The sequence below is a fragment of the Geotrypetes seraphini genome, chromosome 3, assembly GCF_902459505.1.
Source record: "Geotrypetes seraphini chromosome 3, aGeoSer1.1, whole genome shotgun sequence".
Classification (NCBI taxonomy): domain Eukaryota; kingdom Metazoa; phylum Chordata; class Amphibia; order Gymnophiona; family Dermophiidae; genus Geotrypetes; species Geotrypetes seraphini.
In genome coordinates, this window is record NC_047086.1 from 99,474,652 (window position 1) to 99,962,238 (window position 487,587).

A 487,587-nucleotide genomic window follows, 5' to 3' on the forward strand; every position below is an offset into this window, starting at 1 on the left:
TCTCCCTTACAAATTTTAATACACCAGTTCTTTCCTTCTACTATATCTACTGCTGACTACTTTCTATCTTCAATCCACCTTGCATTCTCTCTGTAGCCTCAGCCAGCCCACGTGCCCTGGAAGAAAGCCAGGGTATCTTCAAAAGAAAAGAAAAAACCCATCCTAATCCTTCCTCCATTTCTAATTATTGACCAATATCTAATCTTCCTTTGACTTCAAAACTTGCCAAAACATTGTATTATTCCAACTGCTTCACTTTCTTGAAAATATTAATATATTCCATATGGCTTTTGGCCCAGCCATAGTTCTGAGACTGCACCGATAGGCACAGTCGATAAGATCCAGTTCAATCATGTTAATGGAAAAGATGCTCTGTTTGTTCATCTTGGCATGACTGCAGTATTTGTTCATGCAGATTACACCTTGATTTTGGCAACATTCCAGGACACTATCATTTCTGGCACAACCTGCAATGGTTTCATTCCTTCTTTAGTAACAGTTCATTTTGTGTGCACTAGAAATCCTCCTCATCTGACTCCTGTGCAATGCCTTTAACCACCAAACAAAGACGGGGAAAATTATTTTTATTTTCAATTTAGTGATTGAAATGTGTCAGTGTTGAGAATTTATATCTGCTGTCTATATTTGTTATTTTACTGCTAACTCATGCTGTTGTAGTATAGGACAGGTCTTATTTTATGCAATGAGAACTAGTTTACTAATAACTTCTTCCTTTAGTTGCAAATACTGACTTACACACATCACTCAACATTCTTAGTCTGATTAACCATTTGCTTGCTGTCTCTTATGTGGATGGAGTTTGAGTTTGTGGGTAAGAAACCAATAAAGTCTATGGCCCCTTTGATTTTCATAGAAAAATGCTCACCCTCTCTAGCTGCCTTCATTGCTGGCATACACAGAAACATAGGCCCTCTTTTACTAAGCCACGGTAGAAGTTTCTACCATGGGCCGGAGCGCTCACTGCTCCGACGCTCATAGGAATTCTATAAGTGTCAGAGCAGCATTGGAGCATTTTGCGCTCCGGGCTGAAGTACATAAGAACATAAGAATAGCCTTACTGGGTCAGACCAATGGTCCATCAAGCCCAGTAGCCCGTTCTCATGGTGGCCAATCCAGGTCACTAGTACTTGGCCAAAACCCAAGGTATAGCAATATTCTCTGCTACCGATACAGGGCAAGCAGTGGCTTCCCCCATGCCTTTCTCAATAACAGATTATGGACTTTTCCTCCAGGAACCTGTCCAAACCTTTCTTAAAACCAGCTATGCTAACCACTCTAACCACATTCTCTGGCAACGTGTTCCAGAGATTAACTATTCTCTAAGTGAAAAAAAATTTCCTCCTATTGGTTTTAAAAGTATTTCCCTGTAACTTCATCAAGTGTCCCCTAGTCTTTGTAATTTTTGATGGAGTGAAAAATCGATCCACTTGTACCCATTCTACTCCACTCAGCATTTTGTAGACTTCAATCATATCTCCCCTCAGCCGTCTCTTTTCCAAGCTAAAGAGCCCTAACCATTTTAGTCTTTCCTCATAAGAGAGGAGTTCCATCCCCTTTACCATCTTGGTCACTCTTCTTTGAACCTTTTCTAGCATCACTATAATAATAATAATAATAATAACTTTATTTTTGTATACCGCCATACCCGGAAGAGTTCTAGGCGGTTCACATCAATTAAACAAGGTTACAAGTGGTTTACATCAATTGAGCGGGGTTACAAGTGGTTCAATATCAAAGTGATCAAAGTTGCCAGGGGGGGGGGTGAGGGAAGGATGTAGAGGGGAGAGGGATGTTTAGTTAGGAAGGGGCGTTAGGATCCTGGTCTTGGAAGAGGCGGGTTTTGAGTAGTTTTCTAAAGCCAAGGTAGTTGGGGGCCTTGAGGGCCATTTGGGATAACCATGGGTTTAGCTTAGTGGCTTGGAAGGCGAGGGTTTTGTCGAGGAATTTTTTAGAGTGGCAAAGTTTTAGGGAGGGGTAGGCGAAGAGTTGGATTCTGCGGGAGTCCTTGGTGCTGTGATTCAGGGCGAAGTGAAGGATTATGTAGCTTGGGGATAAACCAAATACTGTTTTATAGCAGAAGCAGGCGAATTTGAATAGGACTCTGGATTCTAATGGCAGCCAATGGAGTTTGAGGTAGAAAGGGGTGATGTGTTCCCATTTTTTCAGGCCGAATATGAGGCGGACAGCAGTGTTCTGGATCATTTTGAGTCTCCTGATGGTTTTTTTTGTGGAGCTCAAGTAAATGATATTGCAGTAGTCCAATATGCTAAGGATGGAGGATTGTACTAGCAGGCAGAATGAAGTGTCATCAAAGTATTTTTTTATGGTGCGGAGTTTCCAGAGCACCGAGATACTTTTTCTGACGGTATTGTCCGTGTGTTTGTCAAGGGATAGATGTTTGTCTAGTGTGACGCCCAGTATTTTTAGGTTTTGTTCAAGGGGGAAAACAGATCCTTTTACTTGAATTGTGGTGTCTTTGATTTTATCTTTGGGGGTTACTAGGAAGAATTTTGTTTTATCCGGGTTTAGTTTTAGTCTGTATGATAACATCCAGTGTTCTATCTGATTGAGTATGCTTGAAAGGGAGGTAAGGAGCTCTGATGTGAAACTGATTAGCGGGATGACTATAGTGATGTCATCAGCGTAGATAAAAAATTTGAGCTTGAGGTTTTGCAGAAGATTTCCTAGGGAGGCGAGGTAGACATTGAACAGGGTGGGAGACAGGGGGGAGCCCTGTGGGACGCCACAGGAGTTCTCCCAGCTGTATGAGAAGGCGTCGTTTTTGAATACCCTGTATGATCTGTTCCGTAGGAACCTGTGGAACCAGTTAAGGACCTGGCCAGAGATGCCTATGTAGGCGAGGCAGTCTAGGAGAATGTTGTGGTCGACCAGGTCGAATGCACTGCTCAGGTCGAGTTGTACAATCAAGGCGCTGGAGCCCTGGCTGAAGAGTGTGTGAAGGTGATCTAGGAGAGAGGCTATGATGGTTTCGGTGCTGTGGTCGGAGCGAAAGCCTGATTGATTGTCATTTAGGATATTGAATTTTTCAAGGTATGCTGCTCCAAAAGGAAGGAATTACCAAGTCCAGACCGCGGGCCGCAAATAAAACTTGGAGAGCCACATGTGGCCCGCGGGCCGCGTGTTTGAGACCGCTGCTCTAGGTCAAACCAGACCTCCTGGTTTGAGGATCTAATTCTGCTGGTTTTTAAGAGGGCTATTTCGTTTAGAATTTTTGTGCTGTCTTTGATCCAGGTAGTCATGATTTGGTCCGCTTCTTCGTTTTGTATTGTGATAGTTTTGTAGCGGGACCAGAATTCGTTCAGATTGATCTTGCCTCTAGTGGTGTGGGTTTTGGTGTTTCTTGCTTTTCTATTTTTGGTGGGTTTTTGATGGTAGTGAATGGAGAAGCTACAAAGTTTGTGGTCGGACCATAGGGAGTCTGTCCAATTGTCTTGTTTCCACACAAATTTGGGAGTGATTGGTTCTTTGGCAGAGAAGGTCACCAGGTCTAACTGGTGACCTCTTTGGTGGGTTACGATGGGTGGGGGTTTGAAGTAACCTAGCTGCGAGATTAGTGACCAGAGGTCGGATATATCTGGCTGATCTGTTTGCTCTAGGTGAATGTTGATGTCACCGCATAGAAGGTTGTATGGACTTGCTAAAGAGTTGGTTAATAGAAATTCAGCGAAGTCCTCCCTGGCTACTGTCCATTTTTGGGGGGTGGATATAAAAGAGAGTGATTGTTAGGGAGGAGGCAAAGGCCTTTGAGGTTAGTGAGGCGGCTAGTATTTCTAGATTGGGGGAAGATTTGGTGTTGAGTGTGGTGCAGTTTAGATGGTCTCTGAAGATTATTGCTAGGCCTCCTCCCCTTCTCCTGGGGACAGTCTTTGATGATGATGTCTGTGTCTGATAACAACCAGGTTTCAGCAAGTAGGACAAAGTCGGGATTGGTTTTGGTCAGCCAGTCTTTAATCAGGATGGATTTATTCCTCATCGATCTTATGTTTAGGTAGTAACCTTGAAGGTTCTGGTAGTTGGTGGGGTCTGTTGGGGAATTATGGGAGAAGGCTAGTTTTTTCAGTGTTCTTTGTTTTTTCATGCGGTGCTTGGTTGGTTTGTGGGGGGGGGGGGGAGGATTGGGGGATGGGAAAGGACCTGTATTTAGGTGGTCGTGTGGTGTGTGGGGTGTAAGTGTGTGAGATCTGGGTTTTGCCAGACGGTATGAGGAATAGTGAACTGGGATGGGGGCAGAGTGTATTGGGTCGGCTGTGCAGATCTTGATGATGAATAGGTAGAGTTGATGGGAGTTGGACCAGGCCATAGTGGCGCACTTGGAGGGGAAAGGGATTGTTGATGGAAGTTTGCGAAGGTTTTTTTTTTTGTTTGTTTGTTGTGTCTTAACGGGTTGAAATGCTATTTGGATGGTGGTCAGGCAGTGGTGTCTGTGTGGCTGAAGTGTGAGGAGAGGGGTTTTGGCAGCTGTACTGTTGTAAGGGGCTACAGGCAACTATGGTAGTTGCAGGTTAGAGGATGCTACAAAAGTGCTATAATGTTACATACTTGCGGGTTAGAGGTTGTTACATAGTAGCAGGTTAGAGGTTGTTATACAGTTGCACAATTGCAAGGCTATTAATCATATAGTTGTAGGGTTACACAGTTACAAGTTAAGTTAAAAACTATATCTTTCTTGAGATAAGGAGACTAGAATTGAATGCAATACTCCAGATGAGGTCGCACCATGGAGCGATACAGGGGCATTATAACATTCTTAGTCTTGTTAACCATGCCTTTTTTAAATAATTCCTAGCATCCTGTTTGTTTTTTGCCCCCCACCACACATTGGGCGGAAGGTTTCATTGTATTGTCTACGATGATACCCAGATCCTTTTCTTGTGATATAATTTGTACCCAGATAACACAGTGTCCCATTGATTGTCCTCTTTCCATCAGGTCTCCGAGATGCATATTATATCTATCTCATCATTCAGTACTATATACTCTCCTATTTTATTTTTTAGGCTTCTAGTATATTCAAGTTTTTTGAATCCATCAACATAAAACATATTATGTGGAAATCCCTTTCATTACAATGTTTGCTGTCTGCACCTGATAAAGTATTATTTTAACAACCTTAGCAATAAAACTCATTAACTGGAAAAATAACTGAACTATCAGTACAAACTTGGTGGAACTGGGTAATTCTGTTTCAGAAATATGAACACATTTCATATACAAATCCACAGAAGCAGTTTTTAGCGCACGCTGGGACGCTGAATGCTTTGCGCTGTTCCAAACGCTCAGTTTGAAGAAAAATATGTTTATGCAAACCCCATTAGTTCTAGGATTGTGTCATGGAGAACTTACATTGATGATGCCATCATGATATGGAGCGGTACTTTGGTTGAACATCATGATTTTTTGATATATATTAATGGGGTGGACAGTAACATCGCTTTCAGTCACAATGGAACACCTCTCAGATACAGTTCTTCAAATTTCAAATATCCTTTTCTCCTGTTTCTGGTTTTTCTACTAACCTGTATAGAAAAAGCACTAATCGTAATTCATTACTCCATTATACTAGCTACCACCCCAAAACAATTGTGAAACATCCCTTCTGGTCAGTTTCTTCAAGTACGTACATTATGATCTGATGTGGCATCCTTTAAACAACATGCCTAACCATTACAGACTAGATTTTCTCTTAGAGGGTATCTGGTTATCAAGCGGATCTTTAAATGGGCGCGGAACACTCATCGTGAGTGGTTTGTTAGAGGGAATACATCTGATGATTCTGGGGCCTTGAAACTATTAGAACTATGGAACCTCCTATGTTATATCTCAGTTGACTATTCCTCTCATGCCCATCATATTCAAGCCATTATATTCAAGTACTGGCATGTTTTAGGTACTAGTGAACTTTTCTCTGTGAGCCCCAATTTGCATACACTAGGGGCAGAAACTTAGGTGAACTGTTGACTAGGAAGCCGGCTGCCCAGCGGGATTTGAACCCTGGCCATTTTAAATTTGGGAAGTGTTCTATTTGCCCACATGCATTAGAGGTCACATCTATACAGAAGCCTCACAGTTTTAAGTTTTTCTTTTTACAACGTCACACTCACTGTAATTCTAGTGGAGTTGTCTACTGTGTTAAGTGCCCTTGTGGTAAGTTGTATATTGGACCTACAGTACACAACATCAAATTAAAACACGTATCACAGAACATCTTAGTACAGTGGTCTCAAACTCGCGGCCCAGGGGCCACATGCGGCCCACCAGGTACAATTTTGCAGCCCGCAGCCTGTACTAGTACTGTCTGTACTAATGCTGCCCGCTCTTTGCAACATCCTCCGGCTTCCCCACTGGCCTCCCGTTCTTACCTTCAAATAATTACCGAAGCCTGCAGAGAGGATTTCCAGTGCTGTAGCGATCCTTGCAGGCTGCCGTCGTCCTCAGCAGCATGTTCCCTCTGCCGCGATCCTGCCCCTGATGTCAGAGGAGGGGTGGGACTGTGGCAGAGGGAATGTGCTGCGGAGGCCGATGGCAGCCTGCAAGGAACACTGCAGCACCAGTGATCCTCTCTGCAGGCTGCGGTAATTAGCTGAAACTAAGACCGGGAGGCCAGGGGGGAAGCTGGAGGATGCTGCAAAGAAGGGGGGAACATGCAGGCCTTCGGGGTGGGGGGGAGATTTATAAACTATAAAGAGTTTTACCTCATGCAAAATTGTCATTTCTTTAATAAGACATGAACTATTTTTTTCTGCGGCCCTCCAAGTACCTTCAAATCCAAAATATGGCCCTGCAAAGGCTTTGAGTTTGAGACCACTGTCTTAGTACTATAAGTACTCGGAGGATGGCAGCCCTTCTGACTGCTCACCGGTTGGATAACCATCTCACCTTGCACGATTTAATTTAGAGTATTACTTACGGTGGTTCCCAGCCGGGAGGGAGAGGGGTGATATCTCAAATATGCTACTATTCAAGGAACAAAAAATAATCTTTGAATAGAACACTGTGACCCCGTTAGGATTAAACAATGAAATTGAGTGGCCAATAGTTTGACTTTTTTGCTCTTTATGTCATCACGCTATGTGCATCCGAGCTCTGTTGAGTTTTATAAAGATCAGCCAGCTAAATTTGATTCATTGATCATTTTGGCGTTTCCTGCTGGAGAACTGTTTGGAAAGCTGCCACGTAAGAAACTTTCACAGCAGTTTTTTTTTTAAATTATTTATTTATAAGTTTTTTAAAAATATAAAGCAAGCATCAACACTTGTTTAGGCAAAACGAAGAGAAACAAAATACAAGGTAATATAGTATTAATGAAACAAAACATTCATAGCTTCTTCTTAGACCCCAACTTAAAATGCAGTGTGGTGGCCCAAAGCAAATAAGGACTTATAAAATCCAACAAACAATCATTATAGCAAAACAGGCATTAACGGTTATTCTCCTCTATAGACTTATTGACCAAATCTAACCCTTGTTGATCTTCTTTAAGTCCAGAAACGACCGTAAATGGTCTGGAACGAAGAAAGTGTACTTCACTCCAAGGTATTTAATGAGGCATTTATATGGATATGCCAGTTGGTAATTTGCTCCCAAATCCTTTACTTCTTGTCTCATATTTAGGAAAAGTTTCCTCCTCTCTTGGGTTTCCTTGTTGACATCCGGGTAAATCCAAACCCGTTGACCCATGAAAGGATTCTGTGCATTCCTGAAGTACATTTTCATTGTCGCATTTAAGTCTTGTTGAAACACAAACGAGACAAGCAGAGTTGCCCTCTCCTCAATATGCACCAGCGGTGATTCCAAAATTTCTGAAATATTGCCTAAGTCCATTTGAGCCTGATTATGAGGCTCCGTTACATTTTCTTCAACACCTTTTTTTTAGAAGAAGTTTTTAGAAGAAGAAATCTTTTTTAATGGCGGAAACATTTCAGGTGTGAAGTTTAAATTCTGTGTAAGAAAATTTCTAAACATTTCAACCGGTGATATATCCAGTGTTTTGGGGAAATTCAGTAATCTTAAATTTAATCTCCTGTTATAGTTTTCCAGTTGTTCTATCTTTTTATATATCATTAATTTGTCTTTTATTAAAGTTTCATTAACAGCTTTTAAAGATGTAATATCCTCATTAACTTGGAGAAATTTCTGATCCATGTCTTTTTTAATATCATCTACTGTTTTAACTAGAGAGTTAACTGTGCCTACCAAGTTAGTAGTTTCTTCTGTAGACTTCCGAATTGTCCCATCCATTTTCTGGAGCAGTCTCCAGACATCCACAAGGGAGACCTCCGAGGGAGTTGAAGCAAAAACTTCAACTCCTAGTTGTTTGTTTTCCACTGTGGTATCGAGTCCGGCTGCACTTCCCTCATGAAGGAAAACTCCTGCAACCTCCAGGGTATCAGGGGTTCCTTCAAGCCCAGACGTCTCCGTCGCAGGACACGGAGGAGTAGAGAGGTCGGGAGGGGAGAGAGAAACTTCCGGCTCCGGCGTGCCAACCAAGTCCCGGGAAGGCGACGCCACGGCCCTCCACACTCCGATTTCAGAAGGAGATCTAGCTGGGAAGTCGAGGAGCGTCTGGCGCATCGGCGTAGATGTGCCCAAAGGTAAGGGACCCGTTCGAACCGTGCCTTTGCGCTTAATATGAGGCATATTTTCAAAGAAATTCAGAGATCTCAGAACTCGACCTCAACCAGCATAGCACACCGCCGCCATCTTGGGTCCACCCGATCCACAGCAGTTTTGATTACTTTTTTGGATTGTTTCACCGAGATTATAGCTCTTTCATGCTTGTTTTTTGAGTTGGTGAGTGTTCAACATTTTGTATCCTGATTTTATTTAGTTATGAACTTTCTGATGTTTCCCTGTTTGGCTTTATGCAAATATTTGCTGAGCATGGAAACACCGGGAAACTTTCTAGTCATTCCTCCTGATGAAGATATATTTTTTTGAAACTCGTCCGGAGTCGGGGAGTGAACAATTTGTTTTTGTCGGACATTGATGATATGGACTATTGTTTTTGTTTTTTGAGTGTTTTGTGGGTGTCAGGTCAAAAGCGCGCCGGGACAAAGGCACGCGCAGACAATTTAGCGCAGCGTGGAGGCGCGCGCCGAAGAAAATTACTGTTTTTAGGGGCTCCGACGGGGGGGCGTGGGGGAACCCCCCCCACATTTTACTTAATACAGATCACGCCGCGTTGTGGGGGCGTTGTGGGGGATTTGAGGGGTTGTAACCCCCCACATTTTACTGAAAACTTCACTTTTTCCCTGTTTTTAGGGAAAAAGTTAAGTTTCCAGTAAAATGTGGGGGGTTAAAACCCCCCAAACCCCCCACAACGCCGCTGCGATCTGTATTAAATAAAGTGGGGGTGCTCCCCAACAAAACCCCCTGTCAGAGCCCCTAAAAACAGTAATTTTCTTCAGCGCGCGCCTCCGTCTTGCGCTCAGTTGTCGACGCGCGCCTTTGTCTTCCGCGATTATGTCTATGAACCGTTTTGTGTTTTTTGATTAGTCACTTATATGGCGTTTGGGATTACACACCTGCATGGACTTTTGAAATTGAAACTTTTGGACCACTGTTTTCCCAGCAACTTTTGGCCTCTGTATTGCTTGGACTTCCAGAATAACCTGAGCAGCGTTCAGATAAGTGATCTTACTATTGTTGTATCAACTCAATGCTGGATACTTTGTTTCAGTACTTAGAACGATCACATTGACTTACGGCTCCTTTTACTAAGCCACGTTAGGGCTTTAACACACGGAATAGCGTACGCTAAATTGCTGCCCGCACTAGATCTTAATGCCAGCATTGAGCTGGCGTTAGTTCTAGCCATGTAGCGTGGGTTTAGCATGCGCTAAAATGCTGCGTCCGCTAAAACCGCTAATGCAGCATAGTAAAAGGAGCCCTTAATGTTGGTTACACTGTTTCAGTATCATTACCTTCTGCCTATTATGAACTTTTTAAGCATACAGGTACTGGTTTAACAGAGAATTGAATGTTGCCATGATGGTTCTCCGTTCCATTGGTCTTCATTTCAAATGACATGTGTGTTTGGGGCCTGAGCACATTCATCACAGTTTATCACCGTATGCTATATGGTTTTTCTTTGGTTTTGTATTTCTTTAGTACAATACTTTTGGGGGCACTACTATATTTGGGTATATTTTATGAGTTCTTATTTTATTGTATTTTCCCCAAGATTTTTTTATTGAGATCAATTTAAAAAAAAACCATCTACCAATGTTAAGATTCCCAGTTAAACTGCAGAATCAAAACTGCAGAATCACAATATATTGCGGCACAGTTCAGTTTTGAATCTCGTTATAAAAGTAATTTTTTTTTGTAATTGCCATACATTTTGTCTGTACAAAAAATAGTATCTATAGTCATTGCTTTCAAAATGTCACAGTGGGGAAAAATAAATATCTGCGTTCTGTGCAAATTTTTCTCCAGTTTACCTTGTATTGTTTCAGAATATAAAGTTAAAATAATTATAGCGCAGTGCAGGCGTAAGCTAGGTTCCATTCAGTGAGCAAGATTATAACTACTCATTACCCAATATGTTTTCATCCAGAAAAATGTATTAGAAGAATATCTTTCAATATGAACTTTTTCTTTTGTGCACAAATGTTTGAGTTAAAATCAAGACTTCATCCTAGCAAATTTGGGAGCAGTATAACTGGGCAAATAACTGAAAATAGCAAATGTGTGGTCTGTCTTTTTTTTTTTTTTTTTTTACACTGTGGGCATGGAGAAAAATCACCAGTGAGTTATGAGGATAAGTGTCAGCAAAGGATAAACATACCTTGGATGGAAGTAATAGGGTGGCCTTACAGCAAAGAAATGGGTGCTTGAAGGTGCACAAATAAGACAGAGAGGGCAAGAGGGCAAAGGTGATCAGGGAAATAGGAAAAGTGCTGGGGTTAGATGGGATGGGGATGAAACCCAACATTAAGACTTGAGGAAAAAGTCAGAGATGAGCTGAGGTCCATTTTCCTGAGCCACAGAAAATATTTGAGATTCCATATCCTAGAGAGGCATTTCCAGTTCACAGCACTGCCTTTTGAATAGAGAATGACACGGGGAAAAAATCTGTCCCCGTCACTGCACCGTCCCCGGCTCACCATCCTCTGCACCGCCCCGTCACCGCCGTTCCTTTCACCGCCCCGTCACCGTCACCGCCATCCCTTTCACCGCCCCGTCACCGCCACTGCCATCCCATTCACCGCCCCGTCACCGTCCCCGTCTAGCACCCATTTTCTTCCCTCCGCTCCCCCATAGTCTGGCATCTGTCTTCTTCCCTTCCAGCGTCTTCTCCCCACTCTGCCTTCCACATTTCCTTTCAGGGTCTGTTCCTCTCTACCCTCTTTCAATGTCTGTTCTATTCCTTTCCACCACCACCCTTCACTCCCTCCTTTACCATCTGTTCCTTTCTACCACCCTTCTTTCATATCTTCTATCAGTCCCCCCACCATCACTAGCAGTCTCTCTTCTCCCTTACCATGAGCAAATAGAACTTCTGAAAATTGTATTGCTGAGGCATTATTTCTAGTACTCCTTTTTTTCCAGATGGATAATGACATCAATTTTATAATTCTTACTGTCTGCTCTGATTTCATTCACAATTTGGTTTGTGTTTTGTACCTGAGGATTCCATGAGGCATTTAACCTTTTCCTGTCTCTTCTGTGATTTCAAGTTGATTCCTTCAATAATGGAGTCTCAAGGCAGTAGCAGTTTTCTATTTTGGGCTCTTTTGACATTGTTTAAGGGATTTCTTGTACATTTAGTGCTGGTCTTTTTTGATGAGGTCACTTCAGAATCTATTTCCAAGGAAGATAAACTTTTTCCCTTTCACCCCCTCCTTCCTTGTGTGAGCCAGAACACGCGGTCTCCACAAGCAAGTAATTTTATATCATTTTCATTCTATTCATTCATAGAAATTAAAGTCTAGATAATGCCAGTCACATAACAAAACATGATTTTACAAAAATAATTCCCTGCACAGTCAAGCCTGCAAGGATTACTAGATGTCTTTCAGCAGCTCCCCTCCCTCCCTCCCCCTTACCTTTGTGGCCAAGTCAAAATGATCTACCAACAATAAAATTTTAAAAACACAAAGCACGCTGTACGCAGAGAAAATGTTAATTATCATTTATATTCCGCGGGTTTTCAAAGAGGTCAAGGCAGATGACTTTATGCAATGTCACCTCAGTAACAACTATACAAAAATAGACAAATATTCCCCCTCCCTTTTTACTAAACTGCGATAGCGGTTTTTAGCGCAGGGAGCTACGCTGAATGCCCCACGCTGCTCTCGACGCTCATAGGCTCCCTGCGCTAAAAACCGCTATTGCATTTTAGTAAAAGGGGGCCATAGTGCAAAATATAGACAGCAGATATAAATTCTCAAAACGGATACATTTTGATCACTAAGTTGAAAATAAAATCATTTTTCCTACCTTTTTGTCTGGTGATTTCATGAGTCTCTGGTCCTTCTTCTGATCCTTCTTCTTTCTTCTCCTGCCCCCCCCCTCTTTCTTTCTCTCCCCCTGGCTCCCCTCTTTCTTTCTGCCTTTCTTTCTCTCCCTCTTGACCCCCTCTTTATTTCTGCCTTTCTTTCTCTCTCCCCTTGGTCCCCCTCTTTCTTTCTGCCTTTCTTTCTCTCTCCCCCTGACCCCTCTTTATTTCTGCCTTTCTTTCTCTCTCCCTGCCCCCCTCTTTATTTTTTCCTTTCTTTCTCTCTCCCCCTAGCCCCCACAAAGCCATCGTGCCAATTTCTCCACTTCCACGATTCTTTCCCTACCCTCACCCCCAAGCCAGCAGCCGATTTCACCCTGCTCCTTCCTCGATGTCCTGATGTCCTGAACTTCATCAGGCAGCAGCAGCATTCACAATTCACTGATGTTGCCCGCTTCAGGCCTTCCTCTCTGTCGGGTCCTGTCTTCATGAAAACAGGAAGTAGGCAGGACCCGGCAGAGAACAAGGCCTGAAGCTGGCAACAGCAGCGAATTGTAAACGCTGCTGCTGCCCGAAGAAGGTAATGGAGCACCGAGGCAGACCGCTTCTCCCCCCTCCCAGCCGAATCCCCGCTGACCCTCTTATCTCCCCCCCCCCCGTGAACCCTTCGCAGCTTTCTCCTCCCTCTGCCGCGTCACTGATGACGTCATCAGTGATGCGGCAGAGGGAGGAGAAAGTTGACGCTACTGGAGGGAGGTTTGCTGCTTTCGCTGGGAGGGTCGGATAGGTTCACTTGGGGGGGAGATAGGAGGGTCAGCGGGGGTTCGGCTGGGAGGGGGGAGAAACGGTCTGCCTCGGTGCTCCAAGGCCTGGCGCCATTACCTTTTTCACCCCTCCCGCCCCCCCCTTGGTACGCTACTGCTCTCCAGCTCTCCTTAGTTTGCCGGTTTTCTTTTTCGGCGACCGGCACGCTTTCAAAGAGCCGCGCACGTGCGGCAGCTCAAACTTCAATCTTCTGCTCTGCTGCAACTTCCTGTTTCCGGTTGGGTCAGAGCAGAAGATTGAATACTGAGCAGCTGCGCGTGCGTGGCTCTTTTGAAAGCATTCCGGTCGCCGAAAAAGAAAGCCGGCAAACTAAGGTGAGGTGGAGAGAGGAAGCTGGTTAAACGATCGAGCCGGCTTGCGGGTGGGCGGATGGGGGTGCGGGGACCGCATGATCCTTTATGCCTCACTGCGGTGACAAGACCATTCACCGCTCCACGGGGCGGTGATGGCCTTGTCCCCGTCCCCGCAGAGGCTGCTAATTTTCATTCCCCGTTTTTGGCGGGTTACCTGCGGCTAAACGCAGTAGCCGCGGGTAAACCGCCACCGTGTCATTCTCTACTTTTGAACTCCTGACGGCACCATGCAAATTCACCAAGGTAATGGTGGTCGTTGCGGCACATCTCCACAGGACAGGGATCTAGGTGCACTCATACTTGGACAGGGCTCCATCCAAACTGGAAGGACAATGAGCAGTGAAGCAGGTGATACGACTCTTGCAAGAGCTGGGTTGGATAGTCAAAAAGAGTCATCTGGACCCGACCCAATGCCTGGAGTACCTGGGAATCTGTTTCAACACAGCAGAAGCCTCGACCTACAACAGGCAAAATTGAGGCGGCTTTTGGACTCAATACACATGCGAAGCGGCCCAAACAAGATTCACCATCACCATTGAAGAAATCCTATTTACCGACACCTGAGGACAGCAAGGGAGAGATGGTGGAACAACTATGACACATCTCCTCAGTACTAACTGAGAGCCAAAAGGATATAAAAGATATTAAAACTGAAATTTCACATCTTACCACGAAAATATTGATGCTGGACAATAAACTGGTCATGCTAGAGAAGAAATATAAATTGCTAGATGAAGTTGCCTCCCAACAGAAGAGAGATGGCAAGACCTTGGAGAGGCTATCAGAGATCTGTGAGGATTATGGTAAGTTATGTATTTCTGGACTTTATGAACGAATAGAGGGAGATCATGTGATTTCATTTTTTGAGCAGTAGCTGCCTAAAGTTTTGCATCTTACCTTTGAGCATCCGTTCGAAATTGAAAGAGCTCATTGGGTGCCTGCACGTACTCCACAGGGCAACGAGAAGCTGCACACGGTGGTGCTCAAGATTTTGGGATTCATTTACTAAGCTGCATTAGGGCATCAACGTGCGGAATAGCGTGCACTACAATGCTGTGCGCACTAGGCGCTAATGCCAGCATTGAGTTGGCATTAGTTCTAGACATGTAGCGTGGGGTTAGCGTGCGCTAATCTGCTGCGTGCGCTAAAAACGCTAGTGCACCATAGTAAAAGGAGCCCTTTATGTTTTCCTCAAGTGGAGCAAATTCTCTCAAGGATGAAGGAACTTCAATGTGTGCAATGGCAGGGTCAGCGCATTTATATCTCAGCTGACTATATCAAAGAAACATTGGAGAAAAGGTACCAATTTCTAGCCCTGCGTCCTCGTTTCAAGGCTTTGGAGGCCCATTATGGCTTATTGGCACTGGCTCGAATGAAAATTACATACCAAAACAAGACGACCTCATTTCTGGAGCCGAAAGCCTTGCAGCACTTCATTGAGCACGAAGCCCTAATTCAAATGGATACCAGTGTGGTTCATGACTGAACAGTGCATTACAGAGTTTTTTGTGTTACTAAAGTACTGTGAATTTCTAATTATCGAGGAATTATTTTTTCTCTATGTACGCCATTACACATGTGTTGGCGGGAATCTTGTTAACTCTTCAGGGTTGCTGTACTATTAGACTGTATATGGTTTAGCAGTAGTTCCTGTTGATAGTTTGCTTATTGCTATTTTAGACACTTCTGGGTACAGTGTGGCACGTGTCTGCAGAAGTTATTTTTTCTTACTCTCTCCCACCAAGAAAGATGTAGTGGGTCCCAATGCTCACACATTTCTTTGACTTTCAATAATAAGGACTTTTCATTTACTGTTATTGTGTCTTCCAATGTTCTTTGAATCATGATACCCAAATATTTTATACCTTCTTCCTTCCATAGGAATTAGCGATGCAGGAGGACCATAGGTGTGAATACAGAAAAACCGCAAATAACTTTTTAAATGTTATTCGCGTTTTTTAGAAAAATCCTTCCGTTTTTATTATTGGAACCGTGAATAACTTTTCTACAGCGATTTCTGGGCAGGCAAGCAAGCAGCAATTTCTGGGTGGGCAAGCAGCAATTTCAGGGCAGGCAAGCAGCGATTTCAGGGCAGGCATGCTGGGAAGAAGCCTTTCTCTCTGTGGATGCTGGGAAGCAGCGTTTTTCTCAGTGCACACTGGGAAGCATGGAAGCAGTGAATTTGTGAGAGAAAGCATGGTAGCAGCGATTTTCAGAGTGAATGGTAAGCGATACACTTTTTAATATTGGTACAGTAAAAGGAAAAAGAACTTTAATGATGATGTAATTTTTGGGGGCGGAGTAAGCTTCCAAAAAATTACAAATAAGCGAATTTGCAGATACGGAAACCGCTGATATGGAGGGAGAAGTGTATTATTAAACCTCCAAACAGGTCTATTAGAATCTTCTTTAGTAAACTGGTATTCTAACCAAATTACAGCATGATCTATCAAAATAATCAGATCTATGCTAGCTTTTGTAACCTATTGAATTAAATGATCTGATACAAAAAAATAATCAATTCTTGAAAATGATTTATGAACATGGGAACAAAACGAAAATTTGTGAGCATTAAAATGAAAAATCCACCAGATATCTCTTAATCCACATGTATGAGCAAGATTATACAACCCTAATGATTTTAATTGCTTACTAGGTTGTTTATCCATTATGGGATCCATGACCGCATTGAAGTCTCCAGCCACGACTAAATTTGTCATAGCCAGTGACAGAATTAACTTTTGTAGTTTCTTACAGAAATCAGCCCGATTCGAGTTAGGGACATATATATTAAGAAGCGTCAGGGTATCATTTCCTGAAGTCATATCAACTTTGAGCCATCTGCCCGAAAGTTATCAAATGTAGTAGAAAACCTCCTATTGACCAGGATAGCCATACCTGCTTTCTTCCCTATTGCAGGTACAAAAAAACAATGCTTTATCCACCCACCTTCCAATTTAACAGCTTTGCATGCCGATAAACGCGTCTCCTATATGAAGTAAATATCGGCCTGTTGCTGCTTCATAAAATTAAGTACTTTTTTCCTTTTGATTGGATGGTTGTGTCCATTAACATTCAGGGAATAAATTTTTAAAGGCATTTCAAATGATTAATAAGTATCAATAAATCCCAAAATTCCTTTTGGACAAATATACAAATAATGTAATCACACACATCCAGAACCCAAATCCCAAATCCCCTCCATTCCTTCCCCAAATGCTTCCCAACATATAGTATGAAAGCTTGTATGCAAACATTTAGACTGGTGACTATTGTCCTCCCCCAAGCACCCTAAATTCATCCCTACCTTAATCCATCAGGTATCATTTCAAATGTATAATTTAAGTTCATTCCCCCAAAAAGCAATTGACATTTATTACATTATTCCCCAAAATAGCCTATTAGATTAATTGAATTCATTAAAAATTGTTATATTATTCCAAGTTAGTAAGAAGACATAAATTACTCCCAATCAAAATACTGTAATTATGTAGTCATAAACAACCATATTAAAGCAACCATTAAGAAAGCCTCCCAATTCATCCCCAATAATCTTAAAAAGGTATACTATAAGTTAATTTTCCAGAAAATTTCCCCACTTATTCAATGTATTCCTTTAAAAAAATCTATAATAAAACGCTAAGCGTGCATGCGCACTCCTACCTCCATGATCTGTGATCCATTTGTCCGTGGCCAGCAGGAGTGCGCATGCGCACTTACAATGGCTCCACACTCGTGGACCCCAAGGTAATGTGTAGTCTGGCATGCTCCCTTACACTCCACGCCTGAAGTTTATTTTTAAGTTCAAAGCCACCGCAGCGGCTCCTCTCACGAGCCGCACCTGCATCGGAGAAGGCTTCTGATGCAGGCGGGGATTGTGAGAGGAGCCGCTGCTGCACCTTTAAACTTAAAAATAACTCCGGCAAGGGACTAAGGGAGCTGGCCAGACCGCGGGAAGGGAGAGGAGGAAATTCTGCTGCTGCTGCTGCTGCACAGGGATGTGGAGGGGGAGGGAAATACTGCTGCTGCACAGAGAAATGAAGGGGAAGGGAATGCTGCTGCGGCTTCTGCACAGGGAAGTGGGAGGGAGGGAAATGCTGCTGCTGCACAGGGAAGTGGGGTAGGTGAGGGAAATGCTGCTGCACAAGGAAATGGAGGGGGAGGGAATGCTGCTGCGGCTGCTGAACAGGGAAGTGGGGGGAGGGAAATGTTGCTGCTGCACAGGGAAGGGGGTGGGGAAAATGATGCAAAGGGAAATGGAGGGGGAGGGAATGATGCTGTGGCTGCTGCACAGGGAAGTGGGGGGTAGGGAAATGCTGCTGCTGCATAGGGGGCAGGGAGAGAGACAGATAGAAAGAAAGACAGACAGACAGCTGAAGGGAGGGAGGGAGAAAGAAAGATAGACAGTGGGAGGGAGACAGGAAGAAAGACACAGGGACAGGTAGAGAGACAGAAAGACAGAAAAGGGGCCAGGGAGAGAGGCAGACAGAAAGAAAGACAGCGGGAGGAAGAGAGACAGAATGAAAGAGACAGGGGTAGGGAGAGAGACAGAAAGAAAGACAGACAGACATATATTCTAGCACCCGTTAATGTAACCGGCTTAAAGACTAGTATTTAATATATTCATTCAGCATTGTACTCTTATAATTGTACATCCTCAGTCATCATGAGCTACCATACCCATATTTTATTTAAATCCTTTAATAACTATAACAAACTCCCAAACCTAAAGCCCATCAAGTTCACCTCCCGCATAAAGATCAATTAAAATTGCTAGCCTTATAAAGAAGACCATAAGTTAACCCAATATAAATAATTATGTAAACATAAACAAACCTCTGGTTAGAGCAAACAGTAAGACGGCTTCATCAATTCATCACCTTATAATCATATAATATTAATAATACTTAATAATAAATTGCAGCAAATTCAATACATAAGTAAATAAATAGGTTTAGCATTTAAAATAGTATTACATTAAGCTAAATAAAATCACAGGAAAAAAAAAAATACTGAACACTTAACAGTCCTTCTAACATATACTGGCTCCAACTATACCACATCCTCCGGATACAACCCAGCAACCTGCCTCCATTTATAGAAGGAATGTGAGCGAGGACTTTTTGCCTGCAGTTTGACCCTGGATCCAGAAACGCCAGTCTCCCCCCTCTGCAGGAGAATAATATCATTCCCTGTCAAATTATGTGCATGAAATAGGAACCACCATGACTATTTGATCAATTTCTATAGAAGGTCGAGAAGTCAGAAAACAGCACAGTGTTCAAAGAGCAACTGCATACACATAGCAATCCCGTCATCCTTGTTTACTTTGTAATCCATAGGTATGAGTTCTCCACAGTCAGGTCTTTTCCATTTCCAGTATCCTCCTTCCGAGCAGTAAGTAAGTTTATTAGGTTTCTTTAGCCTCCAGGGCAAGCGAGGGATCCAGTTAGCGATTTATTAGCCAGCCACTCTTTGGAATGTTTGGTTTTCAGGAAGGAAGCATACACACTCCTACACAATGGGTGCAGGTAACTTGCTTTTCTAGGCACAGCTGATGAAAGTGAACTCTTCTTTACGAACTGAAGTCATGACAGAGATGTTATGAAAAGTACTCCTCTGCATACTACAATAGTTCCTCCATCCGGATAGCGCTTTACCATGCGGCGCTATTCCCCACTATCGTTTTCCTTGTAGATTTCAGGCAACATCTTCCACCGACGTGAGACCAGCATTTAGAAGCATGGTAAATAAATGACATATAGAAAGACTTTTTGAAGAAAATGGCACAATCTTCCACCCTCGAAGGCTAAGGGGCGTATAACACCTTAAAACTGTATTGAGCTACACAACAACCAGTCACAAAACTGCTTTCTGTCTTCTGATACATAGCCCAACAAAGTCCCTCCTCATTTCTACGATCTCCAAGTCCATTGGCCAAAAGAAAAAAACATTGTAAACTTTTACCAGAGCACTTTCACTAGCAGTAAATAATAAAATAAAAATATATAAATATTTATATACTGCATAAAATTGCACAAACCACAATGCACACTTAGGACATTGGATCAAGGTGTTGGCTGATAAACTCCTCCAGTTTAGCCGGCTCCTCAAAATGTTTAGTCTTAAAAGTGATTTTCATGACCGCTGGATAAAGAAGCCCATATCTGACCCTCATCTGCCATAGCTGAGGTCTCATAAGTAAAAATAACTTCCTTTGATTTGCAGTTGCCTTTGTAAAATCAAGTACTATATGGAGTTTATTTCCCTGCCATTTCAACGATTTTGACTGCCTGGCTGTGTTTAAAATATTTAGAGCCTGCTGAAATCTAAGTATTTTACAAATCATAGGTATTGGACCAGACTAAAGATGTAGAAGTCACAGTCTCGCTAGGGACGAGCGATCACAACATGATCAACTTTAAACTTGACATCGGGAAGGGGAAACGTATCAAAACCTTAACCACGACCCTCAACTTTAAAAAAGGAAGGTATGATAGCATGAGAGCCATGGTAAAAAAATGGCTCAAGAAAAGGATACACACAATTAAAACAGTAGATCAGGCATGGTCCCTACTGAAAAATACTATCACGGAAGCACAAAATCTCTACAAAGGACGGAAAAACAAAAGCAAAGGGGAACCAGCATGGCTTACTAATGAGGTGAAGGATGCCGTAAGAGATAAGAAGAACTCCTTTAAAAAAATGGAAACGTGAAAGAACAACCGAAGCTTGGAACAGCCACAAAGACAATCAGAAGAAATGTCACAAGGTGGTGAGGGATGTCAAAAAGGTATATGAGGAGAAAATACCACAAGAGACCAAAAACTTCAAGCCCTTTTTTAGATACATTAAAGGGAAAAAATCTGCAAAAGAGGAAGTGGGTCCGCTGGACGACCAGGGAAGAAAAGGGTACATCAAAGAAGACAAACAAATTGCAGACAGATTGAACTCCTTCTTTGCATCTGTCTTTACAAAGGAAGACATTACATCAATACCTGAAGCAGTGAGAGTGTTCAAGGGAGAAATAGAGGACAGCCTCACCACAGTAGAAGTGGATTTGAACCAGATATACTACCACATCGACAAACTTAAAAGTGATAAATCCCCTGGACCGGATGGAATTCACCCGAGAGTATTAAAGGAACTGAAGGTAGAAACTGGAGAACTACTGCAAAACCTTGCTAACCTGTCAATTAGAACTGGACAGATACTGGACGACTGGAAGATAGCAAACGTCACCCCAATTTTCAAAAAAGGATCAAGAAGAGAACCGGGCAACTACAGACCAGTGAGTCTTACGTCTGTGCCTGGAAAGATGGTCGAAGCACTGATTAAAGATAGCATAGTTCGGCACTTGGATACACACGACCTGAGAGCCAGTCAACACGGCTTCAGGAAAGGGAAATCATGCTTGACAAATTTACTACAATTCTTTGAAACAGTAAACAAACAAATTGATAACGGGGAACCAGTGGACATAATATACTTGGATTTCCAGAAAGCGTTCAACAAAGTTCCACACAAAAGACTTCTCAGGAAATTACAAAGCCATGGAATAGAGGGAGACATACTAAGGTGGATAGGTAAATGGCTGGAAAACAGAATGCAGAGGGTGGGCTTAAATGGGAAGCTCTCAGACTGGAAGAAAGTGACTAGCAGTGTGCTCCAGGGCTCGGTTCTTGGGCCCATCTTATTTAATATTTTCATCAATGACCTAGAAGAAGAAACATCCAATGAGGTCATCAAGTTTGCAGACAACACGAAGTTATGTCGGGCAATCACAAAAGGATAGCGAGGAACTACAGAGAGATTTGAGCCAGTTAGAGAAATGGGCAGAGAAATGGCAGATGAAATTTAATGTGGAAAAATGCAAGGTAATGCATTTGGGCAGAAAGAACAAGGAGCACGAGTACAGAATGTCAGGTGCAACTCTGGGTAAGAGCGAACAAGAAAAGGACCTGGGGGTACTGATAGATAGGACCCTGAAACCGTTGGCACAATGCGCGGCAGCGGCAAAGAAAGCAAATAGAATGTTGGGCATAATAAAGAAGGGAATCACTAGCAGATTGGAGAGGGTCATAATGCCGCTTTATAGAGCAATGGTCAGACCAACACTGGTCTCCCTACCTACAGAAGGATATAAAACTGCTGGAGAGGGTGCAGAGGCGAGCAACGCAGCTAGTTAAAGGTATGGAAAACTTGAACTACAAAGAACGACTTTAAAAAACTGGGACTATTCTCCCTTGAGAAGAGGAGACTGCGAGGGGATCTGATTGAGAATTTTAAGAAAATAAAAGGAATCGACAAGATAGAGCAGAATAAAAAGTTATTTACGATGTCAAATGTGATCAGGACAAGAGGTCATGGACTGAAGCTGAGGGGGGAGAAGCCCAGGACAAATGCCAGGAAGTTCTGCTTCACGTAGAGAGTGGTGGACACCTGGAACGCTCTCCCGGTAGAGATTGCTGCAGAAGCCACCGTTTTTGGTTTTAAGGGCAAGTTAGATGCACATCTCCTCGAAAGAAGCATAGAAGGATATGGGTGACTAATTTTTTTTTTCTTCGCCAGGTTACACCTGGCTGGGCCTCTGCATGAGCAGATCACCAGACTTGATGGACCTAATCCGGAAATGGCAGTTCTTATGTTCTTATGTTTTGTCCGTTGAAGGCTCTTGAGAGAAAGTAGTTTTGGCAAATAATCTTCCAGAAAAGAGATAGAGTTTGCTCCCTCTACCCCCTCTGGGAGCCCCCAAATCCTGATATTACTTCTATGGTTCCTGTTGTTAGCATCCTCCAGCTCCCTTGAAAGTGGGTTAAATCTTTGTGTTCAGTTTGAACTTTATTCAAATGGCTTTCCAGCTCTGTAACCAATGTTCCAAAAGATCTGTTTTCTTTTCACATACCTTTAATTGATTTGATAAAGGTATGAACCTCCTCTTTTACAAGTTTTAGCTCAGTGGTATTTTCAGTAAGCATATCCTTGAGACATTTAAATTCTGCCATCATGTGTTCAAACTCAGATGCTTCCTTCGGCAGAGGCACTTTAGATGGAGTTAGTGGATCAGGCTTGACCCGCATAGCATTTCCCCCTGCCGCGAATGCTGCTTCTAATTTTGATTGCCTTCCAGTAACTATTCTTGTAACAAGTATGCTTATAAAAGGAATATACCGGAGTTACGTGATGTGCTGAACCGAGTGAGACGTGCCTTACTCGTGCTCCGGGGCCCCGAATCTCTCCACTTCTGAAATTTCTTATTTTTGTTGGCCCGCGCATTCCAGGACCTTTGGGACCGTGCATGGACCGGTTTGTGCAGCAGACTAGCCCGGTCATGAGCAGTAAGCCGAGTCGTGCAGCTAAAGACAGGGAGACTTGTTCGGCGCGGTCTGACCCTAAAATGGCAGTGGGGGACTTGGGTTCCGCGCTTCCTTTGTCAGAGGCCCATATTGCAACGCTGTCGGCTTTGGTGGTGAGAGCTCTTGACTCCCGATTTGACCACCTATCTAGTCAGCTCACCTCGCTTGAAGCTCTACTGGGGGAGACCACCAGGCGCACGGGTGAGCTGGAGAGCCGCGTCTCAGGAGTTGAAGACACGTGTTCGGCCTCCGCTGCTGATTTGGCCTCCATGAAGGCGCAGCTTCAGCGCCAAGCCGACAAGCTGGAGGACCTCGAGAATCGCTCGAGGCGGGACAACTTGCGCCTGGTGGGTCTCCCCGAGACGGTCCCCGATGCCAGACTGCTTTCTACCTTGGAGTCCTGGCTCCAAGCGGCATTGCCGCTTCCATCTGGCGTGGGACCGCTGCGGCTTGACCGTGCACACCGCCTGGGCCGGCGCTCTGATGATCGAGAGCGGGCTCGTGTCACAATTTGCAAGATTCACAACTCGGCTGTTAAAGCTGAATTAATGCGGCAGTACCGGCTGAAGAGGAATACTCTTTCCTTTGAAGACACCCCTGTGCGCCTGTTCCAGGACTACTCCCCCGCGCTGCAGGAATGCCGGAAGCGCTTCTCTCCTGTGTGTTCGGCTCTCTACGACCGAAAACTGCGATTCCAGCTTCTTTACCCGGCGCAGCTCAAGATCTGGACCCCTTCGGGATGGCGGATGTTCTACTCAGCTGAAGCCGCGCAAACCTATCTGGATGCGTTACCCGGTGAAGCAGGGCCTTCTTCGGCCCCCTGAGTTTTCCTGTCCTGGTTGCTGGGCTGACCTAGCACTCTTCTGTGGAGAGATCCTCACCTAGTCTGCGGGACCCAGCTTTGTGACTCTGGGATGGTTCCCTGTTTCCATTTGGACCCTTTGGCACTCTGGCCCCTGTTGGAGTGTTAACACTCCCTTACCTTTGCTTTGACTGCTACTTTGAGTCTATACATTTCTCCATTGCCTTGCCCCTCTGACTTTTTGCTGTCATCGCTTCCTTGCATCCCCTGCCCTGCACTTTGGGCAGACCCGGTTCTGCCTGCTTGTTGGTTGCTCTACAACTGTGCTTGCTTGGAGCATTTGCGGGCCACCTGCCTGGGAGCGACGCCTGAGGGAGCCCTCGCTGTACCATTGTTTCAAGCACCTTAAGGCGAGGGCAGGCAGCCTCCCCAGTTTGGTCTGTGGAGGGATCCGTTTCTGGAGGGCTTTCCTGAGATGCCTGCTGACCCCCTCCCCCCCCTTTTTTTCTTTTGTGGGCCATTGGGTGTCAGCTCCTTGCTTGTATTGCTTTTGGGGTCTGATATGGCTTTGGGTCTACTGTGCGTGTGTATGACTGGTTTGCCTGCTTGGGGGAGAGACTGTTTGTTTCCGTGGTTTGAAAGGACTTTGCATGGTTTGTGGTTCGCTTGTTGGGCTGATGGTGCGCTGTTTGGAAGTGGGGGGGGATGTTGAACTGGCAGTTGGAGGGATTCTCTGTTCCCCTGGTTTCACAGCACTGCCACATTTTGGGCACTAGTTTCTCCTGGCTTCTGGTGGGGTTCGTTTGGATGACTGGATGAGTGTTGTAGTACCTGGGGTGCGTGTGATGGGAGTGGGATTGGGGGAATTTGGGGCCCCTCTCACATCTTTGTGTGACTCCTTTCTGTTCCCCTTTTGTGGAGCAGATTTTCTTTCCTAGGGGGTGGCTGTTGGGATGGGTTGGGTAGTTAGGGGGTATTAGGATAGGGTGGGATGGGTTGGGTTTGGGGGGTGGGGGGTCCTCCTTCCATTTGTGTTTATTCTGTTATCTTCTAGAATGTTTTCATTGTTCTCTTTTTGATTGATGCTCTTATGTGTTCCTGCTCTGGGGGGTGGCTGGGCCCTTGGAGTAGATTTTCAGCTTTTCTATTCTTTCCTTCTATTCTGCCTTTTCCTAACTTTCGGACCTGAGTACCCCTTTTAGACTCACCTCTTGGAATGTTGGGGGTATTACGTCCCCCGTGAAGCGGTCTAAAATCTTAGCTGCCTTGCAGCGTGGTCACTCGGATGTTGCTTGTTTGCAGGAGACCCGTCTGACTGACGCGGAACATCTTAAGTTGCGTCGTTCCTGGGTTGGGGAGGTTTATTTTGCTTCTTCTCAGGGCCGTCATGGTGGAGTCGCAGTGTTGGTTTGGAAATCTTCTCCGCTTGGGGTGCAAGTTCTTGATAAGGCCGCTGATGGGAGATCTCTGCTTTTGCGTCTTACCTTGGGGGCCTGTTCCTATCTTCTTTTGGTGGTCTATGGCCCCAATTCGGGGGAGTCGGCCTTCATACAACACCTGCTTACGCTATGTTCTCAGTTTCCTGGGGATCCTCTCCTTCTTATGGGAGACTTTAATTTGGTTCTGAGTCCTGATTTGGATAAATCTAGTTCCCCAGTTTCTTCTTCCGGTGCGAAGGGTAGTCTTCTTTCTGACTTTTGTGATACTCTTTCTGTAGTGGACCCTTGGCGTCTCCTCCACCCTGAAGTCCGTGACTATACCCACCTTTCTCGAGCCCATGGCACCTGGTCTCGTTTAGACTATATTTTCTTGTCTTCTTCCTTGTTTCCTTCTGTTCGAGCGGCCGAGATTGGCTCTCTATCAATTTCCGACCATGCTCCGATCTGGGTGGATGTCGTCCTGGACGCTACATATTGCCGGCTTTCGTCCTGGAGGTTTCCCTTTTATCTTGTCCGGGATGAGGAATTTTGGACTTTTCTCCAGACTCAATGGGATGATTATTCTACCAATAATGCTTCTCACATGGATGACCCGATTTTGTTTTGGGAGGCTGGGAAAACGGTAATCCGGGGGCACATCATCTCTTTCTTATGCGCCCGTAACAAGCGCATTAATCAAGAAATAGTTACTTTGGAACGAGCCTTGCGTTCAGCGAAGCGGGCCTTCTCTCTCCATCCTTCCCGGGAGACTCGAGAATGTTATCTGTCTACTCAGGCTGCTTTGAATTCTCTTCTTCATTCTCGTTCTCAAAAATGTAAAGCCTTTTATCAACACCGATTTTTTCGTTATGGGAACAAACCTGGACGCTTTATGGCCCGCTTAGTTACTGCTACGACTGGGAGGAAGCCGATTCTATCTTTAGGGACCCGGAGTGGTGGGGTGGTGTCCCAGACCTCTGAAATTTATGGGGTCCTTTTTGACTTTTTTCGCCGGTTGTATGCTGCTCCGGACGATGCATCGCTGGAACTGTTGATGGACTATCTTCACTCTTCTGGTCTTCCCCGTTTATCGGCGGACGTGATTTCTTCTCTTAACAGTCCATTTCGGGCGGTTGAACTGGATGCCGCCATCAAAACGCTCCACTCGGATCGGGCTCCGGGCCCAGATGGGTTCTCGGGTGACTTTTACTGGCTTCTTTCTCCTACTCTTTATGGACCTTTATTGGCATATTTTAATGCAGCCACTACCCGTGGTTCTTTTCCGCGCTTTGCGAACGAGGCTCTTATTACTTTGCTATTGAAGCCGGGTAAGGAAGCTGATTTGCCGGGGTCTTATCGCCCCATTTCTCTAATAAATGTTGACCTCAAGCTCTTTGCACGCATGCTGGCTGATCGTTTGGCTCCTCATTTACCACAGCTTATACATGAGGATCAGGTTGGATTTGTTTGGGGCCGTCAGTCTGTCCACAACGTCCGTAAGGTTCTTCTTGCTCTTGCTCAGTGTCAATCTCGCCAAATTCCGACTCTCTTTGTTAGTCTAGATGCTTCTAAGGCGTTTGATAGCATTCACTGGTCTTTCTTATTTCGCACCTTGGAGTATGTGGGGCTCGGGGGGTTCTTTCTGGATGCCGTGCATTCCCTCTACTCCAATTCGCTGGCTTCTCTGCTTGTAAACGGGACTCGCTCGGACTCTTTCCCTATTCTTCGTGGTACCCGGCAGGGTTGCCCTCTTTCCCCTCTTCTGTTTCTTCTTTCTTTGGAACCCTTGTTATGCACTCTCCGAGGGTTCGCAGAGGTCCGCGGTCTCTCGGTTGGCGACTTCGAACTTAAGACTCTGGCGTACGCGGATGACATGTTTTTAATTCTTACCTGGCCTGAAGACTCTCTCCCAGCAGCTCTGGATCTCATTTCTGAATTTGGTTTCTATTCAGGGCTGTCTCTCAATTTAGACAAATCCTTGGCCTTACCTTTTCCTCTGGACTTACGAACTTCGTGGAGGGGTGCTTTTCCTCTACGTTGGGCTGATTCCGCTTTGCGGAACCTGGGGGTTACCATTCTGCTGGATTTATCTAGTCTGTACCGGTTAAATGTGACGCCATTGTTTCAGGCCCTACAAAACAAATTACACCTTTGGGAAACCCTTCCTTTCTCGCTTCTGGGTCGCGTACATTTGTATAACATGCTTTTAGTTCTCTGTTGGCTTTATGTTTTTCAGGTTCTTCCCCTTTATTTGACTTTTCGGGACAAGCGCAAACTGGAGCGCCTGGTCCAGAAATTTCTTTGGGCTGGTAAGAGACCTCGTTTGTCTTATCAGCGGGCGGCGACTCCCTGGTATAAAGGTGGTTTGGGCTTATTGAATCTTCGCTTCTTGACAGTTGGTTGTGGCATGCGGCATATTAATGATCTCTTTAGGGGTACATCGGCGTTCACAAACACTTCTCTGGAACTATCCTGTTTTCGTTCTACTCACTTCAGTGCCTATCTGCATGCTATCCCTTCTCTTGACCCTGAGTCTCTTTCTATGAAGACACTGCACCGACCCTTGCGGAAGGTTTGGCGCTGGGTCTGTAAATTTCACACTCTTTCTCCCTCTGTCTCTCCCTTTCTGCCTCTTCGTTTTAACGGGTCTTTCCTGCCTGGGATTGTTGGGCCGAGTTTTTCTCGGTGGGAAACGAACGGCATTCATTATATATTTCATTGGTTAATGATGATGGCACCCCTAAATCCTTTGCTCAATTGCAAACAGACTTTGTTCTTCCCGCTACTGACTATTTTGCTTACATGCAAATCCATCATTACCTTTCTTCATTACCTTCTAGCTCACTGCAGGCCTCCTTTCAAGAGTTGTTGTCCACGGCTTTTACCATTAGTTCCCAACAACCGGTCCCCCTCAAGTTCCATCATCACCACTTGAAAGATGAATGCCCTTTGTTTGACCATTCCCGGCTGCGGGATGCTTGGTCCTGTGATCTTACTGTTGATTTGCCTTCTGATATACTCCTTCAGGCGGTTCGCCGTCTGTCAACTTTTCGTAAATACACCACCTTTTGGGAACAGCATTTTAAGTTGATTTTTCGTTTGTATATCTCTCCTAGAAGGGCTTATTTATCCCACTTCCGCTCTGATGCAGCCTGCCATCGTTGTCAGGTTCCGGAAGCAAGCTTTGGCCACATGTTCTGGACTTGTCCTAAGGTTCAGCTTTTTTGGACTGCTATCTTTGCTTTTGTGGAGAATCTTTGGCATGTCACCATTCGCAGCTCCCCTTTGCTTTTGTTTGGGTCTGTTCCTCATTATTTTCCACGTTCTAAAGGACTTACAGCCTTCCTTAAGTGGTCTATACAGGTTGCTCTGAAATGCATCTTGCTGAAATGGCTTGAGGCCCAAGCTCCGGACTATTCCCTTTGGAGATGCAGAATGATTTCTCTTCTGATGTGGGAGCGGAAAGATGTGACTGATATGTCTTATCGCCAGGGCCGCCTTTTCCAGACCACTTAGGAACCATTTTGGTCTACTTTGACCCCTCTGGCTCGTAGCCGAATACTCAATTGATGATCTTGTTTGTATTTACCCCCTTTTGCTTTGTTTGGTATTTAATTTCTGTTCTCATGTTCTTTGCTACATTGTATTTGAAGGAGGACCCAGGGGTGGGATTGGGGGTGGGGGGGGGGTGGTTTGGTTGGGTTTGGGGGGGATTTCTTTTGGGACCACTTTATACTCTCTTGAGCTGAATTGTATTTTGTTGTGTTGCCTGTTGCTTTCATGATTGCTCAATAAAAATATATTTGACCATAAAAGGAATATACTCTTTTTAGAGGAAAAAAATAGCCTTTTACACAGATAAAACAGCTTAATGGTGCAGATGGAGAAGGAGCTGCGGAATCACCCTACCATCTTGTCTGCAGGCAAGCCACGCCCCCCCTTCCAGGACTCCTTACTGTCCATATGTGCTCCACAAAAGGATTCACTTAAAATGCTGCTTCCATGGATGACAGAAGCATGAAACAGTCTATGCTGGTGGTTCCAGCTAGAGTCTTTGGCAAAAGGCAAGCCACTTTGCATCTCTTCATGGATGATACTAACAACAGATGCCAGTCTGTATGGCTGGGCTGCCCATTGCGATCGTCAACTGGTCCAGAAGCCATGTACTAGATGACCATCACAATGGGCACCTCAGCCGTCTCAGAGGAAATTGTGCTTCTTCATTTCTCCATTTTTTCGTCCTCCTTTGTCTGCCAAGTAACAGCTTAAAACTGCCTCCCCCTGTTTGCATTGCTGCTAATCAGCACGAGCTGGGAATAATAGCTGTTCACTCTGCCCCTCCCTGAACTACAAGGTTGCCTCATTTCTAAGCTGCAGCATCCAGTGTATTCTGGGACATGTGGTTTACCCAAACAGACCTTTATTTCACCTTTTTTTAAAGTGCTATGGTGGGTTAATATTTCATTGTGGTTCATTATCTTTACTGCAGCAACAAGCACCGTGGCTTACTTGTTATATACTCCCACCCTCATGATCCTCTAGGCTCCAATTTATAGAGAGGAACAACAACTAATTTCCCCTCCCCCAACTGTCAGCAAGGCAAGACGAGGCAACTACCTACTCTTTACTTTTATGCTGTCTGCATAACTTGGGTTTACCCAAGAAAATCTCATCCAGCACCTCCTGCAAGCGCTGATGGTACCTCAAGCAGTCACACTACCTCATCCAGCAGACACTGGACCTGGAAGTATGATCCTTGTCTGGCAGGGCATTCGACCTCATTGTTCAGTGCTGGAGATGTGATGGTTTCAGCACAAAACACGAAGGTAGATCGTTACTACAATTGAAGGTTTCAGCCTGGAAGTACCAGGTTGGACACATTGGTTCATTCATGGCCAGAAAAATGGCTGCTGTATGTGTTTTCCCTGTGGCCCATAGCAGTCTGGGTCATTCGCAGAATTGTGAGTCACCTGAGACTGGTAGTCCTAGTAGCTCGATTGACTGCATCGACCATGGTACGCAGATCTAGTTCGTCTTCAAAGGGACAAAAGCATCAAACTGCCAGTTCATGTGGATCTTCTTAGTCAAGGTCTACTACCCATGGAGAATCCAGAATGCTTTGGTCTTATGACATGGCTCTTGAGCATGCAGGCTTAACACAGAAAGGATATTCAGAAATTATTATCACTACTTTTCTGAGAGCTAAGAAGCCAACAACAGTCACAGCTTATGCTAAGGCCTGGAAGACATTTCAGCACTGGTTTGCCAAAGAACATGTAGAACCTTCTAGAGACCCAATTTTCGTGGTCCTGGCTTTCCTGCAGGCCAGTCTAGAGAAAGGTCTATTAGTAGAATCACTGAGAATACAGGTGGCAAGTCTCTCGGGCTTTTGAGCTCTAGTGGAAAAGGTTTCTTTGGCTTCTCACCCAGATGTAACCAGATTCTTAAAAGGGGCACTCATATTATTCCCTCCAGTGCGGAAATGTTTCGCTTTGTGGAGTCTTAACATCTTCTTCAGGGCTCCCTACAAGCCTCTTCAGAAGGCATCCCTACTGGACCTCACCGGAAAGACAGTGTATCTCGTGGTAATCATCTCAGTGAGAAGGGTCTCCGAATTGCAAGCACTTTCATGCAGAGAACTCATTCTCTGGATTACAGAAGTGAGGATTGCCCTGTGCATCGTCCCTTCGTTCCTACTGAAGGTTGTTTCAGACTTCCATGTCAACCAAGAAGTTTGTCTTCCCACATTCCATTCCATAGGTTCGACAAAGCAAAACAAAGTATTGCAGGCGTTGGACGTAAAGCGAGTTATGCTTCACTATTTGGAAAGGAAAAATGACTTTAATTTTTCAGACCATCTTCATGTCCTAACTAGCCAAACCAGATGAGGCAGGCCAGCTTCAAAGGCATCTTTTTCTAGATGGATTGCTTGGCGATTTCATCAGCATACTTTAGCTGTGGTAAAGGTTTGAACAATTTCCTGGAGGAAAAGTCCATAGTCTATTATTGAGAAAGACAGGGCGGGATGGCCATTCCCTCCTGCTGGACCCCCCCCCCCCCCCAACACACACACACATCAAATGGGCATCCATCCTGCTGGGGATGTTGTGTATGTGTGTATGGGAGGGGGGATGCTGGCAGGAGGAAGTGGGCATCCTTCCTGCCAGGGATTGTTTCACAGTTTACAGCAGGAGGGAGTGGGAAACCCTCCTGCCGCAGACAGTGTGGGGGATTTCGGGGGTTCTCTGCCACTGTCGCTCAGCTGATCACATCAGGGAGATTCTCCTGCCGTGATCAGCTCAGCAGCAAAGCGATTCTCTAAACAGCATCTGTGACATGGACGCCGGTTAAAGAATCAGGGTGGTTAGGCAGGGTTAGGTGTTTGTCTATTAGGACAGACACAATTCTATATAGGACGCCCATGTGCGATTCTCAAAAGCCACTTAGGTGGCTGCTGAGACCAGGCATTCTATACAGAATCAGGCTCTTTATGTCTTCAATTTTATTTTACGAGGAAAACTTATAGTCTACCATGTTTGTATTTTTGAATCAGGCATGAAAAAAAATCTATGAAATAAATTGTTATCTTCAGCAAGATTCTTTAGAAGCAGGAGTTGCTTAGATTTGCATTTATTCATTCAATACCAAATATACTATATATGCTGGCTATTTGAACTACAGAAATAGCAATTTTATGCCTAAGAAAACCTGAACGGAATTATAATCACTCTGATGATTCTGAGTGCTTTGACAGCTCTTATTTCTGTAAACTAGAAACTTCATATCTGCATCAGAAGCTAATTTACTAAATTATAAAATATAATAGCCCGAGCCTGCTGAAACTCAATTGAACAATCTGTGGATTGGGGTGCATGTGTCTGGGGTGAGTGTACAGTTGGAGTAGTATGTTAAGGTGTTTGTGCTTGGGTGTGCATATGGGGGATGTGGGCATGTGTTGCTGTCGTGGAGTAATTTGGGGTGTTTAGGAGAGATTATGGCTATGGGTGAGGGAATTGTCGATAGAAGCATATGGGATGTGTATGGATATGTAAAGGGGTGAAGGGGCTGTGTGGATCTGACGGGTGTGTGTGCATAAATAAAGTGATTGTAGAAATTAACATTTGTAAGATGGGCAATGTGTACAGGGAGTGTGTGTGTGGAGAGAGGTTTTGTGTGGGTATGAGGGTATGGGAAGTGGGAAGTTGGAGAATTGATGGATATACTGTGAGTGTTTGATGATGTTATATCCCTATTTCCTTTCTCCTTCTTTTAGGACCCCCTCCATATGCTCCTCGCCTGCACCACCTCCAGAAACTTCGACGGAAGATTTTGTTTTCTGCAGGCTGGCTTTGGGCCCGCAGAAATATTAAACAAAAGAAAGGAATAAATGGGAGCACAAAGGAACCCCTCACTTTAAATGATAATGATTAGATCATTGTACTCCATATTTTGCTTGAAAACTGCGTCTCTCCAAAAATTAAGATAACCATTTCCAAACCTTCCCCATCAATTACTGAACATCTATCAAGCAGCATTTTTGGCTCTATCAAATGCTACTGATAGGTCCAATGACAAGAGTACAGCCACATTATTTTACAGATAAATATAAATTTGGTCCATTATTAATAACTAGTCTTATAGCCCGTTACATTAACGGGTGCTAGAATATATGTGTATGTGTCTGTCTTTATTTTTTTTAAGGGGGAAAGAAAGACACCCTGGACCATGGAAGCAAAGGGGGGGGGGGGAGAGACCAAGGTCCATCCTGGACCATGGAAGGAGGGAGGGAAAAACAGACAGATGCTAGACCAAGGAGGGAGAGATACATATACCTTGGACCAAGGAGGGGGGACAGAGAGATTCCTTGAAGTAAGAAGGGAGGAAGAAAGAAATCCTAGACCAAGGAGAGAGAGAGAGACCCTGAATCATGAAGGGAGAGAAGGAAAGAAATGAGATGCTGGAATATGGAGGGGGTGGGATGGGGGGGGGGGTTTCAGGGGTGGTGGTTGTATGAGGAAAGGAAGAGAGAGAAGAGAAAGTGAACTTGGGAAGGTTCAGGAAAACAGCAAAGAGATGCTGGGTATGGAGGGAGCATAGAAATAGGGACACAGAGAGGCAATACTGGACACAAAGGAAGGAATAGTGGCACAGAGGGGAATGCTGGACAGAGTAAGATAGAGACACAGAGAACATAAGAACATAAGAACATAAGAACATAAGCAGTGCCTCCGCCGGGTCAGACCACAGGTCCATCCCGCCCAGCAGTCCGCTCCCGCGGCGGCCCAAACAGGTCACGACCTGTCTGAATAACCAGAAGGGGCCCCCCTTGCCACCTTGGTTTCCCATTTTAGTCCTATCTTCCCATCGAAGTCCTAACCCTCCGGTCTTGCACATTCACGACTTGGTTGGGTTTCCATACTTATTACCTGGTTAGCTTTCTATACTTGTATTACATCCCAGCACCTCTCTCAGTATCCCACAATCCCTTTATCCCTCAGGAATCCGTCCAATCCCTGTTTGAATCCCTGTACCGTACTCTGCCTGATCACTTCCTCCGGTAGCGCATTCCAAGTGTCCACGACCCTTTGGGTGAAAAAAAACTTCCTTGCATTTGTTTTGAACCTATCTCCCTTCAGTTTCTCCGAATGCCCCCTCGTACCTGTTGTCCCCTTCAATCTGAAGAATCTGTCCCTATCCACCCTCTCTATGCCCCTCATGATCTTGAAGGTCTCTATCATATCTCCCCTGAGCCTCCTCTTTTCCAGAGAGAAGAGCCCCAGCCTATCCAACCTCTCGGCGTATGGGCAGTGTTCCAGCCCTTTTACCAGTTTCGTTGCTCTACTTTGGACTCTCTCAAGTACCGCCATGTCCTTCTTGAGGTGCGGCGACCAATACTGAACGCAGTATTCCAGATGTGGACGCACCATCGCTCGATACAATGGCATGATGACTTCCCGCGTCCTGGTTGTTATGCCCCTCTTTATGATGCCCAGCATCCTGTTGGCTTTTTTCGAGGCTGCTGCGCACTGCGCAGATGGCTTCAGTGATGCATCCACAAGCACACCCAAGTCTCTCTCTAGACTGCTGTCTCCCAGCAATGCCCCCCCCAATTTGTAGTTGAACAACGGGTTCTTTTTCCCTATATGCATGACCTTGCATTTTTCCACGTTAAAGCGCATTTGCCATTTGTTTGCCCAGTCTTCCAGCTTGTCCAGGTCCCTTTGCAGGTCCTCACACTCCTCCCTGGATCTAACTCTGCCGCACAGTTTGATATCGTCTGCAAATTTTATAACCTCGCACTTTGCCTCCTTTTCCAGGTCATTGATAAATATGTTGAAGAGTAACGGCCCCAGCACCGATCCCTGTGGTACACCGCTCGTGACTCCCCGCCAGTCAGAATATTGTCCCTTTACTCCGACCCTCTGCAGTCTACCCGACAACCAGTGCTTAATCCATCTGTGCACATCCCCTCCCACCCCGTGGTTCCACAGCTTTCTAAGCAGCCTTTCATGTGGCACCTTGTCGAAAGCCTTTTGAAAATCGAGGTAAATGATGTCTATGGGTTCCCCATTGTCCACCCGACTGCTTATTCCCTCAAAGAAGTACAAAAGGTTCGTTAAGCATGACCTTCCCTTACAGAATCCGTGCTGGCTTGTTCTCAGTAGGCCATTTCTCTCAATGTGCTCGCAAATACCATCCTTGATCATAGTTTCCACCATCTTCCCTACAATTGAAGTCAGGCTCACCGGCCTGTAGTTGCCGGGGTCACCCCTCGATCCCTTCTTGAAGATAGGTGTGACATTCGCCAGTTTCCAGTCCTCTGGTACCTCTCCAGTTTTCAAGGATAGGTTGCAAACATGCTGGATTGTGCCCGCTATTTCTTGTTTTAGTTCTTTCAGAACCCTTGGGTGGATCCCGTCTGGGCCCGGCGATTTGCCGCATTTTAACCTGTCTATCTGTTTGAGGACATCCTCCTTACTTACCTCTATGTGTTCCAATTTTTCAGCTTCTTCCCCACTTATGAGTTCCTCTGAATCCGGTATGTTAGATGTGTCTTCTCTCGTGAAAACCGACGAGAAGAACGTGTTCAACCTCTCAGCTACCTCTTTATCCTCCTTAATCACTCCCTTCTTATCCCCATCGTCCAACGGCCCCACCTCCTCTCTCGCTGGTCGCTTCCCCTTTACGTAACTGAAGAATGCCTTGAAGTTCTTCGCCTCCCTGGCCAGCCCCTCTTCGTAGTTCCCTTTTGCTTTTCTAACCTCCCGGTGGCATTCCTTTTGGCATTTCCTGTGCGCCTGGTGATTTTCCTCCGTTGGGTCCTTTTTCCATCTCCGGAAGGATACTTTTTTGTCATTTATTGCCCTCTTTGCTTCTGTTGAGATCCAAACCGGGTCCTTTGATCGCTTGTTCTTGCCGCCTTTCTTGAAACTGGGGACATACATTCTTTGTGTTTCCTGCAGGGTGTCCCTGAATAGGGTCCAGGCGCTTCCTACAGTCTCCATCCTAAGGATGTTTTTGAGCTTCCTCCCCACCATTTCCCTCATAGTGGGGAGGAAGCTCAAAAACATCCTTAGGATGGAGACTGTAGGAAGCGCCTGGACCCTATTCAGGGACACCCTGCAGGAAGCACAAAGAATGTATGTCCCCAGAGATACTGAACATGTGGTAGGCTTGGGAAAGAGATACAGAGGGAAAACATTGAATGGATAGGGATGCAGAGGATAGATTTATAATTAATTGCTGTTTCCGGCTTCAGATCTTCCTCTCTGGCGGGTCCTGTCTTCATGAAAACATGAAGTAAGCAGGACCCGCCAGAGAGGAAGGCCTGAAGCCGGCAACAGCAGCAAATTTTAAATTCTGCTGCTGCCCGAAGAAGCCAGGCCTTAACCATAAAGCTGGGGGAGGGGTTGGAGGGTTTTAAATGGTACAGCTACGGCGGTGGTGGGGGAAGGGGGGTTTGAAAAGCCATCGGCTGTGAAGTATGCCGCCTGCATACTTCACGGCCGACGGCTTTTCAGGACTTTAAAAACTTGCCTGTTTTATTTTTAAATGCCGTCCTGGCTCGGCCGCCGACAGCCGCGGCGGCCAACATCCGCCTCGGGGGCAGGAAGAGAGAGAGCTTCGCGCGCATGCGCACTCCTACCTGCGGGTCCCTACAGCTCACGGAAAACAGGCGCACGCAGTGAGAGTGCACATGCGCGTCTAGCGTTTTATTATATTAGATGCCTCAGTCCCACCACTCTCTAGGAAACCTCTCCTGAGCCACATCCAAATAATCATTCTCTTCTATAAATGTGTCTAATTGATTATAGACTTCTTAGCACATACTAACATAATATTGATTGATTGATTGGGATTTATTAACTACTTTTTCATGAAGAGATTCATCCAATACACTGAATAGTAATCAGGTACTCTTAAGTATTTTCCCTATCTGTTCCAGCAGGCTCACAATCTAACTGTAGTACCTGGAGCAATGGAGGGTTTAGTGACTTGCCCAGGATCATGGGGAGCAAGCTAGGATTGAATTTGCAACTTCTGGGTGCTGAGGCAGCAGCTCTAACCACTAGGCCACTCCTCCCCTCTTAGAATACTTTAGTACATTTATTATACTGTAAGCCCTCTGAGGAGGGTTGGTCCAAATTTAGAAAATCTCCCTGCTTATGTTACATTAAAACCAGGTGTTTCGTTACATATTGAGTTTTCAACTAGAGTTCTGGGTATTTTGGACTCTTCACTTATGTTTCATGAACAGATAAACTCTCTAGTAAAAAGGTGCTTTTTCAGTTTTGCACATGTTGAAAAAAGTCAAGACACTATTTCACCAGGAACATTTTTCAGTGCTAATGCAGTCCATTGTACTTGCTCAATTGGACTGCAATTCCGTTTATCTGGGCAGTCTACAGTGTCTCCAGTTGATATAAAATGCTGCGGCGAAATTGATTTTTGGGAAACGAAAGTTTGACCATGTTTCTCCCTTGTTGAGAAAACTTCATTGGCTTGCTATCTATTTTAGAATCCAATTTAAAATATGCAAATTGCGTTGCGTTTAGACTTCTCTATGGAATAGTCGATTCACTGATTCCATTACACTGGAATGTTCAAAGGTCTTGTTATTCAAGAACTACACAGAAGTACAAACTCTTGTTCCCTTCTTTTAAGGGAATCAAGTCAGCTAGGAAACTTTGTCAATCCTTTACTTTTAGATTAATGGAGATCTGGAATGGAATTCCTTGTTCTATTAGAATGATAGGTTCTTTTCAATTGTTTCAGAAAACTTTGTTATTCTCACAATATTTAATAGCCTGCCCAAAGGACTTAGAAACCGTTAAGCATTGCAGGGCTCATTTTATGCTAGGCCAGGTTAAATTTATTACTCACCCTTTTTTCCTATCTCTTTGTAAAATCCGGGCTTCTGATTTTTGTTAACCGAGTCAAGCTCCATTTGGAGATGACCTGGTATATAAACCGAAGATTAGATTAGATTAGACAGGAAAATACCTACTGTACAAAAATTTAAATTATCCTGAACTACCAATAAAAGGGAATGAGCTAAAGCAAGAAAGAAAATAGCCCTTTATCTAAATCATATAAATAGTATGAAAGCATGGACATTAGCCATTACCATGGTATTTAAAAAGTAGTAGTGAATTTACCATACCTGTAGATGTGTACTATGAATAAATTTACTGTCACCCTAAGAAGTGTAGTTCATTTTTGGCATGCTGAACAAATCAACATGCTAGCAGTTAAATAACTGAGACAGACTACAAGGATATATGAAGACTTGAAGTGGTCCAGAGGAAAGTGACAAAAGTGGTAGTGTGTTTGCACCAAAAGAAGAATGAGAAGAGACTAGAAGAACTCAACATGTATACTCTGGAGGGGAAGAGGGACAGGGGTAACATGATACAGACATTTAAATATTTGAAAGATATTAATATAGGACCAAATCTTTTCCAGAGAAGGTAAATTGGTGAAAATAGAAGACATAAATTGAGATTGAAGGTTGATAGAATTAAGAGCAATGTTAGGAAATTCTTTTTCATGGAGAGGGTGGTGGACACCCGGAATGCCCTCATGAAGGAGGTAGTGGAGAGGAAAACTGTGATGGAATGAAAAAAGCATAGGATGAACACAGTGGATCTCTAATTAGAATATGAACGGACTAATTTTCATGGTCTGAATCCCGCAAAGAAGATGGTTTGTATAGGCTGGAGTGAGCTTCAATGGCAACTCTGGAGTTGGAAGCTAAGGACAGTACCGTATGGACTTCTAAAGTCTCTGGCCCAGAAATAACAAAGAAAAAAGGCATTTAAATTTAATCATGAAATTCTAATGGATGTAATTATTACAGGGCAGACTGGATGTTATTTTGTTACTATGTTACGTCCAACCCCATGGCTCAATGCCATCAAGAAAGCACTCTGCAAGCAGTGTAAGACTGACTACCATCCGTTGCACCAAAAAAAGAACCACCATCACAGACAAAAGATTAATCATTCCCACCCAATCTGATCCATTCTCAACAATAATCTCCACTTCCCATTACTACTAGCAGTGTCATACATGCCAAGTCCCCGACTGCCAAGCATCACCCTTTTTCACTCTAATGGCAAAATACTTACTACAACCATTTGATCATCAAATGAGCAACAGGCAGGAAGTACGAAATATCTCTTCTGGTAGCAGTGGATCTAAAGGACATGGATCATCCAGTACTATTTAGGGAGAGGGGAAAGAAGAACTTGTTTTAAAGTAAATCTGAACGAGATCTTTTTGAGTGGATTTAGGTACTGAATCTTGTGCTAACCTGTGAAGGTGTTGTCTGTTGCATCAATGCTGAGGGCATACTATGCTAATCAGTTCCTTTCATTTGGGGTCTGACAATGTAACCTTTTCCAAAAATTAGCTCTTCCTTATCTGAGCAGGCAGGGGCATAAGGAATCTAATTCAGGTTCATAAATATCTATAAAGCTTATACTATAGCTCATGAATGCGAACTAGGTTTCCTAAGCCAAAGCTGTTTTTAGACTTGAAGCGTTGTTGGCCCTCAGAGGCAATAAAATTGAAATCATATGCATGTGCAACAAAATGAATTTTACTAAAGTAAAAGAAACATTTTAATCACAAAATGAATTTCACAATAACAAATTGAATTCTAGACAGAAGAGAAGTAAATTGCTTGATCTGGATGACAGCATGTGCAGTCAACTAAGTAGTGTTAAGTTTATTTGCAGTCCTTAAGAGGCAAATAATCAACTTAGTTCAAGATAAACAGACAATTTGTGCAATCAGTAATTCATACTATGTTCCAGAGTATTAGTATTTTCCAGAGCTGACATTCCAAGTGGGAAATGGAGATTTGTTATCACATGTACAGCTTGATTTTTGCTTTGTGGAAATCCTAGAATCTGTGGAACAGCCATCATCTTTCAGATGTGGGCTCACTCTTGCAACTTTTATTTAAAAGATAAGGTGATAGATATATAAAATGATTTAGGGGCTAATTTTCAAAGCACTTAAACACACAAAGAGCTAGACAAATGCTGGGTTGCATTAGAAGGAGCTTTATCAGCCGAAAGCCTGAAGTCATACTACCGTTATACAGATCCATGGTGAGACCTCACCTGGAGTACTGTGTCCAGTTTTGGAGGCCACATTATCAAAAAGATGTGAAGAGAATGGCCACTAGGATGATCTCAGGACTTAAAGACATCACATATGAAGAACGTCTAACCAGACTGCACCTATATTCTCTCGAGGAGCGCAGAGAAAGAGGGGACATGATAGAAACATTCAAATACATTACGGGTCGCATTGAACTGGAGGAAGAATTATTATTTCTTACGGGCCCCAAGGCAACAAGAGGGCATCCGCTAAAACTTAAGGGGGAAGATTTCATGGTGACACCAGGAAATACTTCTTCACCGAACGGGTGATTGGTCGATGGAATAAACTGCCACACCATGTGGTTGAGGCTAGTAGCGTGCTCGACATCAATAGTCGATGGGACAAACAGGAGGGGTGCTACAGAGTTATGCATAAAGGATGGGTACACCAGGGAGGGAGGGTTCTCCAGTGGGCAGACTTGTTAGGCCGCCAGCCCTCTTCTGCCGTCTTATTCTATGTTTTTATGTTTCTATGTTTTACAAAGTCACAGTAGTAATTCCTGGCACATCAATTGCTTGTTTGTTTGTTTTTTAGTTGGCATCTGAACTGTTTGGCTATTCTTTTATTACATTACATTACATTACATTACATTAGGGATTTCTATTCCGCCTGTGCCTTGCGGTTCTAGGCGGATTACATTGTAGAAGATATCTGGACATTTCCAGTAGAATTACATTTCAGGATAGGAGTATATTACAGTAACAGTAAAGAGTTATGATACTTCAAGTTCACAGAAGATAATACTTGTCACATAAGTTATTACATATAACAGAAGATAGTGTATTTTGCAGAGGTAATACATGGCAACTCGATCGTTTAAATCTGGTGTAAAGTAGAAGAGTTACATTACATTTTAGGTCACAGACAAAGAGATAGTATAGATGGGTGTTTCCGAAGTCGTTGGTTGGGAACTCATTGGGTGGTGGTTAGAGTGATGGGAGATATTTTTTGAACAGTAGTGTTTTTATTTCTTTGCGGAACTCTTTTATGTCTGTTGTTTTGGTCAGTAATTTTGAGATGTCAGAGTCTATTTTAGCTGCCTGTGTCCCCAGGAGGTTGTCGTATAGTTTCTTACGACAAGTTCCGTTGAGTGGTGGATAGGTGAAAAGGTTCTGTGTTCTCCTTCTTCTTGGTGGTTGATAGTGATGGAAACGATTAATTAGGTAATTGGGTGCCGTGCCATGGGTTACTTTGAAAATGAGACAGTAGAGTTTGAATTGTGTTCTTGCTTTTATTGGTAGCCAGTGAGATTCTAGGTATGCATTGGTAATGTGGTCGTATTTGCTGAGTGAGTATATGAGTCTGAGGGCTGTGTTCTGGATGGTCTGTAGTTTTTTTATTGTGTTGGTCGGGCAAGGTAAGTAGAGGCTGTTGCAATAGTCGACAATACTTAGCACAAGGGATTGGACAATGATCCTGAATTGGTCTTTGTTAAAGAATTTCCTGATTTTTCTTAAATTTCGCATTGTGAAGAATGCTTTTTGGGTGACTTTTAGGATTTGTGTTTGCATTGTGCAACATCTGTCTAAATGTATTCCTAGGATTTTAAGGGAGTTCTGTATAGGGTACTTGATTGAGTTTACTTCCAGTTCTGTTAGGGATGGTTTTTTGTCCTTCTCTAGTAATAAGAATTTGGTTTTGTCAGAGTTCAACTTCAACTTGTGATCTGTCATCCATTTATCCACTGTTTCTAATGTAGTTTTCAAGCGTTCTGTGGAGATTGGGTTGTGTATGTCGAATGGAAGGAGGATGGTTATGTCGTCTGCGTAGCTGAAAGAAGTAATATTTTGGGTGTCTAGGGTGGTGCCTAGGGAGGATATGAATAGGTTGAAAAGTGTGGGAGAGAGGGGAGAGCCTTGTGGTACTCCACATGGATTGGACCATGGTTCTGATAGAATGTCTTTAGATTTGACTCTGTATGTTCTAGTTTTAAGGAAGCCTTGGAACCAGTTATGAACTTTACCTGAAATTCCTATTGCGTCTAGTTTTTGGAGAAGAATGGAGTGGTCCACTAGATCGAATGCAGCTGAGAGATCAAATTGGATGATTAGCAGTCTATTTCCTTGGCTGAGGTGACTTCGAGCTATATCTAGTAGAGATACCAGGAGAGTTTCTGTACTGTAGTTGGTTCTGAATCCGGATTGGGATGGATGTAGGATATTGTGGGCTTCAAGGTAAGTGGACATTTGTTGTGCAACTAGTCCTTCTATTATTTTGACGTATGTTGGGATAGAAGCGATTGGTCTGTAATTTGATGGGTTATTTGTTAGACCTTTGGGATCCTTCAGTATAGGCGTGATTATAATTTCTCCGAGCTCTGGTGGGAACTGGCCTTCCCTGAGTGTGGTTTGTAGCCATAATGTATAGCTAGCTTTGAAGTTTATGGAAGCTGTTGCTAGTAGGTATGGTGGGCAGTTATTCAGGTCACATGATGATTTGCAATATTTTTTGTATAGTCTGTCCAGTTCAGTCCACTGGGTTGTAGGGAAGTCGGTCCAGAACCTGTCCGCTGATATTGCTTCATCTGATGTGGGTTTTGTTAGAATCTTGTCTGTGTTGTTTTGTGAGTTGTTGAATGTTGTTCTAATTGAGATGATTTTATTTTTGAAGTGGTCTGCTAACTGAGAGGCTGTAGGTGTTAGGTTTTCCTGGGTGGCTAGACAAGGTTTAGTGTCGGTAAGGTTTCTTACTAGGTTGAACAGTTTTTTTGTGTCTGGTTTGTCGGTGCCTATGAGGTTGGAATAATAGTCTTTGCGTTTTTCCTTCAATTTGATTTTGTATTGTTTGATTTGGATTTTCCATTCTGTTTTAGTAATTTCTTGTTTTTGTTTTATCCATGCCCTTTCTAGTTGTCTACATTTCCTTTTTAGTTGTAGGAGTTCAGTGTCAAACCATTTATCTGATTGTCTGTGTATTTTGTTTTTTTCTTTTAGTGGTGCTAGTTTGTTCAAGGTCGATTCGCTGAGAGAACGCCAGGTGTTTATGAATTCACTAGGGTTGCTGGAGTCTATTTCTGGGTCCACTGCGTTCCAGAATGTGTTCGGTTCGATTTTCTGTCTGGTCATGGAGCTTGTTTTGAGGGGAGTGGGTTTATTTTTGTTATGTACCCAGTTGATAGTGAAGTTGTATTTAAAGTGGTCTGACCATAGGGTGGGTTGCCAGGTGCCGTTGGTGATTTGGATGTTTTGTGAATTGAGGTTTGGGGATGAGTATGCTGCAATATCGAGCTGATGACCTTTTTCATGTGTTGGTTCCGGATTGAGGATCTGGTACGATAGAGTACTGAGGTAAGATATAATATCTACTACTTGTTTTGAGGTGTGGTCTTCTAGATGGAGGTTTAAATCACCAAGGATCAGATTGTTTGTAGAGGAAAGAGAATTCTGGAGGATGAACTCTTCTAGCTCGTGTTTAGTGTTGTTCCATTTTCCTGGGGTGATGTAGCATAGAAGGCAGTTTAGATTTCCTGTAAGGGTGGTGTCAGAGAGTTGGCAGGCTAGAAGGTCTAAATGGGGGGTGGAGTGCTTGGCTAGGACTTTGATGTTGAAGTTGTTTTTTGCTATAATTGCTAGCCCTCCTCCTCTTCTGTTAGCTCGGCATATTAGTTCAATTTTGTATCCTTTGGGGCAGATTTCAGTAATGTGAGGGTCTGTGTCGGATATGAGCCAGGTTTCAGTAAGGAAGAGGCATCCTAAGTTGTCTTTGATTAGCCAGTCTTTGATTAGTTCTGTTTTTGGACCTACCGATCGTATATTTAAGTATGAACATGCTATTTGTGAGATTTTTGTGAATGGGAAGGGGGTAGGAGCTATGTTTGATTGTATTTTTTGTGATGTCTGAGGTCTTTGAGAGCTTATCTTGGGTTTTGTTGTATGTCTTTTTCCCCAGATTGTGGGTATGCTTGCTTGGTTGGATGGTGAGCAGAGGATCAAGGTTCTAGGGGTTTGGAGTTTCCTGGTTTGTATGACGGATTTGTGTGGTACTGTAATGATTGGGATTGGCTGTGTGTGGTATCCTGCTGTTTTCCATTTGTCTATGAAGAGGGATAGTAGTAGTATAGCAAGGATGAGTTTGGGTGTGCTTGTATCCATTCTGTGTGTGGCTGAGAGAAGTTGTTGTGGGATTTGCTGGGACTTTGTAGGGTCTCGGTATATATGCTGGTTGAGTTCTTGTTTGTAGTTGGGTCACCTAGTAATTGTTTATTTAGGTTTTGGTGTTGGTGGTCTAGAGTGAATTCCTGGTGGTGTTGGTGGTTATTCTCACTCACCTCTAAGATAGGTGATATTGGCAGTTTCTGTGTTCGGTATTCGTCCCTGCAGTCGCTCCCACGCCGGCCCGGTCGAGCTAGGTAGTGCTGTGGCTGAAGCAGCTCCCGGTGGCAGAGGAGCTGCTTTTGAGTAAGTAGTGGTGTCGCTGTGGTTTCGGGGGGCGGAGCAGGGCTCCCACGCGGCCCGAGTCCTTTAGAATGTCTGAAGCAGCTCCCGGTGGCAGAGGAGCTGCTTTTGAGTAAGTAGTGGTGTCGCTGTGGTTTCGGGGGGCGGAGCAGGGCTCCCACGCGGCCTGAGTCCTTTAGAATGTCTGAAGCAGCTCCCGGTGGCAGAGGAGCTGCTTTTGAGTAAGTAGTGGTGTCGCTGTGGTTTCGGGGGGCGGAGCAGGGCTCCCACGCGGCCCGAGTCCTTTAGAATGTCTGAAGCAGCTCCCGGTGGAAGAGGAGCTGCTTTTGAGTAAGTAGTGGTGTCGCTGTGGTTTCGGGGGGCGGAGCAGGGCTCCCACGCGGCCCGAGGTCGCCTGTGTAGATGAAGCAGCTCCCGGTGGCAGAGGAGCTGCTTTTGAGTAAGTAGTGGTGTCGCTGTGGTTTCGGGGAGCGGAGCAGGGCTCCCACGCGGCCCGAGGTCGCCTGTGTAGATGAAGCAGCTCCCGGTGGCAGAGGAGCTGCTTTTGAGTAAGTAGTGGTGTCGCTGTGGTTTCGGGGGGCGGAGCAGGGCTCCCACGCGGACCGAGTCCTTTAGAATGTCTGAAACAGCTCCCGGTGGAAGAGGAGCTGCTTTTGAGTAAGTAGTGGTGTCGCTGTGGTTTCGGGGGGCGGAGCAGGGCTCCCACGCGGCCCGAGGTCGCCTGTGTAGATGAAGCAGCTCCCGGTGGCAGAGGAGCTGCTTTTGAGTAAGTAGTGGTGTCGCTGTGGTTTCGGGGGGCGGAGCAGGGCTCCCACGCGGCCCGAGGTCGCCTGTGTAGATGAAGCAGCTCCCGGTGGCAGAGGAGCTGCTTTTGAGTAAGTAGTGGTGTCGCTGTGGTTTCGGGGGGCGGAGCAGGGCTCCCACGCGGCCCGAGTCCTTTAGAATGTCTGAAGCAGCTCCCGGTGGCAGAGGAGCTGCTTTTGAGTAAGTAGTGGTGTCGCTGTGGTTTCGGGGGGCGGAGCAGGGCTCCCACGCGGCCCGAGGTCGCCTGTGTAGATGAAGCAGCTCCCGGTGGCAGAGGAGCTGCTTTTGAGTAAGTAGTGGTGTCGCTGTGGTTTCGGGGGGCGGAGCAGGGCTCCCACGCGGCCCGAGTCCTTTAGAATGTCTGAAGCAGCTCCCGGTGGCAGAGGAGCTGCTTTTGAGTAAGTAGTGGTGTCGCTGTGGTTTCGGGGGGCGGAGCAGGGCTCCCACGCGGCCCGAGTCCTTTAGAATGTCTGAAGCAGCTCCCGGTGGCAGAGGAGCTGCTTTTGAGTAAGTAGTGGTGTCGCTGTGGTTTCGGGGGGCGGAGCAGGGCTCCCACGCGGCCCGAGGTCGCCTGTGTAGATGAAGCAGCTCCCGGTGGCAGAGGAGCTGCTTTTGAGTAAGTAGTGGTGTTGCTGTGGTTTCGGGGGGCGGAGCAGGGCTCCCACGCGGCCCGAGTCCTTTAGAATGTCTGAAGCAGCTCCCGTTGGAAGAGGAGCTGCTTTTGAGTAAGTAGTGGTGTCGCTGTGGTTTCGGGGGGCGGAGCAGGGCTCCCACGCGGCCTTTTATGAAGTACATACAGTGAGATCATGGCTGGACTTCTGATGCAGGCAGACTTGCCAAAACACAACCAGTGTCAGGTTCTGTTCCAATCTGATGCATATGTTGGACTGCAATTAAAGTTTAATTGGGAGCTTGATATCCTTGGTCATCTCTCCACTTTGTCACTTAGCCATTAATCACTATATGGTAAAATACCTTGAGGTTCTGTCCTGGAGCACTGGTTCTCAACATGCAGTACACATACCCCTAGGGGTACATGAGCCACTTGTGGGGGGTATGCAGCCCTGGTCTCCCGCCCTTTCCTCCAGCGGCATGCCCCCCTCCACCGAAGAGCCTTCAAATCCACACGCTCAGGAAGGTCCTGTCAGCTTCACCCACTTTGACACACTTGTGTCAGAGGGGCGGTACCAACAGGGCCTTACGAGCGATAGACTCAAAGGCTTTGTATCAGTTAATCTAGCACCAGTGCCAAGTCTTGTATAGACTCCGGACTCCCTGTCAGGCAGTGGGAGGGTGGCAGAAAACAGAGGGCTCTTCATTGCTGGGGTATCCAGGCAACACCAAGCTAACTCCAAGCGATGATGAGCCCTTCTAAGGAACTTATCTGAAATAACACCAAAAAAGTACTGCCTGCTTGTCACAATGGATGTGTGTTCTTTATATACTATTATTCCTCAAACTGAAGCATTACAGATTTTGCAACACAATCTAGAGATGCGCTCAAGACCACATCTCGTTCCATCTGAATTTATTTTAGAACTGGCAGAAATTACCATGACTGAGAGTTTCTTTCCGTTTGAAGACAATCTGTTTTGTCAGAAACCTGGGGTAGCCATGGGTATCACAATGGCTCCCTCAGTGGCAAATCTTTTTGTTTTCTTTTTCTTTTTTCTCTTAGCAGGGTCAGCAGCGGCAGAGAGGAGCGGGTAGCGGCGAGAGAAAGCTCCGCCCACCCCTCCACGTCATCAGCGTCATCGCCCCAACTCCCCCTTAACAGGAAGGGAGCCAGGGCGCGAGAGACCACTGCACGGCCGCGTTGTGAGGAGCGGAGGCAGGAGAGAGAAGCCGAAGGAGTTTTGTTTTCTTTTTCTTTTTTCTCTTAGTAGGGTCAGCGGCGGCAGAGAGGAGCGGGTAGCGGCGAGAGAAAGCTCCGCCCACCCCTCCACGTCACCAGCGTCATCGCCCCGACTCCCCCTTAACAGGAAGGGAGCCAGGGCGCGAGAGACCACTGCACGGCCGCGTTATGAGGAGCGGAGGCAGGAGAGAGAAGCCGGAGGAGTTTTGTTTTCTTTTTTCTCTTAGCAGGGTCAGTGGCGGCAGAGAGGAGCGGGTAGCGGCGAGAGAAAGCTCCGCCCACCCCTCCACGTCACCAGCGTCAACGCCCCGACTCTCCCTTAACAGGAAGGGAGCCAGGGCGCGAGAGACCACTGCACGGCCGCGTTGTGAGGAGCGGAGGCAGGAGAGAGAAGCCGGAGGAGTTTTGTTTTCTTTTTCTTTTTTCTCTTAGCAGGGTCAGCGGCGGAAGAGAGGAGCAGGTAGCGGCGAGAGAAAGCTCCGCCCACCCCTCCACGTCATCAGCGTCATCGCCCCGACTCCCCCTTAACAGGAAGGGAGCCAGGGCGCGAGAGACCACTGCACGGCCGCGTTGTGAGGAGCGGAGGCAGGAGAGAGAAGCCGGAGGAGTTTTGTTTTCTTTTTCTTTTTTCTCTTAGCAGGGTCAGCGGCGGCAGAGAGGAGCGGGTAGCGGCGAGAGAAAGCTCCGCCCACCCCTCCACGTCATCAGCGTCATCGCCCCGACTCCCCCTTAACAGGAAGGGAGCCAGGGCGCGAGAGACCACTGCACGGCCGCGTTGTGAGGAGCGGAGGCAGGAGAGAGAAGCCGGAGGAGTTTTGTTTTCTTTTTCTTTTTTCTCTTAGCAGGGTCAGCGGCGGCAGAGAGGAGCGGGTAGCGGTGAGAGAAAGCTCCGCCCACCCCTCCACGTCATCAGCGTCATCGCCCCGACTCCCCCTTAACAGGAAGGGAGCCAGGGCGCGAGAGACCACTGCACGGCCGCGTTGTGAGGAGCGGAGGCAGGAGAGAGAAGCCGGAGGAGTTTTGTTTTCTTTTTCTTTTTTCACTTAGCAGGGTCAGCGGCGGCAGAGAGGAGCGGGTAGCGGTGAGAGAAAGCTCCGCCCACCCCTCCACGTCATCAGCGTCATCGCCCCAACTCCCCCTTAACAGGAAGGGAGCCAGGGCGTGAGAGACCACTGCACGGCCGCGTTGTGAGGAGCGGAGGCAGGAGAGAGAAGCCGGAGGAGTTTTGTTTTCTTTTTCTTTTTTCACTTAGCAGGGTCAGCGGCAGAAGAGAGGAGCGGGTAGCGGCGAGAGAAAGCTCCACCCACTCCTCCACATCACCAGCGTCATCGCCCCGACTCCCCCTTAACAGGAAGGGAGCCAGGGCGCGAGAGACCACTGCACGGCCGCGTTATGAGGAGCGGTGGCAGGAGAGAGAAGCCGGAGGAGTTTTGTTTTCTTTTTTCTCTTAGCAGGGTCAGCGGCGGCAGAGAGGAGCGGGTAGCGGTGAGAGAAAGCTCCGCCCACCCCTCCACGTCATCAGCGTCATCGCCCCAACTCCCCCTTAACAGGAAGGGAGCCAGGGCGTGAGAGACCACTGCACGGCCGCGTTGTGAGGAGCGGAGGCAGGAGAGAGAAGCCGGAGGAGTTTTGTTTTCTTTTTCTTTTTTCACTTAGCAGGGTCAGCGGCAGAAGAGAGGAGCGGGTAGCGGCGAGAGAAAGCTCCACCCACTCCTCCACATCATCAGCGTCATCGCCCCGACTCCCCCTTAACAGGAAGGGAGCCAGGGCGCGAGAGACCACTCCACGGCCGCGTTGTGAGGAGCGGAGGCAGGAGAGAGAAGCCGGAGGAGTTTTGTTTTCTTTTTTCTCTTAGCAGGGTCAGCGGCGGCAGAGAGGAGCGGGTAGCGATGAGAGAAAGCTCCGCCCACCCCTCCACGTCTTCAGCGTCATCGCCCCAACTCCCGCTTAACAGGAAGGGAGCCAGGGCGTGAGAGACCACTGCACGGCCGCGTTGTGAGGAGCGGAGGCAGGAGAGAGAAGCCGGAGGAGTTTTGTTTTGTTTTTCTTTTTTCTCTTAGCAGGGTCAGCGGCGGAAAAGAGGAGCGGGTAGCGGCGAGAGAAAGCTCTGCCCACCCCTCCACGTCATCAGCGTCATTGCTCCGACTTCCCCTTAACAGGAAGGGAGCCAACGGCGGCGGCCGTTCGGAGCGCGGCGAAGGCGAGTGGCAAAGGCGCTCGCCTTAGCGAGAGCGCCTTTGCGAAGGGCCTTGAGAAGGGTCGAGCAAAGACAGCCAAAGACTCCAGAACACCAGGTAAGGAAGAAGCGAGCACGCATGTAGGGAGAGCACACGCACAAGAAGAGAACACACAATAAGACACACACAAGACAGGAAAGGATAAAGAAACAGCAGGCTTCGGGGACAAGAAAGAGGCCCAAGGGAGGATAGCAGACCCACCAAGACAAAAAGCGGCAGAAGAAGTAGACAGGAAAGAGCCAAGAACAGGAGAGAGCACAGCGCCCGCACACATAAAGACATAAGACAAGGGAGAGGACATCTAGTGGACTCCGAAGAAAGAGAAATGGAAGCAGCAGGAACCCGGAGGAGCTTCCCAGTGTACTGCACAGAGTGTCATATGTATGACTACCTTCCCTCGGGAAGGCAGGCATACATATGCAGTCGGTGTCAGGAACTGGAAAGCCTGAAGAAGGAAGTTGGTCAACTGCGGTGCAGGGTTCAAGAGCTGGAGGGACTCCATATCTCAGAAGCACCTTTCAAGACAACTGAAGACCCTGCAGGAGAAAGCCACATCGAGGACCAAGTAAGGGAGCTCGAAAGATTCATCGAGGAGGCCTACAGGCAGGTAAAAGAGCAGGATCATCAGCAGCACTGGAGCGAGGAAGCTACAGCTACACAAGATGGAGGACATGGGCCAACAGATGGAAGACAGGGGCCAACGGACGCCGAGGAAGAAGGATCACATGGAAGATTCGTGCAAGCAGAGAGGGCGAAGACAGGCGGGTACCCCGGAAGAGAAGGACTGAACCACACCGAGGATACAGACTTGAGACCAGTGAGGAAGCTGAAGAAGGAGAAATCTGTAGTCGTCGTGGGAGACTCAATCCTTAGAGAAGTGGACAGTCACGTAGCAGGAGGGAGAGAGGATCGGCTAGTGACCTGTCTCCCAGGAGCAAGAACGAAGGACATCACCGACAGAATCGAGAGGATCCTGGACGGCGCAGAAACAGAAGAGACAGCAGTGATAATCCACGTGGGAACAAATGATGTCAACAGGAGAAATTACAGCAGGACTACGCTAATTGAACAGTTCAAGATCCTAGGAAGGAAACTGAAGCTGAGGACACAGAAGATAGCATTCTCAGAGATTCTGCCAGTACCGAGGGCAGACGTGAAGAGGCAGACCGAGCTACAAGCAATAAACGAATGGTTGAGGAGATGGTGCGAAGAAGAAGGATTCCTTTTTGTAAGGAACTGGACAACTTTTTTGAGGAAAAACAAGCTCTTCAGGAGGGACGGACTACACCTGACAAGGCAGGAACGAGACTGCTAGCAAACAACGTCAAGAGAGGAATTGAGCAGGCTTTAAACTGAGAAGAAGGGGAAAGCCGATAGTCGACCTGACGTCGACGGTTCGGACAAGAGTATCCAAAGAAGATACTGAGAGGGAAAAATGCTGGGAACAGGCAAGAGACGAACAACAGAAGCTGTTGACCAACAAAAAGGACAAACAGATAAAATTAGAGGAACAGGAGAGATCAGGAAATCAGGTTGCAGACGAAAAAGATACACCAAAAAATGAAGAAGAAGGGAACAGAAAAGATACACCAAAAAACGAGGAAGAAAGGAACAGAAATGAGGGACTGGCAGCCCAAATAGGGGATGGTAAGAGGAGCAAAACACATGTAAAACCAGCAGAGAAAAGAAAAGACCGAGACTTAAATTGCTTGTATGCTAATGCAAGGAGCCTAAAGTCCAAAATGGGAGAATTAGAAGCCATAGCCAAAAAAGAAAACCTAGACATCATTGGAATCACGGAAACATGGTGGAACGAGGATAACAAATGGGACGTAGTGATGCCATGGTACAAACTCTATAGAAGAGACAGGACCCACAAGAAGGGTGGAGGAATAGCACTATACATAAAAGACACCATTCCCTCGTCCGGAGTGGATATAGAACCAAAGGCGGAAGGACTGGAGTCATTATGGGTCAAATTGCCAGGAAAAAGTGGCCTTGACATAAGATTGGGTCTATACTATCGTCCACCTGGACAAACGGAAGCAAACGACAAAGAACTGGCAGCAGAATTGAGGCAGGAAGGCAACAACAGGAATGTGACAGTAATGGGAGATTTTAACTACCCTGGGATAAACTGGAATATTGGAAACAGAATTCTTAGAGGCTATGAGGGACTGCTTTATGGATCAGCTTATCAAGGAACCAACAAGGGGATATGCCACTCTTGACCTAATCCTCAATGGAATAGGGGGACCTGCAAAAGAAGTGGAAGTAGTAGGACCACTAGGAAACAGCGATCACAACATGATCCAGTACAAATTAGGAGTAAGTACAGCAAAAGGGAAGAGAACCACAGTGACAATGTTCAACTTCAAGAAAGGGAACTATGATGCTATGAGAGCAATGGTAAGAAAAAAACTTAAAAACAGCTCAAGGAAAACAGAAACTGTAGAGCAAGCCTGGTCTCTATTCAAGGGCACAGTGCAAGAAGCACAACATATGTACATCCCCAGATTTAGAAAAGGGTGCAAAAAAAAACCGAACAAAAGACCCCGCATGGATAAACAATGAGGTGAAGAAAGCGATAGGAGACAAGAAAAAATCATTCCAGAAATGGAAAAAGGACCAAACTGGGGAAAACTGGAATGAACACAGGAAACGCCAAAGAGATTGTCATCAAGTGGTTAGGAGAGCAAAAAGAGAATACGAAGAGAGACTGGCCAGGGAGGCAACAAAACTTCAAATCAGTCTTCAGATATGTTAAGGGGAAGAAACCGGCAAGGGAAGAAGTAGGACCATTGGATGATGGAGACAAAAAGGGAGTGATAAAGGAGCAAAAAGAGGTAGCCGACAGGTTAAACGAATTCTTCTCGTCAGTCTTCACAAGCAAGGACACATCCAGTGTACCGGAACCCGACGTGATCTTCCATGGTGACCAAGAAGAAAAACTGTCAGCAATAGAGGTGAGCCAGGAGGATGTCCTCCAACAGATAGATAGACTGAAAAGCGACAAATCACCAGGCCCGGACGGAATCCACCCTAGGGTACTAAAAGAACTAAGAAATGAGATAGCGGGAATACTCCAACGAGTTTGCAACCTATCCTTGAAAACTGGAGAGATTCCGGAGGACTGGAAGATAGCAAATGTTACACCTATCTTTAAAAGGGGGTCAAGAGGAGACCCGGGAAACTATAGGCCGGTAAGTTTGACATCGGTTCCGGGCAAGATGGTAGAAGCACTGATAAAGGACAGCATCTGTGAGCACATCGAAAAAAATGGGCTGATGAAAGCGAGCCAACATGGCTTCTGCAAGGGAAGATTGTGCCAAACAAACTTACTGCACTTCTTTGAGGGGGTAAACAGCCAGTTGGACAAAGGGGAACCTGTAGACATCATTTACCTTGACTTCCAAAAGGCCTTTGACAAGGTACCCCATGAGCGGCTACTTAGGAAGCTGTGGAACCACGGGGTGGAAGGGACGCACACAGATGGATCAAACACTGGTTGGCAGGCAGGAAACAGAGGGTTGGAGTGAAGGGTCACTACTCGGGCTGGAGGAAAGTCACGAGCGGAGTTCCACAGGGGTCTGTGCTTGGACCGCTGCTGTTCAATGTATTTATTAATGACCTGGAAACGGGGACAAAATGCAAAGTTATAAAATTTGCGGACGACACTAAACTCTGTAGAAGGGTTAGAACTACGGAAGAGTGTGAGGACCTACAAAGGGACCTAAACAAACTGGAGGAGTGGGCGAATAAATGGCAGATGAAATTCAATGTAGGGAAATGCAAGGTCATGCATATAGGGAGAAAGAACCCGATGTTCAGCTACCAAATGGGGGGATTAGTATTAGAGGGAAGTAACCTTGAAAGAGATTTGGGTGTACTGGTGGATACAACAATGAAGTCAACGGCGCAATGCGCAGCAGCCGCGAAGAAGGCAAACAGAATGTTGGGTATTATTAAAAATGGTATTACGACCAGAACAAAAGAAGTCATCCTGCCGTTGTACCGGGCAATGGTGCGCCCGCACCTGGAGTACTGTGTTCAGTATTGGTCGCCGTACCTTAAGAAGGATATGGCAATACTTGAGAGGGTCCAGAGGAGAGCGACACGAATGATTAAGGGCATGGAAAACCTTTCATACACTGAAAGATTGGAGAGGCTGGAGTTCTTCTCCCTGGAAAAGCGGAGACTCAGAGGAGACATGATAGAGACCTACAAGATCATGAAGGGCATAGAGAAAGTAGAGAGAGATAGATTCTTCAAATTTTCAAAGCATAAAAGAACAAGAGGGCACTTGGAAAAATTGGAAGGGGATAGATTCAAAACAAATGCTAGGAAGTTTTTCTTTACTCAGCGGGTGGTGGACACCTGGAATGCACTTACAGAGGACATAATAGGGCAGAGTACGGTACTGGGGTTTAAGAAAGGATTGGACAATTTCCTGTTGGAAAAGGGGATAGAGGGGTATAGATAGAGGATTACTGCACAGGTCCTGGACCTGTTGGGCCGCCGCGTGAGCGGACTGCTGGGCACGATGTTACCTCAGGTCTGACCCGGCAGAGGCATTGCTTATGTTCTTATGTTCTTATGATCTCATTTCTGGATGTAACCGTGATATGTCATGAAGATGGTTTTCAGACAGAAGCTTTTCGTAAAGAAACTGATAAAAATTCAGCACTTCACTTCTCTAGTTTTCATCCCAAGAGTTAAAAAAAAGTCTTCCCTATTCACAGTTTCTCCGTTTAAGGAGCATTTGCTTTTCTGTGACAGAATTTAGAAATCAATCCAAAGTAATGAAGGAGAGATTTGTCAAGAGAGGATACCCCAATAAAGTTATAAATGCAGCTTTCAAAAGAGCTTTATATAATAACAGAGATTTACTTTTAACACACACACACAAAAAAAAAGATAACATGAGGTGTGAAGATGAAGAGCAAATGGAAAAAGTTGCATGTGTTCTTACATATGCCAAGAACAGTCCTATTGTGGTTAAAATTTTAAGGAAGCACTGGAAGATGCTAAAGATTACAGGAAGATTCAAAGACCTTGATTTACGCATCGCTTATCACAGGTCTAAAAATCTAAAAGAGATTTTGTGCCCGGCTTTACGTCCATCTGATGATACTAATGAGAATAATATTGAGCTGGGACATACAATTTGTGGCTCCTGTCAGATGTGCAAAATCATGGACTGTACACTCCTCCAATTGTAAAACCTTGGGAGTGGTGTATATTCTTAGATGTCCCTGCGATTTGATTTACGTAGGGCAAACATCAAGAGCATTTAACATCAGGCTGAATGAACATAAAAGTAACATCACAAGGGGGATTTTAACAGCGCCCGTTACTAAACATTGTCAAGAACATAAACATTAGTTCATCTCTTTAAAGGCTTTGATCATAGATGTGAGAAGGCCGGATCATCCATTGTTTTTGCTAAATTTAGCATATGAAATGCCAATCTGGTGTAATTTGCAGAATGTCTTTGAGCAACAAAACTCGTTTGGTGCATTCCAGTCATATAAGGGAGAGCCTTAGCTAACCTCAGAGTCAATAGTTTAGCTAGAATTTTTCCATCCACATTGATTAAAGAAATAGGCCTGTGGTTCTGTTGTCTATATTTTGCACTATATTTGTCTATTTTTTTGTAGTTGTTACTGAGGTGACATTGCATATTTTAAAGTCATCTGCCTTGACTTCTTTGAAAAAAATAAATATAAATGATGATTAACATTTTCTCTGTATACAGTGTGCTTTGTGGTTTTTCATTTTGTGGTTACCATTATGTAATAATAATAATTATAGTCAGTTTATATACCGCAAGGCCGTAAAGTTCTATGAGGTTTACAATAGTTTATAAAAACAATAAAAGAAGTTGAATAGATCTAAAAAGTTAAAAGCCAATAATTAGAGACACGGGCTCCTTTTATCAAGTTGTGCTAGCGTTTTAATACGCGTAATAGCACGCGTTAAACCGCCGGCCGCGCTAGCCACTACCGTCTCCTCTTGAGCAGGCGGTAGTTTTTGGCCGGTGCAAGGGTTAGCGTGTGATGAAGCCTTGCGTGCGGCTTGATAAAAGGAGCCCTAAAATGATCAAAATAATACATAATAAAATTTTTACAAATTAGTCGCCTAAATACTTCAAAAACAGATATGTTTTTAGATGTCTCCTAAATTCCCCATAAGTGTCAGTAAGCAAAAGCAATTGTTCTAAATCCTTACCCCATAACGCTGCTTGATATGAAAAAAGATTTTGATGATGTTTTTTAAGTTTACATCCTCTAACAGGCAGAAAACCAAAATTCAGATGTGAGTTTCTCTTATGTCTGTTGGTTGCAAAAGAGAAAAGCTCAATTATATATTTGGGAGCTAAACCAAGCAAAGCCTTACAACAGAAGCAACCAAACTTAAACTTCACCCACGCCTCCATTGGCAGTCAATGCAGTACTCGATAGGAGGGTGTTACGTGATCATATTTCTTCAACCTAAAAAATCAGCCTAACTGCCGCATTTTGTACTATTTGCAATCGTTGCATATTCTTCTGGGAAATTGCAAAATAGGCAATATTGCAGTAATCAAGCTGGCTTAGTATAAGAGACTGTACCAAAACTCTAAATGATGACACATCAAAATACGCCCTAATGGACCGAAGTTTCCAAAGAGTAAAGAAACCCTTTCTGACCAGAGTCCACCTGGTTCTTCATAGTCAAGCCCTGGTCCAGTATTATTCCCAAAACCTTAATGGTAGATTGAATAGGATAGCTGTATTTATTTATATGCAATGAAGTTTTAGTATCAAATGGGCATGGTGAAGCTACAAAAAAACTTTGTTTTTTCTGAGTTAAGTTTCAGTCTAAAATCAGTCATCCATTGCTCCATTAGACCTAATACTTACTTCTGTTGCTTTAGGAATAACTTCAGAAAGAGAAATAGCAAATGGAATAATGATCGTAAAATCATCTGCATAACTAAACAGCTTTATCCCCAGCTGGGACAATTGCGTACCTAATGATGACATATAAATGTTAAAGAGCAATGGGGACAATGGGGACTTGCGGAACACCAGATGAATTACTCCAAATACCTGAAAGATCATTATTAAAACGAACTTGATAGGTGCGAGACATGAGAAAGCCCCAAAACCATTCTAACACCTCTTCTCTAATATCAATAGCATCCAAACATTGCAGCAATTTCTCATGGTCCACTAAATCAAATGCAGAACTCATATCAAATTGCATGATCAAGGCATTAAGACCTTTACTAAACAAAAAACGTAAATTGTCCAAAATAGCTGCAATTACTGTCTCGGTACTAAATAAAAGTCTAAAACTAGATTGAGATTCATGCAAGAGAGAAAATTGATCAAGATATTCCATTAGTTGAAAATGGACCAATCTTTCCATAATTTCTACAAAAAAATGGGATGGATGCTACTGGTCTATAATTAGTGATTAATGCTAATGATTCTTTGGGGGTTTTTGAGATTGAAGTTATTATAATATGACCATTATTAGTGAGGAATTTTCCATTCTTTAAATAATCAGTCAGATAATTCAACAAATTCAGTTTAAAATCTAATGGAGCTGATTTCATAATTTCCAGTGGATAAGAGTCCAAAACACAATGGGCTCCTTTTACGAAGCCGCTTTAGCGGTTTAAGGCGCATAATAGCATGTGCTAATTTGCCGGCTGCGCTAGCTGCTACCGCCTCCTCTTGAACAGGCAGTAGTTTTTCAGCTAGCGCGGGGGTTAGCACGCACTAAAAAGGTGCGTGCGATAAAGCCGCTAATGCAGCTTCGTAAAAGGAGCCCAATATGATTTAGCATATTTGTTATATAATTTAATATAATTATTCCATTCTAATAAAATTATATTCCATTCTAAAAAGATTATATTGTTTGTATATGAAAAATGAGTGGAAAAATTGCATTACAGGAGGAAGTGACATCACAGATGCGAACGGGAGCTTGATCTGAGAGCTCCGTTAGGGCCCGGCGATAAACTATCAAATTCGCTGAGTAAAACGAGCAAAAAATTTTTTTCGGGCGGCGGTGTGGAGGGAGAGAGACACACAGACCCCATGGCAATGCGCAAAAAATTGTCGCTAGAGAAAACCAGCCAGCGCACGTTGGAGCAGGCGCTGAGCCGGACGGCACATGGAGGAGTGGGCCTAGAAACCAGCAGCGGCGAGGCGGCGCACCTGAGTGGGGCTCTAGCGGCGGTAGCGGACATGTTGACTGAGCCGGTCCCGGAATGCTCCCCCGCGGAACCGCTCACGAAAAGTGACATGCAACGCTGGATCTCGGAAGTTAAAGCCGAGATTTCGGCTGTGGTGGTGCAGGTCCAAGAGGCGGTGCAGGAGTTACGCACAGACCTGGTGGAAGTGGGCACACGAGTGGAAGTTATGGAAATGCGTATGGATAATTGCGAGGAGAATGTGACCGGAGTGCAACGCTCCTTGGAAAGTGCTGCTGCAGACCATCAGCTTCTTTTGGATAAGGTGGAGGACCTGGAGAACCGCACTCGGCGTAATAACCTGCGGGTGCGGGGTCTCCCTGACCTACCGGAATATAAAGATGTACGGGTTACCATTACTGCCTTACTCCGCTGGTTGTTACAGAATGACACCCTGGAGCCGGGTCTTGAGCATGCCCATCGAGCGCTGGGGCCACGCACCTCTGACCAACCTAAAGACATCGTGCTGTGCCTTCAGAGCTTCGTGCTTAAAGAACAGATCTTCCGTCGAGCCAGAGAGTTGGGTACCGTGACCTGGGAAGGACATCGGCTGGAGTTCTATCAGGACCTGGCGGCTGGCACGCTCCAGAAGTGCTGGGCGTTCCGTGAAGTGACTAAGGCTCTGCAGCGTAGTAATTTGCGCTATCGTTGGACTTTTCCGTTTGGAGTGGTCATCACCATTAATGGAGTACATACTAGAGTTGCCACGGTTCGTGAAGCTCGGACCCTGCTGCAGCGAGCAGGTATTGAAGTTCCTGAAGAACCTGCTCCCCCTCTGAGTGCAGAGTCCATGCGAGGGGGACTTTCTGCTGCCTCCAGATGGCAACGAGCGGGTCGTGGCTCCCGGAGTGGGAGGGGAGGTCGTGGAGGGGGACCTTTACCTCAAGCTGCTGCTTCATCTTCGAGTGGTCTTCCTTGATGGTGGACTGACACCTTTTGCCTTAATGCACATTCCTTCCTCTACTATCCTGGGGGATATACCTCTTGGTGGGGCACTCTCCACCCCTGATGACTGTGCTCCTGAGTTCTGGTTGCGGTTTGGAGCTTCAGGGGGACTCGTGTAGACTGGGCAAGATATGGAGGGTGGGGAGGTATGGTGATGTGGTGGGGCCTGATGGAGCAGTGGGAGGGGTGGGGGGGAAGAGAAGATGTTGAGTTGCTGTTGTTCTGTGGGGAGCGGGTGGGCTGGTGTGTTTGAGTCTGAGATTGTAGTGTTTGTTACTTTGATAGTTCATGTTTGGGTGTGGGATTCTGTGACAAGGGCTTCGGGGATTGTTATCTTCCTTGTATGTTGGTGAGAGATCTATGGACTCTCACATGGGAACTAGGGGGGAGGGGGGAGGAGGGGGGAAGGGGGATACAGGGAGGCTAATGTTTGGGTAGGGTCTGCATCTAGTTGGTGGATTTTAAAATATGGGTGGGCTTAGGTTGGTCTCTTACAATGTCCGGGGTCTTAACTCTCCCAATAAGAGAAGGGCTTTCTATAGGGAATTGATCCGCTTGAAAGCGGATGTCTGTTTTGTACAGGAAACCCATTTGCTTTCAACCCATGAATATCTAGTCCGAGATTCCCGCTTTCCCCAGTCCTTTTGGGCCTCTAAGGTGGGTACGTCTAAGAGGGGTGGGGTGGGGATTCTGCTACGTAAGGGGCTTCGGAGCGAAGTACAACGGGTAGTCAGGGATCCTCAGGGAAGGTATATTATGCTGGAAATTCTTATTGAGGGGTGTTTATATTCCATGGTTAATGTCTATGCCCCCAATGAGGGCCAGGGGGCCTTCTTTTGGGATCTGGTGCCTCAAATTCTTAGGTTTAAGGGGGGTGCCTTGGTTTTGGGTGGGGATTTTAATCTTACTGTTACCCCACGTTTGGATAATTCAGGGAGGGCGGATCATTATGGGGGGAGGGAGCGTAAGATGCTGAAGGAGGCACTGACCGCTCTGAATGTGGATGGGTGGCGCTGGCTACATCCTCTAGACAGGGATTACACGTATTTTTCGGGGTTGCACTCCACTTACTCAAGAATAGATGCTGTATTTGTGGAGAGGGGATTGCTCAGTCGGGTGGAGTCGGCGGGAATAGAGTCAATTACGTGGTCGGATCATGCCCCTGTTTGGACCAGGTTCCGTGGGGAGGGGTGTAGTTCGGGCCGGAAATTTTGGCGTTTTAATGACAGTCTCCTTGATGACCCAGAAGTTGTAGTACAGATCGAGGGGTGGTTACGGGAATATTTGGAGTTGAACTTGGAATGCGGGGCCTCGCAGGAGGCGGTTTGGGAGGGTTTGAAGGCTACCCTAAGGGGCAGATTGATTGCTTTGGCCTCTGCTTGGCAGCGTGCACGTAGGGCAGAGGCAGCGGCCTTGATACATACTATTGGGAGTTTGGAGAGTCTCCATAAGCGCCGACCTTGGGATATGATGCTGTGTGGCCGTTTGTTTCAGGCGCGTCGTGATCTCCAGGCGTTGGATCTGGAGCGCTTGCACTTCAATCTACAGCTACTGCAACAGAGATACTTCGAATTCTCTAATAAGGCTAGCAGATTGGTAGCCCATCGTTTGAAAGTACGACAGACGCGCAATCAAATTTTGTCTGTTCAGGCGGCCTCTGGAGAGTTATTGCGTAAAGATGATGATATTCGAGCTCGTTTTGTAGAGTTTTACTCACACCTCTATTCTCCGGAAGGGGCCAGGTCCGCGCATGATATCGACAGTTATTTAGCTTCGGCGGAGCTTCCTAGGATTGCGCTGGCGGAAGTGGCCCGGTTGGATCGTCCCCTTACGTTGATCGAGGCTCGGGGTGCTCTGCGCTCAATGAAACTAGGCAAGTCGCCTGGGATGGATGGCTTTACAGTTCGCTATTATAAGCGGTTTCAGGATTTGTTGTTACCTCCCCTGCTTTGCTTTCTTAATTCTATGGAGGGTGACTGTGCGCTTCCGTTTTTTATGCGCTTGGCTGGAGTTACAGTATTAGCTAAGGAGGGGAAGGATCCCCTGCAATGTGCATCCTATCGACCGATATCTTTGTTGGGGGTGGATACGAAGATCTTTACGTGGATTTTAGCGGACAGACTGATGAGCTGGATTCCTAGATTGATACATCCTGATCAATCGGGCTTTGTGGTGGGGAGACAGGTGGGGGATAATACGCGGCGGGTTTGTAATTTGTTCGAGAGGGCTAGGGGTGGTGGTCGGGAAGCGGTATTCTTGTCGGTCGACGCCGAAAAAGCTTTTGACAGGGTTTCCTGGCCTTTTTTGTTTCGGGTTTTAGATTCTGTTAGTTTGGGACCTCGTATGCAGGAATGGATTCGCATCCTCTACACCAGTCCTGTGGGATGTATTAAGGTGAATGGGGGTTATTCTGATACTTTTTCTTTGGGCAGGGGGACGAGGCAGGGGTGTCCTCTTTCTCCGCTCCTCTTTGCATTGACAGTGGAACCTCTGGCACAGAGGGTGCGGATGAATCGGGATGTCAGGGGAATAACGGTACAGGGCAGTAGCTATAAGTTGTCTCTGTTTGCGGATGATCTTCTCTTCACGGTGGAGGATCCTGAGACCTCCCTGGCAGCTATCTTGCGGGAACTAGAGGAGTTCGGAAGGGTGTCGGGGTTTCGTGTTAATGTCGGGAAATCCGAGCTACTCAATATTAATTTACCCCTGGATAGAGTGAATTATCTTCAGGCACGGTTTCCGTTTCGTTGGGTACAACAGTCTATGCGCTATCTTGGGGTTTATTTTGGCCCACCGGGAACGGGGATCTATGATCTTAATTTTCCCCCACTTTTTCGACGTATCCAGCGGGATTTGACAAGCTGGAAGGATCAATTTTTTTCCTGGTTAGGATGGGTGGAAATAGTGAAAATGATGATTTTGCCTCGTCTTCTGTTCTTATTCCAGGTGTTGCCTCTCTGGGTGAATAGGCGCGTATTGGAGGGGGTGCAGCGGCACATTTTTGCTTTTATTTGGGCTGGTCGGAGGCCTCGTGTGAGTAGGTCGGTTATGTGCTTGGGTAGGAGCGATGGGGGTTTGGCTGTCCCTAATGTGGTGAAATATTATCAGGCTGCACAGTTGCGAGCCCTGTTGGAGTGGCAAGCGCAAGACCCGAAGCCGTGGGTGGAGCTTGAACAATGCATGTCCGCTGGGGTGCCCCTGTTGCATCGGCCCTGGGTGCCTGAGAGGATTCGGCCCGAGCGAGTCCTATCCTCAGTAGATACAGCCCTGCGGGTCTGGAATATGACCCGGAGAAGTTTGTTGCTGGGTAAGCGCCATTCTTGGTATACGCCGCTGCGTCATAATGTGGCCTTTGAGCCTGGTCGGGGAGAGGGTGTGTTTGCTAGGTGGGAGTCTCATGGCTTGGTGTGTGTGGGTCAATTGTGGGATCCACTCTTGGGCAGTATTAGGCCTTTTGCTGAACTACAGGGCCGTTATGATATTCTGGCTCGGGATCTGTTTCCCTACTTACAGGCTGTTCACTACTTGCGGGCCTCGGGGGCCCTACGGGACTTACGGGCGGGTAAGACCCCCTTTGAGTTGTTGCTGGGCCTGACTCTGATAGACAGACCTGGAGAGCTAATATTAAATTTTACAATTCAGCATTAAAAAAAGCCAGGAAAAACTTCTTCGGAGATAAGATTTCTAGATCCAACAACCAGACCAGTGCGCTGTTCAACATCTGGCGCTCACTAACTACAAAAAAAAAAAATGACCTATCTTTGCCCCCACCATCTCTATCAGCCGATGCCCTTGCAAATTTCTTTAACGAAAAGGTTACCACCCTAAGACGCTCCTTCCCCCCCACAGTCTCCTATAATTCCTTGTCCTCTATTGATCTCAACCCTACCTCACTTGTATCCACTCCCATTCCTGCCGACAGATCTTGGACCTCCTTCGAGCTTGTCTCCGAACCGCAAGTCTCCAAACTTTGCCTCAAATTAAAAACTTGTAACTGCTCGTTGGACCCTTTCCCCTCCTACTTATTCGAGAATATCCCTACACAGGCCATCGCTTCCCTCACTGAACTTATTAACTCTGCCCTAACATCGGGCCTTTTCTCCCCCGACATGGGACACATTTCACTGTCCCCTTTACTGAAAAAGGCCGACCTTGATCCCTCCATTCCATCAAACTACCGTCCTATAGCAAATATCCCTCTCTTAACCAAGCTATTAGAATCCATCATATCCACCCAACTCTCTTCCTACCTAGAAAGATTCTCTATCCTCCTACCCCACCAATTCGGCTTCAGACCCAACTTCAGCACCGAATCCCTCTTGGCCTCACTAATCTCTAAGGTGCAACAACTCCAGTCGCGTAACAAATCTGCTGTTCTTCTTCAATTCGACCTCTCCGCAGCCTTCGATGTCGTTCACCACGACATCCTAATCTTCCAACTCTCTGAAATAGGCATAAGCTCCACTGTCCTAGACTGGTTCTCGAAATTCCTACGCTTCCGCTCCTACACCGTTAATACAAACGGTACCTCATCCCCCCCCTGGAAGCCGAAATGTGGAGTCCCGCAAGGCTCACCCCTCTCCCCTATCCTTTTCAACATCTACATGTCCTCTCTGAAACTACTTCATCTATCCCCCCTAGAAACTCTCTATTCCTACGCTGACGACATCCTCATCCTCCTCGAGACCGACTCGAACCTCTCTAACCTCACTGAAAACATATCCTCATGTATTACGAACCTCCAATCCTGGGCCCAATCTGTACAAATGAAACTAAACGAGTCTAAAACAAAACTACTTTGGCTTGGCCCTATTTCAGACCATTTACCCTCCTCCATTCCACTACCTTCCGGCCCCACTCTCCAGCTTGAGTTTTCAAGCAAAGTCCTAGGCTTCGTTTTAGACTCCTCCCTCTCCTTCAGTGATCACCTCAACTCCCTGGTAAAAAAATGCTTCTTTAGCCTCCATATGTTGAGGAAAGTAAGATCCTGCTTTCACCATTCCCATTTCGCCATCCTCGTTCAATCCACCATCCTCTCCAGACTGGACTACTGCAACTCCATCTATATATGCCTAACTAAGAAAAACCTCCACAGACTTCAGCTAATTCAAAACGCCGCGGCCAAGCTTATTTTCGCAAAAGGCAAGTTTGATCACGTCTCCCCTCTCCTCTCCAAGCTTCACTGGCTCCCAGTTCACTCCAGAGTCCTCTATAAATGTGCCTGCTTAGCCTTCAAGATTCTACACGGCATCCTACCGCCCGTTATCCCACTCCTTTGGAATTCCTCTAACCCACTCTCCTCTAGATCCTCCCAAAAACTGAAACTATCTTTCCCATCTACAAAAGGTATATCCCGCGCAGGAAAACTTGGAACATCCCTCCCTTTTAGAACCACAGAACTCTGGAACAACCTCTCATCCCCGCTCAGAAATGTTAGCTCCTTCCAACCCTTCTGTAAACACCTGAAAACTTGGCTCTTTTCAAAAATCTAATCACCCCACGTTCTCTAGTACCCTGTTCCCTCCCCATCTTCTTCTTTCCCTCTCCTATATTCCTTCTTTGTAGTTCCTTTCCTCTCAACCTCTGTAAACCGTGCCGAGCTCTGCGCTTGCGGAGATGATGCGGTATACAAACCTAAGGTTTAGTTTAGTTTAGTTTAGACTCTCCGGAAGGGTGCTTTGTCTGCTATATATCGGTGTCTTAATAGTCGGGGGGCTCGGCCCTTGCCTTATATGTTGGCTTGGGAAGGGGATTGGGAATCAGCTATCTCTTTAGATACTTGGGGCAACATCTGGAGAGAAGTTGCTTCGGCGGGCATTGCAGCATTGGTGGTTGAAAATGGGTATAAAGTTCTATTCCGGTGGTATTATACTCCTCAGGTTCTGGCTCGATGGCGTGGGGGGACGAGTGCTTCTTGTTGGAGGGGATGTGGGGAGGTGGGAACCTATATTCATATGTGGTGGTATTGTGGGAGGGTGAGCGGTTTCTGGATTGAGGTGTTCTCTCGAGTTTCCCGGATTCTCACTGTGCAGGTTCCGGTGGACTGGAGACATGCCCTGTTATTTTGGCACCAATTGGATCTTGATTGGGGTGACTCTTTATTTTGTAAGTTAGCCTTCACTGCTGCCCGGTTGGCCCTAGCATCTTTGTGGAATCAGGGGCACTCCCCCACTTGGCATATGGTGAAACAGCGCTTAATTACCTGGCAGCTCCTTTATCAGTTAACGGCTTTACGACATGGCAAACATCATGGCTATGCTCATATTTGGCGTAGATTTCGGGCTTCTATAGGGATTGGTGGGAGGGGGAGTGGGGGGTTGGATTGGATGTTTAATTGGGAGTGTGGGACAGGACGAGACCCTATGATAACTGTTTTTGAAGGTGAGGTTGGGAGATCCTTACCCAAAAGGGCGGTGTGTGCATTGTGCTTTATCCCTGGGGGGGGGGGGGAGGGGGGATTTTGCTGTGGTTTTGCTGGATTTGTGGTTGGTTTTCGACATGTTGGGGCTATAACTACTGTTTAATTTGTTGTCTACACTGTTGATTTTTCCTTTGTGCTTTGCTGAAGCTGTGCATCACTGCTGTATACTTATGTATATTTTTCAATAAAAGTTTTCATTTGAAAAAAAAAAAAGAAAAAGAAAAATTGCATTACAATTAGTATGGGGTGGGGTCAGGGGTGGAGCTTGAGTGTGTCTGGGGCAGAGCTTGGGTGGGGTATTCAGTTGATATTTGTTAGACTTAGGGGGTAATGGGCTTGAAGAAGTTGAGAAACACTGCCTTAGAGCACTCCAAATCAGAGCCATGAATCAAGTTTACTTCCCTTGATCAGTTCTGCTGTTATGGAATCAGTTTTATTCTTCAAGGTGCTCCAAGGAACAGCTGAGAGTATAATTAACAGCCCTTGTACTTTATTCCACCCCTTCCTTTCCATTAGTCTGCAGGGAAGGGAACCAAGGCTTTTCCTAATCTAATCTAATCTAATCTAAATCTTGGGTTTATATACCGCATCATCTCCGCAGATGGAGCTCGACACGGTTTACATGGTTAGGGAAGGAACGGAACTCCAGTGGAATTATATAAGTATGAGAGAAGAGAGGTTGGTGTGAGAGTGCCAGGAGCGGGACGGGGTTACGTTCTGGAGAAGAGCCAGGTCTTCAGATGCTTACGGAATGGTAGAAGGGGGCTCAAATTGCGGAGAGTAGAGTTTCTCTCTATATCCTCAATGTTGAGACTCTAAGAGAGGAAGACCAGGCTCCTCCTTTGTTCTTTAGTTTATCTACTTCCTTCAAAAATTCATGCTTAATTGTTATTGGGTCACGTTTTGAGAGTAGACCACTTACCATTCACATTGATTGGCACCCTCTGTGGACCAAGGACCCAGAATGTTCTGTGAATGAATCGGAAGGTACACTTGACATCCTGCTACACTTACCAGTAATTTTTTTAATGCTGTAAATTGCTTTGAGATTTCCACAGAAAAAGTAAGTTAAAATACAAATTTATTTTTCCCTACATCATCCAGTGAAATAATATAGTCCTGTCATTTCTCTTACAGTTAAGCTGATGAGTCAGATTAGCAGAGCATAAAAGCAATAAAATTCAAAGCTTAATGAGTTAGTCGTATGAATCATTAGTTCTGTATGAATACCCTAATGAAACTTGTAAACAGATTTTTCCCTGTTACTGCTTTAACTACTTAAGGAAGATGTTCTATATAAACGTGGGATATTTAGGGGTAAATTCTCTATTAGTACGTCTAACATAGGCGTGCTTTAGACGTCCGGGAAACGCAAGTGTCAATCAAACGGTACTTAGGCGTGCGGTAGACGCCCCTACAACCTCTTCGCGCAAAATAGACGCAGGTTTCTGAAACATCATTAAGACGTCTCCAATGGACCCGTGAAAGACGTGGGTACGGTTTTGTTTTGTTTGTTTTTTTAAAATTATACTTTATTTATACTCTTTATTATCACTCATTCAGCATTGTAAGTATAGGATGATGAAAAAGATAACTAAAACACAGTATACCATTTTGTAAACTATATATTAGTTGATCTAGCAATATCAGTGAGGTAGGGAATGGCAGACAGAGAACACTGCTGTGTTGTATCTTTTTCCTCTAGGATATCAGAATTGTACAGTTTACCATTAATACAAGGAAAAAAAATATGTTATGTTTCAAAGGAGAACTAGAAGATGAAACGTACCGAGTGGGTGTTGAACTTACATTATCAGTATGGAAGGTGGGAACCGGTAGATGTATGCTACACAGAAAGCTGTACAGAAATGTCATACTCACCTCCTATTAGAAGTGGAAAGGATAGGACTTTGAACACCATATAAACTTCATTTAAGTTCCACAAAGACTGGCAGGAAAGGCACCCTAAGTCATCCAATAAGCTTTCTCTCGATTTCCCAGAGACATTATTTCAGAGAGGATAGTTTAGAAGTGATATCTTGCTCGAAAGAACACTCTCCTGGTCTTAAAACATTGCAACAATCAGCTCATTCTTCAGAACAAAGGTAAATCCCATAACTTACACTGGCCCAACTTAGAAACAGAATCAAAACACAGATTAGACTTGAATGTGGCTTCTAGTTCACAGGAAGAGGAAGTAGCAAGCAGCACAATGCTGATCTCATTGTGACATCATCAAGGTGCACCTGGAAGGTAGATATGCCACAAGTAAAAGACAAGCCGGGAGTTGAACTCACAACCTACAGATGATCGATATAGTGCTTTTACTCACTGACCTACAGCTGTGTCTCTGGTTCCCCTGTCATAGCATACCTTAGTGATGTGCTAAAGTATACTCTACTTAGCTATCATATCACAGTCAATTGAGGCAAAAGACTGGTAGCTCAATGGTGTAAAGCACCGTCGTCACGGATGCAACACCCATATTCTTAAGTATGGTTCAATAAATGTAATACAGAGTCAAAATTATGCTGTTTATTTTATCAAACCCAAGCTCAACTTTGTAATGTATTGTGTATAGTCTCGCTAATGTGTTTGTGATGAAAATGAGATGCGATAGGTGTATATCCTATATAATAAAACCCTAGCCGCGCATGCGCACATACCTGCGTGCTTCTGTGATCTCTGCTCTGTGATCAGTAGGTCTGTGGCCAGCAGGAGTGCAGATGCAGCAGCCAGGTAACTCCCACCTCCCGCCCTCACTCACCACCAAAATCACCACCGCCAAAGCCTCCTCCTTCTTCCCAGCCGGGAGGAGGGCTCCGAGTCGCTGAAGACTGTCCCAGATCAGCTTACACGGTCCCTAAAAAATGAACCTTTTCATCTGAGGCGCGAGGCTGCGGTGACCTCCCTCCCCCGGCTCACTAAGGTTTCGTCTTAAGAAATTCAAATGCGTTGTTGAAAATGCAAGTGACTGTTCTCTGTCATCCTAGACACCCCTGCAACACCCCAACAACACACTCCTGCAGTATAAACCCCTCATGTTATAATCAAGTAAAAGACAAGCCGGGAGTTGAACTCACAACCTATGGATGATTGGTACAGCGCGTTTTACTCACTGAGCTACTTAACTCTAGCCCTAACCCTAACCATAAAGTAGCGTCTGACATCATAGAAGCCGTTAGAATTTTGAAATCGTTTTGGACGTTCATTGGGTGTTCTCAGATCAAATACACCTGTAGATACTTGCAATGATTACCCCTTGTCAAAGCTTGTACGTAAAGCCATTTCTGGAGACTCCCATTCCCAAATCCCCAACATAGCTCAGTGCTTAAAAGCACTGCATGTATCTTCCAAAGGTCAGGGGTTCAAGTCCTAAGGTTACTAAAGACATAATATTATTTTTTTTTCCACCCACCCAAACATGCATAGCTAAGCTAAACTATGTGAACCTCATTTCCCAATCTTCATTTATTTAATTTATAACTTGTCATTGTGTTTGGGGGAGGTGAAGTTTCATTAGGTTTACATGGTAAGCTTCTAAGCGTTCTGCTATACTTTTTTGTATAACAGCGATATCGGCGTGGTTTAGGATGTAATCAACAGTGTTGATGTTGCGCGGATCGGCCGCTGCAAGCACGCCCAAGCGGCACAAAAACGTCATCGCGTTGTTTTGCGTTGTGACATCATAGAATCGCCTGTTCTTCATACGCAGTTATTTCTCATAAAATGGCTGCCAGGAGACAGCCCAACTTCAGCACTGCTGACAGTAAACTCCTGGCAAGGCTGTTTTTGGTGCGCGAGCACCATTATTTTGTGATGCCGGGACATCGCAGGACATACCTGCAATATAGAGAGTCCTGGACCTGCCTGACCCGGCGGTACAATCGAAGAGCCTCATGTGCCAAGGAAGTAAGTATTCCAAGTCAGGCCCTCACAAATAATCATGTCAAATGTAATGATGATGGAAACCTGTCTCAATCAAATTGTCATGTTTTTGTGGGTAAATCTTGATTCCTTTTAAAAACTACAATTGTGCATAATAAATCTTTTACATTGAATACTGAAATTAAAGCACATCCCAAAGGAGCAGTAGTAGGATTTCAAATGACAAATTCAAGTTTCAAGTTTAATACAGATTTGATTAATCGCTTCATCTAAATTCGAAGCGATGTACATTATGATAAAAATTACAATGTAAAAACAAAATCATAGAAGATAATACTAACAAGGTTAATGACAAATTTGACAAAACTGGAAACAAAAGGAAAATATAGGGAAGAAGTTACAATTTAAATAAGATAAAATAAACATATAGGGAAGGCACATAAGGGGAGGGTAATGATAATAATTTTAATAAGATAAAATTTAAAAGAAAGATAAAAATTGGAAGTGAGACTTGAAAGAATAACTTTAAGAGATTCTCATGATTATTAAAAAGTCACTTAGGAGCTAGTTAGTTTATGAATGCATCACTAAACAGGAAAGTTTTTAGTTTACATTTAAATTTATCTAAATTAGTTTCTTCCCTTAGATAGCTCGGTAGAGAATTCCAAGTCTGGGGGGCAGTGACTGAAAAAATAAACTGACGACGCGTATTTATTATTTTTAGCGATGGAATCGTTAGTAGATGCTGTTCGGCAGATCTTAAAGTTCTATTAGCTGTATAAGGGATTAGCAATTTGTGAATGAAAGCTGGAGTTTTATAAAGAAGTGATTTAAAGGTGAGCAAGCTGAGTTTATATATTATTCGATGAGCCACCGGAAGCCAATGGGCTTCCTTAAGGAGAGGAGTTATGTGATCAAATTTTTTTGCTTTATAAATAAGTTTAATGGATGTATTTTGTATTATCTGTAAGCGTTTTATTTCCTTTTGAGCTATACCTTTGAACAAGGCATTACAGTAATCTATCTTTGAAATGACAAGTGAATGAATGAGGATGTTTAGAGAATTGGCATTAAGGAACTGTGATACAGAGCGGATTTGTCGAAGCCTGAAGAATGAAGACTTAATAATACTACTAATATGGTCGTGGAAGGAAAGAGAGTGATCGAAAATAACTCCTAGTATTTTAATGTTGTTTACCTCTTGTAAGGGATGACCCTTAATAGAAATTGGGAGGCTAAGTTTGGGATTATCCTTCCAAGGAAAAAGTAGTACATTGGATTTAGTGATATTCAATGCAAGTTTATTATTGTTTAACCAGTTATGTATTTGTTCTAATTTTGTATTGATTACTGATATGTCAGAGGGATTACTGGTATCAATGGGGTGCAGAAGTTGAATATCGTCGGCATAAGCGAAAACGTTAAAGCCGATAGATTGACATAAAGTCAACAAAGGTGCAAGAAATATATTAAATAGAAGTGGAGAAAGTATAGAACCTTGTGGGACACCGTTTGTAGTAGGAAAAGTATCAGAAGTTGAATTATTGAAAGAAACGGATGAAGAACGATCAGAAAAGTAAGAGTGAAACCAAGATAAAACTTGGTCTGTGATACCAATTGATTGGAGCCTAGTTAGTAATAGCTCATGATCGATTGTGTCGAAAGCAGCCGAAAGATCCAAAGATACTAAGAGAACTGATTGATGATGGTCTAGAAAGTAGTGAATAATGGTAGTCATGCCTATTAATGAATGTTCTGTAGAATGATGTTGCCTAAAGCCAGTCTGATTGGGGTGAAGAATATTAGTTTTTTCGATAAAATCTGAAATCTGGTTAAACACCACCTTCTCAGTTAATTTAGATAAAAATGGAATATTGGCTATAGGTCTGTAGTTCGACATATCTTCAGAACTAATTTTGTGATTTTTAATGATCGGATGAATAATTGAGTGTTTCCAAACAGTAGGAATGATACCTTTTTTTAGACTGTCACTAACCAGGGTAAGAATTGCTGGACCGAACATCTTAAAGAATCGCTTAAGGAGGAAGGGAGGAATAGAATCCGTTTGGGAACCTTTTAAATTGATAGTTTTTAAAGTGGCTTCAATCTCTGCTAAAGTAGGAATATTAAACAAAGAACATTTTGAAGAAAGTGAGCTAGGCTCAATTTGTACTTGATCAGATTTAGTTAATGAGTTTTTAGTGAATGTAGATCTGATTTTGTCAATTTTTTCGATGAAATAAGTTGCGAGTTCCTGAGAAGTGAGTTTAAGTTCAGTATCTTGTTTTTTACGTTGATTAGAGTATGTAATTGAATTCAATATACGATAAAGAGTGGAGGAATTTGTGGCTTTCTGAATTAATCCTGAGTAAAATTTTGTTTTTGCAAGATTTATTTTTGATTTGTAGAATTTAGAGTGTTCTTTAAATAGTTCAGAGTTGGATGCTGATTTATCTTTTCTCCATTTACGCTCCAAGGATCTTACTTGCTTTTTGATGAGTTTGAGTTCTGCTGTATACCAAGGATTGATAGATTTTCTCGCAGAGATGATTTTTGATTGTTGAGGAACTACTGTGTCCAATAGTTGACGGGTGTTTGCGATCCAACATTTGATTGAGTCTTCTAATGATGTAAAATTTAAGTCAAAGAAATCTGAAGGAAGTGCGGCAGAAATATTATCGAAAGAAAGATTATTGAAGTCTCTGAATTTGATTATTTTTTTGGTAGATATGGATGTTTTGTAATTAAGAATGTATGACATTGATATCAGGTAATGGTCCGACCAGGGAACTGGTTGACAAAAATTAAAAGAGTAGTTATCGATTTGGAAAGTTGGGATAAGTGCCATATCAATAGTATGTCCTAAATTGTGTGTAGGTTCCAATATGAGAGGAAGCATGTCTAAATGATCAATGTGTGATAGAATAGTTTTAGTGTGAGTATTGTTAGGAATATCGAAATGAATGTTAAAGTCTCCTAAAATTAAGGGGTTTAAAGTAGAGGAACCGAAATCATAGAGCAAAGATTGTAGTTGAGTTAAATTTTCACTATTTACTGGAGGAGGCAAGTAAAGGAGTAAAGCGTCAAGTTTAGGCTTTGTTTGAAAAGAGAATTGTAAAAATTCAATGGGAGAATTGGAAGGGGAGTAATCTATAGCTGTTAATAAAGATGTACGGAAAATAATGGCTAGACCTCCGCCACGTTTGTAACGGCGATGATTGAAGAAATATGAGAATCCAGAGGGGCAACTGTAGGAGAGGTAAGCTTCCTAGAAGGCATCTATTCCATTCACAACATGCACACAACTAATTTTTGGGTCACGAGCTTCGCATTTGTAATAGAAACATCTTGAAATCAACTTTGCCAAAGGAAAACAAATATATTAAAGTGCTGCTATGTCATTTCAAATACCTTCACCTTTCCTGTATCAATCTGCTGGTCTAGGGAGATAGTGGCATGACGTTTAAAGTGACAGCGTCAGTACCCTGATGTCAGGGGTTTCAAGCCACGCTGCTCCTTCTGACCAAACTATTTTATTGCCCCTGCTACATGATTGTAAGCTCACCAGGACATGCTGTAATGTGGGGCAGTGCTGATAGGCTACAGCCTCAGCACCCTGGGGTTGTGAGTTCAATCCCACACTCCTCCTTGTGATGCTGGCCATGTCACCTCACCCCCCCCCCCCCACTGTCCCAGGTACAGTAGAGAGATAGCGATGCCTCCAGCACAGAAAGGGGAAAATGCTGGAGTACGTGAATACATTCATGTAAAACATGTGGCAGAAGGGGGTGGAGGCAGGCAGCAAAGCGGATAGGGGCTCTTGGAGGGCAGCATACTCCATTTTTATGTGCTTATAGAGGTCAATACTTAAGTAAACATGTTATGCCACAGTGCTAGATGGCACTCATCATATCCCTCCCTCTCTGTTCTTTCTCTCTCTCTCTATTATCCAGGTTGAGGATCTCAGGAAAAGGGGGCGGCTGCTGAGGCGCAGGAGCGGGCCTTCCTTGAGGGGGTGATGGAGGAATTGCGCGCTGAAGCCTGTGAGTAATGAGTCCAGCGTGTGTTTCTTTGTGATCAGCCTACCAGAATAAATAGATGAAAATGCTTGAGTAGCTGTAAACCATTCTTAATCATAAAATCTGCAGTAAAGCTGCTATTGTGATATCATGTCACAATGGCTTTATGGTGTTCTACTTGCCTCACTTACTTACGCTACATTTTGATGTTTACAGTGGAGTAGGCGCTTTGCATCCTGTTATTAGCATTTGAAGAAAATAACGTAGTAAAGAATGTCATGTTCAAAAGTGTTGTGGACATATCTGACTGTATCCTATTTCTCTCTTGTCAAGCAGCAGCGCAGGCACCCCCTCAGGAGGCACCACAACTAATGGAGGGAGCCCCACCCTGGTCCTCTGCGGAGGAGGAGGAGGAAGAGGAGAGGGAAGAGGAGGAGGAGGGGGATTATTCTCCCTGGCAGCCCTCAGGACCACCCACACCGCCTGCCCCACCACTGCCCCCTGGACCTCCACCGCCTGCCCCACCACTGCCCCCTGGACTGCCTGCCCCACCACTGCCCCCTGGACCCCCACTGCCTGCCCCACCACTACCTCCAGGACCCCCACCACCATCCCCTGTTGGACCTTCCCCTTCCCCCACCCATAGCCCTTCTCCTCACTCTCCTGCCCTTCCTGTTCCTGATCCCATCCCACCCCCTTTCCTTGCTGTTCCCCCCCAGGAGCAGCCCGACCAGCCTCAGGAGGGGGCGGGCAGGGAGATGGAGCCCTACTCTGCCCTCTTGGAGGAGGTGCAGGTATTGAGAGGGTGTGTTGAGAGGATGGAACATGCCCTCTTGCGGCTGGTAGCCGAAAGAGGGCATGGTGCCAGCAGCCATACACCCTCTCAATAACTGCACCTCTTCCGCCCCCCTCGCCTGAGGTAGCTCAAGCTGCTCTTGGGGGGCACCCACCCTCTTTCCCTGCGTTATGTGTTATGTAAATAGTTATTTTTTTCAAAAGTTTAAATTTTTTATATTTGAATAAAAAAATTGTTTATAGTTTAAACTTTCCTGTGTGGTTTTAACCTTGTAGCATCAGCAGTTTAGTGGACAGAGTCCAAGGTAGATAGGGGTTCAGGTGGGACTGCTGAATGGGCCCTTTTCAATATAACAACAAGGTGACATATAGAAAGTTTGACAATCTTTATTGGGGTTTGTCATTCATTCTATTACCTGCTAGCCACTCTGATGTCAAATCATTGCAGAATCTAGGAAAGAAGCAAGTGAATGCAAGGGTATATGCAACTGTAGGTAGATGACGACATCTCAGCTATGATGTGCAAAGTAAGCCAGTCCCTGTTCCAAAGTAAATGGCTACATAAGGAAGAGAATATAAGTCACTGTGGTAGATTTGTTGTTAAGGAATAGGGTTACTGCTTCTAAGAGTTGGCTCCACACCAGGAGAATCCAAATGAGACATGTGGGTTTTTCTTCCTTTCACGGAAGGTGATGGAAATAAAGGCCACATACCTCAATCTATCCTCCTGGTTCTTGAGCTGCACTATTTTGGTTAAAAAAGCAGGTGTGGAAACCACAAAGATGCTCACAGCTGCACTGCTCTCAGTATTACAAAACTCCATCTGACAATACTGCAGTTGCCTGTCTAAGACACCTGAAAACAGAAAAGAGGAGAAGCTGGTTTACACAAGGTTCACAAACAGGGGGTTCAACCCTCAAGGTCCATATCTGTCCTCCCTTCCCTGAAGCAATGTGTTAATCTCATTTATGTTGAGCTGCTTAGATGTCACCGTGGTATAGTTGTTAAAGCAATAGCCTTAACCTGCTGATGGTGTGGGTTAATATCACCTGTAATCTTCCACTGCTACTGTTTAGAACTCATGTGAGGGAATAGACTAACTGAAAACAAAAAGTTTGTGTGCATATAACAGCAGGAATGCGTGCCATGGTGTTCTATGAGGCCAACATTATCAATTTACTATTGTTCCTGAAAGTCATCAAGGATACCTGTGTGAAGAGAACAACAGAAGTGTGAAACATGTTAGCTTTGTGAACATTTATTTCACTCATCAGAAGAGTGACTCAAGTGAAGAATAGTAGAGTAAGCAAATAAAGGTTACCATATATCATTCTCACCTACAACTGTTTGGCTAGGTGCAAGCTGGTATGCTGAGCTGCTTGTCTGGTCTCTCTCTGGCAAACACATAGGTGATGAGCAGAGTTAACCTGAAATGAAGAATATAGAGAAAAACTGTTAACAAAGACCTATGTCTCCAAAATTAAACACTGAAGTTGTGGCAGAACACACACCTAGAAGTAACAGAGGTGCTAACATACCTTTAGACTCCTTATTAAAAATGGCAGCCATTAGGCACTCATTAGGAGTTTTCCACCTGAACCATGTACACTGATTGGATGTCCACTGAATGGCAGTGTTTCCCCACCCCCCAACACACCCAACCTATTCTTATCAATGAGTTAGTACACAGAACCATTCCTCACCTGATTTTAACTTGCCTGTAATTTGATTCTACAAAGAATTAACTTTAGCTCTATGAGTAAACCCTCTCAGATGTATGAACACATCCATTTTACTCACATATCCATATTTCTACCAGCAAAATTTCTACCAGCATGGTCTTTATCAGTCTTCTCAGTCATTTTTGTCAGCCCTGTGGAATGAAGAGTAAGAGATATCAGAAATAAAATAACTATTATAAACAATAGCACACAATGAAAGCCCATAAAGAGAAGTCAGTTTTTGCTGGTTGGTTTCTTTAGTTCTATCATAAGGACACCTAAGTAGCTTACAAAATATCATTCTCACCTGGACTTACTATCTGAGCTGCTTCTAGAAAAGATAAAACAACATATTAGAATGACATGTAGCTTGTTAATGGCTCTGTGGAATAGAGAGAAATGGGAGGCAGAGATAGGAAAAAAAAATGTAAAAGACTAAGACAGAGTAAAGTCTCAAACATCTGCATAAGCAATAGGACAGAATAGAAAGGAAACACTGCTCACCTGGACCTTCTTATACCCATGCACGCCTATGTAGCGTCTGACGTCAGTAGGGCGGGAAAACTTTCTCAATGCCTATTGGGTGCCGTTCGGGCGCGGTTCCTTGGCCCGCTTCCTAACCACACCCATCACACCTCATTGGCTGTCCTATGGGGGTGTGTTTGAACGTGTTCTACAAGTAGCCTGAAAAGATGTCTTCACCTTACAACATGGCTCCAAAACGGAAATCGAATTTCTTGCATGGAGAGTTGCAGATATGGAAAATGGAGGTGGGGCAGACCATGACATTATGAAAGCAGGGAGAGTGGTGGGTGTGGGCATCTGTGTGTAACCTGACCTGGCCCCTTCTTTTCCCTAACAATTGATTCCCCTCCACACTTAACACAAAACCTAAGTCCTCAACAATCCCTCACACCAACACCCAGAAAAATCCATAAACTAAAGAAATACAGATAATGGGGGTGGGGAGGAGTGTCAAAGGCAGAAGGGAGTATAAAGGAGAACAGGCAAGTCATAGCACAAAGTTTCATCATTGAGGAAACGGAACACCACAAACACCAACTCACATGAGGGGGTCTTACATAGGAAAAATGGCTGTGCCAAAGCTTTCTATATACTAAAGCACGCCTAATTAGCGTCTGACGTCATAGGAACCGTTAGGATTCAAATCTAATTGGATGTGCATTGGATGTCCTTTTGCAATATACAGCTGTAGTGACGTTGTAGTCATTTCCTTCACATCTCTAAGCTTTGATACGAAGCTCTATGTTCTAAACAAAGTTACCTCTATAGCTTTATGCCTTAAGGCATTGCTTTTCATCTTCCATACATCAGGGGGTTCAAGTCTTGAGTAAGGTTAGCAAATAGGTTATATTCATTTCTCAGCCAGGACACCTGGTAACTCTTTAGCCTTGCCTTTACATATCAATATTTTGCTTCAGCTTTTATTATGTGCAGCCCATTGTCTAATATTTAATGCAACCTGTTCTCTCTCATGCTGAACACCCTCCCCCAGTAAACAATAATATACAACTGCAGTGTTTTGTCTCACCAAACTGCTATAAGCACAAGAAAGCATTTGTAGTTCAACACGGTAATGCTCCTGTTCCAAGCTCTGACCTCTGAAACTCCCCGGTTCGACTCCCACCTTTGCTCATTTTAATAAGGTCCTAGTTTTTTCCTATTAGCTCTTATAACAGGGTCTACATGGTGGACTTTGCCATTTGTAAGGTGCACATTTCCCTTTCCAGGCAAACCTATTTTCAACTTACCATGGCTCGGACATCCTAAGCAGTGATGAGAGGAAACCTTTCCTCTGACAGCAAGATGACATTTGTGGATCGCCTGGTTAATGTGCTCTTCACCATTTCAGAAATGTATACTTTACCATGATAAAAACTAACAAAGTATGCCATGTTTAAAAGGAGAAATATAAGATGAGTTGAACTCAAATTCTTAGCATGGAAGGGGGAAAAGTTTATTTTTCTGCTACACAGCAAAGTTGTACAGTAATGTTATATTCAACTCCTATAAGAAGTGGAAAGCATCATCAAAGTGCACCTGGAAGGTAGATATGCCACAAGTAAAATACAGGCTGGGATTTGAACCCTCAAAGCCTGGAAGATTGGTAGAGAGTGCCTTTCCTCACTGAGCTACAGCAACTTTTGCTCCAATGTCTCTGGCTCCCTTGTCATATCATATCTTAGTGAAGTGCTAAGGGAAAAGGAGTTTAGCTATAATGTCATAGTAGGCTGAGACAAAAGAATGGTAGCTCAATGGTTAAAAGCGCTGCTTTCACTAAGCCCCAAACCCATATTCCCAAGTGTGCTTGAATGCATGTGAGGTGAAGCTCCATTTTTCTCACACGCTAATCTTTATTCTAAGCACTGTACTAATGCATATATGACTGTAAGTAATCTGTTCCGTTTAGGCGTCATACCGGAAAAGTGGTGTTTTTTTTTGCCCTTACCGATCAGCGTCATTTGTGCTGCAATTCTTTAATACATAGTTGATATTTGTTTTCTACTTGAAAACCTTCCAAATCTTTAGGCATTCCTTTGCTTAAACTTATTTGAGTTCATCCTGATATGATAGCTAATGAGCATAGACAGCTCAGTCAAGTATGATATGAACGGGTGGTGAGATGGACCTTAGTAGAAGCAGCTGTAGCTCTATGTGTTAGGCGCCAGCCTGTGCTCCTAACATCCAGAGGTTGTGAGTTCTACACCCAGCACATCTTTTAATTGTGGCATACTACTTTGAAGGTGCAGATTGATGAGGTCACAATGAGGTCAGTTTTGTGCAACTGAAGACCTCCATTTTGCAATGAGGGAAGCTTGAATGTTAAGGTGTGTATCTGTTTATTCTCTTTTTAAGTGCTGATAATGTGTGCTGTTTTTTCTTTGCTTTCAAAAGAGAGCCGATTGCAGTGCTGTTTGTTGAGAAAAAAAGGGGGTTGTAAAAGCCATGTGTAAATTATATTATTGTTTGGGCAGAAATGTGGTTTGTTATCCATGCAATATAATGTGTTCCATTGTTATGGTGTCATTATATTTATTAGGACAGAGAAAAGATGAAAATTACCTATTCAAACTCACTATTGGAATTATTGATGAAAAAACACAGCGGACGTCTGCCTCGCGTCTAACAAAGAGCCGCAATTACGATAGTTGAAACGGCATTGAAATCCAAGTTAGACCAGGGTTTCTTACGTCTACATAATACACGATATTTGGACGCAGTTGCTCGCTCAGGTAGCGCTCATCTAGCGTCCCCATCTGGCACGCCCACGGAACGCCCACGTCCAGAGCTGGAGACGGGACTATGCTTTCTATAGACGTCAGTTCGTCAACTACGTCTTAGGGATGTCTATGTGTCGTTTATTTCCCAATTAACATTAATTAAGACCCTTAACTCCGTAATTATTCACTTACATCGGACGCCTAAAGCACGCCTAAAATAAACGCAGTAATAGAGAATTTACCCCTTAATGTTTACTATTTTAGCTCTAACCACTAATTTTACTGTGAAAAACACAGGCATACTAGGAACCTGAAGGCAGTCATGAAAATTATCCTTAAAGACTTTAAATATGTTGCACTCCATCTGAAACAGATTAAAACCTACTGAAATCCATTTACTTCTGTTTTATGTTTTTTTTTAAGGAGGAAGAAAAAGTTCACAGCGTAATCAGACAAACCATTACTAGAATTCCAGCATCATGACCCTTAATTTGTCACTATTTGGGGACTTTTATTCCTGGATTTTATATCATTCTCATCCTAATCAATTATTTCAGTAAAAGTCTTCAACTGAGGACCAAATACCTAAACTTCCAGAACTCTACAATAGTAGCTCCTATTTCCAACCAGTAGGTTTCATCATCATTCAGTGGCTGTGACTTTCCTCTTCACAAGGGGCTCTGCCTCACTTCGTGAGGAACTGGACGACGTTCTGGGGCAAGAGCAAGCTCTACAGGAGAGATGGATTGCACCTGAGCACAGCGGGAACTAGACTTCTAGCAAACAATGTCAAGAGAGGAATAGAACAAGCTTTAAACTAAGAAGAAGGGGAAAGCCGACAGTCGACCAAGCGTCGATGTTTCGTAAAAAGGTATCCCGTGAAGATACTGAGGGGAAAAAAGGCTGGGAAGAAACAATGGACAAATTACAGGAGTCAACTAACCAAGAAGAGAAGGTTAGAAAGATTGTAGCCAAAGAAAGAATCTAAAGACCGAAGTACAGGGAAAGGAATTAAAGGCAACAAAATTCCAGGAGCTAAATTGCATATATACTAATGCAAGGAGCCTAAGAAACAAAATGGGGGAATTAGAAGCCATGATCATTGCGGAGGACATAGACATCATTGGAATCTCTGAAACATGGTGGAATGAGGAAAGCAAATGGGATACAGCACTGCCGGGGTACAAGCTCTATCACCAGGACAGGTCAGGACAGAAAGGCGGTGGAATAGCACTATACATAAAAGAAAGCATACAATCGACAAGAATGGACACAGCGGAGACGGCCAACAAGCTAGAATCACTATGGGTTAAAATACCAGGAAGGAAAGGGCCTGAAATAAAGATAGGCCTATACTATCGTCCACCCGGACAAACCGGAGACATCGATGAAGAAATGGAAGCCGAGATGAAGCGAGAATGCAAAGGCGGTAACACGGTTATTATGGGAGACTTCAACTACCCTGGGATAGACTGGAGTCTTGGAAGCTCAAGATGCGCTAGGGAGACAGAATTTCTGGAGGCTGTACAAGATTGCTTCATGGAACAGCTTGTTAGAGAACCGACAAGAGGAAATGCCACTCTGGATCTAATCCTAAATGGGCTAAGGGAACCTGCAAAGGAAGTGGAAGTAGTGGGACCGTTGTGAAACAGCGATCATAATATGATCAAGTTCAAGATGGAAGTAGGAATACTGAAAGGAAAGAGAACCATAGCGACAACTTTTAACTTCAGGAAGGGTAACTACAAAGCAATGAGGGGAATGGTAAAGAAGAAACTTAGGAACACTTCCCAAAAATGGCAGACGGTAGAACATGCCTGGTCCTTTTTCAAGGACACGGTGAGCGAGGCGCAAAATCTATATATCCCCAGATTCAGAAAAGGGTGCAACAAGAGTCGAATAAAAGACCCGGCGTGGATAACTAAAATAGTGAAGGAAGCGATAAGCAATAAGAAAAATTCATTCAGAAAAGGGACAAAACTGAGGTAAACTGGAGAGAGCACAGGAAGTATCAAAAAGAATGTCACCGTGTGGTTTGAAAAGCCAAAAGAGAGTATGAAGAGAGACTAGCCAGGGAAGCACGAAATTTCAAACCGTTCTTTAGATATGTTAAAGGGAAACAGCCGGCTAGGGAGGAGGTGGGACCACTGGATGACGGAGACAGGAAGGGAGCGGTGAAGGAAGAGAAAGAGGTCGCAGAAAAACTTAACATGTTCTTTTCATCTGTATTCACAAACGAAGACACAACCAACATACCGGAACCTGAGCAATTCTTCAATGGAAATCAAGCACAAAAGTTAACATCCATAGATGATATGCACAGACAGATAGAAAAACTAAAAACTGACAAATCCCCAGGTCCGGATGGAATCCATCCAAGGGTGCTGAAGGAACTAAAGGAGGAAATAGCGGAACTACTACAGCAAATTTGCAACCTATCTCTGAAAACAGGTGTGATTCCGGAGGATTGGAAGATAGCCAACGTTACGCCCATCTTTAAAAAGGGATCAAGAGGAGACCCGGGAAACTACAGACCGGTGAGTCTGACCTCTGTTCCGGGGAAAATGGCGGAAGCACTAATAAAAGAAAAAATTGATGAACATTTTGAAAAACACGAACTTCTGATAACCAGCCAACATGGTTTCTGCAGGGGGAGATCGTGTCTGACCAACTTATTGCACTTCTTTGAGGGAATTAACAAACAGATGGACAAAGGAGACCCCATAGACATCATATACTTAGATTTCCAGAAAGCCTTTGACAAGGTGCCTCATGAACGTCTACTCCGGAAACTGAAGAACCATGGGGTGGACGGAGACGTGCATAGATGGATCAGAAACTGGTTAGCGGGTAGGAAACAGAGGGTAGGGGTGAAGGGACACTACTCAGACTGGAGGAAGGTCACGAGTGGTGTTCCGCAGGGCTCAGTGCTCGGGCCGCTGCTATTTAATATATTCATAAATGATCTAGAAACAGGAACAAAGAGTGAGATAATAAAATTTGCGGACGACACCAAACTATTTAGTGGAGCTCGGACAAAGGAGGACTGTGAAAAATTGCAAAGGGACTTGGACAAATTGGGGGAATGGGCAGAGAGATGGCAGATGAAGTTCAATGTTGAGAAGTGTAAAGTATTGCATGTGGGAATCAGAAACCCGAGGCACAGCTATACGATGGGAGGGATGTTATTGAATGAGAGTACCCAAGAAAGGGACTTGGGGGTAATGGTGGACATGACAATGAAGCCGACGGCACAGTGCGCAGCGGCCGCCAAGAGAGCGAATAGAATGCTGGGGATAATCAAGAAGGGTATTACAACAAGAACGAAAGAAGTTATCCTGCCGCTGTACCGGGCAATGGTGCGTCCGCATCTTGAGTACTGCGTCCAGTATTGGTCACCATACCTTAAGAAGGATATGGTGTTACTCAAGAGAGTTCAGAGGAGAGCGACATGACTGATTAAGGGGATGGAAAGCCTTTCATACGCTGAGAGATTGGAGAAACTGGGTCTCTTTTCCCTGGAGAAGAGAAGACTTAGAGGGGATATGATAGAGACTTACAAGATCATGAAGGGCATAGAGAGAGTAGAGAGGGACAGATTCTTCAAACTTTCAGAACATAAAAAAACAAGAGGGCATTCGGAAAAGTTGAAAGGGGACAGATTCAAAACGAATGCTAGGAAGTTCTTCTTTACCCAACGTGTGGTGGACACCTGGAATGCGCTTCCAGAGGACGTTATAGGGCAGCGAATGGTACTGGGGTTTAAGAAAGGATTGGACAATTTCCTGCTGGAAAAGGGGATAGAGGGGTATAGATAAAAGATTACTGCACAGGTCCTGGACCTGATGGGCCACCGCGTGAGCGGACTGCTGGGCGCGATGGACCTCAGGTCTGACCCAGCGGAGGCATTTCTTATGTTCTTATGCCAGAATTATAGCATTAGGAATAATGATAGACTCTAAAATGATTTTTAGGGCTCCTTTTACTAAGCTGCGCTAGCGGTTTTAGCACGCACTAAGTGCGCTACATTGCCCCGCGCGCTACACACTCCATAGAGCTGGCGTTAGTATTTTTTGTGTAGCGTGGGGTTAGCACACTCTAATCTTTAGCACGCACTAAAAACGCTAATGCAGCTTAGTAAAAGGAGCCCTTAGTTCTACATATGTTTCATCTTTCTTCTCAAACATTTATGGCTGTTTTGATCTTTCCTGCAAAAGAGATGTTTAAAACCTTTGGCATATGCTTATATAAATGACTTTCTCTGGATATTATGATTATATCCATGAAATAATTATAAAAATTGCCATTTGGTAAGGCACATATTTTTAACCACATTACTCCCTTGCTAATTGATCAATTTTGCTTTTGCTGTTTAGAACCCATATTCACCAGTTGTCCAAAACATTTTTTTGCTATACTGTATATCTCAAATCACTGTCTAAGTCCATCCCAACTTATTCACTTTACCATTCCAAATCCATTTAGCTACATTGCCCCTATCTACAGAACACATCATTATCATTGAAACAAAATGTGTTGGATTTTCGAGAATGGCCTACCTGTACATTCAGGCGTTTCATTGCCCAGACCACCACTACATCTACCTTTAAGCTCTATTCTCGAAAAAAAAAAAAAAATATCACACAAGTCCCAAACACCCCAAAACAAGACCTTTTAGGTGTGGGAGGAACCAGTCCTTCACCTAAAAGCATGATTATCTAACTGGCGCCTATCATAACGATCGTGGCAAGAGAGATGCCCAATCTCTCCTGCCGCAACCCTCCTGAATGAGTGCAGTAGGAGAGATGCCCAATCTCTCCTGCTGGAACCTGCCATGTCCCCACCACGAATGATCGCGGCAGGAGAGAGGCCCAATCTCTCCTGCCGCCACCCACTGTGTCCCCCCCGAATGATCATGGCAGGAGAGATGCCCAATCTCTCCTGCCGACACCCACTGTGACCCCCCTGAATGATTGCAGCAGAAGAGATGCCCAATCTCTCCTGCTGACACCCACTGTGACCCCCCCAAATGATCACAGCAGGAGAGATGCCCAATCTCTCCTTCCAACACCCGCCGTGACCCCCCCGAATGATCACGGCAGGAGAGATACCCAGTCTCTCCTGCCGACACCTGCCGTGACACCCGATAATTCTCCAGCAGGAGAGATACCCAATTTCTCATGCTGGACACTCCCTCTCGAAAGTTCGCCAGCAGGAGGGAGACACCCCCACCCGGACCCCCCTATCCCCACCTACCCCCACCCAAACCCCCAACCTGAAAGCTTTGAATTAAAATGGAGAAATTCTAAGGCTTCTGTCTGTCTCAAATAAAATTAGAAATGAGCAAATCCAACTTTTCTGATTCCCAATCTAATATTGGAAATAAAAAAGCCTAGTGACTTGGAATGTTTTTTTCATCTTATTTGGCTTTGTGAATAAAAAATAAAGTAATTATGGGGTTCTTTTAGAAAGCTATGGTAACAGCTACTGCTGCGGTAATCACTCTGACGTCCATAGGGATTTAATGGGTATTGGAGTGTTTGCCACGCAGCAGCCACTACTTTGGCTTTGTAAAAGGGGGGTATATCTCTTTTTTATACTTGATCTGTTAAACAATTGTAAGCTGAAATCATAAACATGTTATACAGTATATTAACTGCAGCGATGAATATAATTCTTTTTGGTGGCTTTGATTTTCTGCCCTTCTACCCTGTCTGTTTTGTGACATTAAGTAGTAGAGAATGAGTATGTCTGTCTAGGAAGGCTTTTGACAACATTGTGACAGCTTACAAGTATGAGGCCATTGACCCTATGATTGTGTGATTGTGAATATGGAAAAGACATATAAAAAGTGATATTTTGAGAGCAAGTGTAACAAGTAGGTCAGCAGAAGAGCTTAAGAACAGAATGCAAATTAAATCTAAATAAAGAAAAACAGGTACTTAACAGATATGAAAAGGAAGAAATATAAAAGGATCATAAAGATAGCATGGAAAGATAAAAGAGTAAGACAGATACATTGGGATAGAAAATAAATGATAGCATGGTTATACTAAATCGCAATTCTTTGAATTTTTTATATTGTAATAATGCATTTCAATAGGAATAAGCCAAATCACAATATACATATACAATTTTCCTGGCGGAAAACTACACGGTGACACCAGGAAATACTTCTTCACCGAGAGGGTGGTTGATCACTGGAATAATCTTCCACTGCAGGTGGTCGAGGCCAGGAGCGTGCCTGATTTTAAGTCAAAATGGGATCGCCACGTGGGATCTCTTCACAGAGAAAGGTAGGGGAGGGTTATTGGGGTGGGCAGACTTGGTGGGCCGTGGCCCTTATCTGCCGTCTATTTCTATGTTTCTAAATTTTGGGCCTTATTTACTAGGCCTTTTCTCCCTCAGTAAAACTATAGGGGGAAAAAACTCCCTCCCCCTTTTTACACAACCATGCTAGTGTTTTTAACGCTGGTCACAGCTCCAATGCGTTTAGTGCTAAAAACTGAGCTCAGTTTTGTAAAAAAGGGGGGGGGGGGGTAGTATATCAGGTCCTTTCTGAGGGGCACAAATGATGGAAAAAGGCAATTCATATTACCCTCTTAAAATAAGTTAATTTACAAATTCATAAGAACATAAGCGTTACCATAGTGGGATAGACCAAAGGTTCATTAGGCCCAGTATCCTATTTCTAACAGTAGCCAATCGAGGTTGCAAGTATCTGGTAAAATTCCAAAAGAGTAAAACAGATTTTATGCTGCTTGTCCTAGAAATAAGCAGTGGATTTTCCCGAGTCCATCTTAATGGTGGGCTATGGACTTTTCTTTTAGGAAATTATCCAAACCTTTTTAAAACCCTGCTAAGCTAACTGCTTTCACTACATTCTCTGGCAACACATTTAATTATATACCTAGCCAATCCAAGTGCCTAACTTAATTCTCTTAATTGGCACTGATAATTGAAAGCTACATACTACACAAATTCATTAGGAATTAAAAATAAATAAGGAAGGTATTACTTTTGATTGTGGGGCCTATTTACTAGAGAGCATTAATGTGCTAGTGCATGTTAACCTTCAATGTGTATTACACTGAGATCTGTGTTTAAACAAGCCTTTCCATAAATAGAAATCAATGACCTTGGGATATTAGTTATATTTATGTCTTGGTTATGTGTATGGCCAGGTATCAGGAGACTTGTAAAGCTGTTTATTTATAGATGGAGGATAGTAAGGTATTAAGAACAGCCTTGGCTTCTCCTATTTGTCAAATTTGAATATTTTTGAAATATTTTAACTACCTATATATGTTTTATTGTTACCTGCCAAGAATTCTAGATTTTGCAGACTACATATTTTTTTAAAAATAAATAATTAATAAATTAATAAGTTTACATTAATGTTAACATAGCAGCATTAATGTTAAAAATATTCCAATATGACATGAAAAATATTTAATAATCATATGTAGTTAGCAATTTTAGCAAACACGATTTGTTTGGGAAGACAAAACATATCTATACCTCTGGAGAGGACAAAGGTTTAAATTTGTGCAAGAGCAGGTGTACATTTTTGAGATAATTTCAGGAATAAACTTGATTTGATGTATTAACTTTATGTACATAAACAAGAAACTTCACTCTGTTTATAATGCTACAACCAACACAGCTGGTGAACTTTATTATTGGGACTAAAGACTAGTTTTTTCACCTCGTTGTTTTCACATTAACAAAAGTTTTTCTACCTGTGATGTTTGGGTGGTAGAGTGTATGTTCACCTCCTGTTATCTGAGGCTTTTTCTTTCGTTTGTGAAATTAATTTGGTGCACAGCTGTGTTGGTTGTAGCATTATTAATGGAGTGAAGTTTCTTGTTTTTGACTATTTCCCCCTCCATTCCATATTCTTTGATTTTTTTAACTTTATGTACCACATAATGAAGCCAGATTCCAAGTAAAAACTAGCATTCACTATCAAAAACTAATTAGGTAACCATGACTTAATAAGGTGGACAGTAACAGAAAGCCTCCCAAGTATGTTTTAAAGAGGATATATATATATATATATATATAGTATAATTGAAGGCCAATATTAAGCATTAACTGGATAAATCTGTCAGGGCCAATTATACAGATCATACAGAGGCAATAAAGCATTGCCTGAAATATGATTGTGTTTGCTTAAAACATGATCATGTTGGCCCTGATGGAGAAGAATCAGTAATATCTTTCCAGATTTATCATATGAAGATAAGATTTAGCTCTTTCACTTATTGTTTAGAACAGTGTCTCTCAAACTGTGTGCAATGGCACAGTGGTGTGCCCTGAAGAGATTCCCTTAATAAGTATACACTAGAATAGATAACATGTACATTGCATATGCAAGAGTCTGTCAATGTTATGAGTATCTGTGAGCATAAGGATGCAAATGCCCAGACAAGCATCATTCTTTGATGTGATTGGTCCTTGAAAACTAACAGCAAGTAATTTTAATTTTACCTTTTACGAAGGTGTGCTAGCGTTTTTAGCGCATGAACTGGATTAGCGCGCGCTATAGTGCGCGCTAGCTGAAAAACTACCGCCTGCTCAAGAGGCGGTAGCAGATAGCGCACGCTATTCCGCGCGTTAAGGCCCTAACGCGCCTTCGTAAAAGGAGCCCTTAGTTTTATCTAGTAGTTTTCCTAACTTGAGCAACAAAGCAATCAAGGCTTTGCTACCATCCACAGGTGTCAAAGTCGGTCCTCGAGGGCCAGAATCCAGTCGGGTTTTCAGGATTTCCCCAATGAATCTGCATGAGATCTATTTGCATGCACTGCTTTCAATGCATATTCATTGGGGAAATCCAGAAAACCCGACTGGATTCCGGCCCTCGAGGAGGGACTTTGCTTTGTGAACTTATATTTTCAGCTCTGACTGAAATTAAATTTTTTAAAAAAAGAGAATGACTACAGATGGTGGATGATGCAATGCTTGTTGACTATAGAGCCACATTTTGAGTTAATTTGTGCTCAAAAACAAGCACATCCATTACATTGATTAGCAATTCTATTCTACTACTTTAATTTCACCGTTGTTACAATTACCCATACATAGCTTAAAGGACTTTAAATAAATAACTTTCAAAATTAATTTTTGTTGGTTTTATAATTTTATAATTTCAGTTATAATGTGCTGCGATAAACATTTGCTCCATTTGATGTGCCGGAACTAAAAACAATTTGAAACACTGATTTGCCCCTCTTTTACTAAGGTATGCTGACTGATTAGCATGCACTAAACGCTAATACATCCATAGACTAACATGCATGTGTAATCGTTTAGCACACGCTAAATCAATTAGCGCACTAATCGGTTAGCGCACCTTAGTAAAAGAGGGCTTAGAGTATGATTCAAAAATTATTTGGTGAAATAAACTCTCAAGCAAATTTTTTGGGATGCTTAATATCTATCTATGATTATATGGTTTATGGTATGTTATGTTTGTTTATTTACCCCCAACCCACCCATTTTACAAAACCACAAAAGTGTTTTTTAGCACAGACCAGTGTGCTGAATGCTCTGTGTTGCTCCATAGAGTTCCTATGAGCGTAGGGAGCAGCACAGAGCATTCAGTGCACCAGCCTGCACTAAAAAACACTTTCATGGTTTTGTAAAAGGGGGGGGGGGGATTAATATACTACCTTTCCTTAAGGATAGAAAAATGGTATACACTAAAAAATTATTACATTAAAATACATTAAAGGAAAAAAAGCCATTTAAACTAGGAAAGGGCAGAGAGCATGAGAATAGAGAGGGAAGAGGGAAGGAAGAGTAAATAGAAAACAGAGGCTGCAGGAGTTAGTGAGCCCTTAGGCACTGTCAGCATCAAAGTGCAAAGCAAAGGCTTACTGAAAATATGTGTTCTGAATTTTGGGTAATAAAGCTCAAGACAGTCAAGAGGGGAGACATATTCAGAGAAAAAGGGGGAGGGGGAGAGTCTATTTAAAGGCACCAGCCATTGAGAGAATGAAGAACTCTAGATAGAGTATAGGGAATGATAGAGAGATAGGGTGGAGATAGGGTGGAGTACCATAGTGGAGTACTTTATGTTTTATTAATAGTTTTATGTTGGATCTGAAAAGTAACTGGAAGCCAGAGGAGCCAAGATTTCAAATGATTTGGGGTGCTAAACCCAATGGAAATTACCCTTCCCCTGTTGAACCAACAGAGCTGGCTACTATGCCGGAAGCCATTGATATATAATCCTCTTAAAAAAAAACACGGGAGGATTTGAGTTATTTATTTACTAGTCTTATAGCCCGTTACATTAACGGGTGCTAGAATATATGTGTGTGTGTCTGTCTTTATTTCTTTTTCTCTCTGTATTTCTCTTTTTTTTTTTCCTTGGCTGTCCACCATCACCCCTTGCCTGCTCCCCCTGTCCATTCTCCCTTCCTTTTACCTCCCCTGTGTCCACCTCCACCCCTTCACTGCTCCCCTTATCCAGCAGCAGCCCTTCTCCCTTTGTTTTACCTCCCCCCTATCCATGCCTCCCTTCCTTTTTCTGCCCCCCCTGTCCATCAGCACCTCTTCCCCTTTCCATCAACCCCTCTTTCCTGCTCTCCCTGTCCAGCAGTATGCCTCCATTTTACTGCCCCCTCTATCTGCGTAAATGGCATTAACAGGCCCTCCCTTTGAATTAGCGCTGCAAGGCGCTTGGGGGGGATTTTATTATATATGATGTTTGGCGAGCCTTTAACCTATTTATTGTCTCAATATTAATGATTTTTACACTTTGTTAAATTGAAAATGATAAATCTAATAAAAATAAAGCTGAAGTTGCTTTTTTCAAGCAGCTGAACAAATGCTCCATCGAGGTATTTCTACTTGAGGTCACAAAATCGAAGACAGGCTGCCTTCACCAGTCCAGGAAGAGCTGGAAATTTCTCTCATTCAGCTCCCATCTCTGGTTCAACAATGGGCCACTAAGGAAGACTACCTGGACACTATTCTTCTTGACTTTCTGGATGGCCAGGAACTCTAAGCGGTTGGAATTTGCCCACTGATAATGAGCTGCTTGCTGTTCCAGGACCACTGCTTGCCCCTAGTGCCTCCCTGCTTGTTACTCCGTATTATACAGTATATGCCGCCTCCCCCTTCCCGCGGTCCCGACAAATCTCTCGCCTCTAGCAGCGGCCGCAGCACTCTACACACGCTGCTTCGCGGCCTTCAACTGCCCTGATTTGCTCCAACGCGTCTCTCAGGGACGCATTGGAGCAAATCAGGGCAGTTGAAGGCCGCGAAGCAGCGTGTGTAGAGTGCTGAGGCCGCTGCTAGAGGCGAGAGGTTTGTCGGGACCGCGGGAAGGGGGGGTGGCAAGTGAGTAAGAGTAGCGGCCAGACCGCGTGAAGGGATTCGTGTGCACCGGGGGGGATGGGCTCCCCCAACCCTACTTCCACACGGCCGCGCTGCGGCCCTCTCGGAGTCAACGGAAGAGAGGTGAGCGGACAGCAAAGAAGAGGCACAGGAGACAAACCGTGAAGAGAGGGAAGGGGAGCCTGAGCCGGCATAGGCGGTTGAGGGGGAAAGGTTGTGGTCGGAGCTGCTAGGCTGCAGCGGATGGTGCGAGCGCCTTTCCCCCCCCCCCTTGCCCCTTGTCCGTCTTCCACTGTTCCGAGCCCTTTTCGGCATCTGTCCTCTGCCGAATCTCGGGCCTGCTCTCCTTCCAAAGTGCCGGTCCCTCACTCCGCGCCATCTAGCTGCCACAGTGCGACAGAAAAGAGATCAGGGAACACGCAACGCAAGTGCGCATGCGCGCTTAGCAGTTTATTATTTAAGATTTAAAGCTTTTATACTGCTAACTAATAACTATGAAATCAATTCAGAATGATTTACATGAGTTATGATGGTCCATAAGAATAAGAAATGAGTCCAGCCTCACCTGTGTACGTTCCAGTTTAGCAGGAACTTGTCCAACTTTGTCTTGAATCCCTGGAGGGTGTTTTCCCCTATAATAGACTCCGGAAGAGCATTCCAGTTGTCTACCACTCTCTGGATGAAGAAGAACTTCCTTACGTTTGTAAGGAATCTATCCCTTTTCAGCTTTAAAGAGCGCCCTCTCGTTCTTCCTACCTTGGAGAGGGTGAACAATCTGTCTTTATCTACTAAGTCTATTCCCTTCAGTATCTTGAATGTTTCGATCATGTCCCCTCTCAGTCTCCTCTTTTCAAGGGAGAAGAGGCCCAGTTTCTCCAATCTCTCCTCCAGCCCCTTAACCATTTTAGTTGCTCTTCTCTGGACCCTTTTGAGTAGTACCGTGTCCTTCTTCAAGTACGGCGACCAGTGCTAGACACAGTACTCCAGGTGAGGGTGCACTATGGCTCGGTACAGCAGCATGATAACCTTCTCCATCTGTTCATAATCCCCTTCTTTATCATTCCTAGCATTCTGTTTGCCCTTTTCGCTGCCACTGCACATTGCGCAGACTGCTTCATCGACTTGTCGATCAGAACTCCCAAGTCTCTTTCCTGGGAGGTCTCTCCAAGTACCACCCCGGACATCCTGTATTCGTGCATGAGATTTTTGTTACCAACATGCATCACTTTATACTTATCCATGTTGAACCTCATTTGCCATGTCGATGCCCATTTCTCGAGCTTGGTTATGTCACGTTCCAGATCTTTGCAATCCCCTCGCGTCCTCACTACTCTGAATAAGTCATAAATACTAGATTCCCAATTTGATGGTGGATTTTATATAATAAGCATAAATAAGCACCTTTTTAAAAACAATGTTAGGCTTCATGCTGCAAGATTACCTCTCATGTATGTATTTTGATGGGCAGGTCTTTGGATGAAATGGAGAGACTAAATAGATTGTCTATGATGTCCTATCTTGTATGCAATCAAACAGAAAAGGCAAGGGAGATGTCTTTTCAACCAATGATAAAGTATTTAAAAATGATGGCCCCAACAAGGATCCCTGTTCGGCGTATAGGAAACACCTTTTTCAGGGGACACTATTGAGAAATATGTAACTCATAAAAAAACCATTTAAAATTATATGGCACATATCATGAGGCATATACATTGGAGAGAAATGGTTTGAGTACATTCTGTGCTAGATAAATCCTGGAACTGCAATAGTCTCTGCAGTTGATCATCGTTGAAGCTGAGGACATTGTCTCATGGTTGAAAATACATCCATAATCCTCAAAAACAGAGCAAACAGGAAGATAGAAGAATACCTCGCCAAGGCGAGGTGTTCTTCTGTCTACCTGTTTGTCATCTTGTATGCCCAAATATATTTTGTCCACCCAATTCAGAATATCAGCCTGTGAGGGAGTCTATAGGTTACTGCCCCTCTTCCTTGATAGCACTCCTTCACAGTGTCAGAGCCACCTTCAAACTTACAGTCCCACCCAAGGGGAAAGTGACTCCAGAGGCCTGGAGCAGGAGTGCATGATCCAGGAAATATAGAAGCTAAGACCATAGCTAGTTTAAGGAGGACCAGAGGGAAGTAATGAAGCACCATGCGATATACCTCCACTATTTATATGTAAACTGTAACTGCTACAGTCAGGAAGGCAAAGCTGCACTTGGAATCTTGCAAAGTTTTGTGCTTTGACATGAGTAATTGCTAGAGACTTTCCTAGTAACTATGAGGAATTAGGCCAGGGGCAAATAAAGTGTGCTACTACACTGAAAAGCAATAAAGTATTAGTGCTACTAGACATGCGCAGTGCTGTACATCAAAACACAGAAGAGTCAGTCCCTTACAATCTAGTCAAGACAGACAAACTGGACAAGAAGGTGCATCTATACAGTGCTCAGATGGGGAAATTACAGAGCAAATGATGACAGATATTGTTGCTTAGAAGGTGGGTTGGGGGTTTGGAATTGAAAGCACCGAAAATTGAAAGTACACAGTAGCCCTACAGGAGAAGACCACACAAGATCATTGTTGTATTTGTAGTAGTTTTATCTTGCTTTTCTTCTCCTACCTGTTAATAGAACAGGACCCTGACCTAACTGCTTTAACAAGTGCTGTTTTCCCTTACCAAGGGTTGGTTACCAGATTTTACATCAGTAAATTCTGGACCCCTAGACCCACACCCAGGCACGCCCAGTTCTGTCCTTCCCCGTCCCATTATGCCCCAGCTCCATCCTCAGCTCTGCCCCCCAGCCCTGCCCCCACTGCCTATTCATCGAGCAGGAAGGCATCCGCGCAACACAATGATGTCACATGCATGTGACATCACCACATTGCATCCGCGCATGCGTAGATACCCCCTCCTGACGCAATTTCTTTTCAAAACCTGGACAAAGTGCTGGATTTTGAAAAGCCATCCAGACCCCCAAACATGTCCTCAAAAGGAGGACATGTCTGGGGAAATCCAGACGTCTGATAACCCTGCCTTTACCTGCAACTGCTGTTTGGCTCTGTCTTACCTGGCCTTCAGGCCCATTCTCATTACCACAGTACCCAATATATTTTTTTACAATGGATACTTTAAACATCTTACTACCAGTTATCCTCCACATGTCAAAGTATTAAGAGCGAAATAAGCCTTTCTTAACCCCCTTCACCCCCTCATCAACCTCTTAGCAGCAGACATTTTAGCTTCTGTCCTCAGTGCAAGCAAGCTGAGTTACTAAGTGCTTTTTTAGTCCCATGTGCAGGTACCTTTAAGCATTATCTTGATGCTTTATAGAACTTTAACCTTCTTCACAAATTCTGTTTCCAGATTGTTCCTGTATTCATTCTTGTATTACACTGTACTTTTTATTACATCCCTTTGTAATGATGTATCACTTTCCTTTGTGCATATCCAATTTTTCTCTACCCTGATTTAATTACTCTTCTTTTCTTCTATTGTTCTGCTAATATTGTGCAGCTGTAAAATCCATGGACTATATCTTCTTTGAGTATTTTGTTCATTTTGTTACAACTCATACATCTTTCATTATTTTTATTCTGTTTTAAAAGACCTTGTTTTCAAACAGCTTTATATTTATATTCTTTTGTATCACTATTGAAGTGTTGTGCTATAATAAACTGAAAATGTATATTTTTATCCTACTAATGATAGCACTTTGCCTTTATACTTTAAATTTGATATGCATCACTTTTTTCCAATTCTTTATTTAAACCATGTAAAACATTTATACTACCGGCAGATACCGAACTATGGAAATCAATATGCATGTGTGCTTGGTGACCTCTTTTTATAGGCATATTTCACCCCAGCGATTGTGCCTATCAGGGAGGGTATGGCTGTCTGTCCATCCATTTATACACATAGGCTTGCACACATGTGAATGCACATTTGTAAAACAAACAAAAAACCCTATATGTAAAGCAATGCAGCAAATGACAGGAGGAAGCAAGGGTGTGGCAGGGAAGTCAGGCTCTACTACCTGAAGATGAGCAGGGTCAGCAACAGGAAGAAATTTGATTTCATAGGGACTACAGATCTGTGATATGAAAATGAAGCTATAGCACAAAAAGAGGAGGTCTATCACAGTAGTGGCATAACACATGAAGAGTGGAGCCATCCAGTCACAGAGTAGATGTGAACAGTGGGGCTGCAAGTATCTAGCTTCCTCTGGTAATGTCCAGGACATGGGGAAAAGTGCACAAAAGCTTGAGGGAGAATAGAGGATAGAAAGAGAGAAGGAAAAGAAAAAAATATCAAGGAGGAAGAGGAATGAGTACAAGAGAGGGGAAGGGGAGGAAAGTTGGGAAGAATGCAAGGAAAGAGGGGAGAGAAAATGGAGAAAAGAACATGGGAGGGGAAACTATTACTACTACTACTACTATTATTTATCATTTATATAACACTAAAAGACATACGAAGCGCTGTACATTTTAAACAATGAGAACACCCCAAAATATATATCTAAAAACAATCTACACACCCTAACACCTCATCATCCAGCTCTAAGTAACCCAAGAACCCAAACACTTTACACACTCACAAGGCATTCTCACACGGACATACCTTCACACATTTCCTTACCTTACAACTCCCCAGCCTTTTTACATAATTCACATACCACCTCTCATGAACATCTCCCATATATCTACCACACATCCCCATAGACCAGTGTGTCAAAAAAATGTATGCCCTGAAGAGATTCTGGGTGTGCCACGAGAAATTCCAGAATTTTACTTTATTTTAAAGATTCCCTTCATAAGTACTGTATACACTAAAATAGATGACATTTACATCACATGCGAAAGAGTCTGTCAATGTTATGAGTGTCTATGAGGGTATGGCTGTCTGTCTATTCATCTTGTAGCCGGGCGTGGCCGATTGGACATGTCCAGGGGCCAATACCCTTAGCCACACAGACCTCGGCTGAGCGAAAGCGAGGTTTGGGTAACGTGACCATTTATTTTTTCATCAAAATGGGACATCTATTAATATTCAGTCCCGCCCCCAATCCCGGCCTAGCCTCACCCCAATCCTGCCCTAGCCCCGCCCCCAATCCCACCCTAGCCCCACCCCCAATTTCTTCCATTTATTTTTCATGTACACACAATATCTTATTATTTCATAATGGTAACCATAAAATTTTAAAAAACACAAAGCACCCTATATGCAGAGAAAATGTTAATTATCATTTATATTTGGGGGGTTTTCAACGATGTCACCTCAGTAACTATGGAAAAATAGACAAATATAGTGCAAAATATAGACAGCAGATATAAATTCTTAAAACTGACACATTTTTATCACTAAATTGAAAATAAAATCATTTTTCCTACCTTTGCTATCTGGTGACTTCATGAGTTTCTGGTTGCGTTTTCTTCTGACTGTGCATCCTATCTTTCATTTCTTTCTGCACTCAGGCCCAACAATTATCCCTTTCTATTCCCTCCCTCCTTCCTTCCTATGTCCTTAGTGCCCCCAGTGCCTTCCTATGTCCTTAGTGTCCCCAGCGCCTCCTTCCTATGTCCTTAGTGCCCCCCAGTGCCTCCTTCCTATGTCCTTAGTGCCCCCAGATCCAGTGTCAGTTCCCCTTTGTACCTTTGTTCCAGATCTCCCTCTCTCCCTCCTCTGTTATGATCTTGCCTCTTTCTGCTCTTCCTCAGGGGCTCTCCCCCTATGTCTGCACCTCCCAAAGTCCTGCTTCTGCCTCCTGTCTTTCCCCTTTGGTCCAGGCCTTTATCTCTCTAGTCTTTCTTCTATTTACAACCCCCCCCCCCTTCTCTGCCATTTTCTCTCCTTCCTTCATCCCTCCTTCCTATGTCCCCTCACTGCCTTCTAGCCTTTGTCCCACCCCCTCCCAAAAAGCCTGCCGGCCTACCTCCCCCAAAGCCTACCTCCCTCCCTCCCCCAGAGCCAGCCAGCCAGCCTACCTCCTTCTCCCCCCTGGAAAACAAAAGCCTCCCCGGTCCACCGCCGCTGCTCATCTGCTGCCACTACTCGCACCCGGAAGCCTTCTTCCCGACATCAATTCTGACGTCGGAGAGGACTTCTGGGCCTGCCAGGCAGTGATTGGCTAGCCCGGAATGTCCTCTCCGATGTCAGAATTGACGTCGGGAAGAAGGCTTCCAGGTGCGAGTAGTGGCAGCAGATGAGCGGCGGCGGTGGACCAGGGGAGAAGTTTAAATCGGGCCTGGAGGGAGGCTTTTTTTTTTTTTGGTGCGGCAGGGGAGGGACAGGAAGTGATCACCTGTCCCGTTGTCCCCGCGCATAGCTTCGGGACGCTGTCCCTGAAAACAGGACATTTTGGCGTCCCGAAGCTGTGTGTGGGGACAACGGGACAGGGGATCCGAAAACGGGACTGTCCAGTTCAAAACGGGACGTATGGTCACCTTAGATATGGGTAGCTGGTAAGGACTGCAATAAAGTTAAAAAATAGTGCCACAAAAGAAATCTTTATTTCACACCAGACTTGATGCATTTAACTCAAGTTAGTAGCAATTCAAAATGAGTTCCAAACTACAAGCAAACAATAGTCCTGGCACAAAAATACAAAACAAAACCAATCCATTTGTTTCCTTTAGTTGGCTTGTTGCCATCCACTGGCTTCTATTTTAGCCTTTTTAATGGCCCTTTCTGAGGCTCACAGGCCATACACCTGCCACACTGGGTTAGGCTCTTCCCGGCCCAGCCACTGTTTGCCACCTGGCTTGTACAAACAGCTTCTACTATAATTTCTTATAAGTCTTTTCACTGAGGAAAAATTCACCTTGGAGTTTTTTTTAGCTAAAATACCCCCAGAGATGTTGGGATCTGTACCCGCCCTGTAGATTTTGATGTACAAAAAATCCCAACCAAGATCCCACTAGATTTTAAATAAACAGTTCCCCAATGTCCTGTGGCCAGCAGTGTTTTAAGTACCCAATTATCATGCACTGCCCTAAACAGCATAACAGAAAAACAAAAATTCAGTCCTGCATGGATTTAGGCTGTGCAGTTTTTCCTGCAAGTTCCATACAAGTGGGGGGGGGGGGGGGGGGGAAACACTTAGCTAAAGGCTTTAAATAATAGAGTCTGAAATCGTCACCAATAATTTCCCTTTGATAAACTCCAAACTTCTCTACTGTTCCTCAGCCCCACTCCATTAAATCAGGGTCAGTAGCATATGAAAAATCCTCACTCATTTCTTCCATTCTCTGAGCTTCATTCATTTCTATAGCATCTTCATTTATGAATGAGTCCTCACCAAAATCTTCCCAATCTTGAAGACCTGCCTGCCCTTCTGGAGTACAAGGCTCTGGTGCACATCAATTTCCTGGCAGAGAAGGTCTGGTTTCCTTCTCTCTCCCTGCTGGGTTTCTCCTGTGTGGTTCAGTGTGTGGTTCAATGTCTGCCTGCCTGCAACTAGGAGCTCCACCCTTTTCTCTCTCAGTGGCTAACTGCTTGTGCTGGAGTGCAGGTGTGCCCTTAATTCTGGCTAATTCTGAGCTCAGGTGCTTGTTGCGCTGGCTCAAACTAGCTCTGGATTTGCTAGGCACTGGAGCTGTTCCAGTCCTAGCTTTAGAAATTCTCTGCCCTTGGTATGATGGGATTTGTAGTCCTGTTACTTTGCTTTTCACTTGCTGCTTAGAAAAGGGTAAACAGGCATGAGGAGTCCCTACCTCCTTCTGTGCACTAATCTGCAAAGGCATTTTCTTTCTTGGCAGTGCCCTAGGAGGAATAGCACAGTTACTTACCGTAACAAGTGTTATCCAGGGACAGCAGGCAGATATTCTTGACTGATGGGTGACGGCACCGACGGAGCCCCGGTACGGACAATTTTAGAGTGATTGCACTCTAAGAACTTTAGAAAGTTCTAGCTAGGCCGCACCGCGCGTGCGCGAGTGCCTTCCCGCCCGACAGAGGCGCGCGGTCCCCAGTTAGGATAAGCCAGCTAAGAAGCCAACCCGGGGAGGTGGGTGGGACGCAAGAATATCTGCCTGCTGTCCCTGGATAACACCTGTTACGGTAAGTAACTGTGCTTTATCCCAGGACAAGCAGGCAGCATATTCTTGACTGATGGGTGACCTCCAAGCTAACAAAAAGAGGGATGGAGGGAAGGTTGGCCATTAGGAAAACAAATTTTGTAAAACAGATTGGCCGAAGTGTCCATCCCGTCTGGAGAATGCATCCAGACAATAGTGAGATGTAAAAGTATGAACTGAGGACCAAGTAGCAGCCTTGCAGATTTCCTCAATAGGAGTGGAACGGAGGAAAGCTACAGACGCTGCCATAGCTCTAATTTTGTGGCCCGTGACAGAACCTTCCAGTGTCAGGCCCGACTGAGCATAACAGAATGAAACGCAAGCAGCAAGCCAATTGGACAGAGTGCGTTTAGATACAGGATGACCCAACTTGTTAGGATCAAAGGACAAAAAAAGTTGAGGAGATGATCTGTGAGGTTTGGTGCGATCAAGATAGTAAGCCAGAGCACGTTTACAATCCAAGGTATGCAAAGCCTGTTCACCTGGATTAGAATGAGGCTTTGGGAAAAAAACAGGTAGAACGATGGATTGGTTAAGGTGAAACTCAGACACAACCTTAGGAAGGAATTTTGGATGTGTACGAAGGACGACCTTATCATGGTGAAAAACAGTGAAAGGTGGATCAGCCACCAGTGCATGGAGCTCACTGACCCTCCTGGCAGAAGTGAGAGCTATCAGGAAGACCACTTTCCAAGTTAGAAATTTAATATGCGTTGTGGCCAAAGGTTCGAAAGGAGGCTTCATCAACGCAGAAAGAACCACATTAAGATCCCATACAACAGGAGGGGCCTTAAGAGGTGGCTTCACATTGAAAAGGCCTTTCATGAACCTTGAAACTAAGGGATGAGCTGAGAGAGGTTTTCCATGAATCGGCTCATGAAAAACTGCAATAGCACTAAGGTGAACTCTTATCGAAGAGGATTTAAGACCAGAGTCAGATAAGGACAAAAGATAGTCCAACACCAGTCCCACTGCTGTAGACATGGGATTATGGTGATTTAACAGGCACCAGGAAGAAAACCGAGACCACTTTTGTTGGTAACAAAAAAGGGTAGACGGTTTCCTGGAGGGATCAATAATAGAACGGACAGGCTGAGACAGGAGAGAGTGAGCCGAAGTCAGCCCGAGAGATACCAAGCTGTCAGGTGCAGAGACTGTAAGCTGGGATGAAGTAGAGTTTGCTGATGCTGTGTAAGTAGTGAAGGAAACAGAGGGAGAGGTATGGGTTCCCTGGCATTGTATTAAATTTTAACTAACCCCGTATTTGTATTATTTTTCTTGTTTTTGTAAATCGCTTAGTAAATTTAAATAAGCGATTCAACAAATTTTGAATAAACTTGAAACTTGAAACTTGAGTTGAAGCAGAAGGGAGAACCAATGCTGCCTGGGCCACCGTGGAGCGATGAGAATCATGGTGGCTTGTTCCCTCTTGAGCTTGAATAATGTGCGCAGCATGAGCGGAAGAGGAGGGAATGCATAAAGGAAGAGATTGGTCCAATCCAGGAGAAATGCATCGGGTTCCAGACGATGAGGAGAGTAAAGTCTGGAGCAAAACAGGGGCAGTTGATGGTTGTGGGGAGCTGCAAAGAGATCCACTTGAGGTGTGCCCCATTGAGAAAAAATGGACTGAAGAGTCGAGGGGTCGAGAGTCCATTCGTGAGGTTGAAGAAATCTGCTGAGATTGTCTGCTAAGCAATTCTGTTCCCCTTGGATGTAGACTGCCTTCAGGAATAGGTGACGAGCAGTCGCCCAGGTCCAAATCTTTTGAGCCTCTTGACACAGGGGACGGGATCCCGTTCCTCCCTGTTTGTTGATGTAGTACATTGCAACTTGGTTGTCTGTGCAAATGAGTAGTACCTGAGGAAAGAGAAGATGTTGAAAAGCTTTGAGGGCGTAAAACATCGCTCTGAGTTCCAGGAAATTGATGTGGTGTTTCTTTTCTTGGTTGGTCCAAAACCCCTGAGTTTGGAACTCGTTCAAGTGAGCTCCCCAAGCATAGGGGGAGGAATCCGTGGTGATGACCAGTTGATGAGGAGGTAGATGGAACAGCAGACCTCTGGATAGATTTGAGGATGTCAACCACCAAAGAAGCGACTGTCGAAGAGACGAGGTCACAGATATGAGTTGTGAACAAGGATCCATCGCTTGGGACCACTGGGTCGCTAAGGTCCATTGAGGAGTACGCAGATGGAGACGTGCGAAGGGTGTGACATGTACTGTGGAGGCCATGTGACCCAAGAGCACCATCATGTGATTTGCAGAGATGGAAGTTTGCTGGAACACCTGCTGACAGAGATGAAGGATGGTGTGAAGGCGGTTTGGAGGAAGAAACGCCCTCATCCGAATAGTATCCAGAATGGCTCCAATGAATTGAAGTCGCTGAGTTGGAATGAGGTGCGACTTGGGTAGATTGATTTCGAACCCCAACAGTCGAAGGAAGTGAATGGTCTGATTGGTGGCTATGTGAACGGCCTGAGGAGAAGGAGCCTTGATGAGCCAGTCGTCCAGATAAGGGAAGACTTGAAAGTTGTGGGAGCGGAGATAAGCTGCGACCACAATCAGACATTTGGTGAATACCCTGGGAGAGGAGGCTAGGCCGAAGGGTAACACCTTGTATTGGTAATGATGTTGGTTGACAAGGAAGCGAAGATATTGTCTGGACATCAGATGAATCGGAATGTGAGTATACGCCTCCTTGAGATCATAGAAAGAAACATAGAAAGATGACGGCAGAAAAGGGCTATAGCCCATCAAGTCTGCCCACTCTACTGACCCGCCCCATTAAGTCTGAGTACTAATGACCAAGTTCCTTAACTCGACCCTCGCAAGGATCCTACTAGGGCATCCCATTTATTCTTAAAGTCAATAACGCTGGTGGCCTTGATCACCTGCTCTGGAAGCTTGTTCCAGTGATCTACAACCCTTTCTGTGAAGAAATACTTCCTTATGTCACTATCGAATTTCCCTCCTCTGAGTTTGAATGGATGTCCCCTTGTGACCGAGGGTCCCCTGAGAAAGAAGATGTCTTCTTCCACCTCGACACGTCCCGTGATGTATTTAAATGTCTCAATCATGTCCCCCCTCTCCCTGCGCTCCTCTAGAGTGTAGAGCTGCAATTTGTTTAGTCTTTCTTCGTACGAGAGACCCTTGAGCCCCGAGATCATCCTAGTGGCCATCCACTGAACCGACTCAACTCTAAGCACGTCTTTACGGTAATGTGGCCTCCAGAATTGCACACAGTATTCCAGATGAGGTCTCACCATGGTTCTGTACAGTGGCATTATGACTTCAGATTTGCGGCTAACGAAGCTTCTATTGATACATCCCATAAGTTGCCTTGCTTTGGATGAGGCCTTCTCTACTTGTTTGGCGGCCTTCATGTCTGCACTGATGATTATTCCCAAGTCTCTTTCTTCTGAAGTCCTAGCTAGTGTTTCTCCATTTAAGGTGTAAGGTTTGCATGGATTTCTGCTACCGAGATGCATAACCTTACATTTCTTAGCGTTGAAGCCCAGCTGCCATGTCGAGGACCAGTTTTCCAACGTAAGCAGATCCTGCGTCATACTATCCTTCCTGAGAGAGAAGAGGGTATAGGGTGGCAAGAGATAACATCTTGAACTTCTCCTTGACCAGACATTTGTTGAGATCCCTGAGATCTAATATTGGTCTGAGATCTCCGGTCTTTTTGGGTACAAGAAAGTACCGGGAATAAAATCCCAGGCCTTGTTGGTCTAGAGGAACTGGTTCGATGGCATTGAGAAGAAGGAGGGATTGAACCTCCTGAGCGAGGAGGAGGGACTGAGCCTTGTTGGAAGCAGACTCTTTTGGCAGACTTAAAGGTGGAGGAGTCTGAAAGTTTAGGGAGTAGCCGTGGGCGATGATAGCAAGTACCCACTGGTCGGAGGTGATTGCTTCCCAGCGAGACAGAAAAACTTGTAGTCGACCTCCTATGGGCTGAGGTAGAGGACATGAGGGAGGAAGACTGGCAATGTCCTGGAGAAGAGAGTCAAAAGGGCTGCGTCGGCTTAGTCTGAGGAGCCGGCTTTACAGTAGGCTGTTGTTGCTGACGGGCCTGTTGCTGCTGCTGACGCTGTCTGCGAGGTTGAGGGGGATGAGGCTGAGCCGGTCGAGCAGAAAACCTCCTTTGATATGAGGATTGTTGCCTGAATGGACGAGGAGGCGGAGGTTTTTTCTTGTTTTTCAACAAGGTGTCCCATCTAGTTTCATGGGCGGAGAGCTTTTGTGTGGTGGTATCCATGGACTCCCCAAACAGCTCATCCCCTAGGCAAGGCGCATTGGCAAGTCGGTCCTGATGGTTTACATCCAGGTCTGAGACCCGTAGCCATGCCAACCTTCTCATTGCTACAGACATAGCAGTAGCTCGTGAAGTCAGTTCAAAAGTATCATAAATTGAACGGACCATAAACTTCCTGAGTTGCAAAAGACTAGAGGTACATTGCTGAAAAGCAGGAAGTTTACGGTCCGGAATATACTTTTGAAAAGAGGTCACCTGTTGGATGAGATGCTTCAGGTAAAATGAGAAGTGGAATGCGTAATTACCTGAACGGTTGGCCAACATCGCATTTTGGTAAAGGCGTTTCCCAAATTTGTCCATGGCCTTACCTTCTCTGCCAGGAGGGACAGAGGCATAAACACTGGCTCCTGCAGATATCTTCAGGGTTGACTCTACCAACAAAGATTCGTGGGGAAGTTGGTGCTTGTCAAATCCTGGGATTGGAATAACTTTATACAGAGATTCCAGTTCTCTTGGGGCTCCTGGAATCGTCAAAGGAGTTTCCAGATTCTTATAAAAAGTTTCCCTCAAGATGTCATGGAGGGGCAACTTTAAGAACTCTTTAGGAGGCTGGTCAAAATCCAAAGCATCCAGAAATGCCTTGGATTTTTTAGAGTCAGACTCCAATGTAATCGAAAGTGTGTCTGACATTTCCTTTAAAAATTTGGTGAAGGAGGAGTGCTCTGGCTTAGCAGTAGTATCCTGCACCGATGGTTCATCCTCATCAGATGTGTAATCCTCCTCGGTACCGAGGGGATCATCTGAGTCGTCCCACAAGTCAGGGTCCCGTACCGATTGGAAACAGCCCTGGGAAAGTGGAGTAGATGTTTCGGTGTGCTTAGTCTTGCGTACCGATTTACCTGAACGGGTGGAGACGGTACCTGGAGAATGCAGTACGGTACGGGGTTCAGAGAACGGTACCGGGTCCGAGACCATAGGGGTAGCACGCCGCTTCGGTTCCGCTGACAGAACAGGCATGGATAAAGATTTGTGCGGTGCCGAAACAGTCGATGTCAATAAAAGAGGCTGATCGACAGACGGCACCGAAGGCTCAGTCGGTACCGATACTGGAAGGTTCGGAGACAATAGAGCCGGGAGCAACTGTTGGAGTTGCTGCTTAAGCTGGACCTGGAGGATAGAGGCAATGCGCTCATCCAACGTTGGTCCCGATGGCACCGGTACCGGTTTTTTCTTGCTCGGTACCTTCGGTGCCGCTCGACGCTCTGGTGAAGTCGATGCCGATGACGAGGCAGTGACTTCAATGGGAGCGGAGCGTTTACGAGGCCGGCGCTCAGTCTGCAGGACTTGGCTCACTGCGTGCTCGACTGGCGGGCATAGGACAGTAGGGGAAGGCTTCTTAGCCGGCTTACCTACCGGAGTCGACACCGGCGATGCATCTTGCGTTGCCGAGGCAGTCGGAGTCGATTTGGAGGAAGTCGTCGACACCGGTGCAACTTCCATAGCGGTACCGAAAAGGATCCGCTGCTGAATTTGACGATTTTTTAAAGTTCTTTTTTGTAAAGAACTACAGCGGGTGCAGGTTTCAGCCCTATGGTCCGGACCCAGACACTGGAGGCACCACTTGTGCGGGTCGGAGAGGGAGATAGGGCGGGCACACCGCTGACACTTTTTGAAACCCGGTGACGGGGGCATGAAGGGAAAAACTGCTGTAGCAAAATCGAAGCCCGAGGCTTCGATGGTGCCAAAAGGCCCCGCCGGGGCAGATTGATAAAAAAATGAAAAATAAAACGATTTTTTTTTTTTTTTTTACACAAACGGTAAAGAAAAATGAAAGAAATAAATTATGAAGAAAAAAATACGCGCGAGCGGGAAGGCAAGTGAAAAGTAGAAAAAAACTTCCAACAGCCGTTGGAAACACGCGTCTTCTTAGCTCCGTGGAATTAAGAAAACTGGGGACCGCGCGCCTCTGTCGGGCGGGAAGGCACTCGCGCACGCGCGGTGCGGCCTAGCTAGAACTTTCTAAAGTTCTTAGAGTGCAATCACTCTAAAATTGTCCGTACCGGGGCTCCGTCGGTGCCGTCACCCATCAGTCAAGAATATGCTGCCTGCTTGTCCTGGGATAATATAGGCTTATCTACTGTTTTCTCCTGGGACAAGTCTCTACTTTGCTCATCAGTTCTAGGGCACTGCAAAAATTCCTTTGCCTTCACAGGGGGTTCCCTGTGACAATCTATACACATAGGCTTGTACACATGTGAATGTACATTTTCAAAAAAAACAACACCCCAAACAAACCAAACCACTATGTGTAAAGCAATGCAGCAATTGACAGGAGGAAACAGGGATGTGGCAGGGAAGTCAGACTCCACTACCCATTCTTTGACGTGACTGGTCATTGAAAACTAATGGCCATCTGATGAAGAAAAGATGAAAAAGATAGCTGATCTGCCAATGCTCTGCCTTGAGAAGGACTCGAGGTTGTCGAGGCAGCCTGGGTTGAAGATGAAGCTTCGGCAGGAAAAAAGACATCAAAAGAATATGGAGACTTGGATGAAGCAATCGAAACTGCTGCATCTTTGAGGTGTGGAAGTGGAGACCTCGATCGAGGAGTCGGCGGTCTAGTCGAAGTAGGAGTAGATCAAGGCTTAGTTGATGAGGGACGTTCTTTAGAAGAACTATGCCTGGAAGTATGCCTCAATGAAGGCCTCGATCGTCAGTGAGAACGGTGCTTGGAAGCAGGTCTCGAAGATCGAGGAGACTTCGTCTCAGAGACAGAAGCAGCCGATGCCACCAAAGAATGGATAGGACTCGAGGCTGTAGATCGAAGCTCCAGAGGCTTGATGGAGGAACCTCGATGCACTCCCAAAGACTCTGCTCCTTGTATAGAGTGTGAGGATTCCTGCTGAGGCACTTGCATATTCTACTCCTTGCTTTACGTCCTTAGATGCAAGACCAAACACTCACAGAGACTCCGCTCCCTTCAAAGAGTGTGCAAGCTCAGACTGAGGCAAAGAAGCAGCTCGACCTCACGAGAGTCTGCAGAATGCCCAGGCTGGATGAGAGGAAGAAGCTTCAGTCCCATATTAGTAAGGAACTGAATGAATTACTTCTCCAACATGGTCTGGAAAGAAGCCGGCAAGGATGGATCCGCGTCTGAAACCGGACCACCTGCTTTGACTGGAGGTTCCACCGAGGCAGTGTAAATGTGCTTCGACTTGGAAGTCTTAGGCACCTTATGCAACCACTGCTGGAACTTTCTGCTGAGCTATCTGACCTGAGGATACAGGGGAAGATACAGCAGAAGTCATCGAGGAGAGAGCCACTGCAAACGAAGAAGGTCTGATGAGGCTCGAGGTGGAAACAGTAGAAGCAGGAAGAGTCACGGTCTAAGGTGAGGCCGAGGTTGCCTTCGAAGTCGAGGGATCGGAGGAAGAATCCATCCCAAAGAGCTTTTCCACCAAAAGACGATGACGTTTAAGGGCTCTAGGTTGAAGAGTAGCACAGCGCTTGCACGACTTCGGTTGATGATCCGGCCCAAAGCACTTGAGGCACCAACGGTGTGGGTCTGTGAGGGAAATCGCACGCTGGCACTGGCTACACTTCTTGAAGCCTGTTGCTGACTGGGACATAGAAGGAAAAATGGCTACCGCAAAATCGAAGCCCCTGGGCTGTGGCCGAGCAGCCTGCCCTGGCAGCTGAATGGAAGAAAGTAATTTTTTTTTTTAAAAAAAGAAAGAAAAGTAAAAGAACAGCGATTCGTGAAAAAAAAACACAAACCGCAGTGTAGAGAAGGCACGAAGTAACAAAGTTGAACGCAGAAAGTCAAAGACGGACTTCTCGGCTCCACGGAAAACTGAGAACTGAGGAGACGCGCCCTACGCTGGGCGGGAAGGCACTCGCGCATACGCGGTGCGGTCGACTCAAAACTTCTAGTTTCTTCAAGCAAGTCTGCTTGCGAGGCTTCCGCATCCAGGCTCCGTCGGTGACATCACCCATATGTGAGAATAGGCTGCCTGCTTGTCCTGGGATAAATATCTTTCTTGACAAATATGAACTCCGTGAATCGACGCCCCAAAGTTCACTTATATACTTTGGCAGTGCTTAGTATGACATCACATCTGTCAACCAATTAACCAAGAGAGAGGCCGTCCTTAGGTATAAACAAAGAAAATTCCTTTTAACATAGTTAACAGGCTTAAGAAAAGTTTTACCAATCACATCTTTGTTTACATCAATTTCTTAATGCGCAACACATTATAACATACCCAGTGAACATTTTGTAATTCTCAAAAAGTTTAAATCAACCAGCCCTTCTGTGTTTGGAGAACTCATGCTTTGGAAAACTGACAACTTCAAGTTTCACTGAAACACATTCCTATGTGGGCCAAAATGGCCCTCCCTTCACAGCTACAGACTGAAGAGAGTTTCTATGGTAGGCTAGCTGAAAGGTCAGATAGGTCAAACTGCAGATGTGTTACTTCTCAGGATTTCTTCAGGTTTAAAATATATAAAAATACAATTTTCAAAACCAATTCTCATGTTTAAACATACATTCACACACATAATCAAACACATTCCCACACGCATTCGGGACCCTAAATATTCCACACTCATCTATCACATATTCAATACTTTAGAACATATTCACTTTCTTCTATATCCAGCATTAGATGTGAAATCAGATATGCTCCAAGCTAACTAGCTCAAGAACATCTGCTATCAATTAGGCCATGAGGATCTTTTGGCGCGAACTCTTTAGACAAAGGAAAGGCACAAAGGACAGAAAACAAAATGGAGGCAGATTAATACAAAATAAAATGGAGTTATTAATACCTCTATAAGTGTGTTATGTATCTCTACCTGGTTTCCTCTATGATCCCGCTTAATTCAGGAAAATACATATACTTTTTCCCTCCTAGTAACCCCTAGTGTTTTCCTGTTATTATCTAATGTAATTTTTCTGGCCTTTGCCGCAATCCATATTCAATTTGTTTATATTTGTGTACCAACTTTTCATAAGTTTCTATTGGGCGTGGCCTTAACTACCACATATGCATCTAACTAGATATACCCAGAATCACATGAAAAGGAGGCATCTCATGTAGAAAAAATCTACAACATTCAAATTTTTTCTTACACACTATCCATTCCACTCCAGAATATCATAGCACCCCCTTTCTGCCAAAAATGCCATTACTCAATGTAAGTTAAAAATTGGAATTAAATTTTTAAAAAAGGATTGTATGGAGGCCTTCAGCATCTAGGGAGCTTTCTAGGCCCCTGGAAAGGTAATTTCCAGCACAACCCTGTCAGCCCAATTTCTAGTAACATAATGACAGATTAGGTTCTTCTTACCTCTGTAATCTGGATTCTGTTAGGATTCACAGGAGTCCATACTTGAGCTGTTGAACTGTTGAAGGATATCTCTGTCCTCCGGTAACAGAAGGAGCAGGCAGATGAAGAAATGTTTTCAGAGATTAGGAAAGCTGGCAAATTGGGCAACAGTATAATAATGGGTGATTTCAATTATATAAATCTACTACCCAATACCAGAGACTTAAAAGTGTTTAATCACTCAATCTATTAGTAACTCACAGCGTTCAGCGTTTATATGTGAACTATATCTGTCAACGGCATGGTTTATTGCTTGTTTGGAGAGTAAAGTAACATACAAAGTTGATCTGTATGTGTTGAAAAAAAAACACATAGTAAACATTTTTATAAATAACAAAATTTTGGAAAAAACTGAAAAAATGTCTGGAAGTCATGAAAAAATCCCAGACTGATAATGAATTTATATTTTCCATACACATCCCTCAAATATAAGCAGCCCCTCAATGAAATACAGTAAAATAAGTGCTGCAAATAGCATTTATTGAAATATATCATAAGTATATATTTGAAATAATATAATATATAGTTTACCTTTCAGCATAAGAATATTAAAAATGTGTTACTAAAAGCAAAGTAAACATATTTCAGTACTTCTAAATGGCATCCAGTTGCCAAGTAGAAAAAAGTATCTATAATACAGTGTTACATTAAACAAGTCAATCAAAACTCAAGTTTATTTATTAATTATTAATAAATTAATATAAATTTCATTAACTATAGTTTTACTTTAACATAGACACTAATAAATATTCAGCCTAAAACATAAATAATAATCTTTTTAGTCATTCAGGAGCCTATTTACTAAACCATGTTATGTGGTTAGCAGATTTTAGGTGCCTTTTACTAGGGTTACCATATTTTTCTCAGTGAAATCCTGGCCTCCTTGCCTCACCCTGTTCCTCCCCACCCATGCCCCGTTCTGCCCCAAGTCCCGCCCTGTTCTGCCTTCAGACCCGCCCCCCTAAAACCTCATCTCATTATTGTTGACTTCCAGGCCATGTCTGGGGGCCTCTGAGCATGCGCATACACATTTGACATCATCTGCGCATGTTCAGAGGCCTTCCACACATGGCCAAAGCTTTTCAAAACCCAGACAACTGTTGGGTTTTGGAAAGTCTGTCTGGGCACCCGGACAGTCCCCTATAAAGAGAAAATGTCTGGCTTTTCCTGGACATCTGGTAACCCTACCTTTTACTAAAGTGTGTTAAGCAGTTGATGTGCAAATTAACCTGCTTTGTTAATGTACAAGAGCAGTAACAGAACAGTAGGATGACAGTGCAAAATAAAATTTGTGTGCTAACTGTATGTTGTTTTAGGGGGCAGGATCTGGACAGGTTAGGAACAGAGAATGGGTATGGAGTGGACCACACACTACAGTTAGTTCAGGTTAATTACTGTGTGCTGTCACTTTTGCAGTTAGCATTGATGCACTTACTATCTCCTCAAAAGGAGGTATTAAGTGCTTTTGTGCTAGTTGCAGATAGTCAATATGCTGTAAAGAAGACATGCTGAAACACCCCCCCAACAGTTACTTCACAACCTTTGCATTTTCCAAGCATTAATTTTTGCTGTTATGTGCTATGTGTTATGTGAGGTAAGGGCAAAAACAATCCACTGTAGTAGAAAGGCCTTTTAATGTGCATTAAAAATAGCTAACACAGAATCAAAATGATTAATGCTTGTTAAATCCTTCATTAAACACCTAGGGGCAAATTCTATTTACTATACCTAGCATGAACTGCAAAATTGATAAATAATGCAAAACAGTTAACCATACCTTGAAAGATAAGAGGTACAATTTCATAGCAATTAGATTACAAAGTTCCATAGTAACTATGGAACATTGTAAGTCTAAGAGCTTTGAAAATGAGCCCCATAGTAAACTGCATCCACATTATTTCTGTCAGTATTAATGTTTTCACATTCATTATCATTAGAACTGATTCTCTCCACATGTCAGGAATATCGTCTTTGCAGCTTTACAAATACCTTAGGGGCTCTGTGGTTAACACACATTAACAATTGCTACGCAGATGTGTTGAGTGTGAAACCTTAACTCATTTTTGTAAATAAGCTCCTGAGTAGGCATATTCATTTTAATATTAATGTATTATATTAGTAAATATTTATTTTATAAACTGTTAACACAATAACAGGATTATTCTTTACCACTAGATTATTTCAGTGTGGTGCTTTTAAGAAGTACCATAGACTGAATATCTAACAATATCTGGTCCAAATTTGTTTTATTTTGCATATTGTATGAAACATATCTCAAGTCATATATTATGCTCTCTCTTTTTGGAGATTTACTTTTCTATCTAATATTTTACTTTGCTTTGAAATTTGCAAAATAAAGACATCAGTGGCAATGCTGTATAAGATGTGCCTGCAGTTGCACATGACTGGAGTTATAACTGCAGAATAGATGCCACATACACACACTTCTGCCTAAAGCGCTATTCTGTAAGCTTGCAAGTAAGTGGCCTAGTGCACACCTGGAAGTGGGTATATACATGGGAGGAGCATGTGCAGAATATGGGCATGTCAATCATCAGCACACACAGTTTATAGAAAACTACAAAATGCATATGTTGATTGGCACATCTAGATACTTGACACAACTGCCATTGACTTGATAAAAACAGGCATGCCTTCTTTTTGGCACAGCAGTAGGGGTTTGTGCAAGTATTCTACACTAGAATCAGGGTTCCCTGATATGTTATAGAATTGGTACTTCCTGCGCTGCATCCAAAAAGGAGGTGCCAATTTATAGAATTATCCCATAAAACATTCATTTGAAAGAACAATAAAACATTTTTCACAGCTTTTAAGCAAAATGACTTCTGAACATATGAATAATATCGTCTCTAATAAGCAGACTAATTTTATTTAAGGTATGGATGAAGCTGCTTAGGTTTAGCCTTTTTCGAGAGGCCAATTCGGATTGGGCCATTGCACGTTATAAGAGGCTGAACTCTCACAATTCCATGTGATAAACTGCATCCTAAATAGAAACATATGAAATAATTAATGACTATATAAAAAATGCTTAGCAACAAATCTTCACTGTTAAGGTTTTCCAGTCAGGCATCTAAAATAAATCATTGGCATAACTACTAGGATTTTTTTATGACAAAGTTTATTATTTATTTATTTAAAAAATTTACTCGCAATCATTCTACAATTTTGAACGAGTTACAATAAAACATACATAATCATCAAATAACACTAACAGCACAACATAAAATAACTTCACAAAAAAACTAACCATATAAACTGTCACAAAAAAGACAGTAAACAGTTCCATCATTCAAGAAAAACATTTCTTAAATAAAATAATTTTAATCAGTTTCCTGAATTGAATTAAACTGGATGCACTTTTTATTTCTTCAGGCAAGGAATTCCATAAGAGCACCCCTTTGAGCATTGATCGACGATTACTCGTCAATTTCACACATTTCAAAGAAGAAACAATCAAAAAACCCTTGTTTTTGGATCTTAATACTCGAGAGGGATGATGCATGATGCTTATCATTCAATAGCTTAAAGATCAAACATACAACTTTATATTCAAAATGTGAGGCTACCGGCAACCAGTGCAGATCATGCAAAATTGGAGAAATATAATCAAACTTTGATGCACCTGAAATCAACTATGCAGTGGCATTCTGTGCCAAAAGCGATGTTTGGATCACATATTTTGGCAGGCTCATATAAAGAGTTGCAATAATCAAAATTGGAGTTATCATTGCACTAATCACAGAACAAAAAATTATCCAAAATGTTAAACTCCAAAGAAATTTTTGTTCTGACCATGTATTGCACAGGTTCATGTAATGCAACACCCTCATATATTTAGAAAACAACAAGCTGTTAGAATTATTAGGCATATCCTTAAAACAGCAGTATTATGTAGCTTAACCCTCTCATCCTCCCTGTCTCATCAGTCATAACTTTTTCTCTGTACATATCCAACTGATTGCTAAAACCTGTTCCTTTCTCTATAACATCACCAAAACTTGCCTCTTCCTTTCAGAGCACGCTACCAAAAACCTTTATCTATACTTTCATCAACTCAAACTTAGATAGTTACAGTTTTTTGTTTATTGAAAGCTTCTATACCACTACTAATGACTGAGAAGTCAATTCAGAGCAGTTTACATGAGCTTCTATAATGGTGTTACAATTCTGAGTTAGCGTTTTCTGGGAAGATTTTCAGCAGGCATAATTAAACCATTATCAGATTTAATATTTCACCTTTCCTTACTGGACAGCAAAGCAGATTACAAATTTAGTTAAAAACATTTAAAAGGAATAAGAACTCCATCATATAAAAGGAAAGAAAAGTAAAACAGAGATAGCATATATAAACACATAAAATGGTTTTCACTGTATTTTATCTCCTTTCTGGTTGGCAGCAAAGCAAAAAGTGTTAAAATCTGTCATGCTTGCAATAGAGGGATTGGCCTGTTGAAACAAGTAATCTTTAGTCCTTTCCATTTGTTAATATGAGGTGCTCGCTGTTTTATTGGCGATTACCCATAATTATGGCTGGTACTTCATGTATGGTGGTCTTTAGATCTAACTTGTGTAAAAGATCTCCTGAGTCGTCTTTCATCTTGGGTCTTTGAATTCTGCTGATGAGGGGGTCATTCCATGGGGCAAGGTGTTCCCGATAGCTATTTCTACATGTTTCCCCAGTTTTACCTGCGTTGAGTAAAAGTAGGTCTATGATAGCTATATAATAAATTTGAAACTACCTCATCTTCCTCTTTCCTTGATGTGTAGTTCTAAAATAGGGATGCAGTTTCTAAGGGTGGCTGCTATGGCTGAGTCTTCCCAGGCTGGCCTCCTAGGGCCCTTACACTATGTTCAAGATAGGCTTTTACTCACTGTGAAGGTACAGCTGTAGTTAGTCTCAGAGATGGAGCTTGGCTGCTGAGGCGTCTGTTCTTTTCTCTCAGCTGGTCCTCTTAGCTGGCCTGTGATGAGTGGACCAGTTTTCTCTTGGTCTACATTAAGGGCTGTATAAAGGGCTCTTTGGCATGGCCCTTTGGCAAGGCCTACTAGCGGGAGAGGCCCACCTGTTCAGCAGCTCCTTAAAGGGACGAAGAGAAGGCCTATGCTAAGATGGAGCATGTTGTGGACAGAACCTCCCGGTGAGGAAGAAAGTCCGGTGTTGTGTGGGAGATGAGGCCTTCTTTCCCCTCACCCTGCTGGGCTTCGGCGATCCTCCGGTAATGACTTGGCTCCTTAAAGAGCTGAAGAGAAGGCTCATGCTAAGATGGAACGTGTTGTGGGCAGGATCTCCCGGTGAGGAAGAAAGTCCGGTATGGTGTGGGGGGTGAGGCTTTCCTTCCCCTCATCCCACTGGGCTCCAGCGATCCTCCGACAGTGACTTGGCCCCTTAAATGGCCTAAATAGAAAGAGGATAGAAACACAATATGGCTGTTGAAGGGTTATTTTGGGAAAGAGTAGTGGGAATTGAGGCTGATACCAGACAAACTTCTATGGTATGTGTCCTGCAAATGGCAACAGGCACTTGGTGAACATTCTGGGAGATGAAGCCAGGCCAAAGGGTAGCACTCTGTATTGATAATGCAGATTCCCCACCCAAAATCTGAGATATTGAGGGATGCCGGCTGAATGGGAATATGAGTATAAGCCTCCTTGAGATCCAGAGAGCATAACCGGTCGTTGTGATCTAGAAGGGGATAAAGGGTCGCTAGGGACAACATGCAAAATTTTTCTTTGACTAAAAATTTGTTGAGAGCCCTAAGATCCAGAATGGGTCGCAGATTGCCCATCTTCTTCGGAACGAGGAAGTAACGGGAGTAAAACCCCCTGTTCTGCTGTTCCAAAGGAACTGGTTCGATGGCACAGAGACGAAACAGAGCTTGAGCTTCCTGAAGAAGGGCGGTCTGGGATAGACTGGAAGGATACTCTCTTGGAGGAAGCTCTGGTCGAACCTGAATGAAATGAAGATAATATTTTCCCTTATGATTGACAGCACCCAGAAGTCGGATGTAATTACCACCCATCGATGATAAAAATGATGGAGACGACCTCCAATGGGGAGAAGAGAGGACAGAGACAGAATGGTGGAGGTTATGCTCTGTTTTAAACAGTCAAAAAGGCTGCGCAGCCTTAGGTGCAGCAGAAGGTTGAGATTTCTGTTGCTTCTGATTCTGCTGTTTCTTGGGAGGCAGATGAGTGTAAGGAGCCGCTCTCGGAAAACTGGAGGAGGGCATGCAGGCTTGGCAGGAGCTGGCTTAGGCTTTGGTCTGACAATAGAAGCAAAAGATTTTTCATGTTCAATTTTTTGGTGGCTGCCTCGAAGAGGAATATTAGCCAAGCGGTCCTGAAGATTAGGGTCCATTTCAATGGTGCGAAGCCAGGCTAGGCGGCGCATTGCTACAGAACAAGCAGTCACCCTGGCAGACAACTCAAAGGCATCATAAGGAGATTGGAGAAGATGTAATCTGAGTTGTAATAGAGTAGCTATGACTTCTTGAAATTCGAAGTGCTTCTGTGTATCTAAATAGCTGAGAAATTTAAGAAGATCAATGAGGAACTTGAAATAAGTGACAAAATGAAAATTATAATTGAGGACTTTGGAGGACATCATAGCATTTTGGTAAAGGCAACGTCCAAACTTGTCCATGGTTTTCCCTTCCCTTCCAGGAGGAACGAAAGCATAAACTCTGCAAGGATGGGATCTTTTCAAGGAGGACTCTATAAGCAAGGACTGGTGAGACAACTGTGAATTCTCAAATCCTTTGCAATGTAGAGTTTTATACCTGGAGTCCAACTTGCCTGGAACAGCAGGAATTGCATAAGGAGTCTCCAGGCATCATGTAAAAGTCTGAGACAAAAGGTTGTGAAGAGGAAGCTTAAGTGACTCTGCAGGAGATTGAGGAAGATGCTTGACTTTGAGGTACTCCTTAGAGTATTTAGAACCAGCATCCAATTGAAGGTCCAGGTCAGCAGCCATCTGATGAAGAAACGAAGAGAAAGATAGTGATCCACTAATGCCTTACCTTGAGAGGGACTCGAGGACCTCGACACAACCTGGTCGAAGATGAATAAGGGGTCTTGGACGAAGCAATGGAAGCCGCTGAGTCCTCGAGGTCTGGAAGTGGAGACCTCGATCGAAGAGTCGGTGGTCTAGTAGAGCTGGAAGGTATTGATCGAAGCTTAGTTGAAGAAGTACGCTCTTTGGAAATGCTATGCTTGGAGTTATGCCTCGATGAAGGCCTCGATCGACGACGAGAGTTGTGCTTGGAAGCAGATCTCGAGGACTTCGCTCCGGAGATGGAAGCAGACGTTGCTACCAAGGAATGGATAGGGCTAGAAGCTGTGGATCGAAGCTCAGGATGCTTGGTGAAGGAATCTTGAGGCACTCTCAAAGACTCTGCTCCTTGTATTGAGTGTGAGGATTCCTGTTGAGGCACTTGCAAAGAATCTACTCCTTGTTTCGAGTGCATAGATGCAAGACCAGACACTCGCAGAGACTCTGCTCCCTGAATAGAGTGTGAAGTTTCAGCCCGAGGCATAGGAAGAGGCTCGACCTCGTGGGAGTCTGCAGAATGCCCAGGCTGGATTAGAGTAGCCAGCTTTGGTCCCATTTTGGTTAGGAACTGAACAAATTGCTGCTCTAACATAAGAACATAAGCAGTGCCTCTGCCGGGTCAGACCACAGGTCCATCCCGCCCAGCAGTCCGCTCCCGCGGCGGCCCAAACAGGTCACGACCTGTCTGTATCACCAGAAGGGGCTCCCTTGCCACCTTGGTTTCTCATTTAAGTCCTGTCTTCCTATCGAGGTCCTAACCCTCCGGTCTTGCACATGCACGACCTGGTTTGGTTTCTATACTCATTACCTGGTTAGCTTTCTATACTTGTGTTACATCCCAGCTCCTCCCTCAGTATCCCACGATCCCTTTATCCTTCAGGAATCCGTCCAATCCCTGTTTGAATCCCTGTACCGTATTCTGCCTGATCACTTCCTCCGGTAGCGCATTCCAAGTGTCCACGACCCTTTGGGTGAAAAAAAACTTCCTTGCGTTTGTTCTGAACCTATCTCCCTTCAGTTTCTCCGAATGCCCCCTCGTACCTGTTGTCCCCTTCAGTCTGAAGAATCTGTCCCTATCCACCCTCTCTATGCCCCTCATGATCTTGAAGGTCTCTATCATATCTCCCCTGAGCCTCCTCTTTTCCAGAGAGAAGAGCCCCAGCCTATCCAACCTCTCGGCGTATGGGCAGTGTTCCAGCCCTTTTACCATTTTCGTTGCTCTCCTTTGGACTCTCTCAATTACCGCCATGTCCTTCTTGAGGTGCGGCGACCAATACTGAACGCAGTATTCCAGATGTGGACGCACCATCGCTCGATACAATGGCATGATGACTTCCCGTGTTCTGGTTGTTATGCCCTTCTTTATGATGCCAAGCATCCTGTTGGCTTTTTTCGAGGCTGCTGCGCACTGTGCAGATGGCTTCAGTGATGCATCCACCAGCACACCCAAGTCTCTCTCAAGTCTGCTGTCTCCCAACAATACCCCCCCCAATTTGTAGTTGAACAACGGGTTCTTTTTCCCTATATGCATGACCTTGCATTTGTCCACGTTAAAGCGCATTTGCCATTTGTTTGCCCAGTCTTCTAGCTTGTCCAGGTCTCTTTGTAGGTCTGGAAGGAAGCCGGCAAGGATGGATCCGCGTCTGAAACCGGACCACCTGCTACAGCTGGAGGTTCCAAAGTGGCAGTGGAAATGTGCTTCAACTTGGAAGTCTTAGCAAGCTTGAGGACCACCACTGGAACTTTCTGCTAAGCTATCTGACCTGAGGATCCAGGAGAAGATACAGCAGGTGTACTCGAGGAAAGAGCCACCGCAAATGAGGAAGGTCTGATGAGGCTCGAGGTCGGAGTCATGGAGGCAGGAGGACCCTCGGTAGAAGGTGGAACCGAGGCCACTTTCGAAGTCGAGGGTGTGGCTGAAGAGTTCATTCCGAAAAGTTTCTCCACTAAAATCCGACGACGTTTAAGGGCTTGAGGTTGAAGAGTAGCACAGCGCTCACACGACTTCGGTTGATGGTCCGGCCCAAGGCACTTGAGGCACCAACGGTGTGGGTCCGTGAGGGAAATCGCACGCTGGCACTAGCTATACTTCTTGAAGCCAGTTGCTGGCCGGGACATAGGAGGAAAAATTGCAGCCAATCGAACGGAAGAAATTAAAATACATTTTTTTTTTTTAAACTAGAAATAAAGAAAAGAACACAGTGATTCGTGAAGAAAATAAACACAAACCGCAGTGAGAGAAGGCACGAAGTAACAAAGTTAAACGCAGAGAGTCAAACACGGACTTCTCGGCTCTGTGGATAACTGAGAACTGAGGAGACTCGCCCTGCACTGGGTGGGAAGGCACTTGTGCATGCGCGGTGCGGCTGACTCAAAACTTCTAAATTTCTACAAGCACGTCTGCTTGCGAGGCTGTCCGCATCCGGGCTCCGTTGGTGAAATCACCCATATGTGAGAATAGGCTGCCTGCTTGTCCTGGGATAAGCTGTATTTCACCAACATAATTTTGCTATAAGATTTCCTGAGCAAAGTTGACAGAAACTGCCTTATCAAACCCAGCTTATCAGCACAGCAATTGAGATCTGCTAGAAAGCATAGCCAAGGAGTCATTGGTTATTGTGAAACCTTTATTATGGGTTTTTCCTATTTTTGTTTGATTTTCATTTTTGTCCATGCCAGTTTGATAAACTGGAGGTTGGGAATTATAAAAATGTTTTCTTATACAAAGACTGTTTCCAGTGCATAAACCTTGCACTAATTGGTGAATGCATTTCATGAACCTTGTGGTGTATGCAAGAAATATAACCCATGGATTGAAGCTTATCTGGCCGGTGGCCTGAATAAATCTTTATTTTGTTTTTAAGCCATTCTGACTGGGTGTCTGTTTTGGAAAAGACTTCCTTACTTGTATCTGTACAGTTAGGCAGTTGCCTAGGTTGGATAAAAGTCCTGAGGGGGACCCTCAAGCTATACAGGGCACACCGGGGAGAGGATGGTCACGGCCCAAACGCACTAACCAAGCTGGTTAGGTGTCTAGGAGTAACAATGCTCAGGTGCAAACTACATCAAACCCGCAAACGCATCAGAGCCATGCACCCCAGTTTTTGAGACCATTCTGGAGTCACTAGAAGGATGTGGCTTGGATGACTCTCAAGCCCCTGAAGGACCTCGGCCAGGGCAGAAAGACATAACGAGGAACATCTGTAGGCCACGGCTGTACTCAAGCCCCTTGCTTCTGGGCTCAAATCTGTAGCTGAAGCGTGGAATTCTTTTTTCCCCCCTGGCCATGGTCAAGAAGTTGATGCATGGCTGACCTCAGTGCTTCACAATCGCCCAAAGTGCCTGAGGAGATAGGGTCTACTCTCCGGTGTCTAGAGTCTGACGGCCGAAGAAATCCGCTTGAATATAGCCCACTCCGGCCATATGCGGCACCGTCAGCATTGGGAGATGATGTTCCATCCAAAGGAAAAGAAGACAAGACTCCGCCAGCCTCTCCAGAGAGCTCAGCAAGTCTGTTAAGACTAGATGAAGGACTCGGAGCACCAACCGAATGAGGGACCACTTCCTCTGTAACGGAGTCCAGTTGTTCTGAAGGAGACAGGGACAGCAAGCCCCACCAGGGCGAAGCAAGAAAGCCAGGCCTGCTAAAGAAGACAAATGAGCTCCCTCACCCAATGAACCACCTCCAGTGGGTCACAATGGAGCCCAGAACCTGTAGGTAGTCATGAGCCAAAGGCGCCAACTGGCGAGTTTTAAAAAATTTATTATTGAACTCAGAAATCCATAAACACAGCTTCTGTATCTGAGCCTTGGGCAGATATATATGGTCCGCTGCCATATCAAACGGCACCCCCCGGCAATCAAGTGGCTGTGTAGGCGACAGATGACTTTTGCTGAAGATAAAGTTGACATACCAGCCCAGGTCCTTCAGAACCCGGAATAATTGTTCCACCGTGGCGCGCCTCGCTTCCAATGAGGGCGCTCTAAGCAGCCAGTTGTCCAAATATGGGTGAACTGGCAACCTCCTCTTCCAATGAGCCGCCTCAACCACCAACACAACTGTGAAGGTCTGGGGCGCTGTCGTCAGACCACATGGCAGAGCTGAAAACTGATAACGCTGATCTTGCACATGAAACCTCAGAAAGTAGCGGTGAGCTGGAAAAAATAGGAATCAGGAAATACGCCTCCATAAAATCCAGGGAGGTCAGAAACTCCCCCGGAGCCACTGCTGCAAAGACGGATTTCATGGTCTCCATCCGGAACCGAGTAAGCTTGAAAGTCACCTGCAGTTAAATTAGATCCAGAAGAGGTCCACAATCTACTGATCAAGTTCAAGTTTCAAGTTTCAAGTTTATTAGTTGGCTTGTTGAATCGCTTAATCGGACTTCTAAGCGATGTACAGCAAAATATACATTCTTAAGGAAACAAAAACATTACATACACTTAATTAATTATAATATAAACAAAAGGTATGAGGGGATGAAATACATTTTTTATAGTAAAGAAAGAACATACAGGGAAAATACAAAAGGAAGTTGGAAGACAAGTAAAAGCAAAATAATTCACTAAAATAACACTATAAAATAAAATTTCTAATTAATTTGCAAATGCATCTTTAAACAGAAAGGTTTTTAATTCGCTTTTAAATTTCCCAAACACCTTCTCCTCCCGTAAAAACATGGGAAGCGCATTCCAAATCTGAGGTGATGTACATGAGAAGATAAATTGTCTTCTTGTACTAATAATTTTTAGCGAAGGAATTGATAAAAGGTTCCGTTCACTAGATCGTAAGATTCTTTTAACTGAATAGGGGATAAGTAACCTAAATAAAAATGCTGGAGTCTTATTTTCTAATGTTTTAAAAATAATTGTACATAATTTATGAGTAATTCTATGAATGACTGGAACCAATGAGCCTTTTTAAGGAGAGGTGTCACATGATCGAATTTTTTAGATTTTGTTATTAATTTAATTGAAGCATTTTGAATTATTTGTAGTCGTTTAATTTCTTGTAAAGCAATTCCTGTAAATAGTGAATTGCAATAATTGATTTTAGACATCACCAGAGAGTGAATAAGAATATTAAGTGCTTTGGGACAGAGGAATTTAGAAATAGATCGAATTTTACGCAACCTATAGAAGGAAGTTTTAACAATACTACTAATGTGATCATGATAATTAAGTTTATTATCAAAAATTACTCCTAAAATTTTAGTATTTTTAACTAATTGAAGAGGAACATTTTGAATCAAAATAGGAGCAACTAGAGAAAAACTTTCCTTCCAAGGAAAAAGCATGATATTTGTTTTTTTGATATTGAGGGCCAATCTGTTTTTGTCTAGCCAATGATGAATTTGCTCAAGTTTTCCATTAATTGTCAAGATTTCATTTAAGTTGTTATTGTTTAAGGGGTACAATAGCTGTATATCATCGGCATAGGCAAAAACATGAAATCCTATAGATTGACATAATGTCAATAGTGGTGCCAAAAATATATTAAAAAGTAAAGGTGCAAGTATAGATCCTTGTGGAACCCCATGTGATATTTGTGAAGGTAAAGATGAAGTATCATTAAAAATTACTGTAGATGTGTGATTACTGAAATAAGATGTAAACCATGTTAGAACATCATCTGTAACCCCAATAGATTGAAGTCTAGCAAGGAGTAATTGGTGATCAATCGTATCAAACGCTGCTGAAAGATCAAGAGATGTTAAAAGCACCGATTGATGATGATCCATTCATTAGTACAATAAAGTATACAGAGTATCTGCCTGAGCCTGAAAGGGAGCTTGGCACCAGCTCTATCGCTCGAATATGCAGGAAGCGCTAAACTGTAGCCTGGACTATGTGCACTGCATCCGGTCTCCTGGCAGGAGAAGCCACAAACCAATCTAACATGGGTTGAGCAAATTCCAGCTTGTAGCTTGACTGAAGAAATTCCAAGACCTACTGGTCTGCCTCAATGTGCCTCCAGACCTGAAGACGCTCCAAGATCCAACCCCCTATCTGCAGAGGGGTCCTCAGGTTTTTTGGGGGGGCTCTATTTCTTTTCTATGGGCAGGTCAGGCAGAGGCTGGTTGAGAGCACTTATAATTCGCAAACTGACCCCTGGAACTCTGAAAGGATCTCCACAACAAGAATGGAGAATGTGGGCTGTAGGCACAAAAAATCCATCGGGAGTCCCAAAAAATGGGTTACTATATCATCCAGCAGTACCTGCGGATGACGATCCATCACCGAAGTCATGAAGGCATCCAGCCAATTGCCCAACAGCAACTGCCCCTTGAAAGGCAGCTGGGCTAGAGTTGCCATGGAGGATATATCAGCAGCCTACTGCCAAACCCAAAGCCTTTGGTGGGCTGACATAGAATACGCTGGCCCTGAAGCCAGCCCTCCAAAAGGTCATAGAACCATCCATCATGAAGTCCATCCCAACCACCAGAAGCTGAGGAGGAGGCTCTACTACCTCATTCTCTAGCCTACATAGTAAGCTAGACAGGCGCGGCACAAAGGACATCGCCGCAGCAGCTTTAACTCCTAAATTAGCAGATTAAAAAACTGTCACTAAGCAGTGATGTGCCTCGGGTCACCTGAGAGTCTCGGGAATCACCTAGGACCGCCCCAACAGCTGCTGTCACTCCTGCGTCAGAGGATATCGGAGGGAGATAGCGCTAGTATCCCAGAAAAGCCCATCTGGAGAGTCAAACTGATAAGTAACTTTAAGACTGAAATCTGGATGGCATGGAAAGGACTTGGACTGTGAGTGCACGCTGCCAAGCCAGAGAGAAGAAGTAACAGAAATAGGAGGAGGCTTGACATCTAAGCTCAAGCCCTGCAAAGACAGCAATCAGATCAAGCAGCACCGCAAAGTTAAACAAGAGCACCACAGTCTGATCAGCACGAGGATATGTAGCCCTAAGGGATCCACGGATCCAGCATTCAAATCCAGATCCTCCAATCTGAGAAGCGTAGCCTTGCAACCAAAGGTTCATTGAGGACTAGATTCACCACTGGCACCCCCTGAACTCACTTCGAAGAAGGAATTGAGGGAGCTGGCGCAGATGCAGAATTCCCTGAGGTGGTAACGTCGGGCAGAGACTGTGCAGGGGGTACAGGACAGCCAGCAGCCGGATCCCCGGCTTAAAACTTGGAGTCCAAAAATCTCATGCATTCTGAGAAGGTGTATGAACCCTGGGACATAGAGTCCCCCTCAGATGACTGAAAGTTGCGCATTTTAGGCTGTAGAGGGTCCGTCTTGTGGCTGTCCACCACCACCGAATTAAGCCCCAAAAGCAAAATCGGCCACTCCAATGGGCTAGATGAGCATGTAACCACCTGCTTCTGTGACGGTGAGGTTAAATCAGTACTTACCGCTCCCTGACTGTGCCACATGGTGCAAAAACGCTCAAAAAGCGGCAAATTTGCACAAATTTGGTATGAATACAAGCTAGGAGACCCTCAAGATATCATTCCAGCAGTTTTCCTGGCAAAAAACTGAATTTTAAAGAAGGGAGAAGTTGAAAAAAAGATCGCTGAAAATCCAAGATAGCTGATGGATCCAAATTTGCGCCAAAATGCACTAAAAACGGCACTTCCCAAAATTAAAAATTATCAAAATAGTTTTTTTCAGGTGGGGGAACACAAAGGATCACTGGAAAACACTCAAAACGCCTTGAAATTCAGTTTTAGAAATTGCTGTTGGAGCCTGTTAGCTGGTCACAGAAAACTGCAGCTGCTCTTTAGCCCCGATTAAGAGCCAGAGTGAGAATTCACTGCCACACTGCTGGAAAAGCTGTATTCAAATTGATATTTGGGCTGCTGGTCAGACTCCACTGTCTGACTATGCCTCCACCTCTGCGGACCACCAACTGCACATGAAGACGGGCGGAGGTGCAAAAACGCAGCCTGCACGCTGCAGAACACTGTTGAGCCCCCTAAGTGTGCTGAACAGTCTGCCACTTGACCCCCACCCCCGTTTAACAGGGAGTGAGACAAAGTCAGGGATGGCCCTGACATCCAAGGAAGACTAGCAGACTAGCTGACAGGTATCCTGAAGGGATCATGGATCGGCCTGCAGCTACAGACCGAAGTCTGTGAATTCTCAAGCAGGCAGCACTTCAAATATCCGTAGAATGCGAAAGAATCGTGAAAGGGAACAAAACTACATCGAATTAAAAATAATAAGTTGGAGAAAGCAGAACTAACACACTGCAACCACATGCAGAAGAGAAAGACTGATGGGAGAAGCTAAGCTAGCCTTTGATGTACCCTAAAGGTAGAGTGAAAAACCCATGTGGGTGAAGGGAAATAACCCTATGGTCTAGAATGTCTCACCTATTGCACAGGAATACAGCTTAGGTTCAATATCTAAATCTGGAACATAGTGTTATTCCCCACAAGGTGTGTGGACACATCTCAGCTTCCCCTTGAATAGGATGTGCTGGTAGAGTGAGAAGATTCTGTACATAATATGTTGGACTGCCTTGAAATCATCAAATGTGTTTATTCTTTACTTCAAGTTATTAAAGAAAGTTGTTAACAAAAAAAACTACAGTTTGGCTTATAACTCTAAGGTTACAGAAGTAAGGATTAACTGAAAGGGATCCTCAGAGAAGTACCAACCTAATTCAGTGAGTTCAGTAGGGCTTGGACTCATGATGAGTCCCTGCTTTTCAGTACAAAACCTGAGGAGGTTTCAGTGAAAATCTATGGTAGAGACTGTTCAGTAAAGCTGTTACCAGCATACCATATGTTGAAAAACATTTTAAAAAGGCAAGGATAGCAAGGAGAGGATTAAATTTAAGATATCCATATATACTGTGTGAGTTCTGGTCGTCATTTTCAAAAAGGAACCTCTGTGACAAATATTCCTGAAATCCAAAGAATCTACGGAATGAAAGTTCCTCTTGGAATTTCAAAATTGCCCTCAGAATAAACAGTAACTATAATTTGCTACACAAGAACAACTTTTGAAAGCGTCTGAATAGAATATACACCTTTAAGAGGCGCCCTTGAACAGAGTAACTACAGTTTGAATTTACCTCACATTAATCCTCAGATCAAAACATTCATAGTAAGGATAATTTTCACATGGAGTTAGTTGACTAACTAAGGAGATAGCTAACTTGATCCCTGGTTGAAAATTTTCTCACACCTAGCGGCTACATGTAACAGTCTAGTTTTACCACATGGTAATAGATCTTGCAATTGTAGATGTACCAAGATAACATAAGAACATAAGAATTGCTGCTGCTGGGTCAGGCCAGTGGTCCATCCTGCCCAGCAGTCCGCTCACGCGGCAGCCCTCTGGTCAAAGACCATCGCCCTGAGACTAGCCCTACCAGTGAACGTACTTGTTCAGCAGGAACTTGTCTAACTTTGTCTTGAATCCCTGGAGTGTGTTTTCCCCTATGACAGACTCCGGAAGAGCATTCCAGTTTTCCACCACTCTCTGGGTGAAGATGAACTTCCTTATGTTTGTACGGAATCTATCCCCTTTCAGCTTTAATAATAATAATAATAATAATAACTTTATTTTTCTATACCGCCATAGTCAGATGACTTCTAGGCAGTTCACATCGAAAGAAGGCTGGACATTCAGCGAATTACAAATGCATGAGGGCAATGTTACAGAAGAAAAGGGTTGTAGGGGAGGGAATGTAAGAGGGGTTGAAAGGGGGAGGGAAAGTGAGAGGGGTAGGAATTTCCTGAATATTGCTTCGGGTTTGTAGGGGGAAAAAGCATAGTGAGCGCGGATTGGTCTGTTTAGGTGATGAATTTGTCAAACAGAGTGGTTTAGAGAGTGCCCTCTCGTTCTCCCTACCTTGGAGAGAGTGAACAACCTGTCCTTATCTACTAAGTCTATCCCCTTCAGTACCTTGAATGTTTCGATCATTTCCCCTCTCAATCTCCTCTGTTCAAGGGAGAAGAGGCCCAGTTTCTCTAATCTTTCACTGTACGGCAGCTTCTCCAACCCCTTAACCATCTTAGTCGCTCTTCTCTGGACTCTTTCGAGTAGCACCGTGTTCTTCTTCATATACGGCAACCAGTGCTGTACACAGTACTCCAGATGAAGGTGCACCATGGCCCGGTACAGCGGCATGATAACCTTCTCTGATCTGTTTGTGATCCCCTTCTTTATTATTCCTAGCATTCTGTTTGCCCTTTTTGCCACCGCCGCACATTATGCGGACGGCTTCATCGACTTGTCAATCAGAATTCCCAAGTTCCTTTCCTGGAGGTCTCTCCAAGTACCGCCCCAGATATCCTGTATTTGTGCATGAGATTTTTGTTACCAAAATGCAACACTTTACACTTATCCACGTTGAACCTCATCTACCATATCGCAGCCCATTCCTCGAGCCTGATTGTCATGTTATAGATCTTGCAATCCCCCTGCATCTTCATTACTCTGAATAACTTCGTATCGTCTGCAAATTTTATCACCTCGCTTGTCGTACCTATGTCCAGATCATTTATGAAGATGTTGAAGAGCATGGGTCCAAGCACCGAGCCCTGCGGCACTCCGCTGGTGACGCTCTTCCAGTCCCTACTCTCTGTTTCCTATGCTCCAGCCAGTTTTTAATCCATGTGAGTATTTCACCCTCTATTCCATGGCTTGCAATTTTTCGAAGTAGTCGTTCATGCGGAACCTTGTCGAACGCCTTCTGAAAGTCCAGATATACAATGTCGATCGGTTCGCCCATGTCTATCTGCTTGTTCACTCCCTCGAAGTGCAGCAAGTTTGTCAAACAAGATCTGCCTTTGCTGAAACCATGGTGGCTGGTCCTCATCGGACTGTGTCCATCAAGGTGATCAATGATACAGTCCTTTATCAGCGCCTCTACCATCTTTCCTGGTACCGAGGTCAGACTCACCGGTCTGTAGTTTCCCGGGTCTCCCCTTGAACCTTTTTTGAAGTTCGGCGTAACATTCGCCACCTTCCAGTCTTTCGGAATCTTTCCCGTTTTGATTGACAGATTGGCTATCAGTTGAAGCAGTTCAGCTATGGTCCCTTTCAGTTCCTTGATGACCCTCGGCTGGATGCCATCCAGTCCCGGGGATTTATCGCTCTTGAGCCTATCAATCTGCCTGCATATCTCTTCTAAACTGACCGTCAACCCTGTCAGTTTCCCGTTTTCACTTCCAGCATATAACCTGATGGGTTCTGGTATGCTGTGTATATCCTCTTCAGTAAATACAGATGAAAAAAATGTGTTCAGTCTGTCGGCGATTGCTTTGTCCTCCTTTAGCGCTCCCTTTGTTCCTTGGTCATCCAATGGTCCCACCGCTTCCTTCGCAGGTTGTTTCCCTTTAATATATCGAAAGAATGGCTTGAAGTTTTTTGCTTCCTTGGCTATTTTTTCCTCGTAGTCTCTTTTGGCTCCTTTCACTGCCTTATGGCACCTGCGTTGATGTTGTTTGTGCTTATTCCAGTTTTCGTCTGTTTTTGATCTTTTCCATTCCTTAAACAAGGTTTTTTTGTCTCTGCTTCCTTAACCTCTACAGTGAGCCACACCGGTTCTTTATTCTTTATTCATTTTAACATTTATAGATGGTCCCTGCTCAAAAGTGCTTACAATCTAACTTGGACAGAAAGACATGACATATAGGGTTGGGGATGCAGAACCCAAGTGAGAGGAGTCAGGAGTCAAAGCACTCTCAAAGAAGTAGGCTTTTAACTGGGCCTTGAACACTACCTGCAGTGGAGCCCACCATAGGGATTCGGGCAGCTTGTTTCAAGATATGGTGTAATAAGGCAAAAGGGACGGAGTCTGGAATTGGCAGTTGAAGAGCAGGGCACAGATAGGAGGGAATTACCAGCTAAGCGGAGCTCGTGGGGAGATCATAGTGGGAGATAAGTGAAGAGAGATAGTGAGGGGCAGCTGAGTGAGTGCATTTGTAGGTCAGTTTGAATTGTATTCGGAAATGGATGGGAAGCCAATGAAGTGACTTTAGGAGAAGGTATCATGAGTATAGCAGCTCTTTCGGAATATAAGTTGTGCAGCTAAATTCTGAACTGATTGGAGGTACCGTAGGTACTTCTGAATCTGAGTGCTAGCTAATTTTCAAAGAGAAACTGCTCAGGCATGCTGAAAATCTCTAACACAAGGGTGATAATTGCCATTAAACAGTATAATTGACAATATCAGAAAGCAGAAATGATGTCACTAATTATAAATGTCTGGTGTATAGTGAATTTTGTGTATGGATTATTTGTTGAATATGATTTGTGTGTGTACTTTTGTAAACCTCCTAGAGTCATAGATGGTGTGGGTTATATGTATTTTAAATAAATAAATAATAACATAGAACATAATATTAACTAGAGCTCAAGCACATTGACAGCTAGAACTCTAGCTACGTACCTTTGTCTGTATGCAAATTATTATTTCTCTCTTGCATAAATGCAGGGGACCATAATGTAGCACTTTTACTATCTGTTGGAGTATTTTCTTTAACTAAAAAAGCAAAAATAGTGTAGCAAGATCATATGTCTATGTTCACACAAACAGAACTTAATTTTTAAAGAACATAACATTTTCTTAGCTAGTCAGATCAAAGGTCCATCAAGCCTAATGTAGCCCACCACCAGGACAGTATTGATTCTTACAAGATAACAGTTTAACCTCATAATAACACTACCCTTAACAGGGGTGAAATACTTACTTAAGAAAACTATCCACATCTATTGTCTCTGAAGTCAATAGGAGGAAATTAAGCTAAAGAAAACTCAATTTAACGGAGAATAAATTTTATTTTAGCATGTAAATGTTTTGATTAATTTTGTATAATAATTTTTTTAAGATGATGACAGTAACATTCTTTGTATTATATTCCAACAGTAAATAAAGTATGAAAATACCTAAATCTTCTCTACACAAGAAACTTCTCTATCAGATAAGTTAAACTTTTAACTTCTAAACTTCAACTTTTAATTTTTAGGGGCTCATAATCAAAACGGAAATACATCTAAAAACTGGCCTAAATCAGCACTTGGACGATCAATAAGACAAATTGTCCAAGTGCCAATAATCAAACCGGGTTTTAGATGTATCTAAAAACTTAGGCATTTTCAGTGTTGCTGTACGACCAGAACTAAAAGGGGCATTTTAGGAGTGGTGAGGGCGGGATTTGGGCGGGACATGGGCTGATCTAAACTTAGTCGTACTGCAAGTATAACTGAAATTTAACGAGGCTGCCTGGACAGAACTTGTATGTTGTGACTTAGGCCATGTAAAACCAGGTCTAAGTGCCAAAAAGGTATCCAAAGTGACCAGATAAGCATTGCAGACACAAAGTACAGACCCCCCCCCAACACTCCTCCAGTGATCACTGAGCCCCCAACACCATAAAAATACTGAGTCCCCCACACCACCATAAAAATCAGAATAAAAACATACATACCTGCTTCCAGAACATCAGCACCTGGCATAGCAAAGCCTAGTAGAGCAGCACAGAGGTGGCTGAAGTAGTGTGGGGGGCTGGGTTAGTGAACCATAGAGAGGAGGACCCAGGCCCATAAGCCACTCTAACCACTACATTTATGGTGGAATATGTGCAGCCCCCAAACCTTACTGTACTGCCATATAGATGCCACCTGCAGCCATGAGGACTATTGGGGTGGTAGACAGGTGGGTCTAGTAGATTTTGGGGGTGTTTTGGGGTGGCTCACCATGACCTATAAGGGAGTTATGGTGAGATGTTTATGTGACACCCTTTTTGTGAAGTTCGCAGCAGTGCCCTCTAAGGTGCCCCACTACTGTGTTGCCAAGTCTAGGTGTCCAGTCCATTACTTTGCTGGCCCCTCCCACGTCCAAAAGGTCCTTTTCTAGGCGTTTTTGACTTGGACAAATTTTTGGATGAGAATGGGGTATAAAGATAGATGACTTAGCAGTCTGGGCGATCAAACAGCTGGATGTACAGTTAGACGACTCTTGAAAAACAAAATATTTTGAACGTATTTTTCGAGAATGGACTTTAGACACTGCCAACTTTGGCCGACTAGCGACTTAGGCCCAAAACAGACTTAGACGTTTATTTTAATTATGCCCCTCTTCGTGTTTTGCTAAAATATCTAAATTACTTTAAGAATCTGATTCTTTGTGGGGTTTTTCCTCTTATCTTGAAGCTACTACCAGCACTTCTCCTCAGGAACAGGTAAGTATAGCACCGCAGGCAGATATTCTCACATGTGGGTGAGCGCGGTACGGACAGTGAAAAGTAAACTGTCACTTCAAGCTTTATGAAGCTTCAAGACCGCCTGCACTATGCATAAGCTAGTGCCTTCCCACCCAACATTAGCTTGCGCAGTTCTGTAAGAAAGCTAAGAAGTCGACCAGGGGAGGTGGGAGGTATATGACAATATCTGCCTGCTGTCTCCGGATAACACCTATTATGATAAGTAACTGTGCTTTATCCTAAGAGAAGCAGGCAGCATATTCTCACATGTGGGACTACCTAGCTTACTGAAGTGGGATGGAGGGAGAGTTGGCAATTAAGAAAAAAATAAATTCTGTAATACTGCTTGGCTGAAACGAATATCTCGTCTGGAATAGGATTCTAGACAATAGTGAGATGTGAATGTATGAATTGAGGACCAAGTAGCTGCTTTGCAAATATCATCAATGGGAGTAGAGGTAATTTAAGAAGCTCCTTAGGAGGCTCAGCAAAGTCCAAAGCCTCTGGGTTCAAGGTCAGATTCCAGTTTAATTGGCAAAGCCTTTCTCATTGACCTGATGAATTTAGTGAAAGAAAGTCACTCTGGAGGAGATCTGCGCCTGGGAGGCAGAGGAGATGGATCTGAGGGAATTCCATAGGATTCTGGGGCAGATAAAGTAAGTTCGTTATCAGTATCAGAATGCTGAGACAAATCCGTATCAATATCCGGTGCAGCAGGTGACCCTCTATACGATGGAGATGAAGGCTACTTTTTAGAAGAAGGATTATGATGAGAGCATCAAGAATGACTTCTTTCACAACATTGTTATCGATCCGAAGACGAAGTGTGTTGTCTGGAGTGCTTGGATCTGTATCAAGAGGAAGAATCGGTACCATGAGATGCTTATTTAGATTTTGTAGAACATGCATCAGTACCTCGCGATGCACCTCAATGTTGCACCAATGGAGAGTGTCGATGCATTGACTGATGAGTCAATGTAGATCAACGATGCTTCGATGCAGACCTACAAAGTCTCAATGCAGAGTGACATTGCCTCATTGCAGATCGGAACTGGTACCACTCGAAGTGCTATGCTCTGGCTGGGCTGGTATCGAGGGAATCGGTGCTTGCACTGGCATAAAAAGGAGCTTAAAGATATCTACGAGCTCTCTGCTAAGGAACTCCTTCAGCTAGTCTCTGAAGGTCTGCACCGGTACCGTTGGCTCAACAGCCAGGCGTCGAGGGGTGGGAGACCTCGAAAAGGATGCATGTCCTGTAGGTGACACCACCTACATAGAAGGAGACCATTTGCGTCAACTCGGCCTGCATCGAGGGACTCGATGCTGCCGAGGCCTGTGATGCTTGCTGAGTGGATGTTTTTTTAGTTGGCTTCGATGGAGGAGTATCAGCTGATGCCAATGTTGATGCTGGTACCACCGGCACCAATGGACATGTTTTGTCACCGAAGTCCATTGCCGAGTCAAAAAGCTTCTGCTGCTAGATTTGCCGGGCCTTAATCAAGTGCTTTTAAAGAGTAGAACAGCAAGCACAAGTATCCACTTGATGCTCAGGTCCTAGACACCGTATACACCACCTGTGTGGGTCAGTGATAGAGACTGGGCGCTGACACTGACAGCACTTCTTAAAACCGCTCATGGGTGAACGTGTCCTGCAGGCGTTTGTTCGCCAGGGACGGCATTCATCTTTCAGATGTGGGCTTGGATTTGTTTCTTGAGGACTTTACGGCGTGTTGTGAGGCTTGTTTGGAGAGTAGGGGTCTGTAGTCGCAGCTCTGTTTCTTGGGGGGAGCCCGTAATAAGATTTCGGGCTCATGGCAAAGTTTGAGCTACCAAAATAATAATAATAATAATAATAACAGTTTATATACCGCAATATCGTTAAGTTCTATGCGGTTTACAGAAGATTAGTGGAGTACAAGTTGAGTTGACGTATAAGTTCAGTTAACTTAAGGGATGTGGGAACAATGGGGAGAAAGGGCAAGAGAGGGGAAGGAGGGAAGTGGGTCAGCTGTCTAGGTATTTCAGGAATAGGTGAGTTTTGAGGCGTTTCCTGAATACCTCATAAGTGGTGGGCAATAGGAGTTGTTCTAGGTCTTTACCCCATAGAGCAGCCTGATGTGAGAGAAGATGCTCATGGTGTTTTTTTAGTTTGCATCCTCTAACCGGGGGAGAAACGAAGTGCGAGTGGGAGCTTCTCTTGTGTTTGTTGGCTGAGAAGGAGAATAGGTCAGTGATGTATTTAGGGGTTAGACCGTAGAAAACTTTAAAACAGAGGCAGGCGAACTTAAACTTTACACGAGCTTCCATCGGCAGCCAGTGTAGCTGTTTGAAGTATGGCGTCACGTGATCGAACTTCTTTAGACCGAAGATTAGTCTGACCGCAGTGTTTTGCATTAGTTGTAATCGTCACATATTCTTTTGGGGGATTGCTAAGTAGGCGATGTTACAGTAGTCGAGTTGACTTAATACGAGGGATTGTACCAAGATTCTGAAGGCAGAGTTATCAAAGTATGCTTTAATGGATTTAAGTTTCCAGAGGGTGAAAAAACTCTTTTTGATTAGGGAGTCCACCTGATCTTTCATGGTGAGGCATTGGTCCAGAGTTACACCCAGTATTTTAATGGTGGGCTGTATGGGGTAGTTATGTTTGTTGATGTCTAGTGGGGTTTTGGTGTCAAGAGGGCGCGGTGAAGCGACAAAGAATTTTGTCTTCTCAGTATTGAGCTTGAGTTTGAAGTCTGTCATCCAATGTTCCATCAAGTTTATGGCTTCTGATGCTTTTGGAATTGTTTCCGAGATGGAGTTGGCAAATGGGATAATAATTGTGAAGTCATCAGCGTAACTGAATAATTTTATCCCCAGCTGGGTTAATTGAACGCTCAGTGAGGTCGTGTAGATATTGAAAAGCAGAGGGGATAGTGGGGACCCTTGCGGAACGCCGGATGGGTTGCTCCAGGTGTTGGAGAGATCATTGTTGAAGCAAACCTGATAGGTTCGGGATGAAAGGAAACCATGAAACCAGTTTAGCACTTCGCCTCTGATGCCAATAGCGTCTAGACACTGTAGCAAATTCGCATGGCCTACAAGGTCAAAGGCAGAGCTCATGTCGAATTGCATGATCAGGGCACTGAGGCCTTTGCTTAAAAATAGGTGCAAGTAATCTAAGATGGCCGCAATTACCGTTTTTGTGCTGAAAAGCGGTCTAAAGCCGGATTGAGTCTCATGAAGGAGTGAGAACTGGTCTAGATATTCCATTAATTGGGAGTGTACCAGCCCCTCCATGATCTTTACAAAGAGTGGTATGGAAGCAATTGGTCTGTAGTTGGAAACTAGGGCTGATGATTCTTTGCTATTTTTTAGGATAGGGGTTATTATTATGTGGCCTTTGTTGGTGAGGAATTTTCCGTTTTTCAGGTTATGGGCTAAGTAGTGCAGTAGAGATAGTTTAAATTCAAGTGGTGCCGCTTTCATGATTTCCGGGGGACATGAGTCCAGGAAGCAGTATGATTTGGAGTATTTGTTGTATAATTTGGTATAGTTATTCCAATCTATGTCTTGAAATGAATCCCAGAACATGTCTGCAGGGGTTTCATTTCCTTGTGTGTTAGCTATATGGTGTTCATTAGGTTCTTCTGTTGGGCAATTGTTTCTTAGTTTTTTAATTTTTGAGTCAAAGTGCAAGCCTAGGTCGTTCGCCGAGGGTAATTTAAAGTTGTGTGTGGGTAGAGTGTAGCGGGTGGTGTCAAATAGGTTAGTAACCAGATTGAACAGCTCTTTTGTATTAACTCCTCGTGAGCTGTTGCAGGATGAATTGATTTTGTTTGAGTAAAATGCTTTGCGTTTATCTTTTATTAGTTGTTTGTAGGTTTTTATATTGCCTCTCCAATTGTTACGGTCTGATAATTCTCCTGTTTTTTTCCATTTTCTTTCTAGACGTCTGGCTAACTGTTTCATTTTTAGGAGATCGATGTCGAACCATTTGTTATATTTATTTGCATTACTTTTACTGGTATGTTTAGGTGCAATGTTGTCTAAAATGCAGGTGCTGGTAGTGGTCCAGTGATCCCAAAAATCAGCTACTTCCTTTACCTCTGCTTGTAGTTTATATTGCGCCCAGTAGTTATCTGGGTTGATGTGGCCTCTCGTAAGATGTTCTTTTTTTATTTTTGGTTGGGTAATTTGTTTTCGTTGGAACCAGATTAGCTTGAAGTAGAAAGTGAAGTGATCGGACCAGATGTCGTGGCACCAGGTGCCTTCTGGTAATGAGATGGTGGGGTCTGGGAGTTCCTTTGTGGACATGGCTACTACGTCTAGATGGTGGCCTTTTTCGTGAGTTTGTGCGGAGGGAGGGAGGTTGTAGTTAAGTAGGAATAGGAAGTTTTTGAATTCTTTTGTGTCTGTGTTGTCCTCTTCATCGAGATGTATGTTTATGTCTCCTGCGATAATATATATGTTTATGTCTCCTGCGATAATCCGGAGATGAGCGGCTGGAGGGCAGCTGGTTCGGAAGCGGGTCCCAGGTGGGTTGGTGACCTGACCAAAGGGGCAGGGCGGCTTCTGCCACCCCCCCGACCCTTGCTGACAGGGGTGGGGTCACGGGGCCAAAAGCTGTTTATATGTAGTTGTGTGGTAGCTTGATGGTTGCTTATAATTCTATGTTATTTTGTTGTTATGATAAACAGAGCTGCGACTCTATTTTTTCCAAGTTGTAATGTGTGTCTTTATTTATGGTTACCTAAGGTAGGGGATTTTGGTAGGGATACATGAGGGGGGGGGGAAGAGACTGATGGGCATTCCCAGATCCAGCTGTTACTATTCAAAACAAACGGATAATTATAAGTTAGACCTCCCCACTAATATAGCAAAAATACAGCAACCACAAATTAGTCAAACAGTTTTGCTCTATTTAAAATAATATTTCTTATAACATATTTTCACAAATAAATGTCAAGAAACAGTCAATTAAATTATATTTGACACAGTTAAATTAAAATCATGAGAACTTTCATAGATCTGACACACACACAGTGTCCTCTTTATCTCACTAAAACTGTGTCACCTGAAATCTATTTTTTACATGAAATAGAACTTATAGAACGATAAATTCTACCAAAAATATCAGAGATAGTTAATAAAACTTAGGATTTCAAATAAATTTGAGACTCTGAATTTTAAGTGTTCCCTCAGACACAGACAATTTCTCAATTATGCCTGACACCTTTAAATTGAAGTCAGAAGAGCAATCATTAAACCTCTCACTGACTGGAGCTGTGTCACCTTCATAACATAAGAACATAATAGCCTTACTGAGTCAGACCAATGGTCCATCAAGCCTAGTAGCCCATTCTCACGGTGGCCAATCCAGGACAGGTCACTAGTACCTGGCCAAAACCCAAGGAGTAGCAATATTCCATGCTACCGATCCAGGGCAAGCAGTGGCTTCCCCCATGTCTTCACTTCAGATAAAACTGGTAAATACAATAAAAATCAGCTTTGTTTATACCTCAAAGAATATCTAAAAGTCAGTTAATATTTTTTTTTTACTTCAGATAATTATGAAAACTGATGTCCTTAAATAGTTTCTTAATTTAGACTGGGAATCCCAGCTCTCTCGGCACAAGCAGTTTTAACTTTAAAAAAAATCACTCATTCACTATGAGCCACTTAACACCCATGGGCACTATGTTTTTAAACTACACAACCTCTCAAAACTCAAAAATTACCACACAATATCACTACACAATATCACTGACAGAGACAGCACTCAACACCCAGCTGCTTGTCACTTACGCTTCCCTCCCAGCCTGCACTAATTTAGAGGCCTAGGGACCATTCCCTTTGTAGCAGAGCTTGCTCATGGTTATCCAGAGCTTGAGCGGAGGCTGTGTGGTTCCATTCCAGTCCTGAGGGCTTTATCAGTGCCGGCTGCATTTCCTTCCCCCAGTTGACGCGATTGGAACTAGGGAGTTTGGAGTCTCAGTCACATTTATTGGTTTGACTGGCAGCCCAAGATACAAGCTTTTGGAGTTACTTACATGCTTCTCTGAAGAAGAAGTCTTCTCTGTTCTTTAGCTGGAGCTCCAGTTAAAGCAGTCCCAGAACCAGCAGTATTGTAGCCTATGAGAGACATCAGGGGTGATTTTAAATTGCACTTTTGAGGGTTGCTGGTGCTTCCTTTAGGGTCCCCCCACCACTAAAACTGTTTTCCCTAAATTTTTTGAACTGTAATTTTGCTCTCCTAAGCCTTGCTTGGTGTTAGAATGCTGCCACGGTAGCCATCTTGGATTTTCCAATCTAACTCAATCTGCCTCAAAAACATCTTGATTTGGTTCAAAATTGATACAGATGGACTCCTCAGGCTGTTCTACACCTATATGCCAGATTTGCACAGGATGGCTGAAAGAGGAGAATCCATTTGCCACGTACAGTGGCGCACATGAGGGTGGTGAGAGCTATGGGATTAGACCCCTCCAATCTCTCTAGGGCTATAGATTCACAGGTGGCTCCGTCTGTGGGTCAAAAATCCCTCCTGAAGCCTGGAAATAGTGACTCAGCATTTGCGGCAAAGTGCTATTGAGTAAATGCCCCTGGGCCCTCAAGCAAGTGAGAGAGTGTAGTTGCCCCTTCACAGTCCAATGTGCATGTGCACTAGTGCACTTTCTGTCGGTCCAGAATTTCTGAAATGAACTGTGAGGTCTAAATAGTTTTTAGTATTAATGAACTATTGAGTCCCTTTACTATTAAGTAGTAGTTTTAATGTATATCATTGAAGAAATAAAAATTCATATTTAATGTTAGAAAAATGGTAGGGAGGACGGGTTCAAGTCAGTGATATGAATGTGAGTAAGAGAAAAGAAGTGTCTTTCTCTTTGAAAGAACCATGTATGGGTGAAAACTTAACACTCAATATTCTGAGGCTTGCTCTTGTCCATTAATAGATAAAAATAAAGAAGAAAAAAGAGAAAAGAATTACCTCCAGTGTCATTTTGGTATATTTTGGTGGTTCTATGTATTGTATTGTCATTTAGGTGGTTCTATGTATTGTATTGAATTTATGAGTATCACTAACGGTGTATTACTTGAAGTAAATATTGTTAACTGGTAAGTAACCACATTGTTATCATAGCACCCATGTTTAATAGTAGCTATTAAAGCAGCAATTAATGCAAGCTAACACAGTTTTGTAAATATGTTCCCATAATATCTTAGCAGTACAATTGTTTTTGAAATTTGATCATTCCATTCAATTATTATGCTATTTGACTTATAAATTATTTTTAACTGTACAAATAACCTACATAATTGTGCATACTAACCTTCTTCATAAGTTGAATAATGTGATTCTTCTGTTGCTCCTGATGATCCATATTCAAAAGAAACTTCCTGTTGTCCCTTTCCAGTTACTAAATTTTTTTCATGAAATTCATGATTTTCTTTTGATTTGTTTTCATTTACTGAAGTATCACAATCAAATAAAGATATACAGCATTTATTTTGTGATACATTATGGAGCTCTTCTTTTATAACAATCACATCTCCAGGCTTATTACTCATTTCAAGCAGATATTTTTGTGCACTGGTTAATTTCTTGTTGCATGGATCTCTCTCTTCCTGCTTGCTTATTTCATGAAACATACTAAGTTCTTCAAGTACTAAATCAAATTGAGTTTTTAGTTCAAAGCTGTTATTTCTTCTGTTTTCTGTAGGTGTGTGCATCGGTGTTACATTCTGATACCCATTGTTCATTTCGTTTGATAAAACTATGCCTTTCAATATATTATGTACCGTAATTTGATGTTTATTTCTTTCTGCATCACAACTTGTCTTAAAAGCTATTTCTTTTGTTTCTGTGAAGTGATGACCTTTCCACTTCATACCTAAATGCTTAGAATTCAAGAGACAAAAGGTGCTATCTTGATTTATTTTGTTGTTTATGAAAGATAAATATTTATTACAAAATCCTTCAAATTCACTTCTGAGTGTAACATTCATATTATTATTAGATACTTTAGAACACAGTGCAGGGTATGTGTTCATTTTTTCATTTCTAGGGTAATGGTTGTGTTCAATTTCTCTACTCGAGGGCACTGTAATTTGTTCCTTTTCAGTTGTGGAATTATGACTATGGGTTACTTCTTTTTTCTTTTCAAATGATCCTATACCAAATAATGTAGATTCACAATGTTTACTATTTGTAGGAATGTGAAAAATATTTTCAGAATGTGAACAGGATACTGAAGTTTCCATAAGTTTCATTTCTCTGGTTCTGTCTTGATTATGAATATTTGTTGCTCTGGAATACTGGGGACCAGTCAATTGTCCATGCTGTAGCAAACCAGGGTGACAATCCATTTTATCTGTACTTGCAAGTTCAGTCAATGTCCAAACACTACTTATTGTATCAGTGCACCTAGGTTCACTTTTTATTGTACTACTGACTGTATTTTTTTCAGTATATCCATCACTAATAGAATTTTGTGTTACAAGTATAATTTTGTTCAATTCCTCAAAATCAGTACAAAGGGGAATTTTTTCAAAAGTGTCTACAAAAAAAAGGTTGGATTTTTTTGCAAAGCAAAAGTTAGCATTTTCTTGCTTTTCGTGTAACATCTTATATTCCTTCTGTTCTAATGATGCTAAACCACAAGTTCTAGGATATTCTGGAAAAACATATATAGTTTCCTCTGCAAAATTCATATTGCTATTATTTTTTAGATTATTACTTTGAGATGTTTTATATTTTTTAACAGAATGCAATTTTTTCACCATTCTACTAGCAGGCAAAAGATTAAAATAGAGTTTATTTTCTTCTTTTTTCTTAAAATTTATTTTTCTGGATGTCCTTATCAGCTCCGACATATATGAGAAACCTGGATAGAGTACCTTTTGCCGTTTTATTTTTGAAGCTAAACAATGTAAAGATCTATTGTAGTTTTCTGGAAGATCTGGTATTTTGCCAGCAATATCCATTTTATTCTCTTGCAATGACATACTACAAGCATGAGGACTCTCTTCTGATAAAATCATAGTAGTAATACATAAATGCTTTACTTTCATATAATCTTTTTCTTCAAACAGTACTGAAAAATCACTAGAATTTTTTTGAAATCTACTTTCATTGGAATAGGTGTAATTTTGTTCTTTTTTCTTGGATGACATATTGTATTTTGTATTAAAAACAAGTTCTTCACTCAGTAAAGAAGCTTTATTTTGAAATGATGTAATATTCAAATCTTGTGTGTACAGATCAGTGTAAAATAATTCTAAGCCAAACTTCTTGATGCAGTCAAACTTTACAGTATCGTGATGTAACTCTGGATTGGCCATGACTTTTTCCTGAAATTCTTTACTTTTTTCAAAATTAATGCCAGAGTCAAAAAGAGGACTATTTAGACAGCACTGATTTATGCTACAAATAATATCACCATTTTCATGTACATATTTTTCTGCTGAATTCTGTTTGACATAAAAAATATCCAATGCGAGATGCTTTGTCTTTCTTTTTTGAAAAATGAATCTATTTTTAGTACAGTAGATTTTATTATGAAAACTAAAACTTCCACTTGAAACATCTGATATAAGTGGTACAGTTTTATCTTCTATTTTGTCTTTCAGACTTTTAAATATTTGCACAAACTGATTATAGATTATCTCATACATTCTATTCTCTTTTACTCGACTCCTTTTCAAAATATTTTTAACATTGCTATATTTGTAATTTTCACTTCTGTTATCTCTCTTTTTCCCCTTCTGACCTCTCTTATATTCTGTCTCCTTTATATTTACTTGCAACTTTGACTTCATATTTTTCCAAATAAATTCTTGCCTACATGTATATTTATCTTTCCTATGGCTTCCTCTTTGTTGTTCTTCTGTTGCTAAATCCCAGGCATCTTGATGAGTTGAACAACATTGTTTGTTGTCATTGTTGTCACTTGAAGAATTGACAATATTCTTTTCATTTTGCAAAATTTGAACCTTAATATCATAACTATGCTGGCAATGGTAAACTTTTGAAAATGCACTGTGATGTGAATCACTTTGTATATACTTCTGCTCTGTTATCTTCTTAGAATGTTGTGAAGAAATACCATATCTTAATTCATGTAAACTGCTTAATGTTTTATCAGTGCAGAAAAAAGCGTCTTGGGGAATTTTCACAAATAGGATCTCATCAAAACTTTGTCTTTGGAGAGGTAATGAAATGCACCGTTCCTTTTTATTTAATGATTTAATAGATTCTAAATTATAACAATTACACAATTCTTTTACTTTGCCAGTAAGGAATTGCTCTTTGTTGCAGTTTTTGTCTCCAGTCCTCATTTCACCAAATGTACAATAAATATTATAAAAAGGTTGACACTCTTCCAGGATTTCATTCTGGTCTATTTTCTGTTCTAGAACTTTAACATGAGGTAAATGTGTATTTTCTGTTCTATGGACTGTGAATGTTGTTCCAGCTGTGCTCAGCTGTGCTTTGCAAGGTTCTAAGGTATCATTACAGCTTTTGTTTATATTCCACATGCAACACAATTTTCTTTTTGAATATTCTCCTATTGCATGCAAGTCAAAATCTTTTTCTTTCTGAGCATTGTGGACTTTATGTTCTTTGTTACCTTCTTCGTTATTTAAGCTGTTTTCTAAATTCAATATGCAATGATAATTGACATCAGTGACTTGTTTACTGTTTGTAAGTTGAAAATCCAAAGTATCACTTTTACAATTTGCCACTGTTGTTAAAGTATGTAAATCTGTTAAATGTTGATGTTTACCAAATAAGTACTTAGACTCATCTACACTGAAAATTCTACGTTCGAGTTGGTATCTTCTCTCCTCTATTACTATGTTGTTGATTTCTAATTTTTTTCGCTTGTGAGCTGGATAAATTTCAGTTTCTTCAAGCAGCATTTCAAAGGCTATGTGTTCCATCCTGGAAAGGACATAAAATAATTTAAGTATAGTAATTGTGCAAACTTACACTAATTTTGCAACAATTTTGACAAAGCTTCAGTTTATTTTCAGATCCTACATAAAAGTAAGTTGTCTTCCTTCAGCCATTCAACAGACTGAGGGGGGACATTTTAGAAGTCTTATAAGTGATATCCATGTGGATATACTGGCACTTATGTGTGTATACTGCAAATACAAGTAAGCACAGTTACTTATTGTCACAGGTGTTATCTGGGGTAGCAGGCAGATATTCTCACATATGGGTGACATCATCCACGGAGCCCGGTACGGACAGTCTGATAAGAGAAACATAGAAACATAGAAAATGGCGGCAGAAAAGGGCTATAGCCCACCAAGTCTGCCCATTCCAAGTATCCACCCCCCTGAATTCACTCCCTTAAAGATCCCACGTGAGTAACCCATTTTCTCTTAAAATCCGTCATGCTGCTGGCCTCAATCACCTGCAATGGGAGTCTGTTCCAATGATCCACCACTCTTTCGGTGAAGAAGTACTTTCTGGAGTCGCTATGAAACTTCCCTCCCCTGATTTTCAGCGGATGCCCTCTGGTGGTCGAGGGTTCCATGAGACAGAAGATATCATCTTCCGACTCGATACGTCCCGTGATGTACTTAAACGTTTCAATCATGTCTCCCCTCTCTCTTCTTTCCTCAAGTGAGTACAGCCGCAATTTTTTCAGTCTTTCTTCATACGTGAGATCCTTGAGTCCCAAGACTATCCTGGTGGCCATTCGCTGAACCGACTCGATCCTCAGCATGTCCTTTCGGTAGTGTGGTCTCCAGAACTGAACACAGTACTCCAAATGAGGCCTCACCATGGATCTGTATAACGGCATCATGACTTCAGGTCTCCTGCTGACAAAACCTCTACGGATACAACCCATAATTTGTCTTGCCCTGGAGGAAGCCTTCTCCACTTGATTGGCAGCCTTCATGTCATCACTAATGATCACCTCTAGATCACGTTCCGCCGTGGTCCTAACCAAGGTCTCACCATTTAGTACATAAGTTCTGCGCAGGTTTCTCTTACCCAGATGCATTACCTTGCATTTTTATCATTGAAGCCTAGCTGCCAAGTTACTGACCATCGTTCCAGCAGCAGTAGGTCCTGTGTCATATTATCAGGTAAAAAGCTTTTGCCTACTATGTTGCAAAGCTTGGCGTCGTCAGCGAACAGCGATACCCTTCCTCTAAGTCCTTGCGTCATATCTCTTATGAATAAGTTGAATAGAATCGGGCCCAAGACTGAGCCCTGTGGCACTCCACTGATCACGTCTGACGCTTCGTATGGGGTACCGTTCACCACCACCCTCTGAAGTCTACCGCTCAGCCAATCCCCAACCCATGTAGTTAGAGTGTCTCCTAATCCTATCGATTTTAGCTTGTTCAATAACCTTCGGTGTGGGACGCTATCAAATGCTTTACTGAAGTCCAAATATACCACGTCCAGTGACTCTCCAGAACTATCACTTTAAGCTTGAAAAACTTTGCGACTGCCAGCACCGCACATTCCGCCTTCCTGCCTGCTGAAGCGCAGTTCTGTAAGCAAGCTAAGAAGCCAACCAGGGGAGATGAGGGATGTGAAAATATCTGCCTGCTGTCCCAGGATAACACCTGTTATGGTAAGTAACTATGCTTTATCCTAGGACAAGCAGGCAGCATATTCTCACATATGGGACTCTCTAGCTTACTGAAAAGGGATAGAGGGAGAGTTGGCCAATTAAGAGAATACATTTTGTAAAACTGCTTGGCCGAAGTGAGCATCACGTCTGGAAAAAGATTCCAGACTGTAGTGAGAGGTGAAGGTATGCACTTAGGACCAAGTGGCTGCTTTGCAGATTTCATCAATGGTAGTGGAATGCAAAACCTTTCTGAAATCTTTAATATCTCTATCTTCACCTTTCTCCTTACATACTCTCTGACATCTCAACCTTTCTCTTTACAGAAATAAATCCCTCTAACTTGGAAATGGCAGGGAGGACACGGAGTACCAAAGCTACTATCAAGATCGACATTCAAGCATCCGGAGGATCCCAGGGGATGGTCGAGGTCTGTACAGAGAAGGCAGAGGGCGACATGGATCAGAGGGCAGAGGCCTCAGTGCAGACTGAGACCTTCCCCCCCCCTCAGAGTGCACTACAGTCTCTACGCAGACAGAGGAGTTGGGAAATTTAGGCGAGGATATCTTGCAGGAACTACTGAGCCTCAGGGAGGAGGTGAAGCGCCTGAGGAGCCTAAGGGATGACGAGGCCTTCATCGACGAAGCCATCCTGGAACTGTCACACATCACAGAGAGAACCCACGACAGGTCCATCCTTGACACGCCCAAACCTACAGCACTAAACACAACGATTGGAGTATAGGAGATGATTGGAGATGCTGGCCCCTGGCAACTAGTAACCTCCTCTACAGGCAAGCGAAATAAACCCACCTCATTCTCACTCTCTTCTTCTTCTTTTTCTCTTCAACAGGATAACCGTTCAGCAATACCACAGCTAACTCTAAGAAATAGATATCAGATCTTACAGGATGGAACCACCGAGGAAATAGCAGAAGAGGCTCATAAGGATACCCAGCTCACAACGTCAAATCCAGAGCACGCAGACCGGCCCCCTCGGAAGGAACGAAGAGTGGTAGTCATTGGTGACTCCATGCTAAGGGGCACCGAGGGACCAATTTGCAGGCCTAATTTGCAGTCAAGAGAGGTCTGCTGTCTCCCTGGAGCCAAGATCCAGGATATTACCACTAACCTAGACAAAATTCTAAAACCTAATGATCATTTTCCCATGTTTCTCATCCATGTAGGCACAAACGACACTGCAAGGAATGCCACAGAAAACATCCCCAGAGATTTTGGAGCGCTGGGAAAGAAGTTGAAGCAGATAGGAGCACAGGTGGTCTTTTCGTCAATCCTTCCAGTAAGAAACAAAGGCAGAGCTAGAGAAGAGCGTATTCAACGGACTAACGAATGGCTCCGAGAATGGTGCATGGAAATGAACTTTGGATTCCTAAACCACGGCGAGACGCTCCAGGGACTACAAGGACCAGACGGACTCCACCTAACCAGAAGAGGTAGAAACGTATTTGGACATCGATTGGCCCGCCTACTCCATAGGGCTTTAAACTAGGTAAGTTGGGGGAGGGTACATACTCATATTCCAGAGCAGTAAAAAACCACTCTGAGGAGGCAAGTCGCACTACCAAGTCTAAGGTAAGTACCAATGATATCCACAATAATTCAGGGAGAAATATCACTGATAATTTAGGAGCCACACTAACTCATAAAGTAAACTCTTCACAGATATGGAGGGCCATGTATGTTAATGCACACAGCTTGGGCAATAAAATTCTAGAATTAGAGACTGAGATAACAAACGCCGATCTTTTTTTTTGTAGTTGTTTATTTATAACAAAGAATCGCACAACATCACAGCAGTACTGTGCCAAAGCAGAACAATCAGTCAATCAACAGAGTATCAACCCCCCCCCCGGAAACCCCCCCCCCCAGCCCCCCCCCTGTAACAGCATACAGCACCCCTCATCTCCTGTAAGCCAGAAATCCCCCCCCCCACGGGCATCGCAGCTCCCGATGAAAGGAAGGAGAAAAAAAGAGAAAAAGAACACATAGGTGACATAGAAAAACACAAAACCAGATCTAAACATACCCCCAAAACCCAAATCCATATGAGAACCAGCAGGTCAGCTGATAACAGAGGTCTCCAGATCCAATTCCTCCACAGCCAGGTATCTTCCCCAAAGATCATAATATTGCTGCCAACGTCTAGTCAGCAGAGCCGAAAGCCTATAGCGATCACAAACCCAGCCCAATTTAGCTCTCATAAGAGGTAACGTGGGTATGATCGTGCTTCGCCAATGGCGAGCCACAGTCAATCTAGCAGCCGTGAACGCCAACTGTACCAGCCTATCCTGGGAAGCATCAACCCCCCCCCGCAGGAAACCCCAATAAGGCCACTTCCGCTCTTTCAGGTAGGGACACCTGGAGGAGAGCCCCCATATAGTGAAACACCTGTCTCCAGAATTCTTGAAGTGACTGGCAGCTCCACCACATATGAAGAAAAGTTCCCCGCTGCCCACATCCCCTCCAGCACAAGTCTGATCCCTGGGCAGATATTTTGCTCATATGAACCGGGGTCATGTACCAGCGGACCAGCATCTTAAGAGCATTCTCCACTAGCACCGGAGCCATCGCTAAATGGTGTATCCGAAGCGATATAGTTTCCCACAAGGCCTCATCGAACTCCTGCTCTAAATCCCTTTCCCAAGCTTCAAGGTACTTAGGTTTCCGGGCCCCATCTGTATGCACCCATTTATACAATAGGGAAATGCAGCCTCTGCTCACTGGGGAACCCAACATCCGCTCAAAGGCCGAACAGGTATACACTGCGGCATCAGCCCGCTTAGCCGTTTGCAAATAACTTTTCACCTGGAGATATGGGAAAAGGTCCCTAGGTTCTAGCTGATAAAGGGCCTGGAGCACCGGAAAAGCCCGAAGAGTCTCACCCTCCAAGAATTGGCCAAAGTACTGCAACCCATTCCTTGCCCACCTCACAAATATCCCCCCATCTCTCCCCGGTACAAAATCAGAGGCAAAGCGCAATGGAAGAAAGTGCACCCCCTTGCTCTTACCTAACAGTTTGCATGCTACTGCTTTCCAAACCCGCAACGTCCAGGAAGTGAATGGATTAGAAACGGTCCCCAGCTCCCTGACCCCCAAATCCCCCCACAGTAGCGACCCCAGGGTCCTAGTCCCCCCCGATTCATCCAGCAATCCCTGTTCCACCTGCACCCATAACTTCACTGAGGGCGCATGCCACTCCACACCCGCTCTTAACTGGGCCGCTTGATAATAATGCTCCAGATGAGGGATCCCCAGACCCCCCTCTGCCTTAAACTTAAACATGGCCCACTGAGCCACCCGGGGCCGTCTGCCTCCCCACACAAACCTTAAGAGGCTGCGCTGCCAACGAATAAAATACTTCCGAGGAATTTCAATAGGCAAAACTTGAAAAAAATACAAGAATCTAGGTAACACCAACATCCGAGATACCTCCATGCGTCCCATCCAAGACACATATAATTTATCCCACCGATCCATATCCCGGATCAGAGACGCCACCAGGGGAATATAATTAAGTTGAAATAAGGACATCCAATCCACCCCCAGCTGGATACCCAAATATTTAATAGGGCCCTTAACCCACCGAAAGGGCACCACCCGCTTTATACCAGGAATATCAGATTCCGGGACTGATAAATTAAGGATCTCCGTTTTATCCATGTTGGCCTTAAAACCGGATAAAGCCCCATAGGTTGCCATAAGTTCCTGAAGGGAACGAAGGGACTCCACAGACCCCTCTACAATTGCCAAGATATCATCAGCAAATAAGGACAACTTGTGTTCCCTCCCCTGAACCGTCACACCCCGCACCCTAGCGGTCAGTCGAATCTTTTGTGCAAGAGGCTCAATCACCAAAGCAAATAGCAAGGGCGATAAGGGACAACCTTGCCTCGTCCCCCGCCGTAATTCAAAGGGAGAAGAGTAGACCCCATTAATTTTCACACACGCCATGGGTCCATTATACAAAGAGAGAATCCAGGACACATAGCGGGGCCCCAGGCCAACATGGCGGAGGACCGCCTCCATAAACCGCCAATCCACCCGGTCAAACGCCTTTTCGGCATCCACCGCCACCGCCACCCAGGAACCGCCTGAACGGCGGGCCTGCCAAACCAAGTTCAAAACTTTACGGATCCCATCCGCCGCCTGCCGACCCCCTATGAACCCCACCTGGTCGGGGTGAATAAGTGTCGGTAGATGAGATGCCAATCTATCAGCAAGCACCCAAGCAAAAATTTTCGTGTCAATACCCAGCAGGGAAATCGGCCTATAACTCCTACACTGGGTAGCATCCTTCCCCGGCTTCGGCAAAATTGTGATCCCCGCCAACCGCATGAAGAAAGGTAATTGAGCTCCGTCTCTCAAGTCATTATATAAGCGCGCCAACAACGGCACCACCAAGGAAGACAACTTCTTATAAAACAACCCCGTGAACCCATCTAAACCCGGAGATTTCCCCGGTTTCAACTGGCTGATCACATTATGCACTTCCTCCAAAGAAATATCAGCATCCAGCCCTTGCATCACCGAAGCCGGAAGGGACTCCAAGCCCAAATCCTGTAGATAAGTCCGAATCTCCTCCTCTGATCCCTGACTCTCTGGTGTATAAAGCTGCTGATAAAATTCACAGAAGCGAGCATGTATAGCTCCTTCCGCTGTCAATGTCTGACCCGAACCATCCTTAATAGCCATAATATTAGATTGCGTCTGCCTAAGTCGTAGACGATGAGCCAACAATTTCCCTGCTCTATTATCAGATTCAAAAAACCGTAGACGAAGGCGTTCAAGATTGAATTGGATCTCCTCATCCTCCAACTTCCCCAAGTCCGCCCGCACCTCACGAATCCGGAGCCCCAAGGCTGCCCCTCCCTGACCCCGCTTATGTTGATCAACTAGTTGCCTTAGAGTCTCTCTCAGGCTCCGTTCCCGCTGCAAATTAAGCTGCTTTTTATACGCAGCCATCGAGATAAGCTCCCCCCGTAGCACCACTTTCAAACTTTCCCAGATTGTCATCGGAGAGTATTGGTCAACATCATTATGCTCCAAAAAGTCCAAAATAACCCGCTCCACCTTACGGAGTAGCAACGGATCCTTCAATAAACTATCATTCAATTTCCAATATTGGTCCCCCACGCGTGAAGCCCCCCATCGGATATCCATCCAAATGGGAGCATGATCCGACCACCCAATGTCCTCGATGCGCGGGTCGAGCAATCTACCCCCCCACCCCTTATCCATATACAACATATCTATTCTAGTATACACCGCATGTACGGGGGAGTAATAAGAATAATCCTTACCCATCCAGTGCTGAGAACGCCAACCATCTACCACGTTGAGAACATCAACAAAATGCTTAAGACGCTTCCTATCGGCCTTATGCCTATCTCCCCCAGCCCCAGTAGAGTCCCAACGAGGGTCAACCACCAGATTGAAGTCCCCGCCCACCAGAAACGATCCCTTTTTAACCAACAGTACTTTGGCCAATACCCCATCAAAGAAGGAACCCTGTTGAGCATTCGGGGCATACAAATTCACTAACGTAACCACTTCCCCATTAATTTGACCCACCCAAATAACCCAACACCCTCCCTCATCCCTCCATTCCTGTTCAGGGACCACTTTAAGATGTCTAGCAAACAAAATGCCCACCCCCGCCTTCTTCCTCTCCTTCCTATTAGAGGCCCAAACCCTATCCAGATATTCTTTATATTGTATCAGCTTTTCCCCAGTTTTCAAAAAATGGGTTTCTTGCACAAAACTAATATCAATCCGTAACCGCTTTAATTCTTTTAACAATAATTGGCGTTTACGGGGCATGTTGAGACCCTTGACATTAAAGCTGCCCACTCTCAATTTAGCTACCGCCATAACCCCGAATATCAAAACCCCACAAATCTCCTCCCATTCTCCTCCCCCCGCACCATCTCCCAACTCCCATGCTGTTACCCCCCAGCCCCCCTCCACCCCACCCCCCACCCCACCCAACCCGTTCCCGCCACCACCGTCTCCCTTCCATGACTTCGGGTGACCCCACCAAAGCCCAATTCCCCACCATGTACCCCCCTCCCAAAAGTACCGCCCAGCACACATACACTGCAACCACTCCCCCCTACATATGCCCCTCACTCACACCCCCAAGCATACCGCCAAACACAGGAAACAGTCCATGTTTTCCAAAAGTCTCAAGTCTCCAGGAGTTCTCCATAGGTTATGACCGCCTCCGTCTCAGCTACACCTCAAGTCGCTGGTCCTACTCCACGTCCCGCTGAGGCCCCTATGCCTTCTCCACCATCAGGTCGGCGTTTGCGGGACCGCTGTGATCGAGCTTGCCACTGAAATCGCTCCGCCGACTGGCCCAAAGGTTTCCCCAGAGGGGGATCCTCCGCACTCAGGAGACCCTCCCTCCGCAGCAGTGCCCCAGCTTCGGACAGGGTTGTAACTCTCTTGTGTGCCCCGTTGATGGTAATCAGGAGCCCAAATGGAAAGAGCCAGCGATATTTCAAATTTTGCTTTCTCAGAATCTGCACCACAGGACGAAATTCCCTCCTCCTCTGCAGTGTAATGGCTGAAAGATCTTGAAAAACTTCCACGTTATGCCCCTTCCAATCAAAAGTGCCCAACTCCCTGGCCTTTCGCACCATCCGATCCTTGTCCACAAAATCATGAAGGCAGGTAATGATATCTCGAGGATTATCATCCTTCTTGGGTCCTAGAGCCCGGTGGGCCCTGTCCACCTTCACCTTCCTGGCACCCACCTCTTCCCCTGCGGGCATAAGGTCCCAAAGATCCCCTGGACCACCTGTACAGCATCTTGAAACTCAGCCAGCTCAGGCACCCCTCTGATGCGCACATTATTTCTGCGGGACCGGTTCTCCAGATCCTCAAGGCGGGTAAAACAATCCTGCCAATCCTTCCGAGCTTCTGTAAAAGCCCCACTCAGATCTTGCACCACCACCTCTTGGTCCCCAATTCGCCGCTCGGTCTCCTCCACTCTCCCAAGGAGGTCAGCAAAGTCCTTCCGGATTTCTTTCACTGCATCTTTAATTTTACCCTTCACGGCTGCCACCTCTTGTTTGATATCCAGAGCCCACTGCTGAAGGTCCGCTTTAGTGACCGCCGCGGCACAGTCCTGTCTTCTCAATCTCGGAGAAGCACCCCTCTCTGACTCATCCTCCGAAGCGCTCTCTCCTGACTCACGCTCGGGCGCTCTGGAGGCCCCGCGCACATGGCGCAGGCCGCACTGCTCACCGCCCGTATCGGGCCGACGCCCCTCCATCGACTGTTTTTTTGACGGCATTGTACAGAAGCGCTCCGCTCCGGACTTGTAATAACCCGGTTCCGGGCCAGTAGGAAGTACCTAAACACCTTCGGGAGGGAGGTAGAAGCCCACGGAGGTCAGAGCTCTCACTCTAACCGACCACCATGCTTCGTGACGTCACCGGAAGCCCCTCCAAATGCCCATCTTGATGTGATAGCGATATCCGAAACCTGGTTCACGGAATTGCATGGGTGGGATATGGTTATACTAGGGTACAACCTACTTCGTTGCGACCGAGTGGGTAAATTGGGGGGAGGAGTAGCGCTATACACTAAGGAAAGCATCAAAACCACCAGAATCACAGATGTTAGATACACTGGGGAATCCCTCTGGGTGAACCTGGCCAGAGGGAATGAAAAATGCCTATACCTTGATGTGATATATAGACCTCCCAGGCAACAGGAGGACAAAGACATGGAATTAATCGAGGACATAGAGAACATCACACTGCGCGGGGACTCAGTAATGCTAGGAGACTTCAACATGCCAGATGCAGATTGGAACACGCTCTCCGCGACTACGGGTAGCACCAGAAGAATATTAAACTCCATAAAGGGTGCACGTCTCAAGCAATTGGTATTGGAGCCCACCAGGGACCAGGCGTTACTAGACCTGGTTCTCACCAACGGAGATAGCATCACGGAAGTCTCAGTAGGAGACACACTGGCCTCCAGCGACCATAATATGGTATAGCTCAACCTCAAGACAGGTTTCCCAAAAACAAACACAGCAACAAGGGTTCTCAACTTTAGAGGCACAGACTTCAACCGCATGGGAGATTTCGTCCATCAGGAGCTACATAAACAAGCAAAAACTGACAATGTAGAGGATATGTGGTCGTCTCTGAAGTCCATACTACACGTAGCAACAGACCGATACATAAAGACAGTAAGTAAACGCAGGAGAAACAAAAGACCCCAATGGTTCAGTAAAGAAATTTCAGACCTAGTTAAACAGAAAAAAGACGCTTTTATCGCCTGCAAACATTTAGGCAGAGAGGAGGCAAAAGAGGACTATCTAGACATATCCAAAGCTGTCAAAACAGCAGTCAGAGAGGCCAAACTCCGAATGGAGGAAGAGCTATCAAGGAAAATTAAGAAAGGGGATAAATCTTTCTTCAGCTATATTAGTGACAGGAAAAGAAACAAAGATGGGATAGTACGCCTGAAGCAATCGGACGGTAACTTTGCAGAATCAGACTCTGAGAAGGCAGAATTACTAAACCAATACTTCTGTTCAGTGTTCACCCGCGAAGCGCCGGGAGCTGGTCCACAGCTGCAGACGGGAGATAACCGAAGAGACCCGTTTCAAGATTTCAAATTTATGCCCAGTAGGGTCTACAGCGAACTTTCAAGACTCAAAGTAAACAAAGCCATGGGGCCGGATAACCTACACCCCAGAATGCTCAGGGAGTTAAGGGAAGTCCTGGCAGAACCATTATCTCTTCTTTTCAATCTTTCCCTAAGCACAGGAAGGGTCCCCTTAGACTGGAAAACAGCCAACGTAATCCCACTCCACAAAAAGGGCTGCAGGACAGAGACAGCAAACTACAGACCAGTGAGTCTCACGTCTATAGTGTGTAAACTCATGGAAACACTGATCAAACAGAATATTGACACAATCCTAGACAAAGAAAAACTGCGTGATCCACACCAACACGGGTTCACCCGGGGTAGATCCTGCCAATCTAATCTTAGCTTTTTTGACTGGGTTACTAGACAACTGGACGCCGGAGAGTCATTGGACGTGGTATATTTGGACTTCAGTAAAGCATTTGATAGTGTCCCTCATTGAAGATTACTGAACAAGCTGAAATCAATGGGATTAGGAGACATTCTAACTACATGGGTTGGGGATTGGCTGAGCGGTAGACTTCAGAAGGTGGTGGTAAACGGTACCCCATACGAAGCATTGGACGTGATCAGTGGAGTGCCACAGGGATCGGTCCTGGGCCCGATTCTATTCAACTTATTCATAAGAGATATGACGCAAGGACTTAGAGGAAGGGTATCACTGTTCGCCGACGACGCCAAACTTTGCAACATAGTAGGCAGTGGCTTATCACTTGATAATATGACACACGACCTACTGCTGCTGGAACAATGGTCAAAAACTTGGCAGCTAGGCTTCAATGCTAAAAAATGCAAGATAATGCACTTGGGCAGGAGAAACCCACATAGAACTTATGTACTAAATGGTGAGACCTTGGTTAGGACCACGGCGGAACGCGATCTAGGAGTGATCTAGGACATGAAGGTTGCCAATCAAGTGGAGAAGGCTTCCTCCAGGGCAAGACAAATGATGGGGTGTATCCGTAGGGGTTTCATCAGCAGGAGACCTGAAGTTATGATGCCGTTGTACAGAGCCATGGTGAGGCCTCATTTAGAGTACTGTGTTCAGTTTTGGAGCCCACACTACCGAAAGGACGTGCTGAGGATCGAGTCGGTTCAGCGAACGGCCACCAGGATGGTCATGGGGCTCAAGGATCTCACATATGAAGAAAGACTAAAGAAGTTGCGGCTGTACTCACTTGAGGAAAGAAGAGAACAGGGAGATATGATTGAAACGTATAAGTACATCACGGGACGCATCGAGTCAGAAGATGATATCTTCTGGCTCATGGGACCCTCGACCACCAGAGGGCATCCGCTGAAAATCAGGTGAGGGAAGTTTCATGGCGATCCCAGGAAGTACTTCTTCACTGAAAGAGTGGTGGATCATTGGAACAGACTCCCACCCCAGGTGATAAAGGCCAGCAGCGTGACGGATTTTAAGAAAAAATGGGATACTCACGTGGGATCTTTAAGGGAGTAAATTCAGGGGGGGCGGATACTTGGAATGGGCAGACTTGGTGGGCTATAGCCCTTTTCTGCCGCTTTTTCTATGTTTCTATAGCTCGGACTTTATGTGCCGTGACATGACCCCCCCTAGCTGCAGCCCAGCCTGAGCTTAGCAAAAAGAAATACAAGCCGCCAGTCATAAGGAAATTGTTCTCTTGGTTATAGGCTTACCCAGTCTATTTGGTTCAAAGGAGATGAACAGTTGAGGAGATGTTCTGTGAGATTGAGTCCTTTGTAAATAATAAGGCAAGGCTTGTTTACAGTCCAATGTATGAAGAGCTATCTCACCCAGGTGTGAATGAGGTTTTGGAAAGAAAACTGATTGAGATGAAACTCCGAGACCACTTTTGGTAGGAATTTTGGATGAGTGCGTAGAACCATCTTATTATGGTGAAAAACTGTAAAAGGTGGGTCCGACACTAAGGCTTGAAGCTCACTCACTCGACGTGCAGAAGTGATGGAGATTAAAAATACCACTTTCCAAATGAGGAATTTAAGATGAGCCGATGACATTGGTTCAAATGGAGGCTTCTTTAGTCTGGAGAGAACATTAAGATCCCAAGCCACTAGAGGCAGTTTGATGTTGAAAAGAACTTTCATAAATCTAGAAACAAGAGGAGACGAAGCCAGAGATTTGTGGCCGATCTGAATGTGGAATGCATTGATAGCACTAAGATGAACTCTGACTGAAGTGTTTTAAGACCTTAGTTTGATAAATATAGAAGATATTCCAACACTGAAGAAATGGAGGAGGATGAAGCATCATGATGATGAAGAGCACACCATTCTGAAACCATGTCCACTTCTTCTGGTAACATTGCTAAGTGGAAGATTTTCTGGATGCGTCTAAAATGACTCTGACAGGGTCAGAAAGATAATTTACTGTTGAGGTCATGCTGAAAGGTACCAAGCTGTCAGGTGTAACGACTGTAGATTGGGATATAAAAGCGACCATTGACTCTGAATGAGAAGAGATGGGAAGATCTGCAGGGTTATTGGATCTTTGACTGTGAGTTGAAGCAGGAGGGAAAACCATGGTTGCCTGGCCCACCAAGGAGCTATTAGAATCACAGTGGGTGACTCTTGCTTGAGTTTGACCAGTGTCTTGAGAATGAGTGGAATTGGAGGAAATGCATAGAGAAACTTGTCTGTTCAATCCAAGAGAAAAGCATCTGCCTACATCCGATGATGAGAGTATTGTCTGGAACAGAAATGAGGCAGTTTGTGATTGATGGGGGATGCAAACAGGTCTATCTGAGGAGATTCCCAAAGGGAGAAAACCTGATGTAATACCTAGGGACAAAACGGACTCCACCTGACCAGTAGAGGTAAGAACGTTTTCGGACACCGACTAGCCCCCTGCTTCACAGGGCTTTAAACTAGGTAAGCTGGGGGAGGGTACCCACTCACATGCCAGAGCAGTAAGTAATAATCCTGATGAGGTGAGTCGAAATTCCGCTTCTAAGTCCGAGGTAAGTACCCTCACTGCAAACGATTCTCTAGGACTTATCCAACACAAGGTATGGAGGGCTATGTATGTTAATGCACACAGTTTAGGCAATAAAATTCTAGAATTGGAGACCGAAATAATAAATGCCGACCTGGACGTAGTGGCAATATCGAAACCTGGTTCACGGACTCTCATGGGTGGGACATGGTTATACCGGGCTACAACTTACTTCGTCAAGACAGAGAGGGTAAATTAGGGGGAGGGGTAAAGCACTATACATTAAAGAGGACATCAAAACGACCAGGATCACAGATGTCAAGTACACTGGGGAATCCCTCTGGGTGAACCTGGCCAGAGGCGGAGAAAAATGCCTGTATCTTGGTGTGGTATATAGACCTCCAAAACAACTGGAAGAAAAAGACACGGAACTAATTGAAGACATTGAGAATATCACTCTACGGGGGGATGCTGTTCTGCTAGGGGACTTCAACATGCCTGATGCGGATTGGAACACACTTTCAGCGACAACTAGCAGCAGCAGGAGGCTATTAACGTCCATGAAGGGAGCACGACTTAAACAAATGGTATTGGAGCCCACTAGGGCCCAGGTTATCCTGGACCTGGTACTCACCAACGGGGAAAGCGTCTCGGAGGTCTTGGTAGGAGATATGCTAGCCTCCAGTGACCACAACATGGTACGGTTTAACCTCAGGAAAGGTTTCCCTAGATCAAACACAAAAACAAAGGTACTCCACTTCCGAGGCACTGACTTCAAACGCATGGGAGATTTTGTCCATCGAGTACTGCAGAACCAAGCTGAGACGGATGATGTTGAAGCTATGTGATCAACTCTGAAATCTACCATACATGAAGCAACAAACCTCTACATTAGATCAGTAAACAAACGGCAGAGAAACAATAAACCCCAATGGTTCACCACTGAGATCTCGTTTCTCGTTAAAGAAAAGAAAAAGGCATTTATTTCCTACAAACGTATGGAGGGAGTGGAAGCCAAACTAAAATATACAGCCAGGGCTGCAGCGGTCAAAATGGCAGTCAGGGAGGCCAAACTTCGAGTGGAAGAAACTTTAGCGAAGAACCTCAAAAAGGGAGACAAATCCTTCTTCAGGTATATTAGCGACAGGAAAAGAAACACAGACGGGATAGTAAGCCTAAAAAAACCAGATGGGAAGTACGTGGAATCAGATTCTGAAAAAGCCGAACTTCTAAATGAGTACTTCTGCTCGGTCTTCACCAGCGAGGCACCGGGGCACGGTCCACACTTACAGACAAAGCAAAAAGTGGAAGACCCGTTTTGGAATTTCATGTTCACACCCGGAGATGTCTATTGCGAACTGAAAACACTCAAGGTGAATAAAGTCATGGGTCCAGACAATCTACATCCCAGAGTACTCAGGGAGTTGTGTGATGTCCTGGCAGAACCGCTATCCGTACTCTTCAATCTCTCCCTCAGTACGGGGAGAGTACCCATGGACTGGAAAACGGCTAACATCGTTCCACTGCACAAAAAAGGTTGCAGAATGGAGGCTGCGAATTACAGACCGGTGAGTCTAACATCAATTGTGTGCAAACTCATGGAAACACTAATCAAACATAAAATGAGGAGAATCTATGGGATCCCAGTCAACATGGATTTACCAAGGGTAGGTCCTGCCAATCCAATCTCATCAGCTTCTTTGACTGGGTAACAAGAAAGCTGGACTTGGGAGAATCCCTAGACGTAGTGTACCTAGACTTCAGTAAAGCTTTCGATAGCGTCCCTCACCGTAGGCTATTGAGCAAGATGAAATCGATGGGATTAGGAGAAACACTAACTACATGGGTCAATGATTGGCTAAGTGGTAGACTTCAGAGGGTGGTGGCTAACGGCACCCTCTCCAAAACGACGGAGGTAACCAGTGGAGTGCCGCAGGGCTCGGTCTTGGGCCCGATCCTTTTCAACATATTCGTAGGAGACCTGACTCAGGGGCTTCAAGGTAAAATAACATTATTCGCCGATGACGCCAAACTATGTAACATAGTAATAACAATCTGCCCGACGGTATGACACAGGACCTACTCTTGTTGGAACATTGGTCCTCGACTTGGCAACTTAGCTTCAACGCAGCATTACTGAAAGCAGCATTACTAAAATATTCTGATGTGACACGGACAAGAGGACATAGCCTGAAACTGAGTGGCAGCAGGTTTAGGACAAATGTCAGGAAATTCTGTTTCACATAGCGCGTGGTGGGTGCTTGGAATGCACTCCCGGAGGAGGTTGTGGAGGAGACTACTGTTCTGGGATTTAAGCACAAGTTGGATGCACACCTTCTTGCATATCATATTGAGGGATACGGTAAATCCGGGTCTCCAAAAAGGAGTACCTAAATGGGCCGCCACGTGTGCGGATCGCCGGACTAGATGGACCTCGGTGAGGGCGTTTCTTATGTTCTTATGTTTTCTAGGCGTTTGTGATTTGGACAAATTTTTGGACGAAAATGGGGTATAAAGATGGACGACTTAGCTGTCTGGGTAATCAGACGGCTGGGCGTACAGTTGGACGATTTATATATATGTTGGATGTATTTTTCAAAAATACCTGATTTTAAGGCCAAATGGGATAGACATGTGGGATCTATTCACAGAGAAAGGTAGGGGAGGGTCATTGGGGTGGGCAGACTAGATGGGCCGTGGCCCTTATCTGCCATCTATTTCTATGTTTCTATGTTTCTAACGCTAAGAAATGTAAGGTCATGCACCTTGGCAGCAGAAATCCGCACAGAAATTACATCCTAAATGGTGAGACCTTAGCTAGGACTGCAGCAGAGCGTGACTTAGGAGTAATCATTAGTGAAGACATGAAAGCTGCCAATCAAGTGGAGAAGGCTTCATCCAAGGCTAGACAAATGTTGGGGTGTATCCGTAGAAGTTTCATCAGCTGTAAGTCCGAGGTCATAATGCCGTTGTACAGATCCATGGTGAGACCTCATCTGGAATACTGTGTACAATTCTGGAGGCCACATTACCGAAAAGATGTGTTGAGAATTGAGTTGATTCAACAAATGGCCACCAGGATGGTCTTGGGGCTCAAAGATCTCTCATACGAGGAGAGGCTGAATAAATTGCGGCTGTACTCTCTCGAAGAACGTAGGGAGAGGGGAGACATGATTGAGACGTTTAAGTATATCACCGGTCGTATCGAGGAGGAAGATGATATTTTCTTTCTTAAAGGACCCTCGGCCACAAGAGGGCATCCGCTAAAAATCAGGGGTGAGAAATTTCATGGCGACACCAGGAAGTATTTCTTCACCAAAAGAGTGGTCGATCATTGGAATACACTTCCAGTGCAGGTGATTAAGGCCAGCAGCATGCCAGATTTTAAGAGTAAATGGGATGCGCATGTGGGATCTCTAAGAGGGTAAAGTTGGGGGAGGGTCATCAGAGTGGGCAGACTTGATGGGCTATGACCCTTTTCTGCCGTCATTTTTCTATGTTTCTAAAAGTCCTGCCCCTTTTGGAGCATGGCATTCTGCTCTGTTCTGTTCCAATGGGGAAGTGTAAAATTGGTGGCTCCAGAGGTTATCATTGTAAAGGAGCCTATGGATTTGCATCTACTATCATCGAAGATGCCAGTAATACCCCCAAAAGTGAGTACTCTTTCCTTTCTAAATGTTTGCTGTCTTCTGTGGGTTCAACCTCGCCCCTCAGGTGAAGTTTGCGCTTACCTGCTAATTTCCTTTCCTTGAGTCCTGCTAGACCAGTTCAAACTAGCAGTTGAAGGCAGAAAAACACTTAGCTTTCAATTATGTTATCACTAGTAAAAGAAATGTGTTGCCCTGGAACTAATCAGTATACTACTGATAAAACAGATGAAGAGAGTACTGTTAATATGTCATTAATAAAAAAAATCTCATGCCCATGTGATTGACAGACAATGTTCCTTTTTTTTGGTATACCCTGAGGAAATACTGAGAGCTTTTCCGTTTGAGGAAACTAAAAGAAAAACTGAAACTCTAGGATTCTTGAGTAAGCCCTGGACTGGTTTAGCAAGACTCAAGGAAATTGGTAAGTAAGAATAAATTTCACATTCCTTATCATCCTGCTGGACTAGTCCAGATGGATGGGATATAGAAGAGCTTTAAGGCCCTGGGTGGAAGAAAAGTACCCCTTGAGCACCACATCCCCAAGGTACTTCCCCTCTCCCAAATATCCCCCTTGGAATATATAAGTAGAGAGAAAGGGTTCCAGTCAGAAACCAGCACAGGTCCAGTCAGCAACCAGCACAGTCTCACACCACTGCCCAGATACTACCAAGGGCACTACTCAAGCTAACTTGAAATGGGAGAAAAATTGTTAAAATCTTCATATCAGCCATAAGGCCAGAGGTCCTAGTTTTGCCAAGTAACTTTGGCACAGCTGTGCCCTTAAGCTGCTCACCAAAAAAAACAAGATCAAAGGTGGCTTAATTCATGATAGAAGGCAACCAGCACTTTTAAGTATCTCAAGACCAACCTAATGTATGAGCCATAAGGACCTGTTATACTTTAAGACTACCACTACTCCAGCAAACATGCTAGAGCTGTGCACAACAGTAAGGCTATCACTGAAAGGAACAAATCTGAATTTCCATGGAAGAGGACTTGAAACAGAGACATAAAGCTGGCCATGCAAAAGGCCTCCAAGACCAACACCCAGGATATCTCAAGAAGCCAACTTCAATAGGGATACTACACTCATGCACTGAAGCCTGGAAATGAACCAAGAATAATAATAATAATAATAATAACTTTATTCTTGTATACCGCAATACCATGGAAGTTCAATGCGGTTAACAATAGAAGAGACTGTACATTTACAGCGATGATACATATTACAGTGTTGTTACATTTACAGAGATGTTACATAAATGGCAGTAATAAAAAGGCATATACTAAAGAAAAGACAGTACGTATATAGCGATGTTACATGTTATAGCGGTGGTAAATGGAGGCAATGAAAAGGCAGGGCAATTAGATAAAACAGAGATTGAGAAAGAGAGGCCATAGTGGCTTGGGAGGGGGGCGTAGTCAGAGGGAATAGAGTGGTGATAGAAGGAAATAGACTACTGTAACTCCAAGAAAGGACCAGTCAATGTCCAGGAGGGCCACCCTAGGATCCTCTGGACTGAGGAAGCAAAAAAGGGAGACATGCCACTCCCGATCAGTGCAAACAGCAATCAGACCAGGGGACTTCAGGCTTCCAACAAGAATATATGTAAAACACTAGATGCCACTTGAATCTGGCTCTCCCAGGACATCCAACTTTGTGATTCTTGCTTTTCCCTCCTATGCCCTGAAGTACAGGCAGTCCCCGAGTTACAGACACCAAACTTAAGTACGACTCGTACTTAAGAATACGGTTTCAGCTTCATTTGATTTCACTGAGCAATATTTCCAATGGCACAGATTCCTATACTTCTGCAGCAGGTTCAGGAATGATGGATGGCCACATTAAGAAGTGTATGGTTGTGCTTTCTGAACCTTAAGAGGGCACACTGGTAGGGACAGTTGGCCCTTTTGTAAACTGGGAGCAGAGGTAAGCAGCAAAAATCTTAAAATCTACAAGTTCTTTGTTAATACAAATCCAACTTAAGAACAGCTTTAAAAACGTAACTCGTTCTTAACCCGGGGACTACCTGTACTTAACAATGAGTGGGAGAAATAAGGTCCCCTCAAAGGAAGCTGAGATTTCTGCTGAACACTAGACCTATGGCTATTTCTTCTAGCTTTTATCCATTAGGATTCCAAAGGAGGATGCAAAGATAACTCTTCTAAACAATATTGGTGGCTGTCATCATGTACACTGCTGTGAAAGAGATAGGGAAATGATACTTTTTTGTCCTGCTGCCTCCATCCTATTTAGATGCCTAGAATAGTCACCAGCAGACTGGGCTTTGCTCAAATTTTGGTGGGCCATGGCCCGTGACCCACCCTGTTACCATCAAGTTTCAAGTTTATTTAAAATATTTGATTAGATCGCAAAATCCAAATCCAATGCCTATGAAATACATATCCTGAATGGTTCTAAGATCTGTAGTGTATGCATTCGCATACAGAGAGCAACCAAAACAAATCTGAACAGTTCCAAGTACCTTGTTTTACAATAATAACAAACATAATTATGAAAACCCCCCTGGAGATTTTAATTAAAACAGAAACCTCGTTCAGCTACCAGATATAGTAGATTGAAATACAGGAAGAATGACTTATTGTGGGCACACAACACCTAGATTAAAATATAATTTGGGCACTGCCCCCCTCCCCGTATTTTCCCGACTGACTCCCCACGGTCTGTCTTCTCTCTTCTTTCCTTTCCCCTTTCTCTCCTGACCTCTAAACTCGACGCGTATACCTTTTAAACGTATTTTTGTTTGGCTGCAGAGAACACCAACAGCGAATAGTTGAGCATACGCGCTCTTTGCGCCTTCCTCACAGCCTTCACTGACGCTTCCCGCCTTACGGGGAACGGGAACTTGCGTCAAAGTGAATGCTGAGGTGAAGCCGCGAAGAGGACGCTCGCTCGCTCCCGAGTCCCACAAGGACAAATAACCTTAAAAGGGTGTGTGTGTGTGGAGGTTAAGAGGCCGGCTGGGTAGAGGATAGTAAAGATAAATGCTGGACCACTGGGGATGGAAACGTGCTGTATCGGGACCTCTTACCCTTTACCATTGGAGTGAAGGGAGGTGGGGAGACAAAGGACACATGCCGCTGAACCATTTGGGGGGGGAGGAGGAGACAAGCTGGAACCAATGAGGGGGAACAAAAGGAGACACGCTGACCCATTGAAGAGGAGGAAATGTAGACATGCTGGATCATTGATGGGGGGGGGGGGGGAGGATTGCTGGACTATTAACATGGGGAGAGGAGAAATGCTGAACCATATGGGGAGGGGGAGGAGGAGAGAAGCAGAAATAGTGCACCATTTTGGGATGGAGAGAAAAAAGAAAAAGAGGATTATAGGACCATTGGAAGCAGTGGGAAGAAACCATGCTGAACCACTGAGGGAAGAGAAAAAGGAGACATGATGTTGATGCCTTTTCCGGTATTTTGGTTTTCAGCTTGGCCATTACTTTTTCTCCAACTGGGTGTTTGTTTTCAGGAGGTCTGGCTTTATTTTTTCTGCCATCAGCTGCCTCAGTGTTGGCAGTTTTATTTTTTGGCTGAGAGGTTTGCAGCATTGCAAGACTGTTGTGAGCACGATTTTTGCTATGTTTGGAACTGCCTTACCTGTTTGAGAGGGTCCATTACAGTTGGTAGTTTAGGGCTAGATTTACTAAAGATAGTGACTCATTCGCTGTTGGCTGATTCTCTGGACGATTTTCCAATAGCGATTGATTCGCTTTCAAGTTTGGGTGCAAATCATTTGCATGCAAACCCTCCGACTCAATTGTTCAATGAGTTTCCTTAGCAGATATGGCAGGAGGGATGCCCACTCCCTCCTGCCATCGTGACCACTCCTTCCCCTCAACCCCCCCGAAACAAATGGCAGGAGAGATGCCTACTCCTACCACTGGACGCCCACTCCCTCCTGCTTCTCCGGTGCAATGTGGGGCTTAGGCCCCACCCCAGTGCATCATTTCTCCCTCTCATCCTTCTATTCCCCATGCATCTCTACCTCTCCTCTCTATGCCCAATTTTCCTCTTCCTTTCCCCATGTGCACCATCTCTTTCCCTCTCGCTCAAACTCTCAGGCCCAACAATTGTCCCTTTCTATTCCTTCCCTCCTTCCTATGTCCCGAATTCATGCACCACCCCCATTCACTGCCTTCCAGCCTTTGTCCTTTCTCCTTCCTTCCCTGCTGCACTGAGAGCCTGCCTATCTGCCGCCGATTCCTCCTCCCCTCTGGACCACTGCCACCCCCTGCATTTAATTATCCCCTGCCGCAACTCCGGGAAGAGAAGGGCCAGGAGCATGCAGCGATTGCACGCCGCTGGCCCACAAGCCTTCCCCCCGATGTCAATTCTGACGTCGGAGAAAAGGTCTGGGCCAGCCAAGCAGCGACATCAGAATTGACATCGTCAGAATTGACATCGGGGGGAAGGCTTGTGGGCCGGCATCGTGCAATCGTTGCATGCACCTGGCCCTTTCTTTCTTGGAGTTGCGGCGGGGGATAATTAAATGCGGGTGGCAGGGGGCGGCAGCGGACCGGAAGGGGAGGAATTGGATCAGCCAGCACACCCCCAACAGGCAGTCTGCATGCCCCCTAGGGCAGGGATCCTCAATCCCCAGTCTGCAGCCCGCTTGGCCATCTGACAGCTGGGTTTCAATAATAATAATAATAACAGTTTATATACTGCAATACCGTTAAGTTCTATGCGGTTTACAGAAGATTAGTGTAGTACAAGTTGAATTGACGTACAAGTTGAGTTAACTTAAGGGATGTGGGAACAATGGGGAGAAAAGGCAAGAGAGGGGAAGGAGGGAAGTGGGTCAGCTGTCTAGGTATTTCAGGAATAGATGAGTTTTGAGGCGTTTCCTGAATACCTCATAAGTGGTGGGCAATAGGAGTTGTTCTAGGTCTTTACCCCATAGAGCAGCCTGATGTGAGAGAAGATGCTCATGGTGTTTTTTTTAGTTTGCATCCTCTAACCGGGGGAGAAACGAAGTGCGAGTGGGAGCTTCTCTTGTGTTTGTTGGCTGAGAAGGAGAATAGGTCAGTGATGTATTTAGCGGTTAAGAACATAAGAACATAAGCAGTGCCTCTGCCGGGTCAGACCATAGGTCCATCCCGCCCAGCAGTCCGCTCCCGCGGCGGCCCGAACAGGTCACGGCCTGTCTGAGTCACCAGAAGGGGCCCCCTTGCCACCTTGGTTTCCCATTGAGTCCTATCTTCCCATCGAAGTCCTAACCCTCCGGTCTTGCACATGCACGACCTGGTTGGATTTCTATACTTATTACCTAGTTAGCTTTCTATAACTGTGTTATATCCCAGCACCTCTCTCAGTATCCCACGATCCCCCTATCCCTCAGGAATCCGTCCAATCCCTGTTTGAATCCTTGTACCGTACTCTGCCTGATCACTTCCTCCGGTAGCGCATTCCAAGTGTCCACGACCCTTTGTGTGAAAAAAAACTTCCTTGCATTTGTTCTGAACCTATCTCCCTTCAGTTTTTCCGAATGCCCCCTCGTGCCTGTTGACCCCTTCAGCCTGAAGAATCTGTCCCTATCCACCCTCTCTATGCCCCTCATGATCTTGAAGGTCTCTATCATATCTCCCCTGAGCCTCCTTTTTTCCAGAGAGAAGAGCCCCAGCCTATCCAACCTCTCGGCGTACGGGCAGTGTTCCAGCCCTCTTACCAGTTTCGTTGCTCTCCTTTGGACTCTCTCAAGTACCGCCATGTCCTTCTTGAGGTACGGCGACCAATATTGAACGCAGTATTCCAGATGTGGACGCACCATCGCTCGATACAATGGCATGATGACTTCCCGCGTCCTGGTTGTTATGCCCCTCTTTATGATGCCCAGCATCCTGTTGGCTTTTTTCGAGGCTGCTGCGCACTGTGCAGATGGCTTCAGTGATGCATCCACCAGCACACCCAAGTCTCTCTCAAGACTGCTGTCTCCCAACAATGCCCCTCCCAATTTGTAGTTGAACAACGGGTTCTTTTTCCCTATATGCATGACCTTGCATTTTTCCACGTTAAAGCGCATTTGCCATTTGTTTGCCCAGTCTTCCAGCTTGTCCAGGTCCCTTTGCAGGTCCTCACACTCCTCCCTGGACCTAACTCTGCCGCACAGTTTGGTATCGTCTGCAAATTTTATAACCTCGCACTTTGCCTCCTTTTCCAGGTCATTGATAAATATGTTGAAAAGTAACGGCCCCAGCACCGATCCCTGTGGCACACCGCTCGTGACTCCCCGCCAGTCAGAGTATTGTCCCTTTACTCCGACCCTCTGCAGTCTACCCGACAACCAGTGCTCGATCCATCTGTGCACATCCCCTCCCACCCCGTGGTTCCACAGCTTCCTAAGCAGCCTTTCATGTGGCACCTTGTCGAAAGCCTTTTGAAAATCAAGGTAAATGATGTCTATAGGTTCCCCATTGTCCACCCGACTGCTTATTCCCTCAAAGAAGTACAGAAGGTTCGTTAAGCATGACCTTCCCTTACAGAATCCATGCTGGCTTGTTCTCAGTAGGCCATATCTCTCGATGTGCTCGCAAACACCGTCCTTGATCATAGCTTCCACCATCTTCCCTATAATTGAAGTCAGGCTCACCGGCCTGTAGTTCCCGGGGTCACCCCTCGATCCCTTCTTGAAGATAGGTGTGACATTCGCCAATTTCCAGTCCTCTGGTACCTCTCCAGTTTTCAAGGATAGGTTGCAAACATGCTGGATTATGCCCGCTATTTCTTGTCCTAGTTCTTTCAGAACCCTTGGGTGGATCCCGTCCGGGCCCGGCGATTTGCCGCATTTTAACCTGTCTATCTGCTTGAGGACATCCTCCTTACTTACCTCTATGTGTTCTAATTTTTCAGCCTGTTCCCCACTCATGAGCTCCTCTGAGTCCGGTATATTAGATGTGTCTTCTCTCGTGAAAACCGACGAGAAGAACGTGTTCAACCTCTCAGCTACCTCTTTATCCTCCTTAATCACTCCCTTCCTATCCCCATCGTCCAACGGCCCCACCTCCTCTCTTGCTGGTCGCTTCCCCTTTACGTAACTGAAGAATGCCTTGAAGTTTTTCGCCTCCCTGGCCAGCCCCTCTTCGTATTTCCCTTTTGCTTTTCTAACTTCTCGGTGGCATTCCTTTTGGCATTTCCTGTGCGCCTGGTGATTTTCCTCCGTTGGGTCCTTTTTCCATCTCCGGAAGGACACTTTCTTGTCGTTTATTGCCCTCTTTACTTCTGTTGAGATCCAAACTGGGTCCTTTGACCGCTTGTTCTTGCTGTCTTTCCTGAAACTTGGGACGTACATTCTTTGTGCTTCCTGCAGGGTGTCCCTGAATAGGGTCCAGGTGCTTCCTACAGTCTCCATCCTAAGGATGTTTTTGAGCTTCCTCCCCACCATTTCCCTCATAGCAACATAGTTCCCTTTCCTGAAGTTGAGCGCAGTTGTTGCGGTCCTCCTTACTGTGGGTGTCCCCCTTTCTAATGTGAATCGGATCGCGTTGTGGTCACTGTTGCCTAGTGGTCCTCCCACTTCTACCCCTTTTGCAGGCCCCTCTAATCCGTTTAGGATGAGGTCAAGAGTAGCACTTCCTCGCGTCGGTTCCCTGACTAGTTGCTCCATGAAGCAGTCCCTCACAGCTTCTACAAATCCCGTTTCCCTAGTGCAGTTGGAGTGACCCGTACTCCAGTCAATCCCCGGGTAGTTGAAGTCCCCCATCACTGTTACACTTCCAGTCCTGCATTCTTGTCTCAGTTCAGCTTCCAAGTCGTGTCCGATTTCCTCCGGCGTACCAGGTGGGCGATAGTACAGTAGTACAGATAGACCGTAGAAAACTTTAAAACAGAGGCAGGCGAACTTAAACTTTACATGAGCTTCCATCGGCAGCCAGTGTAGCTGTTTGAAGTATGGCGTCACGTGATCGAACTTCTTTAGACCGAAGATTAGTCTGACCGCAGTGTTTTGCATTAGTTGTAATCGTCGCATATTCTTTTGGGGGATTGCTAAGTAGGCGATGTTACAGTAGTCGAGTTGACTTAATATGTTAGGCAGCAAGCGTGAACTAGGACCTAAGAGAGGAAAAGCCTTTTTTATTTACCTTTTGTTAATGTACATTGTGTATAAAACTGCCCTACGAACCTGCCCCAAATCCTCCCCCCCCTTACCGGTCCCTAGAAAAATTTGCTTCTATAAAAGCGGTCCTTGGTGTCAAAAAGGTTGGGGACTGCTACCCTAGGGTACGCGCCACAGGTTGAGAAACCCTGTTCTACAGGGCTTATGTTGTCCTATGTAGGCTTATACCTTACATCAGTGATGCTGCACGAATACCATCCACATGGGCTGTCTATGGTATCTGTCTCCTATAGCATTGACTTAAAAAGTCTTGCTGTAATATTCCAGCTTCCTCATATGCATATCAGCTTTTTTTCAGGTTGCATGCTAGCACTATCCTTTATGCTGTGCAGGAAAAGAAATATCACTACAGATAGACTATCCTATGGCGAGTAAAAATCTCACAATCGAAAAATCCAAAGGAAGTAAGCTAGTAACTCTGGAAGCACACAAAAACAAAATAACTCAATCACTTTAAATTTATATATTGTGAATGTATATCCTCAGTGAATGTATTGTGAATGTATATCCTCAGTGTGTAGTCATAAGCACTAAGAGCGCCCACCCTGTAAAGGTAGCGCTCAATTGCTTTTGTTGCTTAGACTTCCCAAAGGCTTAATAAACTGGCAAATCCAAGGACTAGGGCTTATTTTTGGGGTAGGGCTTATATTAAGACCTATCCCGAAAATCATGCTAGGTCTTATTTACGGGGAAACAAGGTACGAGCAACCACAAACTTAAATAAATGTAGACAAGAAACAAACTTAAACCTCAAGAAGCTTTTAAATATCTGGCTAATGATTTACCCATTTTGTTATCACTTGAATAATGGCCTGATGCTTGGCTGAATAAATCTTCTTTAGAATTATAAGAAATAATTGAGTTGGAGAAACAAAATGGCGTCGGCGTGTTAGCGCCTTACAATCTTCATTAAGATTATATCTTTTCAGCACAAATTTCGACGATGCCCCATAGCAAGCGTAAGGGCTTTCTCCAGACAGATCCTCCCATGTCCAGACAAGTGTCAATGGACCGCTTCCTGATTAGCTCACCGGCTAATATTGAAGGAGGAAAAAACCCAGCGATAATTCCAATGGAGGGAGCCACCGGAGTTTTGGGACTTGAGATCTCGCTCTCCCTCTGGCTGCCCATTCACCACCTAATCCAGCGGCAGAAGACATTGAGGGCATGAGTGCCAAGGTCCTTGCGAGTTCAACGCCCCCACGCAGTGGAGGACCTCACACTGACCTGAATGTCGAGTGTTCAATGCTTCAAGGAACGGAGGGAAACTGCTCCTCAAAGGTGATACTGGACGGCATTTGGCAAGTGCTCCAGAAGCTGGAAACAGCTGCTACAAAATCAGCTAGAGATGTTTCGGTTATCGTAAGTAAATTAGATAATCTTTCAGCTTCTGTTCAAAATATTCAATCAGAGACAAACGCAAACCTCCTCTTCTATGAAACCGTGCTAGCAGTTTTTAGCACAGAGAGCCGCGCTGAATGGCCCGCGCTGCTCCCGACGCTCATTGAGTCCTATGAGCGTCGGGAGCAGCTTGGACCATTCAGCACGGCTCTCTGCGCTAAAAACCACTAGCACGGTTTCGTAGAAGAGGGGGAAGTTTGATCAAATTAATAAAGAAATTGCATCAATTCAGAGTCTTTCAGGAACTTTTGTTAAAGATAAGCTTTTTCTTCAGAAGAATATTGAACAGTTGAAGAACTATAACAGAAGACAATCTTAAGAGTACTGAATTTTCCTAAATCTCCTTCTGTTATGCCTATTGAGATGTTCAAAAAATACCTGACTGAAAATTTAAAATTTCCTATGGATTCAATTCCTCCTATTAATAGGTTTTATTATCTTCCAAAGAAAGTTGAGATTCTTATATCTGATAATCAGCCTGAGAGATCACAACCTATTGATTTACAAGAAGAAATAGAATATCGGGGTACAATGATAATATCCTTTGTCTTTGAACAAGATCTTAATGCAATAACGAGAATATTCTTCCGGCATTCTCAAAGTTTGTTCATGGGTTAGAGAATTTGGATTTTCCCTGACGTTACAAAGTCCACTCAAAACCGGAGGAAGTTGTTTCTCGCCATGAGGGAAGAAGTGAAAAGTTTGGGAGCTACATTTCTGCTTAGTTATTCCTGTAAATGTTTAATAAGATATACTGGGATTAAATAAGTTTTTTTTTTGCCCCTAAGCAGCTTTCTGGACACTAAGGCCCTGATTTTGCAAAGTGCGTCCCGATTGTAGGCAGCTATAGGCATCCTACTGCTGTCTAATAAGCCAATCGGGAGGCACGTTTTCTAAAAAAAATGCTCCCCAGGCAGGCCGCCTATATTGAAGGTGCCTCCGGGAGCCTAGGGAGGCCCGCAAGCCCGCCTAAGGCGAACCTAGGTGGCCCTACGCATCTCCCTAGCAGAGTGGGAGACGCTTACAATGTAGGCTAGCAAAATGCTGGCCTACATGGTAAGTAGACACGACCGCTATACTTAATCGCGGCAAGGGATCTCCCCTCCCCAACCCCCATCCGCCCTCCCCAGACCCCCCCAATGGTCCCCCCGAAGATTGCCGGCAGGCTTACAGCAAGTTGGCCCTGCTATAGGAGGAGCCTTAGGCGCTTGGGCCAATCAGGCCCTAGAATCCTGTGGGTTGGGCAGGGGAGGGTCAGGCCCGCATCATTTGGACAGGGGCGGGCCTGCTGGCCGGACGGTGCGAGGACCCGTCATGGCCAACTTGCAGGTAAGCCAGAGGGGGGGTTCTGAGGGGGTTTCGTTGGGGGGGTCCGGCAGGAGGGGTTGAGCACCATCCTGCTGGCGATCTTTGGGGGGGCCATTGGAGGGTCTGGCAGGAGGGGTTGAGCACCATCCTGCTGGTGATCTTTGGGGGGGCCATTGGAGGGTCTGGCAGGAGGGGATGAGCCCTCCTGCCGGCAATCTTCGGGGGAGGCTGTTGGGGGGTCCGGGGGGGGGGGGCGGTTGGGGCATTTTGTTCGGGGGGGGGTCTGGCAGGAGTTGGATACCCTCCTGCCAGCGATCTTCAGGAGGGGGTGGGTTCTGTCGGCAGGAGGGGTTGGCACCCTCCCGCTGCGATCATCGGGGGGTGGGGAGAGGAGACTGGCGGCCATAGCTGCGGCCGCTATACTAATCACGGCAGGGAGATCCCTTGCCGCGATTAAGTATAGTGGCCGCGTCTAAAACCCAATTCTGTAACTGGTGTCTACAACATGGACACCAGTTACATAATCGGGTTTACTTTGGGCGAGTTTTGTTCCGATTCTATATAGGACGCCCGGGATGGGTGTCCTATTCAGAATCTAGGCCTCAGGGCTCCTTTTACTAAGGTGCGCATTTTTAGCACGCACTGAAGATTAGCGTGTGCAAACCCCACGCTACACAGAAAATGCTAACGCAAGCTCTATGGAGGCGTTAGCGTCTAGCACGCACTAAAACCGCTAGCGCACCTTAGTAAAAGGAGCCCTAAGAAAATGCTGTAGGGTAGTTAAAAAATTTATGGTCGGTTTATACACGTTAAGCCTATTATGGTAAATACTAATTGCCTTTGAACCCTCCCTATTTTTTCCTTATTGTTTTTCACTCAATATTGAGGACTATTTAAGAGTTTAAAAAATGTTTGAATGTAAAACTAAAAAGTTTCCATAAATTTACCTATTTTAAGGTAGATTATTTGTTTAAATTTCCTCTTAGTTTTGGGATCGTTTCCTTTTTTTTTTCCTACATATTCTGATTTTCTATAACAAGTGGATTCTTGTGAAATTATTTGAAAATGCATAAATTTTTTTTAAAAAGAAATAATTGAGTTGTATTCACATTTAAGTTTTATAATTTGGTGATTATGCCTTGGATTATTCATATGCTGTAATTCTAGTTTTTTTTAATATTTTGTTCGAGACTTTTTTAGCTGCCTGTTTTTTCTTCCAGACAGCTAAATTTATAATCTCTCCTCGTAAATCAGCTTTATATGCCTCACAGATAGCAGAAGGGGAGATATTGGGCCTTTAGCGTTAATTTGAAAGAATTCGGATGTGAATTTAGAAATGTTAGTTGTAATCTCAGTGTCAGTTAAGATGAGATCTCCAAGAGGTAGAAGTAGCTATTGTATCAGAGATTTGTAGATGCAATGAAATGGAGGCATGGTCAGATATAATGATTGGATGGATTATGGGCTGTACTAATTTATGAGCTAATGTAGAAGATATGAGGAAGTAATCTAGTCTAGCATAAGTGTTATGAGGAGGAGAAAATGGGAATATTCTTTTTCTTTGGGGTGAAGAATTCTTCAGTGGTCTATAACAGGGGTATCCACACTTTTTTGGCTTGCAAGCTACTTTTAAAATGACCGGCAAAAGCACACTGTGCAGAGAAAATGTTAATTATCATTTATATTTGGGTTTTTTTTTTCAAAGAGGTTAAGGCAGATGACTTTAAAATATACAATGATAAACACTTTCAATAATGATTACTATGATGTCCTATACTAAAGATATAAGAACAGCAAAGGCTAAGAACTAGCTTAAAAAAATGAAGGAAAAAGCCTCAGAAAGGGCCCTCCTTCCTCCACCGAAGTGGTTTGTTAAAGGTGGTCGAGCGGTCACCTCACTGACAAAAAACCTTCAAAGTGCATTAAAGCCTTATGCTGTGCTTCGCTAATGAAAATAAAAGATATAAGAAAACTTTCAACTTATCTTCGGCTGATCGGTACACCAACGGTGGCCAACTTTTCACAATAAGCTGCCTCAGGGTGTATCCCGACCGATCAGGCTTCTAGAATCACAATAGAAAAATACACAAATGAGAATCTCTTCTTTTCATTCTTGAGTGTACTAAACAAAGTGAAAATTCATATAGCACAGATGAAATCAAAAGGACATACTTCTTCAAATGGGACGCCAAATTGTCTCATGCATCTGAAATGGCTACCACAGGGAGGCTCTGAATTTGAACCCTACCGGTGATGAGACGTCAACACTGGAAATGTGCCACCATGGACGCTATTGCTGAGACAGAAGATTAATGGTTATTGCTGTCAACAAGTCATTAAAAGAGCAGGGCGGGAATAAAAAACTACATAAAGATCGAAATAACAGTCCAGTGCAAAAAATGAAACGTAAAAAATATATAATAAATGCCTCAAATTGATCGATAATGCAAACATGTGTGAAGATCGTGAAAACAATGCATCAAAAAAGGTTTAATATATTTCTGTGACAAATAAAACAATAATCCTACATCAAATCAAAAACCATGAAAAACTCATTGTAAAAATCATCGTGAAAAACATTGTAAAAGGCAATTCGACTGAAACGAATCATTCAGTTGCAGAAACAAAAAAATAGAGAATTTCAATAAAAAGCACTCCAATCCAGTCTCTGGTTCAGTCCCACAGGCTCCTCACTGTTCAGAAGATGAATCCAAAATTGTTCAGCTCGTATCAGTCGAAGAGATTTGTTGTTAACATCTTCATCGATATGATCAATAACACAACATCTTAACTCGCTGAAAGTGTGGTTAAATTCTAAACAATGGACAACGAATGGAGCTTGGATTTTATTGTTATGTAGACAACTCTTGTGTTCAGTAATGCGTCTCCTAAACGAGCGCGTGGTCTGTCCAACATAGATTTTCAAACAGGGCAAATAACTACATAAACCACAAAGGTTGTAGTACAAGAGGTCCGATGTTTAAGTCCAAAAATTTGACCCATCCCGGGATGTATAAAGTTGTTAGTTAACTCCATAGTTACCTTGCAGGTCATACATGTTCCACACTTGAAATGTCCAATAGATTGACTAGTGAGTTCAGACTCATATTTATCCAGAAATGAGAGCTTTCTTTTGAAAACACGTGCTTGTTCCTCCAGAGAATCAATGTGGTGTCGCTGATCAGTAAGCTGTGCATTTAAAGATTCAATCTCAGATCTTACAAGTTTCATTTCTTCTACTAGCTCCATCAAGATATTTTTAAAGGATCATATTTCAGCAATTAGGATGTCAAGCAGTGTATCGGAGTTGTTCGATGCCATTTTATCGAGTGAGCAGGGGTCATGTTTGGGCTGCTTTCCACTTGGTAAAGCGGTGGTAGAAGTTTCCATTTTGAAATTTTTTGATGATGCTATCTGTGGTGAATGTAATTTATTTATTTGGTTCATTTTATATCCTGTCCTCCCCAACAAGTTCAGAACAGGTTACGAGGTTGAAAAACATAATGCATACAGAAACGGGTTATAAATTTATATGTGTATAGTACAGATTGATCTTAGTTTGAAATACAGAGTGAAGTTTGGCAAACAATTTGGTCATCTTATGTTAACGTACACAGATTGGATTTAGTTCAGTGTACATTTAACATACATGTAATTGGAAAGGAGTGACTAAATAAATAGTCTGTTAGATTGAAAGAGGTGGATTGTAGATGTGATGATGTGTTAGTCCAATAAAGTGATAAGGGCTAAAAGGTGCTGGGGTTAAGATACTGTACTTGGATGTTCTACTAAGAGGATACTAAGCAAAAGGATTTATAGGAAGAGGTAAATTTATTGCTTTCCTAAAGCTCAGAAGTCCTTTTAGGGATCCAATATGAGGAGGCAGTTGATTCCAGTAGCTTGGTAGGAAATGGGATTAGGATCGGTGGCTGGCGCTCTGGAGATGGAGGGCACGACCAGGGGGTATTTGCAGATTAAGAGGTTTGGAATGCAATTCCATCTATAAGAGACTTAAACTCTTCAACTCTTCCGTAGAACACTGAAAACATTTTTATTTTCCAAGCATCTAACAACCTGTTCTGCTTAATTTTCCTTACTGTTATTTTATGCCTTTCGGTTTATCTTTTCTCTTTCTTCTTCTTTTTTATTTTTTACTAATATTGTTAGTTTATTTCATGATTGTTAACAGAGTCGAGTTCCATTTTCATGTATAAATGTAAGTTTTATTTGTTTTTCCTCCTGGGAGCAAGTCTGTTTGAGACGTAAGGAGGAAGCTTGGCTGATATGTAGCTGGGCACCATGTTGTGTAAGGACTTGTATGCTATTTCTAAGCCCTTAAAGATACAGTGTTTAGTAATGGGTAGCAGCAGGCTGATGATAGCGCTTTGTGGGTCGCAAGCATGGAGATTCTTTAGGAGTCCAATTGCGACATTTTGTACGTGTTGTAGGTGCTGGAGATTTTGTGCTGTCAGTCCGTTGGATAGTGCATTGCAGTAGTCCATGCAGGGTGAAGTCAGGTTCAGAGAAGTAGTTTCTTATTTTCTGGAGCTGCTGGATACAGTAGAATGAGGAGGAGACTACCTGAGAATATGATAGGAGAATAAAAGTCCTGAGAATGTGAATTCAGTTGGGAAAGTCCAGGAAAGAGTCAAATTTCTTCATAGAACAGGCCTACATGACAGAGCAATCACTCTATGCGTCTGCTCAGTTTGCTTGCTAGGATCCGCTACCCCCCCCCCCCCCACCAGATCGTTGTTATTTGTGAAGAGTTGATCTACGAGTACATTCAACCCTACATTTCGTGGAAGCTCATAGTTATTACACATAACTTATGGTTGTTACTGTCTGTGGGATTTTTTTTGTTGACAAACGATATATTGGCAGATATCAATTGATCAATTTTTGGCGGGAGATCCCACATGGGACTAAGGGTCCGATTCACCCACCTGCCTGATCGTGCCCGATCTGGAGCCGATTTGCGGCAGGCCAACTGATCCACAACGGGCTAGCATGCTAATGCTTGGAGGAACACCTCCCACCGACCACATGGATCACTAGTGAGGGATCCTGATGCATGTGCAGACCATCTTCTGTGCCTGTAGATGGTCTGCGCATGAGGTTTTTTTTTTGTCCGTAAACTGCTTTTTAATTTTTTGACTTTTTTTTTACTCACAAGCCCGTGGTTTTAACCCATGGGTTTAAAGTGGGTTAAAACCACCGGCTCACGCTGCAAGGCAGCCAGCATTATTTTTCGGGGCAGAGAAGAGAGCGGGGTGGCAAACGGGAGAAAAGAAATAAAATAAAATCTGATGGGTGGGGGAAGGTAGAAGAAACTCCTCATTACTTTGAAATTCAATTTTTTGAATAGTAGCACATGATATGGTCAAACCACCACCACTTTTAAGCAATCTATCCCCTCTTGTTTCCAATATTAATCGGGACAGAGCTGGATTTTTGTTCAAGCGACTGGTCCTCACCAGTCACTTGTTTTTGGCTTGGCCAGCCCAGTCGGTGTGCCTTGTTTAGTTTAGTGAATCGCATCCTTCCTATATTTGCATGCCATTTCCCTTATTTGTATACGCAGATTGGATTGGGTGCAGACAGGATCAGCACAAAGGTTAGTGAATCCGGTCGGAGGAAAATTGGGTCGCAAAAGTGGTTGGAACACGATCAGTGTCCTTAGTGAATCTCTAGCCCATAGCTGTTACTCTCCTCCTGTTCGCTAGGGCGGATCTTACAATTTGATTAAAGGGAAAACAAGGGAAACCTTAACCAGTGAACTGTGTTAATGACGAACCCTTCAGCAAGGCACCGTTCTAGGACAACATAGATTGTCCCTGGAAACAATTCCCTGAAATCAGAAACTTACCCATATCTAGCAACTTTAATTATTTAAGGACTTACCGGGTCCCCAGCGTTATGTAGGAAGCATATTTTACGCCCCCCCCCCCCCCGGTCAGGTCAAAACTGTTACTAATTTCAACAGACAAGCTCTTTAGGGGTTCTTGTATAGAGCTTCCCCCCCCCCCCCCCGAGTCCTGCTGAGATAAATTCTTGGAGCACAGCTGTCAGCCATCGCTGAGGGTGCCCTGAATAATAGCGCTGCAATGCAGGCAAGCACCTTTGGCACCCAAACTCAAGGTACTGAAAGCGAGCTCCCACGCGGCATCCGCCTAAAAACAGCACGCAGGAACTACAACGTTTCAGGCTACGTCAGAGACGCCGTTAAAGAGACTACCGTACTTGTTCAGGTAATTTTTTTTTTTTTCCCCCCTAGCGAGATCGCTCCGTAAGCCACCTTGAAACACCTCTGCCACTGCTGGTAAGCCCTGCTGATTGAAGCCGAAGCCCCAAGGTGTTACTGTAGATAAACTGTTTTTTGTTTTTTTTAAAAAAAAGCCTCTGAAAACGGCGCTGATATTGGCAGGCATTTAGTTTCGGAGCAGATAACCCCCGGTGACTGAAACAGAGCCCCAGGTGTAAAAACCATCTTCTTCCGCACGGCTTGATCTCTGATTAGGAAGTACTGATAGTAGAGTAAAAAAGAAAAATAACGAAAGAGAGATCGGTTCCTGCTTTACCAGGCGGATGAACTGTTTGGGGGAAAGGCGCATTCACGCATGCCCAGAGAGTTTTTCTAGTCTCTTCTGGGTTTCTGAGAGAGGGTCCGGTCTGCAACCGTCAGGATGACGTAAACCATTATGTGTGGCTGATTATAATCCTGCTTGTCCATGGAGAAGAGGGATTTTAAAGCGAGCTGTGGAGAGCAACGCCGACCGGAATTCACCCTCCGTTTGAATTAGAACAACGGCAAAAAAAAAAAAAAACAACAACCCCAACCTAAAAACAGCAGCAAAATTTCAAAATAATACAGCCGCCCCTTAGATCTGCCTTGTTGAGCTTGGCATATTGCATTAGGTGACTGCACAGCGTTAACTGTAAGTGTGACCATCTGCATACTCTTTGGTAGCATAATCGGCGTTGAAACTGCCAGGGAAAAAAAAAATTTGAAATACGTCTCAGCTGGCCGATGCACAAAGGTTATGATTAGGGCTGTGCTCGTGTCGTCTGTATGCAATAAACTATGGTTTCAATACCCAGGCGGGCGCGAATAAATGGGCTCAAGTGCTTGGCTGGCTGTCGCTTTCTCGTTATTTATCACGAACGAAGGGGGAAGAGGTGTAGGTTGGAGAGTGCGTAGGTTAGGGCATGAAGGGAATGAAATAGCTGGAGCCATGGAGATGCTACAGACCGTGGTTTTTTACTTTGAGCCCTAAAATGGAGAAACCCGCGCTTGTGTCGGATGCAGTGCAGGGGAAGAAGTTGCGCCTCGACTGATGCAGTGGGAGGTAGAAGACGAATTCGAAGCAGGTGCTCTCCTCCCGTCCAGGCAGCATTTTTGAGGCAAGCAAATAGTCTAAAGGCTGTCGTGAAGGAGATGCTCGTGAAAATTGCGGGAAGGATTTTAGGGCTTGGATTAACGTGATTCTACTTTTGCTGCTGGAAGACGTTTTTATAGTGCCTGCTTGCTTTTTAGTTATTTATTTATAGCTTTTTCAAATTACATACCAAGTAATCACTTGTACAGAAAGTGAGTTAGTGAAGATATGACTTATAACCCATATAAATCGCAATCAAACCTGCCTGCTTGCTACCGAGCAAAGTTCAGCGCAGCTTCATCTTTAAATAGAACTGCTTCAGCTGAAGGAAGTGTGGCTCGTCCTGCAGTGCTCGTTTAGTTGCTGCTTTGCAGATAATGAAATTAATTATATTGTAATGGGGTTAATAAATATTAATACAAACGAAGTCGACAGTAAAAAAAAAAAAAAAATACCCTTTTGAATTATTGCTTCCTTAAAACCTTCATCTGAAGAAAAGCTATATCTATTCAATAAGAGAATAATCATTCTGCTGCTGATAATTGTAATAAACAATCTCTGGTGAGCCAAGGTCATACTCATTAGGAAAAGCAAATTGCTGAAATGCTCCTGGTTAGTTCCCTTTTCGTTCTGGTAGCTTTTGAACAGGAAGAACTGCTACCTCCAGGCTTATTGCTTTTATACCTATTATTGTTTTCTCTTGTCAATGGGTTTGCTGCATTGGTGTTCATGGTTAGACGTGATCAGTCCTAGTTAACTCCATCCTCTGTGGTTGCTTGGAATTGAACGAGGTGGGCAAAAATGGTGGTGGTGATAAAGGCAAAAGCTACTGTTGGATATGTGCAGTTGCTTCACTTGAACGAGATAGGATGGGTTATTTTATTGTACCTAGCCAAAAGTTGCCCAGAGGAGGGTAACGGCAGGATTTTATGCAGGGAAGTAAATTAGATACCGAACCAAGATAAATTTGATATCGTTTCTAATTTCAGTCATGTTAGACGTTCAGGTTTTGCTTCAAAAATGATTTACATCTTGAAACGTAGTTTATTCTCTCCCCCTTTCAGTTTCTATGTGTGTTTGATGTAGATCTTTTTAAAAAATGCCTTTTTTGGGTTCTGCATGGTTTCTTCTTGCAAGGAGTTGATCTGATACTAAGGCAGTTGTGTTGGAAAAGGAGGAAAATGACACTGTCCTTATAGATGTTTCAGCGGACATCATGGCTGGGATTTTTTTTGTGTGTGTGTGTATAGAAGCACCAAAATCTTTGTTCTTACTGTTGGTGAGGTTTGGAGCAAAATGCAGAAAATTTATATTTGGCAATTTCTTGGATTATTTATTAGATTGTTTTCCCTGTCCAGATTTAGTCATCTTGAAGGTATAAAGAAGCTTATAGTGCACTATAAATCTCTATACTTGCCTCCCATCTTCCTACCATAAGCACAAGCTCCTTAATGCTGAGGGGAAAGGAAGATGCAGTGTGTAGCATCCACTGTCCTTAACAACTCCTCTGTCTTTCTGCAATGGCATTTCTTTGCTGACGGCTAATTAAATATAAAGCAATGCTGTGAATTATTGTACCCAATATTAAGCCAATTACATTACTTTAGATCTAACACAAGGGGAAATGATTTTTGTATATTTTACCCACCTTGTAGCTATCATGTATGGCCACATATAGCTTTTTTATTATTAATATTTGAACTAGTGAGGACATCTGGGGAGGAGGAAGAAAACTTTTTCAAAGTTATCTCCAATCAGGGTGATCAGTTTTGGGGTTGTTTTGTTTTTGCCATTTTAATATGGTTTAAAATAATGAATTCCTGTGGTATGATGAGTGTTGAAATTACGCATTGAGTGTTTTGTAGTATTATGCAGGTATTAGTCATATTTAATTCTTTTCTCTTGTAAGCCAATATAATTCAAACGATAAACTTGTTAAGCTGATTGACCTTTTACATAAACTGAAAGGTTGTTAGATATATGTGTTGACAGAACCCAGCAGCATTCATGTGCCAGTAATGTTGCAGGAGAAAATGACTTTGATACAGAGTGATAGAGTAGAACTATAAGGTCACATTTTCTACCTGCAGCAGCAGTTTTTCATGTGCCAGCCCTCCAAATGTCACGTATGCTACAGATCTTCTTCCCCCTCCCCTTAAATGCAGAATAACATATTCACATCCAGAATATGCCATTCTAAAGATTATCCTGTGTAGAAATTAGTGGATCAATTTTGTAGTTCTCTGACATTGTTTATCCCATGCAAAGAAATCATTAAATGATTTTTTTTTTTTTTTTTTTGCAGCCAGTTGGTGAAGGATTTACTGGTTAGGTGGCTAAGATGTTCTGATACAGTCTGCAGTGCTGTACATTATAGCCTTATCAGGATTTCATTAATTAGATCAGTAGCACTGCTGTTGATGTGGGTATGAATTCAACTGCAATCAAATGTCTGCAAATCTGTTAGTATAGGTAGAAATGTTACTATACAAATAAAAACTATCCAATACCATCATACTAGAATAATTTCTACCTCTTCCTACTTTGCAAGTGTTTTAATGATTTATTTACAAACTCCTGCTCTTAGTCTGTTCAGCTATCAAAGTTTTCACTCTGAAATACAGGAAGATGCTTTAGTTCTCTTTTCTGTTCCGTATCTAAATGTTGCTAGTGTTTCAGTGATCCAGTGTTCATATCCTGTTTAATCTTATCACTCAACAGCCCACATTGGATCATGCTATCTACCAGAAATGTAGTGATAGAATATTTGTGTATTGCCAGTGTACCTAGCACTGTACAAGATAATGCCTTTGGCTACAATGTTTGTGCCGCCAGATATTTACAACCTTAAGTTTGTTTACAGAGAGCTTCCTTAACCCAGTCAGGGTCCCAGAGTAAGCAGAGAGGTATATCGCTTTCTGAAGTAACCAGATGCTGCATTGTTACTACCACAGTACTACTATTTATCATTTCTATAGCACTGAAAGGTGTACAGCCCTTGTTTCTGTGGTTTTCAATCTTTTTGTGGCCATATCCCCATGGTCACAGTCAAATAAAATCATGTGACCCTCTCAGAGGTGCAAAATAATGAAGCACCCGTGAAGAGCTCACACAGAGTATGTCCCAGGGCGGGTTTTGTGACCCCATTTGGAGTCCCAAGCCACAGGTTGGGAAGCTCCGTCTTGTTTTAAGAAAGTTAATTTGTAGAGTGTGGGCATTATTGTGAGGTAGATAAGCAGTGAATGAAGGAGTGAAGAAGACACACCTCTTAAATGAGGTTTTGATGCACTGTATATGTTTTCTGTGTCATGGTTTCTTTTGCTGTTCACTAGGCCAGTTAGGCCTTACACTGGGCTTTTAGGTTCTCTTAGATGGTGCTCGCTTTTGTGAAAAGCTTGTGCACATAGATAAACAATGATGTTTTACCCAGACATAAAGGGCAAAGGGCCTTGAATTTGATACACTGCCTTTCTGTGGTTTAATCAAAGCAGTTTACATTAATTAAATACTGGTACTTTTTCTGTCCTTAAAGGGCTCACAATCATCTTTTTTTTTTTTTTTTGTACCGGAGGCAATTGAGGGTCAAGTGTCTTGATCAGGATTGCAAGGAGTCACAGTAGTAACTGAACCCAGTTATTCAGGTTCTCCATTCACTGCACTAAACACTAGGCTACTCTGCCACTCCAAAATACATGTACATAGTAAGTAATACACTTCTTGAAGCTGATGTGTTAAAGTGCACTAATATTGGCTGTTAATGCATCATAAAGGCATACCTGCAAAAACATAACTGTTCCCTTTTGTGTTAACAGATCTGCTTTCACTTTTGCTCATTTTAACCTCAGTAATTTTTCTCTGTAATAACAATTAATGAACTACTTTGCATCTTTTTAAGTAATTAATACTGATTTTCTTTTTGCAATGACAGTTCTGTTAGCAGAGCCATCTGATTTATGCTTCTTATAATGTATCTCAACCCTTGTGAAAACATTGTTGCTTTTATCCATGATTTTCATATTTGTGCTGGGCATTCTTAAATTGAATTGTAATTGGTAAATCAGTTTATTTATATGGGATATTCAGATCAAGTTAATGTAAGACATTAGTATCCTGCAGATCTTGTCCTCAGCAGTCTGTGTACCTGAGGTAAACTAGCAAATTTACAGTATATTTATCTTAGGTTGTGGTGGTGTTTATATCCAGAGGTTTGGAGAAAACAAGTATAAAGTGCACAAATGTTTTTGTGTTTCCAGTAATGTTAGGATACAAATACTGTATTTATGAATTTTGATTGTTTAGGGAACATTAAGATCTGAAACAAACAGGCATTATTTGAGGTGCTTTATGGGAAAGATGATTTAAAAAACCCCCACAGAGGACACAAAAGGCTGATGTGCAATTATCCTCTTTTGCTAAATAAGGCTGTTATGTCCTGAATAGAGATTTCAGATGAATAAGGAATTAATTGCTAGTAAATACACTTATTCATGACTGTGATTAAAAGCCAAACTATATTTTTAGAAGGTACTCGGGGCTAGATTTACTAACCTTCCGATCCATGTTCGATCTGTGGGCGATTAGAGGCAGGCCGACCAATTCACCAACCATCTTCATGCAAATGGGAGCGATCAGAGGCACACCCCAACTGACTGCATGGATCGCTAGAGCCCTGACAGTAGTGACAGGAGAAGCAGCTTCCTGTCACTGCTGTCAGGGCTTCTGCCGGATTTTTAATTTTTTTTTTTTAGTCAGGCAGATATTTTATGTGTTTTACACATGCAAAATATCAGCCCGATTTTAAAAAAAATTAACCCACCCCTCTCTCTCCCAACAAATGCCCCGTTCCCCCTCCCTTCTCGAACCCCTCCAAAAATGTGCCCTGCCGCAACCCTTTACAATTATGGTAGGAGGGTTCCCACTCCCTCCTGCCATCGGTCCCACTCCCAACTTTCCCACCCACCCACCAATTAAAAAACAAACAGCAGGAAAGATGCCAACTTCCTCCTGCCACCCACCAGATGCCCTTCCCCGCTCCCCTCCCCGTACCTTTAACGGAGCAGGAGGAGTGCTCAATCCCCTTTGCTCCAATGTCTCCTATGACAAGTCTGAGGCCTTAGGCCCCGTCCCGGTGCTTCATGTGATGCACGGGGTGAGGCCTAAGGCCCTGATTGGCTCAGACTCGTCGTGGGCTCCTCCCTTAGCATCCAGTGGGTGGCAGGAGGGAGTTGGCATCCCTCCTGCCGGTTGTTTTTTGGTGGGTGGATGGGGAGTCGGGAGGGATTGAGTACCTCTCCTGCTCCCAACTTTTAGGTACGGGGAGGGGGGGAATGAGCCGGGCTGGGCTGGTTCAGTTGGTGGCAGGAGAGAGTTGGCATCCCTCCTGCCATATTCGCATGGGCGGAGAGGGCAGCGTCAGGTGGAGTGGTTGGTGGCAGAAGGGAGTGGGCATCCCTCCTGCCATTTGTGGGTCATGTTTGTTGGAGAGGGGGGCCCTCGGCCGTTTTTTTGATAGTCTGCCTGTCTTTTCATTTTTTTTTTATGGGGCAGATATTTTGCGTGTGTAACAAACGCAAAATATGTGTGCCATGGGAAAAAAAATGAAAAGACAGGCACACCTATCAAAAAATGCTCCCCCCCCCAAACAAACACGGGAGATTTCAGGGCGGCAATGGAGTAGGAGAGTGGGCAGGGACGTGTGCGACTGGTCCCCAGCAGTCACTTCTTCTGTTGATCAGCCAGCCCAGTAGCCCAGTCGGTATCCCAGATTTGTTTAGTGAATCGCGTCTCTGCCTACTTTGCATGCCGTTTCCCCTCCTTTACATGCATGAATCAGAACCGGATCGAAGAAGAGGTTAATGAATCGGATCGGAGGGAAATCGGGTCGCAAAGGGGTCGTAAACCGATTGGTACGCAATTGGTTTGCTTCGTGAATCTAGCCCAATGTCTCTTTTTGGGGTTTTTTTTTTTTTTTTTAAGATATATATTTCTACAATAGAATTGTTTGTTGTTACAAATATTCTGAGCTGTTTTGTCAGTAAAACAAGGCACTTCTCAAGGAGTAACACCTTTTGCTTTGGCTAGCCATATTACTTTGAATCAAACTTTGCATTTGATTTTGCTTATAAATAGTTCATAAGGTGCTAAAAATGGAATAAGGGTTTGTTTCCATTAGGTCTATGTGCTTATTGCCTGATGCACTAACCATTTTTCTGATGGGTATAAATTGGAGACATTTTTTCATGCATGTGGCTCTGAGAAGCAAACTCTTTTTTTGAATTTGAAAGTAGATTTATTATTCATCATTTTCTAAATATGAGCCCAGGGTGAATTATGTTTAAGTACATGAGCCATTTCTCAAAAGGGCTTACCGTCTAAGTTGTACCTGAGGCAGTGGAGAATGCAATGACCTATCCAAAGTCACAAAGTGTAAAATTTGAAGTTATCATGGCTTAACCCTTTCAGGACCATAAGGATCGTAGGCCAATTTTTGTGGTTTTGACGACATTTTTATGGTAAAAAGGGCTTGCAGATGCCAAAAAATTGATTTTTTTTGTGAAATATCATTATTTTTTTTTAAAAAAATCAAACTTCTGGCTTATGGACAGTGTGGCAAGTGAATCTTCTCGTCAATCTGGCAATGACGCTAATGAATGAATGTCGGAACCAGTTTGTTTACATAAAGGCAGTATCATATGGAATCCGTACATATCAAATTTAGAACTGTAGACTATCCCAATCAAAATTTATAGGATTTTAAAGTTATGGGACAAATATGTCCCTTGGTCCTGAAAGGGTTATTAATATGGCACCTTTTGGGGACGTTCCCAGTATTATATATTACAGGTTGTGCATTAACATTCACATTAACGCATGATACCTGCTCCTGGTTAACATAGAAGCAATTGTTACCTCCCTTTAGGAGGTAGTAAGTGGTCCTGCATTAAATCTGCATTAATGTGCAGTCAGCTATCTACCAAATGCCTACCACACCCACTGTCTACCCATGCCATTCCCCTTGACGCAATGCACAGTTTACTGTATGGTAACCGCTAAAATTACCACAAAGCAAATGGGAGGGCCTTGAGGGCAGGGAGCCTTGTTGAAAAGGGGGAATATGATACAAAGGGACTTCAGGAGAAGGGTGAGCTTTATGAACTATTGCCCGACTCCTTTAAGATGTATTCCAGAGAGCATTGTGGCCTGATCTATTCTTTCCAAGGAATAACACAGTTTCAGTTGTGTTTATTTGATTTACATAATAGTGAGGTGTTTTGCATGATTTGCATCTCTTTATACTCTATCTCGTGATAATCAACATTAACGTGTTACACAATAAAACACAAATCATTTTAATGAGTATAAGGGTCAAATAACATATGTTATTATTGTAACACACCTTAATAACTAACACCCTAATTGTGTGATTTATTAGACATGCAGGCCCAGATTCTCTATACGATGCCAATATTGGCAACCACCTAAGAATTGGCTGCCCACTGTGTGCTAATCACATGACTGTGCCTCCGAGTGTTGGAAATATAGGCCAGGGTTTTCCAGGCATACATTTCCAGCTCCTATCTTTGTCTTGAATCACACCTAAGTAGGCACTTTAGGCTGCCTAACGCCACTTCTGGTGTTAGCCATGCTCACAGTGACATTAGGCAGACTAAAGTGCCTACAAAGGTGCAATTCTGGCACCAACGTTTAGGCACCGGTAGGCACTTTAACCAGCATCTTTTGCCATTTTAAATTACAATTCTTAACTAAGGCGCCTGTAGAACACCATTTATAGAATTTCCCCATAGATCCTGCAGTTTGTACTTTGATGAGATAATATGTAGTCTAGTCCACTGTTCTTCAACTGCCGGTCCGCAGGAAATTTCTGCTGGTCCGTGAGGGCCGGCAAGATTGATTAACTTCAATTTCCTGCCGGTCCGCACAGGGTCAAATAACATATGTTATTATTGTAACACACCTTAATAACTAACACCCTAATTGTGTGATTTATTAGACATGCAGGCCCAGATTCTCTATACGATGCCAATATTGGCAACCACCTAAGAATTGGCTGCCCACTGTGTGCTAATCACATGACTGTGCCTCCGAGTGTTGGAAATATAGGCCAGGGTTTTCCAGGCATACATTTCCAGCTCCTATCTTTGTCTTGAATCACACCTAAGTAGGCACTTTAGGCTGCCTAACGCCACTTCTGGTGTTAGCCATGCTCACAGTGACATTAGGCAGACTAAAGTGCCTACAAAGGTGCAATTCTGGCACCAACGTTTAGGCACCGGTAGGCACTTTAACCAGCATCTTTTGCCATTTTAAATTACAATTCTTAACTAAGGCGCCTGTAGAACACCATTTATAGAATTTCCCCATAGATCCTGCAGTTTGTACTTTGATGAGATAATATGTAGTCTAGTCCACTGTTCTTCAACTGCCGGTCCGCAGGAAATTTCTGCTGGTCCGTGAGGGCCGGCAAGATTGATTAACTTCAATTTCCTGCCGGTCCGCACAGGGCCGGCAAGATCAAGATATTTTCAGCTGGTCCACGCTGTGCTGGAGAGATCATGGGGAGCCTCCGACAGTGGCTTTCTCCACTCTCTTCAGCTCTCCTTACTTACCAGCGCAGTGATTCACGAAGGCAGCCTTGGGGCTTTTGAGTCGCAGCCGTCTCTGATGATGCAACTTCCTCTTTCCTCAGAGGCGGCGCGACCCAACAAAGGGCTGCCTTCCTAAATCGCTGCGCTGGGACGTAAGGAGAGCTGCGGGGAGGGGGAAAAAGCCACTATTGGAGTCTGGGAAGCTGCTGGGCAAGGGGAAAAAAAGGGACAGCTGCTACTGGACCTGGAGAGGGAGAAGGAAAGATGCTGCTGGGAGGGAAGGAGGGAAAGGAGTCTGGGAAGCTGCTGGACAATGGATAAAAAGGGACAGCTGCTACTGGAGAGGGAGAAGGAGAGATGCTGCTGGTAGGGGAGGAGGGAAAGGAGTCTGGGAAGCTGCTGGACAATGGAAAAAAAGGGACAGCTGCTACTGGACCTGGAGGGAAGCAGAAGGAGAGATACTGCTGGGAGGGGAGGAAGGGAAGAGAGTTACTGCCGGACAGGAGGAAGAGGGAAGGGATAAGGAAAAAAGGAAGGAAACAGCTGGCAGGGAGATTAGAGGAGGGGAAGGGGGAGAGACAGGCATGAGAAAGTAGAGAGATTGATGATGGGATGGGGTCAGCAGAAAAATAAGCAGAGGGACAACAATGGTAGATCTGGTGTAGGAGAGATAAAAATGAAGAGAGCAATGAAGCTGGAATGAATCATGTAAAATGGAGAGAGGGAGCGCAGGCTGGCTGGAAAGGGGAGAGGGGCATAGAAAGAAGACAGATACCATATGGAATATGGAAGGGGGAGAGGACAGACAGTGGATGGAAGGGGCAGATGCTGGATTGAAGAGACAGAGAGGGCAGATGCTGGAAGGAAGAGAGTGAAAAGAAGATGAAAGCAGAAACCAGAGACGACAAAAGGTAGAAAAAAATCATTTTATTTCAATTTTGTGATTAGAATATATCAGATTTGAAATATATATCCTGCTAGAGCCGGTGTTAGACATAACTAGAGACTGCAAAGCCCAGGCAGTGCTTCTTTAGCTTCCAGCTGGCTTAGGGCGCTCTCTGACCAGGGGGGCAGTTGCCCTAGTTGCACTCCCCTAACACTATTCCTGTCATGTGTGACTGCGGTATTCTGTTATCATGATATTTCTGTGTAGCATTCTGTAATAATTTGGCTTGTTCAGTTTTCTTGAATTAGAGGGGATATATATATGAAGGGGAGGGGAGATGGATTTTGTTGATCCTTGCCTGTATTATTTGTATTTATAAAATGACAATTGTACAGAATATTGTTTCTTTTTATACTTTAATAAAATACATTCAATATAAAATCATAACTGAGGCTTGTGCGGATGGGATCAGATGATTTGCGGGGACTGAGTTCGCGGAAATGGAGTTTTTAAATTTTAGTCCTAGTAGTTTGCCGGTCCACAAAATAATTATTTTATTTCTGCCAGTCCACGGGTGTAAAAAGGTTGAAAAACACTGGTCTAGTCTGTCTGCTGCATAAATAGAGACAGTGTTGAGTTTAGGCTGTTTGCATGCAAATAACATAACATACTGTACAAGTTCTCTGCAATGGTAAAAGCATCATCTGTATTCCAAATTGCTTTAAAGTCACTTAGGATGTAAGTGCTAGTAAAAATACTTTAAGTACTAATATGGTACAATTTTAAGCCTTTTTTTGTTGTTTCTTAACACAACTTCTTTTTTAAATTATTAGAACACTTTCCGCAATATTAGTGGGAAGGATCATCTTACTTTTTTATTTAAGGGCAAACCCCAGACTTCTTTTTTGGAGGCGGCATACAGCTCGAGGGAAGTTTTGGCCGACCCAGCTGCTCCTGCTTTGGGATGCACGTTGGCGGCCACCATCTTTGGAGAGTCAGCATGCATCCTTCCCTACCCAACAATGAAGGTCTCTCCTGTCATAGGTACTGCATCACTGGGAAAGCCATTGTCTGTAGGAGTGAGCCCAGGGAGTGTGGGTTCATTATTTCCTCTGTCCCTTTTTCACCTGAATTTGTGCTCCTCTTGCACCATGTCTTTTATGTTGTTGTTGTTGAAGGGGCCTGGGAGTTCTCTGTCCTGGCTGGACCCCTCAGGAGGGCTCAAACTTGCATTGGAGGTTCCCTTGCATCCAAACAGCTGAATGTGGTTGTCCAAAAGGAGCTAGAGGAGGTGTCTCCCTTTTCGGACCCGAAGTCTGGAGTCCATCTCTCAGAAGACTAGGGCTCCTAATGGGAGGACCTCCTGGATGAAAGGGAGCTGCCACCAAATGATGGAGACAGCCCTACAGTGACAAGACTATTCAGGAAGGAGGAGTTGTCTTCACTCACAGTGCAAGCACTTGAGGTGCTTAAGATTTTTCCTGAACCATTTTTGTTGGAGAAAGTGGCACACCCAATTATGTTGGTACTAGGCAGCCCCCTAAGTCCTTTCACATTCATGTGGCCATAAAGTCTTCATCTCTGCGCAGTAGGACACTCCAGAGGCAGGACTATGGGTAGCTCAAGCAATGGTGAAGTTGTATCCATTTCAAATGGCTGACCTCAACCAAGCTCAAGCTGCTGAAGGTGGATTCCTTGATCACGGTGGTCATGAAGAAGACTACATTGCTTGTGAAGGGTGGTTCTGATCTTGAGAATGTCCTTGATAGGCATATGGAGGCTTCCCTCAAGGCATCTTTCAAGGCAGCAGCACTCTGCCTACAGGCTAGAGTGTATGGTTCCTATGCTGCAAGGGCTTGTCTTAGCTGGGTGCAGCAGGCCTCCACAGCAGAGGATTTGGTCCAGGCTCTCCCCTCTCTGGAGGTGAGGTTAGCTTATTTGGCAGATTTACTTTTATTATCTCCTGCGGGCTTCTAAAGAAGTTTCATTGTCTGTGTCAGCCAGGCGTTGGCTATGGCTTCGACACTGGGCTACAGATGCAGCATCTAAGACTTGGTTGGCTCGCCTTCCCTTCTGTGGAAAGTTTCTGTTTGGAGAGAACTTGGAGAAGATTGTCAATGACCTAGGGAATTCTAAGGGGCAGCGTTTACTGGGGGAAAAGACAGCCCAGATTCTGTTCTTCTCAGGTGAGGGTGTGGTTTGGGGAATCCATGAGGTACAAGCTGGGTAAATCTGGCTCATTTTATAAGCTTCATTTTCAGCAGAAAACTACAGTTATCACTATCGAGGAGAGGGTGTTTCAACCAAGTGGGAGCTCATGATCAGAAACTACAATACAATGAATTCTGGTAGTCAGTACCGTATTTTCACGCATATAACGCGCATACGTGTATAACACGCATACGCATATAGTGCGCGGGTCCAAAGCATTTCTGTAAAAAAAAATTTATATAGCACGCACACACGTATACTGCGCATGCTGCTATAACCTCCTCCCACTCCCGCTTACTCTTCTGGCCTGCGAACCGGCATCCTCCCCCCCGCTCGCGTCACCCCCCCCTCCCCCGCGATCCTACATCCCCCCCAGCACCGCAAAACATCTCTTACCCGATTGGGCACTGGCACCAGCACCAATGCACAGGACGTGCCAGTGCCCGAAGATCCTCCCTCGTTGTTGCTGGGCTGGGCGGTGCGAGGGAGATCCTCCTTCTTCCTTGTGCCGGGCTGGACTGGGCTTTGAGCATTTGCACATGCTCAAAGCCTTCTGGTCTCGCTCTCTCCGAGATTCTCAGATTGAGTGAAGAAACTCCCATGGCTGCACCAATGCAATGACAGATCTTACCATTTCCATGCAAAAATGCTGTACCTCGAAAGTCCTCTTCACGTACTTGAGATCAAGGACTGGCCAGAACATCCTGCCTTTCTTGGGCATGATAAGATAGACAATTTTGTCTGCATCTCTGTTTCTCAGGCAGAACAGTCTGCACTGCCCCTGAGAGGCAGAACATCCTGAAGGCATTTTGGTGGGCGCTTTGCACAGGGACTCTGCATAAAAGTCTGGTACAGGATGACAAATTCCAGCTTGTAACCTTCCTTGACCACCTCTAACACCCACTGGTCTGTGTTAACCTTAGCCCACTCATCCCAAAAGAAAGACAACCATCCCCCAATGCTGGTGATGGGTGGACCTAGAAGGCATCATTGCGAGGGGCTGTTACAGACCTAGAAGCGGAAACTGTGGGCTGCTTGTCTCCCCCCAAAACTGCTGTTACTTCAAGATCAAGACTTTATAACTGAGAGAGATAATTTTCTGCAGGAATATTTTCAATGTAATTAATCTGCAGCAGTTAGTAATATTACTAAATGGGACACCATGAAAGCCACTATAAGACGTTTTATAATTAACTACGCTTCTAAGAAACATAAACTTAATGCTCAGGATATGCTTTAGTATCTCTACAAAAACCAATTGTGGCAGGTGAGGTAAATTTCCCAAATTTTTTTAGGTATCATCAGGCTTATATACTGTGTCAGGGTATGTGTTGGATCCTTCCTGTTTGTACTTAGAGTGGCAAATTATGTCCCCTTTACTATTGTTTCATGTGTTGAGTATCAAGTTACCAAGATACGTTAAGGACAATAATATTTTATTTGATACCTGGAAAACTTTGAAATTTATTAACAAATTAACAGATATTCCAATAGAGAAATCCACCTATCAATCCTTTTGGCTAAACTCCAAGATTCAAATTGGTGGGTCTGGAATCTTCTGGAAGAATTGGATGCAAGCAGATATACGTAAATTGGAAGAAGTTTTATCAAATGGTAAAATGCTTGATTTTTCACGACTGTTACGTTACAAAAGTTAGACAGTTCTAAATCTAGTAGATGCTGGCACTGTCATTTAGACATTAGGACACTGGATCATCTGTTGTTCTATTGTCCTTTGATACTTAACTTTTGGAAGACTATATGGGGACAGATTAATCTCGTATTGGAATCTACAATTCCATGGACTTATGAGGTAGTAATATGTGGAACATTACTGTATATTAAGCCCCCCCATGGACCACTATAAATGCCGGCTTTTTCTGATTATGACTGGGGTAGCCATGCAGATGATAACTCGCAATTGGAAAAATTGTGATCGACTTAATTTTTCTTTTTGGTGGGCGAGCTTATGTTTAAGCTATAGGTATGAGAAAATGCCAACATACTAAGATATTTAACTTAGTTTGGGGTCCATTAACGTCTTTTATACAATTGTTATAGTTCTTTTATCCTTCTTTTTGGGAGGAGAGAGGGGAGGGATATATCTTTAGTGTGATTCCTTGTTGTAATTGTGGGATGAGGGAGCAGCCCTAATGATAAAATCAAGGAAACTATGATACATGTGAATGGGATAGATTATAATATTGAATAATCCTTAAAAATATTGGGAGTAACACTAGAAAAACATTCTGACTTAGTATTTAAGAAAAGTATCTCGGTGCTTTGGAAACTCCGCACTATTAAGAAGTATTTCGACTAAGCCTCTTTTCGTCTGTTAGTTCAATCTTCCATCCTGAGTATCCTTGATTATTGTAACATTTATTTGGGTGCTTTTAAAAAAAATTCTCAGGAAGTTGAGGTTGGTTCAGAATACGGCTGTTTGCCTTATTTTCGGCTTAAAGAAATGGCAACATGTTACCTCCTTTTATCAAAAGCTCCACTGGCTGCCATTGGAATCTAGAGATTTGTTTGTTTTCATGCATTTGCTATAAAACAGTATTTGGCATGTTACCGGGTTATCTTAATTCTCATTTTACTTTGAGTTATGCTAACAAGAGTTCTCGAAGAATACATTTGTTTGCATATCTCTCAATAAAATTATGTCATTATAAAAGGTTCCTTGAGAGAACCTTTTCTTTCCAAACGGCCAAATTGAATTTATGGCTGGCCAAAACTGTTAGAAGTTTCTTCTTATCTCGATTTTAGAAAATAGTTAAAAATTCAATTATTTAACAAGCTGGGTTTTTCATGTATCTTATTCTTATAACTTTTTATTTTTTTTTAACATTGTTGTATTCTTCTCATATTGTATGTATTTCTTTATATTGTATACACTTAACTTGTCAAATCTCTAATAATTTGAATTGTTTGTACTATGCTTAACTGTTGTGAACTGCCTAGAACTCACGGGTATGGCGGTATATAAAAATAAAAATTATTATTAAATTATTGATCAAATTTAAGTGCTTAGTTATTGCTACTGATATGAATATTGTGTTGCACTTTTTGTTAGTAATGTAAAATCAATAAAGACTTAAAAAAAACAAGCAAACCCTCAGATCATATCATTAGAGCATACTTTTTTTTTTTTTAAATCATTTTTATTAGAAAGGGTACAACCGGATAACAGGAACAACAATAATATCAAAAGTGCAAATACAAAGAGGCAGTATATACACAAGAAAATACACTCTCCACAAATAGGTACATGAATGGCACAGGTATAGCAGAGCAACAAAGAAAACCCAAAGGGAGTCCAGCCCCACGCACCAAGCGGAAACGAAGAAATAGCTGGTACATACAGGCAGTAAAAGAATGTCACCCGAACCACCAGTAATACATAGAGGCCGAGGGCCTCAAATGCCCCCAAATGGAGAGGCTAGACAAAAAGATCATCCCAGGTCATCCAGCCGACCCCTTACATTTTCAATGGTATGTAAAGTAAAGAGAGCCTAACCGGAACAGCTCCCCAAGAGGGGATAGGCCAGACACACCACACAGCATCAACCATCCATATAAACAGACACACCTCAAACATGCACCCCAGAGTCCCTCCCTACCCCCCCTGGTATTGTGCTACTATAGGGAGCTGCAGAAACACCTTCCATAGCGCCAGATAGGCCAACACCTCAGGATTGAAAGATTATTTATAACTAGTGTTTAAGCCCGTTACATTAACGGGTGCTAGAATAGATGTCTATTTGTCTTTCTCCTGCCCCCCTGTCTCTTTCTTCCTTTCTTTCTGTCTCTCTCCCTGCCCCATCTATCTTTTTTCTTTCTGTCTCTCTCCCTGCCCAGACCCTCACTGAAGCCGCCTTCCAGCGGTGCCAGCTAAGGGATCCCTTGCCCTTTCCTCAATCCAGCTGTGGTCAATTGCCCGCACACTCCTGGCGGGGGAGGGGAGGGGTTTCTTTAGCTCTCGTTCGCTGAGGTGGTGGTGGCCCACCCCATCCATGCACTCTCTCTCGCCTACCTGCACTCCAAATGCCTGCTTCTCTCACCCGCCCAAAGCCTCTCTCTCTAGTGGCTATCCCATGTCTCTCTTCTCCTCACCAACCCAGGCCCCAACTCCCATTCAGGCATCTCTTTCCGCCCCCACCCAACCATCATTCTCCTCCTTGTCCTCTACCCTCATCTCATGATTGATTCCCTTGCTCCTGCCCCCAGCTGACTGTCTAACCTGCCGGTTTCTTCTTCGGACAGATGGGAATGATCTCCCTCTCCTCCCTTGCTCCAAGGGAATTTACTTTGGGGGGGGGTCACAGTCGCCGGCATCGGGAGTTTTTGTTGTTGCAAGCTCCCCTTTCCCCCTACATGCCAGCGATTGTTGGGTTTTTATTGTTTTTTTTTCGGCAGACAGAAAGAGGGCGGGAGGGGGGGAGTGGCTGCTGTGGTGGTCTGGCTGACTCCCTTGCCGGAGTTATTTTTCAGTTTAAAGGTGCTGCGGCGGCTCCTCTAACGATCCCCGCCTGCATTAGAAGTCTTCTCTGAAGCAGGTGCGGCTCGTGACAGGAGCCGCGGCGGCACCTTTAAACTGAAAAATAACTCCGGCAAGGGAGCCGGCCAACTGGCAGTTCAAGTCGGAGCTTCGGTCTGGCCTGCTCCCTGCTCGCCTTGCCGTATTGTATTTTTTTAGTTGAAAGACGCGGCGGTGGCTCCTCTCATGATTCCCACCTGCGTCGTAACAGCCAAAACAGAACCCTAAGCACGCATGCGCACTCCTACCTGCGGGTCCCTACAGCTCACGGGAAACAGGCGCACGCAGTGGGAGTGCGCATGCGCGGCTTAGGGTTTTATTATATTAGATAGCAGAGCTCAAAGTGAGCCAATTCAGACATCTGACCCAGCCAGCTATCCTGGGGTAAATCCCCATCATGCATCCAGTGAAGCAATATAGTTTGTTTGACAGTCAAAAAGGTCAAATAGATAAATCACCTCGGGTGCCGTGAGGCCCTGAGCTTCCAGCAACATCTGATCACCTAAAAGCAGCATTTTATAGTCCCACTCCAAATCTTTCTGCAAGACCAATTGAAGCTTCGTGTAATACCAACTTGGCTGACACCTCAAAATGGCCACGGTGTCAGCCAAGTTGGTTTATTACACGAACGTGTGTGAATATTCAGATGTGGCAATATGAAATAGATTTCCCCTGATATAGCCTGGGACAAGGCGAAACAGAGGTACTTTCTGTCGGGAAGCAGCAGTTTTGAAAAAGGAAAGAAGCTGGATGTAAAAGCGTCTTGAGAAATGCAATCTGAAGATAAGTTTGCCTTGTTTGTTCACATCACGTTTAACTAGACCTGTTTATAAGAACTGAAATCACTTTTTTCTCCAGGCTGTAGCCATTGTTATATTTTGGCAGATTTAACCTTGTGTTCCTCTACATACAATTATGAGAACAGAAAATGAACTTTGAAATTGATATGAAAGAATGAAATGAAGAATGAAAAATCGATGATATATATGTATGGAGATTTTTCAGACAGTGATGATACAGATGGCTTAAGTCAGGGGTGTCCAATGTTGGTCCTCGAGGGCCGCAGTCCAGTCGGATTTTCAGGATTTCCCCAATGAATATACATGAGGTCTATTTGCATGCACTGCTTTCATTGTATGCTAATAGATCTCATGCATATTCATTGGGGAAATCCTGAAAACCCGACTGGATTGCGGCCCTCGAGGACTGACATTGGACACCCCTGGGTAAGTGTACTGTGTAGTCCCGGCTGTCTGTGTATGAGGTCTGTTTTCTCCATTTTTTGTATACAGTATTACTTTCTGTCTTGTTTGATTTACGTTTGATGAGATAGTGTGAATGAGGTTTCCTTGCTGAATTTATTATACAGTACATTTCTTTTGAATTTGTGTCTGCTACATACTACTGTACCCAGATATTATTGGTTCTTAATCACATCTTGAGAATTACGGCTACGTGGAAGGTAAGCACTGGAAATGTAGGCCAGGGTTTTAAAGGCCTGAATTTCTGGCGCCTACCTTCCATGAGAATTGTGTCTACAGAAGCACCTTAGGTCACTTCTGGCGTTAACCACACCTACAGTGGCCTTAGACACCCTTGGGTGCCTCTTTAGTTGGGACAAAGGTGCCTCCATTGTTTAAATGATTTTTTAATTGGCACAGTCAATTATTATGTCAACTGAACCTATTAAAATGATTAAATTAGCATTAGGGCGCCTATCGCTGCCTAACTAATGGCACCATTTTGAGACTTTGCTCCTACATGCCATTCTAGTTAGCACTGATTTTTTTGGGCACCATATATGAATATGGCTCATGTTGTATAAAAATGCCGATTATAAAGCAAATAAATTAGTTTGCAAAATAATTTGGAAAATAAATTAACAGTTTGTCCTACCTTCTGGTTGTACCACTTTTGTTGTGTTGGAGGAGCCGAAGGTCCACCCCTAGTTTTGTTGTTTGCTTTGGTGTGTTATCTTCTATTCACTCCATTAATTCCCTCAGACCACAACTGGTTACATATCACCTGATTAAGTTTGCCCAGCCATGATTCTGTGATCATGAACAAATCCAAGTTACAATCATCCACTAAATTCTATACATGTCTTACTTTATTTCACACTGAAAATTCGGGAATATCTGAACTCCTGTCCTCAAATCACCATCAATGAAAGTAATGCTTGGAATTCTCTCAACCTTTTTTTTTTTTTTTTTGATACCTCCATATATGCCTTGAATCCTCTCCTGATCAAATTGCCCCATTTTTATCACCACTGGAATTGTAAGTCACACTAACAGTAATACCACTATTTTTACTTTGATATTAATTTTCTTATTCCCCCACATCATCCCCTACTCATTACTATTGAAATTATCCATTCTGCCCTCCCCCCACTGATCAGGATAATTACACACAAGCGTACTTATAGCTATTCTAGGGTTGTAAAATGAAATGAAAAAAAATAATGATGCAAAATATTTTAATAAAATCCAAAATCTTATTTTTTATTATTTATCAATATTAGATCATAAGAGTATCATTTGCATCATGAGAATTATTACAGAAGCCAAAAGCTGGCCTTGCTCATAAAAAATTCCAACGTTTTACCAGTTACACGTCCATATATATCCTAAATGACGACATTCCTTCGTTACAATCCATCTGCAGTCTAATTGGTCCACATTATTTGTTCCCATATAAGGCTAGCTTCATATAGACGTGTCACAAATAACATTCTTATATCTAAAAAATTACATTCTCACATTAAGCTTACATATTTTATAAAAAGAAGAAATACATAGACAATATACTCACAAAACTCCTCAGCTTTTATATCCTTTCCTGTAAATATCAGTGTCCTTTTCTGAGATCTCTGTCTCACTAAGACTGAACAAAGAAAAAGATGGAAAGAGCAGGTACTCCTCCCATCAAGATTCTACAAAGTAGAAAAAAGTTGCTCAAGGTCAGAGGTCAAACACCATCTGTTGTCTTATCAGGATCTCTTCAGGATTTCAGATCTATGAAAATCAAAATAAAATATATTCCTAATCTATACTTATTGTTAACTTATATTTGTTAACTTATTACCTATAGCTACCTAAGTAATATTTCTATTATGTAACTTTTCCTAACTTACTGACACTTAATTTTGGATCAATTCATACCATGATACACATGTGGTTTAGATTTGTCCTTCCCACAGCAAAACTCAAGTCATGGCAAACCTAGGGCCCCCTGGTATGTGGATACCAGGTCAAAAGCCAACTCCTGTCTGCCTACATTTCTCTGAGGACTGGCCTAGTTCAGGCTGGTCACTCTTTAACACAAAGGAGCTCTATAAACTTAAGCTTTTCCATCTGTTGGTATGGTGGTTATCAATCATAGAATGTCTCCGCCTTCCTTCCTGTCTCAGTCCAGCACATGAGACATGTGTCAAATTCCTGTCTTAAACTTTTGTATTTCTGATCATTTCATTTCAGCTTATCCAATTTTCATTTATAGCTACTAATCCACATTCTCACTTGCTCTTGGATTAGGTCCTATCTATCAACAGGTTTTTCTAACTAGTAAATCCTGGTGCAATGTGAGAAAGTGTAATAGCTGATTTTTTATTATTTCATGTTTGCTCACTTTGCTCACCCTTACCTGTCCAGGTAAACCAAGCTGGCCCCCCTCAGAACTACTTAAGGCATAGGACAAGGTCCTTACCACTCCTTAAATCTCAACATCATATACTCCTACTCATATTAACCTTAGGATTACCTTATCACTCCACTTTCTTCTATGCCAGCACAATGACAAACTACCAAATGCCAATATCCCTCTTTCACATCAAAGCCCACCCAAAACAAATTTTAAAAACATATTTCCTTGCCCCTCCTCGCCTAAGTAGTCATCAAACTTTAAGGAAATATCTTGGCATATCTCTAAAGTATATGCCGTTAAAGACAAGTCTTTATGTTTTTATAATTCAAGATGTAAATACTTGTCTTTAACGGCATAAACTAAAGAGATACCGGAGAAAAACAGTTACTGTTTGATAAATGTATGAAGTGTTGATGTGAAATTGCAAGTTGTCTATATGTCTGAGTAGTGAAGTGCTTCACAAAAGAAAAGACTGATAATATAGCCATATTCTCTAGTGATTTTATGCTAAGGGCATTGCTGTATTTGGATTGTACGTGGGAAGGGAAGCGGCATGCAGAAGGAGGTGGGGAAGAATGTGGGGGGTGTAAAATCAATGATTTTTAAATCAGATTTTTCTTATTTAAATTGGATTAAAAAAAATAAAATGCTTGGGGGAAAATCTAATTTTTGGACTACGTATAATGTATTCATCATGAAATAAGGATTAGTTCTTAATTATATTGCATTAGGAAGTAGCAGCAAAAGCTATACTAAAATGTAAACAAAAATCTAAGGCCTCCTTTTATCAAACTGCGCTAGCAGTTTAACGCACATAATAGCGCACGCTAAATCGTGGGACGCGCTAGCCGCTACTGCCTCCTCTTGAGCAGGTGGTAGTTTTTGGCCAACGCGGGGGTTAACGCTTGATGAAAAGTCGTGCGTGTTAACCCCGCTAGCATGGCTTGATAAAAGGAGCCTAAATGTCTAGTATGCAGTTTAATCACAGATAATGCTGCAAATGTATCCAAAATAAGAAGAAATTTAGAAGAGAATACCAAGCTATTAATATAAGGCTGCAGGGATCATTTGCTGCACCTCCTAGCCAGAGACTTTAGTGTCCCAGAAATAAGACTAATATTGTTAAAATTGCTAAATACTTCTCTAACAATCATTTTACAGCAGGTCTGAAAAGAATGGATAGAACCAAGATGTTAGATGGAACTCTATAGTGAACTATAGAGTTAGCCTATTCTGATGACAGTTTGTGAACAAACTTGAGTGAAAATAGATGGCACTGTTAACAGCCAAAATTCTCAACAATGGGCTTAAGAGAAATGCTAAAGATAGAGTATGTTGAGCATCCTGAAACCCATTTCTGAAGCTTTAAACAAAATACAGAAAATGACTTTTTTTTTTGGCTAATGCTTTTCAAATTTGGAAGGAACTGAGTAAGCACTTAAAAAACAGAACTGCACAATGACAAAATTAAATTACACTAAAGTAGATCAAATCGGCTCCTTCACTAGAGAGAAATGAATAAAGTTATTTGAAAAGTCACCACAGCCATTTTGCTCTAGATAAGCAGAGAAATGGTCCGAAGTGGCACTAATAGATAAGAAAATCTGAAGAAAGTAAAAGATAATAAAGAGGTTTCTTGTGCACATAGAGAATTGTTAACACTGCACTTCATTATATTTTTATGGGGGATATCCTTAAAACAGCCGGCCTCGGCAAAACATGTTGGGAGCAAGAAATAGATCCCTGGGAGCGAGAAATAGATCCCTGGCCAACATTAATGATTATAAAAAAGATAAGTGAACTTAAAAAAGAATGTTCATATAATACAATATAAAATAGCATGAAATTAAATTTATTAAGTTCTATAACATAAAAAAGAGCCGATCAATGAGGAGTGCGTGCCAGTTCCTATGTTACAAGAAAAAAGCCATAAGGAGGCACATCTGAAGATCTGGCTTTATTGGATTGAATATATGAACATTTGCTGAGATAATAGTGACAAACTATGTATATAGATGGAATTAAATTACAAGCATTAAATGAATGATCTTGTATGTTTTTCCCTCACATTATTGTGAATTTAGGTTTTTGATTAGTTTGTAAAGTATGTTTCTTGTCTATACAACTAATTTGTTTTTATGTCATTTTTAACATTGTACTTGTTTCATTTATTAATACATGGTATTTTTATTGTACATCGCCTAGCAAATTATATAGGCGATTCATCAAGACTTAATAAACTTGAAACTTGAATGGGACAAGCACGATCTCAAGCTGATTATCTTGCAAATATTGTCAATATCTGGTGCCAGGATCAAATCTTAAGAGCTGAAGAAGAAGAGTTAGCTATGACATGGGTATCCAGGAATCATCCATCTGCGTTGCCAGTTAAATTTATAAGAAACTTCAGAGATAAGGGGGGAACCATTCAAGAAATATATATTTGCTGATGAGGTTTTAAAGAAAGTAACACCAGTGAACTGGTAAGGGTCACTTATTAAGCACTTGGATCTAGAGAGACTGACGTAATGATTTCACTTTTAACTAAAAACCTTTTACCAGACAGGGGACCCAACACGGTCCGTGTTTCGGACAACCTTCATCAGGGGTCCATGGTAATAAAGGTAAAAAGAAATATATCACAAAAAGAAGCCTGGAAAAATAGCGTTTGGTAGCACACCAGTGAATCTCTGAAATGCACTACAAGTTCGTCACAGTCACTGTGACGAACTTGTAGTGCATTTCAGAGATTCACTGGTGTGCTACCAAACGCTATTTTTCCAGGCTTCTTTTTGTGATATATTTCTTTTTACCTTTATTACCATGGACCCCTGATGAAGGTTGTCCGAAACACGGACCGTGTTGGGTCCCCTGTCTGGTAAAAGGTTTTTAGTTAAGATTTATTTGTCAAAATAAAATTTGCCTGCACCGTGTACAAGTCTGCAGTTTTGGTTTGTTTGCTCTGGTCTGTTTTTTCACTGCAGACGAAGTTGGACCTTTGGTTCTTTTGTTGTTTTGATGATTTCACTTTTAACAGCATTAGCTTCTTCTGCTGGCACAGAGGGAATATTCTGTTCCTTTGGACTCATTCATTCCAAATTGAGAAATCATTTACGGCCTGATAAAGCAGGAAAACTTGTTTTTCTTTTCCAAGTTATGAACAAACAAAAAAAAATTAAGATAAGCGAGCAGTAGAAGACAACATTTTTAAGTTTTTCAAAATTCTTTATTTTTTAAAGATACTCTGTTTAACCAAGTCAGTTGGATGTTTAAGCAATACAATAATACATGTGCTGTAATGTTACTGTTTCGGGTAAATAAAACTATTTAAATTGTAATGATTTTTATCCCAGGACAAGCAGGCAGGTATTCTCACTAGTGGGCGACGTCATCCGACAGAGCCCCGATACGGACATCTTGCAAGCATGTCTTGCCTGAAGAAACTCAGAAGTTTCGAGATGCCCGCACCGCGCATGCGCCAGTTCCTTCCCGCCCGATGCTCTGGGCGTGTCTCCTCAGTTCTTTTTCTTCCTCGGAGCTGAGAAGTCTATCTTCAATTTGCGCCCATTGAATCTCTTTTTTTGCCTTCTTTTTTTGCCGCGGGTTGAGTTCTTTTGGCTCTCCTGTGCATTTCTTTCTTTCTTTGATTTCTTTTTTTTTTTTTTTTTTTTTAATTTTTTCTTCCGATACCGGGTCGGCCGCGTGGCTGGGGCCCCGCGCCTTCGACCTTGCGGCGGAGCTTTTCCGGCCTCTATCCCGGCCGATCACCGGTTTTAAAATGTGTAGCAAGTGCCAGCGCGCGATTTCGCTCACGGACCCTCATTGACGCTGCTTACAGTGTCTGGGACCGGATCACTTCCCGAAATCGTGCCGGCCTTGCTTCACTCTGACGGCGAGAGCGTTTAAGCGTCGCTGTCTGCTGTGAGAGTCCATGTTCAAGATGGAAGCTTCATCGGATCCTGCAGCTTCGACATCGACAGGTGCTTCGACTCCTTCTGCGAAGCCCTCTGCCTCCCCGGCTGCTTCGGGCCTCCTGAAACTGGCGTCGTTCACACCGGTTTCGGCCCCGGCTTCGGCGCCGGAGCCTTCATCCGTCTCCTCGGAGCAGGTATCGACCCCGACAGTTCCTCCGGTGGTGCTCAAGGTGCCGAAGACTGGCAAGCAGAAGCACGTAGCACCCAAGGAGCGCAGAGACCGTGCGGAAGGGCCCCCTTTTGGTGCAGATCCCTCCATATCGGCTTCGTTGCGGTCCATCCTGGAGGCTCAGTTCGTGGAGCTCATGCAGACCATGGGGCCTCGGCTGATTGCCACCATCCAGGGTGACCTTCCAGCTTCGGCTTCGAGGGGCGGACCGCCCCCTCCTCCTCCTCCTCGCCGCACTACCTCGTTACTCGGCGAGGAGGAGCGGCGAGCGGTGTCCGGGTCCTCGAGGAGGTCCTCCGTTAGCGCTGTACCTCCTTTGGAACCGATTTCCTCGAGGAGGGCCTCCCTTAGTGATATGCCTCCCTTGGAGCCCATCCCCTCGAGGAAAGCCTCGTTTAGTGACCTGCCTCCCTTGGAACCGATTACTCCGCCCCATGACTCAGTGTGGCGTCCACCTTCGGGGCCACCCAGTCCTGGGCATAGCAGGAAGCAGGACGAGTTCTTCCGAACCCCCTATCAAACCTGGGCGGCGTCGGGGGAGCCTCCGACTCTGCCGCCTCTGCGATCGACGGCATCGAGTCCAATCTGCTCCTTGGAGGCGTCTGAGCCAGTTTCTCACAGACGGGCTCGATCCCCTTCCAGGCATCGGGAGGGGCATCGATCCAGACATTCTTCGAAGCATTCCTCTCGACACTCGACCGTCTCGCCTCAGAAGAAATTGCCTCGGTTGGGGTATGCTGCTTCGACTGGGTCTCCTCCTCTGGGCCCGGAGTTCGAGGACCCCGAGGTTTTTTACTCGTCCTGTTGCTCGCAGGCCTCTCTGGAGCCTGAAGCCTCTTCTTCTTCTAGTCCGTCTCGCAGACCGGCGACGGCGGACCAACTGTCCTTTGCATCGTTCCTCAGGCAGATGGCGGATGACATGGACATTACTCTCGATGCTGGGTCTCGATATTCCAAAGAGTACCTCGATACCATGCACTTGCCTCGTCCTCCGGCAGAGTCCTTGCGACTTCCCCTGCACAAGCTCCTCGACCAGACCTTCATGCGATGCTTCGAGTCTCCTTACTCTATCCCTGCGGTCCCTGGCAAATTGGATGCGCGGTACCGCACGGTGCATCATAAAGGCTTTGAGGGTCCTCAACTTTCTCACCAGTCCCTCCTGGTCGAATCCTCGCTCAAGCGGTCTCATCCTGGCCAGGTCTATGCTTCAATGCCTCCAGGCCGCGAGGGCAGAACCATGGATAAGTTTGGTCGACGCATCTATCAGAATTCTACCTGTGCTTCGGAAGTTCACACCATACATCGAATCCCAGGCTAGGTTTGAGTTTGAGGAAGTAGTTGCTTCGCAGTCCCAACTTCGGCTTCAGTTAATGCAATCTGCCTATGATGCGTTCGAGCTCTCAGCCCGAGCGGCGGCCTGCTCGGTGGCGATGCGCCGGTTGGCCTGGTTGCGGACCATTGATATGGACCCGAATCTTCAGGACCGCCTGGCAAACGTCCCTTGTGCTGGGGCGGATCTTTTTGACGAATCCATCGAGACTGTCACGAAGAAGTTGTCTGACCACGAAAAGTCCTTCCAATCTATCCTTCGGCCGAAGCCTAAGCCTCAGCAGTCTCGGCCGCCGTTGATTTATCAGAGGCGTTATCAGCCGAGGCAAACTCCTCCTGCGAGGCAACCGGTGAAGCGTCAGCCTCCCCAGAAGGGTCAGCCTAAGTCTCAGTCGCCTGCTGTCCCTAAGACCACTCAGCCTTTCTGACTGTCTCGTCGAGGGCATAACCAACTTCGTTCTGCCTCCCCCTGTTTTTCCCATAGGAGGGCGTCTCCATCATTTTTATCATCGCTGGGAGACCGTAACAACCGACCTCTGGGTCCTTACTATCATCAGGGAGGGATACTCTCTTCATTTCCATCGGGTCCCTCCGGACCACCCTCCAAGAGAGTATCCTTCCAACTTGACTCAGTCCACCCTTCTTCTCCAGGAAGCTCAGGCTTTGCTCCGGCTTCGTGCCGTAGAGCCGGTCCCGACGGACCAACTGAACCAGGGGTTTTACTCCCGGTACTTCCTTGTTCCGAAGAAGACGGGCGACCTGCGACCCATTTTGGACCTCAGGGCCCTCAACAAATTCCTAGTCAAGGAGAGGTTTCGTATGCTGACACTTGCTTCTCTCTACTCTCTCCTCGAGCAGAACGACTGGTTATGCTCTCTGGATCTCAAGGAGGCCTACACTCACATTCCCATTCATCCGGCCTCCCGCAAGTTCCTCAGATTTCGGGTGGGACATCTACATCTGCAGTATCGAGTGCTTCCATTCGGCCTGTCCTCGTCTCCCAGAATCTTCACGAAGTGTCTGGTGGTGGTGGCCGCTGCACTCCGGAACAGGGGTCTTCAGGTATTTCCATACCTCGACGACTGGCTCATCAAGGCCCCGTCAGCTCCAAGGGTCATTTCGGCGACCTTGACCACGATCTGCTTCCTGCAGAGCCTGTGCTTCGAGATCAATTTTCCCAAATCTCATCTGCAGCCTACCCAGTCCCTTCCCTTCATCGGGGCGGTACTAGACACCATCCAGCTTCGAGCATTCCTTCCTCCTCAGCGCATGGTTGCTCTTCTTCGTCTCTGCCAGTCTGTATCTTCTCGACAGTCCATTTCAGCGAGACATATGATGGTTCTCCTGGGCCACATGGCCTCTACAGTTCATGTGACGCCCTTTGCCAGGCTCCATCTCAGAATTCCTCAGTGGACCCTAGCTTCTCAATGGACTCAATTGTCAGACCCGTTGACTCGACACATCATAGTCACTCCTGCTCTTTGGCAGTCTCTACTTTGATGGATGACCTCTTCGAATCTATCCAGAGGTTTGCTGTTTCACACTCCTCCTCATCAGAAGGTTCTCACTACCGATTCCTCGACCTATGCCTGGGGGGCTCATCTGGATGGGCTTCGCACTCAGGGATTCTGGACCTGTGCGGACCGACTCCATCAAATCAATCTTCTGGAGCTCAGAGCCATCTTCAATACTCTTCAAGCTTTTCAACATCTGCTTCACGACATGGTGGTCCTCATTCGCACCGACAATCAGGTCGCCATGTATTATGTCAACAAGCAAGGGGGCACGGGCTCGGCCTCCCTCTGCCAGGAAGCTCTCAGAGTCTGGGATTGGGCGGTTCGCCACAACACCTTCCTCAAAGCTGTCTACATTCAGGGGAGGGACAATGTCTTGGCGGACAAACTGAGTCGTCTTCTCCAGCCTCACGAATGGACACTCCACTCCAAGCCCCTTCATCAGATCTTTGCTCAGTGGGGAACGCCTCAGATAGACCTCTTTGCGGCTCCCCACAATTTCAAGCTGCCTCAGTTTTGCTCCAGGATCTACGCTCCTCATCGCCTCGAGGCAGATGCTTTTCTGCTGGATTGGGGGAATCGCTTTCTGTATGCGTTTCCGCCATTCCCTCTCATTCAAAAGACTCTGGTCAAGCTGAAGTCCGACCATGCCACCATGATTCTGATAGCTCCTCGGTGGCCCAGGCAACCTTGGTTCTCCCTTCTACTTCAACTCAGCAGCAGGGAACCGTGCCTACTTCCAGTGTTTCCTTCACTGCTTACTCAGCATCAGGGGTCTCTGCTTCATCCCAACCTGCGGTCTCTCCACCTGACAGCTTGGTTCCTCTCAACGTAACTCCGCACCAGTTTTCCCAGGCGGTGAGGGATGTCTTGGAGGCTTCAAGGAAACCTGCTACTCGTCAATGCTACTCCCAAAAATGGACTAGATTTTCTTCATGGTGTATTTCCAATTCTAAGGAGCCTCAGCGAGCCTCCCTATCCTCTGTTTTGGACTATCTTTTACATCTGTCTCAGTCTGGTCTCAAGTCGACATCTATACAAGTCCACCTGAGTGCTATTGCGCTTTCCATCAGCCTCTACAAGGGAAACCTCTCTCTTCTCATCCTGTGGTTTCCAGATTTATGAAAGGAGTTTTTCATGTCAATCCTCCTCTCAAACCGCCTCCAGTGGTTTGGGATCTAAATGTTGTCCTTTCTCAGCTTATGAAACCTCCTTTTGAGCCTCTGAGCAAGGCTCCACTAAAGTTTCTCACTTGGAAAGTGGGTTTTCTGGTGGCCCTCACATCTGCTCGCAGGGTCAGTGAGCTTCAGGCCTTGGTGGCGGACCCACCTTTCACAGTATTCCATCATGACAAGGTGGTCCTCCGTACTCACCCGAAATTCCTGCCTAAAGTGGTCTCTGAATTTCACCTCAACCAATCCATTGTGCTTCCAGTGTTCTTTCCAAAGCCTCATTCTCATCCTGGAGAATCAGCTCTTCACACTCTGGACTGTAAACGTGCTTTGGCTTTCTACTTGGTTCGCACCAAACCACACAGAACTCCTCAACTTTTCGTCTCCTTTGATCCAAACAAGTTGAGACGACCTGTATCGAAGCGCACCATCTCCAACTGGATGGCGGCTTGTATCTCTTTCTGCTATGCCCAGGCTGGATTACCCCTTCCCTATAAGGTCACAGCCCATAAGGTCAGAGCAATGGCAGCCTCTGTAGCCTTCCTCAGATCGACACCGATTGAGGAGATTTGTAGGGCTGCCACTTGGTCCTCGGTTCATACGTTCACCTCTCATTATTGTCTGGATACTTTCTCCAGACGGGATGGACAGTTTGGCCAAACTGTGTTACAAAATTTGTTCTCCTAAGTTGCCAACTCTCCCTCCATCCCATTGAGGTTAGCTTGGAGGTCACCCACTAGTGAGAATACCTGCCTGCTTGTCCTGGGATAAAGCAATGTTACTTACCGTAACAGTTGTTATCCAGGGACAGCAGGCAGCTATTCTCACGTCCCACCCACCTCCCCTGGCTACCTCCTCTGCTAGCTACCTGAACTGAGGAGACACGCCCGGAGCATCGGGCGGGAAGGCACTGACGCATGTGCGGTGCGGGCATCTCGAAACTTCTGAGTTTCTTCAGGCAAGACATGCTTGCAAGATGTCCGTATCGGAGCTCTGTCGGATGACGTCGCCCACTAGTGAGAATAGCTGCATGCTGTCCCTGGATAACAACTGTTACGGTAAGTAACATTGCTATTTCTCTCCTTTCAATAAAGTATAGCAGAAAAGTTGACCAAATATGAATGATAATTTTCTCCAGTTTAATAGGTTATGAAATTATTGTGAGATGAACTATTTATGTATTTCTAATAGTATAATAAAATCAATAATTTTTAGATATAACTGCAAAACTAATCTGAAAAGTTATTTTTTAGATTCACTAGAGGTAGGTCTTGTCAGACAAATCTGATCAGAGTCAGTGATCACTCTGAGGAAGGGGATGTTACCAGTGGTGTACCTCAAGGTTATGTTCTTGGACCTGTTCTTTTTAACATTTTTATAAATGATATTTCTGAAGGGCTGTTGGTTAAGATTTGCCTCTTTGTAGATGATACCAAAATCTGTAATAGAGTAGACTCCCCAGATGGTGTGAATAACATGAAGAAAGACCTAGCGAAGCTTGAAGAATGGTCTGAACTTTGGTAGCTAAAATTTAATGCTAAGAAATGCAAGGTCAAAACCCGAGGGAGCGGTACAGTTTTAGAGCAGTGTTCTTCAACTTTTTTACAATATGGACCGGTGGGAAAATAAATTATTTTGTGGATCGGCAAACTACTAGGACTGAAATTTTAAAAACCCGTTTCCGCCCCATCTCTGCGAGCTCGGTCCTCGCAAACCATGATTTTGATTTCAAATTCATTTTGTACATTGTGATTTTTTTAAAAAAATCTTTGTCAAAACAGTTTTACCCAACACTGGTCTTTTGCCATTTGTGGAACACAGACTGTAGAATTCTGTCCAGCATTGGCCTTAGCTTCCCAATACTGGAGTTGCTGAAAATAAAAGATTCTTAAGTTCCAACAAATGCAGAGAAAGAAAATGTGACAAAGAAATTATTTCAGTTGTATTGGGTGCCACCATAAGTACATAAGTACATAAGTACATAAGTAGTCGCCTCCGCCGGGGCAGACCAGAGGTCCATCCAGCCCAGCGGTCCGCTCACGCGGCGGCCCATCAGGCATATTGCCTGGTCAGCGGTCCCTGACTAATTTTATTGCCTACCTCTACAGTTATCTCTAAACCTTCCACTGCTCTTATCTGTACCCCTCAATCCCTTTGTCTTCCAGGAACCTATCCAGGTCATCCTTGAAACCCTGTACTGTGCTATTTCTTATCACGGCCTCCGGAAGGGTGTTCCATGTGTCCACCACCCTCTGTGTGAAAAAGTACTTCCTTGCGTTTGTTTTAAACCTGTCCCCCTTCAATTTCATCGAGTGACCCCTTGTTCTTGTGGTTTCTTTCAAATTGAAAAATCTGTCTTTGTCAACCTTTTCGATGCCCCTCAGGATCTTGAAGGTCTCTATCATATCTCCTCTGAGTCTCCGCTTTTCCAGGGAGAACAGCCCCAGCTTCTTCAGTCTGTCAGTGTATGTAAGGTTTTCCATACCCTTAATCAGTTTAGTTGCTCTTCTCTGGACTCCCTCAAGCATTGCCATGTCCTTTTTGAGGTACGGTGACCAGTACTGTACACAGTATTCCAGATGCGGGCGCACCATAGCCCGGTACAGTGGCAGGATGACTTCCTTCGTTCTGGTCGAGATACCCTTCTTAATGATACCTAACATTTGGTTTGCTTTCCTCGAGGCTGTGGCGCATTGTGCCGACGCCTTCAATGTCGTGTCTACCATCACTCCCAAGTCTCTTTCCAGATTACTGACCCCTAGCATTGATCCCCCCATTTTGTAAGTGAACATCGGGTTCCTTCTCCCTATATGCATGACCTTGCATTTCCCTACATTGAAGCTCATTTGCCACTTTTTCGCCCATTCTTCCAATGTCGTAAGATCCCTTTGGAGATTCTCGCAGTCAACCGTGGTTTCAACCTTGCTGAATAGTTTGGTGTCATCTGCAAATTTGATGACCTCGCATTTTGTTCCCGCCTCCAGGTCGTCAATGAATATGTTAAACAGGAGCGGTCCCAGCACCGATCCTTGAGGAACCCCGCTCGTGACCCCTTGCCAGTCCGAGTAATGGCCCTTTACACCAACCCTCTGCTTCCTGTCTGCCAGCCAGTTTTTGATCCATCGGTGGACCTCCCCGTGCACCCCATGGTTCCATAGCTTCCTGAGCAACCGCTCAAGTGGTACCTTATCGAAGGCTTTCTGGAAGTCTAGGTAAATTATGTCTATGGGTTCTCCTTTGTCCACCTGGTTGTTTACCCCCTCAAAGAAGTACAACAAGTTTGTGAGGCACGACCTACCCTTGCAGAACCCATGCTGGCTCGACCTTAGCTGTCCATTTTTTTCGATATGGTCACAGATGCTGTCCTTAATCAGTGCCTCCATCATCTTTCCCGGGACCGATGTGAGGCTTACCGGCCTATAGTTTCCCGGGTCGCCCCTCGAACCCTTCTTGAAGATGGGCGTGACATTAGCTATTTTCCAGTCCTCCGGGATCTCTCCAGTTTTTAGGGATAGGTTGCATATTTGCTGAAGTGTCTCTGCTATTTCATTCCTTAATTCCTTGAGCACCCTTGGGTGAATGCTATCCGGACCTGGCGACTTGTCGCTCTTTAGCTTGTCTATCTGCCTGAGGACATCCTCCTGGCTCACCTCTAATTTGACCAGCTTGTTATCTTGATCTCCATTTTCTATTTCCTCTGGTTCCGGAATGTTGGATGTGTCCTCCCTCGTGAAGACCGACGTAAAGAAGTCATTTAACTTGTCAGCTATTTCTTTTTCCTCCCTCACTACTCCCTTTCTATCCCCATCATCCAAGGGCCCCACTTCCTCCCTCGCTGGTTGCTTCCCCTTTACGTACCTGAAGAATGATTTGAAATTTTTTGCCTCTCCCGCTAGTCTCTCTTCATATTCCCTCTTTGCTCTCCTAACCACTCGGTGGCACTCCTTCTGGCTTTCCTTGTGTTCCTTTTGGTTGGCCTGCGTTTGATCCTGTTTCCATTTTTTGAACGATGCTTTCTTGTTACTGATCGCCTTTTTTACAACTGCCGTTATCCATGCTGGGTTCTTTATTCGATTTTTCTTGCACTCTTTTCTGAACCTGGGGACGTACAGGTTCTGTGCTTCGTGCACCGTACGCTTGAGCAGGGTCCAGGCGCTTTCTACGGACTCTACCTTCCTTGTGCTGCCGTTGAGTTTCTTCCCCACCATTTTCCTCATTGCATCATAATTCCCTTTTCTGAAGTTGAGCGCTGTTGTTGTGGTTCTTTTCACCCTGGATGATCCCAGTTCTAGTCTGCACTGGATCATGTTGTGATCGCTGTTTCCCAGTGGGTCTAATACCACTACTTCCTTTGCAGGTCCCCCCAGTCCACTGAAGATTAGATCAAGAGTAGCTTCTCCTCGTGTAGGTTCCATGACCAGCTGTTCCAGGAAGCAGTCCCTCGTGGCTTCCAGGAATTTGGTCTCTCTCTCGCAACTTGAGTGCCCGATACTCCAGTCTATCCCAGGGTAGTTGAAGTCTCCCATCACCACCACACTTCCATTCTTGCATACCTGCCGCAGTTCCGTCTCCAGGTCCCGGTCGATTTCTTCCGATTGGCCAGGCGGACGATAGTATAGACCCAATTTGATGTCTGCTCCAGATCCTCCTGGTAGCTTAACCCATATTGATTCCAAGCCTTCCGACCTTACTGCTGTTTCCATTTTGGTTGAGGGTATGGAGTCTTTTATGTATAGCGCTATTCCTCCACCCTTCTTGTGTGTCCTGTCTCTCCTGTAAAGTTTGTACCCTGGTATGACCACATCCCATTTATTATCATCAGCCCACCACGTTTCTGTGATTCCAATTATGTCCAGGGCTTTTTGACTGGCTATAATTTCCAGCTCTCCCATTTTGGCCCTGAGGCTCCTCGCATTTGTGTAGAGGCAATATAGGTCCTGATTTGTCGCCCGCCCTGCTGTTTTCTTTCCATGGCTCGGCGCTCCCACCTGGCTTGCCTTTACTCGGTCATCCACCTCCCGTGGCGTGTCCGTTTTGCCCCCATCCAGTATCTCCTTTTTTGTATGGTCCACTTGCTCCCATTGTTCTCTTTCAACCATGCCTGTTAGGCTCGTTTGTGCACTGGGCCCCTGCATTGCATCTGTGGGCCTTTTTTCTGAAGATTTCCACTCAACCCTTTTGTTTAAAAGTTCCCTCCCAGTCCCTTTGTCCAAAAAGTCCCTCTCAGCCCCTTTGTCCAAGAGTTCCCACTCGGTCCCTTTGCCCAAAAGTGTCTCCTCAGTCCCTTTGTACAAAAAGTCCCTCTCAGCCCCTTTGTCCAAGAGTTCCCACTCGGTCCCTTTGCCCAAAAGTGTCCCCTCAGTCCCTTTATCCAAGAAGCCTCTCATAGTCCCTTTGCCCAAGAATTTTCTCTCAGTCCCTTTGTCCAAAGGATCCCAATCGGTCCCAAGCTCTCTTTTGCAATGTCCTTGTTCGGTATCATTTTTTGATACCAATGTCCGGTGTGTCGAGGCCAGATCGACTTCCGGCTTTCCCCTTCTCTTCAGTTTAAAGCTAGGTCTATGGCGTTTTGGATGTTTCTTGCCAGCTGCCTCGTCCCAGCTGTGCTCAGGTGCAGTCCATCTCTCTTGTAGAGCTTGTTCTTCCCCAAGAAGGTCGTCCAGTTTCGAACAAAGTGGAATCCCTCCTCCTCGCACCATCTCCTCAGCCATCCGTTCATTACTTGTAGTTCGCTCTGTCTTCTTGTGTCTGCTCTCGGTACTGGTAGGATCTCCGAGAAGGCTATCCTATTTGATCTCAGCTTCAGTTTCTGCCCCAGGATCCTGAACTGCTCAGTCAGTGTAGTCCGGTTGAAATTTTTCCTGCTGACGTCGTTGGTTCCAATGTGGATTACAACTGCCGTCTCCTCTGTCTCGGCTCCCTCCAGGATTCTATCAATTCTGCTGATGACGTCCGTTGTTCTTGCCCCCGGGAGACATGTCACTAGTCGGTCCTCCCTTCCTCCGGCAATGTGACTGTCCACTTCTCGCAGGATTGAGTCTCCTACTACAACAGCAGATTTCCCCTTCCTCAGATGTCTCTCTGGTCTCAGGTCCGTGTCCTCCGGGCTCTGCTGGATCTCCGCTGGTCCTTCCTCCAGGTCCTGTTGGGTACCATCATCTGCATTTTCAGACCCTTCGCTAGGTCCCACTCCCATGGTGTTTGTTGGTTCCTGACCTCCAGCTGCCGGTTCCCGTCTGATACGCTGGTGGTCCTGTGCCTCTGCCATCTGCCAGGCCTCCTCTATGTACTTCTCGAGCTCTCTGACTTGTTCTGAGATGTGGCTCTCTCTGGTAGTCTCCTCCGTTTCCCCACACTGTTCCTCTATTGAGCAGAGTCCCTCCAGCTCCTGGACTCTAACCTGCAGCCTTCCGACCTCCCTCTTCAGGCTATCCAGTTCCTGGCATCGATTGCATATGTATGCCCGCCTCCCAAAGGGGAGGTAGTCATACATATGACATGCGATGCAGTATACTGGGTAGCCCTGCTGGATTCCTGCAGCCTCCATTTCTCTGTTTTCTTTCCTGTGTTCTGTAAGAGAAGAGAGAGAAAGAGAATGAGAATGAATTGCGAATAAATTTGAGAAAATGTACCTCAGGAATTTCTCTACTGGGCTGCCTGTGCTCCTGGCTCCTTCTTAAGGCTCCTCCGCGCTCGCCTTCGCCGCGCGCCGAACGGCTGCACGCCGTTGGCTCCCTGCCTTTTAAGGGGGAGCCCGGCTGAAGTCGCTGACGCGATGTGGGTGGGCGGAGCTAGCTCTCGCCCGCCTCTGGCTCACCGCGTCCCCCTCGCCTTTCTCCTCTCCTGCTCGCTGCCGCTGGAATCGGCAGCGAGCCCTGTAGCTTCTGCCCTCGCCTGCCTGCCTCCTCTCCTGGCCGCGGCTCCCTGCCTTAATAAAAACGTTCCAAGTGCATATTGATATGCTAGTCCTCTTGCTGCTCCTTCATTAGCTTGATAAAATGTTTTCCCCTCAGTTAACATAGCCAACCACCCAGTTCACTGCATATAAATAGAGCTCTATATGGTGGTGTCGTTTTCATGTTACGGAGTTTAGCAGGAGTTTTAGTATACATGATGTAGGCCCTCTTTCATCAAGCCGCGTCAGGGTTTTTTCATCAACGGCTGCTGCAATAAAAGTTCAAATACTCATAGGAATTCTATGCGTGGTGGAGCTTTTATTGCAGCGGCCGGTGATTATTAAAAAAACCAAAAAACCCTTTTGTGGCTTGATGAAAGAGGGCCATAATTTGTATCCAGCTTTTAATTGTTGATGTCCTATGTTTGAGACTTATTTCATTTGTTTTCATTTTTGTAATCTTATCTTTTAAGGGTAGTAAGCAGGTAGAATAAATTTACATTAATTTAGCTTATAGTTCTTTTAAAGACCAGGAGGATTTTATCAGCTTTTAAAGGAAGAATGTTAGTAACTAACAATTTATGCATGTATATTAGCAAGCTGCTTAAAATGGAGAGAGCTTCTGTCTAAAAGTACACTAAATGGATATAAAGATCAATAGAACAGTTTGCATGCCATAAATTTAGCTGTAATGAAACAAAAGAATACATTTAAATGGTTGTGCTTGTAGATTTCTAACATGATACAAAAAATGCTTGTTATGGTAACATAGGTTGTTGAATGTAAAGTTTAATTTTTAATGCTAATGGAGATTTTAAACAAGGAGATAATAAAAGGGAACACACAAATTTATATGTCAGTAAGATTGGTTAGGATATTATGTTTATCTTTTTATATATTTATTTATATTTTGCTGGCATGCATAGACCTCTCTGTTCTGTGGTGGAAGTGAGCTGCTTCATGAAAATTTTATTTAATTTGTCTTATTTACAGAATTGCTACAAGAGAGTCTGTGGGTACTTGTACTTTGAAAACAATGACTTTCCATGCCCACTTTAATTCACTTTTATTCAAGGTGGATTTGATTTATAAATCAAACTGATTTAAATCACGATCAATAATCAGAAAGACTTTATTTTAAATCACTGTTTTCTACAGAAAGACTCATTCTTAGAAACATAGAAACCATGGTGGCAGATAAAGACCTCATGGCCCATCCTGTCTATCAATCCGCAGTAATCATTATCTCTTCCTCTTTCTAAGAGAGCCCACATGCCTATCCCACACTTTCTTGAATTCAGACAGTCTTTGTCTCCACCACCTCTTCCATGCCATCTACCATCCTTTAATGTAAAAAAGTATTTCTTTAGATTACTCCTGAGCCTATCACCTCTTAACTTCATCCTATGTCCTCTCATTCCAGAGCTTCTTTTCAAATGAAAGAGACTTGCGCATTTATGCCACGTAGGTATTTAAACATCTCTTATCATAACTCCTTTCTCCTGTCTTTCCTTCAAAGTATAAATATTAAGATCTTTAAGTCTGTCCCCATAGACTTTATGGTGGACCAAGCATTATTTTAGTAGCCTTACTCTGGACCGACTCCATCCTTTTTATATCTTTTTGTAGGTGCGGTCTCCAGATTTGTACACAATATTCTAAATGAGGTCTCACCAAAGTTTTATACAGGGGCATCAATACCTCCTTTTTCCTACTGGCCATACCTCTCCCTATTTACCCTATCATCCTTCTAGCTTTCGTCGTCACCCTTTCAATCTATTTGGCCATCTTAAGATCATCACATACAATCACACCCAAGTCCTGCTCTTCTGTCGTGCACATAAAAGTTTTTCACCCTCTAAACCACTGTTCTTCAACTGCCGGTCCACAAAAAATTCCTGCCAGTTCACGCAGGGCCGGCAAGATCGACAAGCTGCAGGTCCGCGCAGGGCCAGCGAGATCATGGAGAGCCTCCAACAGTGGTTTTCTCCCCTCCCAGAGCTGTTGGCACTTATCAGCGCAGCGATTCAGGAAGGCAGTCTTGGGGCTTTTACTGAGTCGCGGCCGCCTCTGATGATACAACTTCCTCTTTCCTCAGAGGCGGCGCGACCCATCAAAGGACCCAAGGCTGACTTCCTGAATCGCTGCGCTGGTAAGTACCGATAGCTGCTGGGAGGGGGAGAAAGCCACTGTTGGAGGCTGGAAAGCTGCTGGGCAAGGGAAAAAAAGGGATAGCTGCTACTGGACCTGGAAGGAAGGAGGAGAGATGCTGCTGGGAGGGGAGGAGGGAAAGGAGTCTGGGAAGCTGCTGGACAAGGGATAAAAAGGGACAGCTGCTACTGGACCTGGAGGGAAGGAAAAGGAGAGATGCTGCTACGAGGGGAGGAGGGGAAGGAGTTTGGGAAGCTGCTGGACAAGGGAAAAAAAGGACAGCTGCTACTGGACTTGAAAGGAAGGAGAAGGAGAGATGCTGCTGGGAGGTGAGGAGGGAAAGGGAAGGGAAGAACTACTGCTGGACAGGGGGAGGAGGGAAGGGAGAAGGAAACAGCTGGCAGGGAGATTAGAGGAGGGGAAGGGGAGAGGCAGGAATGAGAGAGTAGAGAGATGGGAAGGGGGTCAGCAGAGAAATAGAGAGGGACAAAGATTCCAGATCTGATTGTAGGAGAGATAAAAAAGAGAGCAGTGAAGCTGGAATGAATCATGTAAAAAGGAGAGAGGGGGCACAGGCTGGATGGAAAGGAGAGAGAGGCATAGAAAGAAAACAGATACCATATAGAAGGGGGAGAGGGCAGACAGTGGATGGAAGGGGCAGATGCTGGATTGAAGAGACAGAGAGGGTAGACGCTGGAAGGAAGTGAGTGAAAAGAAGATGAAAGCAGAAACCAGAGACAACAAAAGGTAGAAACAAATAATTTTATTTCTATTTTGTGATTAGAATATATCAGATTTGAAATATATATCCTGCTAGAGCTGGTGTTAGACATAACTGAGGAATGCAAAGTCTAGGCAGTGGCTTAGGGCTCTCTCTGACGAGGGGGGGAAGTTACCCTATTTGCACTCCCCTAACCCTATTCCTGCTATGTGTGACTGCGGTATTTTGTTAGCATGATATTTCTGTGTAGCATTCTGTTATAATTTGGCTTATTCAGTTTTCTTGATAGTAGAGGGGATATATGTGAAGGGGAGGGGTTTTGTTGATCCTTGCTCTTTATTAGTTGTATTTATAAAATGACAATTGTACAGAATATTGTTTCTTTTTATACTTTAATAAAATACATTCAATATAAAATTATAACTGAGGCTAGTGCAGATGGGATCAAAATCAGTAAGCCCATTGTGATTTCAAATCAAATACTCAACAAATGCTTTTACAACAAAAATTACCATCTTTTGAAATATAATTGTTCTAAAGCTTGTTTTGTTTCAATATTAATAGTTTTATTAAACATGTGGTCTGTTTGTGGTGAAATGAAGTTTCTATCTGCCTAGCCACACTGAACAGTCATTTCACTGGAGCTGATGAAAAGAGCATTGTGTTGACTCTAATGAAGAGTTTTGATTTCATAAACTATAAAAAGAATCACTTGAATGTGATTTTTAAATCTAAAATCAAATCATGATTAAAACAATTTCAAACAAAAATCAGGCAAAATTATTTTAAAATTGTGATTTCAAGTTACTTGATTTGAAATCGTACTCAACACTGCAAAAGAGAGGTAGAGACTCCAGTATTGTATATCACTATACAGTGGTACCTCGGTTTGCGAGTAACCCCTGCGGCACCATCTTAAATTTTAAAAAGGGTAAATATGATTGCATGAGAGCCATGGTAACAAAACGACTCGAGAAGATGGTGGACAAACTTGAAACAGTAGATCAGGCATGGTGCCTATTGAAAAATACTATTGCAGAAGCACAAGATCTCTACATTCCAAGGATTTCCAAAGATCGGAGAACTAAAGGCAAAGGAGAACCGGCATGGCTTACCATACAGGTGAAGGAAGCCATAAAAGAAAAGGACTCTTTCAAAAAATGGAAATGCACGAAGACAACCGAAGCCTGGAACAAACATAAAGATGAACAGAAGAAATGTCACAAGGCGGTGAGGGATGCAAAACGGGACTATGAGGAAAAAATAGCCCAGGAGGCCAAAAACTTCAAGCCCTTCTTTAGATACGTGAAAGGGAAAAAACCTGCAAAAGAGGCAGTGGGACCCCTGGACGACAAGGGAAGAAAAGGGTACATCAAGGAAGATAAACAAATCGCAGACAAACTAAATTCCTTCTTTGTGTCCGTCTTTACGAAGGAGGACACCTCAACAATACCTGAAGCGGAGAAACTGTTTACAGGAGAAATAGAGGACAGCCTCACCACAGTTGAAGTGAACTTAGATCAGATATACTACCAGATCGACAAACTTAAAAGTGACAAATCCCCTGGACTGGATGAAATTCACCCGAGAGTCTTGAAGGAATTGAAGGTTGAAATCGGAGAGTTATTGCAAAAACTTGCAAACCTGTCAATCAGAACTGGTCAGATACCAGACGACTGGAGGAAAGCGAACGTCACGCCAATTTTCAAAAAAGGATCGAGAGGAGAACCGGGCAACTATAGACCTGCGAGTCTTACGTCTGTCCCCGGCAAGATGATTGAATCACTGATCAAGGATAGCATAGTTCAGCACTTGGACACACACGACTTGATGAAACCCAGTCAACATGGATTCAGGAAAGGGAAATCGTGTTTGACGAATTTACTCCAATTCTTTGAGACCGTGAACAAGCAAATTGATAGTGGAAAGCCGGTGGACATAATATACTTGGACTTCCAGAAAGCATTTGACAAAGTTCCACATGAAAGACTTCTCAGGAAACTACAAAGCCATGGCATAGAGGGAGATATACAAAGATGGATAGGCAAATGGCTGGATAACAGGAAGCAGAGAGTGGGCATAAATGGGAAGTTCTCCGACTGGGAGAAAGTGACTAGTGGTGTACCCCAGGGCTCGGTACTTGGGCCGATCCTTTTTAATATTTATATCAATGACCTGGAAAATGGAACATCCAGTGAGATCATCAAGTTTGCAGACGACACAAAACTCTGCCGGGCAATCAGATCGCAGGAGGACAGTGAGGAACTCCAGAGCGGTTAGAAAAATGGGCGGAGAAATGGCAGATGAAGTTCAACGTGGAGAAATGCAAGGTAATGCATTTAGGCAGTAAAAATAAGGAATACGAGTACAGAATGTCAGGTGCAACTCTGGGAAAAAGTGAACAAGAAAGGGATCTGGGTGTACTGATAGATAGGACCCTGAAGCCGTTGGCACAATGCGCGGCAGCGGCAAATAGAATGTTGGGCATGATAAAGAAAGGAATCTCGAGTAGATCGGAGAAAGTTATAATGCCGCTTTATAGGGCAATGGTCAGACCCCACTTGGAATACTGCGTCCAACATTGGTCTCCCTACCTAAAGAAGGATATAAAACTGCTGGAGAGGGTGCAGAGACGAGCAACTAAACTAGTGAAGGGTATGGAGAAACTGGAATATGAGGATCGACTTAAAACACTGGGATTGTTCTCCCTTGAGAAAAGGAGACTGCGTGGGGATATGATCGAGACCTTCAAAATACTGAAAGGAATCGACAAAATAGAGCAGAGAAGATTATTTACATTGTCCAATTTGACACGGACAAGAGGACATGAAATGAAGCTAAGGGGGGTCAAGTTCAGGACTAATATCAGGAAGTTCTGCTTCACACAGAGAGTGGTTGACATCTGGAATACTCTCCCAGGGGAGATTATTGCGGAATCGACAGTCCTAGGCTTCAAAAGCAAACTAGATGCATATCTCCTTGAGAGAGGCATATAAAGATATGGTTGGCTATAAAATAAGCCAGGTGTATACCTAGCAGGGCCTCCACGTGTGCGGATCGCCGGACTTGATGGACCGAAGGTCTGATCCGGAGATGGCGCTTCTTATGTTCTTATGTTCACTCCACTATTTATTCTCCTCCATTGAGAAAAATGACCATTTAACCTTATGTTTTCTATCCGATAACCAGTTCCTAATCGACAACTGAACTTTGCCACCTATCCCATGACTTTAATTTTTTCAGGAGCCTTTCATGAGGAACTTTATCAAAAGCTTTCTGAAAATCCAGATAATACTACATCAACCGGTTCACCTTTATCCACATGTTTGTTCACACCTTCAAAGAAGTCGAGGAAATTGGTGAGGCAAGATATCCCTCGGCTGAATCGATGCTGACTCCATCTCATTAAATCATGTTTGTCTATATTTATTTTTTATAATTGTTTCCACCATTTTGCCTGCACTTAAGTGAGGCTTATCGGTCTATAATTTCCTGGATCTCCCCTGGAGCATAAACATAGGCACATAAATTTCAGAATAGAAGTTGTTTTTTTTTCTTTTGAAAATATACTAGAACCTGCACAGGGAGATGTATGCTTAACTATAAAGAGGACTCATTGCACCTGTTTGTCATACAGTGGTTTAGGGTGCTATGTAAGCAACCCTGATCTTTAGAGTGGCATTGAATATATGAAGGATGTTATGTAAGGTAAGCAAAAAAAATGTATATGTAATGTGTGTGTGTATGTGTTGGGGGGGGAGGGGTTGTTAGGTTTATAAGAATAGCTTCTACAGCCTTGAAAATTAAATGAAGCTGACACCTGGCATGCTCGAAACATACTGTTATCAACTAGTGCTAGAGCAACTCATTTAATAAAATGTGGTTGACTGGTGATAACTACATTTTGACAGTAGGCACATTCTTTCTCTTGACTATAAATCAAGTTAAAGTAGTAGGCGTTGATGTCTATCTCACATGACGATGTTAGCTAAAGAACATTAGTTCTAGTGATGAAATATAATTTTCATAAGAACATGCTTATACACTGCAAAGAAACTGATGTGTTTTGCTTCTGTTTAAGCATCAGAATAGGAACTATTGACAAGGCAAGAGTACCAAAACAAGGTGGTCATAGTCATTTATTTTTGATATACTACAAAATCATAAAAAATATCTAAGCAGTTCATAAAGTTAAAAATATAAAAAAGGAACAAATAGGGTTATAAAACATAAAAGTCAGAAATGGAGAAGGAATATAAGACAAAAGGGAAAGCAACTAATTACAGTATTTCAAACCTGTGTACTAAAGAAGGGAAGAACAAGGTGTGATGCATTGCCACACTAAAGAGAATGATTGAAGCAAAATAGAGGGGATTTAAGAGTGGGGAAATGCAAGAGTAAAAAGAAATGATTTTAGAGTCTTAACATTTTTAGAATGAGGGTTGAGATCTAAGTGAGAGTGGGAGGCCATTCCAAAGGGTAGACACAACAGAAAAACAAGAATTGTGTATTGTGTTAAGCCAAATATGACTGAGAAGGAGTAGTAAGAAGATGCTGAGTAAATGAGTGGGGTATGCATTGTGGTAAATATGGAATGTTTGCTGTGCAAATGAAATTTGCCTTGAAACTACAAGTAAATGTACTAACCAATCTTGAGTCTGAGTTGCTGCAAAGGAATAGGGAAGCAGGGCCAAACAAGATGCAACGAGGTGGGAGCATCAAAATTGCACACCTTCTGTTGTCTCTCGTAGTTCAACGTGATGTAGTGGGTGGGGTGAGAGTACTAAGGGGTGTATCCTGCAGGGCATGTTTCCAGCTCAGGATGCTCCTGTAGGAAAGATGCATACATTTAGACTATTTTGTCCATATTAAGGAGCAATAATACTGTACATGGTTGCACTTGACAGCACATTTAGTCTGGTTTTCAGGGTAGCCAGAACGAAGCATTACAAGATGAGTTGTAAATGAATTGGTATACAGTAGGGATCCAGTGTATGCAAGCATCTCAAGCATTATCATTTTGGTTAGACTGGATACCAGACTGGTCAAGAGTGCTTCTTGGAAAGGGAATGGAATTTGATGTACTACTGCCTTTCAGTGATTACTATCAGAACGATTTACATATTATATAAAGGTACTTATTTTTTGTATCTGGGGCAATGGAAGGTCAAATGATCTGTCCAGAGTCAAAAGAAGCTGTAGTGGGAATCAAACATGATTCCCCTGGTTCTCAAGCCCACTACACTAACAATTAGGCTACTCCTCCATAGGGATCAGAGCCACTGGAACTGATAATTGGAATGAGACTCAAGGAATAACTTGCTGTTTATCTGAGGACATGGCATGTGGGTGATGCCATCCATGGAACCCAGCACGGACAGTTAAAAAGTATACTGTTACTTTAAAACTTTAAGGGAGCCCATACCATGCACAAGCCGGTACCTTCCTGCCCGATGTCAGCTCACAGTACTTTATTTTCTATGGAGCTATTCTTTAGAGTCTTTCTAAGCGCGTCAAACTTGTAAACTTCCCATTTATTTTTCCCTTACTATAGTCATATATTTCTATTTCATTTATTTTTCTTTCATGTGGTTTAAAAAGTTTGGACTTTTTATCAATTTTTTTTCTGTTTTGGATCTTCAGCCTCTTTTCAGCCTGTTATCAGGCTGGGAGTGTTGACTATTTTTTTTTTCCAGTATTCTATCTAATCTTTTGGTTTCCAGATTTATGAAAGGCCTTTACCATACCAAGCCATCTCTCAAGCTTCCTCCTGTGACTTGGGACCCTAATGTTGACTTCCATTCTGGTGATGCCTCCATTTGAACCATTGTTGACCTCATCTCTCAAGCATCTCGCTTGGAAAATAGTATTGTTTATAGCTCTCACATCTGCATGCTGGGTCAGTGAACTTCAAGCACTTGTCAGGTCCACCTTAAACAATGTTCTTCCACAGTAGAGTGATTCTTGGCACTCGTTCCAAGTTACTCCCAAAAGTCGTCATGGAATTTATTCTGAACCAGTCTATAGTTCTTCCTATCTTCTTTCCAAGACCTCATTCTCACCCTGCAATCCACACATTTTGTTTATTACTTGGATTGGACCAAACCTCACCAAACTTCCACCCACTGTTTCTGTAATTCAATACAAACGGACTTTGAGCTCCTGTTGCTATGCTCAGGCAGGGCTGACATTTGAAGTCTGTGACACTGCACATAAAGTTTGAGCAATGGCTGCTTTAGAAGCCCATATACATTCTACTCCCATTGAGGATTTCTGTAAAGCAACTACCTGGTCCTCAGTTCATACCTTTACATCCCACTATTGTTTGAAGACTCATTCCAGGTGGGATAGTCGGGTCGGCCAAACAGTTCTTCAAAATGTATTCTCCTCGTAGATGCCAAATTCCCTCCATCCCTTTTGGTTTCACCTGGCTCATGGTAGTGGTCAATAACCCTCTTCTCAGAGGCATGATTTTAGAAGCTAGGTAGTCCCACATGTGGGATTATACAGCTCTCTTGTCCTTAGATAAAACAGTTGCTCACCTGTAGCAGGTGTTATCTGAGGACAGAAGGCAGTTGTTCTGATAACCCTTCCATTTCCCCTGGTTGGTTTCTTTGCTTTGTTACTGAACTGATGCTCCTGTGAGCCGACGTTGGGTGGGAAGGCAGCATCATGCGCGTGGTACAGATGGTCTTAAAGTTCTAAAGTGACAATACACTTTTTGATTGTCTATGTCGGGTTCTGTGGATGACATCATCCAAATGTGAGACTATTTGCCTGCTGTCCTCAGATAATTCTTGCTACAGGTGAGTAACTATGCTTTCTAAAAATCTATATGAGGAGTAGCTGAGAGAGGATCTGTTAAGGGGAAGAAAACTTCCATTGTAATATCTTACCTGCTAGCATTCAAACTTGGGAAAAGGTAAAAATTGAGCTTCAGTAGGTTATTTCATTGTCCTTCTCTTTTTTAGTTCAGTACTCTACTTTTTCAGCATAGTCAGTTTAGGCAATAGTGCCAGGGCTGCCCAAGTCCGGTCCTAGAGATCTACTGGCAGGTCAGGTTTTCAGGATATCCACAATGAATATGCATGAAAGAGATTTGCATACCAAGAAGGCAATTAAGGCAAATCTCTCTCATGCATATTCATTGTGGATATCCTGAAAACCTGGCCTACCAGTAGATCTCGAGGACCGGACTTGGGCAGCCACTGTAGCTTTTAGAGTCTCTGTTAGGGTCAGTTTTTGATCCCGTCGAAAATATCTCTCCGTCCCTACTCTGTATTTGAAGGGCATGGGCGGGGCATCAAGATGGTGCAGAAAATTGCTCGCATTATGATAAAATACCGCAGATGCGTACCCAACTTGCATGCCAAGATTACAGCTGATTTCATTTGGTGCAGGTCCTCATGCCCAAAGTTGGGTGCAGAATCCAACGCCCAACGCTATTCTATAAAATGCTCATCCCGGATCACCCTCTAGTCAGAATAGCACTGGGAGCCACATAGTGAATCCAGCCCAATATGCCTAAATGATTTGGGTGCAAGGTCACACCTGCGAAAAGAAAAGGATGCATTAGTCCATGTTTACCCAACTCCTTGCATTTAGGGGAGAATTTCTTTATATTTATAAGGAGTATTTATGTATTATTTACCCTGAGTTGGCTAAAAGTGGATTAGAAATAATAAGCTATATATATGTATAAACCTAGGGCTCCTTTAATCAAGCCGCGCTAGCGGGGGTTAATGCGCGTGACTTTTCATCACATGTTAACCCCCGCGCTGGTCAAAAATTACCGCCTGCTGAAGAGGAGGCAGTATCGGCTAGCACATCCGGCAGTTTAGCGCACTTTTACGTGCATTAAACCGCTAGCGTGGCTTGATAAAAGCAGCCCCTTAGTTTTCATCTGTTTGACTACATCTACATTTTAGGTGCATTTCAGAACATTAGATCAGATTAAGGCACAGATAGCAGCTGGTGAAAGTCTTGTTTAGTGTTTAACTCCCCACCCATCCCTGGCCTGATCTCTGATTTTATAGTTCCTTGAACCAATTAGAAGGCTACAAAATAATTAGCTAGTAATTAGCTCTTAAAAATTGTCAGAGAAATCCTTAAGATAGTAACCTACCAATTACATTGCAAAATAATAATAAAAATTAAACATTACCATAACCTAACATATAACTAGCAATCTTAGGGGAACCTAGAATACATATTCCAACTCCCATAGCAACTTAAGAAAGAAGTCACCAATATTAAGTTGCAGGCAGCAGTCCAGCAGCAAGATGAGGGTTATCCAGTCTTTTGCATGGAGTGGCACATGTTTGATTATCTCCCAGTTGGTGAGAGGTCTTATGTGTGTGCTTGGTGTAAAGAGCTCCTAACACTCGAGGAACGGGTCTGATCTCTTGAGGCTAGAATAGTATTCTTGGAGGAGCTAAGGGAGACAGAGAGGTTCATAGAGGTTCATAGAGAGGTTCATAGAGGTTCATAGAGAGGTTCTGTGCTGCCTTGGAGGAGGGAGGTCTTCTTAAAGGAGAGTATCACCCTGGTGAAGGAGGAGGCATCCCTGTAGCCAGGACCTGCCCACCAGGGCATTCAATGTACTCTTGCACCGAGGATATGTCTCCAGGGGCTTCTGCCCAAGAGGGAAGGGTTAGGACATCTTCAGGGAGAACAAATGTATACCAGAGCTATGCATAAAAACAGGCAATTTATTTATTAGCTCCATACTTTTTCATGTCTAAATTGCTTTCAACAGAATTCTTCTCATTAACCAATACCTGCTTATCCATTATTCATTTCTGATTGTGTGCCTCAATCGGGTAAATCAAAAGTGCAGGTTGTCAGCAGACTACAATGGAGTTATATTGGAGAGAACTTGTCATATGACCAACCACAGCTGACGAGTATTAGTCTCAATCACAAAGGATCTAAATGCATTGTACTAGTGTGAAACCTTCATACCACCCAACCCCCTATCCTGGCCATTCATTCTCATGATTGAGACTGTTAGGCGCCACAGTTTGCCACAGATAAACAAGTCTTTGCTCTTTATATAACAGCTATAACAGCGCACGTGAAATATTCCCTCGTTGAGGCATACGTACTTGAAGCAATACTACAAATTGTAATCGTCGTAATGAATGGCCTTCCTGAACCCCGTGCTCAGTTAAAGGAGCCTCCTTTTTATTGTTTCTGATTGTTCTAAGATATTCTGAAATTCTTATTTTAACTGGATGTTGGGTTTGGCCAATGTATAAATCACAGGGGCACTTTATACAAAAAACTACCCCTGCCGATGTACAATCTGTATGTTGTCTTAGCCTAAATTTCCTATTAGTATGGGGAATATTCACCGATGTAGTTTGAAGTGCTAAATCGCAAAATGAACAGTGGCCACATCTGAAATGACCCGGGGAACTTTCCTCAAGCTTTGTAGGAACCTTAAACAACTCACCCAAATTGCTGTTACGAGTAAATGCAAATTTGGGCATTTCCTGTAGTTCTTTATTATCTGCTGAACTGCATTAACATTTGAACAATATGGAAGCACACATGCTAATGTATTCTGATCATCATTCCTACTTAATCTCCGATGACTATGCCATTGATTATGTGAATAGCTGACCCATCTATACGCAGTTTTAACAATGTTAGCTGCCTTATAAATCTAGCTGCCAAATTATTTGCATGACCCTTAAAACTGCGACTAGTACAGCATAGTCTCTGGACATTCAGGAGTTACCCTACTGGTATGCTATTCCTAAGTTTTTTGGGGGGGTGAAAGCTCCTATAAAGTAATAGGGAGTTGCAGTCCGTCTCCTTCCTATATAATTCTGTGGTGAATCCCAAAACTATCACAGTAATATCCAGGAATTGTATTTGTTGGTTATTCCACTTGCTTTCAAACTTACATTAATTCTGTGGTGAGAATATTATGTGAGGAATTGTTGGAGCTCTCTGTGTGCCTTGCCATATCATGATAACATCGTCAATGTAATGCTTCCATGAAAGAATATTTCCTTTATATTGGCTAGAATGCACAAATTGTTGTTCAAAAAGCATCATGTATAAGCAGGCGACCATGGGGGCCACTATTGCCCCATGGCCATCCTCTTAACTTGCAAGTAATATTCTCCTTCAAATTCAAAATAATTGTGCTTAATCACATATTCAGCCATGAAGTTAAGTAGATCAATTTTATGAGCAGACAAAGATTTCTCCAAATAGTACTTAAATCCCATCCATGGCTGAATTTTGCAGAATTTTGTGTATAAAGTCACAACGTCTAATGTCACTAACAATATGTTATCTAAGGCTGAGATGGAGATCGTGTCTAAAATTTGTATGTAATGTTGAGAATCCCTCACATACGATTCTGCCTGTGAAACATACCGGTATATCTTTAAATCATATATTATGATAGAGGTTCCAATATAGACTCTATGGCTGACACTATTGGACGCCCCAGTAGATTGCTGAGGGACTTATATACCTTCAGAATGAAGTAAATATGTGAATTATTTGGATGCTGTGTGAACAAAAATTTAAATTCCTTGGCAGAAATGATACCTGCTTGATTATATTCAGATAATAACGGATGTATTTCTGTGAGAGATGTGTTGTGTGGGATTGTTGTCCAATTTTAAGTAAAAATTATTGTCTGCTAACTGGCGGTATGTTTCGACAAGATATTGTCTCTTATCCTTTATAACAGCACCCCCCCCCCCTTTATCTGTGTGTTGGATAATAATAGACGTATCATTCCTTAAAGCTCAACATTGCTGTTAAGATAAATTACTGTAAGTTTTCTTTTGTTGTAAATTCAAATGTTCAAGGTCTCTTAATACTAACGCAGCAATGGATGGATCAGGATTTCCTGATGGTGTCCATATAGACGTTACTTTCCCCCAAAGAGGAAACACCATAACATCATCGGTGGATTGCCAAAGAACACCCTTAACCTTAACTTCCTAAAGAAATTTTGTAATTTACACCTAATGAAAAGGAGTCATGTGAAGCTGAGGGGACAAATAACATACCCAATTGCAAAACCTGTTATTCAATATCAGTGAGCATTCGAGTTGACAAATTGAACACATCAGTACTCATGTTTTGTGGTACTTCTTTTTTTGAGTCGATTTCTCTGTTTGACTGTCCTTGGTTGTCGTTTCCCCTATACATAAAAAAGAATCTGAAAGTATGGGTGCGACTCCATCAATTGTTTCTTGTGATGTAACCTTGTGATGTAACCTTTCTCGATCTAATTGTTTCTGTAAAATCCATAGATGATTCACTGGATGATATTTTGAACTCAACCTTTCTTTTCCCTGTTTGTTACTGTTTCCTATTTTTATTCCGATTTCTGTCCATCCATGGATAGACATATCCTTTAGTGTAGTCAAAAAAAAAACTTGCTTAAATTTCTTGATTTTGAGTAACCTTTGTTCCTGTCAATATTTATCTTTGATCTTATTTTGTTCCATCATATGTTGTTGGTAAAGCTCATTCTCCTCCATCTGTTTGAGCAATTCCTTTTTATTCTCAACTTCGCTGGTTTATTCGGAGATCACTGTTTGCAGAACATCTATGGAAAGTAACATTAAATCCAGCGAACATTGCATAATAACCTGATTCCACCTCTCCACGTACTCTGAATTATCTAGAAATCTCGGAGTTCAACCTTGCCTTCATTTACAAGAAAGAAGGGGGTACGTTAAAAAGCTAATCATAAACTACACTAAGGGCCTCTACAATCAAACTGCGCTAGCAGTTTTTAGCACAGAGAGCCGCGCTGAATGGCCCATGCTGCTCCCAATGCTCATAGGAACTCTATAAGCATCGGGAGCAGTATGGGCCATTCAGCGCGGTTCACCGCGCTACAAACTGCTAGCGCAGTTTGATAGAAGAGAAACTAAGTCCAGTAAAAAAGGTGGTATTTTTACCTTCTATGTTTTTTTTTTTTTTTAATTTTATTTCTACATATTGCCTTAAGTAAATATACAAATTTATCCTGAAGACAATTCATTGGATGCAAATATACCTGATATTCATTTTAGCAATAATGAAAATAAAACTGGCAGAGTCAGTGAAAGAGTAGTGTTCACCAAATCTGGACTGTTCCATTTTGTATTAAGTTTTATGCAAGTGGACTAATTCGACCAACTTAGGGCTCCTTTTATCAAGCCGTGCTAGCGGGGTTAGCGCGCATGACTTTTAATCATGCGTTGACCAAAAAACTACCGCGGACGATGGTTTAACGCGCGCTATAGTGCGCATTAAACCGCTAGCACGGCTTGATAAAAGGAGCCCTTAGTGAGTGATTTAAGTACAAAATACCACTATCTGCTTTCAAGGATCATGTTAACTTTATTTTTGAACTTTTTTAAAGATAAGGCAGTCAAATAACTTTTAAAAAATCAAGACTTTAAATCTGGTGATTTTATGTTCAGGTCACAACTTTTTAATCTACATGATTCATTTATTCATCCTTCAGTAATGCTAGGGACCAGCAAGTCTGATCATCTCCTGGCTTTCTAATTTAAAAGCATGAAGATGCTCAATTTATTGTGCAGAATTATGATTCATGGTTTTGATAATGCATTTCACTTGTATTTAATAAAATACTTTCAAGGGCAGTCAAGGGGGAACGTTTTGTAATGACTGATTTGTAATGACTGTGGTTCCTTTTCACTGAAGGAGCCCTAGCTGGCACAGTACAGAAGCTTTGTTTAGTTTTTAAAAGAAGTCTTATCTAATTTCACACTAATTATTTCCACTAATATTTGCTGAATTGGGATCTTGAGGTTTTCATTAATGTAGTCATGGCAAGAGCGGGCAATTCCCAAAGATGTATTTTCTCCTTTTTATCTTATTTGCTCAGATGAATATTCTGTTGAAAACTCATTAAATCTAGGTTAACTGTTTGTGTACATCTATATATGGTATATAAAATCGGATGTATCTCTGTGTGTATGTACAGTATGAGGCTCATAATTGAAGGAGAAAAATGTCCAAAAACTGGCTTAAGTCGGCATTTGGATGAACATTTCTCAAAAACGTCCAAGCGCCGAAAATAAAAACGGGTTTTGGACGTATTTCTAAATGACCTAAGCCTTCATAGTGCCGCTCAACGTCCAAAGCTAAATGGGGCGTTTTGGGAGGCGTGTCGAGGGCGGGACGTGGGCCGGCTTAGACTTAGTCGTACAGCACGTATAACCGAAAATTTAACAACAGAGCCTAGACAGAACTTGGACATAAAACATGGTCTAAGTCACTAAAACCCACCTAAACTCACCAGATAAGCACTGTAAACACATAACACAGACCCCCACACACTACCCCAGTGATCACCAACCCCCCCCCATAAAAATTTTATTCACAACTGTAAATTTCTGCCTCCAGACCATCATCACCTGGCTGCCTGGCATAGGAAAGCCTAGTCGTCCAGCCCAGAGGCAGCTTAAGTCGTCTTGGGGGTGGGTTAGGGACCCATAGAGAGGAAGTCTCATGCCCTTAAGCCCCTGTAATCACTGCATTGATACTTAAACATGTGCACTCCCCTATACACCCCAAAACCCTTTTTTACTGGTATATATGTGGTCCTGCAGTCATAAGGGCTATTGGGGTGGTAGATAAGTGGGTCTAGGTGGTTTGGGGGGCTCACCCTCACCTATAAGGGAGCTGTAGTGAGGAGAAGCCATGGCACCCTTTTTGTGAAGTTCACAGCAGTGCCCTATAAGGTACCTCACTATTTAGGTGGCATGTCTGGTGTGCAGTCCATCACTTTGCAGACCCCTCCCATGTTCAACAGAGCTTGTTCTAGACGTCTTGGACTTGGACGGAAAGTTGGATGGAAATGTGGTATAAAGATAGACAATTTAGTGGCTTGGACGATCAGATGGGCAGGACGTATAATTAGACGATTTTCTAAAGTCAAAAAAAGTTGGACGTATCGTTCAAAAATGTGTCTTAGGCTCTTTTTAACTTTGGACGACTTGCGAGATGGACGTAAACGGACTTAAACGACCCTTTCGATTATGCCTTTCCACGTATGTATATTCCAGTATAACTCTGAAACACATGGGGCTCCTTTTACTAAGGTGCACTAGCGTTTTTAGCACACGCACAAAATTACCGCACAGTATGCTTCTAGAATAACACCAGCTCAATGCTGGTGTTAAGGTCTAGCACGCGGGGCAATTTAGCGCGTGTTATTCCGCGCGTTAAGGCCATAATGCACCTTTAGAAAAGGAGCCCGTGGAGAGATTTCAACCAAACTTGGTACACATATGACTTACTATCTGGTGAAATATACTGTGGGGGTGGGAAGGGGGTGACGTAAAAATGATAAAAAATGACAGATTTTAGTTTCTACCCCATAGTTTTTGGGCTCGCTGCTCTGAAATGCGTGGAGAGATTTCAACCAAACTTGGTACACATATGACTTACTATTTGGGGAAAATACTGTGGGGGTGGGAAGGGGATAACATTTAAAAATTATCAAAATCAACATATTATTGTGTAATCCATAAACGCATGGAGGGAATTCAATCAGACTTGGTATACATACAACTTACTATCTGGGGGGGAAAAAACTGTGGGGGAGGAAAGGGGGTGACATGTAAAAATCGATCCGATACCGGAAGATTGGGATAAATAAATATTCGGGCAATGCTGGGTGATCAGCTAGTTTTAGTTACATAAAGTGACAATTTTAGATTTCCCGTCTCCGAGTCCCACGTTCAAATTTCCTGCCCACCGCATGTAGCGTCATATCATCACTTTTGGTTTAAATTTTATTTCTGCCTTCGGGCCTCGCTTTTACTCCTGCTTCGCTGAAGTGCTTCATTCATTTTAGCGTCTTCACGGACAAGGTAATCTTATGTTATTTTTGTTTCTCTATGCTGGGCTAAATATATATTTGCTGTGTTCTCTTCTCTGTGTCTGCATTCTTGTGCACTTTATTTCACTTTTGACTTACAGCAGCGCCTGACTTTAGTACTGCTATTTGCTCTATATTCTTAAGTTTCTCAAAGCCGCTTTAGATTGGTGTATGATTCCAGATCTAGCAATGTGGGGTTTTTTATTTTCATGCTGGGCCATATATAAAACATAATTGCAGTTTCTAGCTTTCCTGTCCTCCATTTATGACCACCCCTTCCCCCTCTAGCACCTGGAACACTGTCCTCAGGCCTCTTTTGACATTCGTTCTCACTTTTGTGTTTGTAGTTCCATCACTTTATTTTGCCCTATAACGTGGCATTATTTTTAATTTTAATTTTATTTTATGTTCTCTGGCTCCTTTGTTAGGCCACATTAGTAGAACTTTATCCAATGTTTCACCATAGTTCTTGGTACGCTGGGCTAGCTCATATGTTCCACATTATTATGCAGTTGTCCTTACTTTATTTCCAATGTACATTTTTAATGGTTTTCTTTATTGCACCTTATGTTATGATGGTTCTTTTTTAATGTTTCTGATTCATTACATTGTATTTTATATCATGTATTTTTTTTATCACACTGTATTTTGATATCCTCAAGTCATATTTAACTTTATGTTGGTATTTTAATGTTTTACATGAATTTTTCCAGCCATGATTCACCCCATGGCACTCTTGATCTTCCCAAGTCATATTTTATGTATTTCATGCAACATCCCAAGTTTTTATTTCTCTGTACATATACAGTCAAACCTCGGTTTGCGAGTAACCCGGTTTGCGAATGTTTTGCAAGATGAGCAAAACATTCTCGCAAAACTTGTCTCGCAAACTGAGTGTTGACTCGATTTGCGAGCACCCTCCCCCCCATAACCGGCATCGCTACCTCCGCTCGCAAAGGCCCCCCCCCCGCTCGAACCGGCACCCCCCTCTCCCCGCGTGAAGTGGCACCCCCTGCCCAAACAACTTAAACTTACCCCCCGTCTGGCACCGGCACGCAGCCCACAGGACGTGCCAGTGCTGCTAGATCTTCCTGCTTCTGCCGGCCTTGAGCATGCATCTGCGCATGCTCAAGGACTTCTAATTCTCCCTCTCGCCGAGATTCTTGGAGATCTCAAGGCCGGCAGAAGCAGGAAGATCTTCTAGGGGCACTGGCACGTCCTGTGTGCCGGTGCCAGATGGGGGGTAAGTTTAAGTTGTTCGGGCAGGGGGTTCCGGTTCACGCGGAGGTGGGGTGTCGGTTCAAGTGGAGGGGGTTCTTTGCGAGTATTTGGGGGGAGCAACGTCGCTGGCCTCAGGGGGGTGGGAACGTATCAAAGCGAGTTTCCATTATTTTTTATGGGGAAACTCGCTTTGATATATGAGTACTTTGGTTTACGAGCATGCTTCTGGAATGAATTATGCTCGTAAACCAAGGTTCCACTGTATTAGGATATGCTATGGAGATGTATTTTTATGCCACCGTATTTATTTCTCAGGCTCCTCTGATGTATTTTTTAAGTCTAACTTATTAGCTAGATCTTCTTTTGCCTTATGAATCAGCCAGATATGTTTTAGTTTCACAATCTGATGACTTTGACCTTTTGTAGGTTTTATTATTTATTTTTTTTTTTCTTATACTATTGAATGAATACTGACCTGGTATGTATGACCCTTTTTTAGATTCCACTCACACATGCAGTGTTTCTACATATTGTGTTTCTACATTTTTATGATTTCTCTTTTAGATGTCACCCACACATATTATGCTTGTTTTTTGGATGTCTCCATCATTTCCATCAGTATGTTCCTAGTATTGTTTTTTTGGATTTCTCATTTCTCTTTTCACCTAAGGCCAGTACTGACATCCCATATATGATGATTTGGGGACCCGACAGGACTCGCTGGAGTAAGACAACTTCCTAACTATTTAAAGTTATGTTCTTCAAATAAGCTCACATTCTATTATTTTGAAGAAAATAGTTTCATTAAGGAATGGACATTTCAAATTTTATAATTATTTAGACACTATTTAAAACCTTTCTACCGATTGAAGATGGTGCAATGATAGACTTTTGGAAGCACTTGCAGGGGTTCGTCCCCGGTTTGGTGATTTTCTTACCATCTATTGGTTCTGAGCACCTTCTCGGTTTTAAGGATTTTTATTTTGTTCACTGTCCCTTTATATTGTTATCCCAGGACAAGCAGGCAGGTATTCTCACTAGTGGGTGATGTCATCCGATAGAGCCCCGATACGGACATCTTGCAAGCATGTCTTGCTTGAAGAAACTCAGAAGTTTCGAGATGCCCGCACCATGCGCCAGTGCCTTCCCGCCCGATGCTCCGGGCGTGTCTCCTCAGTTCTTTTTCTTCCGCGGAGCTGAGAAGTCTATCTTCAATTTGCGCCCATTGAAATCTTTTTTTGCCTTCTTTTTGCCGCGGGTTGAGTTCTTTTGGGCTCTCCTGTGCGTTTATTTCTTTCTTTGATTTCTTTTAAAAAAAAAAAAAAAATTTTCCTTCCGACTCCGGGTCGGCCGCGTGGCTGAGGCCCCGCGCCTTCGACCTTGCGGCGGAGCTTTTCCGGCCTATGTCCCGGCCGATTACTGGTTTCAAAAAGTGTAGCAAGTGCCAGCGCGCGATTTCGCTCACGGACCCTCATCGACGCTGCTTACAGTGTCTGGGACCGGATCACTTCCCGAAATCGTGCCGGCCTTGCTCCACTCTGACGGCGAGAGCGTTTAAGCGCCGCTGTCTGCTCTGGGAGTCCATGTTCAAGATGGAAGCTTCGTCAGATCCTGCAGCTTCGACATCGACAGGGGCTTCGAATCCTTCAGCGAAGCCCACTGCCTCCCCAGCTGCTCCGGGCCTCCTGAAGCCGGCATCATTCACCCCGGTTTCGGCCCAGGCTTCGGCGCCGGTGCCTTCCTCCGTCTCCTCGGAGCAGGTATCGACCCCTACAGTTCCACCGGTGGTGCTCAAGGTGCCGAAAGCTGGCAAGCAGAAGCACACTGCACCGAAGGAGCGCAGAGACCGTGCAGAAGGGCCCCCTTTGGTGCGGATCCCTCCATATCGGCTTCGCTGCGGTCCATTCTGGAGGCTCAGTTCGTTGAACTCATGCAAACCATGGGGCCTCGACTGATTGCCACCATCCAGGGTGATCTCCCTGCTTCGGCTTCGAGGGGCGGACCGCCCCCTCCTCCTCCTCCTCCTCGCCGCACGACCTCGTTGCTCGGCGAGGAGGAGCGGCGAGCGGTGTCCGGGTCCTCGAGGAGGTCCTCCGATAGTGCTTTGCCTCCTTTGGAACCGATTCCCTCGAGGAGGGCTTCTCTTAGTGATATGCCTCCCTTGGAGCCCATTCCCTCGAGGAAACCCTCGTTTAGTGACCTGCCTCCCTTGGAACCGATTACTCCGCCCCGTGATTCAGTGTGGCATCCACCTTCGGGGCCATCCAGTCCGGGGCATAGCAGGAAGCAGGACGAGTTCTTCCGAACTCCCTATCAAGCCTGGGCGACGCCCAGAGAAGCACCGACTCTTCCACCTTTGCGATCGACGGCATCGAGTCCGATCTGCTCCTTGGGAAGCGTCTGACCCAGTCTCTCACAGAAGGACTCGATCCCCTTCCAGGCATCGAGAGGGCATCGGTCCAGGCATTCTTCGAAGCATTCCTCTCGACACTCAACCGTCTCGCCTCAGAAGAAGTTGCCTCGGTTGGGGTATGCTGCTTCGACGGGGTCTCCTCCTCCGGGCCCGGAGTTCGAGGACCACGAGGTTTTCTACTCGTCCTGTTGCTCGCAGGCCTCTTTGGAGCCTGAAGCTTCGTCTTCTTCTAGTCCGTCTCGCGGACCGGCGACGGCGGACCAACTGTCCTTTTCATCGTTTCTCAGGCAGATGGCGGATGACTTGGACATTACTCTAGATGCGGGGTCTCGATATTCCAAGGAGTATCTCGATACCATGCACTTGCCTCGGCCTCCGGCGGAGTCCTTGCGACTTCCCCTGCACAAGCTCCTCGACCAGACCTTCATGTGCTGCTTCGAGTCTCCTTACTCTATCCCTTCGGTCCCTGGCAAATTGGATTCGCGGTACTGCACGGTACATCATAAAGGCTTCGAGGGTCCTCAGCTTTCTCACCAGTCCCTCCTGGTCGAATCTTCGCTCAAGCGGTCTCATCCTGGCCAAGTCTATGCTTCCGTGCCTCCGGGTCGCGAGGGCAGAACCATGGATAAGTTTGGGCGACGCATCTATCAGAATTCGATGATGGCGTCTAGAGTCCTGAATTATAACTTCCACTTTGCAACCTACTTGGAATTTTTTCTGCCTGTGCTTTGAAAGTTCACTCCATACATCGAGTCCCAGGCTAGGTTTGAGTTTGAGGAAGTGGTTGCTTCGTTGTCCCAACTCCGGCTTCAGTTGATGCAATCTGCCTATGATGCGTTCGAGCTCTCACCCCGAGCGGCAGCTTGCTCGGTGGCGATGCGCCGGTTGGCCTGGTTGCGGACCATTGATATGGACCCGAATCTTCAGGACCGCCTGGCGAACGTCCCGTGTGCTGGGGCGGATCTTTTTGACGAATCCATCGAGACTGTCACGAAGAAATTGTCTGACCACGAAAAGTCCTTCCAATCTATCCTTCGGCCGAAGCCGAAGCCTCAGCAGTCTCGACCTTCTCGTCCACCGTTGATTTATCAGAGGCGTTATCAGCCGAGGCAAACTCCTCCTGCGAGGCAAGCAGCGAAGCGTCAGCCTCCCCAGAAGGGTCAGCCTAAGTCTCAGTCGCCTGCTGTCCCTAAGACCACTCAGCCTTTCTGACTCTCTCATCGAGGGCATAACCAACTTCGCTCTGCCTCCCCCTGTTTTTCCCATAGGAGGGCGTCTCCATCATTTTTATCATCGCTGGGAGACCGTAACAACCGACCTCTGGGTCCTTACTATCATCAGGGAGGGATACTCTCTTCATTTCCATCGGGTCCCTCCGGACCACCCTCCAAGAGAGTATCCTTCTAACTTGAATCAGACCGCCCTTCTTCTTCAGGAAGCTCAGGCTTTGCTCCGGCTTCGCGCCGTGGAGCCGGTTCCTATGGACCAACTGAACCAGGGGTTTTACTCTTGGTACTTCCTTGTTCCGAAGAAGACGGGCGATCTGCGACCCATTTTGGACCTCAGGGTCCTCAACAATTTCCTTGTCAAAGAGAGGTTTCGTATGCTGACGCTTGCTTCTCTCTACCCCCTCCTCGAGCAGAACGACTGGTTATGCTCTCTGGATCTCAAGGAGGCCTACACTCATATCCCCATTCATCCGGCCTCTCGCAAGTTCCTCAGATTTCGGGTGGGACATCTCCATCTGCAGTACCGAGTGCTTCCATTCGGCCTGTCTTCGTCTCCCAGAGTCTTCACGAAGTGTCTGGTGGTGGTGGCCGTAGCACTCAGGAACCAGGGTCTTCAGGTATTCCCCTACCTCGACGACTGGCTGATCAAGGCTCCCTCGGCCTCGGGGGTCCTCTCGGCGACCCTGTCCACGATTCTGTTCCTGCAGAGTTTGGGATTCGAGATCAACTTTCCCAAGTCTCATCTACAGCCGACCTATTCCCTGCCCTTCATCGGGGCTGTCCTGGATACCATTCGTCTCAGAGCATTCCTTCCTTCTCAGCGCATGGATGCTCTTCTTCGTCTCTGCCAGTCTGTGTCTTCTCGCCAGAACATCTCGGCGAGACACATGATGGTCCTCCTGGGCCACATGGCCTCTACAGTTCATGTGACGCCGTTTGCCAGACTCCACCTCAGAATCCCTCAGTGGACCCTGGCATCTCAGTGGACGCAGGTGTCGGATCCGTTGTCTCGACACATCACAGTCACTCCTGCTCTTCGGCAGTCTCTGCTCTGGTGGATGACCTCTTCGAATCTATCCAGAGGTTTGCTGTTTCATTCTCCTCCCCACCAGAAGGTTCTCACAACCGATTCCTCGACCTATGCCTGGGGAGCGCATCTGGATGGGCTTCGCACTCAGGGATTCTGGACCTATGCGGACCGACTTCATCAAATCAATCTTCTGGAGCTCAGAGCCATCTTCAATGCTCTTCAAGCTTTTCAACATCTACTGCACGACATGGTGGTCCTCATTCGCACCGACAACCAGGTCGCCATGTATTATGTCAACAAGCAAGGGGGCACGGGCTCGGCCTCCCTCTGCCAGGAAGCTCTCAGAGTCTGGGATTGGGCGGTTCGCCACAACTCCTTTCTCAAAGCTGTCTACATTCAAGGGAAGGACAATGTCTTGGCGGACAAGCTGAGTCGGCTTCTACAGCCTCACGAATGGAACCTCCATTCCATGCCCCTTCATCAGATCTTTGCGGCTCCCCACAACTTCAAACTGCCTCTTTTTTGCTCCAGGATCTACACTCCTCATCGTCTCGAGGCAGATGCCTTTCTACTGGATTGGGGGAATCGCTTCCTGTATGCGTTCCCCCCATTTCCTCTCATTCAAAAGACTCTGGTCAAGTTGAGATCGGATCATGCCACCATGATTCTGATTGCTCCTCGGTGGCCCAGACAACCTTGGTTCTCCCTTCTACTTCAACTCAGCAGCAGGGAGCCGGTCCTTCTTCCAGTGTTTCCTTCACTGCTTACTCAACATCAAGGTTCACTGCTTCATCCCAACCTGCAGTCTCTCCACCTGACAGCTTGGTTCCTCTCAACGTAACTCCTCACCAGTTTTCCCAGGCGGTGAGGGAGGTCTTGGAGGCTTCCAGGAAGCCTGCTACTCGTCAATGCTACTTCCATAAATGGACTAGATTTTCTTCATGGTGTATTTCCAATTCTAAGGAGCCTCAGCGAGCCTCTCTTTCCTCAGTATTGGACTATCTTCTACACCTGTCTCAGTCTGGTCTCAAGTCGACATCTATACGAGTCCACCTGAGTGCTATTGCGGCTTTCCATCAGCCTCTACAAGGGAAACCTCTCTCTTCTCATCCTGTGGTTTCCAGATTTATGAAAGGAGTTTTTCATGTCAATCCTCCTCTTAAACCGCCTCCAGTGGTTTGGGATCTAAATGTTGTCCTTTCTCAGCTTATGAAACCTCCTTTTGAGCCTCTGAGCAAGGCTCCACTAAAGTTTCTCACTTGGAAAGTGGTTTTTCTGGTGGCCCTCACATCTGCTCGCAGGGTCAGTGAGCTTCAGGCCTTGGTGGCGTACCCACCTTTCACAGTATTCCATCATGACAAGGTGGTCCTCCGTACTCACCCGAAATTCCTGCCTAAAGTGGTCTCTGAATTTCACCTCAACCAATCCATTGTGCTTCCAGTGTTCTTTCCAAAGCCTCATTCTCATCCTGGAGAATCAGCTCTTCACACTCTGGACTGTAAACGTGCTTTGGCTTTCTACTTGGTTCGCACCAAACCACACAGAACTCCTCAACTTTTCGTCTCCTTTGATCCAAACAAGTTGAGACGACCTGTATCGAAGCGCACCATCTCCAACTGGATGGCGGCTTGTATCTCTTTCTGCTATGCCCAGGCTGGATTACCCCTTCCCTATAAGGTCACAGCCCATAAGGTCAGAGCAATGGCAGCCTCTGTAGCCTTCCTCAGATCGACACCGATTGAGGAGATTTGTAGGGCTGCCACTTGGTCCTCGGTTCATACGTTCACCTCTCATTATTGTCTGGATACTTTCTCCAGACGGGATGGACAGTTTGGCCAAACTGTGTTACAAAATTTGTTCTCCTAAGTTGCCAACTCTCCCTCCATCCCATTGAGGTTAGCTTGGAGGTCACCCACTAGTGAGAATACCTGCCTGCTTGTCCTGGGATAAAGCAATGTTACTTACCGTAACAGTTGTTATCCAGGGACAGCAGGCAGCTATTCTCACGTCCCACCCACCTCCCCTGGCTACCTCCTCTGCTAGCTACCTGAACTGAGGAGACACGCCCGGAGCATCGGGCGGGAAGGCACTGGCGCATGTGCGGTGTGGGCATCTCGAAACTTCTGAGTTTCTTCAAGCAAGACATGCTTGCAAGATGTCCGTATCGGGGCTCTGTCGGATGACATCACCCACTAGTGAGAATAGCTGCCTGCTGTCCCTGGATAACAACTGTTACGGTAAGTAACATTGCTTTTTGTTGTATTTAGACCTCAGTAACTGCTACAGAAAACTCTTCAGTGCCAAAAAAGTACATCAAGAAGTAATACAAAACCCTGCAAAGAGCATAAGAATAGCAATACTGGTCAGACCAATGGTTCATCTAGCACAGTATCCTGTAACTATTTAATTTTCATAAACAACATACATTGCACAAACTGCGAAGTGTTGTGAGTTCTTCAATACCTACTCCCAACACAAATCACAGCAAAAATACAGTAAACAGGGGTGCCCACATTTTTTGGCTTGCAAGCTACTTTTAAAATGACCAAGTCAAAATGATCTACCAATAATAAAATTTAAAAAACCACAAAGCACACTGTACGCAGAGAAAATGTTAATTATCATTTATATTCTGGGATATTTTCAAAGAGGTCAAGGCAGAGGTCTTTATGCAATGTCAACTATACAAAAATAGACAAATATACCCCCTCCCTTTTTACTAAACCGCGATAGCGGTTTTTAGCACAGGGAGCTGCGCTGAATGCCCTGCTCTGCTCTCAACGCTCATAGGCTCCCTGCGCTAAAAACCGCTATTGCAGTTTAGTAAAAGGGGGCCATAGTGCAAAATATAGACAGCAGATATAAATTCTCAAAACAGACACATTTTGATCACTAAATTGAAAATTTTTCCTACCTTTGTTGTCTGGTTGCACTTTCTTCTTCTGACTGTGCATCTAATATTTCTTCCCTTCTTTCAGCCTCCTGTATGCTTCCTCTCCTCATGACCTCATTCCCTCCCCCAACTTTTTCTTCCTCTCTCCCTGACCTTACTTTTTTTCTCCCTGCCCCTTCTTTCTTTCTGTCTCCCTGTCCCCAATTTCTTTCTGTCTGTGTTTCTCTCTCTATGCCCCCTTTCTCTCTGTCTCCCTGTCCTCCCTTTCTTTCTGTTTCCTTTCTTTCCGTCTCCCTGACCCCCCTTTCTTTCTGTCTCCCTGCCTGCCCCCTTTCTTTCTTTATCTTTCTTTCTCCCTGCCCTCCCCCAAGCCACCGCCGCCGCCATCAGGGAACAGGCCCCCAAACCACCGCCATCAAGTTCTGACTCTCCCTGCTTCCCGACACGGTAAACAGGACGCAGAAGCGCTGGGCTGACCAGCCTTCCACCCCGACATCAATTCTGACATAGAGGAAGTTCCAGGCCAGCCAGGCAGGCTGGTCAGCCCGGCGCTTTTGCATCCTGTTTACTGCATCGGGAAGCAAGTAGAATGCAAAGGCAACACGAGTCTATCATGGAGCCTGGGATGGGCCCTGTGATTGACTCGCGTTGCCTTCACGATCTACTGGTAGATCACGATCGACCTTTTGGGCACACCTGCAGTAGATAGTAGGACAGTGGTTTTCACTAATTTTTCAGTTGGGGCTGTTTCGAGTCCAAAAAAGCTGAAGGAGAGACGACAAATATCTTCCTGCTTGGGGTCATGACACCAACCAAAGTTTCTGGACTTCATCCCCAACAGAACACATGGCCTCACTCAAACATTAGGTATTTCCAAGATTTGCATTATGAGCTTTTACAGTCAAGTGAAGCTGAAGATATGACTTTTTGGGATGGTCATATGCATAAAGCCATATTTTTTGGATGGTCATATCTTCAGCTTCACTTGACTGTAAAAGCTCATAATGCAAATCTTGGAAATACCTCATGGTACAAGTCTGCTAGTAAAGTTATACCCTCAGCTGACTTACTTACCTACCAGCAGCAGTATGGAGACAAACTGTGCCAAAAATTTTCATTCGTGAATTTTTTTGCCTACTTTGCTGACCTGTAGAAATGGAAGCATGGTCACAAAAGATTTTAAACTTGGCACAAAAATCTTGCCCAAGGTGTTGTACCAAACTGCAAAATTTCAGACTCCTAGGTAGTTTCCTTCTGCCGCAGTGCTTTAGCAAAGTTAGTATTTTAGGTCACACGAGGCATGGGAGTGGATCAATTGCTTTTGTTCAACCACCCCTAGCTCCTGACCAAATTGAGATAGATCCCAAAAATTTTGCAGTTTCATTTGAGACCCTAGACAACACCCCTGTAAAATTTGGTTGGATTTCAAGGGGGTCGAGCAAGGGCTTCTGGTCCACTTGACATGGAATGACCCTAGTTGCAGTAAGAGATGAGTTAGAACATAACTGTTATCTTATTACTTTATCGTCCACCAGTTCCTTGGCATAAATCTGCAGTATTAATCACAGATCTTTTAGCGAGCCTTGCCTTGAAGTTTTCAAGATTGTTGCAAATAGGAGATATTAATCTGCATTTGGATGATGATAGAAATACAGATGTGATCAATTTTAAATAATTTATGAACTTATTAGGGCTAACATTTATTTTGCCTGACAATACACATGAAAAGGACACATATTGGACCTTATTAGCTATCTGGATTCAAATAATTAGCAATCTAATTTTTAATAAGGAATGGCAGAGAGTACCATGATCTGACCACTTTTTAGGGAGTTTCTGTGTACCTATTTTTATGTCAAAATCAATAAAATTGTACAGGGAAGAACGATAAATGTAAGAAGAAAGATAAATACAGAGGAGTTTTGATCTCGATTATTAACAACTCTCCCAAACTCCCCCGATGATTGCAACACTGACGAGATATTGAAAACATGGAGGGAGGAATCAGCAAAAACATTTGACTTCATGGCACCTCTAACCTCTAAGACAGTTTCCTACACCCATAAAGCTCCCTGGTATTCCACCCATCACCGTAACCTTAAATGAGATTGTAGAAGATTAGAACGTAAATGGGGAAAAAAAGTAAATTAGAGGCTGATAAATTAATTTGGAGAAGAAAAATCACTGAGTATAATCAGGAACTAAATAGAGCCAGGAAAACATATTATGGAAATAAAATAAATAGTTCCAATGATCAGAGTATGGTTTTATTTAAACTTTGGAAATCCCTTACTAGCGCAACTAAGCCCACTCACAAGAATAAGAATAGCCCTACTGGGTCAGACCAAAGGTCCATCAAGCCCAGTAACCCGTTCTCATGGTGGCCAATCCAGGTCCCTAGTACCTGGCCAAAACCCAAGGAGTAGCAACATTGCAAAGTTCTTTGATGATAAAATCAAAATCATTAGGGCATCTTTTATTACTGCGAGCGATGATGATTTAATATCCTTCAGGGAAACTTTTTAGATGATGTACCGGTAGATCAATTTTGGAGTGATTTTGAACATGTCAGTGAAGATCAGATTAGAAAGTTATGTAGTAAACTAGGGCGTAATAGATGTTATCCCAGGACAAGCAGGCAGGTATTCTCACTAGTGGGTGATGTCATCCGACAGAGCCCCGATACGGACATCTTGCAAGCATGTCTTGCTTGAAGAAACTCAGAAGTTTCGAGATGCCCGCACCGCGCATGCGCCAGTGCCTTCCCGCCCGATGTACCGGGCGCGTCTCCTCAGTTCTTTTCTTTCCGCGGAGCTGAGAAGTTCTCTTCAATTCTGCGCTGACTGAAATTTCAGTATTTTGCCTTCTTTCCCCGCGTTTTATTGTTTTACTTACTTTCTTTGACTTTTATTTCTATTTAAAAAAAAAAAAAAAAAAAAAGTTACAATTATTTCGTCCGGCGGTTCGGCCGGGCCGGCCTCGTGGCTGCGACCTAGCTCCTTCGACCTAGCAACGTCACTTTTCCGGCCTATGTCCCGGCCTATCACCGGTTTTAAAAAGTGCAGCAAGTGCCAGCGTGCGATTTCGTTGACGGACCCACACCGGCGCTGTCTTCAGTGTCTTGGTCCAGAACACGTTCCGAAATCGTGCCGGCCTTGTTCCACGCTCACAGCGCGCTCTTTTAAACGGCGCTGCTTACTTTGGGAGTCCATGTTTAAGATGGAGTCTTCTAAGGAGCCATCTGCTTCGACCTCGACAGATGTTTCACCGGTCTGTTCGAAGCCTGCATCTGCGACTCATGCATCGAGCATCGTGAAGCCAGCATCGTTCACACCGGCTTCTGCATCGAGTTCAGCATCGGTTCCTGCTCCCGTCTCCTCGGTTCAGGTACCGCCTTCCACTGTTCCTCCCGTGGTCATAAAAGTGCCCAAAGCTACCAAGCAGAAGCACTCGACCACGAAGGAACGCGATGACCGTGCAGGAGGACCCCCTTTCGGTGCGGATCCCTCCATATCGGCATCGCTTAAATCCCTGCTCGAAGCTCAATTTGTTGAGCTCATGCGGACGATGGGACCGAGGCTTATCGCTAATATTCAGGGCGATACTACGGTCCCGGTCCCGGAGAGCGGTCCGCCCCCTCCTCCTCCTCCTCGTCGTTCGATTTCCCTGCTCGACGAGGGGGAGCGGCGGAGGGCGGCGGAACCCACTAGGCGGGCTTCCCTTTCTGACATGCCGCCTTTAGAGCCCATTACACCTCCACGTCACCAGGGTACTACATCTGCCCCTGATAATCGGAGTCCTGGGCATACTGCATCGCAGGAGGAGTTCTTTCGCACTCCATACCAGACTTGGGTGGCACTGCGTGAGTCGGCATCGTTGCCTCCCATGCGCTCCACTGCATCGAGTCCAATCCATTCCTTCGAGGCTTCAAGGGATCGATCGATGCCTCGAAGATCACGTTCCCCATCCCGGCATCGGGAGGGGCATCGATCTCGACATTCTTCTAGACACTCCTCGCGTCATTCAGAGGTGTCTCCACAGAAGAAAATGCAGCGTATGGGATACTCATCTTCAGATTTATCCCAGCCAGAGGGACCGGAGTATGAAGAACCATCTACCTCATACTCTCCATGCCGCTCCCAGCTCTCCCTGGAACCGGAGGCTTCCACGTCTTCTAGTCCGTCTCGCCGGCCGGCCTTGGCGGACCAACTTTCCTTTTCATCCTTTCTCAGACAGATGGCGGATGACTTGGATGTGACCTTAGATACTGGGTCGAAGTACTCTAAGGAGTATCTGGACACCATGCATTTACCTCATCCTCCGGCGGAGACACTTCGGCTTCCCCTGCATAAGTTACTTGACCAGACTCTCATGCGGTGTTTGGAGACACCGTATTCCATACCTGCGGTACCTAGCAAGTTGGATGCTCGATACCGCATCGTGCACCACAAGGGGTTTGAGGGAGCTCAACTCTCTCATCAGTCCCTCCTAGTCGAGTCTTCCCTTAAACGTTCGCACCCCTCCCAAGTCTACGCTTCCGTGCCTCCTGGCAGGGAAGGGAGAACGATGGATAAGTTTGGTAGACGTATCTATCAAAATTCAATGATGGCGACTCGAGTGCTCAATTACAATTTTTTCTTCTCGTCCTATTTGGATTTTTTCTTGCCGGTACTCCGCAAGTTCACACCTTTCATCGATGCTGAGGCTCGGTTTGAGTTTGAGGAGGTGGTGGCGACCCTGTCCCAGTTGCGCCTCCAATTGATGCAATCCTCCTATGATGCTTTCGAGCTCTCGGCTCGTGCTGCGGCCTGCTCGGTCGCCATGCGTCGACTGGCTTGGCTTCGCACCATTGATATGGATCCGAATCTCCAAGACAGACTTGCAAATGTGCCTTGTGCGGGAGCGGATCTGTTCGATGAGTCTGTCGAGACTGTTACTAAAAAACTGTCAGACCACGAAAAATCTTTCCAGTCTATCATGAGGCCTAAGCCTAAACCACAACAGTCTCGTCCTTCTAGACCGCCTATAATCTACCAAAGGCGTTATCAACCGAGGCAGGCCCCTCCTGCGAGACAGCCTGCAAAGCGACAGCCGCCTCAGAAGACTCAGCAAAAGCCTCAGATGCCGGCTGCTCCCAAGGCTACTCAGCCTTTTTGACTCTCCCCCAGGGAGCATAACCGATCTCGTTCTGCCTACCCCATTTTTTCCCATAGGGGGTCGTCTCCATCATTTTTGTCATCAATGGGAGGCGATCACCACGGACCTCTGGGTCCTTTCCATCGTAAGAGAGGGATACTCTCTTCATTTCCAACGGGTCCCCCCGGACCATCCTCCAAGAGAGTATCCTTCCAACTCCACACAGACCGCTCTTCTTCTCCAGGAAGCTCAGGCTTTGCTCCGGCTTCGGGCCGTCGAGCCGGTACCGGTGGATCAACAAAACCAGGGGTTTTACTCCCGGTACTTCCTGGTCCCGAAGAAGACGGGCGATCTGCGTCCCATTTTGGACCTTCGGGTCCTCAACAAGTTTTTGGTCAGGGAAAGGTTCCGCATGCTGACCCTTGCCTCTCTTTATCCCCTAATCGAGCAGAACGATTGGTTATGCTCTCTGGATCTCAAGGAGGCCTACACTCACATCCCGATTCATCCGGCCTCCCGAAAGTTCCTCAGATTCCGGGTGGGACATCTGCATCTGCAGTATCGAGTGCTTCCCTTCGGCCTATCTTCGTCGCCCAGAGTCTTCACGAAGTGTCTGGTAGTGGTGGCCGCTGCACTCCGGAACATGGGTCTCCAGGTGTTCCCATACCTCGACGACTGGCTCATCAAGGCCCCGTCCGCTCCCAAGGTCATTTCGGCGACCTTGACTACCATTTGTTTTCTGCAGAGCTTGGGCTTCGAGATCAACTTTCCAAAGTCCCATCTTCAGCCCACCCAGTCTCTCCCCTTCATAGGGGCTGTCCTGGATACCATTCAACTTCGAGCATTCCTTCCTCCTCCACGCTTACATGCTCTCCTTCTACTCTGCCAGTCAGTGTCTTCTCGCCAATCCATCTCAGCGAGACACATGATGGTCCTTTTAGGCCACATGGCATCTACAGTTCATGTGACGCCTTTTGCCAGACTACATCTCAGGATCCCTCAATGGACTCTGGCATCTCAGTGGACTCAGGTGTCCGACCCGTTATCTCGTCACATTGTGGTCACTCCTGCTCTACGGCAGTCTCTTCTCTGGTGGATGACCTCTTCGAATCTATCCAGAGGTTTGCTGTTTCATTCTCCTCCCCATCAGAAAGTTCTAACGACCGATTCATCGAACTATGCATGGGGGGCCCATCTGGATGGTCTTCGCACTCAGGGGTTCTGGACCAGTGCGGAACGACTCCATCAAATCAATCTTCTGGAGCTCAGGGCCATCTTCAATGCTCTCCAAGCTTTTCAACATCTGCTTCACGACATGGTGGTCCTTATTCGCACAGACAATCAGGTCGCCATGTATTATGTCAACAAACAAGGGGGCACGGGCTCGGCCCCTCTTTGTCAGGAAGCTCTTCGAGTCTGGGATTGGGCGGTTCGCCACAACACCTTCCTCAGAGCAGTCTACATTCAGGGGAAGGACAACGTCTTGGCAGACAAATTGAGTCGTCTACTTCAACCTCACGAATGGACGCTCCACTCCGACCCCCTTCATCAGATCTTTGCTCAGTGGGGGACACCTCAGATAGACCTCTTTGCAGCCCCCCACAACTTCAAGCTGCCTCAATTTTGCTCCAGGATCTACACTCCTCATCGCCTAGAGGCAGATGCTTTTCTGCTGGATTGGAGCAAACGTTTCCTATATGCGTTTCCTCCTTTTCCTCTCATTCAAAAGACTCTAGTCAAATTGAGATTAGACCATGCCACCAGGATTCTGATTGCTCCTCGGTGGCCCAGACAACCTTGGTTCTCCCTTCTACTTCAACTCAGCAGCAGGGAGCCAGTACTTCTTCCAGTGTTTCCTTCACTACTCACTCAACATCAAGGTTCACTACTTCATCCCAATCTGCAGTCCCTCCACCTGACAGCTTGGTTCCTTTCAACATAACTCCTCACCAGTTCTCTCAAGCAGTGAGGGAGGTCTTGGAGGCTTCCAGGAAGCCTGCTACTCGACAATGCTATTCCCAAAAATGGACTAGATTCTCTTCCTGGTGTATTTCCAATGCCACGGAACCTCAGCGAGCTTCCCTATCTTCTGTATTGGATTATCTTCTACACCTGTCCCAGTCTGGCCTCAAGTCTACCTCTATACGAGTTCACCTGAGTGCTATTGCGGCTTTCCATCAGCCTCTACAAGGGAAACCTCTGTCTGCTCATCCTGTGGTTTCCAAATTTATGAAAGGACTTTTTCATGTCAACCCTCCTCTCAAACCTCCTCCTGTGGTTTGGGATCTCAATGTTGTCCTGTCTCATCTTATGAAGCCTCCGTTTGAACCTCTCAACACGGCTCCACTCAAGTATCTCACCTGGAAGGTGGTTTTTCTAGTGGCCCTCACGTCAGCTCGTCGGGTCAGTGAGCTTCAGGCCCTAGTGGCGGATCCACCTTTCACAGTATTCCATCATGACAAGGTGGTTCTCCGTACTCATCCAAAATTCTTACCTAAAGTGGTCTCTGAATTTCACATCAACCAATCCATCGTGCTTCCAGTGTTCTTTCCAAAGCCTCATTCTCATCCTGGGGAATCTGCTTTGCACACTCTGGACTGTAAACGTGCGCTAGCTTTCTACTTGGATCGCACAAAGCCACACAGAACTGCTCCTCAACTTTTCGTCTCCTTTGATCCAAACAAGTTGGGACGACCGGTATCGAAGCGCACCATCTCCAACTGGATGGCGGCTTGTATCTCTTCCTGCTATGCCCAGGCTGGATTATCCCTTCCCTGTAAGGTCACAGCCCATAAGGTCAGAGCAATGGCAGCCTCTGTAGCCTTCCTCAGATCGACACCGATTGAGGAGATTTGTAAGGCTGCCACTTGGTCCTCGGTTCATACATTCACCTCTCATTATTGTCTGGATACTTTCTCCAGACGGGATGGACAGTTTGGCCAAACAGTATTACAAAATTTGTTCTCTTAAGTTGCCAACTCTCCCACCATCCCATTGGGGTTAGCTTGGAGGTCACCCACTAGTGAGAATACCTGCCTGCTTGTCCTGGGATAAAGCAATGTTACTTACCGTAACAGTTGTTATCCAGGGACAGCAGGCAGCTATTCTCACGTCCCACCCACCTCCCCTGGGTTGGCTTCTCAGGCTAGCTACCTGAACTGAGGAGACGCGCCCGGTACATCGGGCGGGAAGGCACTGGCGCATGCGCGGTGCGGGCATCTCGAAACTTCTGAGTTTCTTCAAGCAAGACATGCTTGCAAGATGTCCGTATCGGGGCTCTGTCGGATGACATCACCCACTAGTGAGAATAGCTGCCTGCTGTCCCTGGATAACAACTGTTACGGTAAGTAACATTGCTTTCTCTGGATCCATTTCCATCTTATATTTTTCAAAAATTCTCCTCCCAGGCTGTCTCTTGGTTAACGCTGTTGATAAATTATCTCTTGGATAATGGTATTTTTCTGTGTGTGGGGTGTATAGCTCTTACTCCTTTATTGAAAGGTTCTGACTTGAATCCAACAGTACCGTCAAATTACCATCCGATGGCTAATATTCCATTATTAACAAAGATGATCAAGACTATCATTTCCAAACAACAATCCAACTATTTAGATATATTCTCTCTTCATTTTTCAGATCAACATGGTTTTCATTCCAATTTCAGTACTGAAACTCTATTAATTTCTCTGATTTCCAAGGTTTAAAGCACTATCTCAGAATCGATATGCCATTTTACTACAATTTCACCTTTCACTTCTTTTGATATAGTTAGCCATGATATCTTGATTCAGTTACTTTCAGATAAAGGATTAGAAGAAAAAGTTCCAAGCTGGTTTAAAGGATTTCTTATCTCAGACTCTTATGTGGTAAACTTTGAAGGTAAGACGTCTGCTGCTTGGACACCAGATTGTGGTGTCCCTCAGGGCTCTTCGTTGTCTCCCATTCTTTTTTTTTTTTTTTTTGATTGAAAAACTTTTATTGAAAAAACACTCCAAACAGTACATAGGAAGTGCACATGAAATGCAAGAACACAAATACAAAGAGCAAAATATCACACTCCAATTTAGCTCACAAAGCTACAATCAGCAATATAGACATGTGCAAGCCCTGCAAACGAAATAACAAACTATAATACCCACCCAGACCCAACCAATACCCCCCCTCCCACCCCCCAGGGACAAAACACAATACCCACTACTTTCAATAAGGTTGTAAATAATCTATACCAACCCTAGACCAAATATTGGAAAGGAGTATGGAAATGGGATCCCCTCAAGCTTCGCCCACCCCGTCCAATGTCAAGGTCAGCTCAAGGCCCTCGACCACCCCTGCCACAAACCCCCACAGAAGCCCGAAATTGACGCCACACATGAGCATAGCCATGTAGTTTACCATGCCTCAAAGCCGTTAAGTAATATAGATTCTGCCAAGTGAGCAGACGTTGCTCCACCAGGGCCCACGTGGGAGAAGGCACCTGATTCCACCGAGAGGCAATGGCCAATCGAGCAGCAGTGAATGCTAGTTTACAGAACAGAGAGTCCCCCCGAGCCAGGTCTAAGTGATGCCAAAACAACAAGGCGTGTCGCCAATCGGCCGGAATCTGGACATCCAGGATCTGGGACACCCGAGCAAAGACCTCAGTCCAGAAACCACACACCCTCCCACACTGACACCACATATGAAAGTAGGTACCTACCTCCCCACAGCCCCTCCAGCAAAGCACACTCGCACCCCCCTGCCAGCGAGCCACAGTCTGAGGGGTATAATATCAACGGAAAAGTACCTTATATCCGTTTTCAATCAGCAAAGCGGCTATACCCGCCGAGGAGATCTCCGACCATATGTCGCCCCAAGTGTCCCAGGAAATAACAGAACCACAATCATTCTCCCAGGCCTTCATGTACGGAAGAGGAGCCCCCCGACCATTAAGACACCTATATACCGCAGAGAGAGCTCCCCTCCGAAGCACTGGGCCCAGTAATAGCTCAAAGGGCGTCTTACCACCCCTCAAGTCTTCCAGAAGACCCGAGGACCTAATATAATGGAGAACCTGCAGGTAGGGGAACAAATCCCTTATCCCAAGCCCATACTTGCCCCTAAGTTCCATAAAGGGTCTAACCCCTCCCAAAACCGGGTCCCACAGCTGCCCCACACAACCTAAGCCCCGTGACTCCCAAGCTGCAAACACTCCCCCATCCCCTCCCGGTGGAAAGCCAGGGTTATATCTCAACGGAGTATACCAGGAGTGTCGCTTACTCCCCAGTAAACAAGCTTTGGTCTGATTCCATACCCGCAAGGAAGTCACCACCGAGGATACTCCCCCTACCAGGCTCGCCCTACCAGGCACCCACGGCCGATGCAACAAAGGTACCCCCTCACTTAACCGTTGCTCAATGTCCACCCACAATTTCGGTGTCTGCGTCTGCCATTCCAAGAGGGCGCGCAGCTGAGCAGCCTGATAATATTTCACCACATCCGGGACCCCCAACCCTCCGTCCCCTCTCCCCATGCACATGACCTTCCTACTCACCCTCGGCCGTCTACCAGCCCAAATAAAATTAAAGATATGCCTCTGCACCCCCTCCAAGATTTTCCTATCCACCCATAGAGGCAATACCTGGAATAAGAACCCAACAAGCGAGGCAGAATCATCATCTTCACGATGGCCACCCGGCCCAGCCAAGAGAAATACAGATCTTTCCAAGTAAGTAAATCTTGGCGAATGCGACGAAAGAGCGGTGGGAAGTTGAGGTCATATAACTCCACTCCCGGCGGTCCAAAATAAACCCCTAGATAGCGCAATGAGTGGGAAACCCACCGAAACGGAAACCGATCTCGAAGATAGGAAACCCGGTCAGCCGGCAAGTTAACATTGAGGAGCTCCGATTTACCAACATTGACCCGAAATCCTGACACCTCCCCATAAATCTCCAACTCCCGCAATATAGCCGGCAAGGAAGCTGCCGGGTCCTCCACCGTAAACAAAATATCATCCGCAAACAAAGCTAACTTAAAGTCCCCTCCCAGTACCGTGACCCCCTTAATATCCGGATTCATTCGCACACGCTGCGCCAGAGGTTCCACGGTCAAAGCAAAAAGAAGCGGAGAGAGGGGACACCCCTGACGTGTTCCCCGTGCTAGAGAAAAAGTCTCCGAATAACTACCATTCACCTTGATGCAACTCAGAGGTCCACTATATAGGACCCGAATCCAGTCCCGCATTCTCGGGCCCAGACCCACCGACTCCAAGACCCGAAATAAGAAAGGCCAAGACACTCTATCGAACGCCTTCTCAGCATCGATAGACAAAAACACCGTTTCTCTCACCCCCCCCCCCCGGCCCTGTCATACAGATTATAGACCCTACGCGTGTTATCACCCACCTGTCTGCCAACCACAAATCCCGACTGATCCGGATGGATCAGCCGAGGGATCCAACTCATCAATCGGTCCGCCAGAATGCGCGTGAAGATCTTAGTATCTACCCCCAATAGAGATATCGGCCTATAGGAAGCACATTGGAGGGGATCCTTCCCCTCCTTGGCCAACACTGTCACCCCCGCCAAGCGCATAAAGAAGGGGAGGCCACTATTCCCTTGCAATGAGTTAAGAAAACGCAACAAGGGGGGCAGCAGCAGATCCTGGAAACGTTTATAGTACCGAACGGTAAAACCGTCCAATCCAGGGGACTTACCAAGTTTCATAGAACGCAACGCACTACGAGCCTCAATCAATGTGAGAGGACGGTCCAACCGTGCCGCATCACCCTGTGCAATCTGGGGCAACCCTGCTGAATTCAAATAAGCAACCTGGTCCTGTACGGGTCCTGAAGCTTCCGGAGTATAGAGTTGTGAATAATATTCCACAAACCGTGCACGTATAGCTTCCTCAGTCTGTAACACTTCCCCAGAGGCCGCCCGGAGTGAAAGAATCTGATTTCGCGTCTGTCTCACCTTAAGACGATGAGCAACCAGGCGACTAGCTTTATTGGAAAACTCAAAGTATCTCTGCTGGAGGAGCTGTAAATTATGGTGCAATCTATCCAAGTCCAAAGCCTGGAGATCCCTACGGGCCTGGAATAAGCGCTCCCGCAACACCACATTCCAAGGGGAACGCTTATGTAAACTTTCCAGCCTACCAATAACAATCAACAGGCCAGCTGCCTCCACCCGCCTTTTTCGTTGCCGAGCCGATGACAGGGCTATCAGCCTGCCCCTAAGGGTAGCCTTTAACCCCTCCCAAACCGCCTCCAACGAGGCTCCACACTCCACATTCACATCAAGATATTCTTGTATCCACCCTTCAATCTGCGTTCCCACCTCTGGGTCATCTAAAAGACTATCATTAAAACGCCAAAATTTCCGTCCTCTCCCCCCTCCCGCCCCCTGGAAGCGCAACCACACCGGAGCATGGTCCGACCACGTGAGGGACTCAATCCCTGCAGACTCCACCCTCCGGAGAAGTCCCCTCTCCACAAAAACATATTCAATTCTGGAATAAGAGGAGTGTATACCCGAAAAGTAGGTAAAGTCCTTCACCGAAGGATGGAGCCACCTCCAGCAATCCACCACATTCAAACCAGCCAATGCCTCACGCAACAATTTCCGATCCCTTCTCCCATAATGATCCGCCCTCCCCGAATTATCCAAGTGAGGGGTCACTGTAAGATTGAAATCTCCACCGAGCACCAGGGCCCCCCCCTTAAACTTGAGGATCCGAGGGACCAACTCATGGAAGAAGATCCCCTGTCCCTCATTAGGGGCATAAACATTTACCAGGGAGTACAAGATCCCCTCAATCATAGCCTCCAACATAATGTATCTGCCCTGAGGATCCCTCACCACCCTATGCACCTCGCAGCGGATCCCCTTACGGATAAGAATACCCACCCCGCACCTCTTAGAAGTGCCCACCCGGGAAGCCCAAAAGGCCTGCGGGAACCTGTGATCCCCAACCAAAGATTCATGGGACTGCAGTAAATGAGTTTCCTGGACAAAACAAACATCAGCCCTCAAACGGACCAATTCCCTATAAAAGGCTCTTCTCTTGTTAGGGGAATTAAGGCCCCTAATGTTATAAGAAACCAATTTAAACCCCTCCATAATTCAAATACGTATAGAGAGAATGCAAACCCAACCCCAACACATATGTCCCCTTCTCCCCCCCCATCCCTCCCCCCCACCCCCCTCCCCCACAGAAAGAAGCTCCCCCATAGTACGTAGAGTACCAGAAAGAATAGAAAAGAAAAGAGAAATCCAACCCAGTCCCTGTCTCCCCAGCAACCTCCTCCCCCCACCTCCCCTCCCCTCCACCCCCCACTCCCCCACGTGAGAGTCCACAGATCTCCCACCAACATATAAGGAATGTAACAATCCCCGAAGCCCCTGTCACACCACCCCACAACCAGACAAAATTGTCAAATAACAAATAACCTCCACCCCAACCAAACACAACCGCCCCTCTACCCACCATGATCCACTCCCCCTCCCGCTCACTATCCCTCCCAACGGTCCCTCAGCGCCCCACTCCCCCCCTCCACAACATATCCAGTACAGCAATGTCCCTCCAAGAGCACCGCCCCACAATTTGAACATAGGAGCACAGTCACCCAGGGCAGATTGCCTCCCCACTGGAGGAACAGCCCCCTGGCAGCGCAAGGGGGGAAGGAACAGCCAGGTAAAATTAGCGGTCCTCCCACAATGGAGAGTACATCAGGCGGGAGCAGTATTCTGAGGCGAGGGGCCACCGCCTCGGCCCCCCTCCCCCCTCGCGACCCCCGATCCACACGCTGCCATCTCAAGGCCGTTGGAAGCCGCCCGCTACTGGGCCCTGCCCCCACAGCCGAAGCAAGTTCCTCTGGAATCTCGATGCCAGCTTGTTGCAGCAGGGCTCGGGCTTCACGAACTGTAGTAACTCTGGTATGCACTCCATTGATAGTAATAACCACTCCAACGGTAGCGCAGATTGCCACGCTGCAGAGCCTTCGTCACTTCTCGAAATGCCCTGCGCTTCTGTAGTGTACTCGCTGCCAGATCTTGATAGAATTCCAGCCGATGACGCTCCCAGGTCACCGTGCCCATTTCTCGAGCTCTGCGGAAGATCTGTTCTTTAAGCACAAAGCTCCTTAGACACAGCACAATGTCCTTAGGCTGATCCGATGTGCGGGGCCCCATAGCTCTGTGAGCATGCTCCAAACCTGGATCCAACGTGTCATTCTGCAACAGCCAGCGAAGCAGAGTAGTAATGGTAGCACTGACATCTTTATATTCCGGCAATTCGGGTAAGCCCCGCACCCGCAGGTTATTTCGCCTGGTGCGGTTCTCCAGATCCTCCACCTTGTCTAGCAGAAGCTGATGTTCCGCGGCGGCACTCTCCAAAGAGCGCTGCATCCCGGTCACTGAGTCCTCGCAGCTATCCATGCGCATTTCCACCACTTCTACACGGTTGCCCACCTCCACGAGATCCGTGCGCAGTTCCTGCACCACCTCCCGTACCTGCACCACCACCGCCGAAATTTCGGCTTTCACCTCAGAGATCCAGCGCTGCATATCCAACTTGGTAAGGGGGTCCGCAGGAGAGCACTCAGGGGCCAACGCGGCAACCGGCGCAGCCCCCTCCACTAGAGCCCCACTCGAATGCGCCGCCTCACCTCCGCCGGTCTCTAGGCCCACGCTGCCACGTGCTGTCCGGCTCAGCGCTTGTTCCAGCGTGCGCTGGCCGGTTTTCTCTGTCGGCACTTTTTTGCGCGTTGCCATGGGGTCCCTACTCCTTGCGCTCTTCACCCCACTGCCTGAAGGTATATTTTAATGCGTTTTTCACATCAAATTTAACAATTTAGCGCCGGGCCCGAACGAAGCTCTGAGATCAAGCTCCCGTTCGCATCGGTGACGTCACTTCCTCCCGTCTCCCATTCTTTTTAACATTTATATGACCACATTAAAATACTATAAATTAAGCTCCATCGTGAGGAAGAATTGGCAAAGACCCTCATGAGACCCCAGAAGGAAAATTTAAGCTGAATTGACTCTATAACAAACCTGATGATCAATGTAAAAAAAAATCATCTCTCTCCCTGTCAGCACAGAAATATGCTTTTGTGAGAAGTTCATCTTTAACCCAGAAACAGACAAGCATCTGATGACTGAGACAACTTTGGTTATTTGCTGACTTTTTTGCAACTTTGGACACTTTTGGATTTTCCAAAGAAGTGTATGTTTGGTTCATACCACATGACCTCAGATCAAGATGGCTTACCAGAAGTCCTACCGAAAAGTGCTGACAGATCTACAATCAAGCTCCGAAGGGAGGGGGACTCGCTCCCAGAGATTATTGACAGGGGAAAATAGAAAAGCCATATTTGGCACTAGGTGACATAATGCTTCAATATGATTCTATGACCAATATGTGTGCTGTCCAACAAATATGACAAACATGATAATTCAATAGAAAGTGGTTATGTGATTTGTAACTATGAAATATCTTTTGTTTTGGGCAACTAAAATAGAGTATAAAAGTAGCCCACTTAATTCATACTTCAGGACGGATTCCACATACCAAATAGGCCGGCTATTCTGTATGTAATCCGTTAACTCAAAATGCTGTAACTTTGGTTCATATAAGCTGATCTTTGATTATTATTAATAAATTTACTTTAGAAATACAGCAATTGGGTTGTTGTGAGGTCATTTATAGTACTTTAAAGAGGCCCAGCAGCAGGCCTTCTTTAATCGAGACGATGTTCACTTATGCTGATGATATCTTCATCCTGCTAGAAGTAGATCCTAATTTGAACAACTTCATAGCTAATATAAACTCTTGTATATCTAAATTGCAATCATGGTCATGTCAGGCTCACATGAAGCTTAATGCAACAAAGACAAAATTATGGTCTGGCCCAGAAATTGCTAATTTGTCATATTCAGCTATCCTTAATTCCGGTGATATTTTGCATATAGAATCATCTTCTAGAGCAGTGATTCCCAACCCTGTCCTGGAGGAACACCAGGCCAATCGGGTTTTCAGGCTAGCCCTAATGAATATGCATGAGAGAGATTTGCATATGATGGAAGTGATAGGCATGCAAATTTGCTTCATGCATATTCATTAGGGCTAGCCTGAAAACCCAATTGGCCTGGTGTTCCTCCAGGACAGGGTTGGGAACCACTGTTCTAGAGTATTGGTTGTTTTAGATTCTTCTTTCTCTTTCCAATGCTAGGTAAATAAGCTTACCAAAAAATGTTTCTTTCCCTAGCAACAGCAGCAGATGAATCCAGAGACCAATGGGATAGCTCACATCTACCAGCAGGCGGAGATAGAGAAACTGATTAACAGGTGGTCCTATTGGCTGGCACTCCTCCTGTCTCATCAGTAATCTCTATCTCCCAGCAGGAAAAGGTCGCTATTCAACTAGCTCCTGAATTCTGGCTGTGGCTGGAACTTTATTTTCTCCTGTTGAGGTTTCTCTTCAGTGAGACTGCCATTCTGTTTCTCCTGTTGAGATTTCTCTTCAGTGAGCTGGCAGTGCTATTTCTCCTGTTGAGATTTTTCTCTTCAGTGAGACAGGGATGTCCGGCTGAACGGTGCCGGCTTTAGAGGTTACACTTGGGGCCCTCCCTTGTCCCTGCCTCACCCTCCCTCCAGTGATAGAGGGTATGACTTGGTCTCTACTTTTCTTCTTTCCCTTCAAAAAAAAAAACAAACAAAAAAAACTGGGACCACAGTGCTGAATAACTTTTCTGCCCTGCTAAGGCTGAGCAACCGGCTTCTGCAGGCCCTGCAAGCGAGGTTGTAAGTATCTGATTTCTCAGATTGTTGGAAGTGTGCATTTGTGTTGGTGGTTTTGACCGGTGGGTTTTATAGTTGGTTTTAGGAAACGCGGACTTGGGGAGGTGAAGAATGTGTGAGAAGGGCTTGATGGCTCCGGGTATGTCATTCCGATACCGTTGTAGGCATCATTTATAGAATGTCCCAGCAAGCATTAAGTTGGTTTCACAAATTTATAGAATTGGGGGGAGGAGTAAATCTTTGGGTTCAGTCTCCACTTTCAACCTTTTCCACATTATACTTTTGTGACACATTTCAAATTCTTGCATATGTATGCCATGTATTATGTTTAATCTTTCAACAAGCACCACATTATTATCTGAAGTATTTCCTCAATCCAAACACCATCAATCACCTTCAGAGCACATCAAATCAAATCAACTCAACTCACAATGGAGTAAAGCATATTTGTGATCTCAGCAGTGCCCCTATTTAGAAAGCTGTGTTTTTTAAAACAGACTCGTGTACCAGTCTCTTCATCGGTCTATAAATTTTTTAGCATATTTATTATTACAATAAATTTATTTTCACTTCTTTGAATTTTATCAATATTAAACTTAGAAATATTGAAAGGCAATACTCATCTTTAAAAGATCTAATGGCAGGGGCAGATTCTCCAACATAGAATCTACATTTCGCTACAGCTTTTTCAAGGAAACCCCTTTCACAGCCGTCATTACCACCCTTGTCTAACTCTTAGCAAAGAAGAAGTGAAAAACAATAATTGTGATAATAAATATACTAAAAAATTTATAGATCGATGAAGAGGCTGGTACATGAGTCTGTTAGAAATAAACAAAAAAACAGCTTTCTAAACAGTGGCACTGCTGAGGTCACAAATATGCCTTACTCTATTGTGAATTGATTTGGTGTGCTCTGAAGGTGATTAATGGTGGTATATGCATTATGTTTATATATACAAACCAATTTTCACAGGTAGATGCTTCCTTTTTACTCATTATACTCATAGCACTGTGCATCCTAGTAACTATAGAATGTTCAAAAAAATAGGAATAATATATTTTCACAGCAATATTAGTATCTTTATCTTTTATCTTTTTTATTTATATCCTGCCTTTCCCAAGGCGGGTTACAACATGACACACACATAATCAAAACACATACATAACAATAATCACAAAAATTTCAACACATATGCAATAATGAAAACAAACAGCATAAAATCTCAAAGAATAGGTGACTAGTGCCTATATACAAATCAAAAAATGGTAGACAAGACTCTCTCACCCTTACTCTTAGCACTGCTACAACAGTTTATAATCATATAAAGCAGTGAAAAAAAGAAGACAATGTGTACATAAGCAAGAGTAAATTTACTAAATTATCTCAAAGACATGATCTTGTAGAATCCACATTTGAAAGTTCAAACAGTCCTGCAGGTTGCCCTTGAAACACACAGCTTCATCAAAATTAGTCTGACTCAGGCTTTTGGGTGTAGTTTAATATGGCATTGTCTGTTAATAATTTTTGCTGAGAGTTCAGTGCTTTTCCTAAGGGGCATGATCAAGGTTGTGATCTTGCTTTGAGCATCCTTATCTGTATGAGACTGATACCAGTTTTTGTGTCATGGTTTGTGGTTAATTTCAGTTGGATTTACATATACGAGTTTGTCCTCCGTCAACAAACAGCATCAAAGCAGCTGCATTTATGAGTGTCATCATCTAATGGTGCCAAAATGAATGCAACCCCCCCCCAAAAAAAACCCAAAACAACCCCCCCACCCCCCCACACACACACATTTTGTGCATGCACAGAATTTCTATCTTACATGACTGCCTGATGTGCTTAGTCTTTTGGCTAACCAAACACCTGTGCAGGCAACAATCTTTGTGTCACATTATTCCTGTGTATGACTGTCTGCTCTCCTTTGTGTTTTATACCCCCTAAAGTATGGAAGAGTATTGTCGGATATCTTCTTGCAAAAGCACCAATGTTGTCTCTTACTGATTTTGCACATGATATGCTACCTGTGCTTGGGCCCCAATGATGATGTATCTAATTGTGCACATTGTGTGAAAATGTCCCCCTAAAGTTTGTAAATTCAGTTCATTTAAGATAGAGGCCCTGAAGTTTAACCAATACCTAATAAGGGCAAGGGGACCAGCTCCAAATCATACAAGTACAGAGCCAGAGAAGGATTGCCCCACTAGTGACAATGCTTGTGGGGCCAGCAGAGACCAATTCCTTAAGAAACGAGCTACCTCCTTCCCCCTCCCCAGTGTTGGTGATGAGAGAGACTCTCTTGGTACAAACATGCCATAGAGGACAAAAATCCCTTGCTCCAGGTTCTGCACAGACACACTGAACACGACGAACAAGCATTGTACACCAAAGAAGGTGCAATGATGGCCCTCAGGAACTTAGTCAGTGTAACTCACTGAGATAGAGGTTGTTACAGAAGTTACCTTAATACTAGTACTATTTTTTCTTTCTCACGTTCCTCTTTGTCTCTGTCCTATTGCAGATGTAACATAGTAAATGACGGCAGATAAATGACATCAGATAAGGACCCAAATAATCCATCCAGTCTGCCCATTAGTTTCATGCAGTGGCGTAGCAAGGGTAGGAGGTGCCTTGGGTGGTGGTGCCTCCCTCGTGCCCTCCTCTCCACCCCACCCCACCCCCACTCTTGCCCTCCCTTCCTACCCCCAAACCGCTTAAAATCTTTTCAAGCATAAGCACTGATGATGTCATCAGTGATGCGGCAGAGGGAAGGCCCCGGTGGTAAGGCCATGAAGTAGCCCGTTCAGAGCGCTGCCGCCGCTGCTGTTTTTGGAGGCCTCAAGGAGCAGAGGTATGTTGATCTCACTGTGGTAGGGTCGGTGGGGTTCTGCTGCCGAAGGAGATGAGTGAAAGGGGAGGAAAGATGCTGCACATGGGGGGGGAGAACGCTGCCGCCAGTGAATCTGCCAGCACTAATGTTAGGGATGGAGTTAGGGAGTGTCGGGGACATTTGGGAGGGGCTTTGGGGGTGATCTTAACTAGGGCTTATTTTTGGTGTAGGGCTTATATTAGGAGCACCTTTAAAAAGAATTTCTAGGGCTTATTTTCAGGATAGGTCTTATTTTGGGGGAAACACAGTATTACTTGAAAGTTTTGCAAGCTTAGATGGAGTCTAGTAAGCACTCTGCAAAATAAAGTAAGAAGATAATAATAATAATTTATTTTGTACCGCTTAACCAGCAGTTCATAGCGGTTTACACAATAGGTACTCGGCATACAATATAATAATAACATCATACATAATTAAATTCTAAGGGCTCCTTTTACTAAGGTGCGCTAGCAGATAAAGAAGGTTGAATGGATTTTTGTCCAAAATTTCTCCCACTCTGAAGAAGTTAATTGTACGTTCAATTGTGTATTCTAGTAATGGTCATCCCCAGACTGCTTTTTAGAAGACTGAAGGATTTTATTTATAGTAGACACTGATTTTGATGATTGCAAAAGAGAGATACAGATGGAGGTGATATTTTGGATATTTAGAATCATTAGGAGTATGGTTATTAGACCAAATCTGAGTTAATAAAGACCATGTTGATATTTGTGAGAGATGAAATTCATACTTGTCTCTGATAACTTGAAATATGAACAAACATTTTTTATTATTGTCATACAGTTGGAAAAAAGACAATGGGGCTCATAATCAAAACGGAAATACATCTAAAAACCGGCCTAAATCGGCACTTGGACAATCTGTAAGACAAGTCGTCCAAGTGTCGATAATTAAACCTGGTTTTAGACGTGTATCAAAATGACTTAGGACCTTTCAGTGCAGCTGTTCGCCCAGAGCTAAAAGGGGAATTTTAGGAGGCGTGGTGAGGACGAGATCTGGGCTGGACGTGTGCCGGCCTAGACTTAGTCATACTGCAAGTATAACTTTCAGAACTTATTATAGTACAGAAACGGTGATAGCTACAATGTTAGATCATCTAAATGGTCTGTTGAGCATGAGTAGTAGTGCATTGGTTCTTCAGTTGATCTGAGGAGTGCCTTTGACTTGGTGGATCACACCAAGTTACTGGCCTGCCTAGATGCCCTAGGGTTGCAAGGTAATGTTCTCTCGTGGTTCAAAGGTTCCTTGGATCGAGACTCTTATCAGGTTAAGTCTAACAATCAGCTTTCCGTAGCTTGGAAAAACCCTTGCGAGGTCCCTCAGGGTTCTCCACTCCCCCCCCCCCCCACATTATTTAATGTGTATCTATCTTCTCTGGGGTTTCATTTGAATAAACTGGGCTCTAGACTGTTTAGTTATGCCGATGACATTACGATCATCATTCCTTGTAATACAGTTATCTCATATTATCCAAATAATTGAGTCTATACTGAAACTGATGAAATCATGGATGCAAGAATTTAAATTCAAATTAAATCATGATAAGACCAAATTCTTTGTTGCGTCTCCACCTAAAATTTTACATGAACCATCAATTACTATAGACTCCACACTCTATAAGATCAATTCAATGATTAAAATTTGGGGAGTTGTTATAGATCAACACTTGACCATGAAAAAGCAAGTAGATGCTGTGGTGCAAAAGGGTTATTACATATTGTGGAAGCTGCGTACCATAAAATCATATTTTTGAGTTTCCGGCCTTTAATCTTTTAGTTCAGTCGCTATTTCTAAGTATTCTCTACATATACCAAGAAAGAGATGGCTAGGCTTAGAATGAATCAAAATACGGGGGTCAAATTAATTTATGGTCTAAAGCAGGGGTCCCCAAAGTCCCTCCTTGAGGGCCGAATCCAGTCAGGTTTTCAGAATGTCCCCAATGAATATGCATTGAAAGCAGTGCATGCACATAGATCTCATGCATAGACATTGGGGAAATCCTGAAAACCCGACTGGATTCGGCCCTCAAGGAGGGACTTTGGGGACCCCTGGTCTAAAGAAATATGATCATGTGACTCCTTTCTACTGTGAGTTGCATTGGCTTCCAGTGGAGGTGCGTGTTTTGTTTAAGCTGGGTTGTCTTTGTTACAAAGTTGCGTATAGTATTGCTCCAAACTATATGACTGATAGACTTAAACATAGGAGAGAATCACATGCATTGTTTAATTTTCCGTCTGCTCAAGGTTGTAAGAGCAAGAAATTCTTGGAACATACTCTAGCATTTCAGGCTGCTTTCTATGACAGGGAATTTAGGCCACTGTTGCGTATTGCTTGCTCTTATAAGCACTTTAGAACTCAATTGAAAACTCATCTTTTTTCAAAATATTTAGCGAACTAATTTAAATCATCCTTAGGTTATGTTATTTTTAATCTTTTGTTCACCACATTGAACTTACGGTTATGCAGTTTATAAGTACGATGTTATGTTAACCGAAAGTATAACAAGGATGCCTAGATGGAAATTGTGTGTTGTGACTTAGGCCATGTAAAACCAGGTCTAAGTGCCCAGAAAGTCTCCAAAGTGACTAGATAACCACTACAGGGACAAAGTACAGACCCCTACACACTTTCCCAGTGATTACTGACCCCCCCCTCCCCCCACCGCCATAAAATTCATAATAAAAACGTCACATATCTGCCTCCATAACATCAGCACCTGGCAGCCTGGCATAGGAAAGCCTAGTAGAGCTGCACAGAGATGGCTTAAGTGGTCTGGGGGTGGGCTAGTGAACCATGAAGAGGAGAACCCAGGTCCATAAGCCACTCTAACCACTGCATACATGATGAAACATGCATCCCCCAACCCCCCACCCAAAACCCTTATGTACTGATAAGTGGCACCTGCAACCATAAGGGCTGTTGGGGTGGTAGGCAACTGAGTCTAGTAGGTTCTGGGGGGGGGAGTTGTGGAGCTCACCATGACCTATAAGGTTGTTGTGGTGAGATGTGTATGTGGCACCCTTTTTGTGAAGTTCACAGCAGTGCCCTGTAAGGTACCCCACTACTCTGGTTCAATGTTTGGGTGTCCAGTCTATCACTTTGCTGACCCTGCCCACGTCCAAAGGGTCTTTTTCTAGGTGTTTTTGACTTGGGTGAATTTTTGGACAAAAATGGGGTACAAAGATAGACGACTTAGCGGTCTGGACGATCTGATGGCTGGACATACAGTTAAACGGTTTTCAAAAAAGAAAATATTTGGACACATTTTTTTCAAAAATTGACTTTTTCCATGTCCGACTAGCGACTTAGGCCCAACACGGACTTAGACGTATCTATTGATTACGCCTCTCCATATGTTTAATTTACATGATACTTTGCTACAATTCTAGATTTAAATGTATAGAGAAATATAACAATATAAATTTTTATTTATATATCGCATAAGTCTTGTGGTTCTATGCGGTTTACAAAAGAGGAAAAACTGACACAATAAAACTCGGGAAAGAGATAGCAGCGGAGTTACAAAGGTGGTTGACAGTACTGTATATATATTTTCAAAGAAGAAGAAATATTAGTGACAAGGGGCTGCCATATAACTTGGCAACAGCGGTAAACTGTAAGGTTCAGAGGTAGGCAGATGAGCCTTACAAAGGCAGTATCAGTGTCAGTGAGCTATGTCATAAGTGACAAGCTAAGTTGACATTTGAGGTAGCTTCCAAGAGTATCTAAAAAGATCTGCTGAATTTCGGGAAAAGGAATGTTTGTATGAGCATTCTAAAGTGCATGTAGGAGATAGATGTTTTGACCAGTTGGCTCAGTATGTAATATCCGTCCATTTCTGATGTAAGTGATGCATTACAATGTTGATGGTGCAGGAAGTTGTTTTCAGAATACAAGATCTATTGTATTTAAATTTATCCATAGAGGGTAAAAGATACAAAGGAATTTTGACTATCAAATCCTTTTCAAAGTGTAACCATCTGGGAGAAAAGATACCGAGGTCTTTCAAATACCAGTATTTAGCTTGTGAAATTTGAAAAAAATGATAGAACTTGAAATCTGGTATTTATTTCTCCCGATGAACGAGGTAGATAGTTTGAGTTTTTGTAATGCAATATGTGGAGTAGAGTTATGCCATAAAAAATTTAGAGATTAAAGTATTAAAATATCAATTTTCATATAAAAAAAGGCAAGAAAAAGAGAGAGGAATCATGCTAAGGTTATAATTAACTTTTGGTGCTAGACCCATTTTGATGGGTTCTATTCTGCCCACCAGGATAAAAACAACAGAGACCATGAGCTAGGAAAATCTGCACCATTTTTAAAAATAGTTTTCCTGTTGCATTTAAGAGTATCTTTGACAGTATTACTATACCAAACATCCAGGTATTTTAATTTGAATGGTTCCCATAGAAATGGATATTATGAGACATGATCATGCAGTACACTTTTTTGAGAGCGGTATTACAGCAGATTTGGACTAATTACCGTATTTTTCGCTCCATAAGATGCACTTTTTTTACCCTCCAAAAGGGTCTTATAGAACGAATACACCTCCCCCTCCCCCCACGGTACCTTTTTAAAGTTGCAGTGGTCCAGCGTGCTCTCCTGATGGACGGCTGGCTTTGGTAGCAGAGCAGCGCAATGCACGAGCCTTCTTGCCTGGTCCTGCGCCGCTCAGTGATTGGCTGATCTCAAGTTCTTGATGAGAACTGACCTCAGCTAATCACTGAGCGGCGCAGGACCAGCAGGAAAACAAAGGCCGCGTTCCTGCATCACGCTGCTTTGCTATCAAAGCCATCCATCCATCAGGAGAACACGCTGGACCACCGCAACTTTAAAAAGGTACCAGGGGCTGTGGGCTGCTTTGGCTGCAGGTGGCTTCAAGCTGTGGGCTGCAGGCGGCTTCGAGCTTTGGGCTGCGGGCAGGCTCCTTCGGCTGCGGGCAGGCTGCTTCAGGCTGCGGGTGGGCTGCTTCGGGCTGCCTTGGGCTTCCCAGCTTTCCTTGGTTTTTCTTCCTCTACAGAGGGGTACTTCTTATGGATGGGTGCATCTTATAGAATGAAAAATACGGTAACTTTATAACCAGATATTTTTGAAAATGAGTTTGCACAGGAGAGAAAGCGTGGTATAGCATTCACAGTAAGATATAATAGAATATTATTTGTGTAAACAGATAATTTATAATTAAATTTATTAAATATGCCTGTTGTAGAAGGGTTACTCCAAATAGAAATGGCTAAAACTTCAAGATCTAAATAATATTGGAGAAAGAAGACAGCTTTGCATAGTTCCTCTCTTTAGAGTAAACTTAGATTAATTTATGTTGTTATCAAAAATGCATATCACACTCACTCTGCTGAATGACTGACAAAAATTATAATTTATCAAAGGGGCCTCAAAGCCAGTCGAGATAACTCTAGGTACATAAAGCACCTCTAGGAGTACTTACTCTAATCTTTGGCCCACCCTGAAAAACTACCAGAGAGAAAAAAATACTGTAAGTAGAGAAAAAAGGTCTCTGGCAAAAAAACAGGGTCAGAAACCAAAATACAAAAGATCTGTCACTCTACAGAGTAAGTGTTATTTAAATATACGAAAAGAAGTTCAAAGGAAAAATGGCAATGAAAGCCAGGCACTTATCTCATGTTGCTCCTAGGCAGTCCGTAGCTGTAATGTGTGCATACATCAATGAATCTTCAAAAAATCCTTTCAGTTTAACCGATGATTATAATCCAAGCCAAAAGTTTTCACTGCATGACAAATTCAGCAAGAGTTTTTGCAAGACCTTGTTTTGCGATCCGCTGCGTCAGGAACCATTTTCTTCACAACAATTCCAAGTTCCAAGCTGCCCAGAGGAGAACAATGGTGCCGGGCTTACTAAAGAATGCTGAAGATTACGTCATTATGGCACAAAATTAGTGCTTGATCTCTTAAAGCAATTTTCTCAAAAAAAAGTCAACAGATAAATGGAAGATAAAGCGAAAAAGAACAATTCACCAAGCTATATAAAGAAAGATTTCCACTCTATCATTGCATTTAATCCTTTAGGTTCTGTCGTATTCAACTCATAAATCAACCTCTGTTCTTGTCTCCTAAGTCACTTCTTTACATCTCCTCCCCAAGCCATCACCTTGTTTTAAAACTATACAATGAAGATCATCAAATTTGTGATCCTTCTGGAGACCGTGCTTAACCAGGGGGCTTTCCATTCTGTTTTTATGCACACACGATCTGTGCTCTATGATTCTTGTGTTGAAGGCACGAGATGTTTGACCACTGTAGATGATATCACAAGAGCATTTAATTAAATAAATAACACCTTTTGAAATACAGGTTGTATTGCCTAATAATTTTCTACAACTTTTGCCCTTATTCCAGTCCACCTGATTTCCTTCAATTGTCAAAGCACAAATAGAGCACTTACAACATTTATAGAAGTCCTTATCAATTTCTGCAGTAACTTGGACAGCTAACAGATCACAGGGAGTGGGAACCTTGATAAAGCCCATTGATTCACACGGGCGAAACATGTCGGTGTAATGGTGGAAAAAAAACCCCCTGAACAGCGTCTTACTAAAAGCTAAGTACTTTTAGTATTTATACTTAGTTATCTAAAAAAACGTAAAAAATTGAAAATGTATGCTGGTTCCGATGACGAGTGGGAGCGTAAAGCCCAGCACAATGAGAATGTTTGAGTGCATGGTGGCCCGCTGAGGACCAGTGAACATAAAGCTTTAACTTTAGTAGAATGAAGTCTAGCAAAGCTGTGAGATAACTTCTCTCAGTTGAGTTTGGAACTTATCAATTTCATGACATCGGCTAGTCTATACATCTGCTTTATAGAGTTTATCAGTGAGATTCTCATTTCTGGCATGTCACCATACATTGATGTTAACCCAGAATCTCATGGCTTGAAAAACATCTGCCAGTGTCTTCTAATTATAGAAACTATACTCTGTGAAGATTAAGCATTTTTCAAATTACAAGTTAACAGAGTTCGGTCATCAGACGCATTTCATGGTTGTAAAATAAGATCTCTTATTATGTAGCGCCCGTTTATACACTGTGTTAACCACTTTTGGGGGATAAAATTTTCTTTCAATTCCTTTGCTTTAGTAACATATTGTTCTTTAGACTCGCAAATGCACCTGTATTGAAAAAATTGGGATACAGGAAAACTGTCTTTAAGATGTTATCCCAGGACAAGCAGGCAGCCTATTCTCACATAAGGGTGACATCACCGACGGAGCCCCGATGCAGAAGCCTCACAAGCAGACTTGCTTGTAGAAACTAGAAGTTTTGAGTTAGCCGCACCCCTTGCTCAAGTGCCTTCCTGCCCAGCACAGGGCGCGTCTCGTCAGTTCTCAGTTTTCCGCAGAGCCGAGAAGTCCGTCTTTGACTCTCTGCATTTAACTTTGTTTCTTCATGCCTTCTCTCACCGCAGTTTGTGTTTATTTTCTTCGCGAATCGCTGTGTTACTTTCTTTCTTTTTAAAAAAAAAAAAAAAGACTTATTTTCATTTTTTCTTCAGTGACTGACTGGCGGGCCAGGCCGCGCAACAGCAGCTTGCAGGCTTCAACTTTACAGCAACTCTCTTCCCTCCTATGTCCTGGCCAGTCACTGGCTTCAAGAAGTGTAGCCACTGCCAGCGGGCGATTTCTCTCACAAATAGGGCCTGCTTATAATCCAAAGTCGTGCGAGTGCGAGTGCTGGGGGACTCTTCAATATCGAGCCCTTAAACGTCATCAAGTTTTCTTGGAGAAATTGTTCACCTTAAACTCCTCGGTCCCGCCTTCCAGAGAGGGTCCTCCTGCTTTCACCGACTTAGAGCCTCATCAAACCGTCCTCGTTTGGATTGTGTTTCGCCTCGAGTACACCTGCTTTATCTTCCCCTGAGCTCCCCTCAGGTCACATACCTCAGCAGAAGGTTCCTGTGCTGGTCCTCACCATTGCCACCTTCTAGCCTTTAGCCTCAGCAAGTGGTCTGGTTTTAGATGCGGATCCACCTTTGCAGGCTTCTCTCCAGACCATGTTGGAGCAGCAATTTGTTCAGTTATTGAGCAAATATGGTTCTGCCTCGACAATGCCTCCTGTAATCCAGCCTGGGCAATCAGTCTTCCGTGAGATCGAGTCCCTGCTTGTGCCTCGAGCTGAAGCTTCACACACTATGCAAGGAGCAGAGTCTTTGCGAGTGTCTGGTCTGGCTACTACACACTTGATGCAAGGAGTAGATTCTTTGCGAGTGTTTCAATTGAACCTTCACACTCTATACAAGGAGTAGAATTTTTGAGTGTCTCAACAGGAATCCGCACACTCCATACAAGGAGCAGAATCTTTGGGAGTGCTTCGAGATTTCTCGATCTAAATCACCGAGTTTTGATCTACAGCTTCGAGCCCTATCCATTCACCAGCAGCTTTGCCTGTTTCCATATATAGGTTGAAGTTTCCTCGATCCTGGAGACCTGCTTCCAAGCGCCACTCTCGTTGCCGATCGAGGCTTTCATCGAGAAATCCATCGAGGAACAGATCTTCTAAAGAACAACCTTCTTCATCTGGGCCTCATTCCAGATTTTCCAGTTCTTCGAGGCCCCAACTCCTCGCTCCAGGTCACCGCTTCTGGACCCTGAAGAGTCAGCTACTTTCATTATCTCCTCCAAGTCTCCATATTCTTTGGATTGTCATTTCTCCAGAGAGGCTTCACCTTTGTTTTCCGCTCGAGGCACCTCGAGGTCATTGAGCCCTTCTCGAGGCAAGGCCTTGGGGGATCATGATCTGGAAATTCAGTTTGATGCTGGTTCTAAATTCTCTAAGGAGTATTTAGAGATCATGCATATCCCTCAATCTCCTGCAGAGTCGCTTAAGCTTCCTCTTAACAAGCTTTTTTCTCAAGCTTTCAAATGTTGTCTGGAGACTCCTTATGCTATACCTGCTCTTCCAGGCAAATTGGCCTCGAGGTATAGATCTCTACACTGCAACGGGTTTGAGAATTCACAATTATCTCCCCAGTCCCTCTTTCTGGAGTCCTTTTTGTAAGGAACCCATCAGTCCAAGGTCTATGCTACTGTTCCTTCTGGAAAGGAGGATAAGACTATGTACAAGTTTGGCCGCCATCTATCTCAAGTTCCTTATTGATCTTCTTCCAGGTTTTCTGAAGAACCTGGATTTACTTGGACATTTCGAGTTCTAAGACGTCACAACTCGGATTGCATCTTCTCCTGTCATCTTATGATGCCTTTGAACTGTCAGCTAGGGCCACTGTTTTTTCTGTAGCACTGCGCCGCTTGGCCTTACTTCGCACCATTGCCATGGATCCTAATCTTCAGGACCGTTTGGCTAACATTCCTTGTCAGGGCAATGCATGGCCTCTTTGATGAATCCGTAGAGGCTGCAACTAAGAAGTTGTCAGATCATGAAAAATCTTTTCCTTCCATTGTCAGAACAAAGCCAAAGACAGCTCCTACAAAACCTTCACGCCCTACTACGATTTTCCAGAGGCGTTATGCTCCAAAGCGGCTCCTTAAACTCGAGCCCCTTCCAAGGAACCACAGCAACAGAAGCAACAGAAACCTCAACCTTCTGCAGCACCTAAGGCTTTGCCGCTTTTTTGACTGTCTAACAGAGCATAACCTCCATCCTTCTGCATCTGTCCTTCCATCCCACAATAATCAGGGATGGAAACTCTCTTCATTTCACTCAGGTTCCACCAGAGCTTTCTCCAAGAGAGTATCCTACCAATCTATCCCAGACCAACCTTCTTCTTCAGGAACCTCAAGCTCTACTTCATCTCTGTGCCATCGAGAAAGTTCCCCTGGAACAGCAGAGCAGGGGGGTTTACTCCCATTACTTTCTAGTTCCGAAGAAGACAGGCGATCTGAGACCCATTTTAAATATAGATCAGAATGATTGGTTATGTTCTCTATATCTCAAGGAGGTTTCTACTCGCATCCCCTTCCATCTGACCTCCCGTCAGTATCTCAGATTTTGGGTGGGGTATCTGCATTATCAACACAGAGTACTACCCTTTGCCTGGATTCATCTCCCAGATGCCTGGTGGTGGTGGCAGCAACAGCTCTAAGGAACCATAGTCTCCAGGTGTTTCCCTACCTAAACGACTGGCTCATCAAAGATTCAACATCTCAAGGGGTTATTGTAGCGACCCAATGGACTATGTGGTTCCTACAGAGTTTGGGATTCGAAATCAACTTTCCTGAATCCCAACTTCAGCCTTCTCAGAATCTACAGTTCATCGGAGCTGTTCTGGACACTATTCGATTCAGAGCATTCCTTCTGCAACAACGTCTGGAAGCTCTCCAACTCTGTCATGCAGTGTCTTCCTGCTCTTCAATCTCGGCGAGACACATGATGGTACTACTAGGTCACATGGCCTCCACAGTACACATCACTTCTTTTGCCAGAATTCACCTCATAATTCTTCAGTGGACCTTGGCATCTCAGTGGACGCAGGTTTGCGACCCACTTTCTCGACACATTGCAGTCACTCCTTCATTGAGACAGTCTCTCCGCTGGTGGATGCTCTTTTCCAATCTCTCTAGAGGATTGCTGTTTCAAACGCCCCCTCATCAGAAGGTCCTCACAACAGATTCCTCAACCTACGCTTGGGGCACTCATCTCCATGGTCTCCATACTCAGAGCCACTGGACCAGTACGGATCGTCAGTGTCACATTAATCTGTTGGAACTCAGAGCGATTTTCAAGGTTCTCAAAGCTTTTCAGCATCTTCTTCAAGATCAGGTAGTCCTCATTCGGACGGACAACCAAGTCGCCATGTATTATGTCAACAAACAGGGAGGGATGGGATCTTCCTCCCTTTGTCAAGAAGCTCTGAAGGTTTGGGACTGGGCAATCCACCACACCACCTTCCTCAAAGCTGTCTACATCCAAGGGGCGAAAGATTGCTTGGTGGACAACTTGAGTCGTCTTCTGCAACCTCACAAATGGACACTCCATTCCTCGCCTCTACATCATATTTTTTCACAGTGGGGTACGCCTCAGATAGATCTCTTTGCAGCTCCCCACAACCACAAACTGCCTCAGTTCTGCTCCAGGATCTATTCTCATCGCCTCGAGGCAGATGCTTTACTTCTGGAATGGACGAATCTTCCTGTATGCATTCCCTCTCATTCTCAAGACTCTTGTCAAGTTGAAGAACGACCATGCCACCATGATTCTAATTGCTCCGCAGTGGCTGAGACAACCTTGGTACTCCCTTCTCCTTCAACTCAGCAGCAGGGAGCCATACCTTCTACCAGTTTTTCCATCTCTGTGTACAGAGTCAGGGATATCTGCTTCATCCCAACCTGCAGTCTCTCCATCTGACAGCTTGGTACCTCTCAACATACTCCTCTTCAGTTTTTCTCAATCTGTGAGACACATTTTAGAGGCTTCTAGGAAGCCTACCACTAGACAATGCTATCACCAAAATGGACTTGATTTTCTACAAGGTATTTTTCTCACGATAAGGAGCCTCAACATTCCTCCTTATCTTCTGTTTTAAGACTACCTTTTGCACTTATCCACCTCTGGCCTCAAGTCTACATCGATCCGAGTTCATCTCAGTGCAATTGCTGCTTTCCATCAACCTATTGAAGGAAACCCCCTTTCTTCTCATCCGGTGGTTTCCAGATTCATGAAAGGACTTTTCAATGTCAAACCTCCTCTCAAACTGCCTCCAGTGGTTTGGGACGTCAATGTTGTTCTTACTCAATTGATGAAGCCTCCATTTGAACCAATGTCTATGGCTCATCTGAAGTATCTCACTTGGAAAGTGGTGTTTCTCATTGCCCTCACTTCTGCTCGAAGAGTCAGTGAACTGCAAGCTTTAGTTCCTGATCCATCTTTCACTGTGTACCATCATGACAAGGTGGTTCTCCGTACTCATCCTAAATTCCTACCTAAAGTGGTTTCGGAATTTCATCTCAACCAATCCATTATTCTTCCAGTGTTTTTCCAAAGCCTACTTCTCATCCTGGAGAATCAACTCTTCATACTCTGGACTGTAAACGTGCTTTGGCCTTCTATTTGGAACGCACCAAACTGCACAGAACTGCTCCTCAACTTTTTCTCTCCTTTGATCCAAATAAGTTGGGACATCCTATCTCTAAGTGTACCATCTCCAACTGGATGGCTGCTTGTATCTCTTTCTGCTATGCCCAGGCTGGATTACCCCTACAGAGTAGAGTCATAGTCCATAAGGCCAGCGCAATGGCAGGTTCAGTAGCTTTCCTCAGATCTACACCTATTGAGGAGATTTGCAAGGCTGCTACTTGGTCCTCGGTTCATACTTTCACTTCTCACTATTGTCTGGATGTTTGCTCTAGACGGGATGGCCATTTTGGCCAGAGAGTATTACAAAATTCATTCTCCTAAGTTGCCAACACTCCCACCATCCCATCCTAGTTAGCTTGGAGGTCACCCATATGTGAGAATAAGCTGCCTGCTTGTCCTGGGATAAAGCACAGTTACTTACCGTAGCAGGTGTTATCCAGGGACAGCAGGCAGCTATTCTCACAACCCACCCACCTCCCCTGGTTGGCTTCTCTGTTAGCTATCTGAACTGAGGAGACGCGGCCTGTGCTTTGCGGGAAGGCACTCGCACATGCGCGGTGCGGTTGACTCGAAACTTCTAGTTTCTACAAGCAAGTCCGCTTGCGAGGCATCCGCATCAGGGCTCCATCGGTGACGTCACCCATATGTGAGAATAGCTGCCTGCTGTCCCTGGATAACACCCGTTATGGTAAGTAACTGTGCTTTTTGAATGCATACTCTAATAACTCAGGAACGTATTACAGTCTGTAGGTTTAGAGAAGATTTTTTAGCTTAAACCACCATGATGTTTAAAGACCAACACATCCAGGTATGCTATTTCATTTTCATAGAAAGACATTTAAATTTAATTGTTGGATGTAAAATATTCAAATCCGTCAAACGGTTTCAATAGATCCACACTTTCTGTCCATAACACAAATATATTACCAATATATCTTAACCAGCATTTCACATTCTTGAAAGCTGCTGCTGTGTAGATCTATTGCTTTTCAAATTCTTTCAGAAATAAATTGGCAATAAAGGAAGCTCCCAACACCACCCATGAGATTTGTCCATAGATGGTGTTTTCAAACAAAAAATGGTTATTATTTAAAGCTAGTTCAGTTAATTTCACTAGAAATTGAGTGGGGACCTGGAAAAGGCTAGGATGAGTATTCAATGCCTGCTCTACTACTTGTAAAGTCTCATCTTTCTGGATTGAGGTATACAATGCACAGACATCAAACATAACTAAAAGGCCAGTGGGAGAAATCTCTCCTTGCTGACCCAATAGATTCAAGAAGTGGGTGGTATCTTTCACTAAAGAGGGAATCTAATTTGTAAGAGGGTAAATAAAGGCATTTACATATTTACAAACTTGTTTCTCTTCTCTGTTATAAAGTAGAATCCCAATTATCTGGGACTAAAGCATCCAGCACTCACCCAACAGAAAAAAAAAATTTGTCCTCCCTTTAGCCTCCTTTAGCAGCAGCCATCCTGACCAGACCCCCCTCCATCCCTCCCTACAGCCTAAAGGACCTAAAGCAAAGCATCAGCGGTCCTGACCCGCCAACACCCCTCCCCCTTTACCTTCCTGCAGTGGCAGCCGATCAGCAGAGGCAGCGCTGTAAACAGGCAGTTCACAGCCAGCCCCGACAGGGCCTTTTCCTATGCTGTATCACTTCCAACGCAGCAGAAGAAAGGCCCTGTCGGGACTGGCCATGAGCAGCCTGTTTATAGCACTTCCTCTGCTGACTGACTGCTGCTGCTGCTTCGGGTAAGTGAGGGAGGGAAGAAGAGGGGGTTGGCAGGTCAGGAGGACTGCATCGGATAGTGAGGAGGATCTAGGAGGCCAGTCCTGAGGGGGGAGGTGCACCAGAAGTGTGTTATGGGAAGGGTCCAGCAGGGTGAAGGGCAGGGGAGGAGAGATGGATGTTGGACCCCTGTGTGTGTGGTGGGGGAGGGGGGAAGTGACTTATACCAGAAAGGAGGGTGGAAAGGGAGGAACAGATGGTGGACCAATAAGTGGGGATGGAGGGATGAGGTGGGAAGGGAGACAAAACTATTTTATAGTAACTTTCAAGCAACCAAAAACTACAGTTATCTGGCATCTACCAATCCCCATGGGTGCTCGATAACTGAGCGTTTTCTGTATTTCTGTAATTTTCTATCTTTTTATCCTATTTTAATATGTTTATAAATCATTGTGATGGATGACAAACAGCTGTACATCAAATCATAATAAACTAAACCATTTATTACTTTTAAAGTGAATTAACACAGCAACCACACTACTTTATCATACATGGGTTAGAAATTATTCTATTAGATATGACCCCTGCTGCTCTACCCCTATACCTGCTGGGCTGACTGTTTAGAAGTATGCAAGCTTAGGGCATTTTTTATTTTGTCACATATCCTTTACCTTTAGTGATAATTATGGTTTGTATTTGTGGTGTCTGCTATAAAAAGTTGAATAAATGAGTCATTTAAAACCAATATTTTCTATCTGGCTGGCTAAAAATAAATACTTTATTGCTTTATACTTCCTTCCAACGTCTGCTCCCCCTGTCCTCCACACTTCCATTCGGTGTGTCTCCCTCTCTCTACCCCTTCCATCTACTGTTCACCCTCTGTCTTGCCCCTCTCTTCTCTTTCCATCCAGTGTCCGCCCTCTCTCGCTCTGTTCCATATGGCCTCTCTCCATCTCCTCCTTCCTTTTCCCTTGGTCTGGCATACCTTCCTCCTTCCCTCCAAGCCATTCTCTCCCCCTCTGCTCCCTTTCCTCATTTAACTACTTCATTGGTCAGCAGCAGCATTTACAATTCATTGCTGTTGCTGGCTTCAGGTCTTTCTCTCTGGCCGGTCCTGTCTTCATGAAAACAGGAAGTAGGCAGGACCGGCCAGAGAGGAAGGCCTGAAGTCAGCAACAGCAGCGAATTGTAAACACTGCTGTTGCCTGAAGCACCCGAGGCAGACGCTTCTCTCCCAGCGAGATGACTTTAATATCAAACCTCCCTCCAGCGTTGGCAGCCGCAGCATGCTAAACAGGCTGCTTCGGCGGCTTTCTTCTGCCGTTGAGTCTCTCTGTCGCGTCATTGATGACATCATCAGTGACGCGGCAGAGGGACTCAACTACAGGAGAAAGCCCGAAGCAGCCTGTTTAGCGTGCTGCGGCTGCCAACGCTGGAGGGAGGTTTGTGCCGGTATGTGCAGAACCGGTATGTCCCTCCCCCTCCAGTAGTGTGCAGCAGCATCCTCCCACGATCCTGGGTCGGCCACACGCTTGTGCTGGGGACTCGTACAGTCCAGTCCTTCCGGCGACTGTAGGAAAGTGCTGGGGATTTGCGCATGCGCACTCATGCGGCCACGGAACTACTGATCATGGTAGCACACAAATAGGAGTGCGCATGCGCGAGTTAGCCTTTTATTATATAGGATAAATATACATATACATATATGTAATTTTATTTTGTTATATTGTGAAAAGTTGCAGGGATAACACTACCATAATATAACTTTTTTAATAGTTGGTAAGTGTGCTGGTAATGAACTGTGCAGTTTGCTACTGGTCTCTAGAGAGGCAATTCTATAAGTAGGTGCTTATTTTAGGCATGCTAATGCTGTAAGACACGTGTGTGAAACACAAGGGCCATGGGCCGAATCCATCCCACCTGGCCATTTTATGTGGCCTGCGGTGACTGTGCGCCTAACACTTCACTGTAGTGAAACCCTCTCCAGGAACCGCTTACCCACGTACCATCTCCCTGTCACTAAAATTTAAAATCTTCAGGTAGCTAATGGCACAAAGAAGCCAGGTTCCTGCCGTTCAGTCTGCCCCAGAAGTGTTCTTTCTGCAGTGTCCTTCCTATATGGGAAGAGGAAGTGCTGCAGAAAGAACACTTCCAGAGCAGGCCAATGGCAGGAGGCTGGGTTCGTTGCGTTGTTAGCTGCTCAAAGATTTTAAATTTCAGCAGCAGAGAGGTGGTAGGTAGGGGATTGGGAACTGGGGACAGGTTGTACTGTAGGATCCAGCTGAGAGGGGAGGGCTGGGGTTGGAAATGAGGGAAGGACATGCTACTCCGGGGTGGGGGGGGATGGGAGTGTGGGGGGAAAGCAAGAAGGACAGATGCTGCATGGGATGGGAGGGGGCAGGGAATGACACAGGCTACACAGACTGGGGATTAGGAAGGGAGGGAAAGAGAGATGTTGCCAATGGGTGAAGGAAGAGAAAAAGAAAATTTTTGGGCATAGGTGTGTGGAATAGGAGGGAAAGAGAGATGGTAGACATCGGGAAAAGGGAGAATTGTTGGACATGATAGTGGTGGAGAGGAGGGAAGGAGAAATGTTACACTTGGAAGGAGGAGAGATGACTCAAAGAAGAGAGTGATGTCAGATTCCGGAGAAGGGTGATGGAAGGAGGGAAGAGAGAGATGTCAGACCACTGGAATGAGAAGGAGAGAGAGAGATGCCAGACCACAGAAGGGAAGGAGGGGAGAGAAAAATGCCAGACTGCAGGAAGGAGAGATGCTAGAGCACAGAAAGGAGAGGAGAGAAGGAGAGAGATGGCAGATCTTGGGAAGAGGGAGGGAAGGAGAGAGAGATGGCAGACCAGAGGAGAGAAATTCCAGGCTATGGGAAGGAGAGGAGAAAGATGCCAGTCTATATGAGGGGGAGGGGGGAAGACAGAGTTGCCTGACCATGGGAGAAGGATGAGATTGTGCACAAGGATGGAAGAGAAGGGGAGATAGAGGGAGGAGATGGTACACATGGATAGATGGGAAGGGAAGACATGGAAAAGTAGATAGATTTTGAGAAGAAAGCAGAAAAATGGAAGAAAGTTGAATGTTAAAAGTTAATACTAAAGATTGATGTATGACAGAAAGTGAAGGAGAGAAACCCAAAATGGATAAAGTGGCCCTGGATACATATTTAAGAGCGCAGACAGAAGGAAGTGCAGCCAGAGACTGGGAAAAGATGGTTTGAAAAACAGAGGTAGGGGAAAGGATTTTTTTTTTTTCAATTTAGTGATTGAATTGTGTCAGTTTTAAGAATTTACATCTGCAGTCTATATTTTGCACTGTTCGGGAAGAAATGCATTTGTTTCTATTTCTCTGGGAGTTGTATTTCATGCAGAGTCTTGCATCTTAATGTTTCGTTTGTGCATATATTAGTACTTTTAGTTTGTGGTCCCGTATTTGCCTAGGGGTTATCTGTGTTCTGCATGTGTGACCAAGGCCAGGTATTCTGGTAGGAATGAAGGTTGAGAAGCATACAGTGTGCTTTGTGTAGTTTAATTTTGTGGTTAACCACTATGTGTTGTTAATAAGATTATTTATCCCAGGACATTTCTGAGGTAAGTATACACAGTAAAAACAATACTATAAGAGTCACTCAAACTCAGGTGGGAAATTCCACACAGGGTCTTAGCAAACATAAGGTATGGAGGGCTATGTATGTTAATGCACACAGTTTTGGCAATAAAATTATGGAATTGGAGACAAATAATGAACGCCTACCTGGACATGGTAGCGATATCTGAAACTTGGCTCACGGACTCACATGGGTGGGATATGGCTATACCAGGTTATAACTTACTTCGTCGAGACAGAGAGGGCAGGATAGGGGGAGGGGTAGCACTATACACTAGAGAAGACATCAGAGCTACCAGAATCACGGATGTCAAGTACACCAGGGAATCACTCTGGGTGAACCTGGCCAGAGGCAACGAAAAATGCCTGTATCTTGGAGTGATATACAGACCTCCAAAACAAAGGAAGACAAGGATATGGAATTAATCACAGACATAGAGAACATCACTTTGCGAGGGGACACGGTACTGTTAGGGGACTTCAATATGCCCGATGATGATTGGAACACACTTTCCACTACAACCAGCGGCAGCAGAAGGCTATTAACCTCCATAAAGGGAGCGCGACTTAAACAAATGGTACTGGAGACCACTAGAGATCAGGCGACACTGGACCTGATACTCACCAACAGAGAAAGCGTTTTGGAGGTTTCGGTAGGCGATACGCTAGCCACCAGTGACCACAACATGGTATGGTTCAACCTCAAGAAAGGTTTCACTAGATCAAACACAGCAACAAAGGTCCTCAACTTTCGGGGCACCGACTTTAAATGCATGGGAGACTTCATCCATACGCCTTAGGAAAACAGACGGGAATTATGTAGAATCAGATTATGATAAAGCCGAACTACTAAATGAATACTTCTGCTCAGTCTTTACCTACGAGGCACCGGGGACCGGTCCACAGTTGCAGGCAAGGCAAAGCTCGGAAGATCCGTTTTGGAACTTCGAGTTTACACCCAGCAGCGTCTACTGCGAACTGTCAAGACTCAAAGTGAACAAAGCCATGGGACCGGACAATCTACACCACAGGATTCTTAGGGAGTTGTGTGATGTCCTGGTGGAACCGTTATCCGTGTTCTTCAATCTTTCCCTGAGTACGGGAAGAGTCCCCTTGGACTGGAAAACAGCTAAGGTCATTCCACTGCACAAAAAGGGTTGCAGGATGGAGGCTGCGAATTACAGACCGGTGAGTCTCACATCAATAGTTAGTAAACTCATGGAAACACTTATTAAACACAAATTAGATACGATCCTGATTGAGGAGAATCTACAGGATCCCCACCAGCATGGATTCACGAAGGGAAGGTCCTGCCTATCCAATCTAATTAGCTTCTTCGACTGGGTAACAAGAAAACTGGATATGGGGGAGTCCCTGGACGTTGTGTACCTGGACTTCAGTAAAGCTTTTGATAGCGTCCCACACTGCAGGTTGTTGAGTAAGATGACATTGATGGGATTAGGAGAAACATTAACTGCATGGTCAATGACTGGCTAAGCGGTAGACTACAGAGGGTAGTAGTTAACGGTGCCCTCTCCAATACGTCGGAGGTGACCAGTGGAGTACCGCAGGGCTCGGTCTTGGGACCGATCCTTTTCAACAAATTCATAAGAGACCTGACTCAGGGGCTTCAAGGTAAAATAACATTATTTGCCGACGCCGCCAAACTATGCAACATAGTAGATAACAGCACTTTGCCCGACAGTATGACGCAGGACCTACTCTTGTTGGAACATTGGTCCTCGACTTGGCAGCTAGGCTTCAATGCTAAAAAATGTAAGGTCATGCACCTTGGTAGCAGAAATTCATGCAGAACTCTCACTCTAAATGGTGAGACCTTAACTAGGACTAAAGCAGAACGTGACTTAGGAGTGATCATTAGTGAAGACATGAAAACTGCCAAACAAGTGGAGCAAGCTTCATCCAAGGCTAGACAAATGATGGGTTGTATCCGTAGAAGTTTCGTCAGCTGGAAGCCCGAAGTCATGATGCCTTTGTACAGATCCATGGTGAGACCTCATCTGGAATATTGTGTACAATTCTGGAGGCCACATTATCAAAAAGATGTGCTGAGAATTGAATCGGTTCAACGAATGGCCACCAGGATGGTCTCGGGGCTCAAGAATCTCCCATATGAGGAAAGACTGAATAAAATGCAGCTATACTCACTTGAGGAACATAGAGAGAGGGGGGACATGATTGAGATGTTTAAATATATCACGGGCTGTATCGAGGTGGAAGACGATATCTTCCTTCTTAAAGGACCCTCGATCACAAGAGGGCATCCGCTGAAAATCGGGAGAGGGCAATTTCATGGTGACACCAGGAAGTATTTCTTCACCGAAAGGGTGGTCGATCATTGGAATGAACTTCCACTGCAGGTGATTAAGGCCAGCAGCGTGCAAGACTTTAAGAAAAAATGGGATATGCATGTGGGATCTCTAGCTGGGTGAAGTTATGAGGGTGGGTCATTAGGGTGGGCAGACTTGATGGGCTGTGGCCCTTTTCTGCCTTCATTTTCTATGTTTTTTCTATGTTTCTAAGACTAAGTATCGTAATAAAAAATTCAGCCCGCAACTTAGCATGTGTGTTAGATTTCGGCCCCTTAAACCAGTGGTTCCCAACCCTGTCCTGGAGGAACACCAGGCCAATTGGGTTTTCAGGCTAGCCCTAATGAATATGCATGAAGCAAATTTGCATGCCTAACACTTCCATCATATGCAAATCTCTCTCATGCATATTCATTAGGGCTAGCCTGAAAACCCGATTGTCCTGGTGTTCCTCCAGGACAGGGTTGGGAATCACTGCCTTAAACAGTCTCTTGAATCTTTCTCAGTTCAAATCCATTTCCAAAAACTTTGAGCCCTTTTCAGTTTTGACTGCCAACACTGTAGTTGTAGGCTCCTAGCAAGCTTTTTAGCATGGCTTTGTACCTAGATCCTTCCTTTTCTTTCCATTTCGCCCTTGTCCAGTGCCCAAACCGTGGAAGCTCTTAGGGCAGGGGTGTCAAAAGTCCCTCCTTGAGGGCCGCAATCCAGTTGGGTTTTCAGGATTTCCCCAATGAATATGCATGAGATTTATTTGCATGCACTGCTTTCACTATATCCTAATACAGTGGTTCCCAACCCTGTCCTGGAGGACCACCAGGCCAGTCGGGTTTTCAGGAGAGCCCTAATAAATATGCATGGAGCAGGTTTGCATGCCTGGCACCTCCATTACATGCAGATCTCTCCCATGCATATTCATTAGGACTATCCTGAAAACCCGACTGGCCTGGTGGTCCTCCAGGACAGGGTTGGGAACCACTGTATTAGCATATAGTGAAAGCAGTGCATGCAAATAGATCTCATGCATATTCATTGGGGAAATCCTGAAAACCCGATTGGATTGCGGCCCTCAAGGAGGGACTTTGACACCCTTGTCTTAGTGGTAGGTGGGTGCTGTCCTACCCAGCTGGTGGGCTTGTCCCTGTGGCAGCCTCCTGGTGGTTATCCTTTATATCTGAGGGCCCCGGTCTTCCCAAGAGCGCTCCACCTCCGTCACTAGTCTCTAGGGCAGGGGTAGGCAATTCCTGTCCTTGAAAGCCGGAGCCAGGTCAGGTTTTCAGGATATTCACAATAAATATGCATGAGATAGATTTGCATCTCAAGGAGGCAGTGCATGCAAATCCATTTCATACATATTCATTGTGGATATCCTGAAAACCTGACCTGGCTCCAGCTCTCGAGTATCAGAATTGCCTACCCATGCTCTAGGGAATGTTCTCCCTTTATGGGCCAGTAGTGCCAATCATACCCCTGTGCCCTGGTGCCTACATTGGGCTATTAGTGCCAATCCGCACGCTGGTAACCTTCCCCTCCTTCAAGAGAAGCCTCTGGGGTAGCTCCCTGCTGGGGTTCCGATTACCAGCCCTCAACAAGACTCAGCAACCACCAGTAACACGGCTCCTTCTACAGCAGTGGCCTCAAACTCAAATCTTTTGCAGGGCCACATTTTGGATTTGTAGGTACTTGGAGAGCCTCAGAAAAATAGTTAATGTCTTATTAAAGAAATGACAATTTTGCATGAGGTAAAACTCTTCATAGTTTATAAATCTTTCCTTTTGTCTAGTCTTAATAATAATATTGTAATTTATAGCTAAAGAGACATATGATCAAGAAACTCTTTTATTTTACTTTTTATGATTATGATAAACATACCGAGGGCCTCAAGATAGTACCTGGTGGGCCGCATGTGGCCCCCGGGCCGCGAACTTGAGACCACTGGTTTAAGGGTTTGAATATCTGAATAGAATACAAACGCTGTTTAATTATTTGTACTAGTATTGGTTTATGTGTGGAAGTATTGGAATTGTTAAAAGTTATTCCTGACCATTTGCTTTTTGATTAGGCCTATGTACATAGTTAAAATCAGTTTAATTTATTAGTCAGCCTTTTTCACAGAGGCTTTTTTTGGATTTTTCCTGGGGGAGAAGAGGGTGAATCCATCTGCTAATACTTATTTTTCTCAGGTGGAGGGACCGATGGAGACTGCCTTCAGGGGACTCCAGACAGGTCAGGGACCAGACCCAGAGCTGCCTTAAAGAGACCAACTGGGGCAGTCAACCCTCCTGACATCTAAAACTATTTTTCTTACTCCTCACCCATGTTCCCATTCCTCCTTTTGTCCTGTTTCCATATTCTCACCCCTTCCATAGTCCCTTATCTCTTTATAATTCCTCTCAGTTTCTTTCCTAGCCCTCTTCAGATCTTCATACTATTTCTCCACCTCTTACCCTTCCTTCTAGCTATCTCTAGAGCAGGAGTTCTTAACCTGGGGTCCATGAGGGTCGGATAAAAATTAACATTTATATTCAACTAGTGTTTAAGCCCGTTACATTAACGGGTGCTAGAATATATGCCTGTCTGTCTTTCTTTATTTATGTCTTTCTCCCTGCTCCTGTCTCTTTCTTCCTTTCTTTCTGTCTCTCTCCCTCCTGCTATTTTTCTCTCTCTCTCCCTGGCACCCTTTGTCTGTCTGTCTTTCTGTCTGTCTCTCTGGTCCCCTGTCTCTCTTTATTTCTATCTGTCTCTCTCCCTGGCCTCCTTTGTCTGTCTGTATTTCTTTCTGTCTCTCTCTCCCCCCCCCCCCCCCCCACGTTCCTTTGCAGAAGCAGCAGCGGTATTTCCCTTCCCCTCCAGGTCCCTGCTGAAGCAGTAGCAGCATTTCCCCCCCACCCCTCATTCCCTTCTCCCCCCCCACTTTCCTTTGCAGAAGCAGCAGCGGTATTTCCCTTCCCCTCCAGGTCCCTGCTGAAGCAGTAGCAGCATTTTCCCCCACCCCCATTCCCTTCTCCCCCCCCCCCCACTTTCCATTGCAGAAGCAGCAGTGGTATTTCCCTTCCCCTCCAGGTCCCTGCTGAAGCAGTAGCAGCATTTTCCCCCACCCCCCATTCCCTTCTCTCCCCCCCCCCCACTTTCCTTTGCAGAAGCAGCAGCGGTATTTCCCTTCCCCTCCAGGTCCCTGCTGAAGCAGTAGCAGCATTTTCCCCCACCCCCCATTCCCTTCTCTTACCGTGAGCTGTCCTGCTCCGTTCGGCCCCTCCTCCTTCCCTTCCCGTGGGCTGGCCTGCAAGTTTCAAAGTACCGGTGGCTCTTCTCACGATCCCCGTGGTGGCTGATCCTCCTGTAAAGAGCAGCCTGCGATGGTATCCGGCTTTAGCAAACCTCGCAGGCCGCTCTCCAACTCGGTAGCACGTTCCCTCTGACGCGATCCCGTGCGTCAGAGGGAACATGCTACCGAGGGTGGAGAGCGGCCTGCGAGGTTTGCTAAAGCCGGACACAATCGCAGGCTGCTCTTTACAGGAGGATCAGCGGCGGCAGCGGCGAGTTAGGGCGGGAGGTGTGTTCCCTGCTGAGGACGCGGTAGGGAGAGAGCTGGCCTGGCTTCCATGGTGAGTGAGGGCAGGAGTGGGGGAGTGGCCAAAATGTTCCCTGCCGCCAGATTGGCTGCCACAGATCAGAAATCACAGCGGCAGGGATCACAAAATTTCAAGAGCGCATGCACGCTCTAGGGTTTTATTATATAGGATATATAGCCTGGTAGTGTTGATTTTTCTCATAGATAAGAGAGCAGATATAGTTGTAGTAGTAATGGCAGTACTGTGTTTCACCGAAAATAAGACACTGTCATATTAATTTTAGGTCCAAAAAACGCACTAAGGTTTATTTTCGGGGATGTCTTATTTTTTTGTGTGTACAATGATCATCTCTTACCCATCCCCTTGTTCAGCATCTTTCTATCCCTCTCTCCCATCCCCCCTCTGTGCAGCAGAACCCCAAAAACAATTTCATTGTGTTGCGTTAGATCTAATCTAAGCATTGTTCTTGTATGCCACATCTTCCCTATAAAATAGAGCTTTAAATGGTTAACAATTTTTTTTAAAAAAATTACAGATCATCCTTAAACAAACTGAATTTCAGATGTCATAACATTTTATGAAATAAAAAAGGCTTGAGATCTTTGTGGAACAGATAATACAAAGCCATTCTCTTCCCTCCCCCCCCCCCCCCCATGCAGCAGATCCCCAATGACCATGCCAACCTGCGCAGCATCTTTCTCTCTCCCTCCCATTCCCCCCCTCCATGCAGCACAACTGCAACGACCCTCCCACCACTAGGCCGACATACCTCCATTCCAAACAGCAGTGGCGGCAGCATTGAACAGGCTACTTCGCTGCCTTCCCTGTGTCGCATCACTGTATTGATGTGAACATTTCTGGGGAAATGGGTCCATAGCTTTCATCAGATTGTTAAAGGGGTCCATGATTCAGAAAAGGTTAATAATCACTGCTCTAGAGAATCTTTGCTGTCCCTCTGTCTTTCAATCTATTCCTTCCTTTGCAATTATTCCTTTCTAGCCTCCCTTAACTCAGACACACTAACCCCCTACCTACTCCACCTTCCCTGACTTTTCATGGCTTTTCTTTCTTTTGGCCCATTCTTTCCCCTTATATATACCTCTATCTCCTTTCTTCCTTTTCTTTCTCATTTCCTACAGCCAGAGTCCAGAGCAGGTTTCACAATAAAGGAAAAGTTTGCCTGTCAGTGTGCCTTTTTATAGTAGGTGCAATCTGCAGAAATTACCTACTACCAAGGGGCAAGAAATTTTATGACTTTGATAGTGGACATTGTTTACCTTTAACTTAGTACTTACTATAGGAAGCTTAACTGATCATTTGCATAAAATATAATGTGAACAGATTTTTTTTTCGGGGAGGGGGTTGCATCACACAGTGTAATTTACATGTCACGAATTATCTGTGTAATAATTCTTTCTGTTTGTACTTTGAGATGCCTTAATATGTGATTAACATCTTGGTTTGGCATATATACCATTATTTGTTTGTGATGTGCTATGCTTGTTTTTGATTAATGTGTGTTTTCTTTTGAACTCTACCTTGAGATAAGGCAGGTTATAAATCTTAATAAATGAAATATGCCACTACCAAACTGAAAAAGTGGCAAAAAAAAAGCACAAGTGAGTAGCACTTTACAAATAGCAAATATAAGTATATTATATACTTATATTTGCTATTTGTAATTTTAGTTTTCTTGTTGCACTTTACAGATATTTGTTTTTCTCTTTGCTCTTTCAATAGCACACAGTCCACATATAACTTTTGAGTTGAAAGTTAATGTGGGTACAAAGTACATGTGAATGTTTCCATCTTTGTGGGTAATTTTATTTTGAACTAGCTGATCACCCAGCGTTGTAAAGATATTTATTTATCCCAATCTTCGGGTATCAATAGACTTATATTCAGTGATTATGTCTGGAACTCGGACTTAAACGGCATTGAGAGTGTCAGTATTCATATCAGCGAGTCCGAAAAGTATAGATTAGACACTAATATCTAATATCACCTCCTTCCCACCCCCACAATATTTTTTCCCAGATAGTAAGTCTTATGTATACCAAGTTTGGTTGAAATCTGTCCATGCGTTTATGGATTAGACACTAATCTGTCGTTTATGATGTTATCCCCTTCCTACCCCCCTACATACATCTGATTTTTTATACGTATATAGATAATGGATGTAAATTTCAAAATGCAATTTTACCTACATACAGTATGGTAGTGTTCTTCCCCAGCCTAGATACTCCTTTGGATATGATTCCCCTAAATGTAGTGAAAGTTAGCTTGCATACATTTAGCTACACTGAGATAGATCAGGTGGCAGCTTTTACCCATTTAAAGAGAAAGGAAAAAGAGATGAATTTCCCTTGGACTCTGCATACTTTTTTGCTAATTTGTTTTTCTTTATTCACAGGCACATTTTTTATTGATAATGTATTATCTCTGCTTCAAAAGGATGAATGACTGAGTCATTTAAAACCTATTATGTCTGGCTGGCTGATTTAACATAACATTTTGGATTGTTGTATGTTTGTGTCACACAAGTTTTCAAGTTTATTTATTTCACGTTTTATTTAAAATTTGATTAATCGCTTAATCCTACTTCTAAGTGATATACAAAAAATAAAAGGTTTAAAAACATACAGGGAGGTACAATATATACGACATGGACTTAACATACAAGACTTACAGTGCCAATAAGAAAGGAAGGTGTGAAATACAATATGACATAGAAAAGAAACAAATATGTGAAAAAACATAAGGTAGGGATTTGAGAAAGGAAAAGGAGAAGAAGAAAAAAAGGGTTATGAAATACAGATAAGATTGGAAAGAAGCTTATCTAGCTTAAAGAGTGGGAGATCAAAGGCATCCTTAAAAAGAAAACATTTAAGATTGCTCTTGAACTTGTCTCTTAAATAAGTGGGTAGAGAGTTTCATGTTTGAGGTGCAGTGACAAAATATATTGCTGTCTTTTATTAATGATTTTGAGAGAGGGGACTTGTTAATAAATGTTGATCATTTGATCTGAGCGCAAATTAAGAGAATAACAGTTATAAACAATATTTTTAAAATACAATTTAGTATGTTATATATGTCTACTATGTGTAACCAAAAATGTAACGGAGAAAAAAAAACCTCATACTCTTACGGCAACAATTTATATACAGTCAAACAAAACTGCCTTTGGCATTATCACAGGCATAAAAAAATTTCCACACATAAATAACACTACTAGTTTCAAACAGAAGAAAGGCCCAACTTGTGCACAAATTTAAAACAAACAAACAAACAAAAAAAACCCTTATCTGGTAATGCTCAACTGTAACTTCATTTGGTCATATCAAACTGTCTCCTGATGTTGCTCAAACACTCACTCCAACTTCAGGAAAGCCCAATTACTCCCCAGGGAAATAGTCAAGCAAAAAAACTGTGCACAGACAAAATCTTCATGGCAGCTTGAAACTAGAGAGTTGCGCGGGGACAGAAATCCCACCCGTCCCCGTGAGGAATCCCACCCGTCCCTACCCGTCCCCGTGAGGAATCCCACCCATCCCCACCCGTCCCCGCGAGTAATCCCTCCGTCCCCACCCGTCCCCGCGAGGAATCCCCTCCGTCCCCACCCGTCCCCACGAGGAATCCCCTCCGTCCCCGCCCATCCCTATAAACTTCAGAAATAGTTATTTCATTTAATTATGCTACTGAATTAAAGGCTCTGGTAGAAACCCATTTACAAATAAGCAAAAAGACTTTATTAATTTGAAAATATTAATTGGGAAGAATACATACTTTGCAAACGGGTTTCTACCAGAGCCTCTAATGTTTATAAATTTTTATCAACACAACTAATATACTACTTTATCCTGAAGCAAAATAAAAAAAAAGAAATATAATTCTTTTCCTACCTTTGTTGCCTGATTTCTGCTTTCCTCATGTTCTCATTCAATTCCTTCCATCCACTGTCTCTCTTCCTTCTGCATCTTCCATTTGCTCTGTTACTGTGCCTCTCCCTTTCTTCCCCCTTCCAAATTGGTCTGGCACCCATCTTCTTCTCTCCGCTCCCCCCATAGTCTGGCATCTGTCTTCTTCCCTGCCAGCATCTTCTCCCTACTCTCTCTTCCCCATTTCCTTTCAGCGTCCTTCTCCCCCCATCTTCCCCATGTCCTGTCAGCGTCCTTCTCCCCCCTCTGTCTTCCACATGTGCTTTCAGTGTCCTTCTCCCCCCTCTGCTTCCCCATGTCCTTTCAGCGTCCTTCTCCACCCCCCCGTCTTCCCCATGTCCTTTCAGCGTCCTTCTCCACCCCTTTGTCTTCCCCATGTGCTTTCAGCATCCTTCTCATCCCTCTGTCTTCCACAAGTGCTTTCAGAGTCCTTCCCCCCCCCGCCCTTCCCATGGCCTTTCAGCGTCCTTCTCCACCCCTTTGTATTCCCCATGGCCTTTCAGCGTCCTTCTCCCCCCTCCTTCTCTACCGCCCCGGGTGCAGCACAGCCGGCCAGGTCCCCTTACTTTTGTGGCACTTCCCCGACCGACCGACAACAGCCCCGGTCCGACAAACCTCCCTCCCCTTAACTGCGAATCTAAATTACCTTATTACAGCTGCTGTAAGAAGATAATTTAGATTCGCGGCTACAGGGCAGGGAGGATTGTCGGACCGGGGCTGTTGTCGGTCGGTCGGGGAAGTGCCACAAAAGTAAGGGGACCTGGCCGGCTGTGCTGCAACCGGGGCGGGGTGGGGTGGGGCGGACTGCCCCCTCCCTTGGTAGCCACTCGAACCGCGAGGCTACTCTCCTCCTTACCTGCACTGCCTGCAGCACAGAGCCAAACGGAAGTCTTCCCGACGTCAGCGCTGACGTCGGAGGGAGGGAGGGCTTTGTTTAAGCCCTCCCTCCCCTCCGACGTCAGCGCTGACGTCTGGAAGACTTCCGTTCGGCTCTGTGCTGCAAGCAGAGAAGGTAGGGAGAAGAGCTGCGCGACTGAGTACATCCAGCCCCGCAGGAACCCCGCGACCCTCGGAGGCGTCCCCACGGGATCCCCGGGACCCTAGGGGGCGTCCCCACGGGATCCCCGTGACCCGAAGGGGCAACCCGCGGGTCCCGCGGGATTCCCGTCGTCCCCGTTCCCGTGCAGCTCTCTACTTGAAACAGCATTCAAAAAATGGGTTTTTAACCTAATCTTCACTCATGCTGTTGTGTATTTATTTATATTTTAGTATTTATATACCACTTGTAATCTAAGTGTTTTATATTCAGGTACTTAAGCATTTTTCCCTATCTGTTTTGGTTGGCTCACAATCTGTCTAGTGTAGTGTTCTTCAACCACCAGTCCATGGACCAGTGCCGGTCCATAGAAATTTCCTGCCAGTCCACAGGGCCAGCACGTGCATCAGGCCCAAAACAGTGTTCTTCAACCGCCGGTCCACGGTGCGATCGATGCAACGTTATTTTCGAGCCAGCTCCCTCTTCCTAACTGATTCAGTGCACAAAGCCACAGGCAGTGGCTCCTACGGGCATCCTGTGCCTGAACCGGAAGCCTTCTCTCTGACATTGCCCACGACTTAGCCCAGTGTTCTTCAACTGCCAGTCCACAGAATAATTCTTTTAATTCTGCCGGTCTATAGGTGTAAAAAGGTTGAAAAACACTGGTCTAGTGTACCTAGGGCAATGGGAGGATAATTTGTGACTTGCTCAGGGTCATAAAGATCAGCAAGACCCACAACTTCAGGGTGTTGAGGCTGCAGCTTTAACCACTGTGCAATATAGTAAACAAAAAGTATTTGAATAGCTCAGAGAGGAGTAAAATCACCATTAGCAGGTATATTCATTTAGAGCAGGGGTGTCAAAGTCCCTCCTCAAGGGCCGCAATCCAGTTGGGTTTTCAGGATTTCCCCAATGAATATGCATGAGATCTATTTGCATGTACTGCTTTCAATGCATATTCATTGGGGAAATCCTGAAAACCTGACTGGATTGCGGCCCTTGAGGAGGGACTTTGACACCCCTGATTTAGAGGAAAAGTTCACCTTTCTTCATTTAGCATTTTTATGCGCCTTGATGGTCATTGTTTCTGATTAATTTTAATAGCACAGGAAACACTTTTTTCTTTCAAACTTATAAAACCATCTTTCTTCATTTAAAGTACATTAAGGGCTCCTTTTACTAAGGTGCGCTAGCGTTTTTAACGCATGCAGCAGATTAGTAAGCGCTAACCCCCTGCTATGCAGCTAGAACTAATGCCAGTTCAATGCTGACATTAGCGTCTAGCGGGTGTGGCATTGTAGCTCGCACTATTCTGCGCGTTAATGCCCTAACACAGCTTAGTAAAAGGAGCCCTAAAAGTACAGAGATCTTTTTGCTTTTAATTTCTTCCAAATATTTGGCTACAAGATTGTCTCAAACAAAGTGATAGTGATAGTCAGTATGTTCTCCACCTCCCACTTCACCTCAATGAAGATTAACAACACCCTTCAACAGATTGTCCCAAATCTATGGGAGTGAAATACAAATGGATATTCAACACCCTCTTCATGTTTGCAGCAACCAGAACGTGGAATGACCTTCCAGCACCCTTCAGAATAGATAATGATGATTGTTCATTCCTTTTCATAGATACTGCAGTTAGATTGTGAGCCCATTATGACAGAGGGAAATTAAAGTACCCAATTTGATTTTTGGCTATTGTATAAGTCTAGTTTTTATTTGTTTTCTTGTAAACCGCTTCAAAGCCAGTGTGATGATCTAGCGGTATATAAACTCTGCATTAAATTAAACTAAATTTGTATATTATGATGTATATACAGTAATTATAAAAGGAAAATGCCAAAATTTAAAATGATAATCATGGAAACGAGAAATAACTCTCTGAGACAAAGTGAGCACATACTAAAGCTGTTAGTGTAGTACTTTTATCCCAGGACAAGCAGGCAGCATATTCTTTACGCATGGGTGACGTCACCGACGGAGCCCTCGGTACGGACCTTTTTACTAGAAAGTTCTAGTTGGCCGCACCGCGCGTGCGCGAGTGCCTTCCCGCCCGACGGAGGAGTGCGTGGTCCCCAGTTTCTTCGTTTCCGCGGAGCGAAGAAGACGTGTGTTTTTTCAACAGAGTTGAAATCCTCCTTTTGCCTTCCCGCTCGCGTTATTTTTTTCGGTTTTTCACCTTCGGGTACTTTTTTCTTTCCAATTCCAAAAAAAAAAAAAAAAAAAAATCTTTCTTTTGTTTTATTTTTTCGTTCCTACCCCGGCGGGGCCTATTGCCACGATCCAGGCCTCGGGGTTTGATTTTGCGGAGGCCGTGTTTCCATTCATGCCCCCGCAGCCAGGTTTTAAGAAGTGCCAGCGGTGTGCACGCCCGATCTCCCTCACTGACCCACACAATTGGTGTTTGCAGTGTCTGGGACCAGAGCATCGGGCGGACTCCTGCACCCGCTGTGCCACTCTCAAAAAGCGCACGTTGAAGAATCGTCAAATCCAACAAAATTTACTTTTCGGCACCGGCCCGTCTATGGATTCGACATCTTCATCTGCGGCACCGTCGAAATCGACACCGACCACTTCGACGCCGCCTGAGACGACGTCGGCGCCTCCGGCGCCAGGTAAGCCGGCTAAGAAGCCTTCCACCCTTGAGCGCCCTCCCGCCTCGGGGACGGCACCAGTCCTCTCGGCTCCACGCCGGGCCAAGAAACGCTCCACTCCGATATCGGTGAGTGCCTCGTCATCGGCACCCTCATCGCCGGAGTGTAGAGCGGCACCCAAGGAACCAAAAAAGAAAAAAGTGGTTCCGGTGCCTCCCCTGGATGACCGCATTGCGGCCATCCTCCAGGACAAGTTGCAAGAGCAACTCCACCAGCAACTTCAGCAGCTCTTACCATCTATCTTGGCACCGCTGCTCTCGGTACCAGACCGGCCCGAGCCCCGCACCGTCCAACCGGTATCCACTCCATTGGTACCTATGGACTCCTCCATGCCCATTCTCTCGGCACCGCATCTCCATTCCCATACCGAGCCAGTCGCCCTAACGACGACGGATCCTCCTCGGGACCGAGCAGGACACCGGTCTTCCCATGACCCGGACCGGCACCGGTCTTCCCAAGACCCGGAACGGCACCGTTCTTCCCGGGATCGGGACAGACACAGGTCTACATCGCCAGGAAATGTCTCGGTACGCTCAGGCAAGTCTTTGTCTAAGACTCACCATGCCGACCCTTCCACTCCGGTCTCTCGACACGCAACCACCGATGTCAGAGACCCGGACCTATGGGAAGAATCCCCCCCCGGTACCGAGGAGGATGCATCGTCGTCGGACGAAGAGCCTTCCGCTCCCGAGACCACTTCCAAACCTGAACAATCTTCCTTCTCTAAATTTCTCAGGGAGTTGTCAGGGGCTTTGTCTTTACCATTGGAATCTGACTCCAAAAAGTCACAAGCTTTCCTGGAGGCTCTGGATTTCGATCAACCTCCCAAGGAGTTCCTAAAGTTACCTGTTCACGATATCCTACGGGAAACTTTTTATAAAAATTGGGAGAACCCGCTAACTGTCCCTGGGGCCCCCCGTAAATTGGACAGTCTCTATAGGGTCATACCAATCCCAGGTTTTGATAAACCCCAACTGCCCCACGAGTCTCTCCTGGTAGAATCCACCTTGAAAAAGACTCAGGGCACCAGTGTGTATGCCTCCACCCCTCCTGGCAGAGAAGGAAAAACTATGGACAAATTTGGCAAACGGCTCTACCAAAATGCCATGCTTGCCAATAGGGCAAACAACTACTCCTTCCATTTTTCCTTCTACCTGAAACATCTGGTAATGCAACTCTCCTCCATGCAAAAATACATGCCGGAGCACAAGGTCCCTCTTTTCCAGCAGCACATCTCCAGCCTGCTTCAACTGAGGAAGTTCATGGTGCGCTCTGTCTATGACTCCTTTGAGCTCTCCTCCCGTGCATCTGCCATCGCGGTGGCTATGCGCCGCCTGGCCTGGCTCAGGGTCTCTGATCTAGATGTCAACCATCAGGACCGTCTAGCCAACGCCCCATGTCTGGGAGATGAACTATTCGGAGAGTCCCTGGATACCACCACTCAGAAGCTCTCCGCCCATGAGACCAGATGGGATACTCTCATTAAACCAAAGAAAAAGACTCCTCCTGCTCGTCCTTATAGACCGCAGACATCATATCAACGCAGGTTCTCTGCCAGACCGCTCAACCCACCTGCACAGCAACCTAGGCGGGCCCGCCAGCACCAACACACCCAGGCTCGTGCCCAGCCTAATCAACCTGCCAAGCCTCTTCCTCCTGCCAAACCTTCTCAGCCCTTTTGACTCCTCTCTCCAGGGCTTAGCCAGTCTTCCACCCTCATTGCCTCTTCCTCAGCCAATCGGAGGCAGGCTCCACATTTTCTTCAGCCGTTGGGAGGTCATCACATCGGACCAGTGGGTCCTCAACATCATCCGCCACGGCTACTCCCTCAACTTCCAGACTCTTCCGCCAGACAATCCTCCCGTCGAGTCTGCTTCTCTCTCAACTCAAACCCCCCTCCTCCTGAGGGAGGTTCAATCCCTCCTCCTTCTCAATGCCATCGAAGAAGTACCTCCAGATCAAAGGGGTCAGGGATTCTACTCCCGCTACTTCCTGGTACCCAAAAAGACAGGAGACCTTCGTCCCATTCTCGATCTCAGGGACCTCAACAAGTGTCTAGTCAAGGAGAAGTTCAGAATGCTCTCCCTTGCCACGCTTTACCCTCATCTCTCTCACAACGACTGGCTATGTTCCCTGGACCTCAAAGAGGCCTACACTCACATACCAATCAATCCAACTTCACGTCGCTACCTGCGATTCCAGGTGCACCATCGCCATTATCAGTACAAGGTGCTACCTTTTGGCCTCGCTTCATCACCCAGGGTGTTCACCAAATGCCTCATTGTGGCGGCGGCCTTCCTCAGGTCTCACAACCTCCAAGTGTTTCCCTACTTGGACGATTGGTTAGTGAAAGCTCCTACGTCTCCTCTTGTGCTACAAGCCACTCAACATACCATCTCTCTTCTCCATCTACTGGGGTTCGAGATCAACTACCCCAAGTCGCATCTGCTTCCCACACAGCGCCTTCAGTTCATCGGAGCAGTCCTCGATACCACACTAATGAGGGCATTCCTCCCCTCCGATCGTCGACGGACTCTGCTCCACCTCTGTCATCAGGTGCTCCTTCATCAAACCATCCCTGCTCGACAGATGATGGTCCTCCTGGGACACATGGCATCAACGGTGCATGTGCTTCCCCTAGCACGACTCCACCTCAGGACACCTCAATGGACTCTGGCCGACCAGTGGTCACAGACCTCGAATCTTCTTTCTCATCCCATCTCTGTGACATCCTCTCTTCAGCGATCTCTACAATGGTGGTTGAACTCCTCAAATCTTTCCAGGGGCCTTCTGTTGCATCTGCCCCCACATTTCATGATCATCACCACGGATGCCTCCCCTTATGCATGGGGAGCTCACCTGGGAGACCTACGCACCCAGGGTCTTTGGACCCCACAGGAGCGTCGACATCACATCAATTTTCTGGAACTACGAGCCATGTTCTATGCTCTCAAGGCCTTCCAGCACCTTCTTTGTCCTCAGGTTCTGCTCCTGTGCACGGACAACCAAGTCGCCATGTACTACATAAACAAACAGGGCGGCACAGGATCTCGCCTCCTTTGTCAGGAGGCTCTTCGTATTTGGACCTGGGCCACGGCCCGCAGTCTCTTCCTCAAGGCGGTCTATATCCAGGGCGAACAGAACTCCCTGGCCGACAATCTCAGCCGCATCCTTCAACCTCACGAGTGGACTTTAGATCCTCCCACGCTCCACTCCATCTTTGCTCGCTGGGGCACTCCGCAAGTGGACTTATTCGCAGCTCCTCACAACCATCAGCTGCCCCAGTTCTGCTCCAGACTCTTCTCTCCTCGCCGTCTGGCCCCGGATGCATTCCTACTCGACTGGACGGATCGATTCCTCTATGCCTTTCCTCCACTACCTCTGATGTTGCGGACTTTATTCAAACTCCGCAGGGACAGAGCCACCATGATCCTCATAGCCCCCCGGTGGCCTCGTCAACACTGGTTCTCCCTCCTGCTTCAACTCAGCTCCAGGGAGCCCATTCCTCTACCTGTGTTTCCTACTCTACTTACACAGCAGCATCAGTCTCTACTACATCCCAATCTGTCTTCACTCCACCTGACAGCTTGGTTTCTCTCGGGCTGACCTCTCCAGGAAATCTGTCTCAGCCTGTTCGTCTCGTTTTAGACGCCTCCAGGAAACCAGCCACCCTTCAATGCTACCATCAGAAGTGGACCAGGTTCTCCTCTTGGTGTCTCCGGCATCATCACAATCCCACCTCCTTAGCGGTGGAACCTGTTCTGGACTACTTGCTCTCCCTGTCCAACGCAGGCCTCAAGTCTACCTCAATCAGAGTCCATCTCAGTGCCATCACGGCTTTTCATGAACCTGTCCTGGGAAAACCCCTCACGGCTCACCCTCTGGTTTCCCGATTCATGAGGGGTCTCTTCAACATCAAACCACCTCTACAACCTCCTCCGGTCGTCTGGGACCTGAATGTGGTTTTGTCTGCCCTCATGAAGCCTCCTTTTGAGCCTCTTGCCACAACTTCGCTCAAATTCCTAACCTGGAAGGTGCTTTTCCTCATTGCCATCACCTCTGCCAGGAGGGTCAGTGAGCTTCATGCACTGGTAGCTGATCCACCGTTCACTATCTTTCATCATGACAAGGTGGTTCTGCGTACCCATCCAAAGTTCCTCCCCAAGGTGGTCTCGGCTTTTCACCTTAACCAATCCATAGTGTTGCCTGTTTTCTTCCCGAAACCCCATTCCCATCCCGGGGAACAGGCACTGCACTCTCTTGACTGCAAGCGTGCCCTGGCTTACTATCTTGATCGTACAAGGGCTCACCGCTTGTCCCCTCAGCTCTTCCTGACCTTTGACCCGAATCGTTTGGGTCGACCGGTCTCTAAACGAACGCTATCCAACTGGCTTGCAGCTTGCATCGCGTTCTGTTATGCTCGGGCCGGTCTGTCACTGGACGGTGCTGTCACGGCCCACAGAGTGAGAGCTATGGCCGCTTCTGTTGCTTTCCTCCGTTCCACACCCATTGAGGAGATCTGCAAAGCGGCCACCTGGTCCTCAGTTCACACATTCACTACTCACTACTGTCTGGATGTTTTCTCCAGACGGGATGGGCTCTTCGGCCAATCTGTACTTCAGAATTTATTTTCCTAATGGCCAACCATCCCTCCTCCCTCTTTGTTAGCTTGGAGGTCACCCATGCGTAAAGAATATGCTGCCTGCTTGTCCTGGGATAAAGCACAGTTACTTACCGTAACAGGTGTTATCCAGGGACAGCAGGCAGATATTCTTACGTCCCACCCTCCTCCCCGGGTTGGCTTCTTAGCTGGCTTATACTAACTGGGGACCACGCACTCCTCCGTCGGGCGGGAAGGCACTCGCGCACGCGCGGTGCGGCCAACTAGAACTTTCTAGTAAAAAGGTCCGTACCGAGGGCTCCGTCGGTGACGTCACCCATGCGTAAAGAATATCTGCCTGCTGTCCCTGGATAACACCTGTTACGGTAAGTAACTGTGCTTTCGCTGCACGCTTAATCAAGTTTGTATTGACTCCTGTAGCTAAGCTAATTGTATCTGTTTACTTTCCTTTAGGCAGAATGGGGAAACAGAATAGTAAACTGGCCCCTGAGATGATGGAGGATCTGGTGAAGAGCACCGAGTTTAATGAACATGAACTCAAACAGTGGTACAAAGGATTTCTAAAAGACTGTCCAACTGGTAGACTGAACCTTGACGAATTTCAGCAACTGTATGTAAAGGTAAGTTAAGGTTTTGAAATCAATTTTGCATGCTTCACTAGATGCTTGGCAGACTGTTTCAGCTTTTATTCCAGAACGAAAACAATTAGCTGGTTCTATGGACATTAAAGCTCTGTCAGCAAACAGGTATCAAAGAGCTCCCATTACATTGCATTAACAGGCAATAAGTTGGAGAAGTATGGTTTCCAGCATAACATTATAAAGGTGCATTTCATAATCATCTTGTGTTGCAATATTTTTATTGATTCCTTAGTAAATAATGCCTTATTTGCTGAGGCAGTTCTTGCCTGACTGGAAGGAGCTGCCATTCTGATATCAAAGCAATATTAAGGAACAATGAAACTTATGCCACCTTATATAAGCAAATAAACAGATAAATGCTTATGGAAAGCATAGGGTTACCAGATTTACTATTGTAAAATCCTGACCCATTGCCCCGCCCCCAGACCTGCCCAGTTTCACCCAGCTCCACCCTAGCCCTGTCCTCAGCCCCGCACCCTCAACCTGTTCTCATGCTTGGAACCGCATCGGTAGGGCATCTGCACATGAGGTGTGATGTGATGACATCATTCATGCTCATGATGTCACCGTGTTGCATCACCGCGTTACATCCACGCATTTGCAGATGCCCTCCCAATGTGGTCCTGAGCGGGTAGTTTATCAAAACCCCGATAAAGTGCTGGGTTTTGAAAAGCCTTTTAGATGCCCGGACATGTCGGAGTAAATTCAGACATCTGGTAACCCTAGGAAAGCGGAGCTTTGGCTAAAGGAAACTATGAAAACACAAAAACAGCTATAACAGCTTTTTATTCATTGTGAAATGTGCTTTAAAAGCTACAATAGCAAATGTCTAACGTGGTGGTTCCCAAACCTGTCCTGGGGGACCCCCCTGACAGGTTTCAGGAGATGGATTTGTATATACAGCCTCCATTGCCCACACCTTTTTCATTCATATTCATTGTGAATATCCTAAAACCTGACTGGCTGGAAGATGCCTAAGACAAGTTTGGAGAGTTACTGGTTTGAAGCTGATATACCTTGAAATGCAGTTGATAACATAAGATGATAAGGTGGGTGGGATAAGAATGGGGCAAAAATCATCATGGAGATGAAATGGAGTGGAAAGCATCAGGAACATTTTGAGTGAGAGACTGAGACCAGAGAGAAGGTAAAAAGTATATCTAGAGGGGATGTGATAAAGTGTGTCCTGTGCCATCCTGCAGTGTGTCTATGAACTTTTGTCACATAGTTATCAATAAAGTGACTCCTGAACAATATACCTGTGGTTAATTGCTTGACCTTTTCCTCATGACGCCTTCCTTTGGCTTCTTCTTCAGTGTCTGTATGTATAACTGAAATGAAGGATTCTGCTAAATATGTAGTTCCTGTTTGGGCTTATGTAGCAGTCCAGCTTGTTCTAATTCCCCGGAGTAGCTATATATGTGGTGTAATATTTACAGCCTGTTCTACATTGTAAGATTAGGAAAGTGACTGATAGGGAAGCTAAATTAAAAGAAGAGTTGAGAGAAGATGCCAGAAAAAAATAGGGAAAACAATTATTTGTAGTTCTCATACATCACTAATGTCACCAGTATATATAAGAACATAAGCATTGCCTCTGCTGAGTCAGACCATAGGTCCATCACGCCCAGCAGTCCGCTCCCGCGGCGGCCCTCCAGGTCAATGACCTGTAGTGATCTATTACTCATTATACCCCTGGATCCCCTTTCCCTTCAGGAACTCGTCCAAGGGAAAGGGGATCCAGGGGTATATAAATAAGTTATTTTCTGGAATGGATGTGAATTGAGGTGTGCTAAGCATTGGAGTTAGGAGATAGAGTGGGCATGACCACCTCTCAAAAATTGGGCCCCCTTGGCAGTTCTAGAGAAGTGCCGGGATAAAAATATAACTGCTTAGAAGGGGTGCAGGGAACTGAAAGAGTTACTGCTTCAGAGAAAAGATTCTATGATGAAGGGCTGGAAGAGGCAGAAAATTGCTGCAAGAGGAAGAAAGGATGAGTTTTATATGGACAGAAGTGGAGCTATGGGAGAGAAGTAGATACAGGCTGTGAGGGTGAAAGGAGCTAAGGGAGGACAGAAGCTATAATGGGGAGGAGGAAGAAAAGTAGTCAAAGGGGACAAAAGAGTGAAGAAATAATGAAAAGATAGAGGATTGCTACTTGAGACTGAAAAAGGTGAGGGCTTAGAAAGACTGAAAGAAAGTGTGGGGTGGCATGATAAAGAAATTAATAGGAAGAAAAAGATGAGACAGGAAGGGGTGTGGTTAGAAGGAATTGAGAACAGATAAACTGTAGAAGGACAAGCTAGCAAGAGAGACACATGAAGGAAAAATTATAGGGTCCAACATTCAAAAGGGTTTAACTGGGCATACTACTGAGCTAGCCATCCACCAGTAAGTAGGGCTGCTAAATATAGCTTCTGACTACTGTGGCACTGTCTGGTTCATGCCAGGGCAGCTCAGAGTAGGGCTTGGGAGGGGATGACACTTAACTGGTTAGCAGCAATATTCAAACTGCTACCTGGTTAAATAAGTGCATAAAGTTAAAACCACAAAAAGGTTGTCCTAACGTTATCCACCGATCTAACCGGGCACTAAAATGTATATCATCCAGTACTCGGATAATTTTCTGGTGACCACAGTTACCCAGATATTCATTGTTTGAGCCTGGATTGCTACGGGCGGAATATTATCCCCATAAAGAAGGCAGAGAGGAAACTTAGCAGAAGTAGTGGCAGCTGGCAGGGTAGAAATGATTAGTAGTAGGTCAAGTGGGCTCATTATGCTGCATCCTCCCAAAGAAATAACATTGCAGAAACCAGAAGAGGTGACAGAAGAGATGGTGGCATTTGGAAGGAGATATGGGGTATGCAGCTCCAGACTACCCCTCCCCCCCCCAACAACAACAACAACAAAATGAATGTATTGATTTGGTTTCTCTCCTGACTCATTAACTGAGCTCTGTCTTTCTGTCTTGGTCAAGCACAGCTTGCTGCTCAGCTTCTGATTCAGCTCAGGGCTAGCTTGTGGTGGGTGGTGATAGTGGGGGTGACCGACCTCTGTGGCCACACAAGACACCATAAATGAGGAGCTACGGCTTTGCTGGTAATGCAGCATATAGAAAGCATGTTGACATTGTATGCAATGAGGAACTAATAGCACTTTAAATTTAGCTTTATTCAGACTATTTATGCACTGCCAACCAAGTATGCCGCTTCTGTGTGGTTTTTCTTCACAAAGATTTTATTGCAAAGACTTCATTTAGAGTATTGTGTACAGTTCTGGAGCCCGCATCTTCAAAAAGATATAAACAGGATGGAGTTGGTCCAGAGCAAGGCTACTAAAATGGTTGGTGGTCTGTGTCATAAGGTATACAGGGACTGACTCTCTATGTCAAAGATCTCAATATGTATACTTTGGAGAAAAGGCAGGAGTGGAGAGATAGGTTAGAGACATTTAAATATCTACTGGCATAAATACGTATTCAATTGAAAGGAAACTCGAGTCAGAGGGCATGGGATGAAGTAATCTAAGGAAATACTTTTTTACAGAAAGGGTGGTAGATGCATGGAATGGTCTCCCAGAAAAGGTGGAGGCAAAAACAGTCTCTGAATTCAAGAAAGCATGGACCAAGCTCATGGGATCTCTTAGGGAGAAGAGGAGATTGTAGATGCTGCAGATGGGCCATTTGACCTTTATCTGCTGTCATGTTTCTGTTTTCTATATATGATCTATGAAGATTTGACAGGTGCTGAAGATATTGCACCTTTCCATCCTGAGCATTCACAGAAACCTTGTCCTACAATGTACCGTATTTTCACGCATATAACGCGCGCTTTATACGTGTTTTTACAAACCGTGCATAGCCTTGCGCTGTATACGCGTGAGCGCGCTATATAAATTTTTTTTTACATAGTTCCCCCCCCCCCCCCGACGCACCCCCACCCCGAAGGACTGCTCGCACGCACTCCCACCCGCACCCGCACCCTGAAGGACCGCTCGCACCCCCACAGCCTCCCGACCCCCCCCCCATCATGTAGAAGCTCCTACCGGTATCCTGCTGCTTCCTCTTCTGGCGGTTCGCCCTTTCTCTAACGTCAAGCCCTCTTGCCCCGCCGACTCCCCGACACGATCGGGGCAAGAGGGAGCTCAAGCTCTCTTGCCCCAGTCAACCACGGCACCCCTGACACAATCGGGGCAAGAGGGAGCTCAAGCCCTCTTGCCCTTGCCAACGGCGGCACCCCCGACACGATCAGGGCAAGAGGGAGCTCAAGCTCTCTTGCCCCAGTCAACCGCGGCACCCCCGACACGATCGGGGCAAGAGGGAGCTCAAGCCCTCTTGCCCCCCCGACACGATCGGGGCAAAAGGGAGCCCAAGCCCTCTTGCCCCGCCGACTCCCCATCTCCCCGACAATATCGGGCCAGGAGGGAGCCCAAACCCTCCTGGCCACGGCGACCCCCTACCCCCACCCCGCACTACATTACGGGCAGGAGGGATCCCAGGCCCTCCTGCCCTCGACGCAACCCCCCCTCCCCCCAACGACCGCCCCCCCCAAAGAACCTCCGACCGCCCCCTCGAGCCGACCCGCGACCCCCCTGGCCGACCCCCACGACACCCCCACCCCCCTTCCCCGTACCTTTGTGTAGTTGGCCGGACAGACGGGAGCCAAACCCGCCTGTCTGGCAGGCAGCCAACGACGGAATGAGGCCGGATTGGCCCATCCGTCCCAAAGCTCCGCCTACTGGTGGAGCCTAAGGCGCCTGGGCCAATCAGAATAGGCCCGGGAACCTTAGGTCCCTCCTGGGGGCGGGGCCTAAGGCTCCCGGGCCTATTCTGATTGGCCCAGGCGCCTTAGGCTCCACCAGTAGGCGGAGCTTTGGGACAGATGGGCCAATCCGGCCTCATTCCGTCGTTGGCTGCCTGCCAGACAGGCGGGTTTGGCTCCCGTCGTGGGGGTCGGCCAGGGGGGTCGCGGGTCGGCTGCGGGGGCGGTCGGAGGTTCTTGGGGGGGGGCGGTCGTTGGGGGGAGGGGGGTTTGCGTCGAGGGCAGGAGGGCCTGGGATCCCTCCTGCCCGTAATGTAGTGCGGGGTGGGGGTAGGGGGTCGCCGTGGCCAGGAGGGTTTGGGCTCCCTCCTGGCCCGATATTGTCGGGGAATTGGGGAGTCGGCGGTGCAAGAGGGCTTGGGCTCCCTTTTGCCCCGATTGTATCGGGGGGGCAAGAGGGCTTGAGCTCCCTCTTGCCCCGATCGTGTCGGGGGTGCCGCGGTTGGCTGGGGCAAGAGGTCTTGAGCTCCCTCTTGCCCCGATCGTGTCGTGGGTGCCGCGGTTGGCTGGGGCAAGAGGGCTTGAGCTCCCTCTTGCCCCGATCGTGTCGTGGAGTCGGCGGGGCAAGAGGGATTGACGTTGGAGAAAGGGCGAACCGCTGGAAGAGGAAGCAGCGCAGGCGCAGGGCTCACGGAAGGGCCGGGACCGCCAAGAGAAAGCAGCAGGACACAGGTAGGAGCTTCTACATGATGGGGGGGTCGGGAGGCTGTGGGGGTGCGAGCGGTCCTTCAGGGTGGGGGTGCGGGTGCGGGTGGGAGTGTGTGCGAGCGGTCCTTCGGGGTGGGGGTGCGAGCGGTCCAGCGGGGGTGAATCAGACGTCGGGGGTGGGGGGGGCATCAGGCTTGCAGGGTGGGGACAGGACTTCAAGGGGGAGAGGAGAGTCGGGGCGGGCGAAAGGAGAGTCGGGGTGGCCAGAGGAGAGTCGGGGCGGGCGAAAGGAGAGTTGGGCAGCATGCGCGGTATACGGGTGTGCGCGGTATATAAAAATTTCTGTACATAAATTTGTGTTTTCCGCGCGCTATACCCGTGTGCGCGTTTTACACGGGTGCGTGTTATCTACGTGAAAATACGGTACTCTCAAAGATCTTACAGTGTTCATAGCATTTCAACTATCGATGCTCAAAATGTCTAATCATGGTCTTTTCTGTGGTTTGTAGCAGCCTCCAATCTTATGTAATTATATTACAACGACCTTATCAATATTAAAATGAGCACTCCAGTTGATGCCTAGATGATGCATAAAATGAAACGCAAGTTTTTAATGCTCCAAAATCTCTGACAGGTTGGGAGGTGCTGGTAGTGATTTTTTTAAAAAGTACAGAAACGGCAGCTTTTTTTTTTTTTAAGGGCACAGATGTTGGTAACACATGCACAGTATCTGTTCCTGTTGATAGTAATTCTGCCATCCAATTCCTGAAGAATTTCCACATACGACACCCGGTCACCCTGGCATTGCGCGCTGCCTATTGGCTGCCAATCAACAAATGATGTATATTCAGAGACCTGGAAATGGCCGAAAAACTCTTCCACAACAAGGTACCAGCCTACATGGCCTCCAAACTTCCACCCTATGCCCCGAATCGAGGCTTCGCTCGCATGAAGAAAAGCGATTACGCAAGCCCTCAGGATGTGCCCCTCCACCTTGAAAATGCCCAAAAAAGATCTTACTTGCACTACCTACCATGTCTCTGAAACAAACTATTTATCTATATAAGATCATTAGAAGGTCTACTGAACTTCCGGAAAGCAATAAAACCTCACCTCTTCCCCTGATCCTTTGAGAGTGCGTTAATCCAAATTCCCTGAACCTTTTGACAAAGTGCCCCAACCCTCCTCTGACTCAAGTCTCAAGTGATATGTGCTTTGTCCTATGATTTACCATGCCATGATTTCTCTTAAAATGTTCTTCCACACTCTCATACTGTTCGCCATCTTTGTCCTACTATGCTATACTATGCACCATATTTACTATACTATGTCTCCCATGCTACGATCTCTCATGCCATGTTGACCACACAATGTTTGCCACTCCATGTCTTCCACGCTATGTTGTATCATGCACGCTTGCCTTAACATTTTAGCCAAATCATATTATACTGTGTTAATCATGCTTTGTAATACTATGCTCGCCATGCTATGTTTCACCATACCATGTTTTGTCATATGTTTTTACCATGGTTTGGTAACTGTTTTTCCATCTCTGTCGGACAATTTTTGCCATGCTATCTTCTTCCATACTATATCTGAGAGTGTGGCGCAGGGTTTAGAGCTACAGCCTCAGCACCCTGAAGTTGGGGGTTCAAACACACACTTCTTCTAACCCTGGGCAAGTAACTTAATCCCCCCATTGCCCCAGGTATATTAGTTAGATTGTGAGCCTGCCGGGACAGATGGAGAAAAAGCTTGAGTACCTGAATAAATCCATGTAAAAACATTCTGAGCTCCCCTGGGAGAATGGTATAGAAAATTGAATAAATTATTTTTTTAAAAAGTCTTCCCCCCCCTATGATGGCCTACACTCCCCAAACTTTTAAAAAAAAAAAAATTGTCAGAAAGGAAGCCCGCTCCCTTCTGCCTTTGCCACCCAGCCTCCCCCCCACCCCACACACACACTCCCAACTAGAGAATTGCGCGGGGACAGCAATACCATCCATCCCTGCCTATCCCCACCAGGATCCTCTCCGTCCACACCCATCCCCGTCAGGATCTTCTCCATCCCCGCCCGTCCCCATAAAAAGCAGCAATTACTTCTGACAGGATTATCAATTCCACAGTTTCTTTTGTGTTTGCGCTGCTTGTGGAATCTCTTTGGTGGAACCCTTTTTTTGTTTTCTGTTCAGGTAATTAACTTATAAACTCCCTCTTTTACTAAGGCTGACGTGTCCATTATATTATATGGACGAACCCTGCTTCCAAAGCCTTCCATCCCCTTGGGAGTCCTGTTGGCTAGAGGGGGGTCCCCGTGGGAGTCCCGTGGGCCAGAGGAGGGTCCCCATGGGGTCCTGTGGGTTAGGGGGGATTCCCGTGGGACCCGTGGGATTCCCGCGATCTCCGTTCCCGTGCAGACCTCTACTCCCAACCCCTTACTTTTAAATTGAAGATCGGCAGGAGGTATGCCCACTCCCTCCTGCTGGCAAGCCCGCCTCTTCAGAATGGTGGGCCTTCCCCTTCCCAGTGCATCCTCATTGGTCCAAGTGTCTAAGGCCCCTCCTATGAGGGCATACTATGGGTGGGACCTTAGGAACCTGACCCAAACAGAGTATTAGGCCCTTCCCAGTGCACCCCAAGATACACTGGGAAGGGAAAGGCCTGCCATTCTGAAGAGGCGGGTCTTCCGGCAGTAGAGAGTGGGCATCCCTCCTGCAGATTTTCAGTTTAAAGGGGGGGTTCGGGTGACAGAGGCAGGAGGGAGTAGGCTTCCCTCCTGCTGGTTTGTTGTTGGGTTTTTGTTTTAAGCTTGTAGGCCTGGAGGAGGGGGCTGTCATCGGGGGAGGGGGAGGCGGGTGTCCTAGTGCAACTTATTTTTTATTTTTTTAATGGACACAAATGTACGCTCTGAATTTATTCCCCAGTCATTCGTAGTGTTATAGCTGCTTTCAATAAACAATAAACAGTTGATAGTTACTTATGATGTGAGGTCACTGTATACCTCCATAACTCAAAATGATATATAACATGTCCTTAGAGGACTGAATAGTTGAGTAAGACATTATTATTCTGTGCCTACGAAGTTTGATTCATTTGCTATTCCTGCACAGAATTTACTTGTTTATGTGCAAAATTTTCTTTCTCAGTGATTGGCGTTGCTTCAACCAGTCAAAACAGACAGACAAGATGCCAGGATGTGGGATACTGTTAGAGTGGATGTTTAATCTGGCTAGGGTGGTGAACAGTGGGGAGTAAGGTTATGAATTGAAGACTATATAAAAAAAGTGGGTTTCAGTCTACTTTGAAATAAGGGAAGGAAAGGGGCGAACTCAAGTAGTTTATTCCAGGCATTCAGGGCAGCTAGATGAAAGGAATGAAGTCTGGAATTAGCAATGGAGGAGAAGGGTGCAGATAAAAGCAACTCATCTGAGGAACAGAGTTCTCGGGGAGGCATATAAGGAGAGAAAATAGAAGATAGGCTGAGGGCAGTTCTTAATAACTGTTATAGCAACATACAAATATTAAGTAGATGTGTATGTTAATACTTGAACTTATAACCCTACAGAGATAGGTGCTTAAAATGAAACATGTCCCAATACTAAAGGCTATAGTCAAATGTGCACAATCTTTACAAAATCCCACTAGAACTATGGCACTAGTTTCAGTAGTCCTTATTCCAGTATAAGTCCTGAACTATTATTAAAAAGTGTATACTGGATAAAAATCTTAACCTAGCAGACTCATGAGTGGATAAATGAAAAAGCCTCAGCCCCACCACTCCACCGCTGTAATATCTTGTTACTGCGGGAAGAAATTACATGGTGCAATCATCACTGGCTATTTCATTCATTTATAAGTGCTTTTTGTTTAAATAGTATGTTTAAATAAATAATTTATTAGGTAATAGTAAGAAATATTGAGGTTCAGTGTACTTATCTTATGCCAGCTAAACCCTGGGAACATGACCAGACATGTTTCGCACCATCTGTGCTGTATCAAAGGTCCCCCTAAAATAGTAACAGGAAAGTGACATTAGTGCTTATTCTATAACATCGCCCCACCCGCTAAGTTATAGAATAAGCACTAATGTCACCTTCCTGTTACTATTTTAGGGGGACCCTTGATACAGCACAGATGGTGCGAAACATGTCTGGTCATGTTCCCAGGGTTTAGCTGGCATAAGATAAGTACACTGAACCTCAATATTTCTTACTATTACCTAATAAATTATTTATTTAAACATACTATTTAAACAAAAAGCACTTATAAATGAATGAAATAGCCAGTGATGATTGCACCACGTAATTTCTTCCCGCAGTAACAAGATATTACAGCGGTGGAGTGGTGGGGCTGAGGCTTTTTCATTTATCCACTCATGAGTCTGCAAGGTTAAGATTCTTATCCAGTATACACTTTTTAATAACAATCTTTACAAAATGGCACAAAATATAGAAAATTAGTTTGAAAATGGAAGTGTCCTGATTTAATCTAAATAAAGAAGTGATTTAACTAAAGCACTTTATGATTATGATTAGAAACTGAACAAAAATGATATAATTCTGCCATTTGATGAGAACTAACATTTCATAGAAACATTGAAACATGATGGCAGATAAAGGCCAAATGGCACATCTAGTCTGCCCATCTGCAGTAAAGTGTAGTTACTTACCTGTAACGTAGGTTCTCCGTGGACAGCAGGATAGTCAGCCACATATGGGTGTTGTCCCAACACCTCCCAATTTGCGGATAAGCTCTCCAATAGCTCAGAGAGATTTTTTTTTTTTTTTTTTTTTTCTCTGAGCATGTGCAGTGCCCGGGCCCCACTGGGCATGCCCGAGCCCTACCCATTTCCCCCTGCTTCCCCCTAATCCCCAGGATGTTCCTAGCTGTGGCCGGGTCGGCCGTATGGGGAGGCGGGTGGGTTGTGTGGCTGACTATCCTGCTGTCCACGGAGAACCTACGTTACAGGTAAGTAACTACACTTTCTCCTAGGATAAGCAGGATGAGTCAGCCACATATGGGTGACTCCCTAGCCGAGGGATGTACCGACTGGACCTGCGCCTTAGCGCTTTGTGCATCCCTCGCCTGGCTGTGGAGGCCGAGCCGGGCAGGGTAATCAGGCAAAGCAGGTAAGGTTGTGGAAACAAGGTTTTAGATAAAGTGCTGTGTTAACTGAGCAATAATACTCACAGAACAGTGAACTGGTCAATGACAATCAATGAACAGTGAGAAACCAACTGGTCCAAAGTGACAATTCGTACTTGCATGTGAGAATTCATACTTGCCTATTCCACATTCAGTCTAGACAGGAGTGCTGGAAGACCTACTTAACTCACAGAACAGCGAAACTGGTCAATGACAATCAATGAACAGTGAGAAAACCAACTGGTCAACAGTGACAATTCTTAACTGGTCAACAGTGACAATTCGTACTTGCATATGAGAATTCATACTTGCCTATTCCACCTTCAGACTAGACAGGATTGCTGGAAGACCTACTTAACTCACAGAACAGTGAAATTGGTCAATGACAATCAATGAACAGTGAGAAACCAACTGGTCAACAGTGACAAATCGTACTTGCATGTGAGAATTCATACTTGCCTATTCCACATTCAGTCTAGAAGGAGTGCTGGAAGACCTACTTAATCAATATCTATAACACCCTACTTGAACAGTGTTTGTCGATATTTATAACACCCTACTTGATCAGTGTTTGTCAAGGCTGTGCTAGTGGTTGCTGTCCCTCCTGGGAGGGAACCTGTGCTTGGTGAAGGTGTGCATGGAGGACCAAGTGGCTGCATCGCAGATGTCCCCTATTGGTGTGTGGTGCAGATGTGCCGTTGTGTTGGCTATGGTTCTGCGCTGGTGGGCGTTGGCTCCCACCTGCGGTTGATGCTGCGCTTTTCTATAGGTGAAGGGGATGCACTCTTATATCCAGCGCGCGCGCCTGCGTTTGGTGGCCGGAAGTCCCGGTCTGTTTTGGTCGTAGGAGACGAACAATTGAGGCTTGTCTAATCTGCTGCATAGTCAGGGCCCGCACACAGTCCAGGAGGTGTTGCTGAGGTGGCAGTGTGCCTCCCTGTGGGGAGATGTAGAGTGCCGGGAGGCCCGTTGAAGCCGCCTTCGGCAAGAATCGGGGGTGGGTACTGGGTACCACCCTGTTCTCATGAGGGAGTGTGTCGGTAGACACGATGATCAGGGTTTTCCCAGCCAGGAATACGGGATCTGCCTCCCCCAAAGGTTTGAAGGGGTCGAGGTGAGATGATGCGGCACCAAGTTGAGGTCCCATCCGGGCAGTGGTGGTCTGACCGGTGGGTGCAGATTGGACAGTCCCTTCATGAAATTTTGTGATTACTGGATGCCTCGACACTGGTTTGCTGTCTAGGCCAGCGTGGTATGCCGTGATTGCACTTAGGTGGACCTTGATGGAAGTGGGTTTTAGGTCCCCCTGAGATAAGCTCAGTATGTACTGCAGGATGTCCGGTATGGGGCAGTTGTAGGGGTCTCGCTGCGTGTCTGTGCACTGGTAGCGGAACCTTCTCCCTTTCAACCCATAGCGTTTTCTGGTTGAAGGTCTTCTGGCTGCCATAAGAGTGTGCTCCACGTCTTGTGGTAGGTTCATCCTCTCATCATCCATGCGGTCAGGGCTAAGGAACGCAGGTCGTGGTGGAGGGGGTAATGAGAACTGCACTGATCTGGAGCGGGGAGAGGTGGGTGAACCGCTATCCCTTGCCAGAACGGGAACCATGGTTGCAGGAGCCCGATCAGGGCAATCATGATCACCGTTGCTCTGTCCTGAAGAATCTTCTGCAGGACTTAGGGTGTTCCAACTCACAGACAGACCGTCGGGGCTGAGATGGAGATGGGTTGATCTCTTTGCGCAGAAGGTCGAGTATTTTGAGTTCGGTTCGGTTGCAAACAGGTCGATGCTCGGTGTGCCCCAGGTGCTGAAGATCTTCTTAATCGCCGCTGGGTTGAGACACCACTCATCGGGATCCAGCTGGTGGCTGAGTCTTTCTGCCAGGTCGTTCTGCTCCCACAGGAGGTAAGTTGCCTGGATGGTGCATTGAATGGAGTTGGAGAACTCCCACATGTGGCAAGCTTCCTCGCATAGCGAGGTTGACCCTGTCCCTCCCTGTTTGCTGATATAGTGCGAGGCCACCTGGTTTTCTGTTTGGGTGAGGACTGCCCTGCCTGTTTGAAGGTTTCGAGGGCATTCCCTAAGGCCCTGAGCTCCAGTGGGTGGGTGGTCAGAGGTTGGGTACACTGGTCTCAGTGATGTCTGAGGTGCCCTTTCAGGGATCACATGAGTAGTCTGGTGTGCTGCACAACAAAGACCGGAGCGTGCTGACGATGAGCTGCTGGCAGGGATGCACTGGGCCAGGGATGTCATGGCGTCGATCTGGTAGTCCCGTAGGACGGCCTTGGTCTGCGTGGTGTCGATAACTGCCCAGATGAACGATATCCCCTGGGTGGGTATCAGGTTGGGCTTCATGTAGTTGATGAGGAACCCCAGTTCTTGGAGGAGGGTTATGGTGGTTAACGGGGCTGCCAGCTGTCGAGATAAGATAGGACGCGCACCCCTTGAAGGCGAGTATGTGCCACTGCCACGCACTTTGTGAATGCTCTTGGAGCCGTTGAGAGTCCAAGGGGCAGGACCTTGTACTGGAGGCGTCTGTCTTGGCTTTAGAAGCGACGATGCCTCCTGTGGGCTGGGTGCATGGGATACTAGCCAATACTCGGGCTGTAACAGGGCCAAGACTGTACCCAGAGAGTGCATCTGGACCTTGTGTATGTATCTGTTGAGCTTACAGAGATCCAGGGACGAGCGTTGTCCTTGTCCATGGTGACGCGGGGGTTCCTGGAGTAGAAACCCCTTGGTGATCTCCTCTGTTCGTCACCGCATCTATTGATTCTGCCGAAGCAGGTCCTCTCCTTGCTGCAGGAAAGTTGGGTCGTCAGATGGATGGTGCCCCGCCCACTTGGGGGGGGGGGCGGGAGTGGAGACGAATGCGGAATCCCTGCTTGATGATGCTGAGGGCCCACTGGTCGATGGTGATCCTGGGCCAAGCCTTCGCAGACAATCTGATCCTGCTGGGCCGGAGGGTGGTCAAGGTTCTATTTTTGTCTTGGGGAGAGGGCTGCCCTTGGATGCCCCTGCCCCTCGGGCGGTGCTTGTTTGCGTAGCAGTTATGTTACTGTTGCGAGTGCTGGGGTACAGACTGCTGCCAGTGTGGACTGGCTCAGTTGTGAGCTGGAGTCTCTATTTTATTTTATTTATTTATTTCCTCTCACTGGCCTCCTGATAAAGCCGCATCTGGAACTGGAGCGCAGCAATTCGTGCGCTCAGCATTGCGCCCTCGAAGGTCTTTTTCCCCGTGGAAACCAGGGTTTTTCAGGTCCTTCCCTGACGGGGGTTGGAGGGGGGGGGGGGGGTCGTGCTGCCCTGTTTCTCTTAAGCTACCGCAATGTCCATGTATGGCTGCTGCGGGTTGTCGAATCCCTGGGCTGGAAAGATCTGGTACTTCAATCCCAGTCTCCTTGATGTTGGTTGCCCTGAGGAGGGAGTCAGCCAAATCTTGTCTCTGCAGTCCAGGAGGTTCTTGTGGATGGAATCGCCACTGCCTGCGTGAAGTACTGGTACTGGTAGTTCAGGCCTTGTAGTACTCTGTCTTGGGTACTTGTTGTCCCTCCACGTGGATCTTGAGAAAGGCTGTGAGTTTCTGGAGGGACCGGAGCCTCGTTTGTTTGTTTGTTTGTTTTTTTTTGTTTGTTTGTTTGTTTTTTTAGTAAATATTTATTTATTTTTGTGGGTGGTGACTCGGGGCGTGGCTGGAGGCTGGTGTGTAGCTTGTTCCTCCGTTGCTTGGGTGCATGGCCTGCCGCTGAACCGCGCCATGTTGTTGTGCGTGGCTCCCTCTAAAGGGGGGGCATTGTGGGGAGTGTAGCCCGCTGAGAGAGGAGTGGGTCAGCAGGAGGATTAACTGTGGCTGCTGGTCCCACCCCTGGTGGTTCGCAGGTTCATGTGCTGCTCCACTTGACTGGTTGGGTGGCTCCATGTACCCCACCACCCTTCTCTGTCCTTCTTGAGAGGGGGGGAGAGCCTGCAGAGAGGGGGCAGGATGCACCCCTTCATCTGTGCCAGTGCTCCTGGCTGCGTTTCCCACTGTGCCTGGAGGCAGAGAAAGAGGAGTGATAATGCCTCTTGAGTGGGCTTCTCCTGCTGTACTGCCTATTGTATATTAAACTGTACAGCGCTGCATATGCCTTTCAGTGCTATAGAAATCATGAATAGTACAGAGTCCCTCATGCTAGCTGGAAAAACACTCTGCCTAGGTTTTATGAAGAGCAAACAGCTTTTTAGACTGAGGAGTTTCAAACCCCCACCCTTGGAGAGGCATGGTCTGACATGCCGCATCTCTGAAGATATCAGCACCCTGCTGAGAAAGGCAGACTCCTCGTTCTCAACCTGAGAGGGGGAGGGGGAGGGGTGGGAAAGGTGTGAATTGTAGACTCTGCAGGACCCCAAGAGGGAAAGAAACATCGAGTTGGTTTTTTTTTTTTTTTTTTTTTCAGCATGTCCTTTATAAGCTGAACTCTGGGGCAGCATGTCTCCTACTGGGGGGAGAGGTCTGCAGGTCCCCTCCAAGGGAAAGAAGCATGGGAGATTCTTTCTCCTTAAATTCAGATTGGGAGGAGGGTGGGGCAGAGCCCTCGGGGCTGCAACAGATTATCAGAGGTTTTTCCCAAAAACAAGCAGATAGGACTTACCTTTGAACCCCAATCGGCTCCCTTCAGAGGCCGGCTGTAAGAGGCAGCATGCCGTCTGGAGGGTGAAAGCCCCGATCTGTTGCTTGCAGAGGCTGTGGATTTACGCAGCAGCATGCAAGACTCCTATCGGCTGCCCTGCAGAGGATGGCTGCGTGGCAACATGCAAGGATTCCTGGAGAGATCTCTCGGTCTGGCGAGACTCCTATCGGCTGCCCTGCAGAGGTTGGTTCTAAGCGGCAACATGCAGGGACTCCGGGAGATATTTCTCTACCGGGCCAAGTGCAGGCGGGGGGATTAGCTGAGCCAGGGCATCCTGGAGGCTCCTTGCCACTGTAGCATGTGGATCCCCCGCTGCTGCATTCTGATGAGGATGGCTGCTGGAGGAAGATTCTCGGGCCTCACTTCTCTTCATGCCCTGCGGAGGCTGGCTGTCAGCAGCAACATGCAGGAACTCCTGGAGAGATCTCTCGGTCTGGTGAGACTCCTATCGGCTTCCTGCAGGGGCCGACGGCTAGCGACAGCATGCAGGACTTCCGGGAGAGATTTCTCGACCGGGCAAGTTGCAGTCGGGGGGGTTGACTGAGCCAGGACGTCCTGGAGGCTCCTCACCGGATTCGTCTGTGGATCCCCCGCTGCTACGCTCCGATGAGGATGGCTGCTGGAGGGAGATTCTCGGGCCTCACTTCTCTTCATGAAGTCTCTCAGTGCCCTCTTCCTTAGCTTGCGTGCACGTGGTGACATGTGCGCACAATGCAAGCCACACGGAAACCTCGAGCGCCGGATCCAATCAGTGGGCGCACAATTCATGAGGATCCAGTGTGTTCATCCTCCTCCTGCATCCCAGTTGTTTCTTTAGATGATTCAGGCATCTTCAGGTTGAGTAGAAAAGTTGTAATGGAGAGCTGTAGAAAAATCCGACCGATGGGAACGGGCGGAAACTAAAGACTGGGGATTAGGGGGAAGCAGGGGGAAATGGGTAGGGCTCGGGCATGCCCAGTGGGGCCCGGGCACTGCACATGCTCAGAGAAAAAAAAAAAAAAAAAAATCTCTCTGAGCTATTGGAGAGCTTATCCGCAAATTGGGAGGTGTTGGGACAACACCCATATGTGGCTGACTCATCCTGCTTGTCCTAGGAGAACCATTATCTCTTTCTCTCTCTCAGAGATCCCATGTGCCTTTCCCAGGCCTTGTTGAATTCAGACACAGTCTCCGTTTCCACCACCTCTTCCAGGAGACTGTTCCATGCATCTACCACCCTTTCTGCAAAAAGTATTTCCTCAGATTACTTAGGAGCCTATCACCTCTTAACTTCATCCTATGACCTCTCATTCCAGAGTTTCCTTTCAAATGAAAGAGACTTGATTCATGCACATTTATATTACATAGGTATTTTTTTAATTTAAACATCTCTATCATATATCCCCTCTCCTGCCTTTCCTCCAAAGTATACAGATTGATATCTTTAAGTCTCTCCCCATATGCCTTATTACGAAGACCAAACACCATTTTAGTAGCCTTCCTCTGGACCGACTCCATCCTTTTCATGATCGTTATGCTGTTATGAGAGCCAGCTTTGTGTGACTGTTTAATTTATCTCTTTCAAGTTTCTCTGGAGAATATGAACTATACCCAGATAACAACACTATCACTATTACATTGCAGAGCCAAAAATTGCTATCTCAGGTTTTATGGCTTACTTAATTACAAAATACTACATTGAAGAAACATCAAGTAATTACATTGCATAATCATTTTACTGTTATCAGAAAATATAATATACAACTGAAGTTGAAGCACATAATGGAAAACTTTTTTGTCCCTTTAGGGAGACTTGGCAGCCTACAGGGAAAGATACTGTAATATCCAAAACAACTATCAGTATTATCACTAGATCTCTAAAAGGCAGATAACATAGGGGACAGATTATGTCAGGGGTGTCGAATCTTTTGGCTTCCCTGGGCCGCATTGGCCAAAAAAAATTTCCTGGGGCCGCGCAAATGCTGCAGCAAGACAGAGGAGGGAGCCGGCAAGATGGTAAACACCTAGGGGCAGCAGAGGAAAACACTGCATTGCCCTCGACCGGGGCCACACAAAATACTTCATGGGCTGCATACGGCCCTTGGACCGCAGGTTGGACACCCCTGGATTATGTGGAGACCACTTAAGAATGCTTAAAGCACCAGCTAATAATGAATCCTGATGGGCAGAAGGCAGACTAGAAGGAAGAAGTGTTGTTATCACCCCTCTGTATATGGTAGTAGCGTTGACCTAATTGTAGCAGTGAAAACCTAGTAAAGAAAGCTACAAAGCTATTAGACAAATTTGAGAGTAATTAGATTTAGATTTTTTTTATCTGTAGTCTTCCCTTATCCAGAGCAGAGAACAAGGAAAACATACATAATCATTAATGCAAACAACACAAACAATTTCAACATAAAACTTCACAAAAAACAAAGCTTCAAAACATATCAGGACAAAACTGGGTACAAGAGGGCTGCCATGTTAGTTCACTTTAAAGGTTATTAGTAGAAATAAAACCAAAGAAAAACATATCATTCACCAAGTTGTTTCTTTCCCCCCTTTGACCCAAATCAATTGTGCATTTACCAATGACTATTCCCAATCTGCAGTCACAAGAAAAAGGCAAGGAGGATGTCAGTTCAACCTATTAGAAATTCTTCATTCATACATATGGTCCCAACAAGGATCCTAGTTTCGGCGTTGCCCTATTTGCTCTTGGAAAAGAGACGGCTGAGGGAAACTATGATTGAAGTCTACAAAAACCTGAGTGGATTAAAACAGGTACAAGTGGATGGATTTTTTTTTTTTTTTTCACTGCATCAATATTTACAAAGATTAGGGGACACTCAATGAAGTTACAGAGTAATACAGTCAAACTTTGGTTTGCGATTAACGCGGTTTGCTAGTGTTTTGCAAGATGAGCAAAACACTCAAGCAAACTTTAACTCGCAAACTGAGCATTGACTCGATCAACGAGCGCGTCCATCCCGGGAACCGGCTTCTCTCCCCCACAATACTTACAGAAATCAAAGAATGGGATAAACTGACAACTTTTTTTTGTGAACAGTTTTTCCTTACCGACGTATTTTCTTCAAACTGATTTCTTCCAGTGCATGTAAGGATGTCTCTGCTGCCACCGTTCATGGGGGGAGGAGGAAGGGGGGGCCTCTGGCTAGCAGCCATGGACATAGCTTGTTATTTCAGCTCCTCTGGTGAACTCGTCTCAGCTGCCACACCTCCCACCCATGTTACCCACATGCGCCTCCCCTTGGCGGCTCGATGCAAAGCTCGTGGGCACCCATGCTCCTCCAAAACGCCTGGCTCTCTAGGAATCTTAGACTTTCACCGAACAATGTTCCCCTGGGTTGCCCATCGGACTACAGCCCCCAAGAGGCGCGCACACATAGAGCCCTCACCTCCTCCTCAATATTATTTGGAAGAAAGCCGTCCTTTCCCTTATTTCCAGAAGGGCTGTTCCTGCTGAAAGCTCTGGAGGGGGCTAGTGTGAGGTTGCTTTCAGCTTAAGGCCTGCTCATCCATACAGGCTTCCTCTCAGCCCCCACCCACTCTGAGAGTGTTAAAAGGCAGGCTCGAAGGCAAACCACGAAGGTGAGAGAGAAAAAGGGAGAGAAGAAGGGATGCGAGTTGGGGGGTGGAGGAGAGATGACATAGGCCTGTTTTGGGGTTGTGGAACGAATCATCCTATGGGGAAACTCGCTTCGATATACGAGTACTTTGGATTACGAGCATGCTTCTGGAATGAATTATGTTCGCAAACCAGGGTACCACTGTACTTTTAAAACCAATAGGAGGAAATGTTTTTTCACTCAGAGAATGCATTGCCAGATGTTGCAGTAAGAGCAGATAGTTTTAAGAAAGGTTTGGACAATTTCCTGGAAGAAAAGTCCATAGTCTGTTATTGAGAAAGACGGGGAGGGGGGGGGGGGAGAGCCACTGCTTGCACTAGATCAGTAGCATGGAATGTTGCTAGTACTCTTTGGATTTTGGCCAGGTACTAGAGAATAACATGGGGACCAGTGTTCCCTCTAAGCGGGCGGGTGTTGTGAGCAAACTTTTTTCACTGTGAGCTAAAAATATCGGGCGCCAGCAAGTTATGAGCCAAATAAATATGTTGCTTTCTACCACAGAACTTCCTTACGTTTGTATGGAATCTATCCCCTTTCAACTTTAGAGAGTGCCCTCTCGTTCTCCCTGCCTTAGCTACTAAGTCTATTCCCTTCAGTACCTTGAATGTTTCTATCATGTCCCCTCTCAATCTCCTCTGCTCAAGGGAGAAGAGGCCCAGTTTCTCTAATCTTTCGCTGTACGGCAACTCCTCCAGCCCCTTAACCATTTTAGTTGCTCTTCTCTGGATCCTTTCGAGTAGTACCGTGTCCTTCTTAAAGTACCAGTGCTGGACGCAGTACTCCAGGTGAGGGCGTACCATGGCCCGGTACAGCAGCATGATAACCTTCTCTGTCTCTTCAGTCCAGCATCTGCCCCTTCCATTCACTGTCTGTCTTTCCCTGCCATCTCTCTTCCTGCCCCCCCCCACCCCCCAATTTGGTCTAGCATCCATCATCTTCCTTCTGTTCCCCTCATGGTCTGGCATCTCTATCCTTCCCTCCCCCCTGTGGTTTTTAGCATATCTCTCTTCTCATTTCCTCCACTCAGATCTGATCATTCTCTGCTCTCTCTTCCCTTTTCTTCTCTGGTCTTCCTTCTCTATTTTCTGCCTCCATCTAAATTAAATTCTTTCTTACTATTTAGTCCCGTTTCCCTCTTTTCACTGTGTCTACACACAGCTTGTCACCCCTTTCCCTCACCCCTCCATTATCTTACTATTTTCTTCCCCCTTTATTTATCTCCTCCTTCCATCCAGTATGTGTTCTTTCCCCACTTCCATTCAGCATCTGCTCTCCCTTCTCAACTGACATCCATCTGCCTTCTGCTCTCTCTCCCTTCTTCTCACTTCCATCATCTGTCCCCTTCTCTCTCTCTCTCATCTCCTCCATTCCATCATCTGCCCCTTCTCTCTCTCTCTCTCTCTCTCCCCCCCCCCCAACTTCCATCATCTGCCCCCCTTCCCCTCACCTTTGTGGGTCACTTTCTTTCCCCTGAGGGTGGCTCATGTCACAGGGGAAACTTTGGCCGAGCAGAACCGCTTGATTGACAGTGGAACTTACTTGATTGATGTCGATGCTGGGGCCCGTTGCCGTTTGAAGGAAAAAAAAAAAGGTGGAAAAAAGGAACCTGTAAAGGCGAGAGGAAGGGAAACCTCCAGGACAGCTGCTTTTTGCCCTCCTTCAGCGGCCCAAGAGTTCAGACCAGCAGCGGCAGCTCTGTATGCTTTTAACTTCGGCACAGAGCTGCCCCTAATCAATAGTTTAGCGCGGTTTCATGAGGCAGCCTCGGGGCCTTTGATAGCCGGCCCGCTTCGATGATGCGATGTGGGCCGGCCTAGCAAAGGCCCCGAGGCTGCCTTATGAAACCGCGCTAAACTATTGATTAGGGGCAGCTCTGTGCCGAAGTTAAAAGCATACACAGCTGCCGCTGCTGGTCTGGAGGTGCGGAGACAAGGCAGGAGGCAAACGCGGTGGAAGGCAGGAGTCCCGGCGAAGGCAGGAGTCCCGGCGAAGGCAGGAGTCCCGGCACAGCGACTGCAACAGGAAGTTGCAAGTCAGCTGACGCCGGCCTTTCGTTGCGGCGGGGACCGAATCCTTCGCGGACCGGCAAGATTTTGTTTGCGGACCGGCGGTTGAAGAACTGTGCTCTACACTGTGTGCGCTGTGACGAGAAACTTGTGCGCTGCGAGGTAATATTTTGTGCGTGAGCGCACCCCAGCGCAGCTTAGCGGGAACACTGAATTGGGGACCCATTTTTTTCCATCCCCACAGGAATTCATTTTCCTGTCCCGTCTCGGTGAGTTCTTTTCCTGCCCCTGCCCCATTCCTGCAAGCTCTGTCCTCATCTGCACAAGCCTCAAACATTTTAAAATCATAAATGTTTGAGGCTTGTGCGGTTAAGACAGAGCTTACAGGGTGGGTATGGGGAAATTCAGTTCCTGCAAGGACAGGGAAAAATTTGCCCCCATGTTATTCTCTACCAGGTACTAGTGATCTGGATTGGCCACCCTGAGAATGGGCTACTGGGCTTGAAGGATCTGACCCAGTAAGGCTATTCTTATGTTATGTTATGACTAGCAGACTGCATCTCCCAAGCTGGGCTGACTCTTGGGAGTGATGTTAAGGCTCATAATGTCAGAGCCATGGCAACTTAGGTAGTCCACTTAAGGTCAGCCTCCAAAGAGATTTGCAGAGCTGTGACATGGGTTCTCTTCACATATTTACATTCACATCTTCACCAAGATTCATGACGTGACACTCAGTTTGGTCAGACAGACCTGCAGAATTTGTTCATTGTCTAGAATCCAACTCTACCCCCTTAGGAACATTTTGTGTTCTGTTCCAGGCTGCACCTCCACAGTAGCATGTTTCATTTATCAAGCATTATTGAAAGGACCTAAACTTTTTGAGCCCCTATCATCTTTATTTTTGGTGAGCCTGTTAGCTAGGGATTCCCAGCTGTGAGAATAGAAGACCTGCTTGTTCTCGGAGAAATTGAAGTTACTTATATTAGTTGTATATGAATTTGGGAGGGGGGTGGGGGTTAAATCTTCAAGTGATGTTGTATTATATTTGGTTGATATTTACTGTACACTTGATGTAAGTTTAAAAATGAATAAAGAAATTTTTTTAAAAAAGAAGTTACTTACCTATAGTAAGTGTTCTCCGAGGACAGTAAGCTGCATATTCTCACATAACCTCCCATCTTCGCTTGGAGTTGTATTCTAAAATCTATTATATAGGATTAAGGGACCTCTGTTCATGTGTCATGCTGGAAGGCACCCATGCATGTGTGGTTCAGCACTGCTAAAAAAAAAATTTTCTATATAATTAGAACTAGCTAACACCATGCCAGGCTCCTTTGTATGATGTCACCCAGCTATGAGAATTTTTGGCCTGCTGTCCTCGGAGAACACTTCCTACAGGTAAGTAATTTCACAGTATCAAATTGCTACTATCAGAAGGATGACAATTGTTCACTACCAAATAGCACATGTCATAAGAGAAATGGCATGTTTTGAGATGAGAAAGTTAAACTTGAGCTTTGACTACTTAGGAAAATCACAGCCAGGGCTGGCATTGGATATAGAAGGATCCAGGGCAGAAACTAGGGAGGAGGCCCTGAAGCCTACCAGCAGGCTATGCCTCTTTCAGCTTGAAGCAGACTTGGGGCCCCCTGTGGCATGGGAGCCCAGGACAGTTGCCCAATTTGTCACCATCTAATGTGGCCTGTCTACAGCTAGAGTTCATAAAGTAAGTTACCACATTAACGTGTTGGGTTTCATTTTATACTGTGGAACCTAGTTGTTGTTAATAATGTGTAGTATTAACAGTGTTATCACATGCTTGTAACTCCAGCTGCATATTCGCTACTGTCTGTATAAGAACATTTAGTCAGGGGTGGGGAACGAGGACTGTAATCCAGTCAGGTTTTCAGGATTTCCCCAATGAATATACATGAGATCTATTTGCATACAATGGAGGCATTGCATGCAAATAGATATCAATCATATTTGTTGGGGAAATTTTGAAAAGCCTACTGGATTGTGGCCCTCATTCCACATCTCTGATTTAGGGTTTCAGTTTCTTCATATGTCTTGACTGCATACATGGCAATAAATTGGCTTCTGATGTGTGCTTCTACCTATAGTTCAAAAGAAGTAAATTGTTAAAAATAAATCATACAGTCCTCCCTAAAACACCATGCAACATGTTCTTGTCATCCGCAACTAATCTGACATATCATGAGGAACAGTGGGGGAAAAATAAATAAAAAATAAGAGCCTCTAGATAATTATATCTATCATTAAAGAGCAGCTTATCCTTCTGTAAAGGTCACCACGGCAATGATGACATTTAATTATATGCGTATGAGGGTATATTGAGCTGTTTGCACACGACAAGTCATCCTGTGTTGGTGTATGTCATTCATAAATTGAGGATCTGTGAGAGACAGTGGCTCAACAGTAATCAATAATTTTTAATAAGTATTGCTTAGAATGATATGATCTGTTTAACTTTAAAATGTGCTTGTTAAAAAATGATGCTCCTAGGCAAGAGCCAGAGAGTAGTCTAAACATGATCCAAAATTACAACTATTTTACTATTATTAGTGGTTTTCTAAATCTTTTTCATAATAGAGAAATTGTATTGAAGTAGCTAGAAGTAGCCTACATTTCCAAGCAATCCAGAGCTCAATTCTGCAAAATTCCTTATTTGGTCTGTAATAGCTGGGTCTTATGATTTATAAAATGTATTTGGATAGCTTGTGAGAGATTTGTTACTCTGTCCCTGAGAGGTCTATACATATGTAAGTATTGTAATTATGCATATTATTATTATTACTAGTCTTTAAGCCCGTTACATTAACGGGTGCTAGAATAGCTGTGTCTGTCTGTCTGTTTCTTTCTCTCTCTCTCCTTGGCCGCTGTCTGTGTCCTTCTGTCTTCCCCCCCCCCCCCCCCCGAGCAAAGCTGTCTGTCCCCAGCACACACCTCTCCCCAAAGCAGCCCCCTTTCCCTCTCCCTAACTGTCTCTCAATGACCCTCTTCTGTCTTCCCCACCAGAGCAAAGCTGTTTGCCCCAAGCACACCCCTCCCCCCAAAGCAGCCTCCTTTCCCTCTCCCTGTCTCTCCATGCAGTGACGTACCTAGGGTATGTGTTACCCGGGGCCCATCATTTTTTTGACACCCCCTCCATGTAAAAAAATATTTTTTGTAATAACCATGAAATGGAATAAATGGTTATAATGGAAACAGGCAGTGAAAATTTTCTTGTATTGAACCTCATATATGTAACCATTATTCCAAACATACCATAACATAACATAAATTATGTCTGAATTGTCATGACATCAGAAGTACATATGGAGTAGTTGCAGGTGATGCTTGGGACAGTTCTGATTGTGTTAGTTCGGTTTTATGGGTTTTTTGAATAGAAGGGTTTTTATTTCTTTTTTGAAGGTTTTGTAGTCTGTGGTCGAGGTCAATAGGTTGTAGAGTTAGGGGTCGAGTGTTGCAGCTCGAATCGCTAGGAGGTTGTCAAACTGTTTTTTTTTCTTTTGACGTTTTTGGTTGGAGGATGTGTGAATGGTGCGTGAGTTCTCCTATGTCTGGTTGAGGTGGATTGAATTATTTAGCTGAAGAAATTAGTTACCCCCCATTCCACACACATTAATTCTCTTCCATTTTTGTTCCCATTATAAAAAAACACTGATAAGTTCCCAGAAAAAAAATACATTAAAATAAGAAGTGAAAACAAAGGCCCCTACAGATGAGAACATAACATAAAAATAGCCTAACTGGGTCAGACCAATGGTCCATCATGCCCAGTAACCCATTCTCATGGTAGTCAATCCAGGTCACTAGTACCTGGTCAAAACCCAAAGAGTAGCAACATTCCATGCTACCGTTCCAGGGCAAGCAGATGCTTCCTCCATGTCTTAATAACAGACTATGGACTTTTCCTCCAGTAATTTGTCCAAACCTTTCTTAAAACCAGCAACGCTATCTGCTTTTACCATAACTTCTGGCCACTTCATTTTTAAGCTGAGATCTTTCCTTCCAAACAGAGACCTTGCTAGATGTCAAATACAGCACAAGGTAACTTCACACAGACTTAGCTGTGCAGGAAATGTGAATCTCCTCATACACCCACCATATAGTGCAAAAATGTACAAAGATCTGGTTTTTTCTTTCGATCACTACATAGCCTAATGTCACACAAGCAGCGCTGTTACAAACATATTCTGAAGGTCAATGCTAAGGTTAACAAAGTTTCCTTCCTTCAACCACAAGGAGATATTGACAAACCACTGGAAGAGATTCCAAAACAACTACCCAGGCACAACACCCAAAGACCCACTCAGTGTGTGAACCAGTTCTTATAAAGCACATATTTTAACTGAACTCTCCGACATCTTCAGCCTTGCCATTCACAAAAATAGAAGGAAGAAAAGTTCCCATTTCCCCCAGCTTATACAATATTTTTCTTCTGCAGACCCTTCAAAAGTCTGACCAAATCCTCGTTTCACTTGCATTATAAAGTACTGAGGATGCCATCTCTCCCCAATCCCAGGTCCTAAAGTCTAAGACAGTAGCGCAAACTAGTACTGCCCAATTCAGGAAAAAAATTTCGATTTGATTCAGCCTATTGAATTGGTTTTTCAATTCGATTCAATTTTCCTGCCCAATTGGGTGTTTTGTTTTGTTTTTCCAAACATCCTGGTGGGTTTATTTTATAGCTTTTTCACCCCCTTTGGCTTCTCCTAACCACACTGGCGCTGTGGTGTAAACCAGTGGTTCCCAACCCTGTCCTGGAGGATCACCAAGCCAATCAGGTTTTCAGGATAGCCCTAATGAATATGCATGGAGCAGATTTGCATGCCTCTCACTTCCATTATATGCTAATCTCTCTCATGCATATTCATTAGGGCTAGCCTGAAAACCCGATTGGCCTGGTGGTCCTCCAGGGCAAGGTTGGGAACCAGTGGTGTAAACAAAATAAAGAAACAAAAAGGACTTTTCCTCTCTCTGTTAAATCCTAGCTCACGTTTGCGGTCTAACACCAGCTCTGGCAGGATACACTTTTCAAATCTGACATATTGTAATCACAAAACAGAAAATAAAATTATTTTTTCTACCTTTTGTTGTCTGGTCAATATTCAAATCTTGTTGGTCCCAGGCTCTGGTTGTCTTGTTTGCCATGGTCTCCTTCTTTCTTCTTTCTCCATGCTAACCATTAGTCTGCCATCTCTGTCCTCCACTTCCGTTTACTTCCCTGGAGGTCTGGCATCTTTCCTTTTTTTTCGTCTCCATCCACAGATTCACCTTTTCTCAACTACCCTTTCATCCAAGATATCTTCCTCCTTCCCCACCATCCCAGGGTCCACCATCTCTCCCTTTCTCTTCCCAACTATCCTCTTATCCAGTATCTCTATCCCACCTCCACACCATCCCTTGTGTCCAACTTCTCTCCCTTTCTGTTCCTTCCCTCCCTAAATCCCATTATCCACCATCTTTCTCCCACTCCTCTGATTTTAGACCCATTATTTCTTCCCCCAAAGTCCGGCATATGCACGTATCTTTGAACCCCCCCTTCCCTCCCTCCCTCCATGTACTTTTACACCAGGACCCCCCCCCGAAGGCCTGTCCCCCCCCAAAGGACTGCACCTCCCCCCCAAAGGCCTGCACCCACCCTAAAAGCCTACACCCCACCCCTGAATGCCTGCACCCCCCCACCGAAGAACTGCACCTCCCTCCAAAGGTCTGTCCCCTCTGAAGGCCTGTCCACCCCTGAACCCCTGAAGACCTGCACCCCCACCTGAAGGCCTGTCCCCCCTGAAGGTCTGTCCTCCCTGAAGGCCTGTCCCCCCCCTTGAACCTCTGAAGGCCTGCACCCCCACCTAAAGGCCTGTCCCCCCCGAAGGTCTGTCCCCCCTGAAGGCCTGTACCTCCCTCCCTCCACCCGAAGGATTGTCCCCCCTTCCCCTCCACCTCCCCCAGGGAAGGCTTGTGTGTTCCCCTCTGGCCTCCCTTTACCCGATTCCTGCAGAAAGCAACCTGCAGAAAGGATCGTGGGTACTTCAGCTTTGTAGAGGTCTGTCCCCCCTGAAGGCCTGTACCTCCCTCCCTCCACCCGAAGGATTGTCCCCCCTTCCCCTCCACCTCCCCCAGGGAAGGCTTGTGTGTTCCCCTCTGGCCTCCCTTTACCCGATTCCTGCAGAAAGCAACCTGCAGAAAGGATCGCGGGTACTTCAGCTTTGTAGAGGAATCGCGTAAAGGGAGGCGAAAGCCTTGTGGTCGGGCCATGAGAAGGGAAGTTCCCGGGCCATGACTCCAAGGCCGGGAGCACCCCCTCATGTCTTGCACCCGGAGCGGATCTCCCCCCCCCCCCCCACACCCCTTGGTACACCACTGTCTCCATGGCCCCTTCTGTCTTCCCTCCAGAGCAAAGCTGTCTGTCCCCAGCACACCTCCCCCCCCAAAGCATCCCCCTTTCCCTCTCCATCTTTCCATGGCCCCTTCTGTCTTCCCCCCCCCAGCACACCCCTCCCTCCAAAGCAGCCCCCTTTTTCTCTCCCCCTGGCCCCCTGTATTGATCCCCTTCTTACCTTCCCTCCATCCCGGCGTCTTCTGGCCTGCTCCTCTTCAAAGCAGCCTGCGATCGTGGGGGCCGGCTTTAGCGAACCTCGCAGGCCGCTCTCCAACTCGGTAGCACGTTCCCTCTGACGCGATCCCGTGTGTCAGAGGGAACGTGCTACTGAGGTTGGAGAGCGACCTGCGAGGTTCTTTAAAGCCAGCCACGATCGCAGGCTGCTCTGAAGAGGAGGATCAGCGGCAGCGGTAGCGGTGAGCAAGGGCGGGAGGTGTGTTCCCTGCCGAGGACGCGGGCAGGGAGAGAGCTTGCCTGCGCTTCCTCACAGCAGCAGTTGGTGAGTGAGGGCGGGAGGAGGAGAGTGGCCAGAATGTTCCCTGCCGCCGGGTTCTAAAATGGAACACAGCCACAAATCACACACCACAGCAGCAGGGATCACGCTGTTTTAACAGTGCATGCACCGGTAAGCTTTTATTATATAGGATTATTTTTTTAGAATAGAGGCATTACCTAGTTGCCTTACCTAATTGGTTTGTGTTCTAGTGTAGAGACTGCATGAAACGTTGGAAAAATAATGTAATTTAGTACCTGTAAATAATGGACTTGATGTTCAAAGTGAGTTATGCACTGGCAGTTGGTATACAATATTCTGCCAGTATTTCGATTGAATCAGGCTATTTAAATCATTAAATATTCAAATTTTATCTTTATTAGAAGGGACTAGCATTAGGGAAGGGCAAAGGTAAAGCTGAAACGTTTAGTAGCAATATTTAGCCACTAAAAGGATATGTTTTATGCATTTAAAAGTAAGCTGCTGACTTACAGGCTTAACTTTAAATGAATAATCACCAGTACAGTAGGTTATCAGACATATATTCAGTGCCACAACTTAAAGGGATAGTGTTGTTGAATATGCACTGCTGCCAGAGCTTTACTTTGTATGCTGACTGGACTGCCTGACTATTAGGCTCCATGATGGAACCTTTTTTTTTTTTTAATTCTTTATTCATTTTTAAAACATATACAATGTGAAATACAGAGTAAATTAATCGTAGGTTGGGCTGTCTCCGTTTAAGGCTTTAAATAACATACAGTAGAATTTAAATAGTATTCTTTCTTGGATTGGTAGCCAATGTGAGTTGATGTATGCTTCTGTAATATGGTCATGTTTTCTCAATGAGTAGATGAGACTCAGAGCTGTATTTTGGATTGTTTGTAGTTGTTTAGTCATTGTAGCAGGGCAGGGGAGATAGAGGATGTTGCAGTAATCTAGTAGATTTAGGATTCGGGATTGTACTATAAGCTGGAATTGTGTTTTTCGAAGAATTTCCTGACTTGCCTTAGGTTTCTCATCACTGCAAAGGATTTATCATCACTGCGAAGGATTTCTGTATTGTTTTATTTATTTGCAGTTGCATGGTGCAGCATCGGTCTATAGTCATTCCTAGTAGTTTTATGGTAGTTTGAATGGGATAGATGATGGTGTTAATTTCTATATTGGTTATGGTTGGGACTTTGTCATTTTCGAGGAGGATGAATTTAGTTTTATTTGTGTTGAGTTTCAGTTTGTGATCTTTCATCCAGGTTGCTACTGTTTCTAGTGTTCGGTGTAGTGTGTTTGTCATGGCGGTCTTTGGTTGATCAAAAGATATGAGAATGGTAATGTCATCTGCATAACTGTAGGTGGTGATGCCTAGATTATCTAGGCATGTTCCGAGAGATGCAGTGTATAGGTTGAAGAGAGTAGGGGATAGCGGGGATCCTTGTGGTACGCCGCAAAGGTTGGACCAAGGTTCAGATTTTTCTTTATCTTATTTTACTCTGTATGTTCCGGATTTTAGGAAGCCTTCAAACCAAGAGTATACTTTATCTGAGATGCCTATTGCATCCAAAATTTGCAGTAGGATGTTATGGTCTACCAGGTCAAATGCTGCGGTAAGGTCTAGTTGTATGAGAAGCATTTTTTTTCCTGTGCTGAGGTGTTGTCTGGCTGTGTCAATGAGGGAGCCTAGTAATGTCTCTGTGCTGAAGTTGGATCTGAAGCTAGAATTATCTAATTTATTCAACCTAACTGGGGTCCAAAAAGAACAATGAACTTCTATGAAGATGCCCCTTTCTGGAACCTGTTGTATAAAGTAATGTAGGCACCTACATTATTTTATAGAATACAGTAGGACGCCGATTATCCAGACTAACCTTGGCAGAGAGTATTCTGGATAATGGAAATTCCAGTGAAATAGGTGTGACGTTCCAGACATATGGGTTATCTTTCAATAGCCATGTGCTATTTGCAGAAGGAATTCACTCCAGGTTTTTTCTGTAACTCTACTTCACTGGGAGCTCTAGCACCACCTGTAGTTTTTCCTTTCTGCTTGCGTGCCTGAAGGAGTGTTTCTGTTCTGCTCTCCCCTTTTTCTTATTTTATTTGGTGTTTTTGTTCCCTTTTTGGGATTTATTTTGTGCTCAGAGCGATACTTCAGTCTGCAGCTGACAGCCTGCATTGGTTTCTTAGTAGCCTGGGGCCGTCCCTGTGTTTTTCCTCCTCATGCCGAACAGAGGTTTGCGCGCAGGCTGTTTGGCATACCTAGGAGACTTGGCGGTGTCTTACAGGGTGCCAGCACTTTCCTGCACTTCACCTCTGAACTTTCCTGAATGTGTATGTCGGTTTGCAAGGGCAAAGGTAAGGTAAGGCTTCGTGCCTGATTGGTAGCCAGAAGACCAGCATTGAAGAGGCATTCCCAGCATGACGCAGTGATTCTCTGATTCCAGCTACCATTCTAGGGCTAAGGCATGCTGCAGTGCATTTCCATCACAGGTCACAGTGATTAAGGCTTCACAGCCTGTGAGGTGTATCGGAGGGGGGGGGACTGAATTTGGTAGCTTTGAAGATTTCTCCATGTCCCCCTATGTTCCCCCACCTGAAAAAAATCCTAAAATTGACATTTTTTGTAACTTGCTATATGTGAAAAAAAATATAGCAATTTTGGTGCAAATTTCTTAATGACAGCCATCTTAGATTTTTAGCGAAGGCCGAGGTTAGGGTGATATTTCCTGAGGAGATTTGTAGGGCAGCTACTTGGTTCACTCTGCACACGTTTGCCAAATTTTACAGATTGGTTGTGGTGGCAAGCAGGGCTCTGCCTTTGGATCCTCAGTCATGAGGGTCAGCGCAGTCAGCCCGCCCTAGATTTTTGAGACTGCTTTTGTACATCCCATATGTCTAGAACAGGGGTGCCCACACTTTTTTGACTCGCGAGCTACTTTTAAAATGACCAAGTCAAAACGATCTACCAACAATAAAATTTTTAAAAAACACTACGCACACTGTACGCATAGAATTGTTAATTATCATTCCTATTCCGGGGTTTTTTCAAAGAGGTCAAAGCAGATGACTCTATGCACTGTCACCTTAGTAACAACCATACAAAAATAGACAAAATACCCACCCCCTCCCTTTTTACTAAACCACAATAGCAGTTTTTAGTGCAGGGAGCTGCGCTGAATGCCCAGCGCTGCTCTCGACGCTCATAGGCTCCCTGCGCTAAAAACCACTATTGCGGTTTAGTAAAAGGGGGCCATAGTACAAAATATAGACAGCATATATAAATTCAGACACATTTTGATCACTAAATTTAAAATAAAATCATTTTTCCTATCTTGTCTGGTGATTTCATGAGTCTCTGGTTGCACTTTCTTCTTCTGACTGTGCATCCAATCTTTCTTTCAGCCTGTATGCTTCCTCTCCTCCACACCTCATTCCCTCCCCCAACTTTTTTTCCTCTCTCCCTGACCTTTCTTTCTTTCTCTCTTCATGCCCCCTTTCTTTTTTTCTGTTTTTCTTCTTTCCTTCTGTCTCCCTGCCTGCCCCTTTTCTTTCTTTCTCCCTGCCCTTCCCCAAGCCACTGCCGCTGCCATCGGAACAGGACCCAAACCGCCACCAATGAATAATAGGCCCCAAAGCCGACGCCACCCCTTGCTCTCCCTGCTTCAGGCTGACCAGCATTCCTCTCCCCGACGTCAATTCTACCATCGGAGAGGAAGTTCTGCCCAGTCAGGCAGCGATTGGCTGGCCCGAACTTCCTCTCCGATGGCAGAATTGACGTCGGGGAGAGGAAGACTGATCAGCTCGATAGATCGCCAAGGCAAAGTGAGTCCTGGGTGATCGACTCACTTTGCCTTGGCGAGCTACTGGTCGATCGCGATCGACCTATTGGGCACCCCTGGTCTAGAATGTCTCACCTATTGCACTGGAAAAAAAGATTGTCTTTTCCTTGATAATCTTTTCCAGTAGATAGATGAGACATTCTAGACTTCTGCCCGGTCCTTCCTGTTCCGGCTTACTGTCTCATTTTGTGTATGCTTATCTAAGGGCTCCTTTTACAAAACCGCGCTAGCGGCTGCCCTGCGCTAATGGCTCCGAAGCCCATAGAGATTTAAAGGGCTTCGGGGCTGTTGCCGTGCGGCAGCCGCTAGCGCGGCTTTGTAAAAGAAGCAGTAAGTTTGTTTCCCGGATGCCAGCCAGCCCTTTTGGGCCTTGAAGAATTATGTAAGAATGTTCACAGCTTATGCAAGGGGTACTTCCTGAGCTCCTTTGATCCTGTGGTTGTCTATTAGCTGTTTGTTATTTTGTTGTTCTTTTTTGAGCAGACCAGTTGATTCTTGGGAATGTTCCCATTGGCAACCCTACTTCATTTCTGTGTTGGAGCTCTTGGTGCTTGGGTGGTGCTAGAGCTCCCAGTGAAGTAGAAGAGAGTTGCAGAAAAAATCTGGAGTGGATTCCATGTGCATATAGCACGTGGCCATTGGGAGATAACCCACATGTCAAGAATGTCTCGCTTATCTACTAAAAAATATATTATCAAGGTAAAGACATAATCTCTTTATCCAGGTGATTGGACATTCCTTTTTGAAAAGAGCACACACATTGAATGTTGAGCATTATTTATTTTATGTTTTGTTTTTAATAAGGAACCCCCCCATATGCTTTAACTGGGCGTGGATAATATTAGCTAAGCTTGGGATTGGGGAAGTAGTAAAGTGGTTGTTGGGGTGGTTGAAAGCCAATTATACAGTACTGTTCATGAAAAAAGTAGCTTGGGTTTGGACTGGAGTTGTAAAATTTGGTACCTGTGTCAGGGTGTGAGGTCGGTGAAGCTGCTCTGGTCTGGGAATGTTTTTTTGGGGGGAGCAGTGGTTTTCCTATAATGAAGCTTTGTTCCAGCATTTTTTTAGTTTCTTCTTGCAGGACGTTTTTGCTTACCGGCGCTTTCGTGGCAGAGTGGGAGGTACCTCCTGGACCCTAGTGCCGGCTTTGTGGTTTAGGTACGGCCAAACTATTTGTAATTTATGATGCAAAAATTTAAACAATAAAAAACAGAAGCAATCTAGATAATTGGTGACCTATTGTACTAGTTTAGCAGTGCAAATACACATGTAGTTTAGGCATGACAACTTATACAAGCCATAAAATGTGTGTCCCTACTATTCTACAATTTACAGTAGAACTGTGTGCCCCACTCATCTTCTGCCCAGACTCTGCCATGTGTATGCCCAACTTCCAACTATGTACTATCACATTTAGGTGCCATATTATTTATTTATTTCTAAAATTTCTTGACCGCCTATAACTAAGTGGTTTACAATATAAAACATTCACAATGGTTCAGAGGACAATACTTTCAATACACACATTTAGCCCACTAAAAATAGCAGAAAACATGCAAGAAAATTATATATCAATCCTCAATAATTCTAAGAAACAGATCATAATTCAAATTCATCTTTAGGTGTCTCCCTTCCACATATCTTCAAAGGAAGGCCTCTACGTACAATTGTGTTTTTAACATTCTCTTAAAAAGTAACCGGTCCTCAAGTTGCCAAGGTGGAGGTTCCATAGTATTACTCCTGCCACGAATATCATTGGTATTCTTGATTTAACATACCAAACAGTAATCTCCATCCTCGAGGTCAATCTCACTGTACCTTCAGACCTCATTATAGAATAACATGTAGCCAGAATATTGGCATTTACACACATGTGCATGTATTCTGGTCATTTATATGTTTCCTGGTACCTCAGTTTCCCCATTCTGGATTTTAGTCTCTTGTAGGACACAGACCATAGAAGTCTGTATGGCTAAACTTTGCCTTCCTGGGTAGAGCTTTTGCTGTTTATACAGCTGTCGTGGAGACATAGGATAAAGGACTTCTCTCTTCTCGGCTTCCTCTGACTGATCTGGGCTGTTTTATCCTTCTTTGACCACACTCTCCCTTCTCTGCTCTTGATAAGTCATCTCTTCCTTGCTCTGTAGCCTGCTGGCTCTGACTATGAAGGAGTACTTCTAAGGGGGAGTGGTAATTTACTTTAGACTCCTTCATAGGCACGCTTAAGGTTGTTCAGAGGTATTCCATATTCTTATCGTGGACAACTTTTCAAAGTCTGCAAGTACTCACTTGGATTCCAGGGTCCCGTTCTTTCCTGGCTCTCCTCCTCTCTCTCATATCGTACTTTGGTGTATGCAGTGGTATATCTCGTCCGCTGCTATTCCACTATCTATCAGAGTACTCCAGGGTTAGGGTTACCAAATGTCCATGAAAACCTGGACATGTCCTCATTTTAGAGGACTGTCTGGGTGTCCGGATGGACTTCCAAAACCTGGTAGTTTGTCCACATTTTAGAAGGCCCTGAGCTCAGGGCCACATCTGGAGAGCCACTGAGTATGCACAGATGCGACACGCATTCGTGCATGCATGTGATGTCATCACATCATCTCTGCACATGCTCAGGGGCTCTCCAGATGCAGCCCAGACTCAGGGAAGAAGAGACAAAATTTGTGTGGAGTGCAGGGCTGGGGGCAGAACAGGGTGGGAATCCATCTCCCAAGCAGGCATCTAAGCCTCATACTACGATGGCTCCTAGTGTCAGTGGCCCATCAAAGCAGAACTGAGCTGACTGGAAGTCTCTTTCCACGCCCTTATTTTCACATGGCTCCTCTGTGTCTGTGGATGATTTAGAATCCCTTTTGGGTTCCGGAAGTCAGGAGACAGGAGCGGCTTTGGATCATGGTGATGATCCCTCAGTGTGTCACCTTTTCAAATCAGCTTCCATTTCCTATGTAATTTCTCTTGAGCGCACAGCCCTAATTCATAAGGGTTACTCGGAGGTTCTTGTTATGACTCTCCCTAGAGAAAAGAAGCCTGTGCCATGTGCAGCTTATGCAAAGTCCTGGAAGTCTTTCCAGTTATGGTGTGCCAAGGAGCGGGTTGAGCCTGAGCAGGCTTTTATCCCTGTGATTCTAGCATTCCTACAGACTGGTCTTGAAAAGGGCTTAGCAGTTTTGTCTCTCAAGTGCAGATAGCTGGTCTTTCGTGTTTTAGGGCCTAGAGGGACATGGAGTCATTAACATCTCATCCAGACATCACTCAGTTTTTCAGAAGGGCACTCAGATTGTACCCCTGTTGTGCAGGCTGTTCTTGTCTTGGGACCTCAGTGTAATTCTCAGGCTCCGTAGGAACTGCTGCCGGATGCAACCCTCTTGGATCTTACAGTTAAGACTGTTTCTGGTTGCCATTTTCTGGGCAGGACGGATCTCAGAGTATAGGCCCTTTCCTGTACAGAACCCTTCCTCTAGTTTACGGAGTTGGGTGTTTTTCTGCGGACAGTACATGCTTTCCTACCAAAGGTGATTTCTGCCTTCCATATTAATCACAAGATTCGTTTACCCGCCTTTCATCCCATGGGTTCGGCAAAACAGGTCAGAATTTTGCAGAGGCTGGATATGCGTAGAATCTTACCAAGTTTCCAAGTTTATTAAAAATTTATTATACTGCCAAATCAAAACTTCTTAACGGTTTACAGAACATGAAAAGGGTATAACATAATGTGAGTAACAAGGCTAAAAACATAAAGTAAAACCAGCAAATTAGTAATAAAACAAACTTAGTAATAAGATTAACATAAAACAGTATCGGAAATATTTAACAGCACTGTAGTACAAGAGAAATATGATAAACGGTGCCATAATAACAATGAAGAACATTCAAATGACATAGATATAATAGGATGTCAGCATAATACCAATGAATCACCTAATAGGCATGTATTAGAACATACAAATAACATAGATAAGATTCTAATGTTGTTCCTACAATACAAAGAAATGTCTTACTACATAGCTGAGGAGCCAAGTTCAAATATATAGATGGGGATAAGATGAATAGTACAGAATCAATTGAGATAAATAGATGAGTGGCTAACATGAAGGCAAATTGAAATGACAAACTGGTCTAAGTTCCAGATTGCTGGATTCTGTGAAGGTTTCCCAAATTTGGAACATAAGAATTGCCGCTGCTAAGTCAGACCAGTGGTCCATTGTGACCAGCAGTCCGCTCACACGGCGGCCCTTAGGTCAAAAACCAGTGCCCTAACTGAGACTAGCTTTACCTGCGTACGTTCTGGTTCAGCAGGAACTTGTCTAACTTTATCTTGAATCCCTGGAGGGTGTTTTCCCCTATAACAGCCTCCAGAAGAGCATTCCAGTTTTCCACCACTCTCTGGGTGAAGAAGAACTTCCTTACGTTTGTACAGAATCTATCCCCTTTTAACTTTAGAGTGCCCTCTCGTTTTCTCTAACTTGGAGAGGGTGAACAACCTATCTTTATCTACTAAGTCTATTCTCTTCATTATCTTGAATGTTTTGATCATGTCCCCTCTCAGTCTCCTCTTTTCAAGGGAGAAGAGGCCCAGTTTCTCTAATCTCTCACAGTACAGAAACTTCTCCAGCCCCTTAACCATTTTAGTCGCTCTTCTCTGGACCCTTCGAGTAGTACCATGGCCTTCTTCATGTACGGTGACCAGTTCTGGATGGAGTATTCCAGGTGGGGGCATACCATGGCCCCGTACAGCGGCATGATAACCTTCTCTGATCTGTTTGTGAGCCCCTTCTTAATCATACCTAACATTCTGTTTGCCCTTTTCGCAGCCGCCACGCATTGCACGGACATCTTCATCGACTTGTCAACCAGTACTTCCAGGTCTCTTTCCTGGGGGGGGTGTCTCTGAGTACTGCACCAGACATCCTGTATTTGTGTATAAGATTTTTGTTACCGACATGCATCACCTTATGCACGTTAAACCTCATTTGCCATGTCGCGGCCCATTTCTCAAGCATGTTATGTCACGTTGCAGATCTTCACAATCCTTCTGCATCTTCACCAATCTGAATAACTTCGTATCGTCCGCAAATTTAATCACTTCGCTCGTCGTACCAATTTCCAGGTCATTTATAAATATGTTGAAGAGCACGGGTCCAAGCACCGAACCCTGCGGCACTCCACTCATAACGCTTTTCCAGTCAGAGTATTGACACGCAGCTCCTGATTGGATAAGGCCCAACTACGTGCAGGAAGAGGCGGTCAGAGCAAACCGCGAGTGATTTCCTGCACTCGCGGCACTCTTGCTTCTCTCCTGCTGCCTTCTCCTGCTGCCTCTTCAGGCTCCCCCATGAAAAACCGTATTCGCGGTTTTTCAAAATTTGCGGGAGTTCCTGGAATGGAACCCCCACGAATCTCGGGGGAGCACTGTATTGTGTGTATATATGGAAAATGAATGCAAAAAATAGTATTACAATTAGTACTATTATGGGGGCAGGGTCTGGGGTAGACCTTGTGAGCCCCCTCAAACGAAAAAGTGTTCCGCTACCTTTGCATAAGGGGATGGTTAATAATGTGCCTTAACTGTTTGCCCAGTAATAATAATAATAATAATTTTATTCTTATATTCCGCCAAAGCCGTAGTAGTTTGAGGCAATTTACAACAAAGAAGAGCTGGACAATCAGCGAATATAGGTACAATGTAAAGTCATCAAAATACAGGTGAGCAAGATACAGAGGTAAGGTATAAGAGATCTTGGGAAACAATTTAGTTAGAGTTGAAGAGATAATGCTTAAGAGGTCTTAGGTTAAACAAGTTTGTTTTTACTAATTTTCTGAAACTTAGGTAGGATGAGGAGGGCATGATAATATTACCCAGCCAATCGTTCAGTTGACCTGCTTGGAAAGCAAGTGTTCTGTTCAGGTATGTTTTGTAAAGGCAGGCCTTTAGTGTTGGATGGTTAAACAGATGTACTCTGTGTGTGGGTCTGGATGAACAATCTAAGTTAAAATGGGGAACCAAATACATGGGGGCCGAACCAAGAATGGATTTGAAACAGACACAGGCATGTGTTCCCATTTTTTTAACCCAGAAATCAGTTGGATTGCTGAATTTTGGATGATTCGGAGTCTTTGAATGGTTTTTTTGAAAGACCCCAAATAAATGATGTTGCAGTAGTTGAGTAAGCTTAGAATGGAGGATTGTACCAGTAAGCGGAATGAGATTGCATCAAAGTACTTTCTGATGGTTCTTAGTTTCCATAATGTTGAGAAGCCTTTTCTGACCAGTGAGTCATTGTGTGCTTCAAGGATAAGGTAGCGGTCCAGAGTCACTACCAGAATTTTTATGGAATCTGTAATAGGAATGACTTTGACCATTCAAGGAAATTGAAGAATCTTTGATTTTGTCATTCGGACTTGCCAGGAAGAATTTGTTTTTTTCTGAATTGAGTTTCAATTTGAATTCGGCCATCCATAGTTCGATTTGCTTTAAGATAGATGCCAGTTGATTCTTCATCTTGGGAGTTAGGTTTGTTAGGGGAAAGACTATGGTCATGTCGTCAGAATAGATGTAAAATTTGAGTTTTAAACTTTGCAATAGATTCCCCAGTTCGGCCAGGTAAATGTTGAATAGTCTGGGGGATAGGAGGAGCTCTGCGGGACTCCACACGAGTTTACCCACCTGAAGGAATGAGTATTGTCACTGTAAACTTGATATGATCATTTACTCAAAAAAATCCTGGAACCATTTTAACACATTACCAGAGAGACCAATTGATTCCAAACAGTCCATAAGAATAGCATGATCAACTAAGTCAAAGGCATTACTTAAATCAAATTGCAGGACTAGTGCTCTTGTGCCCTGGCTAAATAAGCTATGGAGGGAATCTAGCAGTGAGGCAATAACAGTTTCAGTGCTATACCTGGAACGAAAACCTGACTCGCTATCATTTAGTATGCTGAATTTATTCAGATAGGTTACTAAATCCTGGTTGACCAGACCTTCCATCAACTTTACAAAGAAGGGAATGCTCACGATGGATCTGTAATTTGATGTCAGCTTGATAGATTCTTTGGGATTTTTTTTACAATCGGTGTGATCAGGATCTGGCCTAGGACTTCAGGGAACGTACCTGACAGTAGAAGGGAAGAAAGACAAGTGTGTAACTTGGCTTTGAAGGTGACCAGGGCAACTTTCATAACATTTGGTGGGCAACGGTCTAATTTGCAGTAGGAATCAGCGTATTTTGAGTAAAACTTACAGAATTGATGCCAGGTAGGGATGGTAAATTGTTCCAGGTTCGTCTTTGAGTTGAGCAACTGGGTAGTTCGACTAATAGGGAGGATCTCAGGTTGGAGATTTTGTTGTTGAAAAACTCAGCCAGGGCATTGGCCGATGGTAGGGAGTCTAAGGTAGGACGGGTTAAGGTCTGAATGTCGTAAAGATTGTTGACTATTTTGAAAAGATTTTTGCTGTCGGTATTTGGAGAACCGATTTTTTTGTGTGTAAAAGTTAGTGTGTTTAGTTGTTATAAGTTTTTTATACTCTTTAATTTTTTTCTCAATTCACTCTCTCTTTACTGTCTCCAGATTTCAGCCATTGTCTTTCAAGTTTTCATAACTCCCGTTTCACCGTTCCTAGTTCAGTGTCAAACCAGCCATCCAGTAGCTCTTGTATGGACGAGTGTAACAGTTTCACTGCTGTGGTTTCATAAATAGAAGTTAGCTATCTGAAGAATTAGTACTGTTTTGCTATTGCATACTTGCTATTGTGTGGGGTGAGCACTTAATCCAAAATGTACATGCTGAATATTGTAATAAATTTTTGACAAAGTACTATTATGCATTCAACATCCTGAAACTCATAGATAAAGGTACATTTATTATTCAACATAATTCTTCATAATGGAATCTTAAGAGTTGTGAAAAGCACACACAAAATCCTGGGTTATATAGTTTTATTTTCTGAATAATGTATATGATGAAAACTGCAATCGTCTTGGACAACATTTAATATTCTGTCTTTTCTTAGAGTGAAAGACAAGGTGGATTACATAAAAGATAAGATACATGTACTATATGTAGAAGAATAATGCATACATAATCAGGTTTAAATGCAGAGTACAGGTTTGAAGCAAGAATGTTGGATAGAATGGTCATACATAAAGAATGAGAAGTACTTTGGAGCAAGAATGATGCAAGATGTATTGCTCACCAAAGGGGGAGGGGGACATCTTGGAATAAAAGTGATCCCTGCTTAGCTGAAAATATAGGTGTTTGTTTTAAAATTTTTCCTTACAGCCAGGAAATGTAGATCAGACTGTATGCTGGATGTAGATTTGTTTGGTCAGAATTAAAACTTAGTTCAGTGCAAATGTTTGTTGCCCTGTTCAAATTGTATGCTTCAGTGGTAACTTAAGTAAATGACGTTTTTACATGTTCTTTGCATAGTTCAAAGTTAAAACACATCTTTTTGCAAATTTTAGTGTATAATTACACGATATGTTTGCATGCATATTCATAATGGAGATCCTGAAAACCTTTCTGACTCTGTCCTGAAGACTAGGTTAAGAACCCCTGCGCTAAATGTTGCAAGAAGCACACCGTTTGTCCACAGTGGGATACAAGAGCAGCTTTATTCTTTCAACTCCAAATCCTGCTCAATTGTTCCTCAATTCTGAGCTTTACTAGATGAGTAGTACAGAATGTCCAATAATAACTTACACAGTCACATGATGACATAGATAACTTATGAGGTGTTGTAATGGATTAATGTTACAAGGGTAATGCTAAATGATTAGACTCCATTACTTGTGGAGAACGATGGCAATTCGATATGTGGGTGTCTCCACAGGGAGAACATATTCTACAGTATAATGAACGCTGGATGCCTGGATTCCAATATAAAATACAGTAAAACCTTGGTTTGTGAGCATAATTCATTCCAGAAGCACGCTTGTAATCCAAAGCACTCGTATATCAAAGTGAATTTCCCCATAAGAAATAATGGAAACTCAGACGATTCATTCCACAACTCAAAAACTTTAATAAAAATACTATACGTGCTTGCAAGACTTCCCTCATTTAGAACAGTCATTACACTCCCGCAGCGTCGAAGAGAGAAGAACCATCGGCTCAGTTGTGATGTGTGTGTATACTGTATGTACTTGTAGTGCAAGACACTACTTGTACAGTGGTGCCTCGCATAACGGACGCCTCGCACAGCGAACGCTGCGCATAACGAACTTTTTGTCTTGCTCCCTATAACGAACTTCGTTTCACACAACGAAGTCGCCCGAGGGGCCCGGGGGGGGGGGGCGGAACTACTCTCGCCGCTTCCTAATGTGAGCCGGGAACAGCAGCACCCTCCTGTCTGAATGCAGTGTTCCATCATCTCCCTCCACCTTACCTTAGATGCCGAGTTTTCCGGCTTTCTTTTTCGGCCAGCCACACACTTTCAAAGAGCAGCACATGCGCGCATGCTCTGTTGTTCAATCTTCTCCTCTGACGCAACCGGAAACCGGAAGTTGCAGGAGAGGAGAACATTGATCAACTTCAGCAGCTGCGCGTGCACAGCTTTTTGAAAGCGTGCGGCTGGGTGAAAAAGAAAGCTGACAAACTCTGCATATAAGGTGAGGTGGAGGGAGGGAAATGTAGGGCTGCAGAACGAATTATTTTGTTTTACATGTATTCTTATGGGAAAACAGGGCTGCAGAACGAATTATTTTGTTTTACATGTATTCTTATGGGAAAACACGTTTCACACAACGAACGTTTCACATAACAAACTTGCTCCTGGAACGGATTAAGTTCGTTGTGTGAGGCACCACTTGTATATCAAATTAAAATTTAATAAAATGTTTTGCTTGTCTTGCAAAACACTTGCAAACTAAGTTACTTGCAATCCAAGGTTTTACTGTACTAGCATAACCTAGCATTGGTGCACATTTTCCTGTGCAAACAGCATACGATTCCATACGGATAGGTTGTGTACCCCAACTCACGAGCTGAATTGTAGACAGCATCAATTATTTTTCTCAGTTCCGCCTCCTTATCTCCCTGGACAGTGCCCTCTCTCTTCAGTCTTTTCTACAAGCGAGTTGAGAGAATGGATTTTTCTCTGTTCTGCACTAGATTTGTTACTTTTGGGTCTAAATCCGATCTTTTTTTAGACTTCCCTGTGCTAAGAGGTTCCCAGTCATTCTGGGACAGCTCTACCTGGGAGAAGGGTCAGCCATTGAGGTCTGCAGTAGAGAGTTGCATGGGACAGAAATTCCCATCCCCGCCCATCCCCTGTAGAATCAAACCCGCTTTCCCATCTTCTATAAATTCTTCTGTTGTCCATTGGTTCCTCCTTGGTCCAACATTTATCCCATTCTCATCTTTTGCCCCTGTCCACCAGCCCCATGCCTAACATTTCTCCTTCTGTTCTATCACCCCACCCCAGCACCATGCCACATCTCTTGACATGCCTCCATTCCCTTCACCACTATGTCCAACATTCCTCCCTCTTGCATCCCTTTCAATCTGTCCCACTGTTCCCTTTCCCCACCACAACATTTCTCCCTCATCTTTCTCTTCCCTCTCATCTGTACCTCCCGCCCGCTCCCTATTACCAAAAATTCTCCTCTTTCTGCCATTCCCCATGCACACAACCATCTCTCTATCCCTCTCACTGATGCACGCCCTACTTGTGAAGTTGTCCGCATCGGGGCCCCGTGGTTGACATCACCCATTTGTTGAGAATATCTGCCTGCTGTACCTGGATAACACCTGTTACGGTAAGTAACTGTGCTATCCTTACCTGCTCATATCTCTTTTACTGTTATGTCCATCATTCAAACTGTAAAATTACAGAAATACAATGAGACTTACTCATTTCAGCCCAGATTTTAACAAATTCATTCTCATTTCAACGGTGATTAAAATAATCCTTGGCAATTATCAGTGACTTCATGTGCTTTGGCAGGGTCTGGTTTTGGAGCCTGCAGTGTGTCAAATTGTTTTATTTTTGGCTTAGGACAATGTAGAAGATTAGACTATGATTAAAAAGTTATTAGTCTGGGAATGCAAATCCTGTGTCTTATTTTCTTCTGTTCTCACGCAAATTATGACAAGTAGGCTTTTATGAAAACCCCATTTCCTGTGACACTTACCGAATATACTTGAATATAGGACAAGATTTTTGGGCCAAAAAAATGGCCCAAAAATGGGGGTCTCGTCCTATATTCAGATCATCACCCAGTGACCACCTGACACCCTCCCGTACTTGCTGCAGGCCGGGGCAGGAGGGATCCCTCCTGTCTCCCGTTCCGGCCGATATTAACAATTGTTACCCCCTCCCTCGCATACCTTTTTTACATGGCTCCCCATCCAAAAATAACATCCTGGCTTTCAAATTTTCTGCAACCTGGAGTGCACATAGGGCAGAAGCTGGTATACCCAAGAGCCACCAGATTGCAGAAGTCAAGACTAGATAAAACAATTGTTTGTAAGACAGTCTTAAACATGCTATTAGACAAGTATGGCCTGAGACTGTTCATCATCCACAATTTAAAAATACATTCCGGACCATTGCCTGAACTTGACCTCTAAAAGTGAGCCCCAAGTCTACAAGAACTCCCAGGTACTTTACCTCCTTTACTACTAATATGTTTGTACCCAGAAGCTTGAGAGCAACCAGAGTATTGATTCCTAACGCCCTTCCAATACACAACACTTTTGTTTTTTGGACACTTTTTGTTTTTTGTTTCGATCCATCTAACCTTTTATCTATGCTACAACCATATACAGCCGTGACACTGCCCTATCAAAGTCACCCTCAATGGGAAAGAAAAATTGAATATCGTCTGTGTAGAGTCAGCTTGCAGAGAGGCATAAGATAAAGGTTAAACAGTGCAGCTGAAAGAGTATATCCTTGCGGTACGCCCATCAGACCTTTCTACAATGGGACAATTTCCCATTCACCATTACCTATTGTTGTCGGCCATGCAAAAATGATGCAAACCATGCCATTACTGTTCCTCGTATACTACAACTCTTCAATCTGGGCTAGCGTATCGAACGCTGCAGAAACGTCCAGAAAAACCACCAAATACACTTTCCCATTATCCAACTCTCCCCGCAGTTCATCCAACATCGAGAACAACAAGGTCTTGGTGCTGTTATGCTTTCAAAAAGCATACTAATGGTCATCAAAGATGTTATGCTCCTGTAAATACTGATCAAACTGCAAGTATACCAGTTTTCCATTATTTTAGCTATCAAAGACAAAGAAGCTATAGGCCGAAAGTTACTGATTTCCCTCATTCCTAATTTCTTATCTTTCACGGCCTGATTGTCGCAATTTTCAATAAATCAGGCACCTCGCCCTCCATTAACATTAAGTTCATCAAAGATGTAATAACTGGTATAATTTTTCCACCAAGACGCTTCAGTACATCTAGAGAACAAATATTGGTTGAAGTCTGTGTTGGCCTAAAAGAACACAAGGCCTAAAAGAACACAAGGCCTCACTAACATCTGACTCATCCACTCTCTCAAACAAGTCGCATGTGCCAACCACTCTGAAATTAGTGTTCCAATTTGCACCCTATACAGAATAGTCTGCACAATCAGCATAGCCTTTGGCAAAAAAAAAAAAAAAAAAAAGAGGTTAAGCTCAGAGTATGGACAGGGTGGATTTTCAGAGGTGTCATTGCAGCCCAACCTCTTAACCAGCTGGCATAATTCACATGGTTTGCCCACTGCATTTTCCACCTTCCTCAGATAGAAATTTTGCTTCGATAATTGAACCTTAGCCCTAAACTTTTGGAATTGGGACAAATAGCGATCTTTCGAGACATCTGACTGCACCCTATGCTATTCACGCTCAAGCCTTCTCTTAATAGTTAAAGCCCAAATCTTTACGCAGGTGGTTCTACTTGTCAATATATATGCTCCTAATACTGACTCCCCTGAATTCTTTACACAACTCTTTCACTCTGTTGCTGAATTTGATCCACTTCCAATCATACTAGCGGGCGATTTTAATTTGCCTCTAGACCTTTGATTAGATAAACATTCTTCCTCTTCCATCACCCCTTCTAAAGCTGCCTCTTACCTTCACTCTCTTATCAAACATTATAATCTATCTGAACCTTGGAGACTTCAACACCCGGATAGTAGGGAATATACGTATTTCTCTTCACCGCACAGTGGTTACTCAAGAATAGATTATTTTCTCATTTCCTCCTCTTTAGTTCCCAATTTAACTGCAACCAACATTAATAATATAGTTATCTCAGATCACGCCCCGATATCCATTACTTTGCAGTGTTCTGCCACCCAACAAATCAAATCTCCAATATGGAGACTCTCTAATACTCTATTAATGGATGATGTTGCTAAACACAGACTAGCTAAGTTTATTGATGAATTCTTTTTCTTTAACATGTCTGATTCTATTGATGCATTGACTATTTGGGAGGTTTTTAAGGTTTCTCTTAGAGGCGAACTAATCTCTATTCAAGCTTATCAAATGAAGAAAAATAAACAGGAACTTCTCAATATTGACTCTCAAATCCATACTCAAGAACAGGCTTTTTTGCCTCCAATGACAAAAGCCTTTTACCAGACATATATAAATTGAAATATTCTTAGAATAAACTGGCTAGTCTTGCCGCACAGCAAGACATTTTCCTTACCTCTACCAAATATTATGTAGAAATGAAGTAGTAAAATGTTAGCTAACTACCTAAGAAGGAAATGACTTAAAATCCAGATCCTATCTATAAAAAGCTCTACCGGGCATTTATTATCCTCGCACTCTGACATTTCTACAGACTTTCATTCTTTTTACTCTACACTATATTCCTCAGAAGTTTCTGAGCAACCTGATTCTATAAACCATTTTCTGGCTTCACTAAAATCCCCTAAACTCTCTCAAGCTGACTGTGATTCCCTACAAAAGCCGTTTGACGTCTCTGAAATAATATCATCTATAAAGCACCTCTCTTCTGGGAAAACACCTGGATTAGATGGGCTTACTGTAGAGCTTTACAAGGCCTTCCAAGATAAGCTGTCCCTAATACTTACTTCTCTATTCAATTCTCTTAGCTCTCGGCGGATCTCTTCCAGTCATTTTCTTGACGCTGTAATTACGGTTATTCCTAAACTTAACAAAGACCCCCAACAAATCTCCAACTATAGACCCATATCACTATTAAATGTTGATTACAAAATTTATGTCACAGTCCTTTCCCATAGACTTCAGCACCATATTAGTAAACTCATCTCTCCTCACCAAGTTGGTTTTAAGCCGGGTCGACTCATTTCCGATAATTCTCGCCTTTTCTTCCACCTAGCATCGATTGCTCGTTCTCTTAAAGCTCCATGTATAGCCATGTCACTAGATGACGAAAAGGCATTTGATAGAGTGGAATGGTCCCATTTGTTTCAAACAATGCAATGGTTCGGCTTGCCTTCTAAATTTTTGGATTATGTCCAAATCCTTTATTCCAATCCCAGGGCCTCTATAATTACCGTATTTTCTCGCATATAACGCGCGCATTATACGTGGTTTTTACGTACCGCGCATACCTTTGCTCGTTATACGCGTGAGCGCGTTGTACAAAATTTTTTTTACATAGTTCCCCCCGACGTCCGATTCACTCCCCCCCCCCCCCCCGCAGGACTGCTCGCATCCCCACCCCGAAGGATCGCTCGCACGCACCCCCACCCCCATCCCGAAGGACCGCTCGCACGCACTCCCACCCGCACCCCCACAGCCTCCCGACCCCCCCCCATCATGTAGAAGCTCCTACCGGTGTCCTGCTGCTTCCTCTTGGCGGTCCCGACACCCGACACGATCGGGGCAAAAGGGAGCTCAAGCCCTCTTGCCCCCCCCCGACTCCCCGACACGATCGGGGCAAAAGGGAGCCCAAGCCCTCTTGCCCCGCCGACTCCCCAACTCCCCGACAATATTGGGCCAGGAGGGAGCCCAAGTCCTCCTGGCCCTGGTGACCCCCCCCCCCCCCCCCCGCTAGTTGTTAGGGCCAGGAGGGAGCCCAAACCCTCCTGGCCACGGCGACCCCCTACCCCCACCCCGCACTACATTATGGGCAGGAGGGATCCCAGGCCCTCCTGCCCTCGATGCAAACCCCCCTCCCCCCAACGACCGCCCCCCCAAGAACCTCCGACCGCCCCCCCAGACGACCCGCGATCCCCCTGGCCGGTCCTTCGGGGTGGGGGTGCGGGTGCGTGAGAGCGGTCCTTCGGGGTGGGGGTGCGAGCGGTCCTGCGGGGGGGGGTGAATCGGATGTCGGGGGGCATCAGGGTGGGGACAGGACTTCAAAGGGGAGAGGAGAGTCGGGGCGGGCGTAAGAGAGTCGGAGTGGCCAGAGGAGAGTCGGGGCGGGCGAAAGGAGAGTCGGGCGGCGACGGGAGAGTCGGGCAGCATGCGCGGTATACGGGTGTGCGCGGTATATAAAAAATTTTGTACATAAATTTCTGTTTTTCGCGCACTATACCCGTGTGCGCGTTTTACACGGGTGCGCGTTATCTACATGAAAATACGGTACTAACAATATTTTGTCACCCTTTTTCACTTTGCACCGTGGTACCCGTCAAGGATGCCCCCTTTCACCATACCTTTTTAATCTGGCGCTTGAGCCTCTTCTTTTAGCCATTAATTCTACTACAGGCATCTCGGGCATTCTACACGGCAATACAGAATATAAATTATCGGCCTATGCAGACTATATTCTTCTCTATCTCACCAAACCTGATCATTCCCTTCCTGTTCTCTTTGATCTCATTCAATCCTTCTCTGTGTTCTCAGGTTACAAAATAAATAAACAAAAAACAGAAGTCTTACCACTCAATAACTATTCTTGTCCTGAATTAATTCAGCCGTTTAATCTTCTCTGGTCCCCGTCGCATATCAGATACTTGGGAATTAATCTCTATACATCATTTCCTGCTACGATCAAACACAATGGTGATAATTTGATAACAATCATTAAATCTCTGTTACAATTCTGGCACCCCCTTCATCTCTCATGGTGGGGTAGAGTTGAGATGGTTAAAATGGTTGTGGCTCCAAAAATTAACTTTATGCTTAGCATGATTCCCCACTTATTTCCACTCCTTTTCTACAAAACAGTAGATAAACACATTTCTGCCTTCATTTGGAATCATAAACCCCCCAAAATTGCCCTTAAAAAGCTTAAAGCCCCAAAGGATAAAGCTGGTGTTTATCTTCCAGATTTTCTACTTTATCATAAAGCTTTTATTTCTCAGCAGGCCAGTAATTGGTTTACCCCTTCCCATACATATCTCCTGCTTTGGCTTCAACTAGAACATGCTCTTTTCCCAGCCTACCCTTTATTGGCCCTTGTTTTAAATTCTGACGCTATACTCCCCACTATTAATCCTATTGTCTCGCAATCAGCCAAATGTCTGCTTGAACTTGATGAAGTCCTAGACATACCTATCAAGAATTCTGCGTATATTTCTCTATGGCACAACTCACTATTCCTCATTAATAAAACACCCATATTTTGGTCTAAATGGGCCACTTTTGGAATTCGATATCTAGCGGATCTTTGCACTCACTCACTTCAACTTCTGACATTCTCAGAACTACAACATAAATTTGATCTCCTGGCCTCTTTCTTTTACCAATGGCTCCAACTCTCCTCTATGATTAAAAAATCTAAAATTCTACAATTGAGGAACACTGAAACTCCCACTATATTTCATTTGCTTCCCAAACTCCTGAACACAGGTCACGTCGCATCTTCTATATACAAACTTCTTCTTATTTCCCAACCTGATGTACACACCTCCCTCCAAAAATCATGGGAACTAGACTTAAACTGCAGACTTTCGGATCGAAAATGGGAAACTTTCTGGACCAAAACCATCCGAACCATCTCCTCAGCCAATTCAATGCAATCTATGTTCTTCCTCCACCACAAAGCCAACTGGACACCCCAAAAATTACATGTTTCAGGCCTTCTACCCTCCAACACTTGTTGGAACTGTAAATCACTTCCAGGCACCTTATTGCATATGATTTTTGAATGTCCATGTTTGCAAAATTTCTGGGCAGATGCTTGGTCTATTATTCAAAAAATCTTCCATCTCAACATACATCTCTCCCCTACAATAATTGTCCTTAAATCAGAGACACCTTCACTTAACTTATCGGCATCTCAATACGCTTTATTTAACACACTTCTTATAGTTGCCTTACGACTTGTATTATCTAATTGGAAATCATTTGACTCCCTGAATGTCCATTTTTGGTATAAATCTTGTCTTATTACAGCACAAACGAGAGATGTTGATTTCTGCAACTATGCCACTAACAACAAAAGTACATTCTACAAGGCTGCCCTGTAAACATCTAAAAGCTAAGTTACTCAGCATTTCATATTCTGCTCTTTTGACTGGTTTTCAGCATTATATCTGCTTAATTTCTCTTCTCCTCCCTGTTTCTTACTAAAAAAAAATATAAAAAAGCACAAAAAAATCCTTCTCTTTCCTCTGTTAAATCTTATTTCCTCTTCCTGCATTTTTGTTTAAAATACTGTGTTTTAGGTGGTATAGAGCCTATATTTCTGGTGCCTGTGGCTCAGGATGACTAAAGTAGGGAAAATCCTGTTATAAATCCTGTGTTTTAGGGTAGCACTGATAGAACCTGCAGTTTTGTTTAAAATACTGTGTTTTAGGTGGTATAGAGCCTATATTTCTGACTCACTAGTTTTTAGCCATTGTGTCTGATTAGGTGGAGAAGGGAGGGGCTCTGTTTTACTTCTAAGGTTAATTGCATTATCTTTGGGACATTGCTATGAACAAGGCTGCCCTGTAAACATCTAAAAGCTAAGTTACTCAGCATTTCATATTCTGCTCTTTTGACTGGTTTTCAGCATTATATCTGCTTAATTTCTCTTCTCCTCCCTGTTTCTTACTAAAAAAAATATAAAAAAGCACAAAAAAATCCTTCTCTTTCCTCTGTTAAATCTTATTTCCTCTTCCTGCATTTTTGTTTAAAATACTGTGTTTTAGGTGGTATAGAACCTATATTTCTGGTGCCTGTGGCTCAGGGTGACTAAAGTAGGGAAAATCCTGTTATAAATCCTGTGTTTTAGGGTAGCACTGATAGAACCTGCAGTTTTGTTTAAAATACTGTGTTTTAGGTGGTATAGAGCCTATATTTCTGCCTTACTAGTAGTCTTACTTATAGTCCCACCAACCCCAGGGACCACTATTCATATATAGAGACCCATATAATCAGGACTACTCAAATCAAGTCACTTCACAACCAATCAAGATGACCTTTATTCTATGCAATCACTATGGTGCTTTAATTCCAAGACATACAATTTGGAGGCTTAAGGCTTGCCCCATCTGCCTTCAACTTGCCAGTATTAAGGAGGAGCTCTGCAAACTTAAACAGGAATTGAGTACAATTAAAGCAGCTTCCATCACTCCACAAAATCATACCAACTTACCACCTCTACCTCAAAGAATAAAACAGCCCAGGAATAAATGGGTCATAGTAGGCTCAGAAAGACTGCGACATGTAACACAGAAACATCCACCTTCACTAATATTACCTCTACAGAATTCCTTCGCTCCACTAGTGCACTGCGATACTCAAGAAAACAGAAGGGAGGTGGGACTGGAACCAATGAAGGTAACTCAAGAGAACAAGCGCACCCTAAGTACAAATAAAAAAGCCAAAAACAGAAAACTATTACTGTTGGGGGATTCCATCATCAGAGGCATTAACCTTGGAACACAGGGCGAGGAGACCAAAATAGTGAAATGTCTTCCAGGATCCTCAGCTACCAGGAGTTCCAGGCAAATACTGACTATAATTAAGGAAGAAACTAAGGATTTTAACACTGATGTTGTTATCCATCTGGGAACAAATGGCCTGGCCAACAACTCCACACATGCAGCACAGAAAGCTTTTCGGGAGCTTGGTGAGGGCGTGAAACCTTTTGTAAAGACTTTAGCTTTTTCTGAAATACTGCCTGCATATGGAAAAGGAGAGCAAAGAGTGAAAAACACAGAGGACTTTAATAGATGGCTCAGAGCCTGGTGTCATCAAGAAGGCTTCAGGTACATAGGAGGATGGGGAAATACATGGAAGGACAAGAAGCTATATTGCACTGATGGGCTACATATTACTAAAGCAGGAAAAAGAAACCTTGCAGAGAAATTTAGACAATATTTTTCTAGGCATTTAAACTAGAAGGTGGGGGTGGTGTATGTACGAAGGATAATTATAGAGACCACCCCCGGCAAAAGAAAAGATGTGATAGTAGTAAAGGCTGCAACATAAGCAAAATCAGCAACTCATTTCTTAGTATTGCAACGGAAAGTGAAACGACACAAAAATCCATACAAAAAAGGAGATTATCGCTGAAAAATAGCTGGAAAGCGATGACCACAAATGCTCGCAGTCTAAGCAACAAAGTTCATGATCTGCAAGCCCTGATATTAGAGGCAGATCTAGATCTTGTTGCTATCACAGAGACATGGTTCAGTGAATCACATGGATGGGATGCAAACATACCGGGATATAATCTTTTTAGGAAGGACAGAGATGGTCATAAAGGTGGAGGAGTAGCTCTCTATGTAAAGATCAATATCCAAGCGACCGAAATGCAAGGGACCTGGGGAGAGGAAGAAGCGATATGGATTGCTCTGAAAAGAGAAGATGGAACTTCTATCTACGTGGGTGTAGTCTACAGACCTCCGACTCAATCGCAGCAAATTGATAAGGATTTGATTGTGGATATCCAAAAGTTTGGAAGGAAAGAGGAGGTTCTGCTGTTGGGAGATTTCAACCTGCCGGATGTGGACTGGAATGTTCCGTCTGCGGAATCGGAAAGAAGTAGGGAGATTGTGGATGCCTTTCAAGAGGCTCTGCTCAGACAAATGGTGACGGAACCCACAAGGGAAAAAGCGATATTGGATCTGGTCCTCACAAATGGAGAGAGTATCTCTAATGTTCGAATGGGTGCTCACCTGGGTAGTAGCGATCATCAAACGGTTTGGTTTGATATAACGGCTAAAGTATAGAGCGGCCGCACAATACTTAAAGTCCTAGATTTCAAACGTAAGGACTTTAATGCAATGGGAAAGTACCTGAAGAAAGAGCTGTTAGGATGGGAGGACATAAGAGAAGTGGAAAGACAGTGGTGTAAGCTGAAAGGAGCGATAAAAATGGCTACGGACCTTTATGTGAAGAAAATCAATAAAAACAAGAGAAAAAGGAAGCCGATATGGTTCTCCAACCTAGTGGCTGAGAAAATAAAGGCGAAAGAGTTGGCGTTCATGAAATATAAAAAAACCCAAGAAGAGGAGAGCAGAAAGGACTACAGGGTGAAACTGAAAGAAGCCAAGAGAGAGATACGTTTGGCGAAGGCACAGGCGGAAGAACAAATGGCTAAAAATGTAAAAAAGGGAGATAAAAATTTTTTCAGATATATTAGTGAAAGGAGGAAAATAAAAAATGGAATTGCTAGGCTAAAAGTTGCTGGGAACAAATATGTGGAGAGTGATGAGGAGAAAGCAAATGTGCTAAACAAATACTTCTGTTCTGTGTTCACAGAAGAAAATCCTGGAGAAGGACCGAGATTGTCTGGCAAAGTTACACGAGAAAATGGAGTAGATTCTGCGCTGTTCACGGAGGAGGGTGTTTATGAGCAACTTAAAAAACTGAAGGTGGACAAAGCGATGGGACAGACGGGATCCATCCCAGGATACTAAGGGAGCTCAGAGAGGTTCTGGCGAGTCCTATTAAAGACTTGTTCAACAAATCTCTGGAGACGGGAGTGATTCCTGGGGATTGGAGGAGAGCGGATGTGGTTCCTATTCATAAAAGTGGTCACAGGGATGAAGCAGGAACCTACAGGCCGGTGAGCCTCACTTCAGTTGTTGGAAAAATAATGGAAGTGTTGCTGAAAGAAAGGATAGTGTATTTCCTTGAATCTAATGGGTTACAGGATCCGAGGCAACATGGCTTTACAAAAGGTAAATCGTGCCAAACGAACCTGATTGAATTTTTTGATTGGGTAACCAGAGAGCTGGATCGAGGACATATGCTAGATGTAATTTACTTGGATTTCAGCAAAGCCTTTGATACAGTTCCTCATAGGAGGCTGTTGAACAAACTTGAAGGGCTGAAGTTAGGACCCAAAGTGGTGAACTGGGTCAGAAACTGGCTGTCGGACAGACGCCAGAGGGTGGTGAAGTCGCTCGAAGGAAGGAAAGGTGACTAGTGGAGTCCCTCAGGGTTCGGTGCTGGGGCCAATCCTGTTCAATATGTATGTAAGTGACATTGCTGAAGGGTTAGAAGGAAAAGTGTGCCTTTTTGCAGATGATACCAAGATTTGTAACAGAGTAGACACCGAAGAGGGAGTGGAGAATATGAATAAGGATCTGCAAAAGTTTGAGGAATGGTCTAATGCCTGGCAACTAAAATTCAATGCAAAGAAATGCAGAGTAATGCATTTGGGGATTAATAATAGGAAGGAACCGTATATGCTGGGAGGAGAGAAGCTGATATGCACGGACGGGGAGAGGGACCTTGGGGTGATAGTGTCCGAAGATCTAAAGGCGAAAAAACAGTGTGACAAGGCAGTGGCTGCTGCCAGAAGGATTCTGGGCTGTATAAAGAGAGGCGTAGTCAGTAGAAGGAAGAAGGTGTTGATGCCCCTGTACAGGTCTTGGTGAGGCCCCACTTGGAGTATTGTGTTCAGTTTTGGAGACCGTATCTGGCGAAAGACGTAAGAAGACTTGAGGCGGTCCAGAGGAGGGTGACGAAAATGATAGGAGGCTTGCGCCAGAAGACGTATGAGGAGAGACTGGAAGCCCTGAATATGTATACCCTAGAGGAAAGGAGAGACAGGGGAGATATGATTCAGACGTTCAAATACTTAAAGGGTATTAATGTAGAACAAAATATTTTCCAGAGAAAGGAAAATGGTAAAACCAGAGGACATAATTTGAGGTTGAGGGGTGGTAGATTCAGGGGCAATGTTAGGAAATTCTATTTTACGGAGAGGGTGGTGGATGCCTGGAATGCGCTCCCGAGAGAGGTGGTGGAGAGTAAAACTGTGACTGAGTTCAAAGAAGCGTGGGATGAACACAGAAGATTTAGAATCAGAAAATAATATTAAATATTGAACTAAGGCCAGTTACTGGGCAGACTTGCACGGTCTGTGTCTGTGTATGGCCGTTTGGTGGAGGATGGGCAGGGGAGGGCTTCAATGGCTGGGAGGGTGTAGATGGGCTGGAGTAAGTCTTAACAGAGATTTCGGCAGTTGGAACCCAAGCATAGTACCGGGTAAAGCTTTGGATTCTTGCCCAGAAATAGCTAAGAAGAAAAAAAATAAAAATAAAAAATTTAAATTGAATCAGGTTGGACAGACTGGATAGACCATTCGGGTCTTTATCTGCCGTCATCTACTATGTTACTATGTTACTATGTATTCTAAGTGATCCAATTTTACTGACTACCTGGACTCTCTTTAAAGCCTTATTACTAGTATTCTAGACATCTCCTACCTACTTTTTCTCTTCTATATAGTGTTTCTTCTCCTCTTTTCCTCTCTTTGATCTCCAGGGGTACTGTCGCTTTTTCTCTTTCCCTCTCCCCCCTTATATATTGTTTATAGTAATTTGGATACCTATTATAACAGTCTGAAATGTAATACAGTTGTATTTACTTGATTCTATCCTTTTATAATGAATCTTTTACCTTTGTCTGTTTTTCCTTGTATCCTGGATATGATACTTGACATTGTTATGAATTGTTATTCCCCTTGTATTTTGTAAAATTTTCAATAAAATTTCATGAAAAAAAAGCCTTCTCTTAAGAACATAATAACATAAGAATAGCCTTACTGGGTCAGACCAATGGTCCATCAAGCCCAGTAGCTCGTTCTCTTGGTGGCCAATCCAGGTCACTAGTACCTGGCCAAAACCTAAGGAGTAGCAATATTCCATGCTACTGATACAGGGCAAACAGTTCTCTGCAGTGCTCCTTTAAATCATTTGTCATCCACTTTGTATTCCTACCCCACTATTACTAAACTAAACTAAGCCTTAGGTTTATATACCGCATCTTCTCCACTGAAGTGGAGCTCGACACGGTTTACAGAGTTTAGAAATATGGAAAGAGAGAAGAGAAAGAGTTTACAAAGCATAAAAAGAGGGGATGTAATCAGGAGAAAAGATTATTATATGCTAGAGAAAAGCCAGGTTTTCAGTTGTTTTCGGAATAGTTGGAGGGAGTCCAGGTTCCGCAGCGGGACAGTGAGGTCGTTCCAGAGGCCGGTGATTTTGGAGAGGAGGGATCTACCCAGTTTACCTGCGTGGAGGATGCCGTATAGAGAGGGGAAGGATAGTTTATGTCTGTGGGCAGATCTGGTGGTAGTTGGTGTCGGGGCGAGGAAGGATAGAGGGATTAGGGGCGGAAGGATGCCGTGAATGATCTTGAAAGCCAGGCAGGAGCATTTGAAATGAATTCTGGAAAGTACTGGGAGCCAGTGAAGATTGGTAAGTAGAGGGGAGACGTGGTCATATATGCGTTTAGCAAAAATCAGCTTAGCCGCAGTGTTCTGGATAAGCTGGAGTCTGCGAAGACTTTTTTTCGTTAGGCCTAAGTAGATAGCGTTACAATAATCGAGTTTGGATAAGTTGATGGATTGTACAAGGACGGTGAAATGCTTTTGGTGAAAATAGGATCTAACTTTCCTCAGCATGTGGAGGCTGAAAAAACAAGATTTTGCCAGGGAATTCAGGTGATTGTTGAGGGAAAGGGAGGAGTCGATAGTGATGCCAAGGACCTTGCTTGAGAACTCAAGGTGTAGAGCAGGGCCTGTGGGTAGGGTGAAGAGGGCGGGCAGGTGAGCTAATTTTGGGCCGAGCCAGAGTAATTTTGTTTTTGATTCATTTAATTTCATCTGTACTGAGAGGGACCCGGCGTGAAGTCTCATTATGCATGATGTGATGTTCTCTTGGAGGTTTGTAAGGTTTGGATCTGTTTCGAGGAGGATGAGGATATCGTCTGCATATGTGTAAATTGTTTCAAGGGGGGATAGTTTAAGGAGCTTCAGGGAGGTTGAAGAGAATAGGGGATAGGGGAGAGCCCTGTGGAACACCACAGGATGGTGTCCATGAAGCAGATTTGGAGCCGTTTGTGTTGACAATGTAGGAACGATCGCGAAGGAAGTTTGAGAACCACTTTAGGACAGAAGAGTCTATCCCAATCTCGGAAAGTTGGTAGATTAGTATGTCGTGATGCACGACGTCGAAAGCCGCGGAGAGATCAAACTGTAGGAGAACAGCAAATTTGTTTCGGGCGTGTAGTTGTATTATCTCGCACTCTAGTTTTATTTCATCCAATGTGGTCTGGAGAGATGACTGCCTGTCCAGTATAGCATCATTAGAACTGTTTATATTACATACTATAAGATCCCCTAGATATATTCACATTATGTCCTGGAATGTGTCGGGAATAGCATCACTGGTCAAGTGTAGGAAGGTTCTAATGATGATAAACCGTCACCATGTGGCTATTGCATGTCTCCAAGAAACAAAACTCACTGACTCAGAACACCTAAAACTGGTTAGAGGCTGGGTAGGAGAGGTGTTTGCCTCCTCATTTGACCATAAGCGGGCTGGAGTGTTCATATTGATTTGCAAATCTTTAACATGCACCAAATAGTTAATTTCCAGAGACGATGAGGCATTCCTAAAGATTTCTGTAGGTGATTGCTGTTTCCACTTAGATCTTTGTCTGTCCCCATATGCATTATGATGAAGATCACGCACCATTTTAGTAGCCTTCCTCTGGACCGACTCCATCCTTTATATATCTTTTTGAAGGTGCGGTTTCCAGAATTATACATTCTTCTCTACTGCTCTGTGTTTGGGTGGATGGGACAGAGATAGGCCCCTCAATTTCAAATCACTCAATGATCTGGGCATTTAACCTTGCCAAATTTTTTAGATGTATTTTAATTTGTTGTACTCATCTGTATTGTATATATTAGGCTTGACTGTTGTGAACCGCCTAGAACTTTTGGTATGGCGGTATATAAAAATAAAATTATTATTTTTATATAGTGATAGGCTTTTCCCCAGGTGGTCAACACTTTTGGAGTTTTCCTGCGTACTTTGTCTGTGGACTGCACTAGGTCTGATTTTGTACAATTTAATGAACAACATTGGAATTCTCTGTAGCTTTTTTGGAACACAAATGCAGTATGAAGCAGATGGAACACAAATGCCCATAAGAAGCAGATAGCGGCAGGCATAACACACTTAGGAAAAAATTTTCACTCCTCCAAGCGAGCATATATTAGTAATCCAACTGTTGCTCCACTAGAGGTATTTACTGCTACCAAGGCAGTACTCAATTCACTCATACATAAATGCACAAAGAAAAAATTCTATTTTACCAGAAATATAAATTCTATAAACCCGGAAATAAATCAGGTAAACTGTTGACCCAGCTGACGAAACCGTGATGGGGTCTCAGATGATATCATGCATACAAGATATATCAGAACAGTTACAGTATAAAAAAGGAAATGTAGCGCAAGTATTCCATGCACACTTTAAAAACTTTTATGCAGCCCGTACACTAGGGTCAGGTCCATCAGTTATAGATTATTTAGAAGATTCTGGCTTGCCTAAATTTATGGCGGAGGAGCAGGAATATCTTCAAGCTCCCATAACAGCCAAAGAAATCCAAACAGCTATTAAATTACAAAACAATTATACAGGAAGCAAGGTAGTGTAACAAGGGTGAGAGGTGCCTGCAGCAGTGGCACCCTTCCCCTGCCCTCTTCTCTGCCCGCCACCCCCCCACCTCCACATGCTCCTTCCCCATCCCTTCCTGCCATGCGTGCCCCACTTCCCTTCCCCCATACTTCTGTAACATTCCTAATGCGAGCAGCAACCCCCAAGCTACTGTTGTGCCAGCGTCGGCTCTTCCTGTGATGACACTTCCTCGGTGTGGGTTGAGGAAGTGATGTCACTGGAAGAGCTGATGCTGGAGCTTGGGAGTTGCTGCTCACGCCAGGAACGTTAGCGATATGGGGAAAAGGAAGTGGCAGGCACGGCAATAGGGGGGTGGGGAAGGGAGTGGGGGAGGTGTTGGAGAGGAGCATGGGTGCCTGCGCCCTCACCAAGATGACGCCTGGGGTGGACCCCATCCCCCCTTACTACATCACTGTAGTAGCAGTCCCAGATGGATACATGCCCAAATTTTTCAAATTACTATATATGTATATGTGTATGTACTATATATGTATATGTATATATATATATAGTAATTTTTCAAATTACTATATATATATATATATATATATATATATATATATGTATATATAGTAACCGGCAGCCTCATGGCAATGGGTCTTGGGACACCGGTACAAGAAAACCTCTTGTGAGTCGCTGCGGGCAGCACAAGGAAAAATAATAAAGCGTTTAGTTTAAGGACACCACCGCACTAGGTAAGTTCTTTTCCAAAATAAACTTGAACTTTATTTCTCAAAGTAAAAATAACCAGAAAGCTTGTCAGGATGATTCTGCTTATTAACATAGGCTAAATGTTCATATAGCAAAGCTGAATAAGCCACTAGTCTCTGTGGGTGTATCAAAATGCAAATAGTTCAAAAACCTTCAACAGGAAATTTCCCCAAACAGAGTAGTCCACATTAATTCACTGTCCAAAATGTATGAACAGTAAAAGAAAGGAAAACTTTCAAAAAACAAGATAAACTTCAGGGCTGCACTACTTCAGCACAAGTCAGTGCACCCGCACTGGCTTCATCAGCAGCAGAGTGCTGGCCAGACAGTATGCTCCATGTGGTGTTAATCTGCCATAAAATTGGCCCTCTATCCCACCACAATGAACACGGGACTAACCCCACTGTCTGGGACTGAAACAGTTCTCTTTCCCCCACCAGGGAAACGACAAACTTCCAAAAAAGGAAAAAACAAATATCAAAAAAACAAAGTACTTGCACGGTTCAAAACAAAACCTCTTTACTCTTCAGCTGGCTTTGAAGTATCCAGCACTTGCAAGCAATTAGAAAAATAAACTTTCATTACTCACAGCAACAGAGTCAGTCACTTTATTTTCATGCAGCATAACTCCATAGGTTGGATTTCACAAGGCAACTCAGCATTCATCTCAGGGTTTACTTCCAGCTCCATGTCCTGTGGTTCTTCCGGCAAACCAAGAGGCATGTCTTCACCAGCCTCAGTCAACTCCATGGACTCTGGAATTGGGCTGACATCTCAGCCCTGAGCGCTGTAACCTGTCCTCTCTAAGTTCCTGCTGCTTCTGACTATCCAGGAACTTGGTTCTCAGATTAAGGAGTTTGCAGCCCTGCCCCAAACCCTCAGGAGGAAGTGATTTCCTGTTAATCACTCTAGGCTTCCGTGGAGGATGGGAATCCTGCAGTTCTGCTCTCCCACTCCCTCTACAGGACACAGAAGGAAATTCATTCAATGACTGACATTGTTCTTTAAAAGGGGGTAATTGCATGGAGCCTGAACTTGACTTGTGCACTGCTCTTGGGACATTCCTAGCAAGCATAGTCTGCATACCACTATATATATATATATATATATATATATATATATATATATACACACATATATATCTTTGAACAAGATGTAAATCTTATTATGAGTCTTTACTTTCGTAACCCTCAGACTTTGTATTATTGGAAAAAGGTTTCAACATTCCCTGATGTCACAAGAATTACACAAGAGCGGAGGAAGTTATTTCTAGCAATGCATGCTGAGATATTGACTCTCGGAGCAACATTTCTACTTGCATATCCATGCAAATGTTTGATAAAATATTTGGGAGTACGATATGTCTTCTATACTCCAGACCAATTGCGAGCTTTTCTGGACTTGAAAAACTTGGCAGCTGGAAAGATTCAATGAATGGCAATTAGGATAATAGGATTGGGTTGTTAAGCCTATGCCTTTGTGTTGATATTTTTATCTTTTCTTCGATTGGAGTTTCTCTTCACTCCTTTTTCTTTACTCTTCTACCTTTCTTTAATTTAGTGGTCTAAGAAAGATTGACTGTTGGGGGATTCCATCATCAGAGGCATTAACCTTGGAACACAGGGCGAGGAGACCAAAATAGTGAAATGTCTTCCAGGATCCTCAGCTACCAGGAGTTCCAGGCAAATACTGACTATAATTAAGGAAGAAACTAAGGATTTTAACACAGATGTTGTTATCCATCTGGGAACAAATGACCTGGCCAACAACTCCACACTTGCAGCACAGAAAGCTTTTCGGGAGCTTGGTGAAGGCGTGAAACCTTTTGTAAAGACTTTAGCTTTTTCTGAAATACTGCCTGCATATGGAAAAGGAGAGCAAAGAGTGAAAAACACAGAGGACTTTAATAGATGGCTCAGAGCCTGGTGTCATCAAGAAGGCTTCAGGTACATAGGAGGATGGGGAAATACATGGAAGGACAAGAAGCTATATTGCACTGATGGGTTACAGCAGGAAAAAGAAACCTTGCAGAGAAATTTAGACAATATTTTTCTAGGCATTTAAACTAGAAGGTGGGGGTGGTGTATGTACGAAGGACAATTATAGAGACCACCCCCAGCAAAAGAAAAGATGTGATAGTAGTAAAGGCTGCAACATAAGCAATATCAGCAACTCATTTCTTAGTATTGCAACGGAAAGTGAAACGACACAAAAATCCATCGAAAAAGGAGATTATCGCTGAAAAATAGCTGGAAAGCAATGACCACAAATGTTCGCAGTCTAAGCAACAAAGTTCATGATCTGCAAGCGTTAATGTTAGAGGCAGATCTAGATATTGTTGCTATCACAGAGACATGGTTCAGTGAATCACATGGATGGGATGCAAACATACCGGGATATAATCTTTTTAGGAAGGACAGAGATGGTCATAAAGGTGGAGGAGTAACTCTCTATGTAAAGATCAATATCCAAGCGACCAAAATGCAAGGGACCTGGGGAGAGGAAGAAGCGATATGGATTGCTCTGAAAAGAGATGATGGAACTTCTATCTATGTGGATGTAGTCCACAGACCTCCGACTCAATCGCAGCAAATTGATAAGGATCTGATTGTGGATATCCAAAAGTTTGGAAGGAAAGAGGAGGTTCTGCTGTTGGGAGATTTCAACCTGCCGGATGCGGACTGGAATGTTCCATCTGCGGAATCGGAAAGAAGTAGGGAAATTGTGGATGCCTTTCAAGAGGCTCTGCTCAGACAAATGGTGACGGAACCCACAAGTGAAAAAGCGATATTGGATCTTGTCCTCACAAATGGAGAGAGTATCTCTAATGTTCGAGTGGGTGCTCACCTGGGAAGTAGCGATCATCATAGAAACATAGAAATAGACGGCAGATAAGGGTCACGGCCCATCAAGTCTGCCCACTCTAATGACCCACCCTATTTATCTTTGCGGATAGATCCCACATGTCTATCCCATCTGGCCTTAAAATCTGGCATGCTGCTGGCCTCAATAACTTGGAGTGGAAGACTATTCCAGCGATCAACCACCCTTTCAGTGAAGAAGCTGAAACGTATGACAGCATTTGTTGCCTGAGCAATACTACTGGGGAAAAAAAACATTTTGCAAGCTTGGTTAGAATCTACACTGCCAATCGTTTCATGCTAGAAAGCATTTGTGATTACGCAAGCCTCTTTACAGAATACTATAATTTTGTGGGCATGTACTCAATACATGGAAAAAATTTACACAAATCTGGGAACAATTTTGGTCCCACTTAACTCCTTATGCACAAAGTAACCTTCTCAACACATGATCTGCAGTGACTTTGCATTTTGAATTAGTTTGTATACATGCTTCTTAATGTAAGGGTGGGGAGGGAGGGAAGTTATATCTGTATTTTTTTCTGTTATAATTGACACTGATTGTTTGCATTTATTATTTAACTAAAATCCTTAGAATAGGCTATCATACAAGGCTGTAAATACTATCATATATAATATAGAGACGAACCAGGAATCTCAAGCGCTCACAATCAGAAGCCCAAAAATATTGTCAAGGCTGGTGACTTATTGACAATATTTTTGGGCTTCTGATTGTGAGCGCTTGAGATTCCTGGTTCGTCTCTATATTATATATGATAGTATTTACAGCCTTGTATGATAGCCTATTCTAAGGATTTTAGTGAGAACCACAACTTTTGGAAAGTGGTATTTATTATTTAAACCAATAAAACAAATCATTGAAAAAAAAACCATGGCTAAAAAAAATAAAATCCCTACCAGGAGTCCAAAGAGATTCAGACTAACAATACAAGTCACCCAAAACCAAAGACAGGATTAATGGTCAAGTGCTATATTACCTCAGACTATGTATAATTTGATAACTTTATATGTAGCATATATAATTCTTTGTAACATATTTAACACTCTACAAAATTCTATTTAACAATATGTTGCTTGTAACCCGCCTAGAATTCAAATTAATTTGGATTTGGCAGGATATAAGATTTCAAATAAAAAAATATCAAATGTCTTGTATGGATCCATGTTTCAAATTCTATGGATTCTTCTTCAGGGATTGTGGAATACCATTGTAGTTTTTAATTGGTATTTTCTTCTTGCTCATTATTTCTCCTTAAATAGGAAAAGGACATGGTCAGTAAATTAGCATGGCCACATGACTACATTTATATAACCCCTGTTCCAAAATGGCATCTGCAGGTATAAATACTGCTATTACAAGTGTGAATGCCTCTATAATAACCACTTAGTTATATCATTTGCAACATATTGGGCATTCTTGATTTAATTTATTAAATTTGATATACCGCTTGCACATGAGTATTCTATATTTCTAATTGAAAAACATTGCAGACTGTCCCAGTGGGCTCATAATCTGTTTTATTAAATATAAAAGAAGAAATTAATTACTAAGAGGATATTTAAAAAGTGTTATAGATACAAAGAGGTGTAGAAAGAGGCTGAGCAAAAAAATAACACAGTATCGAGGATAAATAAAAAGTAGAAAGTAAAGAGAGAGCAAAAGTAGGTAATGCTACTAAAGAAAAATAAGATGAAAAAAAAAAAAGGAAAAATACAAGGTAGAAAAAAAATCTGAGTGTCATTGTGAACACTACTCTGAAATCTTCTGCCCAGTGTGTGGCAGTGTGGCCAAAAAAAGAAAACAAATTAGGAATTGTTATGCTAGGAATTTTTAGGAAAAGAATGATAAATAAGACTAAGGGGTCTTTTTACTAAGGTACGCTAATCGATTTAGCACACGTTAAATGCTAAGGCGCCCATAGAATATACTGGGTGCCTTAACATTTAGCGTGTGTTAATCTTTAACGCACACTAAATCGGTTAGCATTCCTTAGTAAAAAGACCCCTAAGAAAACGAGGGTAAATCAAAAAGTAAAGGCAAAATACATTTAATGGCTTTCATAGAAGTAATTGTGAGCAATTGAACATATCACTTATACACGAAATCCCCATGCAAGATGACACATTTGTAGTATCTTTCAACTAGCTTGCACTACTGTAGATAAGTTTTTCAGCTGCTTCTGAAACCAGGTTTGCACTGCTTCCTTTACTTCATCATACTTTGTCTCTTGCTCTCTGGGTCGCAGTGATGCACCCATGTATCATCGCTGGTGACAATTCTCTCCAGAATATTCTTATCTTCTTCATACCATCTCAGGAAGTGTCACAACCTCCACACGCTGTTGCATGTGCAGATCAGTAAGCTATTTGAGAACTCATCGTGTGCAGACTTTCCTGTATCCCAAGACATCATGCATTCTGACAAATTATATTCAAATTTGTTGCCAATTGAGACACCATTATCCATCAGTCTTCTCTAAACAAGGCATTCAACCTGTCAATGTGCTCGTGTATGTGCGATGTTGATGGGCAACCAGAACAACTTTCATTGGTTGTATCTGTTCTTCCCACTTTAAACCTTTTTTATCCACTCATAAACCTTCATTGATTCATGATACTATATTCATACTGAGTCAATATTCGACTGTGAATTTCCACAGGTTTCACTTCCTCTACCCAAAGAAAGTGCACTACTATACATTGTTCTTCAATGGTACAATAGTTCCATTCTAGTTATCGCGTAATTTAACAATTGCCTTTAATTTTTGATTCTCCCTTGTATTATACTGGCTCACCCCATAGGGCATCCTCAGCTTGAGTATTGTGTTCCGTTCTGGTTGCTGTATCTCAAAAAAAGTTATAGCAGAATTAGAAGAGGTTCAAAGAGCGATCAGAATGATAAAGGGGATGGAGCTCCTTGTAACAGGAAGGGCTAAAGTGGTTAGAGCTCTTCAGCTTGGAAAACAGACAGCTGAGGGGGTTGTGATGAGGTCTATAAATCCCGAGTGATATAGAATAGGTGAAAGTGAATCAATTTTTTACTCTTTCAAATGTATAAAGTCACTCAATGAAATTACAAGGAAATATTTTTAAAATAAATAGGAAGAAATATTTTCATTGAATGAATAGTTAAACTCTGGATCGCATTGCCAGAGGATGTGGTAACAGCGGTTAGTATATCTGGGTTTAAAACATTTTCTTGAAGGAAAAGTCCATAGTCTGCTACTGAGACATAGCCACTGCTTACCCTGGGATTGATAACATAGAATGTTGCTACTATTTGGGTTTCTGCCAGGTGTACCTAGCATATATGACACCAAGGTCCATCATTTTTTTACACCCCCCTCATCAATATGAAAAATATAATTTTTAGTAATGATCCACATATCGCACAACAAGAGTGTACCTAGGAAAAAGCAGCATCATAAACACTGCAGTGAGCACTAGAACACCAACACATACATTGTAAAACTAAATGCTAAACAAGCCAGATCCTGCACAGTCAATTGATCCTGTACAGTCAATGCCAACAAAAAACCATGTCCTTTTCATACACACAGAACAGAGATACACCTCGCCCAATATGGAATAATCACAAACTAAAAATAGAAATATGTAGACAAAAGTTAAACTCAACCACCAAGAAACCAGACTCTGCAATATAATGCAATACTATAGCACCACAGAAACAATGACACATGTCCCCTAATACTGTGCAAAATATAAAGACAGTAGATTTAAATAATAAAACTGATACATAGCAATCACCACTTTACAAGTTAACAAATAGAAGTAAAACAAATAACGATAAATAAGAAAATACCATTTTATTGGACTAATCTATTTTTCAGTTAGCTTTCAGAGGCCAAATCTTTCTTCAGAACAGTACAGTATACTGCTGTTATGGTATCCTGTCCAGACCTGAGGCCTTATTTCCATTTCCTATTTATAAACTTTTATCCATACAGTTAAAATACTTCTTGATTCTAAGTAAAGCAAGAAAAAAAAATCTTTCTACCTTTAATCATCTTCTCTTCGCTCTCTTCTTTCTATACAGCGTTTGTCCTCTCTCCCTTCCATGCAACATCTGCCTTCTCTTTGCCCCTTCCACCCAGCTTCTCTCTACCCGTTCATCTACTGCCCACACTCTCTCTGCCCCTTCTATCCACTGTCCACCCTCTCTCTCTTCCATATGGCATCTTCCCTCTTTCTATGTCCCTTCAATAAACTGTATATCCTGTACCCCTTCTCTCCTTTGTACATGATTCATTTCAGCTTCACCCCCTCTCCATTTTTCTGTCTCCACCCCCTCCCCTATGCTTTGGCATCTCTCTCTCTCTTCTCCTTTCCTTACTTTCCCTCCCCCATGCCTTGGCATCTCTCTTCCTCCTTTCCCTCTAGTCTGGCATATGTCTCCTTAGTTTTCCTGCCCACCCCCCCATGCCCTGGCATCTCTCTCCTCTCCTTCCAACTCCCCCCTCCCCCTCCATTATCTGGCATCTCCTCTTTTTCCTTTCTCTCTCTCCCTTCTTCCTTTCCCCTAGTCTGGCATCTGTCTCCTTCCCTTCCCCTTCATGGTCTGGTATCTCCCCCCTTGGGGTGGACCCCCCCCTTGGTACGCTACTGCTGCCAGGTACTTGTGACCTGGATTGGCCACTGTTGGAAACAGGATATTGGGTTAGATGGACCATTGGCTGGCTATTCTTACAGAATGTACATACAACATAAATAAACCTTAGAACAAAATTTTGTATTGTGTTTCTGTGCCTTTGCTGTTTTAAAATTTTTCTTCTTAAATTGCTTGCTTTTGAATGCTTGCTTTTGAATTATTTCTATCAGTGAGTATGTTATTATCAGTAACTTCCGTGGATTAGTCATTTCTCTCAAAACTCAGAGCCTAAAGGTTGATGACTAAAATCTAGTAAGGAGAATGTGTTCTAACACTATGATAATTTACAAATGATTCATGCAGATATGATGTTCTTGAGCCCTTTTTTGTCGCACATAACCCGCACAACAAAAATGGAGGGCTGATGTTTTCATGCCAGTTTATCATGCTCAGTTGTGTCAAAGCAGAGATGGGTTATAATCTGCTCTTGAAGTACACAGATATCCACTTCCCAGTCTGCCCTCCTCCTTCCCACACAGAGTATAAAAATAGAGGATGTATAGAAAGTTGCCTGCTGTTTCATGGACCCATGTTGTACTAGTGGAAATGAAAAGATCTTCCCATGTAGATATTCCTTTACTAACACCGTTTCATTTATCTTGTCAGGTGGTTCTGGTAGATTGCTGCAAAATGATGTTTCATTTAGAAGAAGGAAAACGTGACCTACTATTTATAAATCAGGCCCTTTGATTCAAAATGAGCTGCATGCTGACATGACTGTTAACCACCAAAAGTAATCTTGTGTTCCAAGTTTCCATTTGCAATAAACTTTTTTTTAAGAAATAGTTTTGCTTTGTCTGTTTAGAAGTTATCTTACTTAGATTTTCCCTTTATAGGTGGTATTGTGTAATGAGCAGTTAGTTGTTGTTATACAACCCACAAATGCCTATCTTTTTTTTTTTTTTTTTCAATTGATGTGGTAATATTTGTTCCAACTTTGCTTATTTTACATCTAAGCTATTGTAGTGGTCTTCTAATGCAGAGGTTCTCAATCCAATCTTCCACTGTATGCAAATCTGAAAAACTGACTGGCTAGATGTGTCTCTGGGACTGGGTTGATAACTACTGCTCTAATGCTGAATGTGGGACTCATAGGACTCCAGTAGTGAGGAAGCTTCATTCATTGGTTGCCAGTTATTTACTAGTGTCTCATTAGTTTTAAGGCTAGGCATGATTTAGATCCAGAATCTTTGCATGTTTATTGCAGGCATATTTACAACTTGTGTATGATAGTCACAGTGGGAAGTCATTGCTGGTTGTTTGAGTTTTTTTATTTTTTTAAACGTATTTTTATTAACAGTGAAAAGTACACCACCCAACAGGGTACAATCTCAAAAAACATCAATAGAAAAATGGTCCAATACAATTGGTAGAAAACATTGCTGGTTGTTCCTCTCTTTTCATAGATGTGGTTTCCTATAACATAATCAAGCTTTTTTGGCAATAGCTCCATAACTGAAATTCTTTGCTAAAGAAATATAGATCTGTTTTGTTTTCACTATGGTCTTTCAACATGGCTTTTTATTAAGGCCTAGGAGAAACTGATTACTTGTGCTACAGTGTTTCTCAGTATTTTAGTGGAATTTGGGAATGGTGGAATATTCATTGTAAAATATTCATTGTAAAATAGAAAATGTTGCAGATAAAGACGTGCACGGTCCATCCAGTCTGCCCAGCAAGGTGGTCAGAGTTGTAGATTGCCACCTACTCATTGGTATGCTGTCTGTACTTGGATTCCAAGGCTCTGACATCTTTCATGTCACACTTTTAGTGTGTGCTCTGGAGGATCCTTCTCCCCTGCCATTTTGTTATTGCTCGGCATACCTCAGGGCTTGGTCCTGGAACATCTTCTTTTCTCCATCTGCACTTCTTCCCTTGGCACGCTGATCTCCTCCCACAGCTTATGTCCTCTGGTTTTACCATTTTCCTTTCTCTGGAAAAGATTTTGTTCTACGTTAATAGCCTTCAAGTATTTGAACATCTGAATCATATACTTGAAGGGTATTAACGTAGAACAAAATCTTTTCCAGAGAAAAGAAAATGGTAAAACCAGAGGACATAATGTGAGGTTGAGAGGTGGTAGATTCAGGGGCAATGTTAGGAAATTCTACTTTACGGAGAGGGTAGTGGATGCCTGGAATGCGCTACCGAGAGAGGTGGTGGAGAGTAAAACTGACTGAGTTCAAAGAAGCATGGGATGAACACAGAGGATTTAGAATCAGAAAATAATATTAAATATTGAACTAAGGCCAGTTCTTCATTTTGAGACCGTTGAATAGCGCGTTGCAGAAGTCCATGCAGGAGAGGACTAAGGCATAGAGTAGTTGGGCAAAGTCAGACTCTGAAAAGTAGCTCCTTATTTTTCAGAGTTGTCTCGGGTAGTAAAATGAGGAAGATATCACCTGAGAGATATAGTCAGAAAGTGACAGGTTGCCATCAAGGAATATTCCTAAGCTGCGTACTTGGACTTTCACAGTTATAGTAGTCGAGTCCCAGCACAGCGAGGGATGGGCGCAGTCACTGCATTCTTTGCGGATCCAAAAGAGTTCCATCTTGGAAGTGTTCAGTTATAATTTATTGACGGACATCCAGTGTTTGATTTCCAAGAGGCAGGTTAGGAGTTTCGCAATCTGGGTGTCACGGGCTTCTAACAGTAGGTACATTTAGATGACATCTGTGAAGGAATGAATCCATATTTGATATTTGCAGGCTATCTCTAGGACAGGTTTAACATAGAGATTGAATAGTAGGGGGTTAGAAGAGCCTCCTGTGGAACATTGTATTTGATTGGTTTCAGTTTCAAAAGCACATCGTTGAGCAGAACACTTTGGGATCTGTTATTTAGGAAAGAGGAGAACCATTGTAGCGCAATGTCTCAGATTCCAATTTCAATGAAGAGAGGATGGTCAATAGTGTCGAAGGCTACGCTGAGATCCTGCAGCACCAGAAGGACATCATTTCTCTTGTCCATGAATTTCCAGCAGTCGTTTACGATGTCTAGGAGGATGGTTTCAGTACTGTGGAAGTTCCTGAATCCTGATTGAAAGGCAGATAGGACGCCTTGTTTGTTGATGAAGGAATATAAATGGAATAGCACTGTTTTTTCCAGGATCTTGGAAAGTTGCCGGGCATGTTGGGGTCGAGCATGGATTTTTTCAAAATGGGTCCGATGACTGCTGACTTCCAGTTTGTGAGCACTAAGCTCGTTTGAAGGGATGCTTCCTCCTCTTCTCTTCCTTCAGTGTTGGACTTTCTTCTCCATTTATCCAATTCTGGACTTAAGACTACTTCGGTCAGAGTTCACCTCCGTGCTATTAGTGCTTTCCATGTTCCTGTCAATAATAAGCTTCTGGCCACTCATCCATTTGTTTCCTGGTTTATGAAAGGACTTTTCAACTCCAAGCCTCTGCTTAAGTCACCTCCAATTGTCAGGAATCTTAATGTAGTTTTAGCCAATCTGCTGAAGCCGCCATTTGAACCACTGGCATCTACTCATCTTAAGTTTCTCACTTGGAAAGTGGTCTTCTTGATCTCTATCAATTCCGTTCATCAAGTGAGTGAACTTTAAGCATTGGTTTACAAGCTACCATACACAGTATTTCATCATGACAAGGTGGTTCTCGGAACCCATCCTAAATTCCTCCCAAAAGTAGTCATGAAATTTCACCTGAATCAATCCGTTGCGCTTCCAGTTTTTTTCCCAAAGCCTCATTCTCATCCTGGAGAATCAGCTCTACACACTTTGTATTGTAAGCGTGTCTTGGCTTACTACTTACAAAAGGACTAAGCCACACAGGATTTCACCTCAACTATTCATCTCTTTTGATCCTAACAGATTGGGACAGCCTGTAAAGAGAACTATTTCCATATGGTTAGCAGCCTGTATTTCCTTCTGCTATGCTCAGGCTGGGCTGCAGCTTTTGGGACATGTTACAGCACACAAGGTCCGAGCTATGGCAACATCAATAGCTTTCTTATGTTACACTCCCATTGATGAAATTTGTAAAGCAGCTACTTGGTCTTCAATTCACACATTCACATTTCACTACTGTTGCGAATCCTATTCCAGATGAGATGGTTGTTTTGGCAAGCAGTATTACAGAATTTATTTTCTTCTTAATGGCCAACTTTCCCTCCATCCCATTTCATTAAGCTAGGGAGTTCCACATGTGAGAATATGCTGCCTGCTTGTCCAAGGATAAAGTACATTTACTTACCATAACAGATGTTATCCGGAGACAGCAGGCAGATATTTTCACATCCCTTCCACCTCCCCTGGTTGGCTTCTTAGCTTGCTTATGGAACTAAGGTACCGCAAACTGTCATCTGGTGGGAAGGCACTTGTGCAGTCGCAAAGTTTCTAAAAAAAAAACCAAACAAAAAACTTTGTGGCAATGCACTTTTACCACTATCTGTACCGGGCCCTGTGGATGATGTCACCCACATGTGAGAATATCTGCCTGCTGTATCCGGATAACACCTGTTATGGTAAGTAACTGTTCTATCTGACAGATGTAGTCCAGTAATAACCAAGCTGAAGCCACAGGATAATGAATGGTCACTAAAGTGTAATAAACTAACCCCCTCTTTTACAAAACCGGATAGCATGGGCCACTGTTGTAACTTCCCCAAAGCCTAAAGGGATTTAAATGACTTTGGGGCTTTTGCTGTGTTGCTTTGTAAAAAAAAAAAAATAAAAAAAAGAGGGGGGATATTCTTCTTAAGGATCACTCTTGGAATAGAAGGGTTTGGTTTTTATGTTTTTGTTTTGTTTCTGTGTACCATAATTATGCGCTTTCATTTTGATAATGGCAAGATTAGCCCAGACGAGGTGAATTTCTGTTTTGCATTTTTTTCCTCCTAACGGCATCTTTAGCTTGAAAATGCTCTTGGTAAATTCTACATGAAAACCCAGGATGACATACAAAAAATAGAGTAATTCTCTTGCTGCTATTTAAAGCACAAGACTTCTCCAGTGTTACTAAATATATACAGTATTTCACTAGAATTGGGATTTGAATCCCAGCTCTCAGATGGAAGCTGAGCCTTTGTTGCTAAGCAGCCAGCATGCATGGACCAGCTCAAAGGGAAATGATGGCACAGATGCAGTGTACAGAAAGAGAGAGAAAATCAAAGGTTCTTAAACTGGTTGGAAATTATTTATTTATTTAAAACATTTCTAACCCTCTTAAACCTAAGCAGTTTACATAAAAACAAACATAATCAGCATGTAACTTATACAAACATAGATAAATAAACACATCTGAAGTATTTACAATCACAATCATAATTCAATCAAGAGAATGCCTCCGCAAACTGTTCTTTTCAGCAGTTTCTTAAATTTTTGAATATCGGAAACCAGCCTTAACTGTCCTGTCAACTTATTCCATAATAATGCGCCTGCAACTTATAACATAGTTGATCTCATGATAGCATAATGTACTTTAGCTAATTCATCTGTTGATAATCGAAACATTCCCTCTGATCTTAAGTAAGTGGCTAATGGCTGAAGTAAATGGCTACCTCAGAGAAATAAGCTAACATTTCCATTTTTGTTGCACATTGTAAATTTTTTTGCCATTTCATATGAATCTGAATATTTATTTATGTATTCAGTTTTCTATACTGTTCTCCCAGAGGAATTTATTCAGGTACTCAAGCATTTTCCCTATCTGTCCCGTTGGGCTCACAATTTTTTTTTTACCTAAAGTACCTGGGGCAGTGGGGGATTAAGTGACTTGCCCGGGGTCACAAGGAACAGCATGGTCTTGAAACCACAACCTCAGGGTGCTGAAGCTGTAGCTTTAACCATTGCACCATACAAAAAGAAATGGCCTTGAAGATATAATTCTATAACATTTGTATTTTTTTGGCATTTAGGGGGAAATTCTGTAAATGGCATCTAAAAAGATAGTTGCCTAGGGAGGGAGGAAGTGTGTAGAAATTAAAACACCAGACAAGTGAAGGACAAGAAAAGGGGTACTGCATTTCATGTATGTTTAGTCTGTGGGATGATTGTTTTATCCCTTCAAGATATTCACTTATTACAAGACTAAGGGCTCCTTTTACTAAGGTGTGCGAGGGCTTTAACGTGCAGAATAGCGCGCAATACATTGCCACGCATGCTAGACCTTAACGCCAGCATTGAGCTGGCTTAGTTCTAGAAGGGTAGCGCGCGGTAATTTTCTGTGTGCGCTAAAAACTCTAGCGTACCTTGGTAAAAGGAGCCCTAAGGCCTACTGTTGTGTTATTTTACTGTTAACCCCAAGTTATTAGTAATTAGGTTTTGTTATATCAAATGGAATTTATAGTAAAATAACCAACGTTGGTAGTAAAATAATATGTCGTAAAGGTAGCCAACTGAAAACTATACCCCTAAATATACTGCCATTCTAAAACCATCAAAGCAATTCACAAAATAAAACAAAAAAACAAATGATAGTACTATGAGCAGCCAGTGGATCAGTGAACTACAAATTTTCAGAAATAAATGAAATGCAGAATTGGAAGCCCAACTGTTTCTTTTCAAACTCTTCCTTTGATGGTTTCTCTTTGAAAAGATCTAACCAGTTCATATGTTTTGAAGTCCCTGATTCATTCAAGAGCCGAGGATGATCTGATCAGAAGTTACTACTCACTGACATATAAAACCTTTTACTCTGTAAGAGTGTAACAAATGGTATTAATTTTAAGACTGGGAAAGTAACAAGAAGAGCTTGGAAAATAGCGAAAAATTGTTATCGGCCATGGCTAATGTTGCCAAACACTAGAGAAACAACTAAACAGGACACAGTTTGTGTCATGCCCTATACCGGCAGTAGCAATGCGATTAAACACATCATTTTGAAATACTGGCCAATACTCCAATGTCATCCATCGCTGACTCAAAGGCCTAAATTTGCGTTTTTGAGGGGCCCCAACTTGGGAGAAAAATTAAAACATAATAATTTGGATATTGTCACAACTAGCAGGATGCCACATCAACCATGTGGTAAGTGCCGGGTATGTAGTCATGTTATGAATGTTACTCAAGTGCAAATACCGTCATCTGCAGGTCGATGGTTCAAACTAAACACTGACACCACATGCGATTCTAAAGGAGTGATTTATTACATTCAGTGTCCTTGTCTCAAAATATATATAGGACAAACAACTCGTAAAATCAAAACCCGCATTATAGAGCACTTGAGCAGCATTCGCACTGGACGCATCTCCGCCCCCCTAGTTCCTCATTGGCTGAGTGAATCACATACGCTTGAAGACTTACGATACACAGTATTGATTTACATAAAACATTTTGAAGGAGATCTTTCTAAATTATTAATTCAGAAAGAACAACGTTTTATATACAATTGGCATACACTTACCCCAGAAGGTTTAAATTCCGAGATCGAATGGTTATTAATATAAAGGATTGCAATGAGGTCATTTTTTCTGGTTGATCTCATATCTGGTTCGGTCTAATTTAGCTTTTTCGGTTCTCTTCCCTATAAAATCATTATCCTGGGCTCAGAGCTTCAGTCTTCCCAACACTTTAGTTAGGTCCAGTCCCAGTGAGCCAGTAATAGGTATGTAAATTTATTGAATACATTGATAATATTTTCACGATTGAATAGATATAACTACATTGTAATTAATTTAGACCTTTTTTAACAATAGTTGAGTTAAAAACACGTTGTTTTTATGTATTTCTTTCAGTATCAATGTCCCTCCTTGACGAAGATACAAAACCTGGGTCGGGGGGACAGGGACCATAAGTAGAGAAAAACACAGAGTGAAAAATTTTTTTAAGCTCACATAACACGGTTCTTAAAATTTCTCAACGAGGTTTAACATTACCAACAACCACCTGGCGAAGATAAGTATATTATATACAATAGCAATTCACGTGGAGTGATTTGTTTATATAATAATGGTGGTTTGGGGACGGTGAAGGCGATGATGGTCCCCTTGTTAACCCCGTTTTGGTGACATCACTAAAAACATTGGTTATAAGGTCTGAGCACTTCACATTTAAATAAGGATATTAATTAAGTCATAATTTATTTATAAATTAGAGCTGTGATTATTTAAAATTATTGAAGATTCTCATCACAGAATATAGTTATTTATTCCTCCATAGTTGCTTGAATTAATTTTAAGACACCATGAGACTTATGCTCTCTTGAAAAGTGTAAGCTGATAGTTTTCATACACTATTAAAACAATTTTTGTTTAATGTGACAAACTGCTGGTATGTTGCTCGTTGCGTAAGGTTTTAGCATGTGTATGTTAAAATGACTGTGCAAAGCCTTTTTTCTTGGACTTTTTAAATTAAAGACCAGCATGTCAATACACCAGTGCCCTACAGTTTCTACAAATGTACAAGATGAAATGACTGTGAGACAGTTAGCTTCTGTTAAAAGACCAGCAAGGCAACCGATACAGTTTTCTTCTGTTTGCTCTTGAAAGTAGCTTTTTTAATTTAGTATGTTTTTCAAAAGTGCAAAGAATAAAAGAAAAATAGGTAAATATACTAATTGCACAGGCAGCTTGGACATTCCTGTTTACCTAAATATGTAGCTTTTGGTTTTTCATCAGTATTTCATTGTTAGCTTTTTAACTGGGCTGTTATCTGTAATGATGCTATCTCTAGGCGGTGAGTGTTGGTACTCTGATAAGTATTATTGTATGAGGATACATAATTAATTCCTCTGAGCAAGCCAATAAATTGTGCCTTGGGGAATATAGCAGCAGCTGTACCTTTCGACATGTAGTTCACTTCCTGTTTTTTTCTCTTTGTTGATTGAATAAAGCCTTTTAAAAATTTCGTCTTTAAGCCACTATCATTACTGCATCCGTTTTGGCTGCTATCATGAATCCCATATCTGGTAACCTAAAATCCATAGTGCAGTTTGCTCTAGAGATCCTTGGCACTGTTCTCAGTTTGGCTTTAGGGTTGCCAATAAGGGCAGAAAAAAAAGTCAGGCAATTAAATGGCATCAAATCACACACACACACACACTCTGCTGGTGTCATCCCCATCTCCCATCAGATAGCTGCAGCTGTATAGGGTTCCTGGACCTAGCTAGTACCAGGCATAGCAAGACCTGTAGTCCTAAGGGCTCTTATATTAGGCTATGTTAAGTACTAACACTTGCCTAATGCAGCTTAAAATGGCATATACCGCAGGACTCGGGCATCTTATGGCAACTGCCAAATATGCAGACACTAACCGCACACTAAAATATATTTTTTGAGGAGATGTGTAAGGGGCAGAGAGTGGGCATTCCTGCGCTAGCTGATTGGTACATCTACATTACTGCACTGCCTGGCGAGTGCAGGATGTTTGCTGAGCCTGTACACCTACAAGATGGGTTTCATTTTATGGCTGTGGTACAAATAGCCTTGGTTAAAGGACCCCTTAGCATCCTGAGAATGATGACCGTGTACCAACACTCTGTGCTCCTTGTTTCAACAGAAAGCCCATTATAGGGATGATTCATTAACCTTATACACTTCCCCTCTGTATTCACGAATGGATTCGGTTATTCACGATTTTTGACCAGAAATTTTTTTTTCATTTTTTGGGCTATTTTTAGCCCTGTAACCCCCCCCTCCCCCATAAGCCTTACCTGGTGTTCTAGTGGGTTTTCAGGCAGGAGTGATCTTCCCACGCTCCTGCCCCGTGCAGATCGCTCACAAGAAATGGCTGCCTTGAGATCCCGTAGTCTCTCGAGCCATTTCCTGTGAGTGATTCTGCACGGGGCAGGAGCGTGGGAAGATTGCTCCTGCCTGAAAACCCGCTAGACCAGTGTTCTTCAACCTCCGGTCTGTGGACCGGTGCCGGTCCACAGAAATTTCCTGCCGGTCCACAGGGCCAGCACGTGCATCAGGCCCAAAACAGTGTTCTTCAACTGCCAGTCCACAGTGCGATCGATGTGGCGTTATCTTCGAGCCAGCTCTCTCTTCCTCACTGATTCAGTGCGCAAAGCCACGGGCAGTGGCTCCTACGCGCAACCTGCGCCTGAACCTGAAGACTTCTATCTGATGTTGCATCAGTGAGGAAGAGGGAGCCGGCCTGAATATAATACCGGGGGCGGCATAAAATGGCCAGGCACAGCATGGAGGTAAGGCACAGCATGGAGGGAGGGAGACAACAAAGGTAGGGGGGAATGATTTTATTTTTAAATTTAGTGATTGAATTATGTCAATTTTGAGAATTTACATCTGCTGTCAATGTGCTTTGTGTAGTTTAATGCTGTGGTTAACCATTGTGTGTTGTTAATAAGATTATATTGTGTATTTGTGAAAAATGAATGGAAAAAATTGTGTTACAATTAGTACTATTGTGGTGGCGGGGTCTGGAGTGAAGATTGGGTAGAGATGGGCGGGGTCTGGCCCACGACTTAGCCCAGTGTTCTTCAACCGCCGGTCCACGGACCGATGCCGGTCCACAGAATAATTCTTTTATTTCTTCCGGTCCATAGGTGTAAAAAGGTTGAAAAACACTGCGCTAGACCACCAAGTAAGGCTTAAGGGGGGGCTTACAGAGCTAAAAATAGCCGGGGAAAGCGGGGGATAAGGGCAGAACCGGCCCGAATATTATTTGCAGTTTTTCCATATTCACGGGCTGGCTCTGCCCCTAACCCCCGTGAATACGGAGGGGGAAGTTTAGGGCTGTGAGCTACATATAGTTCAGTGCATGGTTTCCTAACAAAGAGTTTGGTCCTCAATGCAGTAAGCAAATATGCAAAAAGGTTGTTTGCAAAAAATGAGTGATGACATGGAAGAGCACACAATATATATGTGCAAGAAGGTTTGAACCAGCATTAGCTATATTTTTGCAAAAACACAATTGTTATTGACACTGTCACCGTAATATTGTCCAAGTTTTAGAATGAGTACATAAGAACATAAGCAGTGCCTCTGCCAGGTCAGACCACAGGTCCATCCCGCCCAGTAGTCCGCCCCCGCGGCGGCCCAACATCTTTCTGACTGTTGCAGCTGAGGTCCAACCTTGTTCCTTTTGCACACAAGTTTGTCTCTGGAATAACAAGATTCTCTGGCATCTTTTAAGGGAAGGGCTTACTGAGGTTTAGGCAACACACCAGCATTCTCCCCTCAGGTTCAGAAATGGTGGACAATGTTTTTATGAAGTTGAATTTACTGAAAGAGTTGAAAAATGATCTTGATTATTGTAACAGTTTGTTGAGCAGATCGAAGCAGGCTGTTCAACCTGCAAATTGCTCAAAATGCAGCCACAAGTGCTATATATGGTTTATCTAGATTTGAACATATTTCACCAGTCTCATTGATTGCTGATTGTTTTTCGTATCCAATATAAAATTCTGCTTCTAGTTTTTAAGGTTGTAACTGGTAAGATCTCTGTTGAGATAGTTTCATCCCTGCATTTACCTCATCAGTTCAATTGCTTAGATCTGAGTCTAGGAATCTACTGGATGTGCCTTCTTTTCAAACTGTGTTTTTGGCTGAATATAGATTATCAATTTTTTGTTGTTGTTTTATTGTTGGTCCTCAATTGTGGAATTAATTTCCTGTGAATATGAGTGGTATTAAGAGATTGGATGATTTTTTTTTTTTTAAAGCCTAAAAATATTTTTATTTCAGAAAGCCTTTGAAATACAAGATCTGTTCCCAGACAAATTTGTGAACATTTTCCTATTTGAATATGTGGCAATATCTGTTCTGTAAATGTTTTGCCTTTGTGTGATTAATTTTGTATATTATTAACTTTATGAATGTCTCTTTTGCAATCTACCAAGATTGGTAGATAAAGTGGAATAAAAATTTTAAACTAAATAAAAGTAAATCTAATATAATAAAATGCTAGGCCGCGCATGCGCATTCAAAAGTCGTGTTCCCTGATCCGTCGCAGAAACACGAGTGCGCATGCGCGCGTTTTACGTCACCATCTGCTCGCTTAGTACGTCACAGCCTCCCTGCTCTACACAAGCCGGACCGCAGCCAAACGACGATCTCCGTTCCTCCTTTGCCACCCACCCCCTTCTCTTCCCACGGGCCCGAATGGCGATTCCAGCAGCGTGTGCATCAGTCTTCACACGCTGCTTCGGGCCCTTCTACTGCCCTGATTTGCTCTGCCGCATCTCTGATGATGTCATCAGGGACGTGCCAGAGTAAATCAGGGCAGTAGAAGGACCTGAAGCAGCGTGTGGAGACTGATGCAAGCGCTGCTGGAATCACCACGTTTGTAGTCCGGACCGCGGGAAGGGAAAGGGGGGGGGGGTAGAGGAAACGCTAATGCTGCTGCACAGGGAACTGGTGGGGGGGAGGGAAATGGAGGGGGAAAGAATGCTGCTTTGGACAGACAGACAGAGAGAAGAAGGGAAACACAAAGAAAATAAGAAAGACACAGAGGCAGGTGCACAGGGAACTGGTGTGGGGGAAGGGAAATGGAGGGGGATGGAATGCTGCTTTGGACAGACAGAGGGAGGAAGGGAGACAGAAAGAAAAGAAGAAAGACACAGGGGCAGGGAGATACACAGAAAGACAGACAGGCAAAGGGGGCCAGGGACAGAGACAGACAGAAAGGACAGCGGGAACCGCGTCAGGAGGGGTGCGGGATGCGGCAGTGGGAACTTTTCCAATGGGTGCAACTGGGCGGCTGTCGGGAACCTCTGATCAGGGGCAGAGCAAGGTAAGAGTATCATAGGGATAAGAAGGAGGAGGGGGGGATAAAAAAGGAAGGGATGCCTACTGCTGGACAGGGAGAGAAGGAAAGAGATGCTGATGGACAGGGAGGGTGAAGAAAAAGGAACAAAGGTCTAATGTTGGACAGGGGGAGAAGGAAATAAGTGCTGGACAGGGGGGAGGTAAAACAAAGGGAGAAGGGCTGCTGCTGCATAAGGAGAGCAGTGAAGGGGTGGTGGTGGACGACACAGGGGAGGTAAAAGGAAGGGAAAATGGACAGGGGGAGCAGGCAAGGGGTGGTGATGGACAGCCAAGGAAAAAGAAAGGCAGAAAGAAAGAAAGCGGCTAAGGAGAGAGAGAGAAAGAAATAAAGACAGACACACACACATATGTTCTAGCACCCGTTAATGTAACGGGCTTAAAGACTATTGTGTTAAATAGTATACATTTGTTTATCTCACTGTATGGGGGTAAATTTTCATCTGGTTTGGTTATGGGCTTAAGCACTGGTGCTTTAATGACTGTATATTTAGCACTGCTATTCATATATATAGCAACTCTGAATATTGTGCTGACATTACAGCATCTATTTAGGTAGGCATTACCATTTTAGGGATACTTTGATCCTGTTCCTTACTCTTCCTCCATTTATACACTAGGGGCTCCTTTTACAAAGGTGAGTTAGGGCCTTAATGCGCGCTAGCCGCTACCGCCTCCTTTTAAGCAGGTGGCAGTTTTTCAGCTAGCGCACACTAATCTTGTGCGTGCTAAAAACGCTAGCGCACCTTCGTAAAAGGAGCCCTAGATCTCATAAGGCAGATGTTGGGGTCCAAGACATGTGACTGTGTTATGACTGAATCCACTTGATATGGGGTCTACAATGTAGTGTGTAGTAATTAAAAAACAGGGGGGAGGGGAGGGTATAACCCTTGATCATATTATCTCACACTATATTGAGCCCTATAATTATCTGATCTACACAGTACTTTTATTTGTTGAAACCAATTTCAATGATGGGAAGGCTTGATGTGGAACAATGTTAGAAATCTTTCTACTAAGAAAAGGTAACAAAAAAAATTGTGAGGGTAAGATGGTTCTCAGTGTTCTATAGATAAAGGGAAGCGAGGTGAACTTGGAATTATGAGTCTAGAACAGGGGTAGGTAATGAGGGCCACAATCCAATCGGGTTTTTAGGATTTCCCCAATGAATATGCATGAGATTTATTTGCATGCACTGCCTCTCATTGCATGCAAATAGATCTCATGCATATTCATTGGGGAAATCCTAAAAAGCTGACTGGATTGTGGCCCTCGTTGCCCACCCCTGGTCTAGAAAGAGGATAAAGAAGACAGCTTAGCAGAGACCTGGTGGCTGGAAGCCTTAGAAAATTTCTAACCAATTGGTTGTAAAATCAGGAAGAGGGAGGAGAAGAAAAAAACTAGGACATCAAAATTGACTTTGCCTAAAATCATCCAGCCTGTGCATATATTTATAGTTCTTTCATGACCTCTTGTGGTTGGAGTGAATATTACAGTTGGAACATAATTGCCAGGCTGGGTCAGACCAAAAGTTCATCTATTCCATCATCCTGTATCCAAATCTCATGCACGAATACAGGATGTCCGGGGCGGTACTTGGAGAGACCTCCCAGGAAAGAGACTTGGGAGTTCTGATTTGACAAGTCAATGAAGCCGTCCGCGCAATGTGTGGTGGCGGCGAAAAGAATGCTAGGAATGATAAAGAAGGGGATCACGAAAAGATCGGAGAAGGTTATCATACCGGTGTACCGGGCCATGGTGCGCCCTCACCTGGAGTACTGCGTCCAGCACTGGTCGCCGTACATGAAGAAGGACACGATACTGCTCTTAGGGTCCAGAGAAGAGCGACTAAGATGGTTAAGGGGCTGGAGGAGTTACCGTACAGTGAAAGATTAGAGAAACTCAGCCTCTTCTCCCTTGAACAGAGGAGATTGAGAGGGGACATGACTGAAACATTCAAGGTACTGAAGGGAATAGACTTAGTGGATAAGGACAGGTTGTTCACCCTCTCCAAGGTAAGGAGAATGAGAGGGCATTCTCTAAAATTGAAAGGGTTAGATTCTGTACGAACGTAAGGAAGATCTTCTTCACCCAGAGAGTGGTAGAAAACTGGAACGCTCTTCCAGAGGCTGTCGTAGAGGAAAATACCCTCCAGGGATTCAAGACAAAGTTAGACAAGTTCCTGCTGAACCGGAACGTACGCAGGTAGGCCTAGTCTCAGGGCGCTGGTCTTTGACCAGAGGGCCGCCGCGTGAGCGGACTGCTGGGCACAAAGGACCACTGGTCTGACCCAGCAGTGGCAATTCTTATGTTCAACAGTGGCCAGTCCAGATCACAAATAACTGGTATGATCCCCAAAGTAGTAGAATTCTGTACTAACCCTAGGGCTCAGCAGTGGCTTTTCTTCCAGAAATTTGTTCAGCCCAGCTAATCTATCTCGTACTTTTACCACATCCTCCAGTAACAGGTTCCAGAGCTTACCTGTATATTGAGTAAAAAAATATTTTCTCCAATATGTTTCAAATGTATGTCTTAGCAACTTCATGAATGTCCCTTAATCTGTATTGTTTTGAAAGAATAAACAATTGATATATGGTTACCCTTTCCACTCAGGATTTTATAGTCCTCTATCATATCAGCCTCAGCCATCTTTCTTTTCAAGCGAAAGAACCCTAACCTCTCCAGCCTTTATTCATATCAGAAGCATTTCATCCTCATAATAGTTTTGGTTGGCCTTTTCCAGTCTCTTATAGATCTGCTTTATCTTTTTAGATGCAGCAACCAGAATTACACCCAGTATTTGTGATAAATAAATATTTTTATATTTTTTGTTTTATTATCTATTCCTTTCCTAATACTTCCTCGCATTGTTTGCTTTCTGGTCTCCGCTGTACACTGAACAGATTTAAGTGTGTTTTTACAATGACACTTAGGCTCCCTTTTATCAAGCCACATTAGGGGTTTTTATCGCCGGCTGCTGTGGTAAAAGCTACGACGCTCGTAGAATTCCCATGAGTGTCAGAGCTTTTACCGCAGTGGCTGGCGATTAAAAACCCTAATGCTGCTTGATAAAAAGTTGTGTTAGATTCTTTTCCTGGGTGTTTATTCCTAATGCATCTATAATCTTATAATTATTCTTCCCTATGTGTATCCCTTTGAACTTGATCATGTTAAACTCTGCTACAAGATCCTCCTGCAACTTTTCACAATCTGCACGCAATTTAACAACCTTGAATAATTTTTTTTGTCAACTGCAAACTTAATCCTAAGAAGATAAGAACATAAAATCATAAGAATTGCTATACTGGGTGAGACCAAGAATTAATCGATTATAAGTATCCTGTCACCTCTGTTGCCAACAAAAGTCAGTCCAGGTCATATATTGTCGCAAGCTGGGGTCTGCGGAACAGTTGTGGCTCACCCGGCTAGGTGTGTATGAGGAAGGCAGTTAAATAAGCTGATATGTTAGAATTTGTATGTTTGAGTTTTACCGTGCCCACACGCTTTGATATCTTTTACAAACTCTCCTTCAGTTCCCTGAGGCAGGAACGAAACGTGTCACGTCAGAACCCGCAAGCTACAGATAAAGTTTGCTGTTTCAGACCAATAACATAATGTTTATTGTTTTTGAAATAACATAGCTCTTAGCACCAATGTAAATATTTATAACAACGACAAGCTTTACAACTAGTTTTCTGAATTATGCGATGATTGGGCGGTGAGGTGGTAGTGTTGGGGTTCCCCTGTTATCACCTCCATTTCTCTGAGCATATAAATTCACTAACAGTTGTACACAATTATAAGCATGTGATCATCTACTATTGAGTGATTATTTCATATTGTTTTAGACTTAGTCATACAGCATGTATAACCGAAACTTTAACAACAGAGCCTAGACGGAACTTGGACGTTGTGACTTAGACCATGTAAAACAGTGGTCTCAAACTCAAACCCTTTGCAGGGCCACATTTTGGATTTGTAGGTACTTGGAGGGCCTCAGAAATAAATAGTTAATGTCTTATTAAAGAAATGACAATTTTGCATGAGGTAAAACTCTTTATAGTTTACAAATCTTTCCTTTTGGCTATGTCTTAATAATAATATTGTCATTTATAGCTAAAGGGACATATGATCAAAAAACTGTTTTATTTTACTTTTGTGATTATGATAAACATACTGAGGGCCTCAAAATAGTACCTGGCGGGCAGCATGTGGCCCCCGGCTCGCGTGTTTGAGACCACTGATGTAAAACATGGTCAAAGTCACAAACACCCACCTAAACTCACCAGATAGGCACTGAAAACACATAACACAGACCCCCACACACTACCCCAGTGATCACCAACCCCCCCCAATAAAAATTTTATTCACAACTTTAAATTTCTGCCTCCAGACCATCATCACCTGACCACCTGGCATAGGAACGCCTAGTCGTCCAGCCCAGAGGCAGCTTAAGTCATCTTGGGGGTGGGTTAGGGACCCATGGAGAGGAGGACTCATGCCCAGAAGCCCCTGTAATCACTGCATTGATACTGAAACATGTGCACTGCCCTATACACCCCCAAAACCCTTTTTTACTGGCATATAAGTTGCTCCTGCAGACATAAGGGCTATTGGGGTGGTAGATAAGTGGGTCTAGGGGATTCTGGAGGTGGTTTGGGGGGCTCACCGTCACCTATAAGGGAGCTGTAGTGAGGAAAAGCCATGGCACCCTTTTTGTGAAGTTCACAGCAGTGCCCGGTAAGGTACCCCACTATTTAGGTGGCATGTTTGGGTGTGCAGTCCATCACTTTGCAGACCCCTCCCACGTCCAACAGGGCTTGTTCTAGGCTTTTTGGACTTGGACGGAAAGTTGGACAGAAATGTGGTATAAAGATGGACAATTTAGCGGCTTGGACGATCAGATCGGCAGGACGTATAATTAGACGATTTTCGAAAGTAAAAAAAAGTTGGACCTATCTTTTTCGAAAATGTGTCTTAGGCTCTTTTTAACTTTGGACGACTTTCGAGATGGACGTAAATGGACTTAATAATAATAATAATAACTTTATTCTTGTATACCGCATAACCATGGAAGTTCTATGCAGTTAACAGAAGAAGAGACTGTACAATTACAGTGAAGATACAATTTTGTTAATGATACATTAACATTTTAGACAATGCATTTTTCAATCAAGTTAAATTTACAAATTTCAATCAAGTTAAATTTACATTTTAGACGATATATTTACGGAGAAGTTAATTTTTGCAGGTAGGTAATATATTCGGAATAGTTATGTTTGCTATGAGTTACTACAGCAGAGTTACAAATGGAAGAGTTACATATGGCGGTAAAGAGTCTGGGGAGACGTCCCTTTCGATTATGCCCCTCCACGTAATTATATATTGTGAAATATTTATTTCTAATTACAAATAAATGTATGTGGGCGTATCTGCATGTGGGCGGACCTGCCTGGAGACGGATAGAGGAGCGGTGTTTCGGATCCTAAGCCCAGTGTTCTTCAATCTTTTGACACCTATGGACTGGTGGAAATAAAATAATTATTTTGTGGACTGGCACCAGTCCGTGGACCGGCAGTTGAAGAACACTGGGCTAAGTCGTGCCCATATCCACTCAATCTCTGCCCCAGAACCCGCCCCTATATACTAATTAAGAGCAAATCAGGGCAGTAGCAGGCCGCGAAGCAGCGTGTTTAGAGTGCTGTGGCCCCTGCTGGAGTAAGGACGTTTGTCGGGGCGGGAAGAGAAGAGGAGCGGCGGCAAGGGACTAAGGGAGCCGAAGGGAGGGTCGGATGGGAGGCTGAACGGCGGGGAGAGGAGCGAAGAAGACGCTGACGACCAGCCAGAGAGATTCGCGCGCATGCGCACTCCTACCTGAGGTGCCCTACATCGCACAGAAAACGGACGCACACTTACTGTTTTATTATATTTGATATAAAATCTGGGTATCACATATGCTAGGTATGTCACTGGGGCTAGCTTAGGTGCTCATGCCTAAAGTTAGGTGTGCAGCCACAGACTTAACACTAACATTCTATATTGAAATTGAGCATTTAATTGCTAATTTAGAATTCACACTTAGGCACTAGGATATAACTAGTAACTATAGTAAACTAACTATAGGTGATCACATTTTTAAAAGTGGGAGGGATATAATTAGAAAAGATCTTTTTTTTCAGCAAGCAGTGTATTACAGAAACTCAAACAAGGCAGGGAGAGTGTTAGCAAATTATCTTAAAGCTAAAAAGTGTAAGGAAAAGATTACGGCAATCAAAGATAATAGGGGCAATGTTTATACGAATCAACCTAATGTTTTGTCCCAATTTCTTTCATATTATAAAAAATTGTATTCATCAGATCTAGATTTTGGTAATGTAGGTAAGAGAGAAAAATTTTTACAGTCTATTCTTGGACCTAAGATTCCAGAATATATCAAGAAGTCTTTAGATGCACCTATATCTTTATATGAGCTCCAGGAAGCATTGAAGTCTCTTAGAGTTGGATCTACTCCGGGTAGTGATGGTTATACTGTGGAGTTTCATAAAACTTTTCCAACAGCATTGCTACCTTATCTTCATCAATTATATCAAGATCAATTAGCAAAGGGGCAGATCACTGGTACCATGGCAGAGGCTTTCACAATTGTGCTTCTAAAGCCAAATAAGGATCCCATGCTGGTAAATTACAGGCCAATCTCTTTAATTAATATTGATGGTAAATTATTAGCTAAGCTTTTGGCTTGAGATTGGCAAAATCTCTCCCTTATACCATAAATAGATTGTAACCTACCCTCTCTAACTGCATTCCATATGTATTTTTCATACAGTTCTTCACTGTCAGTTTAATTTCCATCCTATAAGTTCACATAGAATTTTTCTTTTTTCAACCATCTTTATTTTCTCTTCTTTATTAATTTCCAGGTACTTTAGTTAGATTGTGAGCCTTCGGGACAGTAAGGGAATTTTTTAAGTACCTTCTTACTTCTCATTTATAATCTTAATGTATATTTTCTTCAAACCGCTTAGAACCTAACGGATGTAGCGGTATATAAGAAATAAATTACATTACATTACATTACATTATACTATTGGTATGCACCAGACGGGTTTTGTTGCTCAGAGACATTCTAGTAATAACACAAGATTGGCGCTTCATTTGCTTACTTTGGTGAAATCAATGGAGGCTCCAGTCTTCTCTGTGTCGAAGATTGGCAGGAGGGATGCCCACTCCATCCCACCACAAATCAATGCCCCCTTGACACCCCCAGGCAGCAGGAGAGATGCCCATTCCCTCTCGCCGCCAAGCAACACCCCCTACCCCGACAGCCCCCTGGCAGCAGGAGATATGTCTACTCTCTCCTGCCGCGTTGCACAATCATCTGACACTGCACCCCCTCTCCCTGCAGCAGGAGAGATGCTTACTCCCTCCCACTGCCACACTGCCTCTCTGTGCCTCAGACGACCCCCCGCCATCTTCCCTTTACTTTGCTTATGATAGATGGCCAGAGGGATGCCTACTCCCTCCGTCCAGCAGGCCCGCCTCTTCAAAATGGCAGACTTTCCTCTCCCCAGTTCATCCTAGGATGCACTGGGGAGGGGCCTAAGGCTCTGATTGGCCCAGGTTGTTTAAGACCTCTCCTATGGGTACAATACAGTACATCTTTATTTGTGCAACACTTTTTTGTCAAGCAATGTTTCCATAATGGTAGTCTAAAATCTCTTTATATATGTCTGTTTCCCAGTCTGCAGTGTAGCATCCTATAGTACCTCTGAACCATTTTGTCCTAATGGTGAGGACCTGAACAGCATAATATTCTAACCCCACCCTTAGATGCCCAGGAATAATAATTGTACAAATATTTCCAATCAAATATTGTTTATTAAAATTAACAGAATAATCTTGTTTCAAAAGGCATTTGTACAATGGAGCCATATACAATCAGGTGTGAAAAAAATGCACCTTTCCTGAAAACAGGTCTGGAAGAACCTATTCTGGTGCATTCATTTATACATTTTTCCCATCTACCAATCAGGCAGCAGAGGCGGTCCCTATGTTTTTAAACAAAGAAATTCCTTGTGGCTCTTATAGCTACCATGTTTAAAGAAAAGTTTTACAACTTATACATTTGTTCACAGCAATTCCTGAATATGCATAACACATTATAATATACCCAAGGAAAACTTTCTCAGAAATTCTTTAAAAGTTTAAATCAAACCAGTTCTTTGACCCTTTATTACTCAAATACTGTGGTCTGGGATTTTTCTTAATGTAAGCCCCTCTTAATGAGAATTCCTAATGTGGGCTAAAGGAGCCCTCCCTTCACATCTACAGACTGAAGAGTTTCTATGGTAGGCTAGCTTAAAGGTCAGATAGGTCAAACTACATATGTTCCTCTCAAGATTTCTCAAGGTTTAAAATATATAAAAGTACAATCTGCAAATTTTAATTTAAACATACAATAACACACACATAATCAAACATATCCTAACACACATTCTGGGATCCCACATTCACTCACACGCCACACATCATATTTAATAATTATTGTTAAGGTACATATAAACTATCTGTATCCAAAAATGTGAAACCCTATATCTTCCCTACAACTGCCACAAGCCATACTGAAAGGTCTGGCATTAATTAAAGCCATGAGGTCAAGGTGGGAAACTGCAGTAGTTTAGACAAAGAAAGACACAAAGAATACTGTACAGAGAGAGAGATGGAGAGATTAATACCTCCATGTATTATGTATACATATATCTGATTCCCCTTATGATCTTGCTTCATCCAGCAAAGTACATAAAGAGAATATTATGCTTTTCTTAATATTAATCTCTAGTGTTTTTTCTGGCCTTGGATACAATCCATATTCAATTTTTTATCTCTATATACTGAACTTTTCATAGGCTTCTAATTGGGCATAGGCCTTATCTTCTATAAATGTATTACTAACTAGATTTATCCAGAATCATATGAAAAGTAGGTGTCATATGTAGAAAAAAATCTACAACATATTCAAATTTTTTTCTTGCACACTATCCATTCCACTATAGCAGGGGTGTCAAAGCCCTCCTCGAGGGCCACAATCCAGTCGGGTTTTCAGGATTTCCCCAATGAATATGCATATTTGCATGCACTGCTTTCATTGTATGCTAATAGATCTCATGCAAATTAATTGGGGAAATCCTGAAAAATCTAACTGGATTGCGGCCCTCGAGGAGGGACTTTGACACCCCTGCACCACAGCATGCCACAGCACCCCCTGGCTGCCAGTGCCATTACTCACACCCTAAGAGCCCTTTTAGAAAGCCCAGTAGCATGTCCCAGTACGGCTAATGCATCAAAGCCCATTCAATTCCAGGTGGTCAGTAAAATTATCTGGGTGACTTGTGTCCATTCAAAAGGTCCTAGGGATAATGCTTTTCTTAATTCCCAGCGTAATTATAGTCTGCTCTTAATTATCATTAATACAAAGGCATCTTAAACTTGCATATTTTGATCACATGTAGTATATTTTAACAAAAGTAATACTCTAAAAAAAATAAATTTTGCCACACAGTGATTACACTCACAATTTTTTGATGCAGAAAAAATGAAGTCTTGTTCTTTATGTACCCTGTTGTCAAGCAGTCTGAGAATCACATTCCTATTGCCTTACTCCTGATTAGAAAAGCAGTTAGTAAGCAATTGTGCTTTATAACAGGGAGAACAGGGATTCCAGGCTGCCTAACAGAGGCCGCATAGCAATAGTGCACCATATGCCTATGAGAACATTGCGATCTTTGCCACACACCCACATTCTTTCCTTTTGCAGGGAAGAGTTTTGGCACCCAGCAGTTTCTTATCTATAATCTAAGTTGATTTAATTGTGCTATGATGCAGTTCTGCTGAGAAAATCTGAATCCTTCTGCTGTATGCACTAGCGTACCAAGAGAATGGTCAAGTTTCTGGAATCCTATGGATTACAGAACCAGAGGCAACATGGATTCACTAGATGTAGGTCTTGTCAGACAAATCTGATCAATTTATTTCACTGGGTGACCAGAGAATTGGATAGAGGATGTGCACAGTGCCCTTGGGATGGGTCCCAAAGTGACGGGCTGGGTAAAGAACTGGTTGAGTGGAAGGCGACAGAGGGTAGTGATCAATGGAGATCGCTCTGAGGAAAGGGATGTTACAAGTGGTGCACCTCAAGGTTCTGTTCTTGGCCCTGTTCTTTTTAACATTTTTAAACTATATTGCTGAAGGGTTGTTGGGTAAGATTTGCCTCTTTGCAGATGATACCAAAATCTGCAATAGAATAGACACGCCAGATGGTGTGAATAACATAAAGAAAGTCCTGGCGAAGCTTGAAGAATGGTCTGAAAGTTGGCAGCTAAAATTTAATGGTAAGAAATGCAAGGTCATGCATTTGGGCTGCAAAAACCCAAGGGAACGGTACAGTTTAGGGGGTGAAGAACTTATGTGCACGACAAAAGAACGGGACTCGGGTGTGATTGTTTGTGATAATCTTAAGGTGGCCAAACAGGTTGAAAAGGTGACTGCAAAAACTAGAAGGATGCTAGGTTGCATAGGGAGAGGTTTGGCCAGTAGGAAAAAGGAGGTATTGATGCCCCTGTATAAATCTTTGGTGAGACCTCCTTTAGAATATTGTGTACAATTCTGGAGGCCACACCTTCAAAAAGATATAAAAAGGATGGAGTCGCTCCATAGGAAGGCTACTAAAATGGTATGTGGTCTTCATCATAAGGCGTATGGGGACAGACTTAAAGATCTCAATCTGTATACTTTGGAGAAAAGGCGAGAGAGGGAAGATATGATAGAGACATTTAAATACCTATGTAATGTAAATGCGCATGAATCGAGTCTCTTTAATTTGAAAGGAAGCTCTGGAATGAGAGAGCATAGGATGAAGTTAAGAGGTGATAGGCTCCAGAGAAATCTAAGGAAATACTTTTTTACAGAAAGGGAGGTAGATGGATGGAATAGTTTCCCAGAAGAGGTGGTAAAGACAGAGACTGTCTGAATTCAAAAGGGCCTGGGATAGGCACATGGAATCTCTCGGAGAGAGAAAGAAATAATGGTTACTGCGGGTGGGCAGACTAGATGGGCCATTTGGTCTTTATCTGCCATCATGTTTCTATGTTTGTATGCTCTCGGATATACTTGTAAGTTCAAAACCAGGATTGACTAAAGAGTCTATCAGGAACTGGACAATTTGGGGCAGCTATGCGAACAGGTGTAGTTTTATAAAGAAATTTCCTCATATACCGCATTTTTCACTCCTTAAGATGCACTTTTTCCACCCCCAAAAAGGGGGTGGAAATAAGGGTGCGTCTTAAGGAGCGAATATTTTTTTAAAAAACCCGTACCTTTTTTTTTTTTTTTGCTTTCCACGCTCCTGCCTTGGTTCCCCTGCTCTCTTCCATCAGCGGCACAGCGGTGCACGAGGCAGGCGTGTGCTTTTTGCATGCCTGCCTGGACCAACGTTGCACTCCAAATGGCTGCTATCAGTTTTCGCTTGATGGAACATTGGTCTGACCCAATAAGGCTATTCTTATGTTCTTATGATGGACCATTGGTCTGACCCAGTAAGGCTAGTCTTATGATCTTATGTTAAGTATAAACCTAGGATGAGTATTTACATAGAGTTTATATAATCTAGAATGAGCATCTACAAAGCATTTACATAGAGTAATGCATCACTATTACAGAAGGTCATGCACTGTTCCATCATTACAGAAGTTCATATATTGCACCACCTTACAGAAGGTCATGTTCTGTACCACCATTATAGAAGCTTATGTAAACCACTCTTAATTGACTCTCCAGTCATTAGTAGCGATATAAAAGCTTTCAATAAGCAATGTTTGTTATGGCTATCTTGAACACCTGACTTAATGGATATGCCCCTCAGACTGGGTTGAGAACTGCACTATGGATGTTGGTTTTGTGAGTATGTTTTATAAAGGTATATAGAAATTTATATTGCCTTTGTAGAGTAATAACCAAAAACCACTTCTAACACTATGCATGCAGAAATTTATAATTTAATTAATAGTAGAATCATAATAGCAGGGTCTTCCAGGTCCATTTATGTTAGTTTAACATTTTTTTGAATTGCCAGTTGTAGCTATAATTGGTCCCACACTATTTTGAATGTGTAAAAAGTGTACAGAAAATCAGTTGTAAATTTTGACAAATATACAGTACATATATTGTGATTCACTTTTTCATGGGGGTACTTTTTAAGGTACCTGTGTTGAGCCTCTTTTATAAAGGCAAGTGTGTTGGACACACACCTTGCCACCATCCACCCAGTCGTCAAATGCACAGGTAAAGAGGAGGGTTTAAATTTGGGAAGAGTACATTGTGAATACATAGTTAAAGACAGAGCATTCCACAACAATAGAAAAAGGTACACTGATGAGTCTAGTCTTGCTTTGAAAGTTGAGGGGATAGTGAGGCGGTAGACATGGATAACTAAAGGGAGAGAGAGATGGGGTATGGGAGTAATAATTGAGGACAGATTTGAAGGGGTAGTAGAAAATGCCTTGGAAGTAAACATCAACTTAGGCAATTATGTGTTACATTGTGGATTTTGCCTTTGAAAGTGAAAATCCATATGCTGTCTCTGGACTCTCCTGTCCATTATGACTCCATCTCTTCCACTCTGTATTAATTTTTAATGAGTAAATCTCAATAAATCCAATTATCATATGGAAGAAACTTAGTCTCCTGGGGTCCCTTCTATGGAGAAAGGGCATAATTGATATCTACACTACTGACAGGACTGGTAGCCCACTGATTAAAATTATATAAAATGAGGAGATCAAAGACATAGCCAAAAGCATCTGCATTCTGTGTCAAATCATTTTCCTGAACTTAGATGAAAAAAATACGTCAAATGTCCCCTCTAACTAGGGCTAAAGCAGTGTATCTCAAACTGTGTGCCTCCTGAGATTTCAGGTGTACCGCGGTACACTGGGGAGGAGGAGAGGCGCTGGTGCCAGCTGACTGTCTACAGGACGTGCCTCTCGTGGCGAGAAGCACGTCCTGTAGGCAATAAGTGGGCGCCAGCACCTATCCTCTCCGGCCCTCTTCCCTACTGGCACCTCAGGGCCCGCCTAGAGGGCCTTTACATCGCGGACATTGACATGATGATGTTGCACATGATGTCATCACAGTGATATCCGCACACTTCCAGGTGCCTTGAGCCACAGCCACTACCTTTTAGTGTGCCGTGGCTCGAAAAAGTTTGCGGGACACTGGGCTAAAGGGAAAAACAAGAACAGTTTTACCATTGGCTGGTTTGTTTTTGTCCATCATAATAATTGATTCAGTCAGAACGGTTCTCTCTCAGTCAATCAGATAGTAGATTTGTTTAAATTTTTAATTGCCAGGCAGCTGGATCTTGCAAGGAGCTATTGTGACCAGTCAGACCCGGGCTCTGCCAAGGTCCCAGTTAGGCCAGGGAAAAAAGTAAGAATAAAAACACGGAAGGAAAATTCCAGGATCTCCCAGGGTTATATTTTGGGAGATAATGCCATTGACTACCAGAGGGAGCTGGATTCATCTGAGGAGGAAGTAGGTGAGCTTGATTCGAGTCACCACCGGGAGAGCTCAAGAGGCCCCTGGACTTCTGCTGACTCCTTCAGATCAGGCCACACCCCTAGGGTATGTAAGCCAGCAGTGGCATTCAAGCCAGCAGGCCGGTTAGGGAGGAAGTTCAGGCCTTGCCTCCCTAAAGATCCACCTGGGCCAAACAGGAGCAACAACCCTATGCCTATGGAGCTGACAGAGGCTGGACAAGATGAAGACTTGCCACTTTTGAATGGAGAACCTATGGAATGTCAAGAAGCTTGTGCAGGTTGTGAAGCTAATTATCCTGAGCCTATGCAGGTGGACTTGGCCTCAAGCTACAAACAGTGAGTTTGGATTTTTGGGGAACTGTTTGTTTGCTGTGTGTTTTTTTTTTTATGTTGGTTTTGGGAAAGCTAGGAGTGTGGGGAGAGGTTTTGTTTTCATCCTGGGTGGGATTTTGAAAGCCATATCTGTGGCTGTATTTTGACAAAACCTGTATCACTCTCCTTTCCTGGCAGTCATATAATGTTGCCAGAGGCTTTCCTCATTTTCCTTAAGGACTGAGAATTGGGGGAAACTATTATCCTGAACTGCATTTTTTTTGTTTTACTGAATTACCTGCTTTGGAACAGGCAGTGCTAGCTCTGTGGAGAGCTGTGGTCTCAAGAGCAATTGGGACTTTATTAGGAGTGAAAGAAAGTTTTGAACTTTATTTTTGGACTGTTTTATTTTTCTTGCCATTTTGACAATATTTCTGTAATGCTGTGTGAAATCCTGACCAATGTTGTGAAAGTTTAATGGAATACTTACCTGCATGAAGGATTGAGTAAAAGAACTATTACTTTCAACTACTACTATTGTTGGAACTTTATTTTTCTTGGCTTTAACTCTGATTACTGCTGAGAACCCAGTCCTGCAGGGTGACTCCATGCCGGGTCACACGCTGGTGTACTGTTTATGTTAACCACTGGGATTGCTATAGAGCTCAGCCCTGGGCTATAGTGGTGGTGACACTATACATTATATATACTAGCAGCTCTTTTCTAGCTGATACATCATTACTTGACCCCATTTATTAATACTGGTGTCCTTTTTTTCTATTCTTTTGTTCTAGGCAAGCCTGGTATTAGAGATAAAGGGGCCCAAGTAGCAAATGGGAGGGGGGCTTCCCAAAGCCATTCTGCAGGCTATGTCTCCTTTAGTCTAATGCAGGACACTGGTTGCCACCCTCTAAAGCTAGCCCTGACCCTGGGAAATGACTGGAGGGGTGAAAGTGGATTAGAAAGAGTACCTCTCCCCTTATCTCTCTCTATACTCCTCCCTGGGAACTTGGTTCATTGGGTAAGTCTCTCATCGTTACCTTCCTCTATTGCCATCTCCAGACCGTCTCTTCTATCTTGAAGTGCCATGTGCCTGGAACAGACTGCCTGAGTCAGTACATCAAACTCCATCTCTGGCAGTATTCAAATATAGACTAAGGGAGAAATTCTATATAGGATGCCGGTCTCGAATCGCACACCGGCGTCCTATACAGAATTGCGTCTGTCCTAACAAACAGGCACTTAGCCACCCCGATTCTCTAACCAGTGCCCATGTCACAGATATTGGTTAGAGAATCGCGCTGATCCCTTGTCAGCTGATCGCGACAAAGGAATATCCCTGAGCTGAGCGGCCACCGCCACGGCATGGAACCCCCCCCCTAAGAAGTCAGCCAGAGGGATGCCCACTCCTTCCTGCTGGAACTCCCGATGCACCAGAGTAATCCCCCGGAAGGCAGAAGGGAGGGGACATGAACATGGGACACAGAAGGGAGAGAGGAAGGGGGCACTAACTTGAGACATAGGACGGAGGGAGGAAATAGAAAGGGAGAATTGTTGAACATGAGTGTGTGAGTGAGGGGGAAAGAGATGGTGCACATGGAGAAAGGAAGAAAAGAAAATTGTTGGGCATAGAGAGAGGATTGAGGTAGAAATATTGGATGTGGTGGAGAGGGACAGATTGAAGGAGATGCAAGATGGAGGAATGTTGGACATAGTGATGGAGGGAGAGATGTGGCATGGTGCTAGAGAGGGGTGATAGAAGAAATGGGCTTGGGGCTGGTGGGCAGATATATAGATAGATGGAAAGACAAATACATACGGAATATATATATATTCCGTATCTCTATCTATCTATCTAGATAGATAGATAGACAGATAGATAAGGAATATATATATACAGTGGTAGCTTGGTTTACGAGCATAATTTGTTCCAGAAGCATGCTCTTAAATCAAAACACTCGTATATCAAAGCAACTTTTCCCATAAGAGTTAGTGTAAACTTGAACAATTCGTTCCACATCCCCAAAAACTTAATTACCATTAGGGACGCCTCCATTGCTGCCTCTGCCACAGACCCATCCACGCGGCTCCTCCAATTCCTTCCTCTGCTGCTGTTCGCTGCCGCTCACTGCGAGTGGTACTCGCTAAGCAAACGCCGCCACCGCTGCCACAGAGCCTGACTGGACACTGTTGGCTCTGCCGCTCCAGGATGCTGCACCCCCCCCCCCCGGATGCCACTACCCCCTCTGCTGGGACTCTCAAGTGCTGACTCACTCCTGCCGGACGCACCCTGACTCCCATGCTCCACCCGAGGCCACTGGCGCTGCTATCGCCTCTTCCCCCCCCTCCCCGACTGGCCCTGTCCTTACCCCTGCACCGCCGGTGATAAAAGTGCCTGCCGCCGGTCTACTGCTGAGCCTTGAGCATCTGTGCATGCTCAGGCCTTCTGATCTCACCCTCTCCGAGATTCTCATGAGAATCTCGGAGAGGGTGAGATCAGAAGGCCTAAGCATGCGCAGATGCTCAAGGCTCAGCAGCAGACCGGCGGCAGGCACTTTTATCACCGGCGGTGCAGGGGTAAGGACAGGGCCAGTCGGGGAGGGGGGGAAGAGGCGATAGAAGCACCGATGGCCTCGGGGGGAGCAATACTGTTGGTTTCCGTGGTCGGGTCGAGTGGGGGCTCGCAAATCGAGTCAATGCTCGGTTTACGAGTCAAAAGTTTGCTGAGTGTTTTGCTCATCTTGCAAAACACTTGCAAACCGGGTTACTTGTAAACTGAGATTTGACTGTATATACATATCTCCTCCCCCCAACTCCCTTTTCAGCAAGGGAGGGAATGGGAGAAAGACAGATGGATAGAGAGAAGGAGACATGTCAATAGGGATGGAGGAGAGAGGAAGAAAAGACAGAGACAGAGAGAGATGTTGGTTGGGGAAGGGAATGATATCCGGAGGAGAAGAAGCATGCAGGAGGCAGAAAGAAAAAAAGAAATATTGGATGCACAGTCAGAAGGAAGTGCAACCAGAGACTCATGAAATCACCAGACAACAAAGGTAGGAAAAAAGATTTTATTTTCAATTTAGTGATCAAAATGTATCAGTTTGAGAATTTATATCTGCTGTCTATTTTTGCACTACATTTGTCTATTTTTCTATAGTTGTTACTGAGGTGACATTGCATATTTTAGTCATCTGTCTTGACCTCTTTGGAAAAAAAAAAAGAATATAAATGATTAACATTTTCTCTGCATAAAGTGTGCTTTGTGGTTACCATTATGTATTAATAAGGTTATATTGTGGATATATGAAAAATGAATTGAAGAAATTGCATTACAATTAGTATTATAACTAGTGTTTAAGCCCGTTACATTAACGGGTGCTAGTAAAGCCTCCTTCCCTCACATCAGAGATGCAGCAGAGGAAATCAGAGCATGGGAAGGCCATGAAGCAGCGTCTTTTGTGTGATGAGGCTGCTGCTGGAGCCGGGACGTTTGTGCGTCTCGCGGTGGGATAATTAATGGGGGTTCATGTGCGCCGGGAAAGGGTACACGGGGGGGAGGGGCGACGACGGCGGCGATCTTACAGTGAGGGAGGGAGTCGACGCGCGCATTTGCACTCTTGCCTGCCGTGGACCTACAGATCATGGAAAATGGAAGCACGCAGATAAGAGTGCACATGCGCACTTAGGGTTTTATTATATTAGATTATGGGGGTAGGGTCTGGGACGGAGCATGGATTGGGCGGGGCGGAGCTTGGGCAGGGATACTTGGTTGATATTTGTTAGATTTAGGGGGTACTTGGCTTGAAGAAGTTGAGAAACCCTGACATAGACAGTTCTGTTTCTAAAATTATATCCCATAGCAGTGCAGTATTTTGTAGTCCATGATTCTATCCATTGAGATCAGTGCTGCAGGTCTCATAATACACCAGGATGAGGTTGGCAGAAATCCAGTACTGGCCAAAAAGTTTCCCTTCTGGAATCGATAACCTGGTCATCCTAGTAGGCAGTGATATGTTATTATGGCTGCCATAAAAGCTTAATACATCATTGTGATATTAATTGTGTGGTAACATACCAACATAATGCTTTTTTTGCATATTGGTGCATCTTCCCCCTTGCAGACGTGGTTTCAAAAGATTGGAGAAATGTTTCCATGCTCAGGTAGATAAACAAACAAGGCCCCAGGGTATTTTTGTATAATTATGTAGACTTAATGGTAATCAAAGTGTGGCCTTTGGCACTGCATATTGTTTATAATTGCCTCTCCATTCTTTTTCTATCTCTACTGTAAATTAAAATTAGTGCATTTATACTGGCAGACTCCCTCCTACTATTAACAGCTGCAGCATTAACCATGACATGATTACAATTAAGAAACAATGCCTGAAGCAGCAGGTTTTAGGCAGATAATTGTATGTGTTGAAAAAGTTTAAGGAGTGGATAGATTAAAAAATATATAACATGTGATATTGTGTATTTGGATTTTCCAAAAGGCATTTGATAAATTACCTCATGAAAGATTCCTGAGGAAATTAGAAAGTCATGGGATAGGAGGTAGTGTCCTATTATGGATTAAGAACTGGTTGAAAGAGTAGGTTTAAATGGGCAATATTCTCAATGGAGAAGAGTAAATAGTGGGGTTCCCCAGGGGTCTGTGCTGGGACTCTCTTGCTTTTCAACATATTTATCAATGATCTAGAGATGAGAATAACTAGTGAGATAATTAAATTTGCTGATGACACAAAGTTGTTCAAAGTTGTTAAATCTCAAGAGGATTGTGAAAAATTGCAAGAGAACCTTGTGAGACTGAGAGACTAGGTGTCAAAATGGCAGATGATGTTTAATGCGAGCAAGTGCAAAGTGATGCATGTGGAAATAGAGGAACCCAAACTATAGCTACATGATGTGGGGTTCCATGCTACGAGTCACTGCCCAGGAAAAGGATCTAGGTTTCATTGATGAGGATATATTGAAACCCTCAGCTCAATGTGCAGTGGCAGCAGCTAAAAAAGCAAATAGAATGTTAAGAATTATCAGGAAAGGAATGGAAAACAAAGATGAAAATGTCAATAATGCCTTAGTATCGTTCTGTGGTACGGCTGCACCTCAAATTCTGTGTGCAATTCTGGTCGCTGTATCTCAAAAAAGATATAGCTGAATTAGAAAAGGTACAAAGAAGGGCAACAAAAATAAATAAATAAATAAAGGGATAGAATGACTTCCCTTTGAATAAAGGCTGAAGTGGCTAGGGCTTTTCAGCTTGGAGTAGAGACACCTCAGAGGTGTTATGATAGAGGTCTATAAAATACTGAGTGGAATGGAAAGGGTAGATGTAAATTGCTTGTTTACTCTTTCCAAAAATACTAGGACTAGGGGGCATGTGATGAAGCTACTAAGAAGTAGATTTAAAACAAACTGGAATTCGTTGCTGAAGAATGTGTTGAAATCAGTTGGCTTAGCAGGGTTTAAAAAAGGTTTGGATACTTTCCTAAAAAAGAAGTTCATAGGCCATTATTGACATGGCTTGGGGAAATCTACTGCTTATTCCTAGGATAAGCAACATAAAATCTGTTTTACTAATGGGGATCTAGCTAGGTTCTTGGCCACTGTTGGAGACAAGACCTTCGATTTATCCCAGTATGACAATTCTTGTGTTCTTATGTATATATGAGCAGAATTATTTCATAACATTCATTGCCAGTAGGACTATTATTAGAAAACTAAGGGCTCCTTTTACTAAATAGTGCTAGAGGTTTTTAGGGCGGCTGAGCGTTGGAGCATTTACCTTGCTAGCCCGTGCTAAAAACCTCTTAACGCCGTTTAGTAAAACCCAGTGTAAATTATAAAATATATTTGAACTAGTCTTTAAGCCCGTTAGATTAACGGGTGCTAGAACATATGTGTGTGTGTCTGTCTTTTTTTCTCTCTCTCTCCTTAGCCGCTTTCTTTCTTTCTGCCTTTCTTTTTCCTTGGCTGTCCATCACCACCCCTTGCCTGCTCCCCCTGTCCATTTTCCCTTCCTTTTACCTCCACTGTGTCCACCACCACCCCTTCACTGCTCTCCTTATGCAGCAGCAGCCCTTCTCCCTTTGTTTTACCTCCCCCCTGTCCAGCAGCACCTCTTTCCTTCTCCCCCTGTCCAACATTAGTCCTCCGTTATTTTTTCTTCACCTCCCCTGTCCATCAGCATCTCTTTCCTTCTCCCCCTGTCCAGCAGTAGGCATCCCTTCCTTTTTTATCCTCCCTCCTCCTTCTTATCCCTATGATACTCTTACCTTGCTCTGCCCCTGATCAGAGGTTCCCGACAGCTGCCCAGTTGCACCCATTGGAAAAGTTCCCACTGCCGCATCCCGCACCCCTCCTGACGCGGCTCCCGCTGTCCTTTCTGTCTGTCTCTGTCCCTGGCCCCCTTTGCCTGTCTGTCTTTCTGTGTATCTCCCTGACCCTGTGTCTTTATTCTTTCCTTTCTGTCTCCCTTCCTTTCTCTGTCTGTCTGTCCAAAGCAGCATTCCATCCCCCTCCCCCCACACCAGTTCCCTGTGCACCTGCCCCTGTGTCTTTCTTATTTTCTTTGTGTTTCCCTTCCTCTCTCTGTCTGTCCAAAGCAGCATTCCATCCCCCTCCATTTCCCTCCCCCCACACCAGTTCCCTGAGCACCTGCCCCTGTGTATTTCTTATTTTCTTTGTGTTTCCCTTCCTCTCTCTCTGTCTGTCTGTCCATCCAAAGCAGCATTCCCTTCCCCTCCATTTCCCTCCCCCCCCCCAGTTCCCTGTGCAGCAGCATTAGCGTTTCCTCTACCCGCCCCTGTCCCTTCCCCTTCCCGCGGGCCGGACTACAAAGGTGGTGATTCCAGCAGCGCTTTTATCAGTCTCCACACGCTGCTTCGGGCCCTTCTGCCCTGATTTACTCTGGCACGTCCCTGATGACATCATCAGAGACGCGGCAGAGCAAATCAGGGCAGTAGAAGGGCCCGAAGCAGCGTGTGGAGACTGATGTACACGCTGCTTGAATCGCCATTCGGACCCGCGGGAAGAGAAGGGGGTGGGCGGCAAAGGAGAAACGGAGATCGGCGGCGGCGACAGGAGAAACGGATAACGTCGTCTGGCTGCGGTCCGGCTTGTGGAGGCGATCGGGTGGTGACGTATTCGCGCGCATGCGCACTCCTTCGGCCACAGACCTACAGCGCACGGAACACGAAAATAGGACTGCGCATGCGCGAGTTAGCCTTTTATTATATAGGATGTATGTAAAATAATCAATTTTCTAATAGCATCATAAAATGACATTTAAATAAGGACATTCTTATTTGATCAGTGGAGTGGGGGTTAAATCTTGCTCTTGAAGTTTTTCTCTTCCTTTGTGCTTTCCAGCTTAATACCAGCCCCTCTTGGAATCAAAACAAAGGAGCCAGTGTGATCCCAAATATACTGCAACATCTTTATAACTGATCTTTTTAAAGTATCACAGCCCCCTGGTAGGGCAATAAGAGAAGTAAGGTGGCTACGTTCTAATGATTATATATAAAGTAACAACCACTTCATAAGAGGAATACACTAAATATATTGCTGTTCAGAAACAGGCCTCAGATTTGGAGCAAATCTTCTCAATCACTGGGCAAATGGCACCAGCATTCATTTTATACGTCCGATAGCATGGTACATCATGTGTAAGAACAATACGTCATCACCCAGTGATTGAGAAGATTTGGCAGTCTTTAAATCCGCAGTGAGTATTCCGTTGTCTCTATTTCTTAGTAAGGTTAGATAAGATATTAATTTTGTCATTTCGTTGTAGATGCCTTAAAGCCTTTTTAGTGGCCCTGACGCAGTGGTCTAAAAGTGATATTCACGAAATGCTGGCCGCGTCGGTCCAGACAGGCAAGGACAGGCAATATAACTACTACAGAACGGGACGCCTAAGCTATATTGAACTATTTGAGATGCTCAAGTGATAAGATAACCGCTTGAGATAAGTAATTTTGCTGCCTTTTGAGCGAGTAATACACCTATTCTATATAGTTTATACTTGAAAAACTTTTCTATATAAATAACTAATTAGATCCAAGAATCTTGGCCTATGACTGGAGTATGGAGCTATAGAAATACGCTGACCATTCAGTCCATGATAGGACCGGTACGCATATGCTCCAAATCTGAGGCCTGTTTCTGAACAGCAATATATTTAGTGTATTCCTCTTATGAAGTGGTTGTTACTTTATATATGAGTATAGGTTGACTGGACCACTTGGGTTTATTATATGTAGTTACGTTCTAATGATGCCTCATTTCTTTTATTAACTTTTTTGTGTGTATTCAGCCCATTTGTGACTGCCTGATTTTAACTTATGTACTTACCCTTTGGCGAAGTATATACTGAGAGGGTACCCTGATTCTTATGAACAATTGTGTTATCTCAGCACTGGTAGCTCTTTATTAGCTGTATTCTCTAGACATGCATGTTTGTGGCTTTCCCGGAGCTGGAAGGTACAGGTTTGATAGTGGATTTGACTTGTCTTGGTGATATAATTATTTGATAAGAGACTGAGGCTTCTGTATTGCCCATAGAATTTATGCAGCTTTCAAGTGGGTCTTTGCTCATGGTTCTGATGGTGAATAGAAAAGGCCTGGTTCTTTGCTAGAGCACAAGGATGATTTTCATTTCAATTTTAAAATTTGTTGACTGTTGAGTCCAGCAGGAGCCCAAAACCAATGTTTCTCAACCTTCTCCTGGAAGTAACCTAGCCTGTCAGGTTTTCAGGATTAGAATAATGAATATGCATGAAAGATTTCCATGTACTGTGATCCATTGTATGCAAATCTATCTCTTGCATATTTATTGAGGTAATTCTAAAAACCTAACTGGCTGGGCGAGAGATTGAGAAGCACTGCCCTAGAGAACATTCAGGGCTCCTTTTACGAAGCTGCGTTAGCGGTTAACTGCGCATAATAGCACGCACTAATTTGCCGACCGCACTAACCGCTACCGCCTCCTCTTGAGCAGGCGGTAGTTTATTGGCTAGCGTGGGAGTTAGTGCGCGCTAAAAAGTTGCTTGCAATAAAGCCGCTAACGTGGCTTCATAAAAGGAACCCTCAGTGTATCTATGGGTATTTTATCTTTTGAGCCCCAAAAAATTACTTTACAAAATGTTTGGTTATGTTTACATTAATATAAGTTGCTTTTTTCAGCAAAAGTAGATGATTAAAATACCAGTGAAAAATTTGAATATTAAAATATTTGACCATGGTTAAAAAAAAAAATTATAGAACTGACTACATTTGAATCATCAGATTGTCCTAAACAATGTATATCTAACTTTACAAAAACAGTTGAACATCTAAAGAATATTAAGGAGTTGTAAGTTTTCCCTTTCATATAGTTGCCTTTCATATGGATTCTAAGCAAAGTTCCCTCTAAACAAGGAAAGCAGATGTGCAAGTCATGATGTCTTCTGAGCAGCAGTTGGTTTGGGCTGGACTGGTGCATGGTGGGGGGGGGGAGGGTATGTGTATGTGTGCAAAGATAAGCAATTTTTGAAAATTCTGCCAAATTATATTAAAAATCAAGATGTTAATTATTTCTTTTGAACTCGAAAGAAAATATAAAGCTGTACATAAAATATATGTATACTCGTATATACTGTATTTCCCCCAAAATAAGACGCTGTCATATTAATTTTGGGTCCAAAAAATGCACTAGGGCTTATTTTGGGGGATGTCTTATTTTTTTGTGTGTGTACAATGATCATCTCTCACCCATCCCCTTGTAAAGCATCTTTTTATCCCTCTCTCCCATCAACCCCATGCAGCAGAACCCTGGAAGCAATTTCATTGTGTTGCGTTAGATATAATCTAATCTAAGCATTGTTTTTGTATTCCATATCTTCCCTATAGAATAGATCTTTAAATGGTTAACAAATAAACAAATTACAGATCATTCTTAAACTGAATTTCAGATGACATAACATTTCTGAAATAAAAAAGTCTTGAGATCTTTGTGGAACATATAATACAAAGCCATTTTCCCCGTGCAGCAGAATCCCGACGACTCTCCCACCGTGAGGCCGTCATACCTCCATTCCAAACAGCAGCAGCACTGAACAGTCTGCTTTGCGGCCTTCCCCGTGCGGTGTCACTAATGACATCATCAGTGATGCGGCAGAGGGAAGGCTGCAAAGCAGCCTGTTTAGTGCTTCCGCTGATGTTGTTTGGAACGGAGGTATGTCGGCCTCGCAATGGGAGGGTTGGCAGGGTTCTGCTGCATGGGATGGGAAGGAAGGATGGAAAGATGCTGCGCAAGTGGATGGGTGAGAAGGGAGGAAAGATGCTGCACATGGGAAGGGGGGAGATAAAGCACTGCCGCCGGCGAATAGGGAAGTGTCGGGGACATTTGGGAGGGGCTTCAGGGGTCGATTCAACCAGAGTTTATTTTTGGGGTAGGGCTTATATGAGGATCTACCCTGAAAATCATGCTAGGGCTTATTATCAGGGAAACACGGTATATTAATATTAAACAGTAACAAATAGGAATACAGTGATATGAAAAAGTTTTAAACTCCCCCTCTCCATTCTGATTTCCACTATTATTGCAATATGTCACACTGCACTACAACCTTAAAATAATTTACCTAGCAATGCTTTTGATAGGTTGCCAGAGGGCCACCAGGCTTTAGCTCCACTAGCCTTTAGTTTGCTGATTACCAAACATTGTTAGAGCAGCCAGCTGAGAACTAGGGAATACAGGACTCAAATCTCAATGATATTGCTTGAGATCTTGGACAAGTCACTTAACCCTCCATTACCTCAGATACAAAACATAAGCCCTCCAGGGACATGAAAAATATGTACTGTACTTAAATGTAATTTGCCTTGAGTCATTACTGAGAAAGATATGATCTAAATCCAATACCAGGTACAGTGTGAACTTAAGTATTGACCAAATGCTACAAAAGATTTAGAGCATTTTCGACATGGGCCTAAGATAGCGGGATCTTTGTGCTAAGGATTTGCTGTGGGGAAGGTGACTCAGGTCACCTAGCCTGTGATGACTGGGATGGAGGTAGCAAGAAGAGTAATTGACATGAAATAAGAGAGCAGAGATTGCGGCATTGGTATTATCAAGGCAATATAGTTATGAAGGACTATGGCGGCCAGGTTTGGGTTACAGAGCCTTGGTCTGTATCTTTCTTTTAATACTCTTAAGCCTATTCCAGCTATTTGTTATAGCATGACGGGTGATAGCTGTGTACTATAGATTGTCTCCTTCCAACCTACATATATATATATATATATTTCCCCCACCTTTGGTCTCTTGGTTGGTTGCTAAGTGTATAGGGTAAGAGTGAGTCTGATAGTGAAGAGGGCTAGTGAAAGACTTGGAAGTAGGAGATTTAATTAGTAGAGATTTTCTTTAGTTAGAAACAGGTGGAGATTAATGCTTATTAGTATAAATGTAATGTGAGTCAGGGGGTGGGAGGGTTGAGAGGCAGGTTAGGAGGGCCTAGACCGGAGCAGGATTTGCTTGTGTAGACTATCTGTAGAGGTCTTTTCCTGGTAGTGTCTAAATGCGTGGGAGACTGAAGCCCACAAGATATCCCTTTGGTATTTACGGAAGAAGATGTAAGAGATCTACCTAAACCTGAAATGTTTTTCAAGGGTAATGATACAGGGGAATTGATAGACATCTCAGTGAACCTGGAATACATACTGAGCCAAATAAACAAATTGAAAAATGATAATTTCACCTGGAATGGATGATAGACATCCCAGGGTACTGAAAGAAATCAAACATGAAATTGCTGATCCACTGTTAGTGATCTGTAACCTATTGCTAAAATCGTCTGTAGTACCTGAAGGCTGGAGATGGCTAATGTTATGCTGATTTTTTTAAAGGATTCCAGAGTGATCTGGAAAATTACAGACCAATGAGCCTGACTTCAGTGCTCGGAAAAATAATTGAAGCCCGTTATAAAAAATAAGATATGGAATATCCAGACAAACGTGGTTTAACAGGACAGAGTCAACTTGGGTTAAGCCAAGGGGAGATCTTGTGTCATCAATTTTGTTCATTTCTTCAAAGATGTGGATAAAGGAGAGCCAGTTGACATAGTGTGTCAAGAATTTGAGGGCTCCTGAGAAGATTAGAGAGTCATTGGATAGGAGGAATTGGTTATTGGACAGAAAACAGAAGGTAAGGTTAAATGACTATTTTTCTCAATGGAGGAAGTCAAATAGTGGAGTGCCGCAGGGATCTATACCGGGACCAGTACTATTTAACATATTTATAAATGATCTGGAAATTGGAACAACGAGTATGGTGACTAAATTTGCAAATGACACTAAACTGTTCAAAGTTGTTAAAATGCATGCAGACTGTGAAAAATTTCAGGCAGACACTGGCTTAGCAAGGGTGGGAAGCACCCAGGGAGGTGGCTCCCCCCCCATACACACCCTCCTCTCCACCCCTCTGCTCCTTCCCCACCACCCATACCTCTTTAAATCTTTACCAGTGTGAGCAGTTTCACTCCATGATGCGACCTTATCTTGAATATTGTGTTCAATTCTGGTCGCCGTATCTCAAAAAAGATGTAGTGGATTTAGAAAAGGCTCAAAGAAGAGCGACCAAGATGATAAATGTGATGGAACTTCTCGTGTATGAGGAAACACTAAATAGGTTAAGGTTCTTCAGTTTAGAAAAGAGACAGATGAGGAGAGATATGATTGAAGTCTACAAAAGCGTGCGTATTGAAGAATGGGTACAAGTGAATAAACACTAGGAGACACTCGAAGTTACAGGGAAATACTTATAAAACCAATAGGAGGAAATATTTTTCACTTAGAGAATAGTTAAGCTTTGGAACGTGTTGCCAGAGGTAGAGAATGACACAGTGGTTGTTACCCACAGCTAGCTGCGGGTAACCCGCAGAAACGGGAGAGAGAAAGGAAGTGGTCACTGCGGGTACGGAGAGAAAACCATTTACCGCCCCGTGGAGCGGTGAATGGCCTTGTCTCTGCAGTGAAGGGAGGGAACACACGTCACCAATTGCATTCCCTCCCTCCATACTGATAGCCGCCGCCACCCAAGCATCGCCCTCCTTCCCTCCATCCTGATCACCGCCGCTGCCTTAGCCCGATCGCATCTCCCTCCTTGCCTTACCTTCGTGGCAGGGAATTTCTCTAAATGTGCTTCTTTCCAGCAGCTGGAGCAGTGAAATAACGTGTGGCTGCCGTAAAGATAATCTCTGACGCAACCGGAAGTTGCATCAGAGACGACCTTTCCTGCAGCCACTCATGATTTCAATGCTCCGGCTGCTGGTAGGAATAGAAACATATTTAGAAATTGCCTGCCGCGAAGGTAAGGGGCAGGAAGGGAGAAAGGGAAGAAAGGTGGGGTGGAGAAAAACAGACGCTGAAGGGACCTGGGGAAGGTGGGGTGGAGGAAGTGGGGAGAAGATGCTGGGAAATGGGGAAGAGAGAGTAGGGAGAAGACGCTGAAGGGAAATGGGGAACAGAGAGTGGGGAGAAGACGCTGAAGGGATATGGAGATGACAGAGTGGGGAGAAGACAACAAAGGTAGAAAAAAACAATTCTATTTATTTATTTATTTATTTTTTTGCTTTAGGATAAAGTAGTATATTAGTTGTGTTGATGAAAATATATAAACAAAGCCCTGCCAGCTGAACATATCTTTCTCCAGTTCAGCAGCCAGAACTTTGATTTATAAGGAAGGAATAAGCTAAATATTGCAGTACTAACACTTGTATGGATGCTACGGGGACGGGGCGGTGAAGGGGATGGGGCGGTGAAGGGGACGGTGGTCCGATGACGGGGCAGTGATGGATACAGATTTTTTTCCCCGTGTCATTCTCTAGCCAGAGAATGTGGTAACAGGGATTAACGTAGCATGTTTAAAAAAAGTTTGGACAAGTTCTTGGAGAAAAAATCCATTGTCTGCTATTGAGACATATATTGGGGAAACCAATGCTTGTTCTGGGATCAGTAGCATGGAATGTTGCTACTATTTGGGGTTTTGCAAGATACTTGTGACCTGGATTGACCACTATAGAAATAGGATTCTGGGCTAGATGGAGCGTTGGTCTGGGTTTTCTTATGTTCTTATGTAGAAAGAGCACTGTTTAGCAGAACAGTGATCTTAAGCAATAGTGAAGTAGTTTGGCAAAAAGAATATCACTGAATCAAAGCCAAGACTTAATGGAAAATCTGTTGGCAGCCTTGATAGCAGTTCACACACTCTTCCCAACCAATATGAAAGAGCCTGAGTTAATTCTGCTAGGAAGAATGGTAAAATTGTATATATATATATATATATATATATATATATATATATCACCAACCTACTGAGCAAAGTTGGTGAATACTTCCTAGGGATGTTCTTGATGCAAAAGTGACTTGTGCAATCAAGACTCTTTGGTTTCTTTTTTTGTTTGTTTTATGAATCTAATCTAATCTTCTATTTCTGTGTCGCTCATACCTAGGTAGGCTCAAGGCGACTTAAAGAGGGGGCGAGGAAGGAGGTGAGGTGGGAGAAAAGAAGAGTTGGGGTGGAGGGGGGAGGAGAGGACATAGGTGATTAAGTGAATATTTCTATAATTCTTTCATCTTCTGTAGATTGTGTAGAATTGTATTTTTTAGACAGCTGAATGTGAAAACTATCTAGGGGTATGAAGATTTTTGCAAGATATTGTACCTATCTCTTCCTAAATTGGGTCATGTATTTCACAATTTTCACCCATCTTCACACTTCATTAATCTAAAGTAAGTATTCATTTGAGTAAGGTTTTGTCACTGCCTCTTCAAGTGGTAGGTTAGCACTTTTAAACTGAGAAAAAGCATAAAATGTATTAAATTTACAAAATGTATTACAAATAATAACATTTGAGTCAGAGCAGGAAGTTCCATGCAGGACCAGTAGTGGAAACCACTGCAATTTGTGAAACTGCTGCTGTAAATGATAAACAACATTCTTCACATTTGACAGAAAGTAGTGTAATTGGAAACATCTTAGTTGTAAATCATAACCCACTATTTCCTTACCAGTCTGCCTTCAAACCTGATCAGGAGTGCCACAGAAAACTTTACCACTGCATGCTGTTCAGCTCCAGATCATGACTCGTATTTACATGGGTAACTTATAGAATACTTTGGGTCAGATTCTGTAAGTGATAAGTACTGTATTTTTCGTTCCATAAGATGCACCTGACCATAAGACACACCCTAGATTTAGGGGAGGAAAAAAACCATTCTGCTAGGCTCTGCACACTCCTTGCCAAGCCCTGGTCCCCCTCTGGTGCTCTAGTGGTAGGCCGGGACAGGGCACAGGGTGGACAGGACAGGCAGGCCTAGTGGCTGGCAGGCAGGTAGAGATAGCAGGGCAGCCAAGCCTAACGGCAAGCAGACAGGGCAGGCAGGCAGCCAGCCCCCCCCCCCACACACACACACACACACACACACCTTACCCTGTACCTTTTCACACAATAGAAGAGAGATAGACCTTGCTCAAAAGAGTTTCCTCTCGAGTCAAGAGACAAACTAGACAAGAAAGTGCATCAAAACACAGTGCTCAGGTAGGGGAACTACAGAGGGAACATCCCACCAAGTATATCCCAATGGAGGAGGATGATGGAGAAAGGGAAAGTAAACGCCCACCAAAGTGCGTCTCCAAACCCCCAGCCAAGGACTCACCTTCCCGATCTTCAGCGGCATCATTGGCACTGCTCTGCTGTTACATGCACCATTTCCCCTGTGAAGTCAATCATGGTCATTTGTGTGTGTCGTCTACACCCTCCCAAAACACCCCACTCACTCACATTCTTAATTTTGAGGCTCCCCCCAGGTGCGGAGACATGACCAGTTGTGCCACGGGACCACCCCACTCTGAGCAACAGACACTCCTTTGAGCTCTTGACTCCCGCACTGTAGCATCCAACTTCTTTTCACCATGCATGCCTGGCAGGTGCTTCCGGATTTGATTGGCGGAGGGGAGGGATTGCCAGACATGTGAAGGACTATTTGAACAAGGCGGAGGGATTCGTGGATCCTGTGGTCAGAGCCACTGTGGCTGTGCTATCCCATTCACTGGATTTTGGGAGGTAGTTGTGGTTTTACTGTTTGACAGGTACCGTTCCAGACTGTCTGTCTAGAATTCACAGCCAGGCGCTCGCTTGAATTGGCCGGGCGGAGCACCCGGCTGAAGGATGCTAGGGAGAACACCAGGGGGAGTCCAAAAAGGTACCATGGGGAAGGGGTGTGTTTTGTGGCATTCGCACCCTTATTTCCACCCACTTTTGGGGGGGATAAAAGTGCGTCTTAGGGAGCAAAAAATATGGTATATGTCCTGCATTTGGGCTCTAACACATATTTTGGGATGCGCCAGGGAGGGGCCTAAGGTTCTGATTCGCCAGGCATCTAAGGCCTATCTCATAGGAAGGGATTTAGGTCTCCTGGGCCAACCGGAGTCTTAGGCCTCCTTCCCAGTGCATTCTAGGAGGTATCTGGCCAATCAAAGTCTTAGGCCACTTTTAAAAGTTGGGGATGGGTGGGTGGGTAGGCTGGCTTTGGGGGGTGAGCGGTCAGGTTTCAGGGGGGTGTGGGGTTTGGGGGTCATGAGTTTGGGGGAGGGGGTGTGCCGGCAGGATGGAGTGGGTATGCCTCCTGCCAGGGATGTTGTGGGGGTGTGCTGGCAAGAGGGATTGGGCATTCCTCCTGCCAGGGGATTGTTTCACAGTTTACAGTATGAGTGATTGGGTATAGATGCCGGTTAGAGAATCAGGGGTGGTTAGGCTGCAGACAGATGCAATTCTATATAGGATGCCCGTGTGTGATTCTCAAAAGCCACTTAGGCAGCTGCTGAAATTACTTGCCAAAGGCTGGTAAATGCTCATGTCCCACTGATGGCAGACGTGCAAATGCTTGGTTTCTGGAAATGCCCTTACCCTCCCATAGATGTGCTCCTTTGGTGTTGAAATTTAGGTACACGTTATATAACGGAGTTGGGCAGATCCACTCGTAACTTCTAATTATTGCCAAGTAAGTGCTTGCTAACTTCAGTAATTGATAGTGCCTAATTGACTAATTAGTTTATGTTAGAGTATGAGATCCGCTCCCAAATTAGAGCGACCTATACAAAATCCGTGGAATTGTATTTAATTTTCTGTAAGATTTTTTTCATTGGTGCAGAGTGAAAATAAAGCCTGGAATAATTTCTGCATCTAATTGATATTCAGTTAACTTTCAAAGGAACATTAGAGCTAATTTGTAATTGTCATATTTTGTGATTACTAGAATTCAGCTGCACTGATTAGTTATGGGCTTGTTTATATGTATATTTATATATTTAAAAGTGTACCAGAGAAATTTACTCAGATTACCAATAAAATTTACTTTACAATTATTTCCTAGATACTGTAGCATAAGTGAAAAATCAAAAGATACCGGTGGCTCAAGGCTTTATTTGAGGATTAGCTGATATGCTCAATGTATGCTGATTCGCTTTTCTAGTAACCTTCACTTGTTATAAATCAAAGGACTGGAAACAATTCCTTTGTATTTGCTCCATAAGCACAGATGAGCAACTGCATGCAAAATATGTTTGAATAGTTATTTATTTGGCTACTTCTTTTTTAGTATTTATAGACCACTTGTAGCCTAAGCGGTTTACATTCAGGTACTCAAGTATTTCTCCCTATCTGTCCCAGTGGACTCACAATCTGACTAATATACCTGGGGCAATGGAGTATTAAGTGACTTGCCCAGAGTCACAAGGAGCAGCACTGGGTTTGAACCTGCAACATCAGGGTGGTGATACTGCTGCCCTAACCACTAGAACACTCATCCACTCCATCTTTGTGCGATTCATTGGAGTGTGCTCTTTTTGTTTGGTGGTGTGCTGAATACACATATTCTCCCAACTCCTTCATTTTATGTATTTTTAGGTAAATATTTCCAGTGCATACCAGGGGCCAGGAAAGAAGGCAATTTATAGGAATTTAAAGTTCTAATCATATAAAAAAAAAATGTCATCTTTTGGGTAGGGAGGTATTTGTGTAATAAGGCAAATTAGGAAATTGGAATTCCATTGGAGTAGAGGTTTTATATTTGAGTAATGTCTTTTGCTGATACATCAAAGCATATACTGTATATCTGTGCATAAAAAGATGTTGCCAATTTTTGTGATAGAATTCAATTTATTTCACCAAATGCCAGCTGTTTGTATCATAGAAAGCCAAATGCACAATTAGGCCCTGATTCTCCAAAAGTGCGTCCCGATTTTAGGCAGCTGTAGGCGTCCTACAGCTGTCTAATCAGCCAATCGGGATGCACGTTTTTTTAAAAAAAAATGCTCCTCAGGCAGGCCGCCTATATTGAAGGCGAGGCCCGCAAGACACCGAGGCCCTGATTCTGTATAGGACGCCCGGGAGAGGCGTCCTATTCAGAATCGGCCTATACTAAACCCCGATTCTGTAACCGGTGTCTATGGTACAGACGCCTGTTAGAGAATCGGGTTAAATTAGACGCGGCCGCTATACTTATGGCAACAAGGGATCTCCCTGCTGCAATATGTATAGCAGCCGCGGTTGCGGCCGCCTGTCCCATCACCGACAGGAGGATGCCTAACTCCTCCTGTCGGAACCCCGGACCCCCCTCCCCAAACTCGTAATCGCCGACAGGAGGATGCCCAACTCCTCCTGTCGGAACCCCGGAACCCCCCCCCCCCCCCAAACTCGTAATCGCCGACAGGAGGATGCCCAACTCCTCCTGCCGGAAAGCCCAATGACCCCCCCGCCCCAACTAATCTCCCTCCCCCAACTAACCTTTCAATGTTGGTCGGCTGGACGGGTCTTGCTGCCGTCCAGCCGACGGGCCCGCCTCGTGGAAATGAGACGGGCCCGCCCCTTCCCGGCCCATCCCCGCTAAATCTAAGGCCTGATTGGCCCAGGCTGTAGAAGCCTGGACCAATCAGGCCTTAGGCATAGCGGGTCCGCCCATCCCCACTAATCCTAAGGCCTGATTGGCCAAGGTGCCTAGCCTGTCGGCGATTACGAGTTTGGGGGGGGGGAGGGGGGTCCGGGGTTCCGACAGGAGGAGTTAGGCATCCTCCTGTCGGTGATGGGACAGGCGGCCGTGGCCGCCATACTTATTGCAGCAGGGAGATCCCTTGCCGCGATCAGTACAGCGGCCGCGTCTACTTACAATGTAGACCAGCATTTTGCTGGCCTACATTTTAAGCATCTCTTCCTCTACTAGGGAGACGCGTAGGGCCGCCTAAGTTCGCCTAAGGCCTGTAGGCGAACTTAGGCATCTTGCGGGTCTCCCTATGCTCCCAGAGGTGCCTTCAGGCCTGCCTGGGGAGCATTTTTTTAAAAAAACGTGCATCCCGATTGGCTGATTAGACAGCTGTAGGACGCCTACAGCTGCCTAAAATCGGGACGCACTTTTGGAGAATCAGGGCCTTAATGTGCACCTCCTTTCTTATCCATCTGAATTGTCATAAAAAAAACATCAAAACCTGCCAGGTGACTAAGAACAGAACAAGAAGGTAAGGGAGATTGTGGGTTTGAATCCTGGGCAAGCCATTTAGTCCCCCCATTGCCCCAGATACATTAGATAGAGTTGGAGCCTGCTGGCACAGTTAGGGAAAAATGCTTGAGTACCTGAATAATTTCCAATAATTTGTAGGATATACGGAATATAAATTATAAAAAAGACAAAAAAAAAAGACCAAGAGTTTTGATTGGATTTATTGCTGTTCATAATGCTACGTATATTATATGAATATGTGAACATAGCTATATAGTAGATGATGGCAGAAAGGGACCTAAACAACAAATCTGGTCTGACCAGTAAAGTGGTTAGGGTTGTAAGTTCCATTCTGTGGAGGCAACTCTTTCTACCAGTGCTGTTATTTTAGAAGTGTGTGTCCAACCTATGGCCCTCCATATGCTTTTCTCTGGCCCTTGGAAGCTTGGTAATTCATGTGGTGCTTATTTCAAGATTCATATGAGCCAACTTTTGAAAATAATTGGGGATACTGAACTCTAAACGCACAACAAATTTCCTCTTAACCAGCATAGAAAACAAGCCTGAATCTAAACATTAAGAGCAGGCCAGGTAATGCAGACGAATCAAAAGTTATGATCCTACTATTCTCTCCGCTCCCCACGCAGCTTATCAGCATACTATGCCTTGTATTCTACTAAGGACCAAATCTAAAATAGCTCCCTCTCTTGTCGGTTCCTGGACCAGTTGCTCCAAGCAGCAGTCATTTATGACATCTAGGAATTTTTTCTCCCTAGCACTTCACGATGTAACATTTAACCAATCAATGTTGGGCTAATGCCTCCCAAAAAATCTGAAAATTATTTTTTCTTGTTAATGATTTTTTTTCTTCCTAGTTTCACCTCTATTGCCACTTCCATCCCTTTCACTTCATCCTCTCTTCTCAGAACCCTTTTCTCAGCCCTTGCTCTTTGAAACCCATACTGTTCCTTTCCATGTCCTCATTTCTGTTTTTCTTTCTTCAGTCCATCCCTCGCCCACTTATCTTTATATTATAGCTCATGCACCCCCAGCTTGCATTCATTTCAGTTCTGTTCTCCCTTTTATATTCAATGTGTCTTCCCTCAGCCTCTCTTCCCCTCACATCCCATTTCTTTTAGATGTCAGTGCCTGTGCTACTATTTGCTCTCTCATTCCTTTCCCAAAGCCTCCCTCAGCAGTTCTCCTCCACTCTGTGGTAGACCTAAGACAGGAAGCCTATCTGACCTACTGCAGCTCATCTCTGTTCCCTATTAGCCCATCACTAATAATAAAACCCTAAGCGCGCTTGCAAACTCCTACCTCCGTGATCCGTAGCTCCGTGGTAGATAGGAGTGCGCATGCGCGCTTAGGGTTTTATTAGCTTGGAAGTAAATGCCTGAGGCCTCCGGAGTGCAGAGGGGCAGCAGCGACAGAGGCGACATGGGCCGATAGGTGGCGGCAGAGGAGAAGCAGCGGCACTGGTGGCAGGAGCAGGATCTCTGAGGTGAGTGGGACCGGGGAATTGCCGCGAGGCGACGGGTGGCGGAGGAGGAGGAACAGTAGCAACGTCATTGGTGGCAGGAGCAGGAACTCTGAGGGGAGTCAGGGGGGGAAGTAACAGGAAGGGAGGCCTACTGCTGGACAGGGGAAGCAGGGAAGAGGGACAGGGGGCGCAGGTAAGGAGTGCTGCTGGACAGGGGGAGCAGGGAAGAGGTGCTGCTAGACAGGGGGGAGGTAAAAGGAATGGAGAAGGGCTGCTGCTGGACAGGGGGAGCAGGCAAGGGGTGGTGGTGGACAGCTGAGGAAAGAGAGAAAAAGAAAGAAAGACAGACAGACAGAAAGTGGCCAAGGAGAGAGAAATAGAAAGAAAGAAAGACAGACACACACATCTATTCTAGCACCCGTTAATGTAATGGGCTTAAAGACTAGTTGATTATATATTCCTTAGCCAGCCAATAGGCTGCAGGGGAAGATAGGATCAGTAGCTTAGGAGACACCAACCTTGCATCCTTCTTTTTCCTGCGGCCTATTGGCTGGCTAAGGAATGTCTGACCATGATTCAGATATCTTCAAATTTGAGCTGAACAGTGCAATAAGTTTGGATTGGTCTTGCAGTTTCAAGTCTCATGAAATCAATCTGAACTTCCGGCATAATGCTGCTCAGACTTGCAGAGAGCCAAGTCAGTATGGGGATGCAGGAAGCCCATTATTTGTTCTGGTGCAAAGGACATGAGTCCTGACAATAAATGATATTTCCATACTCATGAGTTGATTGCAGAAGGATGAAATTTACATTGTTCAGCTCCACCTCCTTCTCCAGTGCTGCAGAACCCCCTTCAGGTTTTCCTCAAACTTGTTGAGAAGGTGTGATTCCGATATCTTTTATTATTTTGCATGAGTTTATCTGAGTTTAAGGCTTTTTGGTGCTAGAGAGGTCCCCAGTGACCCCGGAGCAGCTCTTCCTGAGAGATAAAGCACAGTTACTTACCGTAACAAATTTATGTATATTTTATTTATCTATATATATATATAACTCTGCTGGAGAGGGTGCAGAGAAGAGCCACGAAACTAGTCAAAGGATTGGTGAATTTGAGCTACAGAGAACGCCTCGAGAAACTGGGACTGTTCACCCTCGAGAAGAGAAGACTGCGAGGGGATATGATAGAGACTTTTAAAATATTAAAAGGTTTTGACAAAATAGACCAGGAATCAGCATTACTAACATTTTCAGATGTGACATGGACAAGAGGTCATAGCCTGAAACTGAGCGGCAGCAGGTTCAAGACTAACGTCGGAAAGTTCTGTTTCGTACAACGAGTGGTGGGCACTTGGAATGCTCTCCCGGAGGAGGTTGTGATGGAGACTACTGTTCTGGGTTTCAAACGCAAGTTGGATGCATACCTTCTTGCTAATCATATTGAGGGAAACGGGAAATCCGGGTCTCCATAAAGGAGTACCTAAATGGGCCTCCGCGTGTGCGGATCGCCGGACTAGATGGACCTAGGTCTGATCCGGAGAAGGCATTTCTTATGTTCTTAAGACACAGACTTTGGGTCAGAGGTCTGCAGCTGGCAAGGCAACCTGTCCGGCTGGCATGCATTGGATCTTGTGGAGGTCGGGGTCCATTCCCCTTGAAGCTAGTTGCATCATGATTTATCAGCTGCTTGAACACAGGCTGTTTGGCCACAGTTTCAGTCCAGCAGGGCTCAACAGGGTGCTAGTTGCATGCATAAGTTACTTCCTTCTCTCACTTGGATCTGTGTGGATTGAGGTCTCGGTTGGGCTTTAATCTGACTGGCAATCTGAAGATCCCAGCATGTGGACTGGTTTCCTGAGCAAAAGAGGCAGTGTCATCTACATTTCCAGCTTCTGTGACAGCTGCAGCAGGCTAAACCAGCACAGACAGTGAGTATTGCCTATTGAAGTCTTTAGAAAAATCAGGGGGGGGGGGGAGGGTCTGAATTTGCAGATTCTGATGATTTCTGGGCCTTTTTAGGGTCCTCCATCTCCAGAAACCACTTCCCAAAATTTTTTGACCCTTAAATGGGTTTTCCTGGGCCGTTTTTAGTGTGACCACTCTGTTGCGGCAGCCATCTTGGATTTTCCCACTTTTCAATAAAAACCTTCATCTGCCTTAAAAAAACACACACAAACCCTCAATTTGGTTTAAAAACACTTAGGGTAGACTCCTTCAGTGGAGATACCACTATATCATTCTAGATTTTTGAAGAATGGAATGGCAAACTGAAACATAGAAACATAGAAATAGACGGCAGATAAGGGCCCACGGCCCATCTAGTCTGCCCACCTTAATGTCCCTCTCCTACCTTTGCCCTGTGAATAGATCCCATGTGCCGATCCCATTTGGCCTTAAAATCAGGCACGCTGCTGGCCTCAATCACCTGTAGTGGAAGACTATTCCAGCGATTAACCACTCTTTCAGTGAAAAAGAATTTCCTGGTGTCACCTCGTAGTTTCCCGCCCCTGATTTTCAACGGATGCCCTCTTGTTGTCGTGGGACCCTTGAAAAAGAAGATATCTTCCTCCGCCTCGATGCGGCCCGTAAGATACTTGAACGTCTCGATCATGTCCCCCCTCTCTCTGCGCTCCTCGAGCGAGTATAGCTGTAATTTGTCAAGCCGTTTTTCGTATGGTAGATCCTTGAGTCCCTATGGTAGATCCTTGAGTCTCATCTGGCACCCTTAAGGAGAACTCACGGGAGCCATTCAGGAAGCCGCTTAGTGCCGAGCAGCTGTTCCAAAGCGCGCTCCTGCTCGGTACCGCTCAGTGGCTGAAGCCGGAACTTGTAGCAGCAACAGACAAGGTTAGCAGGGCAGGAGCGTAGAAAGCGCACTCCTGCCGCAACACCGCTTGAGCACCAGGGATTCCAGTGGCAGAGGAGGTACGATGGACAGGGCAGGGAGGGGAAATGGACAGAACTTTGTGCTGATTGCACAACGCTGACAGTTACACACACAACTGCAGCATTTAGTTGTATTTACAGCAGCCATTGGTAAGGTGTAAGTTTCAAGTTTATTTAAAAATTTTATAAACCGCCCAATTTGCCTTCTAGGCGGTGAACATTATGTTAAAAACATATATGGGATAACTATACATCCTTTAAAACAATAATCATTATTAAAAACATTTAAAAACAAAAAAGGGAAGAAGGGTAGAACTACAATTTATCAAGTAAGAGAACATATGGGGAAAGAACAAAAGGGAGGGTGTCTAAAAGTAGAATAAAATTATGTAGCCCTAAAAAGGGCATTTAGGTCTCGAAAGCATCAAGAAAAAGATGTTTTTAAATTTGTCTTAAAATGGTGAAGAGTTGATCTTCCTGAAAGTGAACCGGAATATTATTCCAAAGAGATGGAGCGCTGACAGAGAAAATGGTAGACCTCATTGTGTTGATAAACTTCAGAGATGTAACATATAAAAGATTTTTAGAAGATCTTAGAGTCTTAAAGAACTATAGGCAATAAGAAGGTTATTGATAAATTCTGGTTGACTATTTTGTCTAGTTTTAAAGGTTAGTAAAATAATTTTGTATGTGATTCTATGTTCTACCGGCAACTAATGAGCTTAAATGTTGCAGTATAAAAAAACCAACTTATGTTAGTATTCTATAACAAAAAAGACACAAACTCCACTGAAAAATCAAAAATGTGGGGTGAAATAACTATTGCCAAAAATCATAAATAATTCATTAATCAATACTGAAAAGAGTGATAAGGCTGAGTTTTCATTCAAAATATAAAACTCATTTGTGAGGGGACCTCAGAAATTCATTCCCCAACTCACTATAGGGCAGCCTAAGCTGATCCATTCGGGGGATTAATTTATCAATCACTGGTCAATCACCACTCACCAACCTTAATGCAAAATCTTATTGTGTTAAAACAATAAATATTATAAATATCATAAATATTCTGTAAACATTAGTGTGGAATTTAGCTTCAAAGATTATAAAGTGATACTTTTTTATCAGACTAAATATATGTCTTAGAAAGAAGATTATCAAAGTAAGAACCTAATCTTCCATTAGTGCCTGTGTGCATCCCATAACTAAGGCACACCCATTTAGACCAGCTAAAACCAAGCTTAAATGCCTGTTCCTAAGCTGTGTGCTTATTGGGCATATTCTATAACAATGTGCATAACTTTTAGGAACTCCCGTGATCCACCTGCAATCTGCCCCTGGCCATACCCCTTTTTCAAATTTGCGCGCTGTAACTGGTGCATACTTTTATAGAATTGCGTTTTCCGAGTTGTGTGTGTAACTTTTAATTAGTGCCAATTAGCATGAATTATGAGGTGTCAATTGACAATTAGCCGTATCAATTATGCTGATTAAGTTGTGCTTGCACATTGGCTATGTGCATCAATGTGCACACACAATCTTAGGCACCGTATACAGAATATGGGGGTAAGTATGTTATCTCTCCATTAGCTGTAAAAGAAGTTGCCGAGAAGCTAATGTAGAGATTTTGCACTTTTCACATGTCAATTCTAGCAATTAATATATTCCAATAGAGAAATCTTACTTTACTTTAATAAATAGGGCCTTAATTTGGACCTGAAGCACTGGAAGGTTAAGTGATTTTCCAAAGGTCACAAGGAGCTGACTTGAGGAAGGCAATTTATCTTCTGAAAATTAGTCAAAAAAGAGGTCATTTCAGAAGGTTTACACTGCATTTGCACATATTAACAGTGATGTTTACACATGTAAATGGTCAAAGGCATCTAAACTAGCTAATCCGGGATTTGTGAGTCGCACTGTGCCTACAAAGGTATAAGGTGACTTACTGGACAGTACAGTTTATGGAGAACAGCTTAGTACAATGCAAGGATGCTATAGAGATACAATACTTTTGGGATTTTTTTGAGGTAGAGATTGGCATACTGAGCAATTGAAGAGGTGCTGCAGGAAGTACATTACGTGAATATTTAGGAGAGGATAAGGGAAGGGGACAGGAATGAGGTCTTGTATACCACCTTTTTGTGGCTTTGGCATTTCAAAGCTGACATTCAAAGCAGTGGGCACTGGCGGATTAAGTGCGGCGGAGCTTTCATTGAGTATGTGGTGCTTAATGCAGGATATTTGGGATTTTATTCGAGATGTAGCCAGCGTAGTTGTTTGAGATAGTTAGAGATTGAGTTGTATTTTTTCAGCCTGAATATGAGTCATATGGATGTGTTTTTTTATGAGCTGCAATTTGCAGATAAGAGGGATGTTGATACCCACATAGACAGAGTTGCAGTAGTGTAGCTGAGACAGGATCACTGTGTTCACGGTGCACATGTGATTTCAGTGGGACTGAAAAGCATGTCTGTATTTCTGGTTCAATACAAGATTCTCGAAGTCAAGATAGCATCTTTTTATCATCATCTATGTTTCTGTGTAAGGCCGCCTTCTTTCTTTCCTTTGGTGCCCCTGTTCTGACATTCACATTCATATACACACACAAGCAGAATAGGGGGAGGATTGCATTCCCAGGTCATGTCATTTAGGTGAATTAAGATGTTTAGTTTCTCCACATGAATAATGGGTTTTAAAACTATAGGAACCTGATAAATGAAGAATCAGAACTATGGCTGACTGAAGGCCCAGCTGTAATTGTTTGCTGCCAGATATAACCCAGCCATATGCTGCTCAGAGAAGTGCAGCTTGATGAGAATTTGAAATGCTGCAGAGGGAGAGATTTTCCTTGGAGTTTATTGCAGAAGCAGCAAAAAAAAAAAAAAAAGAGGAAAACAGAAGTGACGAGTCATAGTATTGAAATGGCTCCCAGTAGACCAAAGCAAGGTGAAGAAACGTCTGATATTAACCAGAATTTAAACTTTGTTGACCCTATTATTTAACACACGTACATATGCATTCATTTGTGCATCCTTTCAAGCTTATAATTAAAGTGTATATTAGCGCTCAAGCACAGAAAACAAAGAGGAAGTCTGCAGCCATAATGAGGCTAAATATATGTGACTGGCAAAGCAAGAAGCTGAAATCAGATGTGCTAAAATTAGCTGAAATCAGTTTTAGGAAGCATAGAGCCAGACCTTAAGTGTCAGATTTCTAGAATATCCGTAATAAATATGCACGAGAAATTTGTATACCTGCCACCTCCTTTGTATACACATTTCTTCCTTTTGGAGCCCTCAAAGACTGGGAGTGAAGACTAAACCACTAGATGAACATGAAAAGGGAGATATAGAAGGTGCACAAGAAAGAAGAGGGAAATTGAAATATTTTGGTTACAGAGGCAAGGATAGTAATTAAATGATAAAGGAGATAGGATGTGCAAAATCTTCAGTTAATCATTGCTAAATGTGCTGCAATGTACAGTATACATCAAAAAGTAAAGTAAGAACATGAAGACAGCATTCTAATTTTACCATTTTTTTTCTGAGACTGAGAGGGTTGAACAGCATTTGTGCTGGTTATAAAATGGAAATGCAAAGTGACAGATGAATTGTAAACAAGTGATAAAAAAATTAAGCTCCAGAAACCAGCTTGCTAAAATTTGACAAGTTAATCCAGGGGTGTCCAATGTCGGTCCTCGAGGGCCGCAGTCCAGTCGGGTTTTCAGGATTTCCCCAATGAATATGCATGAGATCTATTTGCATGCACTGCTTTCAATGCATATTCATTGGGGAAATCCTGAAAACCCGACTGGACTGCAGCCCTCGAGGACCGACATTGGACACCCCTGAGTTAATCCATGAAAGTTTTCAACTTCACTTCCCCGTTTCATTTTCCTCTCTTAATGTCTCCCTTTTTTAAAAATCTCTCCCTGCCATCAATTCAACATCTCCCTTTCCTTCCCTCTCTTTGCCTGACTTCCATCTCTCCATCCCTCCTTTACCTCTGTCATCACTGTCACAAATGGCATCAACACTCCATTTCCCAACACCAGCTTCCTCAGAATCACAGATGAGATACCAGCAAAAAACAAAAGACCGTGCATATCTTCTGCATTGCCATGTTCTCTTCAGGAGCATAGCTAACCTTGAGCAAACACCCGAGTTCAAAGATTCTGTACTTGCTTTTGTTTTTTTCACCTTCTGACTGCTCCTCCAATATGCCCTTCCAATCTGAAATGCCCCTTCCCACCCATGCCCAGTGCACCACTGAAAGCTTGACACAAAATAAAGAAAAAGGTTTCCATAGTGCAGTTCTAGGTGAGATGAAATAGTAGTCATATTTAAGATCATATGTTTCCTTCTAAAGAAACTACCAGTAACTGAAGGAGAAAATGTCAGTATAATATAGTGCTTCTCAACCCAGTCCCTGGAACACACAGAGTTAAGATTTTAGGATACCTAAAATGAATATGCATGAGATACATTTGCATACACTACTTCTATTGTAAGAGCAAAAAGACTAAAGTGGCTAGGGCTCTTTAGCCTGGAGAAGAGACAGCTCAGGGGAAATATGACAGAGGTCTATAAAATACTAAGTGGAATGAAATGGGTAGATGTGAATAACTTGTTTATGCTTTCCAAAGATACTAAGACTAGGGAGCATGCGATGAAGTAGTAGATTTAAACTGGAAAAAGCATTTCTTCACTCAACATGTAATTAAACTCTGAAATTTGTTGTCAGAGAATGTGATGAAAGCAGGGTTTGAAAAAGGTTTGGATAATGTCCTAAAACAAAAATCCACAAGCTGTTATTAAGATGGACTTGAGAACATCCACTGCTTAATCCTAGGATAAGCAGCATAAAATGTTTTATTCCTTGGGATCTTGCCAGGTGCTTGTGACCTGGGTTGGCCACAGTTGGAAACATGATACTGGGCTTGATGAACCTTCAGTCTGTCCCAGTATGCAAATCTGTCTAAAGCATATTCATCATGGATATCCTGAGAACCTGGCTGGCTACAGGACCAGCTCAAGGCATGGACTAGGTGAGTACTGGCTTAGGGCACCAAGCCAAAAGCCTAATTCATTTGCTCCACTGCAGCTGCATGTTCTCTCCTCCTTTGCCTCTCTGTCTTAAGATTTCCATGCCCTGCCCTACCATGTGATCTGGCAGCTCTCTCCATGTACCTTCTTCAATGCATTATTTTGCTTTGGAGCAGTGGCAGCATGTCACATTAAGCTGCCTGTGTTGGTCCTGGTGTCTTCCCTCTCCCATGTCTTGTACCTGCAGAAACAGGAAGTTGCATCAAAGGGAGCGGGACACAGCAGAAAGAAGACATGGGGGCCAACACAAGTGGCTTAATATGACATGCTGTCACTGCTCTGAAGGAAAAAAATGTGTTGAAGAAGATACATGGAGGGAGCTGCTGGATCGGGAGGTATTTAGAGCAGGGCATTTAGGTGGTTAAAGAGAAAGGAGTAAAACCCAAACTAGTCTTGCTGGGCAATGGGGAAGAATGGAGAGCAAAGAAGAAGGAGAGATGTTGGATGTGGTGGGAGAAGAAAGATGGAAAATGGGAGGGAGGAACAAAGAGAGAGGAAGAAATGTTGGATCATTGGAGGGAGGGGAAAATGGGTTATGGAGTGGAGAAAGGAGAGGAAAAATTTGTTACCATGGAGTAGGAAGAGATGTCACAAGGTAGAATGTGGTAGAGGGGAGATAGGGAGGGAAGAAAGAGGATCAGATTTTGGATCATGGGGTGGAGGGGAAAGAGGGGAAAGAGGGAAGATGCTATGGGGGAACATAAGGCGACCAAAGAGAGATACTGGAGATAGATAGAGGGGCGTGATAGGATTACAGAAGGCAGATGCTGGATCAAGGGAGATGTTGGACATTATGAAAACATAGTGCTGGAGGGAAGATACAGAGGGAAATGTGAAGAAGCATGGAGAAAGATGAGAAGAAAGTGTAGATGCTGAATATGGGGAGAGATCAGGAGAGAGAGAGAGTGCAGATAGGGAACACACAAAGGTGGAAATTCGGAGATATAGAAGAAATTCTGGACATAGGATAATATAGAGAAATGGAAGGAATATATAATGTTTTGGATTTATTTGCCACCTTTTAATGAAGAGATTCACCCAAAGCAGTTTACAGTCACATACTCTGATATTTTCCCTATCTGTCTTGACAGGCTTATAGTCTGTGGTACCTGGGGCAATGGAGAGTTAAGTGACTTACCCAGAGTCACTAGAAGCAGGCTGGGAGTGAACCTAAAATCCCAGGGTGCTGAGGCAGCAGTTCTAAGCTCTAGGCCACTCCTACCTTCATAAACCTGCAATGTGAACTTGTCCCAAGCATCTATATTCTCTTCCTACTCCTCCCAAAGTCCAGTATATTCTAAACATTTTATGGCCAACATATCCTAAACAGGTTTATGAAGGTGGAGGATTGATGCTGGACACAAGTCGGGCATAGAAAGCTATTGAACACAGGCAAAGGAGATGGGGCACATAGATGGGCGAGAGATGTTGGATTAGGAGGGTAGATGGAGACAGGCAGATGTAAGGAGATAGAGGAAAGATGGCTAGGCATGAAGGGAAACAGATAGATGGGAAATGTTGGACATAGGAGCATACAAAAATGTTTAGCATATGCTGAACATTGTGAGGGATAGGGATAAAGTGCAGATACTTGGGATAAGTACATTGGATCTCTAAAGGAGATGAAGGGATAATAGATGAGATTGATGGGCAGACTAGATAGGCCATATGGTCTTTATCTGCCTTCATTTTTCTCAGTTTCTATACTGAACACGTGAGATGGTAATTGAGAGTCAGAGAAGATGATTGTTGTGGTTGTCTAGGTCTTACCGCATCTGAGTAAGTAGAACCAATATTTCAGCCATTCTTGCTGAATCATTGGTTCCACTTACTCAGACTCGTCAACACCCGGACAGCTGCAACAATCATGACACCAGCCATTGAAGCCTAAGATATTAGACAGAGAAGATATTGATGCAAGAGGAAAGAAAGAGGAGGGAAGATGCTGGATATAGGGAAGGGATAGCAAGAGAGACACAGGAATTCTGGGCATGGAGGGGTTGATAGGGCGATAACAGCAAAAGAATGAAGATACTAATGGGGAGGGAATTGCCAACATGTGATAAAATAACCCATCATAACAGTAGCTCAAATTATTCCAGGACAAGCAGGCAGCATATTCTCACATATGGGTGATGTCACTGATGGAGCTCTGGTGCAGACCACTTTAAAACTGCATCGGCACTTTAAGACTTTAGAAAGTTCGTGATAGCCCACACCATGCATGCTCGAGTGCCTTCCCACCTGACGTAGGTGCGCGGTCCCTCAGTGTCTTAGTTTCTGCAGAGCTAAGATGCATTTTTTAACGGCCGTTAAAATTTTTTACTTCGCTGCCTTCCCGCTATAGCGGATTTGTGACTTTTAGTCATATTTCTTTTTTGTTTTATTTGTGTTTTCTTTATTGAGTTTAAAAAAATTGTTTTTTCCCTCTCACGGATTCGGCTCAGCGGGGCCTCTTCGACCACCTTGGCCTTCGATTTCGATCTAGCAGGGGCTGTTTTCCCATCAATGCCACACCCGTAGATGGGTTTTAAAAAGTGCAATCGGTGTTCTCGGCCCATTTCATTGACTGATCCACATCGCTGGTGCCTCCAGTGCTTGGGGCCCGAGCACAGGCTGGAAACCTGCTCCCGTTCTTTTCAGAAAAGAACTTTGAAGAACCTGCTTATATAACAGAAGCTCCTTTTCGGTGTCACAATGGAGGGAGACTTGACACCATTACCGATGTCAAAGGCGACTCCGCAGCATTCGGCATCGACAGAACCATCGCTGATGTCACAGCCTACAATGGGTAAGCCAGCTAAGAAGAGCCAAGTCCTACCGACCTCAAAGAAGCCCAGAAAGCGCTCCGCTCCGATCTCGGTGAGTGCCTCGACATCAGCCTCCTCATCACTTGAGCATAGAGCCACACTGAGGGTACCGGCGAAAAAGCCAGCGATACCAGTGCTTATTCTTAAGCAAAAGATAAGACAATTTGATTCAGGGAAGAACTGGGTGAGCACTTTCAAATGCTGATACCGACCCAACTCCTGCCCGTGTCGACATCGACTCCCCAGATGCCGGTCCGGTCTGAGCCATCGACACCGGTAGCATCTACCCTGGGGTCTCCATCGGTGCACACACTTTCCATCAAAGATTCGGCATTGTCGACTCAATGACGTCGTTCCTCCTCGACGCAGACATCGCCTGAATCGACTCCAGTGCAGTCTCGCAAGGCATTGCAGAAACTTAAGCACCTGGAGCCTTCGACGCCAGGTACTCGGCACCGAGCCCAATCTGTTCATGATTCAGATCTATGGGGGACTCTGAAGATCCTTTTCTCTCTGAGGCTGAAAGCTCTACAGATGATGACTCTCCTCAACATTCATCCCAAGAGGCTCCTATTTTATCTGAGAAGCCATCTTTTTCTAAGTTTCTTCGAGAGATGTCAGAAACTTTGTCTATTCCTCTTGAAGCTGATTCCAAACGTTCAAAGCAGTTCCTCAAGACACTTGATTACGATCAACCACCCAAGGAATTACTCAAGCTTCCCCTTCATGACATCTTAAGGGAAACGTTCTACAAAAATCTAGAGATGCCATTTACATCCCTGTGGCTCCTCGTAAGTTGGATTCTTTATATAGAGTAGTACCAATTCCTGGATTTGACAAGCCCCAACTTCCACACAAATCTCTCCTGGTAGAGTCTACCTTGAAGAAATCCTCAGAGGCTAGTGTGTATGCCTCTGTACCTCTTGGCAGAGAGGGTAAGGCCATGGATCACTTTGACAAATACCTATACCAAAATATCATGTTTCTTTCTATCTCAAGTGTCTACTCTTCAAAAATACATTCCAGAACACAAGCTTCCAGCTTTTCAGCATCATGTTTTGGTGTTCCAACTCAGAAAATGGTCTTAAGTTACGGATCATCTCTCACAGCATATATCTGTAACATCATCTCATGCATACTTTGGACTGTAAATGTGCTTTGGCCTATTACATCGACCGGACAAAGCCTCATCATACTTCTCCCCAACTGTTCATCTCATTTGATCCAAACAAATTAAGGCATCCTGTTTCCAAGAGAACGATTTCCAACTGGCTGGCTGGCTGCATCTCGTTCTGTTATGCTCAGACTGGACTAGCACTGGAGAGTCGTGTCACAAAATTAGAGCTATTGCAGCTTCTGTGGCTTTCCTCAGATCCACTCTCATTGAGGAAATCTGTAAAGCTGCCACCTGGTCCTCAGTTCATACATTCATTTCTCACTATTGTTTGGAGTCCTTCTCCAGAAGGGATGGCCACTTCAGCCAATCTGTATTACAAAATTTATTTTCCTAAAGCCAACACTCCCACCATCCCATTCTTGTTAGCTTGGAGATCACCCATCAGTGAGAATATGCTGCCTGCTTGTCCAGAGATAAAGCACAGTTACTTACCATAACAGGTGTTATCCAGGGACAGCAGGTAGATATTCTCACTAGAGAATGACACGGTGACGGAAACCATCTTCATGTCATTCTTTAAGGAGAGAGGGAAGAATCAGAATATGAATGGCCACAACCACTAACCCTCAAGCTTTGCTTTGAAGAATGCTGGTGTAGAAGGACTGAGGTTGAAATAGACACTAGAAAATGATATGGGATTATTTCCCGCGGTTATCCGCGGGGACGGGAACAGTGATGAATTTTGTCACCGTGTCATTCTCTAATTCTCACAACCCACCCACATCCCTGGGTTGGCTTCTTATCTGGCTTATCTTAACTGAGGAACCGCATGCCTACGTCAGGTGGGATGGCACTCACACATGTGTGGTGCGGGCTATCGCAAACTTTTTTAAAGACTTAAAGTAGTGATGCACTTTTAAAGTAGTCCGTACTGGGGCTCTGTCGGTGACATCACGTGAGAATATCTGACTGTTGTCACTGAATAACACCTATTACAGTAAGTAACTGTGCTTTATGCTCTTTTAGCACAAGTTTTCAGTGCATAAAATAGGGCCTATGCTAAAATAGCATGACATGGTAAAATCACCCTTCTAACAGTAGTCCATGTTGATGTCTTTCTCCCCTTAAAGGAGGTTAGTGAAGAAGAGATTTTTGAACAAAGGGGAAGAGGAAATTACTGAAAGGCTAAAGGAAATTACTGAAAGGCTAAAGGAAAAGAAGGATAGGGAATGGTGGCTAGGATCAGGGAAATATGAAAAGCTGTAGGTAAATGCAGTAAAAGAGGAAGATTGAGGAGCTGATAGTAAGGAAGATGAACGAAACCTTGGTGGGAAGAGACAGAGAGAGAGAATTAAATGGAAGTAAGCCAAAAGGTAGAAATCAATGTTTGAGATATAGGGGAGAAAAAAAAAGGGTTGGATGGACTGGAGACCCTGGAAGGAGCATTAAAAGAAGACAGAGGAGAGCAGAAACTGAGGCCTGGATGCACAAAACTCATTGTGCATTTAATGATCATTGCTAAACCAGTTTTAACCGGTTTAGCATCAAAGCTATTGATGCACAAAATGGCAAATTGCAGGTCTCATGGTTTGTAAACTTCTTTTCTTCCTTGCCTCTTGAAGATCAACATATTAAAATATGTTTATAAAACAATAAAATACTATCTGTGTAAAAGATGGTTAAAGAAGTCACAATCTCCAAAGAATGCTTCCTCTAAGTGAGATGTTCTAATTGCTTGTAGTTTGAAAACAGAAATGATGCTCCTGCAGGGATAATCTTTAACTTCCATCGTGGGTTTGAAATTATTTACAGCAACAGCCCTTTAATACCACTAATCTCCAAAAATATAGTAACAGCATGACTTGTCTTTATTTCTCCAGCTGGTTGCATTTATTTCTTTTTTTCTACTTTCTGATGTTTTATTTCTATTTAATATTCTTGGTAGAAGAGGCAGAACATGCCATTTTAACTGTTCGGTGCATTACAGGATACAAAAAAAGAATAACTCTACAAGAATGTTTCTACAATATAATTTTCCTTAACTTTTATAGCATCTAAAGTTAATTTGAATTTGTTCAAACTTGTTCTATTTTGCTATACTGTTGGGTATTTCCATTCTATTTCCAGTCTTAAAAGAGATTTAAATAATGGAGTAATGGCTAAACTATGAGGAAAGGGAAAATGATGGATTATCAGGAATGGGAGTGAAATCGGCAAAGCAGCATTCTTGGAGAGATGCAAAGGGTGATTTGTCAAGTGGCCATGAGGTAAAGAATAGTGAAAATAAAAATAAAGAAAAGATATGGATACTGAGTAAAAGGAAGGTAAAAATCCTCCCTGTTGAGGGTAAAGGCAAGGCATAGAAGCTTGCATCCTGGTTTACGTATGCGCAGTACATGAACCAGGACTTCAATAATTATCATACTGAGATCTAGGATACCAATTTCCAGTGCAATAGGTGTGACATTCTAGACAGATGGTTGTGTCCCCATGGCCACATGCCATCTGCCGAAGTAATCCACTCCAAATTTTTTTCCTTGTGCTTCTGCTGTACTTCACTAGGCTTTTCCCTTCTGCATGTGTGCCAGCAAGAGTGTTTGTGTTCTTCTCTATCCATTTTATTATTTTATTTGGTGGGGTTTTTTTGTCCCTTTTTAGGTGTTTCTTGTGTTCAGAACAATTATTAAGCTCCGCCTACATTGAGATCACACAGACTTCGGTCTGTAGCTGACAGGCCAATCCCTGGTGGTACCTGTCAGTCAGCTTACATTTGCTTCACAAAAGCTCAGAGCTGTCCCTATATTTCTCCTGCTGAACGAAAGTTCAAGTGCAGGCTGTTTGGCATCCATTGGAGACTTGACGGTGTCTCGCAGGTTGTCGGCTGTATCTGCTCACCTCTACCCATCCCTGAGTGCATCTGTCGGCTTGCAGGGGTGGAGATGCAGTCAGGCACAGGGTCTGACTGGAAGCCTGAAGATCAGCATTGAAGAGGCATTCCCAGCATGAGGCAGTGATTCTCTGATTCCAGCTACTGTTAGAGAGCGGAGGCAGGCTGCAGCATGCTATCAGCACAGGTTACAGTGAGTAAAGGCTGTAACAGTCTGTGAGGTGAATCAATGAAGGTTTAAAAATCAAAATTTTGAGGGTTTCCACATGTCTCCGTGTGTTCCCCCACCTGAAAAACCCTAAAATCACAGTTTCTGCACTTTGTTTAATGCTCTAATGCATTTGGGATAACCTGCAGCAAGCCATGAATCACAGCTGTGTTCATACGATTACATTGTGATGTTTTAGTGACAGAGCCTTGAAACCATGCCTAGATTCACTAACCTTCCGATCCGTGGATGATTGGAGGCAGACCGACCAATTCACCAACCATTTTCATGCAAATGGGGGCGATCGGAGGCAGGCCCCCAACCGACTGCACGGATCGCTGATTGAGTGACAGGAGAAGCAGCCTCCTGTCACTGCTGTCAGGACTTCTGCCAACTTTTTTTTTCATTTTTTTTAATAGGCCGCAAAATATCAGGCCAATAGAAAAAAAATGGAAAAAAAGATTCCCTCCTACCCAACAAAGTGCCCCCTTGCCGAACCCTCCCCCCCCCCGCACACCAAAATGACAGGAGGGAAGCCGACCAGCCCAACACATACACACACACCCCTGACTAGACCAGCCCGATACTCCCCCCTGTACCTAAAAGTTGGGAGCCAGAGGGATGCTCAGTCTCTCCTGCTCTTTTGGCCTCCAACCTCCAACACTGTCTCCGGGAGCAGGAGGTACCGCAAAGTCCTCCTGCTCTTCCTTCCTTCCTTCCTTCTTTCCGATTGGCTCAGGCGCCTCAGGGACTTAGGCTCCTTCCCGTGCATCACATAAGAACATAAGAAACGGCTTCACCGGATCAGACCGAGGTCCATCTAGTCCGGTGATCCGCACATGCGGAGGCCCATTTAGGTGCTCCTTTTTGGAGACCCGGATTTCCCGTATCCCTCAATATGATCTGCAAGAAGGTGTGCATCCAACTTGCGTTTGAAACCCAGCACAGTATTTTCTGCCACCACCTCCTCCGGGAGAGCATTCCAAGCGCCCACCACTCTCTGTGTGAAACAGAACTTCCTGACATCTGTCCTGAACCTGCTGCCATTCAGTTTTAGGCTATGACCTCTTGTCCGTGTCACATCTGAAAATGTCAGTAATGCTGCTTCCTGGTCAATTTGATCAAATCCCTTTAATATTTTAAGTCTCTATTAGATCCCCACACAGTCTTCTCTTTTCGAGGGTGAACAGTCCCAGTTTTCCGAGGCGTTCCATGTAGCTTAAATTCTCCATGCCTTTGACTAATTTCGTGGCTTGCCTCTGTACCCTTTCCACATGATGCACCGGGGCAGGGTATCGGGAGGAGTAGCAGGAGGACTTTGCGGTTTCTCCTGCTCCCAAAGACAGCGCTGGAGGTCTAAGGAACAGGCAGGACTGAGCACCCATCCTGCTCCCAACTTTTAGATACGGGGAGGGGGGGGGGTTCAAGCTGGGCCGGTCCGATCGGGGGTGGGCCGGGCCGGTTGCTGAGTCAATTGGTGGCAGGAGAGAGTTGGCATCCCTCCTGCCATATTCGAGTGGGTGGGGAGGGCAGCATCAGGTGGAGCAACTGGTGGCAGAAGAGAGTGGGCATCCCTTCTGTCATTTGTGGATCGCGGGGGGGATTGCGTTTGTCAGGGGGGCCTTAGTCATTTTTTGACAGGTCTGCCTGTCTTCTTTTTTTTTTTATAGGGCAGATATTTTGCCTGTGTAACAAACGCAAAATATCTGTGCCATGGAAAAAAAAATGAAAAGACAGGCAGACCTGTCAAAAAATGCCCCCCCCCACCCAACAAAAGCGAGAAATTTCAGGGCGGCAATGGAGAAGGAATGTGTGCGATGGTCCTCAGCAGTCGCTTCTTCTGTTGATCAGTCGGTGTCCAGATTTGTTAAGTGAATCGCGTCCCTGCCTACTTTGCATGCCATTTCCCCTCATTTGCATGCACAGATCGGAATCGGGTCTGAGTAAAATCGGGTCGCAAACCGATCAGTACACAATTGGTTTGCTTAGTCAATCTAGCCCCATGTAGCTTAATTTACAGGCTTAAATAAAATAATAATGAATAATATACATTTATAACCCTGACCACCTGCCATGATTATATATAGATGTAATATTTTTTTTTTTTACATTACAAGCAAATTCAAAGCGCACCAAGTTATTTTTCTTTGTTACTTAGGCAATCTGTTCTGTTATCTGTTGAGAAAATATAATGCAACTTAATATAGTAGTTTAGTTTTCAGAAATATTTAGAGTTACCATATGCTTGCTGTGACAGGAAATATCAACTTCAGTCAGCTTTTCAGGCAATAATTGATAAAGGTTAAATTTATAATGGCCACTTAACTGGTATATCAAGTATATATGTAAGTTAAACCAGTTTTCTGAGTATGCATGTACCTGCCCTTTGAAAATTATCCCAAAGAGTACTGGGTACACATTTATACCAGCTATGTAGTATACACAACTTCACCAATTTGTTTTATATGCACACATTCTATTAGGGTGTGTATTCGTGAACATGCATTCAGCACATTTTGGTGCCTAAAAAAAGTAGTGTGTGCAAATCACTTTTATGCATGCATATCATAAATTACCAATGCATGTACAATTGATTTCACTTATTTACACTTCTTGGGTACTTAACAAGAGTAATTCTATAACTTGGTGTCTACAATTATGCCAGTTTTGAAGCAGATACATTGGCTTCCTATATAACAAAGGGTGGAATACAAAGTACTATCGATAAGTAAGTACTATATGATAAAGCACCAGTTAAATGTTAAGAGTTGTATCGCCCGAGAAAGGTGTTAAGATCAGAAAATGCCTTGAGATTATCTACTGAGAAGGAGAGGAATATAGTGCATGCAAGAGTTAGAAATTCTAAGTTTTCAATTGCTGGTGTAAAACTTTGGAACACTATGTCAGGTCAGTTGCCTTTGTGTAGTCCTAGAGATATTTTAAGAGGCTTTTAAAGACACTGCTTTTTATTGCTGTGTTTATGTGAAAAGAGCAAATATAATTGATGATTGAATGAGATTTGTTGTATTTCTTATAAAGCAGAAGATATAGTGTTTTATCTATGACAGGGGTGTCAAACTCAAATACACAGTGAGCCAAAATTAAGAACTTGAACAAAGTTGCGGGCCAACTTTGATATTTATTGAAAAAATGTCTACAATTGATGTATGAAACAGTAAAAACTAGTAGCTGTAAAACCTTTGTACATTGCTAGAGACAAATGGTGAACCTATATTAAAAGCAGGAGCGAAAAAAAGGAAATCTCTCAAAAATAGGAAAAGCCAAGAGGACAGAAAATACTAGATGAGGAGAAAAAGTTCTGGATCCAGAACAGTTGAAGATTTTGTCCCGCTTTTTGCAATGCAACTGAATTTATCCAATCCAGTTGATACCAATGCCTCTCCTGTTTCACCTCTGCTTGATTTTGGCTTTACTTTGGCAGCTCAAAAAGCTTTACCTGGCTCAGATCGCATCCTATCTTCCTTCAATGGTGTTGTCACAGTTTACACAAAACCCAGCCTAGCCACTGCTGAATTAAATAACAGATTTGGAAAGAGACGTGCGTACAGAAAAGTGGAATAGCGTTTCCTTCCCAGGGCAGCTGCGACGGGATAGTTTGAACTGAACCTCCTCTCAGGCACTTCTATCCACCACTGTGAGGCCTATGACGGACAGAGAGTAAGAACATAAGAATAGCCTTATTGGGTCAGACCAGTGGTCCCATCAGGCCCAGTAGCCCATTCTCACGGTGGCCAATCCAGGTCACTAGTATCTGGCCAAAACCCAAGGAGTAGCAATATTCCATGCTACCGATCCAGGGCAAGCAGTGGCTTCCCCCCATGTCTTTCTCAATAACAGACTATAGGCTTTTCCTCCAGGAACTTGTCCAAATCTTTCTTAAAACCAGCTATGCTATCCGCTCTTACCACAACCTCTGGCAATGCGTTTCAGAGCTTAATTATTCTTTGAGTGAAAAAAAATTTCTTGCTATTGGTTTTAAAAGTATTTCCCTGTAACTTCAAGTGTCCCCTAGTCTTTGTAATTTTTGATGGTGTGAAAAATCGATCCACTGTACCTGTTCTACTCGACTCAGGATTTTGTAGACTTCAATCATATCTCCCTTCAGCCGTCTCTTTTCCAGCCTGAAGAGCCCTAACCATTTTAGTCTTTCCTCATATGAGAGGAGTTACATCTTTTTTTATCATCTTGGTCGCTCTTCTTTGAAAAGCATCATCTCCCCTCCACCTGGCCTGGAGCCCAGCACGATTCTCACCAGTCACACACCCCCTTCACCCACCCATGCACAGGCGAGGAGGAGAAAGCAGCTGCACAGTCCAGTCTGCTGAAGAACTCACTATACCCAGCACTGTCCCCCACCAAGGCAAAAAAAAAAACCCAGGAGCACATTGACAATCATTAGCCCAAGAGCAAACAGTAGAATACTCTCAAAGCTGTGACAAAAACTTTTAAAGCAGGAATACTTACAAAAAAAAAAAACAATTGCAGAAGAGTCCAGTGCTACTGCGATGCAGTGTGAGACTGAAGAGAGCCAGAGAATGCCGTGGAAACTTGTAAGAACGTCAAATGTGATGACGTGTTTAATGGGGTTGTGAGCTGATTGGGTCAAAAACTGTCTACCAGTGGGCCAGCTCAAGTAAACATTTGGTATTGTCTTGCTAAATATAATTACACTGAGGGCCATATTTGACCCGCGGGCCTGAGTTGACACCCCTAATCTATGAGATTTTGTGAGTAAGTAGAAATTGGGCTGCAATGTGGGCAGCAGAAGCTTTTATTAGATATAAGATGTACTGTTTTAAATACTTAGTATGTTGTCTGTAAACTGCTTTGAATTGTAGGTGGTATATAAAATTTTTAAATAAATAAATTTACATGCGACAGAGGCACCAATCTGGCAGCTCAGAGGCGTTATATTGACAAGAATTTCAACTTGAGAAGGTGGTATTAAGTGGAAGTGGAGGCTGTTTTTTGCCAAGTATATAAAAAAATTGAAGCGGTTCAGAGGAAGGTAACCAAAATTGTATGGAATGTGTACCAGCAAACCTTATGAAAAGAGACTTCAGGACCTGAATATACATTTTCTAGAGAAGAAGAGAGAAAGGAGTGATATGATACAGTTGTTTAAATACTTGGAAAGATATTAATAAGCAAACAAAAATTTTTCAAAGATGTATAATCTGTAGAACTAGAGGACATGGAAAAAGCTAAGTGGATGGACACTTAACAAGCAGCATCAGGAAATGCTTTCACAGAAAGGGTGGTGGATAACTGGAACACCTTCCTGGTGTAGGTGGTAAGGTGAAAAACAGTGGTGGAATTTAAAAAAAAGGCATGGGATAAACACAGGATCCCTATATAGCAGGGATTCTTAACCTTTCTCGATTCCTACCAGCTGCGTACCTGGCTTGGCCACCCAGGGTGGAGCACCCCTCTTCCATCCAAAGTATACCCTCTTCCAGGGTTGGAAGGGGTGCAGGGGTGCATGGAATGGCTGTGCAAAAATTATCTCTGTCAGTCCATTGCCCTGGAACTGGAAATTGATGTCAGAGGGGGCAGGACCAGCAGATCTAATGACTATACATGTGGATCACAGCCCCGTGACCACACCACGCTCCTTCCCCACACACTGCCTGCAACCAGGGTGGACTGCTACCCCCACCCTTAGTATGCTAGAGATTCCCACACATCTTTAACTGATCAATGAAATCCTTACATCCCCTTCCTAAATCACATGTCCACTGCTGACAGTTACATACTATATATCGTATATACTCGAATACAAACCGATCTGAATATAAACCGAGGTAACCTTTTCCTCCCAAAAGAGGTTGACTCAAATATAACTGGGGGGGGAGGGATGTTAATATTAAAGTGCAGTGCCTTGCCCTGCCAGGCTCTGCACTATGCTCCCCCTCCCTTTTTGCTCTGCCGGGCTCTGCATCCAGCTAACATAATGGTTAAGCCAGCATGCATGACAAAACATAACATTGAAGATATGGAATGGCAAACATGGTACAAAAGATTGTGGCAGGACCAAGATAGTATGGCAAGCATAGTATGGTAAATATGGTATACAGCAGGACAAGGATGGTGAACAGTGTGACAGCGTGTGGTAGAATATTGGATGACAAAACATGGCATGGTCAGACATAGGATGAAGCACATTGGCATTTGAGACTTGACTGTGGAGTGTTGTGCCCTTTGTTAGAAGGTCTGGTGAATTTGGGTTGGCGCACTCTCATAGAGGGTCAGGGGAAAAGGTGAGTTTTATTGCCTTCTGGAAGTTCAGTAGACCTTCTAATGATCTTATGCAGTAGATAGTTAGTTCCAGAGGCACAGTAGGTAATGCAAGTAGGATCTTTTACAGATGTTCTACAGGGTGCGTCCCGAGGGAGCATGTAATTGCTTTTTGTCTTGCGAGCGAAACAGTTAGTTTAGGCCGTAGGGAGGAAGTTTGGAGTCCATATAGGCTGGTACCATGTCGTGGAAGTGTTTGTAAGCCATTACTAGGCCTTTGAATATACATTGTTTGTCAATTGGCAGCCAGTGAGCAGCACACAACACCAGGGTGATCAGATCTCATATGTGTAGGTTCTTGAGGAGTCGGATGGCTGCATTTTGTACTCATTGTAGTAAACAGAGTTTTTTTGTAGTGAGGTCATTTAGGAGCGCGTTGCAGTAGTCCATACAGGAGAGGACAAAGGCGTAGAGTAGCTGGGAGAAGTCCGGTTCCGAGAAGTATCGCCTGATATTCCATAGTTGTCGGAGGTAGTAGAACGAAGAGGACACTACTTGGGAGATATGATCAGAGCGAAAGGCAATGGCAATTCAGATTCAACTGAAGTAAAATAAGGGTAAGAGATTAAGTATAAGATTGAAATAAGATAGTTTAAAGAAAGTATAAGGCAGTGAAAGTTCATTGCACTGTGCATTGTGATTTTCAACACAGTTCAACTTATATGGAGTCTCCCTGATGATGTAATTCGAAACTCAGCTGAAGTAGGAGAACCAGAGAAATAAGAAAAAGAGCAATGAAATGACTGAAGGTTTTAATATAATTTCCTGATTTTGCACAAGCACTTTTGTATAAAAAAACTGTGAACTGCAGATCCTCATTGCACATCATCACCGTGGAACATCTATGCTAAAGATAAGTAGCAACTTAAAGTTGGTGTTTTGTGAAGTTGGGAACATATATGTGCGATGATGGTTCCCAACAGTCACACACATGGTTATAGCGTTTTGCTAATGACTTGGGTGGAGGAGCACTGAGCACATTGTAAAGAGTCTTTCACTTAACAAAGGTTGTGGATATAGAGTATTAAGAAAGCATAAGAAAAAATATTTTTTAAAATAGTAAAAACAATAAGTATTACAGCATTATATTTTTGATGCAGAGCGAAAGATCACCATCAAGGATTACCCCTAAACCTTAAGCTTATATACCGCATCTTCTCTATAAATATAGAGATCGACACGGTTTACAAAATTAAAAGGGAAATACAGTGGAATTGGTGGAGAGGGAATCGGAAATTTACATTTTTGAAAATAGCCAAGTTTTCAGGTGTGTTCGGAATAATTGGAAAGAGCCCAGATTGCGAAGCTGGGCAGGAAAATTATTCCGAAGCTCAGTAGTTTTGAAGAAAAGAGATTTCCCTAATTTTCCAATGTAGGTAACACCTTTTAGTGAGGGGAAAGATAATTTGAGTTTTTATCTTTGACTGTCAGGGTGGTCAATTCCCAAGAGATCAATGGGCAGGCAAGTTCGGGGATACCTCTCTGTATCCAGAGGAGTTTGGTTTTAGCAGCATTTAGTTGCAGTTTGTTTTGGGTCATATAGCTTTTTATTTCTAAGAGACAGGATTTCTGCATGCCTTCCTCACTGAGAAGCTGGCAATGTTATTGCTTGTACCCACTGGGGGAAGGGATAAAGAAATAGAGAAACATCCAGCACTTTCTGTATTTAAAAACAAAGCAAAACCGCAGGATAAATCCAAGCACAAGCTTAGCATGGGGGAGGGGATTTCATCAGGATACATCGGTTTCCCAATCAAGGTAACCTGCATGTTCATTGGTTTCCACAGCAGCCAGCAAGAGAGAAGATGTGACTGAAGAGGGGACACTATTAAAGACAGCAACTCAGCAGGCAAAGGAAGGGATGATTACCCTAGAGGCCATAGGGAAAGAAGGAGCCCCATTTGAAGAAAGGGCAAGTTCCCAGAGGCAAGAGAGAAGAATGGGAGGGGGAGCCTGCCAGATGGAAAAGGGATTTCCCAATGGAGCACCGAGAAGCAGAAAGGCTTGGCAGTGGACAGATCCCAAGGTAGTGGAGTGTGGACCCACAATCTCCCTGAAGTCTGGTAAAACAGTGAGGGAAGGGAAGCTGTGCAACTGGCTAATTTGGGTTATTAGAGCAGGGCTTAGAAAGTTTCAGCCCTTCTCAGAGGAGTAAAAGCACTTTGGGGCCCATACCAATGGCACTCAATTTATTAGTCATCTAAGCAGAACCATGTCAAAGGTTTTGCTAAACTCTTAAGAAACTAGCATGCTCTTTCAACCCAACTCTGTGGTCACCCAATCAAAAATACTACCACATTTTCCCATGTATAGGCCGTGGCCTATGCATCGATTTTGCAAACTGGCCGAGTGGGTGCGCCTTGCTTAAATGGGGCGGCCTATGCATGAAGTAATATATCATCCCCCCTCCTTAAATACCTCCCTTGCCAGTAAATACCTCCTAGATGGCTGCACCTGCCTCTCCCAAACATGCTGGCTGCCTCCTCCAAACACGCTGTGTAGGGCAGGAGCGATTTATGCGATTTCAAGCCTCGCCCTGCGCCCTTCCTGGTTGCCTGCCAATGCGAGAACTGACAGCAGCCAATCAGGAAGGGCGCAGGGTGAGGCTTGAGATCGCAAACATTCCTCCTGCCTGCACAGCTTGTTTGGAGGAGGCAGCCAGAGTGTTTGGGGAGGCAGATGCAGCCGTCCAGGAGGTATTTAAGGGGGGATGATGTATAGGCAGCCCCGTAGTATAGGCCGATGGAGGTTTTAAAACTCTTAGATAAGCCGCAGCTAGTAACATGGGGCGGCTTATCTAAGAGTTTTTAAACCTACATCAGTATTTCCTGAGGCCTATACATGGGGAAATACGGTAATCAGATTTGTCTTACAAGGTCTGCCTTTAGTGAAACCATGCTGCCTAGAGTTCTGCAATCCATTGGATTCCAGAAACTTCACTATTTGCTGTTTTTCACTATTCTCTGTTTAAAAGAGTTTCCATTAATTTACTTACCACAGAAGTCACACTTATCTGTCTGTAATTCCCAACCGATTCCTTTCTTTTGTTTTTGAGGAGATGAACCACATCCATCGTTCTCTAATCTTCAAAAGAAGCCTTGACAAGTTAAGCCAGCAGAGCTGCCAGAACTTTGCTAACCTCATTCAGTGCCCTGTGATGTATGCCATCCAGCCACATCACTTTGTCCACATTTAGTGGAGAAAGCTCCTCACAAACACAGTCCTCTGAAAATCATTCAGGGTCTACCACACCTCCATTCCTATTTGTGTTGTCTTCCTGCGGTCTTGCTCTCCACCCTTCAGCTGTGTTATAAATACAAGTATAAGTTAAGCAATTCTGCCTTTATCAGCTTCTGTATATTTCTCCCCTTCCCTCTTGAGTTTCAGAATGCCACTTTTGCACTTTCTTCTGTCACTAATGTATATAAAAAATGTCTTGTGCCCCCTTGATACCATATTGGCTATTTTTTTCTTCCATTTGCCTCTTTGCTTTCCTGATTACTAGCTTCTCTTAGCTTTTCTAGATATTGTTGCCTGATTTCCTCTTGTAATTTATGAAGGTTAACCTCTTTTTTGTTTCCTTGCTTTTATCAGTTACTGCTTTTGAAAACCAAAGCAGCCTTCTTTTCCTCTTACTTTTATTTACTTTTCTTACAAAAGATTTGCTGCCCTTAAAATAGCTCCTATCAGTTTTACCCACTGCTTTCCTACTTTTTCCAGATGGTCCCTTCCTGCTAACAACTCCCTGAAGTAATCCCCCTTCTGAACAAAGTTAGTTTTTCATACCTGTCTTAGTATTAAACTACATCGACCTACAACTCTATCTTCCCCTAGGCCATCACCGAGACACACAAATCAAATATCTCCAGTCTTGCTTAACTGAAATAAAGTCTTGGATGACCATAAACAAATTACAGTTAAATGAATCCAAGACAAAACTTCTCTGGATCCACAAAGATTTATGCGTATACCCCCGTCCGTCCTTTTCCTGGGCCACAAACACCCTTACACCCAAAGACAACGTCCGCAGCCTAGGAGTAAGTCTTGACTCTAATTTATCAATGACAGATCACGTATCCAAACTAGTATCATCCTCCTTCTACTACCTCCGCCAGCTAAAAACCATACGTGCCTACTTCTCAGAATCTGAATTTGCCCAACTACTCTAATGCTTTTGTTCTATCCCGCGTAGACTATTGTAACGCTCTACTAGTGGGCCTGCCTACCAAAACTCTCTCCCGCCTCCAAAGGGTGCAAAACGCTGCAATCCGCCTTCTGAAAAACCTAGGCATCCGCGACCATGTTACCCCTGCATTAGCTTCCATGCACTGGCTGCCCATTCAAAAACGCTGCACCTTCAAGGCCCTGCTCCTCGCTTTCAAAACCTTCCATGAAACGATTCCGTACTACATGAAAACTAAACTACAAATCTACTTCCCAAAACGACCTCTGAGGTCCCAAGGAGAAAAACGACTGACCATACCTTCTGGCCGCTCCCTCAAAACTGAAACTTCCCGCAAACGCTCCTACTCACATTTCATACCCAAACTTTGGCACACAATCCCTCCATCTGTCAGATCACTAGATGGACTCTGGAACTTCAGGAAGGCCGTGAAAACCTTTCTCTTTACTAACCCAGCGCCTTAAAGTCATTCACCCTGAAATGCCACCCAGTCAACTCACCTTTGTCACTTAATTTCACCAGATGCTACTTAGTACATATGTTTTATTGTCATGTCTATATTGTAATTTATGTAAACTGTCATCTGTATTGTAATTTATGTAAAATGTCTTCTCTGCTCTGTCTGGATTATTATAGATGAACTTTGTAACCCGTTCTGGGCTCTTTTGGGAGGACGGGCTAAAAATCAAATAAATAAATAAATAAATTACCAACTGTTAGAACAGTTCACCCTGTAGAAAATCCAGGATCTTCATATTTCTAGATCCTGCAATAGGGATACTCCAGACAACATCTTGCATATTAAAATCAGTAGTAGTACTTCCCCTTTAACAGTTATATTTTTTTATGTCTTCAATTAATTGTTTGTGCACTTTTATTTCACACTAATATAAATACTTTTTCTACTTTCTCTCTCCAGATTGACTCATAGCTAACGTGACCATTTATTTTTTTTCATCAAAACGGGACATCTATTAATATTTAGTCCCGCCCTAGCCCTGCCCCCAATCCCGCCCTAGCCCCACCCCTAATTTCTTCCATTCATTTTTCATGTACACACACTATCTTATTATTTAATAATGGTAACCATAAAATTTAAAAAAACACAAAGCACCCTATACGCAGAGAAAATGTTAATTATCATTTATATTTGGGGGGTTTTCAAAGATGTTACTTCAGTAACTATAGAAAAATAGACAAATATAGTGCAAAATATAGACAGTAGATATAAATTCTCAAAACTGACACATTTTGATCACTAAATTGAAAATAAAATCATTTTTCCTACCTTTGCTAGCTGGTGATTTCATGAGTCTCTGGTTGCGTTTCTTTCTGACTGTGCATCCTTTCTTTCTGCACTCAGGCCCAACAATTGTCCCTTCTATTCCCTCCCTCCTTCCTTCCTATGTCCTTAGTGCCCCCAGTGCCTCCTTCCTATGTCCTATGACCCCAGTGCCTTCTTAGTGCCCCAAGATCCAGTGTCAGTTCTCCTTTGTACCTTTGTTCCTGGTCTCCCTATCTCTTCCTCCTCTGTTATGATCTTGCCTCTCTCTGCTCTTCCTCAGGGGCTCTCCCCTCTGTCTGCACCTCCCAAAGTCCTGCTTCTGCCTCCTGTCTTTCCCTTTTGGTCCAGGCCTTTATCTCTCTAGTCTTTCTTCTACTTACAACTCCCCCCCTTCTCTGCCTCTTTCTCTACTTCCTTTATCCCTCCTTGCTATGTCCCCCTCACTGCCTTCCAGCCTTTGTCCCACCGCCTCCCAAAAAGCCTGCCTGCCTACCTCCCCCAAAACTAGCCTGCCTGTCTGCCTACCTCCCCCAAAGCCTGCCTGCCTACCTCCCCCAAAGCCTGCCTGCCTGTCTGCCTCCCCCAGAGCCAGCATGCCTGCTTGCCTCCCCCAGAGCCAGCCTCCCTGCCTACCTCCCTCAAAGCCAGCCAGCTTGCCTGCCTACCTCCTTCCCCCCTTACCACAGAAAAAAAAAAGTCTACCTCTAGGTCCGATTTAAACTTCTCCCCGGTCCACCACTTCTGCTCCTCTGCTTACCTCCCTGCCACTAATCACACCCAGAAGCCTTCTTCCCGACGTCAATTCTGACATCAGAGAGGACATTCCAGGCCAGCCAATCGCTGCCTGGTTGGCCCGGAACGTCCTCTCCGACGTCAGAATTGACATCGGAAAGAAGGCTTCTGGATGCGATTAGCGCCAGGGAGGTAAGCAGAGAAGCAGCGGCGGCGGACCTGGATGGAGGTTTAAATCGGGCCTGGAGGGAGGCTTTTTTTTTTTTTTGGGTGCGACAAGGAGGGACAGGAAGCGATCGCCTGTCCCATTGTCCCTGCGCACAGCTTTGGGACGCTGTCCCTGAAAACGGGACATTTTGGCGTCCCGAAGCTGTGTATGGGGACAACAGGACAGGGGATCCAAAAACGGGACTGTCCTGTTCAAAACGAGACGTATGGTCACCTTACTCATAGTGCATCTTCCTTATCCCATAGGTCAGTGTCTTGCAAACTTTTTCGAACCGGGACACACTAAACCTAGTGTCCCCAGTTCGAGACACCTGGAAGTGCGCTGGCATCGGCATGATGATGTCATGCGCATGTGTGATGTCAGCGTGCCGCCGTCAACGCATGCGCAAAGGCCCTTCAAATGCAGAAAGGCAGATGCAGAAAGACCTGCGCCGGAGAGAAGGTTGGCAGAAAGGCCCGCACCGGAGAGAAGGGCTGGCAGAGAGAAGAGGTGCCAGCATTGGGAGATTGCTTACAGGACGTGCAGTCATCCGACGCCGGCACCTCTCCTCTTTCCTAGTGTACCATGGCACACCAGAAATCTCCGGAGGCACACTGGTGTACTGTGGCACACAGTTTGCAATACACTGCTGTAGGTCCTGCAATTGTATGGCTTTAATATTATCTTTAACATATGGAATCAAAGTAAAGCAAATGACATAGAGGGGTATAAATTGCATAGAACATCAGTTACAATGCTAAACAACGCCCGATATTAGGTAACCTATATGTTTTGCACAGAGCAGCAGGAATAACTCTGGCCACCTTTGCTGGGCAAGCTAAATGGACCATACTGACCTTTGCCATTTGTTACTAAGATACTGGATAGGTTGTTGTGCCTCACCATGCTCATGCCTGATTCTATTTTATATTCCTATAGCATTTAGTAGGCATCCAGACTGCACAGGTCTGTTCAAGGAAATGAAAAAGAAAAGCTCTAGCTTAATGTGGAGGTATAATGCAATAACATTTGTTGTCACTACAAAAATTAGGGATCTATGGAATCTGCCAGTGGGGAACATGACAGGTTTGCAGGCCCCCAAGGCTCAAAATGCCAGCAGAAATCAAATTGCTATTGTATACTTTGTTCTGTGACTGGAACTGGCTTCTAGTTCTCTGATCACCACATACGGTTTTCAATCCAGTTATCAGATGCAATCTAGCCTGTCAAATTTTCAAAATATTTACAATGAGTATGCATGTCCCCTCTCAATCTCCTCTGTTCAAGGGAGAAAAGGCCCAGTTTCTCTAATCTTTCACTATACAGCTACTCCTGCAGCCCCTTAACCATCTTAGTCGCCCTTCTCTGGACCCTTTCAAGTAGCATCATGGCCTTCTTCATGTATGTGATGATTTTCAAATAAACCTATCACTATCTACTATCTACTACCAATCTATCCTGGAAAAGTCCAGAACAACAATTGTAACTTAACGCATTCTTGATTATATGTACTGCAATGCTACTGGAAATGTCCAGTCTTCTAACTTGTAATCCGCTTAGAACCGCAAGGCACAAGCGGAATAGAAATCACTAATGTAATGTAATGTAATGTTAAAAAAGTGCCCTCCTTCGATATATAATAAACTGCTTCAAATTAATAAATCACCTCTATCAAAATTCATGAGATGATTCACAACTGCAAAAAAATGTATAAAAGATGCCTCATGTGTTAGTCACATTGGAGGAGGAAACGTATGTATATAAATTGCATTTGCATTTTCCTATCTTAGCACATACTTTCCCAGCAAAATCAACCCACAGAGAACGCAAAAGTGACTATATCCATGCTGTTTTCAAAGTGAAAGTGTGCGTGTTCTTTTTGATTTAAGATTCTCTGGAAAGCTTTTCCATAAAAACTATAGGCTCCTTTTATCTATCCGCGCTAGCGGGGTTAATGTGCACGACGTTTCATTACGCACTAACCCCCGCGCTGGCCAAAAACTACTGCCTGCTCAAGAGGCGGCATTAACGGCTAGTGCAGCCAGCGGTTAAACGCGCGTTAAACCGCTAGCGCAGCTTGATAAAAGCCTATGTGCATTGTTTGTCTTAATGCAGATAGCTTGAAAATTGCCTCCATTATACTTGTATAATGTGCCACTCCATCATCATGTAAATGGGTTAAAAAAAATATTTAAAAAAAAAATAATTTCCCATGATTGAGAGAACCTGCTTCATTTTATTCTGATTGCTATCTTTATGGTGGATTTTCTGTCTCTAGCATTAGTATGTACATATTTTGATGATCTTTCATTTAACATGGAATGCGCTTCCAGAGGGGGTAGTTGAGCAGAGTACAGTTTTGGGTTTCAAAAAGGGATTGGACGAGTTCCTAAAGGATAAGGGAATCCAGGGGTACAATTAGAGGGTTACTATACAAGACAAAATGCTCTTGAGTAATAGATCACTACAGGTCATTGACCTGGGGGGCCGCCGCGGGAGCGGACTGCTGGGCATGATGGACCTATGGTCTGACTCGGCAGAGGCAATGCTTATGTGCTTATAACATAACATAACATAACTTAATTCTTCTATACCGCCATAATCAAACAATTTAAGGACATAAGAATATAAGAACTGCCATCACTTGATCAGTCCGGTGATCCACACACGCGGAGGCCCTGCCAGGTGTACACCTGGCGTAAATTAAGTCACCCATACCCCTCTATGCCTCTTATAAGGAGATGTGCATCTAGTTTGCTTTTAAATCCTAGAACGGTGGATTTCTCAATAACCTCCTCCGGGAGAGCATTCCAGGTGTCCACCACTTATTGCGTGAAGCAGAACTTCCTGATATTTGTCCTGGACTTGTCCCCCCTTAGCTTCAGTCCATGTCACATTGGACATTGTAAATAATTGTTTTTCCTGCTCTATTTTGTCAATTCCTTTTATTATTTTGAAAGTCTCGATCATATCCCCTTGCAGTCTCCTTTTCTCAAATGAGAACAATCCCAGTCTCTTAAGTCGTTCCTCGTATTCTAAGTTCTCCATACCTTTAATTAGCTTCGTTGCTCGTCTCTGCTCCCTCTCCAGCAGTTTTATATCCGTCCTTAGGTTGGGAGACCAATGTTGGACACGGTATTCCAAATGCGGTCTGACCATTGCTCTATATAGCGGCAATATAACTCTCTCCGCTCTACTCATGATTCACTTCTTTATCTTGCCTAACATTCTATTCGCTTTCATTGCTGCCGCCACCGCGCTTTATACTGACGGTTTCAGTGTCCTATCTATCAGTACACCCAGGTCCTTTTCCTGTTTGCTTTTACCCAGAGTCGCACCTGACATTCTATATTTGTGTTCCTTGTTCTTTCCGCCTAAATACAATACTTTGCACTTTTCCACATTAAATGTCATCTGCCATTTCTCCACCCATTTCTCTAACTGACACAAGTCATTTTGAAGTTCCTCGCTATCCTTTGATCTGATTGCCTGGCATAGCTTTGTGTCATCTGCAAACTTGATGATCTCACTGGATGTTCCTTCTTCTAGGTCATTGATGAAAATATTAAATAAGATGGGCCCAAGTACTGAGCTCTGGGGTACACCGCTAGTCACCTTCTCCCAGTCTGAGAACTTCCCATTTTTGCCCACTCTCTGCCTTCTGTTCTCTAGCCAATTTCCTATTCATCTTTGTATATCCCCCTCTATTCCAGGGCTTTGTATTTTCCTGAGAAGTCTCTCATGTGGAACCTTGTCGAACGCTTTCTGGAAGTCCAAGTATATTATGTCTACCGATTCCCCACTATCGATTTTATTTGTTCACGGTCTCAAAAAATTGAAGTCAAACATGATTTCCCTTTTCTGAAGCCATGTTGACTGGCTCTCATTAGGTCGTGTGTATCCAAGTGCCGGATTATGCTTTCCTTAATCAGTGCTTCAACCATCTTTCCAGGGACAGACGTAAGGCTCACTGGTCTGTAGTTGCCCGGTTCTCCTCTTGATCCTTTTTTGAAAATTGGCATGACGTTCGCTATCTTCCAGTCATCCAGTATCTGTTCAGTTCTAATTGACAGGTTGGCAAGTTTTTGCAATAGTTCTCCGATTTCAACCTTCAGTTCTTTTAAGACTCTCGGGTGAATTCCATCCGGTCCAGGGGATTTGTCGCTTTTGAGTTTTTCGATCTGGTAGTATATCTGGTCCAAGTCCACTTCTACTGTGGTGAGGCTGTCCTCTGTTACTCCTTTGAATACTTTCACTGCTTCTGGTATTGTTGTGGTGTCCTCCTTCGTAAAGACAGACGCAAAGAAGAAATTTAGTTTGACTGCAATTTGTTTATCTTCCTTGATGTACCCTTTTCTTCCGTGGTCGTCCAGCAGTCCTACCACCTCTTTTGCGGGTTTTTTCCCTCTTACATACCTAAAGAAAGGCTTGAAATTTTTGGCCTCTTGAGCTATTTTCTCCTCATAATCCTTTTTGGCTTCCCTCACCGCCTTGTGACATTTCTTCTGCTCCTCTTTGTGTTTGTTCCTAGGCGGTTTACACTGAAGAAGGCTGGATAATCAGCAAAATACAATTAATTAAAATTCAACAATTTCTTAATTGTGTTCAATACAAAATTTTTGTTAACCATAGTATCTACGCTTAGGAAATGAATTTATCAAGCAACACTGTTTTAATTACTTTTCGAAATGCACCATAAGACAACATAACTCCACCAATACAATTACCCCAACAGGACTGCTACTTGCTTGCTTGAAATGCAAGAGTCTTATCCAAAAAAGTATTGTAATCTGCAGCCATTAATTTTTGGATAGGCAAATAGATTAGAACTCCTATTTATTCTTATTGGGCTATATAACGCAAAATGAGTTAAAAGGTAAGGTGGGGTAATTCCCCAAATCAACTTAAAACAGATACAAGAAAATTTGAGTAGTGCTCGTGCCTCTACCGTGAGCCAATGTAATAGTCGGTAGTAGAGACTAATATGGTCCATTTCTTAGGAGAGATCACTAAAATGCATTACCACATTAGCATATACTAATGCCTTTAGCCTGTTAAATAAAATAGGAGCTGTAGTAAACAATGCAAGTTAATGCCTTTTAGTAAATCTAACCATGAGTTTGTTCATCTAAGTACGGATTTTGAATGCAAATGGATAAGTATGATTCAGACATCCAGATTAGATTATATTTATGGGTCATCCCTGTTTTTCAAGATCTGTCATAACAATTGGCCTTGTCATTAGTGAATGGAGGAGTAGATGGTCAGCTGGAATTAACTACTGACCTGGTCTTGATGTGATATTTGATAGTGCCTAACTGGATAGTGATGCTGAATATTATGCTTGAAGACCTTGAAAAGAATATTGTCATGGAAGCAAAAACACACAGCAAAAACATTTTTAGGTACATTAAAAGCAAGAAGCCGGGAAAAGAATCAGTTGGACTGTTAGATGACTGAGGGGTAAAAGGGACTCTCAGAGAAGACAAGGCCATAGCAGAGAGATTAAATGAATTCTTTGCTTCGGTCTTCACCAGTGAAGATAGGGGTAGTTGGCACCTGTATTGGCACCAGCATTGAATACCAGTGCCAGAAATGCCGATGAACCAGAGAAACGCAAACAAAGCAGGATATAAGTCAATAAACCATAAATCTCTGTAACTCTGGAAGATGTAATGGGTCAATTTACCAAACTGAACAGTAGCAAATCACCTGGACCAAATGGTATACATTCCAGAATGCTGATAGAATTGAAAAATGAACTTGCAGAGCTATTGTTAGTAGTTTATAATTTTTCTTTAAAATCCAACATAGTACCAGCCAACATGATCCCAATTTTTAAAATTGTTTTGTTTTCTTATGATTGTGGATAATTGTCGGGATGGGTCATTATGTTTAATGACGGTGGATGGGTATTTGGGAGGGTGGGAGATTTGATCTGAATTTGACTTTGATAGACTATTAAGTGATGTTAAAGTGTAAAATGATTTTATATTATGTTGCACTTATTGTAAGTTTTAAAAATGAATAAAGAATTTTAAAAAATGGTTGCAGAGGTGATCTGGGAAATTATAGACCTGTGAGGCTGACATCGGTGCCAGACAAAATGGTAGAGCCTATTACAAAGAACAAAATGACAACATATACATAAGCATGGCTTAATGAGAAAAAGCCAACATGGATTTAGTCAAGGGAGATCTTGTCTCATCAATCTACTGCATATCTTTGAAGGGGTGAATGAACACATGGATAAAGGTAAACTGGTTGATATTGTGTATTTAGATTTTCAAGAGGCATTTGACAAAGTATCTCATGAAAGACTTCTGAGGAAATTAGAAAGTCATAGGATGGGAGATAATATCTTATTATGAATTAAGAACTGGTTGAAAGACAAAAAACTGAGAGTAGGTTTAAATGGTGGGATTCTTCAGGGGTCTGTTCCGGGATCGCTGCTTTTCAACATATTTATCAATGATCTAGAGATGGGAATAACTAATGAGATAATTAAATTTACTGATAACACAAAATTGTTCAAAGTTGTTAAACCACAAGAGGATTGTAAAAAATTGCAAGAGGACCTTGTGAGCCTGGGTCCACGTTAGGAGTCGCTGCACAGGAAAAGGTTCTAGTGTTATCGTTGAGGTTATGTTGAAACCTTCAGCTCAATGTGTGGCAGCAGCTAAGAAAGCAAATAGAATGTTAGAAATTATCAGGAAAGGAATGGAAAACAATGATGAAAATGTTATAATGCCTTATCACTTTATGGCCACACCTCAAAAACTGCACAATTCTGGTCTCAAAAAAGGTATAGTGGAATTAGAAAAGGTACAGTGAAAGTTGATCAAAATAATAAAAGGGATGGGACGACTTCCCTATGAAGAAAGGCTAAAGCGGCTAGGACTATTCAGTTTGGAGAAGAGACAGCTCAGGGGTAATATGATAGAGGCTTATAAAATACTGAGTGGAGTGGAAAGGCTAGATGTGAATTGCTTGTTAACTTTTTCCAAAAATACTAGGACTGGGGTAGAGTTGCGCAGGGACAGAAATCCCCTCTGTCCCCGCCATAATTCCCTCTGTCCCCGCCCATCCCCGTGAGAAATCCCCTCTGTCCCTGCCTGTCCCCCCATAGTTAAGCTCTGGAACGCGTTTCCAGAGAATGTGGTTAGAGCGGATAACATAGCTGGTTTTAAAAAAGGTTTGGAGAAGTTCCTGAAGGAAAAGTCCATAGTCTGTTATTGAGCAAGACATGGGGGAAGCTACTGCTTGCCCTGTATTGGTAGCATGGAATATTGCTACACTTTGGGTTTTGGCCAGGTACTACTGACCTGGATTGGCCACCGTAAGAATGGGCTACTGGGCTTGATGGACCATTGGTCTGACCCAGTAAGGCTAGTCTTTTGTTCTTAAGTTACTTGTCCTCATAAAAAGCAGCAATTACTTCTGACAGTTTTGATTTTTTTTTTTTAAGTCTTAGTTTATTTAAACCAACAGTAGAATGCAATATAAACAAATAACAGTGAACAGAAATAAGAGGTGCATACATCACTGGAAAGAATTAGAATAGACATTAGGTCATGTGACTGTAGGGTCGACCATTTCTTGTTAAAAGAAATGAGTTGGATTTTTGGCAATATAAAGCTCATATCTGTAGAGCAAACAAATCTGGTTCCACCATCTGGCATAGGAAACTTGTAAGAGGACCTTCCAAGATCCACAAATGGTTTTTAATGCAGCAATGAGTAAAGAATCAAACAATACAGCGGTAAACCATCTTCATGTCATTCTTTAAGGAGAGAGGGAAGAATCAGAATATGAATGGCCACAACCACTGACCCTCAAGCTTTGCTTTGAAGAATGCTGGTGAAGAAGGACTGAAGTTGAAATAGACACTAAAAAATGACATGGGATTATTTCCCGCAGGGACAAGAACGGTGATGAATTTTGTCACCGTGTCATTCTCTAATTTAAAACAGAATTGAGAGAGGCACTTTTTAGGACAATGGTTGCATAAGAAAAATGTGCCAAAACTGAAATGTGCCAAAACAAAGTCAGCAAGTACTTCATTTTGTACTAAACACAATTGGTGGCATAGCCATGAGAGGGGTCTGGGCCTCCCACTCTGAGCTTAGCCCCTCCTCCCTCCCCTCCCCCCAAAAAATGAACATCTCCCTTGATGTAGCTGTTGGGACATTTTGTTTTTCCATCATCTTGGTCCCAGTTTCTGCTTTTGTCTATCTTCTACTAATTCTCTTTCCAGGCCTCAGAAACCCCTGGTTCCATCCCCACTGGAGTCCTATGAGCCTGGGGTGGATGTCCGCAGGAGTCCCATAGACCTAAGGGGGATCCCCGTAGGAGTCCTGTAGACTTGGGGGGGGATCCCTGTGGGACTCACAGAATTCCTGCAATCCCCATTCCCGTGCAAACCTCTAGACTAGGGGGCATGCGATGAAGTTAAGTAGTAGCTTTAAAAGAAACCAGAAAAAATATTTATTTACTCAACATGCAATTAAACTCTTGAAGTCGTTGCTGGGTTTTTAAAAGGTTTGGATAATTTCCTAAAAGATAAGTTTATAGGCCATTATTGAGATGGCTTTGGTAAGTCTGCTACTTATTCCTAGGATAAGCAGCATAAAATTTGTTTAATCTAATCTGAATTTCTGTATCACATATATCCAGTACAAGTTCTAGTTGATTTACAAGTTAGGAGGTTTGTTAGGAAGTTAGGGGAAGGGGTTACATCATATCAATGAGTATTAGATACTATGTTACAGGTAGATAGGGCGATGGGGTAGATGGAAGGTTACTCCTTGGGAACTTGCCTGGTACTGTACCTGTGACCTGGTTTGGCCACTATTGGAAACAGGTTATTGGGCTTAATGGACCTTGGTCTGTTCTAGTACGCAAATTCTTATGTTCTTAACAGAGACAGCATATAAAGAGAGAGACATAGAACATACTGGAGAAACTCAAAGCCAAAAGGCAGCTGGAGACTGTACGCAAAGCAGAGAAAGATATAATAGCACAGGGTGACTGTGTCGTTCACACATGCAAGGTAGAACCATTACAATGCCAAAAGGAAAAACACAACAGATCCCACAGAAGATGGCCAGATACAGCTCACTGAATGATAGGCAATGGCATACATGTACAGGGAAATTACACACCATCATGGTCCATCAACAGCAAAGGAGCAGTCTTTCCTCCTTGGCCTCAGCCTACCATGTTTTTGGGAGACGTTCCTAGTCTCAGGACTGATACAGAGCATCATAAGTTGGTCTGTAAAACATAATAACAAGATGAAGGTGCATGAAATCTAATATTGAAAAATCAATTGCCATTATAAGAATGAAAGCACTGAATCAATATAAGATATATTGTACTTGCATTTTAGAAAGTGTATAAATTAATTTGTTAAGGATCTTATTCAATTTTATATTGTGCTTTTTTTTAAAATTCAAGATATGACAACAAACATGCAGTGTCAAAGGATAAAGGGAAATGTTTTCTTTTCTTTTTTTTCTATCATTATACACATGGGGGGCTCATATGATCTGGGCAAGAGGGAGCCCAAGCCCTCTTGCCTCGCGAGCCGCAACCCTCCCCAACAACATCGGGGCAAGAGGGAGCCCAAGCTCTCTTGCCCGAGCCACGCCCTCCCTCCCGTCGATGACGATCGGGCCAGGAGGGACCCCAAGCCCTCCTGGCCAGGCAACCCACCCACCCCTCACCCCCACTAAGATCCAGGCAGGTGGGATCCCAGGCCCTCCTGCCCCAACGCAACCCCCCACGACCGCCCCCGAACCCCCGATCGGCCCGCCGAAAACCTCCCCCACCCGCTGACCTGCAAGACACCCCCCCTGACACCCCCCTGTACCTGAGAAACATTGGCCGGACATCCGGCAGGCCAACCATCCCTCGAATGGCTGGCTTTAGGGCCTGATTGGCCCAGGCAGGTCAAACCCCACTCACAGGTGGGGCCTGAGGTGCCTGGGCCAACCAGAATTGGCCCAGTAGCCTTAGGCTCCTCCTGTGGACTGGGTTTGGTAAAATTCTATTTATTTTGTCAATATACTTTAGCATTAACTTTTAACATTCAACTTTCTTCCATTTTTCTTCTTTCTTCTCAAAATCTACTTTTCCATGCCTTCCCTTTCCATCTATCCATGTGCACCATCTCCTCCCTCTTTCTTCTCCCCTAATCCCATCCATCCATAAGAAGCATTTCTTCTTATTTCTTCCCTGCCGCACCCATTGCTATGCACCATCTCCTCCCTCTGTCTCCCCTTTTCCCTCCATCCCTATGCAGCATCTCATCCCTCTCCCATGGTCAGACATCTTTGTCTTCCCCCTTCCCCCCTCATATGGTCTGGCATCTTTCTCCTCTCCTTCCCATAGCCTGGAATCTCTCTCCTTTCCTATGGTCTGACATTTCTCTCTCCTTCCCTCCCTCTTTCCGAGGTCTAACATCTCTCTCCTCTCCTTTCTGTCATCTGGCATTTCTCCCCACCTTCCCTTCCATTCTGTGGTCTAACATCTCTCTCTCTTTCCAATTCCAGTGGTCTGACATCTCTCCCTTCTTTGGGTCATCTGTCCTCCCTCCCAATGTAATATTTCTCCCTCCTTCCTCTCCACTACTATCATGTCTAACAATTCTTCCTCTTTCTTCCTTTCCCCATATACATCATCTCTCTTTCCCTCTCACGCCACACACCTATGTCCAACAATTCTCCATTCCTTTTCCCTTCCCCACCAGTAGCATTTCTTTCTCTCCCTTCAAGTTTATTAAAAATTTGATTGAACGCAAATCAGAATTTTGAAACGTTTACAATTTATAAGAATAATAATAAAGGGAGACAAACTTCACAAATAATCACTTAAAAAGACATGACTGGCAGACAGTTAGGAAAGTTGGGAGAACTATAGATTAAAAGTAAAGTATACAAAAAGGGAAAACCACAGTAGGAAGGGGAAGCAATCTTAAATATTGATCGGTTCTATGTGAGAAAATTTTTTTTAGATGTTATACGTCTCTTGGAAAAAGTAAGTCTTTAATAATCCCTTAAATTTCTTTAAGTGTTTTTCCATCCTGATATGAAAAGGTAAAGAGTTCCATATTGTGGGAGCTGTAACTGCGAAAGAAGTGGCCTGACGTGAGCCAATAATTTTCAATGAAGGTATATGGAGAAGATTTTGCGAGGAAGATCTTAAGATTTGTGTCGGATCATGCAGGTTAAGAAGTTTATGAATAAATGCCGGTTCTTTAATAACCAGAGATTTAAAGGAGAGGACTGCTATTTTATAGATAACTAGTGTTTAAGCCCGTTACATTAACGGGTGCTAGTAAACCCTTCTTCCCTCACATGTCCCCTATTTTCAACCCCAGCTCCAGCTGCAAACCCATTTTCAACCCCCCCAGTCCCCTTCTCCGGTCCAGCAGCACCTCTTCCCTGCTCCACCTGTCCCTCTTCATTGCTCCCCCGGCCCAGTAGCACCTCTTCCATGCTCCACCGGTCCAGCAGCACCTCTTCCTGCTTCCCCTGTCCGTCTTCCTTGCTCCTCCAGTCCAGCAGCACCTCTTCCCTGCTTCCCCGGTCCAGCATCACCTCTTCCCTGCTTCCACGGTCCAACAGCACCTCTTCCCTGCTCCCCCAGCCCAGTAGCACCTATTCCCTGCTCCCCCGGTCCAGCAGTACCCCTTACCTGCTCCCCCGGTCCAGCATGCAGCCTTGTGAGCATCGCGGCGGCTTTTGCGAATCTCGCAGACCGCTCTGCACCTCGGTAACACGTTCCCTCTGACGTCAGAGAAACAAAGTAACATAGTAGATGACGGCAGATAAAGACCCGAATGGTCCATCCAGTCTGCCCAACCTGATTCAATTTAAATTTTAAAATTTTTTCTTCTTAGCTATTTCTGGGCAAGAATCCAAAGCTTTACCCTGTACTGTGCTTGGGTTCCAACTGCCGAAATCTCTGTTAAGACTTACTCTAGCCCATCTACACCCTCCCAGCCATTGAAGCCCTCCCCAGCCCATCCTCTACCAAATGGCCATATACAGACACAGACCGTGCAAGTCTGCCCAGTACTGGCCTTAGTTCAATATTTAATCTTTTCTGATTCTAGATCCTTTGTGTTCATCCCACGCTTCTTTGAACTCAGTCACAGTTTTACTCTCCACCACCTCTCTCGGGAGCGCATTCCAGGCATCCACCACCCTCTCCGTAAAGTAGAATTTCCTAACAATGCCTTTGAATCTACCACCCCTCAACCTCAAATTATTTTCTCTGGTTTTACCATTTTCCTTTCTCTGAAAAAGATTTTGTTCTAGGTTAATATTCTTCAAGTATTTGAACGTCTGAATCATATCTCCCCTGTTTCTCCTTTCCTCTAGGGTATACATATTCAAGGCTTCCAGTCTCTCCTCATACGTCTTCTGGCGCAAGCCTCCTATCATTTTCTTCGCCCTCCTCTGGACCGCCTCAAGTCTTCTTATGTCCTTCGCCAGATAAGGTCTTCAAAATTTAACACAATACTCCAAGTGGGGCCTTACCAATGACCTGTACAGGGCCATCAACACCTTCTTCCTTCTACTGACTACACCTCTCTTTATACAGCCCAGCATCCTTCTGGCAGCAGCCACTGCCTTATCACACTGTTTTTTCACCTTTAGATCTTCGGACACTATCACCCCAAGGTTCCTCTCCCCGTCCGTGCATATCAGCTTCTCTCCTCCCAGCATATACGGTTCATTCCTATTATTAATCCCCCAATGCATTACTCAGCATTTCTTTGCATTGAATTTTAGTTGACAGGCATTAGACCATTCCTCTAACTTTTGCAGATCCTTTTTCATATTTTCCACTCCCTCTTCGGTGTCTACTCTGTTACAAATCTTGGTATCATCTGCAAAAAGGCACACTTTTCCTTCTAACCCTTCAGCAATGTCACTCACAAACATATTGAACAGGATTGGCCCCAGCACTGATCCCTGAAGGACTCCACTACTCACCTTTCCTTCCTTCGAGCCACTTCCATTAACCACCACCCTCTGGCTTCTGTCCGACAGCCAGTTTCTGACCCAGTTCACCACTTTGGGTCCTAACTTCAGCCCTTCAAGTTTGTTCAACAGCCTCCTATGAGGAACTGTATCAAAGGCTTTGCTGAAATCCAAGTAAATTACATCTAGCATATGTCCTCGATCCAGCTCTCTGGTCACCCAATCAAAAAATTAAATCGTTTGGCACGATTTACCTTTTGTAAAGCCATGTTGCCTCAGATCCTGTAACCCATTAGATTCAAGGAAGTACACTATCCTTTCTTTCAGCAACACTTCCATTATTTTTCCAACAACTGAAGTGAGGCTCACCGGCCTGTAGTTTCCTGCTTCATCCTTGTGACCACTTTTATGAATAGGAACCACATCCGCTCTCCTCCAATCCCCAGGAATCACTCTCATCTCCAGAGATTTGTTGAACAAGTCTTTAATAGGACTCGCCAGAACCTCTCTGAGCTCCCTTAGTATCCTGGGATGGATCCCAGGATACTAAGTCTCATAGTCTCATAGTCTCATCTACTAGGAGACTATGAGTCTGGTCCCATCGCTTTGTCCACCTTCAGTTTTTCAAGTTGCTCATAAACACCCTCCTCCGTGAACGGCGCAGAATCTACTCCATTTTCTCGTGTAACTTTGCCAGACAATCTCGGTCCTTCTCCAGGATTTTTTTCTGTGAACACAGAACAGAAGTATTTGTTTAACACATTCGCTTTCTCCTCATCACTTTCCACATATTGGTTCCCAGCATCTTTCAGCCTAGCAAGTCCATTTTTTATCTTCCTCCTTTCACTAATATATCTGAAAAAATTTTTGACTCCCTTTTTGTACATTTTTAGCCATTTGTTCTTCCGCCTGTGCTTTCGCCAGACGTATCTCTCTCTTGGTTTCTTTCAGTTTCACCTTGTAGTCCTTTCTGCTCTCCTCTTCTTGGTTTTTTTTATATTTCACGAACGCCAACTCTTTCGTCTTTATTTTCTCAGCCACTAGGTTGGAGAACCATATCAGCTTCCTTTTTCTCTTGTTTTTATTGATTTTCTTCATATAAAGGTCCGTAGCCATTTTTATCGCTCCTTTCAGCTTAGACCACTGTCTTTCCACTTCTCTTATGTCCTCCCATCCTAACAGCTCTTTCTTCAGGTACTCTCCCATAGCATTAAAGTCCGTACGTTTGAAATCTAGGACTTTAAGTATCGCGCGGCCGCTTTCCACTTTAGCCGTTGTATCAAACCAAACCGTTCTACTGAGGTGCTGTGCGGCCTGCAAAGTTTGTTACAGCCAGCTGCGATCCTCACGGGAGCAGCGGCCAACTCTCTGCCGTGCATTTGGGAGTCTTCAGCGGCTTGAAGCCCTCCTCCCGGCAGCTGCCGACAGCGCCTCAAGCCGCCAAATATGGCCAAAGAGAGCAATCGGGGCGGTGAGGACGCGGGCAGGGAGAGAGCTTGCCTGCACTTCCTCCATCAGTTAGTGAGTGAGGGTGGGAGGAGGGGAGTCACCAGTGTTCCCTGCCGCCAGGTTCTAAAATAGAATCCTGCCACGGATCAGAAAACACGGCGACAGGGATCACGAAACCCTAAGTGCACATGCGCGCTTAGGGTTTTATTATTAGTGATGCGGTATGAAATTGGTAACCAGTGAGCGGATTTGAGCAGCAGATCAAATTTTTTCTTATTTGCAATAATTTTTATGGCGGTGTTTTGTATCAATTGTAGCCAACGGATCTCTTTTTGACAAATACCCTTAGAAAGTGCATTACAGTAGTCAAGTTTTGAAATAAGAGAATGAATAACCCGAGGTACAACTATACGATGGGAGGGATATTATTGAATGAGAGCAACCAAGAAAGGGACTTGGGGGTAATGGTGGACATGACAATGAAGCCGACGGCACAGTGCGCAACAGCCGCTAAGAAAGCAAATAGAATGCTAGGCATAATCAAGAAGGGTATTACAACAAGGACAAAAGAAGTTATCCTGCCATTGTATCGGGCGATGGTGCGCCCGCATCTGGAATACTGCGTCCAATATTGGTCTCCGTACCTTAGGAAGGATATGGCGTTACTCGAGAGGGTTCAGAGGAGAGCGACACGCTTGATAAAAGGGATGGAAAACCTCTCATACGCTGAGAGATTGGAGAAACTGGGTCTCTTTTCCCTGGAGAAGAGGAGACTTAGAGGGGATATGATAGAGACTTATAAGATCATGAAGGGCATAGAGAGAGTAGAGAAGGACAGATTCTTCAAACTTTCGAAAAATAAAAGAACAAGAGGACACTTGGAAAAGTTGAAAGGGGACAGATTTAAAACGAATGCTAGGAAGTTCTTCTTTACCCAACGAGTGGTGGACACCTGGAATGCGCTTCCAGAGGGAGTAATAGGGCAGAGTACAGTACAGGGGTTTAAGAAAGGATTGGACAATTTCCTGCTGGAAAAGGGGATAGAGGGGTATAAATAGAGGATTACTGCACAGGTCCTGGACCTGTTGGGCCGCCGCGTGAGCGGACTGCTGGGCATGATGGACCTCAGGTCTGACCCAGCAGAGGCATTGCTTATGTTCTTATGTTCTTAATAAGAATGTTAAGTGATGAAGGGTTCAAGATATTCACAAGTGATTGGATTATTCTTAATCTAATAAAATAACATTTGATTACCGTGCTAATTTGAGGACGATAATTCAGTTTATTATCTATTATTATACCCAAGATTTTTGTAGAAGATACTCCACCTGTGCAGCATCTCACTTTTCCTCCTTTCCTAACCCTCCCCCCGCCCGCCTGCATGTGCATTTGTCCTTCCCAATCCTCTCCCAGTATGTGCAGTAGCAGTCTTCCCAACCCCCTGAGCATCTGTTCTCCCTGTGTTCCCAACTCCCTACCCCCTGCACCCAGCCTGTCCCTGTCAGACTCTGCATCCAGCCCCCTCCCCCCTGTCTGATTCTGCACCCAGCTCCTCCCCCCTGACTGACTCTGCACCCAGACCCCCTCCCCTCCCCGTCAGACTCTGCACCCAGCCCCCTCCCCCCTCTCTCAGACTCTGTAGCCATCCCCCTTCCCTCCCCCATGTCAGACTCTGCAGCCAGCCCCCTTCCCTCCCTCCTGTCAGACTCTGTACCTAGCCACCTACCTGCCCTGCCCTCCTACCTCGCGACTAACCCAGTACGTGGCAGTAGCTGCGGAATGCAATCTCTTCTGTCGCTCAGCGGCAATGAGAATTTACGGGAGCCAGTCAAAAAACCACTCAGTGCCGAGCAGCGGGCAGGAGTGTGGAAAGCTCGCTCCTGCCCACTGCATCTCTAGACCGCCAGGGATAAATTTTTGGGGAGGCCACTGCCCCTGTGGTCCCCCACCATTCTGAAGCCTATGCTAATATCAGTCTAAATTAATGTACATTCAAATCCTCAACTGAAGGTGATACTTATTTTTTTCACTCAAATATTTTCTCCATAAAATAGGGCCTTGTTTACTAAAATAATGTTAAGCTATTAACTTGGCAATTAGCTTTCAGTGTTCCTACACATCTACACTAACAGTGAGGTCTTGTTACTGTCAGTACAGCATGAGGCCTTGTTGCAAGGAGTTGAACAGCATTACAGGCTTTATCCTGACTATCTCAAGAAGACATTGAATGCTTGAGTATTTGTAATACCAATGGTAGATAACTACACCAAAGTGTATGTGTTTAGCTATTAGCAAAGTATGGTAAATTTCTGATGTTATTTTCCACAATAAAGTGCATATTGAAGGTTCATTTAATAAAATACTGCTAGATTTTTTGCATAAAATGTCTTTATCAATGTATCATTGCTCAGTATGAAAACATAAAAGTTATAGCTATAATACCAAGAAATTTGCTCCATTAAGCAAAAATAATTACAAATTTTAAGAAAAACTGAGCCCTATGTAATCAATGGTTTGAGTGACCCCAGGATGGGCTTAAAAAAAAATTAAAAAAATTATTTTCTAATCAAGCACACTCAAATTCATGGGAAAAATGTCAATTTGCAGTTTTTTCAACTTCAGGTTTTTCTGGACAACCCTAAGTCACAGTCATTATGCTTGCTCGAGAGCATATTTTAATTTTTAAATTCCACCCCGATCAAATGTACTTTATAAGAACAAGTTGGCTTGCACTATGCACTTTAGGTACAACATAACTATATAAGAACCCATTATGATATGCTGGGCTCCTGGGATTTGTTGTACAAAGGATGATGGTGAGCTGGATGTATGTTATCTAAGCTCAACAATCCCAATCAATCCCAAAGATACCTTGCTGTTGCTAGAATCTTTATCATTGGTCCATCAAAACCCCACTGTGAAAATATTTTTATATATTTATTTACTGCCACCAGAAAGGATTAATTTATAGCTTATAAATCTTATTAATTTATATCTTATATTTTTTTGAGTCCACTGGGACAGATAGGGAAATATGATAAAGTACCTGAATGTAAACCACGTCTAAGTCCCCTTTTGGCCTAAGGCCCTAAACATTGAAAGCAGAAGCAGGGAAAAGTCCATTATCAAAAAAACGTCCAAAAGGAGGGTTTTTGTTTTTTTTTTAAATAATGGCCTGCCTCTACATTCAACTGTTTAAACGCCCAGACCACCACTACGTCTACATTAACAACATATAATCAACAAACTAAAAGCCTAAGTCCCAAATGCTCAACACAAGAGCTTTTAGGTGAATGAGGAGCCAGTCCTTCGCCTAAAAGCTGGATTCTGTAACCAGTGTCTGTCAAAAACAACACTGGTTACACAATCCACCACCCCCCCCCGACAACTATCCGGGCAGGAGGGAGCCAAAGCCCTCCTGCCCCTTCGAGCCGCAACCCCCCCCCCCCCCCCGACAACATCAAAGCCGGAGGGAGCCCAAGCCCTCCTGCCCCGTCGAGCCTCGATTCCCCCCCCCCCGACAACATCAGGGCAGGAGGGAGCCCAAGCCCTCCTGCCCTGTCGAGCCGCAACTCCCCCTAACAACACATGACCCCAGTAAAGTTCCTAACGACAGCAAGGTGTCTGGGTGTTTGAGGTCCCCTTTTCAAGTATTGCTAATACCTTATACAGTATTTTTTTATTATAACTTTGCTTGTTGTTGTTGAACTTGGTTGACTGAAGTTGAGCACAAGTTAGTTTCCACTTTCATAATTTGATATGTCATCTGCCACAAAAATCATCTCTTGGAATATGGTTGGCATAATGTCACTTATAAAGCGCTCCCAAGATTTTAACAACCCTAAACTGCCTTAAGGCAGATGTAGCCTGCATACAGTAGATGAGGCTCACGGACTCTGAACACTTTAAACTTTAGTGCAATTGGGTGGGGAAGGTATTTTACTCCTCCTCTGGAGCGTGACATGGAGGAGTGCCAAAAAGCATAAGGTCATGCACCTTGGCAACAGAAATCCATGCAGAATTTACACCCTAAATGGTGTGACCTTAGCAAGAACCACTGCAGAAAGGGACTTGGGAGTAATCATTAGCGAAGACATGAAGTCTGCCAACCAAGTGGAGAAAGCTTCATCCAAGGCTAGACAAATGATGGGTTGTATCCGAAGAAATTTCGTCAGTCGGAAGACCGAAGTTATAATGCCGTTGTACAGATCCTTGGTGAGACCTCATCTGGAATATTGTGTACAATTCTGGAGACCACATTATCAAAAAGATGTGCAGAAAAAGGAGTCGGTTCAGCGAATGGCCACCAGGATGGACTCGGGGATCTCCCGTATCAGGAAAGGCTGGGTAAGTTGCAGCTATACTCACTCGAGGAGTGTAGAGAGAGGGGGGATATGATTGAGACGTTCAAATATGTCACGGGTCGTATTGAGGTGGAAGAGGATCTTTTTTCTTAAGGGACCTATGGCGACAAGAGGACATCCGTTGAAACTCAGGGGTTGGAGATTTCATGGTGACACCAGGAAGTACTTCTTCACCGAGAAGGTGGTTGATCATTGGAATATTCTTTCACTGCAGTAATCCAGGCCAGCAGCACGCTGGACTTCAGGAGAAAATGGGTTAAGCATATGGGATCACTTCAGGGAAGAATTTAGGGGGTGGGTCATTGGAATGGGCAGACTTGTTGGGCCATGGCCCTTTTCTGCTGTCACCTTCTATGTTTCTATTGATCAGGAAGCCCTTATTGTGCACTGCCTTGGTATTAGCTTGTAGTACTGCAAGTCATTATTTGCTCCTTAAACTTAAAGTACAAGGGTGAGAGCTTCAAGTGTTGGTTGTCTATAGGCCTAATACCCATGACAATTTTTTCAGCAATTGATATGCCTTTGCACCCCCTATATGGGGCAGTCTCTTCTGATTGTTGAGTACTTCAGCTTAGTTTATTGATTCCCTATTTGGATAAATCAGCTGTACTATGTACTCAGGGGGATAGAGAGTGGGTACTGTTTTTGTCAGGCCTTAGACTTGGTTAACACTTGGAGATTACTTCATCCAGGAACTCAGTTACACAATCTGTCTCGTTTTCATGGCTCGATCTCACATGTTGACTATATTTTAATTGCAACCCCTTATTTTGTTTCAGCTTTGGAGGCAGGTATAGGGTCTGATCATGCCCCCCATTTGTTTAACCATACAAATAATATACTAAATTTCAAGCATATTACAAGTTAAGTGGGAAGAGTATTGTTCTCATAATAGCATCAAGATGATTCAGTTTTATTTTGGGAAGTGGAAAATTTTGTGTTACATGAAGACATTGTGTATACTAGTGGTAAGAACAGATGTCCCAAAGTATTATTATTCTGGACAGAGCCCTTCATAAGGCTAAAGTGATTTACTCTTAGGATCCTAATTTGTGCACTAAGGAGTCCTATCTTTCCACCCAAGCAGCACTTAACTCCTTGCTATGTGCTAGAACCCAGAAAATTATGATGGGTTCTAAGTACCATTATCACTCCAACAATAAACCTGCAAAGCTGTTGGCTCGCTTAATTAGAGTAGGCAATATATCTTGTCTTTGAGGCATCTAGATTGTACCGCTTGGGTTGAGGAGATCTTTAGGTTGTCTACAGATTATTACACTGATATGTTTACAACCAATGTGGCATTCTCATCTCAACAGTTTGAGGAATATTTGGTACAATCTGGTAGGCCCCACTTTTTCACATGTATTCTCTGAATGTGGGACCTTTTACTTTCTGATACCAAGTACGAGCTACAGATCTGGCAAGCATACCTCTCTCTCTCTTTTGGGGCATGCCAGTTTATTTAAGATGGGAGTATAGACTTTCTTACTATTTGTTTTCTTACAATTTGCTGTAGCATGTGATACATAAATGACTGGTTCTGAAATCTGGACTATTTCACCACCATGTCTCTGGAGTTGGCTTTATTAAGAAGGACTACTTGCATCCCTATCCTGCCTTTCCACCATATCACAGGTTTGTCATCTATAGGTCTCTGTGTAAATTTCCTTGTATTGACCCTGAAACAGCACATTTGTTTCTTTTATGATATAACGGAACCTTTTTACCTGGAGTAGATTCTCCCTCGTTTGTTCTCTGGGAACCTGGGGGTCTTCATTTTCTGCACAAAGTATTGTCTGATGATGGCTCTATGAAATCATTTATAGGTCTTCAGAGTGAATTCAGATTGTCATGGAAAAAGTATCTTGCTTATTTACAACTTAAACATTATGTTTCTTCTTTGGAATCAGCATTGTCTTACTGCTGGTATCTATGAAACTTTGGATACTGCTCTGACCTTGGAATCTCCGTGTAAGGTCTCTCTTACATTTCATCATTGTCACCCAAAGGATCATGTGCCATCACCGGATTTTAATAAACTTGAGTAAATCTGACCTGGGTGTTTTAGTGTGGGAGGGCTAGCTGCTTGCTGGCATTATTGGAGTACGATCATTCACTGATCATGACCGCTTTTAGGAACTACAATATAAAATCAATATGAGACTCTATATTTCACCAATGTGTGCCCCAAGCGTGACTCTGAATGCCTTCTTTTAATATATGATATGGAGTTGTCCTTTGATTCAACTTTTCTGGAAACACCTGATGACTTTTGAATCAAGTATTTGGTCTCTATCATTGTGTGCTATTTCAGGATTTGTTTTGGGTGACATGCAGGTAACCCCCTTGAAAAAAGGAATTGAAGCTTTTTGGAGATGGACTTCATTCATAGCTCTCTAAAAGCTATTTTGGTTTCGAAGCTGTTCAAGGATGCCCCTACTGAACCTCAATGGCATTCATTAATGATATCTTTTCTCACCATGGAGAGGCATCTTGTACTGGATTACAATTCTAAGCGACTTGGGAACCCTTTTGGAGTACTTTGACATCTATGGCATGAAGTAGAATTTTGAATTGTTGAGAAATTCATGCAGTTTTGAATGGATGGAATGCTTTTTTTAGTTTATCTTTAGTTAACCTGTCCTAGGGGAAGTTTTCAAGTTTCAAGTTTTTATTAAAATTTGATAAATGGTCTATCCAAATTCTAAGCAATGTATAAAGCATAAAAAGGGAATTAACAAGTTATTTTAAAAAAACCCTCACAAACACATCACAATTTATATGATCCGAGAGGAAAGGAGGAAGAAATATATTTTATAATAGGACAGGAAGACACTAAAGGAAAAGACAATATGGTTGGGGAATAGAAATGGGAAATCTGAAGGATGCCTATTAAGTGGGGATTTAGGGTAATTTGTTATTTACAAAAAAATTAGAGTGTACTTTGGGTCTTGTTCCTCATGGGATTTGTATTGTGTTTATGCTATTATATTTGTGTTTTTTTTCTCATCGCTACTTGTTTGCTGCTGTTTGGAGGTCACTATGTAAAAGTCATTTAAACATAAGAGCCCGTTATGCATATAAATCGGTATGAAAATGGTTTATAAAATTGCCCTTTAATGAGGTTGTTCTGTAAAGCAGGCATCAACATTTAGACACCAGGAATGGACATACCTGACTAGCAGCATTTATGTACATATGCACATGCTATAATTCCAGCTATATGGTGTCTAATTGTGATGGTGCATACTTTGTAGATAGGTGAGTACATGAGCAGAGTCTGGCCAGAGATTGAGTGGAGTGTACAGTTCTGCCCAGAAATTATAGAATACTATACACGTGGGTTTTTTTTAACAGTCTGGGTGCCAAGATTTACATTAGCTCTGTGATTGGTATTTGCGCTGCTATACTAGAATTTGTTAAAGTAAGCTCCTACTTTCCTTTATAGAATAGGCTTCAGTTAATCACTTTCTTGACCACTAAATATAGGCACTCCTTTATAGATTTGCCTTCCATGTGGATATGTAAATGTTCTCAGTAAAACCAGGAAACCACCTTCAAGGAAAGTTGGTGAATTATCAGCTTGAGTATCAGAGCTCTTGTTTCAAACTGTCATGGTGCTCATTTTCAAAAGAGAAAAACATCTCAAAAGCGGCACAGAGTGGCAGATGGAGTCTTTGTTGTGATTTTCAAAACTTAAAATTGGGATGTTTTACTCCATAGTTAAATCACAACAGGGTGTGTTGGAGCTGTATTTTGGGAAGGACTTGAGCGGGTTTAAAATCTGGGCATTTTTCAATAATAATGGAACAGATATAAATGTCCAAGTCACAAAAAAGTACATTTTTATCTAATGTAGACCTGTTCTAATCATGTCTAAGTTGCAAAAAGGTGCCTAACTGACCAGCTGACCACTGGAGAGATTAAGGCATGACCCTCCCCCCAAGTTATGACAGTAGATATCAGGCTCTAGGATGGATTCAGATATGGCCATTCCTAAGAAAGCAGCAAACAAGCGGATGGAGTAGCCTAGTGGTTAGTGCAGTGGACAGTGAACAACAGGAATCGTGTTCAAATCCTACTTTAACTCTAATTTCAATACAAATAAATAGGGTCACACATCAATTTAAAACATTTTAATTGCGCAATTAATCACAATTAAAATTTTTAAGCACACAATGAATCACATAGTGTTCCCTCTCTCATTTCCTCTTGTACAGTGCAAAATATAGAAAGCTGAAGTAAATTCTCTGAGCCGACATTTCAGTTACTAAACTGAAAATCATTTTTTATTACCTTTGTTTTCTTTTACTTTTCTGATCATTTTGGGTTCATTTTAGAAAATGCCAGAGAGGTAAATGCTCTGACATGTCACATTCAATTCCTATGAGCGTCGGAGCATTTACCTCGCCAGCCTGCACTAAAACCCTCTACCATTGCTTGATAAAAGGAGCCCTTTGATTCTCTGTCTCTGGTTCTGCTTTCCTCTCTCTGTGCTCTGAACTCTGTTTTCAGAGCCTCCTATCCATTCACTATTTCTTTTCTCTCTTCCTTTTGCCTTCATTCCCTGCCCAATATCTATCTTTCACATCCAACTGTCTTCTGTTTTTATGCTTCCTTTTCTAATCTATCTAGTTTCTAGCTCTTCCCTTTCCCTCCATCCATGGGTGACACCTCCCCTATTCCCTGGGATTTATGTGCATTTACTCTCTTCCCTTTCTCTTTCTTCCCACAACATCCAGCATTGCTCCTCTCTCCAACCTCTCAACATCCAGCAGCACACCTGTCTCTTCCTCCATCATTCAGTATCACTCATCTCTTTACTCCGACATACTCTGTCCTGCCACCTAATCATTTAGGATGACTCAGTCTCTCCTCCCCACCACCACTATTACTATCTCAAAAAGCCCCATCATCCCTCATTACTCCATCTCTCTTCCCCACCCATCTAATATTGCCTTCTCTCCTCCATATACTGCATTGCCCATCCCCCCATATTATGCATTGGTCTGCCTCTTCACATCCCTATATTCTGCATCGCCACATCTCTTTCTCTCCCCCTCCCCCACAAACGCACAATAACAGGAAATAAATGATCTTATGCTTTTCAGATACCTTTTTGACTTTGCTGGCAGTTGGTGTTGGGGGAGGAGGCATGGACCAAGATACCCTTTCCTTCTGCTCACCCAGTCCAAAGCTCCCCCCCCCTCACTTCTTCAAATATATTTTGGGATTTGGCAGGAGGGTTGCCGGAGCAACAGCAAACCTCCGGTGCTTCCCCTGGACTCCTTGCTTTGTTCCTGTGCTGTAATCTGCCCCCTGTAACACAACTTCCAGCTTCTGCTTGGGCAGATGCAGTGGTGTAGTAAGGGGAGGGCGGACTGTCCTGGGATCCATCTTCGTAGGGGCGCCAGCGCCTCTCCTCCTCTCTGTATGCTAGCATGAGCAGCATCTTCCACTTGCTGCTCACACCAGCCTTGGCTCCCTTGTGACATTAGAAGAGGCTGGCTCGAGCAGCAGGTGGAAGATGCTGCTCACGCCAACGAACACTTAAAGAGGAATGGGGTGGTGGTGGTGGGGTGCCCAAGCAGTGGGGGAGGGGTGCCCAAGTGGGAGCGGCAGAAGAACAGTGCGAAGAGGTCGCAGGTAGTGCCGGAGGTTCACTGCTACACTGGAAACCCCCCTTCCAAATCAAAAGAAGAAATTTGAAAAGGTGAGGGCAGCTTTGGACTGGGGTGAGAAGAAAGAAAGGGCATCCTGGTCCATGGCCCCTCCTGAATGCCAACCCTACTAGAACATAAAAATACTTCCTGTACCTAAATATAAAAGTGATATGCAAAGCCTAAGTGCTGTTGTATTGGTGGACCCTTAAGTACAGTAGAATTTCTCTGTTCCTGAAGAGCTCACAATATGAAGTGGTTTAAGTAGGATTTGCATCCCTTCATGTAAAGACCACTGCACTGACCACTAGGCTGCCCCTTTGCACTGCTGTGATGCCCCTGTGGCCAATTAACTAAGTATGCTGCCAGCCAGATGTCATTATGGCTTGCTTTTCCCTGAGACTTTTGTTTTCCAAAAATGGTACTTACAGATAGATGGATGTGATGAGCATGAAAAACATCTAGCTCAAAGCCATCATAATTGAACCAAAAATTTAGACATTTTTCTAGTTTGATTATAGCTGTGAGCTAGACTTTTATTTGAGATGTTTTGATAAAACATCCCAATTTAGACTTACCTTTATATCAAAAATGTCCCTCCAAATTTTCTCATTATGAAGCCTGTGGATTGCCACTGTTTGGAAGTAAGGAAGCAATTACGCAGTATGTCACCTCTAAAATATGAGTTTGGTAATTCTGTATCTGCTGGTACAGTGTTCTGCATTAGTACATTAAATAAAATAACTTATTTTTTTTCTCTCTCTGCAGTTTTTCCCATATGGAGATGCTTCAAAGTTTGCACAGCATGCATTCAGAACCTTTGATAAGAATGGGGATGGCACCATTGACTTCAGAGAGTTTATTTGTGCCCTGTCCATCACATCAAGGGGTAGCTTTGAACAGAAACTCAACTGGGCCTTCAACATGTACGATTTGGATGGCGATGGCAAAATTACACGAATTGAGATGCTTGAAATCATAGAGGTAAAGCTGATGCTCTGTATTTATAGAAATCTGTTCACATATTGTTCATGATGGAGTTAGTCATCAGTTGTTTTTAGTGTGCTTACCTTACAAAAATATTGGCATATAACATAAATGATGCTGGCAATGCTTTTAAATATAGACACAGAGAAAAATAAAGGCAGATAAAGACCATATGGCCTGTCCAGAAAGAGGTGTGTGCATTATATTTAAGCAATATCTGTATCATTTATTGGTTTCCTGTGGTTTTCTAAAATACCTAGGAAAAAAATCTCCAGGGTCTATATTTAGTGGGAGGTAATCAGGTAGGAGCAACTTCTACCCAGTTAACTTCCACTGATGGGGTCCAGCACCGATAGTAAGCAACACTCAACAGAGAATAAGATAATGGCGTGGCAATCCAGGTGATGGAGCTATGGTGGAGCTAGAAGTTATCTGGGCATTGCCAGTATTCAGCATCAGTTCGAACAAAAGGCTGTCCTGACTTGCTTGGAAAGCTATCCTGATTCTGAATATTGGCAGTACCTGGATAACTTCCAGAGGCCACCTGAGACCTGTATTTTTAGTACCAGTATCCAGGCTTGGACCAGCGTTGAATATCTGGATCAAAATTAGCCCAGGGCATCCATCATTTGAAAACAACACTAATTGTGACGGGATGAGTATTGATTTGTCCATTGATAAAACCACTGCGTAGATCAGTGGTTTTATCAATGGACAGTATTATCTGGCTATAGAGTTTCAAAAACCTAAGTCCATTTTGTAACAAAGGAAAATGGCAGTTTTCACTGTAAGGGGGGGGGGGTTCCCTCCCGGGGGGGTTCCCTCCCCCACCCCCACCCCACCCCCAACGGAAGCGTGAACATTTGTAAGTTTTCGGGGGGTTCCCCTACACACACACCCTCAGAGTGCTAACAGAAACTGTTTTAAGGCTGTGCGCATAAGTCTTGCACGGGATTGTCGGTGCATGATTGTCAGCGCTTTTTTGTTTGGCACGCTTTAGTTATGGTACCAAAAGTCTTACTGGCTGTGGGAGGGGAGGTCATCCAAGACTAGCTTGAAAAGATCCATATGACCCTTGTCTGTGTCTCATGCTTTGGAATGAAAGTATTGATTTCTGTCCATAGATTACAGTAAAAATGTATTTTAATATGTGATAAAAATATAGTTTTACCTATTGCTCAGGGTCCTTTTTTTGAACTAGTAGTAATTGTAAGTGCAAAGGGAAGTGTGTGAAGAAAACATTATGGAAAACAAATCTTGACTAAGGGCTCCTTTTACTAAGCTGCAGTAAGCGTTTTTAGCGCGCGCTGCAGATTAGCACGTCATTCTTCCCGCGCTACGTGGAAAAATTAACGCCAGCTCAATAATGGAGGTGTTAGCGTCTAGCACGCACACGCTAAAACCTGTTGTACTGCTCCTTTGCTGGGTGTACATGTAATAAGAAAAATTAGGAAAACTCATCGTTGATCACTCATCCTTTTAGCTGTAGAAAATTAGAAATTTTGTCCTCTTGAGTTTCTAAATTCCTAGAAAATTGGCTCAGAAAAATATGATTCCTATACATCCTTTATTTGAAAAGCAGCATTTATCATAAAAGGTGTGAGTGATTATTGTCTGGACTTCAGATAAAAAATGGGACATATTCCTGATTACTAAAACCTGGCTAAAGATAATGACAGAGTTACACTAGGCCACCAAGTTTATCAGGCTTCTGTACACACAAAAATGGAGGAGGAGTAACAGCCATTACTCCCCATGACCAATTGATTACAGAGAAATGTACATTGGCACTAGATCCCAATGTGTCACATTAGGATAAGAACCTGTATTGAAAAATTATGCACTGTTAAGGATAACTATGGCAAATTGTAACCTGAATAAATTAATGTAAACCGTTCTGAACTCCCCTGGGAGAACGGTATAGAAAAATTGAATAAATTAAAAAAATATATATATATATTTGTTGATACTAGACTCCTAGTTTGTGTCAAGTTAGGACACAGCCTTGTATTGTAAACTTGTACTTTTAAGGCGTCAAATTGTAACCTGTTAACTATATAATATGTATGTTTAACCTGTAATATTACATTACATTACTGATTTCTATTCTGCCTTTACCTTGCGGTTCAAGGTGAATTACATAAGAATTGTTAAGTTATTAAGAAGTACTTAGGGAATAGTTTGAACATTTTCTGGTTTGCTAAGGAGTAGTTGATATCACAGGAGGCGTTCAGAGTATGTTTGGTTGTGTTATATTGGTTTTATGTATTTTTTGAAGAGTAGGGTTTTTGTTTCTTTTTTGAAGGTTTTGTAGTCTGTGGTCAAAGTCAGCAGATTGGTGAGTCCAGTTTCGCTGCTATGGTGGCCAGTAGGTTGTCATACATTTTTTCTTCGTTTGACATTTTTGGTTGGCGGGTGTGTGAATATTGTGTGGGTTCTCCTGTGGCTGGTTGAGGTGCATTGAGTTAGTCTGTTGTTCCAGTAGGTAGGTCTGAGCTCTTTGGGGACAACAGGATAGAAAATGAAATAAATAATACTACCTAGTATGTTTCAGCATCATAAATGCCTGCTCCTTTCTCACTTTGAAGACTGTTGGAATTTTGTTATTAACCTCAACTGCAGTAAAAAAACAACCAAGAGCAAACAAAACAAAACTGCAGATCTGTACAAGACCCAGGCAAAATTTATTGTGACAAAATAATTATATGCAAACCCTTTTAACAATCAAGGGACCCGACACGGTCCGTGTTTCGGACAAACCTTCGTCAGGGGTCCATGGTAAAAAGAGGGGTATAATTTAAAAAGTCACAAAAACTTGTAGAGTAGCAGCAAAGTATCAAGCGATGTCAAAAATCACGGCTTATTGCAGTGGAGATTTTTGATGTCGCTTGATACTTTGCTGCTACTCTACAAGTTTTTGTGACTTTTTTTATTATACCCCTCTTTTTACCATGGACCCCTGACGAAGGTTTGTACGAAACACGGACCGTGTCGGGTCCCTTGATTGGTAAAAGGGTTTGCATATAATTATTTTGTCACAATAAATTTTGCCTGCGTCTTGTACAGATCTGCAGTTTTGTTTTGTTTGCTCTTGGAATTTTGTTATTGCCTATTTACTTTTTTTTTTTACATTGCTATACATTCACTAAGGCATGGTTATTATAAGATAAACCCCAGTAGGTTTGACTTGTTGGAGAATGATACGAAAGATAAAACTAGGGGCTCCTTTTATTAAGCTGCGAAAGCGGTTTTAGCGCGTGCTGAATTGCCACGCGCGCTAGACCTTAACGCCAGCCTTGAGCTGGCATTAGTTCTAGCCGCATAGTGTGGGTTTAGCTTGCACTAAAATCATGTTTGCGCTAAAAACGCTATCGCAGCTTAGTAAAAGGAGCCCTAGGTGCACTGTAAAAACTACAGATATGTATGATGGATGTATTTAGGTATCTTTTTTTAAATTTTTTTTTTTAAATAATAATTTCAATTTCTTACAGACATAGCAAGACAAAGCAGAAAAACAATTTAGTCCATATCAATGGAGAAAGAGAGGAACATTCAAAAAGAAAATGTACCCATCACTGACAGCGGCTCTCCCTTTACTTTTTCCCATCAGATTCTCATTACAGAGCCATTCTACCTTGTACAGCTTTCAGTACTTTTTCCCCTTCATAAAACTCTGTACTACAGCAGCCTCTTGTGGCTGAAAGAGCAAATTGCAAAAATTTCTCAGTTACATATACAGTATGATGTTCTATGTTTTTAGTTGTAAAAGATTCAGGCAGTTTTCCAATTTTATATCTAGGAAAATAGTAAGAATAAAAGGTAATGAATCAATGTATAAATAAGAAATCTCACAGTATTGCTTATTCAACAAGATTAAGACGTAATCTCTAATTGTCAAGAGAAAATTTTTTTAACTTCTTAAGGACTTCAGAGGTGACATTGTCTGTCATTCGAGTGAAAATTCACCTTGTTTCTTCACTAGTTCATATATTTTTTATAAATAATTAGAGTGCTTTAAGTGCTGAATAGTAGTATGATTCTTTGTAGCTATATAGCTTAAACAATGTAGCAAAAGATCTTATTAACTTATCTGTATTCGCGTCAGGGAGGGAATATTGTTGCCGACACGAACATGTTTGGCCATAAAAGGCTGTTTCAAGGTGTACTCCCCCTATAAATAGATGAAATTTTATCAGGTAATAGTCATTTATATATAGATCTGAGTTATTGAAATCCAATGTGTCATTTCAGAAGCTTGAAATGCAGCTTACTTTAATGGGTAAGAATCTGAAATGACACATTGGATTTAAATAACTCAGATCTATATATAAACAACTATTATCTGATAAAATTTCTTTTATTTATAGGAGGAGTACGCCTTGAAACAGCCTTGCATAAGCCACTGGCTTGAGTCCATCAGAAAGTGGCTGATACAACGATGCTTTCAATCCTTCCAGACAAGCATCTGTATGCAGTTCATAGGCTTGCCTGAGTCAGTGAATGCAAATACAGGAGCATTGCACAGTCTATGATGCCCCTAAATGCTCTTTCACACTCAGGAGTCCATTGGGCACCAAAATATTCAGACATACCAGATTCTGTAGCAATGTCACTTCACTGGGGACATCTAGAGAGAGTGTCTGCATCCCCATTTGTTTTCCCTTGTCACCTGGTTTCAGTTTCTGATTTGTGGTGGATACCCATGCATCAGTCCTAACAGGAGGTTTACAATTTTTGGATAATCTTTCACAAACCTCCACAGAACACCAAGAAAAATATACACAATGAATATTTATGAGAGAGATGTGCATGCACTGCCTTCATTGCTTATAAATCTCTTCATGAATATTCACTGTGGGTATCCTGAAAACTTGACTGGCCTTCCAAAACCCACCCAGATCCTACTGTACCTATATATAGCTGACACCTACTATAGACTGTTGCACTGGTTGCCAATGGAGGCACGAATAATGTTTAAGTTTTCTTACATTTGTTTCAAGTTGGTTTGGGGACTAGCTCCTACCTATCTTCTACCTCATTTCGTGCTATATAGCCCTACAAGGACAACCAGAAATTGTAATTTATTTGCATACCCAAGGATCACTTGTTGTAAATACAAGTCCTTTTTGGATAGGTCTTTCATGTTTTAAGCAAGTAAACAGCAGTCGTGGTTAGGTAACTACATCAATGGATTCAGGCTGACCTATGGCGCCTTTCGGAAAGAAATTAAAACTGTATTGTTTGACAGATTTAACTCCTAAACAGAAGTCACACTAAATTTAATAATTTTATTCTGTCTTTTTCTTGAGTAATATTTGCATTTTGTAATTCGATGATTGTTCAGCTCTCTTCAGTGTGAACCGCCTAGAAATCATCTGATTATGGCGGTATAGAAGAATAAAGTTATGTTATATGTTATGTTATAAGGTCTATAGGTGTGGTGTACAGTTGGGTCCAATAGGTTTTGGGTAGGTTTATGGCGAGACCTTTTATGTGACGTTCACTGAAGTGCCCCCTTAGGTGCTCTGCTGAGATATCTGTGTGGCCAGTCTACTCAAAATTCTGACACCTCCTACATCCCAATGGCTTGTTTTGTGCAATTTTGTTTTGGATGTTTATTTCAAAAATGATTCAAAAAGAGAGATGCACTGAGGACAAGCACATTTGAGAAATTACCATTAATGAAACACAAAGATAAGATGTTTTTCTATTTCAAAAATGGTTATATTTGCTACTGGATTTTTGTGTCTTCCGCTAAACTTCCAAACTCGGATGAACATCCTATTGAAAATGTCCCTCCATATATTTTAAATTATGCAACTTATTTATTTATGTATTGTTTATATGGAACCTTGAGCTGTCATTCAAAAGGCAATCAAGAAGTTTATAAATTAAATTTGGTAGGGAATAAACTAGAACAATGTAATTCTCAGAAGGTCAGAGTGAGAATCACAATCCCAAGACTATTTGTGATGAGTTATTTCTTTCATGTGCTATTGAATGGCCTTGCTGTTGTGTGCTAAATATTGTTGTTTTAAGAAAATCCTATCTAGCCACTGTGATTACAAGCTTAGTGTTTTCTAGAACAGGCTGTTCCATCAGGTGATCTTGGCAAGTAGCACCAGCGTTCATACAGTGCTTAATACTAGCAAAATATACAGTCATCTAACAAATTTATCATTGTATTTTTCATTTCTTTTCCTCTTTCAAGGCTATTTATAAAATGGTGGGCACTGTGATAATGATGAAAATGAATGAAGATGGCCTTACGCCAGAGCAACGAGTAGACAAGATTTTCAGTAAAATGGATAAGAACAAAGATGACCAGATTACACTGGATGAATTCAAAGAAGCTGCAAAGAGTGATCCTTCCATTGTATTACTTCTGCAATGTGACATTCAGAAATGAGCTACTGTAAATGCAATATGGACTGCACAGAAATTTAAATGTTCCATTCAGTTTGCAGCTATTTCCACAACAACAACAACAAAAAATGTGCTTGGACTACCTATAAACGGACTTGCTTCTTGTGTTTGAAACACTTGTGTGCATGAGAATGTCATTTGCTAAAGAATTTTAAAATACATATACGAGATATATATATCTATCTATATATCTATATCTATCTATATATAGAGATATATATCTAAATGCCACAATGTGAAGTACGCAATGTTATTTCATAAGGATCCCGTTTCTCTGAAGCCTGTGCATCAGTAATGTGCTGCACTGATTTATGACGCTATCTATTGCTCATGTTTTACTGATGCTAGCTGTGCGTCTCCTATACTATTAGTGTTAGTGACACGAATACCCATGGTAATGTAATTGTTTATAATAAAGCATTTCACCATTCTTCTGTAAAGTAGTTCTGGACAGACCGAGGGAAATTGCCTCACTTCTTGAAGTCTGCTCCTCGCACATATGCTTGTACTGTCAGTGAATATAAATGTACTTCATTTGCATGCCTTTTAGGTTTGCTTTAATTCTTACCTCATTTTCATCCTATCGGTCTGGAAGAGCTGTGATAGAGGAATGCAGTATGATCAAACATAAGCAAAACTTGCTTAGTTGTTCCCTTAATAATTTAATACAAAGACTTATAGTTGACAACTTCCAGCCAAAGACCATACAGCGTGAAGTACAAGAACAGACAATAGTTTCATATTTAGTGTATGTGTGTGGCTATATATACACCCCTATAGAGGTATATATAAAGCTGATATATCTGAATAATTTCCATATATCAGTATCATCCAGCTTACATATATATCTCACACACACAAACATTTAAAATGTAGTCCTAATGGAGATGACACGTAGTACTGGGTTTTTGTTTTGGAAGTACAATGATAATTTATGGCTGAATTTTTAAAGGCTTCCAAAAAGGCAGCAATATATTGTCCCACAATATTATAATTGAATGCTCTTCCCCTACTTAATTCTTGTCATATCTTGAATAACATTAATTCTATATCTAATATCCACCTTTCTTAGACAATTGTTCACCCTAAAACTATGATAAGCTATTGCAAACCTCCCAGTGTTTGGAAGAAAGAATGCAGACACTTTGTTAGTTGAAGAGGGCCATGGTAGAACTCTTCACTAAAATGCATTTGAACTATATTAAATTTTGGACTGGCCAGAGGAGACAAATAAATATTTTTTACTTAAAATATTCTCACCCTTTTAGAGAGGGTCATTTAGAAGTTCTGTATATTGCAGTATTGTACTATTTTTCACATGGCAACAGTCAATGAAACTACTGGACATATATGTAAAATGCTATTTTTGCCTATTTGATAAATTGTGCATCAGGAAATGTAATAATCTTTGCTGTATAATGTAGAAAAAAACTTTACTTCCACTTATATTATATACAACAAGTTAAGACATCTGCAAATAATTTTTAACCTAATACTATTTCCACCTATGATCTTGTCCCATTCTTTTATGTAAAAAAAATTCAGAACAGAAAAGGTTACTATCAAGAAAAAAAATCCCTTTTTGATGAACAAAAGAGGAAAGACCATAAAACCATGTAGGTACTTTGCCTGATCATCATTCAATCTAAAAATGCTAGCCAAGTCTTTACCCTCAAGGATAGATAGTAGGGTTATCACCTTCTTTGGTGTTTATCTTTGCTTCTTCAGAAAACTAATACGCCCTAATTTTAAGAACGAAATAATCCACCCAAAGCCAATTAGATCCCACAATCAGATTACAACTCTCCATTATGCAATGATACAGTTTAATCATTTTTTGTTTAAGTAATGGCCTAACTAGTAAGGCCAGTGCAAGGATATTGGCACCTTAGGCAAATCTTCATCCTTTCATCCCACCACTATAAAGAAGTGCTGGGACCTAGAGGAATAAGAAAAAAGTAAGTTCTAGGGAAGAGGGAGAAGGTATAAGGGATTAGAGCTGAAATATGGGGAAGAAGGAGTCCAGGGACAAATGAAGAGGCAGTTGAGTAAGAAAAGGGTGGGAAATATAGCTGGAGGAAATATAGCTAAGGAGCAAAGGGGAAGAGGGGCAGGGATGAGAGAGATATTGGAATGTGGATACTAGTTGAATTGCAAATGATTTGCAGGTTTCAGTTACTCTGTGTATATTCATCCTGCTGCTGTAGATATTAAATTGTTCCCTGAAGTCTTGCTTCAGATGAACAGTTTTTTGAGGAGGTTTAGCACATACTATTTCAAGTTCAATTTATTTGATATAGCACAAATATATACAGTGGTGCCTCACATAACGAACGCCTCGCACAACGAACTTCATGTCTTGCTTCCTACAACGAACTTCGTTTCACACAACGAAGTCGCCCGAGCTGCATCCTTCCGCGCAGGCACTGCGCTTAACTGCCCTCTCTCCGCCTGGCTCCCTGTGCAGTGGCGGACCGTCGGCTCGCAGGGGCCCGGCGCCTACTGCTGATGCGTTGGGGGGGCGGAGCTACTCTCGCCGCTTCCCCGATGCTAGAAAAAAAAAAAAATGAACAGTTAAGTCCCAGTTTTTGCCGCTGAGACTCTGCCCTCTCTCACTGTAAAATTATTGTTTATACAGTATATCATGGCTTCTAAAAAAAGCAGGAAGGTGATTTCTGTTGAAATTAAACAGGAAATAATTAGAAGGAGTGAATGTGGGGTAAAACAGTGTGACCTCGTCAAAGAGTTTGGCCTCAGCAAAACCACCATTTTCACCATTTTGACAAATAAGGATGCAATAAAATCAGCCAAAGTAGCCAAAGGAGTATCAAAACTATTTCATGAAAAACATAGGTCTTCAATCCACGAGGAAATGGAGAGGCTATTAGCAATTTGGATTAAGGACAGGCAGGTGAAAGGTGATGTGTTGTTTTAAAAAACAATTATGTTTTTAGATGTATCTAAATAAAAATAATAACAAAAAATTTATCTTTTTTTATGTCATCTTAGCATATTTTATGCTACAGAATGAATTATTTTTTTTAACATGTATTGTTATGGGAAAACGCGTTTCACATAACAAACTTTTCGCATAACAAACTTGCTCCTGGAACCAATTAAGTTCGTTGTGTGAGGCACCACTGTATATATATACACAAAACTAATAGTCATGCAATATAAACACAGATAGGAAAGTGAGTGGGGAAGATTACAATCCAGATTAAGGATAAGTGAGGGAAAAAGAATTACAAAAGGAGGGAAGGAGTGTCTGTGAAGACATGTTCATTCAAGTACTGTGGTTATTTTCCTGTTCACAGAAGGTTTGCAAGCTAAGGTCTTAATTTTACTAAAAGTCACTTGTGTGCAAATTTATGCAATGATACATGTTCACAAATGCATACCAATATAATAGCACACTTCAGTAAATCTAGCCCCAGGCTTGTACCTGAGATCATGAAGGGTGAAGTGATTTTACCGGGGGGGAGGGGGGCCGCATCAGCTGAAAAGTGGGATGTGAACCCTAGCTTTTCTTGGTCTCTGTCCTCTGCCATGACCACTAGGTTACTGCTCTATTCCAATTAAACACACGGCTGCAATATGCATACATTTCCTTCATCTCAAATGCCTCTTCTGCATGAAAGGTCAATATTTTTTATTATTTTTAAATATGTTTATTGGTTATTTTTATTTGATATACTGCCTTTCCTTCACAGATATCAAAGCAGTTTACAATACATTGACTAGTAATCAGGTACTCTGTCCCAGCAGGCTCACAATCTAAACACTTTCTGTATAGCATATAGCAATATTAAACAGGTGTAGAAAAGAGAGGATTTATTCCTGCATTTTTTTTTCCATTTCTTCACCCTATCAGTGGAAATCGTAAACAAGAAAAGGAAAAACTGATCCAAGATAAACTATAAAATTAAACAAGAATAAAACAAATCCTTGAGGGAATGTCCTAGTTAGCCCACCAAAATAAATCCCTTAGAGTTAATATTTATATTTAAGATTCATCACAGTTTTCTCTGTGGTGTTTTTTTTTTTTGTTTTTTAGATCTGAATGAAGAAGACACATCAATGTTAGAACAACTTACTTTAGAATGCCATTTATAAAACTGATATCTATGGATGGCATCACTGAGATCATAGAGTAAAAGAGCCTTGAACAGTGCATGGTGTTTAATAAGTAAAACTAGAAATATCTATTAAGGTTATGTTTTGGAAAAACTTGAAGTACTGTCAGATTCCTTAGGTAAAAGAAGAAAGCAGTCTAAATGAAGGAAATAAATAAGGAGATTATACGCTCCTAAATATGTGGATTCTTCTTACAGAAATACAGTAGCATTAAATAGGATTACACAAACAGTTTCTCTCTTTATAAACACATTTATGGATAACATTTTGAAATGACGGAAGAATACTTAAGAATCTGAATTTAAATGAAGCAGCCTAAGATTAAGAAACCAAAATAGAACTGGTATAAAATGTAATTGTTTTCTCAAGCCTAGACTAAGGGCCTGTTTTACAAAGCTACGCTAGCGGCTGCTGCCCGGCAACAGCCCTGAAGCCCTTTAAATCTCTATGGGCTTCGGGGCCATTACCATGGCTTTGTAAAACAGGCCCTAAATCTTCAAGGCCAACTGATGCAGTTTTTTCTATATTCTACTATTATGAATTTATTGTTGGCTAGTCCTGTAGCATGACACATTTCAGAAATAAAGATACAGAAAGTAACCAAATGTCACCCAAAAAGGAACATTGGCTCTAAATTAAGAACTTTTTCCTTTGACTACATCTGTCTTGCATCAGTTATTGTATTTATTAAATGACAATGGCAGACCTGGCTTGAAAAATAATCTTGCCTGTTTCTTATACCAAGGAACGTTTACATTATTTAGACAGTGACACCAATGTTGGTCACCTTTAACTGGTGTTTTCTGTAGACAGCAAGACTGATCAGGATCATATCACACAGCAGGAAGCAGAATGAGAGAGTTTTACTAGTGGAAAGTTGGGAGCATATGTGGCCCTTTCCATGTACAACAGGTTCCTCAATCTCTCGGTTGCATAGCTCAAGAAGAAATGCAGTTCGAAGTCAATTTTTCCAAATGGGCTAGTTTTGAGCATGCCATGATAGGAATGAACCTTACTCCTAAGCCTGGGCGTGTGACATTTGATCTCAGTCTCAAAATATACTACCACTCACCATAAAACGTGCATTGTGCCGTAGAGAATGATACGGTGGCTATTACTTGTGGCTAGCAGAAGATAAACCCACCAAAACAGGGGGGGGGGGAGGGGAGTGCTCACTGCAGGCACAGGGACAAGGCCATCCACCACCCCGTGGAGTGGTGAATGTCCTTATCCCCGCAGTTAAGGGAGGGAATGCGCGCGGCCCCCTCCTTCCTACCTACCTACCCCTTACCTTCGCGGCGCATTAGTTTCCAAAGTAACTTGCTCAAGCCGGCTGAGCCTGCCTTCAGTCGCTTGTGCCTGTAGGCAGAAGCTTCTCCTCCGACACAACTTCCGGTTGCTTCAGAGGAGAAGCTTACGCCCATAGACACACACGACTGCAGGCAGGCTCGGCCGGCTTGAGCAAGTTACTCTGGAAAGTAACTTAAAACGTGCTGCAAAGATAAGGGGGAGGGAGGGAGATTCTTGGGCCACATGAGGGGTGCTGAAGGGCGGTGAGGTGACGAGAGGGATGGGTGGTGGTGGAATAAAAAGGAACAGATGCAGAAGGGGGGTGGAGAGGAACAGACACTGGAAGGAAATGGGGAACAGAGAGTGGGGAGAAGACACTGAAGGGAAATGGGGAACAGAGAGTGGGGAGAAGATGCTGGAAGGGAAGAAGACAGAGATGCTAGACCATGGGGGGGGGGGGGGAGGTGAAGGGACCATACAGAGCACAGTAACAGAGCAAATGGAAGATGCAGAGAGAAGACAGACAGTGGATGGAAGGAATTGAATGAGAAGATGAGGAAAGCAGAAACCAGACAACAAAGGTAAAAAAATATATATATTTATTTCTTTTTTTTTTTTTGCTGTAGGATAAAATAATATATTAGTTGTGTTGATAAAAATTAATAAACAAAGCCCTGCCAGCTGAACATCTCTTTCTCTAATTCAGCAGCCAGAACTTTGATTTATAAGGAAGGAATAAGCTAAATATTGCAGTACTGAGGCTTATATGGATGCTGCGGGGATAGTAGTCACGGGGACAGTGGTTGCAAGAATGGGGTGGTGACAGGGACAGTGGTCATGGGGACAGGGCGATGATGGGGACAAATGTTTTCCCCCATGTCATTCTCTACCACACTCTCCTCTTATGTACATTTAGCCATTGGCATGGGAAGTCTGTCGGAGTATACTTTCTACATAGAAACTTCATGGCAGATAAAGACCAAATGGTCCATCCAATCTGCCCATTCACATTAATCATTATATCTTCCTCTCTCTAAGCGATCCCATATGTCTATTTCATGCTATTTTGAATTTAGACACAGTGTCTCCATCACCTCTTCCAGGAGACTGTTTCACCCTTTCTGTAAAAATGTATTTCCTTAGATTACTCCTGAGCCTATCACCTCTTAACTTCATCCCAATGCCCCCTCACTCTGGAGTTTCCTTTCAATGCAGAGACTCACCTCATGCATCTTTGTGCTGCCATATAGATATTTAAACATCTCTTATCATATTTCCCCTCTCCTACATCTCCTTCAAATTAATAGTTATTTCCTTCAAAGTTACATATTGAGATCTTTGAGTCTGTCACTGAATGCCTTATGATGCAGACCACTGACCATTTTAGTAGCTTTCCTCTAGATCAGGGGTGCCCACACTTTTTGGGCTTGCGAGCTACTTTTAAAATGATCAAGTCAAAATGATCTACCAAAAATATAATTTAAAATAACACAGAAGCACACTGTACCCAGAGAAAATGTTAATTATCAGGTGGCATATGTCATGCCCACAGTTGGCCAGGAAAATCCCTATTAGGCCCCTCTAGAGAATTGCACTGAGCATTGCATTTTTCTGAACCATTTACTGAATCCAGCTCATAGTGTCCAAAGTAATAGTCTTAGATTTCACAAAGAGTGGAGTGGTATCTTCATCTGTTTAGAAAACCTTACAAAATCTGATTCTAAAGCAAACTCTTTTGGTAAGATGTTTAATGGATTACATCTCATGTCAGAAAAGAATTTGTGGGGATTCAAAACAGATGCAACTCTTTAATCAATCGGGTACAAAACTTAGTTTTCTCTGAAGAACTAAGGATCTGAGAAGGCTCATACTGTATTCAGGCACTTTGCAGACAGACAGCTATATCACCCCTGGTACCTTAAAAGAAACATATCAGGTTTTAAATTTCACTCTTCACCACACAGGGAAGAACTTAAAAAGACCAGAGAGATCTTATCCTAAAAACTGCAACCAGCGGTGATACAGGTTGTGGCATTCTGAACTAACTGTAATAAGCATATGAGGATTTTAGGGAACCCTAGATAAATGAGTGGCAATATCAGTCCCCAGAAGAAATAAAGCCTGCAGGACTGTCCTAGGATTTAAAAGCAACTTCAGTCAACACATCAACTTTTGTGTATAAAATACTGCTTTGGGCATGTTTCTTAAAGATCCTGTTTATTTTAGGGTCTCTTGTTCTAACTTAGTGCCATGCTATCTGTCCTAACAACTCACTTAATTCCTATACAATGCAGCATCACATAATACAGCGTTCTCAAACACGCGGCCCGCAGGCCACATGTGGCTCTCCAGGTGTTATTTGCGGCCAGCGGTCTGGACGCGATCAACAGCATTTCTCTTCCCCTTTCCCTTCCTTTTGGAGCAGCAGCGTGTCTGGCCGGCTCGTTCCGTTCAAAGCTGTGGGTTGGCAGCTCCTCGCACTATCCACTCCTGCATTGGAAGCCTCTCTGATGTCACATCAGAGAGGCTTCAGACGCAGGCGCGGATCTCGCAAGGAGCTGCCACCCGTGGCTTTGAATGGAACGAGCCAGCCAGACACGCTGCTGCTCCACAAGGAAGAGAATGGAAGGGGAGGGGAAAGAGAAATGCTTCTGCTACATAGGAAAGGGTGACCCTAGGGAAATGCTGCTGCTGCTGTACAGGGAGAGGGAGGGAAAAAGGAAGAGAAATGCCTCTCCTGCACAGGAAAAGGGGAAGGGAAATGCTGCTTCTGTTGCTGCTGCACCCAATTGGGGAAAGAGAGGGAAGGAAGGAGAAGGGAGAGGAGATGAACAAGAAAAAAAGCCAAGTTCATGGGAGGAGGGAAGGAAAGGAGATATCAGACCATGGAAGGGGAGGGAGAGATGCCAGGGCATGGGGGAAGGGAAGGAGACAGATGCCAGACCAGGGGAAAGGAAGGAAGGAGGGAGAGAAAGGAAGGAAAGAGATGCCAGACCATGGAAATAGGACAGAAGAAGAGAGAGATAGGAAGGGAAGGTAAGACATGGAAACGTAGATTTTGAAAAGAAAGCAGAAAAATTGAACATTAAGTTAATGCCAAAGATGGATGCAAGGCAGAAAGTGAAGACGGAGAGAAAAACAGTCAAAGGACAAGAAGGCCCTGGAAACAGTTGAAAGCACAGAAAAATAAAGACACCAGACAACAAACGTAGGGAAAATGATTTTATTTTCAATATAGTGATTGAAATGTGTCAGTTTTGAGAAAGGAAAGATATTAAACTTTAAATGTGAGGGCTGCAGAAAAAATTGAGTACTTGGAGGGCCGCAGAAAAAATAGTTAATGTCTTATTAAAGAAATGACAATTTTGCATAAGGTAAAACTTTATAGTTTATATATCTTTCCTTTTAACTGTTAAAGGAAAGTTTTATAAACTACTAGCTGATGCCCCGGCGTTGCACGGGTATTTAATTATAGCAATAACACTGTAAATGGATTCAAATAAAGATACTTTATAGTGGTGAATGAAAATATTTTTTTACAGCTTTATAAAAAGTACAATAATCAAATTATAATGTGAAATATTTGACAAAATGAATACAATACAACTAACACAAAACTTGATTATAAACAACATTTTTAGTTTCACCTCCAGGAGCAAGAACATATACATTCTTGGGTGAACCCACCCTTCCCACATGTGCAGGTGGGCCGCGAGACCCCCAGAACATATCATCCCAGGTAGTGAGGAATCTGCATACCAAGTTTTGTTCAAATCGGTCAAGCCATTTTTGCGTGATCGCGGCACATACACACACACACACACATACATACCTCCGATTTTATATATATAGATAAAGAGTTTTACCTCATGCAAAATTATTATTTCTTTAATAAGACATTAACTATTTTTTCTGTGGCCCTCCAAGTACCTACAAATCCAACATGTGGCCCCGTAAAGGGTTTGAGTTTGAGACCACTGACATAATACATGTTTTTAGCATGCACTAAACACTAAATCTTTTTTCCATAAACAGCTAGTTGCCTACTTGCAGCTTGCAATGATTTCTGATACAACAGGTTTATTAGACTTCAAAGCAAGAAATAAATGGATATCATCAACATAAATCTGGTATGGCTTCACAAAGTTATTTGATCACCTTACCAATCAGTTGATATAATATACAAAAGGTTGAACATGGTGAAGTTGAATGATCCTTGTGGAACTACTAATGGGTTTTCAGCTAAAATTCTGTCCAAGAAACACACTTGCTGACCTCAACCAATCAAGTGATTCAAATCATTTTATCAATGATCCTAGTACTATTGCCAAAGGTGTAAGATCCATCAAGGGTAGAGTCTTGCCTAATCCAGTTCCCAGTGCACAAGTCTACAAATAATAGTCTTTGGGCGACATAATTGACCAGAAGGATACATTAGGATGGAAACAATAGAGGAACCTATATGTTTATGAAAGACCTTAAGTCATTTCCAGAACGATCTGAATAGATGTTCATTCAGTGCCGAGGGCAATAAAGTAGCCAATTGTGCAACTACAGTGAAATGCTTGTCTTCAGCAGGGTTCAAAGTATTTGGTCAAAAAACTTAAGTAAAAGTAAATATACAATATATGTATTTTTTTTAATATGTAAAATTACTGTACAATAAAGAACACATGGACTTCCGGCGGAAACATGGAGCTGTAGACCGCGAGTAGCTACAGCTCCGCACCACCCGACCGCGGCTCGGCAAATTCGCCGCATTTTGATCTTCGGACTCGGTCCCCCCACGGAGGTGGTGTGTTCCCAGGAGGTGTGCGAGCAGATTGCACGGGTCGGCGCGCTGAGATGGCCACGAAGACGGTCCGTAAGGAGCGGGAGAGATGCAAGCCGCCTGACTCCAAAATGGCGGACCACGTGGCTCCCCCGTCGCCGGAGGCTCCTAACTCCTCCTGGGTGTCGGCGGTGTCTGCGGAGGTCCAGGCGGCGCTTGAAAGTTCCCTAGGAGACAAGCTGCAGCGCATACTGGACAAGTTGGACAGTTTAGATCAGCGTTTTGCTTCCCTTTCCTCGGAGGTGAAAGAGACCCAGCAAAGAGTGAGTGCTACCGAGGATACTGTCCAGCAGCTTACTCAGGAGCAGTCTGCCCAGGCTGCCTCTATGGCTGCATTGAGAGCCAAGGTGGATGACCTCGAGAACCGGTCCCGCAGGAATAACCTCCGTTTTGTGGGTTTGCCAGAGTCGGTGCGAGATGTGGAGCTGGGAGCGCTGTTGGAACGCTGGCTGCCGGAGACCTTATCTTTATCTTCCTCCTCGGGCCCCCTGCGGGTGGAGAGGGCGCATCGCTTGGGGCAGCGGCGAGAGAATGCTGACCGGCCACGAGTGGTTATCTGCCGTATCCTGAATTATCATCATAAGATGGAGATTTTGCGTGCGTTGCGGCAGGGCAAGAAACTCTTGTATGACAACAGGCCCGTTCTTTGCTTTCAGGACTACTCAGCGGAAGTCTCTCAGGCACGGCGCCGGTTTTCACCTTTGTGCACCCGTCTCATCCAACGCCACATTGCCTTTTCTCTGCAGTATCCGGCTCGCTTGCGGTTGACCCACCTGGGAAGGGTACATCACTTTGACACGCTGGAGGCAGCGCAGCAGTTCCTGACGGAGATGATGCCAGAAGAACAGGCGCAGAGAGCTGTCGGGGATTGAGGAACCCTATCTTCGGTGGACTGTCCTGTAGTTTATGTATGGACTGGTGGCCTGTTTTTCCTTTCCTTTCTTTTAACGCTTTGTCTGCTTGGAACCTATGGGTCCCTCTAAGCGTGGATGAGGCTGGTGGGAGTGTGGTTGGAGGGGAGACTGACACGTTGGTCCTGCTGGTGTCCGGCGATGGGGTCTCTTGGTCTGTGTGGTTCTTCGTTTCTTTTTTTTCAGATCCAGGAGGTTTCCCAGTGGTGTTTGGCCTGTTCAATATTGTGCTGTATCCATTGGGGTCTTTGCTGGAAGAGTGTGACCGCATGTGGGAGATGTGGTGGTAGGGAGCGGGGAGGGGTGGGGTGTGTTTGAGTGCTCGGGGTAGCTTTGGTTACTGGGGTTGCATTTTGGTCTTTTTATGGTGGGGGTCTGAGGCCCGGGGGTTCTTGGTCAGTGATCCCGTGGGAGGGTGGTCACGGTTTTCTGGAAGTGATGCCCTTTTTGGGGTGTCTGGGATGTGAGTTGGGTAAGGGTTGGTTGTGGCAGGGGGAGGGAGGGGAGGGGAGGGGAGGGGTTGGGGGGTGGGGGGAGGTTGAGCAGGGGTTTGGGGATTCAGTGGTTGGGGTAATTGTAGATTCTAGTGGGAGTGGGGAGGGGGGGCTGTTTGATCTGGGTCTGGATTGGCGGCGGGGGTATGGCTCGCCTTTTGGGGCAGGCGGCTGCTTGATACTGGAGAAGTGGTGGCTGGGACGCTTCTCTGGTGCATTATTGGTTTCTTCTCTATGTTCTCTTTTTCTACTAAGTGGGCAACTCTGGAATATACTTTAACTTCTTGGAACGTTGGGGGGATTCATTCCCCTATTAAACGCTCAAAAATTTTGCAGCGTTTGAATCGCTCTAAAACCTCCATAGCCTTTTCACAGGAGACACGTTTATCCTCAGTGGAACATGCTAAGCTCTGTACCTGGTGGGTGGGTTCCCATTTGGAGGCGCCCGCAGTGGGGGGAAAGGGAGGTGTTATTATTTTGATCCGAAAGGGTCTTCGTCTTCAAACCCAGAGAGTGCTCCGTGATCCGCGTGGGCGTTACATCGTTGCCTTAGTGTTACTGGATAATAGGCCCCTTTTGTTATGTAATATCTATGCTCCTAACAATCCATCGGGCAGGTTCTTTCGGGGGCTTCGCAATCAGCTTTTGCAGTTTGGTGATGTTCCCATGCTGGTGGGCGGGGATTTTAACGAGGTGCCGGATCCTAAGTTAGATCGCTCTGCTTCTTTGGGCAGAGAGACCTCTAAACTTTTCACTGGGGCCCAGCTCTTGGAATCTACCCTGGGGGTGTTGGATGTGTGGCGGGTGCTCCATCCATTGGAGAGGGATTACTCCCACATATCCAGGGCGCACGGGACGCTTTCTCGAATTGATTTTATTCTTATTTCCCGCGACCTGCTTCCCCGGGTGTTGGGGGTGGATCTGGGGCCCATTGAAGTTTCTGACCATGCATGGGTGGGATTGCGGTGGACCTGGGGCGATTCTGCATGCCCTAGAGGGCCCTGGCGGTTTCCGTGTTATTTGTTTAGGGAGGCTCGGTTTCAGGAATACCTGGTGAAGCGTTGGCAAGATTTCCACCACACTAATCAGCAGCATCGCGAGGAGCCCATTCTCTATTGGGAGACGGCTAAGGCTGTATTACGGGGGGATATCATTGCTTATGTGGCCCGAGAGTCAAAGCTTAGGTTCAGGACGGTTTTGGCTTTGGAACGAAAGGCGACTGCGCTGAGGAGGCAGTACAGCGGGACACCCTCCTTTCTGCTTCGTACGCAGCTTTTGGAGGTCCAGCAGGAATTGAACGAATTATTGCACCTCCGGGCTATGCGGACGCGGGCGTACTTTAAGTTTCGATTATTTCGGTTTGCGAATAAGAGTAGCAGACTGTTGGCCCGCATGGCGCGCCCGCGGGGCGGACAGGAGGGTGTCTCCGCACTTCGGGACTCCTGTGGGTTGCTGCATCATCGGCCGGTGGAGATTTGTGAGTTGATGCGGGAGTTTTTTGCTGAGGTGTATGCGGATCCTGGCTCAGAGACTTTGGATGGGCAACTTTATCTAGATAGCCTCGATTTGCCCTGTATCTCTCGGCGAGATGCTGCCGCTTTGGATCTTCCCATTGCAGTTGAGGAGGTTGAATGGGCGATAGGGGTCAGTCCGTTGGGAAAGGCGCCGGGCCCGGATGGGTACAGGAGTGAGTTCTACAAATTGTTGGTGACGGAGATAGCGCCTGTGTTGGCTGAAGTTTATAATCTGAGTGTTGCTAAGGGCTTTTTACCACGTTACGTGAATTTGGCGACTATTATAGTTCTCCCGAAACCCGGCAAGGACCCTCTTTTACCTGAATCGTACCGTCCTATTTCACTGTTAAATTACGAGGCGAAGCTTTTAGCTAAAATTCTAGCTACCCGCCTGGCGCGCGTCCTGCCCTCAGTGATCTCGGACTCGCAGGTGGGGTTTGTGCGGGATCGCCCTGTAGCTAAGAATATCCGGCGTATCTTGTTGGCTCTGGAAAGAGCGGGACAGGGGGGTGACCCCTCCATGCTTATTAGTTTTGACGCTGAGAAGGCTTTTGACAAGGTGCGGTGGGGTTACCTCTTCACGGTACTTAGGACGTACGGTTTGGGGCCTTTCTTTTATGGGGCCATACAGGCGTTGTACAGTGATCCAGCTGCGCGGATTTCGGTCAATGGGACTCTCTCGGGCTTTTTTGATATTCACCGGGGGACTCGCCAGGGCTGCCCCCTGTCGCCGCTATTGTTCGTGCTTTCTTTGGATCCATTACTCCGGGAGATTCAGGCTAATGCGGATATTAGGGGAATGGTATTGGGAGATTTCCATTTTAAACTTGCGGCGTTTGCGGATGATCTCTTGGTCTTTTTAACGGACCCGCAGCGTTCCTTGCCCATATTGCTGGAGAGTTTGCGGGAATACGGGGATTTCTCCGGCTTCGTTCTGAACTTTGCAAAATCTGAGGCTTTGGCCTCCTCAACCCATCTTCAGCGGTTTTGGGGGGATCGCTTTCCGTTGCGCTGGGCCAATTCCTCGTTTCGTTACTTGGGGATCCGGCTGACTTTGGAGGTAGCCCACTTGTATCGCCTTAACATAGATAAACTCCTTGTCGACACTAAATTGTTACTGGCCAAATGGCAGGCGCTGCCGCTGTCTTTGTTGGGTAGAATTCATTTATTTCGTATGGTTGTGTTCCCGAGGTGGCTTTACGTTCTCCAGACTCTTCCTCTTTCCTTGTTACAGAGGGATATTCGATCCCTCTACTCCATGTTGTCCCGGTTTTGTTGGGGAGGGCGGAGACCTAAAATGAAATGGTTCTTGTTGGTGGGGCCCGCTTCTAGGGGTGGTATGGGGGTGCCGGACATCAGGGTTTATAACCAGGCTTGTTTGCTACGTCATGTGGGTGATTGGGTGATGGGCACCTCGTTTTATACGGATCTTTCAATGGAGAGGGATCATTTCTATCCTCTTCATCTGTTGTATCTCCTTCATGCCCCATTGTCCAAATTGCCGAGATCTTGTAAGTGTAGCCTTCTGTTCCGATCTTTGTGGACAGTGTGGCATCAACTCCTTGGGTTATGGAATCAGGATTCCCATACTAGTACCCTGTTGCCATTGGTGGGGAACCTGGCTTTTCCTCCGGGGGTTGGCCCCTCAGTTTTTGGTCGCTGGAGGGCTCGGGGGGTGGAGCAGTTGAGGCATGTTCTGCAGGATGATGGGTCTCTCCTCTCATGTGCTGAGTTAGTGGGACGGGGGGTTCCCGAGCTTGGTCTCCCCTTTGCCTATTGTCAACTTAGCCATTACGTGGCGTCTCTCCCGGGGAGTTCCCTGCAAGGGGATTTTGGGACCCAGCTTAGTGCTTTTTTGACTGCTGACTCTGATACTAGGGTCTCTATCTCTTTTTTTCACGGTCAGATAATGGCTCTTCGCCCACCGAGGGTTTTTCCTGGTGTTTTGGCTGCCTGGCAGCGGGACCTGGGCAGGGATTTGGGGGACCATTTCTTGTTGAACGTCCTGAAACGTACTTCGGGTTTAATACATAGTGCGGAATTACGAGAATGTCATTATCGCACTGTCTGCGGGCCTATGCTTCCCAAAGTCAGGCTTACTATATGGGGTGTGTTGGTACTCAATTTTGCACCCGCTGCTCGGGGGAGGTTAACACTTATTTTCATGGTATTTGGAGCTGCGAGGGGACTCAGGCTTTTTGGAAGGCGCTGGCCTCCTTTTTGCAGGGCTTGTTGAAAACACCTGTGCCTGTCTCAGTGAATTCTATGTTGTTTGCCCAATTCTCTTTCCTGTCTATGTATACTTCTTCTGACAAATTGTTTCTCAGTAAATGTTTTATTTTGGGGAAGAAATGTATTTTATGTTGTTGGCTTTCTCTTGAGCCCCCCTCCTTTTGGCACTGGAGGAATCGGCTTCACGAACTTATGGGCTGGGAGGCCCGTTTGGCCTGTTCTTCTCGTCGCCGGAGCAGAGACTTTGTTCAAACTTGGACTCCATATTTGAACATTTTGACCCCTGAAAGTCGTAGCCGCGTATTGAATAGGCTCCATTTGTGAGTCCGTTCCTCTCGACACCATTGCTGTACCCTACTTGAGAGTTGTATGTTCATTGGGGGGGTGGGGTGGGATGGGGGGAGCTGGAGGGGGGGTTTCCTCTGTGAGGTGGGGGTGGTGTTCACTCGCGGGGGACCTCAGAGTCCAGTCCTCCGCGGCTGTTGTTGGGTGACATTGTATACCATGTTTTACTATTGTAGTTGTGCTTTCTGTTGTTTTGCATAATAAAACAGATTTGAACATAAAAAGAACACATTAAAAAATTTACTTAAGTAAAAGCAAAACATTTACCCCCTCCTTTACAAAGCCGCACTGGCTGCCACGGTAACAGCTCTTTATTTTCAAGAAAATCAGAATGCTATCTGATATACTGAAACAAATATTATTTGGTGTTCCTTTGCTAACTGAATCATGCAGCACAGCACATCAGCTGCTGGCTGATCCCTGTGTGTGGCAGTTGAATTACCAGTTTTTTATTGGTAGATTACACTGACCAATACTCATTGTGGTGCCTCAAATGTTAGACCTGTTTCTGGGTATATTTGAACTGCTGATTCAAAAATGGCACAAGTTTTCTCTTATCAGCTCTAGATTTTGAGCTAAAGAACATGTGCTGTATACCACTTTTCACTCTGCTTGACAATTAAAAAATCAGGATATTTTAATTTTTAATGTTTCCTTCATGCTTAAAAGATATTAATTTAAAGTGTACAACATGAAAATCTGCTTATTTCATACCAAAAACCCAAGTTTATGATGAATCATTTGACACACAAGAAGCTCCTTTTGTAAGACTTCCGAGAGTGGGATCTGCCAGGACAATCCTGCATAAAACTTCAACAATAGTCTGCCATCATGTGTGCATCCCATCTGGCTTCCATTGTTTTTATGTCTTGGTAAAATCTTTCACCTTGCCCTTCGCTTAAGTCACCAAGGTTCTCTGGAAAGTAATCTAAGTGACTGTGCAGATAATGGACTCTAACACTCATATTACAGCTAAGCCTGTTGAAATGAAAGAGCATATACTCTCTTAATTGTGTGTAGTTGTCTGCCTTTTTGTTACCAAGAAAGTTTTTTTTACAACAAAAACAAATGACCAGGTACATGATTCGATTTCATTAATTTACACTATGAAATGTGGGTCATTTCTAAGTTATCTGAAATGTGGACCATCAAAAATTCCTGACTTCAGTTTTTTCTTGGTAAGTCCATAAGTGCTATGTATTCAATGCATGAACCGTCTTTATTCAAAGCCTTTACAAACTGTCATCAGGCCTAGCTTTACTTGTGCAGTAGTGGTGGCAGTATGATTCTCATGCTACCAAAGTTTCATTGATTACATTTTGTCCTCCAACCACTATATATCAGGCATGTCCAACAGGTAGATTGCCAGCCCCACTTGGCTCCATCTCTCCAGCAGCTCATCCTGTTGCTAGGAGTTTGTGCCAGCAGGTCGTCTGCTGAGGGCTTGCTGCCGGTGTTGATCCTTTACCTGTCTTTTTTCCCTGCCTGCGGGAATCTTGCCTACAGGTGTATTGGGGGCGCTTGTTTTTGTGCCAATAGTTTGTGGGCACCCCGTGATGATACACCACAGGCCCGGTGTCATACCTGGTCTCCTGCCTCTCAGAATCACCCATTCCTGCCCCCGCCCCAACACCCCTTAGAAGTGTGTTATATACGTACCGGATATCATCCATTCGCCCGGGATTTACCCAAATACACTTACCAAATTAGTTGTGTTGTGTGCTGATCGTTGGTTGCTTTATAGTTCGCTTTCATTAAATGTTTTCGGGTAGACACAACAAAGTGTCAAGAATTTGGTGATTTTGGCGGGCTTTTCCAATTTTGTTCTAACTTGCCTATGCCTTGCCTTTGAATTTGTTCAAACCACTGACTTTTGCTTGCCTCTGCAATTTTATTTTGCCTAGCCTTTGAGTCGATTCTACACTGCAATTTTATTTTGCCTTGCCTTTGTGTTGATTCTACACTGTGTGCAGAATTTATTAAATCGCGTGTGGCGGTATTTGATTTTATCTGGTGTGCTGGACAGGTGTTTGAATTTTTTTGATGATTGTTTGGTAGCTTTTGATTATTGGTGCCAGTGTAATGAATTCTTTTTACGTTTAGAACTGCATGTGTGGTTTTGGCATCTCCAGTCCCTGTATTGCACATCATCCAGAGGTCTTCAGTTCCTGTTGCTCTTTTATACTTTGGTACAGTGACAGCTTTGGACCAGATTCAGCCAGTGTTTATACTAACTTAGCAGATTTGGCCTTCTTACATCCAGCCACCCCAGTATAACGACAATGAGTGTTCCAAAGAAGAGCAAAACCTACCACTTTCATGATGAATGGGAAATGGACTTCATCATGATGAAAGACAAGTGTTGTTGTCTAATTTGTAACGCCCCAGTATCCTTACCCAAAAAGGGTAATCTGAGCCGTCATTATAAGGCTCTGCATAGCAATAAGTTTGATGCTGATTTTCCACCCAAAAGTATAATTCGTAAACTGAAGCTCAAAGAACTTAAATCAAAATTGGCTACTCAGCAACAGTTGATGGCAAAGCCAAGGTCACATTCAGTCAATGCAACCATAGCATCCTTCAAGGTCAGCAACCTGATTGCAAAGAAATGCAAACCTTTTACTGAAGGGGAATTTGTAAAAGATTGTTTTCTTGAAGCAGCCGACAATCTTTTTGAAGGATTTAAAAATAAGAGTTCATAGCTGCTATTCAAGATGTACAATTGTCAAGAAAAGACGTGTGGAGACATCACTGAATAATTGTTGGAGGATGTTTCAAATTGTGTTGCTTTCTCATTCCAACTGGATGAATCTACAGACATAAGAGATATAGCCCAGTTACTAGTTTTTATCCGGATGGTTTTTGAAGACTTCAGTGTTAAAGAAGAACTACTTGGAATGATTTATTTAAAAGGGAGAACTACCGGTCAGGAAATATTCAGTTCTTTCCATGCTTTTGTAACAAAGTGCAATCTTCCATTGCATAGACTTGTTTCCATCACTACTGATGGAACAAGAGCAATGACAAGAAAAGTTGAGTTTCATAGCCCTCTGTAGACAGCATGACAACTTCCCAGATTTCCTTTCTTACCACTGCATCATTCACCGGTAAGTTTTGGTAAGCAAGAGACTCAATACAGAGACTGTCATGGACATCACTTTCAAAACTGTAAATTCAGTTCATGGAAGATCACTTCAAAGACGGCTTTCCAATCTTACTCTTGATGAAGGGGTAGCGGAAATCATTTTGCAGATGTAAGGTGACTAAGTAGGCACAAATTTCTGCAAAGAGTTTGTGATTTGCTGAATGAAATAAGAAGTTTTTTTGAAGGAAAGGGGAGATGACCAAGCAGAGTTGGAAGATGAGGAGTGGTTATGTGATCTGGCATTTCTTGCTGACTTTACAGGCGAACTAAGTGATATGAACCTTGAACTACAAGGTAAAAACAAATGCATTGGTGAGATGATGAGTAGTTTCATCCTACAAGAGCAAATTTGAGCTAATGATGACTGACCTTGCAAACAACACTTTTGATCATTTTCCTAATATGCAGGACGATCTGAGACAATATCCAAATTTTGTTTTTCAGAATGAGAAGTATGTAACAGAAATGTGTTCTGTTATCCAGGAATTCAAAAATAGATTCTGTGACTTCCATAAAATTGGAACAGTTGTGGAGTACTTGTCATACCCATCCAAAGTAGATGTGGATATTAAAGAAACTGCAGCTGCTATCAGTAAAAATTACTCATTGAACAAGCCATCGCTTGCAAACAAAATATTAACCCTTAAAAATGACATTTTTCTTAAGACCCGTGCTGAGCAAGAATCGTTTTGGAAGCTAGTACCTAAAGACAAATTTCCCAACTTGAGAAGATGCAGTGAAACTGTATACACCTGTTTTGGTTCAACTTATTTGTATGAATCTGTGTTTTCCCATCTGAAAATGACAAAGAGTACACAACGTTCCAACATGACAGATGAACATCTCCAGGTTTCCCCGAGACTGGCCCTCACGCAATATTCACTCAACTTCAAAAAGCTGGTGGATGAAATGCAGGCTCAGAAGTCTCACTAATGAGCAAGAGTAAAATATTAAAGATTATGCAAGACCAGCCTGGATCAATACGTGACCTAAATTTAACACAAATTATTTAATAAAAGTTAAAGAAAGTTAATAAGACAGTTAAATAAATTTATTACTCAATAAAACTTTAAGAAAAAATGTACTTTTCATTTCCTCTTGCAGTTCGATCTTTGTCTCTCTGTTTTGTTTTTGCTTAATTTGCTTAACAGCTGATCACATCCAAGTAAATGACAGAAAGTTCATTAAAAATGGGGGGGAGGGAAATCCTCCAACTTTATTGGATTAAAATTTAATTTGAAACTAATTTTCAAGGTGGTAGATCACCGGCACTTTTGGCAGGAAAAAGTCGATCACGACCTGTTCGAAGTTGGACATGCCTGCACTATATATTTCCTTGGAGGCCAATCATTTTTGCCCAATGTTCACGTTTGACTCTACTATCCCAAAGCCATAAAACACAAGGATACTTTATGTAACCACTTTGTTGACCAAGAAGAAAATTACTGTATTTTTCACTCTATAAGATACTTTTTCCCCCCAAAAAATTGGTGGCAATAAGGGTGTGTCTTATGGAGTGAATACCCAACCCCCCCAACCCGGGTTACCTTATTTTAATTCTCGCTAGAGGCAATATGGCAACACTTTCCACGAGAACGGAAGCAGCGTGGGATCAGGCAAGCAGCCTTGTGTGCCGCTCGAGGCAGCTGGAGACAGTGAGTCCTGCTTCCCACATGAGCAGAAGCTTCCCTGCAGGCCGGGTGCGAGCAGCAGCCATCGAAACTGGAAGCCACTGAGGGTCCCAGCATGGTGGTGCGGCCTTGATAAGAGAACAAGCGGCTACAGCAGTAGTGGCGGCGGCGGGTTACGGCCTCCCGCTCTCCTTCCCCCTTCCCCCATGGCAGTGCTGGGTGGCACATCCGGACCTCAGCTACCTTGACTGCTTGTCCTGACTCCCATTTGCCTCAGCCCCCGCAGCAGGCAGGACAGGCAGTACTATGTGAAAAAAACTTGGTGAAAAGATTTTTTTCTGGCTTCCTGATCCATTCGCCAAGGTGATAGTTGATAGATCAGGGCAGTGCCTTTCTACAGACACTGCAAAGAATATACTTGACCCAAAGTGGAACCAGAATTATGACTTGTATATTGGAAAGTTGGATTCAATAACAATCAGTATATGGAATCCCACAAAAATTCATAAGAAACAGGGTGCTGGATTTTTTGGGTGTGTTAGACTTCTGTCTAATACAATCAACCGCCTCAAAGAATATTTAAACCACATTACACGAACAACTCAATGGGAATGACCAACCCGACCGGCTTCTTATGATCTTATGCCTGCTCTGTCCCTACCTGCCTGCCAGCCACTAGACCACCAGAGGGGGGACAGGGTACAGAGCCTGTCAAGGAGTGTGGGGTTGGGTGCAGAGCCTGGCAGGGAGCATTAGGATCAGAATGTTTTTTTTTTTCTTGTTTTCCTCTTCTAAATCTAGGGTGCGTCTTATGGAATGAAAAATAAGGTAACCATCTTCAAGTCTACACAAATCATCCATTGATGTTCTTGGAATTTTTTTTTTCTAAGATTAAAGAGAAGGCCTTGTACTCTTTCATCCTGGTGTAGTGACCGATTAGAATAGAACCATATTTGTTGTCGTTATTTAAAAGGACACATTTCAAACTACATTTTGAACTGTCGATGAAAAGACGCCGCTCACTGGGTTATATTCTGAAAGACCCATTTTCTTCAGGTTTCCAATATCATTAAAGAATACTAAGTTATTGTATTCGGTACAGAATGACAGCAAGTCCTTTTCTCTCCAGGCTGAAGTACATTATTTTCCTTTAGTCTGGAGGCAAGCAATTCAGAAGACTCCTTGGAAAGATTTAAATCCCTGATCAGATCACTCAATTCATTCACTATGTGAAGTTGTTTGGGAATCATTGTCACTGCCCCCACTTTCTTTACCTTGTGCAATATCAGACATGCAAGACTCATCCTCTGAGAGCTATAGTAGTTAACAGGTACAAAATCAAAGTGCAGAACAGGTCTCCTGGCAGGGTAAGACCACTTCTCACAATTATTTCAATTGATGCCTATGATATTAACAATACAAAAAAATAGTCAAAGTGGTTTTTCAGTTCCCTCCAACCATTGGTACTCCAAATTTAATTTGTCCACTGGCACAAATGCTCCATACAAGTTTTGCATACAATATGAGGAGTCCATTGGTTTATCTTGATCTCTAAGTTTGACACCAAAATAACTTATATATGCTCTTTTTACAAACAGAAATGTTTCCTACTTGCTTTCAGTGTGTACTCCCTACAAATATAACAAAATAGGTCAGGATGATTTAAGCAGCTCCATCTT

At 44.0% G+C, this 487,587-nt stretch overlaps 1 protein-coding gene and 1 long non-coding RNA gene across 6 annotated transcripts; one reads left to right on the top strand and one right to left on the bottom strand.

Moving 5' to 3' along the window:
* Window positions 1–171,401: 171,401 nt before the first annotated feature.
* On the bottom strand, window positions 171,402–173,470 carry LOC117357892. The gene is made up of 2 exons (XR_004538891.1): window positions 173,438–173,470; window positions 171,402–172,114 (listed from the first exon to the last, which is right to left on the bottom strand). It is a non-coding gene; the product is annotated as an uncharacterized LOC117357892 (long non-coding RNA).
* A 144-nt stretch (window positions 173,471–173,614) lies between these two features.
* On the top strand, window positions 173,615–465,812 carry VSNL1 (visinin like 1). Of its 5 annotated transcripts, none has more exons than XM_033939130.1 (4): window positions 173,615–173,855; window positions 292,227–292,393; window positions 458,734–458,949; window positions 465,164–465,812. In XM_033939130.1, exons 2-4 carry the CDS (start codon window positions 292,232–292,234, stop codon window positions 465,359–465,361), a joined length of 576 nt encoding a protein of 191 aa, XP_033795021.1. In that variant the 5' UTR covers window positions 173,615–173,855; window positions 292,227–292,231; the 3' UTR covers window positions 465,362–465,812. The 5 variants fall into 5 exon arrangements, with proteins under 5 accessions (XP_033795021.1, XP_033795020.1, XP_033795018.1 ...); XM_033939129.1 differs by having other exon boundaries at window positions 173,615–173,784; XM_033939127.1 differs by lacking the exon at window positions 173,615–173,855 and adding an exon at window positions 174,122–174,471.
* The last annotated feature ends 21,775 nt before the right edge of the window (window positions 465,813–487,587 follow it).

Bases quoted from the DNA above. Each gene is read 5' to 3' on its own strand.
- VSNL1 (XM_033939130.1), top strand. From the start codon at position 292,232: ATGGGGAAACAGAATAGTAAACTGGCCCCTGAGATGATGGAGGATCTG. The intron at 292,394-458,733 runs GTAAGTTAAGGT...CTCTCTCTGCAG, and splicing joins TTCAGCAACTGTATGTAAAG to TTTTTCCCATATGGAGATGC. The intron at 458,950-465,163 runs GTAAAGCTGATG...TCCTCTTTCAAG, and splicing joins AGATGCTTGAAATCATAGAG to GCTATTTATAAAATGGTGGG.